The 405,516-nt window shown below is 40.2% G+C and overlaps 3 protein-coding genes, 1 long non-coding RNA gene, 1 other non-coding gene and 4 pseudogenes across 14 annotated transcripts in view; 6 read left to right on the top strand and 3 right to left on the bottom strand.

The window, feature by feature from the left end:
* Positions 1–17,624: 17,624 nt before the first annotated feature.
* Positions 17,625–18,455, bottom strand: LOC118021324 (annotated as a pseudogene).
* Positions 18,456–102,541: 84,086 nt separating this feature from the next.
* Positions 102,542–102,636, top strand: LOC118021425 (annotated as a pseudogene).
* Positions 102,637–118,582: 15,946 nt separating this feature from the next.
* CDK6 (cyclin dependent kinase 6) lies at positions 118,583–357,264 on the top strand. Of its 4 annotated transcripts, none has more exons than XM_035020562.1 (8): positions 118,583–118,701; positions 121,535–122,141; positions 184,721–184,856; positions 233,629–233,796; positions 288,626–288,735; positions 337,260–337,310; positions 342,823–342,958; positions 348,751–357,264. In XM_035020562.1, exons 2-8 carry the CDS (start codon positions 121,909–121,911, stop codon positions 348,895–348,897), a joined length of 981 nt encoding a protein of 326 aa, XP_034876453.1. In that variant the 5' UTR covers positions 118,583–118,701; positions 121,535–121,908; the 3' UTR covers positions 348,898–357,264. The 4 variants fall into 4 exon arrangements, with proteins under 4 accessions (XP_034876453.1, XP_034876455.1, XP_034876456.1 ...); XM_035020564.1 differs by lacking the exon at positions 118,583–118,701 and adding an exon at positions 120,061–120,188; XM_035020565.1 differs by lacking the exon at positions 118,583–118,701 and adding an exon at positions 121,274–121,354.
* LOC118021483 lies at positions 158,138–158,240 on the top strand. Its single transcript, XR_004682203.1, has one exon. It is a non-coding gene; the product is annotated as a U6 spliceosomal RNA (small nuclear RNA).
* LOC118020758 lies at positions 178,467–181,129 on the top strand (annotated as a pseudogene).
* A 3,315-nt stretch (positions 357,265–360,579) lies between the features above and the next one.
* On the bottom strand, positions 360,580–361,676 carry LOC118020760 (annotated as a pseudogene).
* A 7,493-nt stretch (positions 361,677–369,169) lies between these two features.
* LOC118020757 lies at positions 369,170–370,590 on the bottom strand. Its single transcript, XR_004682000.1, has 2 exons — positions 370,349–370,590; positions 369,170–370,220 (listed from the first exon to the last, which is right to left on the bottom strand). It is a non-coding gene; the product is annotated as an uncharacterized LOC118020757 (long non-coding RNA).
* A 116-nt stretch (positions 370,591–370,706) lies between these two features.
* On the top strand, positions 370,707–395,578 carry FAM133B (family with sequence similarity 133 member B). 4 transcript variants are annotated; one of them, XM_035020557.1, is made up of 11 exons: positions 370,707–370,830; positions 378,866–378,963; positions 380,715–380,793; positions 382,125–382,199; positions 382,331–382,363; positions 382,807–382,869; positions 383,472–383,564; positions 384,829–384,879; positions 389,616–389,708; positions 391,483–391,524; positions 394,846–395,578. In XM_035020557.1, the coding sequence occupies exons 1-11, from the start codon at positions 370,807–370,809 to the stop codon at positions 394,930–394,932; spliced, it is 738 nt and encodes a 245-aa protein (XP_034876448.1). In that variant the 5' UTR covers positions 370,707–370,806; the 3' UTR covers positions 394,933–395,578. The 4 variants fall into 4 exon arrangements, with proteins under 4 accessions (XP_034876448.1, XP_034876450.1, XP_034876451.1 ...); XM_035020558.1 differs by lacking the exon at positions 370,707–370,830 and adding an exon at positions 378,422–378,609; XM_035020559.1 differs by lacking the exon at positions 391,483–391,524.
* Positions 395,579–398,819: 3,241 nt separating this feature from the next.
* Positions 398,820–405,516, top strand: part of PEX1 (peroxisomal biogenesis factor 1) — a 72,968-nt gene continuing 66,271 nt past the window's right edge. For 2 of the 4 annotated variants that reach the window (XM_035020552.1, XM_035020554.1), the window contains exon 1: positions 398,820–401,152. The gene's annotated coding sequence lies outside the window, so the exon portion shown is untranslated. The remainder of the gene's footprint in view (positions 401,153–405,516) is intronic. The other 2 variants (XM_035020553.1, XM_035020551.1) reach the window with 1 other exon arrangement.

The raw sequence follows: 405,516 nt of genomic DNA, 5'->3' as shown, positions 1-405,516 counted from the left end.
TTCTTCTTCTTCTTCTTCTTCTTCTTCTTCTTCTTCTTCTTCTTCTTGGCTGGGTACAGTATACTTTATTGATGGTACATGACAAGGCAGGGTTCCTCAAGTCCCTTCTTTTCTTCAGGGGGTCTGGGATGAAAACTACGGAGGTTGGAAGATACTCAGTATGTTGGAGGATGAGCTGGGGCAAGGACTCCCCAACAGCTGAGGGCCTCTCTCCTCCTCTTACTCTTGCTAGGCTGGTGGTCCCGGGGGGGCTTTTACTCTTTGGAGACCATGTGGACCATAAGTTTTACCACCTGGTTGCTGTAGCCAAATTCATTGTCATACCAGGAAATGAGCTTGACAAAGTGGTCATTGAGAGCAATGCCAGACCCAGCATCAAAGGTGGAGGAGTGGCTGTCACTGTTAAAGTTACAGGAGACAACCTGGTCCTCAGTGTAGCCCAGGATGCCCTTGATAAAGCCCTGTGGTGCCTGCTTCACCTGATTCTTGATGTCTTCATATTTGGCAGCTTTCTCTAAGCAATAGGTCAGATCCACAACTGACACGTTGGGGGTGGGAACAAGAAGGCCATGCCAGTGAGCTTCCCATTCAGCTCAGGGATGACCTTGCCTACAGCCTTGGCAGTGCCAGTAGAAGCAGAGATGATGCTCTGGGCAGCCCCTCAGCCATTACACCACAGCTTCCCAGAGGGGCTGTCCCTGCTCTTCTGGGTGGCACTGATGGCAAGGACTGTAGTCATAAGTCCTCCCCATGATACCAAAGTTGGCATAGATGACCTTGGCCAGAGGGGCCAAGCAGTTGGTAGTGCAGGAGGCATTGATGACAATCTTGAGGGAGTTGTCATACTTCTCATGGTTCACACCCATCACAGCAGAAGGGGCAGAGATGGTGACCCACTTAACCCCATGCTTCAAGTGAACCCCAGCCTTCTCCATGGTTGTGAAGACCCCAGTGGACTCCACAACATACTCGGCACCAGCATCACGCCATTTGATGTTGGCAGGATCTCACTCCTGGAAGAAGGAGCTGGGCTTTCCATTGATAACATTCCTGTTCTCAGCCTTGACTGTGCCATGGAACCTGCCATGAGTGGAATCATACTAGAATGTGTAGACCATGTAGTTGAGGTTAATGAAAGGGTCATTGATGGTGACAGTATCCACTCTGCCAGAGTTAAAAGCAGCTCTGGTGACCAGGCGCACAATATGGCCAAATCCGTTTACTCCAATCTTCACCACCCTATCTTGGGGATGTGGCTGGTACTGCACCAGAAGATGCGGCTATCTGTCAAACAGCGAGGAGCAAAGAGCCCAGATATCTTTTCAAAATCCTGTTTTCATTTCCTTTGGATACATAACCAAGAATGGGATGGCTGGATCATATGGTAGTTGTATTTTTATTTATTTATTTTTAGAGAGAGCAAGCATGAGTAGGGAGGGGCAGGGGTAGAGGAAGAGAGAGAATCCCAAGCAGACTCCAAGCCCATCACAGAGCCTGATGCTGGGCTCTGTCTCATGACCCGGAGATCTTGACCTGAGCCAAAATCAAGAGTGGGCCACTCAACCAACTGAGCCACTCAGGCACCCCTGGTAGTTGTATTTTTAATTTTTTGAGAAACCTCAATAATATTCTCTACAGTGACTTAACCAATTATATTCCCACCAATAGTGCACAAAGTTTTCTTTTCCTCCACATCCTCGCCAACACTTGTTAACTCGTCTTTCTGGTGATAGCCATTCTAACAGGTGTGTGGTGATTTTTTAATGTGGTTTTGATTTGCATTTCCCCAATAATTAGTGATGTTGAACATTCTTTCATGTACCTGTTGACCATTTGGATGTCTTCTCTGGAAAAATATCTACTAAGGTCCTCTGCTTATTTTTAATCAGGTTATTTGTTTTTTGTTGTTGTTATTGAGTTGCATGAGTTCTTTATATATTTTAGATATTAACCTTCTACCCAATATGTAGTTTGCAAGTATTTTCTCAGTTCTATAGGTTGCCTTTTAATTTTACTATTTTTTTTTTCTGTGCAGAAGTTTTTAGTTTGATGTAGTCCCACTTGTTGATTTTTGTTTAGATTGCTTGTGCTTTTGATATCATGTCCAAAAACTTATTGCCAAAACCAATGACAAGGAGCTTTTTCCCTGTTTTCTTCTAGGAGTTTTACATACCAGGTCTTTCTTATGCTTAAGTCTTTAATCTACTTCAAGTTAATTTTTATGAGTGGTATTAAGATAAGGATACATACTTTCCTTTTATTCCTTTTCTATAATCCTTCCTTCTCCTTGCCTCCTTCCTTCCTTCCTTCACTCCGTCTCTCCCACTCATTTTCTTGTTCTTATTCTTCTTGTTCTTCTTCTGTTTATAAAGTTTTCTTTTTGTCTTTAAATCAAAACTGTGTGTGTGTGTGTGTGCATTTGTGTGTTGGGGGGTAGGCTTTTTAAAGGGGTTTTCCAGTATTTACTTTATGAAAATTTTTTTAAGTTTTTCTCTAACTTTTAATGAAAGCCAAATGTTAGAAATAGTAATTAAAATGTTTACATTGAAGTAGATTGCTAGATCTGCAGTGTAGCCAAGCCTGGCAGGTTTTGATAAATTAGAATGAGCCACACAGGCTGGTCTTTTTTTTTTTTTTGCTGAACTGCCACAGTGTCCAGAAAGCAATTCCACCCCACACACCACCCTTGTTTCAGATCAGATGAACTGAGCAAAGAAAATGCCTCCCAAAATGGCAAATTACCCACTGTATCAAAAGAAACCGGAAGATGTTATCAATGAGACGGATGGCTTTAGAGAGCATGAACATCAGGATTTGATGTAAAGTGTGATCTTTGGGCTTTTACCAAACCGCCGTTCATTAGGGGAAACATCATTCCAGGTCATTCATGTGACTGTCATTATACCTTGATCAGTCCAGTTTCCAAGGACACATTTCAGAAAATAAAAACAGAAAGGGAGGCAAGGAACCTTTCCTAGCTTCATTTCCCATAAATGCCCTCTGTAAAAAGCTTTCCCAGACCCCCAGAAGCACTTGTTTCATATGCTCCTGAGTGAATAAACCTTCTGTAGTCTGGAAACATATCATTTTGGAAAGTTTCCACACTTTCTGGTGCCACACACTTCTGGCAAAATATCTGTGGAGCCTTCACATAACCCCCCATGCAGCACTGCCTTCTTAATGAAATAAAGGAATTGCCAGTGAGCAAACCTTGCTGATTGCCTTCCGTATTTAAGTCAGACCTTCTGATCAAGGAATAAATCATTCCACATTTCCCCAGAATTTGTAATGTGTTGAGAAATTATCATGTAGATCTGTGGTCCTTAACACTGGCCACACACCGAGATTATCTGGAGAGCTTTGAAAAATTTGTTGCCTGTGATCCACACCTAGAGACCTCGGAAGGACAGGTCATCAGTATTTATTGAAAGCATTCACACACACTCCCTCCCACTAATTCTGATAGATAGCTGCACTAAGAAACACTGGCTATTGAAGGATTTCTAATATTTAGAACTCTGTGTTTTCATTGTTGTGAGATCTTTGCTGTCGCCCACTAACTTAACTAACTTAAGCCTCTCATTTGGCCAAATCAGTTTCATTATGTATGGTAGGATCAGAAACTTGAAACTCTTGTTTTTCAAGTGATCTTTAGGTATACATGTCATTACCGTGTCTGTGGAATGTTCTGAGTTTCTCTAATGGTTGCCAGGTTCTTCAAAAGAAAGAGATATAACTTGATTATTTTGGAAATATTCAGTAAGTCCAGGTGTTAATATATAAATAGTTTTCAAGTCCATGTTTAGCACCTTAAAAATCTATCATTCATTGCATAAAAAAAACTAAAATGGCCAAAGACTCATTCTCAGATATTAGAGGGCTTCTTCTCTCAAGGAAACTCAATGAGAAAAACACAGGTTTTAGTTTGGTTTATATAAATGTGTGTGTGTGTGTGTGTATGTGTGTGATTTAGATTTTGTGAAAAAGAAAAAAAAAGCAGTATCAGCAATATTGTCCACACTTTCATAAACATGAAAAAATATATAGCCTTATGCAGGTAAGAGTCATACAAATGAAATGTGTCTTAATGCTGCTTCTGCTGCATTTGTGGCAGATTAATTAAATAAACCGTGCCGATCCATTAATGCTTAAGCAAACCAAAAAATGATGCTCTCTCCCACAATAATCATAATCCTTTTCAAATTCCATCTGAAAAGCTATAAGAGAAAAATTTTAAAGGCAAATTTTTTAATGAAATAAAAGGTTTTTGTTTTTTTGTAAAGATTCCCACGGTCTGAGTTTTGCTGATTGCACACTCATGATGTAGTTCAACATTTTCTCTGCCCTCCATATTTCTGCAAATTGGAAGCTGAATCCAGAGGCTTGATCAGACTCAGGTTGTACACCTTTGTCAAGTTCATAGGTGGTGATGTCTTCTTTTATCAGGAGGCACATGATCTAACTCTTTCTGTGATGTAAGTAGCCTTTTGATGCTTGATGCCTAGATACATGAATTGATTAGGGATTGAAAGATGATGGTATTCTACCTTTATCATCTTGTACATTTATTGGCTGGAATACTTATATAAAGAAATACTTCTTTCATCTACTTTAGATTACTCAGTAGTAAAATTCATACAGAAAAGACAGGGTAATTGCTTGATTCTTTCCTCTTACTTACCAGTGTTCAAAATAATTAATTGACTCTTTATCATCATTTAAAGGTGACTAATTAGGGGCTTTGTTCAGATTATTATGAACCCATGAATTTAAACATATTTGATGGCTCTGGCTGTTTTTATCAGGCTGCTCCCATGTGTATCAAGCTACCCGTCCAGTGTTTTAAAGACAATGATTGATACCTATGCCAGATACGTATTTATTTATTATGTCTTTTCTTGTATGTACCATCAGAAGGTTGGAGTTGGATAGATTTGCTAATCCTTGATAACACAACTTTGATAAAACCTAGTTTTATGAACCTGTCCTTCTCATTTGTGCTAAATAAAATGACAACTCTTCCAAATACTGGAAAACATACAATATCACAAATCCATTCTAAGTTGGCCATTCTCTAAAAAAATACACTTAATTTTCAACTTCACTCAAGTAAGTAAATAAGTCAATTATCAGTTAATTAATTAATCTTAGTGCCTGAGAGTCATGGAAAGAGGAATATGAGCCATTCAACCAGCAGAGGGAGTACAAGTTAACTGACAAATCCAACCTCCCAAACTCTGCTTTCCTATTGGTGAAATCACTGATAATGTTTTGGAGAGAAGGAAGATACCAGGAACAAGACAGGACATATCTGTGCTTCCCTGCTCTCTGTTGGATGCAAAGAAACAACACTGATTCTTAATGAAGGGAAAATACAACAATAAGGGGAAAAAAGTATTCCCCTGAATTTCATCAGAGCCTTCTTAGAATTCATTGCCTATATCATCATTGCCTATAGCCTGATTGATAACTGTCTTGGTGGATTAAAAAGGAGGAAGATATGATTACCTCTCTCTTTGTAAATTTAAACAATAGAGGCATCCAGAGGTGATATGAATTCTCTATGGTCACATCAATTCAGAAGTAGAGGCAAAATTTAATATAAATCATCCAAGTCCCATCCCAGCTTTTTTCATGGGGCGTTAATCAATGACAACTATTTTAAAGGGAAAGAAGTTACAAAAATATTTTGCAGATTTTCTACTTGCCTCTGCTAATAATGATCCAGTCAAGGCAAGAATAAGAGCTTGAGAATATAGAACACACAAGCGCTCCCTGATTTCTTTGCAAATTTTCTTCTGGGGTTGGTGCGTTAATTTCTAATCAGTCTGAGTCAATAACATATGGTTGTCAGTGCCATTGTTGACTCTCAGGATTTCTTGTCTCAGTCCCATAGATCCTAAAGCTTGGGGCTTGGGGTCACTGGCAGGGGTTTCGATTTGGGGCTTTCTATGTTTACACAATAGGGCAAGTCAATATCTCTCCTGTATCAGTGAATTCTGGACTAAACTGATCTATCAAGCATTGTAGACAAATGAAGACCTTTAGGGATGGAAAGAAGGCTCTCTGGAAGTCTTCCCTGCTTTTACAATTCATTGAATCCACAGACTCCCACTTGCTCCCCACAGAGATCTGAATGCAGCTGAATAAGAAAGGAAGAAAAGTCTCATGAGAAGAATGGAATGCTCTTACAATATTTTTAGGCTGCAGTGTATACTGAATTCCATTCACACGGTCCTGCAGGAGGTTTGGCCCATCTTCACAGAGCATGCCACAACTCCTGCTTATTGCAACAGATATGTACATTTCTCAAGGACTGACAATAATTAAAGAAAAAACAAACTGGGAGGTTCTTTGCATAGGATTGTTGAGGCAGGCTTTCCCTTTTTTTCTTTTGTTGATACCTGTTTTATAAAAAAGGATGATAAAGCGGTGTTGGAAAGTTCAAATTTCTCTCCAACTTGATGGACTCCTAATTGTATACCTAATTCAAACCAATTTTGGAGATAATGGGGCTACTTCTAACTTTCCAAGAAGCTAATAAAAAGACTAAGAAGTTTTTGAAAAATTGACCATCATTTTTAAAGAAATAAAATTAATGTGGAAATAACTTTTTTATGAAAAAAATGAAAATTTTTCCATGGAGACACAGGTTGAATAAATGAGGACTTCTTGGTGGACGCCATAAATGAATGAGTTCCATTCTTGCTTTCATTGAACTCAAAGGGTGCAGGTTTCTACTTGCATGTTCATTTGCCTTTATTCTGTGAATCTAATTTGTCTATTCCACATCAACAGACAGCAGGGCCTCCTGAAGTCCATTCCTTCCCAGCCCAGGAGCCTTCAAACTAGAGGCAAGACTTTAATCACTTCCAAGTGTTCTAAGACACCCAAGTCTGTGTTAAGCTCATTTAGCTGTGTGAAATACTGAGTTAATGAAGTCAAAGTCATTGGTTCAGCTATACATAAGATGATTCTGCTAATCTTGTCCTCCTATGTGTCAAATAAACACATTATTACCAAACATATCTATCCCCCCTGGCATTGTATATCCATTACTCACTAAGAGGAGAGGATAGGTAGATATGGATGGAGAGAGATTGTACTAAACTTGTCTCAGCCATTTATAGCTGTGTGAACTTATGTAGATTTTTTTTTTAAAGATTTTATTTATTTATTTGACAGAGAGAGACACAGCGAGAGAGGGAACACAAGCAGGGGGAGTGGGAGAGGGAGAAGCAGGCTCCCCTCAGAGCAGGGAGCCCGATGCGGGACTCGATCCCAGGACCCTGGGATCATGACCTGAGCTGAAGGCAGTCACTTAACCAACTGAGCCACCCAGGCGCCCTATGTAGATTTTTTGATGCTTCTGTTTCCTCACCATAAAATAGGGATAATAATAGCAACTACCTCATAGGGTTGTTGTAAGGATTTAGTAGATTATTCATGTTATGTGTTTAACACAAAGATAGGTACATAGAAAATGCTCAATAAATGTTATTTTAATTTCAATTTAATGCTGTTGGTATTGTTGTTGTTATTACTGTTATTCTTGTTGGACATTTTAAAGCCTGAATTCCAATGTGCTAATTGTCCATAAGTACCTATATGTTATTATATGTATATTATAGCTCAAGTTCCTTTAGCATTAGTACATCCTGGCTTTAAAACTCAGATCCACAAGGTACACAGAATCCAGAGAAGGCAATACACATTCATGAAAGCACAAGAGAGGCAGCAAACCTCTACTGTCAGAACCTCTTCACATATCACACACTTGAATCAACTAACAAAGCTGACCAGCAAGTAACTCACTGGTGCTCACTATGACTTTTCAATCTACTGAGGATGTCTTCTAGTGATGAAGCTTAAACAGATATTTAGTAATGAGGAGTGTGGGTATAAATAGAGACATGAAAAATATGGTCTCCCCTCCTAACAAATCCAGAGTACAGCCATTTATCTGTTTTGCCTTTTGGGAGAAAAAAAGAAATGAATTAGAAGAGTTTTCTGTTTTGTTTTCATTTGTCCTCTTTTAAAAATAAAACATGACATTAGTTCTAGAAGTCACAAAAGTCCAACAAGGGAATGAATAATTCCCTGATGGTTCAGAGAAGTATCAATATCTATTTTAGATCATCCCCATACCATTTTCAAGTGCACATCTACACAACTTAATTGTAGTCAATAATTGTTCACTCTTCTTTAGCTTGGGTGTGTAGCCTAGCTGAGAAGTGCCTCTTTAAGATAGATGGAAAAAGAGAATATTCCAAGTACTTGTTTACAATGTAGTAGAAGCAGTGACAAAAGGGGAGCAGTCATGAATACTATTAAAAATACCAATTTCTAGACAACTCCTTCTCTAAGTGATTCTGATTCAATAAGAATGGGGAAGCACCCAGGAATCTGTTTTCAACACTTGTTCTGTGATTCTCATGATCTGACACATCGGGGACATCGATCATTTGATGCTTCTGCTTGCCCATCATCTCTTCTTTCTTCTGATAAAAGCACTTCAATTTTCCTTTGAGAAAGCCCTCCTCCCCAGCTCTCAGCTCCTGTGGGCGGGCTGATTCCACCACCAGCTCCATAGGCGGTCTTGGTCCCAGGCCTGTTCAATCATTCTAATCAATCAGTATCTCTGCTCACACTGGTTCAGAGATAGGTGTAAAACTGAATCCTGGAATGTTGAAACCATTGAAAAAAAAAGACCTCTTTTTTCTCTGGCTTTAGGAAAATTTATCCACCTGAAAAAGAAGCCAACACCAAGATGGAATAAATGGAAAAAGGAAAGAGAGATTGATACAGAGAAAGAGAGAGAGAATGAGAGTGAATATCTAGATGACTTTGTTTAGATTCCCAGATTCAGGCAATTTTTGTTTGTTTTCAGGAAAAAACACAACCCACAATGACAGCAATCAAAGAAACAAAATGGAAACCTACCTCAAAGTTTACAAATTCAGATGGAAATGTAAAAGACTTAAGCTATATGACCCATTAATGACTATTTTCTAAGAGTTTATTAAATAAGACATAGGAAACTATGGTGATCAGATATACAACATAAGAATAAGTGTATTGTGGGTTTTTTCTTAAATATTTTTTAAGTTTATTTATTTAAGCAATAAATAAACCAATGTGGGGCTTGAACTCATGACCCAGAGATCAAGAGTCACATGCTCCTCGGACTGAGCTAGTCAGGTACCCCAAGAGTGTATTGTGGTTTTTATAGAGTTTTTCAAACAAGAAAATTGAATTTAAAATGAAATGGCAAAATTCAGATGTAGTATGTCAAAAAAATATGTGTGTGTATATGTATGTGTGTGTGTGTATATATATACACACACACACACAATAACAGAGCTCCCAAATACATGAAGCAAAAACAGATAGAAATGAAGAAAGAAAAACACAGTTTAATAATAATAATTAGAAATTCCAATATCCCACTTTAAATAATAAATAGAACAAATAGAAGATCAACAAGGAAATAGAAAACTTAATGCTATACACCAAATAGAACTAACATATATCTATAGAACAATCTAAACAACAGCAGAATACACATTCTTCTCAAGTACACGTGAAATATTCTCCATTGTAGACCATATATTAGGGCACAAAACAAATCTAAATAAATTTAAAAGATTGAAATAATACAAAGGATGATCTCTAACCACAATAAATTGAAATTAGAAATTAGGAACAGAAAAAAATTGGGGAAATTCACAAATGTGTAGAAATTAAACAACTCACTGCTAAAGAATCAATAGGTAAAAGACTAAACCAAAAGCAAAATTAAAAATACTTCGAGGTGAATGAAAATGAAAACAGAACGTGTCCAAATTTAGGAAATGCAGCTAAAGCAGCACTTAGAGAGAAATTTATAGCAATAAACACTGGTTAAAAAAGAAGAAAAGTCTCAAATCAATAACCTAACTTTCCAGTTCAAGAAACTGGAAAAAGAAGAAGAACTATATGCAAAGAAAGCAGAAGGAAGAAAATAATAATGATTAGAGCAAAAATAAATGAGCTAAAGAATAGAAAAACAAATAAAACCAATGAAAGTTTGTTCTTTGAAAACATCATCAAAATTGGCAAACCTTTAGTCAAACAACCAAAAAAAGAAGACTCAGATGATTTTTTTCCCTTTTTTATGACTCAGATGATTTTTTTAAAAAGATTTATTTATTTTAGAGAGAAAGAGAGAGTGCAGGGGTGAGGGGCAGAGAAAGGGGGGGAGAGTCTTAAGTAGACTCTGTGCTGACCATGGAGCCTGACGCAGGGCTCAGTCTTACGACCCTGATATCATGATCTGAGCTGAAACCAAGAGTCAGAGGCTTAACTGACTACACCACGCAGGTGCCTCTAAAAATAAGATTTTAAAATAGTAATTACTTTCTGACCTATAGAAATAGGAAGAATTATAAGGGAATACTATGAATTATTGTATGTCAACAAATTAGATAACCCAGTTGAGATTGTCACCAATTGTTCACAAATTCTTTCAAAAAATAAGAAAGGAGGAAACACTTCCAAATTCAATCTCTGAGGTCAATTTTACTCTGCTACCAAAACCAGACAAAGACTTCATGAGAAAACAAAAAATTCCTCAACAAAAATACCAGCAAACTGAATCCAGCAACATGTAAGGAGTACTTACCATAACCAAGTAAAATGGATCCCAGTGAGGCAAGGTTGGCTCAACATATAAAAATCAATCAATCTAATATATCATACTAATTGAAGAAAATACAAAACCACGTGACTGTCTCAAATGATGCAGGAAAAGTATTTGGCAAAATTCAACACTCTTGAAGGATAAAAAAAAAAAAAAACCTCAACAAATTAGAAATAAAAGGCAGCTTCCCCAACCTGATAAAGAACATCTATGAAGATTCACAGCTAATATCATTCTTGGTAGTGAAATCATTTTGCAGACCATAATTCCATCAAAGAATACACTGAAAATGCTGCAAGCCCTGGAGTTTTGTAGGTCAAGATTTCAGATTTTATTCTGATCTTGATGAGAAGTCATTATAGGAATTTCAAGCAAGGGAGGGTTATGATGTGATTTTTATTTTTATAAAAAGTACTCTGTTTACCACATATCCATTCCACTTGGATTCCATTTGACCTGGGGTTAGGGAATAGGAGAAAGCCCTGGTATGGTTAGCAGATTATGAAAATAGTCCAGAAGAGAGATTCTGGTGGATGGGATGAAAGGGTACAGTGCAAACAGAGAAAAGTGGAAGTTTTCAGAATACTTTTAGAGAGAAAGTCAGTGGGATTTACAATGGGTTCAGATGTGAGGATGAGTGAGGAAGGAGAAGAATCAATGTTGACTCCTAGAATTTTGGCTTCAGCAACTAGGTAAATGGTGATGCCATATACTGAAAAAAAAAAAAAAAGACCCAGTGGGGTTGTACTTGAGAAAGAAAAATAAAAGGTTTATTTGCTCCATGTTAAATTGAAGATACCCATTTAAAATAAATGTGGAGATGTCTAATAGAGACTTAGATACATAATTTGGAGCTCAGAAGAGAAGTCGGAGCTGAACATAAAAATTTGGAAATCATCAGCATACAGTATTTAAAGCCATGGGATTAATGAGGTTGATTTGAAGAACTGCATAAATAGAGCAAAGAAGGAAGATCAAGATAGAGCCCTGGATTGCTCATACCTATAGCATGCAGACACAGGAGAAGATGGAGCTCACAAAGGAGACTAAGAAAAGTAGCCAGTGAAATAGAAGCAAACCAGGAGAGTATGGTGTCATGGACTCCAAGAATAGTAACTGTTTCATGAAGGAAGATGAATACATTCTCGAGATCTGCTGTAAAACATTGTGCCTATAGATAAAAATACCATATCCTATACTTCAAAAATTGGTTAGGAGGGTAGATCTCGGGTTAAGTGTTCTTACCACATAAATTTTTTTAAAAGATTTATTTATTTGAGGAGAGCATGAGAGAGAGAAAGAGAGTGGGCACACACAAGCAGTGGGGAGGGGCTGAGGGAGGGGGAGAAGCAGACTCCCCACTGAGCAGGGAACCCAATGTGGGGCTCGATCCTGGAACTCCAGGATCATGACCTGAGCCGAAGGCAGACATTTCACCGACTGAGCCACCCAGGTTCCCCCGCAATAATTTTTTTTTAATAAATAAATTTTTTTTTTTAGAAAAAAGGAAGGAAGTGGTGATCAACTTTGCTGAATACTGCTGAGAGGGCAAGCAAAAAAGGAATGGTAGAATGGCCCCTAATGTTTAATTTGCAGTGGTTATCAATAATCTTGACAAGCACAGAGTCAATGATGTTATAGGGACAGATGTCCAATAGAGGTCTGTTAGGAAAGAATGTGAGTTGAAAAAGTAAAGGCAGCAACTCTAGATAACTCTGGAGAAAATTTTAATGAAGAGGAGCAGAAAGATGGAACGGAAATCCAAAGGACAGGATCTGAGAGCAAATAATTATAGAAACTAAGTCACCAGCAAGCATCTGGAACACCGTGGAAGTCTTTGACCAGGCTGTCTTTTGATGTGGGCCAAGACACATCATCGATAGCAAAGAGTAGGAAGTTGTAGGAGTCACGAGGCAAGTTTTCATGGGAGAAGATGAGGGAGTTCCTGTCTAAATGCTTCTACTTTCCTAATAAATATAAGCTTACAGTGAGCAGGAAGGTCGTGGAGAGACTGAGTAAGGAAAAAAAAAGATAACAGTTTCAAAGAGAAGGAGTGAAATGATCACTTGAGAATTGCTATGGACCGAATTGTGTCTCCCCTGAATTTTTATGTTGAAGCCCTAACCATCAGTGTGACTCTATCCAGAGATAGGGTCTTTAGGAGCTAATTAAGCTGAAATGAGGCCATAAATGTGGGACACTGACATGACAGGACTATGGCTTTATAAGGAGAGAGAGGGAGAGGGAGAGAGAGAAAGAGGGAGAAAATCTGTGCCATGTGAAGACATAGCGAGAAGGCGGCCATCTGCAAACCAGGAAGGATGCCCTCACCAGATACTGGAATTAGCCAACATTGATCTTAGACTTCCTACCTCTGGAACTATGAGAAATTAATTTCTGTGTTTAAGCCACTCAGTCTATGGTATTTTTTTATCCTAATAGCCTGAGCAGACAAAGATAGGAATGTAGGAAGGTGAAAATATTATTCAAGTTGAGTGAGATTCTGGACATTTTGAGTGCCCAGCTTAGATTTGCAGCTATGGAACTTCAAGAGAGACCAAGACACACAGTTGTGTGTGTGTGTTTGGAGGGGCGGGTGGGTTCCAGCCATTTCAGCTGCTCAGATGCCAGCACAGCGTCAGCAGACAGATGGGTTTAACCCAGATCATGACTTTGGAAGACAAGTCCAGCCAAGAGAAGACAGAGAATTAAGGGTATTCATAAGACAGTGTTTAGGTGAGATGAGACAAAAATATTGATGATGACAACTTTAGAAATAAGTTCCTCTGCCTCCTCTCTGATATAAAGATGAGCTTTCCTAAGAGAGCTTAGGCTAGATATTCTTTACCCATATTTGCAGTGCAATATATAAAATTTTGAACCTATGGCCATATTAATATCAAATAACGTCATTACGACTGATGGTGCATCACTTTTAAATAATCATTGCTGCAATTCATGTGTATTTTGCACTGCAAACTCCCAAATAGATTGGAAATCCAGGTAGACAAGAATCAAGTGAGTACGTATTTGTTTAAGAAACTCTTTCAGAATAGAACTTTGGGTAACTCTATCTCTCCTCATCCATTAGATTTTTCACTTCTAACATTATTTTTTTTTTCTTCAGAGTTTCATATGTTTGATCTCAGACTGGTATCGGTATACATAAAAGGAAGTGAAATTTTACAGATGAAATTTTGCCTTGGAAATCAAACAATGTTCCAGTCTTCCTTCCTGTCCAAATTTTGAGCTAACATCCTGAAAATGAAAATCATTTCTAGACTCCATGAATGCCCGAATCCTAAATTCTTCCTGAATTGTGAAGTGGAAAATTAAATCATTTTTGTTGGAAAACTCCCTGTTCAATGGGTCCAGATCAACACTCAGATGATGTCAGCAAATGTTACATTTTTTTCCAATTATGAAATGAATTATGGGGCGCTCGCTAACCACAGTCAGTCATTAAATAAAGCTATTTTTGCTGATACATTGTTGTCCTGCCAGAAAACACAGGTGTTTTGTTTTTAAAGAAGTTTTTAAAAATTGCTTTAAGAAAAGATTGCATTAACAATCCTTCAGCACAAGCAAGATAAGAGCATAAATAAGAAGGTGCCATTTGTAGCGAATTTGTGTGGCAAGGGTAGAGATTCTATTTTCACACACGAAATAAAGAGCTGCTTTATGTCCATGGAATTGAAACATTTGGGCTGTGATGTACGAAGACAGTGATATATGACCATGCATATTTAAACACATCTATACACAGAGTCTTAAGAGTTGAATGAAAGGCACCTTATAAACATGAATTATTATTGTGAACAAACTTCTTGGACTGGTATTTTCAAACACTGTTAGTTCACTCATTCTATGATGATTCCTGAGGGTTTCAAATTCCTAGTCTCAAAAATGATGACATGTACATCTGTCAATAACAAACATGTACTTGTTAATAGTGGAATTAGAACTGTACTTTCATTTGGAGGCAGTTCTTTGAAAGATGAATGAGCATAACATTTTTTAATTGACCTAACAGTCATAATGATGATTTTTAATCATTTTGCTTTTTCAGTAATAAATTTACACTGATTCATTTTTTCTCTTTCAATCAACTGTCTTCAATTTACATATCTCCAAATCATTTCTAAACTAAGCAGCTGCTTTCAGCTGCTTCATCTAGGAATCTGATTATCTCATCCAAACTATGACATCCTGGATCATGCATTAATGGCATGCTTATGGAATGAGGCAGTTTTCCATTTCAAAATGACTTTTTTTCTGTGTGTGTGCAAGAGAGTATGAATGGCACATATCTATAATCCTCAGAACTCAAAAACTAATGCAACAATCAACTTCTCATCTGGGTTAAAACTATGTTTAAAAAGAATAATGATCTATTGACAAGCATACCTTAATAAACTATTGTTGGAAATAAACCCTAGGGTTTAGTGTTGAAAATGCCATTTTAAATGTATTCTAAAATCCATTTCCAAGAACTAAATTGCCCAGGTTTTATTTCAGAGTTCCTAAATTCTTTTATTGCAGACTTTAGAAAAATCTCCTCTCAAAGTAATTATGGACATCTCATTTTTGAGTACTGATACCAGGATTCTTCAAATTTTCAAGAATGTCTTAAAAACACATTTTAATCAATATTCCATTTAGAACTTCACTAATTAGTTATTCACAAATATGTGGAATTCACCTGAGGTACAAAGACATTTTTTTTTTAATTTTGAAAAGACTTAAATTATTTGTAAAACAATTATTGCTCATACAAAATTGAATGATTCAGTAACAGCCTAGTAGAGAGAACCACAAGTTAGCTGTTGTTCAACTAAATATTAAGGACAATTTGTAAAATGAGAGAACTCAGATCAATGACCAGATTTTATACTATGGTGAGATGATTCAAAAAAAAAAACCCACATTATTTTTCTCTGAACATGTAACTCCTACATCACTTCATCCTTTCGATTTTAAGTGTGGCAAATTCTGTCATCAAGTGTAATTGGCAATATGTTGTTCTTAATCAAAGATTCAGGTTAAATGACCGTGTAACAAAAGTTTTATATAAAAATATAGCATATAACTAGATACATAATAGATATGTAACATATATGCACAAGTATATAACAACTTTCAAAGAAGTTCAGTGCCCAGGTGAGCCACTAAGACTCACTTAACCACAAATAAGTGGTTAAACACTATCATCCTAGTATCTAGAACTTAATCTACATGTATGACAATGTTCCCAAGGAAAAACACATATATAATAATTCTTGTCTGTGGTGACTAAAACTTTGTTCTTAGGTAGAAGACTTTCCTTACTACTCCCTGTTGCACTTGCCGCCCCTGACCCTAGGCAGGCAATGGGGACCGCCTTCCCATAGTTTCCCAATGATGGTAGCCTCTATGGCCCGATGACCCAGTTGAGGAGGTGCAGAGGTAAAGGGTGAACGCCAGAAGGCTGAAGAGCTATGATGGAGTGACCAGTGGTTTTCCTCAAAATTCCATGGAAATTTCAGGGGAGGGGGGCACACACAAAATACTTAACTACCTAAAGATAAATTTGCAAGCTGATAGATTAAAGGGGGAGATTATTCCCATAGCAGAAGAGTTATAATGGGTCCCAGGAACATTTGAAGAATCCATTTTCAAATGTTTGCTTATAACTCTTTAAATAATTAACAAAGGAGGACATTAAAAGCAAAAATGTTAGAAAATACTGATGATTTTCAAAAGTAAAACTCACATATTCATTTTTTAAAATATAAAACTATTGACCACTGTTCACCACTATTTATAATAAACAATACACAGTTGGAGAGCATTCTCATTACTAAGAGGTTATGTTTTTCCAGGCTTCTGCTGAACCAGTAACCCAAATACTGAAAAGATTGAGCCCACATGTAAAGAATGAGTTGTGGGTAAAGAAAAACATGCGGATCAATAGTTTAGATTACAAAAGTTGGTTCACTCATCCATTCCAGCAGATCCTAAATTGCCAACATCTCTGATCACCTGATTAAGACTAATACATTAACCTTTTAGTGGTTATAGCACAGAGATTTCAACTCCTTGTAAAGGAAAGTCTTGCTAGAAGGAACCTAGTTAGATGTCCATTTAACTAAGTCTTGATTGGATAATTAAAACACACTGGGATTTGTCTAGTGTTCTCTTCTGGGGGTGGGGGGAGATTGTTGGTATTGATCAAATTTTCCTGTGAGAGGTTTTGCAAATAAACTTGCATTTATATGACTGTAGATATAGATATGAATTCTGATAAGGCCATTTTTAAATTGTCCAATTTGAGTTGTCTACAATACATTTAAGTTGTTCAATTAATGACAGAATCATCTATTTTATTTGAAATATTAAGATGCCAGGAAAAATTTTCCATATAGCTCGAAGTGATTTATTTCTCAGGTTGCTTAGAGTGATGGCATTCCAAAAACACAGGCTTGTCCATGGTTGCGAAAGAGTGTTTTGTTTTAGCTTTGGTGGAAGTTAAAAAAAAGAAAACCATCTACGTGTGTATTTTATGTGTATGCCCACAAAAAGACAAAGAAAAAAAATCTCAGACTGGTCCTTATGCATATATGAGTTAAACAAAAATTCTGATTGAGTAATGACCATCGAGATCTTCCCCAACATTTAGAAAAATCTGTTCTCTAATGCAGAGGAAATAGTGTACCATGGTATCAAATGTTCTTTCCTGATAAAGGAAGCAACTAAGAAAGTTTTATTTATTTGTCCAAAGCAACCGGTGCTACAGATAAAACCCCGACTCCCACAATACTACTTCAGAACAAAAATATCAAATTTGGCTTTCATTAGAATATAGTTATTTCTTCAAACTAATAAATCAAAAATTAAGACCCAGATTTTATGTATAATCAAATAAATAATTATATAATATAATTGCATATATAGTTGAGAACAATTATTGAGCTTCATTTTCCAGACAAGAATGCCAAGTTAGTCTCTCTTCTTAAACTGGGATTGCAATTTTTTTTTTTTACAATAGTATTACTTTAGAAAAAAAAGATTTTATTTATTTGAGAGAGAGAGAGCATGAGAGAGAGTGAGAGAGAGAGAGAGAGCATGAGCAGGGAGGAGGTGTAGAGGGAGAAGCAGACTCTCTGCTGAGCAGGGAGCCCAATGCGGGGCTCGATCCCAGGATCCTGGGATCATGACCTGAGCCGAAGGCAGACGATTAACCAGCTGAGCCACCTAGGCACCCTAAAAAGGGATTGCAATTTGACAACATTTCATATTTGCCTCTTTTGCTGATACTAAGTCTGCCTCATCTGATCTTCCCATATCATGAGAAACATTAAGTCTCCACTGCTGACTGTGACCCCCATTATTCATTGGAGATCCTGACCTCTGGCAAAGCCTCTTGTTTCGTCAGCAATAGTTCTTTATCTGATTTGCTATCATCAGATTCACTGACAGATAAAGATCTTCTTTGTGTACCATCTTTCTCTTTACCCAGTTCTTTGATAATTAAGAAATATTTTGACGAACTCTGGACAATCTGTTTCTTCAAGTTGCCCATATTGTCCGCATGTCTAGCACCTTCCACTTCAGGAAATACCCCTCTCCCTTTCCAGTCACTGCACATCGTCGGTTCTGTGCTTTTTCCACCACAAGTTCTTCGGGACTTTTTGACTGTTTCCATTCTGGTTCTTTCCCATTTTTGGCAGCGTAATTTTATCGGAGGCCATGTTTTGTTACAAACCTGAAAAGCTATTATTCTCCTTCTCCAAGATGCCTCGAGGTGTGACACTTCTCCAGCCCATTTGGAGCTCACACTCCATTTTATTTTTAATTTTCATGTTACTGGACATCTTTTTTTAAGATTTATTTATTTACTCAAGAGAGAGGGAGAGAGGCGGGGAAGGGCAGAGGGAGAGGGAGAGTCTCAAGTCTCCACTTGGAGCAGAGCCTGATGCAGAGCTCGATCTCACGACTCTTGAGATCACAACCTGAGCCAAAATCAAGAGTCAACGCTCAACCAACTGTGCCACCCAGGTGTCCTTGGATATCTTATTTTTAATTTTCATGTTTCAGCCTGTAAGGTACAATCCCAGTGTCCTGGCAAAGCAAGATATGAGGGCTACCTTGGGTCTCGTCATCTCTCCTTTGGCCCTAGCCCCACGCCCCCTGCCATACCACACCTCACTGCTCACAACATCCAGTCACTGCCTTTGTCCACACAGGCAGAAAAGCAGAATGGAGGGCTCTTAGGACATGTGTCCCTCATATTTTGGGGATAGTAATAAAGTCATCTTTATGCAGAGAGCTCTCCCAATTCGTCAGACCCCTTTGACCATCACTGTCACAGGCCTCCCTCCCTCCTCCCCCCTCATGCTGCAGGCCTACCTCTACCCTGGTTTTCTTTCTGATTCAAGGCTCACCACTGGACAGAAACCTGAGGAATTACGTACATTTCCCAGGAATACCCGTGTACAACTGCTCTCCTTTTCTCATCAGGACATCTTTGGTGAACATTTCCTGACAGAGCTGCGCTGGGAACAGCCCCGGGAAATTTATCCTTCTTGTCTTTGACCTTGTTTTCTCAAGGGACTGCTAGGGGTCAAATGATAAAGGTAAGCAAACTCCTGAAGCTTCATAAAACATATTTATAAGGAGGTTTTTTCCTGCTTTATTGAAGATTAATTGACCATATCGTTGTGGGTTCATTTCTGGGGTTTCTATTCTGTTCCATTGATCTTATGTGTCTATTTTTGTGCCAGTACCATACTGTCTTGATGATGACAGCTTTGTAATATAACTTGAAGTCCAGAATTGTGGTGCCTCTGGCTTGGCTTTGCTTTTTCAAGGTTACTTTGGCTATTCGGAGTCTTTTGTGGTTCCATACGAATTTTAGGATTGTTTGCTCTCGCTCTGTGAAAAATGCTGCTGGTATTTTTTTTTTTTTAAGATTTTATTTATTTATTTGAGAGGGAGAGAATGAGAGACAGAGAGCACGAGAGGGAAGAGGGCAGAGGGAGAAGCAGACCCCCTGCCGAGCAGGGAGCCCAATGTGGGACTCGATCCCGGGACTCCAGGATCATGACCTGAGCCGAAGGCAGTCGCTTAACCAACTGAGCCACCCAGGCGCCCCCGCTGCTGGTATTTTGATCAGGATTGCATTAAATGTGTAGATTGCTTTGGGTAGCATGGACATTTTAACAATATTTATTCTTCTGGCCCATGAGCCTGGAATGTCTTTCCATTTTTTTATGCCCTCTTCAATTTCTTTCATTGGTGTTTCATAATTTTCAGGGTACAGGTCTTTCACCTCCTTGTTTGGGTGTATTCCTAGGTATATTATGGGTTTGGGTACAATTGTAAATGGGGTGTTTCTTAATTTCCCTTTCTGCTGGTTCATAGTAAGGAGGCATTTCTAGGCTGTGTAGCATAGGCCGGCTACAGGCTAGAGCTGCTATAACTGCCTTTCTTTCCAGCACATTCAGCATCCCAACCAAAACCCCTCAGCATTTGGTAGCATGTTACTGGGCAAGCAGTGCAAGAAAAGATGCTATGTGGCTCAGTTAGACTGATATAGTTTCTAAAAATGTTTGTATCAATGAGTTCCCCGTGTGGGAAGGAATCTTTTAAAAGAGTATTTACTAGGTTTTTGTCTGCTCGCAAAAGTAACGGAAGCTCAACTTTAGAAAAGCCCCAAAAGCATAAGAAGGAAAATAAAAATCATCTGTCATTCCACCTCACAGAGACAACTGATGTTAACATTTTAAAGTATTTCCTCTCAGCTGTGAGAGACAAGAGAGAGAGTTACCACAATTGGGATCGTGTTAAATTATAAATGCATGTTGTACACGGGTATAAATGCATTTTTCATAGCTTACTTTTTTTTATTTAACACTGCAGCATTCATTTAACATTCAACAAATATGAATGGACTGTTATAAATCAGAACTGTACTTGTCTCTAAAAATTACAACCATTTTCTGATGACATTAACTACTCTTCAAAAGCATGATTTTTAAAAGCTATAGTGTTCAAAAAATTTACTTTTATGTAACATAATTAAATTCTTCTCCGACTTTTGAACATACATGTTCTTTCTTTTATTGTAACAGGTTTATTGAAGTATCATAAACTGCACGTATTTAAGGTGTACAGTTTGTAAGTTATGACCTATGAATGTACCTGTGAAACCTCACCACAATCAAGACAATGAACATGTGCCTCACCCAGAAAACAAGAGTTTTCTTTTTTTTTTTAAGATTTTATTTATTTATTTGAGAGAGAGAGAGAGACATGAGATGGGGGAGGGTCAGAGGGAGACACAGACTCCCTGCTGAGCAGGGAGCCCGATGCAGGACTCCATCCTGGGACTCCAGGATCACGACCTGAGCCCAAGGCAGACACTTAAACAACTGAGCCACCCAGGTGCCCAACAAGAGTTTTCTTGTGCTCTTTAGTAATCCTTCCCTCCTGCCCTTTCCCACCCCTACCACTATCTCCAGGCAACCTCATATCTGCTGTCTGTCGTGCTAAATAGGTTTGGATTTTCTAGACTATTTTATGAATGAAACAATACACTGTGTACCCTCTTTTGTCTGACTTCTTTCACTCATCGTAAGTGTTTGAGATTCATCTGCTGCTGTGCAATCAGTAGTTTATTTCCTTTTATTGCCAAGCAGTATTCCATTGTATGGATATACCATAGTGCATTTATCCATTCACCTGTTGATAGGCATTGTTGTTTCCGGTTGTTGGTTATTACAAATAAAACTGCTATGAACATTGCATGTGTCTTTGTGTAGCCATATATATGTTTTTCTTTTAGATGGTCTACACAAAGACTTCTACACAAATGTTTAGCATCTGAGGATGAAATATCTTGGTCATATGATGTGTGCGTGTGTGTGTGTGTGTGTGTGTTTTAAGATTTATTTGTTTATTTGAGAGAGAGAGAGAGCAAGAGGAGGGGCAGAGAAAGAAAAAGAGGGAGAATCCCAAGTAGACTCCCCACTGAGCACAGAGCCCCACACAGGGCTCAATCTCATGACCCTGAGATCACAACCCAAGTAGAAATCAAGAGTCAAACACCCAACCAATTGAGCCACCCAGGCACCCTGGGTGTGTGTGTCTAAGAAACTACCAAACTGTTTTCCAAAGTAGTTGAACCATTTCCATCCCCACCAGCAGTTCAGGGGAGTTCCAATTCTCCACATCCGTGCCAGCACCTGGTATGTTCAGTCTTTTAAATTTTAGATATTCTAAAAGGTATATGGTGGTATCTCATTGTGGTTTTATTTTGTATATCCCTGATGACTGACTAATACTGTTGAATATCCTTTCATGTCCTTAACTCAATCGGTTGAACAGATTTCTCAAATCAGGTTTAACCTAAAACGATGACTTTCAGTCACAGAAGAATACTTCAAAATGTAAGTTCTCAGAACATTCCTTCTTTAATGATACACTTCTGCCATTTTGTCTCATTCCTAGTCAAAGCACTCAAGGATGCAGTATAAATAAAAGATTAATGTCATTCATAGATGATTATCAAGTGATGATGATGATGATTTAAAAGTCTTACCTAATCATCAGGTGGACAGCTCCAAAACAAATATATTTTAAGGAAGAACATCACCATTATGCATACTGACTACCACTTTCTAAAAGGCCAAAGATCCCAAGGTAATGGCAGTTATGATATTACTTTATGCCTTTCCTCAGAACTCTCCCCATTTCTTCAAGGTGAATTTTACTTAGCAATTCTGATATGGGTCTCTGATCACTTCTGGCTCATTTCCCCCAACCTATTTCTTCCTCAAACTTCTTACCCCACCCTATTTTACCCCCAACCCATTCTCCCTTCTCTCAACAGATGGTCTGTTTCTTCTACCATCAAGAATATCATCTATTGGCTATGATTTCTGCTCCCTTCTTTTCCTCAATTTACAAACACATCTACTTCTTCACTCATGCTTTCCTCCTTTGCCTTGTGTAAGAAACACATACTTCTCATCTTATCTAAGGCCAGCCTGCCTCTAAGACTCTGGATCTTTCTCCTCAAAATCTGTAGGCATCAGTATTGAGTACTTGTCTCTTTCTTGTATCTTGAAGTCTTGCCTAACCATTGACTCCTTTCCTTCTGCATCCAAACCTGCTTAAGATTCTTGCAGCTTAAGATCAAAATCTCCCTCCATTTTGTGTTCTTCAGATAAAACCTTCCTTCCCTTCAGAGCCAAACTCCCAGAAAACACAGACTACCCCTGCTGCAGTATGGCCCCAGTTCACCCCTTGGCCTATTTTTGCTAAGGACATCAAAGGTCTCCTAAAGGTCAGAACCACTGGACATGCCTCAGCACTGACCTTACGTGACATGATAGCTGCTTTTGATCCTGTTGATCCTGCTTTTGATCCTTCATTTGGTTTCTCTTCCACGTCTCTCAACAATTCTGTGCCAAAATTCTCTTAAAATTGCTGAAGTGGTTTCTGTTATATGCACCTGAATTCTAAATGATCCCGCCTCCTTCTACACTTTATCCTGCAAGAGGACTAAGCAAACTCTGTGCTGCCTCCACACATCACGCTCATACTTCCCAAGCTCTGTTTATGGTGTTACTTCCACCTGGGAGGCCTTTCCCTCCTGATTTGCCGAGGTTACTTTAGTGAAATGGGAAACTTTGCACACAATTAAGGAGCTGTCAAAGAACTATGGTAGGTAAATGTGTCCTTGGGCTTGGAAAGCTAAAAGTTTCCCTGTACCATTTCTCCTAAATCTTTCTCCTGTTCCTGATTTACTAGTGACAACATGTCACCTCAGTCATCAGTTCCTTATACATCCACAAAATTCTGGCTGATTTTCCATGGCTAGCTACCATCCAATTACTATCTCTTCTTTTAAAAAAAAAATTATGTTTTTAATTCCATTTCTATTTGTCTACCTCAAATTCCTAGGAACAAACCAAAAATAAAAATCTCTGAGAAATACCTATTTTTCTCCCAGAAATCCATTTTCTATGGTATTCATGGAAACCTGCAACAGCACAAAGAGAAATAGAAGTGACTAGAGGCTTTTTGGAAAATACAAAATGAATTCTTTCATTCAATTCCCTGAGACCATGAACCTGAAGATTTCATTCCTGTGAAGAGCTAGATCTCTCAAGATCATGACACGGCCTCTGTTGTATGTGAAATTAAAATAATTTTTCACTGAGTAGTAGAACATTAGTGCTAGAAGGAATTCTAGCAACCGTCCCTTTCCCTCTATGAATGAGGAGACAGAGACCGAGAAGAGAGAGACACCATCTAGCACACTTATGGCAGAGTTGTGTCCCCTAATGCCAATTAAAGTATCATTTTCACTATTTTCAATGCCTTTCTTTTTCAACATTTGCAATACTGATTAATAGTCTACAGGATTCAGTTGTTAAACTATTCATTTTGGAGCAACTGAGAAATGGAGAATTTTACGCAATGCAAGTGAAAGCAAAGAACAACATATTCAAAACCTGGAAACCAGATGAATCTTTTCAAATAATCACTCATTCTCTCCTAGGCTGGGAGGGAGCAGGCCTTGGAGAATTAGTACATGATACAGGACAATTTAATTCAATCTCGTCTTCTATTTCTGCTGAGCTGGAATAGGCAGACTTTCCAGTGACTGCTTAGATTCAAAGCTATCCTTCGTATGTACTAAAACATGAGTCTCTGACTTCTCTGATTTCAAATGTATTTTGGGCTTTCCACAAGGGTTTCCAAATATGTATTATTTCTCAACTGAATTAACATAGCCATCAGTATGTGAGGCCTCTTGCTTAACCAAGTAAAAAGTAAATCTCTTTCAACCAGACCTGTTTTATCACCATTCCCACTGCCCGATTTTGGAGCTTCCTAACTACCTAGGCATCAAGACAAGATCGATAATAATTTGTGAACCTCCACAAGTTAAGAAACTGGAAAAGAGCCAGGCAAGGTAACTTGGCACTGTCTCAGACGCTCACGTGCAATCTCATACATATCGGTCCCTTAGAGGATCAAGCCTGAATTGCCACCCCAAAGCTGAGGGGTAGGTCACCATCAGACTCCAACTCAGATAGCAGTTTTTACAGATCTAACGACTGTTGCTCAACTGGGTGTCCATGGAAACTAAAAAATTGGTTTGTTGCCTAGAGAAGTGGAAAGAAAACCAAGTCATTTGGTTTCTATGTGGTTTCTATGAAGCTAAGGAAATTTTTTGGCAAATGATAAAAACAAGGATGGCTAAAGCTACATGATTCCCTTGGTCAATTCTTGATCTTATCAGGAAATATTCCCTATGTTTATTATTCAAAAATATGAAAATATTCTAAATGAAGGAGTACCAGATTCTCAGTTTATTTGAATTTTGGCTGAATTGGAAACAATTCCTTAAAAGAGTGACCAATATATGCAACAAAATCTAATAGGTTAAAAAGTCCTTGGATTCATTACATATGGAAAATGTTTCTCATCCACAAATTCAACAGAGTTCCAAGTATGAAAGAAAAAGCTAGTATTTAATAAGGGTGGAGGAGACTGAAACACCTATTCATTAATCCTATGGAAATACTTGTCACTCATATGTGGTTTAGGGAATTGGGTAAAAATAGCAACTACCTAAGAATTTGTTCATCTGGTCATAGACCTTTATCTATCTGAGCAAGTAAATATGACATAACAGTAGACAGGGGACTTGTACAATGAACCCCTGATAAACAGGGACGCAGAGTGACAACTTAGCACATGTGGGCATGATTTGATAGCATCTGTTGGCTTGCCATCAGATCAAAACAACCCCTGGCACAAAACTAGCCAGGCCAAGAAAGGTGGTATACATGAGTTACAACCGAGAGTTGGCCTGACCTTAGCTGTTCAGAATTTAGGATAATTAATACTGCTTTTTAGCTTGTCTTAGAATACTTAGAAGAAATACCTATAAAAATTCAACTTCAGACAGGAAAAATAGAAATTGGTTTTATCCATGAGTCATGAGCCAACATGCCCACAGGGCCAAGTAAGGAATGGAAATCAATATATGGAACTGAGTAGACACAAAACAATAGCACTAGTGTGATGATAAACATCATTGACACGGAGGCTCAGGGTTGGAGAATAGCAGGAAGTAATGATGAAAACTGTAGCAAAGTATGGAACACATTTCTTCTCGGAAGGGAACAGTCACTGGTCCAGGCTAGATATTTGATGCCACAGCTTCACATACTGCAAAGGAGGCTAGTTTTCGCTTGCCCACATCTTGCTGGAGTCCCCACAATGATCTCTTTACTTAAGGAAAGAATAGTCAAAGGGATGTGGACCCCACCAACTATAACAAATTCATAAATCATTAAAATTGCTGTGTAATTTGGTACAAAGAACAAATTTGTATGGAACAATGTAATTTTGCCTAAATTTATACACTGCTAAAAATATATATGTATGTATATATGTATACAAACACACAGTACACACACACACATACATACACACACACACTGGTTCATGGCCTAGAGATAAAGGAAAGCTGACTTGGTTAAAACACCAAAAATTGAAACATGGGCTCTCAGTCCAATGGGGAGGAGGAAGCCATTCTCTGGCTTCACTTTCTTTCTTCATGCTCCTGGGCCTTCTCCTATGTGTGTCTTGGCTTTGTGTTTTGGGTTTAAGTCATCAAGAGGTTACAGTAAAGGAGCACCTGGGATGATTGCTTATTCTTCTCTGCCTGTAGAAGAGTTATTCATTATAAGCCGTCCCATCTCATTCACATTAATTCCCAATCCAAGATCTTCCCTGGTTTATCAGCGCCTTTGAAACAAAGTCCCAACTCCTTGGTTCAGGTCTCAGTGAGCTTTCCATATGGGCTCCACTACCGCAGACACCTTCACCTTTCACCTGACTCTCCTCTTCACAATCCCTGGTAACCTACAGCCACAGTGCTCTCTTCTAGCTCAGTATCATAATGCTACTCTGTTCCTCTGCATCAAACACCTACTTGGCCTTTAAGATCCACTTAAAATCTTATGTAGGAATCCCTCCTAGACCAGACCAATCCAAGATGATATGTCTCTCCTCTAAATTTCACATGCAATCATAACAATGATGGTGGTCCCAGCTGGAATCTGTGTTAAATGCTCTATTTGCTTTACCTTATTCACTCCTAGCCCCTGCTTCTCTATGAAACAGATACTATTTTTTTATCCCCATTTTACAGATGAATAATAGGTGAGGATTCTGGGAAACAGAGATATGTAAACTAGTGATCTCTTTACTGATAGAAAAATAGGGACTCCTGGGGGCTCAGTCGGTTAAGTGTCTGCCTTGGGCTCAGGTCATGATCCTGGAGTCCTGGGATCAAGCCCTGTGTCTGGTTCCCTGCTCAGTGGACAGTCTGCTTCTCCCTCTGCCCCTCCCCCTGCCCGTGCACTCTTTCTCTCTCTCTCTTATTATATCCTGATAAAGCTGTATAAAAAAATATTTCTAAAACCCATAAAGTTGGCTTAGAAATTTTTAATTTGGAATTTTCACTTAAATGAAAAACTGTTAAGTGTAATATAAACATTTATTGAGATGATCTGGATGACCAGCCTATAACCACCACCAGGAAATCTTAGGTCCCATGTTCTGTTCTTGTTTACAATCTCATTCTCACCACATGAAAAGCCAATAGGCCTCAAAGTAAATAGCACAAATTAGAGGTTCAGAGTCATTTAAGTAGCGAAAAATGGTGGGAACACCCAGCCATCACACAGTGTATGGTAATAAAGGGAAACCAGGCTCCCAGAACCCACCCGCAGGAGCTAGGACCACACTTACCCTGGTGTGGATCTACTGTGGGTTCCTGGTCTGTCCGTACCCTCTCGTTAGCTATTAGCACCCTCTCGTTAGCTATTAGCAGTGAGAGTAATAGCAAACCTACTGTGAAGGATTTGTTATAAAGCAACTCTTTCAGAGTCTTTAATATTGTTTTGGGGGTATATTCAAATGATTGGGATTCAAATGATCTTGTGAAAAACAAGGTCATTAAGAGGAAAACTAATGATATTGATAATGATAGTAATAATGATTCAAACCATGGTTTGTAGTGCTCAAAATCAAAAGAAGCAAGTTTACATAAAGATTTCTTTCCCGTACTGAGCCCAAAGTTCAAACAGACCATCCATCACATCACTGTTTTGCAATTTTATTTATAGTAGATTCCTAAATTTGTCTTTGTTGTGTTATTTGAATAAGAGCTCTAAGTATTGTGAGTTTAAATCTAGCTTGATCACTGTACCTATTATATAAGTATGATATTAAAAATAATTGACCTCAGCATTAGAAGTCCATGTAAATTATTTTCTTCTAGAAAGGTTCTACACAGGGCACCTGGGTGGCTCAGTTGTTAAGCATCCGCCTTCGGCTCAGGTCATGATCCCAGGGTCCTGGGATCGAGCCCTGCATCGGGCTCCCTGCTCAGCGGGAGGCCTGCTTCTCCCTCTCCCACTCCCCCTGCTTGTGTTCCCTCTCTTGCTATCTCTCTCTCTCTGTCAAATAAATAAAATCTTTTAAAAAATAAATAAAAAATAAAAAAATAAAAAGGTTCTACACATTTCTTTGTTGTGAGGATTCAGTGAGGCAGTTTGTAAAGTGCTAAGGCAAGAAATGCAGATTTTAGGGGTGCCTGGGTGGCTCAGTAGTTGGGCATCGGACTCTTGATTTTCAGCTCAGGTTGTGATCTCAGGGTCACGAGATCAAGTCCTGTATCAAGCTCTGTGCTCAGCAGGGAGTCAACCTCAATTAACTAGAATGTTGGAGACTGATGTGTTTTAAATAACCAGAAATTCAATCTTCAATTTCAAGACTCCTTGGAAACATCTGTTAAGGTATTTGGGATGCTTTTCCCATTGTAGAAGATAATTTCGCCTTTATTTTATGACATAGAAACTGTCAGTACCTCAGTTTTATCTTTCAATAATAAATTCTTATAGATCCATAATTACAGAAAACAAAAAAATTACTCTTTAAAAAATACAGGGTATAGGATTTTTTATGTAATTTCCTTCCCCTCCCCCCCCCCTTTTTTAAGCAATGGAGTGTCTAACATGAGGTTTCTCATTGGAGTCCAGTTAATTGCAGTTTTATTGTGCATACATAGCTACTTTGATGTAGGATAGATAGGCCTAACTGCGAGGGGAAGGAGAGGAGGTGAGTCATTTGTCCCCATGTGCAAAGCAGCCAGGAAAGTTTATATTCCATTTTATACGCTTAAATTGAATGCCTGCTATGGAAGAAACTGGGGGAGGGGTGAAGAGAGACATAAAGAGATGAGTGAGATACTATCTCCAATTTAGAAATTTATAGCCAAAAGAGAAATTGAAACTTTGTAATCCTGTTGCTTCAGTGGACCTGAACGCAGAGTTGCAGTGATTAATCGTAAAGCTGAGAAAACCCTGGATTCCGACATCATGCACAGTGGTGGTGACAGTTCTGTCTACTAGAAAGTAACCCTGTAAACCCAACTACTTAATGAACTGATGTCAAGACAGGGCCACTTCCTGAGGGGTGCCACAGGCTCTGCACAGAGCCCAGTCCTGCTAACACTTTTTGCAAAAATGAGAATAAAAAGCTATTTTGCAAATTTATCAGATTTGCAGTTAAAAACAAACCAGAAAGGACAGCAAACACAGGATGAGACTCAGGATCCAAAAAGCTGAAACATTTGGCTGAATTTAACAAGATGATTACAAAGGGGAAAATGTAAGTTCCTGCACTCTGGCCCATAAAAAACAAAACAAAACAAAACAAAAAACACTGTGCACAAATGCAGGATGGGAGAGGCATGGAACAGTGTGTGTGTGTGCGTGCGCACGTGTGTGTGTACGTGTGTTTTAAAGAGTCAGACTTGAACTGGTTTGAACTGACAACCATACGAAGAAGACACATGAATGATTAATAAATAAACAGAACTATCTATCTTCATTATTAATCAAAGAAATGAAAATTAAAACAGTAATCCCTCGATCTACCAAATGGATAAAGATAAATGGATAAAGAATGGTAGTCCTCATAAGTCCTTCTGCAACAGTTTGGCAACATGTATTAAAAATCATTACACAGGGGCACCTGGGTGGCTCAGTTGGTTAAGCGACTGCCTTCGGCTCAGGTCATGATCCTAGAGTCCTGGGATAGAGTCCCGCATCGAGCTCCCTGCTCAGCAGGGAGCCTGCTTCTCCCTCTGACCCTCCCCCTCTCATGCTCTCTCTCTCTATCTCATTCTCTCTCTCAAATAAATAAATAAAATCTTTAAAAAATAAAAAAATAAAAATAAAAATAAAAATCATTACACAAATACCTGGGTGGTTCAGTCGGTTAGGCATCCAAGTCTTGATTTCGTCTCAGTCATGATCTCAGGCTTGTGGGATCAAGCAGACACTCAGCAGGAGTCTGCTCCAGATTCTCTCCCTCTTTCTCTGTGTCTCCCCTCAATCTCAAATAAGTAAATAAATCTTTAAAAAAAAAAGAAAAGAAAATCAGGGGTGCCTGGGTGACTCAGTCATTAAGAGTCTGCCTTCAGCTCAGGTCATGATCCCAGGTTCCTGGGATCGAGCTCCGCATCGGGCTCCCTGCTCAGCGGGAGCCTGCTTCTCCCTCTCCCACTCCCCCTGCTTGTGTTCCCTCTCTCACTGTCTCTCTCTCTGTCAAATAAATAAAATCTTTAAAAAAAAAAATCATACTACCATGCAAACCTTTGATCCTAATTACACTTCCAAGAATTTTCTTAAATAATTAAGGGTACACATAGTGTTTAGCTACTAGAATATTAATCACAGCATTTATTTTTTCCAGCTCCACTGAGATATTATTGACACATAACATGTGAGTTTAAGGTATGGAACACACACACACACATATATATAAATCACATATATATCTTTTGTGAAATGATTACCTCAATAAGGATAGTTAACACATCCATCACCTCATATAATTACCTTTTTTTTTTTTTTTGGTAGTAACATTTAAGATTTACTTGACCACTTACAACTTACAAGTGTATAATACAGTATTGTTAACTATAGTCACCATGATGTACATAGATCCCTGGAATTTATTCATCTTAAAACTGGGAGTTTGTATCCTCTGAGCAACATCTCCCCATTTCTCCCAACCCCTAGCCCTTGGCAACCACCATTCTACTCTATATTTCTATAAGTTTCTTTTAGATTCCACATATAAGTGAAAACATACAGTATTTGTCTTTCTCTGACTTATTTCATTTAGCATAATGTCCTTAAGGTACATCCATGTTGTCACAAAAAGCAGGATTTCCTTCTTTTTTATGACTGAATAATATACCAGTGTGTGTGTGTTTCTTTATCCGTCCATCTGTTATTTCCATATCTTTGCTATTATGCATAATGCTGCAATGAACATGGGTGTACATATTTCTCTTTGAGATCCTGTTTTCATGTCCTTTGTATATATACCCAGAAGTGAGGTTGTATATATACTGGATCATATGGTAGTTGTATTTTTAATTTTTGAGGACCCTCCCCACTGTTTTCCATAGTAGCTGGTAGTACCAATTTACATTCCCAGCAGTGCACAAGATTCCCTTTTCTCTACATCCTCGCCAACACTTACCTATTATCTTTTTAAAAATACAGATCCTAACAGGTATGAGGTGACATTTCATTGTGGTTTTGATTTGCATTTCTTGATGATTGGTGATGTTGAGTGTGTACCTGTTGGTCATGTGGGTATCTTCTTTGAAAAGTGTCTATTTATATCCTCTGCCCATTTTTAATCAAATTGTATGGGTTCTTCTGTTATTGAGTTGCATGAGTTCCTCATATATTTTGGATATTAATTCTTTATCAGTATACGGTTTGCAAATATTTTCTCTCATTCCATAGGTTGCCTTTTCATTTTGTTGATTGTTTCTTTTGCTGTGCAGAAGCATTTTAGTTTGATATAGTCCCACTTTTTTGTTGTTGCTTTTTTTGTTTGAACTTTTGGGGTCATATTCAAAATTCATAGCTAAGACCAGTGTCAAGGAGATTTTTCCCCATGTTTTCCTCTAGGAGTTTCACAGTTTCAGGTTTTATATTTAAGTCTTTAATCCATTTCAAGTTAATTTTTATAAGTCCACTTTATAAAGGTCCACTTTTATTCTTTTGCTTGGGAATATCCAGTTTCCTAGCACATGAAGAGACTATCACAGCATTGTTAAGAGTGGTACCACATATAGACACACAGACACTTGTAAGCACACAAATGTCCCAAGGTGGGAATGGGTATATACATTGTGGTTTTTTATATATACAACAATTTCAAATGAATTTGTTGAAATAAATGCATTGAAACTGGTGAAATGCAAATAAGATCTATGGTCTAGTGAATGGTATACTAATACCAATTTTCTGATTTGGATAATGTAGCATCCTAGATAAGATGTTACCATTGGGGAAAGCTAACTGAGGATACACAAGACCTCTCTATAATATTTTTGCAATTTCTTGTGAGTTGTTAATAATTTCAAAATCAAAAAAAGAAAAAATAAACTTATTAAAACAGAAAGCTGTTCATAATATACCTTTAAGGAGAAGCAATAAATCAGAAAGTATAATTATTTTTTAATAAAATATACATGTAATTCATGTAATTATGATGATGACAATAGAGTACCATTTTCTGAAGTCACGTTTTGTGGTTTACAAACAATATCTCATTTAAATCTCACAACAATAAGGTAAATGTTATTATTTCCACTTTCCCAGTGAGGAATGGGATTAGGAGAGATTATACAACCTTCCAAATGTTAAACAGCTAGCCAGTATTTCAGAATGCATGCTCTTGGCTATGTTCCACAAAACTTACATGATTTTTTTTTTTACAGTCTAGGAAGGTACATACCAAAATTTTTACCATAGTTATCTCTCTAATGAATATCAGTAGCATTATTTTTCTTTTTTCTTATCAGATGTGTGCCATTTGTGTAATTAAAAATAATAGGTATTTTAAGAAACTTTAGTATTTTAGTTGAAAGCAAGGTCAACATGAGTTCAGAGTCTGAAACAAGTGTCAAAATACCTAAGTTTGGCTATGTTGACAGAAAAATAGCATCTAAAATAAAGAGGCCATTGTAGTGTTCTATGATGCAGAGATAAGATGTGCTCTGGCTTGTAGAGCCACTCTTTGATAAGGACATCCATGTAGAGACTGAAGGTTATTTATAGAAAAGCAATCAGAATGGTGAGAGAATCCAAAATCACATCATAATACGGGTGGTGGAGAGAACTGGGGACAGCTGGTTTGGAAAGAGACAGACTCAGAGACAGCCTGATAGCTGTCTTAAAATTTTAAAAGGGTCCAGACAATAACAATCATAAACAACTACCATTTATGGAGTGCTCACTGTGTGCTAAGTACCTGCGATCCTCACCACAAACAGGGTATGTAGGAAGATATTAATATTATTCTCCTTTTACAGATGAGGAAACTGAAGCTCAGAGAGGTCAGACGAGCTGCCCAAAGTCACACATGCAATAATGATAAAATCTCCATTCAAGCCCAGAACCTGTCTGTGCTGTTGACCTTCAGAGAGGGCTATCTCATGTCCCAACAAAGGACAAGGGACTGGGCTTGTTTGCATGACTCCTCATGAGTAGAATTAGGACCACAGAAGAGAGATTCAGGGACACAGATATCAGCTTAATACTCAAAAGATTTATCTCAGAAAAATCAAAGCTGTCCAACTATGGGTTGGGATGTCTTGGAAGATAATGAATGTCTCTCTGTACATTTCGTGTAGGTTCAGTAACTCAGCAGTGATATCAGAAAGATCTTAAACTTCAGTATGTATCAGAATCACTGGGGAGAGCTTTATAAAACATAGACTGCCATGGTCCACCTTCGGAGATTCTGATTTAAGTGTCCTAAGGTGGTGAGATTTGTGAACTGACAATTCTCTCAAGCTCCCAGGCAAAGCCAGTGCAGCTGGTGGTCCGGGATCACCCATTGAGATCCCTTCAAACCCTCAATGTCTATGACTTTTTAAAAAGCATACTCTATTGATGGGATACATTTTGTGTCCTTCACAACCTCTCTCCTACAATGGCTGCCATAATGCCCCTAAGCCAGATGACAGGTTTATTTCTTTGTTTTTTCCTATTCAAGTTCCCAGTCAATAGAGTGCATCCTATATCTTTTAAAATAAACTTTCATAGCTATTGTTTTTTGTTTTTTTTAATTCCCAGAGTTTGCTAATATATTAGAGACCAGGTCTTTGGGGGTTTTGTTGTTGTTGTTTTAGAAATCCATCTATATTTCTGATAAAGAATGAATAAAACCAAACCTCATTAAATTATTAGATAAGACTCTGATAAATCTGAGCATGTTCAGATAGTCCAAGAGGAAATGTACTTTTCTAATATGGTTCACTTTTCAGCTGTGAAGAGCTGAATTTAGCTCAATTTGGAATGGGAAGTGGAGACACCATTGTTTGCCAAGAAATAAGGACGATGGCCATACGTTATAAACTGTGCTTTATTATTTTCAACATTGGTAAACTTAGCATTAAATAGCGTTAATTTTTCGGAACTTCTGAACTCAATTCCTGTCTACCTTCAGGGCAGCTTCCCCCCTCCTCCAACACTTTGTGATGAAGTTAAAAATTGCCAAGTGTTTTTAAAGTAGGCCAAAACGCTCCAAACTCAAATATTCAGAAGAAAGAATAGTTGCCTGTGGACCGCACCACTGGCCCTGTGCTTTCTGGAAGGCAGCTGATACAAGGCCCCAGCTGCTCCTTGACACACGGGCTTGTTCCCGCCAACCTGAACAGCCAGCATCCCCATATAGGAACCACAAGTGGCTTTTAAGGCGATAAGAGAGAGTTTAGCTGCTGTATTTTATGACAGAATTCAGTCGGCGTTCCTTTATAGAGTACCGCTGGCTGCTTGACTTTAAACAGTCATAAACATTTGATTGTAGAGTAATTTAATTTAATGATTTATTTGATCTTCAAATCACAAGAGGCTGTTTTCAAAACACTTTGTTGCCACATTGATCCTCTTTTAACCTACGGGATTAATAATTGATGTTGAAATACGGTTGGGAAAAAAAATTGACAATGGACTTCTTTATAAAGGAAACGACACCTGCATGAAATAGCAGATTTATACAATGACTCCCCAGATAAGGGACACCTTTAAGTGAACACACTTTTTAAGTCACAGTCACAGGCACTTGGGATCGAAACCTTTTTAAAATGTCTTACTGCTTTCTTACCATCTTCAACAGAGTAATAGAACATGCTTACACATCCTCTGATAGATCAACATAATCCTTATAAATAAGTATAATTCTATGGTATGACTGAATAGTATTCTTAGAGAGCACAGTCAAGATTTGATCAACTCTTTGCCTCTAAAATGCCTTTAGGGCACCTGGGTGGCTCAGTTGGTTAAGCGACTGCCTTCGGCTCAGGTCATGATCCTGGAGTCCTGGGATCGAGTCCCGCATCAGGCTCCCTGCTCGGCAGGGAGTCTGCTTCTCCCTCTGACCCTCCTCCCTCTCATGCTCTCTGTCTCTCATTCTCTCTCTCGCAAATAAATAAAATCTTAAAAAAATAAAATAAAATGCCTTTAGAACCTCACACCATGTGAGCCTTCGCCTGAATTTTTATAGTATTACACTTTGCGTTTCACTTAAATGTACTGACCACTGTTAATTTTTCCTTCCCTTTTGATTTGCTGTTAAATTTATTGTGCTCTAGAAATCGGGGTTACTAAATTGACTGGAAGTGTGTACAGATGAGTAAGGAGAGTGTTTGTGAGAACTGTCTGTGGCACCTAGTGTGTATAGAATTTGTGCCATAAGTTTTAGCCTCTCAAGGAGTTTATTTTTAATTTTACCTGCTTCTTATCTATTGTCCTATAAATCAGGTTGCCAGATATGTGACGCCCTCCTTAAGGAAAGTCTAGGGGTAGCTGGGTGGCTCAGTCGGTGAAGTATCTGATTCTTGATTTCAGCTCAGTTCATGACCTCAGGGTCATGAGATCAAGCCCCGGGTCAGGCTCTGCGCTCAGCTCAGAGTCTGCTTGAGATTCTTTACCCCAACCTCCCCCTCTGCTCCTCCTCCCACTCACTCTCTCTCTAAAATAAATAAATAAATAAAATCTTTTTTTTTTAAAGTCTAACTGTCATCAAGCAATGACAATAACTGATACTTGTTTTATCACCGTGCTGCTCTAGCCAGGTCAACTCTTGCTATTCAAATCTACATCTTAGGGCGCCTGGGTGGCTCAGTTGGTTGAGCGACTGCCTTCGGCTCAGGTCATGATCCTGGAGTCCCGGGATCGAGTCCCGCATCGGGCTCCCTGCTCGGCGGGGAGTCTGCTTCTCCCTCTGACCCTCCTCCCTCTCATGCTCTCTGTCTCTCATTCTCTCTGTCTCAAATAAATAAATAAATAAAATCTTTAAAAAAAAAAAAAACAAATCTACATCTTAGAATGTAGCACCCACAGCAGCAAGTAGAATCGAGACGCCTTTTCTTTTTAAAACCTGGCATCCCTCCATCCCTTGATCCTTCAGAACTCAGAAACAAAACCAGAGTAAGAGAAGAAGACATGACTTCAGATAGGGGTTTTACAACTCAGCCCTTAATACCTCATGAACTGAAGAAAGTCCCTAAATTGTAGTTTTTCATCCCTCCTAATTTCAGAGATTAAGGAAGGAACAGGAATAGGAAAACAAGGGAAAATATATCATTTTACCCTCCTGAAAGTTGTGATTCTTTGAAATTCTTTTCAAGTTATAGGCACTTATTCTGTGTGCTACTGTGAGAAATGGCTTTCATCGAGTTAAAAAAAAGGGGGGGCCTAAATCTGGCCCTCGAAGGCCTTTATGACATGGCTCAATCCACCTTTCTGAGCCCATCTTCCACTGCTCTCTTTATGCCAGAACAAATCCCCCCTGGATCCCACATCTCTTTCACTTCTCTGCTCTCGGAGCACTTATTAGGGGCCACTGTGTGCTCCTCAAAGGGGGAAAAAAAACAGGGTGGGTGTTCCGTGGTCAAATAAATTTGGGAAATTCTGGATCAACCAGTATAAAACAGCTCTCTTTACTAGAATACTTCTCAGAACCTTTTAAAATCCTAATGTTCATTTAAATCTCCAAAAGGAGATTATGGGATAGAACAAGAGTTCATCCCACTTTGTTTGGGACAGTCCCAATGTACACCTGTTGTCCATTGTAATTAATAGTGGCTCTTCAGCTTTTAAAGTGCTTCATGCTGTACAATATGGCTTTCCTGTTTATAGCACTTTCTTTCTTTCTTTCTTTCTTTTTAAGATTTTATTTATTTATTTGACAGAGAGAGAGACAGCGAGAGAGGGAACACAAGCAGGGGGAGTGGGAGAGGGAGAAGCAGGCCTCCCGCTGAGCAGGGAGCCCGATGTGGGGCTCGATCCCAGGACCCTGGGATCATGACCTGAGCCGAAGGCAGACGCTTAACGACTGAGCCACCCAGGCGCCCCTCTTTTTTTTTTTTTTAAGATTTTATTTATTTATTATTTGAGAGAGAGAGTGCATGAGAGGGGGTAGGGTCAGAGGGAGAAGCCGACTCCCCACTGAGCAGGGAGCCCGATGCGAGACTCGATCCCGGGACTCCAGGATCATGACCTGAGCCAAAGGCAGTCGCTTAACCAACTGAGCCACCCAGGTGACCTTTATAGCACTTTCTAAATTAATTTGACCACCTGACCTGTTTCTCATACAATACCTAAGTATCCTGTAGAACGGTTTGGAAAATGTGAACTTTGACCCATTTTGCTGGCTGTCAATGCCAACCTAGATCTCAAATCTTATCTCAAATCATTGACTCTCTGGTGAAGGTTTCCCTTATTGTTGGTCCTCCACACCTGGAATTACTTTCTCCCTCTGCTGAAGGTCACAATACCTTCTCTGTATCTTTCCCATGTGACATTTAGCATTTTCCGCCCTATCTTTAGTTTTGGGGTTCAAGCCTTCCTTCCTCTACTGTACCATTCATACTAAAATCCAGGTAGTGTTTCACTTTGTATTCCTCTACAATGCCAAACTCAAAAGATATCTTTGAATGATTAAACTTAGTTGCACCTGAGGCTGTCCCGCTCTCTTTCCCTCATTCCACAGAAGCACACCCTCAATGTAGTCCAAGGCGACCCCACCATGGCCCTCTCCTGCTTTCTTGGAGACCTCTGCTGATTATCACCACACCCATTTCTGTCTCCCACAAGCACTTAAACATACTCGAGATTCTCCCATCTTAAAAAAGCCTGTTCTCAGTTTTGTCCCTCCAGCTACTACGTTACCTTTTTCCCACCTTTCAATCTTTCACAGACCACATTCTCAAAAGACTTGAACAAATGGCTAGCTCTAAAAAAAATTAAAAATAAATAAGAATGGTTATCCCTACCTATTCACTTCCCTTTCACTTGCCAACCTACTGTCATCTGGCTTCTAACTCTACCCCTTCACCCAAACTGCTCACATTAGGGTCACCAATCACTTCTTTTCATTTTTTCCTAAATCCAGTTGGCACTTCTCATTTAGGTTTGAAAAGCTCAGATTCTGAAACAAGTTTGCCTCTGCGATTGATAGTCTTTAAAAGTTTCCAAAGTTTCTCAAAAAGTTAAACATAGGCGCCTGGGTGGCTCAGTTGGTTGAGCGACTGCCTTCAGCTCAGGTCATGATCCTGGAGTCCCGGGATCGAGTCCCGCATCGGGCTCCCTGCTCGGCAGGGAGTCTGCTTCTCCCTCTGACCCTCCTCCCTCTCATGCTCTCTGTCTCTCATTCTCTGTCTTAAATAAATAAATAAAGTCTTAAAAAAAAAAAAAGTTAAACATAGAATTACCATATGATCCAGCAATTCCACTTCTAAGTATGCACCCAAAGGAATTGAAAGGAAGGACAAACAGATACTTGTATACTGATGTTCATGGTAGGAGTCACAAGAGCTAAAAGGTAGAAACTACACAAATAGACTTCAACGGTGAATGGGATCATCAAAATGTGGTGTGTACATACAACAGAATGTTTATTCAGCCTTAAAAAAGAATGAAAGTCTAATACATGCCACAACATGGGGCGAACCTTGAAGACATTATATTTAATGTCTTATTTTGCTCACACAAAAGGACAAATACTGTATGATTCTGCTTATATGACGTACCTAAAAATGGCAAATTCATAGAGACAGAAAATAGAATAGAGGTTACCAGGGGCCAGGAGAAGGAGCTACTGTTAAACGTATATAGAGTTTCTCTTTGGGATGACAAAAAAATTCTGGAAATGAATAGTTGTAATGGTTGCACAACATCATGAAGTATTTAATGCCAGTGAATTAGACACTTTAAAAATGATTAGAATGATAAATTTTATGTCGTGTGTATTTCATCACAGTGGGGGAGAGAAAGGAAAGAAAAGAAAGGAAAGGAAAAGAAAGAGAACAGAACAGAACAGAAAAGTGCCCCAAGTATTGAAGTCCCCGAAATTAAAACTTTTGCAATAAATAGAGAAAAATCATTTTCATAACTCCCTTCTGTTAGAATTAGAATCTCATTCTGGGGGAAAAAACTACACAGTGGGGAATTCCCAACCCAGGTAGGCGTCCTGAGTAGGCATCTTGGAAAGAGCTTTCCACTTAACCTTATCTCTAGCCTTTCCGATTACACAGCCACACCTCCTTTTACCAGCTAAAGCCTATTTTCCCAATAATTTACATTATGTAGTCAAAGAGGTTTTATGTCATTTATAATTGCTCTTCTGGTGGCATTGCTTGAATAGTTTTCCCTTCAGGGAACAGGTTTCCTCAGTACTCTCTTACCTTCCTCAAGGTCTCCCTCTCCAAGAGGCAGTGATTTGTAAATGAAGAGATAGCCAAGGAGAGAACCAGCCACTTGCAAAGTCAAGTAGAAGAGGTATGTGTGATGTGAATGGTCATGGGTGGTTGGGGAAGGGTGTAGGAGTCCAGTCCTGCTTGCAATGCCCGGATGAAATCTCATCGAGCCTTATGTTATCAGGGCTCAAGTTGCCTGCTCACAGGATATTCTCTATTTGTGTAATATTCTCTGTTGTCAATGAATGGCCTGCTCCCTATGCCCAGATTTTCTAAAACAACAGGGAGCCAAACTCGTAAAAGTGATTTCTCTGGCTTTGCAGAGGTAACACCTTACTTGTTAGTATTTGGCAACAACGTACCCATTGCCTGATATGAAAGTCCTTATTCCCAAACCTTATAACTCTCAAACCCCAAGTAAAGCATCCTGCTCCCTCACAGAGTTTACTCTGTCTGTCATGGGAGAAAGCCCCTAGTGTTTCAAAGTGTGAGCTTTTATTTGGTCTGGTAGCACTTGGGAACTCCTTGCAAAATTCTCACTCAAGGGTACGTGAGATTTCCAAAATCCTGCCCAGGGTGATTTTTACCGCTGGGAATTCGGGAAATTTGAGGGAGGACAGATAAAAGCTCTGAGGCTTTTCAGTACACCAAGTTACTAAGGCTTGCACGTGGGCTGTGGTAGTGGAAAAGGAAGGATTCCAAAAATATTAAAAACATGAAAAAGGAGGGTACTTTGTATCTCAAACATTCATTTCTCTGAGCATCTTAGCCTTAGCTCTTCCGAGCTACCTGATTCCATGGGAGAGAGTTCCCCATTAGAATAAAGTTACAGGAAGCCTTTTCTCCCTTTTTTTCTCCTTAAAAATAATTGCCACAAGAGCTCTTTACTCCCATGGAATTTCGAGGCGATCCCATGAAACTGTGCCTGAATTGTGCCTCCTCCAGGGACACTCCCTCACGCACACGACGCCGGCCGGATTTTGTAACTGCCTTTATGACTGATTTACGGAACTTTTACTTGGCAGGCCCTGCTGTTACTGTTAGCTGGTTACTATGGATCTTTCAACATGCCACTCTGGCATGTTGCATTAAAAATAACCTCCCAGGACTGTACAGAATACATAGAACAAGGGGAATACAGTCATAGCTGCGGACCCAGGCTCTGCTTTGGAGCCTATGTATCCACATGTGCTCCTCTATGAAGCGACTGCAGGGAAAGAAACTCAAACACCTTCTAAAATGTCTGGTTGCACCGTAATTTTTCTAAGCTTCCCCAGAGCAGAAGTTCTCAGAGATCAGCAACATCCCAAAAAACTGTAGACCAAAAAAATAACAAAACACAAATTATAAGTATTTGTTAAGAGCGCAGATCCAAAGACAGACTGTCTGGGTTTGAATCCTGACTCCAGTGCTAACTAGCTCTGGGATCTTTGCAAGCTCTACCACAACCACAGTTCTGTCCTCTGCAAAACAGGGTGATAACATCATCAATCCCAAAAGGTCCTTCTGAGGATGAAAAGAGATATTCGGGTAAAAGTTCTTGGTGAGTAGCGGCACATAGAAGGTGCTCAATGGGGCGCCTGGGTGGCTCAGTCGGTTAAGGGTCTGCCTTCGGCTCAGGTCATGATCCCAGGGTCCTGGGATCGAGTCCCACATCGGGCTCCCTGCTTGGCGGGAAGCCTGCTTCTCCGTCTCCCACTCCCCTTGCTTGTGTTCTCTCTCTCTCTGTGTCTCTCCCTGTCAAATAAATAAATCTTAAAAAAAAAAAAAAGAAATTATAAAAAAAAAAGAAGAAGGTGCTCAATAAATAGATTATTACCATTTGAAGGCCGTTCTTTTAGCACATATCAACATGCAGCTTAGGTCACAGTGCCTGGCATTGAGTAGGTTCTTAACAAATCTCTGTTGACTGCAGGAGTGATGTCCGGGTACTTCCGTACATGTCTGACGCCCTTTCCTAGATTATATACGTCTTAAGATAAGAGCTACATTTGATTCATCTTCGTATTCTCCACAGCTCCCTGGTGGGTACTGAATAAATATTTATTGAAATAAATGGAAAGAGCAAAGCTATTACAATGTAAGAGGCCACAGTTAGTATGTAAACTGGTAGTAGAAAAAGAATTTTTTTTTAAATCAAGGCTTCAAGTGCAAGTAGAATCCAGTGCCAAGAAAACCCTGATGTTCCCTGAAACCAAATGAATATATCAAGCTACATATGAATACAATATTTGTAATGCTGGGTCTGGTTCAGTGAGTCTGGTTCTAGCTGGGTACTGCAGAGGGGAGAAAAGCTTTTATCTCTATCCCACCCCTAGCCTCAGCCCATGACTCAAGGAAGAATTGCTCTCCCAGAACCAGACACCACAGTCACCGCAAGCAAAGTCGTTTCCTTATGCCACTTCAAGCATCACTGGATTCGGTGGCAGCAGCATAAGCAGAAGACTTGCGCTGAGAGACGTGGGGCCAGGAGAGTATAGACTCTGCCCTAGTTTCCCCCACTGGTGCTTGAACCAGCGTGAACAGAGCTGTGCCCACGTAGAGGTGAGAGAAGGATGCCTCCTCCTGATAGGAAAGCCAGCAGGCCGTTCTGGATCCTTAGCAGGGAAAACAGTAATAGCGTTCTGTGACTGTGGACTCCTGTCTGATCCTCAGAGCAAAAATGAAAATAATAAATTGGGAGGGGGGGGTGTGCATGTGCATGCACATACGAACGTGTGAAAAATACCTTCTTTTCTGGCAGGGTGTGAATGCGCTCCAACCAAAGGCCAGCAGGAACACACCTGTAGTTGACCAAGCTGGGTTTATTGCTTGTTACAGCAAGGGATAGCATTCACTAGGGGGAAACCAGGGCGCATGTTAGTAAGTGGATGTTAGAAAGAACCTTTGTAGAATTTGCGCCTTGGATAGGTGATTTGGGGAAGGCTCTGGAAAAGTGGGACTTTATTCTAGATTTGATGGTATCAGAGAGCAGGGGTATTTCCATGATGAGGTATCTCAATAAATCTTATCTACAGAAAGGATGGACTAGAGCGAGGGTAAAGCCATCAATGCCAAAGAAGCAGTAGTCACGTGAGGGGGACATTTGGTCATCTGTGGCTTGGACAACATTCATGTTTTGTTTGTGTTTGCACATAATTACAGACTCATTGTCTTGATCCACCATGGCCGGAGAGTGGTCTGGTCTGATCTTGATGTTCTGTGAAATTGTTCATGCCCAACAGGTGAACAACAAAACGTGCCTATGGCTGCCAGGCCCGTTGGCAACACCTAGACTGGCTGATTATGCCTGGCATGGAGTTGGATGTCCATTACTAATGTAGTAGAGGAGAAAAGTGCTGAACTAAATGGAAATGTGTTTCAGTAGTATCCCAATAAAAGTCTCTTGGCGCTTGGTACAACCAAATCAGCATTTTAACTGATTGATGATGGTACCCAGTGAGACTTGATTACCAGGTTGGGCTATCTCTTGGTTTGCCAAGGCACCATCCTTGGTTCTACCTTGTCAATTTGCTTATCGTTGAAGACATGTGATCAAAATCTAAACATACAGTAAATACATTAGGTGGCAGATTTTTGAATTAAAAAAAAAAATCTCATGGGCCTTAATGATGGCCTGAGTCAGATAAGATGAAGTTCAATAACAATGAAAAGCACTTAATTTGGGTTCAGAAAATCAGTACTAAGGACAGGATGAGAAAGACCTGGCTGAGAAGCAAAAGAAGGGGGGGGGGGAACTAATGGTTGGCTGACTCTAAGTTTTATTACAATCAACAGTTAAATAAATAAACAGTAACATAATTTTAGACTACATTAATGGAAGTATGGACTCATTAGTGAGGGAATTGACAATCCGATCCATTCTGGACTGACCTGACAATACCTAAAATACTGTGTCCGGGTTTGGGCACCACAGTTTTGAAGGATATAATTCCTCAATCAGAGAAAGTGACTGACTGTCCCCCTTCACTTAGAATCTAAATACGGGCCATGTCAAACAAAACAAAAATACAGAATCCTAGAAGGAATGATTGATGACATAGTAGACATTCAGCCTGGAGCACAGGAGATCCAGGGGAAACATGAAAACTACCTTGAGCATTTTAAGGACCATCATGTGGAAGAGGGATTAGACCATTTTTAGCTGGTTTAGGGATCTAGGATCAGTTAAAGTTAAAGGCAGGCAGATTTTGCTTTTAAAACACACACACAAGCACTCACACACAATGACATCAGAAATCATCTTTCTATTAAAGAAGCAAATTCCCCGTGATTAGAATTCTGCAAACAGGAGCTAAAGGACCACTGGTAAGGATAGTGTAGGAGGCTATCAGGTGTAGAAAATTAAATTTTTAACTCCCCTATGAGAGCTTTTATATCATAAATACCCATACTATGGTATTCTCTTACATCTTTCCAGATTCTAAATCTGCTTGACATTTCTAGTAGAAGTTATTTTTTTCTAGGCACACATTCCATTCAGAACCTTGTAGAACAGTCTGCGTGTTTATCAAATTTCTGTATAACTCAGCAAGAATCCTAACAGGAACTTAAGTTTGTTCTCAAACAATCCAATGATTTTGGACTTGGTTAACTGATTTGGCTCTATTCCACCTGACTCCTTCTATCTATTTGTATCTTAAATTATTTGTTTTATATCTGAATATGAAATATTTTGAGTTATAAATTCTACTTATTGTTTTCCTAGCTACACTGATCTGTGCTACCTCCTACTCTTGTGTAATTACTAGATTTACCTTCACAATATAGTTCTAGTTCTGTAGAACTTGAGAGTTATAAACTTTTATATGATCTGAAAGTCCCTAAAACTCTGTATCCCTCCCAACTTGACAGTGAAAGATCACCAAATACTAAAAGGAATCCTTTCTGAATATACACAATTGTCTCAACTTATAACCAAAAAAACTGTTATTCTGTAAGTTTTTTCAGTGTAAATCTTGCATGCAACTGGTATTTTTAAGCCATAAATAAGCTTGTATATATTTTTTAAGTAGGCCCCACACCCAGTGTCTGGCTTGAGCTCATGACCCTGAGATCAAGAGTCGCATGTTCTACTGACTGAGCCAGCCAGGCACCTAGCTTGTATAATATTAATTCATTTTGCACGAAGGCTTCTTTTAGTCTGGGATCTCTAGAAAGCAGAGCCTAATCTCTGATGTGTTGATGTTTGTTATATTGTGATATAATAAGAAATATATATATTTGAGATTTTGTCCCTGGCTCCTGGCCAGAGCTCCTAAAACCAGTGTAATTCCCTAAGCAGTAAGGGTGCTAGGGGCATCTTTTGTTCTAATATTTGGTCTTTGACCCTGGATCCTGACACAAAGCTCCTAAACCCCTTGAAATTTCCTGGGTGATAGGAAAATCTCTTTTGTTGTTGTTGTTGTTGTTTTAAGATTTTATTTATTTATTTGAGAGAGAGAGAGCATGAGCAGGGGGAAGAGCAGAGAAGAGAGAGAAGCAGACTGCCTGCAGAGCAGGGAGCCTGATGCAGGACTTGATCCCAGGACCCTGGGACCATGACCTGAGCTGAAGGCAGACACTTAACCAACTGAGCCACCCTGGCGCCCAAGAAGCTTTTGTTTTAATGAGGTAACTCTTGGTACGTTCCTGGATAGCTTCAGAATGGTTGTTGGTCACCAGAAAGACCAAGCCATGATTAGAAATTTGGAATTTTCAGCCCAATCCCCCATTCTCTGAGGAGGGGAGAGGGCTGGAGATTGAGTTAATAATTAATCATACCTATGTGAGATGCTTCCATAAAAATCCCTGGTCTATGGGTTCAGAGAGTTTCTGGCTTAGTGAACACATACATGTGCCAAAAGGGTGACACATCCCAACTTCACGGGGACAGAAGCCCCAACTCTCAGGACCCTTCTGAACCTTGCACTACATATCTCTTCACCTGGCTATTCATCGACATCCTTTATCATAGCCTTCATTATATAATAAACCAGTAAATGAAAGTGTTTCCCTGAGTTCTGTTAGCTGTTCCAGCAAATTACTGAACTTGAAAAGAGGGTCATGGGAACCCTGAAAGATAGCCAGTGGGCCAGAAGTGCAGGTGACAACCTGGGTCTTTTAATTGGCCTCTAAAGTGGTGACAGTCTCATGGGACTGAGCCCTAATCTTGTGGGACCTGATGATAACTCAAGGTAGATAGTGTCAGAACTGAATATAATTGTAGGACATTCAGCAGGTGTCCATCAAGAATTGGGTAAATGCTTAATGTGTGGGGAGAAACCCCACACATTTGGTGGTCAGAAGTGTGAGGATGGCAGTACTAGAAAGTAAAGTAATAGAGGAGGAAACTGAGGTTTTTCTTACAAGGTTTTATTTGGGAATACAATCCCAAGCCAGCAAGAGTAAGGGAAAAAGAAAATGAAACAGAAGAAGATGGAAAGCCATAGAACATGAAGGATTTCCATGCGGGCCACTGCTTTATAATGGGCCAGATGCAGCTGGTCTCCTGACTGACCTTCTGGAAAAACTGTGCCTCAAGGGCAAGAGGAATAAGAGGGGATGTATCTGCCTACTTCCCTCCTGACTCCTGGTTTCCATTAGTCAGAATGTGACCCACAGGCAGTTAGCCTCCTAGCCCTTCCAGTTTGCCACACGCAGCCCCTATGGCATTCTCTTGGAAAGCCAGACCACACACCCTGCCCAGGCAGCATTTCATTCAAGTCCAGAAGAGACAGGAGAAGCTCCGCAGCCCAGCCCTCCCAGTGACTGGTCAACACCAGGTGCTGGAATCACTTATATTCTAGTCGAGACTGAGGCCGAGCACATGGCTAAGGGACCAGGAGACCCTGGTACAGAGTAACTCTGAGGAAGCAGTAGCTGTTGTTGATCCACTTTCTCTGCCTCTTTAAGCTTTTCTCACTTTCCCCCTTTAGTGAACTTTTAGCACTCAATCTTAACTTTCGATGGCACAGATGTCTGGCGTCTCCCATACATAAATCTCTCCCTCCTAGATACACAGGAAGATGACACTTCCTGCCTCCTTGCTGTCAGGTGGGGCCATGTGACCGGTTCTGGCTAATGGTCATGAGAGGAAGTGCTGTGTGTGCTTCTGGGCCAAGGCATGTGAGCGAGCAGAAGTTCTCACATTATTTTCTGCTGCAGCAACCTGGGAAGCCATGCTCAAATAGTGGAGCCACAAGATGGAGACAGACTGAAAGCCTGAGACAGCATGTGTGGAAAAGAGCCGAATCTGTACTTCATTCATCAGACTTAGCTGATAAGCAACAGAAAACTTGCTCTAACCAACTCAGGCAAAATACAAAGGGAGGCTGGAGAAGCAGAGTCAGAGAGCAGACGGGAACCAGAGACGCGGTAATGAGAATCACATCAAGTTCAGGCCACAGGAACTATCTGGCTAAGATACTGTTACAGGCCACACCGTCCCTGCCTCAACAGATACCACTGCTCCATGCTATTCCTTATGTTCCACAAATAAGTGAAACCATATGATAATTGTCTCTCCCTGCTTGACTTATTCCACTTAGCATAATCTCCTCCAGTCCCATCCACGTTGATGCAAAAGTTGGGTGTTCATCCTTTCTGATGGGTGATGGGTACTAAGGAGGTCACGTACTACATGGAGCACTGGGTGTTATACACAAACAATGAATCATGAACTAATGATGTAATGTATGGTGATTAACATAACATAATAAAATTTAAAAAACAAGAGAGAGAAAGAAATAAAAATTGATCTTGAAAACTGAGCTAAAAAAACAAAAAACAAAAAACAGACACCACCGCTGCTGGACCTCTCTGCTGCCATAAATAATTTCTAAACAATCCCAAAGTCTTTGTATTACTGCTGGCAGGGTGAAAGTAGCAAGGGGAGAAATTATCTCAGCCTACATTATGATGTCCACACTGTAGCTACAAGGACAGGGAGAAGGGACATCTGTCCCACTCTTCTTACATCCCACCAATACCACACACTAGGGCATTCCCACACGTAGGAAGGGGCTTGAATACTGAGCAGCCAATAAGAAAAACTTCTTAAATCCTTCAAAGGTCCACTGCAGTCATATGCTGCTTTATTTGTGCTGTTGTAGTCAATGCAGTAGTCAATGAATAAATACTTGTAATGGGTGAAGAGCTGAGTAGTTTAAATTTAACTATATAGGAAATAAATGGGAAGCTGCAGAATTCAGCATCTCAATCCTCTATTTCTGATGAGCACAAATCACGATTCAAAAAGAGAATGAAACTTAGGGACAGAAGGTTCTAAGTCAATGGTACCTATTGAGATAGTCATTACTATCCTCCCTACCTAAAGGTAGGGCTTTATCATTTCTCTGTGGGCCTAGATACCATCTTGCTTTTTCCTTCTGAAGTCCCATTTTCTGGGAGAAACAGAAATCACCAGGTCAGCATTTTTCTCCTCACTTCTTCACTGAAATAAACGCATGATCTCAGTTATCACCCATCCCAAGCTCAAGCGCTCTAGCTACCCTGCCTTAGGTGGCAGTTTCCCATTCTCTACAGAGACCTTGAGATTAACGAGAAAAGATCCATATCCTTTCTCCTTTGGGACTCTCTCTACCACACAGTATGTGACTATCTATATCAAGAAACCAATCCTAAAGAAACAAATTCTAGCTATATCAGTAGTAGGTTATTAGGAAATTGTTGGAGATAACTAAGATATTTTCATAACCTTTTGAGACTTCCCATATAATTTTCCCTGAGGTAGAAACAAAATACTGATACGGGTGGGCCCATAATCTGACAGGTTAACACATCTTATCTCTTAAGTTCTTGCAAGGGGTAATTAAACACTGAACTCATTATTTGAAGAGGATTTTCCTGGTTATTTGTATGGGAAGAACTGGAACAAGTTCAGTGAAGGTAGATGATAAAGACCAGGATGTAGGCTGTGGAGATTTAAAAAAGACAGCATAGATCTAAGAAAATTCTGGTGTCCGCTCCAACAGGATTTGTATGATAAACACCAGGGGGAAACAGTACCAGTGGAAGCAAGATGGCTTCAGATAGATAAAAGTTGCATGCAGCTCCCCTGTTGCAACACATGGTAACATCCCCAGAGAAGAGAGCTAACATAAGTGATTGTTTTGGCAAGAATCAGCAGGACAACAGTCAAAAGCAACATGCCCCAAGGAAACAACCTGAAATGTGCTCACTGCTTACTTAGTGCCCTAAAAATGTATGGAATGGTTTCAAGTGTCCTAATTAAGGACAACTAGAGGACAATTGGATTTTTGCCCTTCATAATAACTAGCATTAATTGAGTAGCCACCATATGAGGACCACTATATTAGGTACTTGACCTATACTACCTTCTACACTGTTTCTGTCATTCTTACAGATGAGGAACTGAGGCTCAGAAAGGTTCTATGATTTTTTCAGGATCACACAGCAATAAGTAGCCGAACTAGGAACTGAAGTTAAGGATGCCTGATTCCAAGTGCATCCTCTCTTTACTGAACCACAGTGTCTCAAAACAAATATGCTGGCAGAGAGGGCACTTGACATGGTTAAAAAATAATGTCATTGTGGATTACATTGATGGGTGGTTAAAATGGTATTTCCTTTGGTGGCATAGTAACTCACCAATGACAAAGCAAAAAACACTTTCATGGTAATATTTTCATAATTTTTAAGTAAATGTAAGGATCTTTTGTCAATGGTACTGGGAATTTCTACATACCCTTTGACAAGCTGACCATTGTTTTATAGATATGTATTCTTTATTTAACATGAAACTTCTGCTTGGAAAAATCAATTTATAATTTATTAAATGCCCCCCAAATAAAGGTTAATTAGGCATAATTATTTTTTTAAACATTTTATGTATTTATTTGAAAGAGAGTGAGTGAGAGAGAGAGCATGAGCAGGGGAAAGGGGGAGAAGCAGACTCGCTTGCTGAGCAGGGAGCCCGATGCAGGGCTCAATCCCAGGACTCCGGGATCACGACCTGAGCCAAAAGCAGTCACTTAGCTGACTGAGCCACCCAAGCGCCCCAGTTAGGCATAATTAGATCTAAACACTGCTTCCCTAAGAATGTGTTTGCTTTTTCCTTTTGTTAATGATAATGTGATTTTCTGTGTTTCTCTTTTTTTCCTAGCTTCCAGAGCCAAACTTGATGCCCCAAAAGAAAAATATATATTAATCTATAGTTTAGAATACTTGCTTTCTTTTATTTTCTTTGATTCTGATTTTTAATCATTTATTTATTCAATAACTATTTGAGTACCTAACACGTGTCAGATACTTTGCAAAGTACAGTACATATAAAGATGAACACAACTTCATTCCTACCTGCAAGGACCTCATAGTCTAATAAGAAAACTTACAAGAAACAGCTAACTGTAAGACGATATGATAAATGCTATAATAAAATTATATGCATGGAACGGCAGTAGGACACGACAGAAGGGTCAGATTGATGAGGAGTTTTAAGTTGGATCTTTAAGTATGAGATTGGGTTAATGGGTGATTGACCAGGGGTAAGGAGTTAGGAAACAGCATTGTAGGTAAGTTTGTAATTATTTCACTTTTATTAACCTTATTGGGCAGATATATTCTGTTCAAAATTGCTTTAATCCTTTTGGAAAAGAAATGGGAGATGATAGAAAGATAGGCAAATTTCCATGCCAATGATTCCTATGCAGTTGGGGCAAAAAAGAGGCAGGCAGCCAATACAGCCTGATCATAGATTCATAAATGAAAGGTCCATCCATATTGTCACAAATGGCAAGATCTCACTCACTTTAATGGCAGAGTAATGTTCCATTGTATGGATATACTGCAACTTCTTCATCCATTCATATATGATGGACACTTAGGTTGCTTCCATATCTTAGCTATTGTAAATAACGTTGCAATGAATATAGCGGTGCATATATCTTTTCAAATTAGTGTTTTCATTTTCTTTGGGTAAATACCCAATAGTGGAATTAGTGAATTATATGGTATTTCTATTTTTAATTTTTTGAGGAACCTCCATACTGTTTTCCAACAATGGTTGTACCAATTTTTTTTTTTTTTTGGCTTGCACCAATTTATATTCCCACCAACAGGGTTCCTTTTCTTCCACATCCTTGCCCACATTTGTTATTTCTTATCTCTCTGATATTAGCCATTCTTACAGGTATAAAGTGATATCTCATTGTGATTTTGATTTGCATTCGCCTGATGATGAATGATGTTGAGCATTATGTGTCTGTTGGCCATCTGTAGTAGCACTGTATGGTTACAGAGGGTAGCTACCCTTGTGGGGAGCGTAAAGTAATGTATAGAATTGTCCATTCACTATGTTGCACACCTGAAACTAATGTAACATTGTGTGTCAACTATACTTCAATAATTAAAAAAAGAATGAAAGATACATTTACTTGCAAATCCAGAGCTCTTAAAATTTCCACTGGTTTTGGGGGTGATTTTTGTTTTGTTCTGGTTTTTTTGTTGTTTTTGTTTTGTTTTTTTAGAGAGAGAGTGTGTGAGTGGGAGGGGAGGGGCAGAGAAAGAAGGAGAGAGAGAGAGAATCTCAAGCAGGCTCCGTGTCCAGCACAGAGCCTGACTCAATCAGGGGCTCGATCTCACGACCCTAAGATCATGACCTGAGCTATAATCAAGAGTTGGACGCTTAACCTACTGAGCCACCCAAGTGTTCCATGTTCATTTCTTGAGGAAGTTTGAAGCTTTTCCTGTTCATCTTTCCTCATTGCCCTTTTTTTCCATGGTCATACCATATGTTTCTACTCTCTGACTGCTCTACCTGTGCGTTAGCATAAATCTCAACAGATTTTTCTTTCTTAATATACTAGTGATAAATGCAAAATTGTTCAGTCATTTAACTTACCAGTTAACTTAGCCTTAAATGCTCAGGTGGTTGCACTGTATTGTTGCTAAGGGTGTACACCTAGCCTATGTTTTAATCCTCCTGTCTGTTTCTCATTTCTTGATGTTCTCTTTGCTTTGTGGGGAATGTAGAGTAAAAAGCATGGACTGTGGAGTCAAAACTGACTTTGATTTCATGCTCATCCACTTAAGAGCTGTGGCATCCTGGACAAGGTACCTAACCTCTCTGAACCTCGGTTTCCGCATATGTAAAGTGATGACACTAAAATCGGCGTTTTGGACTTGGTGACATAAGATACACGAGGAGTCTAGTATATTGCATATGGCGGCTTCAGTACATAGTGGCTGCTACCGAAGTACTAATGCTTCCGCATTATTCATCTTATTGTCAAAACCTTCACCCTTGCTCTCACCAAGTTTTTTCAAGGACATTATACTGACTGACCATCATGCTTACTTTTTTTTTTTTTAAAGATTTTATCCATTTATTTGAGAGAGAGAGAATGAGAGAGAACACATGAGAGGGGGGAGGGTCAGAGGGAGAAGCAGACTCCCCGCTGAGCAGGGAGCCCGATGCGGGACTCGATCCCGGGACTCCAGGATCATGACCTGAGCCGAAGGCAGTCGCTTAACCAACTGAGCCACCCAGGCGCCCCATCATGCTCACTTTTAAAGGATTTCTTTAAAAGTCCTCCATTCCCTCCACATTCCCATCCCCACTTTTCCAGAGATTTCAGCTTCTCTTCCCTCCTACCTAGGCAGCCTCTCCCTGGCTGCCAAGTCTTCCCCAAGTCAAGATCCTACCCCTCTGTTCTATTTGTGTGCATTGGAACATAAACTCCCCAGGGCAGGAAACTTGTCTTTCTACATATTTGTCAAGTATCGTGTACATTGAGAGAGATAAATAAATAACAAATATTACACAGTCAGAATGAAAGTGTTTAATAAATGCCTTGGGTATTATCGCTAGGCTCTAACTATACAAAATCTAGGGACATGAGATACATAAACTGAGGGCTGACTACAAAATAATAAAATTACATTTTTGGTTGCTCTATATTGGTAACAGGCTGCCAGTGTGGATGGGTAGCCGAGGTGTTTCCTATCCTCCACTCCTTAAGAACAGAGCCTAAGCTATCACTCACACCAGAGATCATACTCAAAGGGCTAGCCATCTCTCAGAGACTAGCCCCGTACAGTTTCCTTCCCCTGCTACGTTGCCCAGAGCCGAGCTGCTGAAACCACGCAGATGGGATTCCTCCAGCAGGAGTAGATTGTCCTTCACAGTTCCTTGCCTGTGCCTGTGTTATTTCTGAATTGTTGTATGGGTCTGGCTCTGTCTCCTTAACTAATCTCTAGGCTCCTAGAAAGTACCTCTCCTTCACAATATTGAGCACTTAATCTGTGCTAGAGAATTACTTTGTTTTCACTTGAAAAGCCCCCCAAATGATGATCCCTCCCTATAAGGTTTTTGGCTAATTTCTCATTTCTTTGGGATGTTTTCAAATTGCATATATAAAATATTTCCAACATATAAACAAGAATGAAAACATAACATGATACTTATGGAGCCATACCCGCATTAAACAAATATTCATATTTTGCCATGTTTTCATCTACCATCTCCTTTGTGCTTAAATGTGACAAACTCAGAGAAAATCACCCTCATTCCTTCCCGCTCCCTCTATCCCTCAAGGTATCTTTCAGTTGATCTAGTTCATTCATGTCTAAGATTTTTAACTACTACAGGTATAAAACTATCTAGAAACTATGTATTATTGTTTCTTAAGTTTTAAAATTTCACATCCCTGGTGTTATTGTATAGATCTCACTGCACCTTGCTTTTTTCATACATGAGTCTATTTCTGAGATTAGTCCACCTTGATACTCATGGATCCAGTTCATTCCTTTTGGCTTCTGCATAGTAGTCCACAGAGAGACCCGCCCATCCACCCTTGGGAAGGGCAGTGTAGTCGCTCACACCTTTTGGTGTCCTCAGTGCTGCAGTGAACATTCATATACATCGCTCCTGGGGCACGAGCTTCTTCAGGAAGTCTGGTGGATAACAGCTTAGGCTCAGAAGCCCAATTGCCCCCTCCAGATCCAAGCTCCTCCAGAGTCCAACAGTGTGATCTTGGGCATGTGTCTTCATTTCTCTGTGCCTCCTTCACTAAAATTAGGATAATGGAAGCACCTCCTTCAAGAGAATAAAGCAGGGAGAACAGCGTCTTAACCAAGTAAACACTCAGTATATGACAACAATTATTATCAGGGTGACCACCTAGGTAGCAAGAGGGTCTGAGCATCTTTGGCTTGACAAAGTATTGCCAAATTGATTTCCACTTGCTTGTACCAATTTAACTTTCCCCAGCTTTATGTGACTTTCTGTTCCTCACATCTTCACCAGGATTTGGCATTAGCAGGGTGGCTTCCTAATCCTTTCAGATGCAAGAAGATCCAAGAATGAGACAGAATGGGAGGAGGCAGAGGTGTGTTGGTAATGAGTCATCAGAGAGATCAGGTGACCAGCAGGAGGAAAGGAATCAGTGGGGAGGTTTGCAAAAGGGGAGGAAAGTGAATTCTGTTAGGTAAGAAATTTAAAAACCATTTAGAATCAGACTCAGTGGAAATTGGAGACTTACAGAAAATAAGGAGGCATGGTACTAAAGAATAATGTCAGCAGAGTGTGTCATGTGAGTAAAGGAGAAGTTCAGTAGACCACAGGCCTTTGGGGAATGTGGTGGTGATTTCTCAGAAAGGGTCTATTAGGTGGCGTAAGTAGGGAAAGGATAACCCTTTCTGAAGAGGGACAAGGCAAGAGAGAGAGTAGCAAAATGTCAGGGTTTGTAGAGTAGCCAAGGAGAGGAGACTGAGTTTCAGGGAAAGAAGTCAGTTGGCAGGGCAATTTTTTCTGGAGACCGGAGGACTAGAGTCACCCATATGATGCAGCATCAGCCTCTGCAGCATCTCTCTGCTTTCTTTCTTCCCCTCGGTTTCTGTAGGCCCTGCTGCTCTCCAGATGCCAATTTCATTATACTCATGTGGCTGCAGTGGCTATCAGTGGTGTGCTGAGCCATCCCTAGTTATGAATGCAAGAACTTAAGGCTCAGATGATTCACTCACTTGCTCAAGATCACATGTCTTGAAAATGGTGAAACCAAGACCGAAGCCGAGGTGTTCTGATTCCAAGTCTAGGGCTCTTTGCATCAAAAAGAGTTCATGGTCATCTTAAATCTTTAATTCTCAACCCTAAAGAGGGTCCCATTTTTCTCCCAAGACCATCACAACCCCACTGTTTGACCTGTAAGGGCTTCCACTAGTTGGCACTTGTCTCTCAGTTCTATTTCCCAAAATGCTCTTGGCCATCCTCTCCACCCAAAGCATGGCTGATTCGTGAGGTCACCAAGTTCATTCTCACCTCTGTGCCTGTGTTCATGCTATTCCCCCCTCTCAGAGACACATCCCCACATTCTCCTTTCTCCATCATTCCTCTAGGCCCTGCTCAAGTCATATACATTCTGTGATGGCTTCAATGCACACTCCTTGAACTGCCATTCTGGCTGTTTCATCATATAACAGGATTCCATCATACATTCTCTTGAATTGTCCTCAAATTTTACCCCATGCGATAAAACACAAAGTGAATCACCACAGACAATTATTTGCTTGCTTAGTATTTTCTTACCAGTCTTTCTTGTTATATAGGAATTTTTCAATTACTCTTAGCCTAACACTGAACACATATCAGGCCCTCCATAAATACTTGATAACTGATGAAATATGGAAGAATCAGAATTAATAGAAAATATGAAGTATGACGACTTTGGAAGTTATGATAAAATTGGTAATCAAGATTAAAGTCTATTGGACATGGTAGGAAATTTAAATGACAAAGTTATAAGGCCAACTGTTTAAAAAGATGCAGAGACAGAAATCAGCCCCAGACCAAACCATAGCGTTTTCTGTTCCCTCTGTGATGACCCTGGTTTTCTGGCACTCTGCAAAACCAGGGAAGTGACTTCTAATCACTATTGGCAAACAGGCTCACCCATGCTCAGAAATAATCAGTATTATCTGCAAATGAGGATCACACTGTGTGTTCATGCAGCCAAAGTTGTATTTAACATTTTATGAAGTGATGCAAAAGATTGTGTGTGTGTTCACTTCTAATTTAATGAGCAGCTTATTGGTGACGAGATATCAAGAAGATCACACCCCCTACTCTTAGGGAGTTGCAAATGTGCGTAATTAGGGGAAAGTACTCCTATCTGTGCACAAGTAAATGGGTTCACATGCAGAGCAACATGTAGACAAATCCCAGTTCATATAACCCTGGATGTATTTCCCTGTTGAGGTGATACTGATAAAAAGGAATAAAAAGAATTACGTGGAAGATTTCCAAAACACAGTCAGTAAAAAAGAAGAACGTAATTTCTTGGAGAGGAAAGGGGAAACATTCTTGTGTGTACAAGGTCAGAGAAGTGGGAGCAAATAGTTTATCACAGTGTACCTAGCAAGAATATGGTGGTGGTGGTGGTAGCAGTAACATTCCCATTTAATAATAGGAGCTGGATGGCTGGACACTTACATTAACTTGCCCTAAGTCATACAGCGAGTTACTGGCACAGCTAAAACCAGTGGTATTTTGGGAACAGTTTACATCATGAAACACTGAGGCTGTATGTTTTTTCAAGACATGCCAGTACTCCTAGGTACTTCTTGGACAACAATGAGTAGAGATTAAAATATATGCTTAAAATGCCTGCTTCATAAGTATTGCAAATGACAAGACAAGGAGCCTTCTTATTCCCGGGCTGCAGGAAATTGGAGTAAAAAAAAAAAAAAAAAGAATCATTAGCAATATTTCCCGAGGGAGAATATAGATTCCAGCCTGTGCCAGAATTCTACATTATTACCTGAATTCAGAGATGATGGGTGTGTCGTGCCCACACCCTACATTTTTGGGAAGACAGGCCCTGCCATTATGTAAGGTCTACTGGGACGAGAACGTGCCTCATCTCTTCACGAGAGAGCCCTCCTCCTGATCCATGATCTATATTTTTTTAAATGTGCTTCCATTAGCCCAGCTGACAGACTGCCACCCGGACTGACACCTGTCTATTCATCTCTATGGCTGCCCACTCCAGTAAATGGGAACCCTGAAACAAGACAGAAAGATCTCTTGGAATGACCGGTCTACTTGTTTTAATCATCTATAGAACGATAAAATGGGGAGGACTCAGCATAGAGGAGTAGCTGGTTTTAAATACAATATAATTTTCCTCCCACACCGCTGCCGAGAGCCCAGCACACTCCTATATAGTGTGGGCCTTTGTTGAGACTTATATTTCCCACCTGTATTTCTTTTCCTTTTTCCAGCAACAGTCTGTCTTTGTGCCAACTCCTAAATAGCCATAAATTTTGTTCTTATAAACCTTAATGAATGCCGGGCCAAGATGCTGTAACTATTGGCTTCTACATTGGAGCATAAGTGGAAAGCAGGGGGGAAGAAAAGCGTACACAGTGAAAAACTGGATAAAAATGGAAAAAAGATCACAGCAAACCCCAAAGTCGCAATTTGCCTTTAATGTGAAGGAGGCCTTGTTTTCACGGTGTGGCAGCTTTCAGGGGTTTGAATCTCCAAGTGGCTGATCAATTTAAGGTAAGTGGCAGGCATTTGGCCTGGTTCCCAGGCTTGGCTTTGCTGTTCTGAGAAAAGAAAGGATTCAGTCAGACATACAGACAACAGGCATCATTGGCGGCTCCCACATTCCAAGCATTTTAACACAGATTAGGTTGGCATGATTCTACTGTTTACTGAAATCTCCTAGGTGTTGCATTTTTCCCTCTCCTTGCGTGGTTGTCCAAGATGGTTTTCTCAGGTCAGGACCTTCATAGGCCAAATAGCTTGCAGGGCTGTGAAGGGAAAAAGAAGAGCATGGGTCAAGACTTCTGATTAAAATGCTATTTCACTTGCTCCCTGCAAAATCGGAGACTTCAGACAGCAGGTAATTGAGTACTGAACTTTTTGCCTTAGGCGTACATCGAGACAGGAACTGCTTTACATGCATTCCTGAGGGGTGAAAAAAAAAACGAAGATAATTTCTTTAACAAGGACAAACTTAATTCAGCTAGAAATGCCCAATGGATTAACAGGGTGATTTGTAGTTATTTTCTCTTCCGATTTTATAAGCATGAGCCCGTCACATAGGTGGAGCGATATTGCAACTGATAGTCTGGTTTTTTATTTTTTATTTATTTTTTTATTTTTATTTTTTTAAATTTATTTATTCATTTGAGAGAGTGAGAACGAGAGAGAGTACATGAGAGCGGGGAAGGTTAGAGGGAGAAGCAGGCTCCTCGCCGAGCAGGGAGCCCGATGCGGGACTCGATCCCAGGACTCCAGGATCATGACCCGAGCCGAAGGCAGTTGCTTAACCAACTGAGCCACCCAGGCGCCCCGATAGTCTGGTTTTTTAAATTAACATTTTCACATTAAATATTCTCTACTTTTTCAAAGCAGTTAATATTAAAAGAGCTCGACAGATCCCTTACCACTATCTCATTTTTTATGTTAGCAAAAGGGAATTTTCTAGGAATTTGACCTAAGTTAAATAAAATATGCATTCAATTGATCTCATAAAAAAATATGTTAATTGTCTTTCATGTGCTTTTGGCTGTATTATGCCTATGGAAGTTTTATATTTTTAAATACATTTTCACAGCTTTTAAAAATACTTTATCTCACTTTAATATATTCAACCCTTTTCCTTTAGTCATCTTCATGACAGATTTCCTCATTTTTTTTTCTAAGAAATTTTGTTAAAATAATTGTGTACTTTAAAAAATAATTTCCAGTTATTAAACTTTTCAAAAGCAATGTCCAAATAATTATACTTAACTATACTCAGAAATGCCTTCTTAACATTTGATAAATTTACATTGACAAAATTCTTCCAAATTAACATTGTTGCAATTGAGTAAAATTATATTAAGAATGTGTCTATGAGGGGCACCTGGGTGGCTCAGTTGGTTGGGCGACTGCCTTCGGCTCAGGTCATGATCCTGGTGTCCCTGGATCGAGTCCTGCATCGGCTCCCTGCTTGGCAGGGAGTCTGCTTCTCCCTCTGACCCTCCCCCCTCTCATGTGCTCTCTCTCATTCTCTCTCTCTCAAATAAATAAATAAAATCTTTAAATGTTTAAAAAAAAAAAAAAGAATGTGTCTATGAGGTTTGAACTTATTTTATCCTTTGTTTTAATTTCTGTTGTTATATGTGCAAGTGTGGTTTTTAAAAATCAATATAGGATTCCTCATTGATTAGAGAAAAAAATGAGACAAATGGGATACCTGGAACTGCAGCAGCCATCTTGCAACCAGGAAGAGAGCTAGCTATACCATACCAAGCTGGTATGCTGAGGGTGGCAGACAGGGAAGATGAAGAAAGCATGACTCTCAGTTATGTCATTGAGCCACAGAATTAACAATCCTGAAACAACCCAACTCGGGACTTCATCTTACATGAGATAATAAGTTCCCTTTCATTCACTCAGCAATATTTGTTGAGCACCTACCATGTGGGATGTTCTAGGTGTCCTGTTCTAGGTGCTTGAATATTGCATTGAACAAAATACATAAGAGTCCTGCCCTTGTGGAACTAACATTCTAGCCAAGAGACATAATAAACTAAAAACATAAATAAGAAAATTCTACGGTATGTTAACAAGTAGTGAGTGGATAAAATGTAAAAGTCAGGCATGATAAGGACACAGGTGTTGGTGTTGAATACAGTGAAGGTTGGTCAGCCTCACTGAGGAAGTGAGATTTGAACAAGCACTTGAAGGAAATGAAGAAATTATTCTTTAAGCCAATAAGAAGTAGGTTTTTTGATTTTTAATTTTTCTTATTATTAAAAATCCTCTAAATGAGAAGGTGGGCAGAGAGAGATGGATATTTGCAATATATCTGATGCCAGTTACACTCATTCCTTCCTAGTTCTTGAGAGCCAAAACATTTCTTTCCTTAAGTTTGAGTTGGGTTTCTGTCTCTTGCCACTGAAAGAGACATACTAGTACATTTTAAGTCGGTCACAAATAAACTAGTTCTGGGTCCACAGACAACAAGTCTAAATAGACACTGGGCCATAATTCCATCCTCTATGTAATGAGCTTGATTTTCCACACTGGGGATATCTAGGCATCCATAAAAACATGACTTAGTAATCCAGACAGAGTGGTATTGATAAAGGAAGAAATAAGCCAGTGGAAGAGAACAAAGAGCTTGGAAGTAACTCCAATAAATGTAGTTAACTAATCTTTGACAAGGGAGCAAAAGCAATACAATAGAGAAAAGACGGTCTCTTCAACAAATGGTGCTGGAACAACTGGACATCCATATGCAAGAAAAGTAAACCTACACACAGACCCTGTACCCTTTACAAAAATCACTGAAAATGAACCACAGAGCTAAATATAAAACAAAAAACTATAAAATTCCTAGAACATGCCATAGGAGAAAACCTAGATGACCTTGGGTATGTCAGTGGCTTTTTACAGAGGAATTATCCATAGGGAAAAAGTGGATAATGTGGGCTTCATTAAATTTAAAAACTTCTGCTCTATGAGAGACAATGTCAAGAGAATGAGAAGACCAGCCACAGACTGGGAGAAAATATTTGCAAAAGACACATCTGATAAAGAACTGTTATCCAAAATATATAAAAAACTCTTAAAAGTTAATAAGAAAACAAACATCCTAATTTTATAAGAGCCAGGAGTACCTGGGTGGTTCAATCAGTTAAGTGTCCAACTCATGATTTCAGCTCAGAGCGTGATCTCAGGGTTGTGAGATGGAGCCTCACACTGGGCTCTCACTCATGCATGTGTGTGCTCTCTCCCTCTCTCTCTCTCTCTCTCTCTCTGAGCCAAAGACCCTAACAGACACCTCACCAAAGAATATATACAGCTTGAAAAATGAACATATGAAAAAGATGTTCCACAACATATGTCATCAAGAATGTGCAAATTGGGCGCCTGGGTGGCTCAGTTGGTTAAGCGACTGCCTTCGGCTCAGGTCATGATCCTGGAGTCCCGGGATCGAGTCCCGCATCGGGCTCCCTGCTCGGCGGGGAGTCTGCTTCTCCCTCTGACCCTCCTCCCTCTCATGCTCTCTGTCTCTCATTCTCTCTCTCTCAAATAAATAAATAAAATCTTTAAAAAAAAAAGAATATGCAAATTAAAATGGCAGTGAGCTACCACTACACAACAATTAGAATGGTCAAAATCCAGAATATGAATGATACCAAATGCTGGCAAAGATATGGAGCAACAGGAACTCTCATTCATTGCTGGTGGGAATGCAAAATAGTACAGCCACTTTGGAAAATAATCCGATGGTTTCATGCAAAACTAAGCATACTCTTATCACATGATCCAGCTATTACAAAGAAATTGAAAACTTATGATTACACAAAAACCTATACACAAATGTTCATAGAAACTTTGTTTATAATTGCAAAAACTTGGAAGCCACCAAGATGTCTTTCAGTTACTGAATGGTTAAATAAAGTATGGTACATCCAGTCAATGGGATATTATGGAGTGCTAAAAAGAAATGAAAAGACATGGAAGAACCTTAAATGCATATTATTGAGTGAAAGAAGGAAGTCCAAAAAGGCTACACACCATATGATTCCACCAATCTGACATTCTGGAAAAGGCAAAACTATGGAGACAGTAAAAAGATCAGCAGTTGTCAGGAGTTGGGGAGGAATGAAGAGGTGGAGCACAGGGGATTTTTAGGGCAGTGAAACTATTCTATATGATACTCTAATGGTTGATAAATAACATTATGCATTTGTCAAAACCAAAAAAAGTATACAACACTTTCACAGAGTGTTTACACTTTTTCACAGTGATGAACCCTTATGTAAAGTATGAACTTTAGTTAATAATAATGTATTAATATTAGTTCATCTGTTGTAACAAATGCACCACACCAATGTAGGATGTTAATAATAGGGGGAGTTGGGGAGGGGGGAGAAATATATGGGAATCTCTGTTCTTTCTGCTCATTTTTCTATAAACCTAAAACTGCTTTTTAATAAGTTCTACTGGGGTACCTGGCTGTCTCAGTTGGTAGAGCATGCAACTCTTGCTCTTAGGGTTGTGAGTTCAAGCCCCACATTGGGTACAGAGATTACTTTAAAACTTATAATAAAAAAGTATTGTTATTTTTTAAAAAGATTGATCATTCGGACTTATTACAATTTAAAACCTCTATTCATCATGGGACGCCTGGGTGGCTCAGTCAGTTGGGCATCCAACTCTTGATTTTGGCCCAGGTTATGATTTTGTGGTCATGAGATCAGCCCGCATGGGATCAAGCCCCACTGAGTGCAGAGTTTGCTTTTCTTCTCCCTTTGCTCCTCCCCAACTCGCTCACTCTCTCTCTTTCTCTCTCAAATGAATAAAATCTTAAAAAAAAAAAAACAACCTCTATTCATCAAAAGACACCATTAAGAGAATGAAAAGACAAGAAGCAATGTGGGAAAAGATATTTTACATGGATAAATCACACAAAGAACTATTTCTAGACTATATAAAGATCTCTTATAAATCAATAAGAAAAAATGGACAGACTCAATTATTTTTAAGAAAGGATAAAAAACACAAATAGGTTTTTTACAAAAGAGTATCCAAATGGCCAATGAACATGAAAATGTGCTCAACATAATTAGTTATCAGGAAAATGCAAATTGAAAACAAAACAAGATATCACACCACAGAATGACTAAATTTTAAAAGGTTGACCAAACCAAGTGTTAGACTGCCAGAAACTCTTAATGCTGTAGCACTGCAAATTGGCAAAACTACTTTAGGAATTTTGTTGCCAGTAAAGTTAAGCCTACACCCACTCTATAATTCAGCAATTCAACCCCTAGGTATAAATCCAAAAGAAATGCATACATATGAGCATGAAAAGATAGTTACAAAAATATTCTTAGTACATTATTCTTAATAGAATCAAGGGGCGCCTGGGTGACTCAGTTGGTTAAGTGTTTGCTTTCGGCTCAGATCATGATCTCCATGTCCTGTGATGGAGCAGGGCATCGAGCTCCCTACTCGGCAGGGAGCCTGCTTCTCCCTCTCCCTCTGCCTGCAACTCCCCCTGCTTGTTCTCTTTCTCTCTCTGTCAAATAAATAAATAAAATCTTTTAAAAAAAATAGAATCAAACTAGAAGTTACCCAAATGTCCATTAACAATGGAATGGATAAATAAAGTATATGTATAATGCAATACTCTGCAGCAGTGAAGAAAACTATTTCTATGCATAACAACATGGTTGAATTTCAAAGATACCACATTTAGCAAAAAAAGAGTACCTACTATATAATCTGGTTTATTTAAAGTCCAAAAATAGGCAAAACTAATTTATGGCAAGAGAAATCTGTGTAGTGGTTACCTTTGGATGATGGGAGCACAAAGTAGACCTTTGTAATGTTAGCAATGATCAATATCTTACTTTGTGTGATAATCAAGCTATAAACTTAAGATTTGTGCCCCCTCCAGTCAATATGTTAAATTTAAGTAAGTAAAACTAAAGATATATGCTTGCCTAAATCAACCAACCATAAATTAAAGCCATGAACCATAAAAATTCCTAGCTTACGTTTAATCCTACCATTGCAATAAAGAGAATTATTTCTTCTACATAACCATTCAGATGGGGTCACTCTATATGAATCTTGAAAACTAACATATAATAACCTTTAATTTCTAAGACTCCAAGCTATCATTCCTGACTCTAAGGTAAATGGCAAGAAACTCCTCATACCAAAATTCACTCTTACTATAGACATTCCAATATTACTCTAATGCCCAACAAATTATTAATAATAACAGCTAATATTTTAGGGACTCTTACTATGGGCCAGTACCATACTGAGTACTGTATATGCATGTATTTGCATATTTAAGTCTGTCATTAACCCTAAAAGAGATAGGTATTACTGAGCTACTTTACAGATGAAAAAATAGGTTGAGAAAATGTAATAAATGTTCCTCAGGTCATTGAATCAGTCAATATCCTTAGTTACCTTTTTTTTTAAGACTTTATTCATTTGACAGAGACAGAGAGAAAGAGAGAGTGGCAGTGGCAGAGAGAGAAGCAGACTCCCTGCTGAGCAGGAAGCCCGATGTGGGACTGGATCCCAGGACCCCAGGGTCATGACTTGAGCCGAAGGCAGACGCTTAACTGACTGCGCCACCCAGGCGCTCTATCCTTAGTTACACTTTAAAGCAACCGAAAGTTTGGTTTAAGCAAAAAAGAATGTATTAAAAGGTCGTTGTATAACTCCCAGAATTGGCAGCCTGGTGAGTTGAGGCTTCTGCAGTCTCGACCAGTGTCCCAAATGGAGTTACAGAAAGTTAATGCCCAGCCCTGGATGGTGCGATCCGCTCGGCCGGCCAGGAACCCAGACACAGCCATCAGCAGAAGGGCCGCTGCTCTGCTGGAGCTCGCTGCGACCTCTGGCACTGTTGCACCAACGAGGATGACTCTCAGTTTCCACTGCACACGATTCATGTCCTAGGGCGAAAAAGAATGATATGTGCACACTGCTAAAATGAGAAGTCCAGGGGTGGCGGGCAGGGATTTGAACCCAGCCGGCTTGGCTCCAGCGCCCAAGTTCTCAACTACTAGGCTAGGCTGCCTGCAGATGTGTGATATTATTTTACCATTTGAAGAACTAGGTGAGGCAAGCAAGTATGAAAACGCCCAAAAACCGACTTCATGCCACCATATCATGTAGATCAGAAAGCTTCAACAATTTCTTGCTTGACTAATTGAGAAAGACAGAATAAAACTACTCATATGTAAATTGGGCTTCTAAAATCACCAACTGCTTTAATAAAGGCAAGTATAGAGGGCCTGGGATGACAGCTCATCAAGAGCCATCATGCACCATGGGGGGCCATGTGGTTGCATGCTGACTCAGATTGGTGGTGGAGAAGGGGGGCCACTTCTGAATCACCAAGACCACATCCTGCCCCTCCCTCATTTTTTCCCCTGGAAGCTGCCCATCAATCTTCTAGCTGAGATCTCCACCCAGGCATGAGGCTCAGGTATTTGTAGCAAATGTCTGTGAAGCTAAGAAGTCCCATTTTCCAGGAACATTTGGCCCTGGTTCTTTCAGTGGTGTCTGTGTGTGAAGTTGGCTATGACTAAGTGTGAAATCGATAGTCTGTGCATGAGGACTCCAGGCTCAGTTCTTGTCATTTCTTATTTCTCACTGTGTTGTGGTGGGCACAACATAACATCTAACATCACATATACTCGCCTTTGACAAAATTTTTGAACTTATTTAAGCTAAAAGAAAAGTCATAATCTAAACACATGATGCTAACTAGCTAATGACTTGGGAGAAATGTGTTCTTCCTGAAAATTGTGCCATAGATACATATTCATTATAGCCAAAGACTAAGCAGGCATTTCATCCTGTGCTGATTCATCTTAGAAAAATGTGTGGTAAGCAATTCAAAATTCTTCCCCATTTACTCTCAAATAAAGAACAAGAGGAAAAGTCTTTTTTTTTTTTTTTTTTTTTGGTAAAGGCAATTTAGTAAAATTAGTATCTGTTGGGGCTTTTTTGTTTTGTTTTGTTTTGTTTGGGGTTTTTTTTTTGGCTTCCAGTGAAGACAGTAGTAGGAGTAGGATTACAAAGGCTGAGGTAGTCAGTATATGAAGGAATTTGAATGTGGAGGAGTCTGACCTTTATTCTGTAGGCAGGGAGTAATTTATACAAGTCTTTTTCATCTAATTTATTTTTAACAATTTTTAAGTCAAATACAACAAACAGAAAAGTAAATTTAATTTAGCAAATGATAAAGCAAAATCTGTGCAACCACTACAGGTGATAGGTTGGAGGTGGTAGGTAATACAGTTGACCCTCAAAAATGCTGGGTGTGGGGTGCTGACCATCTTTCCCCAAGCCCCCACTCCCTGCACAGCCAAAAATTCAACTACAATTTTTGACTTCCCCAAACCTTAACTACTAATAGCCTACTGTTGACCAGAAGACTTACCAATAACAGTCAATTAACACCTATTTTGTATGTTATATGTGTTATATAGTGTATGCTTACAACAAAGTAAGCTAGAGAAAAGAAAATTAAGAAAATCATAAGGAAGAGGAAATACATTTATAGGAATGTACTATATTGAAAAACATCCACATATAAGAGGACCCATGAAGTTCAAACCTGTATTGTTCAAGGGCCAACTGTACTATGGTGGTAATCATTTTGCAATTTATAAGTATATTGAATCAACACATTGTACACTTTAAACTATACAATGTTAACACGTTAATTATATCTCAGTAAATCTGGGGGAGAAGAGAAATAGGAGACTGCCAGCTCCTCAGAAAGTTCCCTAGTGGCATTTTTTTTAAAATCATGATAATAGAGACAAAGCATAAAGCTTAACATGTTATCCTCATCAAGGTCAGAAAGTCCAAGATCAACAGCATCCCAGAGGTCTCCTGAATTCACCTCCCTAATCACAACTCCCTTCTTCACTGAGCTAAGGTAATCTCTATCCTAACATCTGGAATAATCATTTATTTCATTTTTCTTTATGATTTTACTACCTCGCTATGCATCTCTAAATAACATTAGCTTTTTTAAAATTTTGTTTAAATAGAATCATACTTTGTTTTCTTTAGTTTTTGTTTTTTTGCCCAAGAATATTTTTTGAGTCATCCATGTTAATGTTTATAATCTATAGTCCATTCACTTTCTTTATTGTAAATATTCCATTGCATAAATATATCATAAATTGTTTATCCATGCTATATTAGTTAGACATTTGGGTTGTTTCCAGCTTGAGGCTGTTACAAACAATGCTGTGGGTGTGGGTGTGTGTGTGTGTGTGTGTGTGTGTGTAAGAGAAAAAAAGAGGATTAGGAAGATCTATCTAGCAGTAGTGTGTAAGTTGAACTCAGATAGGGAGAGAAGGATCAGGGAATTCAGTTGGGTTCATCAGTCATACAAGACTAACACTGGAAGTTGGTGATTAACAGAAGGAATAAGGCAATAGATTCACGGCAGTAGTTCACCAAGTAAAAGTTATATTTATATAAAATTTTCATAGGTACTGCTACATTTCCTTTTTAAAAGCTTTATCCAAAAAAAAAAAAAAAAAGCTTTAACAGTGTATACTCTCACCAAAGGATTGTGTGTGAATGAGAATGTCCATTCTTCTGCATTTTTGCCAACTTTAGATATTATCCACCTTTTTAAACGTTTGTCAAGGGGCACCTGGGTGGCTCAGTCAGTTAAGCATCTGACTTAATTTTGACTCAGGTCATGATCTCAGGGTTATGAGATCAGGCCCCTTGTCAGACTGCATGCTCAGTGTGGAGCCTGCTTGAGATTCTCTCTCTCTCTCTCTCCCTTTGCCTCTCCCACTGCTTGTGTGCCCACACATGCACTCTGTCTCTCTCTCTCTCATGTAAATAAATAAATAAATAAATAAATAAATAAATAAATAAATAGCCTTAAAAAATGTTTGCCAAAATTATTAGGAAAATTTTAAATTTTATTTTTTTAATTTTGAAAATTTAAATCATTTTACCTTTTATTTTCTTAATTCTTAATGAGTTTGAGTATTCTCTTACATTTTTCCATCAGACTATTGTATTTTATGTATGAATTTCCTATTCATATCTTTCACCCATTTTTCTATCAGCTGCTTCTTGACTTTCTTGTTGATTTGGGGGAACTCAATAAATTTTGAGTATTAATACTTTTATTATCTATATTGTAAATATATTTACCTATCTGTTGTCTTTTTATTTACAGTGTCTTTTGCTATACATAAATTTTTAATTTTTGATGTGTCAACTTGGCTTGGCTATAGTATCCAGTTATTCAATCAAATACTAATCTTGATTTTGCTGTAAAGGTGTTTTGCAGATGTAATCCTAATCAGTTGACTTTAGGTAAGGGACATTATCCTGGATAATCTGGGTGAGCCTGATTCAGTCAGTTGAAAAGCCTTAAAAATAGAACAGAGGCTTTTCCCAAAAGAAGATATAGTTCCAACCTACCTATGATACTCCCTTCCTGAGGACCTGTCCTGCTCATTTCAGACTTCCTTAACTAGCCCCCCAAATCACATCAATCTATCTATCAATCTATCTGTCTAATACTTTTATTTATTTATTTTTCCTATTGGCTCTGATTCTCAGGTTGAACCCAGACTGATACAGTATATATTTTTACATAGCCAGTCTACCATTCTTCTCATTTATAGCATCCAGGTTTCATGTCTTGCTGAGGTAGGTTTTATACAAAGATGTGTGCAAATCATGTTCATGCAGCATTGGCAGTAATGGCTAAAAACTGAAAAGTTCTCCTTCATTCCCCTTTACCGTACTTTCTCCATCTAAATGCATCTATTGTCAATAAGATGGGGATATATTTGTCTAGCCTACATTTTATTTTATTTACATTCAATTAATTAACATACAGTTTATTATCAGTTTCAGAGGTAAAGTTCAGTGATTCATCAGTTGTATATAACACCCAGTGCTCATTACATCATGTGCCCTCCCTAATGCCCATCACCCAGTTACCCCACCCTGGGTACTCCTCCAGCAACCCTCAGTTTGTATCCTATGGTCAAGAATCTCTTATGGTTTGTCTTCCTTTCTGATTTCATCTTGTTTTATTTTTCCCTCCCTTCCTCTATGCTTCTGTGTTTTGTTTCTTAAGTTCTACCTATGAGTGAAATCATATGATAATTATCTTTTTCTGATTGACTTATTTTGCTTATCATAATACCCTCTAGTTCCATCCACGTCATTGCAAATGGCAAGATTTCTTTTTTTTTTTTTTTTTTGATGGCTGAGTAACATTCCATTGTGTGTGTGTGTGTGTGTGTATATATATATACAGTGGACATCTGGGCTCTTTCCATAGTTTGGCTATTGTGGACATTGCTGCTATAAACATTGGGGTGCAGGTGCCCCTTCAGATCACTACATTTGTATCTTTGGGGTAAATACCTATTAGTACAATTGCTGAGTGGTAGGGTAGCTCTATTTTCAACTTTTTGAGTAACTTCCATATTGTTTTCCCAGCCTACTTTTCATGTAAAAAACCTAATAGCCTGTGTGTGTGACCATGTGTGTGTGTGTATTTGTGTGTAAAGTCTATAAAGTGGGCCAGAAGATTATACTCCAAGTTAGTGACAATAATTATCTGTAGATGGGGAAGGGTTGGTAGAGAGAATTGAAAGAAGACTTTCAGAGCTTTTATACTTTGATTGTCTAAATCTTATACAAGGAGAATCTATGTGTATTTAATATGGGTGATTTTTTTTTTTACAATCTTAACCATTTTTAAGTACAGTTCAGTGCTGTTAAATACATAGGGTGATGATTTTAAAGGGTAAAAAAAACTTTACAAAATCTATCAACAATGACTGCAAGATTTTAAAGTTTAGTGACCAGGAAATGACTCCACTGAGATAAATAAATATGCCAAAAGCAAGATGGTTTATTACAAGCATTACCAACTTCAAAGCCTTTAAATACCTGGCTTAAATGCAGAATGGAAGAAATATGCAGAATATAAATATAAAAATATAAAAAATACAGAATAGAAAGATTGAATGTGGTGTCTGCATAGAGAACACACTCTTGGCCTAAATTTCAAAAGCCTATATAGACACAGGGGAAGAGCATTTGACTGCAAAAGCCTATATAGACCAAATAAAACATACCTACAGGCCAAATTTGACTAATAAGCCATATGCATATCACCCTTGCAACTGTACAGGAAAAAGTGAGGTTGGTTTTAAACCAAGAAAAATAGAATTTGAGCCTTAGAGAAATCGAAAAATCACAAACTATGACTCTAGAAAAAACACTTGTCAAGTGTTTTTAAATCTGAGTTCAGCAGGTACAGGAATGGATAATAGCCCAGGAATGCAAGGTTGGCTTAATGGCCAGCAATCAATTAACGTAGGTTGGAAGATGGTGGTAGAGTAGGAGGACCCTACGCTTGCTCCATCCCATGAATACAACTAGATAACTATCAAATCATCCTAAATACCCCAGTAATTGACCTAAAAACTGGCAAACAAACTCCACAACTAAAGGTAAAGAAGAGGGTCATCACATCAAAGAAGGTGGGAAGTGTGGAGATGCAGTTTGGGAGAAAAACAGATCATGGCAACTGCAGAGAGGAGGGAGCTGTGATTGCAGAGAAGGGCAAGAGACAGACTAGCACACAGGGGGGCTCATAGGGAAAATGAATCCCCATAGCAATTGGCTTGGAAAGCAAGAGGGGATAAATTTTGTTAGTTATTACAACCAGCAGGGCTTAAAGCCTGGAGTTTTAAAAATCAGTTGGCATGGCTGAGATACAGCCCAGAGGGCATTGCACTGCTCTTGGAGAGAAGCCAGGCAAACAACCACAGACATACAGTGTGGAAACAGCAATCTGAAGTGCACCTGGGGCACATATTGGGGGGTTATTTGCTCACCTTGCAGTGTATCCCAGAGTCAGCATTCACAGAGAGACCCCTCCAAGAACAAAGGAACTGGCAAGTGCCATTTTCTTCCCCTGCCCCTCAACATAAGCACCAGGCCACCTGCAGGAACCAGCACAGCACCGACACTCACTACTCTAAGCCCTTCCCCCACCACACCATGGTTGAACTGCCCCTCCCAGCCATGTTTGCCTCAGTGCCAGCACAGCAGGTCCTCTCCCCCAGAAGATCAACCCAAACCCCTGCTCACACCATGTCTCCCGACCCAGGAGTTATGCAAGGCTTTGGTTCTGGTGGTGGTGGTGACAGGTCTCATTTCATAAGCTGAGAACACCTAGTTAAAATGTGCCACATTCAGAGCAGGGACCAAACACTGCCCACAACAGGCAAAGAAAGCCTCTGCACACAAATGGCCTGAAGGATAAAGTGGCCAGGACAAAATAACAGAGCACACAGAGCATACATTGGAGATACTCCTAGAAACACCAGGCCCTGACGAACAGGAGACACCAGATGGCAGGACACTACAGGACTTCTTCATAAGACCATTACCCTCAAGAACAGGAGACATAGCTGACTTCCTAACACAGAGAAATAGGCACAGAGACTTAGGCAAAATGAGAAGACAGAGAATTTTATCCCAAATGAAAGAATAGGACAAGGCTACAGGCAGAGATATAAGCGAGACAGATACAAGTAACATGCCTGATAGGGAAATTAAAGTAATGATCATAAGAGTACTCACTGGAGTTAAGAAAAGAGTGGAAGACATGAATGAGACCCTTAATACAGAGATAAGGAATAACATAGCAGAGATAAAGGGCTCAATAAATGAAATGAGAAACGTGCTTGATGGAATGAACATCAAGATTTCTATCAGCAGAGGAATGAATTAGTGAACTAGAAGACAGAGTAATGGAAAGTAATCAAGCTGAACAAAAGAGAGAAAAGAGAATTATGCAAAACAAGAATAGATTTAAGGAACTCAGTAACTCCATCAAACATAATGACATTCATATTATAGGAGTCCCAGAAGAAGAAGAAGAGAGAAAAGGGGACAGAAAATTTATTTGAAGAAATAATAGCTGAAAACTTCCCTAATCTGGGAAAGGAAATAGATATCCAGATCCAGGAGGCACAGAGAACTCCCATGAAAATCAACAAAAGCAAAACTACACCAAGATATATTGTAATTAAATTGGCAAAATACAGTGATAAAGAAAAAAATTTTTAAAGCAGCAAGACAAAAGAAGATAGTAACTTCCAAGGGAAAACCCATAAGGCTAGCAGATTTTTCAGCAGAAAATTTTCAAGCCAGAAGAGAGTGGCATGATTATTCAAAGTGCTAAATGGGAAAAATCTGCAGCCCAGAATATTCTATCCAGCAAGGCTATCATTCAGAATAGGAGAGAGAGTTTCCCAGACAAACAAAAACTAAAGGAGTTCATGACCACTAAACCAGCCAAGCAAGAAATATATATATATATTTTTAAAGATTTTATTTATTTATTTGAGACAGAGAGAATGAGAGACAGAGAGCATGAGAGGGAGGAGGGTCAGAGGGAGAAGCAGACTCCCTGCCGAGCAGGGAGCCCGATGCGGGACTCGATCCCGGGACTCCAGGATTATGACCTGAGCTGAAGGCAGTCGCTTACCCAACTGAGCCACCCAGGCACCCCCGAGCAAGAAATATTAAAGGGAACTCTTTGAGTGGAAAGAAGAGACCAAAAGTAACCATATAAAGGTAGAAAACACAAAAGCAGTAAAAATGAATGTTTCTGTAAAAAAAAAAATCAAAGTACTCACAAAATAAAAGGATGTAAAATATAAAAACATATACCTAAAATGTGGGGAGGAGAGGAGTAAAGAATGGGTTCAAACTTAGTGACCATCAAATTAATATAGACTGCTTTATGCAGGAGAGGTTATATACAAACCTAATGGTAACCATATATGCAAAGAATAAAGAGAAAGAAATCCAAATATATCACTAAAGAAAATCAGCAAACCATGAAAGAAAGAAAGACAAGAAGGGATCAGAGAAAATCTTCAGAAACAACCACAAAACAAATAATAAAATGACATTAAATACATATCTTATCAGTTAATTACTTTGAATGTAAATGGACTAAATGCTCCAATCAAAAGACGCAGCATGACAGAATGGATAAAAAAACAAGACCCAGGGCACCTGGGTGGCTCAGTTGGTTAAGCGACTGCCTTCAGCTCAGGTCACGATCCTGGAGTCCCGGAATCGAGTCCCACATCGGGCTCCCTGCTCAGCAGGGAGTCTGCTTCTCCCTCTGACCCTCCTCTCTCTCATGCTCTCTGTCTCTCATTCTCTCTCTCTCAAATAAATAAAATCTTAAAAAAAAAAAAAAAACAAGACCCATCTATATGCTGCCTATAAGACTACTCATTTTAGACCTAAAGACACCTGCAGATTGAAAGTGAGAGGAAGGAGAACCATCGATCATGCAAATGGCAAAAGAAAGCCAGAGTAACTATACTTATATTGGATAAAACAGACTTTTAAAACAAAGACTGTAACACAAGACAAAGAAGGACACTATATAATAATAGTGAGGACAATCCAACAGGATTTAACAACAGTAAATATTTATGCACCCAACATTGGGGCACCCAAATACATATAACAGTTAATAACAAACATAAGGAACCAATTGATAATAATATAGTAATAGCATGAGACTTTAGCACCCCACTTATATCAATGGAGAGATTAAACAAAAACTCAACAAAGAAACAATGGTTTTGAATGACACACTGGACCAGATGGATTTAACAGATGTATTCAAAACATTCCATCCTAAAACAACAGAATACACATTCTTTTCCAGGACACATGGAACATTCTCTAGAATAGATCATATATTAGCCCACAAAAAAACCTTAACAAATTCAACAAGATTGAAGTCATGCATCTTTTCTAATCACCAATCCTTTAAAAATAGAATACAACCACCAAAAAAAATCTGGAAAGACCACAAATACATGAAAGTTAAATAACACGCTACTAAACAATGACTGGGCCAGCCAGAAAATGAAAGAAGAAATTAAAAAGTACAAGGAAACTAATGAAAAAGAAAACACAACAGTCCAAAACCTTTGAGATATAGCAAAAGTGATTCTAAGAGGAAAGTTTATCGAATACATGTCTACATCAAGAAGTAAAAAAACCCAACCAAACAAACAAAAAACTCAAATAAACAACCTAATCTTACACCTAAAGGAGCTAGAAAAAGAAGAATAAACAAAACCTAAAACCAGCAAAAGAAAGGAAATAATAAAGATTAGAGCAGAAATAAATGATACCAAAACTAAAAAAAACAATAGATCAATGAAACCAGGAGCTAGTTCTTTGGAAAAAATCAATAAAATTGATGAACCTCTAACCAGAATTATCAAGACAAAAAGAGAAATGACTCAAATAAATAAAATCACAAATGAGAGAGGAGAAATAAAAACCAGCACCACAGAAATACAATTTTAAGAGAATATTATGAAAAACTATATGCCAACTAATTGGACAACTTGGAAGAAATGGATAAATTCCTAGAAACATATAGACTACCAAAATTGAAACAGAAAAAAATAGAAAATTTGAACAGACTGATAACCGGTAAAAAATTGAATCAGTAATCAAAAAAACTCCCAACAAACAGAAGTCTAGGACCCGATGGCTTCACAGGTGAATTCTACTGAACATTTAAAGAAGAGTTAATGCCTATTCTTCTCAAACTATTCTAAAAAATGGAAGAGGAAGGAATACTTCCAAATTTCTCCTATGAGGCTGGTGTTACTCTGATACCCAAAACCATCACTAAAAAAGAGAACTACAGGCCAATACCCCTGATGAACATAGATGCAGAAATCCTCAACAAAATACTAGCAAAACAAATTCAGCAATACATTAAAAAAATCATTCACGGGGCTCCTGGGTGGCTCAGTCGGTTAAGTGTCTGGCTCTTGATTTTGGCTCAGGTCATGATCTTGGGGTAGTGGGATCAAGCCCCATGACGGACTCTGCACTCAGTGAGGAATCTGCATGACATTCTCTCCTTCTCCCTTTGTCCCTCCCCCAGCTCATGCTCTCTCTCTCTCTCTCAAATAAATAAATAAATAAACAAATACATAAATAAAATATTTTTTAAAAATACACTCAGCACCATCAAGTAGGATTTATTCCGAAGTTGCTAGGGTGGTTCAATATTTGCAAATCAATCAACATGATACACCACTTTAATAAAAGAAAGGATAAAAACCATATGATCATTTAAATAGATGGAGAAAAAACATTTGACAAAGTACAACATCCATTCATGATAAAAACCTTCAACAAAGTAGGTTTAGAGGGAACATACCTCAACATAATAAAGGTTATATATGGAAAACCCCCAGCTAACATCATCCTTAATGGGGAAAAACAGAGCTTTTTCCCTAAGGTCAGGAACAAGACAACAATGTCCACTCTCATCACTTTTATTCAACATAGTACTAGAAGTTCTAGATGCAGCAATCAAACAATAAAATAAATAAAAGATATCTAATTGGTAAGGAAGAATTAAAACTTCCACTATTTGCAGTATGACGGGATACTATATATAGAAAACCCTAATGACTCCACCAAAAAAACTGCTAGAACTGACACACGAATTCAGTAAAATCACAGGATACAAAATCAATGTACAGGAATTTGTTGCATCTCCATACACCAATAATGAAGGAGTAGAAAGAGAAATTAAGAAAACAACTCCATTTACATTGCACCAAAAATAATATCTTATTAGGAATAAACCTACCAAAGGGTGAGGGACCTGTACTCTGAAAACTATAAAATGCTGATGAAAGAAATTGAAGACAACACAAAGAAATGGAAAGACATTCCATGTTCATAGACTGGAAGAACAAATATTTTTAAAATATCTTTACTACCCATAGTGACCTACACATTTAATGCAATCCATATCAAAATACCAATAGCATTTTTCACAGAACTAGAACAAACAATTCTAAAATTTGTATGGAACCACAAAAGACCCCAAATAGCCAAAGAAACCTTGAAAAAGGAAAGCAAAGCTATAGGCATCACAAAAAAACAGCTCCATCTACTATAGCATCAAAAGAATAAAACACTTAGAAATAAACTTAAGAAAGGAAGTGTAAAACTTATATTGTGGAAACTATGAAACATTGTGAAAGAAACAATAGACAATGTAAATAAATGAAAAGATGTGTAATTTTCATGGATTAGATGGATATACTCTTATTCATTGGTAATGCTCCCCAAATTGACTTACAGGTTCAATTCAATCTTTATCAAAACCCCAAGTGGTTTCTTTACAGATATTAAAAAACTGATCCTGAAATTCATAGGGAAATCCTAGTGATCCAGAATAGGCAAAAAAAAATATCTTGAAGTAGAAGAACAAAGTTGGAGGACTCACTCTTGCCAATTTTAAAACTTACTATAAAGCTACAATAATAAAATAAGGATGGTATTGGCATAAAGACAGACATATAGATCAATGGAATAGAATTTAGAGTCCAGAAATAAAGCCTTGCATTCACAGTCATTTAATTGTCAAGACAATTCAGTAGGGAAAGAATAATGTTTGCAACAAATGGGTCTGAGACAACTGGATATCCACATGCAAAATAACCAAGTTGGACTTTTGTCTCACATTGTATACAAAAATTAACTCAAAATAGATTTTAAAAAATAAACATAAGAGCTAAAACTATAAAACTCTTCATTAAAAAGGCCTAAATTTTCATGACCTTAAAGAAGACCACGGTTTCTTAGGTTTGATACCAAAAGCACAGGCAATAAAAGAAAAAAAAAATAGATAAGTTGAATGACATCAAAATGAAAAACTTGTGTTGCCAAAGTTACATCAAAAAAAGTGAAAAGAAAACCCACAAAATGGGAGAAAATATTTGCAAATTGTATACTTGTTAAGGACTTATACCTAGAATATATAAAGAACTCTTACAACTCAATAATGAAATAACTTCATTTTAAAATGTGCAGAATAGGGCGCCTGGGTGGCTCAGTTGGTTAAGTGACTGCCTTCGGCTCAGGTCATGATCCTGGAGTCCCGGGATCGAGTCCCGCATCGGGCTCCCTGCTCGGCAGGGAGTCTGCTTCTCCCTCTGACCCTCCTCCCTCTCATGCTCTCTGTCTCTCATTCTCTGTCTCAAATAAATAAATAAAATCTTTAAATAAAAAATAAATAAATAAATAAATAAATAAAATGTGCAGAATATCTGAATAGACATTTCTCCATAGAAGATACACAAATGGCCAATAAGCACATGAGAAAATGTTCAACATCATTAGCCATGATAAATAAAACTCAAAACCACAATGAGTTACCACTTTACAACCCACTAGGTTGGCTATAATCAAAAAGACAACAGCAAGTGCTGTGGGGATGTGGGAAAACTGAAGTCTCATAATTGCCAGAGGCAGTCTAAAATGGTGCAGCCATTTTGAAAAAGAGAAGGGCAGAGACACCTGGGTGGCTCAGTCAGTTAAGTGTCTGTCTTTGGCTCAGGTCATGGTCCCAGGGTCCTGGGTTCGAGTCCTGTATCAGGCTCCCTGCTCAGTGGGGAGCCTGTTTCTCCCTCTGCCTGCTCTGCCTGCTTGTGCTCTCTTTCTCTGACAAGTAAATAAATAAAATCTTTAAAAGAAAAAAACAGAACAGCAGCTCCTCAAAATGTTAAACATAGAGTTACCATGTATTCCAACAATTCCACACTTTGGTATACATTCAAGAGAAATGAAAACATATGTCCACATAAAAACTTTCATGGGAATGTTCATAGCAGCACTATTCATAACAGCCAACAAGTGGAAACAACCCAAAAATCCATCAACTAATGAATGGATAAATAAAATGTGGTATATGCAAACAATGGAATATTACTTAGCCGTAAAAAGGGATAAAGTAATAATGCATGTACAACATAGATGACTTTTGAAAATGCTAGATGAAAGAAGCCCAACACAAAAGACCAGATATTGTATGATTCCATTTATATGAAATGTCCCTAATAGGCAAATATATAAATACATATAAAATATATAAAACCAGAAAATAAGTTAGTGGTTGCCTAGGGCTGGGGGGTAGGGGTTGGTGAGAAATAGGGAATAACTAGCAATTGGTACAGAGTTTTGGGGGGGGAGATGATGAAAGTATTCTGGAATTAGTAGTGTTGGCTGCACAAATCTATGAATATACTAAAAACCATTGAATTGTACACTTTAAGTGAAGTGTATAGACATGAATTATATCTCAATCAAGTGGTTGTTTTTTAAAACACAATAAATTAAGTTAAAAACTAGATGGCAGGAAGACTGCCCAGTCAGAGCCCTACAGAGAGTGGGATGAGGTAACTATAAAGGTGCACTGCACTATCATTGGGCAGGTGGAAACTGGTTAACTCTTACATCCAAGTCTTTATATAAACTCCAGAGATTTCTGCATTTTCTCCTACAGCGCCCTAACCTCCAGTTGAGTTCGGTATAATACAATTTCGCATAACCAAAGTGTTGAACCATCCTCTGGGAGTTTTGGCACACTAGAAGATTAAATAAGATCATACATAAAAATCAGGATTGCAGGGTGCCTGCATGGCTCAGTCAAGCATCTGACTCTTGGTTTCCACTCAGGTCATGATCTCAGGGTCCTGCATGAGATGGAGCTCCCTGCAATGGGCTCTTGCTCAGCGCGGGACTCTGCTTGTCCCTCTCCTTCCCACCCCACCCCCACTTGCATACACATGCATTTTCTCTCTCTCTCTTAAATAAATAAATAAATAAATAAATAAATAAAATAATTTTAAAAATCAAGGTTGGGCAGACTTTTGGACAGAGGTACCAGACAAAAGTTTAAAGGCAGAAAAGAAGTTTCAAACAGCGTCAGCCTGTTTATAGCTGTATCTGCAAGCCACATGTAGTTTCTCCATTCACTTCCCATTGAAAAGACCTTGGGTCCATGGTAATGAAGGTGTACCTACTGATTGCCACACACTCTACCAGATGCTGGAGACGTCATCATGAAATAAGCAAGTTCTGTGCTTCTGAGACGTTCCCAGCTTAAAGGGAAGCAAATAATTACACTAAAGTAATAGACATCTGCTATGGGGGAGGTCTAGACTAAGTGCTGTGGGAGCAGAGAAGAGGCAACAGTTGACTTTGCATTAGTAAAGCTGAGAAAGCTTCCTGTGATGGTGACCTTCCAACTGGGTCTCGGAGAATGAGCAAAACCAATGCCTGCAATGCCCTCTTGGCATTTTTTCTCTGCATATAAAATCCTTGTTAAGCTATTAAGCCACTGTTTTATATATATATATATATATATACCCTTATCTAAAAATGAAGCAGAATTAAATAAATACCCAAAGGCACTAAATATGCTATAAAGCTATTCAGAGAATAAGACATGGATGTGTGGTTTGAGACAATTTACGTGCATTCTTTATCCTGCATTTGTACAAGAACACAGTTCATTAAGAAAATAATCTATTGTCGACCATAATTTATCCACTAATAGTTAAGATTTTTCTGTTCTATTTTGCTTTATCAAACAATAGACTCATTTCTGAATGAAAGACTAAGTGGAACCACAAAATCATTTAATTATAAGGCTAGAGATGATTCCACTATGTAGTCTATGCATCTTGACTTTAGGCCCGGCTGGGTTTAATTACTCCTGGTTTAAGATCTTTCTTTTCTTAAAATAGTTTAGAAGGATTTTCCATAACTTCCCTTGATAATCTGTCTTTTGTCATCTACGGTCTCACATGTCATCTGTTAAGTGAAGCAAAGTGGAGTTTTAATGTGCAATTACTAGTAAAAACAAACCGGCAACCCAAAAGAATACTACATGGGACTTTTCTCCAAAGCTTGAATTCCTCTGACATAGAAGCTGATCAGCGAATGGCCTATGAACCAGTTTGGGCCCCCAAATATTTTGCTGCATCTCTGAATAAGCGAAGTGCTTGTATCTTAATATGATTTGTCAAGCAATTTCAAAGACACCCTACCATTTGATTTCTAGGATGACCATCTCCTCTTGTGATAAAATTGAAATTTCTTCTGTCAGTTTAGTGGGAAAGGGGCAAAAATATAACAGGAAGAAAAGTTTTCTTTCAGGAAACAGCAAGAAACTACCCCCTCATAGAAGAGCATTTTCGTGCCCCCCATCCTTGGACTTGGCTGCTAATGTCTTAGGAACAGACAAATATGCTCTCTCACCTCCTATGCCTGGTTACACCCCAAATTAGCCAAATAGATTTACTACTTATATTTGTAAGTTCCCTTTGATTTTGTGTAACTAACTGTTATATGGTTTTGTTAAAACTATGTCTGCTGGTCAAAGGTCTGACTTTAATTTCAACTCCTCTCTACTTACTTTCTTAAGATTTACTTCTTGCTTTAATTTCTTTAAATTCAATATTTCAATCACCCCTTCCCACCCCAAAGGGATTGGCTTTGGTATGCTTAAAAAAAAAAAAAAAAACTGATTATGGTTGAAACACAGGATGAACTTTGAAGGTATCCAGAGGTACTTGGAAGTGTTTTTCCCAATATAATTTGGCCACAACACACAGGAGCAGAACAATCTTGGACTTAAATTAGTACTGAAGGTTTACAGACCTTCTACTAGTGGCAAATAATTATTTCAGTGGAGGACAACTGAGTCACTGGTTTTATGTGAGCAGTTTCTTAAGAAGCACAAAAGCAGAATGTTATTTTTCTCTAATGAAAGGTTATTTGCATATGACAGCCTAAGAATTCAACAGAGAATTGGGGAGGAGGCCCAATTAGGGGTCAGCAGTTCTCTGTCCCCCCTCCCACCAGCTCTGCCCACCATCCCAGCCTCAGCCACTAGCCAGTACTAATCTAACCACTTCCCAGAAGCCTTTGTGACAAGAGCCTTGAAACCAGAGCCTCTCCCAGAGTAAATCCTGACCAAGATGTTAGTCCATCCTAGCCAACTCCTTCCAGAGAGACTGGAGGTAGACTCTCCCCGTGAGTCCATGGTTCCTTAGAAGTGTGGTCAGTCCATACCTTGGTGACTCCTTTCAAAGAGGATTCACCCTGGGCTCTTACTATTTCCAAAGTCTGTGGAAAGTTCATGACGTCTTGTGGTGGTACCAAGCATGAGAAACAGTCAATCCTGGTCAGGTGAACCCTTGCTGAATAGTTTCAGAGCACCTCAATCCATCATTCATTCTTCAGACAAGTCTATAGGTGGCCAATCCAAACATGCAGCCATAAATTGAGTTTTGACAGACCATGCCAGCTATAAGGAGCCCATGAGAGAGCAGCACAGCAGAGTGGCCAAAGACTTGAGCTCTGGGCCAAACTGTATGATCTTGGACAAGCGATACAACCCCTCTGTGGCTCAGTACCTTCATCCATAAAATGGGGATAATAATAGTAATTACCTTATAGGCAATTTTGAAGAATGAATGAGTTAACATCCAAAAGTGCTTAGAATAGTGCCTAAAACATGGTAAATGCCACATAAATATTTGCCATTGTTATTTTTGAGCATGCCCAACAGACTGAGGTATTGAAAAATCAGTATGATATAATTAAAAACAAATGAAATTGTACTTCAATAGGCTTCAGCTTTGATTGGATTTCCTATATATGCAAATACTTCTTAACCTGGCCTTGACAGAAGATTATTCCAGGAGATGTTAATTAGATGTGCCAGACAAAATGTTCCTGCAACAAACAAATTTGTTTGTTCATCCATTAAACAAAATTTAATTGATTTCTTGACTCCAGGATTTCTTAGTCTTTCATGTGATACATACATTATGAAACACAGGAGATAGATTTGGTATGCAAGGCTTACCAAGTGTAATTGAATGCAAAATCCTTTGTTCTTAGAGTTCTCATACAACCACTAGCTTCCCCAAACTGTGTTCCAAAGGGAATGTTAGTGGATGTTACTTGGCAGCTGACAAAGTCTATTAAGTCAAGTAACATTTTAGTCCTATCTTCCTAATTCCTAATTAGTATGAACAAATTATATCACACTGAAAAAAAAAATATTCACAAGTGTAGAAACTGATGAGCAGTTTCCAGATTTGGAGTTTTCAAAGACCAGTAAAATCAATAGGTTGCCACTATTTTATCTTACCAAAAAAGATCATTTAGATAAATTGTCATTTATTATTACCATCGTTTCATAAAAGAACCAATTTTAACAACCAAAAAATGAAGGAATAATATAACTTAAGAGTAAAGAACTGTTATTAAAATTGAATATATTCAGCCATTATTGAATTGAAATAATAATCATCATTATTGCAAAATTCACTACATTATTTGCATTTTTGTCATTTTGCCCAAATCAGGAAAAATTTTTTCTTGATCTGTTATTTGGGAATCACTGAATCACTACATATATATAGTGCTATATATATATATATATAGCAGCTTATGGAGCTTGTCACATTAAACCTATGTATTTCAGATTTGTTTTATTTTGCAAAATACTGCTTCTTACTTATTGGCCCCATTGGTCACTGTCATGGAGTCCTTCATGTCTGGCTGACTGTCATCCATATGTCTGGATATTATTATTCAGAGAGATGGTGCTTTTGTCTTGCTGGTATGTTAAGAACACTGTGCTGGTGGTAGGAGGAATGGACCCTACGAACACATCTCCATGCCTCTCTGGGCATTTTGTCCAAACTTACAACTACATCTTCTGGAAATCCCTTCTGTAATAAAGGGAAACCCACTCTTTTCTCAGAATGTGTACCACCCTGCCTTAATTAAGATGTGGTTCTCCCGTGAGGAGGCTACACCTCTGCTGTCTTTCCAGTAGAAGTTATACTTTTGCCCCACTCCATCCAGGTTTGAAGGAGGGGGCAATGTCTTCCTCATTCCCTAATATAATTTCCAGACCCTTCTTGCTCCACTTTTATCTAAAAATTGCCTGAAACACTCCCTTCTCAGATTTCAGGAGTATTCCCCTTCTCGTGTTTTTTTTCTCTCTCTCCTGCTCTTCAGACTCCTTCGTAGGATCCTTTCTTCACCATCCATCCAAATATATCATTCCTTGCTTTGGTCTGTGACCCTACTCTTTCTCACTTTATGTTCTTTCCCTAAAATTTCTCAATCAATCCCATAGGATCAACGATCATCTACTTACTAATGAATCTCACATTTTTATTTCTTGTGCAAAACTCTCTTCTGGGCTTCAGACCTGTATATCCTGCTACTCATCCTCCCCCTACATATCTCACAGGTTCCTCAAATTCAACATGTTCATAACTAACCTCATTCTCTTCTCCTGGAACTGTGTTTCCTATCCCAGACACTGTACCATCAGTCATCCAGCCAATGCTGAAAACTAAGGGATACTTTAACTCTTCTTTTTCCTTCACCTTCCCCACCCCCCAGAGCCCAAATCCCATCTTTCCTTGAGATCAGTTGAATCTACTTTATAAGCATCTCTCAAAATCTACCGTTTTCTCTTTCTCTGGACTAGCCCCTGCCATGATGCAAGGCACTATCGTCTCTAGGACTCCAGCCTCACCCCTTCAGTATTTTTTCCTGCACTGCAGAATGATCTTTCTGATTACAGCATCCCCAGGCCTGAAGCCCTTCTTTAACATGAAAGCAAGGTTCTTCGTGATCTGGCTGCTGCTTGCTTCTGCAACCTGTGCTATCTCCCCTCTATACCCAATGACCCTCAGGGTTTTAAAGAAGCCAAGCCCTCTGAGGACTCTAGGACTTTGCACATGTTACTCCCTTTTCTGAAACACTTCTCCCCACCATACACATATACCCCACACCTCCCTTTGCCTGGCTCATTTTTTCTCTGACTTCAGGCTTCAGCTTGGATATCTCTTCCTCCAGGAAGTTTTCCCAGATGCCTCAACTCAGTATTGGGTTAGGAGCCCCTCCCCTGCACTCTCATAGTGTACTATCCTTTCCCTCCTGTAGAATTTCCTACACAATCATTATTTGTTGATTTGTCTACCTCCCCCTCCAAACTATAAGCTCATGAAGACACAGACGATGTTGTTTCTATTAACCATCATATTCCTTGAGCTTTGCACTTGGCCAGCTCATAATAGGCATTTGATAATATCTCCAAAAAATGGATTAGTGCATTTGATTATTGTTTTCTAATTAAAGTGTTCTTATTAGTGGATGTATCACTTAGGTCCCAAGAGGAAACAACATGCTCAAAATAGCTTGATTTGGGTGCAAGTGACTTACAAAGGGATTATGTACAAGTATGGGGTATGCAAACTTATAGTAATGATTCAGTAACTTGGGCTGTTGCCGCCCTTAGCCCAGAAGCAGTTGCAGAACAGGAAGGAGAGAGCGTCATCTAGAGCCAGTCACTTGACAGGAGCATTGGTCTTTGGTTAAGAGACACAGCCAACTCAAGGCTACTGTATCAGTCAGGATTCAACCAGAGAAACAGAACTAGTAGGAGAGAAACAGTAAGACATTAAATACCAAGGAATTGGCTTATGTAATTGTGGAGACTAGCAAGGCCAGGCCAAAATGGGTATAATAGGTCTTCAGGAAAGGCAGGCTGGAACTCTCAGACACAGAATGAAGCTCCTGTCCACGGACAGAATTTGATCTTCTGGGTAGCCTCACTTCTGCTCTTAAGTGCTGAAGTGACTGAGTCAGGCCTGCCCAGATTACCTAGGAGAATCTTCCTTACATAAAGTCTATTTAATTATAGACTTTAATCACATCTAAAAAATGCTGTCACAGCAAAGCCTAGATAAGTATTTGATTAAATAACTGGGAAATTATAGCTAAATTGACACGTAAAACTGACCGTCTCAGCTAATTTGAAGGGAGGGAGCCAGGGAATGCACATCCTGTCCTCACTCTCCAGGCTCTCCATTGGCTGAGCCCTATTGGTTCTCAGTCAGAAGGCAGAAGCTACTGATGGAATCCTGATGGGTTACTGGATTCCTCACATGGCCTGGAATGTGAGACAGGGAGATGGAACCAAGCTCCAGACCATGCTCTGTGGGTGGAGTGTGAAATTTCTCAAAAAAAAACAAGTGAATGAGGATTCAGACTGAGCAGTTTTGAAGAAAGAAGCTCCTTGAAGAGGAGAGGAGTCTCAAAATTAGGGAGTGAAGTGAAAAACTAGGGTGTTTCTAATCCAGGGCTCCCATGTAAAAGGTTTGTCTTTTTTTAATGCTTTTCCTTTGGGCTATAGGAATAGACCCATGTAATATACAGTTCCACATATTGCCCCCTTAAGTCAGAAATCCCATACTCACACCAAGACTTCCTGACGATTTTAATGCACCTCTACAAGCTCATGGGACATGTTGTGAGGAATAGAGTGGGGACAGCACAGAGGGATGTGCCTGACCCGCATCCTTTCTCCTGTGCTATCCACTAGGGAAGCTGCAGTCTGGTGAACTAGGGCCAACCAATCCTGAAGTGGGAGTAAAGCAGCCGGGTGGGCAATTCAGGAACTCTGAGGTAAGCTCACCTGCCAGTCTTTGCCCAGTGCAAAATAATAAGGTGATACTGGAAAAGGGTTAACTGTCTCCTGGGTAATAGTTACTTTTCACAGTTAAAAGTTCAGACTCCGAAATTAAACTGTTAAGATGCAAATCCCTGCTTCACTACCTGCTGAGTCTGAGATTTTAGACAGGTTAGTTAACCTATAGAAAGAAAATCAGTATGGAGATTAAATGAATTCATGAACATTTCAGAACAGAACCTGGCACATAGTGTCCAACGAATGCTAGCTATTATGATCATCAAAAGCAAATTGATGTTTTCAATTTCCTAAATACAACAACCTTTAAGAATTCTAACGCAGGGGTCAGCAAACAGAGCCAAATCCAGTCTGTCACCTGTTTTTGTAAATAAAGCTTTACTGGAACATAGCCATGCTCAATCATTTACATACTGTCTATGACTACATTTACTCAGCACAGTTACATAGTTGTCACAGAGATGGTGTGACCCACAAAAACTAAAATATTTATTATCTGGCCCTTCATAGAAACCCCAGATTTAGAAAATCCAAGTGATAACTTGAAAGAGGTTAAATGGAACTGCTTTATACCCACAAGAATAGATACCCTATTACAATACATAAAGTTTGATTTTTCCCAAAGAAATCTTATCACTCATTACACAATACTCAAGAACAAGTGTAAAGGATGTTCCCTCACCCTCCTCTTTTTTGCCTTGACTAAAAAGAAAAGCCTGAGATAAGATTTCAGAACTGAATTTTTAAAATGAAGACCCAGAAAATTCCCTTTCCCTTGGTTCTGTATGCACAACTTTGGCCACAATCTGTCTATGGCAAGTTAGTTCAGTAGATTAAAGAAGGGTGCTACTGAAACCCAGGTCAAGACTTTGACCTATAACTGGTCAAAGCTGATGTTTTATTCTGTCCGATGACCTTGAATATAGACCAATAGCTAATTCTGGTCAATTGTTTTACCAAGCCATGTACCAGATGCTCACAATGCTATCCCAAGTGACACTTTATCCTTCCAAAATGTATCATCACTACTAATACAATCAATCAAGAAATATACCTTCATATGGTGGCTCAGAAACACTCTGTTGACTTGCAACAGATGGCTGGTTTTCATGGACCATACTATTATGTGTATTCAGAGAAACACATGGGTTGACCATATAAGGGCTTCTCTGATAGGTGAGGTCAGTTGGGAGATACAAGAATTATTAAACTCCCTAAAACCCACTCTTCCTGCAATCTGCCTATCCTTTGTTGCACTGTTTCCCTTAACTTGTCTTACTTTACTAATTACTACATGCTTCTGACCTTGACTTGGCAAATCTGGTTTTGTTTTCTAAGTTCTGATTTAAACATAGCAACTGCTTCTGCTCTCCATCTTTCCTAGATTCTCCCCTCCGTGACTTTATTCAAACCTGGTAATTTGACCCTTTATCTCTGTTACTTTCTTTGTTATTTGGTTTCGGAGAGAGGGATAAGCCCCTCCACACACATAAAACAGTGCTCCATTGAAAAGAGCCTATCAGTGCAAAACAGGATCAAATGTGGAGAAGGACAAATACTGACTATTGTATTTCTTCACTTCCTATTGTGGATGTATCACATCCATGATCAATGTGCAATAAAATCTACACATGGATTACATGTATGAAAAGTAGACATTCGGGAAACTGCTTTATTTTTAAAACACAATGTTCTGTCTCTTAGCCAAGCATACTTATTTTAAAGAGTTGGTATGCAATTAATGTATTTGGAACACATGACTGATTAAAAATAGCAGCACTGTTAAGTTCTAACTTTGTTCTTTTGCCAGTTTTGAAGTTCCATGAGAGCAAAGGATTTAACGATCGTAGTAACTAGATAAAACTGAAGCTTATGTAAGTTTGCCTGCTTTGTCTCATTGAACATGTCCAAATCTGCATATGTAATCCCAATCAGGTACTGCTATAGGCATACATTTTTCAATTCAGTAGATCATTTACAACACTGACATCACTTAAAGTTTTCTAATGTATTTTATGTTAGCTTACTATATTATATATACTTGTTTTCAGTGGAACTAGATATTTTTATTATTGAAGTATAATCAACATACAATGTTATGTTAGTTTCAGGTGTTCAACATATTGATTCTACAATTCTATACATTACTAATGCTCACTACAATAAGCATAGTCACCGTCTGTCACCATACAGCATTATTACGGTTATTTATTCTTTTTTTTTTTTTTTTTCGAGAGAGGGAGTGTAAACAGGGTGGGGGCGGGGGAGAGGTAGAGAGAGAGAGAGAGAGTATTAAGCAGGTTCCATGCCCAGCATGGAGCCCCACTCAGGGCTCGATCTCAGGATCCTGAGATCATGACCTGAGCTGAAATCAAGAGTTGGCCGCTTAACCATCTAAGCCACCCAGGCACCCCACATTGTTACAATTATTATTGACTCTATTTCCTATCCTGTACTTTCCATCTTCGTGACTTACTTATTTTATAACTGGAAGTTTGTACTTTTTAATCGCCTTTATCTATTTCACCCATTTCCCCACCCACCTCCCCTCTGGCAACTGCTAGTTTGTTCTCTGTATTTAAGAATCTGTTTTAGGGGTGTCTGGATAGCTTAGTTGGTTAAACATCCGACTCTGGATTTCCCCTTAGGTCATGATCTCAGGGGCATGGAGTTGAGCCCCAGGTCAGCCTGCTTGGGATTCTCCCCTTCTCCTTCTGCCCCTCCCCCCCATCCTGTTCACTCTCTCTCTCTAAAAAAAAAGAATCTGTTTTATTGTTCGTTTGTTTTGTTTCTTAGATTCCACATATAAGTGAAATCATATAGTATTTGTCTTTTTCTCTAACATTTCACTTAGCATAATACTATCCTCTAGATCCAGCCATGTTGCTACAAATGACAAGATTTTGTGCTTTTTGATGGCTCAGTAATATTTCTGTGTGTGTGTGTGTGTGTGTGTTCTTTATCCATTCATCTATCAATAGATGGTTAGGTTGCTTCCATATCTTGGTTATTATAAATAATGCTGCAGTAAATATAAAGGTGCATATATCTTTTCAAATTAGTGTTAGTTTTCTTTGGATAAATATCCAGTAGTAGAATTACCTAGATCATAAGGTATTTCTATTTTTAGTTTTTTGAGGAACCTCTACACTGTTTTCCAAAGTGGCTGCACTGATTTACATTCCCACCAACAGTGCACGAGAGTTCCCTTTTCTCCACATCCTCACCATCACTTGTTATTTCTTGTCTCTCTGATACTAGCCATTCTGACAGGTGTAAGATGATATCTGACAGGTGTAAGATGATATCTCATTGTGGTTTTGATTTGCATTTTCCTGATGATTAGTGATGTTGAGCATCTTTTCATGTGTCTGTTGGCCATCTGCATGTCCTCTTTGAAAAAAAAAAGTCTATTCATGTCCTCTGCCTATTTTTTAATTGGATTTTGTTTTTTTGTGTTGGGTTGTGTAAGTTTTTTAAATATATTTTGTATATTAACCCCTTATTAGAAATATCATTTGCAAATTTCTTCTCCCATTCACTAGGTTACATTTTAGTTTTATTGATGGTTTCCATTGCTGTGCAAAACCTTTTATTTTCATGTAGTCCTAATAGTTTGTTTTTGCTTCTGTTTCTTTTGCCTGAGGAGACATATTCATAAAAATGTTGCTAAGGGCAACATCCAAGAGACCACTGCTATGTTTTCTTTTAGAATTTTTATGGCTTTAGGTCTCACATTTAGGTTTTTAATCCATTTTGGGTTTATACTTGTGTATGGTATTAAAGTGGTCCAGTTTCCCTCTTTTGGATGTAGCTGCCCAGTTTTTCCTGCACCATTTATTGAAAAGATTGTCTTTTCCCCATTTTATAATCTTGCCTCGTTTGTCATAGATTAATTGACCATGTAGGCATGAAGTTTTTTCTGGGCAACAGGATAAAGTTATTCTGTTCCACTGATCTGTTTCTATTTTTGCTCCAGTACCACATACTGTTTTGATTACTATAGCTTTGCAGTGTATCTTGAAATCTGGGATTGTGATGCCTCCAGCTTTGTTCTTCTTTCTCAAGATTGCTTTAGCTGTCGAGGCCTTTTGTGGCTCCACACAAATTTTAGGGTTATTTGTCCTAGATCTGTGAAAAATGTTATTGGTATTTTTATAGGACTTGCATTGAATCTGTAGATTGCTTGGGGTAATATGGACATTTTAATTATATCAATTCTTCCAATCCATGAGAATGTTTATCTTTCCATTTCTTGTGTTGTCTTCAGTTTCCTTCATCAATGTCTTACAGTGTTCAGAATACAAGACTTTCATCTGCTTGGTTTCATTTATTCCTAGATATTTTATTTCTTTTCGTGCAATTGTAAATGGGATTGTTTTCTTAATTTCTCCTTCTGCTACTCTGTTACTAGTGTATAGAAGCAGAACAGATTTCAGTATAATGATTTTGTATCCTGCAACTTTACTGTATTCATTTATTAATTCTAATAGGGTTTTTTTTGTGTGGAGTCTTTAGGGTTTTCTATATATAGTATCACATCATCTGCAAATAGTGGCAGTTTTATTTCTTCCTTATCAATTCAATGTCTTTTATTTCTTTTTCTTGTCTGATTGCTGCAGCTAGGACTTCCAGTACTATATTGAATAAAAGTGGTGAGAGTGGACATCCTTGTCTTATTCCTGATCTTACAGGAAAAGTCTTCAGTTTTTTTACCTCTGAGTATGATGTTAGCTCTGGGGTTTTCATATATGGCCTTTATTATATTGAGGTATATTCCCTCAAAATCCAGTTTGTTGAGAGTTTTTATCATGGACAGATGTTGTTTTGTCAAATGCTTTTTCTGCATCTATTGAGATTATTATATGGTTTTTATCCATCCTCTTGTTAATGTGATGTATCACATGGATTGATTTGCAAATATTGAACCACCTTTGCATCCCTAGAATAAATCCCACTTGATTGTGGTGAATGATCCTTTTAATGTACTGTTGAATTTGATTTGCTAATATTTGTTGAGGACTTTTGTATCTATGTTCATTCGAGATATTGGCCTGCACCTTTCTTTTTTGTCATGTCTTTGGTTTTGGTATCAGAGTAAAGCCAGCCTCATAGGATAAATTTGGAAGTTTTCCTTCTTCCATTTTTTAAAATAGTCTGAGAAGAATAGGCATTAGCTCTTCTTTAAATGTTCAGTAGAATTCACCTGTGAAGCCATCTGGTCTTGGACTTTTGTTTGTTGGGAGTTTTTTTTTTTATTATTACCAATTCAATTTCATTACTAGTAATCAGTTTGTTCAAATTTTCTGTTTCTTCCTGATTCCGTTTTGGAAGATTGTATGTTGCTAGGAAATTTATCCATTTCTTCTAGGTTGTCCAATTTGTTGGCATATAATTTTTCATAATATTCTCTTAAAATCCTTTGTATTTCTGGACATCAATTGTTATTTCTTCTCCTTCATTTTTGATTTTATTTATCTGAGTCTGTCTCTTTTTTGTTGATGAGTCTGGCTAGATGTTTATCAATTTTATCTTTTTAAAGAACCAGTTCTTGGTTTCATGGTATTTTATATTGTTTGTTTGCTTGCTTTTAGTCTCTATTTCATTTATATTCACTCTAGACTTTACTATTTCCTTTCTAGTTTGTTCTTTGGGCTTTGTTCTTCATTTTCTAGTTCCTTTAGATGAAATTTTAGGTTGTTTCATTGAGTTTTTTTTATTTCTATATTTTTCTTCTTTCTATAAACTTGCCTCTTTGAACCGCTTTGGCTACATTCCAAATATTTTGGACCACTCTGTCTTCATTTTCTATTTTCTTCATGTATTTTTGGATTTCCTCTTTGATTTTTTTGTTAACCCATTGGTTGTTGTAGCATGTTGTTTAGCTTCCATGTGTTTGCATTTTTTCTAGATTTTTTCTTGTAATTAATTTCTAGTCTCATACCATTGTAGTCAGAAAAGATGCCTGATATGATTTCCATTTTCTTAAATTTATTGAGACCTGTTTCATGTCCTGACATGTGATCCATCCTGGAGAATGTGGAACTAGACTTTAGTAATAACAATCAGGCATAATTTAGAAGCTTGCTCAACAAAATAAAACTTTATTTTTCAAATTTACCAAGCCATAAGCCTTCTTCCCAAATTCCTTTTGAATTTTATCCTCTAGAACAGGTTTCTTTTCAGAAAAAAACTTTATCTGTTAAATTTTATTTTTTAAATTTTTTAAAAGTTTCATTTATTTATTTATTTATTTTTAAGATTTTATTTATTTATTTGAGACAGAGAGAATGAGAGAGACAGAGAGCACATGAGAGGGGGGAGGGTCAGAGGGAGAAGCAGGCTCCCTGCCGAGCAGGGAACCCGATGCAGGACTCGATCCCGGGACTCCAGGATCATGACCTGAGCCGAAGGCAGTCGCTTAACCAACTGAGCCACCCAGGCGCTCCCATAATAAATAAAATCTTAAAAAAAAAAAAAAAAAAGAAAGAAGAAAGCTTGTTTGGGAGAGAACACAAAGTGTGGCCAAATTTGATAAGGAAATTGGTGTGGATTGACCATCTCAACAGAAGATAAGAGCTATTCATCAAGACAATTGGCAGATTGGTGGTCCTTCCAAACAGAAGCCAGGACTTATTGTTCAAAACAGTAGAATAATGACCTGAAGGCAGTTCCAGACTTGCCCTAACTCCACAGGTCCAGAGTTCAAGGGTCTCTGGGGCAGATCTCTTTCAAACGAGGGCACTGTCTGCCTCACAGTGCTGGCTATGCTCCCCTAAAAGCCTGAGCTGCACCCCTTAACCTCCAGGTGCTGTGGAAGGGGGCCCAGGGGGCTGTCCCACCAGAAAGCATAGGTAGTAAACCCTGGCAGAGCCCCTGTAGAGATCAGAGTACCCTCACCTGAAGCAGGGTGAATGGCAAGGCCAGGTAAGAATCACAGGATTGAGACATGTTTCAAATACCCATGTAGCATCAACATTAAATTCATGAATCATACAGTTTATTGCACAACTTTATCACACAAGTTAGTCACACAAGAAAAGTTAGGTGGGAATTAGTGAACCACTCTGAAGATCTGGGAAGGAGGCATCACAACATGATCGGGGAGACACGGGCCCCATCGTAGGTCCTGCAACAAGTGTTAGCCTAGATGGCAGTCAGGTGGTCTTCTGTGCCTGCAGAGCCTCTGGCAGTGCCTGAGTGGAGCAGCTGTGGATACATACAGCATGGGAGGCCGGTCAGCCCTCCAGCTGCTGCTAGACAGCTGCTTCTTTTAAGGGTCCTCTGAGTAGGGTGTAACGGTTCTGCCCGATGGTCTTTGCCATATCAGCTCAGTCCACTAGGTCTCACCCAAGTCTCTCCATGGACCTTTCCTAATAAGTTTTACTTATCTATCAGTCACACAGCTTATCTATAGAGGCACACTCAAAGTCCTATATCCAAAGTTGACAACTAATATGGGAGTTCACATTGGCCACTGTGACTCCATCTTGTCTTACTCTAACTTAGCTTATTCTCCTTCTTCTATGACTAGGAATCACAAAGTATGGCACACCATGACATAGCCACTAGCCATCAGCCAGTGGGACCATGGCTATCTCCCATAGATTTGAAAGGATGGAGCCTCCCAGAGCAGCAGGCTCAGGGGAGGGGCCACTGCAGAGAAATCTGTCTAGAGCAATGACCATCTGAGTCCTAGGGCAATGACCCCAGCCCCAGAGAGGGAGGGGCAGACGTGGGACTCCAACCTATGAGAGCTGCTGTGTGGGCTGCACCCAGCAAAGCTGTGGAGGGCGGAACCACTTGGAGCCGTGGAGGCCCAACTTCCACCCCAGTGTGTCCAGAAGGTGGGACCTCTGCCCTATTGTGCTTTAAGGTTTTGGACGTGCTGAGAAATTATTACCCATTTCTTCTTTCCTATTTCTCCCTTTTGGAATGGAAATGTCTATCCCATTCCTGTCCCTTCCTTATACTTTGGAAGCGTGTATTATTTGGTTTCATAGGTTCATAGCTGGAGAGCAATTTGTCCAAAGAGGACTGTCTCACATATCTAATTCAGATGATATTTAGATGAGATTTTGGACTTAGACTTTTGAGTTGATGCTGGAACAAGTTAAGACTTCTGGGGCTATTGGGATGGAATGCATGTACTCTGCATATGAGAAGGACATGAATTTTGGGGAGCAGGGAGTAAAAGGCTGTGTTCTGAATGTTTGTGTCCCCCTCCAAATTCATATGTGGAAATCCTAACTCCCCAAAGATGATAGTATTAGGAGGCTGGTCCTTTAGGAAGTGATTAGTTCATGAAGGTAAAGCCCTCATGAATGTAGTTAATGCCCTTACAAAAAAAGAGGATCCAGAGAGATCCTTTGACCCTTCCTGCAAGAGAGGACACAGCTCAAAGGGTCCAACTATGAGCCAGGAAGAGGGTCTTCCCCTGACCATGCTGGCACTCTGATCTTGGACTTTCCAGCTTCCAGAACTGTGAGAAATACATTTCTGTTGTTTATAAGACACCCACTCCGTGGTATCTTGTTACAGTAGCTGAACAAACCAGGATCCAACTAATAGAGTCTTACTAGATAAAGCCAAGTACAAAGTTAAATGACAAAGAGCAGATGAAAACACTTGCTACAAACATAACCAACATAACAGAACATAATGTACTTCTTCAAATTAAGACAACTACCTACTAGAAAAATAGGCAAAGGAAATAAGCAATTTATAGAAGTAATACAAATGAAGCATGTGAAAAAAAGTTCAACATCACTACTAACCTAGGAAATGTTAAAACAATAATGTGATGTAATTTTAAAAATGTAATTGGCATAATTTTAAAAGATTGATAAGGTCTAATAGTATTAAGATTGTGAACAAACGGTCTCTTCTATACTGTTTGGCACAAGAGTAAACTAGTGAAGCCTTTTTTAGAAGCCGGCATGGCGGTATCCTCCACAATTCTAGACATGCACCCCCTTCATCCAGGATTTCTATGTCTAAGTATCAGTCTTTAAGAAGCACCCACATATAGTATACGCCAAGAGAGAAGTACAAAGGCATTTACTACAGCATTGTTTGTAATACCCCAAAATCAGGAATGGTCAAATAAATGCATCATTTAAAAAGGTTGAAGGTGATCTTTATATACTAACTCGGAAACATCTCCAAAATATGTATTTAAAATAAAAACAGACAAGTATAAAATAATAGATATATGCAGAAATATCCTATTTATGTAATAAAAATTATTTATGCAGATAAATATATATACCTATATTTAAAGAAACAGGAAAGATACATATCAATTCTCAACAGAGTCGATTAACATTTATTAACATGAAGACATGGGCAAAGTGTGATGCCAACTTCTTACCCTGTACTTCCAGAGAAAATCTCTGTTAATATCTTTCTATTCTTCAAGACCTTGTCTAAGCATTTATTACCCAAATATCACCAGACTTCATAGTATTATGGCTTTCATGAGCTTGTTAGTACCATGTGAAAAAATCTAAGAACATGTGCCTTCCTTTGCCCAGGGCCACCTGCACTGCTGGAGTCGCTAATCTTAGCAAAGTTCTGCTCAAGCCTCAGCAGCCCACAGTACGTCTGGCTTCCCATTTGAATGACATCCCTGTGCTTCACTCAGGCCAGTATCTCCACTCCAATGTCACCACTCAGCAACTTTTAGGACCTATACTCATGCTTCCCCTGAAAGGCAACAGAAATATGGCTCTTCTTCCTGGGTTAGGCTCTCTTAAGGGGTTCCTATGGCTTGGTCCCTATGGTGTTATAGCTCTTTTTAGCTCTACACATACACATCCTTTCTCCCACTGGGGTACAGCTCAGAGAGGATAGTTCAGTGGTCACTTTCAAATTAACAAAAGCCACTAAAGACTCAGAAACACTTTTGGAGGAATTTATCGTGCAGATATTCGTGCACAGGTGAGAAATGACTTTGATGCAAAGTTATTCACTGTAGCATTGTTTGTAATAGCCAAAGATTAGAAACAACCCAACTGGTTGTAACTGGTAAATACATGATAATATATCTGTATCATAGAAAATTAAACAACCTTAAAAAAGAGTCAGGAAACTTTCTTTATACCAATAGGAAAAGAAGCCCAAGATAAACATACAAACAAAAAACAAGGTGCAGAATGGTACTAAAATATGCTGTCTTTGTAAGCAAATGAAGAGAAAGAAAAACCTATTTGTTTTTGCTTGTATATGCTTAAAGAAACTATGGAAATTTACATAGGAAATTAAGGACAGGGGTTACTAATGGTAAAGACTGGGTAAGAATTGGTCAAATGAATGGTAAGAATGATAGGGAGACATTTTATTGTTTATCTTTTAATAGTCTTTGGTTTTTAAGTCATATTTATGTTGATTCTGCCTTCAGATTTTCTTAAAGTCAAGGCCTTGCCATGGACCCATGTCAGTAAAATCCTTGCAAGTTGGCTTCCTGGCCCCAATCCTTGTTAGGTTTTTGCTTTGCTTTTCTTCTCCTGTGAGGTTCCTCTAGGAATTTTTAAATTTAATCAATGTAAATGTGTATGGGACAGATAGAGCACAGGCCTTTTCAATCTGATCTCCCCTTGCCCAGGATATACTCTGTTTTACACACCCATAATGAACTCTGTGTACATAATAACATGTATCATGTTTACATAAATGAATGCTCCTTGGGTTACAAATACCAGAAATTCAACTCAAACTCTTAGACTATTCCTGAAATCTCCCTGCACACCAAGGGCAAGAAAGCACTTAATAAAATTCCTAACTTCTAGGGTTGATGCAAAGATGAAGTAAATTAATGCACATGAAGAACTTGGTCATGCACCCACTTCATAGTAAATAGAAAATAAATGTTAGTTGTTATTATCATTTGTAGACATTTTAAAGCATAATATTTGTTTTTCTGTGCCATATGTCTCAATAGTGTTTATAAATGTGCAAGATCTATTATACAAGTTACAAAATAAGTCTTAGGTTTTAAGGTTAGTCTTTATTTACACACAGTAGTTTCTATAGGGAAAGACAAAAAAAAAGTCCACAATAAATTTTGAACTCAAAATTTTTAAATGGTTAAACAAACTTAATTCAGACTTCCAAGTGTAATTGAGACCAAGGGCATATGAAAATGCCAAACAAGAGAAAATAGGGTGATTCCAAATGGTGCTTCATAAACACTCATTCAAGATCTCAAATACTCACACAGGGGAAAAGATGAATGATTTGATTGGGCAGCAGTTATTGTTAAAGGAAAATAAAGTGGAAGAAACTGAAATATTTAGGTACCTATCAAGTAGTGATGAAAGCCAGCTGTGGAAAAAGATTCTGTAAGGGAGTTTCTGTATTACAAAGGAAATAGCTGTACAATGTCAAGAAGGGAATCAGTGAGACAGAAAGCAAGGAAACCCACCACAGTAATATGCCATCTTCGCAAAAGCATTATTCACACATAATCTCAACATTTTCTTTCTACTGTGCTGTGGTTTGAAAATTTTGCTTTATCACTCATGAATTTACCTCCAAACGTTTGTGACTATCTCATTAATTTTAATATTTGTCTTCTGAAATATTTTACTATTTGTCTCTTGGGGTCCCAGGAATGTACTGTGGTATGTCTCTTTTTCCACAGGTTGTATTTATTAGTTGAGAAGGGACTGGAGAGCAGAACGTCTATGGTGATTTTCAGAAGGTAATATGTCAGTGCTAAAAGCTGAATGTCTAGATTCCTACACATTTGTGACAATAAATCAATGATTCTGAATTACTCTTAACATATAATTAAATACTCAACAGCGTTTATAGACTGGCAGATAGACCTGTTGGCATCACCTTTCTCATAATAAATGCAGTAACGGTGATGGCATTGATGATAGCAACGATCATTACCTAAAATTTTCTGTTTGTACAAGAATATTTTGAGTTTTAGCTATAAGTGGTCCACTGAAAAGTTTTGCCATAAGACGTGTGACAACTAGAATATGAAACTAACTACACACATAGCCACGGTTGATGTTTGTGCTCTTCGAAACTTCAAGTGTTTGGAAGCGACAGTGTGGACTGGAAAACCATGATAAGCACACTGAAACTGCCTCATTTCAGACATCCCTCAACGGCGTTTTGATGGTTAATTTTATGTGTCCGCTTCAGTGGGCCTCAGGGTGCCCAGATATTTGGTTCAACATTACTTCTGGGTGTGCCTGTGAGGGTGTCTCTGGGTAAGACTAACATTTGAATTGGTAAACTGAGTAAAGCTTGGTTGCCTTCCCCATTGTGGGTGGGTCTTGTCCAGTCTGTTGAAGACGTGCACAGAATAAAAAGTTAAGAAGGAATTCTTTCTCTCTGCCTGTCTTCGAGCCATAAAATTGGTCTTCCCCTGCCTTTGGATTTGGGCTTGGAATGGAACTTACACTGTTGGTTCCGCTGGCCCTCAGACTCGGACTAGAATTATCCCACAGTTACAGTAACTTACAGCTTACAGTAACTGTGTGTGTGTGTGTGTGTACTTTTTTTTCTTTTCCCTCCAGTTGGTTCTGTTTCTCTGGAGAACCCTGACAAATACAAACATAAAATACTCTTTGGGGTCTTAAAATCAGGCTAGACATCATGAAGGAACAGACAGTCTTGCAAGATTTCCAGGACTTCCTGTGCTCAGTTAAGGCAGCAACGCCACGAGATGAGCCTTTCTTCTTTATTTTTATACTTCCACTTCCTGTCAAGTGCTCTTAACCAGTGAATTCAGAGGTGCATGAACATTTAAATAAACTCAAAGTGTGCATAATTATGTGTTTAGTATCCACCCCCCCATTAAGTTCAATTTCTTTAGAGATTTCTGTAATTGATCGACAGGCAGAATTTTTACTTTAATTCAAAAGTGATTACCATTACCTCTCTCACTTCTCTAAAGACACATGTAAAGGTAGTGTTCTTCCTTGGGTAATAACTGTAGTGACAAAAACTGTAACACCACCTATCAGTTCTTAGTGACTTGTGTCAGTGTTTCTCAAAATTCTGGTCCCTAGACCGGCAGCATTATCATTACATGAGAATTTATCAGAAATGTAAATTCTCAAGGTTCACTCCAGACCTTCTGAACCAGAAACTCTTTAAAGTTTGAGAACCACTGGTTTATAGAATCACTTCATAAGCATTATCTCATTAAATCTATGAAACACAAGGTTGGTACTATTACCTCCATTTTACAGAAGAAGAAAATAAGGCTCAGAGAAACTAAAAGGACTTCGATTATCACACCAATAAAAGGCAGAGTTGAGGCTTGAACCAAATTCTTGTGACCCAAACCAATGCTCTTTCCACAACATGTAGCTCTCTCCTTAAATAACTCAGGTATATTCCTAACACGTACCCCCACTGCCACATAAGACTTGGGATACTTTACATAATAACTCCACATAATGGAAATGTGCCTGACCTCGTAGGAAAACGACAGTAAGTGGCCGTCTCATAGAGCTCCTGTGTGTTTTCCCCCATGTATGCATGGCAATGAGGCACACAGAGAAGCAGAACCTAAAAATGTTTGGTTCCTATGAGAACAACAGTTCATTCTGTCCTACGCTGCCTCCAACCCTCCCATCAGGAGGTTTTCACGTTGTTCTTTCTGCTCAACTATGATGCAGTATAGTTTTGTAACAGCAGAAGAATGCAGAGTACCTGAACGTCCATCAGAAGGGAATGGTTAATCAAATTTTGCAGTGGTTATAAAGCATAAGGCAGCTCTCTTTGGACTCGTAAGGAAAAGATCTCTAAGACACATCAATCAGAGGAAAAAGTAAGGTACAGACAGTGCATATAGTTTGCTATCATTCATGTGGCAGAATAAAGAATAACTCACACACATATATGTTTGTGAATGCACAGACTTTCTCCAGAAGGATAAATAACAACTAGATAATTGTGGTTTTGTCCAGCAAAGGGAACCAGGGGAGAGGGGAAAGGAGACTATGCTTAGGAAGGGAAAGATGGGGACTTACTTTTTATTGTAAACCCTTTTGTATTGTTTGAATTCTTTCAAAGCCATAATCTATCTTTATTGGGGCGCCTGGGTGGCTCAGATGGTTAAGCATCTGCCTTCAGCTCAGGTCATGATCCCAGGGTGCTGGGATCGAGTCCTGCATCGGGCTCCCTGCTCCTTGGGAGCCTGCTTCTCCCTCTGCCTCTCTCTCTGTCTCTCATGAATAAATAAAAAAAGAATCTTTAAAAAATAAAAAAAAATAAATCTATCTTTATTAAACATATTTATTTATTTTTTTAATGGACTGGAAAGGACAATTATGAACTCCCAAGCATTCCATCTACACTTCATAATCAGTTATATTTTCATTCCCAAGAAGCTTCTTATAATTTTAGCCTAAACTACCTCTTTATGTAAATTCCCAAATCTCATCTCATTGGGTGAAGCTGAATTTATTCTTCTTAAATGTGAAGCGTTGCCTCCTAATTCTAGCATACTAGGGGTGCTTTCTTCATCTTTCAAAAGCTGTTAAAAACTCCCAAATCCAAAATCCTCTTGCAAGCCTGGCACATCTCTGAGCCTAGGGCTCTCCATCTTGATTCGTTTCTAATGCGGACAAATTGCTTTCCACCCTGGTTCCTCCAGTCTCAAATCCCAACAACCTGACTAATACTCTTTAAATGAGCCAATGCCCAATAGATAATTAATGAGTTGTGAAGTGCCCTCACCACCAGGCGCCTTCTCCCTAGGAGGGAACTCCCCCCAGCCCCTCACCCTGTACAAAAAATAAAAAGGATGAGCAAGGGAAAAACAAAGAAAAAAAGAGTCTTGATAATTACTTATAAGAGCCACCTATAATTATGCAAACCAGGATGAGCCATGGTGAGTTCATTTAGAACGAGTGTTAAAAAATATTTCAAATAAGGGAGGAAGAGTGGCTGTTATATACTGAAAAGTAAATGTGTAATTTCTGGAATGTAAAATTTTGAGTGATTCATGAATAAAACTTAGAAGAGTGTAGGAAGCAGGATATGGGCTAAGTAAAAATGTATGTACAGGGGTTGGTAATTTATGGAAATACCCATAACGTACCACAGCCTGACTCAAGGTGGGGGAAAAAGAAAAGGGGAAAAATACAGTGAGAGTAGATGTATTGGTTTGGCTGAAACAGCCCTATTTTGAGAGGACTCACCAGGCTAAAAGAAAATGTGGAGTTATCTTATTAACATAACTACTAATTTGTATTATCAGTGATTTAAATCACCTACCTAAAGAGGTACTAGAGCGTTCACAAAATAACTCACAGTTTGTTAGTGCATAGAAAATGAGAGTTCTGAAGCCAGACTCACTCAGATCAATATTCCAGCTTATAGCCCAGGGACTTATCCATGTTGACTGATTGTTATAGAGTGAATAGACATTATCTGTGCGAATCCACAAGGGTAAAGGTTTTCCTGATAGTTTCCTGGTTTCCCCAGTTCACCCTCACACCAACCTCAGCTGTTGAAAAATAAGATTATGTTTTCTTCTGTCCCATAACTTGACAATTATGGGGAAAGCTCTAATAGGAAGACACTCTGCAGATAGATACACTATGGTTCTGAGACTAAGGGGATTTTTAGTATAGCTTTTTAAGTTGGTTTTTAGCCTAAATTTATTAAGTAACTTCAGTTACCTTCCATTTGATTTTCTCTTTTCTAATTGATGAGATTAATAATTATTATAAAAAAATAGTAACTCCAGCCTGTGGAATGTTACATATTCATTGGCATTCCAATGCCATGAGTAAGCACTTTATATCACTCTATGTGCTCACTGTTTTTCTTTTAATTCAGCACTCTCTGAGGCTCAGTTTCCCATAAATCAAGGTTGTTTTCAACCAACGTAATGTGATCTTTCTTTAGCAATCGAGATTTTTCAATGATCTACTACACAGGTGGTGGTCATTGTAGGTGAAATATTCATAGTAAAATTAATAGGCACTTAAAATATATCCTATATACGTGTTCAAAACAAAAGCACCAATTCACATCTAAAAATAACTCCACTACAAGTAATAAAGACTTAGGGGGGGTGACAGTTGATTTAACAAACATTTACTTGGTACCTATTGTGTTCTGGGCACAGTGCTAGCCATTTGGATGGCAATGATGAATAGGATGAGGTCCCTGCTTTGAGATACTCTCAGTCTAGTGGAAGAAATGGAAAAGTAAACACATAACTTCAATATAACAAGTGCTGTAGGAAAGTACATGAATACAAAATTGTGGCAAGACAGAGGAACCCTAATGCCACCTGAGGCAGTCAGCTAAGGCTTGCTTTCTTTCTTTCTTTCTTAATTTATTTATTTGAAAGAGAGTGTGTATACGTGCACAAGTAGGGGGAGGGACAGAGGGGGAGGGAGAGAGAGAGTCTTCAGCCGACTCCGTGCTGAGCGCAGAGCCCCACATGGGGCTTGATCCCAGGACCCTGAGATCATTACCTGAGCAGAAATCAAGAGTCAGACACTTGGGGTGCTTGGGTGGCTCAATTGGTTAAGTGCCTGCTTTGAGCTCAGGTCATGATCTCTGGGTCCTGGGATCAAGCCCTTCCTTGGACTCCCTGCTCAGCGGGGCATCCACTCTCTCTCTCCCTCTGCCCCTCCCCACTGCTCGTTCTCTCTCTCTCTCTCAAATAAATAAATAAAACCTTAAAAAAAAAAAAAAGCTGGACACTTTACTGGCTGAGCCACCCAGTTGTCCCACTTAGGCTTTTTATTTTATCTTGAAGACATAGTTGGAGTTTGGTGAGCATCTTTGGCGTAGCGGGAAAGGTGAACATGGCTTTAGAAGAACGGTAGTCTGGTAGAGGAGACAGAGCAGCAGAAAAATAGCTATAAGACAATGAGACAAGGACTTTAAGTGGAAGCCTGCATAAAATGCTCTGGAACAGCAAAGGCATAACAATTCATTTTGTGAAAGAGGGGGAAATGGGGTGGAGGCTGTGGTCAGCAAAGACTAGTGGAATAGAAAGGAGGCTACACGGCAGCTTCACATAAAAGGAGGAATCGGGATTTGCCAGGCAGAAAGAGGAGAGAAGAAACAGGAACATTTCAGGGAAAGCAGCACCTTGATCTTAGCTATGAAGGCACAAATGGGGAACATTCTGGAGTGTGTAAGGCATATGGGGGTGGGAGACCAAAGAGTAAATAGAAAACCAGACTTGGCTACATTCTGAAGGGAATCTTATGCTGCACTAAGGAGTTTGGGCTAAAGCATATCCTGCAGGCAGATGGAAATTGAAAACAGTCCTTAATCCTGGTAGTGATGTGATCCGATCTGGTTGTAGAAATATGACTAAGGAAAAGCCTAGATGCAACCTTCCAGGTATGAAGTGATGAGCTCTGACCTAGACTGGAGCAGTGGAATGAAGAATGAAGGGGAAGGAGACGGCTTCTCAGGAGGTAGAACTGAAAGGAAGTAAGGAAGTTAGGGGAGGGGCACGGTTCACTCTTGGGCATCTGGGAGAAGGATGGAGTTCTGGCTGAGCTAGGGAGAAAGGGAGAAGAAATCTGTGCGAACAATTTGTAGGGAGAATGCCCGTCAGTTCTTTACTGTGTGCTGAATTTTGAGGTGCCTCAAGGGGAACTCCTATGAGTAGTTGGAGATACAGATCTATGGCTGCAGAAGAAATCAGGCCAAAGCATGAGATTGCCTCGGGGTGAGGGGGATGAGGAGGGGAAGGAGGAGAAAGGGTAAGAAACAAACCCTAGGGAACCCCAACTTCTCAGGGATGGACAGAGGGACAAAAAATAATTGAAGAGGCAAAACGCTTAGAAGGATACACAAGGGGGACCAGGAGAAGGAAGTAAAGCAGAGCTCAGAAGAGAAGACGACTTTCCTGATGGAAATACTAACCGTTAGTGGCAAATGGACAAGAGAGGCAGGTAGACAGTGTCCATTGAATGGTAACTCAATGTTCTTACCCTCCCTGGTGAGAGCAGCAGTGAGCGCAGAAATCAGACGGCAGTGGATTAAAAAGAGAATGGGACCGTGCTCCCGTCAGCAGCACAAACACTAAAATTAGAACAATACAAAGATCCCTGAGCAAGGATGACAAACAAATCTGCAAAGCATTCCCTGTTTTTGTCTTCTGGAGGAGCAGCTCCAGCAGGGCAAGCTTCTTGCATGCATCGCTTCAAGACCAGTCCAGTGTGGCTGAGTAGATGGCTCCACACTAGAAGGCAAGGAGCTAGAGTCCTATCTGAGGAAAATCAAAGCCTAGAAAGGCAAATAAATCTTCCTCCCTCTTATCGTCGGTCATGGACTATTGGTGTTTATTGTTAAAAAAAAAAAAAAAAAAGAGGGCGCCTGGGTGGCTCAGTTGTTAAGCATCTGCCGTTGACTCAGGTCATGATCCCAGGGTCCTGGGATCAAGCCCCACATCGAGCCCCACATCGGGCTCCCTGCTCAGCAGGAAGCCTGCTTCTCCCTCTCCCTCTGCCTGCCGATTCCCCTGCTTGTGCTCTCTCTCTCTATCAAATAAATAAATAAATAAATAAATAAAATCTTTTAAAAAGAGAGAGAGAATAGGACCTAATGAATAGAATAAGTCATGTAGTCTTCTTTCTTGAGAATCTGATGATGAAAAGGTGAAATGTAAGGCATTAGCCCAGAAAAAAAGGAAGTTGAGCTAAAGAAAGAATGGTTGTTTTTGTCACTGTTTTTTATTTCTTTAACGTCTGGTGGAGTCTCGAGCACATGTGTACCCAGAAGAGAAAGGATGGGTCACAAACATGAGAGGAGGGGAGATACTGAGGAAGCTAGATTTTGAGGGCTCAGGGTAAAGGTCAAGACTTGGAAAGTGGTAGAAGTTTTTCTTCTGGGATAAGAGGGCAGAAGGAAGAATAGGTTTAAGCCTAGAGACATCTGAAGATGGTGAGGAAGACCAAGTCGGTGAGTTGATGCCTGACGACCTCTTTTTTTCTTGACAAAGCAGCTGGCGAGGAAATCTCTGAAAGTAAAGACAGAGTGAACAGGTGGAGAGAGGATGTTGTTAATAAATACCAGTATGTTGTTTACTCCTTTAAATACATTGCTTCACTTTCTCCAGCGAGATCATTAAATACTCATCTCAAGAAAGTTGGTTAAGCGTCTGCCTTCTGCTCAGTTCTTGATCTCCAAGTCCCGGGATCAAGTGCCACATCTGGCTCCCTGCTCAGCAGGGAGTCTGCTTCTCTCTCTCTCTCTCTCAAATAAATAAATAAAATCTTTAAAAAAAAAAAGGTGGTTAAATATGACAGTGGAAAATGCAGACCACAAACTTCTAGATACAGAAAAATCTCTGTACAGCAAGACTAACACTGGGCTTATATAACTTTGCCTGGAGCTCCACAAATGCTTTTGATAATGCTTCCTTTAAGCAACTTTGAGGTACATTCGGGGTATAAGATTTAGAATTTATTTGGAGTAAAATATTCTGGTACTTGGTATCCTACCAAAAAAAAAAACAAAGAAACAACCACAGAAAGCTGGACTTTGCCTAAGTAGGGGAAATATCTTAAGCCTGCGAGAGAATTGATGTGTCTTTCCAGCCTTTTTAGAAACTCAAATCACTGATTATCAGGTCTGCTGTGTGCTGCATGGTTGCCCTGAACAAATGAGCCTCAGACACAACCATAAAAAAAAGACATCAGACTAGACAAACTATCATTTAGAAAGAATTAAGACAGCCATATTGTATGCTAACCATCAGCTCATCTATGGCTGTTCTGGTGTCACTACTCTCCAGAGGCTACTTAATCTCATTGAGACAAGACAGCCAGCCTAATTGATACAGAAAATGAAAGCCCTTTGATCTTATATCAAACAGAGTCAGACTAAGAGAAGGATCCAGCAGGCAAGACAACTGTCTTCCAAAGGAGAATTAACACGGCAGGCAGGAAAGTAGGAAAGTGGTAATATCTTACTTTCGAATTCTGTGGACTTGGTTTACTTAAATAAGGAATGAAAAGTAATAAATTCATCACAATGCATGAATAGGGTTTGTTTGCTCTTAGTGCTATGAAATCTTTCAGATTATCAACATTTGTTATAGTAGTGATGGAAAGCACAATAGAAGCATAATAAATGTAAGAACACCTGCCTTTTAGCACGTAACTATAAAGGACAGGTGTTTGTCAACGACAACCTTTACTGCTATGATCTGCTGCCCCTACTAAAGAAGTTCCTTGGAAGGGGTTTATTATATTGTGATTTAAATAGCATTCTCTATGCTTTGTAAACAATTTAGGTAGCTACCCATGCAAAAAAAAAAAAAACTGGCTTTGCAATAATCAGAATATCTATGAATATACTGATATGTCTGTAAAGTTATCAGAGCACTTGTTCATATGTCAGGAAACTCATCAAAATTTGTGTTCTCCATTCTAATGCAAAAAGTATACACTTCAATAATCATATCAGTTGTATTTTACATACTTAATATAACGGTGGTTTTGAAAACCAGTCCAAGACTATGATTATATAAGTAAGATTAAATAAATTATGGTATTTAGAAAGAAAAAAAGGATTAATACAGTGTTTTTCTTTCAGATACAGAGGATTACTTTGAAAAATAACATACTCTCTAGTTTAGTTGGCTCGCCAACAGGATCTCATTTTTGATATATGTAAAAAGCCTTGAGTATCTGATATTTGGGAAAGCGTATCCTCCCTCCCACTATTTGACATTTTTAAAGCTGAGAGACCATGAAAAAAATACAACCAAAGAAGTGTCAAAAAGGAATCAAGGCAGAATATAAAATAACATCTTTTTCTTTTTCTTACCCAAGACAGTATCCATAATGATGAATAATCAAATCAACAACTAATAAATTAACATGTATTTGAATGAACCTAGAAAAAATGTGGCTGATTGTATATAGTATTTGGATGTCTTCAAAGTAAGCTCTGGCCCGGGCGCCTGGGTGGCTCAGTCGGTTAAGCGACTGCCTTCGGCTCAGGTCATGATCCCGGGGTCCTGGGATCGAGTCCTGTGTCGGGCTCCCCGCTCTGCAGGGAGCCTGCTTCTCCCTCTCCCACTCCCCCTGCTTGTGTTCCCTCTCTCGCTGTGTCTCTCTGTCAAATAAATAATAAAAATAAAATCTTAAAAAAAAAAAAAAAAAGGTAAGCTCTGGCCCTCTTGGGATTTTTCTTCCAGTAATTTACAAGCCCAGACTTCAGACTTTTGGACTACTCAACTGTCCACTTCTTTTTCCTCCTCATTTAAAATTGACACCAGTTCTCTGTTCCACCATCTTAGAGGCACCACAGCTGTTGTTTACTGAACTTGCATGAGACCCACTTCCATCTTTCTAAATGAATACAGCACCTGGCTTATGATCTTCCTCCATGTCCTCATTCCTCATCACCACTTTCTGACAACTTCAAAATGCATGCTAGGGACCCATCAATTACCTCAGCTGTCGAGTCCCATGATCCTGTTCCCTGCCGTCCTCCAACTCCAGCCTCCTTCAGCCCTGCACCAGCAGGATCATTCCCTGAATTTAACCACGACAGGCACTTGGAATATTTGGTTTTTATACACAGCCCCCAATTGTACCACTGCACTCCTCCCCTTCCCAGCCTTCTCCCTGCTTTCTGCTGAGTTCAATAAATGCTAAATCCTTCATAGTTTAATCCATCCCTGAACTCTCTTCTCAGCCCATTATTGCCCTCTCCACCTAGGCCCCTGTCATATCCTTGTGACCCACGACATCAGTGGGGAAAACCACATCATACACGCTATCCAGTGTTTCCATGTATGCCCAGGAGCATTGCTGGAGGAAAGCCGGGACTACTCCTGCTCACCATTCCACACTCATGCTTGCTTCCATTGTGCCACAATGCCGCCAACAATCCCCTGACTCGGTGCTGGGAACATCTCCCCAACAACTCTACACACATAATTCTCTCTCCTCAAAATCTCCTGTATCTTCTCTGTAGCATTCATAGCAGAGACTTCCCAAAGCAATTGAAGAATGTAACTGGTCTCGTATCTCCTCTGCATCTCAACATACACCTGTCTCTTCATTTAACTTCCCTCAATTTTCATCTGCTTCAAAGGCACTTCTTACACCATGTGTCTGACTTCCAATTCTATATTTTGAACTTCAAGCTCTCTCCAGAAGCCCAATGCCACTTTAACAACTTTCTATAACATGTCCCCCCACTGAGTACCGAGGTGGCACATGGTAGGCACGCAGTAGGGATTTGTTGAATGAATGAGGAAGTAGATAAATCTACACCTGGATGTTTTATTTTTGATTTGACTCTAGATAATGGGCATTAACTGGAGGAGAAAAGGATCGTCAAAGAGGAAAACTGCTTTCTGCTTCTTCCACTCCAGCTGTTGCTAGTGCCTTCAACTCTAATCTTTGGTGCTCAATTGCTTTTTCAACAGAGGTGGGTTTTGGGGGGAAGTAATTGGAACAGGGCACCAAGCCCACATATGATTACTCTAAATGAAATAAAAACAATTTGATTGCACACACAGTGTTTTAAAGGGCAATAGTTAAACGTATATTACTTCAGTACACAGTATGCATAAAGTAACCTACTTACAAAATCAAAAGGGCATCACATCACCTCCAAACCATCTTGATCACTAGCATTCCTTTGCTACATTCAAATTCTTATAACCTGATGACTACTGTTTTTGTGTTCTTCAAATGTATGGGGTCGTTATGATGGTGTAAAAATGGTCACCCACCACATCGTTCTATATGTTTTCCTACATGCGGTTTCTATTATGTATGCTATTTTAAATTTCTTATGATCTTGTTAAAAATATGTGTTTATAAATTGTAAATTCTGGGGGTTTTTTTGTTTCTTCGGCTATGATTTTTTTCCCCCTCTAATATGGATGGATTCCAGAAAACCCAGAAACAATATCTAACAAGATTAGAGCAGAGGAAGGAGAGGAATGGCAAATAAACATTTTCCAGTGTCGAGTTAGGAAGATATTCGATCTTTCAATGTGCTCAACAAATGGGTTTAATAATGCACATTTCAGTATAAAACAGTTCACAACAGAAATATTTGCTACTCAGCCCATTTATCCTGGGAATTACACAACATGGACCATTTTCAATAACTCTTTTCATTATAATGATTTCCTCCTGCTCAAGCAACAGAGATGTACAAACCATTTTGGTCTAGAAATATAATATGTCGAGATACAAATGTATTAAAGAAAAATTAAAATATAATCATTTTCATCACCTTGGTTCTATGTTATGTTGTCTTTCTCAAGGTACTTTTTAGCCTTCTAAAATCTTTCCAGCCAGAATATAAAATTGCTTTTTATTCAGAATCCATACAACTAGACAACTTGACAAAGCAGATTTATTTAAAAGTCATGGTAAACTACTGGTAGACCAAAACAAGAGATGAAGATATATTTTTAGGAAATCAATTGGTTTCTCTTCATTTTGTAAGTTAAAGATACTTGAAGTGCCTTTTGAATCATAAAAAATATATTGTTTGGTGTAATTTTGACTTATAGAATTTTATATTTTAATGTCAATCCATATATATTATATAGATAGTAACTTTTACTTAATAAGACCATTGAATTATGTGAAACCTCTTAGAACATTCTGAATGAGTGGAAGTATAATCATCCATTTCATCATTTACTCATCAAACAGGCATTAGAATCATAGGATGTGTATAGCACAACAGTAGAAACTAATTCCCCAAGGAGTTTAACAAGTAATAGAGAGAATTAAGGTATATTTCTATATCACTATAATTCACAGTACAGTAGTCCCCCGTTATCCACTCGGGATACTTTCCAAGACGCCCAGTGGATGCCTAAAACCACGGATAGAACCAAACCCCATATATACTGGTTTTTCCTATGCATACATACCTATGATAAAGTTTAATTTATAAAGTAGGCACAGTAAGAGATGAACAATAGTAACTCATAATATAATAGAACAATAATAACAATACACTGCAATAAAAGTTATGTGAATGTGGTCTCTCTTTCTCAGAGTACCTTCTTTTATGGTACTCATCTCCCTTTTTGTGATGATTGTGAGATGAGAAAATGTCTACGTGATGAGAGGAAGTGAGGTGAATGACGAAGGCATCGTGACCTAGCATTAGTCTACTCTTGAACTTCTGAGGATAGGTCAAAAGGAGAATCATCTGCTTCCTGACAACGGCTGACCGCAGGTAATTAAAACTGTGGAAAGCGAAACCATGAATAAGGGGATCTACTGTAATAATTGCCACAAAAGATATGCCATAAACGTTTATGGGACTATTGAGATTTGTGATAATTTTTTTTAACGGTCTGACAATTTAGTGCTTAGAATTGTATGTTTTACAAAGCTACCCAAGGGGTGCCTGGGTGGCTCAGTTGGTTAAGCGACTGCCTTTGGCTCAGGTCATGATCCTGGAGTCCCAGGATCAAGTCCTGCATCGGGCTCCCTGCTCGGCAGGGAGTCTGCTTCTCCCTCTAACCCTCCCCCGTCTCGTGCTCTCTCTCTCATTCTCTCTCTCAAATAAAGAAATAAAATCTTTAAAAAAAAAAAAAACAAAGCTACCCGAATGACAAGCACATACAGCACATCATTCATTCTTTTAGCCTTTGTGTACTCAGAATTTTTGACCACGTTTGTCTAGTACTTGGAAAGCAAAAATTCAGGGAGTGTTTAATGACTGAGCACATATTGTGAATAAGGCACTAAGCTGGGCACTGGTCCTAAACATTACAAATGAAGACAGCAGACATGGTCCCTTTGCTCTGGAGTTCCTATTCTAATAGGGCAACAAGGGAAAAAAAAAAAAAAAAACACATTTGCCCTGAACATGTCTTTCATTCCTTCCTACATTCTCACCATCACTGGAATTGAACTTTATTAGGCATCAAAGCAACCACATTATTTCATCCATGCCCCCTAGGAGCAGCAAGCAATACAATTGGTTATGGTTGATTTTATGGTTCGCCCATGATTGTTGATAAGACACGTCAGTGTTTTCTAAAGCACTGGATGCTGCTGGTATAACCCACACATGGGTTAAAAGTGCTGAGATGGCATTTCTGATCCACTTGAGCAGCAAGCAGTCTTTGATAAAGGGCTTCAGATCGCAGAGGCAGAGGCCCCTCGAAGGAGCAAAATTCTACCCAGGAAGTGAGAGCTCCGAAAGATTTGCTTCTGGGGACTCTTCCTGGTGACATGACGGCTCTATCCCGTCCAGAGCTTTCCTCTGTGGATGAGAACAGAAACAGCACGAGAATGGAGGAGAAGACAGGGAGAGCTAATGCAGAACAGACCGTACAATGTATGAAAAAGTGTAGAAGAAAGGAAGAAAAGGCAGGATTTATGAGGAGAATGGGAGGGAAGAGGGGGAAGGAAGGATGTAGGGAAGGAGGGAGGAGAGGGGGAGGGCGAGAGAAAAGTCGGAAGGGAGAAGACGGAGCCTATAACACTAGCAGCAAGGGATCCAAGGGTGTGGTGGTTGTACCGATTGAACACAGAGTACTGTGCAGTGAATCCTGGGCCAGGTGCCCAGGAAAAAGGACAGTAAAACTCTAAGAAGTGACAGCTGTTTTATCAGGAGGAATATTAGTAATAATCATAGTTAATATGTACTTTCCATGGGCCAATCCCATAAGTGCTTTGCATGGATTAACTCATTAAATCCTCAGGACGACCCTGGAGGCAGGGAGTCTGAACCATGTTTCAGAGTTTCAGAGACGTTAAGTAACTTACCCAAGGACACAGAGCCACTGAGCAGCAGGGCCTGGATTTGAATCAATAAAGCCTGGCTCCAGTGTTGCAACTTTTTAAGCACCATGCTCCCCCTCACTGGCTCTCACCTGGCATGTGAGAACCTGGAGTAGGAATACGGTAGGAAAAAGGCATGATGGATTGAGACATGAATCTGGCCACCCCTGGCTTCCAAACCGCTTCCCACTCTTGACATGAGGAGGGACAAATATTTTGAACAAAACTCACGTTTATCACATACACGTTCCAGTGTAAGACATACATTCCAGTGTAATTTCGATTAACTGAATAACTATAATTTTAATGATTTTAGGTAAAATCTTATCTGGGGGGTGTTGAATCAAATTATCCTTAAGGAACACCTTTGTGAACAATCCCAGCTGAAGCCCCCTAGCAGAATATTGGTTGCATGTAAAATACCTAAATTTAGACAGATTGCACTAAGGTATGTATTATAGATAAGGTATGTATAGATAGATAGCAGGAGCTCTTGCAGATAGATAGTTATTCTTAATTAATAAACCATCAGCTAGCTAAGGACTGGCTGGTTGTAAGCCTGGATAAGAGGAGAGCTCATTTATTCATTCATTTGACAAATATTTATTGCCCACTATGTGCCAAGGGATTATTTTAGTGATACAAGAGAATATAAAACAAAATTGAAGCTCTTCTGTAGATTACATTCTGGAGGTGGGGGGACACCGATACTAAACAAACAAATAAATAAAGCTCTAATGTGTCAGAGGGAAATGAGTGCTAAGAAAAAAAAAAGTGAAATAAGACAGATAGAGATGGGAGTAGATGCAATTCATGTCGGGTGGTCAGAGAACGTCCCTTTGATGACGTTTGAGTGAGACCTGAAGGAAGTGAGGAAGACAGCCGTGCAGATGTGTGAGTGGAAGAGCATTTCAGCCAGAGGGAACAGCAAACACAAACCTCAGAGATGGGAATGTGCTCGGTGAGTTTGAGGAACAGTAAGGAGGCCAGTGTGGCTGCCACAGAGGGAGCAAGGGGGAGAGCGACGAGAAGAATCAGAAAAAGGCAGTGTAGGGCAAGACGGAGATTTTATTCTGAGAGAAACGGGGTGACACTGGAGGGTCCAACACTGGAGAGCAGTGATATGAACTGTGGAAATATCCCTGGGAAGATGAAAAAGAAAAGAAAAAAAAGGGTAGGGGAGGTGGGGTAGCGCCCCTCGCGTGTTTCTACGGAGAGAGTATGGGGTAGGAAATACAATGTCATTTAAGTCCAAGTAAACTTCTGCTAAGCTAAGAAGATAAGGCCGAAAGGTAGAGAAGAGACTGATAGGACGACAAACAGTTCTTAGAGCAAGAAAAGTGGGAGCCAGGGACTGTGGGAGAGTGATGGGGGAGGGGGTGGGAGCTCTTGCAGGGAGGCAACATAGTGCATAGCTTTTAATACAAATGTCAGCACATATGGGCCACACAAAAGCAGTGGGAAGGAAGAACAGAGAGCCAAACGGAAGGAAGAGGGTGAGGAAGACAGGGAGGTACAGACTAAGAGGTTGAGCAGTACTGGGGTAAGGTCTCAGGTGAGACAACCCACTCTCTCCTCCATCCCTCACAGACCCATAGACGGTTGTGGTTTTGTCAAAGCCTAAGATAATTTCGAGTGTGCTCTGTTTCTGGGGTTGTTCTTCCTGCAATGGGTAGACGTTTCAATCCAGTTGAAAAAGAAAATCATGTCAGTGAAAGGGTTAGCTGTCTTTAAAAAGAGATAGATTAGGAAATGTGATTTCATGAAAAGGAATGTCGATTGTGTATTAATATTTATTAAAGGTCTGTTAAATGCAAAATACACATAGTTGGCACTGACTGAATTCTCAGCCCAGATTATGGTGGATAATTTATCCCTACTCTACGGGTGAGGGAAACTGGGGATCTGAAAGTTTAAGAACCTACTCCAAGGTCACTTGGTGGCCAAACTTCTAATCCATCTGGTTCAAACTGCGTAAATGTCCCTGCACATCTAGGGAAAACCTTAAAACCAACCATGCACATGGGCCAATGTTGTAGAAAACAAGAACACAGAGGCAACAGCCTGTTCCTCTGCACACATTTTAATAACGGCTTTGGGTCAGCAGTACTCAGGATGTCTGATATTGCTGGAGCCCCTCAGATTCACAGCATGCTGCCTTTTACCACCCCCACCCCCGCCCCAACCCCTCACTTCCCACCGCCTCACAGGAGGCTGGCTGCCACATTTTCAATGGTTTACAGATATGTCACATCTCCCAAAATTATGCTTCATGATATCTTTCAAGAATTTCTGTGATCACCCAAGATTTCTAATCTTTACTATCCTGGTTCTGTACTATCGTAATTTATTTATCATATTTTATTAATGAGCGTTGATTAATTTAATCCATCACATTTCATTTTAGCCAAGTAATTAAAAACCTGGCTCCTCTCTCCCTATCTGGTGAATTTTTCTAATGTTTTCCTAGAAGTCTTCATTTCTATTCAGTCTTGAAAATCCAGAGGCTTATCTTAGAGAAACCCCGCTATATTTCACATTTGAGGTCCAGAACCCTCTCTGGATTGCTAACATCAGAGTCCCATCCACTGGCGCTATTCTTATTTAGGGTATTTCTAAGAACAGATGTATAATGACAGTGCCAGACTATAGCACTTCCAAGCTACAGCAGCTATACCCATCGTTGAGCCTAATCATCTTTTTTATTGACAAAGACCTTAAGGTCCAGCCACTGAAGTGTGTTGCCCAAGGTCACACAGGTAGTTCATGGCCAACTTCAGGTTAAATTTCAGGTCTTCTGACCCGCAGATGAGCAACCTCAATTACCTTTCTGTATCTTCTCTCGTGAAGATAAAACTCTGTTGCATCTCTCCAAACTATTTTCGTAACATCTTCCTGAATGATTAGCAAAGCCATTAAATAGGTATAGACACTGAAAGTCAGAAAGTTTAAATGACTGGTAACTGAGGAGTACAGTGAGCATTGCTGTGGAGGAAGAACGGGTAATAAAACACAAGTTCTTGGCTTAGAAATCAAGGATTCGCTCCTTTAAAATGCACTCACATAGATAAGGATATTGCTCAATAAAATTAGCAATCTTTCTCAGTTCTGGGCTCTATAGTGTCTCATCTACCTCAGAGTTTAGTACTTGCTCTTTTTAAAGAAAAATCGTTTAATTGGAATTCTCAGGGGAAGACAATGCAGAAAATTACCTAAGCATATTTCTCGTAGGTCAGATTTTAGAATATGCCTTTCAGACAAATTTAGAAATTATCTGAACACATTTTCTTTCAGACAAAAATGTTTTCAATGACCAATATCTGCAACACAAGAGAAAACGTAACAAATCCACACCAAGTAACAGGATGACCTGGTTCTTTCCTGTTTAAGCTAAGCGGAACACTGTCCTCAACTTTTCACGTGTTACTCTAGTTATGCCATGCTGTTCCAGTCAGTCTGTGCCTGCTTGATACCGTAACACTCATGCAGAGAGACAAGAACCATTGCTGCCTTCACTGACCACCTACTATGGCCAGATGGCACAGCCAGGAGCTGGATCATGGCCAAGAGAACAAGGCACGGTGGACGCACTTGGGGAGCTCAGGGTGGTGGAGAGCAGAGCATCGAGCTTTTAAGGGGAGTAGAAAGCAGATGGCCTCAAGGAGTCAGAGCCAGGAGGGACGTCATTCAGCTGAAGGAATCTCCTAGGTTTTAAGAGCTGGGCCTTAAAAAGATGATCGGATTTAGAGGAGAGGGCTAAGAGGAAGGGAACTGCAGGTAGAGGAGAAACGGTTCTGAAGTCCAGACATCAGCACACCGATCCTTCAACTTTGCTGGCATTATATAAAACATTATTATCCTATATCTCCCTGAAGGAACTAGGAAGAAGTAGTCCCAAAGGAGGGGGATGAAGGGTCTAAAGCCAACTTCCCGTTGACTAACATTTATTGACATAAAATACTTGCCAGTCACTGTACTAGGTATTAAGGACACTAAGATCTGAGTAACTGAACAAATTTGTAACAGGGTTTAAAAATCGGACTCGCTCTTCAATTTGTGCAAAACTGATCCACAGAGCTACGCAATTAGATACTTTCTTCTAGAAATCCAAAGAACCCTGCCAAGAATTCCATTCTATATTATTTTTGGGAAAAATCCATAATGAGACAAGGTAAAATAGTTACATGAATATAGACACAAACATTATATAATCTCATTTAAGAAGACAGATTTCAATGCACAATAGGATAGACCTAGAACACCGTTCATTCTAGAAGAATTAGGTTGCATGGACACTCCATACTTCGAGCCCAGAGGCTACATTGCTTGACCCGGGAACCTGGGCATGTATTTTCTTCACTTGCTCCTGCTGCCAGGCCATTCACAGAAGTTTCTCTCCGGTGCCTTTCTTTGCCCTTCCTCCTACCTCCCAGACCCCACTTTATCATGATGACCCTCACTGTGTTGTACCTTCTCTGCTTCATCTGAACAGTCTACCTAAAACACGGACGCACCTTTTAGCTCAACGGAAAGCGGCTATGGCAACACAATTGTTAGGCCATGGGAACAGTTGAGATGCTGGTATTATCTTAGAAAAGAAATGCTAGAAATCAGTGAAAACGATAGGGCACTATAAATCAAAAGAAAATGTAGGTATTTCATTCTAAGTGTATGTCCATGGTTATTTTTCTGATTACTCATAATACTAATATAGATGATGAAAGATCTTAAGAACACGCTTTGAACATGTCACGACAATATGCTAAGAACATACAGGTATTCACACACACACACACACACACAGGACAAAGATATGAGTATCTATCGAAAGGGAAAAAAAGAAAATATGATGACAATTACACAAATATGAACATAGTACTGACCTGTTGCAGAGGGAGCCCAGGGATAATTATAGAACAGTAGGACCCATGAAAACGGGAAGTTTCCAAAAAAATAATAATGTCTGGTTTTTTCTTCTTAAATTTTTAAGCTACTACCTGATAAATTTTTTCCCCTCCTGGCAAATATCAAAATCTTTGCAAGTTTCACTGCGTCAGTGCAATACACTAGATCACATGCAACAAGAAAAGAGAAAACCCCAGGTCATTTCCAAATGGACAGGAAGTAATTTATTTAGAAGATTGAATTTAAAAATCATTTAAAATTAAAATTAGAATTTTACAATTGGAAAAGTTGGTAGTATAATTAATTTTTCCTAGGATATTGAGTACATTTTCAATATTTTAAAGGACAACCTAAGAAAACATCTTGGAAATGCCTGGGGAAGAAAGAATGCACTAAAATGCACTGCATTACATTATACTATTTCTGTTAAAATTATAGTTTTTTGTAGTAATTACTCAATAAAGATAACATTTACATACTCATATAAATCAAGTTAAAGATAAGGGTAACTGATTTTGAAGTTATTAAGCCAGAAAAGTTGTTTTTTTAATCAAAACAATAAACAGGAGATCTTTATAGACTAAAAGTATACATTTACGTGGAACTCCAATTAAAATTATTGTGTAGTAGGTTATAGCAAAACCTTATTTCCAAGTTTCTTGAAAATACATTTTATAAATTCAAATAGCCAACATAAATCAGAGGTGATTTAGAATTCTATGTACATTATAAAATTACTAATTTTAAATAAATTAGTCCTTAAACAAGATTACAAATTATAGAGCAGAACTTTAAATTTTATTTTTATTTTAAGGAAAAACAGAAGTTTACAGATATTTGATATGAAGTGTTCACACACAGAATGCATCTCTTATGTGACACTAGGAAAATTTTCAGTATAAGCTATAACATCATATTTGAAGATAAATCCATGAATTCTAATTTTTAAAAACCTGTAAGATGATTTGCAACTTTAGGATATCAGATACATGGCATGCAAATCATTATTCTTGAATGCTATGTATTCATTCATAAAAGACTTCTAAACAAAGGAGTCTGAATTTGGTTCACAGTTTATAAACTTTGCACAAATTTTGTTATGATAACCTGTTACCCACAGAGGAAGTTATCCATAAACAAAAACAATCTGGTATTTACTAATTTTACACAATCCATTGTAAAACTTCCTGGTCTAAGGCTTTAACCTACTGGGATTTCATATGAACCATAACCAGAGAGAATGAACAATGATAAATTAACAGTATCAGAGAAAGCAGATGACATAGAGTTAAACATTCAGTGTATATAATTAAATAAAGTTTCTTTCTTTTTTTCTTTCTACCTCATACAAGTGATCTAGTGATCTAAATCATAGAATTTCAAATCCATCTATGGTTGTTGTCAAATTCAGTAATTAAAAATACAACCCAGTGTAGAAAGGACATTTTTCTCGTAATTTTAAAGATATTTATGTCTTACTATTTTTTAAACAAATTATTTACCCAAATAAATTCTTGCAATCACCTGCTGGTTCCTATGAGTATTTATTGACAGTTATTTCTAAATTACATAAATGTGTTAGTCACCAACAAGTAAATCTTGTTTTAAAAATCATTGATAAGTGTAGCAATTATAAAAATGTAAGATTCTCATTTGTATCTCTGGTTTAAAGTCTAATTAGTGATTTGTACTGATCCAATATTTTATATAAATACAAAATCTAACAATTTGTTTTCTTAAGCCTATATGAGGTTATAGATATCTTTACAAATTTTGTTCAGAAACTGAATTTTAGAAGACATGCTCCTGAACACAAAACGTATTTTATGAATTATCTTAAGCATAAAGAAACACAAATATCCACTTTTATCATTCAACAACACATTACTATAATGCATTGCAAAATATTTGCTAATGGAAATGCAACAATTTTTATTTACCTAACCTGTTACTTCACACTGTAGTACAGAATAAATTTTATAAAGGCAAAATTTTGATTTATTCTGACATTAGCAACATGATTTAATTCAAAAAGTCAAAAGATTTATAGAGGTAATATTTCCAATTCAAACAGTATTTTGCTGGATTTCAATTTTTCCACAGAGCTCTGAAATAAATAGATGTTTTTAAACTTTGCTTTAAGATGTTTAAAGGGGTTTCAAGTATTCTACAGATACAGACTTTAGAGAACACTGAATTCTTTAAAAAAAAAAAAAAGGCTTTTTTTTACTCCATTGTAGGGTCTTGAAGACTTTTTTTTTGTCCAAAATCTCATTTTCACCTGCAATAATTGTATTCAGGTTTTCTAGCAGGTAAAGTGTACATTCTTACAAGGTTTCAAATTTCAGAATTCCAATAATGCATTTAAACTGAGCACCCACTGAATCACGTTCTGTTCTCTTTGTTGTGTGTGTGTGTATGTGTGTCTATTATCTTCCAATTCTAATATTTATATTAAATTTTAGTCTTTTTAGCTCCCCAGAAATACCTTAGTGAACCCTCAGCAATTGCTAACCACTTAATAATTGTGAACCGGTGAGCCTCTTCAAGTAGATCGTTAACCACAGAGTGCCTGACAATTTCCAAATCCTATCCTCTGTCCAAAAGGAAAAGATAGGGCTTTGTGAGGCCGAAAGGAAGCGAAGGAAAACAAAACAAATGTAGCTCATGCTGAAAGTGAAAAGTGCTTGGACAGATTAGTATTTTCTTTTCTGCAAGGCGCCCTGCCAGATTTTTTTTTTTTTTTTTAATAGAGAAGAGTTATTTTTTGGTCTGATTTTTCAGTTTCTTGGAAAGTGTTGGTATTTACCATCCCCACCGGCCCCTCATAATTGTGGTTGGTTGGTTGTGTTTTTTCCATCCGTCCACATCACAGACTGCTGATCCCCCCGCCTCACTCTGTCAAAACCCCAACTCTGGGCGACCCTGGGTTTGGAAACTCCGCGGACTCCCGACGACACATCCCACTCGTACTCTCACGCCTCTTATTTTGGTTGCAAGATCCCTCACTCCAGTTGCAGTGAAAGCCGGAAATTTTCATTTAACTAACCCCCCTTCCTTCTCGCCCCCCACTCGGAGCCGAGAGCTGGGGAGCTGAGAGGCTCAGAGCACAGCCGGGTCTCGGCCGCCTCCCCTCTCTCCGGAAGGCTTTAATTTGCACACTTGCTTGCCACTGCGCAGCGAGCCCCTAACCCCGCCGCCGCCGGGTGGGTCTCCGGCAGAGTCGGCCTCCGGGGCCCCCGCCCTCGCCCCCGCCCGCGCTGCTTCCCCGGCTCGGCCCCGAGCCCTGGCCTGAGCCCCGCAGCCCCCGTCCGCCCCCAGCGAGCGGCGCGGGCGGCGCCCGCCGCCGTCCCTCCGCCGTCCCTCCGCCCTCCGCCGCTGTGCCCACCCCTTCGCGGGAGAGAGTGCTGGTAACTCCTTCCTCCGAGCGGGTTACCTGCTCGGCGCCGCGGTGGACACGTGCGAAGGTCCGACAGACCCTCGCAGCCCCCTCGGGAGGCCCGAAGCTGCCGGGCCCCTCAGGTAAGGAGCTGTGCGTTCGGGTGGGTGGGCTGCGGAGTAGGGGGTCCCCCGGGGAGATTTGGGAGCGTGGCCAGGGTCGGAAGCGAGGGTGTGGGTGGGGGTGACTGTGGGGGGGGGTGTATGTCTTCGGCATTGGCTTTAGTTAACCCCTTACGAGCCGAGGCAGGCTAGTTACGGGGACCAGTTTTGAGGAGCTAGAGGAGTCTCTCCTAATCTGGCAAGAGAAGGACATCCCACACCAGGGACACCCCCAACACTAAGATCCTGTGCCTGCTCCCACATAGCCGTGCGCACAAACACCCACACACTCATCAAGCTTCTTAAAGCGGAATATAAACCCCACTCGGACACACAGAATAGTCCACACTTTAGGGTTTAAACTGCATTGCCTCTGGGGACTCCATGCGGGACTTTGTGTTTCCGTGCCCCACATTCATTTCCCCACTAAAGCTCACTCTCAAGCTCGCGGAGGTGTGGGTGTGGCCTCCACCTACTCCACCACGAGATAAATGTTAACGCAGGCTTCTTGCTGCCACCCCCTGCGGGGGTGTTATGCACACTTACAGGAGTGCACATAGGCGGCCAGTGCACAGGCTTGGAGCCCCACAAGGACGCACGTTTGCTTTAGTTTCCCAGTTTAATTTTATAATTTAAAATATCCGAGTTAAAACGCACACCCGGCGCTGCGCAGCTCCGGGCCCCGCACCGCGCCCCACAGTCTGCACGTGGGGCGCATCTGCGTGTGCGCACACGCGGGAGTCGTGGTCCCAGTGCGGCCTCTTGTCGCTGCGCTGGTGGCGACCCTTGCGGTGCTTGGCAGGCTTCGGGAGAGGCACATGAAGGATTTCATTGAGTGTGAAGACAGAGAGCAGAGACAGAAAGCAGAAGGAGGCGGCTGCAGCCTTTGTAGTCGCGGAGGAATGCGGAAATGTTGAAGCACTATGTCAAACTTTTTTGAAATGGGGTCAAGTCACATTCAGCCAGCGTGGGAAAGCAACAACAACAACAAAAAAAAGTGGAGGAGAGGGGGGAAAAAGGCACTGTTGCTCCCGTTTCTCTCCGCCGGAGCCGACCGTCCGGGGAGCGAGGGGGGAGAGCCAGGGCGGGCGGTGCGGGGCCGGGCTGGGGCAGCGGGCGCAGCTCCCTGCGGGGGTGGGACGTCCGCGACGCTGCCTTAGCTGCTGAGCCTCCGGTTGGACTAGGGCGGGAGGGGGATGCGGGAGGGGCGGGCTGCGCAGCCGGCGGCGGCTCCTCCGCTACCTGTGTGGCCCTAGGCCTGGCTCAGACCCCCGTGCAGGCTGGGGGTGGGGGCTCGGTCCTTGGCTCCCCCAGGATTTGCCTTCACCTTTTAAGGAGAGTTTTGAATGGAGTGAGTGTGAGGGGCTCTGCGCTCGCTGCGGTCCCCTCTGCCATCACACCGTGGGGATCGCGCCATTTGTTTCTTTAATTCCTGGCAGAAGGCGAGCGGGCCAGCGGTTGCGGGGCAGGTAATTCCGAGGTGTCCCGGGAATTCCAGACACGCGGCCGGCGTAGCGAATGTCCGGCGGAGGCCGCGGCGGCCATGGGTTGGAGGCTTCCTAGGTCCTGGATTGCAACTGAAAGGGGAGGGAAGTGTGCCCCTACACCCCCTACCCCCCCGCACTTTGTTGTGCGGAGGGCTTGGGGGGGGGGGGCGTTTGGCTTTTGATGAGACCAGGCCTTAAGCCGAAAGAGGAATGGAGCAGCCACCTCTGCTACTTAAGATCTAGAAGATCTGGAGAAGATCCAGGGAGTGGGAAAAGGTTCGCGAGTCCTGGCCCCGAGGGCGCAGCCCCTTCTCTCTCACCCCCGAGGTTTGGCATTTACTCCCCCCACCCCCAGCCTTTTTAAGACGAGGGTGAGTTTTGATGAGGTTGAAATTAGTTGAGAATTTCAGAGCGAGACGCGGTTATGCTACCTTCCTCCCGAAGTTATTCTTTAAGGAGATGACAAGCTAAGTGCGACGAATACCCCTTTCTCCCACCCTTATGGTCCCCTGGGCGACTCCCCCCTCCAGGGCCCCCCTGTTCCTCCGCTCCCGATTAGCGGGAGCCCCAGCCCTCCCCGACCTCATGGGTTTCCACCAGGGAGGTCCTCCGAGTCGGAGGAAGAATTCCGTTTCCAGTCCAGACGTCTTTACCCCAAAAAGACCATTTGTGTGTGCAAGTCGTTTTTAAATGTCTCCTCGTAGAAAAACTGAAAGTAGAAAGAAAGGAAGCAATTTCCTAGCAGATGTCTGACCACCCCTTCTCGCACACTCCCAGCATCGGGTTACAGGGTCCTGGGAGCCCCCACCCCCACATTCTGCAGCCCCACACGGGTGGACCCACAGACCCTCCACAGCAGCTTGTGCACAATCCCTGAAAGCCCCACGGCACCCCGGGAGCCCCTCTCCTTGCACGTCCAGGCCCGGGGAGGAGGGGTGGGTAGCACTGCAACACAATGATGCAGGGATAAATATTAAGCCGTGACATTGACGTGCCCGGCACCTCCCCTCCCCCGCACTCCCGGCACACTCTGGGCTGCTCGGCACGCCCCCTCCCGTTCCACTGCGTCCCGCGCCGCGCGCTCATCCCCGAGGGGCCCCTGCAACCTCTCCGCGCGAAGACGGCTCCAGCTCTGCAGGGAAAGAAAAGTACCTTCGCTTTTCTCGGAGGAACCAGGAAGGATTAAGCAGCCTGGGAGAGGGCAGGAGTGCGCCGAGGGTAGCGATGGGGGCTTTCTGAAGTAGGAGGGGGGGAGTCTGCGGGAACCCGGAGGAAGGCGCCTGGGATGTCTGATTGCACTTTTCTTGTCCTCTGGTCTCTTCTTTTAGGTGGAAGGATTGTGGACTGAGACGCTCTGGGGCAGAGACTATGTAATCGCTTCGGTGTCTGTGCAGAAGACTGCGCTTCGGGGAGGGAAGAGGAGGGATCGGCTCGCTCCTTGGCGACTCGGCAGGCGGAGTTTCGCGGCGGCACCGGGGTTGCGCCCGCCCGCGGGGAGGTCTCTCCATCCAGCCCCAGCGGCCGCGAGAACCCGAGCGCCGGAGCGCGGTAGTCGGCGGGGGCGAGGGAGAGCGAGACCGAGCTCCGGGGCGCGAGGGAGCGGGCCGGGAGTCCGGGAAGAGGCGAGCGGCGGCCGCGAGCGAGCCGAGCGCGCCCCCCCCGCCCACCCCAGCGGTGCCGCGCCGGGCGGCGTCCGGGCGGCATGGAGAAGGACGGCCTGAGCCGCGCAGACCAGCAGTACGAGTGCGTGGCGGAGATCGGGGAGGGCGCCTATGGGAAGGTGTTCAAGGCCCGGGACCTGAAGAACGGAGGCCGTTTCGTGGCGCTGAAGCGCGTGCGGGTGCAGACGGGCGAGGAGGGCATGCCGCTCTCTACCATCCGCGAGGTGGCGGTGCTGAGGCACCTGGAGACCTTCGAGCACCCCAACGTGGTCAGGTGAGCCGGGGAGCGGCGCCCGCGCCGTCGGAGGCCGCGCGTGCCCGGGGAGGGCCGGGGATCCTTGGGGCGGGAGGGCGGCCGGGGAGGCATGGCCCGTTGCCCTTACAGAGTGAGAGTAAGTTTTGTCGACAGAGCTGCAAGCCAGAGCCGGCGACCTTGCCAGACAGCGAGCAGAAAGACGAGTCAGGCAATGTGACCTGCGCAGGCTTCCCCGCCACGGTGCAAGTTGTGTTTTCTCCCTGCTGTCCCTGAAAGGGGGTCCAGGAAGTTGGGTGCCTTTTAGGGAACGAGCCAACCTGAGACGTGCCCTGCCAGCCCCCGCGTATTTTCCCTGGCCATTGGGGAATTTCTGAGAGGCTGAGAATAAGAGAAGTGGCAGGATTCGGTGAAAATTAGTAGGATGAGAACTTTCCTCGTGGAGCCTCGTATAAATAAAGTTTTACGAAAAAATAGCAACTTAAGAATATTATTGCCAGTCACGTCCAGTTTTTCTTACTGAAGTTATATAATGGTAAATAAGTGTCCAACAGAGTCGCCTAAAAATTTTTTTCCATGAATATTGCCTATTTGTGTGTATTACTTTGTCTCTAGGCTAACGTGGTCTTCAGACTACTTCTCAAAAGTAGTGATGTGTGTGAATCTAAGATGTGGAATCTCTAGATTCTAAACGTTCTGCTTTTGCTTTATCTGGAGGGGATGTGGAAAGTGGATGGGGAGACAGCATGTCTTAAAGCCTCTCCTGTGTGGTAACCAGTAATTAAACTAAAGTGTGTGTGACTAGGATAATGGTGTTTTCTTAGTGATCCTGGAATTTCCCCATTGTGTGGTTGACATTATGTGGTGTGTCATGCTTTTCTTTTCTAAACAGATATGCGTAGTTTTAAGTAGAAAAGGAATGCACAGAAACATTTATAAATTAGGGTGTGATTTTTACCTATCTCAATTCTTAGGAAGGTGTGTTTGAAAAAGGAAGTCTTGGGGTGTTCTTCTGTCGTCTCATCTATCTGCGAAGTCTGTTCAACAAATACATACCTACTGTGTGCGCTGTAGATGAAATTATGTAAATAAGTACAACTAAATATTTTTGTAAAAAGTCAAACAATTTAATATTAGTCATCAAAGTCAAGAGACCCAAGACTGACCTTTGAAATACCAAGACCTCCAGAGACTCGGAGCCCAAGTGTCTACCAGATCTTCCTGGGAGGCTTTGACTTGTCTCCCCTTATCCTGTGTGATTTGTGTGGTGCTTTGTTTCCCAACACAGTTAGTTAGGCTAAGGCTAGAAGGCTGCAAAGAATCATAAATACGTAAGTAAGATAGTAAATGGCTATGAAAATAGGACCCTCATTATAAACCTCTGCTTTAGCCTGTAAGAGAAGAGGGGGCAAAGGATAATGAGGCCAGGAGAATGAGTGTTTTAGGGAAGATGGCATTATACATAACAGCAATAGATTACCTTCTGTGCATGTTTTCTTTGTTGAAAACCCAGAAAAACACTTCCTGTGAGTCTTTGTGATATTGGAGGGAAAGGGGAGAGTACATTTTGTCCCCTGTAACTTAGTTATCTTCCTGGAGGAATCACCTAGGTGCTTCCCAAAAGATAAATTCCACCCCTAGAATTTTAGGATCCAAGTTCTTGTTTTATTTTGTCTGTTGCCTGTGGAGTGTGTCCATTTAAGGATCCTTATGTGTAAATAAATAAAATACTGTCTTTCCAACCTAGAGGTGTTATAGAGGCACCCCTGTGTAACGCTATCTTTTACAAAGCACGATTCCTGTAACAGGATGGTTTTTGCCATTGTGTTGGTAGATTTTGGCTGATCCATTCTTATTCTCTTGATTTATCCTCTTGAATTTGGTTTGTCTTTAAAGATTTCTAACTGACCCATGACTTAGATTCTGTCCTGAGAAATTTCAGGAGACTATACTTACAAATTCAAGACGAAGTTACCTAAAAGTTTTTTAAAACCTTATTTTTACAGATTAGGTGGTGATGATGATGCCTACCTCTTAGGAGTTGTGAGGAAGAGCTGAGATAGTGTAGATGAGAGCACTTTGTAAATTGAAAAATGCTTCAAATGTCCAAGTATTATTTGTTTTCATGCTGACTAGTGTGGCCCTCACCTGGAAACAAGTTCCCAGTAAAGCATCAGTTCCCCTGACCTTTTCTATAGAACAAATCATTCTCAAACCCAGACATTACAGGCTCTGAAACCAAGAAACTACTTGGATATAATGGTCAGAAAAGACCATCAGTCATGTCATGAAATTCAGTGACTCTTGAGAAAATTATTGATGTCATCTTCACGAGCTACATATCTCCGTTTTATTTTGTTTCCTTCCTGTTCTCTTCTTCCTCTGCCTTGGGGCTGTCATTGGTCCCCATGACTTGCTTCACTAGACTAGGAATTCAGGATTTTGAAGGTTGCTAATATTTGTTCAGGCAGGTCAGCAGTCAAGGACAGGTGACAATAATTCTTTTCTTTCCAAGGGAGAGCGGTCAAAGTTGGACCCCCCCCCCAATACCTGAGACTTATTGGTGCCCCACAGGACCAGTGTTAACAGTGCTATGGCTGTTTCTTTAAAGGCTTTTTTTTTTTTTTTTTTAAGATTTTATTTATTTATTTGACAGAGAGGGAGATAGCGAGAGCAGGAACACAAGCAGGGGGAGTGGGAGAGGGAGAAGCAGGCTTCCCGCGGATTAGGGAGCCCGATGCGGGGCTCGATCCCAGGACCCTGGGATCATGACCTGAGCCGAAGGCAGACGCTTAACGACTGAGCCACCCAGGCGCCCTCTTTAAAGGCTTTTTAAAAAAGGACAGATGTCTTTGTAAGTGCCTTCAAGTCATAAGTAATTGATCATAACTATAGGCCCTTTTCACAGGTAGTGAAGCCTCTAAGCTTGAAGGAGCATAATAAACATATTAGTTTTTTTGAAAGTTTAAGATTTAATTTTGGTGGATATGCCAGAAAGGCTGACTTGTTGTTGCTGGTACTGGCACTGCCTTTATGCACAGGGGTAATGACTTGAAATTCTTGTTTACCTGTGCTTGATGTATCCCAGGCCCGGGCTTGATCGGCCAGTCAATGTCTAGGATGTAAATTTACTCTTATTTTATAGTCGGTAATCCCAAATCCTAGAGCCTTTGCCAGAATCAGACTTCTGTGTGAACCTGTGTTGGAGCTTCTGCACTCCACAAAGGACTCCTCTGTTTTACCTTCTGAACTCAATCTGTATGTGGTTAGATAAAATAATAATATGTCCTATCAGCAGTTTGTTGATGCACCAGATGGGTAATGATGGCTTATTGTGTACTGGGGATTCATCAATGAACAAGTCAGAAAAAGTCTCCATACTTTTAGAACTTACTTGGTCATAAGATAAGTCATTGTTTTTTCTCTTTAAAAATTCACTTCTCTTTATTTCCGTGGGCTTGTTGTGCTGTATTTAGGCTCACTAGTTGTGTAGAGCAACTAATATTTATGATAATTTGGTTCCCAGGAATTTGCTGATTAACTAACAGATAACCAAAACACTAATCACAATCAAGTGCTTTTTGAAGCATTAGGGAGAGACCTACAAATAGATGTCTACAGGATGATATTGACATGGAACTAATAGGAACTTTTGGGCTCCATGTATTTAAGAAGGATTTAGGAAGGACCTACTGTTTAAAAACCGTGGGGTTAGGTGCTGGGAAAGATACCTGGGTAAATCACGCCTACTTCCCTCAAGTAAGTCCCCTCCCATGTTTGAAGGAATAAGAGGATCCCCAAATGCTGATACGTGACGGTCTTGTGTCATGACAAAGAGATTGGTAAGCACTACCAGTGTTGTCCCCAGGCATTAAATTTATTAGTGTAATTCAAATCGAGTACTGGTTCAGAAACTAAAACTTACGGCATTTCAGTGGATAAACTTATGATATCTGAATATGTTAAATTATTGTTGGCATATTTAATCACTGCTTTGGGAAAACACAACAGAAAAATCCATGCAGCTCAGTGATTATTATACAAGGAGAGTTTTCCAAGTTTCTCTTTTTTTTTTTTTTTAAAGATTTTATTTATTTATTTATTTGAGAGAGAGAATGAGAGAGAGAGCGAGAGAGAGAACACGAGAGGGGTAGGGTCAGAGGGAGAAGCAGACTCCCCGCCGAGCAGGGAGCCCGATGCGGGACTCAATCCCGGGACTCCAGGATCATGACCTGAGCCGAAGGCAGTCGCTTAACCAACTGAGCCACCCAGGCGCCCCCAAGTTTCTCTTTTTAAAGAGCTCAGTAACATGGCACAAAAGGAAAATAATAATGTGATTTTTCTTTGGGAAAACTCAGTCATTAACAGGGTACAAGAAACATGCGTGTTATTTGATGCGGCATAAAGCTGAATCCTCAGGTGGGTCAGTTCATGGGAATCCTTATGAATAAAAGTGTTGCTTTGTGGGTGAATAATGTGTCTTTTAGGGCTTGTTTTAGTGAAAGCAGGAAAAACAGGGGTCTTTAAATTCCAGTGTGTTAGACGGATGTTTGGCCCTTCATTCTTGAAGAGTCCCTTGAAAAGTTTCCAATTTATCAAGGTTGTTTAAGAAATAAACATTTTCACAATTATGTTCTGCCCATTCCTTGTTCCTGCCGAAGAACTTGGTGATGCTGAATTGTTGATATTGCACTTGTATCCTTTTTACATAACTGTTATCGTTCTGGAATTATTAGAATTTCTCTGTTAAGGAGGAAATGGCTTAGAGAAGGGGAATCTGTATAAACTTGAATATCTCTTGGTGTATTTCCCTATGTTTAACATATGGACAAGTGACTATCTGAAAACAGACTCCTTGTTAAACATAAATTATCTGTTGTTTTTTTAAATGCCTCACTATCAATGATTCCTTAGGAATGTTCTTTCAGATTGAAACCTCTAATACTTAAATTGTGTCATTGTAAATTCATGGGCATTAGGGTTGGAAGGACTTTGGAAGTCTTTCAGCTCTTTTATGTTATAGATAAATAAAGTTCAGAGGTCAAGCAACTTGTCCATAGTGCAATTTTTAAGTTGTTGACTTGTTCTAAAATCTGAGTAGCAATTAAAAAAAAAAAACAACTATTTTTGTTTGTTGGAAGAAGTTTAAACAAGTGAGTACATTTCTAGTTTGGAAAAAATGTAAACAAAGGTGCTGGTTTGCTGGGAATAAATGATATATCAATTCAGGAAATTCCTGAATTCTGTGGTATGCCTGGCTGAAGTCTGTCTATAAAAAGTGATGATTATCCCTTAAATTCTGCCTTTTAAGAATTTGAGTAATAACTATGATCATATAAATAACTGTAGTTAAAAAATAATATAGGTTAATAATATACTTAAGTAATAATAGTGAATTCATTTTAGACAAAACAATGGGAGAAATCAAAATGCTTGTCTGATGAATGAATTGTTACATAATGTGGGTCTGGTATCTACTACCCATATAATGAAATAAACATCATAATACTTGAAAATTAAGCAGCATAACAACCTCTAGATACATAAGCAAATATGGTACTAATGCTTCTTGAAGAACTAACCACACTATTGTATTTATCAGGAGGTTCAGATGAGCTTGTCTTCCTAGGAAGGAAATTGTGAGTTTCTTGGTGTAATAGAACATGGCAGAAATGAAATCTGGATGCAGGAGATTTGGTAATAGGACAAGGTGGTGTGCTTAGTGTTGGGCATTGTCCAAGGGCCAAGAGGCACCATTGAAAGTGGGTACTGGTGGTGGTTGGTAACAAGCATGCCTACATAAAGGTCACCGTTTGTGTGATGAGCTATGGATGCTAAGTCTGCTGGGGCAGGTAGGTCAGCAGTCAGAGGGAGGAGTTTTATAAGAGACCCTGGGCAGTTGTTTTGAATATCACCAGTTTGCTGCCATACTTGATTTCGTTTTACCATCTGCACATGCAGTTCTCCACTGAGAGGTGAAGCAAAAGTACTTAAGGCACGTGGCAGGAATCTCTGTGAGTGTGGCGTAGTGGCCTGGAGGTCCATGTGGGATAGGATAATTATTAAGCATTTAGTAGTCTACCTAAATTTGAGCAACTGTTGGCTTTGTCATTTAAGTAGCCATTTTAATTTTTAATTCTTATTATCTGGGCTTCCTAAAGGATTTTAATGCAGTAGAATTAGAATCACAGTATATGGATTTCTGAGTTGAAAGGGATCTTAGATAGAACCTAGTCTAACCCCCTTTGGTCTGTGTAGGAATTGTTTTGTAAATGTGAAAAGCAGTCATCTCACTTTTAGTCAAGTGTTTCATTCCACGGTTGTATGCATTGTACATACAAACGGAGGATGGCCAAGGTTCAGATGCAGGTTGATAGGCAGTGTTTGCAGGACAGGATGATAGTGGTCATTGCATATCAGAAAACACTCCCTTAGGATGTAAAATTATTTTCAGTTTAACGACTGTATGTTTTTTTCTGACTTGAGCGCAGGATTATATCTTTTATATCTATAAATAACACAGTGTCTGTAACTATTAGTTGCCCGGTATATATTTTATGAATGAATGAAGTAGAATAAATTAAATTACATACCCCTGAGGTGAGAACTTTTCATCCTTTTAGAGCTGCATACGGAGTTAGCAAGTATCTCCAGCTAAACACTGGGAAATTATTGGGTATTAACTGCAATGCATGTGCACATCGAGACGATTTAGTAAGAACTTTCAAATACTTCTGTCCATTTTTAAATTATACAAATACCCATTTTTTTGGTCTTCAATACTAGTCTCGGCTCTGGAAGGATTTTCGTGTGTTCTTCCTGTGCATTTGCTACGTGTATCCTACAGTCATGCAGACGACTTCATTTACCCTCACATTGCTCCCTGCCATCTACCTCTGCAACTTTAATTGGGGCTGATTTCAGAATATGCACTCAGTGCCCTTCCCTGTACTCCTGTTTCTACCTGTTGAAATGCTACCCATCCTTCAGAGTCAAGTCCTGATGCTACCTTTTTTGTGTGTGTTCTACTCCTTAATACCTACATTTGGATAAAATTTCTGTTTCCGTTGAACCCTGACATCTTTGACCTCCTTTGTGACACTCTGTATATGTCTGCCCCTTAATATTATTATGTCTATTATATAAGATACACTATTAATCTTCCCTCCCAACCACCCTCTTAGGATCCTCTACCTTTCCACACCCTAATTGTAAGCTCCTTAAGGGAGAGGGTATCTTGTGGTCATGTCCACTTGCATCCTATATCCAGTGGGAATAAAATGAATAAATGAACAAATAATGGAAAAGAGTTTCAGTCATTAAGGAGGGGACCATATGGATTATTTCTATCACATGAATGTTAAAACTAAGGAGTGTCAAAAAGGGAAAATGGATCTGTATATAGGATTATATTTACTTGGTTTCGTGGGAATAATAAAGAAATACTGAAAAGAGAACATTTCATTTTTGTTTTACTCTATTCTGTATAGCTTATATTGAAGTGAGTTTCAGACTTTAAGTAACTCCCATCATTAACTGAACAGTCTTGGACTTGATTTATATACTGTAATGAAGGCATGAACATTAGGAAATGTGCACACATTCAGTAAAAGTTGAAAATGATTTGAGCATTTTTAAATAAAAGAATGGAAGTTATTCTAAATACATTTTAATCGCTTGAATTATTTTGTTTTTTCCCCCCACTAATTTTAATATTGTTAGCTTTCTTTACTGGAAAAGCTCAGGAGGAGCAAAATTAAGCAAAACCGTCCTAACAGTTTCTAAAAGAATATCAAGATTCGGAATTCTGTTAAAACTTAGTCTTCCACTCCATTTCATAATTTGTGTACAGAGAATATGGATTCCACCTTGACAAACTGGTAGGTTTAGTTAAGAAGTATTCTTCCAGTCTAATTCCAGTTCCTCAAGACACACGTGGTTGGTGTGTGTATGTGCCCGCACGCACGCGCATGTGTGCATATCCAGAACAGTTGAATGCAAGATCCCTGAAAGAAGGAACGGTAGTTTTCTTGTTCTGTTTGCTGTATCCCAAGCACCTAGCATGGTGACTGGCATCTTGTAGCCCAGTATAAATATTGTGAATGAGTGAATGAATGAAATGTACCGTCTAGGAATTCAGTTTTGATTTTTTTGATTTTTTTAGTCAGAATTGGGTAATAATGCCTGAAAGCATATGTGAGATCGATAGCATTAAACAAGTATTTATTGGTTATCTGTTACATTCAACATTTTGTTCAATATGATTGACCTACATCTTGAAATATTTACCCAAAAAGTGGTATTAGATCTGGAAGCTGTTTCAAAATGGAGTCCCCCTGAAACAAGTTGATCATTGTTAAAGCTGTAGAAGTTCATTGTACTGTTCTCTCTTCATTTATATGTGTTTGAAAATTTTCATCATCATAAGCTTTAAAAATGTTCCTAGACAGTGGAATAGTAGAATACTTTGCTTCTATTCTGACTTTCTCTACCTACCAGCTGAGTGACCTAGAGTAAATTCCTTATGTTTCTTCATTATGGGTTTCCCACCATAAAATCAGGAATTATTACTACTCTTTTGACCTTAGAGAGTAACTATGATCAAATGAAGATCAAATGTTATACAGATATAAGTGTTATTAACAAAACGAATTCCTGCCCTCAAGAAGTTTATAATATTGTGAAGGAAACCAACATGTACCCAGGTCTCTGGATTGCAGATTGGGAGTATGTACTTTATTTTTTTCACCCCACAGGGTGAAAGTATGAATGGAGCTAGTTATTTCTGAAAAGACATACATTGGATTTATACTAATTATAGTAAAATACAATCTTTAATCTGGGTATTGGTAATTGGTGTCAAGTTTACCCAATGCTGTATCTTTTTCATTAATGGATTGTTATAGGAGGATCTGAGGACAAAGTGCTCCCAGGAACACGCTGTCAAAACTGATGGGAGTTTGATGATTTCTTTTGTATTTCACTATTCAGATTAAGGAGAAGTCAAATTCTTTGCTTGTTTTCTCTCTTTCACTCTCTCTTTTTTAAGTACTCTGTATACCCAACATGGGGCTCGAACTCATGACCCCAAGATCAGTAGTCGCCCACTCTTCGGGCTGAGTCAGCCAGGTGCCCCTTTCTTTCTTTTTAAATTTCAAATCGGGCACCGGGTGCTTCAGTTATTAAGCATCTGCCTTCGGCTCAGGTCATGATCCCAGGATCCTGGGATCAAGCCCCGCATTGGGCTCCCTCCTCCGCGGGAAGCCTGCTTCTCCCTCTCCCACTCCCCCTGCTTGTGTCCCCTCTCTTGCTGTGTCTCTCTCTGTCGAATAAATAAATAAAATCTTTAAAAAAAATAAAAAATTTCAAATCTCAAATAGAATTATTCCTTTTTATGTTACACATTGGCATTTCTTTTTTTTTTTTTTTAAGATTATTTATTTGAGAGAGAGAGTGGGGAGGTGGGCAGAGGGAGAGAGAGAATCCCAAACAGACTCCCTGCTGAGTGCAGATCTGTCACAGGGATCAATCTCACAACCCTGAGATCATGATCTGAAGTGAAGAGTTGGATGCTTAACTGAGCCATTCATGTGCCCCTAAAACTTTTTTTTAAAGATTTATTTATTTGAGAGAGAGAGAGAGGCAGGGATGGGGGCAGGGACAGAGGAGATGGAGAGAGAATCTCAAGCTGACTCCCCGCTAAGCATGGAGCCCATCTCGGGGCTTGATCTCACACCCTGAGATCATGACCTGAACCGAAATCAAGAGTCAGATGCTCAACCGACTGAGCCACCTAGGCGCCCCCATTTTTAAAACTTTTTAGTGGAAACCAAGAAACTATCTGAGTGGTTTCAAGTTAGGAGTTTTAGATAATGTCTACGTTCCAACCATGTAGAATCATTTAAGGAAGTTACTAAGTAGCCTTGGGTAAAAATGGGGTGTTTTCTTGTTGAGCCGTGAGACCAAGAGACAGATTGAAAGACTGGGCTAGAGGGGACTCCTAGTGCTAATCATGAATGAAGTGTATTTAAATTATGGAAGTCCCCTTAAAGAACTGGGAAGAAAAGTATCCTTTCTTTGAAATAACACACTTTTTACACATTAAGACACAAATGAAAAGTTGTGACATCCTGCTAGTCATTACAAATTATTTTAAGCCCATGGGATTTAATCAGTGGTAATTTAGCTAACTACTAGTACATTAGACTAGAAACTGGGGATGTTGATGCCAGTTGGGTTCTCAGCTAAACCGGTTAGTATTGCAAAGAGAAAAACTCCATTTCAGAGGTATTACTCTCTATCCTTTAAATGTCAGCTAACTCAGAATGATGGGATTCATCTCAGGGAGAACCATATAAGAGCATGGTTGAGGGGTGCCTGGGTGGCTCAGGTTAAGCATCTGCCTTCGGCTCAGGTCATGATCCCAGGGTCCTAGGATTGGGACCCTGCTCGGCAGGGAGCCTGCTTCTCCCTCTTCCTCTGCCTCTTCCCTCCTTGCTTGTGTTCTCGCACACGCTCTCTCGCTCTCTCAAATGAATTAAAAAAATCTTAAAAAAAGCATGGTTGACTCAGTGGTACCAATTCTGAATCCTAGAAAAACAGGACTTTTGAAATTAGTTAAGAGTAGCATCATTGTTGATGAAAAATGGTAGTTTTATCCCTGCCTTAGTTGATAAAATAAAATTGGGAGGTGAATCCATCATTGGGCAAATAGAGAACAGTCTGGAGCTGTATCTTGTGATCTGAAAGGACCACACACTTTCAAGGTGTGGCAGAAGATGAACTAAGTTGAGGTAGAGGTGAGACATACAGTGAGGTGAAGATGTAATATGGTGATAGAACCTGAGATAGCTTAGGTAAATCTGAAGTCTTTAGACTTCAAAATCTAAAACCTAGTGATCTGAAAGTAGATGAAATTCTGGCCATGTTTAGGAAGGCCTTCACTAGTACTTGTTGAAAAAGTAAACTCAGTATCGTTCTTTAATTCCATAATAATAAAATGAAATTTTATTTTCTGATGGCTTTTTCTTGGGAACTTTATTTTCACCATCTTCACATTGTCCTTTGTGCCTAGCACTCAAATATTTGTGGAAGTGATGATGCATGAAGTAATGTAGAACGTATGCTTCCCATCAGAACATAAGCTTCATATGGGCAGGAATTTGTCTGTTTTGTTCACTGCTTTATTCCCAATTTCTAGAAGAGTACCTGGCACATAGTTCAGCAAATGTCTGCTGAAGGACCAACCGAATGAATAGTTAAACTGTGACTAAAGATTACTCTTTTTACAGTAATTTTATTGACAGTAAAAATGTAAATTAATACCAAAATTTAGCAGATACGTTATTTTTCTATTCACTCATTAGTATTGCACTTAAAACTTTTCAGGATTATATAGTCTCTGATAATTATAGTAGTAAATTGGATTCTGAGTTATTTAATAATTTAATGATTAGCAAGTAGATTGGATACTAAGATAATTTCCTCCTAAGCTAATTCTTCCACTAGTGTTTTCATTAGTTTTGAGTTATGAGTATAATTTTAAATAAAAATATTAAGTGATACCTTAAATGGTTATATCATTTGCAGCAGAATTGATTTAGATGTTTTGGTGGAAATTTTAAGACATGGTTTCAGATTCCCTGGGTTATGAAGTTTTATAAAAAGCGTTGATACACACGCTCCTAAAGAGTTTGATGTAAGCTGTCAAGCCTTTGTATAAGTGGCTATAGCTGTCCTTACAAGTAGTGAAGCCCAAATGGCCAGTCCCATTGTGAATGTCACCCCAGTACCCCTGTTTGATACTACCATTACAAACACCTTCCTTCTCCACTTAAATCAGTTCATTGTGATCATATAAGGAATCTGACATTACTTAGTCATGACCAGCTATAAAGAATAACAGTAATAATGATAAGAAAAGGGAGTAGGATGGGGGGGGAGGAAAGGAAGGAAAAAAGGAAAGAAGGAAGAGTAGAATAGAATATCAGGTATGTTGCTGGGAGTCGTTACTAAAGTAAAATACCAGGGGACTTGTTTGCAGTTTTTTATTTAAAGTAATTAAAATTTTCTGTTAATTGTTCTGGTTCTTTTTGCCGTGTAGTAAATTGGCCCCAAATTTAGGGGCTTAAAACAACCATTTTCTTATGTTCAAAGATTCGTGGGTGGGGAATTTTGACAGAGCACAGTGAGAATGGTTTATCTCTGGTTCATGATGTCTGAAAGTTTCAAGTGGGGATAAAGTAGCAGCTAGGGGTTTTATTCAGCTGGAGAAGTCTTCACCCTCAAATCTGTTGTTTACTATGGGCTGGATGATGTAGGATAGGACTTGAGCTGGGACTGTAGTCCCACCTTACCTCTCCATGTGGTCTGGGGTCCCTCTCAGCATCAAGGCTTCAGAGTAATTGGACTTAGATGGTGGCTCATGGCTCCGAAAGCCCGTCAGTGTCCCTAGGAACAGGCAGTGTCATTTCTGCCACATTCTGTTGGTTACAAGTGAGTTCAAAGCCTTACAGATACAAAGGGATGGGACATAATTATCTATTATTGGAAAGAATGTTAAAGAATTTGTGTCTTCATCTCTCTCTCTCTCTCTCTTTTGCAATCATGACATTAGTACTTGGTGATTAGTACAGAAGGATTTATGATAAAAAGCAAGGCTCCTGCCCCAGTTATCCATATTTCCAGTACTCAGGTACAACTTCTTCTAACCCTGTTTTTGGTACTTCTGGTAGTTTGATCTGTTAATCTAGATAAAATGCTATGCTCTATTTCTTGATATTTAAACTTCAGATACCTGTTGACTTCCTGCTCTGAAAGATGAGTATTTAGCTCATTAATACTGCTCCCTGTTCATTTCCTTCACCTTTTGTTAGCTAGGACTATTTTTATTTCATATAATAACTTAAGATAATTTATCCTTAAACATCAGTTTTTTGTTCTTTCATTTTTGGCAGTATCTCTTGATTCCCCATTTAATAAGAGAAGGGTATTTTATCCCCCTATCCTTTGTACTCCTTTTAACATTACAACTTTTATCGTCTACTTTGTTAAAGTTGTTAAACATTTGCATTTTGTTCTGCAACCACAACTGTACATCCAGTGTTATAACTCCATGAGGTCAGAGGATTCTTTCTTTCTTAAATACGGACATCTGGATTCTCATTTCTTACTCTGCATCACTTTTTAAAAATTGTACTCTATTTTAGTGCACTTCTTATTTAGACCATGACGTTTTCATGCTGTTTTGTTTTTCCTGGAGTTTACAATTGCCTTTCTATTTTTTCATGCACTGTTTGCCTTTATCACAGCCTAAACTTTTTTTCCAAACACTATCATACCACCCATTTCTGTTGAATTGCCCATTTCCTGAAGTTTCTCTGAAGTTTTGGTTTACTCTTGACTGGTTATTTACTGGGCCTGATGAACAGTTCTCTTCCTGAGACTTTTTCACTGCTCCTTGGGTTAGAGCCACTTATTCCTGCATCCTGGCCTTTCCTCTTTTGTGGTTCACACCCTTGTTTTGCTAGTATATGTTTGCAAGTAACTTCCTAAGAAATTGTGTATGGAAGATAAGCTTTCTGAATCCTCACCAATTTGGAAACATTTTTATTGTTCCTCACATTTGATTATAGTTTGACTGTTTTTAGAAGTCTAGGATGAAAAATTTTACCACTGAACTTGAAAGCCATTGTTCTCTCTATGTTCGTTGTTGCCAGTGAGAAATCATCTGCCAATATGATTTTCTAATTAGTTTTTAGTAACTTTTCTGTGTGGGAACTACTAGGATGTGTTCTTCAGAAATATGTGTCTATGTGTGGTCCTTTTTAAAATTAAATTTGCTGGGGGTGCCTGGGTGGCACTTCAGGTTGAGCGTTCCACTCCTGGTTTTGGCTCTGGTCATGGTCTCAGGATCATAGGATCAAAGCCTGCATTGGGCTCCACACTCAGTGGGGAGTCTGGGAGTCTGCTTAGGATTCTCTCTCCCTCTCCCACTCCCACTTGTGCTCGCTCTCTAAGATGAATAAATAAGTCTTTAAAAATTAATTAATTAATTAATTAAACTTACTGGGCATTCCAGGAGATCTGTATGCAGGTTTATTTCATTTTACTTTTAAAAATTACTTCTTTATTTGTTCTATTCTTTCTTTCTGAGGTTCTCCTGCTAGTCAGATATTTGATCTTTTAGTTGGGACCTTGAAGTCTCTTAAAGTTCAGTTTTACAAATTGGATCTCTATGTGTGTCTTGCCTTCTTTTCCTCTATTTTCTAACTATTCTGTTTGCTTTGGTTTTGTTTTGCTCTATATTCTAAAGAAATTTTCTCTATTATTTTCCCAACTGTTTATTGAATTTACTCTTGGCAATTATATTTTAACCTCAAAGTATTTTTGTTGTTGTTATTCTCGGCTTGCTTTTTTTTTTTTTTTTAAAGCATTTTGTTCTGGTTTTATGGGTGTAATATGTCCTTGAATAGCTCTCAATGTTTAAAAACTTCTCCATATTATCTTTGTTTTAGTAAATGTTTAGTTTTTTTGTTGTTGTTGTTAAAGATTTTATTTTATTTATTTGACAGAGAGAGACACAGTGAGAGAGGGAACACAAGCAGGGGGAGTGGGAGAGGGAGAAGCAGGCTTCCCGCCGAGCAGGGAGCCCGATGCGGGGCTCGATCCCAGGACCCTGGGATCATGACCTGAGCCGAAGGCAGACGCTTAACGACTGAGCCACCCAGGCGCCCCAAATGTTTAGTTTTTAACTTTGTTTTCCTATTGCTGGATTCTTTCAATGCCTGGTGATGTTTGGCTATCCTTTGCTTTTGGAAAAAAAAAAAAAAATCACGTTTATTGAGATGTAGTTTTTATGCAGTAAAAGACATCCATTTTAAGAGTGTATTTTTTGAGTCCTGACAAATTTATATGCCCACATAACCACTGTCAAAATCAAGATCTAAAATAATTCCATTACCCGAAAAGTGCCCTAAGGCCTCTTTGCAGTCAATCTCTTCCCCCCACCTGGACCCCTGGCAATCACTACTTTCTGTCATTATAGATTTTATTTGTCCTTTCTAGGGTTCTATATACATGGTATCAAACAGCATTGTGTTCTTTTGTATCTGGCTTTCATCACTAATTTTGAAATTCTTTCATGTTTATGATATCAGTAGTTCATTCTTTCCCAGTAAATGGCTTTGACACAATTTGTATATCTGTCCACATGTTGATGGTTATTTGCTTCGAGTTTGGGGCTATTATGAATAATGCTGCTGTAAACATTCATATGCAGGTCTTTGTGTTGATATGACATATGCATTCATTTCATTTGCATAAATACCTAGATGTGGTTTGGTGGCTTGCATGGCAAATGTTGTGTTCAATTTTTAAAGAAATTGCCAAACTTTTCCAAACTGGTTGTACCATTTTACATTTCCACCAGCAATGTGTGAAGATTTCATTTGATTTGCGTTCTGTTCAACACTTGGTATTGTCAGTCTTTTAATTTTAACCATTCCATATAAGGTGTGAACTGAAATTACATTGTGGTTTTAATTTGCATTTACCTGATGACTAATGTTGTTGAACATATTTTCATTTCTTATTGGCAAGTCTCTTACCTTCCTTTGGGAAATATCTATTCGAATATTTGACCATTATTTAAAATTGGGTTATCTTACTGTATTGTGAAAGTTATTTATATGTTTTGGAAAAGTCTTTTGCCAGATATATGTATTGCAGATATATTCTCCAGGCTTATGGCTAGCCTTTTTCTTTCTTTCTTTTCTTTTTAAACTGATAAGAACAGATACTACACTTGATCTTAGGCAAAACAGACGATTTTAATTTTTTCTAAAGTCTGACTTAATCATTCTTTTCTCTGATGGTTTGTCCTTGTTTTATATCCCATCTAAGAAATCTTTGCTTACCCCAAAGACATATATACATATATTTTTTTCTTATGTTTTCTTCTAGGATTTTACAGTTTTTGCTTTTACGTTAACTCTGTGATACATTCAAGTTAAATCTTTGTGTGTGGCTTGAGGTAAGAGTTCGTTTTTCTCCTTGTAGATACCCAGCTGTCCTAGGACCATTTGTTGAAAAGTCTGTGCTTTCTTCACTTTGGATTACATTGGCAACTTTGTAAAAAATCAGTTGACCATAGACATTTGGGTCTACTTCTGGGCTCTGTTTTGTTCCATTGATTTATATGTCTTTTTGCCACTGCCATGATGTTTTATTTACTGTAGTTTTACAGTAGGTCTTGAAATTAGGTAGTGTAAGTTTTCCAACTTTGCTCTTCTTTTTTAAAATTGTTTTTTGCAATTTTGCCTTTTGAAATTTTGCTAAGAATTTTTACATCTCTGTTTATGAAGGATATTATTCTGTAATTGTCTTTTTTCATGAAGTCTCAGATTTTGGTTTTGAGGTAATGCTGGCCTTATAAAATGAGTTGATAAGTGTTTATAGCTCCTCTGAAAGATTTTGTGTAGCATTAATATTAATTCCTTCTTATACCTTTAATAGAATTTACAGGGAAGTTATCTGGCCCTATTATTTCATTATGGGAAGGTTTTAACTACAGTTTCTATTTCCTTAATGGACATGAGGCCATGTAGGTAGAATTACTTTTTGTAATTTGTATTTTTCAAGGTATGTGTGTATGTAGATTTTTTTAGTTTATTGGCATAAATTCTTTATTCTTTTATCTTTAATGTCTGCAGAATCTATAGTGATGACCCTTCTTTCATTCTTCATATTGGTAATTTGTATGTTTTCCCTTTTTTTTTTCTTAATCATACAGGTAGAATTTTGGCAGTTTTATTGATGATAAATCAGCTTTGGTTAATTTCCTTTGTCATTTGTCTGTTGTCTAGTTTATATTTACTTTTATTTTTATTTCCTTTTCCTACTTACTTTGGGTTTAATTTTCTCTTTTAGCTTCCTGAAATAGAAGCTTAGCTCATTGATTTTAGAATTTTCTTCTTTTCTAACACAAGCATTGATGTTGTTTTATTCTCCTCCCATAAATTTTGGAATATTTTGGTTCCATTTTCATTCAGTTCAAAACACTTTAACTTTATTTTGGCGATCCTTCTTTGATCCATGGGTTACTTAGATTTGTGTTCTTTAATTGCCGAACACGTACAGGACTTTTCCTTTCCTTTCTGTCTAAAATTGTGTTGTGATCAGAGAACAACTCTGTATGATTTTAATCCTTTTTCAATTTATTAAGACTCCTTTTGGTCCATGTAGTTTATCTTGGTACATTTTACATTTGATTCTTTTTAAGATATTTTTCATTTCCCCCCTCATTATGTTCACGTTTTCCTTTAGGCCTTTTAGCATATTTATAATATTTATAATATTTAAAAGAGTTGCTTTTATGTCTTTGGTATTCCATAATCTCGGTCTTTTTTTGGGTCTGTTTCTGTTGACTGAATTTTCTCCTGGTTATGGGCTACATTTTCCTGTATGTCTGCATGTTTAATACTTTTTTATTGGATGCCAAACATTATGAATGTTACATTGTTGACAGCTGGATTTTGTTCTGTTCCTTTAAAGGGTGTTGGACTTTGTTCTGATGGACAGTAAAGTTACTTGTGGTTCAGTTTGATCCTTCAAGGCTTATTTTCAGTTTTTAGTTTTTATTTTTGTTCTTTTTATAGGGAGGGGATCTGGTGTAGGCTTTCTTTAGGGTAGGCTGACTACTAAGGCATTAGCCTTTTGTAGTCTTTTTTTCTCTGGCTGGTGGGAACAAACTAAAAAGATTTCTTGCCCTTTGTGAGCTCTAGGAATCAATCAGTTTACAATTTCCTGGTCGTTGTTCTTTCCTCAGAAGCAGTTTTTGTCTGGTCTTGTGCAGTTCCCTATGTGCAGGTTGATATTCAGGAAAGGACTCAGTAGACCCCCCACTTCCCCATGTAGATTTCTGAAGCTCTTTTTCTGGGTGGCTTTTTGTTCAGTACTCTGTCTTACAAATTTTAGTCACCTCAGCCTCCTTGTCTTCTTAGCTTCTTGATATCTTCCTACTCACCTCAGTGGTACTATAGTCCTCACTTTGGTTCCTCCTCCGTGTGCCTGTGGTCTGGAAATTGCCTCCACACAGAAAGCCGCCAGGGCAGTTTTGGGCTTCCCTCATTGATATCCCTTCTCTCAGGGATCGCCAATCTATACTGCTTAGAGTCTGGTATCTGAAAACAGTTGTTTTATATATTTGTCCAGTTCCTAGTTGTTTGTGGCAGGTAAGTCTGAACCCTCTTGCTCTCTTACTTCCTTGTATATCCATTAATTTTTGTTGTTGTTGTTTTGTTTTTTGTTTTTTATAAAAACTGGGTAGCTATTATGGCTGTTAAATAAGACTTTTTCCTCCCTGCTAGATCTCATTTCTTTATTCTTTTTTTTTTTTTTTTTTTTTAGATTTTATTCATTTATTTGAGAGAGAGAGAGAGCACAAGCCAGGGGGAGGAGCAGAGGGAGAAGGAGAAGCAGACTCCCCGCTGAGCAGAGAGCCCAATGCAGGGCTCAATCCTGAGACTCCGAGATCATGACCCGAGCTGAAGGCAGACACCTAATTGACTGAGCCACCCAGGTGCCCCAAGATCTCATTTCTGAGTAGAAATTCTGGGAGGCTCATTTGGAGTAGGGATGGAGTATCTTTTATCAGGCTCAGTTGGAGTAGGGGTGAGAGTATCTTTTATCAGGCTTTACTTTTGAGTGAATGGGAAAACTGGCTGTCAGGATGAGGAAGAACCCCCAAATGCCATAACAAGAAGGGTTTTATCCCAACGTCTTTGGTATGGGGATGACAGTGGGGATGCCGACCAGTGCAGTTACCTGGTACAGACCTTCCTTCAGTTGACTCCCCTGCTTTGGCTGCGTTTCTCTCTCCCTTTCTCCATCACACCTGCTGGCTCAGTCCGGCTCCTGCTTCCTCCACAGTGCCCTCATAGCTTGTTCCAGGGCACTGGCCTTCCCTTCAGTAAAAATATTTGAGCATGCCCCTGATAGTCACTGACTTATAAAAATTACCTCTGAAACAATGAATCATGGAACACTACATCTAAAACTAATGATGTAATGTATGGTGATTAACATAACAATAAAAAATTTTTAAAAATTACCTCTGTATGCAGATATGTATATATATAAATGCACAAAAGTGATGATTTTGAAATGAAGAAATAAAAAATAGTCCATAATTAAAAGGTATTTTCTTAATGTGGTTCCTGAATTACATGTTCACCCATCTAGAGACCACTATCTTTTTGGTGACTTTCTCTGCCAATTTCCTCGATCAACTTGCTTCTATTTATTTTCAGTCATCCAGAAAATCTACTAAACTCTCAGTTTTTTGATGGCATCTTTCTTTACTTACGGGTTTTATTTCTTTTTCTCTAGCAGTATATTGAGAAAGACTGGAGGCAAATGTTTGCAATGGGTCTGCCATTTTTTTTGTCGTTGTTGTTCTTTTTTTTTAGAGAGGGAGTGGGGAGGGGCAGAGGGAGAGAGAGAATCTTAAGCAGGCTCCACGCCCAGCACAGAGCCCTAAGCAGGGCTTGATCCCCCAACCCTGAGATCATGACCTGAGCCGAAATCAAGAGCTGGACACTTAGCGGACTGACCTGCCCAGGCGCCCTGCATCTGCCATTTTGAAGTGGAAGTCCCATCTGATATATTTCTTAAAGTAAAACATTAAATAATTAAAATGTCATTATTTCTTGCAATTCAGTTTGCTTTCCTGAGTGGGAGCAAAAGGATGTCGCTAAAGGTAGTGGCCTGAGAATTGCTTATAACCTGTAGGAGGTTTTATTTATGCAGCAGTCTTCACATTTGGATAGATCAATAGTAGTGTGAGTCAAGGAAGTAGCCCGTACATTTCACCAGGAGCAAAAATAAGTTGAAGAACACATGCTCTGGAGACATATGGAAATCATGTGAGATAGACTTTTCCCCTATTTTTGTGACATTCTTTAATTTTGCGGACAGCCTGGAAAAGAGCTGTATATGTAGAAAGAACATTGTCACCATCTTCCATTTGCCTGTTGGACCTGGTGATCTACAATCATAGTCATTCTCGGTTTTCATACTAGGTTTTCATATAGCATTTCTAGGTTTTCATATAGCATCCCAACAGCTGGTGTAAACCCGTAACATGCAGTAACTAATTTGACATCATAGTGGAAATGTTAGCCAATTGATTTTTCTTCAGACAAACCAACTGAAAAAATAAGCCCACTATGAATTAATTCTTTGCAGGAATTTCCCATGTCTGATGATTTAAAAGAATAAATTCTGCATGTAAATGAATCATTACAAGCTTAATTGAAGCTTGTTGGATACTCAAGATTACTCACTGTGGTGTGTTTCTGATGGAGACAGGAAGTGAAAAAGCAAGGTCTATGAGATTTTTTTTGTGCATGAAGTCTCAGCCAGTCTTTTTAATGTTTCTCATTGAGGCTTTGTCGCTAGGGTAAATGACTCAAGGTATCTATTGCCGCTTAGCTGTTTTTTAAGGGGGAATTTCCCCCCACGCTCCTCCCTTCCCCAAAATAGCTAATTATATACTGGAAGTTTCAGTACATTGTTCACAGTTTGTGAAGTCAGCATATTTCTGGAAGCTCGCTGTGAATGTAGTTCTTAGCTGTACTGATGCTTTTGTTTCTCCATCTCTGCAGCCAGCACTGTACTGTAAGGACACAATTCTATCGCTATTTTTTCCCTCACATTTGATGTGGTAGTTTGCATACAGCTGCAGAGTAGACAGTTACCTTTGAAAGGAACATTTGGCTGCTCTAATTTGATTAAAGAAAACCACCTCAATCATTTCTAGACTGAGAACGTTTTCATTTTAACTTGGCAGTGGGAGTTGGGAATGTACTCACTGCGCTTAGATATGTGGGGGAGCAGCCGGAACAAAACCAACTGCTCGAATGGAGACAGCTTTGGTGCAGTTGTTTTTGTTGTTTTTGTTTTGTTTTGTTTTTTTGGGTTTTTTTAAGGCAAGCAGTGTTATATATGATTGATTCTCTTTCTCTCTCCCTCCCAAATTTTCTACAGCCTTGATTTTCACCTCTGTTCCCTTTTCACAGGCTTTTCCTTAGCATTTCCAGTAAGCTGATTGTGGCAGGGGTAGAATGGTACCCTAAAGTGATCTGAAGGACTTGGAGGTCCTCAAAAAATTCTCCCATTTCTATATAAAAAGAAAACCCCAAGTCATAAATGATTATGAGTTGGACATGCTTTCTTGGCCACCATTGAGTGGCTAAAAAAGGTTTTCGACCATGCATGCACAGACCAAGGTTGGGAATTTAGTTGAAAGTTGCACAGAAGAGAATTGCCTGCCGTCAGAAGCCTGCAGCCCTAGTGCTAGACTATTATTAATTATCTCACATATGTCTCCTTCTGAGATAGAAGAAAGTCCGATCACCCGGTCAGTATGACAGTTGAAATACATTCTGATGATTGTGGGTTGGCATCCACTTTATCCATGTGTTATTGGAAACAGTTGAGCAGGGGCTTAGTCTGTAGGGTAAACCATGAATGAATTCATGAACCACAGTTCAGCAATGTAAGATATGGTGCTCTTGGGAAGGTACTATGGTGGCATCCTAAAAAGTTTGTGAAATTTTAAATAAAAAGTATGAGGGTACACATGGAGTCTTGGAAATACAACCACATTATTATTAATTGAGCCTTGGATATTATTGATAACCTAAGAGTCGAAGTCAAATGTGGGCTCACATTCACATTCTCCCCCATGACAGTATGACTTGACCACATTATACTTCTTACCTGTCTAAGCTTTAGTTTCTTCATTTATAAAATTAGGACACATATTAAATTATGTTTCTGAATTTAGGTTCCTGTTACGTGTTTGACACTTGGCAAATACTTAGTTACCTCACTGCCTCTTCCTCTCCTCCTTGGTATCACCATTCAACTACTTGGAATGTTTTGAGGGAGAGTGGTGTTGTTCATGGAATGTGTGGCCAAACTCAGCAAAGTCCTCTTGAAATTCTGATATTATGTGCAGCTCTCACTCTCTTAGACATAAATTATTAAGGCTAGCAGGACTCTGTCAAGTCCACCTAGCTTTCCTATGGATAATAAGCCCTAGGCAGACATTATATCAGGTACTAGTTAAGATACGAGCACAGTGGATATGGAAATTGTTCAGCAAATGTTAGCTGTTGGATAGAGTTATGTTGTCATCTTAAATTCTTTTCCATCTTGTGTCATCTCTGGGTGCTAAAATCATTTCCACATTTAATCTCAAGGTTTAATGAAGTCACCCTGGTCTGTTCTTCCTTTTGAGAGTTAAGGCCAAGAGGCAATCTTCCTGTTTTGTTTTCACACACAGTCGGGAGAATGTAAATCTTTTTAGTCACGTCTGGGTCATCTAAGTGTACAAAGACTGAAAAGGGACTGAAAGGTAATTGTCCAAAGGCCACGGCTACATCTGGATTTGGCGACCCAAGATTTCCAGTAGATACAGCTTGGTAAATGTAGTTGAATCCCTGGCGAGCTCACAATGCTGATTTGTTCCATAATATAACTGAAAAAATTACCTCAATGCAATAAAATTTTTTGCAGAAAGTAATGCTTGCTGTGTTTGTTTTGTTCAGTTACCAAAATTATAACATTAAACAAGATTTTAAAAGTTAATTACCAGTGATTGAGGAAAAGTTGATTTAATTTGAATACGTTTTGGAGACCTGTAGAGATTCTGCAGAGAAATGCTGAGGACTAATTCTTGATGTCACTTCAAACTTTCTTTTTCCTCAATAAAGTATTACTGTGATATTTCTCATATATAATCGCCTTTTAAAAAACACACTTTTATATAGCCCAGTACTACTGAATACTCTCCATGTCCTGCTGTTAGTGTTCCCAGATTTGTCTTCTTGTGTGGACTCTAATCTGGGTGACAATGTAAACATTCAAATCCAGTGAAATTATTGAATGTGTCTAATGAATTGCGTGGAGCCTGAGACCAAGATTTGGTTTTATTCCGTTTTTTAATAATGAATGTCTAATTCCTTTTTGCCCACGTGGTGGTTGTCTACTTAAGTGCTATTAATAGAGTTATTCTCACAGCTGGGGGGATTGTTATTCCCATTTTATAGATAATGAAACTGACACAGAATTTAAATGTCCTGTTCAAGGTCACCTCGACTCCAGGTGTGATTTCCCACATCTTAGGGTTTTCTGTCTAGTACTACAGGTGTTTTAGTCATGCCGGGATCATTTGGATATGACTGTTTTGGTAATGCCTGTTGGGAATTAAATGCAAATAAACTGGATGCTAGCAAGGGCACACTGATTATTTAAGGAGGAAGCTGGCTTCTGTTACCAGGAATTGGGGTATAATCACTTAATTTGACATATTAAATGCCATCTATATTTTAATTTAATTTTTCTAACAATTTGTTTTAATAGTCATACGTAGAGACAAATGCTCATGGAATTGGGACTGTTAAGGGAGGTTGTTAGGGTTCATGCTGCTCTTTAATGTGGTAGCAGTCGGCTTTCCAGGGCCTTGCCTCCCCTAGGCAGTGAGAAAAGGAAGAGCGTGGCAGGTCAAAGGAAGTACACTCACCTCTGAACCTGGCACCAGAAGTGCTGACGAGCGTGTCACTTACGCTCCTGATGACTCAGCACTTCCTGGTTTCTCTCTGTCGCTGTGCTAGGGCTAATAATATCGAATGACCTTGGTCCAGACTGAGCGTTTCGGGGAACCTTTGGTTTCCTCATCATCAGACATTTGAAATCAGAAATGATTCTTTCCTTTCTGTTGCACGTTAAAATTAATGGTACTAGATATGAGCCGTTGTATTCGCCGATGGATTACGTGCTTTCTGTTCTTAAGATTAGAAGTAGCTTTGGCTCTGGAGTATAATAAATAAATACATCCTTACCTCTCAATGTGAGGCAGTCCTGTTATATATAAAATTCATTTGGTCTTTGTATTGTTTCTGTGCAGTCCGATGACTGGGGCAGAGGTGGAAGGAAATGAAGTTCAAATTACATTTGAAGTGTATTTGCTACATTGATTTTAGGCAAGGCTTAGGGACCCAAGGTGCCGAGCAGGGAGGGAAACTGGATCTGTTCCATCGGGACCCTCATTGCTCTCTGAAGAGTCCAGCACAGCCCCCTCTGTGAGTGAAACCAAATTGTATTTACTAATTAGATTTATATTTAGAACTAGCCAAAATTATTAGACTAAAAAGCTATTAGTATTGAGACATCTGGAGATGAAGCATTTCAGAAAGCCTTGAAAATTTTAGAAAACCTTGAAAATGTTTTAACCTGTTTCCCCGGGCTGTTACAACATTAATTATAGGACATGGTTGAGAGTTTATCCATGTCGACAGCCAATTTGTTTAAAAATTTATGAAGCAGTTTCAAAGTTATTTTATACATTATCCAGACATAAAGTTTCTCTAGAAATGTTTTTATTATTAAAGACAATTTTAAAACAGTAGTTTTACAGTAGTTTTAAAACAGTAGTTTACAGTGAAGAGATACAGCAAAAATAATGCTGTGTTTGGGGCACCTGGGTGGCTCAGTCATTAAGAGTCTGCCTTCGGCTTAGGTCCTGGGGTCGAGCCCCACATTGGGCTCCCTGCTCCGCGGGAAGCCCGCTTCTCTTCCTCTTCCCACTCCCCCTGCTTGCGTTCCCTCTCTCGCTGTGTCTCTCTCTGTCAAATAAATAAATAAAATCTTAAAAACACATAATGCTGTGTTTAAAACAGGTATTTATTATCAAATGCTTCTCTATGTGTTTTAATCTTTACAGAGGCCCCTAAATAGCAAGAATTTAACTGCTTCTAAGTAAGCAAAAGTAAAAACTCCTACAGAAAACATAGCCCTGACCTTTTTGCACATGTAATCCAAACGGAAAGTTCGCTTTGAAGTGGTGTCTTATTACATAATCATACTGAGTGTATGCAGTAATATGTATTCCTTTGAATGTCTTTCATTCAGAAACATATTTTTGTTTATTTGACTATCTTACCAGCTGAAAATGGATTATGTTCTGGTTGTTTCATCTAACCACCCAACTTCAAAATACTTGAGAAATTACATGAAGAGCTTCATTCCAAAGCATAACATTTTCAGAGAGATTCAGACCATTGGAAAATTGACCATGGAATTTCACTCCATAGATGATTAAAATAAAAAAACAAATAATGGGAGAAAATAAGCAGAATTTAGAAACCCAGGTTTTGCCAGACAGAACACCTGTCCAATCAGCAGTAAATTATTTTAAAGAGCATTTACTTTCTAGAAGGTACTTAGTGTGGGTCATTTGTTTCAGACATGTCTACAAGCATTTCTACCAGACTGTTTGGCCAACTCAGCATTAAGGAATAGAGCATTCAGAAGCATCACAAATCATTACAAAGAGTATGAGAATTATGACCAGTACAGGCAAAAACAAATGAAACCCCTTCTTTTCTTGGGTGTTCTCTGAGATGCTGCTATAGGAATCTGAGGATGGGTAGCATTTGCTTAAGACTCCCAAGTTTCTGGTGCTGCCCACAGTACAAAAACTGACATTTGATGCCTTTTGCATTTCCTCATCTGCTGATTTAGTGAGCATTCTGCATATTGAGAATTTCTCTGCAAGAAATTCTACTTATCACTAAAAAAACTATATGAGATTTTTTTTTTTAAGATTTTATTTATTTGAGAGAGTGCACAAGCAGGAGTGGGGGGAGGGGCAGAGGGAGAGGCTTGGGCTGGAGCCTAGTGTTGGGCTCGAGTCCAGGTCCCTGGGATCATGACCAAGCTAAAGGCAGACACTTCACCAACCAACTGAGTCACCCAGGCACCCCTCCCCATGTGAGATTTCTAATTTTTGTAATTGTTTGACATTTTTAGGGAAGTCTTTTTGTTGAGTTACCTAATTGAGGAACACTCCAATTAATAAGAAAACCTAGTTAATTGAAAGTTGTCATCTCTTCTGACCATTAAGACCCATTTTCAAAGAATTAGAATATGACAGATATGTTGAACACTAAAACTTATAATTTAATACTTTGTTGATTATTGAGAAAGTATTTCAAGATTTATACTTTATTGTAATCCTTCCCAACTACGGTTACGATGAACATGTCCTATTTCTGCTATTTAGATAATTGCAGTTAATAAAATATTAACTTGGTTATATGACTTGGCTATCCATGAAAGAGGAGAGGATGCCTTACGTCTTGTCTGTTGAAGAAACAAAATCTGTTGTGTTACGTGTTGATTAGATATAAAATTTATTTATTTTTTTAAGAGAGGGAGAGGAGGGACATAGGGAGAGAGAATCTTAAGCAGACTCCACGCTGAGCTTGGAACCCAATGTGGGGCTCGATCTCACAACCCTGAGATCATGACCTGACCCAAATCAAGAGTCGGATGTTTGTCTGACTGGGCCACCCAGGCGCCCCTAAAATTTGACTCTTTAAATCTAGAAATTATGGAGGGAGAGGTTGAGATGGAAGTAGTGAAGAGCAAGCAGGGAGTTTAGGTAAAGAATAAACTCCTAAACACTGAGAAGACAAATGTATAAGACGAAGAAAATTCTGAATGTATAGAGGTAAATAAAGTAGAGAATGACCCCACAAAAAATAAATTATTTCTTAAAGTTTTGAAATATCATGAGTAGGTCAAAATTAGGATGGCAAAAAATTCCTGGTTCTGAGAGAGTTTCCCTAGACTAGACAGAAATGACGTTAAAGAAAGTAGAAGGAAAGAAAAAAACACCTAAAAGTGCCAGAGAGTAATTAAGAATTAAAATGAGTTTGGATCCAAAATTGGTGAGAGCTACAACTTCACTGTGGTTTATCTTAAATTGTTGACCTGTTACCCAAAACCTACATTTGTTTGTTCTTTTCATATTATGTTTTTGGTGGGAAATAAAGTAAATTCATCTTACATTCATCAGCTTTTGGTCTTATAGTAAAAAAAAATGGATAAAAATGTTGTTCTACTTGACATGCAAATAAGAGTTTTTGGTCTGTTCTACATGTAAAATTCCTGTTGGTTTTCATTATTGGCATTATTATATGTGGTATCTTGTGCCTGTTATCCAGTTACAGACAAACTCTTGCATATGTTAAAACGTGAACTGACTTCTTTAAACAGATAAGTGGTAATCAATTTAGGACGTTGGATTCTTCATTTCTCTTTCGCATCCCCACCACTCTTCATGTGGGAACATGTGCGTATCCATTTTGCACTTAATTGCATGTGTTTATAAAGACGCTAATCAAGTGGTTAAGTAGTGATAAAAATAAAGGAATAGTGGTGGTGGGGAATCACTAAAAAACCGTCACTAACGAGTCTGCAGTTGGTAGGGGCGCCTGGGTGGCTCAGTCGGTTAAGTGTCTGCCTTCAGCTCAAGTCATGATCCCAAGGTGGTGGGATCGAGTCCCGCATCTGGCTCCCTGTCACAGCGGGGAGCCTGCTTCTCCCTCTCCCCCTCCCCCTGTTTGTGCTCTCTGTCTTTCTGTCAAATAAATAAATAAAATCTTTTTAGAAAAATAAATGGTCCTAGATACATTCTCAAAATACATTGTTAAATTTGGGGGGTTTGGAAGAGAGAGATATATACATACATATTTTAAAGATTTATTTGAGAGAAAGCGCATGTGCACAAGCAGGAGCAGAGGGAGAGAAACTCAAGCAGACTCTGTGCTGAGCACAGAGCCCCTGCATTGGGCTCTGTGCTCAATCCCACGACCTTGAGATCAAGACCTGAGCCGAAATCAAGAGTCTGATGCTCAACTGACTGAGCCACCCAGGCGCTCCTGGAAGATATATTTTCTATATATTTTTTAAGGGGAAAATAACTATCTAGTTTTACTTGATGTCGAGGATAAGAAGCTTCTATGGATAGGATATTGTACTCATACCTTTTTCAAGAAGGTAGGTTTTCTTAACTTTTTTTTTAGTAAAATATGCATAACATAAAAGTTACCATTTTAACCATTTTCAGGTGTACAATTCAGTTGCATTAAATGCATCCACATTGTTGTGGAGCCATCACCTCTATCCAGCCCCAGAGTTTTATTTCTCCCTCTCTCACAAGAAGATAGATTTTTGTTTATTTTATTTATTTATTTTAAGATTTTATTTATTTATTTGACAGAGAGAGAGTGCACAAGCAGGGGGAGCGGCAGGCAGAGGGAGAGGGAGAAGCAGGCCCCCCGCTGAGCAGGGAGCCCGATGTGGGGCTCATTCCCAGGACCCTGGGATCATGACCTGAGCCGAAGGCAGACACTTAACCCACTGAGCCACCCAGGCACCCCAAGAAGATAGATTTTTTTTTTAAAGATTTTATTTATTTATTTGACAGAGAGAGCACAAGTAGGCAGAGAGGCAGGCAGAGGGAGAGGGAGAAGTAGGCTCTCCACTGAGCAGGGAGCCCGATGCGGTGCTCGATCCCAGAACCGTGGGATCATGACCTGAGCCAAAGGCAGGCACTTAACCGACTGAGCCACCCAGGTGCCCAAGAAGATAGATTTTTAAATGACATTTTGTCACCAGATGAGAACCAGGCAGTAGTTCATGATACAGACAGCAGGTTTAGTGTTATGAATAGAAATAATAGAGACCCACTAAAGCTAGCTCAAGAAAGAAGGATATTACTGTAAATGCACAGGCCCTTCATGAGAATCTTTACACATTTGTCTTCTTAGGACAGGGGATCTGGACTCCAGGACCCTATAAGGAGTGCCTGTGGTCTGTCTTGCACCAGGGAGTTGCCTCTGAGTGTTTGTCCTCACTACTTCCTGTGTGTCTTCATACCCAGGGCTTCCTCATAGCCTTCACATCCAAGGGCCTGTGGTGGTCTTCACAGTTTCTGCGTCTGTGTGAGGTTTTTGGTGTGGTGCCCCGCAGCAGCGTGCAAACACTGGTTTTTAGTTCATATTTCAGAGAGTCTGAGGCTTGGTGTGGGGTGGGGAAACAAGCCCCAGTCTAGGAAAGACTGGATTTTCGCCCTGGTTTTCACATGGTGAAGAAAATTGGTTGACATTTGATTCTTTGTTGTGCTAGCTAACGTCTGAGTCTTTAAGAAGCAAAATACCGTGTTTGTCATGAAAATGCAGCTTTAGGATAATTCTTTTTTTTTTTTTTTTTTTTTTTTTTTAGATTCTATTTATTTGACAGGGGTTTGCGGGGAGAAGGAACAAGCAGGGGGAGCGGCAGGCAGAGGGAGAAGCAGACTCCCTGCCTAGCAGGAAGCCTGATGTAGGACTCGACCCCAGGACCCTGGGATCATAACCTGAGCCCAAGGCAGACGCTTAACCGACTGAGCCACCCAGACGCCCTGCTTTAGGATAGTTCTTAAATCGTTTTGAATTTTGACTAAGCGTTTCAAAGCCATATGTATGTTCCTAAACAGGTTTACAATTGCATGCCAACACCTAACAGTAGCTTTTAGCGATAGACACTTGAAGAAGTTTCAACTTGAGAACACTGAAGATGTTCATGAAGAGTAGGTTGCATGGATGAGCATAATCAGTTCCTGGCCACAGCAATGCATAGAGCTTACTCATTCTGGCGGGAAAGTCATGCTCTTCAGATTGAAAAATTGGAACATCATTACAGAAAATGGATTTTTATTTTAAACCATTGAGCAGAAATGCTGCCTGGCTTCATGATGACTAGAAGACACCTTACGTATAATTAACTCAGTGGCAAATGCTTTTATCAACACACCCAAATGAGCAGCATCTCTTCTGATGCTGGATGACTTGAGCTCAGAGAAGGGGCAACATGGCGGCGATGCTGGAGGGGCAGGCTCCACAGATCAGCTTCCGACCCCTCCCAGGTTTAGCCCTGCCACTCTGTATGTGCCTACTTTGGGGGCACTGGTTATGTGACCAGTTCTCTTCCACTGATGCTGTAAGCACCCTTGAATTGAGAGAAAGGGCTATATGTTTTTTAGAGTTGAAGAAATTACAGACTTTCAGAGCTACTCATTCATTTGTTCAGTCTTTGAACCGGGATTATCTGTACAAGCACTGCTTGACCAGTATTTCTCTCCCAAGATCCCATTACAGCAGTGGTCTTCAGCTGGGAGCAGTTTTACCTCTCGGGGGATATTTGGCAATCTCTGGATGCATTTTCTTTGTCATGGCTGGGGAAGGGTATTGGTACTAGCATCTAATAGGGGAAGGTCATGGATTCTGTTAAATATCCTGCGAGGCACAGGACAGCCCCTACTGCAAAGACAACGCAAAATGTTGATAGTGCTGAGGTTCAGAAGGCCTGCATTACAGAAAGGCACTGGTTAACATCAATTTGTAGGAGGCAAAAGATAGTAAAAGTTGGTGGTATAAATTAGGGGAAACACAGAGGCCCAACACTATTTAGCATTGATAAGGTTAACATTCATCTAATCAGCACCCTGATGTTAGTCTTTCCCTTACCATCAATGGGTGAGAAGAGGAAAACCCAGAGTAGGGATAACTTTCTTCCTTACTTGTTTAATTGGGAGCGAGATGAGATGGCTGAGATGAATGGAGCTAAGGTCAACTGGAAAATTTGGGATTTCCTTAAGAGTGTGGTTTGGGACTGGAATCCACGATGAAGGGCAGAACTAAAAGGTTGTTGCATTTGTCCGTTTACTGAATTTTCATCAGTTTTATTTTAGTCCTGCTAGGGAATCCGAGGTTTCTGAAAAAGGACTAAGGAAGTGGCACAGCTCCTTTGACCCTTCCTTACAAGAGGATACACTTATCCTCAAGTGAAGAAAGCCTCAGGTAGTTCCAGACAACTGACACCTCTGATTAGAGCCCTCTCCAGCTTCTGGATGCATCGCCTCCTGTCTATTCTTTACTGTCTTTCGTATCACAGTGCCTGGCCTATCAGGTTTTATGGTTTTCCTTCCAATGCCTCCATTTATAAAATGTCATTAACCCATATGAGGGGATTAAATAAAATAACCAGTGGAGAAGAACTCCCAAGATGAATTGAAGTGAGTGATTCTGAAGTTTATGAGTGTGGTAGATGGCATCGATAGGTTGAGTCTTCACCTGTTTTTCTCTTCCTCTAGACTTGACCCTGGAAGATTAGTTTCCCTTCTACTTGACGTGGTCTGATATTAACCAAGTCCGAGAGGTTTACCTGTAGAGTATGCACTTGTCTTCAGAGGTTAGGCTCTGATCTCATCAGCTCCATTAAGAGCATTTCTGGAAATGTAAGCCTTCGTTGATCATTAAGTTTGTTCCCCCTGGTTTAACTCTGTGTTCTGTCTTGTCCTGTGGGGCCCGGGCTTATGTCACATGTGCATGTCTTCTTCCCTCAACTCTAATGAAAGATCTTTGTGGATAGAGCTCACGACTTTTTCTTTGGTGGTTAGCATGCTGCTGAGCATACTGCAGGTGCTTAATAAATGCTTCTTTGGTGGGATTGTGTGAGATAATTCTATCTCTTTAGAAATTACATCAGAATAATATGCACAAAGGCAGTCACAATGATGGGGTATTAAAAAAACTTGAAAAGATTAATTACTACCAGCCATCCTAACATGGGGTAACACGGGGAACGGTAGCTTTTAAAAATAGTATGAGAACATATGCAGAAGTGAACACTATCCCTCAATAGCAGTAGTTTCTCAACCGAGGGAGATTTTGCACCCAGAGGACATTTGGCAATGTCTGTAGATATTTTTTGGTTGACAGTTGGAGGGATACTATTGGTATCTAGTGGGTAGAGCCAAGTATGCAGCTAAACACCCTAAATGCACAGGCCGGTTCCCCACAACAAAGAGTTGTCTGGCCTCAAATGTGAATAGTGGCCTGGTTGAGACATCCCAGTGCATAGCCTTGTGTGGACACCACCATGAACGTCCTTTACCACCTAAAGGAATGAGAACAAGCAAAAAAACAGTGCCTATTTTTATATGGAAGAAACTATTATATATTATAAACTCCTAAACAGTGCGAACTGCAGCTATATACATAAACCAGAATGATCTGACAGTTAAAAAGATGTGTGATAGCTGCTCATGTAATAAACGGCGCTTTATGTCTTTGGCCGTGACTTTGGGAGGAGAGGACAGTAAGTTGAAAGAATTCTCTTAAGGGTGTATGCACCTTTCCATGGTTTTAGAAAATGATGGGCCTTTGCTAACCCAGAAAGATGTATTTGAACATTACATTTTTGAAAGTCACATTTTTAATACGCTGGAATTCCTCCGACAGGTTTGATAGAATGCTGTGAAGCATGCGTCCTTCTGTTTTTTCAAATATTTTTAAAGCTTCCTTGAAGAATGCTTGATAATTTTTAAGGTATAAGAATAATGTGCTTTCCCTCCTGAAATTAACTTTGGGAGGTACTTTTGCTGCATTCAGTGGCAGAATGGTACAGTGGGAAGGACCGTTCACAGAGGGATCCTAGATGGGTCACCTTAACCATGCCCACCCCACAACCCCCACCCCCCAGTTTGCTCATTTTCAAAAAGGAGGACTAAGACTTGATGACCTTGGCTTTAAAATTCTATGTTCCTATAATTTTAGTATCAAATAGTAAAAAAAGAGATTGTTTGTGCAAAGTTTTTTATGAGAGAAATTTTGAAGGCATAAATTATTCCAGTTTGTTTCTTAGAAACTGAAGAAATAATCCTTTTCTACAAAGGCTCACTCCCAGTGTTTAAAGAAAGAAAGGAATTCCTGTTATAAGTAAACGTTGTCCCCACCTCCAAACAAAATAAAAAGGGTCAAGTAAAATTTACAACTGATTTTAAAATGTCATTGTTAGCTAATTTTGAAAATTTTTGCCTATTTTCTTCTATGTGTTTATACTTAAGTATAAAGAAAACATTTTAATAGTACTAATAATGCTGAGTTTTTCACACTAGCTTCCAGAAAATTGCTGTTTGTAGAGGTGTAAAACACATTTGAAAGCTTTATTAAGGTTTTTAGTCTACCATTTAGTAAGTTATTGGGCTCTGAATGAAAGGATGAAGCTTTCCTGTTTGCTGCATGGAAAATTAAATGGAACTTTGAAATTTCCTCCTTTTTCCTAAAGTGGCAATTGAGATATTCACAAAATTGAGGATGTTATAATATGCCAAGAAATGAAGCTTGCTTTTGTGGTGTCTCTGTTCTGAAGAGACTGGGAATTTGGTTCTGGTATATTCCAGTTTCCACAGGGGCGTATTCTAGAACTCGGTATCAGGATTGCCTGAGTTGAAGATGCTTTTTGGATGGACCCAAAGATGCTAAGACATCCAGTTACAGTTTGGATCTCATTCCCAGAGTTAATGTTGCCTACAGAGAATCGCAGTATGTGACATGGGATACATTCATAAAATAGTGTCTTTCCACCTAGCAGAGGTTAACTGAGAACCTCTTTCCACCTAGCAGAGGTTAACTGAGAACCTCCTGAGTGCAAGGTACTTAATATAAACAATATGTACAGTGGGGAATCAAAAAGTGTATTAACGGTCCCTATTTTCAATGAGTTCATGACCTAGCAGGAGGAAAGACAGAAGGGACCCATGCAAACTACTATAATACAAAGAATAAAGTAATACGGACCATTCGGAGTCACAGATACAATTCTAGGCTACCTCAGAAGAAGAAATTGTTTAACTTGTGGGAGCAAGAAAGTTAGACTCCACAGAAGAGGTGAACAATGAGCAGAATCACAAAAGTGGAGATGAATGACGTATGATGCATGGCAGATGAGTCTGAGGTGTTGAGTTGACCAGAGCGAGAGGGGAAAGGAAGGAAGTAGTAGAGATACGCACAAGTGATGGGAATAATAAGAGAATAATAGAATAAACCAGGTTGAAATAGAATCTAGAGACAAGCAAACTAGTTAGGAGATGGACCATTTCTTGGGGAGAGAGAAAAAAAATGGTGGCCTAAATCGGGATAATTTCCCCGAAATGAGAGGAAAGTATGAGAGAGTTGAGTGCAAGAATTGGCCAGTCTGGGTAGCTGGTTGGGTGTGTGGGTGAGCAGGGCCATAGAGTCAGCAAGATGAATTGGGGTTGGTTAGCCTGAGTAAGAGAATGGTGGTCTACTCTTAGAAATAGGACTCCCAGGAGAAGGGGTGGGTTTGAGGGACACCAATGAGTTCTGTTTTGAACACGTTAAGTTATATGTGCTCTCAGGAAGTAGCCAAGGCAGAGTTATAGTTGAAGTACAGGAAATTGCAAGCTCCAGAGAGGAATCCAGAAAACCTGTAACATTCTTAAAGGAGACATAGATCTTTTTGAGTCCCACATTTGGAATACCATATTGTGCATAATGTGTCCCACCACAGGGAGCAACCCACAAACACCCCATGTGCAAACTGAGCACACGAGTAGGCTTGTGTCACCAGCTAAAATTAAAATGCCTTGTTAACACACACCAGTTTTCACAAGCACAGGTTTTTTTCAAATCATGCCTCAAACAATTGCTGTCCGTAGTTGATCTTGAGGTCACTGTCAAATTGGATACAACATATTAAATCAGTGACTGAGCAAGAGCACCCATATGTTGAGGGAAGAGTAAGACTGAGAATGGAACCTCAAGATTACCTGCATTTAGGATTGAAAGAGAAAAAAGAGTCAGAGAAGAAGGCAGAGACCAGAGAAGGAGAGGGAGAAAAGCAAGATAATTCAGGGAAGTCTTGGGAGGGGAGAGTTTCAAGGAGAAGGAGGCATTTCCTTCAGGTATCTCAAGTGCTGCCAAGAGGTTGAAAAGATTGCATTTAGTAGTGGGAAGGTAGCAGTATCTCTCTGAGAGACAGATTTTGCTGGAAGAGAGAGAAAGGGGGGAAGCCAGGTCACAGATAACAAAGGAATGAGAAAGTGTAGCACAGAGTAGACTATCATTAAGTAAATTGAGGGGATGAAATGTTGTTAGAATGACAACCAGGTTGAAATAAAAGTGGTTTAACTTTTTTGGTGTCATTATACAAAGGAAATATGGGTGTGTTTGTAGATGCAGAGGAGAGTTTGGAGAGGAATGATAAAGAATAAAAACTGAGGGGCTCCTGGGTGGCTCAGTCGGTTAAGCGTCTGCCTTGGGCTCAGGTCATGATCCCAGGGTCCTGGGATCAAGCCCTCTATTGGGCTCTCTGCTTGGTGGGGAGTCTCCTTCTCCCTTAAGTTCTCTGTGTGTGCTCGCTCGCTCTCTCTCAAATAAATCTTTTTAGAAAAAGTAAAAATTGATGAAATGAGGACTTAGCAGAGGGTGGAGGGCACAGTTGGTGGCGGGATACCTTTTCTTGGAGAGGAGGATACTTTCGTCTGAAACATGAGGGATAGAAGACCCAGGAATGAGGCAAATGGCTTTGATTTTCTTCTCTTACAAGAAAAGACCATATGCAGAGAGCAGGGAGGAATTGGGAGCCCTAAGTGAAGGCTGAAGGAAGTGTCTGGAATTAGGCAGAGAGGGTGGAGGAAGAAAAGCCACATGTTGAAGACCAGGAAGTGGGAAAATTGGGTGTCCTAAGAGGGTGGAAGAATCTAAAGTGATTAACATCCCTGAAGCCCCTTAGCCATAGAGAGAGTGTCCTTCATTCAGCTATAAATGAAGGCTTTATAATGTGCTAAAGGTATGCATCAAGAGAAGCCTTGTGCTTTAAAAAAAATTGTTCTAATACGTGAAATAAAAACTAAAATTCTTAAGATTAAGTCATACTCATCATCATCTCACAACTAATCTTTAATTGAACACTTAACATGTCCCAAGCCCGATTTTGCCTATCATGAATGGTTTCATCTTTACAGCAACCCTGCTGAGTTTACCTTAAAGTAAGTAGTTTCCTTGTTTTGTATTCTTTGTTTATTGTTTAAAAGCTAGACGTGTGTGTATATATATATATACACACACACACACACACACACACATAATATATATACACACATCATTTTTTGGCATATGCTAAGAGTGGATTAATTAACTTATGTGTACACACTTCAAAATTGGGTATGATATTTGTAAAAGGGTGATATATTTTATAAAAATATAGATATAAAGTATTTTTAAGAACTCTTCATAAAAGAGCTCAGTTTGTCAATTATGCTCATTCAGCAGCACATATACTAAAATTGGAGTGATACAAAGATTAGCATGGCCCCTGAGCAAGGATGACACGCAAATTCGTGAAGCTATCCATATTAAAAAAAAATTAATGCACTCGACTGGGCTTAGTAAGAGTTGGGTGAGCCTTCCATAAAACAGTTACTATTTGTTGAATTTCTTTTTCCTCAAAATGTTAACTTAGAGTTGAAATGCAAAAGAAGAGATTTGATACAGCATTTTGACATTTGACATTTTAAAGTAATTTCATTAGATCATCAAGCTCTGAATTATTGAAGATTGTTCTACTGTAAACAGTTCTTTCCATTATCTTTCTTTGAATTAGAAACAAGTTGCTTGCCATCTGCCTGCAAAAAGATAAATGTATTATGCGCTAAAATATACAAAGATTTTGGCATTATGTCTTCTCTGCTTTTTATTAATGAATGCTTTTGTTTAGTCTTACATCAGACCGAATAGAACAGATTTGTGTTTGGAATAGTTTAAAGCCAGGAACAAAATTCTCTGTAACCGCGTTGACAAAAATTCGAATCTCACCCGGGAAGAGTCATTTTCTTTTTTTTTTTTTAAGATTATTTATTTATTTAGGGGCACCTGGGTGGCTCAGTTGGTTAAGCGACTGCCTTCGGCTCAGGTCATGATCCTGGAGTCCCGCATCGGGCTCCCTGCTCGGCAGGGAGTCTGCTTCTCCCTGACCCTCCTCCCTCTCATGCTCTCTGTCTCTCATTGTCTCTCTCGCAAATAAATAAATAAAATCTTAAAAAAAAAAAAAATTAAAAAAAAAAGATTATTTATTTATTTATTTGACAGAGAGAGCGAGAGAGGGAACACAAGCAGGGGGAGTGGGAGAGGGAGAAGCAGGCTTCCCGCTGAGCAGGGAGCCCGATGCGGAGCTCGATCCCAGGACCCTGGGATCATGACCTGAGCCGAAGGCAGACGCCTAACGACTGAGCCACCCAGGCGCCCTGGAAGAGTCATTTTCAATCTTATTTCTACCCCAGCACACCCAAGGAAGGAAGTAGACTCCCAGAGTGGCTCCCAAAGACAGTGATTCCAGTCATGTGGAGACAGTTTTGCTGCCTGCTCTATCTCCAGTGTTGGTGCATCCAAAGTGCCCAAGAACCTACTCTTGATTAATTGGCTGGTTCTCAGTGGAGGGTGAGGAAGAGGTGTTTGACAAGGCCCACAAGGGATTCTGTATTATTTAGTCCTCACCCTTCAGCATTACCCACCCCATGAGGCAATTCATAATTAAAACATTTCAGTATAAACCAAGTCTAGTATTAGCCTTCTCAAAAGTGCTTCTATGTGCTGCCCGAAGAGATTGTCGCTTTCGAAGGTCTTCTAGCAAACCCGGGTAAATATGTGCTGAGGTATTGTCCTTATTCTTACAGTGTAAAGATTGCATGAATTAGAAGTCAAAATGCAGAAACATTCTGTGACAGTGTGGAGAAAAAGTATGTCTCAAGGTCAAGGTAACCACTGTTGCCTTTTCAGGAGTCAGTCAGAATGATGGCTGGCTGCCCACAGACAGGGAGCCAATTCTGTGGTGTGGTTGCCATGTTCCAGGATCTGCCTGGCATTAAAGGCTGGAAGCCCAATTTTATTAGTATACCTAGAGGGATTGAGAGTCCAGGGATGACCGACTCATGCCAGCCTCATAAGAAACCGAGGTTTGAACCAAAATGTTGATTTAGTCTTTTCCAATAAAAGCTGTACTTTTCGAGTGTGCTCAGATCTGCCAACCAAGGCATTGCCTTCCCTGCGTGCTTATCTGTGGGAGAGCCGGATTATAGTGGGACCGTGGCACCGTGCGTGTGGGACCCATGCGGGGAGCAGGCTGATGATCTTAATGTCTGATGGCCTCCAGCCCTGTGCTCAGTGCACCCGTTTTGACTGTAGGGGAGGAAGTTCTGTTTGTCACACAGACTCCCTCACCTGTGACAGGGTCTGAGCCACACTGCCAAGTGGGGTCTTTTCCAGAGTTTGCTTTTGTAAAGATGAAATATCGGCATTTTGTAGAAGTAAGTTCGATTGATTACACTGTGCTCTGTTAGTTGCTGTCACAGCTCTGTCCCTTAGATTTGAAACACTCCTCGTCTCTCGGGGCTTTGCTGTCGGCAGCTCATCCTCAACACTTACGCTGTGATTTTCCCAGCTTCTCTCTTAGAGTTGTCCCTTCATTTGAAGGAACAGGGGCTAACACGTTTTCTGTCCCACGTCCTACTTAGGCATACTTTTGTGTCTCTTCATTCAACGGAGATCCCGGACTGAAAACTAACCTCCGACAGATAACTTTTTGGCATATCATTTAACAGTGGCATTTGAAAAATGTGCAACTGGTATATAAGTGAAGTACTTTAGAGTTCTCTAGTATTTTTCTTACCTCCGTGGTTAACAAGTACTAAATTCTAAATTCTGTACTTTGCTGTTTTAGAATTTCCATGGATGATTTTCTTTTGAGTATCTAAAAAATAACATGTATCTATTTAAGGGGGAAATGTCCTACTCTTACCAACTCAGTTTTTCTTTAAGAAACCGCTATTCTAATTCTGAAAGGGAGTATATGCTGTATCTGAAAAACATAGAGAAGTGAAATATCAAAGAAGGAGGTCAGAAACAATAAAATACAGTAAATAAACAATATTTATACATTTAGCCACTTGCAAAATAGGGTTATATCTCAGGTCATTCTGTAAGGATGGTTAGAAAGACTGAGAAGAGACCGTGAACTATCAGGTGTATTATCCTTTTAGCGTGTCAGATCAGGTCAGTAAAAACGTGACCTCAGAGAGCAACTTGTTACCTGCTCATTTCTCTGTTAGTTAAAGGGGGCTGTGTAGCCAGTTTCGCTTTTTGGTTTTACTTTTAACAAAGAAATAGAAGCTTAAGAGGGCAGTGATTAAATATCTACATGTCTGTAACCTTTTAGAAGTTGTATAAGTATTGTCTGTTCCCGGGGTCATATTTTTCAAAACTATTGTTCATTACCTAACAGCATGAAAATGTTTTAAGTGATATCCTATTAACAGCCAGGAAACACTTGTCCTGACATTAGTAGATTCGTGTTTAGCAGGCCAGTGCTGAGCTCTAACCTTTGTATATACTACTTCCATATGCATAATGTAAAAATCTGTAAAATTCTGACCCAAGAGAAACTGGTTACATTAAAATATATGGGTAGTTGTGCTTAGAGAATTGGACAGAATCACGGATGGGTTTATTGGTGTGTCAAGATTGAGACTTGGAAGAAACTGAAAGATCAAATGTGTGCTATGGCGCAGGTTAGTTATCTTTTATTGTTTTCATAGTGCTCTGAATCCAAATTGGGGCAGGGCTTACCTCGGATGTGATTTAGGATATTGAAGTTGTTTGTTTCAGGAAGCTCTCTTTCTGTAGTTCCTTGGAAATTTTTCAAGATGTTGGAAGAGTAAAACATGTTGTTATGTTAAAACATTTTGTGACCTAGTTTTGGCCTAAGTATAGTTTTGTACAGGCAAATACACAGGGGATTTAGGCTTTTACTCTAATAGCTAAATGAACTCAAATATATACTGAATGTAAATTGCTTTGAAGGCGATGGATCACAAGTTAATAGATTCTGGACCTTGTTTTTCCTTTCATGAGCAAGACATTCCTTGGAGTTAAGGGGAGATTTATATTAAAGAGTAGCAAATTGTTTCCCTCTTTTGGAAATAAGCAAAATCACCCTCTGATGATAAAATATTTCTTTAGCCTGTCCAGATAGTTACTGAGGAAAGAAGCAGGAGGGGGGAAATGAGGATAACTTATTTAGTAGCTTACTGTTTAGGAAATGAAATATATTTAATAAAAGTGCAATTGCCTTATAATACCATGTGACTCAAAAATAATGAGACAAAGAAAAAAATGAAAGACACCATACTAGAACTTATATGACCAAATAAATCTTGTCCCACAGGAGGTAGTCCAGTTTTTCTAGCTCTGTTCTAATTGAACAAAACATTTTCAGACTCTTTCGGAATTGTCTTCAGAACTGTTTTATGAGCCAAACCCCAAAATCAACATCTTTACTTTATTATCACACCTCTTTTTGGACCCAAAAGAATATTACTCAGCCTGATCCCCCACTTAATTTATCAGACTTGGCTCAGGCTATTTCCAAAAATACAGTGTGCTCTTTTATAGGACAATCGAATATTTTTATTCATTTGTTTATTCATTCAGTGATGGAGACTCAGCGCCTCCAGTGAGTCAGGTATGTTGTGGTGACACATAGGAGTCTGGGTCTGGAAGTGGGAGGGGAGAAGGGAGACAAGTGAGGATCACAGAAGATGCTCACCCCTCAGTAGCCTTTGCAGATGAGCAGGAGGTTACCAGATGGACAGAGGAGAGCTTTGTAGACGGAGGTATCAGGCACAGAGCAAAAATCACGCACATTTCAGGAACTGCAAGTATTTCAGGATGGGTAGAATCTAGTTAAAAGATGAGAATGAGGGGCGCCTGGGTGGCTCAGTCGGTTAAGCATCTGCCTTCAGCTCAGGTCATGATCCCCGGGTCCTGGGATCGAACCCACGGTTGGGCTTCCTGCTCAGTGGGGTGTCTGCTTTTCCCTCTCCCTCGGCCCCTCTCATGTGCTTTCTCTCTCTTGCTCTGCTCTTTTTCTCAGAGGAATAAAATTTTTTTTTAAATGATGAGAATGGATTGGTAATTGGGGCGAGATCGTGAAGGCCTTAGTAAGCCATGGGATGGAGGATACAGTGGTTAAGAGTGAGGGTTCTCCTGCCTGATTATCTGAGTTCAAATTCTGGCTCCTTCATTTATAAGCTTTATGACACTGGGCCATCTCTGAATCTTCCAGCCTTAGTTCTTTTCATCTGTAAAAGAGATGATACCTACTTTATAGGGTTAAGAGGTTTAAGTACGTAGACACAGATTAAGTTCTTTTAGAAATTTATTATTTATTTAATTTTTTTTCAGATTAAGTTCTTAGTACCATGCCTGGCATATAGTAACCACTCAATAAATGTTAGGTTTTTATACTGTTACTTTTTCCTGTGGGCAAGAAACAATAATGGAAGTATTTTAAACAGCAGAATATACTTTTTTGCTTTGTGTAGCATTTGCCTACTCACTTCTTGAGATAGTCTCTTCCCTTGTTTTTTTTTTTTCAAATAGCTTTTTGACAAGTAATTGATATGCCATACAGTTTACCCAATTGAAGTGGGTGATTCGTTGATTTTAGTATATTCACAGGTTGTGCTAACCCATCACCATAATCTAATTTTAGAACATTTTCATTCCCCCTAAAAGAAGCCTCATCCCCATTAGCAGTCAATCCCCATTTCTTCTATCCCCCTGCTACCGCTCATCCTAGGCAACCTCTAATTTACTTTCTGTTCTTATATTTGCCTACTCTAGCCATTTCATATGAATGGAATCATTCAATATGTAGTCTTTTATGACTGGCTTCTTTGACTTAGCATAAGGTTTTCAAGAGTTATCCACATTGTAGCATGTATCAGTCCTTTTTGGTGACTGAATGCTATTCCACTGTATGTATATTACACATTTTATTTATTCCTTCAACCTCTGATGGACATTTGGGTTGTTTCCATTTGTTGGCTATTATGAATAATGGAGCTGTGAACATTCCTATACTAGTTGTTGGGTGGACATATGTTTTCATTTCTCTTAGGCATATATCGAGGAGTAGAATTGCTAGATCATAAGTTTGAGGAACTGCCAAACTCTTGCAGAGTGGCTGTACCTAATTACATCACTAATGTAGCACTATATGAGGGTTCCACTTTCTCTACATCTTTGCCAATATTTTTATTATCTTTTTAATTTTAGCAATCTTGGTATATATGGTTTTGCTTTGCATTTCTTAGTGACTAATGATGTGTGAACATCTTCTCCTGTGCTTTTTGGCCCTTATTCTATCTTTAGAGAAATGTCTATTCAAATCCTTTGCCCATTTTTATTTTACTTTATTTTCACGTTTATTGAGGTATATTTCACAACCTTGGCCCATTTTTAAGTTGGGTTATTTGTCTTTTGATTATTGAGTAGCAAGAGTTTTTAATATATTCTGGTTGCATGTCCCTTACCAGATAGGTGATTTGCAAATAGTGTGTCCCATTCTTTGGGCTGTCTTTTCATTTTCTTGATGATGTCCTTTATAGCACAGATGGCTCTAATTTTGATGAATCCAATTTACCTATTCTGTCTTCTGTTGTTTGTGCCTTTGGTGTCGTATCTAAGATATCATTGCCTAACTCAGGGTCATGGAGCTTTACTCCTATGTTGTTTTCCAAGAGTTTTATAGTTTTTAGCTCTCACAATTAGGTTTGTGATCCATTTTGAGTTCATTTTTATGTATGTTGTGAGGTGTAGGGGTCCAACTTCAGTATTTTGCGTGTAGAATATCCAGTTATCCTGGCATGAATCGTTGAAAAGTGTATCCTTTCCCCAACTTTTTGGCACACTTGTTGAAAATCAGTTGAGCATAAACATGAGAGTTAATTTCTGGACTCTTCATTCTATTCCATTGCTCTGTACGTGTATCTTTATGGTAGTACCATACTGTCTTGAGGATAGTAGCATAGAGTAAGTTTTAAAATTGAGAAGTCCTCCAACTTTTTCTTTTTCAAGATTATTTTGGCTAGGGAGCACCTGGGTGGCTCAGTCGTTAGGCATCTGCCTTCCGCTCAGGTCATGATCCCGGGGTCCTGGGATCGAGCCCCACATCGGGCTCCCTGCTCAGCGGGAAGCCTGCTTCTCCCTCTCCCACTCCCCCTGCTTGTGTTCCCTCTCTCGCTGTCTCTCTCTCTGCAAAGTAAATAAATAAAATCTTGAAAATAAAAAAAAAATTAAAAAATTTTTAAAGTATATAACTTTTGATTTTTGCAGTGTCACTTAGAGAAATTTATCATAAGGTAACGAGACAATGTTACAAGAATAGGGGAATGGTTTAATAAGCTACATAAATTTAGTGCAATTTAAAATGGTTTTATTATATATAAACATGCATATATAGAGACTTGTGAAAGCGTTTGGTACATGGTGAAATTTTTAAATTGCAAAACATTTATGTAAAGTGTGATTCTCTTTTTGTTGAACAACAGTAGAAAATAAGCTCCAAGGGAGCAGGGATCTTGTCTCATTGACATTGATATCCCCGGAAGAGAGTAGGAGCTCAGTAAATATTTGTTGGTTGCATTGGTCTCTCTCTTTACTGCTTCTCTTGCCTTAGTCTATCTCTGTTTCTTACCTGAGCTTTTGCAGACCCTACCAACTTGTTTTCTTCGCCTCCAGTTTTATCCCCTACAGTCCAACTTCTGTTCTACAGTCAGAGTGGTATTTCCAAGTGGTACATCTGGCCATGACATTGCCTACTGAAACATCCTTTGGTTCTTCCCCAGTGCTCCTAAGATAATTTCCAGACTTCCTAGCCTGGATTACCAACCCCTTCGTAATTTCACTTCTGTGTACTTTTCCAGCTCTTCTCTTGCCATTTTCCAAGATAATCACCAAGTCATGCCAAACTATCCACAATTCCCCAAATATGAATTTTCCTGCGTACCTACATACCTTTGGACATACTGTTCCTTCTCCCCAGACCATGCCAAACTTCCCGTGTTTATCTGGCAAATTCCAGATCATCCTTTGAGATTCTGAGCCCCAGCTACATCCCCTCTAGGCACATAGGAGTGCCTCTTCTGCAGGGCTTCCATAACTGCAGAACTCTTTTGTAACCCCTAATATACAGGACACAGACGTCTCTTTAGGGCAAGAGAGTTAGTGAGGGCAGGGACTATATAGTCTTCTGCCTTCAGCTCATCATCTAACTGCTGAACGGACTTCTGCTCTATCTCCATCTCAGGGCTTCCCAGTTTTGGTCTGAGGCCTGGTACCAATTTTCTATCATCTGTGATGAAATTAGAAAAATAAGAGCCCTGCGGTGAATTTTTCAGAAAGCTAAATCTGTTTACATTTTGGGTGTTAAAATGTGCTTTTTCTAATGAAATGATGTTGATAGTAGATGGTAGGGTATATTTATGTCTTTAGTTGACAACATTCTGTCAGAGCCCAAAATTTGCTGGAAATTTTACAGTTCCCTGAAAACCAAAGGTCTGGGAACAGTGCTGTATCTCATGGGGTGGCACCAAGTCCCCAAAGTCAAAAGCCTATGAGTCATCCTTGGCTTCTCCTCCTTCCTCATCCCTCCACCCCCGCCACATTCAGACACTTAGCAAGTCCTGCCAATTCAACCTCCTAAATATTTCTGGAATCTGTACTCTCCTCTCCATCCTTGCTGCCAATTCCTTAGGACAGGCCCTCTTTATTTTCCCTGTACAACTGCAACAGTCTCCTGACTGGTCTTCTTGCCACTGTTCCCCTCTTACCCATGCCCGTCAGAACGAGCTATTTAAAAATTAGAAATGGATAAAAGTTCCTTATGGCATACACGGTTTTTCTCTAGTGGGATTTCTTGCTTTCCTTTGTTCACACCGTCTCCTGGTTTTGAGTGCCCTTTCTTTTCCACTTTCTTGGGTAACTCCTATGTAAGTTCAGTTGTCACTTCCTCTACGAACCCTTTCTTACAAGTCTGAGTTAGGTGCCCCCTTGCCTATATCCCTACCTCAGCATTTCCAGATTAGTTGGTAGTTCATCTTTTCATGTCTGCCTGCCCACTAGACTCCGAACAACTTAAGAAAATGTCTTTTATCCTTTGATCTTTCTATCCCTAGCACCCAGTACAATGCTAGAAAATAACAAATATTGAGTAAATGTTTGTTGGCCGAATGCATTTGTTTGGTATTATGATCAGGTGTACACTGTGGAAGATTTATGGACCAGATGGGGCTGAGTACAGGAAGTCTGCATGAGGCAGGGAACAGGGTAAAGGCCCTCTATAGAAGTTTAGACAAGAGTGATGAGTACCTGAACTCAGGAAATAGCAGTGGATAGAGAAACATTTAGGTGGTGGAATTGGTGCTTGATTAGATGTATGGGGTCATGGAAGAACCTAGGATTACTTGAAGGTTTCTGGGCTTAGAAAATTGGTTGGTTGGTGGTGTGGTTCACTGAAGTGTCTGTTCTAGACACTTTGAATTGAAATGTTTAGAATATTGGTTAAAGTTGTCCAAGCGGTGAGTGGGTATAGCGTTTGGGGAGAGAACTGTCTTGGAGAGACAGGTTGGGGATTCTGCAGCCTTTAGGTACTAAATGAAGCCTTGGCCGCAAGGGAGATAATGATCAGTTGTTGTTGGCTGTGTCGTAGAGGTGGTGGTGCATTGGGTGGGAAGAGAATGGGATCATGAGATTCTAGATGTTGGAGGTCGAGATCAAGGAGAAAGAAGCATGTGAAGGTTCTGATTGAAGTCCTGGTTGTGTGTGTTGCAGGTCTGTGATCTGGGCAAATTACTGTTTGCCTCCGCTTCTCCATCTGTAAAATGAGAAGAGTAACGCCTAGTTAACTGGGATATTAAAAGAATTCAATGAGTTTGCATATGAGAGGTGTCGAGTATAGCCCTAGGCTCACTCTAGGGGCTCATAAATGGTAGAGAGAAGATTCAAGAAAATATTTCTCAGGACCTGAAGATGGTTTCAAAACAAAGAATTTTTCTTAGTGATTACATTGGAGATTATAGTTAACATCTTAAACTTAAAACATTTTAGTTTTAAACAATACAACTTAGCTTCTATGGTGTATAAAAACCTTTTTTCCTATACAGCTCCGTCCATCCCCTTTTATGCTATTATTGTCACACATTTCATCTTTACACATTGTAGGACCATTACCATAGATTGGTACTTACCATCATATGCATTTGTCTTTTTAATCGTATTAGGAAAAAAAGAGTTCCAAAACCAAACTACAATAATACTGGCTTTTTAAATTTTTACCTATGTAGTTAGTTACCTTTGTCAATGTTCTTTCTTTCTTCACGTGGCTTTGAGTTACTCTCTCCTGTCCTTTCATTTCAATCTGAAGACCTCCCTGTAGCATTTCTTTTTTTTTTTCTTATGTTATGTTCATCACCATACATCATCAGTTTTTGATGTGGTGTTCCATGATTCATTGTTTGCATATAACACCCAGTGCTCCATGCAGAATGTGCCCTCCTCAATACCCACCACCAGGCTAACCCATCCCCCCACCCCCCTCCCCTCTAGAACCCTCAGTTTGTTTTTCAGAGTCCATCGTCTCTCATGGTTCATCTCCCTGTAGCACTTCTTCAAGGGCGGGTCTCCTGGCAACAGACTCCCTCAGCTTTTGTTTATCGGAGCACGTCTTAATTTCGCCTTCGTTTTTTTTGAAGGGTAGTTTCTCTGGATATAGAATTCTTGGTTAACAGTTTTTCTCTCAGCACTTTAAATGTGTCATCCACTGCCTTCTGTCTTCCGTGGTTCTTTTTTCTTTCCCTCTAATTTATTTATTAATTTGGTCGGGGTGGGGGGGGGGTTGAAGGGGGGTGTGGAGAGCAAGAGTGCACAAGCAGGGGAAGCAGCAGGCAGAGGGAGAAGCAGGCTCCCCGCTGAGCAGGGAGCCCGCCGCGGGGCTCGATCCCAGGACCCCAGGATCATGACCTGAGCCGAAGGCAGACGCTTAACTGACTGAGCCTCCCAGGCGCCCCTATCTTCTATGGTTCTGATGAGGTGTTGGCTATTAAACAACGTTAGGTGGTGAGTAGCTTATCCTTGCTGCTTTCCAGATTCTTTTTTTGCTTTTTGACAGTTTGATTTATAATGTGTCTCAGTGTGGATCTCCTGGCCTCACGTTAATGTGCCTAGAAAGCACTCAAATAAAGGATTGTAATAATGCAGCCAAATTAAACGATTGTAGTTTTGTAATAACAATGACTGCGAATTATCCATCGGTAGAAGACAATCAGTATATTGCGCTTAAAAAGTCAAGAAAATGTTCAATGCATGCTACAGAGAATTCCATTAAAAACTTTAATTTTTTGGGTGCCTGGGTGGCTCAGTTGGTTAAGTGACTGCCTTCGGCTCAGGTCATGATCCTGGAGTCCTGGGATCGAATCCCGCATCAGGCTCCCTGCTCGGCAGGGAGTCTGCTTCTCCCTCTGACCCTCCTCCCTCTTGTGCTCTCTCTCATTCTCTCTCTCGCAAAAAAAACAAAAAAAAACAAAAAAAAAACTTTAATTTTTAAAAATTGTTTGAGGGCTTACAATGGGTAAGAATCAGATATCAAAATTCTCACTTTCATGGATAATTGCCTGATAGAGTCCCAGTATGAGTTGTTCCTATGGTTCTTTGCAAAAGAAACATTCTTCCTTGGGGGACATATAGTTGGAGCTACATTTACAAATTCTTCTCCTTTAGTTTTTCATTGCTCTCAATGCCATGAAATATTTACCTTATTATATGAAATATTCCTAGAACAAAGATTAAACTCTAAAATAAAATTTGTATGGAGGCATACTAAATCATAACTTAATATTACACATTTTTACATCTGAACAAAACAACCTAGTTCCAGATGCCTAAGTTTGGCAGTTGATAGAGCTATCAGTTCTTTTTTAACTTTTCCAACTATGTTCTATTTTCTTATCTTTTAATATGGTTTCCTGATGGTGTCCTTAAAATATATTTATAGATTTTTTTCAGTTCTTTTTTTTTAAATATTTTATTTATTTATTTGAGATAGAGTGAGAGAGAGAGAGATTGAGAAAACACAAGCCAAGGGGAGGGGCAGAGGGAGAGGGAGAAGAAGGCTCCCGACTGGGCAGGGAGTCCGATGGGGGGCTCAATCCCAGGACCCTGGGATCATGACCTGAGCCAAAGGCAGACACTTCACCGACTGAGCCACCTAGGTGCCCCTTTTTTTTTCAGTTCTTAACACAGTAGTAGTTCCTGGAAATTTTGCTTGAATAGATCTAATTTTAAAATGTAAGATGTTAGAGGCGCCTGGGTGGCTCAGGTGGTTGGGGAGCCAACTCTTGATTGTGGCACAGGTCATGATCTCAGGGTCCTGGGATCAAGCCCCGCATCCTCTCTGTGCTCAGTGGGGAGTCTCTTTGAGGATTCTCTCTCCCCCCTTCTCCCTCTAGCTCTCTAATAAATAAATACGTCTTAAAAAAATAAAATAGAATGTAAGATGTTAGATGTTAATTTTTATGACTTTTAAAAAATGCTTTTATCATTTTGGTTGCTTATACCTTGTTATATTAGAAAGGGCGCTGAATTCTTAGCCATGAGACCCAGTTTTCTTACTCCTTCAGTTGCTTTGCCCATCTGCATTCTCTTGGCCTATGCTTGTTTATCTGTAAAACAATTGTACAGAACCAGATAATCTCTGAAGTGCCCCATACTTTCAAAATTCCATAATTCTACCATGCAGGATTTTTCTCTGGCTTGTCTGATAAAAACCTTAGAGCAGTTTAAAGAATTTGTGAGCTGTCACTGTTTCTCTTTTATTTCATGTTAATTCTGTTACTTTTGACCTAACAATTAGCCAAGCATCAGAAAAGTAGTTTTATTTTTCCTACATGCTTTTTTATGGGGTTGCTCCATATGGGAGAAAGATTAAAATCTCATCCCTTCAGTGAGACAATAATGCATACATAGTATTTTTTTTCTCCTAGAACCAATTTAAGAAGTTAAGTTGTTAACATATTTAATTTTAAAAACTTGCCATTTCAGGATTGAGGATCAGGATTTTCTCAGTAACTCAGAGGAGCAGAGTGAAGAAAAGTATATGAGTGATGGAAGAAAGAAGACTTAAATGAGAAAAGAAGCTTTTATAACTCTTGTTTTTAAAATGGCGATTTTTTTATTATTAAAAATTGATATGCTCTCATTGTAGAAAGTCTAGATAGGCAAATAACAGGAAACACAGCTCAGTAATCTCATCACTGAGAGATAACCACTGTTAGCATCTTGATTTATCTTTCTACCATTTTGTTTATATATGCAGAATCAAACTGTACATATTTTTCTGAAACGTTCATTTTCTTTTAATAATAGATTATGAACACCTTTCCATGTTCAGTAAATATGAATCTGAATCATCTTTTTAAAGGCCACATAATCTGTGTATCTATTTATGTATCTACCTACCTATCTTGCCAGATTACTCTCCAGAAGGTTTTTGTTTGGTTGGTTGGTTGGTGGGTTTTTTTGTTGTTGTTTTTACCGATTTGTACTCCCACAGTGATGTGGGTCCATTTCACAAACCCTCACAGACGCTATGCCATTTTACCATTTAAAAATTCCTTACCCAGTTTGAAGGGCTTAAATAGTATATTGCTGATGTTTTCATTTGTTTCATTAAGTTATTACTATAGTTTTAACATTTTCTCATATGTTGATAGTCATTTATGTTTCCTTAAAAGGAACTAACTTCAGTGGTTGTTTTATTAGATAAGAACCTAATCCTAAGTACCTGACTGAATTAGTGCTAGGCTAAATTTACTCACCTCAGAAGGATGTGATTATGAAAGATTTTTGGCTTACGGTGTAGGTAAAGTTTGGTTAGTTTTCTTCTAAGACCCAGCAGACAGCCTTCAGCACAGACAGCTGCCTCGTTTTGGCTGATTCGTCGTTTTTCCTCAAGAGAGGCCCAAAGCTGGAGAACGGGGCTTTTACAGGTCAGAAATGGAGACAGAACTGAATGTTGAAAGTTTTCCAGAATCCAGCACTCCTTCTGACTCAAGCCAGAACTGTTGACTTTACTTTCAAAAATACCATTTAACTCTTGTATTTTTGAGATGAGACTATCTTTTTCTACCTCTATTGGGTGAACTAAAGTGGGTTATTTTTCTAACTAGTTAAGGGAAGGATGTAAGAGGGCCTGGAGGATCAAGTCTTTAACTTTATTTTTCCTGTGAATTTTCTGAACATTTATTGTTTTCAGTCCAGCCTGGAAAGCATATACTGCTATATCCAAGTTTACCAAAGGCATTTGGGGATCCTGTCAGCCAATGTGTCTCCTCTGCCATAGAGAGGTCTCTGACCCAAATGCTGCAGAGGTAGGATTGCACAATGGTTAGGAAATCCGACTCTGGAACCAGACAGCCTGACTTCAGATCCTATCTCCACCACTTACCCTCCTGTGCTTTAGGCAAAGTACTAAACCTCTCTCTGGCTCTTTCTTTCCTCCTTTTGTTTCTAAACAGCATTATTGAGATACACTTTACATACCATCAAATTTATCTGTGTAAACAGTTCAGTGGTTTTTGGTCTATTTACTGACTTGCCCAACCATCACCATGATCTAATTTTAGACCATTTTATCACCCTGAAAATATCCCGGTACCCATTAATGGTCATATTCTATTCCTCTCCCTGCCCCAGCACCTCCAGCCCTAGGCAACGACTAATCCACTTTCTGTCTCTATGGACCTGCCTACTCTGGACCTTCCATGTAAAAGAAATCGTGCAATATATGGCCTTTCCTTACTGGTTCTTTTCGCTTGGTGTAATCTTTTCAAGATTTATCCACGTCATACCATGTCTCTCTACTTCATTCCTTTTTTTAATCAAATGATACTCCGTTGTATGGATATAGTGCATTCTGTTTATCCATGCATCCATTGATGAACACTTGGGTTGTGACTACTTTTTTAGCTAGTGTGAATGAGGCTGCAGTGTTGTTTACGTACGTCTGTTTCTTTATTCATAAAGTGAGCACCATCTCATAGAGTTGTGAGGACTAAAAAAGTCCAAGTATGTGGAAGTAGTGAGTGGATAGGGAGCAAACTAACAGTGTTAGTTAATAAGTGCAACTTAGGAGTGTGCGTCCTCACTTAACGTCAATTACAAGATTTGACTTACTCAGGGTGCCATGCTTTCTTTCCTAACGACCTCTCCGAAGATCCTCTCTTTTCCTTTGCTGCTGACTTTTCCCTGAGTTACAATTCTGAAAAGTTTAATTCATTCAGCAAAACGTTTATTGAATACCTGCTGTGTGTTAGATGGTTACGCCAGGTGCATGGAGAACTAAAAGAACAGGATAAACGGAAGTATGCAGAGGCATTTCCAGTTTAAGGTTGTCTTTAGTTTGCTAATCGGTAGCCTCTGACCTGGCAGTAGGGTTTAGGACTTAGAGCCCCTGAACCCCACCTTCACACCAGATGCCACAGGTTTGGGGTCTCTTAATCCTTTCACTCTTGTCAGGCCTTTGTTTTGACCAGCTTATCTGTGTTTGTCAAGTGGCTGATGGAAGCTGACTGTTGTGTATAGTGATTGAGTCTCGGTGGAGACCTCAACAGGTAAAAGAGTAGTTAGTATCTCACTCCTGCGCTGTCCCTGGGGTTGCCGAATGGTGTCTATTCTAATCCATATGGAAAAGTCCCTAATTTTTTCAATTTGCAGGTTTCTTCTTTTTTGTAGAGCTGACTTCACGTGCTTTCTGAACTAATGCGTGTTGGAACTGGACTCAGCAAAAATATCGACTCAGCATTGTCTAGCTACCTGTGTTTTTTATCTCTTGACTTTGGGTGGGTAGTGATTTGCATGGTGACTTAGAATACACTTGTTGAATATTTTGCCTCTGCCACCGTCCTCTGCCCTATAAGAGAACAAATACATTTTTATGATTTCCTTATTTGTTTGAGCTCTGAAGTAGTGTTTCCTTTTTCCTGTAATAGCATAGAGTTAGCATAACGGAGTGATGCTACTACCTCATTCTTCTCTCTTTCATTCAGACAAAATGCATTAGCAGTTTAAAGAACTGTTTGATAACAGAAGAGTGCCTCTAGTGTTTGCTGGAGGACTATGAAAGCAGTTTGAATTCTGGGGGCGCCTGGGTAGCTCAGTGGGTTAAGCGTCTGCCGTCAGCTCGGGTCATGATCCCGGGGTCCTGGGATCCAGTCCCGCATCTGCTTCTCCCTCTCCCTCTACCTGCCTCTCTGCCTACTTGTGCTGTCTCTATCTCTGTCAAATAAGTAAAATCTTTAAAAAAAAAAGAAAAAGTTTGAATTCTGTTGCTTAATGTCCATTTCAGGAATTCGTCTTGAATATGAGCAGAGTAGTCTACAGGTACGCCATATTCCCATTAGGACTTCCACAGAGCTTATTTGGGGCCTCGCTAATAGTATACCAATTTTGTACCATATGCCATCATACGGTAGCAGTGTGTTTCCATATATAGGAGTTTTACTGTTTGCTCTGTTTTAAATATTTACTGTCGTGCGAGCCATATCTTGTAAACTTGCCCAATTTGGGGGATTCCCACTTAACTTGTAAAACATTTTTTGGTTAATGGATGCAAAGATATTATTAGCTCATAGGTCCAGATTGCCACCTCTATATAGATAGAAGCTGAAACCAGATTAGTAGAAACTCTAAAGATGAACTAGAAGAAGATGAACTACTTAATTTTCTTATGAACACTCTCTTTAAGGCTATAAAGAATCAAGTGATTTAGTAAATAAAGGATGTTGACTTTGCATTCCCTTGTCAGATGATGGTAGCCTTAAACTTTAGCAGCACGAACAGATTTCCCTGCTTTAGAGTTGCAATCTGACATTTCACTTGACCCTTGGATAACACAGGTTCGAATGCATGCATCCACGTATATGCAGATTTTTCCCTATTAATACAGTACTGTAACTGTATTTTCTCTTTCCTTACTATTTTCCTAATAACATTTTCTTTGGTCTACTTTATTATTTTTTTAAATGTGGAACATTTCACTAATTTGCGTGTCATCCTTGCATGGGGGCCAATTTTAGTATATGTGCTGCGGAAGCGAACACCAGCTCTATTTTAACAATTCAATATGTAGTACATATAACACACAAAATACGTGTTAATCGACTGTGTTCTCAGTAATGCCTCCAGTCAACAGTAGCCTATTAGAAGTTAAGTTTTGGGGGAATCAGAAGTTACACATGGATTTTTGACTGCAGGGGGGTCAGCACCCCTAAACTCTGCATTGCCCAAGGGTCAGCTTCCCTGGGCATTGTCCCCTTTTCAGCAGTAGGTAATGAGGTTGCTTAATTCAGGATTCTAGGAGAACATATCTCCGAGCATTGGGATTCAGCCCTTAAATTAAACTCTGTATCCTTGTGTTATTTTTAAATACTTCTCCTTGCCTCCTCACTTCCTCTTACCCCACTGAGTCCCTTCCTGTTCTAGGTTACATATTCCTGTTTGCTATGAACTCATCTGTGTGTCTTCTTCTGCCTTTCTCCGCTTTTTCTCCACAAAACGTTTCTGCAGTCAGACCAGGAACCTCAAATAGGACTCCTTGGGAGAGATGAATTCGTCTGCTCTGGGGCTGTCAATTACTCTTGCCCAGGGGTCATGCTCCTGGAGGGACCATTTAAAGGGAAATTGTCTCCCAGCAAGTCAGGTCTGGTGCAGTCACCTAGAGGAAACTACTACTATTTATATGCTTGACCTTAATTCATTGTGTCTAATATATAAGACATATTTGAGGTCAGATATTGCTGTTTCAGAATCATTTAACCATTTCAAGATATGTATAAATGTCCTAGGATTATTTTTTGTGTGTGAGTAATAAAAGCCCAGCCCAAACTGGGTAAGCACAAAAGTGACGTTACTGGCTGATGTAACTAATAAATCCCAGGTTATGTTGGCACAAGTGGGGCCGGTGCTTACCAGTGTCTCCAGAATCTCTCGCCTGTATCGTTTCTCTGCTCTGGCTCTCTTCCCCATTGGCTGCATTCCATGGCGTGCTCACTAAAGTGGTGGCAAAGACAGCCATCGGCAGCTGCAGGCTTCTCTGTTGCCGGTTTGGTAATCCCAGAATAAAGAGAGCGATCTCTACTCTCCCAGAAGTTCTAGTAAAAGTCCTGGGACTGAGTCACATGGTCCTGTCCATCCCTAAATCAGTCAGTGTTACTCAGTCCAGAGCAGGTTACATGCTATGCTGCGCTCATGCCCCCAAAACCATATTGCCTGAGTAGGAGTGGTTCGTCAACAAAATATGAGGATATGGTTTATAGAGGAGGTAATAGGTGTTGGAAAGGCAGACATCACACATGTCTACTGAATATTAGGGTGTAGAATGAATGTACTTTGATGTGATATGTAGTTTCATGTTCTGTGTATAGAATTTATTTCGAATTAATGCACAGCCATACACCATTACTTACAGTTTGATATATCAGTCTTCTCTCCCCTAACTGGATAGTAAAGCTCTTAAAGACCATACCCATCTTACATCTTTTGGAATCTCCAAGACTTAGTACCACCCCTGCACATGGTAGGTACTCATAAATGTTTATGGACGCTGCAGAAATGGCAAGTTCCTTCTAGCAGCATTTTCATTATTGTTGGTGGCAAATACCTCTGGAGTTACACCATTCAGTGTTGGTTTAGAACAAGTGCACACACAGTCCATATTTAATGAGCAAATGGAGAACACCCTGGCCAGTATCCATTATGCGTGAACATAACCTCGGGTACATGCAAGCTACACGCCCAGAATGTGCTTCGTGGACTATATAGAGAAAGAGAGATAAAAAAGAATTCTTCTCAATTCCAAAGACTGGCCGTAGTTCAAATAAAATTTTATTTAGCGCCCTTAGGCAGCCGTGCCAGACTTCTCTCAGCTCTTGAACTATTTGATGTCCAAACATTCAAGGGTATGAAAAAAAAGTGACAGGAAAAAAAATCCTCATAGAACTTCCTGTGACAGGTCAAAGTTTAATCACAGCAAATAATGCAGATTTCCCTTTTCTTATAACCACAACAGAAAGGCGGGGCTTGTGTTTACAAAGCATGTTGTTTGGGAGACCTTTGTAAATTGTAATCTTTGGAAATCCCAAACCTATTGGATGTAATCCCATCCATTAGACAAAGGCAACTTGCCTATGCAGTAGATCCAGAATAGCAAGTTAAATGGAAAACATGAACAGGAAGCAGTCATTAAGAATTACAATGGGTAGGATACAGAGTTAATTCACGGAGAAATTTTGTTATGAGATAATGACATCACTAGGACAGCTGGAAAGCTGAGGGCTGTGCTGGACCCTGTGCTTTGCTCTCTGCCCCGCAGCTGAGGGGTCAGGACTATAGAGACAGGGAGAGAACTTTATGGGATAGTTAGCGGCTTGGCTGACTTAATTGTGAAATGGTAATGACCTATGTGGCTTTTTTGGATTGCCTTTTGCATAGCTAAACTGGATTCATAGACTTAGTGAATGCTGAGAACCACTTTTCATTTCCCCTTTCTGAACATTCACTTGGATCACATTAAGCTAGGCTCTAATGGATACGTATCGAATGGTAGCTTTGATTTCCTCCAAACGTCCTCTGAGATATTTTGTTCATATTCAACACAGTATGAATATATTTCTCTTATGGAACTATAGTCATGCAATCATTGAAATGGTGTTTTTGTCAGTTTACTGAATAGCAAAAAAAAAAAAAAAAAAGTTTTAGAAAGTCTTAGGATGTTGGTCAACACAAGGAATCATACAGTTGAAGTTATTTTCCAGTGTTTATTTTCAAATGTTCAGACCTGTCTGGCTCTTTCGTTTTGCAAGTGTAGGGGTTATAGGCAGCCTGGCCACATTCCTCATTGATTTATATAAATATATTACAGATTGTTAACCTCCTGCCAAATACCAGGGATTTCAGTTCTTGTTTAGCTCAGTTGCTTTATGTGAGACTTATTTGTTATATTAAACATCTATGTTCTCTTTATTGCCCACCACATTGACTATTATTTATTTGATTTGGGGTAATTCCAGAGGGAGTCATTGTAGACAGAAAAGCATCATAAATATTATGTTCTAAAATTCCTCAGATGAATACAGGCCTTTCCTGCTATTTGAAAGTAGAATGTTCCTGGGAAACCTTTTGTAGGCTGAAATGGTGTAAAGTGAAGAAGCAGTTACCATTAATTTATGTGGAAAATTTTTTGAGTGTTCCCAGACCCAAAAAGTAACCTCTCCTAGGCTTTTCTGATACCTTAGGACACATCTTGCTAACGGGTGCACAAAATAAATCGAGGTAAAGCACAGATGCTCACCGAGAGCCTCCAAAGCTAAGGCGGCTTAATGCCCAGAGGCTGAGTATCATTGTGAGGAAGGAGCTTGGGGGTGCCCCCTTCACTGTTTGGGATGCGTGCTGCCTCTGCAAAGGCTCACTACAAAACAAATATTGAGGGGCACCTGGGTGGCTCAGTCGTTAGCATCTGCCTTCGGCTCGGGTCATGATCCCAGGGTCCTGGGATCGAGTCCCACATCGGGCTCCCTGCTCTGCGGGAAGCCTGCTTCTCCCTCTCCCACTCCCCCTGCTTGTGCTCCCTCTCTCGCTGTGTCTCTCTCTGTCAAATAAATAAAATCTTAAAAAAAAAAAAAAAAGCAAGTATTGAATGCTATTTTCACTTTTCTCCCTTTTTCCTAAAAGCACGAATCCTCTTTGAGATTTCTTCAGTTAGTGAGAACAGCTGTACTAATGTAGGACTTTTGTAAAAGGGCAGTGGCGTGAACTTTCGAAGACTGGGGAATACCTGTATTTATAATTGTTGACTCAAAATGCATTTCCTACACATAAGATAGTGTAGACTATATAAACTAGCATAACTTTTTTTTTTTTTTACAGTGATAATGTTCACTAAACAAGACTGAATTTTGTATTTTAGCGTGGAGCAGCATTTCCCAAAATGTCTTCAGTGGAGTCCTGGCTCTGTAAGCTGTTGACCATCGGCATTGGAGCCAAAGAAGGTCCTTCCAGGACCTCTCCTTCCCTTCATGTCACTTGTGAATTTCTAAGGAGAAAGTAATACGCTGCATTTGCAGCATCCTAAGTGGCCGGAAAGGCAGCCCCGCAGGCTGCCGGCTCCAGACACTGATGACCCTGGCCCTGCTGTGGCCCGTCTCTCAAGCCCTGGGGGCGAGGAGGCTGTAAGAGGGTTTGTTCGGAGGGGAGTGATGGCTGCAGGGCACCCGAGGCAGTAGGGTGGGAGGCCCGCGGGAGTGGCAGGGACCTGGGAGCACTTCCCCAGCGTTCAGGGCTGGGAGAGCGGCGGCCAGGGTCCCAGCCACGGCCGAGTCTGGGGAGGGAGCGGCCGCAGCAGTGGGCAGAGGAGCTGGAGTGGAAACCGGCCCGGGAGAGAAGCCGGTGGGCTGTGGGCGTCCTTCCCATCAAGAAGCTGGGCCCGGCGGCCGTGGACTCCAACCCCTGCAGGCGCCTGATGGCACTGAACCGAGTGGGCATCGGAAGCGACTGCGAGGAGGAAATCTGTACCTTTGCTGTAGCCATAGTGGGGTCGGCGGAGTCGGTAGCGTGCCTGCTGACGTGGCCTTGCTACGTTGCTACTCTTTGACCACGACAAGGAGGAACTGGCACATATGAATAGACCTTTCTTCCAGCCTATCCTTCCAATCAAGCAGGATTAAGTAAAGTTCAAGCAGCAGAATATGCTTTGAGGAACATTAACCCAGATGCTCTTTAGGAAGTATGTAACTGCAATATAACCACAGTAGAAGACTTTCAGCATTTCATGGATGAGAGTAAGTAATGGTGGATGAGAAGAGGGAAAATCCCTTAACCTAGTTCTTAGCTGTGCGGACGGTTTTGAACCTCGGGTGACAATAAACACAGCCTGTAATGAACTTGGGCAAACGTGGCTGGCGTCTGGGGTCAGTGAAAATGCAGTTTCAGGGCATATACAGCTCATAATTCCTGGAGGGTCTGCTTGTTTTGCACGTGCGCCACCAAAGTGCTGCAAATACTGATGAGAAGACTCCTAAATGAGACGGTATGTGTGCCCCCAGTCTTCCTACCACTGTCGGCATGGTTGCTAGGAGCTTGGTACAAAATGTGTATAAAGTTTCTGTTAAACTTTGGTACTGTGAGTTTTTACCTTGGATATAATGCAGTGCAGGATTTTTTTCCTGCTGGGACCATGAAGCCAAATCCCCAGTGTGTTGACAAATTGCAGGAAGCAGCAGAAAGACTACAAGGACAAGAGGTTGTTCAAGAAGAAGAAGAGGAGATAATATGTGAAGATAAGGGATGGGGTATTGAGTTGGTATCTGAGGTTTCAGAGGAGGAACTGCAGAATTCTTCAGGTCCAGTTCCTGACTTACCTGAAGGAATGACCCTGCCATAAACAATTCCCGAAAAGCAAGAAGGTTCTATACCTGAGGTGTAACTGTGGAAGATTCTGGTGAAAGCTTGGAAGACATCATGGCCAAGATGAAGAATATGTAGATAATAGACTGACCTATATTTTATTTCCCAAGTTTAAGCCTATTCCCTTGCAATTAAAAAAAAATCATTTAAAAACTGGCAAAGCTTAGGGCAACATTAACTGATAATAATCTTCGCAAAATTGTTAACACTCTTCGAAAATACTGTGTTACTCGTTGCTTTCTCCCTTCAACTAAATCAGTAATTCCCCTAAAACTTTCTAGTTAAGAAAACTTGAAAACTTAGCCACTGAACTGTTTTGGCCTTTTGGGAGGGGTGCGAAGAAATGACCAATTTGATGCCATATTTCTTTTCTTTCCAGTAAGCCTTTGTGGTCTGTTACCTGAGGCATGGACAATAAAGTAGTATGTGGTTCTCAAATATAGGGTGAGAGCTAGCAGGCATCTACTCACTGTGTTTAGAATCACTCTCTACAAGAATACTACTACTATTAACTTGGCTAACAGGAATAAATTTAGGCTAAGATCATCTAGATTATACCATCATATGAGCTACCTTTTGGATATTTCATTTAAATTTGATTCTCTAGATAATTCGATAGTTTCCTGTACTGGGGGCATAAAAGAGACCTAAATTACCTGTGCAATGACTGACATGTATTTATTCACTGGAAGAGTGTCATTTACCCTGATACGAGCACTACATTATAATTGATAAACTGGTTTTCTCTGGAGTTGCACACAAATAATAAAAGCTTAGAGAGCCTTGGTTAAATAAACTCCCAATGGTTTGGAGACCAATAAAAAACATGCATGTATGGGGCGCCTGGGTGGCTCAGTTGGTTAGGCGACTGCCTTCGACTCAGGTCATGATCCTGGGGTCCTGGGATCGAGTCCCGCATCGGGCTCCCTGCTCGGCGGGGAGCCTGCTTCTCCCTCTGACCCTCCCCCCTCTCATGTGCTCTCTGGCTCTCTCATTCTCTCTGTCTCAAATAAATAAATAAATAAATAAACTGTTTAAAAAAAAAACATGCATGTATAACCATTATCAGTAGGATGTGACTATGCTGTGCTAATCTTCTATTTTGATGATTTTTTGCTTTGAAGATACGAATGTCTACATTGTATCTGTGGGGAAGAAATGTTGGCACAAAATGAAAACTGCGATCTTCACTTGTAAAATAAAGTTCTAAAATCTGATTTGAGAAAGTCCACCCCCAAAATAATAGCACCTTAAAAAATAAAAAGAATTATCTCCTTGAACCAGCATGAGCCACTTCTACCTAATGCCATTCTTTTTGTAACCTTGAAAAATAAAATAATTATATACATTAAAATTTATACAGGAATGTTGTATGCTATGCACGGTCACACATATCTCTTTAAAATTCCACATTTTAAAAATTGCCAATTAGTGGCGCCTGGGTGGCTCAGTTGGTTAAGCGTCTGCCTTTGGCTCAGGTCGTAATCCCAGGGTCCTGGGATCGAGTCCTGCATCAGGCTCCCTGCTCAGCGGGGAGTCTGCTTGTCCCTCCCCTCGTCCCTCCCCGTGCTCATGTGTGCGCTCGCGCGCGCTCTCTCTCTCTCAAATAAATAAAATCTTTAAAAAATTGCCAATTAAAATGAGTGCCTTTTCTCCATGGCTTATGATTTAGAGCAATTGGCAGTGGCTTCATGGGCTCACCTTTGCCCATTTGGTGTGTGGAGTCCGGTTGCTTCAGGTACCATCGGTGAGTCTTCATATTTTGAAGAGAATGTTATAACTTTGAGGAAAATAACTTGGGTGGGTTAGATGTTATTCTTGAATTGTGTCATACAAACAGTGTTTGGAAGCATGGTTTCAGTAAAATGAAGCAACAGAGCATACTGCCACGACGGTTAGGTAACTAACAACGGTTTGGAAGCAGGCTTTTTGGTTCAGCAGTGTTTTATGATCATTTTATTCTCCAGTTACGTCCCCGTCAAATTTTTTTTTCTTTTGGAAATTACTAAAATGTCATATATTACAAACTATAAGTGCAGGAAGAACTAGAGTTACTAAAATCAGTGCTGACCTGAGGCAGTGGTAAAAAAAAAAAAATGTATTTTTTTTCATGAAGGAAATGTATTAATTATAATGGAAAACATTTTAAAAGTAATATTTAAGAAGCACTCCTGTAGTGGTGCAGTTCCCATGTTTGTGTTTGAATTTAGTGCATGTCATTTTTGATTCATTGCTGTTTTATTTTATTACAAAAATAGAAGTAACCTATACAAAGAAGCTTGGTGATTGTGGAACTCCTTTTTCTTCTTCAAAAGGAAGAAAAAAAGTGAAGCTGGCTAAGTATGTGGGTTTTATAATGGAAAGAAGAGGGTTCAAAGGAGCCCATTAATAAATGGGTTCATTCTACCAAACTGAAGTTGTTTTGATAAACTTCCCAGGTGTCGAATTCATGCATGATAGTGATCATCATTGTCATAGTATGGCACTCATACGATGATTTATCTTTAATAAATTTATTAGGAGTTTTTACTTTATTAGAATAGTTTTCCAGAATAAGTCACATTAGTGACATCAGAAGACTTTGGAATTTGAAAAAAATCAAGTTCAGAAGTAGATGATTAAAACTTAGAAATCAGGGCACCTGGATGGCTTAGTTGGTTAAGCATCTGCCTTCGGCTCAGGTCATGATCCCAGAGTCCCAGGATCGAGCCCCGCATCGGGCTCCCTGCTCAGCGGGAAGCCTGCTTCTCCCTCTGCCCCTCACCTTGCTCTCGTGCTCTCTCTCTCAAATAAATAAATAAAATCTTAAAAAAAATGTTTTTTAAATAAAACTTAGAAATCAGGGGCACCTGGGTGGCTTAGTCAGTTGGGCATCCGACTGTTGGTTTCAGCTCCGGTCATCATCTCATGGTCCTGGGATCCACCCCAGTCGGGCTCAACTCTGCTTCAGATTCTCTCTCTCTCCCTCCCCCTCCCCCTCTGCCCCTCTCCCCCTGCTCACAGGCGTGCGTGCGTGTGTGCACACACTCTCGCTCTCTCTCAAATAAATAATAAAATCTTTAAAACTTAGAAATTGGAATATTTAGAAGTGAATAAACGTGAGAAGAAATTCAGTCGATCTTAACTGATTTTGGTGGAGTTGTAGAACTCATCCCAACCTGCCCATAATTAAAAAGTGGCGTGGATCTGGCTGTGAAGTGTGTGTGGTTGGTGGCGGTGTCCATCCCACCAGATTTAACTTAATTACAGTGTTCTTTAGCTTATGTTAAAGCTTAGTTTAAATTCACAGAGAAGTACCAAATGTTGTGGGGCCCCATTTAGCCCAGAAATGCAGTGGGGTGGCCTGGTGAACCAGCTCGGCATTAAAAATTCAACAGAGGTAATAATACAAAGTACATAATTGAGAGTCAACCCTGCATTTCAGTGACGGGTTATATGCACATTTGTAGTTAGTTTCTTTGAAGAGAAAGAAAGAGTGTTTATTTGGTTTTTAAAAATGAAAGAAAAGACTAAGAATAGCATTTTATTAGCCTTTTCTTAGTATTTATATTACATTCTTGTCAAATTACTTACAGCTTGTTTACAGGTGGTTTGTTTAATTATTCAAACATGTGGTGAGCATCTCATGTGCTGGATAGCGTCCTGTGTGTGGCTGAAAGTAAAGAAGAATTTGTCCTTGGGCTTGAAAATGCTTTTGCCTACTGAAGGCTTCACTTATTTTAAAACTTGAATTTTGACTTAGTCATGGAATTGTATGGAAGACCTTAGATTCACCCATCCAAACTTAATTATAAAGTCTGTTACTCTGTATCAGTTAAAGGTAATGTAGCTTACTAATGCAGTTTCAAATACCCCTTCTCTCCCCCCAAAAATGTTAAAATTTCAGTTTTCATTAGCATGATATTTGGAATTTTTAAACCAAGAATTTATGTCCTTTCCAGGGAAATGATTTGATTCACCAGGATGAGAAGTCCCTCTTAGAAATAACCCAAATTTCTCTGTATTTCATCATCCTTATTTTCACAGGCATGATTGTAACACCTTAAATTCCAGGAAAATCTTCACTGCAGAGTCCAGCATCTCCAAAGAATGCTTAATCTGTCTCTTTAATAATTCTTGAACTGTGTGCTAAGAAGAACCATATTTTTCCTAGGCTGCAGTTTTTTAAACTATCTCTGTTGGCAAGTTGTACGTTAAGTAAGGTCTTAACTAAGGAAACTCTCCAGGCAGACATTCTTACTCTCCAGTCATGTTGTTTTCTCTTTGCTGCTATGGATTTTGTCCTCACTTAATCAAGTGCTTCTCTCCTGAATCTCATATTGCTATTAGAGTATCAGATCCCATTGGGCATCCTTACGTATTATCACTGTGATGAACACTGGTATTTTTTTTTTCCTATTGTATGATTGAATTGCAGGATATATGTAAAACATACAGGTTACTTCTTTGCTTATTGTCGCCTACTTAATATCTCTTTCTTTTTTCTTTTAGGTTGTTTGATGTATGCACAGTGTCACGGACAGACAGAGAAACCAAACTGACATTAGTGTTTGAACATGTTGATCAAGACTTGACCACTTACTTGGATAAAGTCCCGGAGCCTGGAGTGCCCACTGAAACCATAAAGGTACCAAGAATCATCATTCTGCTTGATTAAATAGTCACACTATTATAGACCATTAAGCAATCGCATTTCTTACATATGAAAATTGCCAGAGAGGCGCCTAGCTGGCTCAGTCAGTAGAGCATGTGACTCTTGATCTCAGGGTCGTGAGTTCAAGGCCCACGTTGGGTGTAGAGCTTACTTAAAATATTGACAGAATTAGAGCTTTTGGAACTCAGTATATAATTAAGTATATCAACTAAGTGAGATGTTCAAAGAATGAGATAAATTCAAGTTCATTAATTTTAGGACTCAGTGAAAAAAACCTTTTTAGTTTTAATACATATTAAAACTACTGAAAAGTATCTATATGTACATTATCTGGCCCTAACTTTAGAAGGTATAGTGTCGTGAATACATCTCAGTCTTTTTCTGATCATTCACAGACTCTGAGGGACATAATTTGAAACTTCAGGCATAAGCATATTGCATATTATAATTGTATACTGACTCCAGGATGTAAATTATACTATGTAAATCTGAAATATGGTTCTTAGGCCCTTCTTTCTCCATTTTTTTTCTCATTCATGAAACACTTATAGGAAGCCACAGTACCCCACTATCCTAAACCCTTGGGATTCAGGGATGACTTAAGACTCCTTAGAGATCAGCAAGCTAGATGTGCTGGATTGACCAGAAGTCCTTTCTTCCTTTAAATCTAACAGAAAAACCTGCATAGGAAGTTTTGTTGGTCATACTTCTGTTCTGCTTAGTGGAACTTCCCAGTATATCTCTTAGATCAATGAGCATCGCATGCAGGTCTTCATGAAGACCCTTTCTTTCATTTATGTGTTTTAGGTGACTTAACTAAACAGACTCCTTACCTAATCATTCATTGTTTAGAAGTGGGTTCTAAAATTCAGCATCATTTTAGATAGGAGGTAATAGCTGGAAATACTTTATCTTGTCTTTTCGTGATAGCTAGGTGGCGTTTTTAGATACTGACACATTTAGAACTTGACATACTGAATGATTTATTCCTTTGGTTTTAGATTGATAAAGGGTTTATGTTCCCATCTGCCTTCCATAAAAGAGTATGATGCTCAGTAGTGCACTCATTTCTTCCTCAGCAGTTTCAGGGACTTGAAGGCCCTTGAAATGTAGGTATTCCTGCGGTGCCTGGGTGGCTCAGTCAGTTAAGTGCCTGATTCTTGATTTCAGCTCAGGTTATGATGTCAGGGTCATGAGATCAAGCCCCAAGTGGGCTCAGCACAGAGTCAGCTTGAGATGATCTCTCTCCCTCTGCCCCTCCCCCCCCCCCGGCTCACGTGCACATGCTCTCTAAATAAATGAATAAAATGTTTTTAAAAAAGTGAATGTAGGTATTCCTTCTTACCTGTTCTTGGCCCTCTTCTCCTCTATCCCTGCACCCCTCTTTCCTCTCACTTTCTAGTCCAGTGTGGCTTCAGTTCTCTCCTCTATGAGTTTGTCTGAAACCCCTTGTTCATCCTGCAGGGCATAGCCCCTTCTCATGGACTCTGTCTGCCAAATTAGACTCTTTGTGTGATTCATGATTTCCTACCTATGTGGTCCCCCTCCTCAGTGTCATTTCTTTGCCCCCCTCCACCAATAACTATCTGCTGAAATATGAGGCCCACTCCAGATAGCATTTGATCAGCTTTTATAGCTGGATGCAGTCTCATTGGTCTTACAGCGCTGGTTCTACACATCTCCCCCTCTTGGTCCTATTTTCTACCTTTAATTGTGATTATTTATGTCCATATTCATTCATCTTGGTATCCTGACATTCGGTATGCAATGATCTTTACACGTAAGTACTCAATAAATTAGACCCATTAACAACCTTTCTTCAGATATGATTATTTTAAAATTATTTTTAAATGACTTCCAACAGCTTAAATATATACTGTCAGAAACATCATCAGCTTCTTCGGATGTAGTTAGTTCTAAGTTCAAAATTATTTTGAGGGGAGGGTCATTTTTAAGCAGCAAGACAAGGTAACTATATATTTATGCCATACGTTACCACTTGCATAGATAACTTGAGCTGCACATTAAATTCTCCTGGCATTAGAGGCTGCTGGGTGGAATCATTTACAAAAGTATCTGTGTAGTTAAAATGGTTGATAAGCCAGAGTGATGCATTGTGCTAAAGTTTGATCAGGCAGGTGTAGAAACGAAGTGGGTTGGGGGGAATTCTTTCTTCTTTCTTTCTTTCTTTCTTTTTCTTTCTTTCTTTCTCTTTTTTTTTTTTGAGAGAGAGAGAGGATGTGGGTGTGGGGGGTGGGTGCAGAGTGAGAGGGAGAATCTTAAGCAGGCTCTACGCCCCAGTGTGGAGCCCAATGCAGGGCTCAGTCTCTTGACCCTGAGATCATGACCTGAGCCAAAATCTAGAGTTGGATGCTTAACGGACTGAGCCACCCAAGCACCCCAGGTTGGGGGGAATTCTTGAGGGTGGGGGTGCCTGGGTGGCTCAGTCCATTAAGTATCTGCCTTTGGCTCAGGTCATGATCTTAGGGTCTTGGGATCGAGTTCTGCATAGAGCTCCCTGCCCATTGGGAGTCTGCTTCTTTCTCCCTCTGCCTGCTTCTCCCCCTGCTTGTGCTTGCTCTTTCTTTCGCTCTCTCTCTCTCTGACAAATAAATAAATAAATAAAATCTAAAAAAAAAAGTTGGTATTCAGGATAAACATCTGTTAGTTTCTGGTTAGTTGGGGTTCTGGTTAAATGAATTTTGTAAGGACTCAGCCAGAAAACAAATATTTTGTTTTTGTATAGGTTTATTTATAGGCAGTCTCAATAACCAGATAACTAGATCAAGAGAGTATTGTTATTATGAACAACCTATTGGGAGAACAATTGGATTCTTATATAGAATGTTTTGTGTAATAAGAGTTTTTCTGAGTATATTGGTACAAATATTTATTGAAAATTTACAGAGTTTTGTGCTTTGGGGAACATAAAGATGAATTAGTCAAGAAGCTTACTCTCAAGGACCTTAGAAAAGATAAAGTACACCCAGAAGCATGTGGTACACACTTTCTTATGGTTATTTCAATAGTTTAGGGAGTGTTTTCAGGTTAAAAAAAAAAAAAAACACTTATGAATGAGCACAGTCTACAGCTGATTCTTTGTATTATGGTACCAAAATATTTTCTAAAATGTTCTTCAAAAACACAGATATTAGTACTGACATTGTCTTGGAAGTGTCAGAACATGCCATATTGTAAAATAATTATAAATATGCAAAAAATCTTAACATGAAATAGATATAAAACAGAAAAATCAAGAAAAGACCTCCTATGAGATCATTTAAGCTAAGGGAATTTTCCTCAATGCCCTGCCCTCCACCACGTTTTCTGGGGCGCTGTTTACCGGTTACCCACTTAAGTTCAGGATATTCTAGTGCCTGCTCAGGACATAAATTACAGGAGGTGAGCAGAACTTGGTTAAAACTGGAATGCTCCATGGTCTCTGAGTAGGTATGACAGAGGTAAAATCTTTTTGTTTAGTATTTTCATCAACATGTTTATTAGAAAAGAACCCAGGGGGCGCCTGGGTGGCTCAGTCGTTAAGCGTCTGCCTTTGGCTCAGGTCATGATCCCGGGGTCCTGGGATCGAGCCCTGCATCGGGCTCCCTGCTCCGCGGGAAGCCTGCTTCTCCCTCTCTCACTTCCCCTGCTTGTGTTCCCTCTCCCACTGTGTCTCTCTCTGTCCAATAAATAAATAAAATCTTAAAAAAAAAAAAAAGAACCCAGGATGGGCTTATTTGATCTGCTTGTTACATAGATCACGTAACAATTTTTCAAATTCTTTTAAATACCATTTGTTATTTTTTAAAAAATTAGAAAAGCACCCTGAAGCCCTAAGTATTTGTGAAGGTTGATGGTCGGGTGAACTCACTGGGAGAAGCCTGCGATTACTGCGTGGTATTCATGTCAGGCTTTGATAAAGTAAGTGTGAAGTATGGTATAGGCCTGAACGGGAAATTGCCATTGAGAGGCTCATGAGAATAAAATAAAATCACGGGTGGTTCCTTCCAACATTTTAAAATACACCTTACTCGGGCGCCTGGGTGGCTCAGTCGTTAAGCGTCTGCCTTCGGCTCAGGTCATGATCCCAGGGTCCTGGGATCGAGCCCCACATCAGACTCCCTGCTCTGCGGGAAGCCTGCTTCTCTCTCTCCCACTCCCCCTGCTTGTGTTCCCTCTCTCGCTGTGTCTCTCTCTGTCAAATAAATAAATAAAATCTTTAAAAAAAAAATAAAATACACCTTACTCTAAAAATATAAATAAATAAACACATGTCTACATCTTTTTTTTAAGATTTTTTTTTTTTTTAAGATTTTATTTATTTATTTGAGAGAGAGAGAATGAGAGAGAGCCCATGAGAGGGGGGAGGGTCAGAGGGAGAAGCAGACTCCCCGCCAAGCAGGGAGCCCGATGCGGGACTCGATCCCGGGACTCCGGGATCATGACCTGAGCCGAAGGCAGTCGCTTAACCAACTGAGCCACCCAGGCGCCCCACATGTCTACATCTAATGCATACTTCATCTCGAGGTCTTCGTCACCTCTTCTTAACATTGTAAGGCACATCCGTTGGTGTTGATAATGACATTTGTTTAGAGGAGCCTACTGACTGCTGTACTTGGAAGTCAGCAGATACTCACATTTTGCCTCATAGACTTATCTAGTATCTAGTTTTCCTCTTTCTAATTCAGAATATTATCTTTCAGTTTACTTGATTATGGGCAAATTCAGTGCCATCTTTATTTTTCTTTGAGATGTGACATTGTCTTCTGGGACTTCCATGCTTTAACTTATGAGACAATTGACACCTTAATGATTGGCTTTTTTTTTTAGGGTTCATGATAAATTTAGAGTTTCTGTGCTTATTTTTTTATTTTTTTTTTTTAAAGATTTTATTTATTCATCAGAGACAGAGAGAGAGGCAGAGGGAGAAGCAGGCTCCCCACTGAGCAGGGAGCCCGATGCGGGACTCAATCCCAGGACCCTGGGATCATGACCTGAGCTGAAGGCAGACACTTAACCATCTGAGCCACCCAGGCGCCCATAGAGTTTCTGTGCTTAATATAGCACTTTTTATTTATGAGGGCTTTATGGGAAAAGGGGGCTTCCAGATTTTTTTTCTCTTTCATGCCTTTATCTGCCGCCCTATGAGAGGGAATCAGAAAGAACCTATAAATAAAATCTGTCTCCTTGTTCCTTAAGGAGGTTTATAGGGTTTTAAAATGAAATGCCCTGTTTTACTGAACTACTCATTGGGTACTTAGGCTTGTCTACAATGGTACGGTGTATTTGCTAGTTATATGACCTGGCTTCTCAACATCTTATAAACTCCCTCTTGAGAACCTAATATCTTTCTTTGGACATTCTGTGCATATGACATGTTTGATGAAATTGGCAGTATAATTTCACAAGTTAGAAATTCAAGGCACTGAAAGATCAGTCAGAAGAGATCAGCTGCCTCTCCAAAATAGGACAGGGTTCTTTTAGTTCAGGACCATATGGCCCCTTTGTATGACTCAATCTTGGAATAAAAATTACATTTTACTTATGTATTTCTGTGATAAATGAATTCTATAGGGCTTGAGAAGGCCAAAAAGCTCAAAGTTTATGTGTCTGTGTGGGTCATTTTCCCTGTGAATTAGATTTCATTTTATCTTCAATTGAATGTTTCTTACAGATTTCTGTTGGTTGTAATCTTTTCACTAGGAGATAAAATATACTATTAGATTTATTTTACAAAACCCAGACTTCAGAGACTGACACACATTCTTAATAGCACCTGTTTTCTGCCTCTGGGAAATGTCTGTTTTCATGAATAATATCTGCTTGCAGTAAACAGTGGCTCTGGTGTCAGTATGGGATGCCCAGGGCTGATTCATCTTTCTCCATCTGACATAATGCAAAGTGACTGATGGGTCCCCCTCCACTGCAGATGAGGAAGAGTCTCCCAGACCCTTCTCTCCTCTCACTCCTAAAGGAATTGAGCCATTACCCCCTCTCAGCTCCTGGTGGTCTTTACTTTGCCTGAATTATGAGCAGGTGATTTGTCTCATCTTTGCAGGACACAGAGCAAATTAACATGAAAATATCGCTTCTCAGAAAACAAGGCAGGCTTGAATGCCCTGTCGCTGCTGGTCATTAGCCATCTGCCACCGACACTCATACTCTGTTTATCACATTTGAAATTCAGAGCAGATGTTGCATAATAAGGTGATCCCAAAAACAAGGCAAGAAATTCAAAGAACACATACTCCACAATAACGATAAGGATCCGGGAAGGACATTTTTTTCCATCTAATATCATGGCTGGACTAATTGAATAGACCATGTTTTTAAAAACACACATGCACACACACATCTGTCCTTGTGTTTAATGCTGCTTTTTGTAGTAACATGAAGTAATTTCAAAAGAAAACGCATATGTGAAAGATGCCTGAGAGGACTGTTTAATAAAATTAATTTTAATAAGCAAAGTACAGTGTCGTAATAACACTAGTTCTGGGGCAAAGGACCTCATAGGTCAGTCATGCCAGTGTTGATTTTTACTCTAGGATGGGCCTCAGCTTAGAGCAATTTAACTTAAAGAGTTCACTCCTGTGGTACGGTTGGATCACTTGGGTTCATTGCTCACCAGTGCTGTTTCCCAGACAGTAAATTTTCATCTTAGTACTCAAGATCCTGTGTTCCCTATGCCCTTTCCCTCCACTGCTCCTCCCACCATCACTGTCCCCACACCCCCACTTTCCACTTAACCAGCTGAGCCACCGAGGCGCCCTTTCCTGATTCTGCATAGCTCTGCACCAGCCCTCTCTTCTGTCCCTGGCTTTGGGCTCTCTCCAGCCTGTGTCCTAGGAGTCTTTCATTTTAGTTCCGCTACCTTTCCACATTGATGTAATACTTTACGGGATCCGCCATTACAGTGTTTTGTCTAATCCATGTATGCACATTCTAGACCCTTATTATGCCTTATAAGAAGCGCAGCATTCAGGGTGCCTGGGTGGCTCAGTTGGTTAGGCGTCCAACTCTTTTTTTTTTTTTTTTTTTTAAGAATTCCCCATTTTTTCTTTTTTTTTAAAGATTTTATTTATTTATTTAACAGACACAGAGAGACAGCGAGAGAGGGAACACAAGCAGGGGGAGTGGGAAAGGGAGAAGCAGGCTTCCCGCTGAGCAGGGAGCCCGATGTGGGACTCGATCCCAGGACCCTGGGATCATGACCCGAGCTGAAGGCAGACGCTTAACGACTGAGCCACCCAGGCACCCCAGGCGTCCAACTCTTGATTTTGGCTCAGGTCATGATCTCAGGGTTATGGGATGGAGCCCTGTGTGGGGCTTCTCGATCAGTAGGAGTCTGCTTGATATTCTCTCTCTCCCTCTGCCCCCCCCCCCCCGTGCTCACTCTCGCTCTCTCTCGCTCACTCGCTCTCTCTCTTCCTCTCTCTAAAATAAATAAATAAATCTTTAGGGGCACATGAGTGGCTCAGTCGTTGGGCATCTGCCTTCGGCTCAGGTCATGATCCCGGTGTCCTGGGATCGAGCCCCGCATTGGGCTCCCTGCTCAGCGGGAAGCCTGCTTCTCCCTCTCCCACTCCCCCTGCTTGTGTTCCCTCTCTCGCTGTGTCTCTCTCTGTCAAATAAATAAAATCTTTAATAAATAAATAAATAAATATTTAAAAAAAAAAAGGCACGTCATTCATGGTGTATTTAAACCATTGTGCTTGGAGGCATTCTATTTTTTTTTTTTTAAAGCAGGCATCTGGACTTGCCATCAGGAATGCATCCTAGATTATAGTTTTTTCCTATGGAAAGTCAGCTTCAAATATAGTCTTTTGACTTAACAGAAGTGTTTTCCCCACACAGACCACACCCTTCCCTATGTATGTGCTCTCCCGACACAGACACACACAACTGGGAGGGAATATCTTTAAGAGGAACATCAGCTAACTTGCTCTGAGGAAGAGTGAAGTGGCCAGCAGAGTAGCACCCGCAGTTGGCCATTGACCTCCAGTAGGAGAGATCGTCAGAAGGAAGTGAGTCAGCCCTGAGTTTTCCCCAAATTTTGAGGGAAATATAGAGTGTATGAGCTGTAAGTGTGTGGTAACTTCCAATGAATCAAGAAACTTCTTCACGGAGAACATATTTAGATAATCTAGATTTTGAGGACTCCCCCAGAAAGAAATCCTTAGGCAGTTTCCCAAGCCCTGGAGTAGCTGAAAACAGGAGGAAAAGAACAGAATTATGCAAGTACATGATTATCTACAAGTATGTAATAACAAACTATAACAGTTATTTAGTGGTTTGGATTTTTTTTTTCCTAACAGGAAATAGGGGTTAAAAAAAAAAAAAAAAAAAGCTAGTGTCTTTCTAAAGGTACTGTAAGACTGACTCACTTAAAATAAATACTGACTCACTAAAATAAGCAAATGACACTTTCATCACGCTAATAACAGGTAAGTTGGAATCGCTTTAGAAAATGTTTCTTCACCTTAGGCATTGAATCTGTTTATAGAGTCCATTAAAAAGTTGCAGGCTGTGTATACCCAGTGTGTATCACCATGGTGACCCATAGCAGAGGGATGCTCTGCATAGAAGAGGGATATTCCTCATCTAAATTTAGCATGTGCCTAAGCTCCCTGGTTATAGTCTTTTTGCTGGCTCTCTTCCTCTAAATGTTGGAACATTCAAGGCTTCACCCTCAGCCCTCTTTTCTTCATTTCTATAGTTTCTGGCCAGGTGATGTCATTCAATCCACAATCTTCAGGTATCATATATCCTCCAGCCTGACCTCCCCCCCCCCCCATGCTCTAAATGCACCATATGATATCTAATAACCAAAACATTGCCCAAGGATCCTCTTCCCAGTTGAAGCCTTCCCCATTGGCCCCCATTGTTTGAGCCCTAAACCTAGGCATTATTCTTGGTTTCTTGCTTTCCTTCACAGTCTTCATCCAGTCCATTAGCAAGTACTTTTGGCTTTATCCCCCAAAGATATCCCCAGCCCAACTACTTTTCAGTATCTTTATTGCTAAAGCTCTAGTCTAACCCATCAAACCAGCTTCCTAACCCAATATGCTGTCTTCCATTCCTGCCCCTTTATCGATCATCCTCAGTGTAACAACCAGAGGGACCTTACTAAAAAACATAAGTCAAAGTGTTACTCCCCTATTGAAAACTTTTCTCCAGTGGTTTTCTATGACCTGTAGAATAAAATCAAAAGTCCTACATGATCTAGGGCTCTAACTACACCCTCCAAATTCCAATCTGCCTCCACCCTTCTGGTTCACTGTTCTTTGGCCACACTTGCTTTCTTTCTGTTCTTCCGCCATGCTTCCAGCTCAGAGTGTATGTACTGACTGTTCGTGCTGTTTGGAATGTTCCACGCCTCTCCCTCCCACATGGTTCTGTTTTATCTTCTTCATAACACTGAGCTGAAATTATCTCATTCATTTTTTATATGTGTTTGTCTTTCCCAGCTAGAAGGTAAGAGCTTTGAAGTCAGGACTCTAGCATATTGCACTTACCCAGTGTTAGCATACTGTCTAGATGTAAGGGACACTCAATAAACATATGTTGGTCACTATACTAACGTGCTTACCTCACTAATCCTCTAACTAATTCTGAAATGTAGGAATCATTTAACCCATTGTACAAGTGATTAAATTGTATTTTTTCAAGGATAGATTTTATATGTAAATATGCATACACACATACATAGGACATCAGTACATGCACTTTGTGCTTTCACATTCAACTCTTTATGATGGGCAGGGGCATTACAATTATCCACATTGTAACTAAGGATTTGCTTCATTGGCTTGGTTTAGATGTAGACTAAAACCAATAACTGATCTCCGCTAGAACTATAAAATATTTTTTCTGTTCATATAGTACTAACTTAACAAAATTCCAGAAATTATTGTCTTTCAATGTTGGATTCTAAGGATGGGAAACCAAATCCAATGAAGAGAATGATGGATGGATGCGATGAATCGCAGACCCTATTCTCATCTCCCAGGGATATATACCTAAAAGATAATTCAGTAGTTACACATTTTTTAAAATTTGAAGCTAAGTTTGCTGTAAAGATATATTCAGGATCATGTGCAAAGTTCCTCCCTATCCCCACCAGGAGAAGTAGCAGCTTTGAAGTTAAGTTACTTTACAAAATCTAATTGGAAATACTCTCCTGTGTGTATTCATTTGCGTTTTTATCTTTCTTATCCAAAAATTGCAGATACTCATATGCATTGTGGAGTTTGGAAGTTAAGAAAGCACCATTCTGCTAGAGCGATTGCTTAACAATTTACAATCAGTGCATTTTAAATTAGTGAAAGGCATATAAAGATGGTATCTATCAGTTATCTAAGATGGTATTTTATTCCTCATTCCTAAGCAAGGTGGAAAGGACTAATCAATCCTTTCATTGCAGTTAAGAAAATCATTCTTGGTTCTGGTAAATATTTGTTAAATGAATAATGCTTTCACAAACACTTGTGTAACGAACCCTTGAAAACCTGATAGTGGCGGTCATAAGAATCAAATACTTCCAGTGTATGAAATATTGTTGCGATTCCTCTCATTCTGCTTTTCCTCTTTCTCATCATTCTCAAAGAGCAAATTCTCCAAAAAGTTCGACTCCAGTAGAATATCAAATGAGGAGAGTTTGACCTGAATTTGGACTTCTGTATCTAAATCAGGGCCTGATGGCCAAGCATCTGGATACTGTGACACTTGAAGTCTTAGGAAGTGAAAGATAATTCCTTGAATATTAGAAATAATCAAGTATAAATCTAATCTCTAAAAATTCTCGCTACTACCATACAATGGTAAGCTTAATTTAGATGCCTGGAAAATAGACTAAACCCAACAAATTTTGCAGAACATGAGTTCTCTCTAATAAAGGGTTAATGAAGTTAGGTAAACATGATGCTCTGTTTCTCCAAGTGTGGTCATGAATCACCCACATAACTGCTTGCCTCAGGTGCACACTATATCAAAACTAATGAAGTACTGTATGGTGCCTAACATAATAAAAAAATAAAAATAAAAAATATAAACAAACAAACAAACAAATAAATAAAAACAGTAGTCCTGCCCTAACCAGTTGCTCTAGTAAGTACCCTCTGGTGATGCTTATAGACACTGCAGTTTAAAAAAGTACTCTCCTTCTGTGTGACGTATGACAAGACTGGAATGGGGAATGGAATACATTCTGAGATGACTCAAACCTCTGGAATATTTGCTTGCTGTGCCTGGGTAACCCCAGCCACAAGAAGGTTCAAATCTAAGCCCAGGTGAAGTCAGGTGTGGCATTTTAACTAAAGTCACCCATACATACAACACCTGCTTAATAACACCGAGGTTTTAGGAGTGTCTGGGTGGCTCAGTTGGTTAAGCATCTGCCTTCGGCTCAGGTCATGATCTCAGGGTCCTGAGGTTGAGCCCCACATCGGGCTCCCCGCCTCTCACTCTCCCTCTGCCGCTCCCCCTGCTCGGGCTCGCTCTCATGCTCGCTCTCTTTCTCTCTGTCAAATAAATAAATAAAATCTTTAAAAAAAAACCCAGGGTGCCTGGGTGGCTCAGTTGGTTAAGCGACTGCCTTCGGCTCAGGTCATGATCCTGGAGTCCCAGGATCGAGTCCCGCATCGGGCTCCCTGCTCGGCAGGGAGTCTGCTTCTCTCTCTGAACCTCCCTCCTCTCATGCTCTCTATCTCATTCTCTCTCTCAAATAAATAAATAAATAAATAAATAAATAAATAAATAAAACCAAAACACCGAGGTTTTATTCCTTAAGATGTTCTCTTGGCAAATGCTAACTCGCTAATAAAAATTAAAAAGAAAACACTTAGGAATATGAGAATTCTAACTAGAAATTCTTAAGCCACCCTAAAATCTTATTCTTTAAAAAAAATTGTTCATGACACATCATGATTTGACCTTTGAAAGATGCTTTTTGTTTCATTTCGCTTATGTTTTCACAGTTGTCTGTGGTCTTGAATTAATAAACTGTTACCAGACTTGCAAGTGTGTAACTGGTTCAGAACTCTTAACCGTGTTTTATAGATAAGGAACCAAAACCATGTGAAAGTTAGGTGGATGATAGCTTTTTTAGCACGGACGGCAGTGCCAGACATAGTATTCAGGTACTTCCTTTGAGGCACATGTATTAGAAGCAATGAGTGCTCAGAAATTCTTCCAGTTATCATTATAAGCTTTTTCTTTTAAAGATTTATTCGAGAGAGAAAGAGAGGGTACATGAGCAGGGGTGGAAAGAGGGAATCTCCAGCAGACTCCCCACTGAGCACAGAGCCGACGCGGGGCTCGATCCCAGAACCCTGAGATCATGTCGTTATAAGCTTTTAACAAATATAAGCTGGTAGCTTTGTTGATTTTTATATTTACCATTGCTCTCTGCTGTCCCTAACCATACTTGTTCATTTTTCCTTTCTTGGACAAAACCAAAGAAATATTTATCATTCTATTCTAGTATAGTCATACCACTTTTAGATTGGAAAGCTAAAATAGAACATAGCAGGAAATTGGGGACCACAGGGCACAGGAGGTTTCACTATGAATTAAGTTTGGGAACTGTGACATTACAGGTTAATTAAGTCTACATTGAGCAATCAGATTTTGATTGATCTGGAAACAGTTATCCTCAGTTTAAGATGTTCTTTGGATATGGTTAGTATGGAATGAACACTTGAAGTGCTCCTTGTTGACATTTTAATATCACTTATATATGATGTTTTAATGTTCAAATCTGGGACTGAGAAATTCACATCACCCATAGCTGAAGACCTGAAGTGTTCGTTGAGACTAATTTGGTGTAAAGGCCGTAGGCAAGGGCCCCGCTTCCCTCTGCCCCCTCCTGTGAAAATATATTCCCGTCAGCAGGATGGGGTACAAGAAAGGGAAGAAATAAGATGGTGGTAACGAAAGGAGAATTAATTGAATAGGTCTCAGGGAAAAAGAAGAAATTTATAACCCACAGTAACCCCCCCAAAAGTAGTTTTTTAAAAAGCATGTGATTACGTATAAATATCTGAAACATTACATTATTCTTATTCCCAGTCACAGCAATTTATCTTGTAAACCTAATTAGTTCTTTACTATTTTCAACCAGATTTAAAGGATTGGTTGATTCATGTCTTCAGTGCAAAAACTATATGAATGCCAGTAAATGACATAGAAGGACAAAAATATCGGTTAAGTTTTGTCTTTAACATCATCCGTTCTAAATGTGGCAAACTGTACGAATGGCCCTTGACGTGCATCTCATCATTGCTGTTCAGGCCTTGATTGAAAGCACTTAGGAACTGGAAGAAAGTGAAATATAAATTACATTAGAATGAATTAAAGAAAAGAGTTGCATTTTGGTATCCTCCCAAGCAGAGAGATTTATGAAAGCATCACCCACTGAGAGAAAGGACTTCTTTCCTTTTCTGTTTCAATTCTACCATCACTTTCACCAGCAAGGTTTCTCAGGACCTTCTTACTTTATTTATCACTGAGTTCCATAATTAACATATGGTTCATGTTATTGATTTCTCAGGTTTCAAAGTAAAATAAATTGAGCTTTCTTCCACATTTAGAATATACAGTTTTTTTAGGGAACTCTAAACAAAGACACGCATTATTTGTAAGTCAGACAGCAGCTGCCAGAAAACAGAAAATTAGGAATGGAGTCATGGGTGAAATAATGGAGATACTGTTCAGAGGTAACCCTTTGTACAGCAGGAAATTTTCCTTAGGAAAGAGACAGCTGAGTTTGCTTGTAAATTTTGCTAGAAACAGGCATGATTTAGTAACATTTAGTGCTGGTTAGGAGGCTGAAGACAGCACTTTCAGCTTTGGATACCAAGCAAGTGCCCTCTTTTATGGTTTTGTATAAAGTCTAATAAACACTTTATAGTTTAAAAAGGCATATGTGTATGGGGGGTCACCATTAATTTTTTTAATGAATAGAATAACGTATAAGCAAATATCAGATCTGGGAGTAGAGTTTTCTAAGCAAAGTACTAGATATTATAACAAAGGAAACAATTCATGGATTAGACTATAAAAATTTTAAACTTAAATTATAAATAAAACTAAAAGGCAAATAAAATATTTATAAAAATGTGACAAGTTTAGTATCCTTAACATATAAAAAGCTTTTATAATCTAATAAGAATTTACCCAGTTTAGATATGGAGAAGGAATATGCACAGAGTCATGAAGAAATACATCTACACAGAATGGATGAAACATAGGGGAAATACTCAACCTTACAAATAATCAGAGAAATACACATGAAAAAGGAGGATGTACTAAGATTAAATAAATTATGAAAATTCATCTGCAATGATTTTTGCAAAAAAAATCATATTTTTGAAGAATAATTGCCCAAAGAAAGACAAGCTCCAAACTGTTTATATAATATCCTAAGTTTGAAGTCCATCTCAGGTACATGTATAGAAAACTAGAAGGAAACATACTAAAATACTAATAATAGTGTATATCTCTGTGGAGGTATTACGGGTTGTTTATATTTATGGTCTAAAGTGAGCATGTACTATTACTACACGAAGGCATATGAATTGCCAGTAGTCGACTGCTTTGCCCTACAAAAACAGTAATTTCATATGATTCAACCTAATATTCTTATAATCCAACAAGGGTGTTTTTTTATGGGGAAATACCCTCTCTTACAGAGGAGTTTAAGTTCTTACATCTGAATCTTTTCTTTATAGCCCAACATAAGAATAGCAACATAGTATTATTTCCTTTGCTGTTAGGCAACACAATAAGACCAATTTTGTAAAATAATCAGTGTATATACATTAAAAGCATTTAGTACATGCCTGTTGATGCTGATATTGATAAAATGACAAACATTGAAAGAGTAGAAAAAAAATGATAGGTTTTCTAATAAGACTTACTGACACCATTGTTGTCTCCTTTAATCTTACTGTCATTTTACCATTAAATGGTATAATTGGGCTATGGAGGAATTTCACTTGATTGTAAATGGAGGTAATTACTACTGAGTAGTAAACTCTATAGAATGAAGTTACAAGTCTGTTTGTACTACGGTGGCAGGCATAGGTGTGGGTTTCTTTAATGCACATTGCATGTTTTCACTATTTTTTTTACCTAAAATCAACTTTTCATTCTCTTGTTAAAATGAGCTCATAACATTTAACATTGTATAGTTAAGCAAAGGCTTTTTTGGACATTTGTGTTTATTCTGTACCTGCTTTAAAAAAAAAAAAAAAGTAACGTTTCTTTCAAACCCTAGATTGGCCTGTACAAGGAGATTACCCAGAAATAGATATTATGAATGCAAAATTAATTTAATGAAGGGTTGTCAGATGTCTTTCCAATTTTTCCTGAAGTAAGATATTTGAGACTCGAAGTGCTAACCCTGATCTTTGGAACACACATTTGCCCTTACAGTAACATGAATAACACTTAAGACAACCTGTATTTCTTCAAAGTTAAAGGGGGGAAAGTGATGCCAAATGGAATTTGGGTGTATGTTTATTATTTTCTAAATTTTGGGCAGGGGGGGAGGAGGTCTTCCTTTAAAGTCTGTCATCCTTTTCCATTGTACTCCTTTTGAACATATGAAGATGAAAATAGACCAGTACCTGCAGCTTTGGTAGTCCCCTTGTTGGGTTTAGAAAAGTGGCATCACCAAGCAAGCTATTCAAACTAGCTTTATCCCAGCCTGAATCATCTGTACAGTAGGTAAAATTGCTGTGTTCAGCTGAGCCCTGTGAGCCATAAGCCATCAAAGGCAAATATTCTCAAGGTAGAGGCAACACACCCTTGATAGTAACCTAAAGCATCGATCGCACAGGAGAGAGCCTCATTTCACTGGGCTAGAAACCACTGAGCTCTCTTTCCTCTAGTCAAAATAACAAAGTTCTAGCCTCTGGTGATTGATGAGCATGTTGCCAGGGGAAATGGACTGGAAAATCATCGCCTTGTCTTTTACTTGCCACAGGAAAGCCATAACAGAGATCTCTATTCTTCTTGTTCTGATAAGAGGCCTAACGAAGCATCCAGAAGGGCTGGGAAGCCTGGCAATGTTATATCCAGCCACTTGCTGGATTGCCTTTTAAAATACGGTTCGTAGTTCCCTAACTCATAAATCAAACGTGTGTGCAGGTGGATAGCCTTTAACAAGCTGTGCAACTTGTTGACCACTACAATGTGGCATTTGAGCTGAGAGAGACTATTTTAATAAGTACAGGTATCCCCTGTTTAACTTAAAAATATGCATTTCTAGAACATGTCTCTGTAATGAAATTACACATGCAGAGTTCTTTTACTCCTTCTGGCATTGTTAAATGGGGTATTTATAGTCTGGAAAAACTTGGGAGTTCAGAAATGTAAGCTGGAGCTAAATTCATAAATGCAAGTAATAGTTAATGGGAAATGAGGTGAGACGCACCCCCCAAAGCACCCCTCTTGATAGAGCCTTTGGTGGGAGGCTGCAGAGCTGCAGCAGAGCCTGTGGGCATCACACCTCAAGCTCAGGATTTCACCTGTAATATTTGCAGAATTGATTCTGAGAGATTCCAATTCATACCATCCAGTTGTCACATAAGAGAGAATGTCTGAAGTTGAATGGGATTCCTGTCTATTAATATTTCCACATGGATCTTGGCCATAATGACCTATTATTTAGATAGTATGTTCTCAGCATCCCTTGGTTTCAGAATGTTTGAATTTTCATTAAAATACTACTTTGTCTGGTCACCTGGGTGGCTCAGTCGGTTGGGCGTCTGCCTTTGGCTCAGGTCATGGTCTCGGGGTCCTGGGATCAAGCCCCACATTGGGCTCCCTGCTCACGGGGAACCTGCTTCTCCCTCTCCTCCCTGCTTGTGCTCTCTCGCTCTCTCTCTCAAATAAATAAATCACATCTTTAAAAAAAAAATACTACTTTGTGATCAGAAAGCAGGGGTCCTTAAAGACTATGCTGGCAATGACTGTTTCAGAAAGGTTCAGTATAATACTACAGGGGTGCCTGGGTGGCTCAGTTGGTTAAGCGTTTGACTTGGTTTGACTTGGTTTGTCTTGATTTCGGCCCGGGTCCTGAGATCGAGCCCTGCATTGGGCTCTGTGCTCAGAGGGGAATCTGCTTACCCCTCTTCTCTGCTCCTCCCTCCTGCTCTCTCTCTCTCAAATAAGTAAATCTTCCCAAAATTAAAAGGCTCGGTAGAGTACTATGTAGTTCATTATATAGCATTATGTAGTATATTTTAGAAATATGTTTAAGAAATTAGCATTTCCATTTCCATAACCTCTTGCTCTGTGTTTTTTCCAGACCTACGGTCCAGTTCTGAGTTAGAAACATTTTATACCTTTCCTAAATGCAGTAGATCTCTCACACATTATATTTACAGAAATAACAGCCCGTCCACTATTTGGTGAAGGGCGGCCATGCATACTATTTCATTCTCTCTCTGGTCTTGTGCTTCTTGTCAGGGTGAGTTGGAGAATTTTATTAATTCCATTTACTGGTGGAAAGATAGAATGACTGTTCCCTGCAACTAACTCTTTGTGGCCAAAGAATGACCATCCTGAGGCCACCACTCTCACGTTGGCTTTGAGAGGTCCCCTCGGAAGTGGATGCACACGTCCTCGCATTCTGCAGGGTCCACTCAGTAATGCCATAGGTTATTGTGTTCTCTTCCCCCTTTATTCCCCGCCTCCCCCCCCCGCCGCCGCCAAAAAATGCGAGGCCTGTCTAACTTACACTAAAATCTGCACGTTGTTCATTTGCTGGATCCCCTGGTTGCTGTGAGTGTTCCTCAGTTTCTCAGAAACTGGCTACATCTTGACATCATCTAGGACACTTTAAAACTTTGGATGGAAGAAAAAAGTGAGTTGAATAGATTCTTGTTTTTATGAGAGTATCCACTACTTCAGAGCACCAAAATTTCACTCCATGCCATGTCCAGACACAAAATTGAGGAACCTCTTTGTTGTGCCTTTTTGAAATGCCCTTAGGGCTTCCCAAGTTTGTTAAAAAACACGAAGCAGTACAGTTTTCCTATTACAGCTTTCCGTGTTTCTCCCTAAACTTGACTTTTTGAGTTGTACCCAAGATCATGGTTAGGTGACTTTTCTACCATGCCTGCTTTTGTTTTTGTTTTTTAATTTATGAGCCTTTATTTGTTTGAGCCGAAATCAGCAGGGCCTAATCTCTAACAGAGCCACCATTTTAAGTGACCACCGGCAGAGTCTGATTTCTGATTCTATTAAGAGGAGAAAGTGGATCTTGCCAAGGTTGGGGCAGATTCCCCAACCTTGTAAAACGTTGCAGACAAATAGTGGCTTGAACTCGAGATTCTTTTGTGTGTGTGCTTGTATGTGTGAGAAAGAGTGAAGAGACCCCCAGGCATAGAATTTTTAAACTGGACAGCACCATGGTAGTTAGCTAGAGGCAAGAGATACCCTGTTAGCTCCTAGGACTTCCTGGAAGCTGCCTGCTGGAAAAGCCTCCTTGGAGATGATTCTCCCGTGGCTCCCCTTTGCCCGAATGATGTTCCTGCCCCAAACCTGAGAAGGCCTGGGGAGAGGAATACTTCTTCCATCTAAAGTACTTTTGTTTGCACCTGGGAGTCTTGCGGTTTGTCACTCAGGAAAATAAGGCGGCATATGAACTCCCGGCAAGTGCTACGTCCGTCCTTGGTTGGAAGCGGTTTGTAAAGCGTTTTCTTCCGGGGTTGTGCGCGCTCCGTTGCTGCCGTTCCTGTCATCACTGACCAGCTGGCTGGTTGGTGAATAGAGCTGTGGGCCCCTCGCCATGTTTCATGTGAGGTCTTGGCTGGGTGGCAAACAGGCAGCCTGTAGTCAGTGTCAGCAATTCAAGAGGAATTGGCACAGCAGTGTCCCCATTAATTTCTGCTTGTCACATACTGTCATGCAAGTTACACCAGAGAGGAAATGACCGTTAAAAAAAAAAAAAAAGGTACCCTTGTGGCACTGGGTCCCCTCCAGACGTTCCCCGAGGTTAAACAAGTGGATACAATTAGCTCTACACAGACAGCTGCAGGGACGGGAAAGCCTAGAAGTGGGCCCCACAGCAATGTGTCTTTCCTGTTAGCAAGAAGTGTCAGCTATCAACATCTGCCAGATTTTAACCCTTCAAAGGGACCGGTAAATTAAGGGGAGCTATTATCCCACGCTCGGCTGATCATTATCAATCATAATGCCTTGGGAAATTACCACAGTGCTGCTGCCTTGGTGGCAGGTTTTGTCCTTTGGTGAGCGTTTTTTATGCTTTCGCCGGGAGCAGAGGGGAGTGGTGGAGGCAAGGAGGGTGAGGGGAAACTGGCCCTTTAATCGTGGGTAATTTACTGCCCCAGGGAAGGGGGCTGGAGGGCAATAAACTCCTCTTCGGTTCAAACCCAAGTCATTAAAATTGGTGGGCTCCAGACAGCTTCCATTTCCAAAGAGATCCATCTTGCCGACTGACTTTTGTCAAGCCGACTTCACCAAGAGCTATGGCGGCTTTGAGAACACAGACCAGCACTTGGGTGAACCAGAGCCAGTTTTAGAGGAGGAGGGCCGTCCAAGATGAGCAAAGAAAACTCTGAGACAAATTAGAAGCTTCCAAAAACTGTTTTTATTTTTTGAAAGATTGAAATGCTTAAGGTGTGAGTCCTGACTGACCTTTGTAAGCACATACTTTGCATTGGAGTAGATTTCCCCCCCCCCCCACAAAAATCGGATTGCCGTTATGGAAGGATGGATAATGAGATGGTTCCATGTGGAACTGTGTTTGTTGAAATTTATTTGTCTGAACTCATCATTAGAAGTGGTTTAGAGAAAAATAGAGAATGTTTATTACAGTTTTTAACTTCCAACAGGTACTGAGTTCATATTTGTGTCCTTGGAATGTTTCTCTTCTGAAAAGATACCGTTTTGCTCGAGGGGGATGAGTGTTTATCAGACAGGTGTTCTGAAAGTGATCAGCAGTGATGATCGTACGACTAGGAGCTGAGGGTTGCCTGTGTGATTGCACTGAGGACAAGCCATTGGAGGGAATAATCACACTTTGGATTTCACGGAGTTCTTACTTAATGTTACTGAGGAAAATTCTGGCACCATTTAACATAATTTTAAGTGAGGGCTAGAGGCAACCAGTAGGATGACTGAGTCGAAGTAACACTGTGTCATGGTATCTGGACTTCATCTCTTTGCTCTGGAGAAGAAGAGGTAGCATGGGGCGCCTGGGTGGCTCAGTTGGTTAAGCGACTGCCTTCAGCTCAGGTCATGATCCCAGGGTCCTGGGATCGAGTCCCGCATCGGGCTCCCTGCTCTGCGGGGAGCCTGCTTCTCCCTCTCCCACTCCCCCTGCTTGTGTTCCCTCTCTCGCTGTGTCTCTCTGTCAAATAAATAAATAAAAAATCTTAAAAAAAAAAAAAAAAGAAGAGGTAGCATGATCACCAAGGGCAACTTGGAGATAGTGTCACTGATTAATGTTAGAGCTGTTCCAATTCTATCGCATCATCTAGTCGAAGACCCTCATTTTATAGATTGAAAAACAGAAGCTCAGATTGGTTAGGGACTTACCTGAGATCTCACAGTGAAGCAGAGAGAACTCAAGTCTCTCCTGCCCAGGTAAACTGTTCATATCGTTCCATAGGCTGACTCAGTATACCACCAAGAGTCCTGGCCATTCTCAGCCGCAACAGAGGGGTCCCCCCGCCCTGTTGACAGCAGGGAGTAGGAGGGAACCACAAATCTGGGGTAGAGGTAACAGTCTTCAGTAAAGCCACAGTCAACTTCTGCCATGATGTCAGGCTGACATGTGATGTACCCATTTTAAGTTGGCCCTGTTGGAGCAAGAGATACTAATTTTAAAAGACAGTCTTCCTGTCCAAGTAACACATGAAAAATATTTCTTAATTTTAATGTCAAAATATTATATAGACAGGGAAATTTGCCTCTTTAGATATTCATAATATTTTACATACTAGATTGCAAAGGAGAATCAGTGAAGTATATATAAATGTGAGTTCATGTGAATATATGTTCAGTCCCTAACTATGGGGTCTCTTCCTGTCTTATAGATGGGTAGACTATATGTGAGTTTTTCTGTTATTCATGTTATTGAACTCTGATTTTAGGGATAATCGGTAATTAACTTCTGCTTGAGCTTAGGTGAATATTGAAGCATATAATTTAATAAGCTAATAAATGTCACATTTTGATGTTCAGAAATGGATTTATTCACTATAAAGGAGATTTTTATTTCAGTTAAAAAGGAAAACAGGAACTAAATTATACTTATTCATGTTTATTTTATTATTTTTTAAAGATTTTATTTATTTATCTGACAGAGAGAAAGCACAAGCTCAGGGGGAGCGGCAGGCAGAGGGAGGTGAAAAAGCAAGCTCCCCACTTCGCAGAGAGCCCGACGTGGGGCTCAATCCCAGGACTCTGGGATCATGACCTGAGCCAAAGGCAGACGCTTAACCAGCTGAGCCACCCATCTGCCCTTACCTACTTATGTTTAAATAGCATTGTTTTGTCAAAATTGTTTCTTAGGCCTGATTTCAGGATCTGTCATACAATGTCAGGCTTTAATTAAAGCCCATACCTGAAGATTGTGTAGGCTCCAGAGGGAATACCAGATGATTGGAAACAGGATAGTAGAGAAAATACCAATTTAGTGAACAATGATGAGCCAATTTGACAAAAAAAAAAACAACACTGGATTGAATTTCATGGGAAGTCACCGAATCATTACTAACTCCCATGGCATTCAGAATCATAACACCAATCATGATGAACCACTTTGGTAGTCATGTGTCCGTAATATGTAATTCCATAAAAATTCTCTGGGTTTTGGAATTAATTAATAGTGCTATATTTTAAAAAATGGCAAATTTCATTGAAAACACTTACATTTACTTGTCAACCAAGAACTTGAAAATCTTTCCTAGTATTCATTAAAATTATAATTACCGAGTTCTCACGGGAAAAAGTAGTTTCTCATTTTAAGTTCTAACATTTTGACAGGATTTGGTATAGCGTTTCGTTTCACTTCTAGTCCTAATGATTCACTGCATTCTATTCCCCAGAACTTATCCCCTGTTCACCCTCAGCCTTCTCTCTCATGTTAAACACAAGCCTAGGGAATCAATAAGCGTGACTGTTTTCATGAACAGTTGAAGAGTTCAACCTCAGTAATGCCATTGGAAGACATTAGCTAGTCTGCAAATTTAAGGAGAATTAATATTTCCTGTACATTTATATCTTAATTGGGTTTGGCTTTTTAAAAGGATTAAATTCTGGAGGAAGCTTCTCGAAGCTGAGCCTGTGACATTCTCGTGCAGTTGAGAAGTAGCACTGTCCTCATTTTACAGATGGAGGTGGTTGGCACAACCAGCTAATTAATGACTTGCCCAAGTTCACACAAGTAAAAAGCCAGGAGCCAGATTTGTGACTCTTGCACAATCCACTAGACGGTTTTCATCTAAGTCACCATAGTAGAATTAAATATAATTTATATGGCTTTGTCAGTGCTATTTAATGAGTAAGTCCTATTTACATAAATGTTTTAGTATTTCTATACCCTCCGGGTCATTAAGGCAATTTATTTTTATAATTTTAATTATTATAAGCCTCTAAGTATATAAAATAAATTCAGAAAGAAAATGAAGACAGATACATTTAATTTTATTATTATTATTAAGCCCCATGGTGTCAGTGATGGGATTCCAAAATAAAAGCTTTTCAATAGACCCTGGCTGTTCATTTCATAGATTATGTTTTGTTTAACACCTCTAAAATTAGATGCAGAGTTAAGGAGAATATCCTCTTATTTCTGCAGATTTACTTTTAAACCATTAAGGAATACATAGCATGTTTTCAGAGATACAGCTTGTTTCTTTAACATAAGAATCCTGTAAAAAGTTGGCAGAACTGCCTACGTGATCACTACTTTTATGATGTTTCCTCAGAAATCTGTCAATTGTCACTCGTTCCTGGTTGCTGTTGCCATACGGTTGTCCCAGAGAAAAGAGTCCCCATGAGGATAATCTCTAGTGAAGTTCTCTTCTCTCCTGGTGAAAGGATCCTGCCTTTTCCTTTTTTTTTTTTTTTCTTTTCAATTCCGGGAGAATGACAGGCAAATTTTAACACAGTTGTGAATTAGAGCCCAGCTTAGTTCAAGACAAAAATGTATCCCATTCCCACTCCTTTTCTCCTTAAAATATCAGTCATAATCTAATATCTGAAAAAGAAGATTCATTATCACCTGAAGACTTCTTAGCAGTTTTTCTTGTGTGACTTAGTATTTAATGCTTTTACTTGAGAACAAATGAAGATTGTGAGAGACCACTGAAAATAGAGTCTTAGTATTCTGAAGGAATGATTGTATTGCACTGTTCCCCCAAGCAGTTCAGAAACCACTCCTGGGATTTCTTTGTTTACTTTGTCTTGTAGATATTAGAATCTGTCTACTTCCTTTGTTAGAAATAGGAAGGCCTCCCAGGCTGTAATTTTTACTATCAACTTTTGTAAGGAGCAAATACAGTGCCCCTATAGAAGATAGATATTATAGTTGTTTAGCTAGTAATCCAAAATTTAGGAATTATTTTAATAAGCCATTATAAAATCTTTCATTAAATATCAGTAAGTCCTTTTTTAAAAACCTTAATTTATGCCAGGTAAATTCTTACATGGTGACAGCTGCACTAAACCAAAGCACACCTTGTAAAAATCTATTAGAATGTGCTTGAAATTTCCATTGCAAATATAACAGGACAGATTTTCCCAAAGGCAGCAATCTAGTTGGTCCGTCAGGTCCCCGAAGGCGACTAGAATGTTAAAAGGCCCACCTTCTACCACGTGACATAAATCCACTTCTTTGTTCTACTTTTCTTCAGAAATGGTTTGTTGCAGTATGGATCTGTCATCGTGACTCTGTGTTACTCTTTACAGAGGGTGTACGTACAGACCAGTACCATCTTACTCTTCCTTGTAATTTTCTAAATATGATATAGTACCAACTCAACTTGAAATCTCAAGAAGTTGACCAAGTTTATCTAGTAGGATCTGTCAATTAAAAGTGTCAACAAAACTGGAGGAATCATTTTAAATCTACTCAGGAGGGTGTTTTTAGAGGGTTGAAGACATCACTTGTCCACAAATTAGTGAAATTTAAAAAATTTTCAAAATTGGAAAATGCCGTGGAATGTATATAGCCCAGTTTCCACACAGTACATTTAAGGAAATGAGGCCCACAGTAGTAGGGTGAGCTGCCCAAAGTCATGTAGTTAGAACTGGTGCTAGAACAGTAACTCAAGTCCTAGTATTATAGTCTGGTGGACTTCCCAAAAGCTATATAAATGTGGTTTTGAAATAATGCAATATATGTCAAGAAAAAAAAAGAAGAAGGTAGCAGGAGGGGAAGAATGAAGCAGGGGAAATCAGAGGGGTAGACGAACCATGAGAGACGATGGACTCTGAAAAACAAACTGAGGGTTCTAGAGGGGAGGGGGGTGGGAGGATGGGTTAGCTTGGTGATGGGTATTGAGGAGGGCACATTCTGCATGGAGCACTGGGTGTTATGCACAAACAATGAATCATGGAACACTACATCTAAAACTAATGATGTAATGTATGGGGATTAACATAAGAATTTTTTAAAAAAAGATGAAAATAAATAAATAAATAAATGTGGTTTTGTTCTCATTTATATAGAAATATTTGCTAAATAAAGACCTATGCTGGAAACATCCTGTTACTGGTTTGAATGAGTTTACCATACTTACTTGCACCTTCTTCTAAAAACAATATTAGTTTGAATTTTGCCCTTATTTTTACTGAGCTGACATCAGAATTTGTAATGTTTCCTTTGCTAGAACTTTGATTCTTAACATTTTATTCTCTTCAACTAGAGCCTCATTCCAAATGTGCTTCTTTTTGTCCATGAAGAGTTGTAATGATTTCTGTATTACCTATTACATTTCAGTCATGCTCAGGCAGAAGTTATTTCTTAACTCTTTTTCTGGTAGCTTCTAGCACAGCTGCTGGCATATTTACCAAATAAGGATATATGTCAAATTAACACATGGCTTTTATTCAATCCAGTGAACATTTATTGTGCATCTTCTATATGCGAAGCACTGTGCCATCAAAGGACTAGAGATGTCTGAAATAAGTAAAGCAGAATGCCTTCAAAAGCTCACAGGGTGCCCAGGACAAGTGTTGCCAAGCATCAGACATTCCCAATGGCATACATAAAAGCGGGAAAGGAAGTGCAGTAGAAGCTAAAAGGCTTGAAAATGCACACATCGGGGCGCCTGAGTGGCTGAGTCAGTTAAGCGTCCGACTCTTGGTTTCAGCTCAGGTCATGATCTCAGGGTTGTGAGATCGAGCCCCATGTCAGGCTCAGTGCAGTCTGCTTGTCCCTCTCCCTCTGTTCCTCTCTCTCTCTAATAACTAAATATAATCTTTTAAAAAAATGCACATGTGGTTAAAGGAATGAAAATTTAGCATGCCTACCAAGAAGAATTTCTGGTTTCATCTTTGGACGCTGACATATATCTTATTTCTCAGTTGATCTTTTTTCTTTTTAACCTTTGTTAAAGACATGTTTATTACAGCTCTTTCTAAAGGCTTCACTGCATACATTATGGAATTTGTATCACTTCCATTCTTTGAAAAACACTGTGCTGTTTTTCAAAGCTGCAAGTAGCTTGTTAGAATCTATTGACTTTAAGTTGCAAAAATCACCTTGCAAACTTTGCATTAACATTCATTAATTCTACAGGTGTGGATGGGGAAGTGTAGGGGAGGGAAGTAGAAGTAGTTATATATTTTTGCCTTCTATGGAGTCTCAGGAAGCAGTGCCTCAACTAGATTTGGGGAAGTACTGCAATACTTGAAGGTCTTAAGGCCCAGGAACACCACTTATTTCATTTTATTTACTGGATATGGAGAAAGAGAGTCCCATGGCAACAAGATGGTTTCTGGCCATGTGACCTGAGCAAGTCACTTAACTTCTCCAAGCCTCGGTTTTATATCTATAAACAAGGATTAAAATGTGCAAATCAAATTAGTTACAAATGTATAAAATACTTTTAAAGGGTGCAACCTCTTACTCATAGAAGGGATGGTGATTGCTCACCTAGGTACTTTGTAGTTATCTGCATGTACTTTTCAAACATAGAGGCCCAGACAGATCATAGCACTATGCCAAGATCTGACTAGTGATGACAGTGGCTTATCTAAAATACCAAGTAGATGATGAATGGAGGCCTTGATGGCCCACAAAGATCACTTGATCTATTTGGTGTCCCTAATGGTCTTTCTTCCTTCTGGTTTGGGCCTTCATTGACTATGAAATGCCTTTTTGCATGTCCTTCCATCTATTTCTTGCTGCTACTATAACAGTTACCTCCTGAATTACTGTAAAAAAAAAAAAATCTGCAGATTCTCTGGAATATTAAATCCTATAAACTTTAATCTCTGAAATTTCTAAGTATAGAGCACACAATGTGCCATCGTGATTCTAGGCAGTTGGTTTTAAGAGTTTTCCCTTGTGTTCTGACACACCTAAAAAGTAAAGGCCTGAGAATAGTATATTTAACATCTGTGCATTTTCCCTCAATTTTTAATTATGTTTTCCTGATGGCAGCTGACCAAATTGAAATGTGGGTACCTGGGTGGCTCAGTCGGTTGGGCATCCAACTCTTGGTTTTGGCTCAAGTCATGATCTCCCGGTCGTGTGATCGAGCCCCACATCGGGCTTTGTGCTCCGTGCTCAGTGTGGAGTCTGCTTCCGATTGCCATTCCCACCCCTTCTGCTCCTCCCCCTGCTCACTCACTCTCTCTCTCAAATAAATAAATAAAATCTTTAAAAAAATAAAAAATAAAGTATTCTAATATTTGATGTACCTCAAATGCACCTTTTATTGGATGGTTTAAACGGGAACAAGGAAGCCTATCTAGCCAGGAGATACGTTACAGGTTTGTATCTAATTTATTCTCTAAGCTCTTGTACAGCAGAACATCAAGCCACTGTGCTAAATAATGCGAATATACCATATGAACACAATTTATGCATGGTTTAAAATCTAAAAAGGAAAGTAAACTATAGAGAGAAATAGCTACCACATAAGGCAGCAGTGTATGACAAATGCCACATGAGTGTTACAAATGATAAGTGCTGCAGGAACTCCGAGGAGGGATAAATAAAGGCTGGCTTCATGAAGAAACTAGCAGTGGTGTAGTACGTTGGTGATGTCGCTCTAAGGCACAAGTGACACAAATCAGAAGCCAGGACTTGGACATCTGACTCAGGAGTGTCCCACTTCCGCTTGAGGAAAGACAGCATGAGGCTGGGCACATCCGAGAGATAAGGACAAGAAGTCAGTTAAGAAAGAGAGAGACGGACTTGATCATGTAGCACTGGGGAATAATGGCAGGTTTTGGGTGGGTGGCTGATTCTATCGTTGTCGTGTTTTAAACAGATTGATTTGGTGGTGATGTCCTCATTTAGGAGCAATTACAACAGGAGTTCAATCAAAGAAGTTGCTCCAGTAGTTTGGGAAGGAAAGGATCAGGGTCTCTACTAGAAGGGTAGCAGTGGTCTACTGTGGGTGGGAATATAAATGGATACAGAATTTTCGAGGCAATCTGACAGTATCTATTAAAACTAAAAATGAATATATTCAGTGACCAAGCAGTTTCATCTCTCAGAGATACCCTGACACTTGTGCAAAAGGAGGTATGAGTTAGAAAGTTGCTGTAACATTAATTATAATGGAAAAACATGGAAATAACCTAAAGGCTCATCAGTAAGATGATGGCCGAATAGACTGATACCGTATGAAATTCTGTGTGACAATTAAAAAGAATGATGTTAGGGGCGCCTGGGTGGCTCAGTTGGTTAAGCGACTGCCTTCGGCTCAGGTCATGATCCTGGAGTCCCCGGATCGAGTCCCGCATCGGGCTCCCTGCTCGGCGGGGAGTCTGCTTCTCCCTCTGACCCTCCCCCCTCTCATGTGTTCTCTCTCATTCTCTCTCTCTCAAATAAATAAATAAAATCTTTAAAAAAAAAAAAAAGAATGATGTTAATCTGGAAGGAATTACCTTTAAAGCACAGTGCTGAATGAGGTAAAGGAGAAAAGAGCCAGTTTTAGAACTGTGAGGACAGCTTGGTTCCATTTTTCTGAAATACGTATGTATCTCATAATTATAAAACCAAGTCTGGAAGAGTGTGCAACAAACCGATGATCGTGGCTATTTCTTTGGAAGACACTAAGGTTAGAATAGGTGGTACGTTTGCCAGATTCAGCAAATTTAAAAAAAAGATATCTGGTTAAATTCCAGTATCAGATAAACAACAACACAAATGTTTAGTATAGGGACGCCTGGGTGGCTCAGTCGGTTAAGGGTCTGCCTTCAGCTCAGGTTATGATCCCAGCGTCCTGGGATCAAGCCCCGCATCGGGCTCCCTGCTCAGCCGGGAGCCTGTTTCTCCCTCTGCCTGCCACTCCACCTGCTTGTGCTCTCCCTCTCTGACAAATAAATAAATAAAATCTTTTTTAAAAATGTTCCATGCCCTATTTGGGACAGGCTTACACTAAAAGATTATTCGTTGTACATCTGAAATTCAAATTCATCTGAACATCATATATTTTATCTGACAATCCTAGTAGGTCGTCAAGTAGAATTTCTACCCTTTTAAGTTTTGTCTCTTTTCATAACACAGATATTTTCTCATAGTCTTTATGTGATAAAAAAAAAATCAGACTTATCGTATGTAAGGAAAACATGATAATCACTAGGAGTTAGCTTAGTTTCATTCAGAAATTATCCTCAGGTCTAGTCTCATTTTCGTTTCAGATAAGATTGCCAAACTGGTACATTAAAGAATATTATAGTGATACAAGATTTTTATTGACAAAGACTAATACTAATTTAGTATCCCCCACATTTTTCAGAATGCCCACCATATTCTTTTGCTGTGTATTTTGTGAATGTTTATTGTGATGTTTTGTGATGTCTGGATGGATAAAGTATATGGAGCATATTTTGACCCAAAGTGTGAAAAACAACATTTATCAGCAGCATGGATTCCTGGAAACAATGGAGCTGCATCTTAAATTTTCTCATGGAAAATTATTTTCACACCAGAAAATGCCACCACAACATTATCTGATTTAATCTTTATAACAGTTCTGTGAGGGGACACCTGAGTGGCTCAGTCGGTTAAGCGTCTGCCAGGGTCCTGGGATCGAGCCCCACATCGGGCTCCCTGCCCATCGGGGAGCCTGCTTCTCCCTCTGCCTGCCGCTCCCCCCTGCTTTGTGCATGCTCTCTCTCTCTCTCTGACAAATAAATAAATAAAATCTTAAAAAAAAATAACAATGCTGTCAGGATAACTGTTGTTTTATTAAAGAGGAAACCGAGGTTCAAAGAGATTAAGTATCATATTTCATCAATTCTAAGATGCCCATTTGGAGTGCATTGTACAGTCAGTCACTGCCAGTGGGCTCCAGTCACGACTGAGTAGTTACTGACTGTACACATGATAGAGAACTTGAAGAATTAGTCAGTGACTTGGATGAAAATCCTGCCGATACGGTGGCGCTCTTGATCGCACAGAGGACAGAACTGTGTGGGAAAACACAGACATCGAAAACTCTTGAATGGAAAAGTGATGTGAAAGAACAGAACTGTGAGGGAGAAGACATTTTTGGAATACCTTCATCAGATTATTTCACTCAAATTTTAATTGTGATGTATGTTCAAGAACAATACATAGTAAAAATCCAAACCTGAAGAAGTCTAAGGAGCCCTTTTACTAAGTATAACTAAAACTTCTATGTGATGAAAAAGAGTTGTGTCATAGTTTAGTTGGCTGTTGTCTTCCTTCTTTAGTGGTCCATTGAAATAATAGTAGATCTTAAAATAGATGGTGTTTTAGATTCTGTGAAATACACAAACATGCCTAGCGTCACCTAGCGGGAAAGGTACAGTCAGAACCTCATAAGCCCGTCCCCTGAGGCACTGCAGTGAACTGTGAAGGGACTAGGATTGGACACTTTTTAATCTTACTCATAATTAATGTCTGATGTTTTGTATTTCAAGAATTTGAGAATTGTCACGGGGAGATGGCAGTGATAAAAAATCTTGTGTCTTTAAAAAACAAAACAAAACATTGTTGTCTTTAACATTATTGGAGAAACCTTGAGTCTCCCAGATGTGGGATAAATAATGGTAACATTACATCCATATAACACATGGTACTTTTCAGAGCACTTACATACATGCATATTACCTGATTATTGTAACAAGTTGTGTCACCCTGTGTCATCCTCCCATCGACCAGTGAAGACACTGATACAAGTGGAAATTAGGTGAAATGACTATACTGCTAAGAAGTAAGAATGAACAGATCCCAAAGGAGAACCGAGAGCATAATCCATGAAGCCTCTAATGCTGAGCCTGGCAGACAGGTCCTGAATAGCATGACTGAACTGGATAACTTCCCAGATTTGGATGGATATTGGAAAGACAGGGATTTTTTTTTTCTAATTGAAGTATAAGAAACATAAACAAGTGCACTTATCTCAAGCGTGCATGCAACTTGATGGCTTTTTACTAATGTAATTGCCACCCAGATCAAGAAAGAGGACTTTTCCAAAGGCTTCTTCATGCCCCTTCCCAGACCATAACCCTCTCCCCAGAAGTAATGACTACACGGGTTGTTTCATATAAAAGTTTGCACTTTCTTGTGTATAGCTTTGATTACTCAACATCGTATCCGTGAGAGTTTTTGTTCTCCGTGTACCAGTAGTTGTGCTAAACAGTTTCCTAAGTGGTTTAAACTAGTTTGTAGTTTTCCATCAGTGCCTTGAGAGGGTCAGTTGCTCCATATCTTTTTCAACACTTGGTGTTGTCACCTTAAGCCATTGTAATGGTGTCTAGTTATGCTTTTAATTTTCAATTCCATGGTGACTAATAAGGGTAAGCACTTTGGGCGCCTGGGTGGCTCAGTTGGTTAAGCGACTGCCTTCGGCTCAGCTCATGATCCTGGAGTCCTGGGATTGAGTCCCGGGATTGAGTCCCACATCAGGCTCCCTGCTCAGCGGGGAGCCTGCTTCTCCCTCTGACCTTCCCCCCTCTCATGCTCCCTCTCTATCTCATTCTCTCTCTCAAATAAATAAATAAAATCTTTAAAAAAAAAAAAAAGGGTAAGCACCTTTTCGTAAGCTCCTGGACATTTGGATTTCCTCTTTTGTGAAGTGCCTATTCACATCTTCCACCATTTTTAAAGATTGTGTTATATGTCTTTTTCTGATTGATTTGTAGGAGTTCTTTATATGTTGAGGGTGTAAGTCCTTTGTCAGATAATGTGCAGTGCTAAAATCTTTACCCAGTGTGTAGGAACTTGAATGGGATCCTTCTCCTCTCCACTCAGAACGTCAAACATGATTTGAACATCACTTGCATCTCTCTTATCCAAGCACTTTAAAATACAGAGAGGCAGGACATTTCCCTAATGCCTTTTTAGCCTATTTTGACCATTTTAAGTATCTAGTAAAATATTTTTAACTACAAACTAAACATATGTGGCAGATCGTGAAGCCTCATAACTAGGCTTTTAAATGTTAGAAACTTCATTTGCAATGTGCATTTTATATACCCCCAATATGCTGAAAATACAATGCTAGATGAGAAGAGTTTTATGAACTTTAAGTATGAGAAACAATTCTTTTGCCCACTGTTCTACTTTATAAATACATTGTGTGTGTGTGTGTGTTGGGGGGTATAAATACCATATTCCTCTTAGATGTATAATAGTATAAAATAAAAGTAAATCACATTCAAGTATAAGCTATTAAGGAAACCTCTTGGCAAACCAACAGGTGTCATGTCTGACAGATTGATTTAAATGACCCTAAAACCTGTGCTGAAAGTTGCCTGGTGCCCCTATTTTTTATATTTTCCAAAGATTGCTTCCTATTAACTTAAACATGTGGTTGGCAAAAGGACATTTATATATATAATTATATTAAATTGTATTAAATATTAAAATTATTTATCATTACATTATATAAATTTTATAAAAATATATTTTTATAAATATATATGTATATATAATTTTAACTGGCAACCACAGAAGAACACCAAAAAGTAAAAATCAGGGGTGGCAGGTGGCTTAGTAGGTTGAGTGTCCCGACTCTTGACCTCAGCTCAGGTCTTAATCTTAGGGTCGTGAGTTCAAGCCCTGCATTGGGCTCCATGCTGGACGTGAGGGCGCCTGAGTGGCTCAGTGGGTTAAGTGTGGACTCTTGATTTTGGCTGGGGTCATAATCTCAGGGTCTGGAGATTGAGCCCTGCATGGGGCTCTGCACTGAGCATGGAGCCTGCTTAAGATTCTCTCTCCCTCTACCCTTCCCCCATGGCTCACGTGCATGTTCTCTCTCTCTCTCTCTCAAAAAAAAAGTAAAAATCACCCACAATCCTACCAATTTAAACACTTGACAGAAAAAAGCAGAAGTTTCTTCCTTTTGTTCCTCCTTCCTGCCTCCACCTCCGGTGGTAACAACTTTTAACTGTAGCTATATCTCCTTCCAAAAATTTTTATATGTGTTCAAATAAGGTTGCCAGATTTAGCAGATAAAGATACTCAGTTAAATTTGAATTTCAGATAGACAACAACTACTTCTCCATATAAATATATCTCACATATCGCATGGGACATAGTTAAACTAAAAGAGTACTTGTTGTTTATCTGAAATTCAAATTTAACTGAGTGTTGTGTGTTTTCTCTGGCCACCCAGATGCAGACACAGCAACACATACATTAACACGTACACTTGCCTTTTATCAAACTCAAATCAAGCTGTATGTATTACCCTAAGGCTTATTTATGCCTTTTGCGGTTGGTTTATCCAGCTTACAGAAATACCCAGGTTCTTCCGAATGGCTGCTTCATATTACACTGTATTTATCTCTCCTCCTGTTGGTAGATATCTTAGGTATTTCCTTTTTTTTACTATTTCGAACAACCTACCATTGACTGGGGATTGACTTATGATAGACTTGTGCTGTTGCTTCTGTAAGATGAATACGTAGAAGTGGAATTACTAGGTCAGAGCGTATTTTAAAAACATTGTTTGTTCAATTCCTGTATACTTACTCAGTGAGGCCCACGGCGTGGGCCGCTGAGGGCCAGGTGCACCTGACACACCAGGTCAGGAGGAGCCCAGGCGAAGCTCATGTTTCAGTGTGAGCACCTTGCTTGACCTCTCAGAACCGGCCTCCCCTCCTCCACTGTCCGCCCCAGGAGACCAGGCCCTGTTGTTCTTCAGTGGGGCACAGCGCCTGCCATGAAAGGTACCATGTGACACTAATTTAGAATGAATGACTGTGGATTTACTCAAGGGCTTGTTGGGAGGATTAAACGAAATAACGTCTGCGGAGTGCCTGGGATGCTTGTTTTTCTCATCCACCCCCATTTCCAGTTTCTCCCTTAGCGTTAAGGGCCTCTAACTTAGTAAGGAAGACACCATGGTACAGTAAAGTAGGATAAGTTCTGTAAGAGAACCGTACGTAGAGGGCTGTGGGTTACAGAAGGTGGCACCTACCTTAGCCTGGGGGTGTGAGGAAAGTTACCCAGGACTTGGCCAAGATCTACTGAAAGTATGTCTTGAAAAATAAATTGGAAAGAGCCAGACAGACAAGATGTGGGTGTGTTGTGGGGAAAGGGCAATGGAGGGAACATCGCAGGCAGAGGAGACAGCATTGAAGGCGGGCAAGATAGGGGCGCCTGGGTGGCTCAGTTGTTAAGTGTCTGCCTTCAGCTCAGGTCGTGGGATCGAGCCCTGCATCGGGCTCCCTGCTCAGCAGGTAGCCTGCTTCTCCGTCTCGCACTCCCCCTGCTTGTGTTCCCTCTCTCGCTGTCTCTCTCTCTGTCAAATAAATAAATAAAATCTTTAAAAAAGAAAAGAAAAGGGGCAAGATATTGGGGAGCCTGGGTGGCTCAGTCGGTTAAGCGTCTGCCTTTGGCCCAGGTCATGATCCTGGGGTCCTGGGATCGAGCCCCATGTCAGGCTCCCAGCTCAGTGGAAAGTCTGCTTCTCCCTCTGCCCCTCCCCCCTGCTCGTCCTGCTCTCTCTCTCACGCTCTTTGTCTCTCTCTCAAATAAATAAATAAAATCTTAAAAAAAAAAAAAGATATAATAGAGTTCGTCACCTTTGGACCATAGAAACAGCCAGAAATAAAACCAGAGGTGGTTAGGGATCCGACATTAAAATGCTTTAGGTAGCAAGCTAAGCTCTGCCTTTGTCTTATAGTGAACAATAGAGGACTTCTGTATGATTCAGATTTATATTTTAGATATATTTTGAGTCGACACTGTGGAGAAAAGATTAAAGATGCCTCAGTCCAGAGATAGATAGCTTATTTGTGTTGGAACACTATTACAATCATCCAGGCAAGAGATACTGGCAACTTGACAAGGACCTTGGAAATGGGAGAAAAGGGCTGGTTTCATATGTAATTTAGGAACTATAATTACCAGGATTTGGTGACTGATTAGCTATGTGGTCAGAAGAAGAGAAGGAATCTAAAATGTCTGTCAGATTTTGACTTGATCATTTAGGTAGGTGGTGATACCATTTATAAGGTAAGAAATATATAGGCTGAAGAACAGAGTTTGATGGGGATGGAAAAACTATTATTATTTGGGGACATACCGAGATTACAGTTGCTGTGGAATATTCCAGAAAATGTGAATAGGAAGCTTTGAAGTCTGCACATCTAAAACTCAAGAGAGCGGTCCCAGCTGCCATTATGACTTGGGATACATCAGAATATGACCAAATGTTGGAGCCATGAATAAATACGGTGAGGAGGTTAAGGCAGAATTTAGAATTTAAGATACTTTGGAGATACATAATTGGGAACACAAACAAATGGTGAATGTAACCACTGTAGGCAAAAGAACAGGGAGCTTACCAGAGACCCAGAGAAGGTAATACTGAAAAGCCCAGATGAAAGTGGAGACCATGATGTGGTGATTTTCTATCAGCAGCTTTAATTGTAGGAGTAGGGCTGGGCAGGTAGTTACTAGAATGAGGCCTTGGAGAATCAGCGTGAGGAGAAGTGCGAGAGAGGATTTTGTGGTGCCTAGAAAGAGAATGATCAGAAATACTGACTGGGAGTTTCAGGTGCGCCAGGAAAAGATTGGGAGGCAAAAGAGGGGCAGGTTTGAGACAACGATCAGTCCCGGAAGTTTTGGGGAGGGACATCCTTAACCCAGAGCCACACTCAGTGTATATATGTACCTATACCTAGATCTCTTAAAATACTAAGTTCTCCAGCCCATCTTTCCTGGACAATTCCTATTGCACTGCCTATTTTAATGGTTAACTTGCTGAATTCTTTGTAAGACAATTAGATTCTTAACCTCATTTTCATTTTTGCCTTGGTGCATAGCTCTTCAATTCCATTTAGCTTAAAGATCCTTTTCTCTTGACCTCCATGCTTTTCCTGACAAGATACGACCACCCAGAGCCTCTTCTTCCTGTATCGAAGGAGTTATTAGTGAGGAGCATATGGTTCTCCTCCCCCTGGAGATGCATTTGCTCTCTCCTTACAGGCTCAGCTTAAAAATTCAGTCCTTGCAACAACATGGAACAAAAAATGTTGAGCCCCCATAAACAGCTGTGCATGCAACTTTACCCAAAACAGATAATATGCACAGATGTGTTTATGGGAAGGAAGCATGAATACACAGTGTGTTGTTTTCAGCTTCTCACCACTGCAAGGATTTCTTTTCTTTTTCAAGGAAAGAGGTACATTGTGGTAAGCAGTGTTTTATGACCTATAATAAAAACCCTTGTAAAGACCATTTTTTGACCAAATGAAGCTAAGTGTTCTTTTCAGAGTTCTCATTTGCTCCTCTCCCCCTCTCTGTATTGGAATGCACATAGTTCAGCATTAATGGATAACATAAGGAAATAACATCACAAATTCTAATTCTTATTTGTTAAGCTGGGAAAGCAACCAAAGTTAATTATGTAATAAAGTTCATTAGTAATGTTTTTCCCTACTCAGTAGTAGCTTCTGAATATATATGTTGATTAAGTAAAAAATTCTATTGCATTCTTAGAGTAAATGATTGTGATCACATGAAAACAGCCATCAGAAAGTTTGAGGGGACGTCCCCAGTTGGAGGCCTTGTAGAAAAATCACTTCAGGTACAAAGTAAAAAGCAACTTAAAACCACCTTAGAAAGTTGGGTTATTTACAAAAAGAGGCCTATAATGCATTCCATGAATATTAACAGTTAATTTCTGAGGATGCTTCTAGATCTAAGATGCTAGCGATCTTTAGACTTTCAAAATAAAGAACAGGCAACACAACACTTGATTTAGTTAAAATAAATATTTTAAAATTTGCCGTTTAATATGCTCACAGTAGTGCTTGTTGATCTTAATAATGACTGTTTGGGAAGATGAGAGGCTGTCCATGTACTACCAGGAGAAAACTAGATGGATCTGAACTTAGCCAGATGCCATTGCTAATGATGGGTCCTCTTCTGGACTTAGTGGCACCAGTCCCGAAGCTGGGAGGTTCACACACTAGTTTGAGCCTTCACAACCAGCCTGCAAGAAAGTGTTATCCCCATTTTATGGATGAGGAAACTAGGGCTTGATGCTAGGGGAGGCGAGCTTAAATAACAGGCCCAAGGCCACCCAGCATGTAACCTGGAGATGTAGCGGAGCCCTCAGAAGATGGCCTGTTGAAGTTGACCCGTGAAACACTCGCATATTGCATTTGTCTCTTGAATCGACTTTCCCCTTGTTTTCCCTTTCTGATGTTCTAATGCAGACCTTACTGTCTTACGTCTAGAGTAGAATAATAGCCTCCTTATAGCACCTCCCATCTATTCTGTATGCTAAACCATCAGTAACGACACACCATTCTTTTACACAGGTTCACTAGTTTCCTGCTGACTACAAGATAAGGCTCTATAAACTCCCACAGGCTCAGCAGTAAAACCCTTTGCGGGGCGGTCCCATTCAGCAGCAACCCCTCTCCAGGGGCTGTTGCTGGGCCTTGAACACCTAGGCAGTTGTCCTCCAAAACCTCTGCTAATGTGGTCTTCCAGGCACATGCTTCCCCAACACCTAGTAGTACTCCAAGGTCAGTGTGGATGCTGCCTCCTCCTCAGTGCTTTAGCTCAGCGCCTGTAACACCTTACGCCGTTTGTCGTCCTTGCCGTATACTGACTTCAAGGGTGTAGGTGTACATTTACATCTTCTCTCCCCATCCAGACAAGGGTGCCCTGAGCCTCTGTCTTAGGTGTGTGTGTGTAACATCACCTACACGATGCCTGACACGTAGTAGGGACTTCCTGTTTCTTTGAACTAAGTGGCAGCAATGCGTTGTGTTCACTTTACACCATGCAAAGTACTTAAATATGTCATGTCCTACTTATTATACGTAATTATATATTATTACAGTATATGTAATTATATATAAATATATAATATCTTATTAAGTCTCTTCAGGGTTATTTCCATTTTTATAGATGTGAAAACCAAGGCCCACAACTGTTGCAAATGACTTGCCTTAAATTATATAACTAGTAAGTAGAAATTCAGATGCAACGCTCTTAGCTCTAAATTCAGTGGCCTTTCTTTTAAATCATACTGCCCTCAAAAATGGAAATTTGCATCTCACATGTAGATGGCTTGCTTAGGTTATATACATTTGCAAGAGAAATTTCTTTTGTCTTTCCACTTGGCAAATACTCAATAAATTCTTAGTGAATAACTGATAAACCACAACGGAAAATTGTTAGTTTTCACTAACGACTCAGGAATCAACTTAATTAGTGAGGATGTTTTATATAACTCCTGTACACAGAGCCAAGAGCAAAAGTCATTATATTTCATCTTCATGCCTGTCTATGCACTGTTAAGTAATTCATCAAATCAAGTAAAATCAACAGATTTCCCTGTGTAAGGTGCCTTGTTGGATTCCATGGAGAGTATAAACAAGCCCCACATTCCTATTTCTCAAGAAATTTACAGTCTAGCTCAATAGCAGTTGACAATTTAAAAAACAAATCAAATATTTAATATACAATAATAATAAATATATCTCTGCAGCTCTGTGATGGAGGCAGGGCAGAATTTATCCTGATTTTTTAAAAGATTTTATTCATTTATTTGAGAGAGAGAGAGCGCAGAAGCACAAGCAGGGGGAGAGGCAGAGGGAGAAGAGGAAGAAGCAGACTCCCTGCTGAGCTCAGAGACCCATGCAGGGCTCAATCCCAGGACCCTGAGATCATGACCTGAGCCAAAGTCAGACACCTAACCGACTGAGCGACCCAGATGCCCCATCCTGATTTTTATGAATAAAAAACTGAGGTTCAGAAAAGTTGGGCCTTGGTTAGTCAGTTGGCTAGTGGCGAAGAGGAAATGGAAATTAGTCGGTAGCACTGGATTAGGAGACCACACTTCGAGAAACATTGATGTGGTGATATGAAATTAAAGGATTAGAAGATTTAGCCAGTGGTCTGATTCTGCACCCAAGTGATGTCTTAAGCAAAGTAATTTGATCTATAGAATGCTGCTCTTAGGGGGCGCCTGGGTGGCTCAGTTGGTTAAGCGACTGCCTTCGGCTCAGGTCATGATCCTGGAGTCCCGGGATCGAGTCCCGCATCGGGCTCCCTGCTCGGCAGGGAGTCTACTTCTCCCTCTGACCCTCCTCCCTCTCATGCTCTCTGTATCTCATTCTCTCTGTCTCAAATAAATAAATAAAATCTTTAAAAAAAAAAAAAAGAATGCTTCTCTTAGGGATGAGAGAGAGAAGTGACTTACTTAGAGTCATACCTCTAACTGTGGAACTGTGTGCTAAAATCCATGTCTCTTGATGATCAGGTTGCAGGAATTTTGGATAGAGTTGGTAAGATAGAAAGAAAACATCTTTCACTGTTTTTATTCCATGCTTCAGTGTTCATTATAGACCTAGGGATATTATATTTCTGAAATAATGAAGCAAAAGTCTTAACACACATATGAAGATGCTCTAATGGCTAACAGGTAGGAATACTGATCTCTGTGCTATGCCTCTTTGGTCCCTATCCCCTAATCCACACCTACTTTTTCTGTTTCCCTAGAGTTTTATCACCTGCCAGAGTATTCCTCCTTGGGAAGAGAGTCAGTGAGTTCTTTTTAAGCTCATGGTGTTTGTAGACTTCATAGTCATTTCCAATGCAGTTTGGGTCTCACTCCTCTGTGAAAAGTCATTGAACATTTACAGACACCTATTAATACAGTGTCCTAGAAGTCTAGTATATCTGAAGGAAGAGTGATTAAAGCAGAGGCCTCTTTCAGAAGATGGGGCCATAGAGCAGTGAGTGAGTAAAGTTGGAGGAAGTCCTCAGGAGTCCAAGATCGAAGACCAGAGAGCCAGATGGGCTTTGTCTGAGGGCATTCAAGCATGAGAATGATCTGATGGGATCAGGTCTGCATGTCAAAAAGATCAGGCTAAGGGCACCTGGGTGGCTCAGTCTGTTAAAAACCCAACTCTTGATTTCAGCTCAGGTCATGATCTCAGGGTCGTGAAATGGAGCTGGCACTGGGCTCCACACTCAGCGGGGAGTCTGCTCCAGATTCTCTCTCTCCCTCTCCCCCGTCCCTCCCCCTCCAACTCCCACTCCCTCTCTCCCTCTCTCTAAAAATAAACAAATCTTTAAAAAAAATGTTTGGCTAAAGATAGTATACAAATAAAAGTAGAATAGCACATGACCATTAAAAATTGGGCAGTAGATCTGTATTCCTTTACATGCAAATGAGTTCAGTATACATTATGATGTGAAAAAGGAAATTACAGAATCATATATACTAGTATTCCATTTATAAAACAGAAAATAACTTTCTATTTGAGAATACGTGTATAGAAAAATTAGGGAAGGATACACCAGTATGTTAATTGTGGTTATCTTTGGATGGGAGAATTGTGGGTGGTATTTATGTTTTTCCTTGTGTTTTGATTTTTTTTATATTAACAGTGAATATGTGTTACATTTCTAATCAGAAACATAGAAGATCTTTTTCTTTTGGAGAACAGCGAAGGGGAGGGAGGGATCCAGTGTGAAATGCCATGCCAGGGTTAAGTTAGGAGTAGAATGTCCCATTGGTTGTGGCAAACGAGTGGTTATTAGTGATCTTGCACGAGCTGCCACAGCTCCATTCACTGTAGTGACATGATGTGGATGAGAAATAGGAAAATGTGCATTGCTGTGTAAAGATCATTGTCTGAGAAAAGAAGGGGAGGGACGCCTGGCTGCCTCAGTTGGTGGAACATATGACTCTTGGTCTCAAGGTGGTAAGTTCGAGCCCCATGTTGGGTGTAGAGATTCCTTAAAAATAAAATCTTAAAAAAAAGAAGGGGGTCACTTGGGTTGTTTATTGGTCAAGGGACAACAGAGAGGGTAAGGGAATGGCTAGTTAGAGCAATGGCGACTTGAATAAGCTGAATTGAATGTGACCCAGAGTGTAGGAGGAAGATGAATACTATGTAGGAGGAAGGAAATCTTTCCTATCAGAAGATAGAGAGGGCTAGGTGCCAGTGCTTATAAATTTATAGGTGGACACAAGGGAGGTAATAGCATTCCCTTGATGGTCTGCGTTTCTCCCTGTAGTGGAGCGTAGGCTAGAGTGCTAAGAGAAGAAAGGAAGACGATAACGTAGGGAGACAGTGGTAAAAATTCAGACTATAAGGACAGCAAGAGGGCTTATTAGGGACCAGTAGGATTACCTGGCACTATGATAACCAGGATTGGAGGCTGACTTCATATTGATAATGGACACATACATGATCATTCCCCCCTGAACCCAAACAGCTCTCTGCAATATAGGTATAACAGCCAAGAAAGAAAGAGTGGTTGGGCTAATTGAGGGTTAAGCTTCGTATAGAAGATAAGATAAAATGACCAACAAGAGAGAGGAGGGAATTGGCAGATCTAGCAAATGGTGTGTGAAGAAGTTGCTCTCCAGATTTACTTAGTTATGCTGTCTAATAAGCTTCTGTAAATTTAAGTGATATATTGATATCCAAATAAATGTAATTAAAGTAATTTAAACATTTTTTAATTAAAATATTTTATATCAGAGTTGAGTGATCACACATTCCTGTTTTTAGCCATGGGAATAAATGGCAAATAATGGAATGGGGTTAAAGAAGTCAAAGGTCTCTGAGGTTAAGGTGCTAGCTTGGGCATCCTGCATAATGTTGAAGTCATGCAGGAAAATGGTGACTGTAGGGTAGAGGGGATGAGACCCTGAGGAATGTGGAGGATTGATAGCAGGTGATAGCGATGAAGAAGAGGATGTTGTGACAATAAATGGAAGGAGGTGTAAGTTTCAAAGAGAAAAAGATAACCACCCGGAAGTGATAACCGGCAACAAGAAAGGAATGTTGGTACACGCCCTGTGACGGGGGAGGGGGCGTCAGGCAAAGAGCTGTAAATGAAAGATCGTGACCTTAACAGGTTTTAGTTAATGTAATTTTAGTTAAGTTTGATTGGTTAGAATAATTTTCAACTGCACATTATAGAACACTCAATGAAAAAATAGCTTTAAATAAGGGCATTATTGCTGTAACTACGGGGCTGGAGGTGGGCAGCCCGAGCTGATGCAGCTATTCAGCAATATCCTCGAAAACCCACTCTTCCCCTCATTACACTCTGCAGATGATGTCTCCCTTTGTGTTTCAAGATGGTTGCTACAGCTGCAAGGTCATATCCTCAAGCAGTAGCACTTCTAGTGTAAGATGCCCGGATGGGGGTGGGGGCTGGGAGGTGAGAAGGAAGTACAGCAAGAATTTTCTACTGTGGTCCTCTTATAAAGGGGAAAAATACTTCCCGAAACTCTGGAGCAGATTTGCCCATATGTCTCATTGGCTAACACTAGGTCTCATGTCCATCCCTGGATCAGTTCCTAACAAATGGGAATGTGATTACCTTGGACCAATCCTTCATGTCTGGCAACCAACAATGTCTTACAGGAGGCAAATAATAATATGCTCCACTCTGGAGCAGAAAACCAACTTTTGTAATACATTACCTCATTTGGAGAGGAGGGAAGTACTTAAGTGAGGGGAAAATTCTCAAAAGAGGGAAATGAGAAGGAGAATGGGGAAAAAGATAAGAAGGTATTTTTCCAAATGCAGCCATTAAAAAGCATATTGTTAAAAAAAATTATTACGAAGAATATGTGGTGAAATGGGGAAATATCCACAGTGCGTTGTTAAATGTTTTAAAAAGATCACAAAACAATGTGCATAGGACAAAAATCATTTGGATCATTAGTCAATAACCTCTAGGCACTTGTGCTTTGTATTTTTTTTTATGCAATGCTGATTTTTATATCCTGCTCTGAAAAAAGTTATAATTAACATTGCTATTTGTAGTTTCAATTCCCGATGACTTTCCACTGTGGGTTAATAATAGCCATCATGGTGACATAATGATTCCTTCTTTCAGACTGTCCATTTAGTCATTGCATTGTCCTTCAAATACCAACATTTCCAGCCTCGGTGAAAATTAGTTGTTCTTTTCTTATTTCTAGTTAGTTGAAACCGATTCTTTACTTACTTCAGCATTATCATCACTTCCAGGAATGAATAATATATGGATTCTTTTCATTCTCTCTTTAGAATACATATTTTATTAATAAAATTGGCATACAAAGCCACTTTTATTATGCTTTTATCCAGTTGCCTAGAAGCAGTAAAAATAGAAAGTCAGCACTTGCAATTAGGGGCCTTGCCTTTGTTTCTGCCGAAGAGTCCCAAGGCGATGTGTTGCCCTTACTCAGTTATCCCATTCCCACCCACCCCACCCCTGGCTGGGGCACAGTGTGATGAAGTGACAGAGAATAGGAGACAGCTTGACTGGAACAAAGCTCACATGTGACTCTGGCAGCTCATCTCCAGGTCCTCCCATTTATTGTTTGCTTTGAATTCATGAATTACAGCTTTCCAGGTGATCTGAAGTTTTAAGGAACCGGCTTTAACCCCCCTCTTGCTTTGTCAGAATTTGTTTTGCCCTTTGTGATTTAGATGTGATTTTAGGCATTCTTTGGGGACTCCTGAGGACCAAAATGAGAAGTGGGGGGAACCTGTTGATAAAGCAGTCTTTGCAGCCCATTGTTGTTGTTGGGAATTGATCAGTGGAAGCATGAAGGAGCTTCTGTCAAGTTTTGAAGTAGAATAAAGGTGTGTACCATACAGTCAGCTTGATGTGGAGACATTCAGCAGATTCTCCCTGTGCACAGAAATAGGAGTGAGTGAAGTCACCAGTGTTTGAAGGACCTGCCAGCTGACCCAGACGTGGCTTCGTTATTCACTACTCCATTGCTTTGTGCAGTAATATCATACCATACTTTACAGGTGAACTGTGATTTTAAAAGATCCTAGGACTAAATCTGGCAATTCCACTTCTGGGTATGTATATCCCAAGTAATTGAAAGCAGGGTTGCAAAGAGATATTTGTACGCCCACGTTCGTAGCAGCATTATTCACAGTAGCCAAAAGGTGGAAACGACCCATATGTCCATCAACAGATGAATGTATAAGCAAAATGTGGAATATACATACAATGGAATATCATTCGGCCTTAAAAAGGAAGGACATTCTGACATATGCTACCACGTGATTGAATCTTGAGGACATTTTGCTAAGTGAAGTAAGCAAGTCACAAAAAGACAAATACAATATGATTCTAGTTACACTGAGGTATCTGGAGTAGTCAGATTCATAGAAATAGAGAGTTAGGAGAGTGGTTGCCAGGGTCTGGAGAGGAGGGAGAAATGGGGAATTGTTCAATGGGTATAGTTTAAGTTTTGCAAGATGGAAAAATTCTGGAGCTTGGTTGCACCACAGTGTGAATAAACTCAGTACTGAACTCTACACTCAAGAATGGTTAAGATGGGGGCACCTGGGTGGCTCAGTCATTAAGTGTCTGCCTTCGGCTCAGGTCATGATCCCAGAGTCATGGGATCAAGCCCCACATCGGGCTCCCTGCTCCGCAGGAAGCCTGCTTCTCCCTCTCCCACTCCCCCTGCTTGTGTTCCCTCTCTCACTGTGTCTCTCTCTGTCAAATAAATAAATAAAATCTTAAAAAAAAAAAAAAGAATGGTTAAGATGGTCAGTTTTATGTTATTTGTATTTCACCACGATTAAGAATTTTAAAACATATAGTCATGATCCACAAAAACAAAAAAAGATTCTAGGACTAGCCCTAGAATTGTCATTATTATTATTGTCATTATTATTAAAGGGCTCTCCTTTCTTTATGGCTTTTACCATCACCCTTTATGTGTAAGCGATCGTGATCTTTTATTTCTATTCCTAATCATAACCCCTACCTTAAACCAACATGGTGTCAGTTTAATGTAAAATACCTTTGTTGTATGTGATCCATTTTAGACTCTAGACTCCTGTAATACCCTCCATAGAAAACAAGCTAGATAGGAGGCCTTTGTAGGAAACAACAAATCATTATGAAGATACTTGAAACTTGAATAACAAATTTGAAAACACTGTAATTTACACATTATAAGGAGGACAAAAATGATTGACTACAGGTTGTGTATGTCTTATTTTTAGTTTTTAAATAGATAGGCTGTTGATGTACATTTTTGTCACTAAAACCTTGAGGACATGACTATGTCAACATAGATAAAGCCAAAAATCCAGAATTGTCCATTGAAAGCTGTTATTTGTGTGATTTACTATATGGTATAAATTGGGTGTTTTAGTGTCTTTTGGAACTAATTACACTATGTAGTTGGAAAAAAAGACCCAATGATAAAAGTTTTTCCCATTAGAAAAGCTTGAGGTAAGTTTTCAGTTTGTTTGTTTGTGTGTTTGTTTTTTGAAGAAATAACAGGATTGAACCTTTAGAACACCTATAAGAAATTATTACACAGCTTTACAGATTTCTAGTATTCAGACTGAAGTCCAGAATCTTCTAAGGGGGTGACCAAGGACAAAACCCCACCCAAAATCACTGGGAGCCAGACTTCATTCCATGATGGTGTCCTGTTGAAACATGCTTCAGAAAGATACAGAATGAGGACACCAAGTGACTGTTAGGTATCCTAAGTATGACTAGATGTTTAAACCTTTGCTACCAGAATTGTGCACTGTAATGTAAAAATCTCTGTTTAACATAAAGAGCCTTAATTGGCAGTATCCGTAGTTTCATTGCCTTGTATCACCAGGATTACTGTGAAATATGTATCTTGTATAAGATTAATTTAGATTAAAATCTTGAGGAGCTAATTTAAAAGTATGTCTCACAATACTATAAACTGAGATCGAACAGATAATAAACTTAAGTAAAGAATCCTTTGAAATGTCTTTGATCCAAGCACTTGTGATTCTGAAGGAAAGGTGTTTTTCCTGCCTTGTTTAGTGTTACAGTTTTATTCATTCATATCATTCTCAGGAATTGGGACCATGTCTTATTCTTCTTTTTGATTGGAGTCCCTGACATAGCAGAGTGTATTCTCCCTTCGAGATTAGGTGTTCCAGTGAATGACAGTTAAAGATTGAGGAGGGTTCAAACATAACGCTTATTGTAAGTCTATAACGTGCATCAACCTACCTCACAGGTGAATTACTGAAGATAATGAGACTTGGGCAAAAAATTTATAAATCATTTAATTTAAAGCTCACATAGTTCCCCTGGATATTGTAGGGGAACTGTAGCTGGATATAGTAGGTTTAAAAGAAAACCCTATTGGCTCACCGAAAAATTTTTTTGAATAGCCTAATAAAATCTAAAGAATGGTAATCCTTATGTAAAATCAACTTCCCATACATCTATAAGCATCATTTACATAGAATCAGTGTTAGTGCACTTATATGGGTTGGCACTACTTAAACTGTGCTGGTCGTAATAGATACAATGGTGACAAGTCATTTTAATGTACCCCAGACTTTAAATGAAGGGGAACTAGATAGACTCTCAGTATAAGTTCCAAAATAACGCAACTAAAACCAAATAATAATGATTATGGCATATCCCAGGGAGGAAAACCATGCCGCTATTAAAAATCATGTTGCATTAAAAAAAAAAAAGATATATTGTAGAAGAATTTTGTTGACGTGGCAAAAATATTCATAATGAACCATGAAGTATTTTTAAAACAATCACAAAATGATGTGTACAGAATAATGATCATTTTTATTTATAAATACAAGTGTATATTAATATTCTTTATATGTGCTATACGTTATATATAATATTTATATATGTAAATACGATATACTTATACTTACAAATACAGCAACATCTGTAATTTTTGGAAGACCAGAAAGACAAAAATTATTTAACAGTGAAGTTTTCTCTGTTCTCTGAATGGTAGGATTTTGAGTGATTTCTGTTCTTCCTCTGGATTTTTTGAAAAATATTTTTATTTATTTATTTATTTATTTATTTGAGAGAACGCGCGCTCACACGTAAGCAGAGAGAGAGAGAGGGACAAGCATACTGCACACTGCCATCTCATGACCCGGAGATCATGGCCTGAGCCAAAATCAAGAGTTAGACACTTAACCGACTGAGCCACCCAGGCGCCACCTTCCTCTGGATTTTTTTAAAAATTTTATGTTTCTGCATTAAGCATGTACCAATTTAATAAGAAAGACGTAGTACGTCCTATATAAATAAATACCGAAATAAAAGCAATACACACTTTTTTTTTTTCCTCTGGTTCAGGCTTTTTATAAACTTTAGATGGGCTTTATTATTAATTACTTAAAATTTTAACATTTTTATTCTGCTAATTGTCTGCTTAAAGCATCTGAACACTGAAAAATGAACCAAACAGATTTATTCTTTGTACAGTGTTAAATGGGTGGTGTTTAGCATATATAAGAAGGGAAAGATGATAGGCCGGCATGGCATTACTTTGGGTTAATCATGCTATTTGAAATCCAGGGCTTATAAGTCACGTGCATACGTTTCCAGTAATGACTGATTTGCCCCAGTGCTTTCGTTAATATTGCATGCTTCATTTTCACACTGGAAGTGTGTGTATTGTGAGGTGTGTGACTTGCCATGGTTCTCAGGTCCTGAAGGACTGACCCTCACCAGTGCAGTTTTTGCCAAGAGTTTTGCCTTCGAAAACCTAGAATGTAAACCCTCCGAGCCAGAATGTCCATGGAGGTGCATCTCAAAGGGATTCTAGTACACCTGGGACATTGCATACCTCTGCTCAGTGCTTTGTTTCCAATGCTAAGGATTCAGCAAGTTCCTGATGGCACTGGCCACATTGTCTTACAGTTGTTTTTGACTGTCTCCCCTGGGGAAACAGGACACTTGAATGATTGTCATTCATTGAATGCTTACCACGTGCCAGAACTGCACCACCCACTTTGCATACGGTACTTCATGTAATCTCATAATACTATAAAAAATAAGCACTATCTTCTCTTCATTTTATAGAAAACTGAGGCTTTGGTTTTCAACAAGCTGGCATGTAAAGACAGAACTCCCAGCTCTGAACGAAAAACCAGGACCGTGAACCAATAACCAAATATGGTCCAGCTGGTGAACAAGTGTGTCCTTACAGTCTCAGCCGGCTCTGAGGCCCATGATGCTGCCCTCCCATTTTTCTAATCCTTATATGAACAAAATAATTCCATCCTCCCTTGTGTACACCATTTGCACAATATCTTGGAGGGAAGGTCAATCTTGTTAGCCCGAGATTTCGAAGGATCCAGTGGTCAGCATCTTAAATTCCTACTTTCAGACACTGTTTCTGAGGTTTAAATCTTCTCTCTAATTTTACCGGTTCCATAGTTAGAAAAAGATGTGACACTGGTTTATTTTTTGAACACCCCCCCCACCCCGTCTCCATGCCAGTTGATAATAGCAATAAGAGCTGCCATTTATTGAACGCTTACTACTACGCTAAGTGCTTTACAAACAGTGATCCCCTGAAGTAGGTTTTGTTGCTTCCCCATTTTACAGATGGGAGAATGGAGGCTTGGCAAGATTGAATGGCTTACCTGGCTTCACGTACTCATTCAAACATTGATCTAATAAAGGAGTGCTTTGAGGATTTGAACCCACTTTTTCTAGGCTATAGTTGGAATCAAGACTTATCTCTTGGCTAGTGCTGTTACTTGGGGCTAATTATTTACACCTGGGAATCAGTTTCTAGGCCTGTGAAATGGAGGTAATGCTATTATTTACCTCAGTGTTGGGTTGTATATTGAGTTACTAAACAGAATGTGTTTAGAACAGTGCTTGACATGTAGTGACTGCTTAGTGTTCGGTGCTATAAAAGTAGTAGGAATTACCATTAATATTATTATCATTTACTGGATTTTAATTGTTGAAATAACATATTGAACCATATAAAGGTGTATGAGATAAAAAATGTCTCCCTCTTACCACTTACTTCTTCTCCCCAGTTCACTACAGACACCAGTTTGGTATTTATCTTCCAGAATATTTCCCATACCATCTGAAACTATTTTTAAAGTTTACTTTCATTAATAAAATACAGGTCAATGTGAAATTTTTTGTTAGTGACCTTGAGAATGGGAGACTGGAGAGGTAGGAAAGGAGACGAATTCATTTATTCATCGAATGCTTTCCAGCACTGAGGATTCAGCCTGTTGAAATTTCTGTTGGGACAGTTTATTGATTTTCTTTTTTGGTTTTATTTAGGATATGATGTTTCAGCTTCTCCGAGGTCTAGACTTTCTTCATTCTCACCGAGTAGTGCATCGTGATCTAAAACCACAGAACATTCTGGTGACCAGCAGTGGACAAATAAAGCTGGCTGACTTCGGCCTTGCCCGCATCTACAGTTTTCAGATGGCTCTTACCTCAGTGGTGAGTGAGAAAGTGCTATTCTTTGATTAAGCTTATGTTTCCTCTTTTAAATGACGAACTGCCCCCATACCATGCCCCTAAGATTATTACTGCCTGTGCTCAGTTGGTGGACAGAATGTCTTTGCACTTTTTAAAAAGCAGGGCTAGAAAGAAAGGATTTTGCTTACCACTACAGATGCATCCAGACTGGGCTTGTCACAGACAGGACCCATTGCAGAAACCATCCGTTACATTGTCACCACTAGAAAGGAATCAGTTACAAGTTTCCAAATGCTTTTTGCCATAACCACTGTTTTCAGAGCTGCATACACAAAATCTGGGGAAACACAGCTCAAGGGTTTAGGGAAGCAGAGTCCCAGGAACGCTGATCTGTCTGTAGCATCCTGGTTTGAGAAACAGCCAGGTACCTACACAGGTGTGTGAAAGCACTCTTCTGAAGCTATGGTGCTGACTATGAAGGAGAAATTGAATTTACAGTGAACTAGGTTGGCCCACGAATAAGCAGCAGCCTCCCCCCACCCCACCTCCGCTGCTGGGTGATGCCTTCGTCCAAGCCAAAATACAAAGGGTAAACCCAAGGGCCCGTTTTGTCAAAGAATGACAGTTATGGTATCCTAGGGTTTTTTTCCCTCCTTCAGACACAAAACCGTGAAGTAGGCACTAAGAACTTTTATCTTTGGAAGACCTGTTTTACATGCAGTGAATTCATGCAGAGATGCAAAAAGCCAGGGAATATCCCTTTACTATGCTGCTTACTTGGGGTAGGAGGTTGATGCCAAGAATCCCCTTGGGTCCATGAAGACTATAAAAATTGTCCTCCAAGCATTAGATGGAGCCTTAAAAAAAAAGACTCTTCTTGGGTCAATATGTCATTTTTCACATAGTCCATTTCTAGCCTTGAAGCGATTCTCCGTCGGAGCGGCACTGCCCTGGGGGGCGGGCATCGCTGAGAAATGTATGGCAGCATCTTTGGTCATCCTAATGACTTGGGGGATGGCAGTGACCACTAGGAGGCTGATACTCTGCCCACCAAAAAACTGTGTACCCGAATTCACATAATGCCTCAACTGAGGAATAGACAGAAGGGGAGTTGGAAATTCTCTGAGATATCTTGGCTTAGGAAAACATTCAGTTTACAAAAGTGTTCCATTTCCCCACCGCCAAAATATGGTTACTACAACCTGGACACATAAGACCGCATACTTTCCCAACATTTTATGCTTTACCTAGGGCGTCAGAATTTTTACAGAGGTTTCCTTGGAGTGTGTCACCATTGTTGAAAGAGAAATCATGGTTTTGGGGAGACAAAGCACAAGACGGTATTTCAAGGATACGCCTCAGCTTTGGGCTGGTTCGAGTGAGCCTTTGTATTCTTATATAATCACAGCCGAACTGCTGAGTCTGTGTGTTTCCCCAGTGGGAAGGGTTAGGTAGGCTGTGGGCTTCCCTAGAATATAGTTGTGCATGTTGTTTGGCGTCCCTGAGGAAAAGTTTAAATAGGCTTTGTGATTCCAGTGGTCATTGGGGAAGCAAATGGAAGGAACTGATCTCCTTGGGTACTTTAATTGAGGGAAGGATGAGGCATAACTGAGACAGACTCTTTATTTTGATTCCCCCGAAATGGGCACAAAAAACCATAAGTAAAAACAGGAAACCCAGTTGGGTTTTTCTTTATTTTTTTTTTATTTTTATTTTTTTGCTTATTAAATTTGAGGAATGATAGCCCAGCTTGTGCGTAACATCAATTAACATTCCATTCTTGCTGAAAGTTGATATGTTCAGACAGGAAAATGTAGACAAATTATTTCACAGAGAAAAGGGGAAAGGCAGTCATAAATACCTGATTTTTCAGTGTCTAATTCGTACTGCATACTCTGTATTTCATATGGTGACAAAAAGTAAAAAATACTAGCAACTGGGAAAGACACTGGAACAAATTTGACATTATTTGCAAGAACGATAGCTGGAATTTAATGTCAGTAATAAAGGTTATGATTCCTAAAGGGTACTGCATTTAAAATTTTTCCCATTGTTTTGTGTTTTTCTATTTAAGGAAAAGTCCGTTTAGTATAGTGCTGCATTAGTTACCGTATATGTGGTGATATATAAAGACTTAGAATCAGTTTTTCAGACTGAACTGGTATTTATTTTTAGAATTTCTTGAAGAGAAAAAGACTGTGCTCCACTTCCTGGAAATACACATTTTTTAGAGGGTTATGTCATACAGGACCTGGGAATCAACTTAATCTGTGGAATGTTAAAGGAATTACAAGTTAACTGATTCGAAACTGGCATCGTACAGCCATGAGAAATGCTAATATATTAGTTCTCTTCCAAAGCCTGACTCAAATGTCCCCTTCTGGTACTCCCTGCAGAAATCAGTCCCACCTTCCTCGAACTTCAGTGGTTCAGAATGACATCTTACTCATGTCTTTCGTAACACCGTTTTCTCTCTTGGTTGTAATTATTTTTAGGGTCTTCTATATCAGGCTGTATGCTCCTGGAAGGAATTGGCCTTTTGGGAAGAAATTTAGGACCGTTTAAGAGTGGACGATTGTCGTAGCTGTGGGTGGTGCGTAACTTAGGGTGTGTAACAAATACCTGTTTATTTAAAGGTTGTAGAATGAAGACGTGAATGGCTACAGCGAATGCCTCAGACTCAGGCAGGAGGGGCCCCTGGCCTGGATGTCACACTGGCCCTGTACCAGCCGGGCCTCCCTTCGTGGAGCATCGAATCCAGGCTGCCAGGGAGATGCTCCAGCTAGAGTCTGAGACCCCCCTCTCCCTTCCCGCCACACTCAGGGCATTGCAATTCCCTGACCTGAATGGGTCCTTCCTCCTGACAGCAGATTGTACCACTTGTGTGTCCACCCAAGTCTGAGGGCAACAGCTTGCAGACAAACGGGCAGAGTGTGCACATTGGGATGGGAATGCATGTAAATATGCGTGTGAGACCTCTTGTGGTGTAGGAAGGAGCTGGGGACTGTGGAGAGCGGTGGGACCTTGTTACACTTAATACCTGACGTGGGTTATTTCTATCAGAAATTTCTCTGAAGCCATGAAAATCCACTCCTGGGACCAGTATTGAAATACTACTACGTTTGTGGAAAAACAAAGAGAGTAGGTTACAGGGAGGTTCTTTCCATTGCACATAAGTGATGTGTGTAAGGATCATGACTCACGGGTTATATAATCTTGGTGACAGAAGTGTTTCAATAACATATGCTTATTCAACAGAATGACAACAAGGCTAGCTAAAATTATATTTAGGTTCATTCTAAAGTCGGCATTTCTGAGTACTTCCCGTGTCAAATGCAGTGTATGGTGCAACTCGTTTTTGTCTGTCAGGATAAAAGAGAAAAATAGAGAGCAACCACTCAGCCAGCAGTTTTGGCCACACCTGGTTGTGCTCGCAGGTCTGACCCGGAGAGTCTGAGGAGCAGAGCCTGGGACATCACCAGCAGTGTGATGACTCTGATCATCATGAAGCGCTATGAACAGCAGCTCAGGGAGGGAGCAGTCTTCACATCTCTTCACATGTCTGTGATGCAAAATCGTTATTAACCGCTTTTCCGAATTGGACCGTACGGCACGCAGGGTGATACGGTGCTGTTGCTGTCAGATGCAGTGTTTGGAGAACCCCTCGCCAACCACCTTTGCAAGTGGGGAAACTGAGACTCAAGACAAGCAGTTTGTGACCAGGTTAAGTCTGAATTCACCAAGTAGATCATAAATAGCTCAGGAAAATCAAATGTCTGTATTTCTGGCTCTCACCTACCATCCCCTCTCCCTTCCTCCTCTCCACACCGTAGGCTCCAGTACGTCAGAGGGTATGAGACTATGTTCTGTGGAATTACTGGGTTCTACAAAGGGCATCCAGAGATTCCACAAATGTTCCAATAGTCTGTTCTTTAAAATATATTTGAAGTCTTGTTAGAATTGTAATCAAAAAACAACTAGCTCATGCCACATTTTGACACAGTGGAGAACACTAAGGCATGAACTTGTACCTTCTGGCTAACTTACCTTTTTTGTTGTTGAGAGAGAGAGAGAGAGAGCAGGGGGAGGGGCAGAAGGAGAGAGAGAATCCCAAGCAGGCTCAGTCTTACGACCCTGAGATCATGACCTGAGCCAAAATCAGGAGTCAGATGCTCAAGGGCCTGAGCCACCCAGGCTTCCCCTGGCTAACTTATTTTTTTTATGTAGACCTCATAATAAAACTTCGGCCAAACTTGTGCAGACTTGAACGTCTCGTAAATGGATTGTTGCTTCGGGAAAGCCAGACATTCTCTTGATTCACTCCTGTGTGTGTCCACCCCCTTAAAATCACCCGGTTGCATAATTGCGACAGTGCACACGCCATGCTGCGCTCACTGTACGTGAGACTTTTCCGAGGGCCGCCCAGAGCAATGCCAGTATTGATGGTTTTACATCCGCGTGTATTTGCCAGACCACCCAGACACTCCCCCAGGACCGTCACTAGGAAGCTGCCTGTGGATAGAGAGAAGTCGACACCTGAAAATGAGGTCGTTCCTTTTCGTGTCTCTGTAACTCCACGTGCTGAGATAAAGTCCAGGAATGGCCTGCTGCAAACCCATCTCTCCTCTGCAGGGAACAGCCTTACAGTGACTTTTCAGTGTAGTTGGAGGGCCTTTCTACAACCATTAGACAAAAGGTACAATTAGCATTTTTCCTCCAGTGCTTGTGTGTAAGACACATAGTTTGGAGGAAAATTCCACTTTGTACCATAACGGAAAAGTAAGAAGTTTCTCCCGTCTTTTTAGTGACTTAATGAAATTCTCACTAAGTGAATTATATTCCCCTTCACCAAGGGTCTTTTTTTTCCCCACATCATCTATCCTATTAAGAGACACTTGTTGTGGGGGTGCCTGGGTGGCTCAGCCTGTTAAGCATCCAACTCTTGATTTCAGCGTGGATTGTGATCTCAGGGTCATGGGATCCAGCCCCGTGACCGGCTCCCTGGTCAGTGCGGAGTCTGCTTGGAATTCTCTCTCTGTGCCTCCCCCCGAGCTCACTTGCTCACTCGCTCTCTTCTCTCTCTCTCAAATAAAAAAATAAAATCTTTAAAAAAGAGAGAGAGAGAGACACTTGTGTTCTGAAAACCTCTTCCTCTCTGTAGAAATCACCAAAGGACAAGTAAACAGTAAACCTGGGAAGACTTTCATTTGACAGCTCCACAAATTAGAAAAACTCACTTGGGGAATAAATGATTCCCCAAATTACTGTACTTCAGATCATTCATTTATTTAATACCACAATTATTACAAAAACTCAGAATTCCTCACATCCCGATCTTATGACTCTAGCAGTGGATGGTTTCCTACTCTAACCCTAGTTTGGTAGCATTTAGTAAACCCTGGAGGAACTTTGCGGATTCAGAAACTTTTTGATGAGCCAAAGGGAGAAGAATAATGAAATGGAGTCGTAGCATTCAGTCAACAAATAATTACTGATCACTTCCCGTGTGCCAAGCACTGTCAGCAAACCTGAGGGGTGATGGGGACTAGGACAAGGTCTTTGCTCTCATGGAGCTCCTCATCAAAATGAGGAGACAGATCTTCATAAAATAACCACAAAAAGCAATGTATAGTTAGCGACGGACGTGCATTAAGGGGAAGGGACACAGTCCGATCAAGTCCTATGTCTCAGGAACCCTCCTGGGCTGGGGGTCAGGCCAGGAAGCAAGATGCCCAGGGAGGTCAGCAGCATCGTCCTGTCGGAACCTGCCTGGAGGCAGGCCCCCTGGATATGCACATCACAGAGTCTGTGCTCATTCTGTCTGTCTGTGTCTGGAATAGTTCACTTTAGAGCACCCCGCCGGCACCACCAACTTGACAAAGTGAAGCGGGACCAGAGATGGGAGAACAATGTCATCTTTTACGGGAGAAAATAAATTGTTTATGCTTGTTTCCTCTTCGTGCGTGCTGTATTTCCTATGGAGACCTGGCAGGGTTTGTGCCTCAGCTCGGGCAGCCGAGTTGCTCCCCCAGAAGCCTGCAGACACTGCCAGTGCATACTGAGTAAATCAATCCAAGAGCATGAGTCGAGTATAATGGAAAAAACCCAAAGCCCTGTCGCCTCAGCACCTCAGCGAAAGTGCAGGACGCACCTCTGAAGCCGGAAAGACGCCCGTAACTCCCCCCCCACTCCACATCCCCTTGCCATGACACAAGTAGGTCTGTTTTGTGAACATTTCCAGTTGCCAGTACATATTTCATAGTGAACAATGGAGTGTTTGTGCTGGTTTCGTTTTCACTTTCACCAATGAGGAAAGTGGAACACAATGGGGCAGTGCACAGTGCTGGGAACAGGACACGTCTTCTTCGGGATTCCCAGGGCTGGCTACGTGGAAAATGCCAGAGCCAACACAAACATGGAAACCCGTCCAGATCCTTCGTTGCGCATTCTCCGCGGCAGTAAAACCCATTTTGAGCTACCATCTGATAGGTGAACTCTGCCTCCCGAAGGGAAGGCAATCATTGATGACCACGGTGAGAATTTCTCCCATGCCGGAAGCTCATGTATCTCCGTGTGTGTGTCAGCACGTGGGTGTGTGGCTGTACCACGTGTACTTGCAAAGTTAAAAGACTGCTTTCCTGGGCGCCTGGGTGGCTCAGTTGGTTAAGCGACTGCCTTCGGCTCAGGTCATGATCCTGGAGTCCCGGGATCGAGTCCCGCATCGGGCTCCTTGCTCAGCGAGGAGTCTTCTTCTCCCTCTGACCCTCCCCCCCTCATGCTTTCTCTCTCTCTCAAATAAATAAAATCTTAAAAAAAAAAAAAATACTGCTTTCCTTGTGTATAAAAGATACTCATTTGACTCACCTAATTCTAGCTTCTTCATAAGTGGTCACTGTTGCCAATTAGTTCTGGACGAAAAGGTTTTAACTGTAATGCTACCCCCTGGAGGGTGTTTTACTCAAAGAAAGGACAGGATGTTCTTTGAGTCCATACATCCATTTGGCCACCATGTCCTATCAAGGTACCACAGAGACGTGATCTGGTTGTCACCTGGTTTTTTATATTCTATCGTATGGACACCCTGTATGATGCTGTTCAGATCTCAGCACTTGAGGCCAAGTCTGAGTGTCCAGACCAAGCACTGTCTTAAGGTCCACAAGACCAAGTGGTTTTAGAAAGGTTTTGCAGGCAAGGGGTTTCTCAGGGATGCAGAAGATGGAAAAGGTTTCGTTGGGTCTTAGTTTAACATTCTTTTTTTTTTTTTTTTTTTACATTTTTTAAATTTTATTACGTTATGTTAGTCACCATACATTACATCATTAGTTTTTGATGCAGTGTTCCATGATTCATTGTTTGCGTATAACACCCAGTGCTCCATGCAGAACGTGCCCTCTTTAATACCCATCACCAGGCTAACCCATTCTTAAGGGGAATGTGCCTTCTTTGCTTGGTTAGGGGCTAGTCTGACAAGCTATTTAATGGGATCATTTTATCTCCCCTAAATTTGCCTAACTTGGCTGTGTTAGTGTTCATCCAAAGGAGTATAAGACACAATCCTTGGAATTGAACATAAAGCAGTGTTTCTGTAACTTGCATTTTTACCTCCTCTTTCACATATTCTTTGGATATGTGAGCTGCTTGTGTTTTACAAATGTCACTACTTACTTCCAGGGGAGGAAGGACAGGTGGTAGTATCTTCATTTTGCTTGGGCTTTGGCAGACTCATGGTGTAAGTTCCTGTGTTGAGATGTTATTGAGCTTCTGTTACATTGGATATATCCATTTTTATACCCTCAATCCAAATCTTACACTATTTTAGTGTTTCCCACAGCGCCTTTCTGGCACATGGTGGGCACTTGATAAATACGTGATGAGTGAATGAAATGAATCCTCATGATTCTCCAGTGTCTAAAGAATGAATTCCAACTCTGTAAGCATGGCACGCAAAGTTTTTTTATAGTGTAGCCCCAACCTACTCTTCTGTCCTCCCACTCAGAGATCACCCCCATTCACATAAACACCTACTCCCAGTCATCTAACCGCACCAAATTTCTCACTACTCCTTGAACTTCATTAAGTTCTTTCCCAGCTCCCTGTTTTCACCTGTGAATCAGTGAATGAATTTCCAACCACATTTCCCATGTTACTTCTTGGGTCACTGCATCATCAAAGTGACATCTAAAGTGTTTTTGTTTGTGTGTGTGTGTGGTTGTTTTTTGTTTTTGTTTTATTTTTTTTGTTTTTGGTTTTGGTTTTGGTTTTTTGTTTGTTTGGTTGGTTGGGTTTTGTTTTGTTTTGTTTGTCTTTTGGGGTTTTTGTTTTGTTTTGGTTTTTTGTTTTAGACATGATGACTTTTAGCTAATCTTCCCAGTTGCCTGCTTCACTCCCTCCTAGCAACTTTTGAGCCCTGAGGAAGTAACATTTGCACTTTGAATGTCTGTCTGGGCAGCCATTCCTAATTTACAGATAATCAGTGTCCTTCATCCCTCCTTCTTCAAGATCATAAACCTCCATACACCTCCCCAGCTTGTGCACTTAACATTCTCTGTAGGATATGTTTTAATTAAAAATTAAGATCTCTTGGATCTTTGGAGGAACCATGATGTTATAGGAAAAGGTTGAGAATGTCTGCATTGTAGTTTCTTTTGGTTATTTAGTCTACTTGGGTTCTTAACGGAGATTAGGTACATGTTTATGTTAATCTGTAAAGGTCTTTCTAAAAGTGAAGCTCAAACTTTATATGATTGCTTTGTAATGCTGGATTTTCTTTAATATTTTATTGACCTTATTGCTAATATGCCAAATTTGTTTCTAAATGATGCTCTTTGGGTTGCTGAGCTATTCCTCTTGTTGCTCTCTCTGTTTTCCTTTTCTCTGACGATTGAAGCACAGAGTTTGAGTGACATCGTTGCCCCCAATAGTTTGTAAGGATACTGATGATTTTTAAATCCCTCATAAATTTGAATGTTAAACTTTACAGTTGGCTGCGGAGGAATAATCTACCTTCAAGACTCAGGGAAGCATCCAAAAGAAAGAAGGGGAAAGCGTAGGAGAATTTACTTTAGCACTGCTCATGTATTTATTTTGAAGGTTGGCAGAATCTAAAAGTGGGGCTATAAATTTAACAACTCAGCCATAAAAGCCCCAAAATAAGGGAGAAAAGTCTCTACTACTTCTAGGTTTGGTAACAAAGCTACAAGGTTTCTGTTCTTCTGCCATCTTAATTTTTTTTTTTTTAATTTCTAAAGCCACCCTTCCCTTTCTTTTTCTCATTTTTATTTTGATTATTTACTTTTGAAAGGTTACGATGCTTTGAAATGTATAGAAGGAAGCGTTTTCTGAATACTTGCTGGTAGACTCTAGTTGATAGATGTCACAGTGACGTTGAATACTATCTGTACCTTATGTAACGCTGGGTGATTTCAGTGAGGTGGGGACCGCACATGGTATCAGTTCTTGTGGGAAAATATGCTTCAGTGGCTTATTGGCACCGCTCTTGGAATGTGGCATTTAAAAGTACCTTTTTACAGTGGGAAAGAATTCTGTCAAGAATAAACAGTCTGACCTTGTTAAATGGGCCAAAGTCTGTCTGTAACCTAGTTCCAGAAAACTAGCTTTTACTAGTTTAGGGGAAAAAAAAAAAGCAGATTAGAAAAATTACAATTAAAACTTCCTAAAGAATGGAAAAAGTTACTGTGAGGAAGATGAGATAAATTCCAAAAATGATGGTCTTCACATATATGCATGAACATTTCTTTAGATGACTGTGAAATCCCACTCTTCCAGAGTGGATGAAAGATCAGGACTGTAGTCTGAAAAGCTGATGTTCTTTTTCCTGGAAAGACAAGACTGGCTTGTAGAAAGGAGCTGTGGGAGCGGCCATGTAGCGTGGACCAACCGTGGGAAACCAGTAAGCTTGGGGAGATGAAGAAGGAGTAAAAATCGCCACTGACTCCCCGTTGCCCACAGGTTAAAAAGTCTAGATACTCTGCAGCGGTTTGTTCCTAACTTTTCTCTCCACCCCTACTGGCCCACCCACCCCAAACCCATCCACACATCCCTGTGGCCTCACCACTCCAGACCTCTGTCCTCCGCTTGAGACAGCATGCGATTAGATTTTGTGCCTCCATGCCTTGGACATTGTCTCCACTTAGCTTGCCTCTCCCCTTCTCAGCCTAACAAATGCCTACTCATTCTTCAAGACTCTACACAAATGGCATCTCCTCCCTGAAGTCAGCCTGACTCTCCAGGATAAAGCTAGGCATTCCTTTCCCATGCACTTTCGATTTGTCTCTAATGTAAGTAGCTGTCATATCTGTTTCAGCACTTGGGGTAACAACACACAGGCACACGGTGCTGCTCTGTGAATGTAAAGAGTGTGTGTGTGTGTGTGTGTGTGATCTGAAATAAGAGGTTTCTGAGTAGAGGAGGTGGAGGAAGGCTGCACTGGGGGGTACTGAGTGCGTTTGGAAGCGATGCTTCCCCTAAACATCAGCTTCCCTGAAAGGTGTCCTTACAGCTTGTAGCTGCGTCCATTTTGAAGTTACAGCACCAGGAATCAAACTTGTTTTCTTGATCACTTTCATTGCTAAAACCTTGTGTTAGGGGGTGCCTGGGTGGCTCAGTCGTTAAGCTTCTGCCTTCGGCTCAGGTCATGATCCCAGGGTCCTGGGATCGAGCCCTGCATCGGGCTCCCTGCTCCGCGGGAAGCCTGTTTCTCCCTCTCCCACTCCCCCTGCTTGTGTTCCTTCTCTCACTTTGTCTCTCTCTGTCAAATAAATAAAATCTTTAGAAAAAAACCTTGTGTTAATATTTCAGTGGTATTCTGGAAGACCAAGACTTGATTGCTTTTACTCAGATGCATGACTAATAGTTGGTTAGGTATATCAGAATGTGCTAGATCTCGATGATGCTTTTTCTAGTCATAACCATTTTTAACGTTAAATAGCTAATTTATCAGTAGTAAGTTGGGGAGATTGTTGTAGTGGAGTTACAGTAATAACCAAATCTTGTGTTCTAAAACATAATATAGCTCTAAGAGAACTGTATTAAGTTAAAAAAAAAAAAACCCTAATGTGTAAAATAGATAAATAATCAAGTACTTTGCAGATGGCTGTGGCAAAGTTTTTCAAAAGGAGCCTCTGCAATTTAAAATATAATTAATAGGGGCACCTGGGTGGCTCACTCAGTTAAGTGACTGACTCTTGATTTTGACTCAGGGTCATGAGATCCAGCCCTAGCACCGGGCTCCCTGCTCAACAGGGAGTCTGCTCTAGATTCTCTCTGCCCCTGCCCACTGCTCCCCCTCGCTCTCGCTCACTCTCTCTCTCGAATAAATAAATAAATCCTTAAAAAAATATAATATAATTAATTTAATAGATTAATATGCATTTTCTTAAACCATTTCAGGATTATATATATTATGTAAAGCTTCTTATTCTGTCTGGCTACTCAGTTTCTTACTGCGTGTCTGTACAAAGGTAGTTAACAACAGCCAGTAGAGTCCATTGGGAGTTTAAAAATGTTAAGAAAAAAGGGCGGGGGGCGGGTTGCCTGGGTGGCTCAGTCGGTTAAGGATCCAACTCTTGATTTTAGATCAGGTCATGATCTCGGGGTCTTGAGATCAAGCCCCGCATCTGGGTTTGTGCTGGCCGTGGAGCCTGCTTAAGATTCTCTCTCCCTCTGCCCCTCCCCCCCAAAAAATAAATAAATAAAATGAAATAAAAGTGTTAAAGTTCAGGAAAAAAGAGATTCACATGTTCTTCTCTTACCCAAACACAAATTGGCCACAAGCATGCCTTTTACTGGCAAGTTCAGGTTAAACATGTAGCAGAACACTTAAGATTTTGACAAGGTTGAGTAATCAATCCATTTGAAGTAAGTAAAGCTTCTTCAAGTGTGAACTTCCTTTACTAATTTTATAGCAAGTCGAAATATAATCTTTGCTTTATATCTGTTGTTCTACTTTCACATCTAAAAGGACTCCTTGATTTTAGGACATGGGGCTGAAATGCCACATCTGAGTGCCAGGTTGCTGCTACCATACCTAGAGTATCAGCCCATTTGTATTTTCCATCAGGTTTCTTTTTCACTGGTGGTTTATGTGCGCCTGTTTTTAAAAGCATCAAATTTTCTCAGTATTTGATTATAGTTGACAAGTATTGTTAGTCATGTAACACTGAAGAAAAATATGATATTCATCAGTTGCTTTAAATATGTGATATTTATAGCATCCATTTGCTCTGTAATTTTATTTTTAGAAATTTGATATCAAGGGGCGCCTGGGTGGCTCAGTCGTTAAGCTTCTGCCTTCGGCTCAGGTCATGGTCCCAGGGTCCTGGGATCGAGCCCTGCATCAGGCTCCCCGCTCAGCGGGAAGCCTGCTTCTCCTTCTCCCACTCCCCCTGCTTGTGTTCCTGCTCTCGCTCGCTCTCTCTGTGTCAAATAAATAAATAAAATCTTAAAAAAAAAAAAAGAAATTTGATATCAAGAGACATTTTGAAAGAGAAACAGCATTAGAGTTATCCCTGCCTTATCCATGGGGGTATGTTCCAAGACCCCCAGTGGATGCCTGAAAATGCGGACAGTTCCCAACCCTATCTAGGCTGTTGTTTCTTCCTATACATACATACCTATGATAAAGTTGAATTTATAAACTAGTCACTCTAAGAGATTAACAACAATAATAAAATAGAATAATAATAATATATGTGATAGAAGTTACATGAATGTGGTCTCTCTCAGCATATCTTCTTGTACTGTATATTTACCCTTTCTCCTCTTGTTTGTGACAGTGTGAGGTGATAAAATGCCTATGTGATGTGATGACATGAGGAGAATGACTGTGACGTAGCATTAGGTTTCTGTTGACCTTTTGACGATACCCCAGAACGATCATATGCTTCCAGACCACCGTTGATCACTGGTAACTGAAACCACAGAAGACAAAACCACAGATAAAGGGGGCCCACTGTATTTGTAAGACCCAGTTCACCAAATCCAGAGGCATGTTCTGCCATTTCATTCTGCACTGCCTTTGTGGTATTTGTATGCATGAGTCAGAACCCTCCTCTAAACCCTTCTTCTTCCTCAACTTTTTATTTTTTTTTAAGATTTTATTTATTTATTTGACAGAGAGAGAGACAGCAAGAGAAGGAACACAAGCAGGAGGAGAGGGAGAGGGAGAAGCAGGCTTCCCACCGAGCAGGGAGCCCGATGCGGGGCTTGATCCCAGGACCCTGGGACCATGACCTGAGCCAAAGGCAGACGCTTAACGACTGAGCCACCCAGGCGCCACTCAATCAATTTTTTAAGTCTGCATTCTTTTTTAATTGCTACAATTATTTTAAAATTCAAACATCCCATATAGGTTAAAAAAAGGGGGGGGTAAAGGGAAGCTCCTCAATAATGTTTCCTCCGAGAAAAAGCCACTGTTGACTGTTTGGTAAATAAACTTGCACACCTTTTTGTATTTGTTTGCAACTAATTGCATGTGGAGGCAGTGTGCTTCTAGTATACATGTACATTATTTTTGTTTGTTTGGAGTCTTTTGTGGACTTTTTCCAATTTATCTTGCACATTTTTCCATATCTAACATTGTAGCTTGTTTATTTTTCCCTTACCTTCACTGTATGAATATGGCTAACATTTTTTACCCAGTCTCCTAGGATGAACCTTGCAGTTTCTCATCGTTTGGTTGCCATGAGCATCCTTGGGCTTGTACCTTTTCGGCCAAATACTAATATTTTTGTAGGCTTAAGTTTCAAGAAATTGCAGTATCAAAGATGAAAAATATGCACATTATTTCCCTTTTTTTATGTTTTGCTTATAAGAAACTGCCAAACTGTCAATTTTATTTTTATTTTTTTAAGTAGGCTCCATGCCCAGCATGGAGCCCAGCACATGGCCTGAACTCATGACCCTGAGATCAAGAGTCAGATGCTTAACGGACTGAGCCACCAGGCGCCCCAAGGAAGTGCCAAACTGTCTTTTAAAGTAGCTGTAACATTTTCCATGCCCCGCCCCCAGCAGTGAACAAGAGTTCCTGTTGCTCCACATCTTCATCAGCATTTGGTGGTGTCATTGTTTTGAATCTTGGCCCTTCTAATAGGTGTGTGAGTGAATATGGCCATTTCAAAATCTGATAGTGCTAAGCTGTTAATATTAAAGCTTATTTTAAAAACTCTTATAACAATTCAACTTTAGCCAGCTTGATTACACCACGTAAAATCCTCTCTTTTTCTTTCTCTCTCTTGCCAACTTTCTATACCATTCTGTCCCTTATTCTCATCTTTCCCATTCTGAAATAACCCAGTTTTATTTTAGGACAAATTTACTTTCTTTTCCTTTGCAAACTAATCTCCGTACCTTGTACGCTTTTTTTAGCCAAAAACACATCCTGCTTTCCTTACAGACAGAGGTGTTGCCCTTATTATTTATAGTATCTTAATTACATATATTAGTTAAAATTTTTGACCTTCCTTTAGAAACCTTAATTTCTAGTGAAAACTAGTAAGTGAGCAGTTATGAACTGTCATACCAGCATTCTTTAGATTGGGAAATTTATAAATACATTTCATGATTTCTAATAGCATGTACTCCTTTTTAATAGTACAGTCTTTCAGGGGTGCCTGAATGGTTCAGTTGGTTAAGTGCCTGACTTTGGCTCAGGTCATGATTTCGGGGTCCTGGGATCAGGATAGAGCCATGCATCCAGCTCCCTGCTGGTCAGGGAGTCTGCTTCTCCCTCTCCCTCTGCCCCTCCCACCCACTTGTGCTCTCTTAAATGGTCTTTTAAAAAAAATAGTACGGTCTTTCAGTATGACACAAGACATGTTTACAAACAGACCCAAATTTATCTTTAGTTCTTTATAATAAGAAAACCAAAAGTAGGTAAACTAATGTTCCATAATTAGTGTTCAATATTTTGTCTTATTTGGAAATGATCTAGATATTCATTGAGCTTCCCATCATTTAATTTAACTTAGCAAAACTTTACAGTTTCAAGTTAACAAAGAGATTGACGAAACTGTTTTTAAGTATATAAACCATTAAACATAATTATTGGTAAAAAGATCACCTAAAAACTCTTATCCTTCTTACATCTGTCTAAATCACTTGCTCCCAACAATTACGTTTCAACTCATTAGACAAAGTCTGCCATCATCCCAAGCTATTTCTCTTGCTGACAACAATATAACATGAACTTGTTCGACTAGTAAACTCAGGAAGAGTAGAAGTTAATGCCTGCATTATATTCCATACTGGTAACTCTACAGACATGTCTATTTTAATTAAAACAATGAACTTAAACTAGCTTTAATACTTAGTATTTTCAGGGGCGCCTGGGTGGCTCAGTTGGTTAAGCGACTGCCTTCGGCTCAGGTCATGATCCTGGAGTGTCTGGATCGAGTCCCCGCATCAGGCTCCCTGCTCGGCAGGGAGTCTGCTTCTCCCTCTGACCCTCCCCCCTCTCATGCTCTCTATCTCATTCTCTCTCTCAAATAAATAAATAAAAATCTTTTTTAAAAAAATAGTATTTTCAGATCATTAAACCCGAAAAACATTCTGTTATATTTCTGAGAACTTTAGGGAATATTTAATCTATAAGTGCTTAATTTTAAGCCAGTTAAATAAAGCTCTTAGCAGTGTTAATTTTGGCAATACCATCCAGAGACAGAAAAATATCACACATCTGTAACACACACACACACACACACACAGAGGCAGATGCAAACAGAGACTTACAGCTTTTGCTTTAACATTTTAGCCATGGGGCGCCTGGGTAGCTCAGTCAGTTAAGCGTTGATGTCTGCCTTCAGCTCAGGTCATGATCCCAGGGTCCTGGGAACAAGCCCCACGTGGGGCTCCCTGCTCAGTGGGGAGTCTGCTTCTGCCTCTCCCTCTGCCTGACCCCGCTTGTGCTCTGTCTTGCTAATCTCTGTCTCTTTCAAATAAATAGACAAAATTTTCTAAAAAATAAAATAAATAGGGGCGCCTGGCTGGCTCAGTCGCTAAGTGTCTGCCTTCTGCTCAGGTCGTGATCTCAGGGTCCTGGGATCCAGCACAGCATTGGGCTCCCTGCTCAGCGGGAAGCCTGCTTCTCCCTCTCCCATCCCCCCTGCTTGTGCTCTCTCTCTCTCTCTGTCAAATAAATAAATAAAATCTTTTTAAAAAATAAAAATAAAATAAAATTTTAGCCATGAGTCAGGTACAACAATACAAAACTCACTAGTTTATAGAAGAACAGTTGAATTCAAATTTTGTTTTGGCAGTTGGTTTAGTTCACCTCAGATGGCTAAAGCTTTTTACAAATATTTGTAGAGAGGACTTGCAGGATTTTTTCATTTGCCCAATATACAAATACCTCCTCCTGCCTTTTCGATTCTTCAGATGAGAAGCATCTCCATAAAATTTGCCTTTTAAAGAATGGCTGTTAGATCCTAGAGAAGATGAGGGTAGAAAATCTACATCACAAAGGCACAGAGAAAATATACAAATTTTCTCCTGGATGGAGTTTTGGGAACAGACTTGACTTTTATCAGAAGTCTAGGGTAATTACTATTTAAAGTTTTCCTTTGCTTAAGTGCTGGACAATTCTGTTTAACGTTTACAATATCTGTATTTTGCATGAATAGAAGAGGTTTGGGGATTCGTAAGGATGGGTTAGCTTTGAATTGCTTCTTAGAGCCACATTTCTGGCTGTGAAGAAATTTGCAAGATGAGAGGTTCTAATTTCTCAAAAAACTGGGTTGTATCCTAAATATCAAGAGAGTGACCAGGCCATCCACTTAAACTTGCTTCTTTATATCAGGGGAATTTCCAGCTAAGAAATCAAGAGATTTCTAGAGCTTCAGGGTTTAATGCAGTACGTCTTTAAAAACTTTATGTTGGGGCACCTGGGCAGCTCAGTCGTTAAGCGTCTGCCTTCAGCTCAGGTCATGATCCCAGGGTTTTGGGATCGAGCCCCGCATCAGGCTCCCTGCTCGGCAGGAAGCCTGCTTCTCCCTCTCCCACTCCCCCTGCTTCTGTTCCCTCTCTCGCTGTCTCTCTCTAGCAAATAAATAAATAAAATCTTAAAAAAAAAAAAAAAGTCTATGTAAAGTGTTTAACAGAGGCCTCCTCTCCGAGGGCACAGTTCAGCGTTGGACCAAATCACATTAGGGGAAAAGGGCTTTACTATTGCTTCTGTCAGCCCCTGAACGTTGGCCTTGTCTGCTACATGTCCCTGATCGTTTGTTAGGAGGGCCTGGGAGAAATTCTGGTAATCTATTTCCTCTATGAAGGGAAGGTTTTCCCTAGGAGGCCATCTGGCTTTTCCGGTACCTGCAGTATAATCATGGGTGACAAGAGCACCCCTTCACAGTCAAGGACCCTGTGAGTAGGGTTGTGAATGGCCACTCATCTTTGCAGTTCCTCTGTGAATTTGGCAGGATATTCTGAAAGTAGAGGTAACAGGGCTTTGTAATTTCAAAGATCTGCTCTTTTCCAGCAGACATGAATTCTTTGAGGTGGGGGCTGAGGGTACATTTGCAAAGGACATTGCGTGGGAAGGTCCAAAGCTAGAAGACCCTGATTACAGAGCCCTGGAAAGTAGGAGGAATCATTAGACCTACCACCCATATCCGGTGCTTATGCTAAATTTTTGTTCTGGCTTTTATTATTTACATGAGTAACCTGTACACCTCAGGTCTGAAAATCAGGCTGGAGTGCTTTCTGTAAATCTTGTAAAGAAAGGGAAGTCAGAGGGATTTTCTGTGGAAGTTAGAGGAGTTTGAGGATCCAAGAGAATTGGCTGAAGCAGTGGGGCTGGATTTTGAGAAGGTTTTTGGACCAGGGGCCAAGAGATTCAGAAGATCTTCTGGAGTGTCGGGGAAAAGGAGTTGAGGATAAAGGCTTGTATTAAGAGGGTAGAGAGGGGGAATTTACATTAGATGGTGGGTTTTAATTTTTGTTCTTCCATCTTATTAAGGGAGTCCCTACAGCTAGTCATTATACTCCTCTGTATTCACTTTTCAACTTGGTCTTTCTTTAGGTACCAATAAAACAATTGTTGAGGATGAGAGCTCTCTTTAAAAAAAAAAAAAAATTCTTTCAAATGTAGCCAAGTCAGAGGATCCATTGTCTGACCACTGATAAGTAGGATCTTAGGTTAATCTAAATAGCAACTCAAATCAGTAAGCCTTCTTACAGCTTAATCGTGGACGCAAGAGGCAACCCAAAGGAGACTAGAAAACATGCGGCCATCCCAGGATCCAGAATGAGACAGTGAAGGCTAAGGCCATATGGGCCCCTTATGGATCAGGTCACCTTATGACAGACTTGCCTGAGAGCTGGCCCAGTCAGACAAAGATGCAGTTGGAAGGGCCAGGTTGTTACCTGTGATTCTGACTCACCAGCTACTGCTAAACTTACCCTAACACAGGAGTCCCGGAGTTGGGTGGCAAGTGCCCTAACAGCTAAGTGCTCAGCCTGTGCCCACCAATTTCGCGGCGTTTTGCTTCCCATTAGGAATAGTCTTTACCGCACGTGCCATTAACTCACGGTCAAGTTTGTGTAAACAGTGCCGGTCTGGCAAGAACCACGAACGCGCGGGTCTGTGAACAAATTTTTACCAGAGTCGCTAGACTCAAGGAATGAGTTCACCCAGGTATTTTCTCCTGTTAATCGAAACTGAGAAAAAAGCAAAGGTCTCTCACCACTCTCGCTTCCATCGGACCCTTCAGGGGGAGTCCCGGCAGACTGGCGCAGTCAAGAATTCTTAACCTTCTGCCGGTCTTGTTGGAGGTCCCAGGATCTCTCAGCTGCACAGTCCACGAGCCAGCAGTGTCCAGCCACTGAAGGTCCATCCCGTGGTCACCAGCCGTAGGGGCGGAAAAATTTTTCCCGCCCCGCCCCCTTCTAGGATCTCTGGCTGGTCTAATAATTTAAATTGATATAAGATTAACAGGAGAAAAACAAATTTTGTACACACAGGAGCCCCGTAAAAATAGGACACCCAAAAGGCAGCATTAAGGTAATTGAGGCTGATAGAATTATCCTGCACTAAGGAAAGGGGTAGGGGTCTGGGGATACAAAGAAGAGGAAGGCCATTCACGGGAAGGCAGAGCCGATCTTTAGAAAGCAAAGGTGGCCCCTATTACGCAGATAAGTTTCTCCAATAAAAAGGTTATCTCTGGTAATAATTCTCCTCCCGATGCAGGCCCCTTCTCCAGTGTAAATGTAGGCAGTTGGGGGGAAGGTAAGCTTTTCCTGAATCTGCTGGGTTTTGAATACTTTTAGCTCCAAGTAGCATGCTTTTGGTCGCTTTAGCCAAAGTGACGTGTTTTGGGGTGACAAATTCTGCTTCCCTTCACTTTATATCTCCGCTTGGTGTCCGAGCAACAGAAACAAGATATGACCAAAAAATGTCAGTCACTGCCCCGGGCAGTTCTGCTTCATTTTCCTTTCTTTCTTACTAGTGATCACCAAAGCTAGAATCCTCAGGGTTTTTTCTGGCTCCATTTGTGTCAGCATTTCATTCGGTTGCAAGTACAGAATACTCAATCAAACGTGTCTTGGATAATAATTTAAAAATAAAGTATCTTGAAATAATTTAAAAATCTGACCTAAGAAGTCTGGAGATAAACTAGTGCACTTTCTCAGTGGTGTCCCTTTGATTCCTGTAACCAAATTAGGAAAATTCCCCTCTTCCCTCCTCGGTGAATTATGTTTTCTCTCGTGGTCTCAGGATGCTGCAGCCTCAAGCATCACCTCCTCATACAGCAGTAGTCTAAGCAGTGAGTAGGGAAGCAGGGGCCAGAGAGGGTTTCAGTGCCCTTTTGATCGGGGAAGACCATCTTTTCCAAAGGCTCTTTTCAGACTCTCCCTTACATTTCATCCCCCAGAACTGGATCATTTACCTACCCATAGACCAATCACACGGCAGGTAAGCATACTGCTACCCAAAGAAAATCAGATTATGTTAGCCAGGATGAGGGGGGAACGGCTGTTGGTAGACAACCCGCAAAGACAGGCCTTCATTGATCAGAAAACTCCCCAAGGCAGTGGGGCCGCTGGATAGGTAGAAACTTGTACTGTTCGTTCCTTTCAGAGGTACACAGATCGAGTCAGTGATCCCTAATAAAATATTTTATGAAGTGTACGGTGCTTTTTTCCTTAGTGCTCCACATATGTCAAAAGCAGAAAGCTTTAGAATTTTATGGGAATGTTAATAAGGCTAAGAAGGAATGCTTAACCATGCCCACCAGGACTGTGATTGCTTGGATTCTTTAGTATCAGTAATTAACATACATTTAGGGAGCATTAATAACCTACAAGTAATCTGCAGGTTAATATCTTAACATGCAAATTCGATTAAGTATATCAGAAGCCAAGGGTGGTTTTTAGAACAGCGAAGCAGCAAGAAATATTTTGTTAAACTAATTACTTTCTGAAAGATTTTACTTTCACTAATATATTATTTAAATACATTACTATATTAATGTTTCTATTACTCAACTAATATATTAATATATGTTTTTAAAGTAAGACTACTTTGGGGACGCCTGGATGGCTCAGTCAGTTAAGTGGCTGCCTTCGGCTCAAATCATGATCTCGGGGTCCTGGGATCAAGCCCCGCATCAGGCTCCCTGCTCAGTGGGGAGCCTGCTTCTCCCTCTGCCTGCCGCTCCCCCTGCTTGTCCTCTGTCTCTCTCCCTCTGGCAAATAAATAAATAAAATCTTTTTTAAAATAAATAATAAAGTAAGACTATTTTTTTTAAACTTATGTGTACCTGTGAGCCTGAAGTTGCCTCTCCATCTGGTATCGAGCCTAATAAACCTAGTAGGTAAGTGTTGTTACACCTAGAGGTCAGGGAATGCTTCACGGAGGAGTGACTGTTGAGCCAGGTCTTCAAGAACAAGGAAGAGTGCCTGGAAGACAAAGGAGAAATGTGGTGTCTAGTAGAGAATTGAGAAAGGACAGAGCATGTTCCCAAAGCAGAAGTGTGTGACTCAATAAGCAGGGTGTCTTGGGAGAGAATATGATCAGACTCTTTCTTTCTTTTTTGTTTTTTTGGTTTTTTTCTTTCCAAAAAGATCACTCTAATGCAATGTGATGAGTGGATCGATAAGGAGGGTTTGGCGTGAATTAAGAAATCGTGGGCAGGAGGAACAGCGTGGAGGCTGTTTTAAGAGAGATATAGGATGAGGGTCGAAGTGAAGGCAGGAAAGAGGAGATAGAAACTGGACGTATTTCAATGTAGATACGGAGAAAAGGAGGGAAACGCATCACATGCCAAGGTCTGATATGAATTTGCCTTAAAAAAATAGTTTATTTCTTTAAGTCGGGTAAGTATCTGTCATCATAATTCTCTTTATATTACACTATTGTGCATAATCACGTAGACAACATGCTCAGGACATAGCGGCAACAAATTGGTGTAATCATTACTGTTTTTATTGGCGGTTGTATAAATATACATAGTAATGTCTCTTAATGTGATGAACATGTCCATTCAAAATAGATTGTATAATTTAGAGTCTGCATAAGACATCTCACTAGTAGTGTGAATCAGAAATTTTCTAATGGTTTCACATTTAATCCCAATTGTAGTTAAGATGAATCAATCATAAAATTACTTTTTTTCCGTTTACAAACACAACCTGTTTCTAAAAATATGTCTTTTCATCAGGAGTTAGATGCTTTAGCTTATTAGGCCTAAAGACCCTGTAACATGGTTATGTTCTAGCTAATTAGCCACCTGTCTTTCTGTTTCTCCGTTTTCATCCCCATAATCCAGCTTTTGCTAAAGTTGGCAAATTATATACCTCACATGTGGTCATTATATGACTAAGTCCTAATGAGGTTATGTAATGTAAACAGCCACAAAATGCCACAACTTACTCTTCCTTAGACAACAAGCGCCTTGAGGGAAGAAACTGGGCATCACATATATTGTGCTCACTAAAGAGTAATTGGTGATGATGATGTGCTTTTCAGATGTTTATGTCTATTATCAAAGTAGTATATACTCATTATAGGCAAATTTGTGTGGTCTTGAGTTATCCCCTTCTCCATCCTCTTGGCTCAGCTTGTCCCTTTTTTAAAAATGGTAACATGGATTTGTTTTTCAGTTTTCAAAGTCAGAAAGCCAAAGTGAAGTCTGAAAGAAAGATGTCAGTAAATAAAGGTAAAAATATTTTTCTAGCCCTTTGTTGGATTGTTCTCCTCTTGGGGCTACTTACCTTCATCTTTCTTCCTTCACTGCTCCTAAGGAATATCAAGTTTAGAAATTAGATAGTGGGTAGAATTCCAGTAAGAGTCTGCTGAATTTGAGGACTTTTTAAAAACTAAAAAATTTCACCATCAGCATCATGCGCCCCCCTTACTTCCCCAAATAGTATACACTTGATAGTAGCCATTTCTCTTAAAAGAACAATGTCACTTTCTTGGGGCCAGATGTTGTTAAGTTGGAGAAGTTTGGGAAGACATCAGAATTTAAAACATTATATATGCCTGGTGTTCTTTCTAATATTGCATTGGTTTACCTGTGTGAGTGTGTGTGTGTGTGTGTGTGTTTTATATCTCATCATTGTTGAATACACACACTCCCAAGAGAATAAGGTCTTTCATTTCTTTAAACAGTGACTCCATTGATTCTGTTTTAGAATTTCTTCCCTTGTTTCTCTTTTCCTTCTTGGCAGCATTGTTTTTGAAGTCTTAAATTGGTTCAAGTGTTCCTGGAATATTCCTTTTTCTCTTCTACCATTTTCAACTATAGGCAAAGAGTTCCCCCCCCCCCAAAAAATCTTGCTTCATTCAAGAGGTGGTACAGCAGGGCACTTGTACATTGTACAGGAGATTGGTTAAGAGGACAGATTCTGGAACCAGACTTTTTGGTGGAAGTTTATCTTGCTATTTAAAAAGCTGAGTGAGCTTAAGTAAATTCTTCAGCCTCTCTGTATTCTGGGTTTCTTATTTGTTAAAATGGGGAAAATAATTGTACCTACATTATAGCGTCATTATGGGAATTAAATAAGAATAAGCACTCAGTACAGTGTTAGAATTGAATTACATAGTAGTGATATTCATCTTTTCACCTGAACATGAAGAAAGGTACAGAAATGAGTATAACTAATTAAATCACTTTCCTACTGCGAGGTAGTTACTTGGGACCACTCATATTAGAGTTCAGGTTACTAGCATCCCAGGGAGACCACTCTCTCCTTTTTCATTATTACGTAAGTGTTTCTCAAAAGGGAGACTTTATAGTATTTCTGAAATGAGTATGTTGAGGAAACCTTTTCGCTCTCAGTATTCTTTAAACAGTGCTGAAGTTTAGGAAAAGTAAAATACATTCTTTCCAAGAGTATACATACACCTGGTCTTTGAATATCGAAAAGCAAATATGCAAATCCAAACAGTTGCAGAATTTTCACTAATAAGACTGAGAATGGGTGAGCATGTTACTGTGGATGAATTTCATGGACAGTATAAACTGTCTAATTTTCAGGCACCATCTCTCAGTGTGAGACCTCAGTCCCAGAAACACAGTGCTTCAACCCAGTAATAGAAGGTAGGAAAAGAGAAACTGAGTTTTGACCCTATAGCACAAATCTTCATGAGTCTTTCTTCTTTACCACCTACACGACAAACTCTAGAAAGATAAGAAAAAGTTTTTTCGGGCGCCTGGGTGGCTCAGTTGGTTAAGCATCTGCCTTCGGCTCAGGTCATGATCCCGGAGTCCTGGGATTGCGTCCCACATCGGGCTCCCTGCTCGGCAGGGAGCCTGCTTCTGCCTCTGACCCTCCCCCCTCTCATGCTTTCTCTCTCTCATTCTCTCTCTCTCAAATAAATAAATAAATATCTTCAAAAAAAGAAAATGTTTTTTCAGGAAGGACATGTTCCATATTTAATCTCTATAGAGAGGAAGGTAGGTGACTGAAAAGTAACAATTTTTTTTTTTAAGAGAGAGAGCCCTCTCTGGGGTGATGGGGGAGGGGCAGAAGCAGAGAGAGAATCTTTTTTTTTTTTTTAAGATTTTATTTATTTATATGAGAGAGAGAGAGAGAGAGAGCACATGAGAGGGGGGAGGGTCAGAGGGAGAAGCAGACTCGAGCCCGATGTGGGACTCGATCCCGGGACTTCAGGATCATGACCTGAGCCGAAGGCAGTCGCTCAACCAACTGAGCCACCCAGGCGCCTGAGAGAGAATCTTAAGTAGGCTCCATGCTCAGTGCAGAGCTCAGTGCGCGGCTCCATCTCATGACCCTGAGATGATGACCTGAGCCAAAGTCAAGAGTTAGATGTCCAACCAACTGAGCCACCCAGGCACCCTGAACAGTAACAGTTCCTAAATTACAAAAGTAAATTTCTTTCCTTATTGTAGTCAAAATGGGCCTTATAATCTTATTTCTGGACTAAGACATTTTGTATTCCAGTCATCACTTTGCTCTTGGGAGTAAGTGCTCAGTAGTTAATATTCAGAAAGTTTCATTTCCCAGATAGGTTAGATTCTTCTCTGGTCAATAAGTGACTCACTGTACCAACCCCGGATTAAGAATTAATGTCACAAATAACATACGCTTCTTTTCCATAGTCTGCTTAAGATGCATGCCATTAGAAGTCTTCCAGCTATTAACCTTTCAGAAAAATTAGTTAAAAGAAATTCCTGAGGCTTTCAGCCCAGCCCTTAGCTAACCTGCACTGTCTTGTTTTGTTCTACAAAGCCATGCAGGAATGCCCCCCCATTCACAAAAGGAGTTGGTACCTGAGCTGATAACTCAGTGGCATATTCAACCTGCCATTCAGGGAATTTGTGTGCGGATTTTTTTTTTCAAAGCATTTTATTTATTTATTTGAGAGTGAGAGTGAGTTAGAGAGCACAAGAGCAGGGGTAGCAGCAGAGGGAGAGGGAGAAGCAGGCTCCCCAGTGAGGAGGGAGCCCGATGTGGGGCTCAATCCCAGGACCCTGGGATCATGACCTGAGCTGAAGGCAGACGCTTAACCGACTGAGCCACCCAGGCGCCCCTGTGTGCAGAATTTTATACAGTTGCTTACTCTCTAGTTTTTAAGAACATTTGTCTTAGTATTGCTCTTATCTACCTCGTGCCCAATTCAGGATTCAGATTAAATCATGATACTGTCTCTGAAGAAAATGTACTCTGGGATTTTCTTAGATTCAAGGGAAAGGTGTGGTTTGGCCACAGAAACGGTGTTGTGTGGAAATGTAATTCAGGAGCTTCTGCAACATGACCTGACTAGAATCCAGCTCTCTTTAGACACTTCCTGCTCTGAACTCCTGAAGCCCTTCTTAAGCCACCCAGTTCAGCCTTTACATGAAGCTTCACCCTCTGCTTAAGTTTCCTGTAACTTCCTTTTTTTTTCCCCCATGCTGCTCAAAGCTCCTTGAGATCAGGAACGATGACTTGTGTTTGCTATGCAGGCCTAGCATCGTTAGAGTGGACCGGAAACTAAGGAGAAGGTTGATTGCTTGGTAAATAACTACTTCTTTATACTCTTCTCTCTTGATGCCTGTAGGACATTGTAGTGGAAATACCACCACTATTCCACATATTCTATTACTCTTACTGTGTATATGTAGAATTCTAAGTCATGAGATAGACATTTTCAGATAACTTGAAACCTAGAGAGTTTACCACCAGCTTTTCACTAAAGGAACTTCTAAGGGACATGCTTCAAAAAGAATGAAACTAACTAAAAGGAATATCTGATATACAAGAAAGAATGGTGAGTACATAAACTGGTAAATATGTCCAAATAAATTGTTAACCACGTTAAGTGTAAAATGTACAGAACTCACCAGTTAAAAGATAGAGAATGTTAGAAGCACCTGGGTGACTCAGTTCAGCATCCAACTCTTGATCTCCGCTCAGGTCATGATCTCAGGGTCCTGGGATGGAGCCCTGTATCGGGTCTACGCACTCACTGGGGGTCTGCTTCTCTCCTTTTCCCTCTTCCCTGTCCCGCTCCCCCCTGCTGAATCTCTCAGTCTCTCTCTCAAATAAATAAATAAATAAATCTTTAAAAAAGAGAGAGAATGTTAGATTGGATTTTTAAAATATTTACCTAGGGGCGCCTGGGTGGCTCAGTCGTTGGGCGTCTGCCTTCGGCTCGGGTCATGATCTCAGGGTCCTGGGATCGAGCCCCGCATCGGGCTCCCTGCTCCGCGGGAAGCCTGCTTCTCCCTCTCCCACTCCCCCTGCTTGTGTTCCCTCTCGCGCTGTGTCTCTCTCTGTCAAATAAATAAATAAAATCTTTAAAAATATATATATATATTTACCTAATACCAAGTAACGCCTAAAACTTTGGTCCTCTGCTGGCGGGAACGTGAAATAGGACTCTGCTTTGGAAAATGATTTGATATTAACTATGTAGTTTAACATGCTCATAGCATGAAACCCTGCAGTTCCATGCCCAGTTACATATGTTAGAAAAGTTTGCACAGATGTACACCAAGAGTCACATTGAGGAATATTCAGAGCAGCATTGTTCTTGACAGCAAAAAGCGGGAACAACCCCAGTGTTCATGGACAGAAGAATGATTAAGTCAGCTCTGGTTTCTTCACACAATGGAAGTATACAACAGTGAAAATGAGAATGAACTGCAGCTATAGGCAGTAACATGGGTGAATGTTGGGGCGTGGGGCAATGAGGGTAAGGAGGCACGGGCGGAAGGGAGGAGAGCAGAGTCTGTGCGAACAGAAAGGGAGGAGGGCTCTCAGCAGCCAGGAGCTGCAACAGCGACAGCCTTACGCTTACCTCCTTGGGCTTTTATTTAGACTCCTGCTCTTCTATAGCATGATTTCTTAAAGTTCTGCTCTCTGGTTTTAGCTGGGCAGGCACTGAATTGAAAGTGTCGATTGAGGACACAGATGAAAATCACTCCTCACTCTGGTGGGGGAAGATGGATGGGATAAAGAGGTAAACAAACTAGTATGTAATTTCAGGCAGTGATAAGTTCTAGGAGGCATGGTGATGGGATAGAGTATGAGAGACCAGAATCTATTTCAAAGAAGGAGAGTGGGCAGAGAAAAGGTCTCAGGATGGAAGTGAGGGGCAGATGGATGGAAGTGAGGGGCAGATGCATGCTAAGATCCAGCAAAGAGCATTCCAGGCAGGAGGAAGTTTGGCCTATCCAAGGAAAGCAAGGTCGGAGTGGCTGAGGAGTAGGTGGGAGGAACAGTGGTCAAGGCTGAGGTCAAGGAGGTAGTTGGGGTTCCTGCTCTGGGGTGGCCCACTGAAAGTGTTCGAATTGGTTTTAAGTATAATAGGAAGCCACCTGAGGGCTTTGGATAGCATCCTAGTCCAAAAACACAGGCCCCCTAACAGCAGAAAAAAAGACAGTTGGTAATAGGAAACAAGCAAGAAAAAATATAAATGATTACAATACATTTTCAGAGCTTGAAAAGAGAAATCTAAATAATCTGGGAAATTTTGTTATATCTAGTTCTTCATTCATCTTCCCACGTAAGTGAGATGTTAAAATACCAGTCACTTGCATGTTTACTTACGCACACACACGTGCACACACACAAACACTACCTAGTCTTTTCATGACACATCCATGTCATAAAACTGTAATATTTTTATCCAGAGAATTGAGGATACTCATTTTGTGCTTTAATTACTTAACTGGAAATGATACTGTAATGATTAGTGAGGACATTTGAAATGTGTTTTTGCCCATCCTGAGATTTGCAATATGTGTATGAAATGAGTAGTAGTATCATTAATTATTATGCAGTATAAAAAGAGAACTTAAAAAAAATCAGTCATTACTCATTACTAAATAGAGTTCAGCTGGAACTCTTGATGATCAGAAGTGGATGTACTGTGCCCAATGGGTTTTCAGTTCAGAGCCCCTCACTTACAGCCCCCACCACACCAAGGCCACGGGAAAGGCCCCAACAGTGTGTTCATATGGTCTTTATTTTAATTGTAGAGTAAACTCTTTTAAGTGCAATTGATCCCCCACACATACCTCCATCCCATCACATTTCCCCTTATGTCAGGTGGCATGGGGAAGGGGTGGGGGTGGCCTTCACTCTAGATACCATTAACCCTTCGGTTTCATGCAAGCAGCCTTCTGCTCCCACCGTGTTACTACAGTAAATATTCTAAGGTCCTCATCTGGCTTAGCATCTGCTGGTACATGTCTACTACTCTGTTCTTTGTTTCTTGTAAATATCCACTTTGGCTTCTTTGACACCATAGTTTCCTGCTTTTGCTCCTACCCATCTCACACTTCCGCTGAATGCCCTCCTCTCTTGTCCCCATGGGTTCTGTCCTAGGTGTGCTCTCTCCCTCAGCAATCTCCCCTGCTTCCTCGAGATGACCCTAAAGGAAGAGAGCTCATCTTCTGTCCAACTCAGCCCTCTCCCTTGAGCCCCGGACCTGTATCTCCAACTTGTGATGTCATCACAAACAGCAAGCCAGATCCCCATTCAGGTCTTGGCCCCACCATCCACTCCATTTTCTCTCCCCTTGGGCTTCATTTGACTTTTTAAGATTATTTCTCTTGCTTCTGCTCTCCTCACTGTTACAGATCTGTAAGTCCTCTTCCCTGGGCACCTGGATCATCACATTTTGATGGCGCTCCCTGCCTCAAGGGTCACCTCCTGCTTCATTCCACACAGTTACCAGAATGTCCATTCTAAAGTGCCAATGTACCTCACTGATATGAGCAATTCTTAATCTCAGGAAATAAACTGAGGGTTGCTGGAGTGGAGGGGGGTGGGAGGGATGGGGTGGCTGGGTGATAGACATTGGGGAGGGTATGTGCTATGGTGAGCACTGTGAATTGTGTAAGACTGTTGAATCACAGACCTGTACCTCCGAAACAAATAATACATTATATGTTAAAAAAAAAAAGAAGAAGAAGAAGATAGCAGGAAGGGAAAAATGAAGGGGGGGAAATCGGAGGGGAGACGAACCATGAGAGACTATGGACTCTGAGAAACAAACTGAGGGTTCTAGAGGGGAGGGGGGTGGGGGCAAGGGTTAGCCTGGTGATGGGTATTAAAGAGGGCACATACTGCATGGAGCACTGGGTGTTATACGCAAACAATGAATCATGGAACACTACATCAAAAACTAATGATGTAATGTATGGTGATTAACATAACATAATAAAAAAAAACTCACAACATCAAGTGGGAGTAAACGCAAAAAAATAAATAAAGTGCAAATGTGACATACATCCCCTGCATAAAACTCTTCAGTGCCTCCCTTCCCTTCAGTATAAAGTCTAGGCTCTATCATCTGATCCTTTGTGATCTGGTCCATGTGATCAGGCTCCTCAGCTTTGTGCTCAAGTTTCTCCCTCTGCCAGTCATGCCTTTGCATTTCCTCTCTGAGGCCTTGACCACTGTTTTTCCCTGTCCTGCACCCTGCCCTTCCCTGTGGAGTCGACATATATATTTGCTTAGAGCCAGGCATGTGCAAAGTACTTCACAGACCTTACATCATATAATTCTCCAGTTGTCCTATGAAGTAGGTACTATGATCCTCCATTTTGCAGATGACGAAACAGAGGCATGAAGAGGCTACAGTATTTGGCCAAGGTGATGCAGCTCATAAAAGAGGGGCCAGGATTTGAACCCGGTCTCTTAAATCATACACTTCTACCTGGCACAGGAACTTACGCAGTTGGGAGTTACACGTGTGCCTCCCCTGTTCAGCTGTGAGCTTCTTAGTGCAGACACCAATATCATCTTCATAACTGGGATCCCGACCTCATCACAGAGCAGGCACATTAGTGTGTGAATGAATGAATGGATGGATGAATGAATGGATGAATGAATCATTGAAGTGTCATGGTAAATGTCCCATAAACTGCATAAGAAGTGATACTAAGAGTATGTAGGGGTAGTAGAGATATTTGTGTTTCACCCACCATGAATTTTGTCCAGGAGGACCTAACAGAAGTGAAAGTGTTGTTACTGCCTTTGAGGAGAGTTTGGTTTAACTGAGAAACTTAAATAATGGAAAGAACTTGAATATTGAGCTTTTTATAAAAGCCATTTTTATTCCTGTTAGCGAACATTATTAATATTTATAGGATACAACTTATCTTTTAAAGGGTTCATCATGTGCTAATAGCTAACAGCATTGGCAGTTTAATTACTGATTTAATCGAGATCTAGAGCAGACAGACTTTCTGGTACTTTGGGAAGTGCTCGTCACTTTCCGTATCAGCCCTGCTTTGTAAGGGATCTTAAATAAGTGTAAGCTTTCCATCTTCCAGGGGTAAACTCGTTTATCAGTTAAAATGGGAAGGATGCTTCCCAGATAAAGTTAGCAACCTTATTTATCTTGCATAGATCAAATGTATACATCAGAAAGATTTCAGCTATTTTTTTAAATGCAAGAATAATATGCTTAAAATATAGGCATGGGCATATGGCGGTTTCTGGAACTGTCCTTGCTTGTGGAGAATCATTGAAACATGGCCTCCGATGTTCTTTGTAATAGTAACATGCTTATTTCATAAACCAAAGCCCATATAGGAAAGAGCTTTTTTTTTTTTTCTCCCCATGCAAAGGCTTCTAACTGAATGAGAAAAAAATTAATTAATTACATGAATATTAAGAGGTTACTTATCTATTATAACATTGGGCCACAAGTTGACTAATTAAAAGGAATGCGGGTTGGAAAACTGCCACAAATCTGCTCCTTTCATTTAGAGGACCACAGGCTGAAACCAGTGATTGTGCGTGACAGACTCTGGGAACAATGGTGCAGCGCACAGACCGTCCAGATGAAGCATGCTCGTCTGAATTACACCGACGACGGGGTGGCCTACAGGCAAACAAAATGGTTAAACAATACATAATCAGGTTTTTATTTGGTATTTCCTGCGAGGCTGTACCAGTTGCCAGGGAGTGTACTGTATTTTTTCTTCGGCTGTATTAATTGTTGACCATAGTTGGCAGAGCACCAAACAGGGACAGATAAGGGGGAAAATGGCATCTGGACATTAAAGCCCCAAGCGTACTGGGGGGAAAAAAAAGCACAAAAAAATTACAGCATATATCAGGAATTTTCCAACTAACGATGTGCGGATGTGGTAGCGCGAGGGAAAAAGAGCCAAACTGAGCTTGCTTTGTTCGCTAAGAGAGGCCCCCCTGTAACATTCCTTTTAGCTGTGCATATTTTGGCTTCATTTGTACAGTTTTAACTTTATACTGCGTGTGGAGAAGCTCAGTTGTAACTAGTTGTTCCTAATAATTATATTGCAATAATTAAAGTTCATGGTTGGCTGTTATGATCTTCGTTATTTAGAAGCTGCTCCGAAAACCAAGTCTTAAGTCGAAAACCATTTTTAAGTGACATGTCATTACTGTATAAAAGATGGCAACAATTATTTTCTTTGATTTCACAAGTTGTTTTTTTTTTTTAAGTCGATTCATTTGTGGAGACAAATAAGAAACAAGGTCTTAAAATCTTGGGAGAGGAGCAGCGGGTCCAGACCGAAAGCGATGAGATTTTGTAGCCCGCAAATAAAATACTGCCAACTGGTTTGTAAAACATGAAAATTTGTGATACGGATAATCCCCTTTGCTGCTTTGAGATTCCATTTAAAATGCAAACATAACGTATACATGTTAGCAAATCTGTCGCAGAAACCAAGTATTACAGTTTCAGGAGCTCAGTGAGGAATCATACGTTACTGTTTTAATTCAGTAATAGAATGAGAAATCTCCAGCTGCACACAGCTCTCTTCTTGATAGATTGATAAGCCTTGGAGTCCCCAGTAATAATAATAATCATGTGTATCGCAGTGTTAGAGCTGTGAAGTACGTCTGCTGGGGGTTTCTCTTGCAGGGGCAGTGATCTGTCTGCGCGTATGGCTCTCAGGCCCCGCGACTCCACCTGCAGCCTCTGGGTTTGGTTCTAGCTGCAACACGTGGCTGGCTGTGGGGCTTTGCTACAGTGATTGGCGTGTTCTGAGCATCAGTGTCTTCACCTCGAATGCAGGTAAAAAATGCAGTGCCCACCTCCCAAGTTATTACAGGGTTTAAATGACCTAAAATTTGTGAAGTCTTCAGTGAAGTGCCAGGCATATGGAAAACTCACAGTAAACTTCGGCTGTTATTATTACATCTCTGTGGTGGAGCTCTGGGGTTTCTTTTATATTCTGGAAACATTATTTCTGTTTGAGTTGAATATATGTACTTCATCGCCATTGGCTTCTACAGGGACAGCAAGGAACACATTGTTCGGTGGGTAATGAAAACTGGGAGGGCGGTTTTGATGATTCCTAAACATTCTTGGTGAAGCCAACATTCTAATAGCTTTTCAGAAGACCTTATTATGACCCAGTTATTAGTTGAGGAAAACTGAAAAGCTGTATTCTCAAATAGCGTCATTCTTCTGGGAATGGACTTCTAACTACAGGATACGCATACTTTATGATGTTCGAGGCAGCTGCCTGGTAGTACAAAGGCCATGACTTCATCTCCAAACGTTAAGAGAAAATCCTCCCTTATTACTGTCTCATATTTGATTAAATGATTTTCATAAGGCTTATTTTAATGACTTTTGTGCACAGCAATTACACTGGTGTTTGCTGTTGGTCATTTGCATCTCCAGAAGTCTTAACCCTTAACCTTAAACCTGTGTGAGGGGTTCGTTGACTCAGAACATTACGATTGCACGATTCATTCCCATACCCCAGGAATTCAGTGTGCTGTCCCTTCAATAAAGGGACAACAGTATTGGTGATCAACGTATGGGTCCCAAACATTTTTAAATCCACAAAATGTCTCACAGGCCAAAGCGTTTGTTAAAACAGAAATGAATGCTTGCCACTTAACTTTTCTCAAAGTAAATCTTATATCCAGCAAACGTTTTGAGGCCTTAAATAATATTACTGTTGAATCACATCTTTTGAGTCGTTTAGTAAAGACTGTAATAAAACATGCATATATGTAGTAAGTTTTTTTTGTGGGATCTTTACTTCTCAGCATTCGGAATAAAAGATGATTAATTCTCCCTCACCGAAACAGTAACAGCAACTATAATAATAAGGCGAATGTGGTCAGCTTTAACTTAAGAACTGGAAAACTCCCTCTTCGTTTCTACAATTGGCTTTTGCTCTTCCGCTGCTTTTTAAGTTGGGCTGTTAGCAATTTCGCCTGTCCTTAATTTTAAGCACCATTCTTCCAGTCCGGAGATCCTTATAGGAAGCCCCCCTCTCGTAACCTTGCCTCTCATTGGCTAGCGGGGAAAAGAGCATTTCTGCATAAATTGGATGCTTCCTTCTCCCCTGGAGACCGAATATGCTCATGTTTCACAGTCCCCTGGTTTGTAAGCTTGAGTCCATTGCCTGAAGCTGGAAACTTTCACTTTGTAGAACACAGCACACATCGAAATCCAGATCCAATACCCCTGACGTGCCCGTGGGTCCGATAGCAGATTGAATACATGCTTCTCGGGCCAGTGTTTCTGAGCTGCTCCTACTGAAATCAGAAGCCGATGTGCGTGAGAGGTGTCCTTCAAAGAAAGGTATTTCCTTTGTGCAGCACCAGTGCGCACAGAATCCAAGGGGTTAACCTGAGAGCTGCTTTGAAAACAGAGGCGAAGGTCACTGGCGGCAAGAGCAAAGACTTTTAAAGCCTGCCGTCCTGAGCCTTTCACCCTGCCTTTCCCACCCAGGGGATTGTAAACATTGGCTCCCAGCCACCGTGTCCCACAGCACAAAACTTCTCTGTGCTTGCAGCATATACATTTATGCTTTTCTGTGGCAGCTGAAGCAAAGGCGCGTTATTGCCGTGAACACAGAGAACGTGTTTCTGTTCAGTGGATGGGGAGGAATCCTGTCCTGCTGGAATGTGAAAGCCCACAGATACGCTTATTTCGCGGTGCTTCCCCTGTAACTGACCTGCTGCTCTCTTAGTCTGACTTTCTCAAGTCAAAAGAATGTGTAGAATGCTGTCACTTAATCAGAACCCAGAAGAGCTCTTTTATCTGCCATTTGTTAGTAACTAGCAATATTGCCCTTATCTCTTTGTCCTTTCGCTTGATCCAGTGCCCTTGGATATGCAAACTGGTAACATGAAAGCACTTACTACCTTGAGCATTGCTTCTTGTTTTTCTTCTGTAAAACTCAGAGTTCTCCAGTCGCCAACAAAAAGTTGGGGGGGCTCTTTAAAATTTCAATACAGCTGTCTTCGTCCTCGGACCATAATCGCTTCGTGATGTTTAAAAGAAACCGAGGGGATTCATAGGTTTACGCTGCCATTTGTACCAGATTCCTCAGAAGTCTGTTATCCGTGCGACTTATCATCATAGCCTTCATTGGTTAAGTTGCATGAAAACAGAATGGAATTTCCAGAGATATCGTGGGCAGCTTAAATTTCTCCCTCCTGAATTTAATAATACATTGTGTGGGGGGTTCATATCCTTCCATCTATTAGCAATTTCATGTAATTGCAGTCACTTGATCTAATAACTCTTTGGTAATTTCTAAAGACATGAATGGAGAATTCATGTTGAGAGATCCATATGTTGTAGTAGGTAGGGGCGGGAAAAGTACACACACTATCCCAGTCCTTTCTCCTGTGGCTTTTTTTTAGAAGGGACTGTACTTCACAGGCAGACCTATTCTGAAATGGCTATTATGAGCATATTTTTTAACAAATGTGAATGCTTGCCTACCTGAAGTGCAGCCAGTCACTATACATTCCTGTGTGAATAATGATGCTGGATTCTAAGAAGAATCCCAAGACAGACAACAGCCCCTACCGCACTGCACGGACATGCAGACATGACTGTTCTCTGGCCTGTAACTGCAGTTGATAAGAGATAATAATACGCCTTCGCCTTTTGCCTTTCAGTGGAATGACTCGTTAAGGTTCTTCACAGTCTCTTCTGGAATTCCAGTTTTGCTTTATGGAATCAAAAACTCTATTGGGGGGCGCCTGGGTGGCTTAGTCGATTAAGCATCTGCCTTCGGCTCAGGTCATGATCCCAGGGTCCTGGGATGGAGCCCCGTGTTGGGCTCCCTGCTCAGTGGGTGTCCGCTTCTCCGTCTCCCTCTGACCCTCCCCCCCTTCTCGAGCTCACTCTTTCTCTCTCTCAAATAAATAAAATCTTAAAAAAAACAATTGGGTACTAATTAATGTCCTTTAAATTTTCATCTTGATCCACGCTCCATTTCTTTAAATATAGAGTTTCTCTGAACAGCGTCATTGACCTAGATGAATGGGTACACAGTACAATGTCCAGAGAGTGTCCTTCTAGAGTTGAAAGGACTTTAGGAATAATCTAATGTGACCTCTTGATTTTGTAGTTGGGGAACCGAGGGCCAATGGTATAAAATCACTTTTTTTGCAAGCTAATTCACAGAGGTTATTTAGTGGTGTATCTGAGACTAAAACCCAGGTCTCCAGATCTCAGTGCAGGACTCTTTCCTTTATTCCGTCCAGTCCTGGACCCCCTGGACTGTATGAGGAGTTCATGGATGACCAAAGATGAGATGAGTGGACGTCTGATGTTTGCATCACGGGTGTACCTCAGCAGGAAGAAGTTCGCCTAAGTGATTATGAGCAGATGTTATGTACACTGATCAGGTGGTAACACGAAGTCTCAGTCTTTACTTGTTTCCCAGGCATTTGGTGACTGGCGTTTCAACTGTTCAGCTCATCAGCTTGTCACACCTCAATTTCACTGCAATAAGTTTCTCACGATTTCTGTAGAATCTTCTTTTTCTCTTGCCTGTTTAACTTGTCCTGAAGTGCCAATGACTTCACAATGTAACGGTGAACTCTGCCTCAAAGCTGACAATATTACCAGAGCCGTGCACAGAGGCTAATTGAGAGCGCTAAATGCTTTTATGACTAGATAAGAGGGTTGAACATAAAGGGAAAAGCCTTCAATCCAAGGACCATAAAAGAAAAGGGATTCTTTTCAACAAGCATCTATTGGATAGTATTGTTTTTTATAAGACAAATGTTATATATACTCATTATGAAACATAATGATAAATTAGAGAAATACCTTTATAAATCAGGAGACAGGAGTAAATAAAGTTTTAAATATAAATGAATAACCGCTGCATGGGTTAAGCGTGCCTTTGCCTCAGGTCATGATCCCAGGGTTCTGGGATCGAGTCCCGCCTCGGGCTCCCTGCTCAGCGGGGAGCCTGCTTCTCCCCCTGCTCCTCCTCCCCACCCTCCCACCCCCCAATCCCACCCCCGCTCATGTGCACACGTGTGTGCTCTCTCTCAAAAATAAATAAATAAATATAAATGAATTAGAAAACAAAATAAGAGTAGAATGGAAAAATAAACCTAAGAATTAGTCACTCATGGAGACTAATAGCAAAGGCAATTCTCTGACAAAGCTAATCAAGAAAAAAGAGAATACAGTTCTGGAGCATATCACTCAGCTTTGCTACTGGATAGCAGAGCTCTGGAAAGAACTGGCCACCTACAAGACTGGGTCAGATAGAAGAGGAGGGAATGCGGATCAGAGGAACCTAGAGCCTCAGGGCTTCTCCTGTGAACTCAACCTATCACCAGATCTCAAACTCGGTACCCCCATTTCTCCCTCTGTATGTGTCCCTTTCCATTAATCTGGGTAAGAAAAGCAGATATCCCTGATCTACATGTGTTGTTCATTCTCATGCAAGCAAGAAAATGGAGAAAATATATCCTACAAAAAAAAGAGTTTGGGACTGAGCAAAACAGACACTCGGTTAGAATTTTCCAAACTCCTTTATTTAAGTCCTTCTTGGCAAACACTGACCACACATCACCTCTGTGTAAGGCATGAGGTGCTAACTCAGTACTGAGGGTATGCAGTGTTAGGAGACATGGAATATGCTTGAGAGGTTTGTAGTTTGGTGGGTGAACCAAATGTGGGAAAAATACCAGCTGGAAAGGTACAGCAAGTGCCCTGTAAAGGGGGAGAATGATAAAATATTACGGATATACCAGAAGTGAATGGCTAAAACTTTTGTCACAATACTCCCCATGAGGAAAATCATAGAAAGGCTTAGTCCCGTGTAGCTCTGTTTTAAAATGAATTTGTTCTAAGAGTCACAGATGATTTGGGAACACCGAAGTGAAAGCTTCCATTCTCTTCATAGGTTGTAGTTTCTCAGTCTTGGAAATTGAGGCAGAAATGTACTGTGACTGGTATATATGGACTTCTCTTGAGAGTGAAACTGGCATTCTGCAGACGGTAGCTCTAGCTCTTGCTAATTAGTGATTGCACGATTGACATTCCTTCCTGTTCATGCCAGTTAGTTAGATTTTGCTGCGGGATGTGTTTTACAGAAATTTGTGATTGCCATCACTTTCAGATGGGGGAGTTCATACATTTAGTTCTGTGGATCTCATTAGAGCGATAAGATGACATCCTTCAGTTGATTCAATGATGGCTTATGACTCTCTTGCATTATGTTTCAGGAATTTAAAAAATATAGTTAAGTTATTTACCTATTTTTGAAATATGTGTCTCTGCACCCTCTTCTTTTATGTAAAAGGTTTTCTTTACATCTGAAGTCTTAAATTTCTCCTTATATACTTGAGGCTTTTCTTCAACAGGGTTGACTCCCTCTGCTGGCTCTAACTGCTAAATGATTGCACATCCCAGGGATTGTTTGCATATGATGTTCTTTGCCTTAGACTTTTTCCAAAGTGTAAAATTAAACTTTAGTTTGGCTCCCTCTAATTCTGGATGTAAAATCGCCCGAGAATCTGAGAAATATTTTACATTCCTTTTGAGAACAATATGAAATTCTATGAGACTGGTGGTAATTTGACATCTGAGAAAGTCTGGCACGCAGATTTATAGTATATAATAGGTGCTCAATAAACATTTATTAATGTCTTGATTGCAGTCATATTTTTATTGTATACAGACAGATTGTGTGTGCTTTATTGTAGGAGCAGTAAATCACCCATTCTCTTTAATGAAGTCATCTGTGTTTCCATGGCACTTTCTCCATGTCTTATTATAGTTCCAGCCACACTGTATTTCAGCTATTTCTTTTTATATTTGCCTCACTAGACCATGAACTCCTCCAGAACAGACATTGTCTATTATTTGTCTTTATAGTCTCAATCCCTTTCATGGTAGGTTGCCCCGTAAATGTTGGTTAACTTCAACATTACACTATAATAAACTTCTTCCCAAATGGGGTGCATACAGACAGAGAGTTGAAGTAACCAGAATTTTTTCTGCATTCTACTTTTACCCTAAAGAGGTGACAAAGTAAATGAAGTATTTATTCAAAACAGCCACTTCCTAAATGTGAGCCTATCTGTCCTAACAGAAAGAGTATAGTTAATTCAGACATAGCAAGACTTCTTCACCATCTACGTCCATAATATTATATAGGTATAAAGTTATAATGGTTATACCCTAGCCCTGAGGGGTACCTTTGCGACTTTCATTTACATTTTATGCTTTCATTTTCACTGCAAAACCAGGTTTTCATAAACGTTGCTGGCCTAAAGCAAGATATACCAGCTCGTATTTTTTAGGATGATGTTAGTGTAGGATGTTGAGTTTGCATGCATGCATACATTCCAAAATTTATTTTGGATTATTTGTGCTCCTAACCCTGTACACTGTCATAGACTATTGCTTTTCAAAGCATTTTCCAGGGAAATCTAATTCTATAGGATGGTTATAGGTATTTGGGCGGGGGGTGGGGGGTGGGAATCATTCCATGGACAATACTTGGGAAATGTTAAATTAAATAGGTTTCCGTTTTGACTGTAGAATTTCTCAGCGCCTTTAACATGTCGGGGTAAAAATTTGAATTTCACGAGTGAATCCAGCATATTCCCAAATGTGTTTGATTTAGAACTGTTTTTCATGAAACATCCCTGGGCATTATTGTCCTCTGAACTCCCTTTGGGAAACAGGTGTGGGACAATGAGGACTTAAAGGTATAACCAAATGGCTTCCTCCCACATCTTCTCCGAGATTCTATCAATATTTGCCTCTTCCCTGAAATGTCTTTATTAATAGAAAATATTGATGGAAAAATTTTTTTGTATCCGTTTCTTTTCGAAGTTGGATGTAGAATCTCACAGATTCTATAGGTTTCCCTCAATAAACTTAACTTTCGGGCTGAGTCAACTACCTTCCAGTCTTTCCCACTCCACTTCTGCAGTCAGTCAGGCCATAAGCCCCATCAGGGCAGGAACCATGGTTCATTCACTAGCAGTGAGGGCCAGCCACCATGCAGCACCCGGCAAATGTTTATCCACTGAATGAAGAGTCACTCCGAGTTTCTAAACAAGGGAGAATGGTGCCACATGCATGCTGATTATTGTCCTGCAGCCCACCCCACCCCCGATATTGTTGCCCAGTTCCCCATGTTTAAATTTCATGCCTGGGTGAATGTGAACGCAGGCTCACCACAGATGGAAACGTGACTGCATGACCTCTCCCGAAGGAAATGAGGCAACAGGGGCTAATGGCTTAGGGTTTGCCTCTTAAGTCAGCCATGGGACTGTATACCGACAGGTATGGGTCTGTAATTTAGTTCATAATAATGTGTCCGAATCTTGTCCATAGAGGAAATCTGGTAAAAACCACCATCCAGCAGCTTCTAAAATTTTTACATTATTAATATTGTAACTTAGAATCTTGGCACCAACATTTCAAAATACTTTCCAGTTTAGTTCCCCTGTTCAGTGCGCAGATTGTCTAAGAATTCTGTATAATTATATAGCCTGTACACCTCAGGAAAAGAACAAACAAATGCTTAAAGGGTTGGGAATTTGCTACGATTCAGATGTAGCAGGGGCAAAAGTGAGAAGAGAAACCTGACATTTTAAAAATTATCTTAAACTATTGAGTCATGCATCTATACAGAAATGATGGATACCATTATTTATTCTGTCATTACGAAGAGAATCTAATTAGTGTTTTAATAAATCCAGACTCTTACCATTTTTTAGAACCTTATATTGTTATAAATTGGTTAGTCAAAAGCATATGAGGTGACACTATGCACTAACCAGGATGGTTGGGAATATCAAACTAGAAGTGTCCTACATTCCCAATGGGACTGTAAAATGGTTCACCTGCTTGGAAAAACTATTTTGTAGTATCTACCAAACATATGCCCTACTCCCTTTTTCTCTCATAGATGAATGGATAGAGAGAGATAGAGGTAAATCTATATACCCAAGTAAATTAGCGGGTATGTCCACCAAGAGACCTTGACACAGAAATGTTCATGGCAGAATGTTCATGCACCATAGCCAAGAACTAGAAACACCCATCAACAGAAGACAAAAATGGCTAAATAAGGGCACCTGGGTGGCTCAGTCATTAAGCGTCTGCCTTTGGCTCAGGTCATGATCCCAGGGTCCTGGGATCGAGTCCCACATCGGGCTCTCTGCTCGGCAGGAAACCTGCTTCTCCCTCTCCCACTCCCCCTGCTTGTGTTCCTGCTCTCGCTCTCTCTCTCTCTCTCTCTCTCTCTCTGTCAAATAAATAATAAATAAAACCTTTAAAAAAAATGGCTAAATAAGTTCTGGCAGGTTGACACAATGGACCACTGCATAACAGGAAGGAAATAAACTACTGATATGTACAACCACATGGACAATTTGCATGTTAGGTTGAGCGAAAGAAGTCAGACACAAACTGGTTGAGTCCTTTGATATGAAGTTCAAGAACTGGCAACATTAATCCATGGTGATATATGTGAGAAAAGTCATACAAGATTCCTCGTATTGACTAGGAAAGGTACAAGAGGGCCTTTTGTGGTGATAAAAATATTCCATATCTTTGGTGTAAGTAGTGGTTACATAGATGTGTGTGTATGTAAAAATACACTATACACTTTAAGGTTTGTGTGCAACTTAATATAAGTAAATGAATGAATGCTTTAAGCAATAAATAGGTAGGTAGAGAGATACACATACATATCTATATGTATAGATGCCAGTAGGTAGCTAAAACTTACTTGTTCTTTACAAGAAATTTTCTCTAAGGTATGATGGATGAATTTGATTCTCTTGCCATGTTTATGAATCTGGAGCACCTTTTGTGCCTGCAGAATAATTCAAAGATGCATGAATTTGTTTTTTCCTTTCTGCTTTTGGTTTGATTCTGCAGCTTAGGAGCAAATTTGAACTTCTTGGTCATACATTTAACAAATAGTCATTGGATGCCTGATGTATCAACCAGACACTGTGCCAAGCTTTGGAGATCCAAAGATAATTAAGTCCCAGTCCCTGTCATTCAGTCTTGTGGCGGTGATAGAGATGGAAGCAGATTCTTGCAGTCACACAAGGTATCGTCAGGGGCTATAAGAGCTGTGTGCTGTGGAAGTGTAGAGCAGGGAGCTTCTCCCTGACTCAGAATGTTCTGGAAGTCTTTCACAGAAGGGTCGCTGGGCCCTGCTTTCATTTTTACCACAAATTAGGGTCCTCTCTATTTTTACCATCTACAATGATGATTTAAGACTACTTTTCAGGGGCGCCTGGGTGGCTCAGTTGGTTAAGCGACTGCCTTCGGCTCAGGTCATGATCCTGGAGTCCTGGGATCGAGTCCCACATCGGGCTCCCTGCTCAGCGGGGAGTCTGCTTCTCCCTCTGACCCTCCCCCCTCTCATGTACTCGCTCTCTCTCATTCTCTCTCTCTCAAATAAATAAATAAAATCTTAAAAAAAAAAAAAGACTACTTTTCAGTTACTAAAGACTCATTAAAATATGTTGTATAATCTACGTGTTTTCTTAGATATCATTGTAATCACTTCTTAGGCCAGTTCAAAGTCCTAGCAGTTTCAAGGATAAAAGAAGCTACCTGCCACAGATTTCTAGAAAGCAGCAACATTCTTTGAAATGTTTGTAAGTGGAAAAGTAGTATTTCTTTGAATTAGTTCTGAGGTAAAAGCCAAGTTTTACTCAAACTGGAGGGTTACTTTTCCTTTCAAGTAATGTTTGCATGCAGCAACCGCACTGCCCTGAACACATGTGCAGCATGAGCCCTGAGCCTAGGTGAGAAGCCTTCCGCTGGTTTTTACATTCACACATGTATTTCTCCTAATAGCGGATGTACCTAGAAATACTCTGTAAAGTCCTTGGTATTAGTGTGGTTCTTCCTAGAAACAGACAATTTTAAGACAAGCATTGCAGCTCATCAAGAGCAAATGAATTTATATGTTTTATAATTACCTATTTAATTAACAGAACTGCATTCTTTTAAAGTGATCCTTTCCTTCCCCTCAGTTCAGAGAAGATATAAAGATATTAAAAGTCCTAGGAGTGTAGAGAAGTGTTTTATTAAAGAAAGGAGGGGGAAATTATGTAAATTAACAAAAGATTAAAAGAATAAAATTTATAAAAGAAAGGAGGAAAATCAAGAGCTAGGACGCTGTTTGCATGTGACTTTTCTTGTTTTTAGTAACTTTGAAATCAGATCGTAAAATCTAAAGTGATGTCGTCACATCCATACAATAGCACGGAGTCTTCAAACCTGAAAATTTCTTGTGCCCAGTGATGTGAATTTTTCCTTTAACTTGGGGACAGCGTTTTAAAATGGGTGATGAAAGTGAGGAGGTTCTCCAAATGTTATTTTCCATTGTCCTGTTTCCACAACTCTAGTCAAATGTACATTTTGCTCTCTTGTAGACAAGAAAGCACCCTCTTCACACTGAATCTGCATATAGATGGATGAGGGGTGAGTTTGAGGAAGAGCCTGACTTGGGGAACTGGTTAGATGGTGCCGTCATTGGCAGAGATAGGGAATACAAAAGAAGAACAAGTTTGGGAGGAAGGACGTTGTTGTGGTCTCAAGGGAAGGAATGTTCTGAAAGGACAGGTGTGAAACTTTTGTCAGCAGAAACAAAACTGTACACACGGTGTCAGACCCAGGTCCCTGTGCGGAGCATGTGGGTAGGGAGACTTTCTCTGCCCTGCACCCAGGCCCTAGCCATTTGCACATCCATGACCTCGATGCCTCAAGTGATGGCCGTGTTGGTGAAATCCTTTGGGACGCCATCGTTCTAGAAAGACGATTTTCTTTTATTCTTGTCAGCCTTTCTGTTAAACCTACATTCCTATGGAAATGATTGTTCTGTAAATACAGACTTTTAGAATTTTAGAATTTGGCTTAAGACAAACAAGAAAAAGACCGGAGGTCATTCAGTCTGCTCTGTGAGAGCCAACCTGAGTCAGATAAGCCCTACTTCAAATCCTTGTTCTACCATTTATTAGCTGATTAGTCCTGGACAAGTTACTTCACTTCTTTGAGTCTCAACTTCCTTATCTTTAAAGATAGATTCATTGGTACTCACCTCATACCATTAAACTGAAGATTGTATAAGGCTAGAGAGGAAGTCAGTCCAGCACAGTACTTTACCTCTTCTGTACCCCATCAATGTATTCTTCCCCTCCTTCCCTAGCCCACTTCTTTGCCCCCAGATAGGATGAAAATAAAAAGGTTTTGGAGGAAGGATCACAAATCCCACAGTCATCCATCTGCCATTTAACAGTTCTTGTCAGAAAATAACTTCCTTCTGTCTCACTACCCTGTTCCTAATGCTGCAAGCTAAGTGCTTCTCTCGGTCACGTCCTTCTTCTTTTTTGTTTGCAGTTGGAATCTTACTAAATGCACAGCATGAGACCAACCTCATCTTCAGAAGCATATTTTCTTTCATTCTTGCCTTTAATAGCTGAAAGTGCAAAATATAGTGGGAGCTCGAGAATCCTTGGTAGTTCTTTTCTGGTGGCCCAGATCAGGTGGAAACTGCATGGCTGGTTTTCTTTTCCTGCATGCATCTTTGTGAGCACGTGGGATGTGCAGCTTTGTGAGCGTGGAGATGTGCAGCTGAGACAATGGGGGCAGGGAGAACTGAAGAATGAACCTTTACCTTTTTTAGCTCCTTCCTGTTAAGGATCTCCAAAGCCTTCTCATTTAAGGAAGGCAGTGCCCACTGAATTTTAAGATGTTGGGGAATGTTTGAGGCTGAACTTAGATTTTAAAACCATGCTTTTCGATTTCCCTGGTGACTCGCACTGACTGTATAACTTTCCCAGTGCTCATTCAGTAAGTTTACAAAGGAGGCATGGACTTCAGAGACATTTGTTTTCATGATAAGAAGTCAGGTTTTAAATTCTCTTACAAATCTGAGTGATTAAGTTGACTCCCAGAGCATATAGATTTTCATGAGTTAAAACAACGTTCAAAAGGAAACGATGAGCTCCACAGCCTGCCATATCCTGTGCTCAGAATAATTTCATTTCTACTTATCTGTGAAGGTTGAAGGAATGTCTACAAATATTTGCTTGGTTTCTATGGTGAAGGCAGAGAGAGATCAAGTGTGTGATTGTTTCGTGTCAAAATCAAAACTACACTATACTGTACTTCGAAAAAGAGAGTCAGTTTGTTACTCGAAACGTAATAGACATTTAGCAAGTGGTAACTATTTTAAGTTTCATAAGTTCAAGATGAAATTTAAACAATACAGCCTGAAGGGAAACATGGGCCCTTTAGGCATTTTGAGACTTCATTTTACAAAACTGAAATGGTCTCCAACTTTATTAAAAAGTCATGTGTTGACTGAAGTTGGTGTTGGTGGACCCTCAGAATACCTGGGGTAGGTATGGGGACATGACCATGGTTTGTAAATTTATGCTGTAATAGAAGCCTAACCTCCGAATCCTGTAATCCTCCATTCTGCTATGTTCTGGCCACCCATACATTTGTTGGAATATGCATTTATTTTGTGTCTACTATATGCAGTGCTCTGGGAGCTGCCATGGGTGGAAAGTGCACTTAGAAATGGTCTCTACCCTCAAATGGCTTTGGGTCTAGTAGGCAGTAAGTACACAATGAATGGGATACAGTGTGATAAGTGCTGGAATTACGTGTCACTAAGGAAGGACTAGGTGGGGCAAGGTTCACAAGAATTAAGAATGGTATTGTGAGAAGACATTCCAGAGAAAGGTCTCAGCATATGGCAAGGCCATGAGGCATGACACAGCATGCATATTGAACACCATAAAGCCTCTGAGTAGGTTGAGGAAAGCATTCATGTGAAGGAGGAACAGGCGATTAAACCAGAGAGGGCAAGAGCCAGATCATAAGGGCATTGTGCGTAAACTGGACTTGAACTGGACCCTAAAAGCTCTGGAGAATGGATGGCTTTTAAGCAGAAGTATGGTGAGCACAGCTTCGGATGCAATAGAGAGGACAGAGTAGAAGGAGGCCAACTGGTAGGAGAAGAGCCCAGAGGAAGTTGATGTGGCCATCAGGAGAGGACACAGGTGTGCACAATGGAACTGTCAGGATCTGGTAGCCTCATGGATAGTGGAGATGAGTGGGGAACCTGGGTAGGTGGCAATTTTGCTTATAGAGAGAGAGGGAATTTTAAGAGGAGAAGCAAGTTTCAGGGGAAAGATAATGCATACATTTTGAAATTGAAATACCTCTGCGAGTACTCCATGGTGATGTGCAGGAGACAGTTGGATCTGTGGGTCTGCAGAGTTCTGGCTACAGTGTGGTCCTGGAGGGCATCCACGTATGACACTCCCCAGAGGTTGTACATCACGGAAGAAGAGTAACTGCCTGAGGATCTTAGCCTTCAAGAAAAGAATTATATTAAGGGACTGATGGGGGAAGAGACTCTAAGGAGTGGGAGGGACTCTAGAACAGGACCCTCGAATTCCTCATTTAAATCGCTACAGCCCATTCCCCACTCCCATTGTTTTTCAGCCAACTCATTTGACTTGCTGCTTTCCTAATGTGTGACCCCCTGTCCAGGACTGACAGTGGGCACTCACATGATGAATCGAAGTGAAGCTCACTTGGACCTTTAAGGCTTGATGTCTGGAGTAAAGCCTTTTTTAGGTTGATCTGTTGAAACATTAGCTAAATGAGAGCACAGTTCCCTGTGCTTCATTCATGTATCCAGTCATCAGATAATTACTGAGCACCTTTCAGGCATGACACTGATCATACACCTGACTGATAAGTCGAATGACTATAGTGGAAAATAGAAGGTTCAAGTACTATAGAAATGCAGGGAAGTTGGGGCACCTGGGTGGCTCAGTCAGTTAAGCGTCTGACTCTTGATTTCGGCTCAGGTCGTGATCTCAGGGTCGTGGGATGGAGCCCCACCTCAGGCTCCGCACTCAGCAAAGAGTCTGCTTGAGATTCTCTCTCTCCCTCTCCCTCCGCCCCTTCCTCCTTGTGTGTGCACATGCTCCTTCCCTCTCTTTCTGTGTCTAAAAATAAAATCTTTTTTAAAAAATTAAAAAATAAAATAAAGAAATGTGGTGGAAGTTCAGGCGACAGCGATCATTTCCAGATGGGAAAGCAGGAAAGGCTTCGTGGAAGAAGTGATAGGTGAGGATTCAGACCTGCAGAGACTCAGGGAAAGAATATCCCACAGAGAGAACCACAGAAGCAATGGCCAAGTGGTTGGAAATCAGCACATCTAGATGGGAACCAGCAGCTCCATTTGTGAGCCGGGACAATTCTAGGTCCTGGGAAGAACAGACAGCCTTGCTCCTGATAATGGATGCATCAGAGCAGAGGCCAAAATCGTTACTGGTACAGTGCTCGGTGCTGAGAATCTCTTTTTTGTGTAGACCTTGGCCATTTTTTGTCATCTCATCTATCAAAACATCTTGTTCTGGCCCTTAGATTATAAATGAGTCTATTTGAGATGACTCCATTATTATTTGCTGAAAAGTACTTTGTATGTTAACTGTTACTGGTACTTAATTCTTAATAGTTTCCATTGAACTGGCTTGGCAGAATTAAAATTCTGATTATGATATTAATTTAAATGTATAACTTTAAAGAACTGAACTTTGAGACCAAAGTTTATGAAAAGTCAGTGAAATTGCCACTAATTTTGATTTTCACTTTGTACAACCATAGTAGTCTTCTGGAATGAAAAAGCATACATACCAGAGAGTTTTATATTGATTTGAAGCAAATAAACGGCTTAGAGCATAGTTCAGAAGGCCTTCACTTTGGCCTTGTATCCATATTCCTCAGAAATCCTTATCTATGTTTGCATTTGAGATGTGATGTTGAAGCAGACCCCAAAGAGACTATCACTGCACTGATATCCCCCCCCCCCAAATAATTACTAACCCAAAGGACAGGCAAGGATGTCCAAAGAGTTCTTGGCTCTATACAGTATATACCTTGTTAAAGCTTCATGACCATTGCCACATCATGTAGGGACTCTTCAAATGCTAAGAGAAGTCACCTTACAGATCTAGTCTAAATGCCCTCATTGACAGAGAGAAAAATGAGGCTTAGACAAGAATTTGCCATCCATGCTCATTACTTCATCTGCAAACTGAATGTATTAGTCAAGGTTCCACCGGGAAGTGGGTTCCAGTGCACACTCAAAATAATTCAAGGAAGTTTTGTGTACAGACACAAGATTTACAAAGGGGGCTTAGGGAAGTGCAGTGGATGGTGCTGGAATTTGGGTCTCAGTTGCAGCCAAGCTTTTACCATTCCCAAGCTTGACGGGAAGAGGGGGAGCAGTTCCTGGAATCAGGTAGTGCCCAGGACGGACAGAGATTTTGCAATGGCCGCACAGCCAGCTCTAGACAACAAGGAAATCAGGGAGTTCAAGACTGCCTCGCTCTTCTGCCTCTCCCTGAACTCCTGCCTAGGCTTCCCATTGGCCAAACCCAGTAAGAAGCTGGAGGCATGTGGGTGGGTACAGACCCACCCCCACCACCCAGGGCAGGGATCATCGGAGAGGCAAAAGGAAGATGGACCCGCACAGTGTTCGTGACATGCTTTTCTATTCTTCATGCATGTAGCCGTATAATAAGGATGCTTCGGATAACATCTACAAAGTATTTTTAGGATCTTGGTGAAAAGAACATGAATAAAAGACTGTTAAATCGAATATTAAGTAAGAGTGGTTTACTCTGATACATTTTGAGTCAGAGTTGGCTTTGGCTCTACTTTATCTTATACTGTTATTGGACTGGTTCAAAAAATTGTGAATAGAGATCAAAGCAGTTTAAACAGATACATCCACTTGGGTAAATATCCTTGAAGTCCCCTTCTCCCCTGTCTTCCGTTCCCCCTCCTGTTGCCAAATCCATTCAGCACCTCTAGAGGCTGTTAATACATGTGATGATTGTAATAAACATAGTATTTGCTTTGGTTCCAGCTGGCTCCAACCACTAAACTCTGTCCATAGTTCCTATTGTTGTCTCTGCTTGTAGACAACTGCATTGTTACCATGTATCAAAGAGGCTACCTTTGTCATAGATTTCTAAATGTTGATCTTTATACATTGCGTTCATTGATTCTCTCTACATGTTTTTAAATTTAAACTCACTGTGACATTTTGTTTTTAAGAATGTTTAGAATTATTAAACATAGAGAACTTTTGGGCAGAATTGATTCCATTGTTGAGAACATTCCTTACTTGATGCACTAAAACCTTGAAACATTTTTTTGTTTTGTCCATTCCTTAAAAAGCTTTGAAGTAAAAATCAAATCTGCTTACGTGTGACAAACTGGTTTTAAGTTGGGCAGTCTTCCATAAGAAAGTGGTAGAGGCACGGAAGTGTAATAATTCCCAAGCAAACAGGATTTATATTTTACCGTCAGGAAAAATTGTTACAATTTGTTCTCAAAAACTTGTAACTTACATATTTTAAATCCCATGAAATTACAGAAATTGTCATCATTGGAGATATTTTAAATTACAGTGATGTAAAGTGAGGACTGAAGGACTCTGGATCAGAGAATGTGGAACCGCCACATATATTAGCAAATTAAAACTGGGGACACTGCTGACGTATGAGATGATATTACATAAACTAAGGAACAACTATTAGATTTGTATCTATTGCAAAAAGTAGTAATTTGTTATTTTTAAATAAAGGCCTTGGACATTGTTGGCTTTATTTTTTTAGATAATTAACTAGAAAGGTAAGTCTTGTACAATTCATACTTCCTTTTGGAATTCAAGCATGTTGAATTCCACAAGATTAAAAAACCAAAAAGGTGTCTCTGTAGTCAAATGCTAATAGTTCAAATAGAGGATAAGCCACACACCTAATTAATAAATCTGATTTCTCTCACTGTTAAAATGACTTCCACATAGACCAACCAAAAATCTTAGGGCTACCCAAGAGATTTATAAATCTTTTTTTTTAATTGTAATTATTAAATGGGAATTTGACGAATAGATGTCCTACCATTCAGAGCACTGGTATTGTTCAGAACTAAATTTTGGAAACCTTTTTCTTAACCTTTTTTTTTTTTTTTTTTTTTTTTAAGGAAATCATTTAACCCCAAAGGATAGCCGAGTTTTTGAGATCTGGAACTGTAAACTCTTTTAAAGTTCCCAGTAAGATAGCTCCATGTAAATTTAAAATATTTTCCTCTTGGTTATCTATTTACAACCTGCATGCTTGCCTGTTGATTTGTGGATGTTTGGAATGCCGAGCTGAAGGTCTTGTGTTGGATGTTGAGGAAGGAGCACAGAGTTGAAAAGCAGAGGGTCCTGGTGAAAATCCCAGCTCCCTCATATCTCAGCTCAGTGTTTCTGGCCAAATGACTCAGCCCCTCTGAAATTCAGTTTTCTCAGCTATAAAATGTGCTTACTGACAGCAACTGACTGATCTCGTGCCCTGAAATCATCCTCGAGCCCCTTTTCCTTTCCACATTTCACCTCCTGCTCTACCACGTATCTCTGGCAACTATTCATTGAAAGCTTCGTGTCTGTGTAGAGAGTCCTGGCAGACATTTCTGTATGCATGTTTGATTATTGTATTACACCCACACATAATCTGTTAATCAAAATTAGAATGTATTTCCCACTGTTCCAAAACATCTTCATTCACTTAACAGTATATCATAGATATCTTTCTATGGGAGCACAAATGAGCGGGAATGAGAAGTAGCTCGTCCTTTTTGATGACTTGATGGCTGAATAATATTTCCCTATTGGAAATTATTGTGGGGTAAACATCCTTGTGAATACCTCTTTGTATACTAGACTGAATATTTCAGATAAATTCCTGCAAGTGGAACTCTGGTTCGGCGACATGGTCACTATTCATCTTAAAAATACTGTCAGACTGTCCTCTAAAGAGGTTGTGCCAATTTATGGTTTGAAACAGTTTCCCCATACCATGGCCAACCGGGAATAGTGTCATTCTGTTCATTTCTGCTAACCAGGCAAAAATGATACCGCTTTATTTTGATGACTTTCTTCCTTCATTCCTTGCTTTCTTTTAATGAGATGAAGTATCTTTAATAGTGTGTTTCTTCTTGTGAACTATCTTTTTATACTCTTTATCCATTTTTCTGTTGTTTTGTTTATGTCATTTGTTTTAGATGTTTTATCCCAGGTTGTTACTTGTCTTTGCCTTTATTTTATAGTGTTTGCCAAAGAGAATTGCAGTCTGAAATAGCTGGATCTGTTCATCTTTTCATCTCAAGTTTCTAGATTTCCCTTCATGCTGAAAAAGGCCTCCATATCCCAAGGTCCTCTTCCATTTTCTTCTAATATGTTTTTTTAGCTCGACTTCATATGCTTAGATTTTTTGTGAATATACAATTTCTTCTTATACATGGTGTAAAGTAGGGATCAAACTTCCTTCCTTCCATATGGATGGCCAGTTGTCTTGCTTTGAAGTACATTTTCTGTCGCTAAGATGAAAATCCAGACCCAGATGGTTTTATGAGTGAGTCCTTTTAAGAGACTGATTATTTTGATGTTGTTTCTAATATTCCAGAATATAGAGAAGGATGGGATCCTTCCATATTTCTAATATCAAAACATGAAAAATTAACACAAAAAATAAAACAGTAGGTCAGACTGACTTAGGAATATAAATTAATACTCTAAGTATTAGAAATTGAATCCAAGGGTCTATTAAAAGAGTAATATACCCGTGCACCTGGGTGGCTCAGTTGCTTAAGCGTCTGCCTTCGGCTCAGGTCATGATGCCAGGGTCCTGGGATCGAGGCCCGCGTCGGGCTCCCTGCCCAGCGGGAAGCCTGCTTCTCCCTCTCCCACTCCCCCTGCTTGTGTTCCCTCTCTCGTTGTCTCTCTCTGTGTGTCAAATGAATAAATAAATCTTTAAAAAATGATAATAAAAATAAAAGAGTAATACACCAATATTAAAAGAATAATACATTGAGATTAGGAATGATTTATTCCAAAAAGGCAAGGATTATACAGTATTAGCATATCTACTAATGTAATTAATATACCATTCATAGAATGAAGGAGAATGATCATACGGTCATTATTAATAGATATTTTTAAAATATTTGATAAAAACTAATTACCCATTTTGAGTGGTAACTGATTTTTGAAAGGAACTTCCTAAACTTATCAATAGAGTTATTATATTATTATTTTAATTCCCTAAACATTTGTTTGATGATCATAGTAGGTACACTGATTAAAGTATTAAAAATGATAACAGTCCTACTAAAGTGTTTTAGGATGGGTAATCAGTCAGAAATCACAGCCTCTTTAGGACAGCTTAAGACAGTGCAATAGTCAGATTAAAATTTTCATCACCTATGATGCTAGGCTTTATTTCAAATGTTGGTGAGAAGATGGGTGTGTGCCCGTATGCTGTGTATGTCTATAAACCACTGAGCGGAACTTTACGGACCGTTTACACCTACCCCTTTTTTTGCAGTATATCAGAGAAGCAGGGAAATGTTCCCCCAGCTAGAAATATTAATAAAGCAGAAATAAATTGTGCAAGTGAAAACTAGAGCCCAGAACTGGATGCTCTTCTTAGCAAATGTAGTAAGTACCTTCTTTCGGGGGAATGACTGATAATTGAATTTTGCCTGGTTATCTTCTGGCAATAATTGCCTTAAAATTGTCAGTTTGGTGTTTGTTAAGCCCCAGTTGTTACATGAGCAGTATTGTGATGGGTATTTACAGACGTAACCTTGGATAGAATCGGGTCCGTGCCTCCCAGAATGAACCATATTATGAACTATGTTACAAGGTATGACTTTCAGGGGGCAGTGGGTTCAGGGAGGTGACGACATCAGAGCCAGCCTTTTGTAGGGTAAGTAGGATTTCCACACGTGGAGAGGAGAAGGAAGAGCTTCCCAGACTAGAACAGTGCCAACTAAGGCATGGAGGCAGGAGCTGCTAGAAGGTATGTTTATATAATTGAGTGGTGCTCAGACCTAGCCAAGGGTTAGTGTTACTTGAAAACTTTGTTAAAAAAAAAAGAGAGAGAGAGAAGAAATAAAAAGTGAAAGAAGCACTCCAGGCCTCCCACCATGGAGATCTAATTTAGTGAGGGAGAGATAAGGCCAAGACACGTTGTTTTTTGGGTTGTTTTCTTTTTTTAAGATTTATTTATTTATTTATTTGAGAGAGAGAGAGAGAGAGCAGGGAGAGGGAGAGAATCTCAAGCAGGCTCCCTACTGAGCGGGGAGCCAGCCGCGGGGCTTGATCTCACAGTCCTGAGATCATGATCTGAGCGAAAACCAAAAGTCAGTCGCTCAACCTACTGAGCCACCCAGGCGCCCCTAGACACATATTTTTCTAAAATCCCCATGGATGATTCTGATGCACAGAGTGGATACTGTGCTATGGTCTAGTATGTGACAAGTCTGTAAGGGTTATGGAGATACTATGGGATATGCTGCTGGAAAGATATATCGGAGCCAGTGATAACTGAGTAACACTATTTGGTTTTTGTTTGCTTCTTTTTTTTAAATTTCTGTTACGTCACTACCATTCCTCCATTAGATATCAACCAGATATCCCTTACACAAAATTTGACCTCTTGTGTGAATTCAAAACAAAACCTATTAAACGAGATGAGGAGGAGGAACCAGTCAAGAATCTTGTTTCAGTAAGATATTACTGTATAATTTCCCCCAAAACTTAAAACAAAAATCATTTTATTATCACTTACAATCCTGTGAGTTGACTGGACTCAGCTGGGCAGTTCTGCTCCCTAGGACATTGGCAGGGGCGGGCCACAGTCATCTGGCAGATCGGTCCAACTTGAATGTCCAAGATGGCTCATTCGCATCACTTTCATCTGAGAATTCAGCTGGGGCTGTCCTCTGGAACATCTTCGTGGGCTTCTCACTGTATGGCATTTGGACTCCAGAGGAAGCATCTCAAAAGCAAGCATTCAAAAAGGCCCAGACTACTGGATGCCTGGCTGGCTCAGTCAGTGGCGTTTGTGACTGACTTTTGATCTCGGGGTTGTGAGTTCAAGCCCCACGTTGGGTGTAGAGATTACTTAAAAATAAAATCTTTAAAAAAAAAAAAGGCCCAGACTACTAGGCTTCTTCCAACCTAGTTTTGGTAGTTCAGATACATTCTGTTAGTTTAGTCGACCGACTCACTTAGACCAATTTAAGTCACAATGGAATGTGACTTAAACTCTGTCTCTTTCTTTTTTATGATTTTTAAAATTTATTTATTTGAGAGAGAGAGCGGGAGGGAAAGGAGGAGAGAATCAGAGGGAGAAGCAGACTCCACGCTGAGCACAGAGCCTGACTTGGGGCTCAGTCTCACGACCACGAGATCATGATCTGAGCTGAAACCAAGAATCTTAACACTTAACCGACTGAGCCACCCAGGTGCCCCAGACTCCATCTCTTGCTGGGAAGAGCAGCGTGCGTCTACAAGGAAGGAAGTAGATGGCAATCATGTTCTGGAGAATTGCGCCTGCGATCTGAATGCACCAAGTACTACAGCATCAAAATACATAAAGGAGAATTGTAGGAAATTTAGATAGATGTCAACAAAAGTGCAATTAGACAAAACAATAAGTAAGGATAAAAGGAACCTGAATAATATAAAATGCTTATGTAGATTTATGTATTGAATTCCTTATCTGACAGTAAAGAATATTCCTTTATTTCAGGCATCCATAGAATCTCTGCTCCCCCCCAAAAGAGAAGCACTTGAACCCCTCTATACTGGTCTGTTTCCTGGCCTCTCAGCGTTGCAGAAATAGTTAATGGTGGTGTTTGTTTCATCTGTTACCACACACTGCTCTTGTGTTAAGTGAGGTTCTTCCTATTGGGGAATCCTATCCTCTGGATGACTTTTTTTACACATAGTATAAACAATTGAGTTATACATTCTCTCTTAAGTTCTTGGTTTCTGGGGCACCTGGGTGGCTCAGTTGGTTAAGCGACTGCCTTCGGCTCAGGTCATGATCCCGGAGTCCTGGGATGGAGTCCCACATCGGGCTCCCGGCTCAGTGGGGAGCCTGCTTCTCCCTCTGATCTTCTCCCCTCTCATGCTGTTTCTCTCTCTCTCTGTCAAATAAATAAATAAACAAAATCTTTAAAAAAAAAAAAAAGTTAAGTTCTTGGTTTCTTATTTGTTTTCTGAAAAGAGTGGCATTGGGGGCTTTATTTTGATTCTCCACAGTCTCATGATACGAGTAGTTTTGACTTGTTCTGGGTGCTCTTTATACTTCAAGGTCAACATCCAGCAACCACTGGAATCCTCTTGTAATTTCCCAATAATGCTGACGTAGGAACTGAGCTGGAATCCTTGCCAACACTTGTTTTCCATGTATTGGTTTTTTTTTAAAGCCCCTTCAGAAAAAAAATAATAGTGTTAAGATCCATGTTTTTTTTAAGTCTTTGCTTTGCTTTCTGAAACTCAGTTATTTTACCCTCCTCGTAAGAATCTAGAGTCTGAGGTGGGAACCCAGGTTGTGGGGATGATGTCATTTCCTGGCCCGTCAGTGATGAATCTGAGTTACTTACTGCTTCTGTCTCAGTGTCCCCGTATGATGCCAGGCACTCTTTCTGAACTGGCATTAAACCGGCTGAGATGAGAAGTTTAAGCAACCAGCCATCTTCCTCAGTAACAGTCCGATCCGTTTGCCATTGCAGGTCGTCACGCTGTGGTACAGAGCTCCAGAAGTCTTGCTTCAGTCCAGCTACGCCACCCCTGTGGACCTCTGGAGTGTTGGCTGCATATTTGCAGAAATGTTTCGTAGAAAGTAAGACATGCCTTTTGTTTCACTCTGTCTTCCTTAGAAAGAGACTTTTTGGGTCTTCGATAATTTAAGTGGCAGCGTAGCATTTCTCTTGCAAGTAAGGTCATGATATATAGATATATAGATATCCAGATCCACCTGCTTCGGGCTACCACGCCCAAGCCTGTCCTGGAAACGCTTTCTCAGTCCTGATTAGTGTAGTTCTGTGGGACTCTAACTTCCAGCTCTTGGAAACTCTGTTTGGAAAGAAACATGCCATTGTTCTTACAACTTATTTTTGTTGGTGATGATAGGACCTAGAAATATCCTCAAGGTGGACCTTGTGCACAGGAGAAGGACCAGGGCTATTACATGTATGGACATTTGGATGGTGAGGATAGTTGTTTACCCAGAATATTCAGACTGAAAAGGACAAGGCAAGGAAGATGTCAGCCCTGCTTCAGGATGCTGTAAATGCTGTCAGCATGAGGAGAGATTAGGCATATTCAGGCACGACAGAGAGCAAAACAAGGACCAGGGATATAGAAATGACAGAAGTAAAGGTTTTTTGCTCAGACGTGGGAAAATCTAATATTAGACAGTTATCTGAAGAGAAGATTGGGGTTCGTGAAAATAGTGCATTCTCATTGGGTGTCCAAGAAGAAACTGGACCACCACACATTGGAGGTGTTTTCTGTGGCATTAATAAGAATGCGTGGGTGGGCGGCGTGACCTCCGGGGACCTCTGACTCTGAGAGTCTGTGATTCATTTGTTTGATTTTCAGGTCACAAGAAATAGCCAAACAGTATAATAAAGATCTGCCCAGAAAATAATCCATACCTGGGTACTAAATTCAGCAAATCAAAATTAAGCAGAGAACCTCTTCATAATCTATTAACTCCTTGTTTTCTATTTTTATTTCCATGGGAAACATGAGTTGGAAAGTTGAGTATATTCCTATTGCACATGTTATGTTCAAAATGTTAGCTACATGGTAGCTCACAAGGAAAAGAAGTGATTGGCCATTCCTTCCTTGCCTGTCTGTTTGTTCTTTTGTTTTAGCCAAATGAAGTTTGGTGCATGTCATAAATTTTGGGACCTATTTTTAGAACTCAGCATTGTTTAATATGTAGCTCACAGGAGGGGATCATGCCAGAGAAATCAGAGTACATAGATGTTCTGTGCTGGCCTACTGTGTGCCAAGTACAGGACCAAACCTCTTCCCTTCTGTTACTTTTTATGCCTCCCCATGGAAGATAACTGAGATGCAGTGATAAATTTATTTGTCTAACATCAAGCAGCTAAAAAGTAGCAGGGGTACTGGTCCAAATGAAGTCTTGTGCGTTTTAATCCAGTGTTGTTTTTCTACCAAGGAGGGAGGAGAAAAAGTAATATTGAATTCAGCTTCAATGTTTGCCAAACAGGCTAAATAAGTGGTTTGGAAGTGTAGTTCTTGGACCAACAACATCAGCATCTCTAAAGACTTTGGTTAGAAATGCAAATTCCCACCTCCCACGGCCCACTGGATCAGAAGTTCTTGGGCTGGGGCTCAGCAGCCTGTGTTTGAACAAGCCCTTGAGGTGATCCTAATTCACCCTTGAGGGTAAGAACCACTGGGTTGGATGACAGGATCACCAGGGATGAGCAATCTTTAAATGCGCAACTCCCAGACCTCTCCCTTAGAGATTCTGATTCATAACTGGGCTGGGGCCAGGCATTCTTGTTTTTAAAAGCACCTCATGTAATTCTTTTCATCAGACAAGTGTAGAAAACATTGGGTTAAAGGATTATGGTCAGGAGTGCCTGGGTGGCTCAGTCAGTTAAGCGTCCGACTCTTAATTTGGACTCAGGTCATGATCTCAGGGTTGTGAGATCAAGCCCCGCGGCTGGCTCCCCGCTTGGCTGGGAGTCTGCTTATCCCTCTCCCCCTGATCCCCCCACCAGCCTGCTCGAGGGTGTACACGTGCTCTCTCTCCCGATCTCTCTCTCTCTCTCAGATAAATAAATAAAATATTTTTAAAAAATAAAGGATTATGGTCAGAACAGAAAATAAGTGGGGTGGAAGTCAGGACAGTCATTCTAGTTCATCCCATAAATAAGTTCATTCAGCTGAGAGCTGATTAGAGAAATGTATCTTAGAATTATATTTATATATCTAGAATTGTCCTCAAATACAAAGATTGAGTCCTTCTTTTGTAATGGGAGGAAAGCGGTCAGTTATTTTTCAATAGTATAAGACTTGAATACCAGCCACTCTTGACGATAAAACCAATATTTTCCTGAAAGATGTTAAAAGAAAATAAAATTTAAAATATGTAGTGTTAGGCATTTACTAGTAAGGAATTTGCTGTATTTCTAAGGATAGCTAGTCACTACTTATGGAACAATTGCAAGCTGAATTTTCACTTTATAGCATTAAAACATTTTCCCACTGAAGTGGCCCAGTCTAGCTTGCAGAATCCTATATAACCTGGAATATATATGAAACGTTATTTGTGCTAATTCATCAAACCCTATTTTCTGTTTGTAACATTTTTTCTATGGAAAAATTCATTCTCTGTTCCAATCCAAGAGGACAAGGATACCCTTCTCCTCACCCCAGCACGGGGAAGGGGGGACTCAATGTTGGAGGCTCAGGGAAAGACTCCTTTCATGATGGCAGCTAGAGCTGGCTTCAGTTTGCTGAGAAAGTGAGGTGGTGGGTAGAGACCCATTGGCTCTTTAGATGTGCACAAAAGAAAGTTACCCTCTCTCGGAGCCTTGCGTAGAGGTAGTAAATTGAGAATTAATTGCCTGAAGGAGGAAGCAATATCAGAATCCAGGCCCATGTGCCTTTATGGCTGAAGGAGAATGAATCCAGGCCTACCACACATCATTCCTGGGCTGGGTGCCCTGTCTCCTAGGTAGTTCCTGCTGGTTTGGCTTTGACCTTGAATATGGCCGTGGAATCTGACCCTTGTTCCTGCTCTGTTCATGTTTGGTATTTCCTATGATAACACCAAGATATCTGAATGTGCATGCTTCTTACTCATGCCAGATGAGTTCTGGGGTCCAGCCCCCAGCTTGACCTGATTCTAGCTTGACTCCTGAGTCCGTGTTGGCACATCTATTGCAGTGTCCAGCTGAGAATTTACAAGCCATAGATTCTGAAAGCAGACTCCCTCATTACCTTAGGCTAACCCTAAATCAGAGAATCGTGGCATGTGTCCACTCTGGGTTCCTACTTGTTACTATGGCAATATTTCCCAAATGTTGTCATCTTTTTTAACACCTTCATGGTTTTTGCCATATTCTTGAAACAACTATACTTACATAATTTTTTACCCTAAACAATTTACCTTTTCTTAATTGAAGTATAATTGACATACAATATTATATTAGTTTCAGATGTACAACCTAGTGATTGAACATTCATGTGTGTTACAAAGCAGTCACAATTTAAATCTAGCTACTATTTGTCACCATTCAAAGTTGTGGGAATACCTCATTTTATTGTGCTTTGCAGATACTGCATTTTTTACAAATTAAGGTTTGTGGCGATCCTGACTCAAGCAAGTCTGTCAGCAACATTTTTCCAACAGCATTTGCTTATGAATTCATGTCTCTGTCACATTTTGGTAGTTCTTGCAGTATTTCAAACTTTTTCATTATTACCATGTTTGTTATGGTGATCTATGATCAGTGATTATGACTCACTAAAAACTCATGATGGTTAGCGTTTTTTAGCAATAAAGTATTTTTAATTAAGGTATATACATGGGGTTTTTTTAGACATAGTGCTATTTATTGCACACTTAATAGACAAGAGCATATGTAAAAACATGACTCTGACATGCCCTAGGAAACCAAAAAATTCATTTGATTTCCTTTACTGATACTCACTTTATTATAGTGGTCTGGAACCAAACCCACAATATCTCCGAGATTTGCCTGTATTTCATTTATTTCTGCTCTCATCTTTATTATTACCTTCCTCCTACTAACTTTAGGCTTTGTTCTTTTTCTGTTCCTTTAGCTTGTTCTTGAGGTGTAGTAGACCTGTATCACTGTAAAATTCTGTCATAGAGGGGCGCCTGGGTGGCTCAGTCGGTTAAGCGTCTGCCTTCGGCTCAGGTCATGGTCCCAGGGTCCTGGGATCGAGCCCCCCGCATCGGGCTCCCTGCTCGGCGGGAAGCCTGCTTCTCCCTCTCCCACTCCCCCTGCTTGTGTTCCCTCTCTCGCTGTGTCTTTCTCTGTCAAATGAATAAATTAAATCTTTTAAAAATAAATAAATAAAAAATAATAAAAGCACTACATTTTTACTCCCTCCCATCCATGTTTTAGTTTTTGACGTTATATTTTACATATTATTTTGTGTGTTCCTCGACTAATTATTATGGCTCTAGGTGATTTTACTACTTTTGCCTTTTAACCTTCATACTAGCTATGTAGGTGGTTGATCCACTACCTTTACTATAAATTTACCTTTACCAGTGAGATTTTTTTCTTTCATAATTTTCTTTTCTAGTTATGCCATTTTCTTTGCCATTTAAAGAAATCTCTTTAACATTTCTTGTAAAGCCAGTTTGCTGTTGATAAGCTCCTTTAGCTTTTGCTTATCTGAAAAACTCTTTATCTCTCCTTCTATTCTGAATAATAATCTTGCTGGGTAGAGTATTCTTGGTTGTCAGATTTTCCCTTTTAGCACTTTGAATATACCTGTAAAGTTTCTGCTGAAAAATCAGCTCATAGTCTTATGGGGGTTCCCATGTTCATAACTAGTTGTTTCTCACTTGTTGCTTTTAAGATTCTCTCTTTAACTGTTGATACTTTGAATATAATATGTCTTGGTGTGGATCTCTTTGAGTTCATATTATTTGGGACTCTCTGTGTGCTTCCTGGACTTGGATGTCTTTTCCTTTACCAGGTTAGGGAAGATTTTAGCCTTTTTTTTTTTTTTTTTTTCAAATAGGTTTTCTGTCCCTTTCTGTCTCTTTTCTCCTTCTAGGATCCCCATAATATGAATGTTAGTATACTTGATGGTGCCCCAGAGGTCCCTTAAACTATCCTCATTTTTTCCTCATTATTTTTTCTTTTTGCTGTTCCAATTGGGTAATTTCCACTTGCCTTGTCGTCCAGATCACTGATCGATTCTTCTGTATCCTCTAATCTGCTGTTGATTCCCTCTAATGTATTTTTCATTTCAGTTACTGTATTCTTCAGCTCCAGTTGGTTCTTTTTTATATTTTTAGACAATTTGCTTTTTTAGCCTCATCCAAAGCAAAAATACGTAAAATCACAGATTTGATGAGCCAGTTATTTATTTGTCTAGTGCACACTCAAATAAATATATAACCATTAAAATTATTGAGAAACTTAGTCCATGTTCAACCCCTAAAATCATCTCTCTCACATATCACCAGTAGTATATGTCACATGTTGGAAACTTTGTAACCGGTGTTTAATTTAGTCTACAAACAACTTACTGGGTGGCCACTATGTGCAAGGCCCTTTTCTAGAGAGAGAAATTAAATCCTAGTGGGGAAGAGAGGCATTGCATGCATGATTAGTTGATTAGCCTCAGCCAGGGTAAGTGCTATGAAGAAGCATGGGGTTCTGTGAACAGGTGTAATGAGAAGACTGTTTCCCGGAGAGGGAAAGAGGTTTCTCAGTGTAAGGCCAGAAGTCAGGATTAACCTTCCTCAGAGGTCACATCCTAGTTGTTTATATAAAATCATTGAGGAATAAGCATTTCTGTATTAGTAAGGCCCTTCTCCATAACCTGGAGAGAAAAATAAGAAACAAAGGGAGGTAACACTTGTCTGTCATGTGACAGACCCAGGACCAGGCCCTTCACATGCATTATCTCAGTAAACCCACATTCTGTGGACTATTATCCAGAGTTTCCAGATGACGAACCAAAGTCTTCTGCAAGGAGAGGAAATAACTTGTCCATGGGCACACAGATCTTAAATGGCAGAGCCAAATTTGAACCCAGGTCTGCCTGACTCTGTACCCTTTGATTTTTTTTTTTTCCCCTGTCATGTTTCTGCCCTTGCTGTTGTTTTACCTACTAGGTTATATTTTTATCTGGAATGTTTTCTGCATTATTGCAGAGTAGCAACAGTGACATTTTAGAAAGGTCGAGAAGCAAACCATACGTTTAACAGCTTTGATTTCCAGTCTCTCCTATATTAGAAAGGTTGACCAATTCTCTGTGATATGAAGGGTTGCCAGGGAGTTGTAATACTATCTGTCTCTGTTATCTGGGTTTAATCATTGCCACCAATGACTTCAGTGGCTGCTACAAAATGGATAAGAATTGAAGTTTTTTATCTTCCTCCTTTAGCTCTTTGCCTATGGGTGGTCCATCTGAACTCCACATTGAGTTACAGTTTAATACTAAAAAACATTGCCATGAATTTGGTCAGTAGACAACTAGTCAGGTTGAAGGATGACATGAGATGGGATAGGATGGATGGATGGAGGGATGGATGAGATAGATTGATTTTTAACTTGATAGCAAATTAAATTCACAGTTGCTCGCTATCCAGGTTATCTTGTGCTCCTGCTCGGAACTCTTGTCTGTGGTTTGAAAGTTATGGGGTTTTCCAAGTTATAGCAAACTCATAAAAAGAACATGCACGTTTAAAAAATAAAGCATGCTAATTCTTTGAAAAGAAAAAAAACCTAATTCTAAAACTAGTTCTTTGAATATGGAGATTGTGGTAAGCAGATAGTAATTCTTAGAAGTTCTGAATTGCTAACTCTACTGATCCCTAGCTAAGAAATGCCAAATGCCACCGGGAAGAATATAATAAATGCAGTCCCTGTTGGAAGGAAACAAACAAGACTTCATGGTTATATTATCCCATGTATGGTGGCCTCTCTAGGCTTGTCGTCATTGATTTCTATGAATTAAACACCCAGTAGCTGAGAAACTGACAGTGAAACTGTCCTTTGTGGCTGAGTGGTCTGTGAACAAATGTCTTTGAAATGTCACTGAGTGCTTTGCCAGTTTTCTCATTGGTTACTATGTTGGTGTTTCCTCTTATTTGAGTGCTCTCTTCAGTGACATCAGTAAAATGAGGTCCTTAACTGACCTGAACACGAAGGCACCAGAAGGCAAGCCCTAGCCTGTGAGTGGAAACCTGTCGCCTCGGGTTAGGTCAGAACACATGTATGGAAACCAGGGCACTGCGCAGGACCTTGAGATTTCTTACGTCTTCTGGGATGCTTTCCTAGGCCTTTTTTTTTTTTTTTTTTTTTTTTCCCTTTAAAGAACCAACCAAATAGGAAGAATTTTAAAGAAGCATGTTCTTGAGTAAGGAAATACCCAAGATGGTACTTAGGAAAAGAACTGATCTTGGTTGAATAATGCATGAGGGTAGTTCTAAGAGTGAATGGGTACTTTTTAATGTAATCGATGTTGATTTCTCTTATTCTTTTCTGAAAAATTTTTCAAAGATTTTATTTATTTATTTGTCAGAGAGAGAGCACAAGCAGGGAGAGTGGCAGGCAGAGGGAGAAGCAGGCTCCCTGCTGAGCAAGGAGCTGATGTGGGGCTTGATCCTGGGACCCTGGGATCATGACCCCAATCGAAGGCAGATGCTTAACTGACTGAGCCACCCAAGCGCCCCATGATTTCTCTTATCCTTAATATGTATCTTACTTTAACATGAATTTGAAAAAACATTTGTTTTCATGATGTATACTGAGAAGCCAGCATCAGGCATGGCCCTTCCCTGTTAGGGCAGCTCGGCGGGACTCCAGTGTCCCAACCCGCTGCCACTCCAGTCTGGCACCCTAGGACTGCCTGTTCTGCGGTCTTCTCTGCAAACTAGATTCTGTCTTTATAGGACCCTTCCTGCCAATTCTGCCATCATGTCCTTCCCTCCAACTGCCCAAGTCATCGCTTCCCTTTTACTGACAATTACGGGTCTGTGACTTCTCCCCATGGTCTTCTCCCTGTTCTGAGCAACATGCTTCCCCCTTCTCTGGTTCCCCCAACTCCTATTAACCCCTTCCACTCTGTCCCTTGGAATCCCTGTTCTGAGCCACAGTTGCCCCTCTTCACTGAACTGTTCCTCGAAATCTCCTTCTTCAGGCCCTTTTCTGTCAATGCTCTAGTCCTCTCAGAAAAGGACTAGGATATTCTTGGCCATCTGGTGCCAAGGGCACTATTCTGCCAAAGCCTCTCGGCTTCTTTTTGCCACCCTCTCCCCCTTCTGTCTCCCCCACCTTAATTACATCACCTGTCACATAGAGAACCAGTGATTTTTTTTTTTTTTTGAAACATAGAGCTTTTGTGTAAGCATAGTCGCTTTTTTAAAGCTACTCCAGGGTAAGAAGAACTGTTACTGATGGAAGTCTCAAGACCCTGAGATCATGACCTGAGCCGAAATCAAGAGTTGGGTCCTTAACAGACTGAGCCACCCAGGCGCCCCCTTCTCTCCCTTTTCAAAGAAGGATGCATTCTCCCCCCTTACAAGATGAGTCCTTTGACTTGTGTTCTTGATGCTACACTGCTTCTGGACCCCCCCCCCCAGCCCCCCATCCACCATCCCCTTCTGATTTGCCACTTCAGAATCTCCCTGTCCACTAGCTTTTGTGACTCCATCCTAGAAAGGACCTCACTCCCCCTTTCCATGCCCTTAGTCTTTCTCCTTCCCTTTATGGCCAAACTTCTAAAAAGAACAGGGTCTCTACACACAGCCTCCACTTCTTCACCATGTGCTGTTCCTTAAATCCTTCCATTGATAAAAATGATAGATAATAGTTACTAGGCACTTGCTGTGAGCTATATTCAGTGCCTCAAAATGCATAATTTCATTTAAATCTCAGAATAACCTCAGGGGATACCGTTGTCCTCCATTTTACAGGTAAGAAAACTGAGGCCCGAAAAGGTTAAGTAGTACAGAGTACCACAGCTAGTGAATGATGAGGAGAGGCTCTGAACGCAGGCTTATCTGACCGCACCATCCTCCTGGCAGTCCCATCTGCTGCCTTCGGAACTGATAGGGACCATCTCTCCATTCTCCCCTTGCTCCGTGTCTTCAGCATCTGAATCTTGTGACCACTGATTCCATTAAACCCTCCCTGCCCTTGCTGTTGGTGAAGAGCACACTGCTGGGTGCCTCTGCCTTTACCTCTGTTACCGGCTCTTCTGCTTTCTCTCCCAAACCTAGATGTTCCCGAAGACTGTCTGTCTAGATCAGATGCAAATGGGTCCCAGAGCCACGTTTCAGTTCCCTGATGGACTGACGCTCCACCGACCATCTCACAGAAATGCTACCTTCACCAGACCCCCAAACCATCAATTCCTCTCGCCATTTCTTTTCCTGTTAATGGAACCCACATCCCCCCAGTTACCCAGCTGCGTCCCTAAAGTCACTTGGGATCCTCCTCATCCTTCTCATATATCCAAGATCCCGTGGATCCTGTCTGCACAGGATCCCTCAGACCTCGACTTCCATTACCTCAGTTTGGCCCTTAACAGCCGAAAGCAGTAACCTGGCAGCCTGCTTTCCTGTCTCCTGCCTCTTCATGGATTTAGCATAAGTTCATCTTCCTGTTGTCACCCCTTTGCAAAAACTTATGAAAACCGGTGTAGGATCCTTGGCTCTCAAGACCTTCTAAAGAAGCCCCACCTCTCTTCTGGCCTCAGCACATACTCCTCTCCAAAATGTAACTGTATGTTAGTGAAAATGACTTACCTTTTGACTCCAAAATTTTGACTCCAAAAGCCTCAAGGTTTTCCTCTTAGAACCCACACACTTCTCTTGACCTGGGTGCCCACCTGCCCCCTTCCATTTCCCAGAGCTACACGTAGAGGCTGCCTCCTCAGAAAGAGACCTGCTGCATTCTCCCCACCTTAGTGGCTCCTCAGCATTCTGGCTGGCCCTGTCTCGTGGCCACTTTCCTTCTGTGCACACAGGTTGTCTACCACAGCAGCAGTAATGATGTGATGCAGAGCAGTGTTCTTTCTTAGGAACCAGCTACTTCACTCTGCTTCAGCCCCTGCCTCCTCCTCTGTGACTGAAGGCAAGTCATCAACCTGGAGCTTCGTGTCTTTATCCATAAAAGGGAGAGCCCCAGTTAAGATACCACATCCATGGTGTTCAGACTCCTCTGGAGAGCTCGGGAGTTACCATCCTTTCTTGCTCCCACACTCAGTTTTATTCAGAGCAGCTTGATTTCATCTTTTTTATATATCGGGCTTCTGAGATTTACAAGGGTTTTTTAAAACATAGCAGTGGATACTGTCCAAGATTCATTCTAACTCTGGTATTGTTTGCTTCCGGGTAGAAGCGTGACTTGGTGATTTCTGGGACTCTCACCCATGTCTGTCACAGCTAACTCTTGCCGACAGAGCTTATTACATACCCTTGTACATGGTCAATTTAATCTCCCCAAGTGACTTGCCCCAGGATCCCACATCTGGTCACTGGCAGAGCTTGAACTCAGAGCTGTATGGCCTATAACAGCTACCCTGAATTGTAGCAAGAACACTAAAAATCAGAGAGGCATCGAGATCATAGAGGGTAGCATTACAACAGTCAGTGTGTGTGTGTGTTCATTCATGCCTCCCTCTCCATCCTGCTATTCTCTTTTTTAAACATTTAAATATATAAATATTCCATCCGTGAAGGTCTAAAGCCGCTGTATCCAATAGAAATATAACGTGAGCCACAGTGGAATTTAAAATTTTCTAGTAGCCATCTTAAAAAAAGGCGAAAAGAAACAGGTAAAATGAGGTTTAATCATATATTCTATTTAACACAATATATCCAAAATATTATTTCAATATGTAATGAATATTTTAAAAATGTGAATGAAATATTTTACATTCTTCAGAATTGGTCTTCAGAGTCGAGTGGTGTATTTGCACTTATAGCCCATGTCAGTTCAGACTTGCCACATTTCAAGTGCTCAGTAGTCACCTGGACTGGACCAGACCGCACAGGTCTAAACCATCAAATAGAAAGAAAGTAAAGAAAAAACAGACTGCTGTTTATTGGAAAGGGACGAAAAAATGAGTCAGTGTCCTTCTACCCGAGGCTCGTTGAATCTCAGTGAGGTTCCTCATTCTTCTTCCTCCTACGTTGTTTCTAGTTTGGTGGAGGCTATAAAAGTTGGGGTCCTTGTATGTAGAATTGAGAGAGTTGATGTTGATGCAGCTGCTTGGCCTTTGTCCCTGAATTGTGGCACTTGAACACCAACCTGTACGTGGGTTTGTCAGCGCCGGCAGATCGTCCCCACCGCGTCCTCTTCTAAAATTGCTCTCACCTGGAGCCTCGACATCTCTGATCTCTCCACCTGCCACTTTCAGAAACAAGGACTGCTGAGGGCAGGAACAAATAAGGAGATTTAGACTCCAATTAGCTTTTTTAAAAGAAAAGAAAAATCTTTAACCACAAGGTAGAATAGTCTGGTTGCAAAAAATGCCAAGTGGCACAAAAGTATAAAAGTGAGTATTATCTTTTCTGCACTCTCATCCAAAATCCGCTTCCCAAAGATAACCCCCTGGATATACTTCCAGATCTCCTTTATTGCAAATTCATGCACATCTGTAAATGTATCTCACGGAGATGGGCTTACACTATACACCATACTCCTGAACGTTGCCTTATTCGCTTTATTTTATTATAATGTATTTTATCAGTTCATAGAGATCTAACTCATGTTTAAACTGCTGAATAATTGTTAGTTCATTTATTTCATAATTTAATTTCCCATTGATGGGCATTTAGGGGCTATTTGGTTTTGGTCTTACTGCAAACAAGTCTGCAGTAAAATCCTTGGGGTTATTTTGTGGAACATTTGTCCAAGTATTTCTGTATGGTGAATTCCAGAAGCAAAATTAGAGGGTCAGATAACATGCATATTTAAAATTCTGCTGACTAAAACAAATAGCCCTCCAAAAAGCTTCCATTAAACTCTGTTTTAAGTCTAAGGTGGGAGACAGGATTGAGGTTCTCAAAGATTAAGAAGCACTGTCAAGAGTAAAATAAGACAGGGGTGCCTAGGTGGCTCAGTCGGTTAAGCGTCTGCCTTCAGCTCAGGTCATGATCCTGGGATCGAGTCCCGCATCGGGCTCCCTACTCAGCGGGGAGTCTGCTTCTCCCTCTCCCTCTGCCCCTCACCCCCAGTTGTGTGTGCGTGCTTGCTGTCTTGCGCTCTCTCTCTCTCAAATAAATCAATAAAATCTTTAAAAAAAAAAAAAAAGGTAAAACACTACAGGGACTCATGTAAGCCCCAGCTATCTCCTCCATCCATATTTAAAAATAATATCAAGAGGGAAATACAAGTGAATATGGTAATTTTATAAAAGCTATTGTTATTAGCTTGGTTTGAAGCATAAGAGACCTCCTTCAACTGTAAAATGCACTGTGGGTTTCCTTTTATCAGTTGTGTAGTGATAGGGAAGAAATCCACCTCCTTTTGTCAGTTAAAAAAAAAAAATTATCTTAAGATTAAAGTCCCAAGCAGTTTTTCAGACTTGTTTTTTTCCAGGGCACAGACAACATGAAGGTCATTCTGCAGAGCTCCAGAGCACCTCGGCTTGGAGAATAATATGTACTGAGTTGTGATCTTCCTTCCAGGCAGGACTTGGAACATGGCCCTGTCTTCACCTTGCCCTTCCTTCTTAGTCATCTTCTTCTCCAGACCTCAGGCATCTTTGCTTCAGATTTTGCCTTCCAGGTCTATTCATTGGATTTGCTTTGAAAGCGCTTGCATTAACAATACTCATGGTCTGCGTTCTACCTTGGTCATAAAGTCTCAGGTCTTCCTGGTCACATTTTTCTTTCTTTCTTTTTTTTTTTTGTTAAGATTTTATTTATTTATTTGACAGAGAGAGACACAGTGAGAGAGGGAACACAAGCAGGGGAAGTGGGAGAGGGAGAAGCAGGCTTCCCGCTGAGCAGGGAGCGCGATGCGGGGCTCAATCCCAGGACCCTGGGATCATGACCTGAGCCGAAGGCAGATGCTTAATGACTGAGCCACCCAGGCGCCCCTGGTCACATCTTTCAACCATTGCTTTGGATGAAGATACTTGGTTTGAGACAAGAAGCCATCCACTTTTTTTTTTTTTAAGATTTTATTTATTTATTTGAGAGAGAGAGAGTTAGAAAGAGAGAGTGCGCGAGAGGGGGTAGGGTCAGAGGCAGAAGCAGACTCCCCACAGGGCAGGGAGCCTGATATAGGACTCCATCCTGGGACTCCAGGATCATGACCTGAGCCGAAGGCAGTCACTTAACCAACTGAACCACCCAGGTGCCTCTAGAAGCCATCCACTTTTTATTATAAAACACCAGCAGAGAAAACAGCTATTTTTGTACAGTGAGAGCCAGTTCTTACTAGTCTAATCTTTGGTTAGTGGCAAACTTGTCTTTGTTGTCCCCTGGCTCCCATGAACAGGAGGTGACTCCCAGCCCTGCAAAATGAAAAGTACCAGGCCTGTGCAGAATTACTTTAGCTGGAGTTTGGACCTCTGATCTGAGCTGCGTCTGGCCTTGGTAATTCCTTCAAAGCATAATGTTAACATTACATTTGTTGCTTTATAATATTCATACAGATTTACCAGATAGGACAGTAGACACTATAATGAAGACTACACGGTATTTGAGATAAATATAAATTCAGGAGATTTTATTATATACCTGAATAGTTTTCCAAAGAACAGTAGTAAGGCACCAAATTACAACAAATGGTAAGATGTGACAAATGATTCCATTTGGTCTTGTCCTAAAAAGATAGGGTGTAGTGACAATCTGTCAGTAACTCCATGTGGCCCAGTGCTGTGGGGTGGTCTGGTCTGTCTGATACCCATGATCCATTGTTCCGCACTGAGCTTCTGCCTCCCATCTGGCTTTCTCCCGGTGACTGGAGGAGCTCGTCGCCTGATAAGACCCAGCATTTGGCTTCACTGAGAAGCAATGGACATTTTTTCTTATAAAAATTTAAGAAGTGTCCTAGTTTTTCTTCTTTCTCTCCTTTCATCTTGTCTCCTCTTGTGTCCCTTCAGACTTCTCTCCTCTTCTGCTCCTCTTTCTCCTTCTTCCACTCTTCCCTGTGTCACTCTCCTGTTTAACCATAGGAGACACAGGGCATTTAACATGGCCTCCCATATAGACCTTCTCTGATAATACCTAGTAGTACTGAGTTTCTGGTTTATTGTTCCAGTTTCGCTGGCTAAATTAAAGTTTTAGAGATTAGAATCTATTCAGAGATAGGCCTAAGCTCTGCTTAGAGTGTGTGTGTACATATGTGTACACATTTGTGCATATATGTGCCTGTGTGCTTTTGTAGAAGCAGGAAGCTGGTTGATCACTTCTGGATCTTTTCTTGTTTTCTTACAAACACTTCACAAAATCTTAATGTGTGAAAGAAAGGTGGGACAGAGACTGCTACAGACATGTGGGCTGTATTTACTTGCCAATTGAAATAGTGCAAGGGACAATTCAGAATGGCGGGTTTCCGTTGGAAATTAGATTTTATATGAGCTGAATTGGATACTACTAGCTCTTCTCCTTTCACCGGCACAGTTCGAGTTTGCTGGACATTCTCAGTCCGAAACCTGGGAGAAAATCCAAAACCTTGGAAGTCAGGCATCAGGAGCCTGCCAAATGTGTTTGTGCTATGTTGCCCAGCCATTTAATAATCATATGACATACTAATATTTTGATATTTGGAAATAATTTGAAAGCCAATTACTATCTGTTTTGCTGGTCAGAGTCATATATTGAATTCTGCAGGTATCAGCATGCAAGAAAGTTAATTTGAAAGGCACTCCTCTTCCTTTGTGTCAGAAACACAAAGTGGACTCCCAGTTCAAAAAATGGTCAGCTGTTCCCAAGCACCGTTCCTGGTGAGAGCTCCACAGTGTGTTGCCTCCCGTCTGCTATCAGCATTATATCTGTTTCATATGAGTACATATCTTGGATAAACCGGTGCAAAAAGGGGGCAGGGGAGCTGAGAAGAATGGGATATTTAGGAGGTAGACACATGAGAGCAATATTCGATGAAACATGGTAGCTGTTAAAATTGATCTAAGAGCTACGCAGAGAGTACTTCAGTGTTTACAGAGTGAGTTCAAAGTAATGTCTACATTTTGTTGACTACGACTTGTCCGGGTTGATCGCCCCTCTCAGAATGAGAACACCAACTAAAAGAACAAAATTCTTGTGGCTTTTGAAAAAATACTAGTGCTCAAGGCAAGTAACACTATCCAGAAGCCCAAGAAAAAGATAGAAAACTAAAAAGGATTAGCAAATTCAGAAGAAAATTTCCAAGAATTAGTAGACTTAACTCAAAAGAAGACTGGAAGACATGCTCCAGAAACAGAAACAAAGGCGCCAAGCATTGAGCATTCTGAAATGTAAACTGAGATGGGAAGGGAGGTGGATGCTATGTGGAGCTGTAAGGAAACCCCGTACAGGGGCCTGATGAACATCTGGGCAGAGGGAGGGGCGTCCCCGGTGGCTCAGTGGGTTGAGCGTCCCACTCTTCGTTTCTGCTTGGTCATTATCTCAGGGTCATGGGATCGAGCCCAGAGTCAGGCTCCACGCTGAGGGTGGAGTCTGCTGGGAGTCTCCTGCTTCTTCTCCCTCTGTCCCTCCCCACCATACACTGCTCGTGCTCTCTCTCAAAAAAAAAAAAAAAAAAATCTGGTCAGAAGGCGTAAAAAGTAGAATTAATACTATAGGACATGGAATCATCGATTTAAAGGACAGTATTGAGATGTTCTCACACAATGCTGAGGAAAAGAACAAAAGGTTTGAAATGGTGAGAAAATGATAAATAGGAAGGATAAAGAGTAGAAACGTGGCTTAAGAAATTGATGGCCTCGAAAGGCAGTAATCAGAAACATAATTATAGAAACATGTTCCTGAACAGAGACAAGATTTGAGTATGTGGATTAAAAGGTCTCACAACATTTGGGGGGAAATCATTGAAAAAGAGACCCTAGTAGTTGGGGTGCTCAGGGCTATGAGTACAGAAAATTCAGTTTGGATTGACTAAAAAATAAGGAATTTGTTAGCTCACATGAACAGTGATTCCAGAGATAGGTGAGCTTCAGGGTTGGCTTGATCCAGAGGCTGCAGCTCCATTTCACTAAGATTCCCTTGGCTATGTCTTGGCATCTTGGAAGACTGTCGTCCCTCATGGCAAAGTGGTTACAGTGGTTCCAGGTGTCACATCGGCAACACCAGGACACTCAAAGAACACATTCTTCTGTAGCTGGGCTCCAAAGACAAGTGCCGAAATTCATCCTTAGTACTGCTTCTGGTGGTATATGGCTGCACTTGAACCAGGGACTGAGACCAGAGACATGGATTCTGTTGACCAGATAGATGGTGGTCTGAAGAACATCAAGTTCTCTTACAAGGTGAAAGGGAAGGATGAATACTGGGGAGGCAACCCATGGAATCTGCCACGAAGACTGACACAGAACACATCTGGCAAACGTTTGAGCTTCACGGGGAAAAGAGAAAAGCTTACAAGGAACAAACACATTTATTTGAAAGCTATACAAAACGGTAGGGAAATCAGGCTGGCCACAGACTTCTCTTTTATTTAACTAAAAGACACAAGAGAATAAAGAAAAATCTTTAGCTTTGGGGCAGTAGGGAGTCTGTGCCCAAGACCTTTGTACTCAGTTGAGTTGTCTTAAACAGATGAAGGCAACAGAAAGGTTCATATGTGCAGGGATGCAGTTACTGTTTGTTTGTTTGTTTGTTGAATACAATTTGGGCAAACTTGAGCTAACTGAAAGAGATGTCAAAATTAGCACATCAAGAATGAGAGGCCACAGTATGAAAGGACTGGCATTCCCTGAGGGGCTATCTGCAGATCCAACACCCAACTCTTCACAGACGTTCTGAGGAGAACGGTGACTTCAGCAGACCTCACCTGTTTGTACTGGCCATACTAATGACCCTATAGGAATGTGGTTGGGTTAGTATATTTTTCACAACAGGATCTGGATGAAGCTTAAAAGCAGATAATTTCATTATGAATTAATAGTCCTTATTATGAGACTAGCCCTGTAATTGGACTTCAGAAATTCCCCTGAAAAAGCTTCAGGCTGAGTGTACCATCAGATTTAAAAGTCTAATTAAATATGACTAAAATTACGTTTCATTTTAGCCCATCTATAACTAGAAAGAAATGGTCTCTAAAGACCTTTAAAAATAGGAGTAAATCAAAGTGAAAAACTAAAGATGAAATAGAAAGGGCGATGAATGGGATAAGAAACAATTATAAAGACATAAAATGGAATAGTCAAATTACAGTCCCCTCGAGGAGGCACAGAGAGCCGAATAGACACTTAAGAAAATTGCGGAAGTGACGCAAAAGGCAGCCTGAGTTAAGTTTTCAGATGGGTGATTTGTTCCTTCTGATATCATAATTTCTGGCATCTTCCCATTCTTCCTAAACACGGACTTTTTCTATTTAAAGATTATCTATATTAATACAAAAAGTCGAATCGATCAAAATGTTCAACATTGGTGGAATTGCTTAATAATAGTGTATCAGTATAACTTATGAAGAGTTATAAATTATAATTTATAACTCCCATGGTATTCACATTGTTGGATATCTTAGGGTCGCTAATATTACTGCATCCCATAGCCATTGCTGAAATATTGGCATACTTCCATACCCATTGGTACAAAAGCCACTACCCAGGGTACTCTAGATGCCTAAATGTCCCTGCCTCTCTCCCAAGATCCCCAGGGCCTCCCTAGGATTCACATAAAGGGTCACCATCTGGCATGCCAGAGTTGGTCCGGAATCCTGCTCCTCCCTTCCATGTTAAAAAAAAATTTTTTTTTTTTTACTATTATCTCAGTCAGTGGAGATGCACTCCTAGGAATATACATTTGCACTAATCCCTGTACTCTCTTTAAGTCCCTTGAAGTCATCCTGTGCTTCTGGCAGCCATTTCTTCCAGCTCCCGTTTGAACAACTGCTGATCTCAGGCAATTCATTATGCATTTTATGTCAAAGACCTCCCACCTGTCCCTAATTGGCTATTGATCTTTACCTCATTTCCTGGACCTAAAGGCTTCTGGAAACAGAGTAAAACTTGGAATTTAGCATCAGGCTGTGAAATTCTTCCTTTGTTTCATTTGAGGGTTTTTGTTGTTGTGTTTTTAATCTTTTTGAGTCAGGGTTAGCATTATCATTCACCACTGTTCGCGATCTTGGCACAGAAATGTTCACTAAAAGTTGTACCTACAGTGGTCCATAAATATGTCTACACCCTAATTCCTATGAATTTCTTTCCCTTAAAGGGATTTGGTAGATGTAATTAAGGTTATGAACCTTAAAATAGGGAGATTATTCTGGATTATCTGAGTGGGCCTAATCTAATCGCGGGAGCCCTTTCTCAGGCTAGAGGCAAGAGATGGAGCAAAAGGAAAGTCAGAGAGATTCCAAGTGTGAGAAGGATTGAGCCCATTGTTGCTACCTCTGAGATGTAGAGGCCACATTAAGAACCAGAGTGAGGTCTCCAGGAGCTAAGTAGCCTCCACTAGACAGCCAGCAAGGAAGTAGGACCCTCAGTACAACAACTATATGGAACTGAATTCAGCCAACTCCCTGAATGAGATGAGAAGCCGAGTCTTCCCCAGAAGCTCCAGAATGGATTACAGCCAGGCCAACACCTCAATTTCAGCTTTGTAAGACGCTAACAGAGAACCAACCAGCTGAGCCAAGCTATCCCTAGATTTTTGATCTACAGAACTGAGAGATGAATCATGGGTGTTGTTTTAAGCCACTAAATTTATGGTGATGTGTTATAGCAGCAATAGAAAATTAACAAACACACCAACATATAAAAGGATAGCAATACATCAACAACAAAGCCAGTGGAATAAACAGTAAACATTGCAGAATACACAATTCAGAAAGACTGTTGAGTTGCTCTCTGGCTGAGAATGTCTGCACACTGAGGAGCACCAGTTCCAAGGACCAAAAGGACCTAGCAGTAGCCTGCACTCAACCAGCACTCCACACTCAACTAAGAGCATACAAAAGGTTGTGTTGGGGGCTGGGGGAGGGGCAGGGGGATATTTATGCAGTGTATATCATTTTTGTGTGTGTGTGAGAAAAATATTTTAGAGATGAACCATTTCAACAAAGTGGCCTTGAGCATTGCTGTAATCAAAAGAGGATGAGTATCTTAGTAGTTTCTTGTTTATTTACTTAAGGTTAGTGTTGTATATAGTAACAAATCAGGGATAAGAAATTATGGGAGGGGGAGATTGTTTTGACAATGGATACATGTGATCCCATTTGTATTTTATTTCTTCTGGTACAACTGTAAAACTTTGACAAGCTTTTCAAGATGTGTTAGCATGTGTTCTGGGTATAATTTTATGTTCCCTGAGTTCTGCAGGCTACTTACTTAAGGCTTTGACCCAACTGGAAGATACGGTGGATTGCACTGTGTTATGAATTGCACTTGTAATATGGAAGTTTGCAGATACGTGCTGTAATTCCAAATGTAGTAGAGCATAAGGATTGACCCTCTGGAGTCAAACAGCCTGGGTTTAAATCTCAGTTCTTTCACGTAACCAGCTGTGTAGCCTTGGGCCAGGTATTTAACCTCCTGTGCCTCAGTTTCCTTTTCTGTGGAAACAAATAGTAAGAGTACCTCTCTCCTAATTTATTGTGAGAATTCAATGTAAAGTGCTCAAAATAGCACCTCACATATTGATAGGCAGCAGTAAATGTTCAGCTATCATTATGATTGTTATGCTTTGCTGAAAAATATAAATATTCCTGAAAGTGGGGCTTTCTGACTTCTTGGACCCAAGAAACCAAAGATACCCAGAATCCCCCCAAGTAGAGATGACCCTACCCATCCTGTATTAGCTACCCAAACCAGGAAATCTTTTCTGTCCCTGTCCACTGTTATTTTCCACTTCAAATTAATGAGGTTTTATAGATAATGTTGCCATTACAATATATTACTTACCATAAAAATCTTTATTTTTTAACACCTTTAAAGGACATTTCTTTATCTGCTATTTCGAAGAATAGTGTTTCATAAGATGTGATATATAAGGCATGCTGTGAAATGGTAGGATAATACTAAAATAATCGGATAAATGCTGGGTTAAACACAAGTTTCCCTACTCAGGACTACTCAGAGCTCTTAATGTTAATGTAGATTTTGGAATTTCCACGATATTTAGTGCAAGGCTCCCCAAACATATTTAACCATGGAACTTTTTTTTTCAAGATATGTCTGTTCAAATTTCCTAGAAGTGTTCTGCACATCCGTTTGGGAGAAAACTGCCCTAAAATATGAGCATACTTTACCAAGATTATTTCAGATTTATGAATTAAGATTTTTGTGAATTGCATCTTGTTCCAAAGGAGATTTTATAGTTACATATCCCAAATATATGTCTCTGTGTATGTGTATCCAAATTAGACTTCGATAAAGCAGTGAAGAGTTCTGATTCTTATTTTGTAGATTAAAAATGGCCCTGGCTAGGTCAGATTAATCATCTTTCCCAATAGTCCTACCCTGACAGATAATGAGGGTTGTGTTCTAGAGGGACATGATCCTCCACTTGGCCAAGACCATCAAGAGTCATCAAATACATACTGAATTGGGCATGCCAGGTCTGTCATCCATAAGTTGAGTGAGGCCTTTTTAAAACAGTTTGCATTTTCAGCCAGCACCATTTATTGGGATGGTAAATTCTATAAGGTCAGTATCCTCTATGTGAAGAAATTCCTTTCTTTTGTCCCAGACTTACCTCTCCCGCATGTTAGGGATTGACCCCTTAATTTGATGTTCAGGATTGGTGAACACAACCAAGTTTCCTCTGATTGATTTTGTAGACGTCCGCCTTATTCCCCCTCTTGGGATTTGCCTTTGTAAACTAACAAGTCCCCATTCTTCAGTCTGTCAGTTGGCTGATGGCAAGAACTGTGAAGCATCTGCGATTTTACCCTCCTTGCAGGCTAACAACCATGTGTACCAGCTCCCGTAGGGAAGTGCGAAGAGGGCTGAGTGACACCTGCATACACAACGGGTTGTGTTACACAAATCCAACTCCAGGCTTCTTTGGGAACCTGGCATTTCCGATGGGCCACGTGTCTGCCTTACCTTTGCCCCAGCGGGAGACATTCTGTTCAAGAGTAAACAGACCTGCTGGTGCCCCAGAGGGACACACTGTGTCTATCTTCCAAGGCTGCTCACGTGAAAATCTAGTACAGGACCAAAGCTGGTCTAACTCACAAGAGGTAGAATTGTAACAGCTGTCTCCTCCATCCCTTGCATTATGGTTCTTTCCTCTGCTTTCATCATATACATCCCACGGTCTGTGGCCAGCCCTGCAGTATTTAGATGAATGTAAGTTAATGCTTTTATGTCTTGTCACAGAACTTGAAACTCCACAGGGTGGGGACGTTTGCTTTGTTTACTTGGATATCCCAAGAGCATAGAACTGTATCTCGCACATAGTCGACATTCCATAAATATCTGTTGAAGGCGTCCATGGATTTCTTATCTCCTTTGTACTGGGATCCGTACGTGTATTGGTTTTGCCAATGCAGATGTCCCAGTTATCGCCGTGGCTTGGAGAGACTGCTTGCAGTGATTCCTGAAGTCCTGGCCTGATCCGTTCCCCGCCGACTCCCCAGTTCACCTCCTCACTGAGCCATTTCATCCTTCAAATCTCATCTTAAATGTTATTTCCTCAAACAGGCCTTCTCTAACACAGAATAAAATCGGAACCCTGTGATGTTTTCTTTCTTTCTTTCTTTCTTTCTTTATTTGACAGAGAGAGACACAGTGAGAGAGGGAACACAAGCAGGGGGAATGGGAGAGGGAGAAGCAGGCTTCCCGCTGAGCAGGGAGCCCGATGCGGGGCTCGATCCCAGGACCCTGGGATCATGACCTGAGCCGAAGGCAGACGTTTAACGACTGAGCCACCCAGGTGCCCCCCCTGTGATGTTTTCACTGCAATAGCACCTTGTTCTTTTCCTTTGTAGCACTTATCACAGTTTGCAAAGACATATTTTTTATAGTGTCTTCTGGTTTAAAACCTGTTTATGCCATCGCTCGTGAATCTATGGGGCATCTCTCTTTTGCTTACCGCCGTACACCTCGCATCTAATAGCATGGCATAAAGCAGGCCCTGAGCAAACAAGGAATGAATGCATGAGTGCATTGGACATGCAGCCTGCGGTTCAGAGCCTATCTCTGAGTAGTTTGGGCATAAAGAGGGCCAGATGCAGTATGCAGTCCTTGCCTTCCTCAAAACAGTTTTGCCGTTATTTCTCCCTGGTCACACAATCTCAAAATTTTTCTTCAGTAAAGTTTGGGTTTTATTTTATGTTCCCAGAAAGCACTTAATTTTAAATTTAGAAACGTTACATCATTTGTATGTATGTAAGCTTATTAAATAGATACTGGTTCTAGCATTTTTCCTCCGGGTAAGTCTAATGTTTACACTTATATGTATATATTCAACCCACTTACATCATAAGGAAATGAAACTTACCAAAACCAGGGATCCCTATGGTTTTTCTTTGAAAAACCTAGCAGGTGGTTAAGATTATTCTGGGCACTATGGGAGATAGCAAAGAAGTGAAAGAGCACTTCTCACTTAATATCTACCAAGGTCTGTGGCCAGGACCTCAAGGAGGTTGTAACCTACATGAGCGAATAAGAAAAATGGATCTGGGGGCGCCTGGGTGGCTCAGTCTGCTAGGCGTCTGCCTTCAGCTCAGGTCATGATGCTAGGGTCCCCGGGATCGAGCCCCGCATCGGGCTCCCTGCTCGGCGGGGAGCCTGCTTCTGCCTGCCTCTCTGCCTACCTGTTCTCTCTCTCTGTCAAATAAATAAATAAAATCTTTAAAAAAGAAAAATGGATCTGATGTGTCAGCGTGCAGTAATTAGCAAGCAGTACCGGCGTCTGGCGTGCTCAAGGGCTAAGCTACGTGGGACAGATTTAAATATTACAAGAGCTTAGAAAAGTTTGATATTACTCCGAGCTGGACTAGAAAAATAGAGGCTTCATGAAGTTAGTCCTGAGCTGGATTTTGGAGATGATCGATTGGCTCTTTAACAAGAACTGCATTAGACAACCCACAGAAATAACAGTGTGTTCTGGGAAAAGCACGATCTGGCTAGAGTGGCAGGTATAAGTTGGGAAATAGTGTGTTTTATGCACAATCACTGTTGGACTATAAGAACTGCACACACAATCTTTATGACTTGTTTTCCAGTCTGTTTAACAGTGCACAGCGATGAAGCCACGCCTTTGGGCAAATACAGCTGGGATGAGAGAGGCCAAAAGATGGAGAGCCCTTCTAAGGAGTATCCATGAAGTAAATAAACTCTAAAGGAAAGACTTGGAAGGTCATCCAGTGTACTCATAAATTCCAGCTATTACCAGAGATGAAAGGGAAGTGAGAGGCATGAAGAACAATAGGAAGGAGTGTTCCCCAGGCCCCTCTAACTGCCTGTTTACAGCAGGGCTGCCCAGATGGCAGAGCCCACGTTAGCATGAAGCTTCCCTGCCCCAAGACCTCTTGAGGAAATCCTGTTTGTGACGGTGGTTTCCCTGCAAAGTAATCAGAAGCCCTCCCTGTGTCGGAGAAGCTGCTTCTGGATCGAGCAGCAGTTTCTAATGAGTTTGAAACCTTAGTATCATGTGCACGCCGTAAGACAGAAACTGCCTATCAGGTGAGGCTTGGGCCAGACCTTATTTTGCAAGCATTTACTTATCTTTCTTGTGCCATTGAAATGCTGGTAACGCAATAGCTTAAAAACAAGATAAGCCTCCTCTTTCTTCCTGAACGGGTATATAAGGGAATGATGGTTTTGATGGCCTTTAAAAAGCAGGAAAGGGCAAAGCCCCGTGATGCCATTTCTCTGGCATTGCGTGACTTTGTTAAGAGAATTCTCTTAAAAGCCTGGGAAAGACAGCTTCAGATCGAAGAGAGCTGAGGGAGAACACCCCGGAGCCCAAACCAGATTAACCAGAGGCTTCATCTCCAGACAGATCCACTCTGACATTCGCACCTGGGGTCTGTGCTCTCCTCCTTCGCTTCTGCCACTCAAGTGCTTTTGGATACGGACACAGACAATCTGCTTTCTGTGCCAGACCTCGTAAAATAGGATTTGTCTTCCCTCCCAGACAGGTGGCCATGCCGTGACAGAGAGGGCTCTGCCTGGCTGCTGGCCCCTTTGGAGATGCAGCCCTGCCCCGGCGCAGCGCCAGGCCACGTATCTGACTCTGGGGGCCCACATTGGCAGCCACGGGTGCCGACAGCTTCGGTCAGTTGGTGTGGAGTTCCACTGGCAGACAGAGAGCAGGACGGCATGCTGCTCCATGTCACTTCTGTGTGACGGGAGAAACCTAAGGCCCTGGATGTGTGTGGAACCATGAAATGGCTGCTCCAGTCATTGGAGTACAGGCTCTCTCCTTCTCCCTTTTTTGGGTGGGGGGGTGGGTACCCAGGCCTTGGAAAAGAAAGTTTGGACTTCTCAGGCTGTACACACTACTTGATGGGTAATTCTGCACTTACTCTGTGCCTCAGGAGCAGATTTCGCAAGCCTTTTTCGTAGGAGACTACGTTAGTCCTTAGGGTTAATTATTCGGTATAGAGGAAGTAGTATAATGCAGAAAAAATAGACTTCTGGAAGCCAGGGAGGAAAGGGTCTCAGAATATCAAATTGCTCCACGAAGAGAGCACACAACCATTTTATTACAGGCTTAGAACACAAGAAAATAATCATGATTTGAATTCTCTAAACATCAAAAATATTCTCTTCTTAGTTATGTATGGCCTCTGGTGCCAGTCCCCCATATCCTTAGGGAGCTTCCCTTCTCCCAGAGAAAATGCAGCCAGATTCTAATAAAGAAGGACCCTATGTCTTCGGTGCTGCTGCCTTCAGCAGACTCTCCAGAATCTCTACGTGTGAGATAATAAAATGACTACTTTCAGAAATAGGAAGAAGCTGGGTCAGGACTTCACCAGTTCGGACTGAAAAAGCCTTTGGGTTCTGAGTGCCGCATCTGGCCACTACACAGACAGCATTGATGGGGGAAGAAAAACTGGACCCCATTCCCTGCTTTTTTGCCTTCTCCTGTCCCCCTCAGGGCCCACGTGAATAGCACACTTGGCCTTGTTTTCTTAGGACCCTCCGGACCCATTTCTTTTCTTTCATCATCTTTCCTAGAACTGATATGACCATTCCGCAGGGAAGAAACAAATGATACACTTGGATGAACTCTGCAAAGCACAAAGAGCTTCTCTCTTATCCCTGCTTCTGAAGTGATTTTCTGTATTAAAAAAAAAAAAAGAAAAAAATGAGAACAGTCCTAGGCCGAGTAGTAAAACCTCGTTTGTATCTTATCTGGGATGTTATGAACTGTGTGGAGAAAGCACTAGTGATAAAGCACATGGATTGTAAAGTAGTGGTTGACCTGCTTAACAGAACCCAAAGAAGACATTCTTGAAAAGTACTTGAGAATTCCAGCTACTATGGAAGATGAAAGGGACGCAAATAGACCTCATCAGCTCTGCCTCTTCTGTGTCATCCTCGAGGTTAAATGGCAGCTCCTCAGGTGGCCATTCCTCACTGGTCTGTTCTTCGTCACCAGAACATCTTACTTTCTTCACAGCACTCACTGCCTGTGTAATGATTCTTTTCCCTTCTCCCTCCCTGAACTGTCAGCCCCACGAGGTCAGGGACCACGTAGCCCCTGCGCTCAGCACACTTCGGAGTTCGTCACAGACCCACAAATGTGCAGAAGGAGCGGGTGGGCTACTGCAGGGCAGGGTGGCAGACTGGCCCCGAGTCCCCCGCAGACTCGCAGTGCCTCGGGATCCTCTTCTCTTCTTAGCTTCGACTGAAGAACATTACTTGGTCTCGGCATCAAGCTTACCAGGGTGGTTTCCATGGGCTCATTTTTCTTTTTAAAAAAACGGAATTTTTGTTCCGGCAGAGACTCACGTCCACTAAGCGTTCCATAGTCATCTCTGAAGGACACGGTATTGTGAAGCTGTCACAAAAAGCGGCTCTGGCGTGTCGGGTTCTGCCTCCGCCACTTCTCAGCTGGGTGACAGTGACTCATTATTAACCATCATCTCTCAACCTTCGTTTCCTCAACTGTAAAATGAGAGTATTAACATAGACTTCCCACCTCGGGTTGATCTGAGGTCAAATGAAAGAGTGCATCTGTAAAGCACTGAGCTTTGGGTTCTGCGTTGCATCTGCATAGGACAACTTAACCACTGTTATTATGGTTCGTGTTGCTAAAGGACTTTGGTGTATCATTTTTCTAGAGCAGGATAAGGGGTGGCTTCTTGTCAAAAGTAGCATCAGACGTGGGAAGAATCAGGCAAAAAGCCTAGGACCTGGAGTGCTGGGATTCTAGGCAGAACCTCACACCTAGGGCACAAAGCATGACCTTAGGCCACAGCGGACGGGGCGGTATGGCCAAATGACTCAATACTTAAGTAATGACTAATCGTCGCAGGGCTCCCTGTGTCCCCTCCACCCCACCACAGTCACCACAAAGGCTAAAAGGGATCCTGGCATTGTACGTACCGTACAATGAGTTTCAGTAAGCCCATCTAATAAGGCGAGAGAAACCAGGCATGGCGGTCTTGGGTGAGGGGTCTGCTCACCCCTTGAAAGGGAGGAAGGGGGCCTCGGGTTTGTTTTCCTTGGTGCCGCACGGAATGCAGAGTGCAGTCCCCGAGGCCCGTCAGCCCCCCTGGAGTCTTGTTCTGAGCCACAGGAAGTGGTGCCTCACACCAGCTCATAGGGAAACTCCGAACAGTCAGCAGGAAGAAACTCAATCACAGATGAAAATGATTTTGTCTCACTATTTCTTCCATGCAGTTTCCTGAGGGGGAAGAGGGAGGGACGAAGAGACGTTTGGCTATGAGAAATTCATTGAACAGAATGTACTTTAACTGTTTCCTTTCATATCTGGGGTCGTGTGGCTGCCTCCCTGTTTTCAATCAAGGAAAGAGCCATGACTTACGCATTTAAGGATCTTACTGGATATAATTGCCTTTCAGACTGATTTGTAAGGCAGATGCTCCCCTCTCCCATCTCAGTTGGAATTCAGGAGCCCCGTTTGTTTTGTTTTGTTCCGTTTTAAGATTTATTTTATTTATTCGAGAAAGAGAGAGAGAGCACGAGCGGGGGTAGAAACAGAGGGAAAGGGAGAGAATCCTCAAGCGGGCTCCCCGATGAGCAAGGAGCCCGACATGGGACTCATCCCAGGACCCCTCATGACCTAAGCGGAAGGCAGACGCCTAACCAACTGAGCCCCCCGGGCGCCCCTGGACTTTTTAAATAATCTTACATTCTATGTAAGTTTTATTTTTTCAATAGTACATATTCTTTCATTTAACAAAAGTAATACATGGTTATTGTACAACAGTTTTTAAAATATGAGTAAAGGGGTGCCTGGGTGGCTCAGTCGTTAAGCATCTGCCTTCGGCTCAGGTCATGATCCCAGGGTCCTGGGATCGAGCCCCGTGTTGGGCTCCCTGCTTGGCAGGAAGCCCACTTCTCCCTCTCCCACTCCCCCTTGCTTGTGTTCCTGCCCTCGCTATCTCTCTTTCTCTGTCAAATAAATAAATAAAATCTTTAAAAAAATAAAATATGAGTAAAGAATGTAAGATAAGCCTAGAGCATCTTGTTGTACTAGGAAGTAAGGAAATGTTTGAAAAATAATAATAAAAATGGAGGGCGCCTGGGTGGTTCAGTCAGTTGAGCTTCTGACTCTTGATTTTGGCTCAGGTCATGGGGCTCATGGTCTCAGGACCGTGAGACCGAACCCCACTCAGGCTCCCTGCTGAGCACGGAGTCTGCTTGTCCCTCTCCCTGCTCCTTTGCCCCTTCCCCTGCTCTCTCGCTTGCTCTCAAATAAATAAATAAATAAATATAATAATAATGGGAACATACAAAAGAACACAGAATATGGCTTGGAGAGATCTCTGGACAAATCTGAGACCATTTGAACATGAAAATGCATAATTATAGTAATGGATTATAACCCATTAAAATAATGAATCCTTTTACTGAATAAAACAAAATCCGTGAGTCCATACTGATATAACTAGATAAACAGAGAAGAGAAAGCTCTTTCTTAATAGTAGAATGCTAACTAATAAATACAGAACAAATTGATAAAATTAGAAAGTCATCAATGGATGCTAAAACTTTGAGTGGACATTTGGTACAGATCAGGAGATTTACATAATTTCAAAATTGCTCTCCGCAAAATACTTTCTTTTTTAGAAAGGTAAGAAGAAAGAAAAATAAACCATAAACTGGTGACCCAAAGATTACCATTATTAATGGTTTAACAAGTATCTTTTGACTGTGTTCCTATGCATTATAATGTTTCAATTTTCTTTAAAAAGTGAGCTCACGCTTTTTTTGTAACCTGCTTTTCTCATGTAAAAATATATCCTGATCTTATGTGTATTTAAATACTCCCCAGCACATAGTAAGCATGTAGTAAATATTTATTGAATGAATGAAATTTGTAAGGATTTTTAAAGCCAGATTGTGGTATCTGTTCTGGTAGCTAATGTTTTCCATCTTCCCATGACTGTTTTCTCAGGACTAATTCCTGGGCGTGGAATATTGAGGTAAAGAATATTCAAAAACCTAATTGATGGGGTGCCTGGGTGGCTCAGTCAGTAAAGCATCTGCCTTCAGCTCAGGTCATTAACCCGGGTTCCTGGGATCGAGCCCCGCATCGGGTTCCCTGCTCAGCCGGGAGTTTACTTCTCCTTCTGCCTCCCCGCCATTCATGCTCGCTCGCTCGCTCTCTCTCAAATAAATAAAAATCTTAAAAAAAAAAAAAAAAAAACCCTAATTGATTCACGGAACCAGTTTGTCCTCCAGAAAGACTTTTCTACTTTATTTTCCCACCGGTGGTATATTAAGTACATGCCTTTCACTACATTTTTAAGGAGAAAAATTGAGATTAATGTGTGTGAAACACCATCCAGAGTAGGACCTAACAGTTGTCAGTTAGAAAATAACAGTTGTCAAGGCCTCTTCTCTCTGCGTGCAGATAGATTCTGTCAGGGCCAAAAGATGGGGACCACTGACAGTTTCCCAAAGCCTTTACTCATATGATGGAGTTTCTGTTCATGTAGAAAGCTCCAAGGTGGGATAGAATCTGATTTTAGTTGAGCCAGTCCTATGCCCTATCATATACCATACCATCCTCTCTTAGTGTCAATTGGAAAAACCGGTCACCCGCTCTAGGCCTGGAGTCTGCTACATCAGAGTAAATGATGAAGAGAAAAACCAGGTTCCTGATTGTGATAGGCTAGCATTGAGCAGCTCCACCATCGTCAACACAGAACCTCCAGGAGGGCGGTCCTTCATTTGGACTTTGATGCTGGACACTTAACATGCTTGAAGACCAGCATCCAGTGCAGTTTGCAGAGGTGGACAGTGCAAGGTGCAGGATACAGACGTACTCCGTAGGCAGCTGCGCAGTTTGCTCTCTCAGGCAGGCTGGTGCCGTGGCGACACTGACCAGCTGACTTGAGCCTCCAGCTCATTGAAGCAGGAGGGTATTACGTCCTGATCCATACATGATACAGATCATTTAGGAGAACCAAGAAGAGAATATTGAGAGAGCTACTTCCGGATTCAAAAGATGAGAAATTAATAGAACTATACCATCGTTTGGATTTGCTTCTGTTTTCCCTTTTGGCTTTACAAGCTCTCATGTTCTCCAGTGATGACAGTTGGGCTGATTGAGAGCCGTTAGTCAAATCCAGTAATAGTATTAATCTGTGGTTGGAAATGACTGTTAAAGTGAGTGCCCGCCTATTCAGTTGCGGTTTTTCTTCCAGCTTCCAATTGTGCCAGGCTTCCAGCAGGAGAGGCTGTGGTAAAGGAAACCGTTGATAAACGAAAGAAACCAGGAACTGTCATTACCCATAACAACGAAACAACAACAACAACAAAAAATTAGAGAAAAGGTGGGGGAGACAGGAAATTGTACAAAGCGGTTTAAGCCTGCTAGCGTGGTGGTTGCTCAGGCACTGACTCCCAGTTTTCCAGTGAGAACAGGAAGGCTTTAAGTACCAAACCCAGCTCTCTGGTAATACTGCTGAGCAAGAAAGCTTCTCTTGAGGGAAGAGAATGACTGGAGCTTAACTGACTATTTTTATCAACTTCCTAACATGCTCCTCCGATCACTAATACACAAAGGAAGCTGGAGGTCTGGTCACCAAATTGTGTTAAAAGAGTTTACCCCATAATCCTCTTCATTGAATTTTCCATCACAAATACTCCTGCTACCATTGATCAGTGATCAAGAAATGCATGTTGTGGGGCACCTGGGTGGCTCAGTCGGTTAAGCATCAGACTCTTGGTTTCAGCTCAGGTCATGATCTCAGGGTCCTGAGATTGAGCCCCACAATGGGCTCTGTCTCAGCGGGGAACCCGCCCCGCCCCGAGCTCACACACTCTCTCTCTCAAACAAATAAATAAATCTTTAAAAAAAAAAAAGTATGTTGTAACTGAGAAGTGCTTAGCAATCAAGGTCCTCATTTGCTATTTTTATTTTAAGAACTTTAGACTGGCGGCTCTCCATGTTTTTTCACCAAAGCTCCAAAAATTTTTTAATACTTTAAAAAGAAAAAGAACTTTAAGTAAATCTGTATTCAGTGAACTGGGAAATTAAATGGATCTGTATAGAAACAGAAGGCATAAGTTCCAGAGTTATATTGAGGAGAGTCTGAACACAGGACACCTGGTACATTTCACTATCTCCCAACGAGGAAATAACTATTTTATCAGCTATTCTACCATATTTCAGTGTTTCTGAAATGTTCATTTTTTTCATTATTTGATTGATTCTAGAATCAGGATGGAACTTGCGATCAATTGGTAGCATCTTCTATTTGATGAGATATGGTAGTTCTTCTTGAAAAGCAGAAGTTAGTCATTTTCTTCATATCATTGGTATCCAAGAGCTGGTTAACTTTGGGGGTCAAAAGACGTTTTCAAGCAGTAGTGGGGAAATTTCATTTGTGGACATTTTTATTATAATTTAGTATGTAAGTGACGTTCCCTCGGACATTCAAGAAGTAAACTAAGGAAACTGAGGCTCAGAGTTCATGTTGCCGGCTGGCGGCAGAGCAGGATTGGAGTCCATGCCTGGCCAGGAGGGTCCACACGGGGTGGGTTGTCCTACTGCATGTCAGAGCCCACGCCTTGCAGAGCAAGACTCTGCAAGGCAAACCCCACATTTGCTCTGAAGCGTCCTTCTATCAGGGCATTGGCAGAACTCCCAAACAAGTGGGGAGAGGTACCAGGAAAGTTCAGCCTGAAATGAGGGGATCAGTGAAACCTGACACAGTAGGACGTTGTTCTGTGACAGGGCTGTGGGATTGGTGTGGCCGTGGTACCTCGCTGCTCCAAGCTCAGCCTGCAGAGACTTCCCTGGTATGGGGGACTTCTCTTCTCAGGGGCCAGGTTTATTTTATGAAATTAATCATGTGTAAAAAAATAGTACTCATGCTAACAAAATAATAACATCAAAGATGTACCGAAGATATATTTAGGGAAATCAGAGGAGAGCAGTTTGGCTGCCACATAAAGAAAAATTTAAATGCCCCTTAGACTTCTTAGCATGCAAAACCAAAGTAATCAAAGGTGTGTATTCGTTGCACACTGAAGTCGACACAACCTGAAAGTGCTTTTTTTAACCAAACGTTTCATTTTGTATGGCTGACATAAAACCTCTTGCCCATGATACCCTTCTCTCGTAAAGTCAAAGACATGGGAGATAGAATCATACCCCTCTAGAGAATAGGCAGAGCAAACAGATCATAAGTAGAGTCATATGCCCTCAACCTCCTCATTCTTATAAATTCATTTGTTTTGTAAATAAAGACTTCATGCGGAGGCCAAAGATTGACTTCAATATTTGTTTGGTAACATAACGTTTTTTAATGTGCTGTGGTAGGTTGCATTTAATGTATGATAAAACAGTATCAATAGGCAGTCATGATTCGCAATATTGATTCCAGCCCCTGCACTTACCACATACGTGACTGTTGTCTAAGTTACAAAACTCTCCTGAGCACCAGCTTCCTCCTCTATACAATTAGGCTAGTAATGACTGTGTTTCAGAGTTGCTTGTTAGCATTAGCAAAATAGGTCTTACCTATAGTTCTTATCCCATTTTATTAAGCAAAATGTATATCGCTGTGTTAGAACTGAGACGTAGAAATTCACAGAAGTGTTGCCAATGATAAACATAAGAATTAATATGTTCAAACTCACGGCTGATTGGGGAAATGCACATTCTAATATTGATTTATTCATGCGTTCAGAAAGAGGGAGGGTATTTAATTTACTACTATATCGAAGGGGTGGGGGTAATGGTCTAACTGATTAGTTTCACTGCCATGAATACTGAATAAGAAAACACATTTTCCCCCCATGTTTGTCATTTTCCTGACTGCATCATCTCTAAATTTTCTGAGCCGGTGATGTCTGTGAATAGCCCAGCAGAATATCACAGGTAAATTAAATTCTGAGATTTCGTCCAGAGATACAGCCAGAACAACAGCATTGAATCTTCTTTGCACATTTAGACACTGTGAGAAAAAGAGGAGAAACCATGGAGGGGTGTGGATGGGGGCAGGTAACACAGTTAGTAAGCAAACATGAATGACTCTGGAGTGAGAGTTCACTGTCTTTGCTCCTTGGTTGATGGATTCTCTACTGAGGAGCCGATTTTACTTCTCAGCAGTTCTAACTGCTCCATCCACATAGTTTATTATTTTTGTGGCACGTCTGGGGTATAGAGCGGGGCAGAAGCCGTGATATCTGTCCTTTAACAGATGAGCAGAGGTGAAGTGCCTACCTGCACTCAGTGATTCGTTAATCAGTTACAGAGCCAGCTTTAGGAGCTGGGGCTTTGTTCTCCTTTCCATTCCATGTGGCTAAGTGCTTCTATTTTCTTCTAAAGAAGTCTCTACAGGGAACACAACGTGACCCTGTTCTAGAAATAGCATTGTTACCTGACAGGCGGGTCTGCCAGGATGACCGTTCGCAAGTGTTCTAGGGAGGTAAGATTTAATAAGTTGGGTTTTTTTTCCCCAAAAGGAAGTAGCGATGAATCCTGCACCAAAAATAACGCCTTAACTGCTAATTCTGTCCCAGGGATGATCCAATGCAATGAGTCATCACTCTGATTGCTTATTAGCACATTATTTCTCTTTTTTACTAACCCCAGTGCTTTGGGTTGCATGTTTTTAAACCTTTTACAGCCTTTCTGGGAGGCTTACAGTTTTCATACTATTGAATATAAACCACTCCCCCCAATATGTCCCTCTTTTCCTTCTTCCACTCTTCAAATCTAAAATAATCCATGACTCAAGAGAACAGTCAGGATTGTGACCTCAGACAACAGAGACAGTTTCTCCAGTTGGTAGCAGCTCCATTTCATTCCCAGTAAAAATTTAAAAATGTAGACTAATGTAAACAAATGTGTGGGACCTATATCAAGAAACCTATAAATTTGACTGAGAGAGATAAAATACCTGCACAGATGTGGAGAATAGTTAAATGTTAGGAAGATGATGCGTTTTCCTGAATGAGAAGATTGAATATTGACAAGATATAAGATCTCTTCAAATTAACTCATGGGTTTATGCAACTCCAATCAGAATCTCAGTGGGATCTTCTAAAATGGATTTGAAGAGTTAAATTGGTGAAAATAGCAAAGAATTAAAAAAAAAATTATGAAGGGAAACTTTTCCACCCCAAAGCACTGAAATGCAGCTACAATAATAAAAACAATCTAGGGGCGCCTAGATAGCTCAGTCGGTTGAGCATCTGCCTTCAGCTCAGGTCATGATGCCAGGATCCTGGGATCAAGCCCCACGTCAGGTTCCCTGCTTAGTGGGGAGCCTGCTTCTCCCTCTCCCTCTGCTGCTTCCCCTGCTTGTACTCTCTCTCCCTCAAATAAATAAAATCTTTAAAAAATATGTGTAGGTTTAAAAAAAAAAAACTAGTACCAGCAGAAGAAATGATAGACATTTATGGAACAGAATAGAGAACCCAGCAAAAGACCCCAATTTAGAAAGTGATGTGACTTATCAAAATCACAAATCCTGTAGGACAGAATGGCTTGTTCAACAAATAAGGGTACTAGTCAACTTGTTGGGGTGGGGGAGGGAAATGGTAATCTGATTAGAGTCTCTGTTCCTTACCATGGAGCAAATTAACAGGTAGTTAAAAGAATTAAGTATTAAAAATGGGGCGCCTGGGTGGCTCAGTTGGTTAAGCGACTGCCTTCGGCTCAGGTCATGATCCTGGAGTCCCGGGATCGAGTCCCGCATCGGGCTCCCTGCTAGGCGGGGAGTCTGCTTCTCCCTCTGACCCTCCTCCCTCTCATGCTCTCTCTCATTCTCTCTCTTGCAAATAAATTAAAAAAAAAAAATGAAACCATAGGGGACCTGGGTGGCTCAGTTGTTGGGCGTCTGCCTTCGGCTAGGGTCATGATCCCAGGGTCCTGGGATCAAGTCCCGCATCGGGCTCCCTGCTTGGCGGGGAGTTTGCTTCTCCCTCTGACCCTCCTCCCTCTCATGCTCTCTCTCGCAAATAAATTTTAAAAAAAAATGAAACCATAGGGGGCGCCTGGGTGGCTCAGTTGTTGGGCGTCTGCCTTCGGCTAGGGTCATGATCCCAGGGTCCTGGGATCGAGTCCCGCATCGGGCTCCCTGCTCGGCGAGGAGTTTGCTTCTCCCTCTCCCACTCCCCCTGCTTGTGTTCCCTCTCTCGCTGTGTCTCTCTCTGTCAAATAAATAAATAATCTTAAAAAAAAAAAAATGAAACCATAAAAGAATAAAGAAACTATAGGAAATATTTCTGACCCTAGAATGGAATACGCTTTCAGAGCATTAAAAAGTCACAAAAGGGGGCACCTGGGTGGTGCAGACAGTTAAGCGTCGGACTCTCAGTTTAGGCTTAGGTCATGATCTCAGGGTCCTGAGAGCCGGAGCCTGCTTAAGACTTTCTCTGCCTCTCCCTGGGCCCCTCCCCACCTCAAATAAAGAAAGAAATCTTTTCTTTTAAGTCACAAAGAAAATATTAATATACTTGACTATATACAAATTGAAAACGTCATCAAAAAATTAAAATACCTCAAAGTTCAAAAGGACAGGGTAATCTTGGAGAAAATGTATGCAGTGAATGTGACAAAGGCGTAATTTCCTTGATGAATAAAGAGCTCTTAAAATGTATTGGGAAACCAGGAGCATACCTCAGTGTAGCTATACTATCACTTTCCTATCACATCATGCCCAGGTCACAGTGCTAAGTCGGTTTTATAAACAGAAGACAGTTCATACGACCCAAAAGAATGAGAGAAATGTAGATCTTATTTTTCATTCACATACTCTTTGTTCAAAGACAGTTTAAGGAAACTACACATTATGCTATAAATACTTGAGGACAGTTTGTCCACACTGACACTTCCATTTCCTAAAATGAAACCCTCACTGGCCCACAGGGAGAAAAAAGCTGGCTTTGTTAACCAGCTTTATTTCAACAAGCACATCCATATGGTAAGAACTTCCTCTGATGAGTCATCCACAGTTGTCAAACACCAACTTTCCTTTGTTTGACCCGTGCAGAAATAAGGTCTGTGGAAGCACAACGCAAGAGTCTGAATCATTTAATTGTGTTTTTTTTCCATATCTGAATTTGCATCCGTCACAAACCCAGTGTGTCCACCCTGAAAAATTGCATTCTTCAAATATCACTGAAAAAATCCCATTCATATGGGTCTGTTCTGTCTAGATAGTCTGTGAAATTTCTAAGGAATGTTGTGGGCTTTGCTTCCTGTGCTAAATTGTTGAGTTATCACACATTACTGGATTCTACCCAAAATGCGCTGGATAGGAATATTATATTCATACAGGATACCAGTTGTCTGTACCATTCAGAAAGGGAAAAAAAAGATTATTACTGCTTCTTGTCATAAGATCAAACTCTATCTAAAAGGGTAGGTAGAAATGTGTGTACAAATAATTTTTTTAAGATACGTCTTTGATTCTTGTCTTCATAGAGGCTGGAATCTTATTCAGTCACAGCTTTGTTATGACAGCTAGCCACTTTCTTGTCTCTTTGTTCTGGTTCAAACCAAGGACTATAGAGCCCGGATTCAGATCCTGCTCTGGGGGATGGTGCCATCCTTAGTTTGGGGGAAGGGAGGAGATCTTTAGAGATACCATTTTATCCATTTGTATATAAAAAGAGAAAAGAATTGAGGTGATGCTTTGTGATTTTTTTTTTTAAGTACCCACCCATCATTAAAAATATAAATGCACTAAAGAAGCCTTTAAAAAAATTAAGGTGGCTCTTGGGTCAGTAAAATTTTATCCTGAGAAAATAAATGCTAACTTTTGCACCCATATTTGTATGCTAAGCAGACTTTTTTTTTTTTTTTTAGGGAAAAAATGAAAAAAAATCAGTCTTCTGCTATTTGGAGTATTTTTAACCAAAGATTGAATCCAATTTGAGGATATTTTTGGATCATTTGTAATACTCTCTGAGTTGATACTTTTGGTTCTTTTTTGAGGAAAACTGCCTTTTTTTTTTTAATAAGCCACTTCAATTAACAGACACTTCTATTTGAGAAAATTTCTAGTGATTATTTTCCCCCAAAATCAACATTAAAACTGTCAGCCCTGGATTATGTCATTTCGATGACAGATGGTTGATGTGTTGGAGTGTTTGCAAGAGAAAGCATGTGTTCATGAGCATGGAGGTGCTCAGAATTATATACTAAAAGACATACCCACAATAGAACTTGTAAGACTCTCTTTGGTGAACATGTTGTGTCAAAGACAAGCCCTGGTGGATTCCTAGAATAAATGTAAGAAGTGGCTTTGAAAGCCACATTTTGTGACCCTAATATATGTAACATTTGCTCTTGGAGTGTGTCATTAGATGGGCTAACTTTTACGTTTGCTGACTTTTATTCCTTATATATTGCTTTGATGTCAGTGTTATCAGAGAGAGAAAACTTGATTCATTTGGGTCACCTTGAGTCCATGTGGCTAGTTTGTTTTCCATATTATCTTGCTGGTTACAGCCCTCTCTCCTGCTACGACTAGGCAGCACTTCGAATCCTTTCTCAGTCCAGCTCGAAGCCTGTTGCTACCAATGAATTAGATTGGACGAGATAAAAATACTTCTTGTCGGTCTTAGATAAGTAGCCCCGCCCCAGTCTCTATTGGTGGCTGCCTTTTTAGATCGTGCACTTCCCTTAGACTGATGCATCATGTAGACTGGCAGTGCTCTTTCCTTAGGCAAGATGTAAGTTGACCCTTGAACAACAACACGAGGGTTGAGTGCACCAAACCCTTCCCCGGTGCAATTGAAAATGGATGTCTAACTTTTGACCTCCCCTCGAACTTAACTACTAATAGCCTACTGTTGACTGAAAGCCCTACCGACAACATCGATCAACATGTTCTGTATTTTACATGTGTTATATACTGTAGCCTTCCAATAAAGGTAGACAAAAGAAAATGTTACTGAGAAAATATGTTTACAGTACTGTGAAAAACAAAAAATCCACATGTAAGTGAGCCCATGTAGTTCACACCTGTGTTGCTCAAGGGTCAACTGTATATAGTTTCACACGGTCATTTGCTAAGAGAGAGTAATAGCATCTTGGATTATGGTATGAGGAGGGAGCTTACTGATAATCTAGTCCCTTATCACATAGTAGCAGTGAGTTGTTAGGAAAAAAGAATGAAACCTGTCTGGACCACCTTCATTCTTACCGTTTTGAGAGATGCTCATCTGATTTTTCAAAACAGCCCTTGGAAATAACGATAATTTTTTTTTTAAGATTCTCTCTCTCTCTCTCTCTCTCTTTAATTTCTTTTTCTACAGCCTCTTGTTCTGGGTCTCCTGTAGAGGGTGACCAACCATCCCGTTTAGCCTGGGACAGAGAGGCTTCCTGGGATACAGGATTTTCAGTACTGACACTAGGGCCATCATGGGCAGATTGCACTGGTTGGTCACCCTATTCCTGGGTACTCTACCCAAATGGCCAAGTATAGAGGAGCATGGGTACCAAGGTTCTCACTCATGGACCAACTAACTCCCTGTTACAGCTTCTCTTTCTCTCCTAGGAAGGCACAATATAAAGAAAGGCTAGGGATTGTAGACAGATGATTTTATGATGGGGTCTGATGAGCTTCCAGTTTGGTTGAGGGATGTCTCTAGTTCACAGTTCTTTTGCAGAGTGAAGGTAATTGATAAACCCTGAGCCCAGTTAATAATCAATGCCTGACTAATCTATGGCACTCATTCAGCCAGGTGTCCTAGTAATCTCTGATCATTTTTCCACACACCACCATCACCCTTGCCCCAGATGATCTTCCAGCATGTTATCATTAAAGTTTCTCAACACCAAGCCCAAGATAAAATAGAGTGCGTATTATAGCTAGAATTTCCATACAGGAGAAAGATCCCTGCTCTGGGTTTATATGACAGCCAGAAGACAGCTTACCCCAGGATGCTGAGCCTGAGATGTCTGGCTGTTAATGAAGCTTCTTGCCCATGAGAAGTGAGGTGATTCCAGTGGGGGCGTCCCACATTCTGGACTTGCCTCCAGTTTCCTGGTAATGAGGATACTAATAGAAATGCTTCACCCTTGCGAGTTCCTGCTTCTTAGGTTTGACTCAGATTTCTTTTACCTCTGCCAAAACTTTCTTTCAAATGCAAAGTTTTGTAGTACTTGGTCTGCCATCAGAGTGAGAGTGAGGATGAAAACATATAATACAACGAGGAACCCAGCCTGTAGAAAGTACTCAATGCGTGACTATTTCTTTCCTGCCTTAAGAACTCCCCTGAGCAGGGGCACCTGGGTGGCTCAGTCGGTCAGGCGTCTGCCTTCAGCTCAGGTCATGATCCCAGGGTCCTGGGATCGAGCACCATGTCAGGCTCCCTGCACTGTGAAGAGTCTGCTTCTCCCTCTCTCCCTGCTGTTCTCCTTGCTTGTACTCTCTCTCTCTCTCTGTCTGTCCCTCTGTTAAGTAAAATCTAAAAAATATATATATTTTTAAAGAACTCCCCTGAGCAGTGTGAACAGAGAGCAGGAGATAAGGGAGGCACTATGAAAGTAATGAACATGTAATTCGGCAAGAAAACTTACCAGAAAGTATACAAAATGAGTACTTGGATCCCAGGCACAGAATGAGACAAATCATGTGTTTTGCTCCTGTTGGACAAGAACATTCTCAGAGAGAGAAAACTTGATTCACTTGGGTCACCTTGAGTCCATGTGGCTAGTTTGTTTCTAATTCTAAAGGTCAGAAAGATACTGTATTTAGTAACATGAGGAAGGAAGTGTTACAGACCGAATGTTCGAGTCTTACCACCATAACTACCAAACTCAGATGTTGAAGCCCTATCCCCCAATTTTGATGTTATTTGGGATTATTTAGGGATTAGATTTGGGATTATTTAGGATTCTTTAGGTCAGGAGGGTGGGGCCCCCACGATGACATTAGTGCCCTTGTAAGAGAGACCCAAGGGAGCTTGGTCTCTCTCCACCACGTGAGTACAGAGCAAGCAAGTGGCCACCTGCAAACCAGGGAGACCGTCCTCACCAGACACTGATATCTTGTCGGCATCTTCATCCAGGACGTCCAGCCTCCAGAACTAGGGGAAATAAATGTTGTTTAAACCACCCAGCCTGTGGTATTTTGTTAGGGCAGCCCAAGTCGACTGAGACAAGAAAAGATAGCACTGCAACAACAGAAAGGCAACGCTTTAATTAAATAAGTATTTGAGAGCAATAATTATTTCTGGCAAACAATAGATAATGCTTGTTGAAGTGGTTAGAAAAAACTTTTTTTTAAATCTTAATGACCACTTAGGCTTCTTGAGTCATCTGTAAAATTGACTAAGTCAGTAAGTATATTAATTTGTAAGTTTTGTAATGTTTCAGGAGTCTCAGTTGAGTCTTCAACTCAATTTTGAATTGAAAAATGATGGGGTTTTCCTCTCTGCCTCAGTGTGCTCACTGTCTCTCAAGGAAGTTACTCATACATAGTCCAGTAAAATATGAGCCTTCTGTGGAGAAATAAATTATTCACATCTGGTAACAAGGAAAAATTAATTCAGCTATTTATTTGTAAGGAAACACCAGACTCCGAGTCCCCTACTGTGGACAGATAGGGCAGCGACTTTCTAAATTGTAATTATCTGCTCTGTCCTGTGAGTGGCCCCTCCCTTCCCTGGTAGGGGTTTTTTCCTATCGGTCTCTGTCTCAGTTGACAGAACTTCATCTCAATTTCTTCTTTTTGCCCTGGTCCTTGCCTTGTATTACTTGGGCTTTAAATTTTTTTGTCTCCCATATGCTCTTTCCCACCAGAGCCCCTTCCTTTCTGGGCTGGTTTCCTTCAGGAGCCTCTTTCCCCTGCACACCCGTTTTAATCCCTCACTCTTGTTGGCCTTTGCAACACTTCTCAACCCTTCTCTTTCTTTGTCTTCCAAGAAGCCCATCCCTGACCTGCATACCTGGGTGTAGTAAAGCACCTGAGGGCAAAGTTCCTATCCGGCATTCCTCGTGCTGCTTCTCTGATGGTTTTGGTGAGATTTTAGATGTAGGAGACTAATTGTCACACCAGCCCCCCATCCCCGTTTTTAAACACCCATTATTTGTAGGATGATATTGTCTAGTGCCACAGACCAGTTAAAGCATAAACAGATACAACAATATCAATCAAATCGGTTTTAGCTCTAAATGTGTATGCATCTACTCATATATACATACCTGCGCAAATACACATGCTTGCACTTGAATTACCCAGAGATGAACCAAGGGTGCGAATTTTGAGGGACTGAAGTTGATGGGAAGAAGGGAGAGAAGGCCTTCTCAGTGGGAGGAACAGTAACCATTCCTGTTTATTAATCATGACCTGAGCCGAAGGCAGACGCTTAACCTACTGAGCCACCCAGGCGTCCCCCGCTTCATTCCTTTTTGTGACTGAACCACACTCCATTGTATGGCTATACAACATTCTGGTATCACATTGTCAGCTGATGGACATTTGGGTTGTTTCCACTTTGGGGCTATCATGAATAATGCTGCTACACACATTCATGTCCAAGTGTCTGTGTGCACATACATTGCCAGTATTGTTGGGCATATACCTAGGTATGCTTAACTAATCTTTTGCATGTTTTTCATTCTCAGATTTCAAAGCATTGTTTTATACATTATTTTTTATCATAAAGGAACATGTTTAAAATTAAGTCAATTGGGCGCCTGGGTGGCTCAGTTGGTTAAGCGACTGCCTTCGGCTCAGGTCATGATCCTGGAGTCCCAGGATCGAGTCCCGCATCGGGCTCCCTGCTCAGCGGGGAGTCTGCTTCTCCCTCTGACCCTCCTCCCTCTCATGCTCTATTTCATTCTCTCTGTCTCAAATAAATAAATAAAATAAAATCTTTAAAAAAATAAAAATAAATAAATAAATAAATAAATAAATAAATAAATAAATAAAATTAAGTCGATTATCTTCCAATCTTCTCCTCCCCACACCACCCTCTCTCTCCACCTTTCTCATTCGGCCTGGAATCTTAAAACCATGCTGCTTCTCGCAGGGCATGTTGAGTCTTTTACCAAATTCATATCACCTTCCCTTATATGTCTTTGCATCCTTTCCCATCTGCTGTCCTCCTGGGTTAGGTCGTTGTGCAATGACCTCACCTCTGGCCTCCCTAGCTCTGTCTTCATCCCCTATTAGTGGCTCAGTAAACCTCTGCCATATTAATCTTTCTAAAACACTGCTTCTGTTTGCTGCTCATTGGAGTCAGACAGACCAACTCAGCCACTTAGTGAACAGTTTCCTTGATGAAGTTACTTTACTTCTCATCTATAAAAGACAATTAATCAGACCACCTCCCAACATTCTAGTAAAGATTAAATGATTGCCTTGAGCTTTCATCTCCCAGGGTAAAATGAGATAAACTTCTTTATTTCAAGATCCTGCATTTGTATCTCGTGTCTCCCACAGAGGCAAGGATCATTATGGTAGTATGTAATATATATATTTATTTATAAATATTATAAATTCGTATTTTAATATATTTGTATTAAAATGTGTAATTTACTTTAAATATATGTATATTATATATTAAGACCGTATATTATATAATATTTATATTTAATATATATCTTGGGGGAAGGGTTATCTCCCAGCACCTAATGCAGCCCTGTGTGCTTAGTGGGTGATCACTCAATTAATGTTTATGAAGCAAATCAGTTAAACTGATTTTCTACTTAATCTGGTTATTTGAATAGGTGGTAATTGTAAAGTGATAGGTTAACATTTTTAACTTAACGGATAACAGCTCTCTCTAGAACTGAACACAGGAGCAAGCATAAAATTGTAAGCAATATTTTTCGAAAGGTCATGTTATGAACATGGAAAATTCCTCTGCTAATCAAGAAAGATAGCAACTAAAGCATAACTGCAGGTCAAATGCAGGTTACAGAGGTGTTCTATAGGGTGATCCATGACTTCCTCATCTTTTTAGTACAATGAGAGTATTGTAACTAAATGAAACCTTTCATCTTCCCTTATGCATGAATCATTTCCTTTCCGTAACAGACCGATCAGCATACACGTCTCATCTGCTAGAAAACATACCCTACTTCTAAATGTTTTCCACTGTTTATTGAGCTTATGAATGATAGTTATATGTTCTTTTCGTTTGTTTAAAAAGACATGTAATCTGAAACTTGGTATCCTTTGTAATTCAACCCAAGAAAATGCACTTCACGCTTAAAAGATGGGATGAGTGTTGCTAAAACTACATACAGAGGAAGAAATAATATTGCCAATTCAAAGTTAATCAAACCTTATTTGACATTCATTCTTTCTCTTCTTGATGGTAAAGGTGTAAGAGTTGTAACAGGTATAGAGAATAGTGACCCCAGAGGAGGAATTATTAGCCTTTACTACGATTTGGGCATCCACCGTGTGGTGACAAGTGTCCCCTTCCTTCCTTGTTCACTGCGTGAAACACTTCGTTATCTTTTGTGTATAGCAGTGGCCAGGAACAAGAGAGATGTCTACCACGTATGAGTGTGAAAAAGTATGTGTGTGTTTAGTTGGCACCTAACTGTAGGTCTCCTATAAACTGGACATTTTATGGATTCTAAGAGGCTAAGTGACTTTCCTAAGGTCATTCAGAGAGAAATGGCTGTGGGGATTCATACCCAGGACAGTTCATCACCAAAGCCTATGATACCCTTTCCCCAGTCAACAAATATCCTCTAAAATCAACATGTTGGGGGGGAATGGGGGTGGTGTGCATTAAGGCTGAAATTCTCACAAATTCAAAAAAAGCTTTGAGAAAAATCCTTGCTAAAGAAAACCCCAAGAACCATACTTGTTTTGGCATGACAGCGCCTACAGTCATATGAGAAGAAAATTGACTTTGCTATGGTTTGAAATGAATGCAGTTTGTTACTGTATTTTGCAATGATCTCCTTTTAGTTTAAAAAAAAAACGCTTATATGTATATATTAAAATTTATTGTTTGCAGAAAGAGTTTTTTTTATCAGCATTAACTATTATCAAGTATAAGAGTGAAGGAAGATATTTGAAGAAAATACTTGGAAATAACCTAAAATTCTCTTTCATAAAAACATAGTAATGTCCAGTTTCAGATATTTTCCCCCAAATATTATTTATCTTGTCAAATAAATTGGCTTCAAAGGGTAGAATGGCAAAGTGTTCCAGTAGGGTCCTCTGTAGTGGGAATTCAAAAATAGAAAAGAGGTTGAGGGCCATGAGAGACAGAAGGAGGTTTATGCGAAAGAATGTAATCGTCCCAAGAAGTGAGTGTGGAGAAAATCTGAGGAAAAAGGAGGATCATAGGCTAGGTGAAGAGAAAAGAAATGTATGAAATTAGAAATGGATCCATGAAATGTAGATTCAACAAAGGTCTTTCACGCACCATTATCCAAACAGTTGGTTAAATTACTGAAAAGTCATCTGAAGTAATTAATTATAGTTTTTGATATAGTAAAATACATAAAAGTTACTATCCTTCAGTAATGCCCCATATAATAGAGGGATTTTTTAGTATATTAATCCAATAAAACAATTGCACAGTTTTTATTTGGGGATATTCTTGGTAGGTATAATCTTTCCATTTTGCTAGTTAACCCCCCAAGAAATGTGTATATGAAGAAGAAGTGTTTTAAAAAATACAAAACCAGGCTTCAGATTTACTGCTTTCAGTAGAGTATCTCTTTTGTTAATTTTATTTTTAAGTAGTTAGTTTAAAAGAATTACTAAGTATGTCACCTGGGATGGGAGGCTTCTGGGATAGCTTAGTGGATCCTCTCCCTGCAGTGACTCAAAAAAAAAATACATGACTTTTTAATTTTTATGAGCCTTTGTCTCATGATATTTAATAGAATATTCCCCTTCCAGCTTCAGTCTTCGTGAAGGGCCCATATAAATATACCCTGAGATTTCCAGGAGAGGTAGATGTTTAGGCGCAATAGGAAGAAACGGAGTTCAAAGTTATTTTGGACCTCCTCAGATTGTCTCTGTCTGACCATCTGTAGCTCAGTCTGTCTTTCAGTCTCTCTGTGTCTTACTCTCCCCCATGTTGGTCCTTCAACCCTCTACTTCCTTCCAGCTCAGCCCTATGTCATGGTAATAAAGAACCAGCCAAGTTTGACTCATGTATGTGTGTGTTTTAGCTGAATCATTCCTACAATTATAAAATTATTCAAGGCAGTAGAATTAAACTCTCCCTTACCACTAAACCAAAGAATACAGTCAAAGATGTCCATAATTGTCCACCTAAAATATGCCATAAATTACATGACTTGAAGGATATTTAACTCAGCTTATCTGAGGAAGGAAGAAATATGCAGAATAACTTCAGTGAAAATACAGTCCTAGTACATGATGCACACAGGTCAGAGACCTGATACAGCCAAGACTTTTGACCACAGAGCCTTATTTAAAGACAGATTGTATCATATAATTGGGACAATCTTCTTCTTACATATCAGTATTCCACCATAGCACCCCCAGGAGGTCATCATGATGAAAACTTTTCATCTTTCTTCTAAATCCATTGTAACTCTCCATGCTTCTAATGAATGTAGCATCTTCTATCACAAAACCGGCTCCTACAGACTTGAGCATTTTCAGCCCCAAACTGAATGGATGGTCCTAAGAATTTGATCACATTCATGACCACTTTTTGGTCAACTAAGAGTACCAGTTCCAGGTAGGCTGTTCCCCCTTTCTAATTTTTTTTTTTTTAAGATTTTATTTATTTTTTAGAGAGCGAGCGAGAGAGAAACAGCATGAGAGGGGCGAGGGTCAGAGGGAGAAGCAGGCTCCCCGCTGAGCCTGGACCCCGATGCGGGACTCGATCCCAGGACTCTGGGATCATGACCTGAGCCAAAGGCAGACGCTTAACCATCTGAGCCACCCAGGCGCCCGCTGTTCCCCCTTTCATGTGACTCATTGCCATTGTCTTGTGATGATGTCTTTGCACCCAAAGATCTATTTTATGGGAGTTAATTGCATGCTGTCAGGATTTAGTGGTTCTATATAACTCAAGCCAATCCATATCCATCCTAAAACCAAATTAGTAGACCTCACAGTCCCATGCCAGGCCTTCCTACGTGACAAAAGTCATTCTGAGCCGTATACTGAATAGTTGCTTCCGAGTTTCCAGTATTCCCCACAGCAGGTCACAGAGAAGTGGTTATGATTCAGACCTTTCTGCTTCTTACCCTCATTAAAGCAGGCCAAACTAATGGGCCAATTCTAACTCAAGGATGTAAAGCACATTTCATTCTGTGGGGCCAAGTCCAGCCAAGAGAGGCAAGACTTCAGGCTCTGGCAGTATGGTGGACTACATGATTTGAAAGCACTCTGCTAAACATGTAGCAAATGTAAGGTAAAATAGAGCAAGCACTTACTTAAATGCACAGTGGAGCTAGCAAAAATGTTACAGTATTGCCAAGGGAGAAAAACAAAAAGGGAGCCGAAAACCAAACCAGTAAGGGCATGAGCCCTTGCGCTGCAGGAGCTGGGCTTCGGGGTCTCAGTACCCACCTCAGGAAAGAGACGGGCTTGTGCTTTTGCCTGGGAACAACGTCCACTCAAGGTAGTCTGCCTTGTTTGCTTCCCAGTAGCCATGGCCAGTTTCTTTTAAGCTGCTCCATGATCCTCAAAGATAATTTCACTGTGCATACCAGTCTTCTTCATGCAGGGTGAGGGGCTTGGCATGTTTACCAAGCCGCTTCACCAGCTCATCAGTTAAAGGTGTGCCCCCAGTTCCCTCTGCACCTGCTCCCTGGCATGCCCAGTGCTCGAGCCATTTGAGATACGTACTATGCAAAGAGGGGTCGTTTGTGTTTGTCCAGACCTCATAATGCTGGTTATACTTAGTTTTGTAATTTTATACCTTAATACTAAGGAAACAGGAGTGTGAAAAGAAAGGGCACTGTTGTTTCTGTGCAGTCCAAGTTCTGCGCTTTGGAAAGGAAAAGAAAAATGGTGCTATCAATTAAGATGTGAGCAAAGCAGCTGTAAAAGATTGCACAGGGGGCAGAACGTAAAAATCTGGAAGGGCCTAACACTGTATGTCGACTACACTGGAATTAAAATTAAAAACCTAATTAAGGGGCGCCTAGCTGGCTCAGTCAATAGAGCGTGTGACTCTTGACCTCAGGGTTGTTAAGTTCGAGCCCTGTGTTGGGTATAGAGAGTCTTTAAAAATAAAATTTAAAAAAAAAAAAAAAACTTAAAAAAAATTTAGAAGGGCCATCAGACAGGAAGTATATGGAAAGAATAGAGAACTTCAGTCAGTCTGGTAAATTGCTTTGTTCCTTGTTAAAAGAGGGCAAGAATTTAAAGACACTGGACATTTGCAGAGCAATGAGTACAGAATCCCACAGGCACCTGCTTGTGAGACACTGGGTTCTCTCTAAAGTGCTCTTCACACAGTCTCCGTGCTACTTCACCCCAAAGGCTCACTGTAGGGACTGTGAGTGTGGAGAACATTAGTAACCAAAATAAAAAGTATTACAATATAATAATGAAGCAGATAGGTTTTGGGGCAAGGTGGACCTCGTTTGAATTTTAATAAAAGTCTGCATTTTGTTATTTGTCCTTAGGTAAGTCTAGAACATCTCTAATCCTAGCTGCTCATCAGAAAATAGGGATGATAATAATACTACCTTGCTTCTGAAATTTTTGTGATAATTAAATGAGACGTTTGGGGAGCACATGGTATTATATTAGAGTCAACATTACTGTTCTAGAAATAATAGCTGTTAAGATTCCATTGTTTGGCTTTTCTAAAATTGATATATAATATTTATATTTATAATTGATATATAACATTTTAAAAATATGGTCTCTGGTAATAGGCTACAAATTTTTTTTTTTTAAGATTTTATTTATTTATTTGAGAGAGAGAGAATGAGAGAGAGCAAGCACATGAGAGGGGGGAGGGTCAGAGGGAGAAGCAGACTCCCCGCCGAGCAGGGAGCCCGATGCGGGACTCGATCCAGGGACTCCAGGATCATGACCTGAGCCGAAGGCAGTCGCTTAACCAACTGAGCCACCCAGGCGCCCTGGCTACAAATATTTTTTAAAGCCCGTTATTGCTGAAAAATATCTGTCAGTCATTGAGCAAGGGGTTAGGAAACATTTCCATGTGTGCCATAGGAATATATTAAATAAAATATTTATTAACTGAGCACCTGTTCAGGTAAAGCACTAGGCCAAAGATCAGGGGCAAACCTAGAGAAGTCATTGCCCTCTAGGGGTATTGACCTACTTGGGAAAATGCCAGAAATGTGACCAAGTGAGCTCATTTAATTGCCAGTTAAATGCTCCGTGTAGACACTGAGGGCTGTGTGTTCCTCTGAAGCCCGGAGTGATGGCTAACTACCATAATGCTGTGAGAAAGGAAAGTGATAAAATCAAAAAAATGGGTCCAGACGTATGTCACTGCAGCATCAGGACCCTTGGAAAGAGAGAGCCCCCTGAGGAAGTCCTGTGATAGCAGAGAGGTGAGGAAAGGGTGCTCGGAGAAGAATCTGACCAAGAACAGTTTCAAAGAAGCCCATGAACCCCTCGGTCCAGACGAGAACAGTGACGTTTTCCCCCTATCAGGAAGTTGAGTAGGACTTTGAAACCAGGGCCTGTGTGTCCCCGGTAGCACTGTTGTTGCAGTGAGTGCGCATAGAATACCCACGGTGATAAAACAGGGGAGTCAGGGACCCCAGATACTTAGGAGAGATCCTTACCACGAAGTCAAATGCAAGAAAATCCTTCATTGACCAAAGGAAAGATGTCTCACTTCTTTACTCCTTCCTCACCCTTAAAGAATGTTTTGTTTCCTGTAAACAGTGGTAATGACCAATATGATTGAAATGTAATGAGAAAATTCCCTGTTTGATATGTATCTTTATTCTTGTAGGCCTCTTTTTCGTGGAAGTTCAGATGTCGATCAGCTTGGAAAAATCTTGGAGTAAGTAGTAACTGTAATTTTACATCAGCGTTCATAGCATGAAAACATTTACAGTGCCTTTCCTCTGACACTCATATAAAATGTTTACCTCTTGTCTTTCCTCCTCCAAGCTGCGGCCGCAGTCAGTGTTACTATTTGTGTGGTGAGTGGGGACACGGCAGACATGCTGTTTTATGCAGAGCCCATCATGACGTGTGGCCTAACTGGTCTGCTCTGGAAGCTTCTATGTTGCTCACGTGGATCTTTTCGAGGATCCTCCTTCTCCACTTGGCTGAGCTCCATTTCTTGAGTTTAGATGTGTTGTCTGCTTGGGCCCATTTCAGATGGATCCACCGTCAGTGGTGGGGCGCTTGGTTGCCTGGTAACCCATCCTTGCCCACTGGGCTTCCTGTCCCCATTGAGCCATCTAGATTGATTTTGCCTTGGTTTGTCTTGGATGGTATGCTACACAACCCATTTTTCTTTGGAGTCCCAAAATAGGAAATGAGAATCCTAGGTTCTAACTCTATGTCTGTTGCTAAATTCTATGCAGTCTTGAGAAAGTTATTTAAAATGCCCTGTAAAGTGCATACACGGTGACTGGTGCATAGTGAATGCTTTTAAAATGGCAGCTATGATTATAATTCATCATTAATTGTTTAACCTTTTTGTTCCTTAACTTCTTCACCTGAATACTGAAACTTAAGACGTAAATTCTAAGATCCTTTCTTGCGCTCAAATTCTTTGGTTCTAATTGTCTGTTACTTAGCTCGTTGATGATTTGCAGAGTTCCATTCATGTCTACATGTTTGTGACTGTGGGGGTATGTATGCTTTCGTGTTTCTAGAATGTTAAGAAGGGGCCTTTCCTCTCACAAAGCATGAAGTATGGCATCCTTTTGGGATAGGTGCCTTTGCCAAGCCCCCTCAGAATTGGGGTGAAGTACGAAAAAAGTGGGAGTTCTAGAACCAAAAGCAGCCCCAATCATTGGTCTGTAACATTTTATAGGAATCCCAGTGATTTTTATGATATTTCCAGTCCGTAAAACTGGTGAAAAGTACCCCTAAAGAAAATAATTATATGTTAACGCATGACTGCTTAAAACAGTTGGTATAAAACTGGAACCTCAGTTTGTTCTCTTAGTGACTGGAAAGCTCCACTAGATTTCTAATGATGCTGGCGGCCCTGCTGAATCAGAACTCAGTGGCTTTAAGGCCTGAAAAATATTTGCTGGTTTTATTGTGTGAGGGCTTCCCAGGTCCAGGGCAGCTGCCGAGACTCCCATTGCTCCTCCTCCTGCCACTCCATAAAATGGACAGATTCAGGACAAACTCATGTTCTCTCTGCTTCTGGATGTCAACTCGTCTTTGCTCATAGGGTGATGAACCCCCATCTATTCTTCCCCACCACTGTTGAATATAGTTTGTGTGCGGTGAGAACTTGAAGCAGGAACTAGGAAAGTCAGACGCACCAGTGACTCTGTTAAAGGGAAAAGTGATCTTGACAGAAGCCAGCTTGCCAGACGTTCAACCCATCACCACCTGTCCCTTACTGACATCACCTGGGCGTTCTGGCCAGCTCCAGCCCTGGGGCCTGCGAACTTGTTAGCCTTGTTAGTGCCCCTTTGTATCGGAAGCCAGGGAGTTGGACCCGAGAGAACCTCTGACAAACAAGTTTGACTTGTGCCCAAGGGAGAGCCAGTTCCACTTTTGGCAAAGGCCTGAGACCCTAGGTTGCCAGCAGAAAAGAAGCCATAAAGTTCTATAGGTCTTAGGCCTTTTAGCATTTACTTCTTGGTTTCTGGCCTTGTTTCGCTGAAATTATGTTCTGTTTACTCTGCCTTGGTTCCTTTGGCATAAAGAAAAGGGACAATGCTGCACCCTACTGTCATTTCTAAAGTACTTGAAAAATGATTTCTGTTCCCTCTGCCATTTATAGATTTTGTGCTGTCAGTCTTTACGGTACAAATGTCAACTTTTAAGGCTTATGTTCAGCTGTCCAAATACTGAAACTTGATGCAAGCACTTTTTAATGGACCTGTCAGAGTTTCACAACGTTTGTATATGGGCCATAAAAGTTCCTACTGGATATTAAGGGGATTCTTTTTTTTCTTTTTTTAAGGAAAGCCACATTCACATTCTCTTACGGGGGAGAACTGTTTCTGCATTTAGAAAGATTTATACTTTCAAAGAACAGCAAGTACTTTGAAAGTGAAACTGAATGCTTTTAGCTCGTGACATTTTAGAGCATTTTTTGGAGCAGAGTCATAGTTAAATGGAAACAAAATATTGGATTTGGAATAAGGAGAGCTGGGTTCGCTCCCGCTCTGTGGCTGAACTTACTGTGTGTGACTTTGGCAGCTGATTTCACTCCTCATCCCTTTGTTTCCACATCTATAAAAAGGAAGTAATAACTGACCTGCATGTCTCAGGAGGTCGTTAGGGGATCAGAGGAGGGGGTAGATTTAAAAATACTTTTGAAAGTTATTTATATAGATAGCTATGTACACATATATATAATTATGCACCACACATGTACACACAGAGACTCTTTTTTGCTTTTGGCACTCAGCTACCCATATCACCAGATTTATTTCAATATAAATATATTCAGAGCTGCAAATAAAAAGATTTTTTTAAAGATTTTAAATTATTGCTAAGAATTTTTATAATTGATTTCTAGACGACTGGCGATGATATGCCAAAAAAAGATATAAAAATGGCTAAAAAATAAAAATGAAGGAAGTTGTTAAAGTTCTTTCATAAGCGTTCTCTTTTTCTTTCTTTGCCTATCCCACTCTTTCCAAGCATACACATTTATGTCCTTTAATAATTAATAGTGGTATTTTTTTTTCTACTCTTACTCTAGATCTCATTATTAAGTAAATTTGTGTATTGCCCAAGCTGCATTTCCATTCCCTTGTTCTGGTAAATATGTCCATGAGTCTCTTTATTTGCCTCAACAACGTGGCTCGCCCAGCATGTCCAACAGAGGTAGGACTACAGGGTCTTTTCCCGGACACCAGTGACAGGTGCAATCATGATACAGGTGTCTGCTCTCCCCAGGTGAGGTCTGTGACCTGGGCTCTGTTGAGGGAATAAAAGGGGGAAGAAAGCCTTACAGAGGGAGCCTGTGACGTTCACCACCATATCTTCCTGAAACCTGGAAATCCATTCAGGAGAACACATTTTCTCAACCTGTGTCCCAGTGAGCGCAGGCCAAGGAGAAGACTCTAACACAGGCCAGCACCATTGCTATCTGTAGTTAAAATAATTGGGTCAGGGGGTGCCTGTCTGGCTCAGTTGGTAGAGCATGCAACTCTTGATCTCAGGGTTGTGAGTTCAAGCCCCACGTTGGGTGTAGAGATTACTTAAAAATAAAATCTTTTAAAAAAAAAGTTTGGTAAATTTGAATAGCCATATGTTCTGTCCACTACATTATAACTTTTTAGTTTGGAGTTAATCAGAGCCTAGAAGTGAGATATAAGTTCTTGCATCCCCTGATTTCCCTTGTTCAAACCTACCTACTCTCTCTATATAAACTTTATTTTTTTTAAGATTTTATTTATTTATTTGAGAGAGAGTGAAAGTGAGAGAGATCACAGAGGGGAGAGGGAGAAGCAGACTCGCCACTGAGCGGGGAGCCCGATGCAGGGCTGGATCCCAGGACCCTGAGATCATGACCTAAGTCGAAAGCAGACGCTCAACCGAGTCACCCAGGTGCCCCTGTATACATAAACTTTAAATAATACCTCCATATTGTAGGGGTGCGTGGGTGGCTCAGTCCATTGGGCATACCACTCTCGGTTTCCACTGGGTCGTGATCTTGAGGTCGTGGGCTTGGCCTCCCGTCAGGCTCCCTGCTGAGCGTGGGGTCTTCTTGACTCCACTGCCGCCCCCCCCCCACCTCATGTGTGTGAGCTCTCTCTCTCTTTCAAATAAGTAAATAAGTTATGTAAAGCCACTGACCTATTAATATTTCTGAAGAACCTCAAGTCACACATCAATAGGACTCAAGCGGTTCATATTTTTAGTGTAGTAGTGATGCATTGCCTATGCATTTTAGATTAATAACATTATTTTCCTCTTATAATAGTAATAATAATGGGTGGGGCTCCTGAGTGGCTCAGTTGGTTGGGCATCTGCCTTCAGCTCAGGGCATGATCTCAGGGTCCTGGGATCTGGCCCCATGTCAGGCTCCCTGCTCATCAGGGGAGTCTGCTTCTCCTCCCTCCGCCTCTCCCCCCATCTTGTGCTCTCTCTGTGTCTCAATAAATAAATAAAAATCTTTAAAATAATAATACTAATAATGGGTAATGTATTAATACTAACAAGTACTGTGTGTCAGGCACTGTGCTATGCACTTTATATAAATTCTCACTGTGAATTATGATTGTTAATAAGTAAAGACACTGAGGCTCACAGAAGTTAAGTAGTTTGTCCTTACCTACCAATAAGTTGTAGGTGTAGAATCTGAACCCAGGTCTGCCTTTTCCAAAGTCTACGCTATTTTGTTAATTTATTTTTTGTATTTGAATATAGTTGACATACAATGCCTGTGTTGTTTCTCTATCACTTGATCCTTTCTCCACGTTTTTCTGATCCCAGAATAATTTTCAGGGGAAGCATAAATGGCACTGTCTTTATTTATTGTTTGCTCACTTTGGAATACTATAAAATAGTTTCGTAGGGGCGCCTGGGTGGCTCAGTCGGTTGACCGTCCGGCTATTGATTTTGGCTCAGGTCATGATCTCAGGGTTGTGAAATCGAGTCCTGCGTCAGGCTCTGTGCTCAGCCTGGAGTCTGCTTATCTCTCTCCCTGTGCTCCTGCCCCTACTTGCTCGCTCGCTCTCTCTAAAATAAATAGTAAATAAATCAAATCTTTTAAAATAAAAAAAATTAGTTTTGTAATACAAAAATATATATCAGCTATATTTAACTTAATGAATTTAATTTGAAATTAAATTATAAAATAGTGTTTGCCTAGCACAGGATTAGCATATCTTTTAGCCTCTTTTTGGCCTGATTCTAACGTATGTAATTACCGTTTGGGGAATTATTCTTTAACCAAAAGTGCAACCAAATTTATGTGTTAATGAATCGTGTTAGATGAGCATTACAAAAGCATGGCAATATGAGAGTGTTGGATCAGAACCCAAAAAGCACTCTTGGGCATAAAGGAAAATATATGCCCATGTGGGCCTCCTACTCTGTCAGTATGTCAGGACTTACTGGTAATATACTATTTTCTATTTCTGCATCATCTCATACATTTAGTATCTGCTACTAGAGGAATCTCTTATCTCTTCCCAGTGAATTTTACAATTCTCCTGGGAGATCGCCCTCTACCCTGTGGTCATCATACTGCAGTAGGACAGAGATGAGAGACCTGCCAGTAATATAAGTGAGGGGCCCCCTGGGCTCTGTGTCCCCCACGCCTGCCTCTCAGATTTTACCATCATCTGGACTTTGTGGGAAAACAGCTTCAGCATAGCAGCTAATGATGCTTATGTTCACACATGGTTCTTTTGTAGCGTCATTGGACTCCCAGGAGAAGAGGACTGGCCTCGAGATGTCGCCCTTCCCAGGCAGGCTTTTCACTCAAAATCTCCTCAACCGATTGAGAAGTTTGTAACAGATATTGATGAACAAGGCAAAGACCTACTTCTGGTAAGTGCTGTGGTGCAGAGTTGGTCTTGTGCGGTGCTGATGAGAGACGCGACCTGTCCACTGGGTGGACTCCTGGGGGTGGGCACAGCATCAGTTCAGCATCATGGACCACAGCCACGCAGAGCAAGAGGCCACAACCTCTCTGCAGCTTTCATTTCCACACCTGCCGCAGCTGGTGGCTTTTGATTCTGGAATGTCTTCGTTTCCTACAGAAAGAGAGTCTGACCCACACACTTTCAGTCTGCCATCTTTAAATGTTCATTTGAATGCAGCCGCAGAAGCCTCTCGATTCATCTAGACATATGCTTCCAATGAGTAGTCAAGGTGGCATGCACATAGAAAATACCTCACTGAAAATAAGGACTTGTGTTCTGTTTGAGATTCAGACTCGTAACGCTTGGCCTTATACATCCTTCCCTACTCTTGGTGGACAGAAAAATAAAAGAGTTGACCTGTTGAGCTACTCTTAGTGTTCAGAACTCAATGAATAATAAGTGTATCCTTTACCTACTGACTAACAACCTTTGATATCTCACCAAGTAGGTGCTCCTAGACGTGGACACGCTAGTGCTCCCGTTCTGTCAATGTATTCTAAATTTCCGATATAGACCTAAGAGTCTGTAGGCTTTAGTAGAAATGTTCTACTTTAGCTCTGTGTGGACACAGCCATTGATTGGCATGTTCGCAGAGCCATGAGTCTCCCAATGAAAGCCCTAATTCCATCTTCACCTGATGGTGTCTCATTTTCTGGCTTACTCAAAGATTCCCTCCCCTGCCACATTACAGAGAAGGACAGCTATATTCCCTCCCCACTGTTCATTTCTAAGACACTCACTAAGGACTTTTGGCTCACGTCCTTTGAAATACATTGTTATTAGAAGGGAGAATATAGTGTCCTATAGAGAGGCTCACTATATATACACACTTGCTGGCTCACCTACTATTTAGGAAAATTTTTCCTGGGTTTCATATAACAGACAAGTACTTGGATTACCTTAAGAAAAAGGGGTTTGATGGAACGTTTCATGGGCCCGGCAGTGAAAAGCCATCCAGAGTGTAAATGCTCTCTCGGTCCTGCTAAGAGCATCACCATCTGCTTGTCTCTGCTCTGCAGGCCTTTTTCTCCCCTTCAGTGCCTCTTTTCGGTAGTACTGTCTGCTGCCCTTAACTTCGGCTGGCCCCTTGACTCTCAGAACTTCGGCCAACTCCTGGATCCTTTCAGCTCTAACCCCCACTGCTCACATTTGCTCTGTTAGTATTTCCTACGTCAGATTCCTAAAAGGAAGAATGTGGCTGACACACCTCACCTTTTTGCCAAGCCATGATAGGAGTTGCTGCCGAGGGCCAGGTCACCATTCTGGGTCCAGTCAGCTGTGCTGGGAGCAGGGAGGGACGATGTGTTATAAAATATGGCCACCATCGGCTTTCCTTTTCAGCAAGAACTTTGAATGGAATGCTCCTCTTAGAAGAAGATTCTGGACCCAGAATCACAGTGATAGTCAATTTTAGTTGTGAAGCATCCCACTCCTTCAGCTACTGGGACACCCAAAGACAGCTCAAAGTATCTCCTAGCTCCAACATCAGTAGGAATCACCAGGAGGAACTCAAAATGTTAAGATAGCAGATGATGCCGCATGCTCATTCAGTGTCTCCCACTAGAAGGGGGCGGCTTTCCAAGTCAGACCACACACTAGTGCTGGACTAGAGAAGTAGTAGGAGACAGAGAAGAAATAGGAACAAAGAAACTACCAGAGAGAGAAGGAAGAGGGTAGACGATGAGTGTCAGCAGGGATGAGAAAAAGCAAAGGAAAAGAGTAAGAGGCAGTCCCAGTGACGTCAGGACTAGAAGAAACTTAAGGACAAAACGTAATAATCCATGGGCGTTCCGGGAAAGGACAGACCAGGACCGCAAAGCTCAGAAACCCCTGAAAGTTCTCCCTGTTTCCTGCTAGAGGGACACGGGGCAGAACTGTCGAGCAGAAGAAAGAGAGCCATTTGGTACCAGAGGAGCAGCTGAGATCCCAGCAGTATTTGTTGCCTCTACTCAAAATGATTTAGTGAGGGTGAAAAGGGAAAGGTATTTAGGAAGTTGTTTCCTTTAAGAAACAACATTTCAGTTTTAGCACTTTAAGAATCGTCCTTTGTTTTATCTGAAAACAAGGCTGACGCTATCATGTCTCAGCTATGGATGGGTGGATGTATACGTTGGCATATATAAATGTTCTTACATACACACATAAGTAATGCACAGTAATAAGACCATTCAGGGGGAAGACTTTTTTTTTTTTTTTTAAGATTTTATTTATTTATATGACAGAGAGAGACAGCAAGAACAGGAACACAAGTAGGGGGAGTGGGAGAGGGAGAAGCAGGGAGCCCGATGTGGGACTCGATCCCAGGACCCTGAGATCATGACCTGAGCCGAAGGCAGACACCCAACAACTGAGCCACCCAGGCGCCCTGGGGGAAGACTATTTTTAACATCCAAAACCTACCCATCTTTACACGTTTTGTCCCCTTTGTCGTGGTTAACTTGAGAGGCTGAGTACTTATTCCAAATATCATGCTCTTGCTGAAAAAAGTTTTAGAGTTTCTGCTGTTTTCAGAGCCTTAAGGCACATATTGGGGGAGGGGGGTATTCCTTGGATTAGTCTACTTTTGCCGCATAACACACAACCCAAAAATCTCCCTAGAATACAGCAGTAAGCATTTGTTTCTTGCTTATGGGTCTGCAGATTGGCAGAGACAGCTATGCTGCAGCCTGTGGGTCAAGGACAAGTGTTCTCCATATGCTTCATTCCAGGACCCAGAGTAAGAGGGGCTTTGGCTCCCTGGGGCAGGTTTTTCTCATAATAGAAGGTGGATGCTCCCAGAAGGGCAAGCAGAAACACATGATGGCCCCAATGGCCTAGGCTTGGGAGAGGCACCCTGCTGCTTCTGTCCACATTCCTTTGGCCAAAGTAAGTTACATGGCCAAGGCCAACTCCAATAGAGGAAAGAATACTCCCGTGAAGGGAGGAGTGGGAAGGAGGAGGATATGTGCTGGAAAATGATCCAATCCGTCATAGTATTCAACTCTTGACTAAATAACAGTTCCAAAAGTCCATTTTATCAGTCAGTTATTTGGCAAGTAAATTAGATTTTCTTGGAGAAACAATATTCTTACACAAGATTTTGAATTAATTCTCAAGTCATCCCATTGCCCTGGTGAAGTAGAGCAGTGATAGAACTTAGCCACCATGTCTAACAATGTTTCTGAAGCACATAAAGTATTAAGACTTCCATCTTGGGGCGCCTGGGTGTCTCAGTCGTTAAGCGTCTGCCTTGGGCTCAAGTCGTGATCCCAGGGTCCTGGGATCGAGCCCGGCATCGGGCTCCCTGCTCGGCAGGGATTCTGCTTCTCCCTCCCCTTTTGTCCCTCCCCCGCTGGTGTACTCTCTCTCTCCCTCTCTCTCTCTGTCTCAAATAAATAAAATCTTTAAAAAAAAGACTTCCAACTTGAGATTCTCACACACTTCCACGTTAGGCTAAGGAGTTCTCCTTCTCTCCACCCTCTTCCCAGCTCTAAGCCATCAGGATAGCTGTGAGGATGGGCTTCCTCCCACACAGTCCTCTAGGGACATGTCTCTCTATCTTGAACATATTCCCACAGCTTTTTTTTTCTTCGTTCCTATGTCCCGGGGATTAAACCAGCTGCTTCCTTTTCTAATGTCACTACCTAATTTTCTCCTTCCTGGACTCTGGGGAAGAGGGACCTCAGGCTCAACGATTTTGCTCCTACTCTTCTGTCCTGAGGGAATTCAGCCCATGCAAAACTTCTCTTAAGATGTTTATTGGTATTAGAGACAGTAGGACCATTCTACCAACAAGCTCTCCCTCTGCTTGCCCTTTGGCTCTTTGGTTTTCAGGACACATTATGAGAAACCGGCCTCCATGGACTTGGTGGGGAGCTCAGCATAAATAAGATTTCAGGGGACCCAAAAATTTGCCTGGAATTATATATAGAATTTTCCAGGTGAGTAGTGTTCCATAGAGTGTTAGAGAGGGTCCTAATCTAGTCAGGACCTGACTGAGACTCTGAGCTCCTTGAGGGCAAAAACCCAGGTTACATGGAAGAGGTCAGCATAACCATGATAATGTACAGAGGGGACTGAAATTGATAGACATTTCGGGTGCCCAGCTCACTTCAGTGGGCGCTGCATCACACGGATGGGGAAGCTGGTGGAGCTTCTCTGCTGCTTGTGTGTCGCTGGGCAATGGGCGGGTCTTCCTCATCCTTCACTAGTGCTGGCCACCTGCTAGACACTCTGGAGGTGTTGGTGAAAGGACAGGAGGAGGATTTGAAGAACAGGATCACCTGGGGTTGGACTGGAAATGGAACTGAGGTTAGGGAAGCGTTCTGCCTACTTGATGATGAATCCGCTAGTTTGGGAACGGAAATTGCAGCTCCAGAGGTTTACCTTCCCCGCCTTTCACCTTCTGCCTGCACTGGAGTTGTCAGCCTGGAATAGAGTTTGGTACCAGAACTGAACCTAGAGGATGGTTCAGCCCTGGGGCAGAGTCCACAGCTGGCTGGTGATCTGCATAAGGTGGGCCTAGGTGTTAGCCCTTACTTGCCCCTTCCTTAATAAGGAAAACTTACTTCCTGGTTTAAAATGTGTTTCCTTTCTTGTTCCTTTTGTTGTTGTTTTGGTTTGGTCTTGATTTTAGAAATATGTCAGAAACTGTTACTATCATTTAGTAATTAGCCTTTTACCCCTGAACAAGGTAACCCCCTTCCATTCCTGACTCATCAGTAAGTAAACCTTGGGGTAGGGTAAAAAGTTCGGGTGATGTCGCTGACGATAGGACTACGTTGGCTGGCATTAGAAAAATCACTATCTAAATAAAGTTGTATACATACTACAGTAATAATAATATCTTTTAAAGGATGTGGGGTGGGTTGAAGAGAAGGCCTGGGGAGGTAACAGTCCATAGGCAACCCAAAAGCTGTTGCGTTTTCCTGAAGGGCAGTTTATACATTGAGCCCATATATAAGATGGCTATGTCTACATTTTGTTTTAAAGATTTACTTTTTTTTTTTTTTTAAGATTTTATTTATTTATTTGACACAGAGAGAGACATAGCGAGAGAGGGAACACAAGCAGGGGGAATGGGAGAGGGAGAAGCAGGCCTCCTGTGGAGCAGGGAGCCCGATGCGGGGCTCGATCCCAGGACCCCAGGATCACGACCTGAGCCAAAGGCAGACGCCCAACGACTGAGCCACCCAGGCGCCCCTATTTTTTTATTTTTTTAAAGATTTTATTTATCTGAGAGAGTGCAAAAGCAAGAGAGATCAGAGAGGGAGAGGGAGAAGCAGACTTGCCAGTGAGCGGAGAGCCCGACACAGGGCTTGATCCCATCCCAGGACCCTGACATCATGACCTGAGCCAAAGGCAGATGCTTAACTGACTGAGCCACCCAGGCGCCCCTTATTTATTTGAGAAAGAGAGAGAGCATGAGCAGGAGGAGGGAGAGAGAGACTCTCAAACAGTCAGACTCCCCGCTGAGCATGGAGCCCCACGCAGGGCTCCATCTCATCACCGTGAGATCATGACCTAAGCTGAAACCAAGAGGTGGCCGCTCAACCGCCTGAGCCACCCAGGCTCCCCGTAGTGCCCCTTGAAGTAGATATTCATTCTCTTTCTAGACACACTTAATTGATGGTGGTGAATAAATGTGTAACTGTGTAAGCAGATTATTTTAAATGGACATGTTTTACGTCAATCAATGATTTTTTTTCTTCATCACAGAAGTGCTTAACATTTAATCCAGCCAAAAGGATATCCGCCTACAGTGCCCTGTCTCACCCATACTTCCATGACCTGGAGAGGTGCAAGGAGAACCTGGATGCCCATCTGCCTCCCAGCCAGAACAGCTCAGAGATGAATACAGCCTGAGGTGCCGGCCGCTGCCTTGAGCTGATCACCCCGAGAACACCCTTGGGGGCTGATGGCCCCCCCACACCCTGAGTAAGCCCCAGCAGAGGTGCTGAGGATCACTGGCTGGGGATCTTCTAGTTGCCGTCTTCTGGACGGGCTCTGCTTCTCCATGGAAACCACCTCGTGTACTGTTTTGAAATCAATGCAAGAATGTTTGCAGCTTTATGTTCGTTCGTTTGTTTGTCTGTCTGTTTGTTTGTTTCAAGAACCTGGAAAGATTCCAGAAGAAGAGAAGCTGCTGACAAATTGTGCTGCCATTTCGTTTTTCTAACCTTGAATGCTGCCAGTGTGAAGTGAGCAATCCAGGCACAGCTGAGTTATGATGTAATCTCCCTGCAGCTGCCCAAGCCTGATTCGGTACTTTTGAGTGAGAATGCGAGTGTGTGTGTGTGTGTGTGTGTGTGTGTGTGTGTGTGTGAGATTCTTGTTCTCTTAAAGTGTTACTTTCTGTAAACAACAAGAATAATTGAATTTTAAAGACTCAAAGTGACCTATAAATAACAGGTGTCTGTTGACTAAAGGTGATTTACCAGAATGGGCTTCTCAAATTAGAAAGTTAAGCCTATGTCCTCAGAATTTCATGGCCAAAAGCAGTAAATTTGCTAGCAGTAAAAGGTTCACTATCTAGATGACGTTTTATACACACAACAAAAGGGAAAAAATGCTAGTATCTTTTAAGAGACCTGTTTTTTAAAGCATACATTCTATTTACTCTTCAAAAAGCTGAATTTACTCAATATAAGTCCATTTTAACCTGTATTATATGCTTTATTGTTTCTTTTGAAAAATACCCTTTAAGCTTTTTCTTACTTGCTATAGATTTAGGGAGTGTACCTCAAATAGGTAAAATTGTCAAAAAAAAATTAGAGAAGGCCTTTATTTCCTGATTTGAAATCTATTTCCTTTTTGGGTTTTGTTGTTACTTTGTTTTGTTTTTGATTTTAGGAATTTGTCAGAAACTGTTTCCTGTTTTAGTGTGGAGAGTAGTTCTCTCTGACAAGAGACAGGAATACCATTTAAGTTTTCCCTATTACACTGTACTTTTTCTACCATGCACTGCCTTGTTTGCAAAGTATCCATCTTATCTATCCCCCAGGGCCTCTAATATATATTACTGCCTTTACATAACTAATAACAGATTGCTTAAGCTTTTCCCATGCACCTCCTGCTTGCTTGCTTTCAATGAACCTTTTGTAAATAGTTAAGATTCAGGTTGTGGTTTATGGCTCCGATTTCGCTATCCTAACAGGGTCACTCCCCCCCCCCCCCGTATGTTCTTGCTCTGATGCGATCTTCCTACCTGGCATTCATTGTTGTTACCTAGGCAGTGAATAGAGGACGGTTCTTCTCTATCACCAGCACATAGATTGCTTTAAACTGTTACTTAGTGTTCTACGATTTTTTTTAGAATATATTGTCAGTGTAGAATCAGAGGGGAATGTCTTTAACTATTTTTTAGAAATATATATTTACTGTATAAAATGATCTTTTCTCCATCCTCCAGGCTGTGCTTGTTTCTAGTGCCTTGTGCATACTCCTCTCTCTGCAGAGCCAGCCTGCCCTGGGCATTGTGAACAGCTTTATTTTTTTTCTCTTGCCGTTTTCTCTACTGTTCCTTATATTCCAATGTCCTCTCTGCCTTCTATGTGGTTAGTGCTGAAAGACACAGTGATTAAGTACCTTTTTGGAAGTTTAGCTATCTTTGCTTTCTGACTCATGTTTTGAGTGCATGCAACAGTTAGACCGCGTTTAGAGTTAGGGTTTTCAAAGAATGAACATTGCTTCCCTCAGTAGAAAATGTTCCACATGATGTTTATATATTGTCAGGCCTTCCTGAATTCTTCACAGCTCAATATTTCTTATACTACCATCTTGAACAAGAGTAAAATTAGGAGACTTTTCTCCTTGAAAGTTTTTTGGGGTGGGAATTACTCTTTTTTAATACATAATGTTGTTTAACATTTTTCTAACTCGGTAACTTGAAGAGCAGGATACGAATGAGAAGATGGGCCATAAGAATGTTCTACGCTTTCTTCATTGTTGACAGCATTGATTATGTTTCATCATCACTGTAAATGCTTGAGATATAATGGATCCAGAGAATTCGGGGCGATGTCTCCCCTGGAACAGTGAGTTCTGCCTTTCCTTTGATCGGGGGTCAAAATACAAAGACGTTTTTGCTGGGGCCTAGAAATTGAATTTTAAAACTTACTGCCCTGATTCGTCATGTGCTTTTTGGTTAGAGTGGACATAACTTGAGTTTCTGCTTTTTTAAGTTTTTCACAAGTTCTCCCAAGAAAAATGCAGCTGTTCTAAACTGGAATTTTTCAGCATTCTTGAGAATTTTAAACAAGTAGAGAGCTTCACTTTATTTCTAGCATATACTTTTGGGTCATTTCTCGGTAGTGTTTATGAAGAAAACTTAAAGCACAAACATTTCCGCATTGGATACTTGGCAGATTATCCTTGGAGAGGCAGAATGAGGGGGCACCTCGGCCTCTCTGAACTTGAGTCTGACCCCAGCGCGCCCATCTGTAGCTCTTGTAGTTGAGTGGTTACCCTCTTGTTTTATGGCTTTTATATCCGGGCGCACCAGTTCTGAAATCCAGATCCCACACCAGCATCCTTGCCACTGGGGCACTGGGAAGCATATAGCAGCATAGCAATTCACTGAATACAGCTTATGCTTCTGTGACAGACGGTTTCAAACGTCTTTGCCAAAAGCGAAGGCGTGGTTAGCTGCAAAGGTCATACGCCCCCAGGGTTATACTGAAGCCGCTTATAGCAGTAAAAATCTGGGGTCAGATTGAAAATCCCATTTGAGTCTCCTACCGAGGACTGGGGCTGGCATGTGCCTGATAGTTTCTACGTGGCAGTTGTTCTGGGGGCCCAGGCAATGTGGGAACGGTTGTGCAGGCTGGAGTGGTAACAATCCCAGACACCTGTCCATTTCAGCATCATAAGCTATCATGGGGCAAAGGTAATAAGGCCCTAATGTGATAACCTTAAAAACACAATTTCCAAGAGCTTTTAAGAACCCAGTGCCTTGGCGCCTCCCACTTTGTCTCTCCTTTAAAGTGGATAGGAACCCAAGAAGCAAAGAACCTGTTTTGGACAAGAGCTCCAAGCCTTTTCATCCCTCTGTATTCTCATGATTTTCTCTCAGGACTCATACAGTAGGAATGGCACACTCTTCATTTAGCCCAAGGTGTCTTACTAAAAATAGTTCAAAATATTTACCTAAGACTAGAATCTCAGCCTTTACTTGTAAGTAAAAATGAAAATTTCAGAATGCACGGGCTATCTTAAAGAAGATTTGTACCCCTTATTAAAGATTTTATCGTTTGACTCCAGAATGTGGTACTATCCATCTTGATGAAAAAAAGCCTAAATAGTACCAAATATTTTGAACCTTAAATTATGTATTGCAGTTGAGCTTTAGCTACCGCTGCTTCTCTTAAAAGCGGTGCCTATTAAAGTCGGTAATGGCAATCCTCATTCCTTTATAGAAATTAAAATCATGTAAGCTTCTAATGTAAACATATTAAAATTCTTCTCTTCAGAGAATTGCTTCTTTTAAATGACAACTGGACAATTTTTATGATAAGCACACAAGAGAATGTCTCACATTTTCCAAAAGCAGTCTTTTGTTGCATCGTTGGGTCTAGGAAAGAGTAATATTAAAAGTTAATAAGCCACTGTAATTACTTAATTGTGTTAGTACAGAAACTATAGAATATTTACCTTGGAAAGAAAATGTTGAGACATTATAAATTCTTAGGTATTGATAGAATTCAGGAGAATGCATGTTTTACATTGTGACACATAAAAGCACTGTCTCTAGTTTGTAAAAATAAGGATGTGATGTGATTTCCAAATCTTTTAAAGTCCTAAAACAGTGGACAATGGATAGAGGAAATTCAGGAGAAAACGAAGGTATTCAAAGAAGGATAGTTTCAAAGTTAGATATATTCTGAAGGATGGATGTTAACAAATATATTGTAAGAATTTATATTAAAGTCACCTGGCAACTATGAAGTTGATACGTTCAAAAACATGTTTTTATGGAAAAGCTGTTCCAAGCAGTTGCCATTTCAGATGTCGGCCTTCACAAACTCAATCATCCGTACTCCTTATTTCATGGGAGGAAGCAGCAACGTGAAGCTACCGTCTTTACACAAGTCTAAGAATGGTCACTGTAAAAGTATATATATATATATATACTTATTAAATTTTAAAACGGCACAGATTTCCTGTGCCACCAGGATTTTTTGAAAAATTGTGAAGCCCAAATCATGTGCATCCAGTACATTCAGATGTATGATTAGAAACATAGCTACGTGCTCCTTCCCCACCGTGGGAAAGCTTGAGGCTACCAAAAGCCTGTCCGGCAATGTGAGCCCCCAGATCATTTGTTTTCCTCAAAAGCACAAGAAAATAGCATTTTCATTTCTTACCAATGCAGTTTGCAACGCAGTTGTGTTACATACCTATATCTCAAGCATTTCTAACTTGTACTTTTTCAGAAAATAAACCAGAATATTCCTTTGGCCTTTTCTATCTTCTGATGTTTATATACAACAGGAAGGTAAAAGAGAAGGGGTCTGATTTTTAACTGTGTGGGTTTTTTTCTTCAATTAACTGTTTGTTTGTTTGTTTGTTTTAATGAAGTATGAATCAGCTTTTCAAAATGTTTTCTATTTCTTAGCATTCCCAGGGAGTTTAGATAAATGCATGAACTTCCATCGACCTATGTGTGTTTCCCTGATACTGGTGCTCTGGCCTTCAAGAAGAAAACAGGAGCCTCTTGAAAATTAATACAGGCTTTTTTTCAAGCATCTACATAAATATTAATACAGCAGGTTGAAGGTTATATGGTAGGGAAGGGAAACGACTTTTCTTGCAGATGTCGGTTTTAAATTTCACACTGTCCTCGAAGACATGGGCTTTCTTGTTTTATTCCAGTGTATTCCACAAGGTGGTGCTCTCAGAGGGGAGAAAAAAGTCTGAGCAACGCTAAAGAGGTACTTCTCAAGACTTCATTCTAACTTTATTTTTCTGCACATATTTTACTCTTGCTTAGCACTTGTTTGTTGGGATGATTAAGAGTCTTCCTAACACTCTGTAACCTGGGTATTCTAGTTGTTCTCTGAATAATTGTCTGCAAGTGAGTTGTTCTTGAGAATGGATAGCACACTCATTTTGATCATTTAAGTGCATAAAGAGAGCCAAGACATAGGTTTCAAGAAGCCTTTTTTTTTTTTTCTTTTTTTGAGGTACCTAATTACCTCACTCTCCTAGGTGCAGAAGTTACAAAGATGGACAGGCTTACTAGTTAAAAGGCAGCACTCATCTGTGACCAGGGTAGTTTTGTTAGGAGTATAAAACCTCCAGTGGCCTCAGCCAAAATACCTATACCCCCGTCTGCTGTTTTCACATTTCCTACCATGATGGTCTTTAGACATTGACTAAAATCTTAAATCCTCATTTAAAAATCAGATGAGTAAAATAAGGAACACTGGTATTTAAGTAGGCAAAACTGGTTGTTTTGTTGTCTTTTTTTTTTCTGAAGAAATGCCATGCTGAAACAGAGCCCTTAAATACCAAAAGACCTGGTCATGTTTTACATCTGTGTAATCACAAGTGTAAATTCACAAGAAATGCTAATTTTTAAAAATCCTGTCCAAGCATGTGAGCATGATAATTTAGGAGTATATTTACATAAATCTTTCATTTCTCCACTTGGGAAGTTCTTTGACTCTCTCTCTCTATATATATATAGATCCATACACTCCTACATTTTAATTCACAGGTCTGCTCAGAGACTGATCATCCCCCAGATGGTTTTAGTTAATTTTAGAAGTCCTTTTCCTCAGTAAGTGTTACAGAAATTTAGGAGGAAGGCAATGATAGTACTTTTCAGAGTTTCCTTAACACGGCGTAACAGAAGGCCGTTCATTCCTTCGGAGTGGCAGAAACTCGATAGTGCCTGCTTAACTTCCCTGCAGAGTAGCCGACAGGCAAGTCTCACGAATTCATTCTGAATCAAAATACCGTACACACTAGGGGCTGGCCAAAGCTCTCTGGGGACTCGTCGGCCTCATCCCTCTGCTTAAAACCCCACCGAAGCTGATTCTGATTTAAGCCCCTAAATGGAAGGCCGATTCAGACCTCGAGTTTGTTATCAGTTGGGCCAGTCTGAACTCTATTTGCTCGTGGCCAACACCTGACGCCCACCTGAAAACCTTCTGGGTGCGCCGGCCCTTTGGCAGTAGAGTGGCAGTGGGCGGAGCTGGCTGAGACCCGCCCGCCGCTCACCTGGTGGTGCCTGAAACGTAGTACAGACCCGGCGGGATGCTGTCCGAGGTCCATGTGCCCTGCTGCTGTCTCAGAGGCATCTGTTCTGCAGTCTTAGGAAGTGACATGTCCCTAGAAGCAAAACGGGTGTCTTCTGTGCATAAATAAGTACAACACAGTTCTTTGAAAGTTCGGGTATAAAGAGATGCTGCTCTGTGTGAAGCGTCTACCAGGCATCTCTCAAGCTCTAAGCTCAGCTTTTTTTTTTTTTTTTTTAAGAGAAGATGTATAATTACAGGAAAGATTGTTTATTTTTTTATTTTCTATCATTCTGCATATATGATGGCAAAAGATATGCGTGGAAAAGTTTTGTTTTGAAAATTTATTTTCTGCCTAGGCGAAAGCTCCTAACTTTCTAGTTTCTACTTTCTTCTTTCTCTTTTTTCTTTGTCAAATAGTTAAAGGTATGTAAGCCAATTATCTCACATAGTAGGGGATTTTCCTGTTTAGAGGACCTTTTGTGTGAATTGTTTCATCAAGCAAATAATCAACTCCTTCTCTACTTTAGGAGTTTGGATTGTCAAATCTAGGTTTCCTTCATAAAGGGGGCACATAACTACATATTGCAACAAAGAACTATGACTGTAGCACTAAAGGGCAAGCATAGAGCCACACAGTTACTTAATTTCTAACTCTCTGTAGTTTCTGGCCAGATTCCGTTGACATGCGTAGGTTACAGTCCTGAAGTTACCCACTGAACCCTTACCTTAAAAGTTTCTAATCTTAAGTTTTTTGAAATGCAATAATATGTATTAGCTAGCAATACTTCTGTGATCACCAGCAACTCCTACTTTAACCTTAAAGTCTCCGAATAATGAAAGTAGATCCCAGCAGTAACACATTTCTTGAACCGCCCCCCCCAAGTACATTATATAGCTTCTCATTTTGGTCCTGTGTTTGCAACAACGGTGACTATTACAGTTCTTAGCTTATTTTGTATTCATGTGTTTTACTATGACCAGTAGTAAATATATTAGTTAGTACATGGGATGAATAGCAGCAACTACCCCTAGAATCAGCACTTAACAAGGTGGGGAATTTCTATGTCAAGTTGTTCTACACTTGCATAAATTATTTCTATTATTATTCATGTATGTTATTTATTTCTGAATCACACTAGTCCTGTGAAAGTACAACTGAAAGGAGATGGCATTAGGATTTGCATTTAATGTTCATTATCATGGTCTCGATGGAGCGACGTAAATTAAAATTAGACTAAGCCCCCAAATAAGCTGCGTGCATTTTAACATGATGAGTAGAATTTAAGTCTGTAGGTGTAGTATTTTTGTGTCTAGATGTTTTATCATTATGTAAAGGAGTTAAAGCAAAGGACTTTGTAGTTCTTTTGTCAACTATGCATATAGTATAGCGTGAAAATACAGCAAAAAAATTAAAACCAGATAGAAAGCATCAGATACTGCCTTAATTTAGGAACTCGGCCAGACAGCCGTCAGAGTAGATGCCCGGCAGAGACAGGTACCTGGGTGGTGCCTCCTCGTATCTGGCCTCGAGAAGAAGCTTCCTCCCTGCGATCTCGTACCCTCATAGGTATCCTATGCAGTAGTGGGAACAGGTAGTAACTGTTGCAAGGAGAACAGTGTGAGAGTTTTCTGTAGAAGCAAACTGTCAGCTTGTGCCTTGGGGCCTCCAGAATGTGTCAGATGGAGAAATTCAAGTTTCCGTGCTTCAAGCAACGTGTTTTTGTACAGAAGCAATTCAGTCTGGTAATAAACACAAGGACTGGATGTACAGTAGTCAACAGTGGATGGTAACAACCAACAGTCCCCAACACCTCAGAAGCTTGTTGCATTTCTGGTATTTCAGGTTTTGATCTGAAGGTTAATTGGCAAGTGTTTGGTATAGAAGAGCAGTACGTGTTAAGAAAAGCACAATATCGGTTCCCGTAGAGTGCAGATTAGAACTAGAGGGTTTTATAGGATTACCATGTCAGAGATGTGTCAATGCATGTTTTCACTGTAAAATGTATTAGTGTAGTGTTTCTGCCTTCCCATAGGGCTTAGGTAAAACTTTATTCTAGGTTTTCAGCAAGGTTGTCCTACCAAGTAAGCTTTTTTTTTTTTTTTTTTTTGGAACTTTTATAGTAGAAAATGTGTTAAACGTAGGGAAAAAAAACACCTTATTTTGGACATTTGACTTGTTGGTTTCTGTGTTTGAAATCACGGTTCTGGAGATGTAGAGATTGTGCATGCACATGTCAGATACTAATCTAGGCTGTGTGAACCAGCCCAGGATAACCAATGTCCTCCTGTCCCCTTCATCCTTCCTCCCTCCCGCCCCCATCCCAGCCTGTCTGTGTGGTGCTCTTTATCCTCTTCTGCCGCTCTTCGGGCGTCAGGGACACAATGAGAGGGAGGCTTTAGGCATCACGGGTGTGCCTGCTCAGGCTTGGCCACCACTATTACTTGACCTTTGGCTGGGCACAGAGCGTGCTCACAACACCCATCACAAATGCCCTCCAGCATGTTTGTGTGCATCGTGATTTTAAAACCAAGTCATCCTACAGAGCATTCAATTTTGGCTGTGGTGCAAGGAGAGAAACTAAACAAGACTATAAACCACATTCCAGGCTGCTGTTTTCTATCCATCTACAGGCCATAGTTTTACTGTATTTCTTCATACTTGAAACTCATTCTGCTATTTTAATATCAGGGTACAGACTTATAAGGGTGCATGTTCCTTAAAGGTGCAAAATTACTCTCATTCCGTTTGCTCATATTGCTACAGAATGCTGTTTTGGTGCTTTGGATTGAGCAGGTCAAAGAAGCAGTGTGGAAATTCACTGCCTGGAACACAGTCTTACAAGAATGTTAGCAGATGGCTTGGTAGTAGATAGTGCTTCTGCTCTTTTCTCCATACACAAGGTTGAGAGTTACCACACTGGCCTGTCAGGTTCACCTGGGTATCCTTTGTCACAGAGTACAGAAACCCTGTGCTCTCCCCAAATGTGGGTGCGGTGCAGCTCTCTGAAAGCAGAGACCTTCCTATGTGCCGGATCATTTAGCCCCCAAAGAAGAATGGCCGTGGGTGTAGACAGGAGCAGAATGGGAAGGGCTCTCTCTCGCTCTGGCGACCATCCCTCCAATACACAAAAAGCTCTCCTGGGGCAAAAAAAAAGAAAAAGAAAAAAGAAAGAAAGAAGGAAAGCTTATCTGTAAAGTTACCCCCTTTTTAGCACCCTGAGCTAAATGATCTTGCTTCTTTACCCTTTAGGTAGATGAAAATACAGGTCAGTTTATCTAGACTCTTCTCACCTGAAGAGGAAAATAGAAAAGTAGATTGTTTGTATCATGTAAAATATATAATCCAAGGACTACCAAAACTTACATTAAATCCCCCATCACTAGCAGTCTGTTTTAAAAAGTAGCTCAAGGCAAAGATTCTTTATGATCTGGACTACCCGAGGTCAGGGACAGTCATTCTAGCATGCACCTTACTCTAGGACTTAACTTGGAGAATGACAACTGCCAGTGTTCACTCTGTGGCAATGGCAAAGGTAACCTGTCAGAAAATGCAGAGGGTTGCAGATCACAAATCCTTTGGAAACTGGATGTCTTACTGGGTGCTAGAATGCAAATTTAGGTATTTATTGTCAGATAATGGAATTCATTGTTTTTTAAGAATTCGTGTTGAAACGTCACTGTCCAGTTCATTGTTTTCACATATGCACAAGCTAAATTGAAGCAAAAAGAGAATGGTTTGTATATTTGTCATACCTTTTGTATTTCTTACAATAAAAATATTGGTAGCAAATAAAAATAATAAAAACAGCCGTCTTAGACTGCTTTCTTGGAAACAAATGACTGTCATAGCTATTTTTCTTTTTACTTAATGTAAAATGAATATAATTACGGTGAGTAAAATAACTTATAATTAAATAGCAAGTTTTAGCAGAATGCGTTTTAAACTTTTGTTGCAAGAGACTCCTTTTCAGAAAAACGAAATAGCAGCTCATTGCGCTTAAAGCCTCAGCAACAAATGTTTAGTAACCTCTTACTAGTTGATTATGCCAAACTCTGACAACCCAAAACTAAGTAAGGCACGGCAGTCCTTTCCAGAGCTTGCAGATGGGGACCATGAAAAGGTTTGTGTAACCCAACTGCTGATAACCTACAGATGAGCAAAGGAGTCACACTGGAAGTGATAGTTGAATGGACTCAAAACCGAAAATCAGTGTCTCCCAGGCGTACAAGCAGAAATACTGTGCATGTGCAAAGGCATGCAATGATGTAAGAGCAAGCTGTAAGATTGATGAGGTCACCCCTGGGGCAGTGGCTGTTAACATCTGGATCATAAGCTACAGAAAGAAATCCAGTCTCACCACATGATCTGGTGTGTGCGTGCGTGCGCACAGATGCACACAGGTATATACCAGGAACTGAGATTTCACAAAATGATGTTGAGTGCCCCACAGGTTCTCTTTCCTATTTTATTATCCTGCACCCTGAAAATACTGGTGGCAACCCACTAAACTGATTTCACAACCCCACTAATAGGCCGTGACTTAATGTTTGAAAACAGTTAGTGGGGGGGGGGAGATATGCGAAGGAGTCTGGAGGTGATGTTGGGAAGCGTTTAATATGCCTTATAAAGAAATTTGGAACCACTGAGGGGTGTCAAAGAGGAAGACCATTTCTATTAATGTGTGTTCCTCTTCGTTCAACCGCTTATATACTGATGCAGAATGATAGACGAAGCAGCTAATGAGATACACAACAAATCAGAAGTGTGATACACTCCCCTCTTCGTGTATTATACCAGGTACTTTTTTAAAGATTTATTTATTTATTTATTTTAGAGAGCACATGCAAGTGTGGCAGGGAAGGACAGAGGGAGAGAGAGAATCTCAAGCAGACTCCCCACTGAGCGCGGAGCCTGACGCAGGGCTCCATCCCAGGACCCTGAGATCATGACCTGAGCTGAAATCAAGAGTTGGCCATTTTACTGACTGAGCCACCCAGGCGCTCTGATACCAGGTATTTTTAAATTAGTCCTCCAGAATTCTCTGGGAGCTCTCATGAGGATTTGCCTTAATTTTGTTTAACAGGCCCTAAATTGCATCTACATTTTTTTAATTTACATGAAATATTCAGGAGGGATAATACAGAAAGGCAAGAGTATGATTTTTTACTAAGGAATTTGAAAGTTTGTAGGGGCACCTGGTTGGCTCAGTCGGAAGAGTATGTGACTCTTGATCTTGGGGTCATGAGTTCAAGCCCAACATGGGGTGTAGAGATTACTTCAATAAATAAAACCTCAAAACAATTTTTTTTGTTAGAAATTTCTTTATTCTTACTTATTTTTATTAAGCACCAGCTTAATACTGCAGAAAATTTCAAATCACCCAATTTTCCCTCCCTCACCCAAATTCTTGATAAAGAGCTCTTCAAGTGAAGACATGCTCTCTTCTCTCTTCTGTATAAAACTTTATCAAATAAAGGCAAATAACTGTGTACATCTTGCTGTAAAATGCTGCCCATGGCTGTGGAAAGTATCTGCTCAGGCTCCTTTCACTGTCCAGGTCCTGAAAGACTTGTTCATGAACTGCCTCTTCACAAAGCAAGTCCACCACTTGCTAGGTTTATCATTCTGAGGGTCAAAAACTTTCTCAAAAAGTCTCAGTCCAGTCTCTTGTCTCAGCTGCTGTAAGTAGGCCCTCATCATTTCATCTTCCTGTTTGTTTGCAGGTTTGGCATAAATTGCATTAAGTGGAAAACCAGGCTCTCCAGGAATGGGAAAATTAGTGATTCCCAGCGTATACATTTCTTTTTCACCTTGGCTTTTGGAATTGCACTTCTGGAGTTTCTTTAGACACTCAGAAATGTAGAGAGTTATATATATCAAGGTTCTATCAGCTTCATTCTTAATCTCATAGTTTTTGAAGAAGACATTGGCCTTAAAATAATAGATGGCTTCATCCACAATATCTGTATCTTTTGTCTCTCTAGGGGCAGGTCCTTTGAACTGACTTCTGATAGGCAACAGTGCCATGTTTCCAATGAGTTTGGTGTCAGGGTCCATGAGAGAAGAGTGGTAAGCCGGCATCTTGGCGGCGCTGGTGTTTCAAGATAGACGAGGAGGTTCTCAAAACAATTTTTTTAAAAATTGGAAAGTTTGTAGTTTAAAAGGTCACTCACAACTACACATATTTCCACAAACCGTGGGCATCTATAATCAGGTTTGACTGGACCGTTAACTTCAAGGTGGCGTACAGAAAGATCCTTCAGCTGATCCCTAGCTATCTCTGCTATTCTCACTTAGAGCTTCATTAAAAGCCTGAAGTCTTTGCCACTTATTTGCCTTTTTAAGTGTCAGCCCAGTTCACCGGCTCTCTAGGGAAGAACTCATGGCAGGGGTGGGCCCCAGGAGGTCACACTTGTTCTCCAAATGCCCCTTTCCCGGATGTAGCTGATGGAGCAACCATAGTATCCCATGGAATGTGGGACCAAGAGATGGTGCATCCATCTCTTAGATGTCTGTGAGCGCTACCTGTAAATTCGGAGCTGCAGATAGCTGTATTTCTCCCTGCATGCACAGGGGATCTTGGGGTGCTGACCCATGGAGAGAGATGGTCATGTGCAGAGGCTGAATCCAGACAGCTTTCTGACTCTTCCCCAGACTAGGGAACTCCCCATATCCTTATAATGAAGTCTGTCTGTAGCTTTTTTTTTTTCTCTCCATTTAACTTCGGTGGCTCAGGAAAATTTCTATCAATTGCAGCAGAAATCCTAACACAGCTCCCTCTCCTCTAGTAGTACTATAGTTGGAGGCCGCTGCTCTGCACTGTAATTTCAGTAGTGTCCTTATTTAAGTGTGGATAAAAACAATGATAGCAGAGCCTGCACTTTTCAAGTGGGGATTCCCAGAAACCTGGAGTATACAGAGGAAAATACAAAGCTACCGCTAAAAAGATCTACTTTCCTCAAGCATCAACTCTGTTTAAAATAAAAAAGTGTTTTTTATTAAAGACACTATTTTTAAAATACATAAAACATTGTGGAATAGAGTGCAAAATTCAAATTTTTTTAAATAATGTAGAAGACTTCGAAGATATGTCATGACTTCAGTCACCGCACAAGACTACCCCATCACCAGACTGCACCCCCGCTAGAACTCACTCTCCTGCACATTTTTGAGAAGTACTGCATCATCAGAGAGGAGACCTCAGCACTTGGCATGGGGCCCGTTATTCTAAATCCTGTACTTCCTGTGATCTCCAGGATTCCTCACATCTATCGTGACAGTGTATTCAGAAAGCTGATCAAGAAAGTCAAGTTTACTCCCATTCACTCAACATCTACTGGCCTCAGCTTTCCAAACAGCACCTGATGCAAAGAGGCAGCAGGGTCAGGTTAATAGACCCTCCCTCCTGCCTGTTGGATTGCACGGTGATGCAGTGTTACTTAGCTGTAGGTGCAGCTAAAATGGCGCTCTCAAGAGGAGAAGGGAGGCAATTAACCTTCAAAGAGCCATCCCCCAAGTGCCAGGTATTCGGACATGCCATACAAATACAAACTATCTTATTTCCTCAAGTCATTCTCTCTAAGTCAGAAGAGGTAGATGGTGGGGTCAGCTTCAAACAGCCCTAAAAGAAGGCTGCATACAACACATAAGAAAGAAATGTGATTGGGGCGCCTGGTTGGCTCAGTCAGTCGAGCAACCGACTCTTGATTTCGTCTCAGGTCATAATCTCAAGGTCATGAGATTGAGCCCCAAGTGGGGCTCCTGTTTAGAGGGGAGTCTGCTTGAGATTCTCTCTCCTCCCTCTGCCCCTCCCCCTGCTCTCATGCACACTGTCTCCCTCTCTCTCTCTCAAATAAATAAATCTTGAAAGAAAGAAGGAAAAGAAAAGAAAAAGAAAAATGTGATTGTATGCTCTAGGGTCTAGAGGTGCCTGAAACTGAGTGGAAGTTCAATAGTGTTGAATGAATGAGTGCATGAGTCAAACAATTTATATGTAACTGGTGAAATAAAATGCTTACATGTTGACCATAAAATACTTTAAAAATACAAAAACTAAAGAAAACATGTATTAATTGAAATCCTACCACCTAGATAAAACTGTTAATATTTTGATAAATAATTCCTACATATCTAGCTTTACAAAGACACGGGTTAGATAGAATATATTTTATTCCACAGAAGTGGACTGTGCCATCCATTCAGTAAGTTGTGCTTTCAAGGTTGTTTATTTGTTGCTTTATATAATATCCTGGATAATTCATCATTTCAATAAATACAAATTTACATCACCACGTAGTATGGCTGCAGAGTATGCCATTGTGTAAATGTACTATAATTTACTTAGCAGATCCCCCACTGATAGACATTTCTCCCCAGCCCACCCCATTTTTTCAATATATGAAATACTGCTTCCAGAAGCAGTACTGTGAATGCATCTATTTGCACATGTCAGTTAGATTTAAGTCCTCTGTCTGGTCACTGGAAACTCACTCACTCATTCACTCAACACTTATTGAACCTTTACTCTGTTCCAGGCACCACTGGACTCTAGAGATGCAGCTGTGAACAAAACACTTGCTCTCGTGGCGCTAACATTTTAGTGGGAGACAGACCATAAATTAATATGTGCACAAGGTAATTACATTATAAGCCCCATAAGGAAAATAAACAGGTCATAAGCTAGAAAGTACTTGGGACATGGTGGGCAGGAAAGGCCCTGTGAAAAGCTTTGAGTAAAGGATGAGATAGCCAGCTGAAGTACTGAAGGCAGAGGAGCAGAAAGGATGCCCGTGTGCTCAGGGCATACAGAGTGAGGGGGAAGAGTGGTCAGAGCTGAGATTAGAGAGGTGGAGAGAGAATGTAGACAACCTGTTTGAGAAGCTTAGCCATAAAGTGGAACGGAGAAATGGAGGTACAACTTGAAGAGGATGTGCTATCAAAGGAGAATTTTTTTCTGAGATGAAAGATAGTCCACGGGGTGGGGGTGGGGGGACAGGGTGATTGAAGGTGAGGGAGAGAGATGGAATAGCAGCAGATATGAAGTCAGTAAGAAGGGGAAAAGGGAGGCGACAAGGAGCACAAGAAAAAGAGTAGCACTTGGATAGAGGAAAGCTCTAATAGGAGGGCAATACAGATTTAAAGATTTGGTGGTGGGAATATTCATCGATTCACCGAGTAAATATTTATTGAGCACCTGCTATGTGCCAAGCACTATCCCAGGCCCTGGGAAATGGCAATGCACAAAATATTTAAGATTTATTGCCTTTATGGAGCTTATTTCTAGTGAGGGGAGGCAAACAAATAACTATCATAAAATATCTAGGATGTTCCATGAGTGCTGTAGAAAAAACAAAACAGAGAAAAGGCATAGAGAGTACTATGGGATGCAATTTTATTTTTTTGTTTTCTTTTTTAAGATTTTATTTATTTATTTTGAGAGAGAGAGAGCATGAGCTGGGGGAGGGACAGAGGGAGAGGGAGAAGCAGGCTCCCCACTGAGCAGGGAGCCCGATGTGGGGCTCGATCCCAGGACCCCAGGATCATGAACTGAGCCAAAGGCAGCTGCTTAACCAACTGAGCCACCCAGTCGCCCCCGGGATGCAATTTTAAGTAGGATGGTCAGTGAAGGCCTCATGGAGAAAGGGGACATTTGAACGTCCCTTAAAGAAAAGGAGCCAGGTAGAGATGTGATGAAGGAAATAGCAAGTGCAAATGCCTTAAGGCAGGAGCATGATAAGCATTTTCATAGACCAGCAGGAGGCTGATGCAGCTGCAACTGATGGCTAGAAGAAAAGGCTAAGAGATATTGCAGAGAAGTAAATGACAGGGAGAAGCATATCTTGTAGGGGCTTGTTGGTCAATGTAAAGAATTTGACATTGGGGCGCCTGGATGGCTCAGTTGGTTAAGTGTCTGATTCTTGGTTTCTGTTCTGGATGATTTCAGGGTTTTGAGATCAAATCCTGAGTCTGGCTCCACGCTCAGTGGGGAGTCTGCTTAAAATTCCCTACCTTTCCCTCTGTCCCTTCCCCCACCCCACACGCACATGCTCTCACGCACTCTCTCTCTCTCTCTCAAATAAATCAACCTTTTATAAAAAGAGTTTGACATTTACTCTGAATAAGATGGGAAGCCATTGAGAGGTGAGATGAAAAGAACTGGCATACAATCTGACGTGTGTTTTAAAGTACCATGGCTGCTCTGTTGAAAATAGACTTTAGCGTAGCAAGAGTGGAAACAGGGAGACCATTTAAGTGGCTCTTGAAATAATCCAGGTGAGAGATAACTTTAATCAAAGTGAAAACAGTGGAGAAGTGAGAGATTATATTTTGATAGTAAAGCTGACAGTATGTGCAGATGAATTGGATATACAATGAGAGAGAAGCAGCTAGAACATCTCTAAGGATTTTGACTTGAGCAATTGGAAAGATCAAATTGCCATTTACTGAGATGAGAAGAACCAGAACCAAGCCATGGAGTATAACCTGATATTTATAGACCAGGATATAAAAAAGAATAAGCAGCAAAGACTAAATGGCCTTTATTTTTATTAAGGTTTTATTTATTTATTTATTTACTTATTTGAGAAAGAGGGAAAGAGAGCAGGAGGAAGACCAGAGGGAGGGGGACAAGTAGACTCCGCACTCAGCACAGAGCCTGATGTGAGGCTTGATCTCAAGACCCTGAGATCACGACCTGAGCTGAAATCAAGTGTCGGACACTTAACAAACTGAGCCACCAAGGCACGCCCTAGATGGCCTTCAGAAGGAACATGTGATGTCAGATGAACATGATGTCTGGAAAGTGAAGAAAATTTTTTGAGGAAAAGAGAGTGATCATTGTGACAAATGCCACTGGCAGGTAAAAAAAAATGAGGGCTGAGAAATGACATTGATTAAACAATATAGAAAATATGAGTGACCTCAAAGAGAAGTCCTGATGAAGTGGTGCAGTGGTAAAAATTCTCTTCAGAGTGGATTCAGGAAGAATTGATTGGTACCTGGATGAGGGCAATGTTAGATGTAAAATGAGAGGTACGAAGTGTATTGTAAAAGGTGTGAGGTGCAAAGTAGACCTGGTATGGTGTTGAGCCTAAATAGAATTTAAGTTCAACTTACTTACCTCTTAGGTTCAAGAATAAGCCAAGGCTGTCAGTTTTCAGCACTTCTACTCAATATTGTGTTAGGGGTCCTAGTAGTACAATAGGCAAGAAAACAGAAGGCATAAGACTGGAAAGAAAATAAAGTTGTCCTTCGTCACAGACAACATGAGTCTCCTAAAGAATCTACCAAAAAAAAAGCTACCAGAACAGGGGTACCTGGATGGCTCAGTCGATTAAGCATCAGACTCGCGATTTCGGCTCAGGTCACGATCTCAGTTTCCTGGGACTGAGCCCTGCATCAGGTTCCGTGCTCAGCGGGGAGTCTGCTTGGGAGTCTCTCTCTCCCTCTGCCTCTGCCCCTCCCCCCACCACCCGCTCATGCTCTCTCTCTCTCTCTCTCAAATAAATAAAACCTTTTTAAAAAATTTCAAACTTTTGTTCTTGGAAAGAAATCATTAAGAAAATGAAAAGACAAACCACAGATGGGGGGAAAAAATTGTGAAACATATTCTGGCAAAGGATTGGTGTTCAGACAAATAATCCAGTTTTTTGAATGAGCAAAAGATTTGAAATAAAATTTCACCAAAGAAGATAAATAAAATAAGTACCTGAAAAGTTGAAAAATTACATTAGTCATTAGGGAAACAGAAATTAAAACCACAATGAGATATCACTGCACACCTCCTAGAATGGCTAAAATTCTTAAATTTGACAACACCAAGTGTTGGTGAGGACGTGGAACAACTGAAATTCTCACCATTGATCTCACTAATGCAAAATGATACAGGATGCCATTTTGGAAAGAGCTGGGAGTTAAACATACACTTCCAATTCAATCCAGCCACCCCACTGGTACGTATTTACTTGAAGAAAATTAAAACGTATGTGCACACAAACACTTGTATTTGAATGTTCATAGAGCTCTATTCATAATAGGCAAAAACTGTAAATAATCCAAATGACACAATGTCAATGAAGAAGCAAATTATGATTTATAAATAAGTGGAATACTATACAGCAATAAAAAGGAACAACTGTTGCTATGCACAAGTGAATCTCAAAAGTATCATGATAAGTGGAAGAAATCAGACACAAAAGGATACCTCTTAGTTGATTGCACTTATATGAAATTCTAGAAAAGGCGAAGCTACAGTGACAGAAGATAGATCAGTTTCTCCCAGGCTGGGAGACAGGGAAGGGGATTAACTGCAAGAAGGCACAAGGGAACTTTTTAGAGAAATGAAAATGTTCTATATTTTGACTGTAGTGGTACTTACATGACTATGCGTTTATCAAAACTCAACAAACTACATTTGAAACTGGTTAATTTTATTATATGTAAGCTATACCTGAATCAAGTTAATTTTTAAAATTAAAGGTGTTCTCTTTCATTGCTAACAAAAGCCAACCTGAAATAATTGGAGAAGATCTTTTATAGCTCATGAGTCACCTCAGTAAAGATGGAACAAGAGGAGAATTATAGTAAAATTATAATGCATTGATTTAGTTGAAGCTCTAATGAACATCAGGAATTTTCCCTTCTGACTCACTGTACTTGGTAACTTCCACTGTCTCTGCCCATTAATAGCACTGAACCACGGGTTTACAAAAGGAAATGTAATTAAGGTGAACGGCTCCCTTTTGGCTGGAACCACCATCTTCCAGTAATTCACCAAAATGACCAACACAAAGGGAAAGAGGAGAGACACCCACTCTATGTTCTCTAGGCCTTTTTAGAAAACACAGAGTGGTTCCTTTGGCCAATCTATAAGAAAGGTGATATTGTAGCCATCGGGAGAATGGCACTGTTCAAAAAGGAATGCCCCACAAACGTTACCATAGCAAAACTGGAAGAGTCTACAATGTTACCCAGCATGCTGTTGACATGGTTGTAAGCAAACAAGTTAAAGGTAAGATTCTTGCCAAGAGATTTAATGTACGTATTGAGTATATTAAGCACTCAAAGAGCCAAGATGGCTTCCTGAAGTGTGTTATCAGGAAGAAAAGGAAGCCAAAGAGAAAGGTACTTGGGTTCAACTGAAATGCCAGCCTGCTCCAGCTGGAGAAGCACACTTTGTGCGAACCAATGGAAAGGAGCCTGAGCTGCTGGAACCCATTCCCTATGAATTCATGGCATGATAAGTGTAAAAAAATAAAAGACCTCAAGACAGTTAAGTAAGTAAATAAATTAAAGCCTCCTCTGTGGAGCATGCCCACCTTCCCAATCCACCTGTAACGCTACTTCTCAGTTATCCCTCATCCCCCCGAAGCCGTGTGATATTGTAAGGAAAGCAAAGGCTCTCAAGTTTGTCACACCTGTTTGAAGCCCCAGCTTCTTCGCTTTCTAGAGATGGGACCCGGGGCAAATTACCTGGCTTATCTCAGCCTCAGTTTTTTCTCAACTGAAAAATGGAATGTAATGGCTTAGTCACGTCTAGGACATTTGGGAGGAGGAATAGGTCCATAGCTAGAAGGAAAACGTGTTTATTAGCAGATCACCCTTGTATAGAGGATGGGTAAAGCATTTCTTTATTCTTCTGATCGAGTCACTGTAAGTTATATTATGAGAAAGCCAGAACCGATCCAGTTTTTATGGAGTCCACTCAGATGAGCTCCCAATAGCTCTGGCCTTCCTCATTATTTCTACAGGTCATTTTCCTGTTTCTCTGTCCTCCCATGGGATCTATGTGCCATCTGGAAAGTGCTGTGTACATTGCTAGAGGGGGACATATCTACAGGAAACAAAAAATTTCCTGTTGAATTATAGCAGTATTATATTTTTAAAATCTCTGTACTTTGTATAACCAGCCAAAGGAAGTCAAAGGTAAGAAGGAGCTAAAAAGGGAAAAAAAGGGGGGGGGGGCGCCTGAGTGACTCAGTCGTTAAGCGTCTGCTTTCGGCTTGGGTCATGATCCCAGGGTCCCAGGATCGAGCCCCACGTTGGGCTCCCTGCTTGGCGGGAAGCCTGCTTCTCCCTCTCCCACTCCTCCTGCTTGTGTTCCCTCTCTCGCTGTGTCTCTCTCTGTCAAATAAATAAATAAAATCTTTAAAAAAAATAAAAGAAAAAAACTATATTCTTTCACAATCGCTATCATGTTTATGTTGGAGCATTGGAAATAATGTATGTTAAGTTCCTGGAATATTAAAAACACTGAGCCATGAAAAAAAACCCAACCTTACTATTCACAGATTCTCCTCTTCCTCTTGTGCATACAGAGAAGCCTCTCTTTGATCAGACAGTCCCCAGCTTCAATCAGGGGTAATGGAGGAGGAGGAGAAATGAGATTCACAGCAAAAAGCAAAATGGGTTACTCAGAAGAATGAACATCTATTGAGGAGTAGCACCACAAATGGCTACATTTGAGAGAGTTTGGGGAAATTTCTGAGAGAAAATGGGAGCGGGCAGCATCTGTTGTGCAATGCAGTGTGAGAAAGGGAAGGAGAGAGAGAGACAGACATTGGGAAAGATAATTTTAAGGAGTTTTTATGTATGTATGAGTGTAAGCCTGTTTTGCCTTTTTCCAAGAATCCAAAAAAGATCTAAGTTGATTTTCAGTTACTTCCTAATGACATCATGCTTAGATGGGCCCAGAGTGGCCCAGCTTTAACCATGTCTATAAATACTTGATAAATATAATGGCTCCCTCTCTGGAGCCCAGATCAACTCCCTTGAAGTTATAGTATTGTGCTTTCATTATTAGGACACATCATGCACTGAAGTTGGTGCTGTGTGTGTATATCTCCCCTGCCAGCTTGTAGACAGGCGCTCTGAAGGCAGGGCTTGTGTCTTAATCGTCTTTGTGTCCTGCAGCCTATCCAGCTTCCAGGCACCTCATCAGGGAACTGCGCAAAATAGATTTCAACAATTAGTGTGAAATAAACGCAGGGGTGGTGGATGAATGGAACTGAACTTAAAGGGCCATTTCTTTAGCAGCATCTATGACAGCGCCGTCTTCTCCCCCACCACCTACCTGATGGACTCTTTTGAGGGACCATGTCTGTCCTCGTCGTCACTTTACCGCCAGCACTCGCACTATGTTAAGCCCACAGTAAGCACTGGAATCATTTTCGTATCCCCTAGAATGAGGATTTCAGCGCATCAGGAATGGAAGTAAAACAGTCCAAGGCCGAACGGAAGTGGGTCGCCTTGGTGAGACCGCTGGACGAAGAGCAGTGCCCGCCTGCCTTGCGCTGGCTGGTAAAGAACAGGAATCCGCCAGGAGACGCCTGCGAACGGCGGGTGACCGCCGGCGCCCGCCTCTCCTCCGCAGCGGCAGGTGGCGCTGTGGCCCGGTGCGGCAGCTGGGGCCGCGCGGCGCCTCTCTCTGGGCAAGGTGGGGAGTCGGCCGGAGGACCTGCGGCGGGCCCTCTTCGGCCGCTCTCTGGCCCCATCTCCCTCGGCGTCTGACTGTGCGCTCAGTCCTGCACCATGGGGAAGCGGGACAATCGGGTGGTGAGTACCCGGTGGGAAGAGCAGGGGGGCGACGCGGGACCCGGCGGCAGGATAGCGGAGCCCCTTGTCTTCCCGACGGGGCCTGAGGGTCAGCGGCGGCGCTTGGACCTCGAGCCGGGCGACCCAGCTGCCCCCATCCCCGCCGGCCCCAGACGCGCGTGCGCCGCGCACGCAGTTGGCGCCTTTGGGCCCCCCACTCTCTCCTCCCTCTTTCCTCCTCTCTCGAGTCCCCAGTTTTTCTCAGCCCCGCCGCACCTTCTGGCAGTGCTCCGTGGCTCCCTTCCCTCCCGCCCTCGGGCTAGCAGTGCCCAGTTTTTAAAGCCACAAGGGCTCAAGGAGTTCTGACTCCTCTTGTGTGTTGGTGCTAAGTCTGAGGCCCCTGGACGCGCCGGGACTCGCCCTCTCCTCGGGATCGCCCACCCTGGCTCCGCGCCCCTGTGGTGCGCACGCAGGTGGGATGGAGGCGTGGAGGCCTCGGGCGCGGCTCCTCTCCGCGGGCCTGCCGCGCGCCCAGGGCTAGCGGCAGGCAGGTTCCCGTTTGAGGACCAGGATCGAGGCGTTTGGCTTCGTGTCCTCAGCACCTAGCACTGCCTGGCACCTAGTAGGCCCTGTGTAGGAATGAAGGGTGAAAACAGTTGTCTTTGGAGTCCGGCATGGCCTGGAATGTCAGTTTTGGACCCTCGGGAGTTGAGTGAGCAAGACGAGTTGCTTTTCTTCTCCGAGCTTCAGTCTCTTCATCTACAAAGGGGCATCAGTGTTATCCACAACTTTGCAGAATAGTTAAAACCGCAAAAGGCAAATGACCAGGGAATGCTTGGCCTGAAAGTTTCTAGTAAATGACATAAAGGTGACACAGGAATAAGTAATAGCAGAAAGTAAGAAACACCTTGTGATGGAGATTCGCGGTTCTGAAGGCATTCAAAACAGAAGGTGCTTTTGACAGGAGGAGATGGGAGGAAGGCATTCTACATGGCTACTAGTTTGGTTTGGAAAATCCCGATAATGAATCAGACTAGATGGACGGTAAACATAATAGGTTGGAGCCTTACAGTTCCTGGATTTGTCTTTGACAGAGTTTTAGCCACGGAGCAGCAGAACAAAAATAAATGTATAAATACATGCATACATTCATAAATACATGCAGTTATTAAAGTTAATATACTAAATTTAATGAACTATTTTATTAAGTGATTTTTGCCTTTTCGGGTAATGGGGAGCTGCTAAAAGAGCTTTACTTTTATGAAATGGTGGCATTTCTTATCTTCAGAACGTTTGTTTTAATTTTGTATAGGCTTCATAATCAAAGATGTCTAGGAACCACAGTGGTGAGCCTTAATTACAAGGTTAAGGAATGTTCTTTTCTTCTGCTTTCCTGACTGTAGGTCAGACCTTGTTGTGGTATCCTGATTATCATAGAGTTGAAATGGTGTTCTGCTAGAGCATCCTTAGGTTTGAGGTGTTAAAGAGTGTTTTGATTCTTTAATGACTGAGGGTTTGAATGTTTAGAGATCACCAGACCTTGGATACAGTTTCAGACAGAGGTCTAAGATGTTTTGTTTTTGTTTTACTGGGAAGTGTTGGTTTACACATCCCTTTGAAGCATTTGAAACTTTTCAAATTAGCTTCATTTACCAGAACATTTTGATAATAACTCTGGGCTCTACTTATTACTTGGTATGCTTTCGTGGCACAGAGTGTTCTGGTAACTTTTATTTGCACTTGAAAGGTTGTGGGAATGAAAACATGAAATCAAGAGGTAGAAGACAGATTGTCTAATTTAGTCTCCTCGTTGCATGGAGGAGGAGATGGAGCTGTTTAAACTCGGACCAAAACTTGGGTTGTCTGATACTTAGTTCAGTACATCGTAACTCTTGGTTTTAAATAAAAGGATTGTTTGCCTGTGAAAATAATGGCATTTTTTTTTCTTCTTACATTGATGGTAAAATCATATGCTAGAATTGCTTTCTTAAAAAAGTCATAAAATCTAGGTTGAAGGTTTTGTTTTGTTTTGTTTTGTTTTGTTTTGTTTTGTTTTGTTTTCAAAAAAGACTTTGCTTTGGGGTGCCTAACTGGCTCAGTCGGCAGAACAAGCTACTCTTGAGCTCAGGGTTTTAAGTTCAAGCCCCACCTTGGGTGTAGAGATTACTTTTTTAAAAAGGTAGACTTTACTTTTTAGAGCAGTTTTGGAGTCATAGGAAAATTGAGCAGTGAGTACAGAGAGCTCCCATATATTCCGTGACCACAGTCATGCATAGCCTCCCCTACGTTCAAAGCTGCTCCAGAGTGGTACATTTGTTACAGTTTTTTGTTTGTTTGTTTTGTTTTGTTTTTGCATTGTTAAAATGAATGAACCTATCTTGACACATCATTTTCACCTGAAGTCCATACTTTACATCAGGGTTCACTCTAGGTATTTGTACATTCTTGAACATTTTCTTTTTTTTAACTGAACATTTTAGTTCTCAAGATTTGTAAAGGGTTCTTAAATTCGTGATGGCCACCGTTTGTCCCCATTGTTTTCCAGAAGTTTCCTTCATGTTCTTTTTGTTACTTTGTGCCCTCTAAAACAGATGCATCCTGGGGCGCCTGGGTGGCTTGGTTGGTTAAGCGACTGCCTTCGGCTCAGGTCATGATCCTGGAGTCCCGGGATCGAGTCCCGCATCGGGCTCCCTGCTCGGCAGGGAGTCTGCTTCTCCCTCTGACCCTCCTCCCTCTCATGCTCTCTGTCTCTCATTCTCTCTCTCTCAAATAAATAGATAAAATCTTTAAAAAAAATAAAAAATAAAAAAAATAAAACAGATGCATCCTCTAGATAAAAATAGGTAATCAAAGTAACAAATGAAGGTCTGCACATTTTGTTCTTGCATCTCTCTTTTCACTACCTGCCCACTTACCTATTCCCTTGAGCCCAATTTGCCATCCTGAGTTTCTTTTTTAGGATTTTATTTTTAAGTACTCTCTACACCCAGTATGGGGCTCGACCTGGCCACCCCGAGATCAAGAGTTGCGTGCTTCACCACTGAGGCAGCTGGGTGCCCCGATATCCTGAGTTTCAAAAAGAGATTGTTTTCTGTTACCCAAACTCGTGTAGCGGTTTGGAGACATTTCTAATTAGGTATGAATACAAGTGTTTGATTTATAAGATCACAGTATTTAAAGTGATTAAGTCATAGTGAGACAGTTCAAGAAATTGCACAATTTCTGTATTTTAACTGACGTCTGACCACTCACCCCCTTAAGGTTAAGAACATTGTTTTTCATACTGATACATAGTAAGTGAAAAGGCTTTATCTTTGTAAGAAAATTAACTCTTCTGTTTTAAAAACCTTTCTATTGTGCACAGTAAAAGGAAGCATTGTTGCTTAATGATTATGAGCATAGACCATCAACTGTTTTGCAAAGGAGCCTCTTAATAAATATTGCTTTTACAATTGAAATAAATAATTGAAATATTTGGAATATATTTAAGCAGACTAAGGATAGTGTTTATGGCCAAAAACTTGAAAGTTAAACCTTATTGCATAGACAATGGTAGCTCATGTGATTGAACCATAAGTTGTCTATAATTAATAGCCTTAGCATGTGAATATACTACTTTACTATTTAATTTTCCTCTGAAAAGTAAACCCTAAGACAGACTGGTATGTACTTTGGGGAAGCACTTTCACAATAGATATTAAGGCACATAAAAATGTTAATTAATGTAGTTTTAAGATACATGCTAGAATATTTGAAGACTGTAAAACATGGTAAACGTGTTTTGATTTTTTTTTTTAAAGTAGTCTCTACACCCAGCCTGAGGCTTAAACTCATGACCTCAAGATCAAGAGTCCAATCAAGAGTAGCATGCTTGGGGCGCCTGGGTGGCTCAGTTGGTTAAGCGACTGCCTTCGGCTCAGGTCATGATCCTGGAGTCCCGGGATCGAGTCTCGCATCAGGCTCCCTGCTCGGCGGGGGGTCTGCTTCTCCCTCGGACCCTCCCCCCCTCTCATGTGCTCTCTTTCTCATTCTCTCTCTCTCAAATAAATAAATAAAATCTTTAAAAAAAAAAAAAAAAGTAGCATGCTCTATTGACGAAGCCAGCCAGGCGCCCCACAATTTTTTTTTAATGAGAGTGAAAAGTTACTACTGTACTCTTTGTGAATTTTTACTTGAAGACAGTTCAGCTTCTGAATTGGAGTAGCAGCATTGTGGATGAATTTTTCTCATTTTTTTTACCTTTAATATTACGATAATGTTTGTGTGTAGTTTCTTTGTTTTAATTTTTGTTTTTCTTTTATAAAGGTAATGGGTTGTTGTTGTTTTTAATCTCTCCAGTGTATGAAATGATGAAAGTGGACCTCTCCCTGTACATGTTGGTGCATCTGGATTTTTAAAAAAATTATAACTGTTTATTAAAATGGTATCTTATTTTTTGGCAACTTGCTTTTGCTTTTCATTTGAGAAATCTTGGGCATCTTTCCATATCAGTAACTATAGATCTCTTTTTAGTGGCTGCATAGTATTTCATTTTGAGGGTATACTTTATAATGCATCTCAATTTGATGGCTCTTTGTGTATTTTCAGTTTTCCCTATTTTAGTAATTTAGTTGTGAACATCCTTGTATATATTTGCATTCTTTGGAAATAAACAGTTTTTACAATTTTAAACTTAAGATATTTTATCCTTAACTGCTACTAAAATTATGACATGGTACCAAAGAAATGAGATGTAGATAGATATCTATCTATCTAGATCTATCTCAATGAGATGTTAGATAGATAATCTCCTGTTTTAACAATAATGAGTTTGGCTTTGCACATTTTACCTGCTTCTGGTTATTAGGATTGTCAGTGTCATTAGTAGGACCAACATCTCCTCTATTGCAGCCTCCATTGGTTGTCATATTTCTCCACATGAACTGAGTGAATTCTCAGCAGAGGCAGTTGAATGAAATGTCTGAGAACATAACAGTTGATGTAAAAAATGTGACTATATGCCTCTCTCTAAAGAGAGTTGAATTTGATACTCACATCTAACCCTGATTTTGTAAACATCCCTGACATTAAGAGCTCTAGCATTAATTCCTGCCTGTAAGCAAATTGTTGTTAATGGATTTTTTCATCCGAAGTAATTAAGCAGTATCCAGTTGAATGGAAGTAGTTCTCAGTATGTGTTGTTTATAATGGTTTTATATTGTTTGCTCTGCCCGAGAAATCTGGAAATATATAACCCATATTTGTTATTTGGGAAATGTTGGTCATTTTCACAAGTTTTGCTAAATACAATGCAACAAATACATTAATATCCTTTCACTTCCTTGGGAACATTAAGTTGTAGGTTTAAGGCCTTGAATTCAACCTTGATAGTAGTCATATTTGACCACAATTCTTTTTATTTAAAAAGTGGAAGAGTTTTGGGGTGCCTGGGTGGCTCAGTCAGTTAAGCATCCAACTCTTGATTTCAGCTCAGAGTTGTGGGGTTGAGCCCAGTGTGGGGCTTCGGGCTCAGCGCAGAGTTTGCTTGTCCCTCTCCCTCTGCTCCTCCCCAGCTTGCGCTCTCACACTCTCTCTCAAATAAATAAATGAAATCTTAAAAAAAAAAAAAAAAAGGTAGAAGAGTTTTTGTAAATGCTTGTTGACTTGGATTAAATTTGGAAAACCAAATATGAGGATCAAGGGATTGAGACTAAATTCAAGACCAAATTTTATGTATGTAGCACAGTTAATTTTATTTATTTTTAAAGATTTATGTACTTATTTGAGAGAGAGTGTGCGCATGTGCGGGCAGGCAAGCAGGGGGAGGGGCAGAGAGAGGGAGAAAGAGAATCTTAAGCAGGCTTCATGCCCAGCACTGAGCCCAACTTGGGGCTCAGTCTCACAACCCTGAGATCATGACCTGAACCAAAACCAGCAGTCGGATGCTTAACTGATTGAGCTACCCATGCACCCCTATGTAGCAGTTAATTTTAATAAAACAGCATCTCTTTGCTAGATACTGTCATTAACAAAGAAGCCTGCTTTATTTTGTCTGGATATTTTTGAAAACATCTAAAAATGTGGTTTTCTGCTATAGTAAGTACAATATACAGAGCATAATTGGATTTGGGGGGTTCTTTATTGTGCAAAAATAAACATAACAAGGTTCACTGTCGTAGCCATTTTTAAGTGTTTAAGTCAGTGGCATTAAGTACATTCACACTGTTATGCAACTGTTGCCACTCTCCATTTCCAGAACTTTTTATCATCCCAAACAAGAAGCTCTGTACCCATTAAACAGTAACTCCCAATCACCTATTCCCTCCCTCCCCCGCCTGCCCCGCCAGCCCCTGGAAACCTCTTTTTACTTTCTGTCTCGGTGAATTTGCTTATTTTAGGTACCTCATATAAGTTGAATCATACAATATTTGCCCTTTTGTGTCTAGATGGTTTCACTTAGCATGTTAACAAGGTTCATTCATGTTGTAGCATATTAAGAATTTCATTTCTTTTTTCTTTTTTTCTTTTAAGGGGGTGCAGGGGAAGAGGGAGAGAGAATCTTAAGCAGGCTCCCCGGCCGGCACGAAGGCAGACTCGGGGCTCAATCTCGTGACCCTCAGATCGGGACCTGAGCTGAAATCAAGAGTTGCACACTTAACCAACTGAGCCACCCAGGCACACAAATTTCATTTCTTTCTAAGGCTGAATAATACTCCATTGTGTGTATATGCCACATTTTGTTTATCCATTCATCAGTAGATGGATATTTGGATTGTTTCCACCTTTTGGCTATTGTGTATAACGCTGCTCTGAACATGAGTGTACAAGTATCTGTTTGAGTCCCAGCTTTCAGTTATTTTTCAATTCCAATTAGAGATGGAATTGCTGGATCGTCAGGTCATTCTGTATTGAACTTTTTGAGGAAATCAAACTTTTCCACAACAGCTGCACTCTTTTATATTCTCACCAGCAATATCCAAAGGTTCCAATTTCTCCCTGGTTTTGACAGCACTTGTTATTTTCTGCTTTTGATAATAGTCATCCTAAAGGGTGCAAGGTGGCATCTCATTGTAGTTTGATTTGCATCTCCCCAAGGACTAGCGAGTTGAACATCTCTTCATCTGCTCTTGGACATTTGAATATCTTTGCAGAAATGTTTTTTTCAAGTGCTTTGCACATTTAATTGGGTCTTTGGGTTTTTTGCTGTTGAGTTGTAGGATTTCTTTATGCATTCCGGATATTAATTCCATATCAAATGTATGAGTTGCAAATATTTTCTCTCATTCTGTGGATTGTCTTTTCACTCTCTTGGTATGTTCTTTAATACACAAATGTTTTAATTTTGATAAAGTCCCATTTATCTGTTTTTTTCTTTTGTTTGTGCCTAATTTAATTTTTGGTGTTAACAATTGACGAGTAAAATTGCCATCAGTATGGCATAGTATTTCCTGAGATAAAAGATGTAGTAGAGGGATGCGTGGGTGGCTCAGTCGTTAAGCGTCTGCCTACGGCTCAGGTCGTGTGATCCTAGGGTCCTGGGATCAAGCCCCGCATCAGGCTCCCTGCTCGACGGGAAGCCTGCTTCTCCCTCTCCCACTCCCCCTGCTTGTGTTCCCTCCCTCACTGTGTCTTTCTCTGTCAAATAAATAAAATCTTAAAAAAAAAAAAAAGATGTAGAATAAGCAGTGGATTTAAAGTTAGATCTTTAGCTTCTTTGCAACTGAGTTTCTTCATTTGCCAGTGAGCATAGTGTTATTAGCCTTACAGGGTTATTGGGCTTTAGGAGAAAACATTATAAAGTCATCTTACAGTAAGAAAGAGGTATCATTATTATTTTCATTAAATCTCTGGTGAAAAAAATTTTTTTCTGTGAAGTAGCGATATTACTCATCTCCCAAACTTGTGAGACTTGGTAGACCATTAAATTTAGTTTTTGTAATGAAAATTTGGTTAGTCAGATTGTTCATGCTTAGTTAGACATAGTATGCATTTATAATAAAGCATGCTTGGTGAGTAAGTGAGCATTTGCATTTTTGATGTTTTTTTTAATTGAGTTAATTTTTGTTCTTTCCTCGAGGCCTATATGAACCCAATAGCAATGGCCAGATCAAGGGGTCCAATCCAGTCTTCGGGGCCAACGATCCAAGATTATCTGAATCGACCAAGGCCTACCTGGTATTTGTGAAACAATTTAGACATTCATAAGGTTTTGTAAATTTTTTAAAGGTTACTGTTACAGCTCTTATTGCTTGCAAAGCATAATTTTTTGAAGTGATGTTCACAGGTGCTTTTCAATGTATGAAACACATGCATCAGTGTAAAGCAAACATTTGAGAATCCTGTACAGCTACCAGACAACCTTTCATACTGATCTCTTCTCTATGCCCTAAAGGGACCTTAACCTCGCAGTGTTTTAAGCTATTTAAAATGGTAGGGTTGACTAATCTTGCCCTTCATTGAGGTGTAACTAGGTGTTAGGAAGGATAATGTTAGGCCATGTTTCTATTCATATCTGGTGGCTTTTCGGTAAGTTAGAATTTCCCACTGTAAAATTTTGTTTTAAATTGTTTTTGGGGTTTTTATTTGCCCTCATTGAGTAGCTCTGATCATTTATAAATAAAGCATCACGGCACTGGCCTTGTTATTTTTTAGTATGTCTTATTAAATGTCACAGTTGTTAGCTTCATAATCCTTCTAAGTGCCCCTAAAGGTTGGGCAATGATAGCTGAAATCTATGCTTACATATAACAGGGGATCTTTCCTTTGAGTTAAATAGAAAGTAAGCCATGTCTGCCTCTCAGAGTATTCATGAGTGGAGCTGTTGTTGACTGTTGCAGCATACCAGAAAATTATCCCGAAACAAAATATATTTTACCTTTAAAACTGGGGAGAAGAAATGACCATTAAAGAGGAAGTGTTCAAGCAAGTATATTATTTGTGTGTCAGAGTCCCCCAAGAAAGCCCTCAGATTAGGTAACTTGCTAGAAGGACTCCCAGATAGATGCACTTTGGATAAGATTTATTACAAAGGGTACCAGCCACAATCAGCAAAGGGAAAAGGTGCATGGGGTAAAGTGTGGGGGAGACTAGGCTCAGACTTGTACGACTTCTTCTTCTCTTGTGGAATCACATAGGATACATTTAATCCCCTCAGCAATGAGTTGTAACACATATGAGATGTTGCCAACCAGGGGAGTTAATGAAAGACTCCATGTGCCCAGGGTTTTTACTGGGGACTGGTCAGCCTCTGCCTATCACGTGCCAAAATTCTAGACTCCTAGAAGTAATTCAGGTGTTCAGCCTCAACAGTAGTATTTGTATAGTGAGCCATTCTTAGGAGGGAATGGTAAGGACCTGTCCAGAATCCAAGTTCCCAGATGCCAGCAGGCCCAAACTTGTAAGCAGGCCTTTCTAAGTATAAGCAGTCAGGCATGCAGTAGCAACACTTTTCTGTGCAATATGTGCGGTGCATTATAAAATAGATGTTTAGTAATAAAAATAGTAGTTTACATAGACCCTAACACTGAAACTACTAGCTTTGGGAACCTAGGCAGATTTCTTACCTTCCGCGAGCTTCCCTTCTTTATCTGTAAAATAGGGGTAATAATACTGTGTTTTCTCACAGGATTGTTATGAGGATTAAAGAAAAATGTATTAAAAACAGTGCCACTTGTGTGTAAGTGCTCAGATGTTTGGTGTATTAGCTCTTATAATCCATGCTTAGAAAAGGAATGATCAGACTGTATTCATGATAATTGATTTATAGGGATGTGAACAAAAAATTTTTAAATGTTTTAACACTGAAATGGAGGTTTATTAGGACATTAAGAAAATTTTATTTATGAAGTTTTGTTGTTTTGTTTGTAAGCATCCATCTCTAATTTGAATTGCTTGGAAACTTACTTGTATATTCTATTTTTTTTAAGGGAAGAAGTGAAAGAACAACTAGAAAAGAAAAAGAAAGGCTCCAAGGCATTGGCTGAATTTGAAGAAAAAATGAATGAGGTTTGTATAGAACCTGTTTGAAAAAATAGGTGCCCCAAATGTATGATTTCTTTAAAATAAAAAGAGGGAAACCGTATTATAGTAATTTATGTCTTCTTAGGTTTTCTAAAACTGGGTTCTTCTCTTTATCTTCCCATGCCCTCATGTGCCCATATTACCCTGGGATTTCCATGATGTTTGCCTGGTTTGATTACAAACATGTATGTAGTATTTCAGCTACAGTATAGATTAATGCAGGGTTGCCTAGCTAGCTCAGTCAGTAGAGTAAGCAACTCTTGAACTCAGGGTTGTGAGTTCGAGCCCCATGTTGGGTAGAGAGATTACTTAAAATCTTTAAAATACATATATGGATGGATAGATAGATAAGTTCAGCTTTTACTGTCTGGAAAGAGAATCTAACCATCTTCGTTAAAAAGAAAAAAGTTCTCAGCCTCAGTGATAATACCAACTCCTCCTCTCAATATATAGTGGAGAATTCCCACTCTTTAATACCCTCTTTGAGGGGCACCTGGGTGGCTCAGGCCTTAAGCGTCTGCCTTCAGCTCAGGTCATGATCCCAGGGTCCTGGGATCGAGCCCCGCATTGGGCTCCCTGCTCGGCGGGAAGCCTGCTTCTCTCTCACCCACTCCCCCTGTTTGTGCTCCCTCTCTCGCTGTGTCTCTCTCTGTCAAATAAATAAATAAAATCTTAAAAGAAAAAAAAAAATACCCTCTTTGAAAAGAGCTATTGGGGCCAGGCGCCTGGGTGGTTCAGTTGGTTAAGCGGCCAACTCTTGATTTCAGCTGAGGTTGTGATCTCAGGGTTGTGGGATCGAGCCCCATGTCCGGCGCCAGGCTCAGCTGGAAGTCTGCTTGTCCATCTCCCTCCCCCTCTGTCCTTCTGCCTGCTCGCATGCACAAGCACTCTCTCTCAAGTAAATAAATAAAATCTTTTTTAAAAAAAGAAAGGAAAAGAACTAGTGTGGCGCCTGGGTGGCTCAGTGGGTTAAGCGGCTGACTCTTGATTTTAGTTCAGGTCACAATCTCAGGGTTGTGAGATCAAGCCCCACGTCAGGCTCTGTGCAGAGTCTGCTTAAGATTCTCTCTCTCACTCTCCTCCCCACCGTACGCCCCACCCCCATTCATGCTCTCAAAAGAAGGAAATAAAGAAAGGAGCTAGTAAAGGATCCTTTGGTGACCGGGTTCTGGCACCTGGAGTACCTTTTCCCTGTACTTAGAGGCCGAGATGGTGAGAGGTAGTAGAAGACAGAGGGAAGGAAGTAGTGGCTGTCTATATCAGGTGTATTAGAAGGGGATAGATAGCCTCTGATGGTGTTTATAACCTTTTTGCAGAACTGGAAGAAAGAACTAGAAAAACACAGGGAGAAATTATTAAGTGGAAGTGAGAGCTCATCCAAAAAAAGACAGGTAATACTATTTAGAGCTTAATGCTGTTTTTAATGTCACATTTGGGTTTTCATAATCTGTGTACTACTATCAATAGATAATTTTAAAAACTCACATCAACTTATTTAGATTTGTACTTTGTTTGCTTTTAGAGAAAGAAAAAAGAAAAGAAGAAATCTGGTAGGGTGAGCAAAAGTTTTCCATTTTTCTAAATGTTACAGTTAAGAGCCTACAAGAAAAGTAAGAATAATTTATATGACCTGTATGCTAACTGTAAATGAGTCAAGGAGCCTTGAAGTCCTTTGGTAGTTATGGGTGGGTTTTGTTATATTAGCAATATAAAGAAAAGCACCAACCTCCTTATAACCTAGTAACTCCTCTATTGCTGTCAGGGAGAGAAAGAGGGGAAAATTGACTACCATTGGCATATCTGTTGTTACTTTGTTGAGCCTTTTGTGTGTGTGTGAGGGAGTGTGGGGAGTGTGACATTTGACATTTTAATATTTAAGTCTTCTGAATATGATATCTGTCAGACACCAGATTGATTTTGTTAAGTTTTTGAGAGACTTAGTGATAAGAAAAAAATTCCTGCATCTCACAAGCTTTAATTGTTTTGTGCTTGGTCAAGTATTCATCTTCTTCTTCATCAAGCTCTGATTCTTCCAGCAGTTCTTCGGATTCTGAAGATGAGGTAAGGTTTGCCTGTAACAGTTTGTGAAATAATAGTCTCTAGTTTATTTAATGACAAGAGGAAATCCATTATGAAATATCTGTTAGAAACTTTGACTTCCAGGTTTTGGTTAATTATCCATAAACTGAGAGCATTGACATGAATAAATAACTAGATATTTAAATATTTTTATCTAATACATATATATATTTTTTAGGTTCCTAAATTTGTCTTCTTCTCTTCAAAATACCAGTAGAAGAAATGGAGCTTAAAAATCTAAAATGCTATTTGACTAGATGCTAGAGGTTACATGTGACTGACTCGAATTACTCGACTTTTTTTTATAGAGCAAGAAGGTTAATATAAGTTATATTTTTAATTATTAAGGGGGCACCGGGCTGGCTCAGTCAGTAGAGTACGTGACTATTGATCTCGGGGTTGTGAGCTCGAGTCCCACATTTGGCATAGAGTTTACTTAAAAAAAAAATTATTAAGTAAAACCTGCATTTACAAGCTGGTTCTTTCATTTAAGCTTTGTTCATTGATAAAGGTTTTGTATTAAAAAATACATCAATTATATTTTTGAAACAGAAAGCAAATGTTTCTAAAAATGTTTTATATAGGATAAAAAACAAGGAAAAAGGAAAAAGAAAAAGAAGAACCGTTCACATAAATCTTCTGAAAGCTCCATGTCAGAAACTGAATCAGACAGTAAGGTAAAATTACTCAAATTAGTAACATTTTGGATAGCAGACACATTTTTTTCTTTTAGGTCATCCTGTCTTAAATTGTTGTCAGTTTAGAAATGAGATGCTATTTTCTGTACTTTGATGGGCTGTGCCACTCAATTGATACACTTAATAATATCTTATATATGCCATTTTATTGTTCTCTAAATACTTCCTCATATGCCTCCATGTCTCAGCATTTCCATGACGGCTTTATAATAAATATGGCAGACATTATTTTTCCCATTTCCATATAGAAGTGAGAGTTCAGAGGAGAAAACCTACTCCACTATCTGGTCCAGTGTCCTTTCCATTATACCTAAATCTGCTCTGTATGTCTAGAATTGTGAAACATAATTGGCTCTCAAACAATTGTGGTAATAAGAAATACATGCAGGTTGCAATAAAAGTGTAGATTCCTGGGCTTCATGTTGAGAGAGTCTGATTTAGTAAGTCTGCTTAGGCTCAGAAGTCTACATTTTTAATAGATATCCTCTGTGATTCTGATACAGGTGTGTCCTTGGACCACAATTTCACAAACACTATCCTAGAAGCCCAGGAGAACAAAACAACTGGTTTTGGGGCAGGTCTCTACTTGTCCTAGTGTGATTTCTTCTGACAAAATGCCTGGCGTCTAGAAAGTATTTAGTAAACGTTGGTTTTCTCTTTGTCTTTTAAGATAGAAGAGTCAATCTAATGATCCTGATAGCCAGTCTTCGTCAAGTGGCTACTATATGTTAGGCACAGTTCCAAGCACTTGACATTTTTTTAGCTCAATGCTCTCAATAATCCTCATCCACTTTATGGATGGGGAAGGCTCAGGGAGGTTATTGGCTAGAACTGAAAGAATCAAAAACAGAAATTCTCACCTATCCTCCTTATATGTAAAGAGGAAAATCAGATTGGGGGATGTCTGAGGACAGTGTGAATGAGAACCCCAGTGCGTATGACCACTACAGGCAAAAATAAGCAAATGGCATTAAGTCTTATTTTAAAAGAAACCATGTGGTTATTACAGACAATGTCTATCATTTTCAGTATACATAGAATTTGATATACAGCCAGATGAAGAAGCTTCATTTCCTTACAAGCACATATATATGTGACATACATTTCTCTTATTTTCAGAATAAAATTCTGGTATTGAAATAAACTTTTTTCAGTCATAGAGCAAATCACCTTTTTGCTGTTGTCCTTATGCTCTATCTTTTACATTTAAAATTGATATGTATATATATGTTTGTTTGCTTAGGATAGTTTAAAAAAGAAAAAGAAGTCAAAGGATGCAACTGAGAAAGAAAAGGTAATTATAATTTTACTTTAGTCTGTCATACAATTCTTCATTTACTTCTAGAAATTAACAATAATGTATTCCTCCTTTTAACTTGAGATTTATTTCTTTTGCTTTTATAGCATTTTGTGTTGATTTAAGGAAATTATTTATTGAATTCATTATCAAAGGTTAGAAGATCAGAAAAGTATTCCTACCGAGTTTGAATTTATACAGATTAATATATTATCTCATTAAAAATTCAAAATAATGGAGATTAAATATTTCCTTTGTTTCTTCAAGTCATTTTGAAAGAAGCCCTTTTAATAACAGAACATGGAGTTCTGTTTCAAATTGAGTGTACCATAGATAAGTTTTGAAAAAATTTTTTACTGTAAGTAGATGTTTTATCTTCATTTATGCTTAACTATAATTAATGCTAAATTTATCCCTGTGTTTCTGATTTACATTTAAAAATCTGTTTCTGGGGCGCCTGGGTGGCTCAGTTGGTTAAGCGACTGCCTTCGGCTCAGGTCATGATCCTGGAGTCCCGGGATCGAGTCCCGTATTGGGCTCCCTGCTCAGCAAGGAGTCTACTTGTCCCTCTGACCCTCCCCCCCTCATGCTCTCTCTCAAATAAATAAATAAAATCTTTAAAATAAAAATCTGTTTCTGGGGGCACCTGGGTGGCTCAGTTGATTAAGCATCTGCCTTTGTTCAGCTGGGTCATGATCCCAGGGTCCTGGGATTGAGCCTTGCATCGGACTCTGTGCTCAGCAGGGCTCAATCTCCTCTCCCTCTGCTGCTCCCCCTTCTCTCTCTCTCTCTCTCTCTCTCTCTCTCAAATAAAATAAATAAAATCTTGGGGAAAAAAAATCTTTTTCTGGTTCTTAAAAACCTAAAGACAGCAGTCATTAATGAAAGAAAACTATAGACCAGAGTCACTATATTTTACTCAGTATTTTTACATATTTTTTTAATTGAGGTACAATTTACATAATATGCTATTAATCATTTTAAAATTACAATTTGGGGGAATATTGTGTATGTACAGTGTTGTACAGTGACCACCTCTCTAGTTTCAAAACTTTTTCATCACCCCCTTAAAAACAACCCATACTCATTAACTAATTCCCATTCTTCCTGCCCCCCACACCCCCTAGTAACTTCTACTCTGCTTTCTATCTCTATGGATTTACATATTCTGGATATATCATTTGTTTTGTTTTGTTTTTGTGAATCAAAAATAGGAACTTTAGGGGCACCTGGCGGGCTCAGTCATTGTAGCATGGGACTCTTGGACATATTAGACTTGGGAGAGGGAAAGGGAGAGAATCTTAAGCAGACTCCATGCTGAGCATGGAGCCCAGCGCCGGGCTCGATCTCATGATCCTGAGATTACGACCTGAGCCAAAACCAAGAGCGGGACACTTAACCAACTGCGACACCCAGGCGCCCCAGGAGTTTCATATTTTAAATACTACTCATCTTTTATACATACACATGATGAACATTTTTTGGTCCATGGCTTCTCTTAATCTTGTTTAGGATGTCTGTTACAGTCGTAAAAGGGTATAATTTTTCTTCTCCCTGGGCAGTATTCTCTGTTTTGTTTTTTTAAGTTTTTTGCTTTAATTCCAGTATAGTTAACGTAGAGTGTTACAAAAAGGATGTAATTTTAAGGGGCACCTGGATGGCTCAGTCAGTTAAGCGTCTGACTCTTGGCTCTGGTTCAGGTCATGATCTCAGGATCCTGGATCGAGCCAGCACTGGGCTCTGCACTCTGCGCTCAGCAGGGAGTCCACTTGAGGATTTTCTCTCTCTCTCCCTCTCCCACTGCCCCTCCTCCTACCCATGCTCGTGTGCTTTCTCTCTCTCTCTAAAATAAATCTTTTTTTAAAAGGGTGTAATTGTAAGTCATGTATCAGTCATCGTTTTCAGCTCATTTTTAAGTTGTGAAAATGACAGTGTAATACCTAACAATGGACGAAAATATCCCATTTCTAACAGTAACAAAGAATATATAGGAAAAATTTAAAGAACCGATCAGGACTTCTCTGAAGAAAATTATGTAAATCTATTCAGAGAAGCATATGAAGATTTAATAAATGTTTCTGGGTAGACATTAAACATTTTTTAAACTCTTTGATTAAAACATTCTTTAAACGCTTTGATTAAAATAGTGTGGTATGGTGCAGGAATAGGGAGGAAAAAAAAAAAGGCAGTGGAACAGTGTAGAGCCCAAGTAAAAATTTGTAAGTATTTGTGGGGTTTTATAGATGATAAAAGTGGCTTTTCTTGGGACAAAATGACTAGCCATTTGGGAAGTATAAAGCTGAACCCTCCTTAAGGCCAAATAAATCATAGGTAAGTCAGTTTTAAATGTATGAAAGTATAACTAGAGAAAGACAGGGGTGAATATAATTTGGGGTAGGGAAGGCCCATGCCTCAAAACTCAAAAACTTTTTTTTCTTTTAAGATTTTATTTATTTATTTGACAGAGAGAGACAGCGAGAGAGGGAACACAAGCAGGGGGAGTGGGAGAGGGAGAAGCAGGCTTTCTGCTGAGCAGGGAGCCCGATGCGGGCCTCAATCCCAGGACCCTTGGATCATGACCTGAGCTGAAGGCAGACGCTTAACAACTGAGGCACCCAGGCGCCCCAGAAACTTTTGACCATATAATTCTAATTCTGAATGATGAAACGAGATCACAAAAAAATCATGAACAAAATTTAAATATAATGAACAGATTTAGGAAAAACTAGAAATAATTAAAAACTAATCTTTAGTAATTGAAAATTTCTACTTCACGTACAGAAAAAGTGGTAAAATGCATGTTTAGGCAGTTCTAAAAGAAAATATGGACTGTATTTCAGTAATCTGAGACTGAGATAATTGATAAAAGAGCCTGAAACAGGTTTCTTGATAAAGTGTGATTCCTAAGTGAAATAAACAATTGGGGGGGGGAGGTGGGAGAGTAAGCAAATCATTTGGATAAAGGCTACTTTGGTCTTTGATTTAGACGTTATTATTAGGTAAAGATTTTGCACTCATGTGCCTGTCACTCCATTTCAAGTTTTTTTGTTTGTTTTAATTTTATTATTTATTTCAGAGAGAGAGAGCACACAAGCAGGGGGAGGGGCAAAGAGAGGGAGAAGCACACTCTCTGCTGAGCAAGGAGCCCAATGCGGGACTCGATCCCAGGACCCTGGGATTATGACCCAAGCCGAAGGCAGACACTCAACCTGCTGAGCCACCCAGGCGCCCCTCAACTGTTTTTAATAGCAAATAACCCATATATATTCCTGCCCTCCAGAAAGAGTTGGGTTAAGTGAGTTGTGGCATATGCTTTCAGTGAATGTCAAAGGCAACCATAAATGATGATGTAGTTGGCATGGAAAGATTGGATGACAAGAGCGGGTTCCAAACAGCAAGTATTTATGTAAAATTGTAAATGTACACATAGTGAGATATTTCCAAAAATCTTCATGATGTTTAATTCGTGGTAGTGGGATTCGGGTAAATTCGCTTACAGTGAACATTTATCATTTCTATCAAAATAATAAAGCTATTTGCAGAAACAAAATTAAATCACCGTAATATAACACAGATCACTTTATTTTCTATGTGATTTTTTGTTTGTTTAATAATCTTCAAAATTGGCCTCCCGTATATAAAGTTTTATATTGTTTTTTTCTGTGCAATGAGGTAGTGAGCATTTTTTTTCATTGTGTGGTTTTGTTGTCTTGTTATGAAGTATTCAGACATACAGAAAAAGCATATGGAAAATCATAAGATGATAACCAGCACATCTATTGTGAAGCTTTAATAAATCTTAACATTGGGGTGCCTGGGTGGCTCAGTCGGTTGAGCGTCTGACTCTTGGGTTTTATTTCGGCTCAGGTCATGATCTCAGGTTTCTGGGATCAAGCCCCACCTTGGGCTCCACGCTCAGTGGGGAGTCTGCTGCCCCCTTTCTCTCTCCTTCTGCCCCTCCCCCCCCACTTGTTCTTGTGTTTTCTCTCTCTCTCTCAAGTAAATAAATAAATCTTTTTTAAAAACCTTAACATTTTGCCATACTTGCTTCAGATGTTTTTGAAATTTTTATTCCTCAGAACATATATTTAAGTCCCTAAGTACTCCTCTGGTCTTTCTTCTTCCCCAGAGTTATATGTTTTCTCATCATTAAAAATACTTAGAGATGAAGGTTTTTTTAATGTGAATTTAACACTTGTAACACATGAAAGGAATTACTACTGTGTAGAGATCTTTTTAGATCACAAATAATTACCCATTGTTTTTCTTTTCTGCAGCACTAGGCCTGTCTGATCCAATACTGGGTAGAAACAAAACCATTAGAATACAAGGGACTCGAATCTTACACCATCTCTAGGGTTTCTTATGACACTTTAGAGTTTAATTAACTTTGGCTGGCTCAGTCAGAATAGCATGCTATTCTTAACCTCGTGGTCGTTAGTTCAAGCCCCATGTTGGGTGTACACATTACTTAATAAATATTTTTTTTAAAAAAAAGAAAGTGAGAATATAGCATCTCAATGGACATGTAATTATTTCTTTTCAGGTTATTTAATAAAAGCATTACTTTATTGGAATTAAAAACTGAATATTGGTAAACATCAATATTAGACATTTCTAAAATGAAAATGGTTAGTTTTTTTGATAATTGGAAAAACTGTTAATTAGAAACATAAAATTTGTGTGGCATAGCCTTATATCTTTTTGAGTCAAGGTACATGTATTTCTCTTAGGACATTAAAGGACTCAGCAAAAAAAGAAAGATGTATCCTGAAGATAAACCTTTATCATCTGAGTCTTTATCAGAATCAGATTATATTGAGGAGGTAAGTCTATGATCAAATTCATTTTCTTCACTTTAAAATGTTTAATAATTTGTTTTTAATAAATACAAATTAGTAAAAAGAAATATACTTTATGAATATTCAATTTACTCACTTTCTAGCATGTGCACTGTGAAAAAGAAATGGAAGTTCCATTTCAGAATGAGTTTTTCATTTTCTAGAAGATGATTATAGAGCTAATATGGTAATTAACCATACTTACAAATCTCTGCTCTGAGCTATTTTATTTTTATTCTTCTAATAGTTACTTTTTACTATTCTAGTATTATGATTACATGACAGATGCTGTTTGATGTGTACTGTATTGAAACCCAGCATTCCCTTGTTTTTGTTTGGAACTACTACTAGTGAGGGAGTAGAACAGTGATGAGGTAGAACAGAAATGTTAGCATGATCTTTTTTCCTATCTGTAACGTAAGGAAGTAGAATTAGATAGTTTCTGTAGTCTCTTTAGTCCTTTTCAGCCCTGATATTCCTATCTTAGATTTTGTTTGTACTCTATTCTTAGTTAATTTTAGGTCTTTAAGTTATCATCTTGAAAGTATTTCTCTCTTGGACTTGGCTTCCTCATTTGTAAAATAGGGCCTTTTGTAGCAATATTTTGTAATGCCCCCTGAAATGAAATTGAAGTGAATTGAATTGAAACTTGTAGTGTGTGTATATAATGTATATAATCTACACATTTTAGATTAATATCCTCTAAGAAATTTTTTAAAGAAATATAAGAAACTATTAATGTATAATTTTACTAAATAATATTTGAGTACATAAATGCTTGAGTGTGATAACTAGAAGACATAAAATCTTAAGACATAACAAAATTCAAGCTGTAGCAGGTGCATTATATATGCCCTTCAAAAACTGTACAGTGGCCTTGTCATCAATGACATTTTCCAAAATGATGAACAATTCGCAGTAAAGCTCTGAATGAATGAAACAAAATACAGTCTTTTCTATAAGTGGGTTTATTATACGAATGACTGGCAGGCTGTCTAAAAGTCATGTCAGGGCTGTCTGGCAGTCTTGGACATCACATGACAGCATCCCCAGTCTTGGTCTCGCCAAATGTGGATGCAGCGCAACTACCACCATCCCCAGTCATTGTTATGACAAGACTAGCAGTAAGAAACAGTAATTTCCTATGTGTCCTCTAGAGCACTTAATATATGTTACACTTGGACTTAACAATAAGTATACATGAACTTTAGCAACTTGTCTTAAATTCACACATTAAAAGATGAAAATACTAATGGGGTATTAAGCGTTACTTAAAAGGATTTTAATCAGTTGGTTTATACTGAATACACTATGCATATAGCTACCATTTATTGAACACCATAGAGTAAGAGAAATACTTAACTTTATTCCAGGCACTTCCCCTAGAGGGTGGATATTATCTCGATTTTACAGATGATGAAACTGAGGGTAGTACATAGCTGAGGTAGGATTCAGAGTTTGGTCTGTTTTATTTCAGAGCTCATGCTTTTTATCCACTGTATCTCACTGCTTTTTGGTCGGGGGGCGGGCGGTGCTGAAAGGGAATATAAGGAAGCCCTCTAGAGATTAAAAAGTCTTAATTTTTTTTCCTTTAAATGTTTCTCATTGACTTGTCATTATGATATAACAGGGGTTTGAGATATCATCAAAATGTTTTTTACACATAAATTCTAAAGATGTAAGGTACATTAGGGAATTAAAAAATGTCTTGAGTACAAGTTACATATTTGTCTTCTCAATGAAAATTCAAACTTTTTAGGTACGAGCAAAAAAGAAGAAAAGCAGTGAAGAACGAGAAAAAGTAATAGCAAGTATCACTTATATTTTTTACATGACAATAGTGTAGCTCTTTTTGTTTACTATATAATGAATCATGGTAAAGCATGACTTCATTTACTGGGTTCAGATAAATATTTATTGGGAAAAGTGTGGTGGTTAGCTTTACTTAGTGGGTTGGAGCAAGTTAAATTGGCTCCAGAGAAAAGAAAAATATCCTGGTAGCAAACATCTCCTGTTTTCATTTCAGTATTTTATTCAGTATTTCATTTTATTTTATTCCGTACTCAGTACTGATAGAAATGAAAACTTGAACTTTTGTTTGACTTTTTTAAGCTATAATATGAAATATTAGGTATAGTGATTCCTTCCATCCTTAATAGTAGTGACTTCCAGGTTGACCAAACCTGGTAACATTAGCAGAAAAAGCCTCTCAGCACAGGTTGCAATGAAAAATAAGCAGGAATGTGACAACATAAATGATTCAATAATAAAGATGATTCTTTTGGCCATTTCTAAAGCCAGCTCTGCTATTATGCAGATGGAGAAGAATAAAAGGAGAAAGAAGGAAGAAGAGAATAAAGAAAATGGCAGTGATATCCAAATGAGAAGCAGACCAACCTAGGGAAAGTGGATAATAGATTATCAAAGAGTAATTGCAGACCATATCATTAAAATCATTTAGGAGCACTCAGTATAAGCGTGGGTGATGGCCTTTGAAGGCATTTTCTTAGGAACAGGTAAAAGAAAAATGAGAACAGCGTCTTTTGTAGGTTTGAAGGTAACTTCCCCTTCCCAGAATTTCCCTCGCTCTTAAGATAAGGGTCCTTCTCTGATAGAAAGGTTCACCTGGTAGTGTATGACTCAGAAGTAGCATTTTATGTACTTCAAGACCAAGGTGACATTTGAGAGACTTTTTTTCTGAATGGGAAAGTAATTTGGGTGAAGACTGCTTTGGTCCTTGGTTCAGATTAATTAAGACATAATATTAATTAATTTTGGATAATTCTAATTTGTACTTGCATACCGCACTGTTTCGTGCATTCAGCTAGCATGTGATTATTAAGCATCTCTATGCAGGCACCGTTGGTGTTGGTAGTGCTGTTCTAATGGAATACAAGATAGGTAAGAGGGTGACATGTGAGAGCGGCTTTGGGGAGGGAAAGCCTCTCTGAGGAAGTAAAATTAAGCTGAAATAGGATTTACCAGAAAGAGCTAACCATGTGAAGATCAAAGGAAAATATCCTAGGCAGAGAGAAGAGCTAAGGACCTTTGGTAGGAATGAGCTTGATTTGTTTGAGGAACTGAAAGAGTAAGCGTGGCTTATACCTAGTAGATAAAGAGGAATAACATACAGTGAGTTGGGGAAGTAAGCAGAGGCCATATCACAAGCAAAGAGTTTGGGTTTTAATCAAAATGCTTTGGGAAGCTGTTTTGAGTGTTTTAAAAAAGAAGTGACCTGAACCAACTTTACATTTTTTTTTTTTTAAAGATTTTATTTATTTATTTATTTGAGAGAGAGAATGAGAGAGAGAGAGAGCATGAGATGGGGGAGGGTCAGAGGGAGAAGCAGGCTCCCCGCTGAGCCGGGAGCCCGACGTGGGACTCGATCCCAGGACCCCGGGATCATGACCTGAGCCGAAGGCAGTCGCTTAACCAACTGAGCCACCCAGGCGCCCCCAACTTTACATTTTTAGAATGCTTTGGCAGAGGAGGTGGAGTGGACAGAGGCGAGTTGTTTGTATCACAGTGGTAGTAATGGAGCTGGACTAGCCTGACGGATTTGAGATATATTGTGGACTTAGATGGTCGGGCTTGCTTACCTAGATGTAGAGAGAGGAGTTAAAACAGAAAGTGGTGTCAAACATAGATTTGCCTTAAGTAAAAGGACGAATTAGAGGTGCCATTTAACTAAGATGGCTAAGAGGAGTTAGAGAGAAAAATTAAGCATTGTTTATGGTAATTTTAGATATACCTATTAGGTATCCAGGTGGAACTCATAGTCTTGAGTTCAGAACATAGGACTAGCTTTGAAGAGTTGGTATGAAAATGGTATTTAAAGCATGGGAGATAGAGAGCCATGTGGAAGAGAAAGGAAGGAAACCCTGAAAGGTCAAGCAGAGGAAAATGAACAGCACAGGAGTTGAAGGGGTCTTTGTGATGGAAGAAAGCAGCAGACGGAGGTGTCGTGGAAGCCAAGAAGAAAAGTATTTTAAAAAGAGAGTAGTCAGCTGTCCTTTTATGAAAAAGTAACCTATACCCAAAACTTAACTTTTTAAAGGCCCAAATACAAGATTTGGGACTCTTTGTAAGATTCCATGTGTACTTGAGCTTGTCATGAAAAGAATTATGAAAGTTAGCTTAGAGCCACTAAGTGGTAGAGACATTTGAGGGGCAGGGGAATTGTGGAAAGTTGTAATTGATAAGGAAATGTATAGGGAACTCTGCTTTTGCTGTCTTTTCATGTCTCTTTTCTTGCTGAATATCAACAACTAATCTGTCATTTGATACCACCTTCCTAAGTATCTGTTTCTAAAAGTTTTGCCTTCTCTTCTACATCAGAAATAGTCACAAGAGTCAGAGTTCAGCAAAATTATAGGTCTCTATCCAGTCACAATTTGATTACTTTTTCTAGGCTTCTAAAAATTAAGCATCTGGGTGCCTGGCTGGCTCAGTCGGTATAGCATGCGACTCTTGATCTTGGGGTTGTGAGTCCAAGCCCCATGTTGGGCGTAGAGCTTATATAAAAGTTTTTTTAAAAAAGAAAAAGCATCTGTTTCACTTAAAAGCTAAGTAGACTTTTCAACTGTACATCAATATTTTTTTTTACCAGTTGTTTTTTAGTTGTTAATTTAATAATTAAAATAGTGCTACCAGTTTAGACAGGACATAATAATTTGTGTTTCTGTTTACTTAAAAAATATCAGATTTAATATATCTGTTCCCCAAAACTGTCATTTTATAAAAGCAATTGTGTTTTGCTGTGATGTGAGGATTTCTTTGTAGTAACTACAATTACTTCACCTTTAGAAATTATACAGTATGAAATACAGCAGTTGATATCATTATCCATAGAATTTATTTTCTGTGAATTTTGTTTAAAAGCTACATTTGTGTGCTAATGACTTAGAGTTTTTCCATATCTTTTTGAAAATCAACAAGCACTCTTAAGTCCTCATATGATACTGATTATTGAGACTTCTCAAGAAATGTTCTGAGTAGTTTCCTTGGTTGCCTGGATCGTTTGAAATAATTATATAGTAGCTTAGAAGGACCATGGTAAAGTTGTTGTTTTTAATTTGAGTATTTTCCTGTAGAAATGTCTAACAGGGAACTCTCTTTACAGGAAAAAACAAAAAAGAAAAAGAAGCATAAGAAACACAGTAAGAAGAAGAAAAAGAAGGCTGCTAGTTCAAGTCCTGACTCGCCGTAACATTAAGAAAAATCAGGATTCCCTTATAAAGAAAGTGCAATGTCTAAGGAAATTTCAACTGTGAAAATTATGACATAATTACTAAAGTGCATGAATTTTCTTGCTTTTAGAATTATTCCTGGACTGTTCAGTAGCCACTCGGATGCTGCTGTGTGAAAGGGCCATAATTTTTGCCTGCTGCTTGAACATCTGTTTTTTTCTCTTCCAGTGCTTAATAACTCTGGGAGATAATACATTGCAGTTGTGCTAGTGGTTAAGATATTTGGGGATAAAGTTAATATTTTTGACTAGAAGTATCTAATGATAAATCAACAGAAATCAAATCTGGATACATCATTAAGATGTAATTAGCAATGACCAGATGATTCTAGTTAACATTTTCGAAATAGGCACCACACTGATACTTCAAAATCCTTACTCTGTAGATAAGTATATTTTAAATTTTTCCCCTTATATACTTTTATTTACCTGGGGAAGGAGCTTTTTGGGTGGGGGGGCTGGTTTGCTATCTCTTTAGCTAGCAGAATAGCGTGCCTTTTATCCTCACACATCCTACTTTTGTGGACATAGTAGCCATGCTTCACAGGGAGGTCAGAGCTGAGTATAGCAGTCTTGCCCCTAGACATCCTTGGACTCTGTCGTTTGCTGCTCTAAGTGAACCAGAGAAACAGCCCTTTGCAGCATGACAGAGCCCCAGAAGCTCTGGGATTTACCTCCACTTCAATAATACTGAATGTTTTTTAGCATTAGAATGTGTTATAACATTTGAATTAATTTTGACTACACTTTGGCTTTGGAGAAGAATCATTTCAAATAGACACTGGTACTTTTTGAACTTGATAGCTGAAGATTTAAAATGCATGTTTTATACTGTTAAGTTTTAACCAGTCAGGAAAGTTTTATGTAACCAGTAATACTTATTTTATTTTTGTATGAATTTTGTTTAGGCTGCAGTGTTTAGCTTTTATTAACTCCTTATTCTTGCTATCTTAAATTCCTTACTGTGTTTAATGGCATACTTGCCAAGATACTTAGCATGTAAACAAAGCGGGCTTTTGATTTTTTTTTTTTTTTTTTTTAACAGCTTCATATTGAAGCTGAGACTTACCATAAACAAGTTGAGTGGCAGGCCTGGTATGCTGTGTCTTGTTACATAAAGCTATTGCCAGAATCTTAGTAAATATAACATTTTAGAAATTTGTCTTTGTATATTCATAACAAATTATGACAAGTTAAGTGAAAATTACATTATTGCTCTTCCTGTGTCATATTTTACTAAGATTTTGTGCCTCATATCTACTGCTGAATTGTTTACTAGTAATGTTAAAAGGAATTGATAAATCATTTTCACTTTACATTTTTATATAATCAGGTAACATATAATTTGATGTACAATTTTGCCTGTTACAGAGGGTGTGCTAATTATAGTAGTATATGCACAGAACATTTTGGCATGACAAGAGGCTGAATAAATAGCTATTTTACTTAAAAATAGCTGTGTTCTTATCAGCTCCCTTTGAGTCCCAAGTAAAGTTCCAAAGATCAAGAAACACTACTGGGTACTAAGTGGATAAGACATGTCCCCAAATTTTTAGCTGTAAAAATAATATATTTCTTGGTAAGCTTCCTTAAATTTTGTGCTTAAAAGCTTCATACTCTTTCCTAATAAATCTATATGATCTTGAGTACACAGCAAGTTTGAGGGACATTTTTTATCTGAAAGGAATTTTCTTAGGATTGTTCACAAAAATGCTAAAAGATAAATTTATCAGGTTATTTGGTGATCATTTTTGGTATGAACATAAAAGTGTTCCTCTGTAGACTGGTCCAGTACATGATGACTATGTCCCACTAGAAGCAACTGTTTCTAGACTGAAGAAGATGACCTGGCAAAAAAAAGTTGTATTCTTTCCAAACTATGTTGACTGTCTGGGAAACACTTTTCTTGTTGTTCCTCTGCTGGTGGCCTTTTTTTTTAATTCACATAATTAACATATAATATTAGTTTCAGAGGTAGAGTTCAGTGATTCATCAGTTGTGTATAAAACCCTGTGTTCATTACATCACATGCCGTCCTTAATGTCCATCACCCTGTCACCCTACACCTCCACCCCCTATCCCCCTCCCCTCCAGCAACCTTCAGTTTGTTTTCTGTAATTAAGAATCTCTTATGGTTTGTCTCCCTCTCTGATTTCCTCTTGTTTTATTTATTTTTCCCTCACTTCCCCTATGCTTCTCTGTTTTGTTTCTTAAATTCCACATATGAGTGAGATCATATGATAATTGTCTTTCTCTGATTGACTTATTTCACTTGGCATAATACCCTCTAGGACCATCCACATTGTTGGAAATGGCAAGATTTTATTTTTTGATGACTGAGTAATATTCGTGTGTGTGTGTGTGTGTGTGTGTTTGTACACATACCACATCTTTTTTTTTTTTTTAAGATTTTATTTATTTATTTGAGAGAGAGAGCACAAGAGGTAGGGTTAGAGGGAGAAGCAGACTCCCCGCCGAGCAGGGAGCCTGATGTGGGACTCGATCCCGGGACTCCAGGATCATGACCTGAGCCGAAGGCAGTCGCTTAACCAACTGAGCCATCCAGGCGCCCCACATACCACATCTTTATCCATTAATCTGTCAATGGACATCTGGGCTCTTTCCATGGTTTGGTTATTGTGGACTTTGCTGCTGTAAACATTGGGTTGCCAGGTGCCCCTTCGGATCACTACATTTGTATATTTGGGGTAAATGCCTAGTAGCACAATTGCTGAGTTGTCAACTTTTTGAGGACTCTCCATACTGTTTTCCAGAGTGGCTGCACCAGCTTGCATTCTCACCAACAGTGTAGGAGGGTTCCCCTTTCTTCCTCTGCTGGTAGCCTTAACAGTCTTCTTTCTAATAAGGTATGGGAAGAAAATTTGACCAGGTAATGTTATGTGCAAATTACTAACATCTCTTAACTTCCTCCCTCCAGCAGACCATGCTTTTTCTTGAATAATTTTACACCAATTTTATAAACACAAGGCATGTTATTTGGATAATAATGCCAAGGTAACTGCAACAAAGTTGATGAGTGTCTGAATCAAAAAATTGAATTTATACCAGTACTTTTTGGATTCACTTGGTTGCCCTTAGTATATTTAGGTATTTTAAATACCATAAGAGTGTCCTGAATTTACTTTATCCAGAATATAGGTTCATATTCCTTCAGTCGGGGTGTGTTAAAAGCCTGTTGCCTGATAATCTTTCATTTCATGAAGAACAGTAGACTAACCTCGGAGAAATCGAGAACAGTTACTCTTCAGACTTAAGTGACAGGTTTCACATTTTTAAAACATTGCCAGTTTTCAACTTAAAATCAATGAACACTCATCTGGTATTTCCTAAAGACAAGTTCTGGGAAAGATTTTTTGTTCAGATGTGTTTGTCTTATTTTAAAATTCATTTTTATGTTTTATTTAAAATTTATAAGGATGTAGTGTCCTAAATTCTAAAAATCATTTTAGTGCATTTTCATGCCTTGCCATAGTGAAAGCCAGCAAACAGACTAGGAGATGTTTGTTCTCTGTATTGGGATTTGACAGTAGACGAGAGTTAGCACAGTTGTCGTTTTGGCCAGCTTTGGCATGGTCACAGCATGCTTTCTTACAGTTAGTCAGATAGGAGTTGGAGGGGTATAAATGGGGTTTTACATTTCTCTAGGAGCTCCCAGATTAAAGTCTCTCTTTGGAGATCATGAGAGGGTGCTTAGTTAGAGTTATTTTCTAATTTTTTTTAAGGTTTCTTTATTCATTTTAGAGAGAGTGCGCACAAGCAGGGGGAGTGGCATAGGGAAAGAATCTCAAGCAGACTCCCCACTGAGTGCAGAGCCCATTGCAGGGCTTGATCCCACAACCCCGAGATCATGACCTGAGCCGAAACCAAGAGCCAGATGCCCAACCAACCCGGGCGCCCCTTAGTTAGGGTTTTTAAAGGAGGTTATAATATTTGAAGGAGCTATTTGTAGCCTGGGAAAATACTTTATTTCAGTGTAAAGATAAGGTCTTTATAATCTTATTTCTCAATTATGTGTTCAGATAGGAAGGAAACATTTTCAACTATACAGTTTGTGCTGAGGAAAAATAAATGACAGTAATATCAAGTACCACTTTAAGTGGTGTTGAGCCCTAAAGAAAACATGAATGTTGGGATTGCTGTAATATTTCAGATCACAATAGCATTAATGAAACCACTGCATTTGTATTGAGTGGTAACAACCATGGCTGCATATTTTTTCAATCACTTGAGAACCTTCTGTGTGGTTGCTGGAATGTTGCCATGGTCACATTCTGTTGGGCATAGAGTAGTGAACTCTGGAATCAGTGGCAACCCAGGACACACAGGCTTGGAACTAGGATATCTGAGAATTGTGCCACACTTGGCATGGACCAGAAGACTCTGAAAAAACTGGTGGAATCCATCAGTAATACCGTCAAGAACTGTAAGTACTGACCAGACATCCAACACTGCCTGAACAGCTTTATTCCATCAAATAGAAACATTGATAGACTTACTTGACATTAGCAAGTTCTTTGTAACCCCCAAAATAGGGCTTCTCTAATTTCTAATATTTTGGCCAGTTAAAAAAATAGATCACAAGTGAACTTAAAAGATCCCTGCACTTACACTGGAAATATTTAATATTTTAGAATATTTTAATCCTAAAATATATTTGTATATGTAGAAAGAGTAATTTGACAACTTGACAGCATAAGTGCTAAAGGATTATGTGCCAGCCAAGTACTGATTCTGTTACAGTCTGAAATTTGATAAGAGATTTCAAACTACTGAAGATTTACTCTGACCAGTTCCCTGAGTTTTCTGGCACAAAACCCATAGAGGCAGGGGATTGATAGAGCTACAGGAGATATTTTAGATGTTGAAGAAATAGCACATGGCAAGTGTTTATTAAAAGTAATGTAACAGGTTTGGGGGGATTCCTTGCCCTGATTGCCCTGACAGACCTTAAAAAGTAATCATCTATATTTTGTCTCGGTCATGACAACAAGCAGTCCTGCCTGAGAATTCTGAGAATGTCTTTAGACTTGGAGGCATTTACTTTTCATTCAGACACTAGTACAACCTCATTATTGGGGCTGTCCTAGTATTAGGCACCACCCTAAGAATCTCACTGTAGACTTAATTCAGCTTTCTTTTACTCCAGGTGTATTTTAAATGACATGAGTTCCTCAGGCCCTTCTAGGGCCTGTTTTTCTAATCCTGTCAGACAACCCTTGAAATCCATCTGGCAGATTTAACCAATGTTGAATATGTTATCTTCTGTTATTTGCTGTTTTCTGAACAACCTGAGTTTTACAACATTCAAAAGGAAGTTTTGCAGACTTTAAAAATCTTAACTCCTCTCCTCATCCTAAAGAAACTTTTCATTAATGTCTGCTACCCAAATGTGTGTTTGATACCATAATTTGTTATTTGAAAGCAATTCTCTGAAAGTCTGTAGGTTATGAATATGTAATACTAGATCAGACCCATATCCCATATAGTCTCCTACAAAGAAGATACTTAACAATTACTTGAAAAGAGCAATGAGTTGCGTTCCTTTCCAAAGCTTTGATGTGAAGTTATGATCAAAAGTTCAGGCTATAGCTATTCACCAGTGTAACCAGATTACTATTTTACACTCAGATTACTAACAACTCATCTTTATTGAGCTCTTCATTGGGAAAATGCTGTGCTAAATGGTTTATGTTCATCTTCAGTTCTCAAAACAAACTCAGTGAGGTAGGTGGTATATTCCATGTTTTCAGATGAGGAAACCCAAGTCTTAAATTGTCTAAAATTACAGAGGACTTTTCTGGTGGAGGCAGAACTAGAACTCAGGTAAGTCTGATGCCAGAGCCTGCACTCAGTTTTTATTTCTCAAATTAATGCTACTGTTAAGCATTCTAGACTCATATGGTCATTCTGTATAGTATTATCCCATAGTTAAGTGCAGAATGAAAGTTGAATTTGGCTCACTACTTAGGTCCTTCAGTTGAGACCAGGATAGACACTGGCCTCTCATGACTGGAATTTAATTTCGTTGTTGCTGTTTTAAGGTTTTATTTTTAAGTAATCTCTACACCCAACATGGGGCTCCAGTTCACAACCCTGAGATCAAGAGTCACATGGTCTACCAACTGAGCCAACCAGGTGCTCCTGGAATTTGGTTCTTTAGGTAGGTGTGGGGAGGGCTAACAAATAGTGCCGTCTTGGCCGCCTTCTCTCAAGAAAGGATTGTTTTGGGGCAGCTGGCTGGAATAAAACATTCTAGAGCTAGAGCTGCATTGTCCAGTACAGTAACCACTAGCTATGTGTGGCTATTACTTAAAAAAAAAAACTGAAGTGATCTCTATACCCAAGGTGGGGCTTGAACTCAGGACGCTGAGATGAAGAGTCTTTGCATGCTTTAGCAACCAAGCCAGCCAGGTGCCCCATTTTCTTTAAGTGGATGTGTGACTGTTTAAATGTAAATTAAAATTAAGTAGAATTTTTAAAATCTTTAATCTAGTGGGGGTGGCAGATCATTACCTCAGGGCATAATAAGTGGCTTTATGGGTATGTCACCTATGCATTGTGACAGGGCCCTACGCTTAGTTCAATGCTCTGCTAACACTGACTTAAAATTAATGTTTTGAGTGAGGGTCCCATGTTTTCTTTGCATTGGGCCCACAAATTCTGTAGTTTATCTTGGCTGTGTACCTCTTATTCATAGTATGGTAGGAGTATCTCCACCATCAGAATTACCTAAAGATTCGTATTGAAAATGTAGATTCCTGGATACCACCCTAGGTACATTTAAAAATCTGCAAGTGGGGGCCAAGCATCCAGATCATTCACTCCATGTATTAGACACAGTAAAGCTTAAGAATTCCTGACCAAAATTGTCTTTTCCAAGTGGAACTTCAGTTCCTTTTTCTTTTATATTTATGAGTTCGATCTCTTCTTTTGATTCTTTTAAATTTACACATTAAGTTGCACATTCACACATCCTTGGCAATCTGGTTTTGTGTGTGTGTGTGTGTGTGTATGTATTTAAGTCTTTGCTTTCTTTGGTTTCTGTAGAATTTGAAACCTAGCTAATTTATTGTCTGGGTAATTTCTGACACTGGAGGTTAATTTTTACACTTAAGCCTTCAAACCTGTCATTTAGAAACAACTAATTTACAGGGGTTTCAACTACCTATTGCCTTTCCTTGTGCTTTAAACCCAGAAAATCATACTTTTTTCTTCCTTCTTTAGAATCTTGAATACTATTGCTAACTACATGGTGGCCATCTTTCCCTTAGATTTTTTTTTTTTTTTTTTTTAGTTTAAAATTCAGTTAGCCAATATATATCACTAGTTTCATGAAACTTCAGTTCTGTCCGCCTAATAGCAATCCCAGCTTTACTGATAGTGAGTTAGGAATTGACCCAGTCTTTTTCACACATACTGTTGTTTAGCCACAATTTTTACACTTAGTAGATTAAAACTTTTTTAAAGCTAAGTGAAGAATTTTAAAACTTCCCAATAATTTCATGTTGTTTGATTCAAGTGATTATTTTGCCAAGAAGTTACTTCGGATCCTGACTCATCCGGTATATTCCTTTACCTCTCTTACAAGGGGTTATTTATTTAGCAAACATTTATTTGAGAACCTACTATTGTGCTTGGTACTCCTGGATGCTGAGTAGATAATTAATACAAGGATAAGAGATTTTTCATATGCCTTGCTAAAATCCAAATACTTTGTGAACTACATTTCTCTGATCCACTCCTACTAAAAGGAGGAAATAAATTAAACCCAGTATGATATACCCTTGTGAATTCATGAGGCCCTGAGTGTTGATGAATTTTTTTTTTAAGATTTATTTATTTATTTGACAGAGATAGAGCGGGAACACAAGCAGGGGGAGTGGGGGAGGGAGAAGCAGACCTCCTGTGGAGCAGGGAGCCCGATGCGGGGCTTGATCCCAGGACCCTGGGATCATGACCTAAGCTTAAGGCAGTCACTTAACGACTGAGCCACCCAGGCACCCCAATGAATTTTTTAATACAATTGATCATCTCTTCTGGGACTTAGCCCAGGACCATCTATAGACCTAGTAATCCAGTATTTGCATTTCACTTTATTTGTGAGACATAACATGGGCCAATATGTATGCATACATAGGTTAGTATACATACATATTTTCCAGCTATGTCTGCCGAGAGGGCTTAGAAATATTCTACCCTCCCCCATTATGTATTGGGCTTAGAAATACTAATACCCTGGTAGTAACAAGCACACCCAGTGCCTAGACCTTGGTGTCTAAATACCAGTCTCCAATAAAAAGAACCAGGATTCCTTGAAGAAGTAGCTGTACAGAGTGTAAAGGAAACCCTATGCTACACCTGTGTGTTTCTCTTTTACTCTGACATTACTACCACACTTATACTTCTGACACTTCTGGTCTCCAACTTTGTCGTTTTTTCCAGCAAGCAATTTTCTGTGACATCCCAGCAATTTCTTAATCCTGACACCACCTGAGATGGCATCAGATCTCATAGGTTGAGTTCAGTTCCACAAGACTATCTCCCACTTCAGATGCCCATCACAAGTCCAGGTTGTTATCTTCACTTCTGACTGACTGGTCATAAATTGGAGGTCCAATTAATTTGCTAGAGCAGCTCACAGAACTGCGGAAAACAGTTTACTTAATAGATTACTGTTTTCTTATAAAAGGATGTAATCAGGAAGAGCCAGGTGGAGGAGATGCATAGGGCAAGGTGTGTGGAAAAGGGCATGGAGCTTCCATTCTCTCTCCCAGGACCATCATATGTTCACCAACCCAGAAGCTCCCTAAACACTACTTTGGGGGTCTTCATAAAGGTTTCATCACATAGCCATCATAGATCATTAACTCAATATCCAGCCCCTCTGCAGAATAGGGGGTGGGGCTGAAAGTTCCAGGCTTTCAATCAATGGTTTGGTCTTTCTGGTGACCCGCTCCCATCCAGGAGCCACCAGCAGTCACTCACTAGAACAAAAGATTCCTATCACCCCTGATGTTCCAAGGGATTTAGGAGCTTTGTGTTGAGAACCAGGGTCAATGACTAAATTGAACAAAAGATACTCCTACTGCTCAGATGAGTTAGGAAATCCCAAGAGTTTTGAGAGCTATGTGTCAGGAACCAGGGGCAGGGACCAATATATGTATTTCCTGTTATCTCACCCAGGGGTGATATGAGATTGACCTGGCAAGTAGGGCCAGGAAGCGAAGAGGTGAAAAAGGCAATGGATTGTGCTATGTGAAACATACAAGAGCCGACTCAAACTCCTAGTGGCCAAAACTGGAATAATTTAAGCAAGAAAATTAACAATTATTATAAAATAAGTATATGTGACTGCACCCCCCCCCCCATAGTGATATAAATGAGTAAGTAAATGGGAAAAGACCTCGTCCTTTCAGGAGAACTCCAAATAATAGTATCAATATTCCTTCCCAAGAAGTGGAATTCCATTTTACTTGAGCAATTGCCTTCTAAAGAATAGACTGTGGAAAGGGAAAATAGTAACTACAGTGGAGAACCCTGTAGATTAGCTAAACCAAGTGATCGAAGTTATCAGCCGTTAACCTTGTTAATATATATCCCCCCCTGACATGTGAGAACAGCAATTTATCTCTAGTATTCTTTCCCAAAACACCTAGCCACAGTCTAATCATGAGAAAAACATTAGGCACACACAAATTGAGGAACATTATGCAAAATAAAATCTCAAGGTCATGAAAGACTGAACACTAACAGATTTGAAGAGACATGACAACCAAGTATATCCTGGCTTGGATTCTGGAACCTCCCCAAAAGGGACATTAGTGGGAAACTGGTAAAATCTGTAGTTCAGTTAATGTGTACCAACTGTACCACGGTTCTGTAAGGTGTTAACAGGGAGAGAGTGAAGATTTTATGCAAACTATCATCATTGCTTCTCTTATGTGAATCTAAAATTATTCCAAAATGAAGTTAAATAAAATGGGCCAATCTCTAGCACCTCACCATTCTCATTACCTATGATCTTTCACATATCTTTTACAATGGTTCCTTGACCTCATGAGTAAGGTCTTTAGGTATAATGAAATGTGAGCTTACATGGATAAAACCCAGAAAAAGTTATTACCTGCTAAAGATTGTGCCTAAAATCCCTGATAGCTGTGTTGAATGACTTGTTAGTATTCGACTCAGAGCAGCTCCTGACCCAAAACCTCCCTTTCCTCAGGGATCCATTTTCACGTTGTTCGTGCTAACATTTCCACTCATTGATAATTCTCTCCCTCAGAATTGAGCAGGACTACTTTCAGGCAATCATTAACATACTCTGCACTCCATATAGTGCATCCACACCTGAGCTTCCTTTTTCTTCACATTCAAAAAAAAGAAGGCGGCTTTTCAAGTTTTTGTCCTCAGAGCAGCTGCATCCCCTTCTGTGACCTAGCCTTGAAAAGTCACATTGCCTCATTTCCACTGAGCTCTACTGATTGAAACAGTCACACACACACACACACACACACACACACACAC

The sequence above is a fragment of the Mirounga leonina genome, unplaced genomic scaffold (assembly GCF_011800145.1).
Source record: "Mirounga leonina isolate KUSES-001 unplaced genomic scaffold, KU_Mleo_1.0 Mir_174, whole genome shotgun sequence".
NCBI lineage: Eukaryota > Metazoa > Chordata > Mammalia > Carnivora > Phocidae > Mirounga > Mirounga leonina.
This window is presented reverse-complemented; position numbering and strand designations above follow the sequence as displayed.

What these genes read in the sequence shown, in the direction of transcription:
- CDK6 (XM_035020562.1), top strand. Translation starts at nt 121,909, where the DNA reads ATGGAGAAGGACGGCCTGAGCCGCGCAGACCAGCAGTACGAGTGCGTG. An exon ending in AGATGGCTCTTACCTCAGTG is followed by an intron (nt 233,797 to 288,625) that starts GTGAGTGAGAAA and finishes TTGCCATTGCAG; the next exon opens with GTCGTCACGCTGTGGTACAG. An exon ending in GCAGAAATGTTTCGTAGAAA is followed by an intron (nt 288,736 to 337,259) that starts GTAAGACATGCC and finishes TTATTCTTGTAG; the next exon opens with GCCTCTTTTTCGTGGAAGTT.
- FAM133B (XM_035020557.1), top strand. Translation starts at nt 370,807, where the DNA reads ATGGGGAAGCGGGACAATCGGGTG. An exon ending in GCTCATCCAAAAAAAGACAG is followed by an intron (nt 382,200 to 382,330) that starts GTAATACTATTT and finishes GTTTGCTTTTAG; the next exon opens with AGAAAGAAAAAAGAAAAGAA. An exon ending in ATGCAACTGAGAAAGAAAAG is followed by an intron (nt 384,880 to 389,615) that starts GTAATTATAATT and finishes TATTTCTCTTAG; the next exon opens with GACATTAAAGGACTCAGCAA.